This window comes from Anser anser (genome assembly GCF_964211835.1).
Source record: "Anser anser genome assembly, chromosome: 2".
Lineage (NCBI taxonomy): Eukaryota > Metazoa > Chordata > Aves > Anseriformes > Anatidae > Anser > Anser anser.
In genome coordinates, this window is record NC_139721.1 from 45,653,403 (window position 1) to 46,190,099 (window position 536,697).

General features: G+C 40.4%; 11 protein-coding genes and 1 long non-coding RNA gene across 42 annotated transcripts; 6 read left to right on the forward strand and 6 right to left on the reverse strand.

Moving 5' to 3' along the window:
- The first annotated feature begins 15,279 nt into the window (after positions 1-15,279).
- On the forward strand, positions 15,280-80,533 carry KLHL14 (kelch like family member 14). Of its 3 annotated transcripts, none has more exons than XM_083826597.1 (9): positions 15,280-15,913; positions 17,504-18,483; positions 33,812-33,933; positions 60,995-61,084; positions 65,548-65,626; positions 73,917-74,107; positions 74,238-74,396; positions 77,186-77,343; positions 77,840-80,533. In XM_083826597.1, exons 2-9 carry the CDS (start codon positions 17,549-17,551, stop codon positions 77,978-77,980), a joined length of 1,875 nt encoding a protein of 624 aa, XP_083682723.1. In that variant the 5' UTR covers positions 15,280-15,913; positions 17,504-17,548; the 3' UTR covers positions 77,981-80,533. The 3 variants fall into 3 exon arrangements, with proteins under 3 accessions (XP_083682723.1, XP_083682724.1, XP_083682722.1); XM_083826598.1 differs by lacking the exon at positions 15,280-15,913 and adding an exon at positions 16,212-16,568; XM_083826596.1 differs by lacking the exon at positions 15,280-15,913 and adding an exon at positions 16,389-17,065.
- A 2,620-nt stretch (positions 80,534-83,153) lies between these two features.
- LOC310895358 (uncharacterized protein) lies at positions 83,154-110,610 on the reverse strand. Of its 2 annotated transcripts, none has more exons than XR_014580635.1 (6): positions 105,199-110,610; positions 98,218-98,341; positions 95,368-95,508; positions 94,325-94,466; positions 91,766-91,851; positions 83,154-85,085 (listed from the first exon to the last, which is right to left on the reverse strand). XR_014580635.1 is itself a non-coding variant. In XM_083826601.1 (6 exons), exons 3-6 carry the CDS (start codon positions 95,416-95,418, stop codon positions 85,028-85,030), a joined length of 381 nt encoding a protein of 126 aa, XP_083682727.1. In that variant the 5' UTR covers positions 95,419-95,508; positions 98,218-98,341; positions 105,199-110,610; the 3' UTR covers positions 83,154-85,027. The 2 variants fall into 2 exon arrangements, 1 of the variants encoding a protein (XP_083682727.1); XM_083826601.1 differs by lacking the exon at positions 91,766-91,851 and adding an exon at positions 94,058-94,187.
- Positions 110,611-110,733: 123 nt separating this feature from the next.
- Positions 110,734-141,592, forward strand: LOC310895357 (ras-related protein Rab-10-like). Of its 3 annotated transcripts, none has more exons than XR_014580634.1 (7): positions 110,734-110,990; positions 116,597-116,657; positions 117,843-117,981; positions 126,701-126,790; positions 128,108-128,207; positions 132,115-132,216; positions 140,933-141,592. XR_014580634.1 is itself a non-coding variant. In XM_083826600.1 (7 exons), the coding sequence occupies exons 1-7, from the start codon at positions 110,834-110,836 to the stop codon at positions 141,005-141,007; spliced, it is 711 nt and encodes a 236-aa protein (XP_083682726.1). In that variant the 5' UTR covers positions 110,816-110,833; the 3' UTR covers positions 141,008-141,592. The 3 variants fall into 3 exon arrangements, 2 of the variants coding, with proteins under 2 accessions (XP_083682725.1, XP_083682726.1); XM_083826600.1 differs by having other exon boundaries at positions 110,816-110,990; positions 128,108-128,194; XM_083826599.1 differs by lacking the exon at positions 128,108-128,207 and having other exon boundaries at positions 110,739-110,990.
- A 4,171-nt stretch (positions 141,593-145,763) lies between these two features.
- On the reverse strand, positions 145,764-147,599 carry LOC310895359. Its single transcript, XR_014580636.1, has 2 exons — positions 147,473-147,599; positions 145,764-146,976 (listed from the first exon to the last, which is right to left on the reverse strand). It is a non-coding gene; the product is annotated as an uncharacterized lncRNA (long non-coding RNA).
- Positions 147,600-147,639: 40 nt separating this feature from the next.
- On the forward strand, positions 147,640-251,619 carry GAREM1 (GRB2 associated regulator of MAPK1 subtype 1). 4 transcript variants are annotated; one of them, XM_083826592.1, is made up of 6 exons: positions 147,642-148,014; positions 171,430-171,570; positions 227,112-227,242; positions 235,268-236,446; positions 241,897-242,063; positions 245,277-251,619. In XM_083826592.1, the coding sequence occupies exons 1-6, from the start codon at positions 147,894-147,896 to the stop codon at positions 246,190-246,192; spliced, it is 2,655 nt and encodes an 884-aa protein (XP_083682718.1). In that variant the 5' UTR covers positions 147,642-147,893; the 3' UTR covers positions 246,193-251,619. The 4 variants fall into 4 exon arrangements, with proteins under 4 accessions (XP_083682719.1, XP_083682718.1, XP_083682720.1 ...); XM_083826593.1 differs by lacking the exon at positions 227,112-227,242 and having other exon boundaries at positions 147,640-148,014; XM_083826594.1 differs by lacking the exons at positions 147,642-148,014; positions 171,430-171,570; positions 227,112-227,242 and adding an exon at positions 227,270-232,178.
- Positions 251,620-268,903: 17,284 nt separating this feature from the next.
- On the reverse strand, positions 268,904-296,170 carry MEP1B (meprin A subunit beta). The gene is made up of 15 exons (XM_083827145.1): positions 295,876-296,170; positions 291,683-291,701; positions 291,435-291,485; positions 291,286-291,329; positions 290,169-290,247; positions 288,927-289,044; positions 285,155-285,333; positions 283,951-284,169; positions 280,665-280,817; positions 279,268-279,483; positions 276,640-277,107; positions 274,714-274,896; positions 273,788-274,223; positions 271,271-271,475; positions 268,904-270,421 (listed from the first exon to the last, which is right to left on the reverse strand). The coding sequence occupies exons 1-15, from the start codon at positions 295,936-295,938 to the stop codon at positions 270,404-270,406; spliced, it is 2,451 nt and encodes an 816-aa protein (XP_083683271.1). The 5' UTR covers positions 295,939-296,170; the 3' UTR covers positions 268,904-270,403.
- A 9,249-nt stretch (positions 296,171-305,419) lies between these two features.
- RNF138 (ring finger protein 138) lies at positions 305,420-316,161 on the reverse strand. 2 transcript variants are annotated; one of them, XM_083827147.1, is made up of 7 exons: positions 315,540-316,150; positions 314,425-314,590; positions 312,787-312,902; positions 311,217-311,285; positions 310,629-310,734; positions 309,679-309,786; positions 305,420-308,276 (listed from the first exon to the last, which is right to left on the reverse strand). In XM_083827147.1, the coding sequence occupies exons 1-7, from the start codon at positions 315,644-315,646 to the stop codon at positions 308,208-308,210; spliced, it is 741 nt and encodes a 246-aa protein (XP_083683273.1). In that variant the 5' UTR covers positions 315,647-316,150; the 3' UTR covers positions 305,420-308,207. The 2 variants fall into 2 exon arrangements, with proteins under 2 accessions (XP_083683273.1, XP_083683272.1); XM_083827146.1 differs by lacking the exon at positions 305,420-308,276 and adding an exon at positions 308,308-308,702 and having other exon boundaries at positions 315,540-316,161.
- Positions 316,162-318,498: 2,337 nt separating this feature from the next.
- Positions 318,499-328,089, reverse strand: RNF125 (ring finger protein 125; the record flags this gene model as incomplete). Its single annotated transcript, XM_083823787.1, is given in 8 exon segments — positions 318,499-318,534; positions 320,283-320,420; positions 321,801-321,956; positions 324,364-324,416; positions 324,419-324,449; positions 326,776-326,859; positions 326,863-326,929; positions 328,031-328,089. Coding segments are annotated over 8 exon segments (624 nt in total).
- Positions 328,090-345,604: 17,515 nt separating this feature from the next.
- TRAPPC8 (trafficking protein particle complex subunit 8) lies at positions 345,605-395,703 on the forward strand. Of its 5 annotated transcripts, XM_083826602.1 has the most exons (31): positions 345,617-346,039; positions 350,807-351,001; positions 353,813-353,896; positions 356,684-356,773; positions 358,014-358,188; positions 358,590-358,743; positions 359,861-359,948; positions 361,080-361,327; positions 362,827-362,942; positions 363,759-363,909; positions 365,234-365,334; positions 365,840-365,945; positions 367,324-367,455; positions 369,454-369,678; positions 370,412-370,520; positions 371,557-371,751; positions 371,929-372,056; positions 373,120-373,194; positions 373,841-373,967; positions 375,030-375,187; positions 375,657-376,099; positions 377,886-378,033; positions 379,305-379,401; positions 380,202-380,270; positions 380,387-380,427; positions 381,783-381,968; positions 382,526-382,627; positions 389,962-390,009; positions 391,363-391,508; positions 392,721-392,810; positions 394,664-395,703. In XM_083826602.1, the coding sequence occupies exons 1-31, from the start codon at positions 345,655-345,657 to the stop codon at positions 394,896-394,898; spliced, it is 4,647 nt and encodes a 1,548-aa protein (XP_083682728.1). In that variant the 5' UTR covers positions 345,617-345,654; the 3' UTR covers positions 394,899-395,703. The 5 variants fall into 5 exon arrangements, with proteins under 5 accessions (XP_083682732.1, XP_083682728.1, XP_083682729.1 ...); XM_083826603.1 differs by lacking the exon at positions 389,962-390,009; XM_083826604.1 differs by lacking the exon at positions 353,813-353,896 and having other exon boundaries at positions 345,621-346,039.
- Positions 395,704-400,571: 4,868 nt separating this feature from the next.
- Positions 400,572-401,617, reverse strand: LOC310895362 (cation channel sperm-associated auxiliary subunit delta-like). The gene is given in 3 exon segments (XM_083826608.1): positions 400,572-401,015; positions 401,018-401,233; positions 401,236-401,617. Coding segments are annotated over 3 exon segments (786 nt in total). The 5' UTR covers positions 401,474-401,617; the 3' UTR covers positions 400,572-400,683.
- A 3,622-nt stretch (positions 401,618-405,239) lies between these two features.
- On the forward strand, positions 405,240-472,569 carry LOC310893709 (opsin-5-like). 7 transcript variants are annotated; one of them, XM_083823021.1, is made up of 7 exons: positions 415,321-415,375; positions 440,395-440,498; positions 448,898-448,985; positions 451,216-451,378; positions 452,755-452,882; positions 454,519-454,853; positions 468,941-472,569. In XM_083823021.1, the coding sequence occupies exons 3-7, from the start codon at positions 448,898-448,900 to the stop codon at positions 469,550-469,552; spliced, it is 1,326 nt and encodes a 441-aa protein (XP_083679147.1). In that variant the 5' UTR covers positions 415,321-415,375; positions 440,395-440,498; the 3' UTR covers positions 469,553-472,569. The 7 variants fall into 7 exon arrangements, with proteins under 7 accessions (XP_083679151.1, XP_083679149.1, XP_083679147.1 ...); XM_083823022.1 differs by lacking the exon at positions 415,321-415,375 and adding an exon at positions 437,281-439,957; XM_083823025.1 differs by lacking the exons at positions 415,321-415,375; positions 440,395-440,498 and adding an exon at positions 405,240-406,562.
- Positions 472,570-506,650: 34,081 nt separating this feature from the next.
- LOC310895246 (uncharacterized protein) lies at positions 506,651-516,307 on the forward strand. Of its 12 annotated transcripts, none has more exons than XR_014580573.1 (8): positions 506,651-506,669; positions 506,981-507,065; positions 507,797-507,957; positions 509,038-509,117; positions 510,983-511,076; positions 511,544-511,636; positions 512,145-512,197; positions 516,111-516,307. XR_014580573.1 is itself a non-coding variant. In XM_083826241.1 (7 exons), the coding sequence occupies exons 3-6, from the start codon at positions 507,833-507,835 to the stop codon at positions 512,191-512,193; spliced, it is 330 nt and encodes a 109-aa protein (XP_083682367.1). In that variant the 5' UTR covers positions 506,651-506,669; positions 506,981-507,065; positions 507,797-507,832; the 3' UTR covers positions 512,194-512,197; positions 516,111-516,307. The 12 variants fall into 12 exon arrangements, 3 of the variants coding, with proteins under 3 accessions (XP_083682367.1, XP_083682369.1, XP_083682368.1); XR_014580576.1 differs by lacking the exon at positions 509,038-509,117 and adding an exon at positions 512,629-513,715 and having other exon boundaries at positions 507,797-507,926; XR_014580574.1 differs by lacking the exon at positions 509,038-509,117.
- Positions 516,308-536,697: the final 20,390 nt, after the last annotated feature.

Consider the following 536,697-nt stretch of genomic DNA (forward strand, 5'->3'; position numbering starts at 1 on the left):
GAGGGAGGGTGGAATTCCATCTGTTCACTCCAGCGCGGTTCAGTGAGCTGCCTCACTTTTAATGGTTCACTAGGCTGTGACACTTAGCAGAAATTACGGTAAATGTTTTTTAAAACCTTTACATTATCATTTAAGAAGCCTCATGACAAGATCACTGAAAAGCTAACCCTTTGATCTCTGTCTCTTGTGAGGCTTTTTGTCTGATAATGGGGACAATGTAACTTGTGCAGTTGAGGTTGGGTAATGTCCTGGTGTGCTTACGCTCATTTCACCCCCTACCTTCATGGCATTCTCCATCTTTTTTCTCACAGTCACACACACACACAAAAATAGATTATTGCTCTTAAAATCTATTGTCACTTCAGCAGTTCCCATATAGCTCTTCATGTACTAGGAGAGCTGAGAAGCAGTTCATATGCCAGCTCAGATAGGAAGTACCCTATGTTACCGATCAGGTGGAATTCCACTTTGCCTGCTTGAGTGACTCTTTGAACAATGTAAATCATTAAGTAAGTCTTTGAAATGGTGCAGAAAGGTGATGGGGGAAGGGAATTCTCTGTCTGGTGCTTGTTCAATGCAATTTCAGAGGAAGTCTGTTTATTTTCCATAAACCTTTGAAGAAAAACCAGTGGTAGACAACAAGGTCAATTTAACTTGAAAGATAGGAATGGGAAGTCACGGTAAATTCTTGTGCACTTTGGGGTTTAATCAACACTTAGGACATTTTTTCTCCCTCTGTTTTCACCTTACCTTCACTATTTCAACACTTTGTTGTACAAATCTGTCTATGCCGTCCACAGGAAAGTCTATGGAGTGTCTACAAAACTTGTAGGGACCGTTTGGATGTCTTCATCGCTGCTGGAATTGGCCCTACAAGTACCAAAAGATTTATTTATTTTTTTTCTCAGAAGAAGGGAAATACATATATATGACATCAGCTTACCTACAAATCGCTGGCTTGCACGGCTTTCTGTAGCCTTTGCTCTAGTCTAAAGGAAAGACTTACAGCTTCTTGAGATAGAGGACCCCTTCTTCAACTGTGCTACTCAAGCAGCAGGTATCAAAAAACAAGCATCCTGAAAAAAAATGGAGGCTACATATTCCGGTCATTCTTACCTTCTCCGACCTTCAGGAATTAATTACTAAAGCCTGTTTTGGTGTTAGAGGATGACTGTAAAGTACAGATTCAGATCTGTCTTTTTTTCCATGTATAGCAAGTTGTGTCTTATCCAGGCCATTGGTTTAGGCATGAGTTCAAGCACTTCTTTATGTGAAGACACCCTCTAGGAAAGAGATACCTCTTGAGGCTTAGGTTCTGAACTAGGATGGTGTCCATAGAACTAGGTTCATTTTTTTTCTCACAATTTACTGAGGAGATCAGTAAATTATTCAAAGATCATCACGCTTTACAAACAGGATTTTAGCCATCATAAAGGAAAACTCTGAAGTAAAATGTAGTTAAGCAAGACCAGAGAGTTCTTGCTATAGCTCTGCTATTGTGTTGGCTCTCTTGCTGAAAAACATCTGTTTTCCTCCTATAAGGTGGAATCTATGAGAAGAACAGAAGGATGCTGAGACCATATATGAGAAAGCTGGTAAGTATTCACTGAGAAGAGACAGAGAGGTCATCAGAGAGGGACAGGGAGAAGGAAGCGAGGGCTGAAGATGAATTTCAAACAGAAGAATACAATGCTTTGGACAAGCTAGTGGTAATCAAGAAGAAGAAAGCAGAAGAGCTGGTTGGGATTCCAGTTGTGAGCAGCATCATGTAGTCCCTTCTAGCTGCTGCTTAGAGTAAGGCACTACTGACCTTGACAATTTGCCTGACACCTAATCCAGCATAAATAGACTAAAAGCAAGCAGCTAAACACAGGCACTAGAGATGTGTTTTGCACTGTGCCTTGTATCATCTCCATGCTGCACTCTGCCCATGCTCCCGGCTCACCTGCACAGCTCAGGAGCATCCAGGCCAGGGAAGCCCTCGCATCACATCACTCAAACATTGGTTGCCTCTGGCTGGCTCTGACTTGGCTCAGGCAGGAGCAGAGATGGTGAGAACCACCCCTCACCCTCCTCCTGAAATTTAAGTCCAAATATTTCCTTTCAAGCAGTGCCCAAATCCCAGTCCTTTTTTTTCTTTTTTCTTTTTTTTTTTTTTTTTCCCCTCTTGGGGATTTGCGAAAGCTTTTTTGAACTCCAGTGTCACTGTACCGGTGCAGCGGCCAGTGAATGCTTTATGTTGCAGGGACATTCTACCTCTCAATCTAAAAGTGGAATTCTTCCTGCAGAAATATCCATATCTCATGAAGCTGGAAAAGCATGGCCAATATAGAGCAAATAAATCTATCTGCATGTGGACTTTGACTGGTATCAAACTGGCTCATTTATTGCCACAACTCTTTGCTGGGAGATTTTTGTTCTGCTGTAGAGCTGCTAAATTCCCCTTGAGTACTATTAGTGTTGCTGCTTTTTATGTCTCTCTCCATGACACTACTCAATGCAAGTTATAATTAACTCAGAGGAAGTAGAAGGGGATGGACTCTGTCTGTATAGGGGGAGATGCATACAGAACAAGACAAAATAATGCCGAATAACCTTTGGGCTTTTTATTTTTCCCTGAACACGTGGGTCTCGGTTATTTTTAGACCTCACCTTTCTACTCAGAGGCAGTCCAAAGCTTGTCTGCCACAAACTACAGCAATCAGGACAGATTTGGGGGGGCCAGGGTAGGTACTTAAGTGACTTCACTTATAAGACCCTTGTACTGGCCTTTTGCACAAGACTGGTTTTAAGCTCTGGAGAACTACAGAAGGCATCCTTGGCTGAGATCCCAGTACCAAAGGTGAAAATGTGTCTGTTTTTCAGCAACACTGGACAATCCGGAGAACAATTTACTGTTTAACTATTAAAGATGTAAATGCCAAATGCAGGAGCTGCCATGACTCCCATAGAATCCCACATTTGTACATGTACACACAAGCTGGAGGGCGATTATGGGGCTGAGGCATGCAAAGGCAAGCTGAGAGAGGGTAGCATAGCATTTCTGAAAGTACACACATTTAAATAGGATCCTGGCGAGGTTTCTTGACTGTTTGTAAAGTACTGCATTGTGGAAGAATTAAAAGGTAGGAAAACCAAGAAACTAATGATCACATTGCACATGATTTGCTCACAGGAATTATTTCCCTAGCAGCAAATAGCGAATGTTAAATAGCACCTAGTGAATACTAGGATCTTACCATCAGCTCACAGAATTTTTGGAAGTTGACAAGATAAAAATAAACTGTCCTGAGAAGTTTACTGACTTTGACATCCCTTCTGCAGGTACATACAGCCATAAGTAACTTTGTACAGTTGAGTAAAACTACTGAGTTTAGCAGGACCACTCACATGTACACATTAGTCACCTGGGTCTCAGTAATGTAAGATCACAGTCTAAATAGTTCATACTTTTGAACTATTCAAAAAGTGAATTTCTGAACCAAGAAGCCATTTGAATAACTAGTGTGCTATTTTGATCTGCATTCTCATTTGAAAACTCATCATTATTTACATGATAAACATAAATGGTGCATTTGGAGTTGTTATGGTCCATCATGTAAATCCGTATTTAAGCATTATGAAAAAGAGGATTTGTGACTCAGTAGATCATATTAGCTTTAAAGCATCTATTCCTGTTGATCAAATCTATTTTCTTACTGCCCAATGTGCATCAAGTCTGTGTGATAAAAAATCCTTATGACATATTTACTGCTGTGTGAAATGATGTGGTCATTTCTAATTTCTTTATATTTTTCCTATAATGTTCTAAGCAGCTTGGCATTCTCAGAGGAGAACAGCAGTCTTACTCCAGGTGGACCTAGTTTGAGCTCAGCTAGGTGTCAGTGAGTGATGAGCTTCCACAGGTTTAACAAAGGTTCCCCAAGGTATTTCCCCCCACACTCAGTGATGTCTGTGATGCTCTCTGGACATGTTCCCTTCACAAAAACGTACCAGCTACATAAACTCATTTCCTAGTCAGAAAACATCAGCTCCAAACTCCTATTTCCCCTGGTTTGAGCCATTATCCCACTGATCCATCACACTTCCTCATCCCACTGACCTGCTAGCATTTAGAAGCATTTAGAGGTGATCTCCTCATCCAGTGTCTGTTTTTCAAAACTGAATGAGTAGAAAAAGAGTTGGATGGTCTCTTGTCACCATTGCCCCCTGTGGCGCTAAGTTCTCCAGCGGACACTAACCCTCCAGTGGTGGCTTAGCTGAACACCAGCTCTGCTCTGCCATAGGGACAGGCAGTCAGAGGCAGACTTGTTTTTCCTTCTCTTCTTCAGGTTGACAGTCCCACGCAGGCAGATGAAGGTATCTCCCAAACCCCAGAAAGATCTCTACAGCTGGTGCTGTAGAGAGAGGCACAGGACCTCTCTTGTGCATGGCAGTACATGTTTTTTTCATTTCATGCTGGGCCAAAAAGACCGGTTTCATACTCATTGCATCAAAAACATGCAATCAGAAAGAGCTGAAAATGTAAACTGAAGAGATCAGTCTTAGCATTTTGTCATGAGCAGGAAATTTTCCTGCTTGTCTCCAGCTGCAATCAAAAGATTATCTGCAATTATCACAACCTTATTTATACTGCAGAAAGTTTTTAGGGACTGTTAACAAGCTAAAGTTTTGAGGGTACTCTTAACTGCCACCATCTTGTGTATATTCTCTATGTATGCTAAGTGGGGAGGTAAAGGCAGATTTTTGTCCCTCAGCCTCCTGCAGTGGCAGTATTCTGTATTCTTTCTACTCTCTCCACCTAGATCACAATTTTAAGGCTTGCTTTGCTAAGGGAGGAGAAATAAACTTCAGTTCAGATCATCAAAGATAGATAGAACAGAAACTGATAGATTTAAGAAAGCTGGTGCTTTGTTATTAAAGTCGAGGTTATCTTTGCAAAACCCCAGTGGTTGTTGCCATTAGCACAAGCTTGTAGAAGACCCCACAAATCCAGTTTCCCTCTTCAGTGAGGACATCAAACAGTGGGGTGCAGCTGCGCTTTATTGACCTTCTTGGATGAAATCTGTTGCAGTCTGAAACTGGGGGATGAGTCAGAGAGAATTAAAGGAACAAGGGAAAGGTAAAATAAGTGACGTTGCAAAATAAGGGCAACATTCTACCTAGCAGATGTTCTGTGTTCCTACAACTTGTTACCTTTGTTTAAATGTTTGAATCAATGCTTTTACCTTGATAAACAAAACGGATGCAAAATTTGCAGGTAAGTGTTAGGAGTGAATGTCAAGGCACAGCGAGCGATCTGCATATCTCTCGGGACTGTGTTTTTTGGTCCAGGATGGGAAATCTGTTGTTAGAATTGTTCCCAGATTATATCCCACTGGCCCTGATTACCTTGACGTTGGGGAAATGTCTCAAGGGACGTAAATTGCCTAGAATCATCTGAAACAGCTGCCAGCAACTGTGATTCTATGTTATTACAAAAGCAATCTCCCTTCCCAGGAATTTGATTTGCAAAGATAGAGTATTAATAAAAATAGAAAGACAGGTTTTAAAATAAAATCAATTGCCAAAAATCAGATGCACTGTGCTGGTACCCTTTCTGACACAATTACCCCTTATGATCTCAAATGGGAATAACTACAGAAGTGACTGCCACAAGATGGTACCTGCTTACGAAAAATAAATTTCTCCCTTGAATTTAGGCAGGCTCCAGTCAATATTTCTTGCAGGAGAAATCTCTCCTTTAAGCTCAGTATATTTTCTGGAACAATGGATATTGAATTGTGTCTGTTAATATAATCACTTGACATCTACCGTTTTGTATATTTCGTGTTCCAGTGAAACCTTCCCTGTATGGCTAATGAAATAATTTTTTTATGTTCTCAATAATCATTATTCTCTTTAATGAAAAGTTAGGGCAGATCTTTCAGTCCTTACATGTGGGAATAATTTCTACCCTCACATTACTTTCTTGAGTAACTTAAGCTGACTTGAGTGAATTAAAGTTTGGTAGGGATGGATTGTTCATAACTTAAGTGCTAATTGACATCTATTTCAGAACATGACATTCCAGAATAAACCTTACTTTAAGACATTAATGCAATTATGGTTTTTATAACAATTGGTATAATTATGTTTTGGGTAATAAATGATAAGTCGTTGTAGTGGAATATAATGTAATGTTTCCTGCCAGCTGCCTTCAAAAATTCTCTGTCAGAGACAGTGAGAAAAATCTGTACTGAGTCACAGAAAGCATCTCACACAAACACTGTGAAATAAGAGAACAGGGAGCAGAATACTTCTGCCTTTTAATTTTGAGGCATGACTAATTCTCGTGCTTGGAAATTTTAGAGTCCTAGTATCGCAAATTAAACAAATTTTGTCTCATTTCAATGTCTTTGCATCAGAAAATGAGTCAGGTCCAGATACAGAACTCTGTCTAATAGGTGATTAATAGCTAAAGTGAGCCGCTGGTGCTTTATTTCCTATCCCCTGCTCTGCCTCCTCTTTAACACTCAGGTAACTGTCAGAAATGGACCTAGCTATTACAGATGACAAGGGGTAAATGCCTTCATGTTGTCCTCCAAAGGTTAAGGTTTACCAACCTCAGTTGGAAGCCACAATCTCCAATAACCATTAATCCACTAAACTCCAGTGCGAGTGAACATATTTATGACTGCCGTCACTAAAGGGTGAAATAAAGATTAGTTTTTAGTTAGGAACGCAAAGCTTTTTAAATCAATACAGACCCACTGCTGAAATCAATCTAAAGTTTGGAATTTTTAAGTAAAGATTTACTAGGCTTCCTTGTACAGTTAATTTTCCAAAGGGGGAATAGTCTCAGAAATGTTACATAGTAATCAAATTGAGTAAACACTAGTCAGTTCGTAAACTGACCCCAGTTATGCGCATAGCAAATGAGTGTACAGCAATAAAAATCCGCCATAACGTGGACAGTAAATTTGCCAATAACCAGGTAAAGCCAAAATGCACATATAGACTAACATAATAAAATATTAGTAGCTACATTTGCCTATTTGAAAACATAAATAATCAATAGACATTAATAATGAAGTTGTTCGTGCGTTTCTTTATTACCGTGCATATTAAGTGTTTCAATTATTTCTACTTAGTTTGATAGATAAATGTATATGCACGTTTTATGCCTTGAAAAGGATATAGGATTACTCTTCAAAACAAAAGCTACTGTTTAGATGAAAGAACAAGTGGACTGGAAATATACTGCTTGTTATACCCTTCTGCCGTTCATGTTTGATGCATGTATACAATTTATTATGCAATTTCTTGAGATTTGACAAAGTAATTGTCTGGCAAACCATAGCTTTAATGATGGTTTTTCTGCTTCATACAAAAGGTCTGAAGGTAGTGTAGGAAAATGACTTAATAGATCAGTGTCTATAAATGCTGTTAATGTGTATTATATATATATGTGCTATGGTAACCCAAGTTATTTTCTGAGTTACCGCACAATATGTTGTGAGATTCCATGTGGTAAATTCATTTTTTTGTCATCAGAGCTACTGCATGAAATCTTATATGTTGAGCTGTAACTTCCAAAATAACTCGGGTCACTGCCGTAGCTTCAGTCTTGGTGTCTGTCACTGGCAGTTCCTGACGGTGGACCAAGGGCTGTGAAGAAGCCCAGATGTAATAGTATCACCATGGTAGCTTAAAAAGCCAGAATTTCCATTGTTAATCCCATTTTAAAGGGCTTGTCACCTGGCAGTTAAAATCCATTCAGGTCTGAAACCAAAGTCAAGGTGCAATATATAAATTTTCTTTTAATCATATCCGTTTTAAATCATCACAGCTATTCTTGAGATAAGGAGAACAGAAATCCTAAAGTTTCATTATTTTGAACACTTTCACAGTCTTTCGTAACTAAAATATGTCTAATTTTAAAAAATGAAATTTCTCAGTAGAGGGATGTTTTTCATTTTGCCTGTCTCCCTGTTTTATCATCGGTAAAAGACTATTGGCCAGATTCATAGCTTGTGTGAGCGAGCACTGAGTCCACTAGGACCATCCCTTTACATCAGCAATGAACCTTTGTCTGCTGATGAGCAGTCCTTGAATGAAGTTAAAATGGAGCCCCTTTTTCATTTCTCTCCAGTGTCACTTCTCAGCCCGAGGATATTTGGGATGTTTATTTATACCTTGGTGTAAATGAATTGGAAGCACTGGGCATTCAGGAAGATGTTATCTCATGAGCAATAGGTACCTGAAAATCACCAAGGCAACTTGAGCCAAAGAAAAAAAAAAGAGAGATGAAGTTCTGGTGACTGGGCTCTGACACCAAGCATCGCTTTATTCTATTTCATCTCCATTTCTTAGAATTAATGATACCTACCCTCATACTTACTTTTTTTTACCTCCCATATACAGCTCGTGAATAAGTTTGATTGTTGATAACAGCAAAGACTAAAGTCTCCTCTTAAACCTCTAGTATAACAGAAATAGAGCTAGTATCGACTTCCTCACATTCCCCATTTGTCACCATGGAAATATTTGAAAAGGTGAGGGGGAACAATTTCCAGCTGTGAATGGCTGGTATTTCTTCCATGCCAAAGCAGACCACAGATGATCTGCTCGTATTCCAAGACAATGTCACTCAGAGCCAAATACAAGGACGTTTTTATTATGTGAACTAGATGCTGGACTGAAACAGCTGGCTGGGGACACGCAGGGCCTTGCCAGCCATTCCGTGATGACTTCTTTTTGGTTGCTACTGCCTGGGCCAGATTCGAACCAGGAAGCTGGGCACAACTGTCCATTTTGCTGAGAAGCAGAGAAACACTCCAGCAAAGTAAAGGGATTATGTTCCTGCTCCCATTTTCTCCCTAGGCAAAGTATCTGGTACCAAAGTTTTATCTTTCCCAAGCCTGATGAAAAAATATATATTTTCAGTTCTGTGCCTACCCCAGTTTGCTATTCCGCAGTTGGACCTAGTGGAGAGAAGACAGAGGTCCTTGTTTGTCTGGGTAGATAGTTGGGCTAGGTCTGAGCCATTGCTGGAGCTCACCGAAAACACAGTGCCCAACTCGTGAGGGTCACCGTCAGTTAGGGGAATAATGCTTGACCTTCACCGGCCACATGAAGTTAAAGATTACCTGGTTTTAATCTCGTGTAGCTCTGTCTCTAGGTTCTGTTTTGTTTTGTTCTCTCAGCAAACTAGCTAACTTGAGTAAGCAGTTTCTGACTCTAAAAATACATTTTGGAATACAGGGGAGAAAGACCACAGGGAGAAAACAATATTGACTCTTTTCACAATGGTTAACAGCTCTGGTTACTGAGAAAGTGATGATACATCATCTGCATGGGGAGAGCTCTCCTTCTTCCCCTCTGCAGCAGAACAAGATCACACTATTTAGGCAGAGCCCTGTGGGCAGCAGCCAGGTCAGGAGGTGCTCTGTTATCTTAGAAAGATGGTGTAAAGCAAGGGGAGACCATAAAACTTAACTTGCATTTCCTTTTCTTTTTTATACTTTTGTCCATCTTTGCCCCCAAAATCATGCTAATGGAGAAATGTCTGGGTAGTCAAAGTTAAAGCTCCATTTTATTTTAATTCATTGGGAGTCAACATCCAACGGGTCCTCTCTGCTACATCCAAAGGGAGGAAACTATCTTGGGGCAGTGGAAAGGGAGTACTATGGGAAAGGTTTCTGTCCTCTGAGTACTTAGTTGTGATGGAGGACAAAAGTCTTTGTCAGCAGACTTTGCTTGAAAGGGAATTAAAAATTCTTTGCAACTCTTCTTTCCCTAAAAATGGTTAGTGCTCCTTTGGGGCTTGTGAGAGCCACGTTAAACCTATGGATTATGTATTAGATCAGTACAAAAACATGTTCTAAATCTTGCCACTGCAATCCAGATAGTTCCTGTTGGTCTGAAACTTGCCATTGTTTCTCAATATGCTGCCTCAAGAAACCAAGCGACTGAGAAGGAGCACTGTCCCACATGGAGGCTGCTCCTTACAAAGCCTGACCACGACTTTGGAGAGGTTGCAGTGCCACTTACCACCACCGTGTCCTCCTCCTTGTTTTGCAGTGAGTCCTGTGTGCACCAAGCTGGGAAAACTCAGCCAAACTGAGTGGTGAATGCAGACACGTGTCCCATGTCAGGAGAACACTCCCTTTCAAGAGCACACTTAAGAATACACTTTGAGAAATGCTTAAATGCTTTCCTGAACAGAATTGGACTTAAGCACAAGAGGGTATCCTTTAATTTGGACTATGGTGCAGACACAATCTCTAAAGCTCGTATTGTGTGTCTGAATATCAAGTCCCAGAGCATAAGCTCTTCCGAGTGATGGTTAAAGGGTTCCTAGTTGTAGCACGGTTCTGTACAGACGGATTTGCTTAATCCACCTTGCTTTTAGATTGCAATTTTCCCAAGCTTAGCTGCTTCTTTTAACAGTTCTGAGTTCTACACCCCCCCAAGTTATTTTAATAATTCTTTCAGAGGCAATACCTTATATTCTGATTTTTCAGAAGCTACCGGTTTTCTACAAATTTTATTCATGTCATCTTGATTGCACAGCATTGCATTGAATGACTTTATCTTTTTATGTGGTTCACCCTGTTGCCTTTCTGGGGATTGGGAGAGGAAGAAGAACAGTTTGCCTTTCAGCACTCTTCAGATCACTCATGTGAGGTCCAGTTTAGCATCTCCCACTCCACCACCGCCAGAACTTTGGGTAAGCAGGGCGGAAGTCTGAATACCTAATGGTATTATGACACTAAGTTGCAGAAAAATTTCTGCTCTGCATACGTTCAGGCATGGAAACAATCCTTCAGGATATGGCTATGTGCATAAATAAAACCAGCCAGCATTCCTGGAGGAATCTCAAAGCACTAGGCAAGCATCGATAACCCAGGGCACAACACAGGTTATCAGGATGCCTGTGACACCTCTGGTGCCAGTTGTACCAGACTCTAGAGCCACACCATTGCAGCAGACATTGGCATAGCAAGCGTAATGGGAAACATTCAGAAATTCCCAGCCGGGGGTGGAGCTGGGCAGATGCGCTCAGTGGGGAGATGGACCACAAGCTGGGAGAGCCTTGGACTGCACTAATGAAAACCCCTTTTAGCATTTGTTAACTGAAGCATGGAGATATTAAAGGCTGCACCTGGGTCAAGGTTGCTACATCTATATTACTAGACCCAAGATAACTTCTGATTTCAGGACTGTCTCCCTCGCGGCTCCTTGCAAGTCCTCACAGCTCCTTGGTTTCCAGGGAACTGATCTCCTCCAGGAAGAAGAAGACACCAGTAAGCAATGGATGATTCCCAGGTCCAAACCCCAAAATGTGCAAACAGGTACAGGTACAATCACCATTCAGTAGTGAGAATCCAGAAGTCCAGATTCATGGGCTCTAACCTCACCGCAACCTCCTGCAATCTTCCCCTCCTGTCCTGTTCCTAAACACACTACCTGGCAATGGATTAAAGAAGTTTGTCTATACATGGGAAGTGATACCAGCTCTACCTTCAGAAGGACAACCTTATGAACTTCCACATCAGAAACTCCACAGTGGATTATATAACAACATTTGCATGAGTAGCAACATTATTGATAGCATCCAATACTCATCTATTGCTCATCTAGTGTTGCTCATCTACTTGTAAAATTCTTGTACGACAGTAGGGACCTACACACCCAGAGATGTCCTAACAACTTGTATGGCATGTTGTACAACAATGACAGTGCAATTTATTTGTCATCTTTACCTCTCTGGAAGGTCCCCGGAATAATTTTCTTTTCCTGTGGGTAGAGACACCATCCCCGTGTGGCTGATTCTGGTGAGCACTATCAACCAGTCATGTCTTTCCCATTATTTGAAATGTAATAGTGCCAGAAATGCAAGCTGTTGAGGGGGTTCAGCAGGCCAGAAGATGTGCAGAATGGTGACTTCTATGCCTCAAAGAGTGAAGCCAGCTGAAACTCTGTTTCTGACAGCAGCCTCAGTGACAGAGGGGCAGGTGTTCGGATCTGACATCTATTTTTGCTCTTAATAATTAAGATCCTGTGCACAGATCTATTCTCCTTAGTCACCAGTGATAGGACCTGCGGGAATGGTGTGAAGCTGAGGCAGGGGATGTTTAGGCTAGACATCAAGAAGAGGTTTTTCACAGAGAGCGTTGTTGCACACTGGAACAGGCTCCCCAGGGAAGTAGTCACTGCACCAAGCCTGTTGGAGTTTAAGAAGCATTTGGACTGTGCACTTAGTCACATGGTCTAAAATTTTGGGTAGACCTGTGTGGTGCCAGGAGTTGGACTCGATGATCCTAATGGGTCCCTTCCGACTCGGGATATTCTGTGATTCTATGATTCTATAACTTGTTGATTTTGGAGCTAGGCTGGGGTATCAATCTCAATGCGTATTGCAACAATAAAATATTTAAAAAAATCCCCCCAAATATCAGTTGTACAGAGGTATGTTTCATATTTCAAGCACAGGTAACACAGAGAGATTCAAAACTTCCTTTTTTTTTTTTTAATATAATTAGTTTTACTGAAAAGCATTTTCCTTGCTTATTTACTGTTTGTTCCCTGGGATTTAAAAGACAAAGCCTTACATTTTCTTGATGAAAAATATAGGAGGACCTCTTGCATGAGGACCTCTTCCTTGAAACACAAGATGTGATTTAGTTCCCTTTGCAGTACTGACCTCTCTACTACAACTCTATGCAATGAGGCTTCAGTAACCTGAGGAGTCTGCAGGGTAGAGAGGAGATGAGTTGAGGGAAGACAAGGCACAACAGTTACCAACATCTGGTCTCCAAAACATGAAAGCATGGGATACTGTCCTCCATTATGAGGGAATCCTGCTTAGGGATAGAGCCCTATAGTATGACAGGGAAGGCTCAGGAGTTAGCAAGAGTTCTGTGCCTCAAGGGAGATGCTCTTTACTCCCAGCATTTTCCCTCAAGTCTGTGACGCCCTCAGGCTTATAAGCTAGAGACATAAAGTCCCCGTTTAAACCAAATGGCAAATACATCTAGTTTAGGTCCATAGGAAAAAAAAAAAAAAAGAATCATTTTACATGGCACAGGTCTGGGAGTAATCAGAGAAGAAGGAAAACACACAGAATTTTCTGCTGACAGCTGCTGCCTGGAAGAGGTAAACTTTAATCTTCTACCTTGCAGATATAATGTGAGCACCCAAGTGAGTTAGAAGTTCTGAAGCCTCCCTTCAAAAGTGCCCAAGTCCATTTTGAAAATAACAAACTCTGGACTTTTGGAAATGTTTACCCAATGTAGTATAATTCAGAAAGCTTCGTGGCAGAAAGTTAAAAATCTGTAATTTGTAAATGACCACAAATCATATCCATAAGTAAGACCAGTATGCTAGTCCCAGAAACTTGCTACACATTGACACAGACATATTTTGGCGGCTTACGATGGTGTAAGAGTGTGTGACATATCACTCAGTGGAAACTGATACAAAACCCCTTGGGGATTATTTACAACCATTACAGCAGTAAAGTTCAGCAGCAAAAGCATAACGTAAAAATTGTTCTTCTCATCTACCACAGTTGGGAGACACCTAACATGACTGAAAACACCAGTGAAAACACTATTAAAAAAAGAGGCATCTTGTAATTCGTTCACCTGAATGGGGCCAAAATCTGGGTGGCCAACAGGGTACGGCTGGGAGGAAGGGGAGGCTCAACAAGAACAAAACAAAGAAAATGATTTTAGACAAAGCATATGATGGTGTCATTCTTTTGGGAAAAAATACCACGCCCTAAAACACCAACTGTCTAATTTCTATTGGAAATGTCTTGCAGAAAGAAATGACCTACAAGGGAGGAGGAGGGGAGCTATCTGGTGAAGCAAAAAGGAAGGGTATGGCAGAACTTCTTTTTTAAGGTCAGCAGAAAATAAATAAAAACGAAAACTGCCTTGATGCCTTTCAGTTTCAGTCCTTTGCATTCCTGAGCAATCTGACTCTGACTTTGTAAATGTGCTGGCATCCTTGGCCAAGTAAAAGAGAAAGACCATGAGACCTGGCATTCAAAGTCACGCACTCCTGGTGTGTAATTTAATAGCAAGAGCCTGAGTATTATCCGGGAAATGGGATGGGGCTTGTGGATTTCACATCAGGTAAAACTTTGCGTAAGTGTTCACTCCAGCCTTCTTTCACGTGCATTTCATTCAAGGGCATACATCCCACCTTTCTTTTTCTTTTTTTGACCACTGGAGGTTTGTCAACAGAAGATCAGAGCTATATATGTGAGGGTCCAATATATCATCAGACAAAGTGTGGAGAACACGTCCTCTACCAAAACACCCTTTGGTGGAAAGCAAAAGTTCAAAGTGCCTACCATGAGATTCCCTCTGCTTGTTACAACTATGAAGCAAAAACCAAAGACAAAACAAAGCCCCAAAGCATGGGCTGTGCACGTTTCTAGGGTATCAGATCTGGCAGAAAGTTGAAAGGTTATGTTTGTGAAATAGCAGCTGCTTTCCTGCCATTTGATTCAGGCTTCTGCACTGCAAAGTCTCGAAACTGAAAGACAAATCTGACAATATGCTAATCTTCCAATAAAAAAAATGTGACTTCTGAACCCTTATCTGTTGAAGAGCTGACAGTGAAGTTCAGAGACGGTTGTCTAACCAGACAAAACGATAGAGAAAATATGCCTTCAAACAAGATCATAAATCTTGAACAGTGCAGGGGAACAAATGTAAAGGGAACATTTTACCACTAACACCATTTAGTAGCCTCACTTTCTTTCTCTCCCCTCCACCCCTCCAGCCTCATCACAGTTGCAAGGAAGGAGGATGCATCCTGTCGGAGCAGTAATGTAAATACAACGGGGGGGGGGGGGGCGGGGGGGCGACAATATATCGGGTACTGAAACCAGACATTATCTCCATCGCATCCCGGGAGGGGGGGGGAGAGCAGAGACACAAAACAAATCCTGTGTAACCTGAATACAACAGACTACCCCCCCAGCAGCACACACACACACACTCACCCACAAAAAGTTTGCATATTGCACAGGGCGCTTGAAGATCATAAATCTATGCATGAGAAAGATGTAGTGGAAATTTTTGGGGGGATTAGAGTTTATTTTTGTCATCTCTGTGAGACAGCTACTCATTCATCCAGATCACAGCTAAGAAAAAAGCTGGTCACAGAAATTAGCAGTTTCAGCTCAGCAGCAAAGTCGCCAGCCTGTGAAGGCAGAGAGAAATTGACTAATTAGCAATGCGCACTAAAACTTGACGGTTCTTTATAGAGAGAGAGAAGAGAGAGGGAGAGCGAGAGGGAGGGAGGCAGAGAGGAGGGGGGGGGGGGGGGGGCTCGCTTTTTCCCCTTCTTTCTTCCAAAGATGTTTGAAATCGCAGTCATTTACGCTCGACAATTTTTACAATAGCCTTGAGCCATAATTTTGCGAGTCTCTCCAGCATCCATCCCCCTGTATGGTCTCTCTCCACTGGCCATGCACGACCGTTTCTCTCCCCAACCGTGGATTTCCTATTACTCTCGTTACGACTCACTGAGCCCCAGGCCCAAGGATAATGATGTGTTGTTTCTTGGTAGCATAATTTGTCACACGTACATTTTTTCTTCTTCTTCTCTTGCAGAAAGCTCTGCGCTCTCTCTCTCTCTCTCTTTCTCTCTCTCTCCTTCTCTCTCTCTCGTACATTTTCTTGCTGTTGCTAATTCATGGTGATCAAATGATGTACGACAAAATAAATTGTAAAGAGTGACTGCTCCGAGTTGGGAACCAGAAGGTTTTTTTTTTTCTTTCTTTCTTTTCTCTCCTTTTTTTTTTTTTTTTGAAGGACCGAGCAAACCTTTAAAAAGGAAGGACAATTGATTTTTTTGGGGGGGAGCTTAAGTGAACCTTTACTTTGGCAGCCTGGTTGTGGAGCAGGTAAGTTTCCGGCCTTGTGTCTGACCGTCTCCGTGCATTTTCTTGTGTCTCCCGATTTGTTTGTTGTCGGGGGAGAGGAGCGGGGTGTGTGTGTGTGTGCTGGAAGTGTGAGCGGGGGGGGGGGGGGGGGCAGTTGTGTAACAAACGCGTTGCCAGAATAAACTCCCAATTGCGAGAAACGGGCAAAAACGAGGAAGAAAGAAGGGGAGGGAGAAAGAGGAGGAGTGTGAGTGTGTGTGTGTATGTGTATCTGTGTGCATGTATGTATGTGTGTGTGTGTGTGTGTGTGCGGTGGGGAGGGGGGGGGGGGATTGACCGGGTCCGCTTAAAGGGGGAGGCTCCGGGAGGTTTCCTCTTCTCCCGGCCGCGGGGAGCGGGGCTGAGCGGCGCCGGGGCAGGGGAGCGGCCGGAGGGAGCCCCCGGCAGCGCCGATAAATGGGGCGGGGGGGCCAGGGCAGGCGGCGGCGGCCCGGCGCTGGCGAGGAGCGACGGAGCGCGCTGCAATGGCAGGAGCGGGGCTCGGCGGGATCCCGCTGAGGAGGAGGAGGAGGAGGAGGAGGAAGGAGGAGGAGGAGGAGGAGGAGGAAGAGCAGCGGCGGCGCTCCCCGGGGCGGGATGCGGCCAGCGCGGGTCGGTGGCTGCGCAGCCCCCGCAGGTGCGGCCCCGCCGGCCCCTTCCCCTCCCCTCCCCTGCCGTCCCTTCCCTTCCCCTCCCCGGGCCCGGAGCAGGGGCAGGAGGGGGGCTCCCGGCCGAAGCGGGGCCGCCGGGCAGGGCCCCCCCCGGTCCTTCCCCCAACTTGAACTTCACGCAGTTACCGGAGTTACGGCGGCGGCGCCGTCTGCGGCGAGGCCGGGCCGGGCAGGACAGCCGGGCCCGGGTGGGGGCTGCCTCCTCCTTCTCCTCTTCCTCCTCCTCCTCCTCCGGGGCGCGAAGTATCGCAAAGCCTCCCTGCCGGGGCGGAGGAGGGGAGGTGTGGGGGGCTCAGCTCCGTGCCCCCGGCCCGGGGGTGGAGCGGGTCCCGGCGCCCGGAGTTGCCAAAGCCGGGGGTGGGGGGCCGCGGGCGGGGAGGCAGGGGGCCGTCCGCCTTCCCGGCGGAGTTTCAGCCACTTGGTAGTTTCTCCGGGCGTGCCGAGGAGTTCGGGGGGTTATTTGGTGTGTGTTGATTGCTCGGGTTTGGGGTTGGTTTCCTTGTGGCTTTTTTTTTTTTTGGGGGGGGGTCAGCTTTGCAAACGTCCCCGGCTGCCTCGCTGCTCCCCTGGAGAGCAGCCCGCTTTGCACCGAGGCGGGAGAAGAAAGGGGTGGTGGTGTGTGCGTGGGGAGGAAGCCCCCAAATAAATCCCCTCTGGCCCTCTCAAGTTGTATCCCCCCCCGCCCCCCCGAGCCAGCCCGTAGCCGGGGGTCGCCGCCCAGCGGGGGCTGCTCGGCCGGCAGGGGATCGTCCTGCCCCTCCAGGCGTGCCCAGCCAGCCTCCATGTGTCCTGCAGGCCTCTAAAGCTGTGTGTTTATTGTTGTGTCGTGTGTCGTCCCGTCCTCCCCCCCCCCCCCCCCCCAACACCCCACCCCGACCCCCCTCCCCACCCCTCTGCCCAGGTTGGAGGAGGGTTTAAAAGGCAGGTGTGCCGGAGGCCGCTCGCCATGTCCAGATCCGGGGACAGGACCTCCACCTTCGACCCCAGCCACAGCGACAACCTGCTGCACGGCCTCAACCTGCTGTGGAGGAAGCAGCTCTTCTGCGACGTGACCCTGACGGCCCAGGGCCAGCAGTTCCACTGCCACAAGGCCGTGCTGGCCTCCTGCTCCCAGTACTTCCGATCCCTCTTCTCCAGCGGCGGCGGGACCGGCGGCCACCCGCACGCCCTGGGGCTGGGGCCCGGCGCCCAGGACGGGCTCGGGGGGCCGCCGAAGGAGCCGCCGCCGCAGCCGCAGGAGGAGCCCGGCACCCCGTCGTCCTCCCCCGAGGACAAGCTGCTGGCCAGCCCGCGGGCCATCAACAACCTGGTGCTGCAGGGCTGCTCGTCCATCGGGCTGCGGCTGGTGCTGGAGTACCTGTACACGGCCAACGTGACCCTGTCGCTGGACACGGTGGAGGAGGTGCTGTCGGTCAGCAAGATCCTGCACATCCCGCAGGTCACCAAGCTGTGCGTGCAGTTCCTCAACGACCAGATCTCGGTGCAGAACTACAAGCAGGTGTGCAAGATCGCCGCCCTGCACGGCCTGGAGGAGACCAAGAAGCTGGCCAACAAGTACCTGGTGGAGGACGTGCTGCTGCTCAACTTCGAGGAGATGCGCGCCCTGCTCGACTCGCTGCCCCCCCCCGTCGAGTCGGAGCTGGCGCTCTTCCAGATGTCCGTGCTGTGGCTGGAGCACGACCGGGAGACCCGCATGCAGTACGCCCCGGACCTGATGAAGCGCCTCCGCTTCGCCCTCATCCCCGCGCCGGAGCTGGTGGAGCGGGTCCAGTCGGTGGACTTCATGCGCACCGACCCCGTCTGCCAGAAGCTGCTGCTGGACGCCATGAACTACCACCTGATGCCCTTCAGGCAGCACTGCCGGCAGAGCCTGGCCAGCAGGTGAGGGGCGACACGAGGGGACGGGGGACGGGGGGGGCTCTGCCGACACCCGCGGCACCCCCGGGGCGTGTGGCGGGGCCGGGCCGGGCCTGCCGAGGGGCCGCGGGGTTAGGAGGGCCCCGGCTGCCCCGACCCTGGGGCTGGAGGGCGAGAGGGAGGTGGGGGCCTGCTGTAACGAGCCCTCACATGCTGATTGATCACCCCCCCACACCCCAAATTTTTAACAAGGAGTTGCATCTCCAGGGCGTTCTAACCTACAACACCCCTGTCCTAAATCCAGTTAATGCTTGTCTTTATACACACGTACATAAATAACTGCGTTATCCGCGCACGCCCCCTTATTGCCGGTGTTCAGGTGATGTCCCCGTTGTGCGGGGAAACTTGTGACTTCATAGTCCGGATGGCCACGGCCTGCCAGTTGTTTTCACTTAATAAGGTGATGAATCATGATGTCAGAGATTGGCAAGATGAGGTTGGTGTTGGGAACTGAAAGCACAGCATAGAGTTTAATGAATAGTAAATACACCCGAAACGAAAGAGGATTTTTTTTTCCTCCGTTTAAAATATGTTTATACTTCATTTCATTCAGAAATGGAAAGATAATACCATCTTCCAAGTACAGTGTCACAGTAGCGCAGAAATCATCGCACACTTTGAATGTGATATTCAGCCTTTTAACTAAGAGGTGGCTACTCTTAATGACTTAACAGTTGCAAGAAAATATAATATATTATCTAAAATATTTAACAATGTGCTCCCTTAGCATTAAGGCAGAGGATTCTTTGTATCTTCACGTAAGAGGTACCCTGATGATTTAACTTCAGAAATGCTCTGCCTTCTTTTATTATCTCTAGCTAGCTGGCTCTGTTAGTGTTTTGTCATGCTTATCACCTTGCTCTCTAACCAATTCTCACTCCTAAACCCCACAATAAAAAACAAACACCGGCGTTTCGCAAGGTGAAGTGTTGCTGAGACGCTGCTGTTACAGCTGGCGTGTACCCTCTGCATTTCAATATTCAAAACCATCGACTTTAAAAATGCAAAACCCGCCACCGACTTGTTAGTCAAGATTCTGCACGCCACCTGGGGCGTGCCGGGGCTCCTGTCCTGGTGGATTGCTGAGATACCAGCCTGCTTGGTTCAGTGAAGATACCTTCCAGCTTCACTGGTCCATGTCATTTGAAGGATATGTAGTGGTGTTCTGACCACTGAATGCTTACAAGTGTCATGGATGCTGCAAGAATCTGATACTCCTGGTGCTGGAAGCTGGCTTTTCGTAAGCGGGAGCGCACGTAAAAGGAGCGTACTTGAGACCTAGATTAGATTCAAAGTTGCATTTACTTAATGGCTTATGGGAGAGTCCAAATACCACCATTATTTTTGTCACAGGTCTGCATGTACGTGCGGATAATAGTATTTCAAGAGACCCTTAACAGTGATAGGTGGTAACACGCCATCATCTTTGCAACTTTAGCATGCGTTCAATGGCAGCATTGTCACTGGCTTCTGGTGATTGAGTTCTTTGGTGTTGTTGAAATTGAAGGGAAAGCATGCAGACTTCTGTACTTTGTAAACAGTCATTAGAACTTACTCAAAATGTTAATATGTTGGAGATGTTGAAATACTCAGTGATACAAAATATAATTGGTATATTTTAATTTGAGGTCCTGGGAATTTATAAAAGTCACGAAGGCCCATTTTGAATCTTAATTATTTTAAGATTTAGTCGGGCTGCCTAAGTGTACAATTGCCTTCTTAAGCATGAATGTAAAAACAAAAAAGCATACCCAGGACTATAGAAATTTCCCAAATTGTGTTTCACGTTACCCATGGTGTCTTTAAAGCTGCAATTCTGACAGGTTGACATTTGATAAAATTTTATTTTAAGAAAGAAAATCCGCAAAGAGGTTCTTGAGTTACTAATTTGTAGAAGCAAATCTTAAAAGTAACTGAACAGTTAAGTACTTGTGTGAGTAGATAAAAATTATTACACAGAGAAGGACTTTTAACTTAGATTACCTGTTCTGTGAGCAATGATGACCTTGGTAATTTAGAATTTTGTTTTATGAAGTTTAATGAAAGGTCATTCACAAAAGGTTCACATATCTTTAGAAAGAGATAAATTGTTCCTCTTGTGCAGTATAATATATGCTGCATAGTACAGTATGTGTTAGTGAGAAGTGCAAGCGGCACAGAGCTGTAGTCACCTGCTGACAGCGTATAGAAGAAATTAGGAGAATTGCACTCAGAATGAGAATTTGCTAATAACTTTTCTGCCTTTTAAAAACTATATTATTTTTTTTTTCAATGTGCTACTTAAAAAAAAAAAAGTGTACCTGTGTACAAATCCACTACCATTTTGGGGTACTTTGGAATTTAGCCTACTTACATTTCTTAAACACAATGAGTGTAATGGGAAGCTTGATGCAAGGTGATTCTCCTCTGAAATCTAAACAGGAATAGCACTATTTTTTTCCTTTAAGCTTGTTCTTTATGTGCTAAATCACGTGCTCACTTTCCTGACAAACACAAGTTTTTGCTGTTGCCAGGGCTGAAGAACTATGGACAGCAATTTTGGATCATAATCCCATCTGTGTGCTGTGAGCAGAGTTATTCATAAAGTTTGTGTTACAAGTGCAGATCCTGCAGTGCTAGGAATGCCTGGGCTGGGACCAGTGTCTGGTTTGTCTTTTGTGCTACATTTGTGGGACTCTGTCAAAAAGAGAAAGTGGTATTTACCTGCAGGGAGAGCAGATTTTTTCTGAAAATTCCTGAGTGAAGGTAAATGCTTGAATGCTCCCATACAATTTTGTAAAAACTATTTTTTCAAATAACAGCAACTAAAAGATTGTTGTCTTAAAAACTTGAGAATAACATTCCCAACTTCTGAACCTTGCCGTACAGTCTTGAGTTTAGGACTTCCTCATGGGAGATGGGTATTTCAGTTACATCTGGCATTTAACTCTAAGCAAGTTAGTAATTCTGTTGACTTTGCTCTCCCCTTCTCGGGTTTATGCTGGAACTTTCTGGCTTCTGTGATTTCCACCTAAAATAGGCCTCAGCATGTAAGCTGCTGCAAAAGCTTCCTGAGGCATACTCAGTTCTAAGATCAGTTGAAGAAATTCCAGTTGACTTCAGCATAGAACAGATTGGGCCCATTATGGTGACCATGAACATAGGACTGAAACGGTTTTGGCTAAGCCTGAAAGACACGGGTAACTGTGCTGTGATGTGTTTTCTGTAGTTCTGAGAAGATAAGGCATTTAGAGAGAACGTTCGTCTTCTGGTTATTTATTTGACTCTCAGGACTTCACTGGAATATTGAGTTGATTAAAATGTCTCTGTGGTTTATCGTGTAATACAATACATTTTGTATAATACAGTCTATATGTTTTCAATTTTTAAAAAGTTCTGGGTTAGAGCATTACAATGTTGCTGGAAATAATTTCACTTTTAAAGATGAGTGAGCTAATGAGAATTACTATTGCTTCAATGTTTACTTGCAACAATGAAAATGGTTAAAAACACATCTCTGGTGTGAAGTGTCTAGTTTTTACTTTTAATTTTATTTGTGCTAATGCATAATATAGCTGTAGACAGAAAATGGAGAATTATAGAAAAATATTTAAATTACAGAGCTTATCATTAAATGTTTTACATAAACATTGTTGCTTTCTTATAGAACATTGTGATGATATTATGGTTTTACTTGCTTGTAACTATTTACATTTTTTCTGTTTCAGACAGACACAATAAGGTACTCTGGGAGGGAAGAGGCAGCCTGTTATAGCCCAGGAGTTGTTTATCAGTCGCAGAACACACACAACTCCTATTGAAATCAATAGGAATTTGGGCAGGTTAGCTTCTGTATGGATTTCCAGGAAGAGCAGCAGAGAGATGTCTGTATAGCTAGATCAGGTAGCTGAAGGCAGAGGAGAGTGGTGAAAGTAAAACCAGGAGGGGGGAAAAATACAGAAAAAGAAAGGAATTAAGACACCTCAGGGGAGAAACAGGTCCTAAATAAAGGAAGCAAGAAAGTACAAATGAGGGAGGGAAGAAGGGAGAGAAGTACAGCTGGGAAGGGAGAAAGAATAGCAAACCAAACAGGAAAACAGGGAACTGGGGACGGGGAGAAAAAAAAAAAAGGCAAATAAAAAAGAGAGTGGTTGAAACAAAAGGGAAAAAAAAAAAAAAAACAGGAAAAAAAAGCAACTAATTCTTGGCAGAAACAGCAGCTGTTGTCAATAACAGCTGAGCATTTTAGTTTCTGGAAAACCTATTTCAGATGTGGGGGAGGAAAAATGGATGGGGATAAACCAACTGACCTGAGATGGAAAAAGTCATAGGCAGGAAATATGGAATTAGAGAGTGAAAGAGAAAGGAGGAAAATAAAAAGACAAAGGGATAAGAAGGCTAAGCCTGACCATGCTGTCTGTTTTCTGGGTTCAGTGAAGTCCCAGAATGTACAGACCCAGCTGTTTTTCTATACTTTTGTTCCCTGAGTTACTAGACCTTCAAGAGATTAAAAGTGTGAATTCTGATCCTACCGAAGCTGATTGTAGTGGTTTGTATTTTTCTTTTAATTTCAGCAGAGAGAGGGTGTCATCCAGACTGTTTTGTATTTTGTCATATTAGTGAAAATGTCAGGGAAATTAAACTGACAGGGGATGAAGACAGTGTGACCAGTTTTCACTCAGTAGAAAGGTGGTCACTGTTGATGAAGAGGGAAAATGTAAAGTAAAGAACAGCATGAGACACTAGCATTTATGCAGAAGATGCATATACCCAGTCTGTTTTACTTTCTACAGAGGGGAGATTAAAAATCTGAACAAACTGGTTGTCTCTTGGCAACTAAATAATTTCCTTCTTGAACGCACTATTGTCTGCGTATTTTATAGTTCAATTTGACTTCTTTTCCTGCTAAGATTTTCATAGGATCTCATTGAGTACGTTTGATGGTTGTAAAAAAAATAAATAAATAAAAATTGCTTGTTTGTTTCCCTGAAATACATTGTCATGTATTCTAGTAACTAGCCACCTGACCCTTTGTGATCCCAATGCCAATATTTGAATTTTTAACTAATATTTGTTCTCGTGGTTTATTGCAAATGAGAAATATTTCAGACTCCAAATTAATGTCCGGATAAAAACCACACCTTAAAATGTACTTGAATTACTAACGTTTGCATTACAGTGTGAATGAAGTGAACGTGAGGCTCGGGTTTATTTCAGTGGGCTTTGGATCAGGTCTTATGTGCCTGAATTAATATCAGTAAATTGTTCCTGTGCCAGGACTCTCTCAGCTGAGCTGCAGAAAGGAGACTGACACATTAGAGGCTGCAGGGAAGTGAACCACAGAACTGTAGTCAGTTTAATCCTAGTTAGTCTCACCTACTTGCCTTACTTGCCTTACGTGCATTTATTTGCCTTTGCAGCTAGGCTAGCGCTGAAGTGCAAGTGGAGAGATGTCTGAATATCCAGGAGAAGGGAGGACCACTGCTGTGGGTCAGTCCTTTGGAACCTTCCTAATGGCATGTGTAATCCTCAAGAGCTACGGTAGCATTGGGGAGAGCCACTTTCTTGGCCCAGTTACAGTACTTGTTAGGAGAAAGGTAATTTATAAAGAGGATTTAATGGTCTCTCTTATGGGCAATTGTCTTTCCAGCAGCTGTAGATGAAGAAGGGGTGCCAAGTGTCATGTGCGCCCATGTTCTGGTCAGAGGTACCTGGCTGGAGTTTGTAAACTGCCAGCCACTCCACACTGATTTATCTCCATGGGCAACACATGGTCCCAATATCTCTATATCTTTCCCCATCTCTCTTTTCTGCACCAGGATTTCAGTTCCTATTTTAAAGGAACTGCTTCCAAGTCTCTCGAACCTCCAAACTACTCATTTTCCCTTACCAGTCCCCCTCATAGGCTCCTCCTTGCTCCCACGCCACTCTGCCAGGTAGGACACCTCCCATATCCATCCTACCTGAGCTTCACCTCCTCCTGCCCCATCTCTCAAATCCTCTGCTGCCATCATCCCCAGCCCCTCAGTGTGCCTTACACCAGGCTTCCTACTTCTCACAGACTGATGCTGTCTGCTCCACACCTCTCCGCTCAGCTCTCCTGCTGCAGCTGGTTGGGCTGTGCTGCTCCTTGGCTTTCCTTCACTTTGCTCCTTGCGGCTTCCTCCCCCTTTCTGGCTGCTGTCCTTCTCTTTGGGATCCTCCTGCGGGAGTGCCGCCTGCATTTGTTTCTTGCAGGGGGGGACAGAAATGCAGGCACAGGCTGCGTTTATTAAAATTCACCTGACAGAAATCTGAAGGCAGAGCAGTAGAAGATGGAAATCCCAGCCTGGTGCTATTTGTACCCTTTTCTGTATGTATTGACACATGCCTATAGACATATCTGCCTGTCTAAACTTTTTCCAAGAGGGATAATAATTCACTGGAAAAGTCAGGGGAAATCTTCCAAGCCCCCTTGTTTTAGAGGGAAAATGAAGTTAATTTAGGAAAAAAAAAAAAAAAAAAGAGAAACACTCAAGCCACTAAACCACTCAAACTGGGGATAAAGTGATGGAGAAAAAGGGAGCTTCCTGTACTTAATAAATAAATAAGTAGATAAATAAATAATGCCCCTTTCCATGATCTGCAGCACTCTGTGCAGCTCATTCACAAATCCTATGGATCCCTGAAAGAGTGGCGTTATATCTCGCAAGGTCCTGTGCTGTTCTTGCCCAAGCTTTGGCAGCGCAGTCCAGAACTGTTGTGACAGGGAGAACATGAGCCACAAATGGTGTAGAGACTCCTAAATAAGGGCATTCCCTATGAAAGCCCTTGTAGTGTGATTTGGTTGTACCACTTACAAATTAGGATCAAGGTGAACATCCCACACACCTTTTTTTGAGATGCCTGCATGTCCTGTCTTGAAGCTTTTCTGTCCTCTTTTCCTGACACACATTCCCCTCACATGGAGAGGGGAGAGAGAGAGGAGAGGGTCATGCAGACCCTGTCTGCAATCAGTCTTTGAAGGCATTTTGTTGCCTTGGATTACTGTAGTTTCTCCCTAGAGTGGGAGAATACTGAGGTTCTGAGTCTGTAGCTACTGACCAATAAATGAAGCAGAGGTGGAACGGTGTAATTATTTCAGTTTACACTAAAAAGAGAAAGTACAACAAGCCTTGAGGGCAAGGGAAACAAGGAGAGCAAACAGAGAGCACAAAATCAAGGCAAAGTATTTTTCCAGAAAAAAAAAAAAAAAACAGTTCTGTTAAACACACCTTATGGAAAAAAAAATGCTCATAATCTGTAGAAACAGCATTTTATTTTTTCACACTATTCTTATGTTTTAAAAATTAAAGCAGTTTCATAGCTAGCAAAGTAAGTTGTTATACTTTTGCAAAGTATGGCCTGAAAAGATTAAACATCAGAGTTAACTGGCATCCTAAATAAAAGTTTTTGGTTGGCCTCCACTGCTCTGTAAGCTTCCCTTTCTGTTGTTGATGTTGTTGAAGAAGATTCTGCCTGGAATTACAGGTTTACCAAACTACCATCTAAAGAAATTAGAGAATATGGGAAGTAGAAATTCATTACTAGACCCTTTCTGGCATCATTTTTCATATTTGCTGGCTTCCTGAAATTTTCTTTAAAGACCGTCATGCCTATTGCCATTAGTAGTCAACACTTCTTGCTGTATTCTTGGAAAGCAGACAATGAACTTTGAGCAAATACTATCAGCTGCCAAGTTCAGTGGAAACAGACGGTTTGCACTGAAGCTGGAAGCAAATAGAGGTTGATGCCACAGTGGGTTCTTCTCATCTTCCCCTGACTGCTGCTTTTTTTTCAGGAAGAAAAAAAAAAAAAAAAAAAAGGAAAAGGTAACCCATCATAGTCATGTGAGGCAGCAGCAGGTTTTGCTGCTTCTCCTCAGCTTCCTAAAGAAAAGGAGGCTCAGCTGGGGAGAACACAACCTCTGATGCGGAGACCTCCTGTAGCCATAAACATCCAATACAGAATCAGACAAAAAAGGGACGTCCTGACTTTTCATGGTCGTGTGAAGTTGCATGTCAGTAAAAAGAGCTGATTGAAATTTTTCAAGAGAAAAATGCGCTTGACCACCCTGAAGCGTTCTATAAACATTTCGATTTTACCATCTCTGTCCACAACAAAAAAAAAAATAGGAGGAGGAGGGGAAATCAAATTTCAAAAGTTTCTTTGGTTTTATTTTTTAAAATACTCAGAATGAAGGGAATTTCTTCAAGATTCTTCAGAACTGCCAAGAGTATGGTAAATCAGTTGTTTGCATAGTTTTGCCAATACAATTCATGACATGGGAGACTTTGTGACTCAAGTGCCAGTAAAAGATTTGCTATTAAAATTACTGTGATTTAGGTCCCTTGTAATGCTTCAGATATTCGCTGAGTTGCTAGTAAGGTTAGCTTCAGCATTCGGCTCTTGGTGAATTTAAAGATGTGTTCAGCGGATCTATGTGTGTGGATGTTGTCCTTATAGGAGGCGTAGAAGGCAATTAGGCCTGTAATTGCAATGCTGGAGCAAGGGTTCACAAGAAACTTCCACACAAAGAGAGTTGGTTGCAACCTAACCGTGATGCAAAGGGAGTGATACATTTGATAAAGGAAATGTTCAGGGAGATAAGCTTATCACACAGACGATGCATCCATTAAAGCCTGTCTCAAGCTGTAAGGAACAATGGTGTCGTGTAGGGATACAGCGACCTTGGCAAAACTCCTTATGGGAAAGCTGCTGCGAACCTTTCTGAGGAAGCGGTACCAGTCTCCTGTCAACGTAAAGAATAGGCTGGTGATACAGGGAGACAGAGATGAAAAGGACATTCCTCTGGGTTCCTCCCAAAGAAACGCTGATGATAGATGCCACTCTTCCAGGAAACTGGCCCACCCCTAAGACAGCTAGTGGATCAGAAGATCTTACTCCAAAAGGAGGAGACATTCATTTCAAATATTTTCCAGCTAAAAAAATTACCCTAACTCTTTGAGATGTGCTTAGAGACCATTCTAAATTAGTAGCAGCAATGGGATTCGATTGATAAAGAAAAATCAGGTATTCAGAGCTCCAAACACCTTGTAAGTTATTTTAGTGCAAGGAATGGAAAAATGCCTAGCAACTATAGATATAAAGGCATTTAAAGCAAACCTTAACTTGTCATGTAACTTTTCAGCAGTTCAATATGGCTTGTCAGACATAAGATTCACTTACGTGTAGACTTTTGCTTTTTAGGTGGAGACAAAAAAAATTGCTTTTGGAGCTACCAGTGACTCTCCTTCTTTCTCATGCAGTTTGTTTTTTTTTAATAAATAAAATGCAGTAGAAAATAATAATAATAATAATAATAATAATAATAATAATAATAATAATCATTTGAGTATATTCATAGGAAAAAAATAAGACATCTATGTCCGCATCCCAGCTTAGTATTTATGATCCTAAAATTTGGTCTGTTGTCAGTCAGCAGGGCTTTGCAATATATAGAAAACAGGCAGCAGAGCAGGTGGGTGTTGGGCATCACCAAATAATGCTTATTGGATGTCGCTGCAAGCTTTGCTGCAATGAAAACGTGTACTCTGGGTTTTCTGTTAAGCAGGATTATAAAGAGAATGAAAAGATGAAAACAAGAATCTTCATGGCACTAAAGTGAACAGTCAGACTGGCTTTTAGGTATGATATTAATAGAGTGTTTTTTCCTTTGGGTGGGCTTTAGCAATAGATGTGCCTTAGAAGAGTAAGAAAAATCAATTAATGAAGAAACTTATGTTCAATGTGTTTGTGAAAATATTTTGAACCTAAGAGTTAAATAATTTCTTGGTCATAATTTGCAAAGAGACCTAGGTAATCCTCAGCATCCTTTAGGTCCTGACAAAACAGATGTTCTTTTAGGTCTGTCCATTGCCCACAAGAAGAAGGATATTCCCCGTGGGTCAGAGTTGCAGCAGAACTCCATGGCTGCAAGACTTGGTCTGATGACTGTGGAAGCTTAGGTCCTTGCCCTGGCAGTGCTGTGGGGTTGGGAAAAGATTCTGGATGCCTACTCACCTACAGATTGCAATGTTTGTTAATTCACTGACATGCTAACAAAGCCTCACAAAATGTCTCTGTCCAAAATAAAGCTTGCATTCTGTCTTACGGCTTTCATCAAGTTCGTAGTTAAACTCCTGGATAATGATATTTTCTGTCTATTAAACATGTGTTGCTAATCATGGCTATCTTTGCAGTCAACTGCGGAAGCCAAAATCCATTGAAAGAAGCAGTTTTCATAAGATGCTGTTGTTGTACTGAAATGCCTACCCAGGAGTGAGGAAGATAATTGCTAAAGATCTCATAACATGTTCTGTGATGGCAAAACAGTTTCTTCAGTCACGGGTAAATGCATGTCTGCATCATCAGTTCAGATTTGCAGACAGCGACTGGCTTCTCCATTATATTTTTGTTGGACACAAAACTCCTTCAAAGGCCTTTTTGGAAGAAAAATTTTGCAGAGGACCATCCTGGTTTCTGAAGGTTATATTAAGCCTTTAGTGTTAACACACAAAAGGTCAGTAACTGAAATGCTAAGGACTGTTTATTTCTGTTTATTATGTTGTCCAAACGTTACTGCAATACTTTGTTTCTGCATACTAACACAGGCCAGTTTTCCTGAGGTTCTTGCTACTTGTTTTGACAGTATCACAATGTGTTATCCTCCAGTTTCTCAAATCCTTTGGCCTGCTGAGATTTGTGGGTGTGCTTTAAATTCACCACCCATTCATGTGGTCTTGCTGAATCTGAGCTGGTCTTTTGGCAGTTGCACTCGAGTCCCAGTTCAACGAGAAAACATCTGAAGTTTGGTTTGGCTCTGCTGCATGAAAGATCAGAGCTCAAACAGGAGCGAGGCAACCCATGTATGCGAGTTTCCTGGTCCAAAGAGCCACCTGGCTCAAGCCATGATGACAGTCTATATTCAAAGAGCAAGTCCAGCTATTTGACTGCAGTCCTGAGTTAAGAGGAAATTAGACTTGGAATAGTCTTCATTTTTTTCATGGATTACCAGTATCACCTTTATGTCTAAGATGCGGTTTTCTTTCTGATGTAGCACTACACAGAAGGAATGAAGGACCACAGATTGCCATTCTTCATTTTATTCTCTTGTGTTCTATTCTCTGTGCAGGCACCAATGCAGAAAGGGGAACTTTGCTGCATTGTTTAAAAAACTGAAAGAATCTGGAGCAAAGCTGTCATGGGTGGGGCTTGTTTTGTTGCCTGCCTTTGCAGAATGAACTTCTACTAAGTGCCTAGATGAGGAAAACCCAGCAGTGCAAGATTGATGGATATGCTAATAAAGAAAAACAATGTACAAGAAGAATATTTCCCATTAATGCGTTCTCCATTAACATGAAGCTATCAAGGTTGCAAAAGAGCTTTGGGTGGACAAGGCTGTCAGGATTATTGAGATCTGTCACTGTCTTTTCTACTGATTCTTCATAAGATGATAAATTCCCTTGGGCTCAGCATTTTGTCCAGTGTATTTGCAGTTAGTTTAGACTGTAGAATAAGTGACCTGAATTTTAGAGCTGATGCACATCTCCTGTGACCTTGGAAATCAGCAGCATTTAGGTATGTTGATGGGTATTCAACATCTCTGACAGCAAAGTCACTTATCTGAGTTCTCAGATTCCTAGGTTTGTGTGCTTTAATGAAACCATACAAGTTGGAAAATGTTGACTTTAAAATATATTTTGTTTTACAGCCCTGTAAGTAAACAAATTTCATACCGCATGGGGTACCCAGAAACTTAATTAAGGTGAATTAAGTGTTCTAAAATCTTTGCAGAACAAAAACTGCAAAGTGCGTGCAGAATAATAACGTGTGTGTACCTCAATGAGAACTAGAGTTTTGCATTCTTGGTAGAAGAAATACTTTGGGGATAAGACATTGGTAAGTTTTTCTCAGCTTTTTGTGTGACATCAGCCTTCCTGTTCATGGTTAACGTTATTTTAGCCTTCCCTGACTGAGACCTGCTACTGTTAATTGAACACAAGATGATCATAATAGCCTTGCTAGGGACACTGTGAACCGCAGTATGTGACCGGGCAGCGTATTACGCTGTGAAGTAAGGACTATGAAAAGAGACTGTTTCAGATACAACGCCAAGTGTTTGACGGGGTAATATCGAGGTATCCAAATAGCAAATATGTAATAATGCAGGAAGGGAGAAACTTTACCTTACACGTATTTTCTAGTTCTGAATTTATCTTAGTGTTTCACTGAATTACATTTTTTATTAATGTTTGGAAAAGGCTTCTGCATATAAGCAGTGATCTTTTCCATGTCTTTCATATTTTAATATATGTGTTAAGATGTATATTAAGATTTAACAGGACTGCTCAGTGTGATATCAAACACAGATGCAATGCAATGTAATAGAGTAGAGAAATTTTTATTTCAAAACCTAAAGTGTGGGGATTCACACCAAAACTTAAAAAGCAGAATTGTCTCCAAGGAAATACATCAATTTAAAACATGCATATCTTGTCACCGTATTATCTTTACGTGGCTCACTGGAAAAACTCTCAATGTAGATTAGTCAGATACTGTACGTTTCTCAGTGAGACAACTCATCTCTTGTTCGTAATGTGAGAATTCCCGGTGCTTTTGGTAGAGACTATGCTAGCTATTAATTTCATATTAAACTTTAATTAAGGACTTCTGTTCATGCTACTTCCCGTGTAAAATACTGAAAAAATATTAAATATTTCTAAACGTTCCCATATAGCAGTGCCAGTCCTTCTCAGGGCATAGCAGATTCTCAGATTGTTTAGCTGAGGAAGTAATGTTAAGGATAGTTGCAGCTGCCAAAGTCTGGAAACTCAGAGTTACATCTGACATTTCATTCTTCACCTTAACTATTGAGCCTTGGCCATTCATTGGTTTTTCACAGTGCTTTGGAGTTAGAAGGGAGTTTCACAGATGAAAGATGAAAATCAAAATAAACTCCTTTATCAAGTAAACCTTGCAAGGGCATTCTGGATTTTACAATACACAGGGAGTTGATTGTGATATAACGTACAACACAAGGGGGTTGGAATAAACAATTTATTCTCTATCGTTAGGGATGGCCATGCATAACTGAGTTATGGCCCTGGTTTGCTCCGCCACTTGTTACATGTGCAGTCATCCCTAACTCGTACCAAAAATAGTTTATCATGCTCCTGCGTTGCGTAGTTTTTATCAAATGCTCTCTCATTAAAAACTTTACTGGGGAGATTGAACGTTTCAAGAGGCTGGCAGTGTTTGTGAAAGCTTTCCCCAGAGCTTGGTCTCACCGCATCGAGTCCGTGCTGACAGCGATTGCGAGACGGCTCCCGATCCCATACCCAGACATAGTCTGGTGGGCAGGTAACAGTCATCATCTGACAGCAAGTAGCAGCTTTAGTACCGAGGTCAGAGGCTGGCTTGTCAGGAAGGCTGAAGGGCTGCAGGGGCTCCCCACAAGCTGGGGGCGAGGCGCGGGGACAGCGTGGGAGAGCACTGCAGTGCCACTGCCCGTGCGGCGTGACGCCCGCCTGCCACGCGAGGGCCGCCGCTTCCCCCGCCGTCGGTTCGGGACCTTCCACGAGTCCTAAATTCGTTTAAAAACAAACAAGGCCGTCTGCCAGAGAATTCCCTGGCCACCCTTGTGATAGATGGAGCTGCAGTCTGTCGCTGTCCTTTGCAGAGCCATTTGAAAGGTTTCATTCCTCAGCATCGTCTGGGTCAGGTATTGAGCTGTGTGCTCCCTTCCTGAATTAAGTTCATTTTGGGTGGCTGTGCGCCTCTAAAGCACAACTCAGTTCGTTTTGGTGCTTGTACAGATGTGGATTAGTCTGTTGCCGGCGCTCTTTCTCGGCAGTAAGTGGCGCTGAGCCGCTGGCATGTCTCAGCGGCCGAGCATCCTCTCCCGAGTGCGCTGCTGAGACTGCAGCGCCCAGGCACCGCACAAGGCTGTGCTCATGGCTCTGCTCAGTGGCCTTCTCCGGCTTTTTTTGACCAGGAGGGTTTCCTACAGATCATGATGTTGCTCTGACTGGGAAAACATTGGTGTTTGGCAAGGGTGCTTTCCAGCAAATGCACGGTCCTCCTGCACGTTCATTCATACTGGTGCAAATTTTCCAGGCTACGACACCTTCCTACAGAGCAGGAACGCTTTGAGCGTAGACCTTTATTTCAGTGTTACCACTCTGGAGCTTAGTATTACTGACGGAAGTTCAATTGTATGTGAAGTGACTATTAAAGCACCGGGACTCATCCGGGGGTCTGGGCCTGCCCTCCCCTTTTTGCTTCCAATTGTGCTCAATCCCTTAATGTTGCAAAGAAATCGCACATTCATCAGGTAGAGTGTTGGAGGCCAGGGTGCAGATAACCGCTTTTACTGCATATGAGACATTGCAGTCCTGTTCTTAAGAACTGCCAGGCAGATTGGGAATCACGGTCACGGTTAATAGCAGCGAATTGCCAGCTCTTGATGGGTGGGTAGTCACTCCTTTCAGTGGTTGCCCCCTGGGGGAGAAGGTAGAAAAACAGAGGGAGGGAATTAGAGTGACTTTGCACAGTTGAGCAGGTTCATGCCGCTGGATCAGTGGCAAGCATTGGCAGGGCTCCACTCTGGGGAGGCTCACAACAACATCACAGTCTCATTTTTACCAATTGGTGTTGCTATAGCCAGTGGTGCACAGGGGGAGAGCACGGGAAAGGGGGGGAGAGGTGGGGGAGAGAGAAAGCAAGAGCCTGGACTAAATTAAACAAACAAAAGTGCTTGTAAGGAGCATTTAACCCATAACCGTTAGCCCAGTGCTGCTAATTGTGCTAAACTACGTATCTGAAGTTCAGCGTGTGATTAAAGAGTTGGCTCACAAACTCTCTGCATAACCTTAATTTTTTCAAGGTTCTTTGAGTGTAGAATGGCTTATAATAATGATTTTGACTAATACGATTTTTGACATGCAACTTTAATGCTTAACCTTAGTACAACTCCAGAGCATTTCATGTGTATTCAGCTGTAAAGAGTGATGATTTAAAGGGATAATATAAGAAAAAGGTCGTTCTAGAATGAACCTCTAACAAATTGCATAAAGGAAGCTTATTATTCCGTGAGTAGAGAGATATGCAGCTTTTCTGATCATTTTTCTGCTTGGTTCAAAAAATTGTTAAGATACGATTGGGGAAAGAAACACAAAAAATGAAATAGAAAACTGCAAGCAGTGAACATTCTTTTGATGGTTATGATTTTGTTGCCACTAAAAATACTCTTCAGTAATGTGGTTGTTCATCTTTCCTCTTGTTTTGGGTGAAGAATTCGTTCCAATAAGAAAATGCTGTTATTGGTTGGAGGATTGCCTCCCGGACCTGACCGGCTACCCAGCAATTTGGTTCAGTATTATGATGATGAAAAGAAGACGTGGAAAATACTGACAAGTAAGTGGTTTATTTTTGTGCAGTTGTCTTGATGAATTTAAAAACATGGTTAATCAAATTAGACACTTTATTGATTTGTTTCTCTTCAGAGATTTGTTTATGTATCACAAGGGGCTTCACAATGGAGCAATAAATTGAGATTGCAGAAGATGCTAATTTTATAATAGGATAGGCCTAAATTAACATTGGCTTAAAATCATTCCAGTAAGTTTTTTAAGTAAACTTGTAAGTCTTTCATCCTGCAACATGAATACATGCATATTTATGTATATGTGAATAAAATCTAGTTTAGGAAAAAAAAAGACAATTCTTGGACCGTTTTCTCTGTCAGATCTGTGGTAAGCCATCATACTAGATAGAGCACATCTTCAATTCTCCTCTGCATCTTCATTTCCTTCTTCCAGCTTTATCTGTTGTCCACAGTCATTAAAGAAAGGTTTCTTCTCTGCTGCTTTGAATCCGCTACTGACAGAAGCATTGCTGGAATATGTCAGCTACAGGAAACAGTGCATGGAGGCTTTTATCACAAAATTCCTTCCCACCTTCTTTTACAGGCTGGTTGTGTTTTAGAGCAAGTATTTTGCCTTGAGCACTGAGATTTGGAACTTAGTGTTGTGTTGGTTGCGATTCCCAGTCTAACTTGGTCATGGAATCAAATCATAGCTTCTTGAGTGCAGCAGGCTATGTGTGCATTAGTCCCCTTGTGGCTAAGCTGGCTGCCTTGGTCAATAAAACTAAATTTTAACTGTCAAAATTGCCCAAAGCAGTATAGATAAAATAATAAATGAGCAATTTTGATCCATAAATCAAAGCCATACTTCTAAAACTGGACAACTGGTAAAACCTGGATTTTCTGATAGACCTCCTTTTTTTTCCCAATAAAATACCTTTTACAGAATTCTGTTCTTCATCACTTATCTCAAACCTTTTAACAGGATGCATCCACCTTTACATTATATGCACAGGTTAGGATGAAAAAGAATTAAAAAGACTGGTGTGATGCAGGACTTGAAATATGCCTCTGCAAATTCCCTTCTCCCACGGAAAATTTAGGAGCCTTTCTGAAAATGCTTCAACATAAAGACTTCCTTGATTTAGATGCCTGGATTAATAGTTGAGGGCATTATGTAAGAAAGGCAATTATAAACGGTTGTATGAACTATTAGAAAAGTCTACAGCATCTATACTATGGGATATGCTACACTTCATATTTTTCAGAATCATGAAATAGGATACTTAACTATGTAACTAGTGTAAGAAAATTCTAAAAATGGTCAGTGAAAAATCAGTGATACTATGTAGGACCAAAGTGTTTTGTAGTTTTGAATTTGTTGTGTCTAATACAGTGGCTCACCCTGATAGGAGAAATGGAACTCTTGCTTCAAGACCTGAGCCCTCCACTGAATTAAAGAAATGACTTTATTCTGAATTAGGTATCTACAGATATGTAAGATTTTGTGAGAATGAAATTTATTCAGTTCTTGGTTACTTAAAATGTGATGCTATCTCCAAAACTGTGGGAAAACGTACCTGGAAGCATGATATCTAAATGTTGTGATTAAAAATACTGACTTGAATTCATAGCTAGTATTTGAATAACACAACCATTTATGGAGGTGTTAAAAGGTGTTTGTGAACCATTTTGTATAATTTTATTAAAATAACGCAGTCTTTCCTGGTTTACTGTAACAGATAGTAAACAACAATTCTCTTTCCATACTGTTTTTTTGTACGATACTTTCTGTGCTGTTATTAAAAGGTACTGCATCTGCTGCAGTCCTAGCTAGCTTGTGTTCAAGCACTTGTTGCTCAGCCCTGGATCTGTTTCAGTCTTGGCTGAGACAATGACTGTAAAATACACAGCCCTCTTGTGACACAAACAATTATGTTTTTACAAAAAAATCTAGGAAGGGATGCCCTATTGGCCTGGGCTAGGATTGTAGATACACTGAGGAGAATGCACGTCTTCTCACAGTGAAAAAGACTCAATGTTAACACAATGTTAACAAGCATGATTTGCTGGAAAATACTGCTATTTGACAAATAGTAATAGTTTTTTTGTTGTTTTGTTTTGTTTTTAAGATGAATTAAGAGTTTCAGGTATGCAGATTTTGTATTCTCCTGTTTTATTTTCTAATTTACCATAAAGGAGGATGGGAAGTGGGGATTAGTTGGCATAGAACTTTTGTCCTGTCCTTTCCATAAGACATTGAATGACTCTGTAGTGTAGGAGTGCTTGGATTTAAAGATATGAACTGTGATAGAGCTGTTTTAGGGACGACTACAACCTAGTCACAGTATAGCTTGGTAATAGTACAGTGCACTCCTGGTATTAAATCTGCATACTATGACATTTAGTTGATATGTGGGAATTTGGGGACATTGTGCTATCTTTGGTTCTGATGTACTTGTTTGCAGTTTAGGAAGAAGTACATTTATGTCCACCGTTTATCCTTTGACTGTTAGCTCTGTCCCAGTGAACAGTTTTGGAAAGTAATTGATCTGTTTCTATCCTACAGTCAGCAGTGAGGGAGGGAGAGTTTTTTTCTGTTTGTTTTTCACTTGTTTAGTGCTGTTGGTCCTGAGGTTGCAGATCACTCCCCACTCATCATGGTAAGTGAGGAGTTTCCTCCTGGTGAACAGGGAAAGCCGTGTAAAAGCCATGTCCTGCTGGTGAGGCTCTGTGATGAAAAGAAGTCCTTACAGTCTGGTGCTGCAGGGTGTTCCTATCTCATTATCACCTGAGGTGTATTTCATTTCCTCCTGTACTAGCAAATGTTTCGGCTTCCATCTGCATTACTCATGTTCTGCTCTCTGTGCCAGTGGCGTTTGGGGGTAGTGAAAGCGGGAAAAAAGCTCGCAAACTTAGTCCTGGGTGAAGGAGCAGAGCCACTGAGGAGGAGATTCGGCTCCTCTTGTCACTCTCCACTGAGAGGAGCTCCAGAAGTTACTCAGCAAGGTCTGCAAACTAGTGTGAAAGAGAGCTGCTTGCCTATTGTGTTTTTTCCTTTCTTCTCTGTGTGGATGGTGGCTTTTGAAATTAAAGTGGCTCATTTGCTTAGGGCTCTGTGTCCTCTCTTGTGCGATGCACAGGGAACACGAGAACATCAGCCACCAGAGCTACTGCCTCCATGTAAGCCGTGGCTCTGTACTTGGAGCCGTGAAGACGATTGCAGGTGGAACAGCACAAGCTATTGAGTATGACAGCTCAGGAGAGTAGCAATCTCATTTTGTTCCCACTATGAGACTAGATCTATTGGCAGGGGATACTGCCCACCTCTCTTTGCCTGGCTACCCAAAGCACCAAATGCATCAATACTAATGGGAGTAATTCTAAAGGAATCAGGAAAACAACTTGCCTTGTTCATAGATCCAGAAGAGGAGGGGAAGCACGCACCCATTTCCAATTTTTTAATGTCATCATCTATAGGCAAGAATGCTATGGCTCAAGGGATCAGTAGATTTTTCACAGTCTAGTATTACTGTGTATTTTTCCTGTCTGGTGTTTCTCATGGAGTTATTTTTTCTATGTTGGCAACAAAGGATAGAGACAGAATAAAGAAAAAAAAAAAAAGGAGAAAGCAAGTGGCATTTCACAAGCCTAATTTTATTTGATGGGGTCACAGTCCTAACCTAAGATTCATAAGGTGCACATCGCTGTACAAGTTGAAACATTTCTTACTGTACAGTCATGCCTGAGCAAAGTAGAGAATTTTATAGACTGTATGGCCAAGTAGAGTGAACAGCTCTTTACTGCGTGATTTCTTTTCAGTCTTGCTTACACATACACAACCCCAGGTTCATTTTTTAACTGGGTGCTACCTATGTCACATAACAGCACCAGGCTGCTACTGGCAGTGACACAAACTGAAGCTGATGGGTCCTTATTAACAGTGAAAGTTCTGCTCTATTAAGGGATTTTCATTATTCCATGATGTTTCGCAGTCCTCATAACTACTTACTGGATTTGGAACTGTTTGGGGGTCCCCGTGTCACAACCTCGTCCCTCCCTGGCCAGAACCAGCTACTGCTACTTCTCTTTTAATTTTGAGCTACAGTTCTGATAGTAATCCTTGTTTAATCATGGAGCTCCTTTGGTTGTTTGCTTTACCTACAATGTTTAAGATTAATTAAACTTGAAAGAAGTGAAACAATGTTTGTTAGAATTATTCTATAATCTTTGCAAGTTTCGAAATTCAGAGCCTATAAAGATTTTTTGTGCTCAGAATTGCATAGCTCTCCCAAAAACCCTACTGCTAAGGCAATGATGTATTACTTTCACTTTCATTATATGTTTTTAATCAGAGCGTGACTTCACACTAGACAAAGCGATGCTTTATGCATGGTCTCCCTTGTTTTTTGCTAAAATCTTCTGACATGATTAATTTTACTTTAATGCTTTTGTCTTGTTGTAATGGTAAAGATGATGGGTATAAACCAGGGCAAAAAATACATGCTTTTCTGTCATAATGCCTCTGAGCATTTAAAAATATATTAAATGAAAGAAAAAAATATCACAAGAGACTGATCCAACTGGAATTAGATTTCTTGCTACCTGAACAGAGAATGAAAGAAATAAATAAAAATGATGCAGTCGTTGTTTTAGTTTGGGGTTGTTTTTTTTTTTTTCTTTTTGGTATTTTTTCCATCGCAATGTATCCATCTGTCTGATTATAAGTGTTAAGTAGGAGAGAAATTGTCTCTTACAGATTTTTAGGTATACAGTGAATCTTCCTCTCAATGCAGAACTTTTTTTCTATGTAAAGCACAAAGGGGTAAAACGCTTGGAAATGTTACTGAACTCTTACACGGCACGTTCATCATGTGAAGCTGCAGTAGTTCTTTCTTCCATATCAGTACTTTATTTTTTAAGAAGATGCTAATTGTAACATTCCTTAACCTCCCTAGATAACCACATCATCTGTGTAAACCATGAAGAGGATTCAATAAGCATTAAAATAATGGTAAATATATTTATAGGCGATAATGTAGTTATGCTTAGGTAGTGCATTAGATTTGGATTTTAAACTAATGTAAAAGCCATTTGTCATTGTCCAATTAAAAGAATAACATAGGTGACATATTTGGTTAGGAAAGACAGGGAAATGTCTTGAAGGTCACCAAACTGAAGAGTTTTGTCAAAATAACCAGCACTCACTTCTGGTTACTTCCTTTCCTAGTTATCCCGTAATCTTATTTTAATCATCTTGAATTTTGTGAACTCCCTGCTCTTTACTAGGTTTATTTCAGTCTGCTGTGTTTGGTCAATATGTAAGGACAAACAGTGAATCAAGCACTTCAGTTTCCTTCTCCACCTCTTTCCATGCCAGCAGCAACCACGCAGTATCAAGGAGTTGTCAGTTGCTTTGTCTTCCTCTGACTGATCTTAACAAGTAGCCAGTAACCTTTTCATGCACGCTGCCCTCACAAAGGTGGTCCATCTTCCTTCCCCAGGTTAGCTGTGTTCATTTTTACACGAGGCAGTCCCCGCTTCAGGTAGTCTTACCTGCATACAACATTATTTTTGCTTCTGTCATTTGGACATTTCAAATTTCCCTTGAATGCGTTCTGTGACAGTGCAACCTCCTGGACAACAGTCCTTCATCTTCAGTAACAACATTTTGAATGTCAAACAGCACTTACACGTACTGGTTCTTCTACAAAACCTTTCAGAGCTGCACAAGCATTATTTCTTACACATTCTACCCACACAGAAGTCACATGAAAGAAAGGTAAAATGGTTTGATTCATGTACTAGCATCAGAAAACCTGGGTCACTCCCTTCCCATCCCAACCATTTCTGCAGGGATAGGCGGTATTTTCTTCTTTCCTGCTTCCTCTGGCAATTCTGTAACACCTGGTTGTGTCAGCTATTCCTATACAGAATGATGCTCTGTCCTTCCTGGGCAAGTTCATAACAAAACCTTTGCTCCGCTGGTTTCCTGAAACGGCTTTGGCATCGCTGAGTTCCTTAGTCCTTCCTGGGTTTGAGTGCTTTAACCAGTTTTCCCTAAAAACTCCTCAGTATTTTCTTTTCCAAGTTGGTTAACTACAAGACAGACAGTATGATTTATATGCGTACATCAGAGGTTCTTGGAAGACATTTTCAAAAGCATAAATGTCAGTTTATGTACTACTAAATGCCTAGCACATATTTTGGCTTTGGAAATGTTTACTTCTTTTAAGTATGAAATTCATCCACTGTAGAGGTTTTACTTTTTAAAAGAAGGTTAGTGTGTTAGAAGCAGGAGTTTCCTCCTTCAATTTGCCTCTAATCAATAGGCAAACTGAGTAAAAGAAGTGGTATTTGCAAAAAGTGAGTTGAGTCAGATGGACTGGTTAAATCTCTTGACATATGCCAGTTACAATCTGTTCACCCTTTTTTGTCACCTGTGAAAATAGTACACACTTATGTTAATCAAAAATGTGTCTTGATGAACAGTTCTTGGCAGCCCTAATAAATTTCCCCCCTTACTCCATTTATCCAGCAGTCTGGAATGCTGCAGCTTCTCCTTTAGTGCTGTGTCAAGGATGGTTTCAGCACTGCATTGAAAAGCTTGAGCAAGCATTAGCATATTACTAAGGCAGAAGAAGTCTTGCTATTACCTACTAGACAGATTTAATAAACGTGGCAGGTATGTGTAGAAGCTGTGCAAGTACGTATACACATATGCACATGCTCATATTTATTCTACTTTTTAGATGCACTGATTGCATTAAAAGCTAATTTTAAACATAAATGCCATCTGTATTTTCTGTCCCTATATTTATCCCCTTTTAAAAAGTTAAAAAACAGGAAATAAGGTCACAAAGTTGACTGACTGGTACAACTATCCAACTTTAAGCCTGGATTTAGGAGATTTATTCAATGTGATCAGACGCACTGCCAATAAGACATATGATTTTCACGTACGGAGAAGTGAGAGCATAGTGGTAAGAAGCAGAAATTTAGTAAAGAATATATTTTGCATGTGACATACTAGAGGTTAGCCACAATTCCTGTTCTGAGGATGATGCATGGGAATTCAACCATGCAAGTGCCATTAATGATGCATGCCTGCATATCTAAGAGCAAGACAGAGCTTTAAGAATGAGTGAAAATGTAGTGTGTTCTCACAATGAATGCTGCATTTGTTAAATATTATTTTCTTGTGCAGTACCATTTGACATAACTTTCAAGAAATGTTAACCCTTTTTCTGTGTATTTTTCTTTTTTATTACAATGTTGTTAGCTTCTGCTTTTACACAGGTGTTTTTTTGACTGTGTATCTTGTGATAACTTCCGTTTTCTGTGCTTGGCTTGACCAAGCAATCTGTTAACTTCATTTTGCCTTCTTTTAGCTGAATATAAATTATTCACTTTTTTTTTTTTTTTGTAAAATTTAAAGTATGTCTTTCTGCTTATTCATAAAGCAGATTTTTCTGCATATCCCCCCTTATTTATAGGCGTGGTGTATCTGGTATATCATAGGCAGTGGATATCTTTCTCTTCCTATATTCCTAGACACTATATATTTTTCTACAAAATATCTTTGAAACAGCTAGTCTTATTAAGATTATCAAGTCTTATTTAGACCAGATTAAGTCTGTGCTAAAGCTCTCAACAGTCTTTCAGCTTCTGTTGGCTGCTTTCTGCACTCTATTACAGATTTCTAAACACCTACCTTTCTGGAAACATGGATATATGAAATACTTCATTTTCTTTTGCATATACAAAGATGCCTTCCAAGATGTTTATTTTCTTTTGTATATACAAGCATGCCCGAATCTACTCATCTTCATCCTCAGAAACTCCACCAGCAGTTACTTTCAGGCAGGGTCCAGAAGTGTGACCTGAATGTCCTGTTCGCTGCTTGTGCTCAGGCAGGACCATTTGTGGTTGAAAACCTGACTGGGACAGAAGAACAGGACACAACCCTGTTCCAAAACATCCTTAGGCAGGGGACTGAGAGAGTACAGAGATGAGGTGTGTGTCTCGAAGTTAGAAGGTGGCAGGTGTAAGACAACATGAATTATCAAATGATCTGTGCCATTTCCACAGTAGATGCTGATGTCAAGCTTCTGTGGGGATGTCTTACAAAGAAAGCTGCTGATACCTGGAGATGCTGCTCCCTACTTTATCCTTGCAAGTAAATCAAAACCTTTGACTCAAAACCTTTCTCCTGGATCACAGAACTTAGCTTTTTCTACCTCATCTTTCAACTTGAGTTACACATCTTTACAGATGGCTTGAGGATGACAGTTCCATTTTGCAGCAACTTCTACGACGAGCTCCAAAGTAAAATGAGAACAAATTCCTTCCTTTATTTATTTATTTGCAAAACCAGAATTGTATCAGAATGTCCTGTCTCACATCAACACTTCTTGTGGGGCAGGGTAGAGGCAGCCAACTGAGGTTCAAGTTCCTACTTTGCCCAAGACAGCACAATTTTTTTAACTTCAGTCCCTCAAATATGTCCCAAAGGGTATTTCACAGCCCCACCAGAGAGAGCTTTGACCACAGTTTGTGCAAAGCTAGCTGTAGACCAGAAACACAGATACAAACAACAAGTTACCATGCCTTTACCAGTAAACCCAGGTGGGCAGCACAGCATGGTTACCTGGGCTTAATGCAGTCCTAAGGATCTGCAGCATTTCAAGTTATCTTAGCCTGTGGGCATTTTGTGTCTGCTGTAGATGCACATGCCATGGTCCAGGTAGAGTAGAGACTGGAAGCTATGCAGTCCTGTCCTCTGTCCAAAGATAGTGCCCCATTTGGCTAGATAAAGATTTCAGTAAGGTCACATAATTTGTACTGTGAGGAACTATCACCAGAAATGTTCTCACAAGCACTATGTATGTCCCTTAAAGCTATTAGGCCACTGTCTCTAAAAAATGAGATATCTGGAACAGCTACCATGCAAAATTGTGTGGCATTGTGTGAATTTAGAGCTCACTGCAAACATGGCTTTCTGTTTCTTAGATGATTTCAGGTAAAATTTATGAGTTTATTCTCATCTAGTTGCACTGGGATTTATGTAGCATTAATGGGAGCTAGGCATGTATGGAGATGAAAATGAACTCTGGTATGTTCCTATTTGCTTACTTTAGAAAGCAATCCCTTTTCTGGTATCTAATGTGACATTTTATTTATGTACAAATGGGTTGCAAACAGGATGGCAAAAGCACCACTTGCTGGGCAAAATATAATCATAAACAATTTGCATAGAAATCCTCTGACTTTCTGAGAAATAGATACATGCTATACAAATTTTCTCCTTTCAAATGTTCCTAAAAGAAACGGCAGAGTCCTTCCAAGAAGTTTTGTACACATTTTTTTGCAATACAGATTTCAGAAACCTGCCTTAGCTTTCTCAGTTTCATAACTGGTATTAATGGGAAGAGGTGCACATTTTGCATCCTCAATGTTATTGTTTTCACTGTTGTATGTTCCAGTTGCATTGTGGTGGCTTACTGTTTGTAGGAAGTCATTCTCTTTTCAATTTTCCTCTATTTTTTTCACAGCTGGATTAAGTTCCTTTCTTCCTTCCCTTCCTCATCCCTCCTCCCTTCCCTCCTCCCTTCCCCACCCCTGTACCTTCCCTCTGTTAAGGACAGAAATAAAATTTATTATGGACTTGTGAGGGTTTTTTTCTAAGCTTTCTGTCTCGTACCAGGTGTTGTATGAGCTACTGCTTTCATTTAACTGAATGCTGGAGTAAGTATCTGCAGGAACAGACTAATATGTCTTTACAGAGATGGTTTTTGGTATGTTGTTTTGTCATATTTATATATTGTGATTCTATTCCAAATGGAGATTGTGCTACTATAGGGTACGCAGCTGCAAAATGACTGTTCACACTGAGCAAAAAAAGTGTTAACAAATTGAATAGTAATGAATTAACCTGCAGAAAAAGCATTTTGCCCTAGTACACAGAAACCCTGCATAACTAGAGCATATAATTTTAAATGAAGCAGGCTCTAGGAATGCCTCAATGGGTGTGATGTCGACAGTAGCTCATAATTCATGGATATGAATTATGGCTGAGTATCAGGAAAAAACTTCCTGACATTGAGATCTATTAGGTTGTGGAATAATCCCCCACGGGAAATGGTGGAAATCCCATTGCTTAAAACCAGACTGAGCACTGGGAAAGGTGCAAATCCTGGCCTGGCCTCAACCTTTTGGGGAAAATGAATTAATGTTTTTAAACTACACCTTTCTGACTACCTAGACAAGCGATGCCCTCCAGTATGCGCTGCGCAGGAGCAACAAGGGCAGGTGTAGTATGAGCTACCCTGCATTGCCCCATAGCTGTGCCTCATCTGCTGGTGCACAGATCACCCCCAGGGGTAAAAAAATAAAAAATAATAAAAAAATAAAAGTTTGTTGTGGCTTCAGTTCCCTCAAGAGCTGCCCTGGAGAATCACTGGGTTGACTTCTCAGGGGCCTCGGCTTAGGACCTTGGGCTCTGCTGTTGGGGGGTGCTCATACCTACCCTCTGCCTGGGTCTCCTCTAGGGCTGCCCTAGGACATTTCACTGCTTTCAGGAGACATCTTAAGTCTGTGTGTGACAGGGTGGGAGGCTGCTGTCACGGTCTCCCTGAGAGGTCTCTATTTATAGGGCACCAAGGCAGGGTGTTGAATGCAGTACGTCGTGTAACGAGAGTGTTTGTGGGTGCGCGGCCTACTTAGGGAGGCGAGTGGAAAGAGCCCGACATGGGGTGGCCTTGTCCGTAGCATGGCACGTGGCAGGAGCCAACACGATTAAATAAATCAAGCTTGGTTTCCTGTGTTTAAAAGCTACATAAACGTGAGCGAAGCAACTGTTTTGCAGTGATGACAATAACCAGCATGTTAATGTAAATTGGTAGGCCAGTGCTTTCAGTTTCAACTTAAAACAAAAAACACAGAAGGTTTGACTCCAAAAGTTGAAACTAGGAGATGGTAAATACTCTTCCTTGGGTTAAGCAGGAAAGGATGAAGTGAAAAAGAGCTGCACTTCATCTCTTCACTTTCAGGTGGGGAGGCTCGGCAAATGATGTTAATAGAAATCATTAAAATAGATTTTAATTGAATTACCATGATAAGTGATGTACTAGCCACATTTCTCCCCCCAGTCTTACACACATAAAAACAGAGCGTATGGGTCTAATCTTTACTCACCAGCAGCTGCTTGCTCTCTGGTCAGGAATTATAGCTGCTGTATGTGCACAGCCTTAACAAGAACATACACCATATGTAAAAATATACTTTTCTGATTGTAGTAATATTAAAGGAATACCGAACAGTTGCCAGATGAGAAAGAACCAGATTTTTTTTTTTTTGTAGATGAATAGTTAAAGAGTAACAGAAAAGTCCAATTAAAGGTCATGGAGCGGTTTTCTGCCCTCATGCATGTGAAGGGCATTGTGCAGGCATAACTAAGGCACAATTTGACTCCCAAATTAACTCATTTGCTGGATGCAAAACTGAAAGAAAATCCTTATGACCAGCTTATGAGCATATATAATGAAAAATTACAACAGCAGAAAAATGTATTCGTGTCATATCTCTAATTCAGCAAAGTATTAATCACACTGATGTTCAGCAGTGTGTTTAAATACATGCTTAAGTACTTTACTAAGTACCGACTGTAAACATCTCTATACGACTGCGCATTATCATAGGACAGAGATTATCTATCTACTATCTCCAGAAGACTAATATTGTTTTAAGAGCTGTGGCAGACAGGAGTACGGAGCTGTGTCCACAGCCCAGCCTTCTGGCCAGTCCCCGTACAGCCCTCATCTCTCAGCTGAAGGACCACTGATGTCTGCACAAGCTCATTTAAACTCTGTTTTATTCAGCAGAATCACAGCTGCTGGGATCGGCTGTGCATTTACTGGCTCCCAGTAACTTCATCTCCAAGAAAGGAAGACATGTCCAGGGCAGAGGTGTCCCATATAAAGGTTTATATAGTGCTCAAGCCTCCAGCTTAGGTCTTGTTTCAGGGGCTTTCTGCACCAGGGCCAGTTTCACACAGAAAATTTGGAGCCACTGTTCTCCTACCAGCTCATGGGCAGTCTCCAGCACACACACAGGGAAATAATCATTTAAAGCACTGAGAAGTTTGATTTTTCTTAACTGCAAAGATTTACAACAGCAATAAAGCCCTTTTCCTGGAGGAAAGATTCAGCTTCACCCCAACTGCTTCATTTTAACAGCCTGGCCTCTTCTCACAGAGGAAGGGCTGCCATGGAAAGGGTTTCCCCCCCGGGTAAAACACCACTAGTGCCTTCCTGAAACAACTGCGGCCACCTGAGGGCTTTCATTTGAAATTTTTAATATTAGAAAACAATTCATTATGCTCAGAGAAAATAACTGGTTCCTTAGAGAAAAGTACTCTAGTTTTACACAGGCACAAAACAGCAGTGTTCGACAGAAATGAAGATACATCTTTAAATAACAGAATAATTTGTTTGAATAATGCTAAACTTGCTGTTTCATGAGAAAACATTTTTATACAGAAAACTTCTATTGATCTATCAGCTTCTATTGATTTTCACACACACAAAAAAATCCTTCAGGACTGGCCATTTAACCACATAGCACCACAGTTATTTGCTTCTGCTTCTGAAGTCACTAATTACCTTTTTGCAGTACACAAAATGCACTCCCCAGAGCTCTGAATTCCTCCTTGGCACTCACGAGAAGGCTTGGGTGGAAGACGATGCTCTGTGGGGTATGCCAGCAGCGAGGAAGGAGCAGGGTCCTGGGGCTGCCCATGGGTGCTCCCATGCCTGCTGCTGGGCTGGGACCCCATCACTGGCACAGGTGCAGAAAGTCTCTTCCTCTTTGAAGAAAGAAGGCTGTAAAGGTAGCACCAAAGTACTGGAAGACTGATGAGCACACAATATTTCTGTGCTCCATCAAATGTGGAGGTATGATATACTAGTCCTTGGCTGGTTTCATGCTGCCCCAAGGAGGGCAGATCCCAGAGCCACCTTCTGAGTCCCCAGCTGGAATTACTCAGGGTAGGTAGTAGAGTCTGCTGCAAAAATAACATGCAAGTGAAAAAAAGCACAAGCACGGGAGAGCCTGAGCTTCTAAAAGTAAGAAAAGTAAACTGTATGCACCAAATTCATACTGCTGAGTGAAATCTGTGGATGAAACATACTTGATTTGCGATCATCCTCTGGAACAACCCACAGACAGATATTAAAAATCTAGAAAGAAATACTTAATTTGCCCATCTGTTGATTGTTTCTATATGCCTTTGTAGTGTGTTGTTTTTTGCCACCTATGGTTACAGTATGTATTAATTAAACTCAGGACCTGGACTGACTGGGACCTTAAAACAAAGAACCACCTGAGAGTACACTATTTAGAGCTAAGTCAGTGCCACAGAATTTCTTCAGATAAGCTATACCATTACAATTTTGGTACTCACAGTTCTACCCTGGGAGCATACCCTCACAGAGCAACAATAATACTGCCCTTTGTCATGAGTCTAAATAAAACCTGAGAGCCTAATTCTGATTATTTAAAGGAAGTTGCAGCTGAGTTAAATTAGCAGCATTGCCAACAATTTTATCTCTGATCTTGCACATTTAGTGTATTAAGAAGAAGCTTTGCAATTCAACTGATTGTTTTTGAAATGAGAGGTTTTGATCTTATGGTTGAAAATTAAAAGTAAATTGAAAGTAAATTGAAGAGGTATCAAGCATCTGTAGTGTCCTGCATTTAGTGGTCTGGATTGTAATTTTTGAAAATGTTCTGAGTTATCAGCACTTGTACCATAGAGTAAAGAGCAAATAATTAAGCCCACAAGATTTGAAATGTGATTTGAAGACAAAATTTTTGCAAAAATGAGTATTAATCATCTTTATCAAACCTATATACACCCTAGGTAGTGCAATAGGAATAAATGTATTTTTGAACCTCCAGTGACATTGATCTCAGCAAGTGTCCCAAACGGGCTTTTGTAATTGCTCACATTTTTTGTAATTGTTTCTTGAGATATGGGTAGTTAGTGTAAAATTCCAGTGGTTTTGCATTGTACAAATGATGTACACTAGCATGAGGAATAGGCTGATTTCACTAGCTTGTTTTCAAAGTATTTGCTATTACTGCTTGTTTGTTATCTGTGGATTTTTTCTAAGTCTAAATCCTTTGTAATTTTTTTATGGTCAAAGGATTGCAGGAGATCCTGCTCACCTGTTTTTCTTCAAGGTAGCAGCCACTAGTTGAGCCACAATACCTGTTAGTGGTCATGCTCCTAGGTGGTTACAAATGTAAGGTAAAATGTGCTCTTTTAAACAATCTAATCAGAGCTTTAAGGTAGTTTAAGCTAGTGTCTTTTTCTAATTGTTAGAGTCTAGAAGCAATTACTGCAGTTCAGCTGATAAGTGCTGACTTTCACAAGCATTATGCTAAACCAAAGCAGTTGCACTGATCATCTCTTTATACTCTGTAAGATGAATCAAAACCATTTGTGTCAGTTGTAACATATTTTTTGTAAAAAATATTTATTTTAGCCAGATATGGACCAATGTCCATGTGAACATATGTACAGTATTTGGGATTATATTCTGGTTTTAGTAATTAATGGGAGAACTGCAGACTTCTCAGGGTCAGTCTGCTTTAATATCTGATAATGATGCATGTGCATTTTGTCAGTGTTTTTGCAATGAATTAAAATAAAAGAACTCAAGCGCACTTTTTTATTGTATTTCCTTTGTGTTTCTTCTTCTGCCCCATTTTTCATCTGTTTCGCTTTGTGAAAATCCAAATTCATCAGGGATGAAGCTTGAGTTGAGTTTTCACCTGCAGGGCATGTGGAAGAGGACATGCTGTTGGACAGCACAAATCTGCTCATGCGCGTATCCCAGTACACAGCTAAGGTGCAATCCTGCCCTTAAAGTGCTGTGTTGCCACGTGGGTGTACACCTATGTGTAGCTCTTTCAAGATTGCTTTTGTGACACTAGCATGGATCTGGGCCAGCACAGGGCCAGCTGTGCCAGGCTGCAAAATGCAAGTTATCTTATCACAGGGGTAAAGAGAAGAACTGAGGGTGTGCTTACCCCTGTCCCTATTGCAGCGCTGTGGTAGGGATCCCCAGTACCCACCCTCTGGTACATGTAGCCTTCCTCTGCTGAGTGGGAAGAGGAAGAAAAAGAAAAGGCTGACTTCAAAATGATTGTGGCTTTTTGTTCCTCTTCTCTTGACCATGTAGGAGAGGAATCTGCAGGAGCTTGCAGGGCTGGTACGGGACATGGTGCTGGATGTGGGATCCAGGATACCTGCATTTTCAGTGCATGCACAAGAAAATACCATTCCTTTTCTACATTCCTTATGGAACGGGCACACTTCAGCTTTTGAGTGCCTTAGCAAAAATGTTCTTAAGGGAGGTGAGAAGAGAGGTGTAATATGGCTACCTTTATGCAATCCAGTTTCGGATTAACCTGGAGGACAGGTCCATGTTTCATTGGAAAGGAGTGACTATCTGGGAGGGTTGGGTTTTGTGTTTTTTTTTTCCCCAGCAATTCAGCAGGTTAATTTTTTGTCTCACAGTCTCCTTTACAGCCTCTTTCCCCTTCCTTACTCTTATAATGAGGAAGCACTCTCTTTGTCAAAAGCAAGCATGTTGTTTTACCCGGCTTCCAGATCATTATTAAAAGAGAGAGAGAGAGAGGGAGAGATATTTGGCGGTGTATTGGCAGGGAAGGGAACTGTGCCTGCTATATTTCACTGGGACTGGTGTGTGGAGTAGAAAAGCAGATGTGTGTGGACTGCCAGAGAAATCGCTGACTGATTCTCATGCAGTCTGGGTTCGGGGAGCTGAGACAAGATGAGGCAAAGCAGGTATGACTGATAACTGTGCCAAAGCCTGAGTGCTGCTGAGCACTCCCAGTGCCCATTGCAGCCAGTGGCAGCGGAGGGGCTCAGCATCTATCAGGATCGATGCGTAAAGCATTTGCTTTTTTGTCTGTACTCCATTTGATTTCTTCCCTTTCACAATGAACACGAGGAACAAACAGAAGTTAACTGCTTGGGAGGAAGCTGGCTATGTCTTTTTTTGTGCTGTGTTTCACCTCTTTGTTTTTGGTTGGCTATAAAACCTAAAGCCAAAATATGATGGAAATGCTTTCCCAGGGGGAGGGGGAAGGCGAGAACAGTGCACACCATCTAGTGGCTTAGCATACAACTACCGGCCTGAAGGGAGGCAAGAAAGAAACGTGATAGGAGGAGGAGGGCTCCAGCAACTCTTGCCATGAACTAGGTAGGCGCTTAGGTGGATACCCAGAAAAGCTGGAGCAGCTGCAGGATACAGAAGGAGTCAGCTGTCTGTCAAACCAAGGGTGTATCACACACAAATGACTTACGCTGAGCACAGGTCGCTTGAAAAGAACATTAGAAAGCTGGTGACATCAAGCCCTCTGGAGTTAGGAAATGTGAGAATTAAGCAGCTTCTGCAACCTGAATTCAGCCTCTGTTTGCATAAGCATTAAGATACAATCTCTGCTGATAACACACAGTATTCTTGGTCACGTGTCAGTGCACAGAAGGGACCGTGCTGAGTTTCTGCTCACAGTGTTTCTTCTCTGTTGTCCAGCAAGTAGATCCAGTCTATCACATGCAACTAAAACCTTCTTCTGAAGACAGATTTTTTCCCAAGGTTTCCTTCCCAGTGTTCACAACAACAGGGTTTGACTGCTTCACTGGCACTCATTACTCTATTTTGGCATCATCCTCTTTGTATAGTCTGTCGCTGTTCCCATTTTGCAGATAAGGAGCAGAGGTGCACTGACGTCCAGTTCAAAGGTATCCACTAGTTTGGGGGCCCATTTCAAGACCTCCTCAGACCTTGCTTTCCCAGTTGCTTCTCCCACCTACTTCACAGACTTCCCCAGCATATCAGACACAAGGATCAGACTCACATAGTGTGTGTTTTCAGAAAAGGGGAAGCAGGTTGCTGTGGGAAAAGTCCACTTAAGGGACTTGTCTACCACCTCAGTAAGAATGTGTGGCAAAGGCAGGGACAGGGTCCCATCCCTTCAGAAGTGAAGCACCATCTTTTAGTCAGAAGTCTTTTTCAGCATTACCTGGTTCATTCATAGGGCAGCCCCATCCCTTGCATGGGGGCTGTGGTTATATGATAGATAAAGCTGTTGCTGTTTCAAGTTTCTTTGCACTCAAACCCCATCCCATGATCCTGTCTCCTCCATGTCAGTGCTGGAACTTGTTCGACTCCTGGGTGAGCCTGCTTAGGGCAGTAAAGCAAAATGAAAATATACTCTCTTGTTTTCCGGGATATTTTTCTACCAGATTATTGCTTTGAAAGGGCTCACTGAGGGGCGCCGAGGAGAAACTGTGCTGGCATGAAGAAAGCCTTAGATTGACTGGGCTGTGAGAGGGGCAGGACCACAACAATGCTGGATGAGGTCCATTTGAAAGGTTTGGTATTGTGTGCTGAGGCTGTAGTTTCACATACTTCTGTCCTTCCCTTCTTCTCATGGCCTCACTCCTGCTCCGTCGCCCCCTTGTCCAGTTCGTCAGTCCAGGCAGGGAAGCTTATTGGCAAACAGATCTGGGTTAAACTCAATGCATCCTAATAAAACGATGTGGTTGCCTTCTTGTTTACTGCTTAGCTGCATACACGCATTAACCATCCCGAGGAGTGGTGCAGTACGTGGGGCCTGGGGACAAGAGAGGACAGGAATGTTTCTTGTGGTGGCAGCTTCTGCAGGTCTCTGGTGTTTGTGGACTGAACCTTCGGCAAGATGGGCAATTGGGAAGTATCAGTTAGCTGTAAAAGGACTGTATCAGCATAAATAAATAGGTACTGGAGGAAATGTGCACTGCAGCCTCTTATAGTGGTAGTCTGTAACTTGACCGTCTCACATCTCATCATTCATATAGACCTGAAGGTGAAATTGCCTTTTCAAGGTATGCTAAGAAACAGGTGCATCCTATAGACTGGTTTTGTAGATTTGCTGTACACATCTCTGATTTCTGTTTTGAGGCTGTTACCAATGACAGTGGGTGCTATATGCCCTGGGAACCAGAGAGTGCAAACAACACAAGTTTTCACCAAGAGTTGCTGACAGCAGAGGAGGGTCAGGAGTCCAGGATCGGGGACTCTGCATCAGTACGTGCAGCTGTGTTTGCAGATATGCCATCTCTTCTTTTGTTCTTGGTCCCTTTTGCCACATCCCCTCCAACCTGACTTCTCCCTTCCCTTTCTGTTCTTTTCAATTTCATTCATTTCTTGAGTTTCATCTCAGTCTCTGCCAGCACCTAGTCCAAGCTATGGTTACCATCAAGTGAGTCCTGGTTTCATTCCTGTAGTCTCTGTGTCTCAGTCCTTGCTTCCCTTCGCCAGACTGACTAAAATCATAGTTTTATGAACAAGTTTGCAAAATGAGCTTCTTCAACAAGGCATGTAAGCCACATGAGGATCCTTAGCTGTGTATTTTTCAAGTATTTGTGATTAATCACAGCAAATGACTTTAATTTACTATACCATGTGTGTCCAATCCTGCAGTCCCAGCATGGTCAGTGATTTAAATTAACCTAACCTTTTATCCTATTTGTCAACAGTCCGTGACCACACACTAGTGTGTGATTTGTGAATTATTGGTGATTCTATGTGAACATGGTTCAGTCCATGAATTTTGACACCACTTGATTTAAATAGCAGCTACTTGTGCTGTGATATTCAGCCTTGGTATTTAATTTTAAGAAACCTTGTTTTGCTTGTTTCCTGACTGGAAGCTTTCTAAATCCATACAGAGTCTTTGAGGTGACAGAGCACAATTTCTGGAATGAATGCTTATATGCAATGAATTTTCTAATTTTCATGATTAGGCATCACAACACATTTTTATAGCAGTTTTTCTGAAAATGTTAAACAGTGCTGTTATTATAGAAAGCAAAATAAGGTTAATATAAATTTAGTCCAAATCTGTTCATGGATTTTTTCAGATATACATTCTCATTTCTTCTTCTATTTTACAAAATAAGTGGACTCAGCCAATTTTATCTGTGTTTGCTACCCACATCAAATTTCTTTCTCTGAATTGTCCATGGGTTTGCCATTTTGCCATCCTTTGGACCCCATCTGGGGGGAGAGGTCTAGGAGAGCAACATTTTCTTTTTTCTGTTGGATAAAAGTTTTTTCCTGTTCCCCAAATGTGGTTCAATTCCTGTATGTTATTGTGTATTTAGTACAATTTAGAGTGGGCTCTTTATCCATCCTGAGCAAGAAGAATATTAAAAATTATATTTATTTCTGTGTGACATGAAAAAGTGTCAAAAGTAAGACCCTCATTTCCTGGTGTTTGAACCTGATTTTGATAGTGATGAGAACGTTATGTTCTTCCAGGCCTTTTTTTCTAATGGTGTGAGTAGGGATGTGCAGAATCAGGAGAAGGTCTGTGCTGCAGTCCTTGCTCAGACTGAAAGACTTCTGCTTAGGGAGTATGTGCCGGGGTGCAGCGAGGGCTGGCGGCTTCACGAGGACAGGACATAACATGAGCCCAAAGTCCACCCAGGAGACAAGGCTACACATGGGGCTGGAAACAGGCTACCACGTACCTACACAGGCTCCATCCAGGACACGGGCTACCTACAGCATAGGTCTGAGGTCCATCTAGGAGACTGGAAGCAAGCACAGTGACTGCGAGGCTCAGGTCAGATCTGGGTGCCCAGACCTGAGTTGAAACGGGGCACCTCCACCCGTGGGCAGCCATACTGGTGGAGACCCCAGGCTGTTTAGGGTCAGTAAGTCCAATTGATGCCCTCAGCTCCCTGACAGTATGTTGTCCGAGTGGCCTGCCCATTAAAGATGAACTCAAAGCATTCCTGTGGGCTGCTGGCAGGGATTCCTGAACTGTTTTTAGGCAGCCTAGATACTCAAACGAAGCTATGTAGATGGTTCCGCTTCTGCATACAGTGCTTGGGCATGCGGGAAGTTGAGAATTTCAGACTTTGCTTCAGATAACTGTAGGTATCTGACTTCCCGAAATTCTTAGCAGTGCTGTTCTGAAGATTTCGGTTTTAACTATGATGAGTGAAATAAAGTGTATGGAAAACGCAGTGCTAATATGATAAAAGAGCAGCATGCCCCTCTCCCATGTCCTCTTCTCTTAGAGTAACTTCAAGATCTAGCAGAAAGAAGAACGTGTAAGTTCTTTTAGAAAAAGTGTTGATAGTGAAGAATGGGATCGGAAATACTGTACGTATCTCAAGGTCAGATAGAAATTGAGTCATGAACAGGTGCAAGTGGACGCAAGCAGTTGGGCATTAAGCTACCACTCCTGGTCAAGATCTTTCTTCCTGAGGCACTGCTAGAAAAGTGAGTGCATGTCCTTGAGCAGCTATCATGGAGGATCTGAAAGCTTCCAGTGGGACAAAACAGTATTTCTTTCTGGAGCTTTCTGGCAATTCTGCTGTGGTTTTATCCCATCAGGGACTATTCATCATTTCCTCCATGAGGAGATTTTGTTGTGCGAAATGTCACACATGAATGTTTCATCATGAGACTATTACGATGTGACGAGATGTCATTCCCCGGTAATATATGTTGGGCTCTACTTCAGAGACCATAAATCCAGGCCTGAGTAAGTATACAGCATATTCTATTGGGGAACAACCGTCACTGAGGTAACATTGCATAACTCATCGCGGTGGACAAAAAGTGTCGCGTGATAAACAGCCTGCCGCCAGGCTGCCTGAGTCAGTGAGGGGACCTGGGTGGCCACAGACAGCCTTCAGCAGGTCGGCGCGTAAATAGGGGATAACAAAGCAAGAGGAACCGCTCATGGTTCCTAAAACTGTCATTTTTAACGTTCCCGCAGGACTGTACGTTATATCCCACCGCTCCACTTCATGACAAGAAGTGTGGTGTATTGGTTTACATATGCTTCTCAGATGCTGCATCGGCAGTTCAGCTGCAGGGAGGTACTTCATTCCAGAGGGAGCAGAGGGGCACTGCCTCTGCAGGCGTTTGGGAAACGCTGCAGAGCGAGGATTGGGTCAGGACTTTGGTACAGGAACAGTTACTAAGGTGGAAGTGCAGTATTTTCCTACTTTCTCCAGACAGTGTTGATCTGAGTAGGCAGCTTTATTATTCAAATGAAATACAAATAGCTTTCAAAATATATGGATAAATCTGGATCTTCCAAACAATCAAATATATGTGCTTTTGAAAACCCAGTAAACCTTTTTGCTGTAGGGTGAATTTCACCCAATGGAAGTAGACAGTTCTGTCTACTTCCCAGTAGAAGTAGAAAGCCCAGAACTTGCACCCAGGTAACTTGAAAACAATCTGTTTTGTTGGGAGCTGTGCATGCCAGCTATTCCTGATGCTATGTTTGCTTGATCTGGTGCTTCAGCATGAATTTAAGTGTCTTATTTTAGATGCTCACTTAAGAAAAATTTACTCTGTTAAAACCATTGAACTGAGAACCCCACTGAAGAAGCCTGGCTAGTGTTATTCCAAAGAAAGTGTCAAAATAACAACCTGAAATTTGAGTGAAAATTGCTTTCATTAATGTGGAATAACTTTATAATATGAAATATCTTTGTTAATATGAAATATCATTCGCTATGTTGAGAATGGTTCCAAGGACTCCCACCTACTCAGATAACTTTTTCTTCATGCTTAGGTTATCTTGAAGTGAAGGTAGGTTTGGGTGGCATTTTACCTGTGCTTACTTGCTGCCTCAGTTGAAGTAGGGGTTGTATCCTAGATGAACTGGTCTCTGCCCATCTTACCTATGATGGTTTGAATGCAGTTGGTGCAGAACTGGCATGGGTATGCAGAGGTTGTGAAGTGTCTAGCTGAACTGATGGAGCTCTCTGTGGTATGGCTGGACTATAGCTATTCATGTTAGTTTCCCTAGAAAGTGACTTTGAGGCACAGTGCTTCCTGATCCTGATGATCTTAGGATTTCTGCTTTTGGTGGCAGCTGTTGGAGTGTCCCAGGCTTCCTCCACTGAGTTAAGCTCAGAATCAGTGTTGGCACTGGTGTGTTACTAGAAGAAATACTTACAATTATTTGCTTGAATTCGAGATGGCAGACTGCAATTTGACCACAGGTACATTAACAGAGGTATTTGCCATTTACTCTTGATTATTCTCCTCTTTTAATATTTTTTTCATTATATGTTGAGCAGAAAATACCAGTGGGTGAAAACCTGATACCTTTAAAAGCAGTTCACTGAGGCTAGAATTTCATACTTACTGTGGTCAGTCTTTCCCCACAGTTATTAAATAACTAACAATTGAAGTGAGCAATTCTCAGAGGAATTCTAGCATTTATTTATATAACCTCCTTGGTGAGTAATAACAAGTAACATGCAGTAGTAAATGTATAGTCTTTGTGCAAATGATTTATGAACCAAAGACAAGGCAAACAATATCTGATACTCTGCTTACAGCTATTAATTGGACAAACTGTACTCTGGCTAACGTTGTGGGGAGACAGTTGGAAATGAAATGTCTCTGCCCTGAGGAAATCAGTCTCCCAAAGCGGGTTTGTAGGTGCCTTCTGTACGGAATGAAACATCTTCTCATGTTACCCTGCCCGCTGAAGAGCTGTGAAATACCCAGTTTTTAAGCAGTAGTAGTTGAATATTATGTTGCCAACAAGTTAGGCAGCTAATATTGTGGAAGGTCATTATTGTTTCCTTATATCTTCTGGTAATGACATCCTGGTCCTGGAAACACACTTCTCTTGTGTCATCTGCACAGGTCATTAGAGATGGTAAGCGTGACTTCTTGGTGTGTGCTGAGTCTTGAAGGAGCTATACTCAGCTTTGCAGTAGTTTAGAAAGAGATTTCCTGGCTTTCATCACAGTACCCCCTGTATCCCAAGCAGCTGAACATTTGAGGGCAGGGAAAAATCTATGCATTTATTTTTTTTTTAAACTTTGAACAGCAGAATCAAATACAGTTTCTGAAAGGAGTTTTTAGCAGAGCAGGGGAATGGCTGCGGACCGTATCACAACTTTCAGATCTCCTGGGACCAGAGCTAATCCTTCTTTCTGTCTCAAGAAATGCTGTACTCTCTTCTTCCCTGCTAGTTAGTGTTACAGTGAGGATAGACGGGAGAAGGTGAATTGTAGGGAGACGAGGCAATCAGTGACCCCTTGGGTAATGTATGGAGAACAAACAGGTGCCATTTCGTAAACGTACAATTGTTGGCAGAAACTAAATAAAAATGGATAAGGCAAACAGTGCACGTTATTATTTGTTAGCTAAGTGAGGTATGTCACTGTCCTCGCCACTCAGAAGCTGGAGGTGCCTTTGGAGCATCATTGCATCTGGCTGACCCCACAGCTGTTATGGCTGAGAGGGTTTTCTTTCATGAGCGTTGGGCTATAAGCTGTAGACTCTGTTTTTGAAAGTAGGTCCCAGGACATTATCTGGTGCCTTTTATTAACTAAGGTTTGGCATATGCAAGCAGTTTTTGCCTGGGAAGGCCATCCTTCTGTGCAGAGTGCTGCTGTGAGAAGGGGGCTGGTGGGGATGGTGTCTTTTCTGGGACTGCTTGGACTTATTTCTACTCCTGGTCCAGGAAAGCACAAGTTTGCCAACTGCAGGCGTCCAGCTTGGGAAGGTGTGTGAGGGGCAGGGGCTTAGGAGAGGTGTTTTCTGCCTGCTCCTGCTAATCCGTGTATGTCTGTCTGTCTCAAGGAGTTCTCTGGCGTCTATCACCTTGGTGGCTAAGCATGTTTCTCAGATGACCATGTCTCTTTTTCATCTTTTCCCCTGTTTAATAGTCTTCTCTTCTTCCTTTTAAATCGGTCTTTAATAAAGTTGAGAATTCTTGCACAGGGTTTTATAAACATGTGTTATTAAATTTTAAATCTGTTTTGAAAGTGCCTCTATCCTACTCCCTCCTAGTAAAGTGACCTTTTTAAATGGAGGGAAGTGGGTTTAGATGACAGTCATGATAAATGCGGTCATGTTCACTCAATAAAATAAGGCCCAGTGCATTTGAGGATAAATCAGTGAAATGTACAGCCCCACCTGTCTGTCTCCATCATTCATTTCCACTGTCACTTTCACAGTGGCTGATGGATCACAGTTGCTGTAAAATTAGACAGCCTTTAATCTCATTTCATCCTGATTAGCTTCTCCTTACCCTTTCCCTCTAACTCACTGACTGACACGCTAAAAACTCACACTGGGCTGTGTCTGAGCGTGGCGTACAAACTTCTCTTCAAATACCCTTTTTGCGGGGCAGGCAGGTGTTCCACTGGCTGGGAATCGAAAAATGAGAGGATGTGATTTTCACATGATTAAAGCAAAACAGCAGACAAAGGCTCATATAAAATTAATGGAAGAAGCAATCTGGCCAGCGTGCGTGATGGGCCAAATTCTGCCCGTTACACCCTGGCAAGCCCAGGGAGTTTGTGAAGATTGTCACTAGGAGAAGCTGAATTTAGCATGCTCATTGCCATGTAATTTTGACTGTAGCTATGAAAAGGTGGGTCCTGTACAGATGTGTGTTAATAGGGAATTATGACTTACAACAGAAGTTTTCAGGCACTTTCATTTTATAGCAGTCTTGTTCACTCCCATAGTTTTGATTGCTGTGTGTAATTCATGATTGTGAGGGACCCTGAAAATGATCAAGGGGAAAGGCTGTGACGTTGATGATTTCACCATTTCAAAGCAGAAACTCCCTGCTAGGTGCTCACAGCATTGCTCCGTCCTCTCTGCTTTGCCCAGCTTTCTCCAACCCGTTGGCAGCGGGCAGATTCATGAGACTGAGAACAGAGTTTTGCCCAAAACTCTGTAAGAAGCAGAGGTCATGATAAAGGTCTGCAGGATTTTATTACAGTCACCCTTCATCTCAGGCCTAAATACTACCATCCTGCCTTGGGCAAGCTTCCGTTTAGCTTCCCTTTGAGGTACAGGGGGTGGTTCAGGTCATTTGGGCCTCAACCCATATCAGTGGGAACATTGCCATCAAGTTAAGTAGGAGCCGGGATTAAGCCCTTAGTTTTTGAGGTTTAATTATCATCATAAGTGTGAGAGTCTTATTGCATAGTTTATATGCATGGGAACAGCAGAAAAGCTTAAAATATAATTTCTTCCTCTGCTGGCCCTGTTTGTGTCAATATGGAAAATAAATAAAAGTATCTGCAAAAAATGGAGACACAACATGCGAAAAATATGGATGTGTGCTGTCTGTGCAGGGTCTTTGATAAAAGTTGTCTCTTCAAATTGACTAAAAGGAAGAGCCTGGCTGTGGGTTCAACCCCTGTCTTGGACTGATTTGAAAATGTAATACAGCATTGGATTAGGTAAGAACTGAAGATGCTGCAGACTGATCCCGGGGAACCTCTTCTTGAGAGGAGGGGTCCAAGAAGGCATCAAAGGACGACAGCACATTTCTTGTGGAAGACCCACATTTATTCTATAGTTCAAGCTTCCACAAAATCAATGCAAATTCAGTGTTCGAGAGAGATTTCAAGATGGGAAAATGTTTGAGATTAAAGAACGAGAGAAATGCTGTGTGGGAGCTAGAAAGGTAATAATCTTATTCATTCTTTCATCCCATTGTAGGAATCTGCAGGTATTGTAAATTCTTATGCATTGCCTAGTATAGGATTACTTCCCAGTTATGTAAAGTTTACCAGTAACAAATAACTGTAATTAATGAACTTCCACCGTACCTGGCTGCTCAATTTAAGAATTGCTTCACTTACGTGACTTGTAAGAGCACAGACTATGAAAATGATATTCGACCTTTACTAAAAGCGAACCTTACTTATTCATCATTGCCTTGGCAAAAACTTCAGTAGGAAGCTTAAATGAGCCCACTTGATCTTTAAGAAAATGTGTCCTAAATAACAAAGCTATGCGTATTTCTTCTTATTATTATTTGCATATGCTATACTGCACAACTGCATTCTGAGAAAAATAAAAGATAATAAAACAAATGAAATGAGAGATATATCACCCAAAATAATCCAAGTGTGAGATAGGCTGCCTTTTTTTTCTTTTTTTTCTTTTTTTTTTTTTTGGCATTGGCAAAAGAGCACAAAGTAAGAGCTGGCCCTGAGTCATATTGATTTCCCACTGCACTGGTTTCCTAAGTGCTCTGTTGATCCGTGTCAAGCAATAAGTTCCCTGCCTGTACATGCACATCACCTCCCCATTTGTCCTCACCTAGATTTAAGGTGCCCATATGATGAGCTGAACAAGGACATCATTTTTCCTACTGGTGTCACTGGGCCAAAACTACTGTATGTGGTATGATAACTAATGCTGTGTAAGTTTACATTTACCATATAACATCACAACGGTGCTGTATGGCACAGCACAATAGTAACTGCATACTCTGTATACAAAAGCCCTTGTTTTTGTGTTTTAATACTTGCAGTGGAAAATGTAAATTAAAAAGAATAGATTATTGCAACTGTGGTTGGTCTATAGTAATCCCAACACCTCCCAAAAAAAAAAGGATATTGCAAACCTAATGCCACACTTTTGATCTTTGTTAACAAAGGATTTCCTGATTAGATGAATAGAAAATGTGTGATTGTGCTGCTAATGACATTGTACAGGAAATTAAGCGTATACATTTGGAAAAAGCATTAAATCAGCAGGACCTTAATTTAAAAACTTAAAACTGTATGGAAATGCAGCTTGTTCATTGCTGTGTAATAGAAAGCTACTGAACACACTGACTCTTCTTGTGGAAACATTACCAACAGAACAAAGCTGGGCTGAGGTTTTTTTAATGTTTCCTAGCGTACTAGGATCCCTAGCATCTGCTTATTCTCAAGAAAATATGAGACAACTTCACCCATTTTTACAAGTTCTTTTTAGAGCAACATATATGCCAGTTGCCAGAATTCCAGATTTTTCCTCGATTACCTGCAAGGTCAAATAATGTGAAATTACTAGTTAAGTGGCTTTTTCTGCTGTTAATTCACTGGGTATACGTGCGTGGGGTCATGCATTCCCCCCTTATTTTGTACAGATTTAATGCCAGTGTTGTGTTCTGTACCTTTGAAATTTTTTTATGGAATTGGAGCCCTGAGCTGATAAAGAATTCTTGCTTTGCTTGCAGTTATGCCATACAACAGTGCCCATCATTGTGTTGTGGAAGTGGAAAACTTCTTGTTTGTGCTTGGAGGAGAAGACCAATGGAACCCTAATGGTATGTATAGAATATTTAAAGGCGTGGGCAGCATCTTCCTTCCTGTGTCTGTCTGTTAGGTCAGCTGATGTGGTCGTTAGTAAGTGATTTTGAGGACCTGTACCCTAATTGTTGAACTACCAAAGGCTACTTTTAGATATTGATGTAATAAATATCTGGTACTTCGGCATTAACATCTCCGTCATTCATCAGCTCCTACATCCCTTGAGAAATGCCACAGGCAGCAGAACAGACTCTTTCAAGTGCATGCATCAGGCAGCAGCTGTTAAAAATTTTAACCTTCATTTCCAGTCTCCTTCCAGTCATAATATAATAATGCAATTGCAGTAGATGAATGCTTCCTTTCTATTTTCAAACCAGATACTCGCAGCTAAAGTTGTTAATGTGTTAATTATCTAGACTGAGATTCTTAAACTGGTCCTTTTTTTAGTCTTGTGCAAGAGCTTCTCATATAGATTATCTGCTGCTACCTTCTTTGATTTGATTACTTCATAAATTTACCGCAAAGAGAAATTAAACAATTTAACAGGCTTCTGAGCAAAGCAAAAGGAGAATACCATGCCTTGCAAAATTCACAAAATTGTCAAGACATTGTTAAAAAGCTTGCACACGAAGAAAGAGTTGTAGTTGTAGCAGTCTGTGTAACAGAGATAATTATGACTGAGAAACCATAAAACAGCTTGCAGGTACACATTTTTACTTTAAAACACCAGAGGATCCAGCTGAAATTACATATACTGCATATATTTTATTGTGAATGCCCCATTTCAGCATCTGCACTAAACCAAATTATAGAAAATTGTTACATCTGTTCACTTCCTAAAACCTGAGACAAACAATCCAGTCCACCCTATAAGCATATTTCCGGTGTGGTTAAAAATATCACTAAATGTCTTAGGAGAAGAGCCCTTCAGTTCTGTTTTTTGAACCTCCTTTATATTAAGCAGGAGGTAGCATGGTATCATTAATGACAATTAGCAGTAGTAGTATCAGCCGCAGCCAGCAGCTGAGGGCCCCTGTTGTGCTTGGTGGTAGGCGCATAGATAAGAGGCAGACCTTGTTCCAGACGGTTTATAATTAAATAGCCATGTCACATGAAGGATGAAGGAAAAAAGAAATATAATTATCCACAATTGAGAGATGTGGAAACTGAGTCACAAGTTAACGGAGAGACGTAAGGGGTGAATACTCTCTGAATAAGACAGGACGTGAGCACAACAGTTTGTGAGATGGACTGGGCTTTAATTCTGAGGCTGCCTAGATCAACTCCTGAGCTGAAGACGTTTGCACCAGACACCCAACAGCTTCCTTGATCTGTGAATACCAGAGAGCTGGGGTTTGTCTGTAGAGAAGATGTGAATGAAAGAGGTAGGAGCATTACTGATACCGATCACTTCAGAGATTTACCCCAGGTGAAATGGATCCTACTTGTCATAAAAAGTGGACCTGAAAATCACAAACTACATTCTGTGCTGGAATAGTTCTTTCTTGAAACTGATTTGCTCTAAATCTGCAGCTACATGGAAGCAACTCACACATACACACTTATATTTCTGTAAAGGCCCTTGCCTGCTGTCCTTGTAGTACAGAAGAGGCTTCAGATGGACCTAACTGGAGCTGTTTTGCAAACACATTTCAAAGATTTCAACTTGAATGAGAATGTGCCAAGTGTTTTGGTTTTTTTTTTTTTTCAGTGAAAAGGATTATCTTTGAGGTGGGGGCAATGGAAAGTGCATTACGCATTTCTTTAGGGATTGTGCTGATTCTCAAGAAGCCGAGTCGACCACAAGGTGTGCCCAGGCACACTCCGTGCTGCTCCTTTGACTTCCTGACAACCTAGAGAGCATGGGAGACATTTTTTCTCATTTTTAACATCCTCATATGACTTTTCCTTTCCAGTCACAAGGGATCTCTGAATGAGTAAATATTGATGAGAGCATGTCGCAGAACACTGGCATGGATTTAGGACAAACTTTCATAACCTTCAGAGCCCTTCACCTTTTTGGCATGGGTGCAGAGACCTTCTTGTAGAGAGCAGAGCAACATCTGCTTCCTTTTCTCCCATTATCTTGATTTGCTAATCCTGATTTTTGTTTGCTTCTCACATTTCCTACATTCTGACAAGTGCTTTATAACATGTGCAACCTTCCTGACTGATGAGCAAGGCAAAATAATAGATACAGTTGTCTTTTAAACTGAATTCCAAAATGAGATTGGAATAAAACCAGTTATACCAGGCAGCTTAAGGAGGTAATCAGGTCCTTTCCCTGCCATCACAGGCATCATATAGTCCCATTTTGTAAATTTTCTAAGCTCCATTTGAAAAGCAGTTGGATTTTTAGCCCCCTCTACTCCTGTTGGAAAGCTGTTACAGAATCCAATTGCTCCCAGTGACTAGGAGCCTTATTCTAATTTCCAGTAAAATGTATTCTTTGACTGTCTAAATCACCTTGTTCTCATGCCAAAGCTGGCCTTTAGCTTAATAGTTTTTTCCCTCCTGGATATTTCTTCCTTTCATGTATTATACGCACAATTTCTGTCCCCTTTCAGCTTTTGTTTTGCTGGGTGCAACAACCCAAGTTCTTTGTCTCCTGCAATAAGACAAACTTTTTGTTCTTCCCATCATCCTAGCAGCTCTTCTTTGTGCCTGTTCTAGTTTGATTTCATCTCCCTTCCTGTGAAGTCACCAGATCTGTATCCTGTATTCCCACTCTCTTCCCACTAACATCTTCACCTTCTACCCCATGCTGTACGATCTTCTACATACATATTTGTAGCAAAGATGTGTATTACACATACTGTGTTGGGTCACCATGGTCCCCAAATTAGAAGTTTGTGAGACACCAGTGAACAAGCTGCCATGTAACCAATGAGCTCTGAAGCCCCGAGTAACTCTGAAGATGCAGTAGATATAGCAGCATTAAAACCATCTCACAGAAGTTCAAACTTTTGATTAATACTTACATTGTTTTGTAAACTGATTTTTACAGCTGAAATAGATTAATAAATGTTCTAAACAGTGATACCCAGAGCCAGTCAGTTGCCTGCTGTTTTACTATGTATTGAATTTCTACCTACCAATGCCAGTTCTTCTAAATTGCCATTATAGATTAAAGGAATTCAGACAGGGACCAAGAGCAAAGTCGAGTTTCTCTAAACCCAGTGCAAAATGCCCAGTTGCTCTTAGCGTTTGGGGCTCTCACCCTGTGTCTTGAGATGTGTTTGAGCAGTGCTGATCATGCAGAGAGTTTGGTCCTCATTAGGCACCACACTGGATTTGGAACATGCTTATACATGGCAAGAGAATGAGTTTGCTTCCAGACAGAGTGGTCAACAGTTTCTTTCTCTGCTTTCTTGTAGAGCATGATCTTAAATTTTTATGAATACAAATCCTAGTTGTATCGTTTTTTTTCTTCTGTCCAGTCTTGATGGTCTATTTATACATGCTGAAGTAAGTGTAGAATGAAACAAGCAAAGCGAGCCAATCCAACAGAGGCTTTTCCGATGCAAAAATATCCACCTTGTAGAATACCCAGTGACCATCTGTAGAACTGTGACATATGCAGTTCGGTTATTCTGCTGTCCTTTGAAGCCTCTAATTCAATTTTTTAGTCACACTTACATAAACAAAGGTTTCTTTTTCCGAGGTCCTCATCTGTTGAAGTCTCAGGTGTTACAGGAAATTGCCGTACACTCTCTTGCTTCAGTTTTCTTGCTTTGATGTCAATCTGCATGTAAAATAAGATGAAATCTTAATATCGTGAAGACATGAATACAGTTCCTGGGCTTGACAGCATGGATAAGCTAGTTAGCTGGCGTATTTTGCTCATGTTTCGTATTTTAGCTAACACACTTGGAATAAGACTCTTAAGAGTGTATTCCCCCTTCGATGCACATCTGTAACTCCTCCTAACTTGCACTGAAAGTATATGGTAGAATAAGCCATCTAGTGCAAACACTGCATACCCCATGCTGATGGCTTATGCAGCTTCTGATTATTTGCACAATGTTTTTTACCGTGTTCATCTAGAGGTGAAGTGAAGAGAAAGAAATGCACATGTTCTCCTATGATTTTTTTTATGTGACAGAAAATGCTCTAGCCATAAAAATACTGTGGGGATGCCCTGTTTGGGGCAGTAATTTTGTTTAGTGCTGTGATTTATTGTGGCTGTGAAAGTTCCACAGCATCTATAAGTAAATTTAAATACACATTTTCAAGATCTTATTACAGAGAGCAAGAATAATCTCTATCTGTTTTTACTGCTAACAATTGCTAATTCAAACCTTGTAGTGCCCCATTTGCTGAATTATTACTGTACACGTAGCGTAAACATACATTGTTGTAAAAGGGGGAACCCTTCATAAAAGCTGTCAACTTGTGAAATATATGCAATATATATTACAATCATGATGTTAAATACATGAAACAAACAGCTGAGTGTCAAAATAATCTATCTTTACAGGGAAACACAGTACAAACTTTGTTAGCCGATACGATCCCAGGTTTAACAGCTGGATACAACTTCCACCCATGCAAGAGAGGTAAAAACCTACTACATGTTTTTCAATATATGTTTTATCATCCTAGGAACAACAGAAGTTTGGCTTAGTTCTGGGAGTAAGAAGGCCTACAGAAGCATTGCAAATACTGAGATAAAACTGCAGCATGGAGTTGCTTCCCGTTTGTCTCCTAATTTTTTTAAGCATTCCAAATTCAAAACTCCACATGCCAAACCCTGCAGTGCTAACTCATGCAAAATAACTATGGACTTTGTGCAATTACTGGTTGCCTGAGCGCGGTTTGAAGGATTTTTTGAAGTCTCCATAGTATCCTGTCATGTTACACTGAAGCGTCATGATGAGTTTGCAGTAAACAGGCAGTAATTATAGTCAGGTATCTTACAGAGAACTGAAACCTCCACGCGTTGACTCCAACCTGTTTCACCACACCAGCCATGAAAAGCTCCCCTCAACATGACTTATCTTGTCAGAGGACTCATAATCCTAGGTGGTCTTTGAATGAAGTTGCTGTCAGCCAATGCGAATTAGAGTAGCACACGTTTTAATCCTGCTGTGTATCAAAGAGCAGAGCTGCATGTGAACTTGAGCAATGACCTGTAAAGATGGCATAAACTTAACTCAGGATCCCAAGTCCTACCCTGATAGGAAAAAAGTCCCCCAGACCTGAACTGAATGATCTGATTCATAGGAAGAGTCTCACAGGCAGAAGATACAAAGTCATGTTATTTTTATGAAAAAATGCTCAAACGACTGTCCATCCTTCAGTTCAGCATCCATCTTTTCATGGATCCAGCGTACAAGAGATCTGACACTGCTTCCCTGAGACACTCTCCTGATGCCCTTTTCTGCCAGTATTGTCCTTTTTTTTGTCATCTGCCTACAGTATTCGGGTGTCTGGCAGTCATAAATGTATTGAACTCAGTGCGACCCTGTGAATGAGATGTGTGTTAGGAGGTGCATGGAAATGTGACTGTTTTTTCAAATTTTCAGAGGTAAAATATCAGTCTGTAGAGTTTTTGAAAGGCCTGTTTCCAGGATTCAGTTTGATTGACCTAGGTCCATGTGCAGACCCGTGCACAATGCTCGTCACCAAGTGCTGCATTGTACCAGTGCGTGGAGAAGCCCAAGTGGGACAGATATGAGTCAGTGCCTTGTTGGAGCTGAGTGAACTGATAAAATTAGCCATATAAACAGAGACAGAAAAGACAATCACAGTTCATTATAGTCTGCTTTTATTAATAGCATCATCCTTTAAAAATTCTGCATTAAAATACTTCTTACTTTTTTAGTCGATAGCAGGGCTAGGCCAACAGCAAGCTCTTGCTATTGAGGTAGCTGTGCTTTGGCAGCCCTCAGCCTATCCCTCCCTACTGCCAGCACCGTGGGGCGACCCCACAGCCAGGCCATTTACCTTACAACACAGAGGACCTTCCCCTCTGGTTCAGCTCCCCAAACTGAGTCACTGCCAGCCCAGCCATTGGCACAGGGAGAGCAGGAGGTACGGGTAAGATTGCATATTGCTATGCAGGTCTTTACCAGTGAACCAGGTGACCTGACCAGTGGTTTTATGGAGGCTGAAGCTCTTCTGGAACTTGATCTGTGTCTTGATTAGGCTCTGTGATTATCTGCAAGCAAAACTCTCAAGGGGCACGTGTGGCTGGATGAACAGTTGGGTTTGTTTGGCTGACAAAGCTCAGAAGGCACAAGTAGGTGGTTGAGGGTTGGAGAAAGCAGACGGTAGGATTTTTTTCACCTCTGCAGTGGCCAGTTGTGTTGTACTGGAAAATACAGTTTATAATCCCAGGTGCTGAATACAGCTTGTTTCTGGTGGAAGCTGCCACCTTCAGCCGAGAGTTAGAAAGTCTGCTGAGCTTTATGATTGCTTAGCAGCTGCCCAACAATAAACTGTAATGTATTAACATCTTGGCACATTACAGTTTTATTTCATTATAATGGTCCACTCGTACATAGTTCCTTCAGCTAGGGGCTCTACTATGGCAACATAAGTTGTCACCTCTTTTTTTGTTCAGGATACATAGCTCATAGACTTGCCCATTATTTTTCTATAAAATATTTTTCCTAAGCATAGAGGCTGTTGTTGGAAAACAGGGATTTTCAAAATCCTGAAATGTTTTTAAAGGTTTATTTGCTCATCCCTAATGACTTCCTTAGCATTGTTGCAGCCTTTAGAGGTACGGTTTGGCCCAGGCAGTTTTAAGAAGATCATACAAACAAGAGGGAGCTTTTATGCAGTCTCTTTTCCCAGCTCTTTAGTCAAAGTTTCCATTAAAGTCAATAGGCTACTTCCCCCCCCCAGGAGTACAGGGTCACGCCCTGTATCTGCTGGTATAATGCAGGCACCATTGACAAGACAGACTGTTTAATGGGTTCTTCTGAGTCATTATGGTCCATCAAGTCAAAACCCACTTAGGAATTTTAGTCTGAGAATAATTGGCTGGATAGACTATAATAGCTCCTTTGAAATGACTGTCAGGTAAATGTGGGTCTCATTCACAGGCAGTATATCCTCAAGTTGAAAATCTGTATGAAATATTTGATGAGTAAACTTTTATCTCATAGGCTAAAATCCATATCTGATTGATTTTACTGTTTGAGCTATAAAGAAAAGACTAATCCCATTATGGATTCAGAGCCGTCAGCGTATTTTTCTTTAAAGCCAAATTTGGTTTCTTTTGATTTGAAGCACATCTCAAAAATAGTCGCCTTTGACAAGTTTGTACCGTTTTCAGGTGTGTGTTGTTGAGAGAAGCAGCAAATGATTTACCAGCTATTGAAATATTTACCAGCCTAACCATGCAACAGTGCTGTTGCTGTTAACAGTGGGATGGTTTTTGGAAAGCAGCTCAGTTAGACTAACATCTCTGCTAAATGAATGATCCCTGTAGCAGACATACCTGAACTTCTGGATTGAGCTGTAGCTAGACACCTTCATCCAGTACTGTCCATCACAACGGGTCAGCCCACAGCTGGACAAGGGGTGCAGAACATTTTTAAGTTTCTGTTTTTTCTTACATTCCAATTTAAAGGGTTTTATTTAAAGACCTGCAAAAAATACTGCATTGCATCAGGGCATGAGGAAACACAAGTGGATCTGAGCAGGCCACCTTCTTTATTGAAGCTGATTGAACTGATAAAAGAAGCCACGGGGAAAAAATAAAAAAAAATAATAAAAAAAAAAACAATTTCATATTTTATTTTAGCCTCTATTATTTAATAATAACATTAATGTTTATTAAGATGACTTTAGGATTTTTTAAAGCAAAATGAACACTCTAACAGTGACCACTGTAATAAGGTCCAGACACCATGATGATCACTCATAGCATTCATAGTTTTAAAACTAAGACTGGTATTTCATGTTTCAGGGCAAAAAATCATTTTCTGTGGAAATTAGAAAGAAATGTTAGAAATGATTCCCTTTTTGTTTACTTATGAGAGAGTTAGTTAGGTTGATTATTGAGTGAGGGGTGGTGAAGGAAAAGTATTTCAGAGACCAGTAAATGTCAAATACTTACATGCTCTGAAGAAAATCCCAAAGTAATTGTCTTACTGTCTATATTCACTTCCTAAGGTGCATTCCAGCTATCTAATTAGAATGGATAGTCTCTTCCCAGTTCTGTGGGAAAAGTTGCCATGTGAGGACTGTTATATTTTAATCTGAATCATATTTTACAGCAATTTAAAAGGTTTTCACTTAACAGCACATCCCTCACACTCTGTATCACTGAAAAGCTAAAACCCAAAAACCTTAAAATATTTGTGGCAGGAGCTACTGGGTAAAGAGTCACGTCCAAGCAGAAGAGTGAAGCATGCTGACGCTTTCATTTTTGCTCCTTATAGTGACACTGTGTGGATGAAACCAGGAGTACACATACAGAGTGATGTTAACAAAGTCATAGTTAAAATAGCAATGCCTGTCAATTGTACCTATCTCTGTTTATTAAACTTGACTAAAAAATGAATTAAAAGAGAGAAATTGCTATTCATACAGAATAATATATATCTTTTTAATACAGTAGAGTTTGGTTTTGAAAATTCCTTTTTTTTTTTTTTTGCACATTTTGTTAGGTTTATTACTGGAAATCTGACTAAAATACGTCAAGAGCTGTTAAAATTTGAAACCCTCAAAACTGGCAGCAAATATCTCCTATTCCATGTTGCACACAGCTCAGTAAAGCTGCTAAACTGCTGTGCTGCAGGTTGGGAAAAGAAGGGGCTCCTAGTGAGGTGTTCACTGGTCAGCAGCGTTGAGGAAAGACCGAACAGTTGTGCTGAGAGCAGTTTGCTCACGGGTTTGCCAGAGGAGGTGGGTGAGGACAGACAAGTGGACACATGAGCAGCCCAACTATCACTGCCAGGCACCCTGCGGGTTTGTGCTGGGCATAGGAGGGTCAAAGGAGATATGAGCTGTGTCTGAGCATTCCTCAGCATGTGCAGGCTCTCTGATGTGACCTCTGCAGCTTTTCCTCCTTTTGTGGGCAAATGCAAGCTATTTTGCCTGTCATGTACTCTCAGGAAGCATATAGGCACTTGTTTGCCTCTAACACATTTACCCGCCATCAAATTAGAGTGAAATCAGCCAGCAGGTTTTTGTTGAGGGAACAACACTCAGACAGACATGGATGCACATACAGTGTAATCAAATAAGCTTTGTTTCCATAGAAAATCGGGCTAAAAACATAGATGCACAATTTGCTGCCCGACCATGCAGAGCAATATATGTCATCAGCTTCTATCTACCCATTGACAGATAAATTAAATGATCTTATTTAATTTGTCAGTTTAGTTGGAGGCATTTAGCAGTGTTCCTGTCCTCCTGTTTTCATCTTTTATTTCTGTAGCCTTGTTCCTGGGGCAGTGTTTCCATTCCTGCTCAATAAGGTCTGCCATCCTGTTCCATCCACATTGTCATTATGCAGCCAAGGTGAAAGCAAAAATACAGGAGGTGCTCAGTAACGCAGCTCCTCACCAGCCAGGGCACTTTCAGGTATGCACTGAACCTAGAAATAAGGCCAGAAATAGGCAGCATCGCATCAGATCTGCTCCTTGAACGCCCAGCCAGCTTGCTGTTCCCATGGATGTATATTCATAGACTTTAGTAAAGCTTTTGACACTGTTTCCCACAGCATTTTCCTGGAGAAACTGGCTGCTCACTGCTTGGACAGGTTTGCTGGATTAAAAACTGGCTGGGTAGCCAGGCCCAAAGAGTCATGGTGAATGGAGTTAAATCCAGATGGAGGCTGGTCACCAGTGGTATCCCCCAGGGCTCAGTACTGGGGCCAGTTCTCTTCAATATCTTCAGCAGTGATCTGGACTAAGGGATCGAGTGCCCCATCGGTATGTTCACTGATGACACCAAGTTAGGCACAAGTGTTGATCTGCTTGAGGGCAGGAGGGCTCTGTGGAGGGATCTGGACAGGCTGAACTGATGGGCTGAGGCCAACTGTATGAGGTTCATCAAGGCTAAATACTGGGTCCTGCACCTGGGGCACAACAACCCCATGCAATGCTGCAGGCTGGGGGAAGAGTGGCTGGAAAGCTGCCCGGTGGAAAGGGACCTGGGGATGTTGGTCGATAGCCAGCAGTGTGCCCAGGTGGCCAAGAAAGCCAACATCATCCTGGCTTGTATCAGGAATAGTGTAGCCAGCAGGACCAGGGAGGTGATCGTCCCCCTGTACTCTGCTCTGGTGAGGCCGCACCTTGAGTACTGTGTTCAGTTTTGGGCCCCTCACTACAAGAAGTACATCGAGGCCCTGGAACATGTCCAGAGAAGGGCTACGAAGCTGGTGAAGGGTCTAAGAGAACAAGTCTCATGAGGAGCAGCTGAGGGAGCTGGGGTTGTTTAGTCTGGAGAAAAGGAGGCTCAGGGAAGACCTTATTGCTCTCTACAACTTCAACAAAAGAGGGTGTAGTGGGGTGGGGGACAGTCTCTTCTCCTGAGCAACAAGCGATAGGACAAAAGGAAATAGCCTCAAGTTGCACCAGAGGAGGTTTAGGTTGGATATTAGGAAAAATTTCTCCGCATAAAGGGGTGTGAAGCACTGGAATAGGCTATCCAGGGAAAAGATTGAGTCACCATCCCTGGAAGTATTCAAAAGATGTGTAGGTGTGGTGCTTAGGGGCATGGTTTATTGGTAGATTTGGCAGTGCTAGGTTAACGGTTGGGCTGGATGATCTTACAGATCTTTTCCAACCTAATTGATTCTATGATTCCTGTCTGCCTGACCTCTCCTCCAACTTATAAACGATCAGCCAGTCTCAGACGCATTTAACAAACTGGGAAATCCATCAAAAGTGTTTACATGAAACAAATTTTGCAAAAATGGTCAGCTGGGTAAAGGAGAGAGATCCTATTCATGCTTTGACTGATGGAAATGCTCCTGAATGCATGCCTTGCTAGGTGGCACATTGGAGGTACTGCATACAGGCTTCATTAGCTGACCCAGCCATGGTACAACTGTAGAGAAGCCTGTGGAGGAGTTGGGACGTGCAGGAGTTGTTCACTGGGCGTTGTGCTCTGTACATCCACTGCTCATCCTCAATGCCTTGAGCATTCTGCCCATTCAAGCCCTTGACAGTGCAGGTGACCATAAAGACCCTGAGATTTACCCAGTGTGATTCAGGAGATGGCTGGTGCGATACGCAGTGGTTCCCCAGTTCAAATTTGGGTGTCTGAGCAGGAACTAGAGAACACTGTGTTAGCTACAGAGGTGGGCTTGTGAGGTGTCAGACCTAGTAATGCCTGACCTGCCTGCTAGGCTCTGGGCTCACACACAAATCACGTTTTGCCCAGGAAAGTATTTTAGGTTTGGGATCAACCATTTTGCACCTTGATTATTGTGTTCAGTTTCGGGCCCCTCACTACAAGACGGATACTGAGTTGCTGGAAGGCATTCAGAGAAGAGCAACAAAGCTGGCGAAGGGACTGGAAAACAAGACTTACGAGGAGTGACTGAGAGAACTGGGGTTGTTTAGTCTGGAGAGGAGGCTGAGGGAAGGCCCCATCACTCTCTACAAGGAGGTTGCAGTGAGGTGGGCTTTGGTCTATTTTCTCAGGTGACAAGTGATAGGACATGAAGAAACAGCCTCAAGTTGTGCTGGGAGTGGGGAGTTACACTGGATATCAGGAAGAATTTCTTCACAGAAAGGGTGGCTAGGCACTGGAACAGGCTGCCCAGGGAAGTGGGAGACGCCATCTCTGGAGGTATTTAAGAGGCATGTGGATGTGACGCTTAGGGACATGGTTTAGTGGTGGACTTGGTTATGTTAGTTGAGGGTTGGACTTGGTGATCTTAAGGGTCTTTTCCAACACAGATGATTCTATGATTCCATTCTAATTTTTGTCACTCAACATTTTGTACAGCTGTGCTCTTTTTCAGTCTTCCTTCTCATAACATTGCAACTTAATATTAAAGGCCTCTACCCTAGGAAATCTTCCTACCACTGAATAATCATGGGAGCACTCCCTGACCATGGATTACACCAAGTAGTGTCTCTCAAAATCATTTTCTGCTCTGCTTTTACTTCAGTAACAGACACCAGTAATTTTGGAGTCACAAGGAAGACAAGCTGTTGTGTGTCTAGTAGTCTTTACCAGAAAAAGTAATAATTTCCCCACATACCTGAGTTGCATGTGAAAACAAACAGGTGGCTCAAACTTTCCACAGTTAGCTGAATGCAGCTAGACTTTTTTTTTTTTTTGAGTTAAAGGGCAGAAATGTAATATTGTGCCTAGCTTAAGGAAAGTTGTTCTATTTGCAGTACTGCAGAAAGAAGAAAAAAATGATAATTGAAGAAAAATTTTGATGATGTGGTTCTCTTAGTAAATTGGGAACAATGACCCTTGAAGGACCATAAAGAAAGTGAATGTCAAGATAATTTATTATTGTTACATTATCTACCTCATTTTTCACTTTGTCTTACTGAGTTGTTATATCCCTTACAAGGTAATACCCCAAACATTAATGAGCACCTTTTTATCTTTCACGGGTGTGAAAAAGCAACAAACAGCTTTGAAAACAGATATTTTCTGTCAAACTTATGTGTGCTTAATTGTTCTGACACCAAAAATGAAGTATTCATTTGATGTAGAACAAGTATTTGATTAGCAAAGTAGACACAGTCTTTAGGATAGATGTAAGCTTGTGAAGCTTCTGGAGACTTCTGTCTGAAGTAGCATGTGCAGTAGCAGCCATCTTAGTTTAGGGAGTCAGCTGGATTAAAAAAAATGGTTGAAGTGGCTAATTGTTTGTTGTTGGCTTGTTTTGTTTTCTTTCGCCCTGTCCTTCAGGAGAGCAAGTTTCTATGCCTGCCGCCTGGACAAGAACTTATATGTAATTGGTGGAAGAAATGAAACTGGCTATTTGTCCAGTGTGGAATGCTATAACCTGGAGACAAATGAATGGCGTTACGTGTCTTCCTTACCACAACCTTTGGCAGCCCATGCAGGAGCCGTTCACAATGGCAAGATATACATTTCAGGCCAGTACCTTATAATTCCTACTATACATTGAATATATATTTAAAACAAAAAAACAACATGGAGCTAAATTCCTGCTGGAGGGCAGTGTCTTTATTTACATTAATTAACAGAGGTACATTTACTTTGCAGGAGGTGTTCATAATGGAGAGTATGTTCCCTGGCTGTACTGCTATGACCCTGTGATGGACGTCTGGGCCCGAAAACAGGACATGAACACAAAGCGAGCAATCCACACTTTGGCTGTAATGAATGATCGACTGTATGCAATTGGAGGAAACCATTTGAAAGGTCACATTTTTAATAGCAAAAAAGCATTTTAGTGTCCCCCGTCTCCTGATAAAGAATATTTTTGTTAGACAGTCATTGTTAAATACATTAAAAACCAGGCAACACAATTTAACAGGACACTTGAGCCAGCAATTTTAAAAACATTTTATGCAAATTATTTTAAAATTATAACAGTACATTAAATATATGAGTAATGAATGCTTTAGATAATAAAAATGGGAGCTTCCATTACTCAAAGGCATGGACAATTTGTCATTACCAAGAATTCAATGAAACAAACAGATTATTCTTTGACCCGAAAGTACCAGCAATATTTTCCTCTGTAAATCATTTTCCAAAATGTGCAGTTAGAGAGAGCTTTATTCAGAGCAATGCACAAAAACAAGCTCCCTATTTAATGAAATATATTAAATAAAAAAAAAAAACAGCCATTAAATATTAGGACTAGGCCTTTTAGATCCCTTTTTAGTATTAAGTATAACTTGTTAATTATAATTCTTTTTAAAGGTCTCTTATTTTCATCTTCTGAAAAGGTCTCATATTAAAATAACTGCTGCTTAGGCACCTGGTATTTTTGTCTTAATTCTTACGTGCTGTTGCTATTCCTGCTAAAGTAAAGAGATTCTGTTTAATCCAGCCAGTTAGGCAACAAGCACAGCTCCTGCTTCTTTGTCCTCTGACAATATTTGACAGGTTATATTCTTTTTTTTTCTTTATATTCATTATATTCTTTTTTCCTTAAAAAAAAAAAAAAAAAGAAAGGCAAAAGAGCCTCACACTCACAACAACAAAAGAGAAAATTGTAATGCAAAAGGAAGAGCGATGTTAACTGCCAGTGATATCATGCCATGTGTCTGAATGAATCTGGCACCCAAATCCTAATGAAACTCTGAAATCTTGTTCTGCCTTTGAAGATCTGAGTGTCCACGGTGCTTATAAAAGACAACATCTCAGATGTCAAGTTGCCCTGTTAAATAGTACCGGGGCATAAACCCTCTCAGCTGGGCTGCTGTGCCTCCATTCCCCACACCCAGTTGTGATGGGTGTTCTGGACTGGACTTCAAACAGAGAAGAGGGTAAAAGCTGCTGACAGCACATCTGCAAATTTTGTAGAGGTTGCAGAGCACCATGGTGTTGGCTTCTTCTCCTACTAAAGTAACAAATTTAACACATCACAGCTCTCTGATAGGTAAAGCACATGCCTCGGTTTGTGTAGGCTTGAATTGCTTCCATCCTGCATTCTCCTTTCTTCACCCAGTTTCACCTAACATCCTCTGGGAAAGAAGGAACTTCTAATAAGCATTGCATTGTTTCCTCTGTAACTGCTGCCCTACATGCCTTTGAAGTGCGTGCTGTTGTGAGAGGTATTTGACATCTAGACTTCTGGAAAGTCTTCTGTTCTCTGGAAGAAGGGCTGTTTGGGAAGCTAGTTCCTTCTGTAACGTGAAGCAAGGACAGGAAATGCAAGTTAAGTGAGCAGAGAGGGGGACTCAAGTGCAGATGAAGTAGTAAATTCTCCACCAGGTGGGAATAGCAGGCCTTTCTGATAGCTCCATGGCCAAACACTCGTTTGTGAAGCTGGATCTGTATGCCAGTGTCAGCAGTGCATTTGCTGCAACACAACTAGTCATGTGTACACTGCAGTTTATTACAGAGCTCGTTGACAGATTCTGGGCGTGCAGCAGTGGCCTCTCTATGGCCCCTTGAAAACTTTCCAGCAACGAAAAATTATTTCATCACAGCTATTCATTCCCATCATAAATAATACTCTTACAAGCAGCTTCATTTCAAAGTACCAATATCACCAAATGCCCTTTTGCAGAAAATCAAACTTCTCTTTTCCATTTTGACCTTAACGAAGAAGACACTAATGTCAAGTAAAGCATCTGAGCAGATTAAGAAAGCCATAATCTTCTTGCAGTGCTCTGATAATGAAGGTAGTTTGAGATACAGAAATGTCTAAATACTTGAGCAGGAACCAGGACTCGCAGTTCTGTGTCTGTATCGAGCTCACTTATTTGTTACTGAGTGTCACAATTTGAGGGACTCGAGACGTATCTGCCCGTTGGCAATTACAAAGCAGCTGTTGCTTGGAGCCATTTTCTCTCTCAGACGGGGAATATTGTCACCACTGTTCTTTTGATTACATTTCTGTTGCCATAAGGATGTTGTCACATCACAGTTGCGTGCTTAGGGTACACCTTAAAACAGCTTGAAAACTGAGATTGGTCCTGAACATCACATACGTCATGCTAAGCACCGTGTCCCTCTGGACCCAAGTGGCACCAGCTGTCTAAACTCCACCTCGACTTGGGAGACATTGATTTCTAAATGAGTTTTAATCTGTTGATTTTTGAATAGATGAGATCTGCTGACCTTTGAGAAAGACTGCCAGGACAGCCTGTTCCTAAATGTTCAAACTCGTATGAGCACTGATATATGAGGAATGTAGCTTGAACCTGCTTTCTTCATTGTTAGGGTATTACTGACTGTTACTGTCTGATCTGTTCAACTTTTATATGGACTTGTATTTGTGATTCGTAGAGGACTGTAGAACTAATGGTAAAAACTTTTAATAGATTTATTTGAACTGAAATAATGGGATACTAACATTACAGAAGATGGCGTATACAGTAATATTTTCTAGAAGAAACTTTAACAATGGTGTTATAATTGTAATAATGTAATTTTTACTGTAAGTTAGTAAATTTAACCGTAAAACAAATCATGAAATATCATGAAATGGTATGCCATAATGCACGTTCTCCTTTCTCAATGCCATTAACCAGGTTTCTCTCATCTCGACGTAATGCTGGTGGAATGCTACGATCCAAAAGGCGACCAGTGGAATATCCTCCAGACTCCTATTTTGGAGGGTCGCAGTGGCCCTGGCTGCGCAGTCCTTGATGACAGTATTTACCTTGTAGGAGGCTACAGCTGGAGTATGGTGCGTACCTGCTCTCTGCAGTGACCCTTCCATTCCTTCTGAGCTCTTGCAGCCACTGTGTACATTACTCAGATGGGACAGAGGATGAAGTAGTAAGGGATGAAGTAGATGTAGGGGCAGGCTTTGGTTTGGTTTTCAACTTGTGGAGAACACGTAGTATTTTTTTTACCTTTGTGCTTTTCTATTTAGATGAATTATTATCAGATTGTACTCACCGTTAAGGGGTAATATATAAATTAGATGCAATTTGGCAGAAGTGATTGATGGTACTGTATGCCCATAGCTTTGCTTATCAGGCGCTTTGTAAAGGAGCCTGATTTGCAGAGGCTGGGTGCTCTACCCATACAAAAATCAAACCTCTTTAAGGGCTGTTAAATCAGGGCCCAAAGCCAGGGGTTACTTGTGAAAAGAAGTGGCTTTTCATCTTCAGTGCTGATGGGTGACTTGGGCTTCACTTTGGCCAATTTTAACATGACTTATTTTATTTTTGTTACAGGGGGCCTACAAATCTTCCACTATTTGCTATAGTCCTGAGAAAGGGACTTGGACAGAACTAGAAGGAGATGTTGCTGAGCCACTTGCAGGTCCTGCTTGTTCAACTGTCATACTGCCAGCCTGCGTACCGTACAACAAGTGATAGTCAAGTAGCACTGACATGAACACTGATTGCATTTGGGAAAATAATGACGGGTGACGTAAATATTTTATTAGAACAGGATTCCTGTTAACACAAAGCTACCATAATTGACCCCTTATCCCATACTTATGCTTTAGGAGCAAAGTAAAAGAGAACAAAAACGAAGTGTTGTCCCATCTCAGATAGATGCCGGTGTCTTATGAAGCAAGTAGCTAAAACACACCGAATATTACATGCTGACAGACTGCCATTTCAGACTGATTTTAACTTTTTCCTGCTGCAGAAAGATTCCTCACATCAAATTTAACTTCAGAAAAATGAAGGCTACCTGTTCAAACACAGCCTGAAGAGACAAGATCAGTATTGTGCATTGTATCTACCTGCATGTGATCTGTGTTGAAGTCATGAGGATGTTGTTGTCATGAATGCTTCAGAATTCAGTTAGTGAAAAGCTCACTCTGCATTGCAGAATTGTCTCCTCCTCTGTAATCCTAACCTACAGCTACTTCACATGCTCTGCAAGCAACCCAGGATCAGAAGATTATAAAAGGTAAAGAAATACCGTTCAGTTTTTGCACAGCTTGGCATCTAATACACTCTGCCTTCAAAGTCCCCCACATGTAAGTGTAGCAAAGAGTGGACTACAAAGAAATCCGTGTTTTACAGAGCACTTCTTGCAATAGCAGTTTAGGGATTAGGATCAAATTCTTCTAGTCACACTTGTGTAACGTCAGAGTAGTTTCACCAAAATTTGGTCCTACACCGTAAATTCTGGGTTCCTACAGTAAGTTGTTTCTATGACGACTTAATGAAGCACCAGAACCCTTCCTTACTTTTCACTCACCTGTTAGGTAGAGGCATATGTGCTAGTTGCTTCCAAAGACAAGAAGGCTGCACTTAACTGTAAATCTATTACTTTGGACTCTTAAATGATTGCACACAATTTTGGAGAGACACTGTTAAGTAGTTAAAGTGCTCCTGTGTGATTGATCTTAAAAAGTAGTGTGAAAGATTTTTAATACTGATCCAAAGTAATATGAGGCTAGACTTTCCACTGCCTTACAGCTTGTGTAATTATTTACACAATGCAAAGTGAGTTCAGAATGCTACCACGTGGGTCCGGTTGCGTTTAGGATTCGCTTTATGAACTCGTAGTTGCTTGCACAAATCAGGCTGTCCATGTTTTAAGCTTACGTCTTTCTGTGCTGGCACTGCGGAAGCAGTGACAAAATCTGAAGCCTGATTCATCACCACCTTGTATTTAACATAGTCGTCTACACTCCAGCAAAGTATATGCAGAATTCTTCCATTGTGGTTTACTTGTGCTGCATTCATTACCCTCAGGATCATCTTTTTTGCTGGAGTCATTGCTCCATTGAAGCCAATGAGCTTCAGTGTACTTCTGGCTTATGTCAGCTAAGAGTCAGGCCTTTAATTTGCTTAGTTGTAACTGGCTGCACCAGATAAAAGGCACAGCAGAATCAGATCCTGCATTTTCAAGCTTGCGCATATCTTTTATGATAGGACTTAATGCTAGTGCATTAAGCAAGGAGCAGAAGACTGCTGGAGGTTGGTTTCTACTGCAGAGGCAATAGATGGGAGGAAGAATTCATTATTTGCTTTGCAAAATAGAAAGAGGACGAATGTACTCAAAATTACACTATATATTGAAGCTTGAGAGCAATATAAACAATGGAGAGCAAATACCATGGGACTGTTTCTCCCTGGCATCAGTCCAATTTTATTGCAGTACAACTCCTGTGCTTGCAGCAGAATTACACAGTTATAAAATCGGAGTAATGCAGTAAAGACTGATACCATACAAATGCAATAAACCAATTGATGGGGTAGCTGCACGCGTGGAAAAAAATTGTTTTAAAAAAAAATAATCATCTGAAGATGCTAATATTTGAATGTGTCGTTGGGGAGTTTTCCAGTGAGCATCACTAAGGAACTCATAAAGGTGGAGTGTATATCCTGAAATCTCAATCCATTTCTACTATATAGTGCAATCTTAGTTGGTTTTGTATTTATTTATATTGTTCAGATACAAGGGATCCCTTGTAAAATATATTTGGTGCAATCATGACTTTTTTTTTCCTGTTGAAAGTATATAAATATAAATATATATAAAAAGGAAACTGTTAAGATACTAAATGAGGAAACTTCGACTGACATTTAAGATCAGGATAAGGTCTGCCATTGAACACTGACTGTCACTCGTCTCTACTAAAACGTACCATTTTTAAAGGATATTTGTTGTCCTTTTAAGTGGTTCTTTTTTTTACCAAGATAATTTAAAGATTTATGAGGACTGTATGTAAATCTTTCTATCTTTCAGGAAGGCATGACCAAGGAAAGTGCAAACTGAATAAGTCACACAAAGAATGTAAATTTTGTACAGTATTAGGCTGTGTAAATGAAGCTTGCTCGTAGGGGGAAAACTTTAAATAAAACTTTATGTACTAATTCAACTGTCTGCCATATTCCTACTTATAAAGTGTATGTATAAATAATATCTACATTAAATTCTTTGGAACTTTTTTTATCATGTAGACGTGTAAACTTCCTTTGTTCTGTGGCCGTACATAACAGCCTCGTTGTGCTCCAGGTGTCACTACTCCGTGCTTGTCGATGCAGGGGCGCACTGACGATGTAGTGGAGCAGCATCCTCCCCTGAGCGCGGGCAGGGGCGGGCCTCGGGGCTGCAGGTGTTGCTGTGCACCTGTGGAAAGCGCCACTTGCACTGCTCTGCCCGCGGAAAGGACGCTGCCTGGTCGAACGCAGTCATACTTTTGGGGGGGATAATGCTAGTCATGGTGGAGAAGGCAAAGGTAAAGGCATTTAGCAGCAAGTGGAACATTATCAGCTGTGCTGTATGCATGTATCTTTGCCATGGACTGTGGCCTTCCTGTGCAAACCAAGCAGGTACACTGAGCAAACACAAAGGCAGTCCTGACCCCCTTGCTTGTAGCAGGTAAGATGTGCTGGGGCATGGCTGGGGGCATAACAAAGGAGTTTGAAGTGTCTGCACGGAAGAGAGGGGATCAATCCTGTTCGGATCTCTTACAGGGAAGGGAGGGGCAAGCCAGCAGCAGCTACAGTAAGGCAGCACAGCGAATGGGCCTTTCTTTAATTAATTTAAGAAGGAAAAAAGATCAATGCTTATGTTTTAAAGTAATGTGGGAAAAAAATGAAAGGAAGAAGGTAGAACCACCAGGCAGAGATATAATTTAGAAAGGGAGGGAATGAGGTGAGAAAGAAGAGGTCAGAATGAAAGTTAGAAAATGAGTGTGGAAGAGGAGAAGTGGGAAGTTCTTGTGGAGTGCCCTGAGTCTGTGGTGCCCAGGGTGAGATGAGCACCCAGCTAAAGCCAGCATCTGTGGCAAGGCAGGAGAGCTCCCTCTGGCAGTAAGACACAAGAAGAGCAGATGTGTCTCAAGTCCGGGTCTCAGCCGGGCTGGAGAGGAACATCTTTTCTATTTCTGGTTCATAGCTGAGAGTCTTCTCTGGGAGTTAAACACCTGGGTTGCTCCTCTTGTGCTCCTCCTGCTCTGTCGCTACTTTTGCCAAGCGTTAATCTTCTCCTCTTCCTCCTCAGCACAGCAAACTTGCCTAAGTACTTTTGTGGAGCTGGGTTTTTCTAAACCATAAACTAGTGAATGGAGCTGTCTCCCTGTGCCCGGCTCTGAGCGCTGCTCCCATCCACAGCCCAAGAAGCGTCAGAAGGTCAGGTTGCTGCTGACTCGAAATCCATGCACCTACCCTTAAGGAGGGCAGAGATTCAGAAATATGCCTTTCAGTGCTGATAGCATTGTCTTCAAAGGCACTGTGCCCCCCACCTCCCAAAAGCTGGCATTGCTTTCCTTCACGTTTGTCCTCCTTCATGCTTTTGATACAATGATATATTATGTTAAACTGCATTTGGGAGGCAATAATGAGAAAAATCCATGCCAAACCTCATTATATATACCTCTTTATATTATATTGTAATCACTCACCAACAGAATACCACAGTTGCCTTGTTTCTAAGGCACAGACAGTGTTTCAGCTTCCTATTTACACTGAGCTTTCCAGGTACAGACAAAGGAGGCAGAAATCACAAAGAGGTGACTGCTGAAGACGGCAAGATGGTAATTTTCATGAACTCCTGAGCAGTGTGAGACACTCGTCCTCATTTCTGTCGGCAGTGCAGCAGCAGGAAAGCGTCAGCGTTCCAGTCCCACACATTCAGACTGGGGAAGGAGCGATGGCAGCACTGGAGGTCAGAGTGGTTAGCGGGAAGGGAAAGTACACTAATGAATTCTGGAGGGGTTGTAATGCCATAAAAGATTCAGTTAATCTGCAGCATAGATGTTGATCAGCGAAACTGAACCTAACTCTCTGAACCTTGTCAGATGTATTCTGTGCATGTCAGTGTTCCACACCAATTACAGATTTTAGAAGATGCTCTCATGCAAAACTATATGCCCTAATATATAAGCCAGCTCAGATGTAACTAAAATTAAAATCTGACTGTGGCAAATCTCTGTGATCCTGATATATGAAAATCCAAATAAATGATTTGTTCCCAGAAATGAAAAATAACTTCAGCAGGAAATTTCAAAATTACTTATGCAGGATTAATCCAGTTCAATGAATGCATCTTGCGCTGATTAATAAAGCGTCCCTGAATTGCAAAGTAAAACGAGAGGAGACTTCTGGTGCTGATATATTTGTGTATTTCTGAAGCTAGAGAGAAATGTGCGCTTACAAGGGATGTGGTCAACCAGTGTAAACAGAAATTGAATACAAATAGTGATTTTCTAATTGTCTGTTTTCTCCCTGCAGCAGAGAACTACCTTTGTGTCATTGATCCCTTCCTGAAGAACACAGGTACTGCGTTACCTGCTACGATCTTGAACGAGAACAGGGCATCTAACATGATTCTACAATGACTCCAATTAGCATCCAACTGACATCTGCAGTTTTATTTAGCAAAGAAAAGCAAAACTTGAGCTATTTTCTACCGAATTTCTTGCCACACAGAGTGTGGTCGCTCTGGTCAGTCTTGGTCAGGTAGCATTTGCTTCTGTGATCTGTTGCATTTGAATTTAATTGTCCTTACAAGTGAACAGATACAGGGAACCCATTTAGAAAGTAAAAACAATGGAAGGAGATTTAAACAAAGGTAGAATTTTCCCAAATTTTTATTTTCCTATAGCATCCATACACACATACACACAGAGAAAATCAGTTGGATTTATTTAAAGTGGCATCATCACTTAATCCAAAAAAATATTCTTCCATTTGGAAAACTCTTCAATCATTGCCGTGTTTTCAAAAGGAATATTTATTAATGGTTGAGGTAAGATGTACTTTGTAAAATACCTTCAAAATCCTTATGGTTTCGTCTTTAACAAATGGTCCCTCATAGCACCCTTAAACGTCTTTGAGAAAACTGCACTGGAAGAATCATGTTTGTAAAGCTGGCTTTGTATCTCAGGCTCTCCTGTGGTATTTTATGATTCTTTGCAAGCTGCTTTCCATTTTTGTGTGCATTTGTGCAAAACAACTCAGTTTAAAAAAAGAAAAGAAAAAAAAAAAGAAAAAAGAAAAAAAAAAAAAAAAAACTTTGGCTGATTAAGAATATTGAATGGAGTATGTCTAGTTTAAGCACATTTCCCTGTGAATAGGAAATACCTAAACTGGTACTCACTGTCCATGGCATAAACAGTAACAAAAGATCATTTGCTTCCTGTGCATTTAGGGGTCTGTAGGTCTGGAGAGAGGTGTATAAATGTACACCTACAAATGTCAAATTCATAGGCCGTAGTCAGGACTGCTGTCGTTAGTACTGTGCCATTGCTTTTGCTAAAGCTGTAAACTTGGTAGCAGCACTGCAACTTGGATCTTTTTCTTTAAAAATCACCTCTTTAACTGCATAGATCCCATTAGTCACAGCAGGGAGCATAACCAGAAGGAGGACGGCTGTAACTATAGCGAGGGGGCACATTAAGCTGTAGGTCAGAATCACGACTGAGTGATTACCTTCAGGCTGGAAGTAAATCTTCGGACTTGCCGGAGCGATGGGGAAAGGAGCGGCTGGGGCTCGCCGAGGTCTCCCCACGCCACGGCGGGGTCGGCGACACCCAGAGCAGCCCCGGCAGACGTTTGCTGACTCGCCAGCCTCTGTAGCGATGTGTGACAGGATGCAGGCAGCGTCATCGTTAGAAAATGCTTCCTAATGTCTGGCTTTAATGTCTCATTAGTTTAAAGAGATGATTCCAGGAAAACACTAAAAGAGAAGACAAGTATTTTCGAAAAAAATCAAGCTCACAATTAAATCATCTAAAACTTGCACAAATGGCACAACTTTCAAAGCTACTTTATCTCAGTGGATGAGGAAAGACATTCCAACTCTTTGCAGCAGCTTTTTTTGCAAACCTGAGGACTACCAGACCTTGCTTTTCTCTAGACTTTCCTTTTCTCTGCGATTCAGTCTCTGCTCCCCGATTATGAATTTTACATCTGCAAGTAGTCTGATTTTTCCCTTTTTAGATGATCTCCAGCTGGCCCACACCTTCAGCTGCGCTTTGGCCAGAAGGTTTCTGTCTAACCGCCAGTGCAGAGCTGCGATGGGTTGCAGCCTTGCAGTGAGGTCTTTCTTGCCTTCAGCAGTGAGCCTCCCTGTAACTCGCCCAGGTCAGGGCTGATCAGATGGTTATCGTGGCACTGAAGAACATCCTCTTCTTAACAGCACCTCTGCTGGAGATGAGGGTGAAAGCCATCATCTGGCTGTGCAGGATTCAGGAACAGAGTCCAGCATGATAAGGTTAATGCATGGTGTTTACGTACAGGGCTGCACAAAGATTAATTCACCTGCTGCAGGGAAGTGTGGCACTTCCATCAGTGGCTGGGCACTTAGCAAAAAATACCCGCACTTAGCAAAAAATACTGCTGTCTTTTGAGCTCTTCTGCTTCTTTTAGTGGAAAAAAATATGAAAAACATTTGTGAAGAAGTATGTCTGGCACACCACCACCTCTTGTGAAATACTCTCCAAGGATTCACTTTTGCCATGATATATTCCTCATCTGTTTCAAGAGCTTCTGAGCACTGTCAATGCTGAAATGAAAAGGCAGAAAGTTTTCCCAACAGCGGTCTACTTTGGCAAGCACAAAGCTGTCATTCTCTGGGTTCCTTCTTTTTATTTTTAGGTTGGGTCTTGAGTGAGAACAAGTCTTGTAGCTGTATGGATTTATGTTTCTGATCACAAAAATACCAATTGTTCTGCTTGTTCTGTGAAAAACATCACCGGGCATCAACCTCAGTTGATCAATATATGGTTGTTTATTCTGATAGCATTTACCATTTCTGTGTCCATCCCAAATTCATCCCATCAAACTCCCAAAAAAAAAAAAAAACAAAATCCCAATAGTAAACTATTGCTGTTTGAAGGAAACGGTGTCTTGTGCCAGCAGAGCCTCTCACTCATCCCTGCCAATGCTTGCATTGCTCTCCTTTCCCTTCCCACGGTCCAGCAGGAAAAGGCAGCTGTCCTTCTCCAAGGGATGGCTTTATTTCAGATAAAGCAAAGCCCGGCCCTGCCCTTCCTTCTTGCAGTCAGCTACAGAGCTCAATACAAGCTGGGTGCATTTGTACATGTACATCTACATGTACTTGTAGTTGCTGAGTTACTGTACTAGAGAAAAACGGAGTTATATCTAACCAAAATGCTAAACCATATTTATTCTTAATTGCATCTCTTTTTTTTTTTTTCCTGTTTTCCTTTCTATGTTCATCCCTTGTTGTACCGTGTGTGAACTTCTCAACCTGCCAGTAGCAAGACCAGATACATCTGCCTCAGTGCATGTTTCATGTTGGCAAATACCATGCACCATCCCTGTAGTTCAGAGTATAACAAAAGACTTTTATCACAGCCCTTAGCGATACTGGCTGTGGTTACAGACTCTTTGCATTCAGGGTTGCAGCACTTCCCATCCTCTTACAGTGGATAATAACAACAAAAGGTTGTAGCGAATTGTGTATCAGACTCCATGTCTAGTCCAGCCCGAAATGTTGAAGTCTCAGATGTGTACATCCCAGTCGCTGTGACCCTTACGTTCCTGTGCTAGCATGTAAGGCAGGCAGGTACCGCCCAGCTTCCCTCTCCCCTCCCTCCTCCACTCCCTGGAAAAATGTGGCTCATCCCAGTGCCCCACGTGGTGTGACCCCTGCTCGAGGTGTTCCCTGGGCCAGGGGACAGGTACTGACAGCTACAGAGAGGACTCAGAAAATCATGTTTTAGATCTGGAAGAACACTTGAGAGATGAGAAAAAGAGTCTTCATTCTCTACTCATTGGTTCCAATTAGAGGATGAACTGTCTTCTATTTTCCAAAGCGTGTTCTAATTTTGAATGGGTTTCTCATGGGCAGTGGGCTACCATAGGCAAATCTCATTTTGGCAAGTACTAATTATGGACAGCGCAGTGGCAGACTGTAATCTCTGTCATGAGAGCTATCAACAGGGATGCAGTGAAGGCTTTAGCAGTGGGTGGCAGTACTCTGGGTCAAATTAATCACTACCATAATGACAGTGAAATCAGTAGAGCTTTGGGATGTTAAGTTTGATAAAAGAAGCCATTCTGTTCACTGTCTGGCTATTTACATTACAGCCTGGCCTCAGCTTGAGCTAATCTCTTGTTAGAGTTTCCAGGGGCTGTTTTTTTGGAGGGGGGCATAGAGGAGAGATAACAAAAAGCAGCTTCTCTTGCAGAAGCAATGCTTTCATATCCAAATCTGAGCTGCTTGCGTGAGGGTTAATTAAGTGTGAAGCGGGCCCCCCCCATGTTTGCATGGGCAGTTATTTTGAGGCACATGAAAAGACACTAAAAACGTACGTCGCATTTTTGGGCATGCAACCTTGGAAGTGTTAATGTATGTGGTCAGCTCCATTTGGCTTTGGCTTTTGCCAAAGAGCTTTAGGAACATCTCTTCCGCTCTCTGCCTCCGTTAACCACGGCCACGGGGCCTGAGGTGTGAACAAGACCCCCGTTACCGCAGGATGTAGCGATAGCTGCCAGAGACCTGCAGTGAGCGCAGCTGCAGCGACAGGCAGAGGTTTCTGCGAACAGGCAGGTGAGCAGAGCTGCACGTAATGACACCACATGAAGCTGTGTCAAATTTTAGCCCAAGTCAGCCTTGCCCTACAGCTATGGGCTCACTCTCTGCTTCATTCTGCTTTAGACACACCTTTCATGCTCTGCTCCTAATGGCTGTTTCTGTAATACCGAGCCTTGGAACATTTCTCAGCTCCCGCCCCATCAAGGCCCCAGGGTGCCCCCAAGAAGGGCACGTGCAGGGGCTGGGCAGGAGCTGCCACCTCCCCAGCAGCTCTTCAGCATCATCCAGCACGTCCCACCAGGTCCGTGTGGACACAGATACATCGAGAGGCTTTGCAGCTTGTGTCCTGGTGGGGCACGAACATAAAACACCTCCACTTCTTGCCACACAGGCCTCCTCTATCCCGTCCCCTAGCCCATTAGGCAATATCTCCCCACATCCTCTGCATCTTCTGACAACTTGTCAAATCACAGAATCACAGAACCATAGCATCGTTAAGGTTGGAAAAGACCTCCAAGATCATCTGGTCCAACCAAACGCTACTTTTGATGAGGATGGTGCAGCCCAGCTTTTTGTTTGGGGCTACAGTGGAGAATTTTTATTTCTACATCTGCAGTCCCATATAATAGGAAGAATCAAATGTAAAGCGATGTCTTTCCACTCACCTGCTTAAAACAAGATTTGTCGCAAAAATATCTGTCTTAAATTCCAGATAAACCGTCAGCCAGTGTTTTGGATCCATTTTGTGACTGTGCAGAATAATCTAGTCTTTTACTAGAACGGTTAAAGGAGATTTAGAGGGAGGAAAGAGCATGGTGACTTCCAAGGGAAGAGTGAGTGATTCAGTGCAAAAAGGGTAAATTTCATCTGCACATTCTTAACTGCGAGGACATTCTGCACATCTCAGGAGTGCACTAAGTGGTGCAGTAAACCAGTAAATTAGAAGAATGTAAATTCTTTAGTAGGAATTGCACGCAAGGGAAAAATGCTTCCTCATGCTCATATTTGTTTTCATGAAAATAATGTACACTCTTCCTAAAATCATACTGGCACAGAGCTGAGTAAGACATCAAAACCAGTAATAGATATTACACTGGACTAAGAAATGGCAATGACACAATTATCTTTCGTGTTTCTGATGATCACTGTGATAAAGCGAGGAGCTAGCATATTTAGAGCCTGGCACCGAGCACGGAACATTGTAGCTCCTTTCCCCTCTCACTCTGTCTGTCTTATTTATCTCTCATTAAACTAAATTGTATTCTTATTGGCTGACTGACCTCTGATATTGTTATTAATTGATTTATATAGTGCCTTTTGCAAGCCTCAAGGCACTTCAGAGAATTGCAAAAATATATGGGGATCACTTCACCAGTCACCTAAGTGCAGCCACCTTTAGGATGGGAACAGTAGCCATTACAACGGCGCTGGGAATATTTGGGGTTAGGAGAGAAAGAAGACTGATGGAGCCAGCATTTCTGCAATCCTGCTGCCCAGTAGCTGTCTTGAAATCAGACTAGAAGTGCAGGAAATATTTAAGAAAAATGACCGGTTCTGGCAAATGATGAGTGACAGAACACAATCAAAAACAACCATGAGACAGAATATTTTGCTGGTGAATTCAGTGCACATTGGAGCTGTGGTGAGGCCTGCATTTTCTTCTTGGGTCCTCCCCAAGGGGGATGACCAGAGAAACCTCACAGGCATTGCTCCCACTGAGCTTCTGCGCAGTGTTAATATTCCTCACAGCACTGTCTGACTGCCCAGCCCATGCAGAGACACAGCTTTCACCCTGAGAGGTGTCCATCTGCCAACCCCACCAGGAACCAGGACTACTGCAGGTGTGACGGCTGAAGAGCTGCTAAGAACTGGGCCCATGCGTTTGCATGCAGGTGCTTCCTCCTGTCTCCATGTCAGAAGATGGGAAAACTGACACAGATTTCTGTCCGGATACCACGTTTAGTTCAAGCATCGACAATGTGTGATGGCTGCTAGCACCATTTTGTAGTGGGTTTACGTGGCAAGGTTTTGGTAGTGGGGGGCCGTGGGGGTGGCTTCTGCAAGAAGAAGCCAGAAGCTGCCCCATGTTAGATAAGGGCCCTGCCGCTGGCCAGAGCCGAGCCAATAAGCAATGTTGTTTGCGCCTCTGTGAGAGCAGATTTAAGAAAGGGGAAAAAAAAAACTGCTGTGCAACAGCAGGTGGGAGAGGCGAGTGAGAAGCAGCCCTGCAGCCCCCAAGGTCAGTGCAGAAGGAGGGCAGGAGGTGCGCCAGGCACACAGCAGCAGTTCCCCTGCAGCCTGTGAAGAGGCCCCTGGTGGAGCAGGCTGTCCCCCTGCAGCCCATGGGTCCCACACGGAGCAGATCTCCACGCTGCAGCCCGTGGAGGAGCCCCCGGTGGAGCAGGTGGATGTGGCCTGGAGGAGGCTGCGGCCCGTGGAGGAGCCCCCGGTGGAGCAGGTGGATGTGGCCTGGAGGAGGCTGCGGCCCGTGGAGAGCCCCCGCAGGAGCAGGCCCCGGGCCGGAGCTGCAGCCCGTGGAGAGGAGCCCACGCAGGAGCAGGGGGCCTGGGGGGAGCTGCCGCCCATGGGGGACCCGTGCTGGAGCAGTTTGCTCCTGGGGGATGGACCCCGTGGTACGGAGCCATGTGGGAGCAGTTCTTGAAGAGCTGCTGCCTGTGGGCAGCCCCCGCAGGCTCAGTTCGGGAAGGACGGCATCCCGTGGGAGGGACCCCGCGTGGAGCAGGGGCAGAGAGTGACCATGAAGGAGCGGCAGAGATGAAGCGTTAGGGACTGACTGCAGCCCCCATTCCCTGTTCCCTTGCACCGCTTGGGTGGAGGAGATGCAAGAGGGCAAATGTGGGGAAGGTGTTTTTTTGTTTGTTTTTTTTTTTTTTTCCTTTGTTTCTCACTTCTCTAGCTTGTTAGTAATAAGCAATAAATCTTACTATCTCCCTACTCTGAGTCTGTTTTGCCAGTCACAATGATTGGTGAGTGGTCTCCCCGTCCTTATTTCAACCCTTGAGCCCTCTTCATCGTATTTTCTCCCCCTTTCCCTTTGAGGAGGGGGAGTGAGAGAGCAGCTGTGGTAGAGCTCAGCTGCCCACCCGAGTAAAACCACCACGCATTTATGTTTTCTTGATCCCTACACCATTATGAGTGTATTCTTGGCTGCATTAGGCACAATTCCACCAGCTGGTCATGAAAGGTGACCCTTCTCCTCTACTCAGCACTGGAGTATTGTGTCCAGTTATGGGTTCCCCAGTACAGGAAAGACATTAGGCTACTGGAGGGAGTCCAGAGAATGGCCGTGAAGATGATGAAGGGATGGTAGCACCTCTCCTATGAGGAGAGGCTGGGAGAGCTGGGACTGCTCAGCCTGGAGAAGAGGAGGCTCGGGGGGAGCTCATCAATGTCTGTAAATACCTGAAGGGAGGTGCCAAGTGGACAGAGCCAGGCTCTGTTCAGTGGTGCCCAGTGCCAGGACAAGAGGCCATGGGCACAAACTGGCACACGGGAGGCTCCCTCTGAACACCAGGCAGCACTGCTTTATGTGAGGGTGATGGAGCACTGGCACAGGTTGCCCAGAGAGGCTGTGGAGCTCCCTCCTTGGAGATCTTCCAAAGCCACTCGGACATGGGCCTGGGCACCCTGCTCTGGGTGGCCATGACTGAGCAGGGGGGTGGACCAGGTGACCTCCAGGGGTCCCTTCCAGCCTCAGCCATTCTGAGATTCTGTGAGTGATGAAGATAAAGTTTACAATAGGCTAACATGCATGAAGTCGGCGGCCACCAAGAAAGGATGGACCTCACACACCAAAAAACAGCACCAACCTCCTCCACAGAAGGACAACCCAGTCCTCCCTGTGGGGTGGCAGTCACCACCTTTTGCCCCCAGCACCGTGACCATACCACGGCTTCAGTCTCTGCACACATCAGTGCCACTTCTTCAAATGTGGGGAGACAGCACTTATGCAGCATAAGGTCTTGAGCATTCACAATAAACATTTTTAAGATTTTTGCCTCAATTATGGCTGAGAGGGCTTTGTGTTTTTTCAGATATTATAGTTTTGTCTTCATTTGAAACATTTGAATGCCTCTAATTAAAAAAAAAAAAACTTTCTGAAGGTGCAAACACAGCAAAGAATATCAGAAATATCTTTGTAATGTTAAGTCATTAAAGACACTTAGACCTGAGTGAAATGCATTGTATGTATCTGAAGGTTTTGTACCCTTTCCCATTAAAATGAACCCTGAATATGAAAAAGTGCACCCTTCTTCAAAACAGAATTAATTTCACTGGCTACATTAACAAGCAGGTCTGCACTCGTCTTATCTTTCAGGAATTGTATGCCTGATTGCATTTATGTTCTCATTTAGCATCTCAAAATGGGCACTTTCTTTCAAGAAGGGTTAGTGCATGACTCACCCGCTTAGTTAATCTGACTAATTAGCATACTGTCGCCCATTAACAGCATTAGAACAACAACTGTAGCTCTCACTACCTCAGTGTCTGGAAAACAGACCTCTTCTAGTTTGCAAGGACATTTGTTGCTCCCTGTCTTTTGTTAACCATGGGGTTATTTATCACACCAACATAGGATTTGCTTATAACTTTGGAAGGAGTGATATAATTCTTAATATCCTGCAAGACCTCACAGCTCATAATCTTTCCTGGTGACTTACTGGAAATTATTCTCAAATTAAGTCCTCAACTCTGCAAGAAACCTCTCTGGAGTCCAAGCTGCTCTCATGCATCTCTTCAAACTCCACTGAAAAAAAGAAAATGATGGAGGGAATTAAAGAAGTTATTCTTACGTATGGTAATTTCCAGTAAGGGTATTGAGATTAAAATCTTTTGTGCTTCAACCAGCCACTGCGGTCTTGAACTTATTTCCCACTGATATTCTAGGTGTACCAAGCCATACTCACAGGCATCCATGTTAGGATGGAAGTAAGATTTGTTGGTCTTTAGAAGAGCAGCCCTCAGGGAAGCATGCACTGCAAGGCAGGAGCATTTTTATTCAAGGAGGTGATGCTGGGAACAGCAGGTTAAAAGACTGAATGAGTGAGGCCAAGACAGCGACTGCCAGAGCTCCTTAGGACAAGTGCTGACTGCCCAAGGCGCTCAAGAAGATTTACACACCTAATTTCCCACTCTCCCGTTGAGCCTGCCTCCAAATAGGCTGAAAAACTGTAGGACCAACTGTAGGTAGGTGTGAATTTCTATTATTTATCTCCAAGGGTTGTTCTCAGGACGCCTAAGCCTAATTGTGACCACTTAAATGCCCGGACAGCTAATCATTTCACTGTGGATCACCATCCCAGAAATACCTATCTAGCTGCTTCCCCAGTGTCACCAGCAGGCAAGTGAAAGACGCCGGTACAACATGGGAAATATTTCACCTCCCTTGCTCTTAGCATGCAGCTGTTGGATGCTGGTGGGTGGATGGATGGATTCTCCTTTGTGTTACTCGGGAATTGCACAGAGCCGAAGCTGATGATGGCCTTGCTCTGTGCCTCAGAGCCGGTGCCAGCGGGGTGTGGCCAGAGGTTTTGTAAGTAAGCTCTCACCTCCTCCTTGCCACCAGTGAGGAGCAGCAGACGTAATACATGAAAATGAAGGCGTACTTAATACTGCAGGCTTTAGTGACCTGAAGTGTTAGGGGGATCTGCAGGTTTTTCCTGAGATAGGGTCACTGTTGTTTGATGACAGCAAATCCATTATCTAGGGATGCTCATGGTGGACAATTGCGGAGCTCACTCTGAACAAAGCTCCCACCTGCTCTGAGCAGAAGCTGAGCAACAAATCCCCTGACCAAAAGCCTCCTGCAGAGCATGGATGCCCACTCCGGTGACGCTACCATGCCACAGCCCCTGCTGCAGCTGGTGCTGAAAAGTGAGAGCTCCTAGCAGAGACAGAACAACACCAGCACGGCTCAGGAACCCCAGCCTGGCTTCCAAAGTGTCCCTGATGGGACAGACAATGATCTTGTCCAACTTACTTACATTAGCAGCTAAACTAGTTTCAGGACCAGTGGAGAGCAATATTGCTTTGGCTTCCTAGAATAGGAGGACCCAGATATCAGCTAGGACGGTGAGCTGCTGTGCACAGGGCAAAGCCCTTACTCTGGGCACAGGGCGACCCCTTTTGCTCCACAAAAAACAGTCCCCAGGGTGTAGTGTAGAGAGTTGGAGCACCACCACCGCCTTGTGAAATGCCTTGCTCCTCAGACACCAGCTTGCTGTGGAAACCAACGCTTTTGTTTAGGGACCATCACCCCAGAACAGTGCACAAGGAAAGACAGAGGTGGAAGCAGCCACAGGATGAAGAAGTCTCTGTGCACCAGCTACATTGTCCCCACCCAGCCATGCCACAAAACAGCAGTGCTACATCCTCTTTATCATTTACATCATTTAGTCTTTACTGTAAGTCAAAGAAAAGTTTTACTGCAAAGGAACAATAGAGAGAACTCTTCCTCTTTACAACTTTTGTTAGTTTCCTCATTATGAACTTGACTCAGCACTTAAAATTTTCCCAGTTCTGCATTTAGCACAAGTTCAAGTCTAAATAAACATATAAAAGAGATCAAAGTAGTGGTGGTTAGACTGTGTTTTATCTAAATAAGGTCTTGTTAATGCAGGAGCTGACGCGCTTCTCCTGGACTTGAGTTAACTGTTCAGAAGGTGGAGTCACCAAACTCTCAATGGTAACAGGTGACTTAAAACCTTGCCCTATTTAAAATAGCTCCTTAAACTTCCTTCATAATATGAATCCCTTATTTTAGAATTAAGAAGGAGTGTTCGTATTTTGTGTTGTTCTTCTTTGCAATTTTGAACCAATTTCACAGCAATATGATTCATTCTGCTATAATTTGTCTCTCCTGCTTGAGATTTTGATTCATTAAGTGTTTCCCTGGAAAGAACAGCTTTGAACTTGTGCTCAGCAAAGAGCTGTGGTGTTGCTCCTTCTCTTACCTTTTGCATAGGTGGAAAGTGATGGCTGCTAATTGGCACCCGCAGAGCAGGCAGTCGCAGGGTGCCTGCTGCCTGCCTGATGCAGGAGGGGTGGTGATGGATGGAAGAAGAGCAATGGGGTTGAAGGCTCCTGCAGATAGAGGCAGCAAGGAGGTTCTACAAACTAGGAGCAAATCTGGGGTGCCTGAGGGCTGAGGGCAAATTAAAGCCCAGCAGGGGTTGCAGGTGGGGGAGCAGTGAGCCTTTTCCCTTCCTCTCTCCACTCACCTCCTGCTGCTGCCTCCTTGCCCTGTCCCCCTCCCATGCTGTCTGGTGGGACCGCAGCTACCACGGGCTCCTTGTGGCCATTCAGAAAGCACCAGCAGCAAGCACTGATGTGTCCTGCCTTCCAGCATGCCCAGGTGCAGATCTGCCAGGAGAAATAATATCATGCTATTAGTAATTCAGCAAGTGACCTGAGTCTGCTGGAAGGAATACTGTTCAAGAGCTGGACTCGTGGGTGCGAAGGATTCACTTCAGATCATCTTTGAATCGTGGACTGTATGTGTTCAACCTTGTATTTATGTGGAACAGAATTTATTTATACAGCACATAAAATGACAGAAGATGGGAACTGAGTACTGGAGAGGCTTAACGTGCTCTTGGGGTTCTTTTTGCATGAGAGAAGCATCTATATTATTTACATATAATTATTAATGATAGGACAGCTGCAAAGATAAGTGACTCAGTGGAGGCCAAGCAATTTCTCAAAAGCAATGGATTGATAGAAAATATCTCCACTTCATCTTTAACATGTGACTGTAAAGCACAGGTTGGCAATGCAAAAGTCATTCCTCTTATTGATCCATTACATATCCATCTTTCTCAGAGAGTTTTGATGTTAGAAATATTATCCAAAGCTTTAGTGAAGACCTGAAATCTTTAATCACCAAGTAGGTACTTCAAAAACTTAAAATTTATTCAGGCTTCAAACTCTTTGTCTTGTGATTCCACCAGGGAACCACTAGAACCACAAGCTTCGGATTCCTTTTTTATCCCTCTTTGCAATACTCTGACCCAAGGAGTCCCATATTACTGCACTACAAACATGAACCATGTTTGTGGCTACAGAAGAGAGGAGAGAACTCTATTGAAAAGCCTTCACTTTATTTAGTGATGAGAGGTGCTAGGATCACTGTTTAGTGATGTTAGGCTTTAAGTAAGTTTACTGTACGTATGAAGACTTGCACCTCCGATCAAAAGGGGAAATGCAAAGGGGCTATATGGTTATATGACTCTTGACACATTACAGGGCACAAGAATGTGCTTACCTTATTGTACTGACACCTGTCAGTGTCCCTTGTAAGTCCGTGCCTGTCCATCCACTTTCGATCACATACTTGCCAACAGTTCTGCAGAAGTCAGGTTAAGCATGCAGGCAGGAGTTTGCACTCTAACTCATCTATGAAAAACTGAGAGGGAAGATATTATTTTCTTCTATTACATTTAGTGTTACATTACCAAAAATATTGAATTAGAACTTTATTTAGATAGAATTATTAATTGTCACATGGGTCTTCAGCTCATTATATCAGTGCATCCAATTATCTACAATTCACAATCCAGTTGGCTTATAACAGATGATCACAAGGACTTCATTATACATCCTCAAATTCTCTCTTGAGATGTCTGTATTCCCCAGACAAAGGTGACTTTAGCTAAAGAATTACTAAAATTTGTGCTGTTGAGATAGTCACAGAAAGTTTATTGGGATTGGTATCTCTCTTCTGCAAGGATGGCACAGGCTCCTCAACAGGGTGAGCAAAATACAAGCACATTTCTACTCCTGCCTCAGAAAAAGTAAGGGGAAAGAACAGGGTAGTGCTGGATTGGAGCCAAGGTGTTGCCAATCCTTCTTCTTCCAGAGGATAGAGATGATGCTCCTGGAAAGGGTCCTTCACCCCAACATGAACTTAGTCTAGCTACCTCACTCTCTCCAGCCTGACTTTTGAGGAGTAAGCAAGACACAGAGCAGGACGGTGCTGTTTTGCTGGTCTCAGCGATCTGATGGTTTAGACAGGCCCTTATGCCAAGGGCCAGTCCCGCCCTGCTTTCCTGAGGGCAGGAAAGAACAACATTGAAATTGGGATACTGAAATCTTATTATCACATCTGTTGGCTGAAGATTATTTTGAGTTGCTTTTATTACACTGATATTTAATCCAACACGTTTATAGAGTCATCACAAACAGGAAGGGATTTGGAAAGGCCATCTATCCACTCATCAGCTATATCTATTATTATATTCTTATTACTATTATATCTTTCCTGAGCAATGTTTTCTAAACAGATCCTAAAAATGATGATGCCAGCATCTGCCTAGATAATGTATAATATTGTCTCATTGCTGTAGCTCTCAGACATTTCCCAATACTGAAAGTAAATCTCTCATGATGCATTGTAGACTCTTTACTACTTGTTGACAGGTTGTTTGTCCTCTTTGAAGTTATTCCTGCCCTCTTTGCCATTTATGTTTCTGAAGATGGTTAATTTGTCTGCTTTCATTTCTCTACTCTTTAGATTGAACAAGCCCAGTTCCTTTAATTTTGTCATTGAATCTAGAGGAGAGAAAAAGAAAATGGCTGGATCCAGCTCACTTCACCTGCATCTTTCTGTAAGGGTATTTAAAACACTTTGACACCATTCTCCTGCTGACACCACACCTGTACTGAGCAGAGGAAGAAAACTTCATTTATGTTGTAGACGACGTGCCTTATTTTATACAGGCCAGTACAATATATAACTTTTTCCTACAACAGGCATCTTTAAATTCAAGATTTTCTCTGTGGCTTTTATGCCTTGTCAGTCATTCCCATTTTTATGGTTTCGGAGTGCAAATTTTCCTTGATAAGAGTAGGGTTTTTCCTTATGAACTTATGCAGTTTTTTTCTTATCACCTTCCCCAAGACGTCAGGTACAGTCTGGATCCTAATTCTGCCCTTCAAAGTGTTTGCAGCTCCCTCAGCATGCTGTCTGCTGCAAATTTAGCAAGCATGCTCTTTATTTCACCAGCAATGCTGTTACTGAAATTTATTCTGAATGAGTATTCAACTCAGTATTGCCAGGTCCGTGGCAGACCTCTGGGATATTCCCCTGTGAACCAGGCTCCAGTTTGGCAGTGAACCATTAATAACCATACCCTTTAGGTTTCAGAATGGTTTAGAACTGACTTATCTAGACCATATCTCCCTTACATACTCAAGGGGATTCCATATGTAGCTATTACAAAAGCTTCGCCAAAGTTGTGATTTATGGACTCTATTCCTTCTTCCCTAATACACAAGTCTTGTTATCCCGTCATAGCAGGAAATTAGGCTGGTTTAGTACAATTTGTATACTTGAATAACCCAATTTGTCTTTGCAGCTAGTTTGATTATTTGTTCTATAAGTCTCTGGCTCTTCCTTTCCCTGCTTTCTAAAGATAAATCTTGTATTTATCATTTCCAGGCTTATCCCATGTAACTTACCTGCTACATGCTTCATTATTTGTTTTCACCTCTAGGTTATTTGGAAGGTGAGGTGTGGTCAGCCTCTCTGCAGTGCTCTTTTGAGCTGACATACTCTTACGGCCTGTGTAATGTGTGTTACATGTGGCTCCCGAAGAGCTTTGAAGCACTCCTTCAGTGCTGACTGCTCTTATTTCAGAGAAAATATTGTGGACAAACACTTCTGGATAAACTACAGCCATACTTGCCTCAGTCTCCACAACCACAGCACCACCATTGACTTGTCAGCACTGCTTTGGTTAGCCACAACCTGAAGCAGTCTGGGGTAATTTTGTTCCTCAACTTAAACAGCCACAAACTCGAAATTACAAAGTCATCTCTGGGGTACGTCACTTCTCAGATCTTGATTTAATTTAAGAAAAGTCATGCCCCTAACATAGTACAAACAATTGCAGATTGCAAACAACCACAGAGTCGGGTTTCACAGTCTGCTTCAGTTCTCCCTCTAACTGACCAGTTGTTCCCCATACGTGGTGCTGGGGAACAGGCCTGTATAGTGGAGAAGAAAAGCAGTGAAGCAGGACAGTGAACAGGTGACAAACCAAGTCTCAGGCAGGAAGACTGGGAATACAAAACTACAGTCCTGCATGTAGATGTCAGTCCATCATACGCTTACCGTGAAGCCCCTGCTCATCCAGAGGAGCACGTCAGGTATCAGTGCTGAGGCTCAGCTGCATGGCATCCTCCCCTTCCTTCCAGCCCTCATGTCGCCCATCCTGGCTTCTCCCACCTCTTTGACCCTGTGAAGCACAATGCTGTCATGATAGGCAGGGTGGAAACCTCAGGAAGGGTGTTGGGAGATGACAGATGAGGCAGCTGTGAAAACAGTGTAATCAGAGTTGTGCAGAGTAGGAAAGAGGGAATATGCATGTGACTGGACAGCACAAAAAATAGTTCTTGGCCATTCTACTTTCAGAAAGTCCTAACAGTGACCTCAAAATTCCTGATGTGCAAATAACCACCAAAGGATAACAAAACAAACAAACAAACAAACAAAAAATCTCTCCAAAAACATTAGTTTGATACTGTTTGAATATTCTGTGCCAATATTCAAACTTAACAGGCAAACTGCAAAGAGAAACGTTTTAGAAATGCAAACTTAGTTCTTTGTTTTATGTTGAAAAGGGAAGTGAGCTTGTCATAAAGTTGCACAATCTGTGCGCCCCACTGTAGGAGTTTTGCAGAACAATCCATATGGGCCTTTCTCACCTTTTTTTTTTTTTCTCCCAAAATAACATTTAATTGTTTGATCAATATTTCAAATGTTGTGCCAAATCACTCTTTTGCCTTTGCAGGAGGAGAGGAGGAAGGGGGAGGCAGGTTGTAGACCTGGATGGAAGCTTGATTTGTTTTAACTGTAAATCAAAGCAAATGTTCTTGATTTAAAACAGAACTTGTACTTAACAGAGGCATGTCTTCAAGATGATGAAGCTGAGTTAGAACTGAGCATTGATCATTTTCACTTTATAATATAAATGCATCCTCTGTTATGTGTCTCTTCAATGAGTACTAAACATTCATGTTCATATAGCTTTCCTCCCCTCCATATCTTCCCCCAACACTTTTATTTTTTTTTTTTTTACTTTTTTTAGTGGGGAAGAGGAAGACATCTTCTATGTTCCTCAAGAAGCTGCAGAGGCCAAAAGACTATTTATTTATTCCTGCTTATTCTACAGTTACTGTTCTAATAGCTCATCAGAGGGTGTGAGCTACTTAATTACATTTCACCTTCATAGAGTGTTTTATTTCAAAGAACAGCATGAGAATGTTAATACTCAAAGTAAGGCTAACTGACTTATTTACCAAATAATAAAATATGGGATAAATGTTTAAATTTTCTCAAGTTTCTTTCACCCTTGAAGGACATTTCAGACACTCTTACTCCAGATTCCCAAGGAATTGTAACCAAACTCCCAGAATTTGGGACTGTAACTACCCAGCCAAATTTCCACATTCTTCAGTTCCAAAGCCTCCTCTAGGCCTTTCCTGGATACAACAAACACTGGCTTGAAAATACTCCTGTGGAAAAGCTCTGCACTGAACCATCTGGGACTCAACCTCTCTTCAAGGCTGGGGTGGCCACTGGCTCAGCAAGGTTGGTGAGCTCAGGCTCCTTGTCTCATGTGGGTTTTGTGGCCTACCTGGGCTCCCTGTGATGGCACAGCATGGATCAAAACCCTCAGAGCACTGTATTGTACAGGGATGCTCCTGCCACCTGCCCTGCCTAGTGCAACAGGAGTGGAGCTGATGGCAGCTATCAGAGGCTTCGTGATTGCCTGAGGCTATGTCTGCACAAGAGGACTTTCCCAGTCCCTGCAGTGGCACCAGTGCTTCAGGACTGAGCACTTCCTTTCTGTGGGACTGCACTTCAGGACCTGAGGAACACCAAGCCTGCAGAACTGGGTTGAGACAACTCTTTTCCCCTCACTGACAAAACCCTGCAGTCACTGCCACAGTCTTGCTCTTAGCTCTGGCCGCATCATTACTGGGTGTCAGAGGTGATGAGTTAGAAAGGGCAAAACCTCATGGTGTAGGTGCATAATTTCTAGTTGTTTTGTTTTGTTTTGTTTCACTTCATTTTCATAAGCATCAGCACAACCAGTCTTGTCACAGAGGTGGCTCAGGGAAGGGGCTGGTGGCTGGTGCCCAGGCAGCTCCTGTGGCACCCCTCATGCAAATTCCACTGACATCTTAATGCGGTATCCAAATTACCTCGGAAACAGAATTAAAACGAACGTGGTTGCTGTGGATGCATGCGGGCAAAATCATTGTCTCTCACCATGGCAAGTTGAAGGTGATCATAGAAACATTAAGGCTGGAAAAGACCTTCAAGATCATCTGGTCCAACCATCACCCTACCACCAATGTCACCCACTAAACCATGTCCCTAAGCACCAGGCCCAACCTTTCCTTGAACACCCCCAGGGATGGGTTTATATATATGTATATAAACTTATCCACCATCCCAGGCACTGGCACTAAAGGGCCTACAGCTGGATAAGTGATGGCAAGCAGAAAACGCGCTGCGACCACCGTGACCATCTCAGCCCTGACAGGACCACCGCATGGGCCCGGCAGTCTGTGACTGGATGCAGGCCCCAGGGCCTTTCCCTGACAGAAACTCCAAACACGAGGAAGCCCCTGCACTTGCGTGGCTCACCTGAGGTAACACAGTGTTATCCAAGGGACAGAAAGCTTCACCAAGTTCTAAAAAATTCTCGGTATATTTAAATTGCTTTTTTAAAGTTGCAACTTTAAGCATAAGTTTAAACATTCAAGCATAAGTTTAAACATAAGTTCAAACATAAGTTTAAAAAAAAATCTAAGCCAAGAGCTTAACATTTTGAAATTATTAATAAATATTTTACGTTTTTGAAAGGCTCGAGTGCTATAATTTACTAACTAATGTTATCCGCTTCCAAAGGTAGTCTTAAGTAAAAATTACAAAAGAATTGAATAATAACTTGAAAATCGGTAATGTCTCCCTGACAACTACCTATGACTCCAAGTTGTTTCAGTGGAAATACTATCATATATGAAATAAATAAATTGCATTCATACTAACCAGACGCTGTCTCAGAAATATTAGTTGCCCAAATGGTGCAGGCAATGATCACAGAAAAAAAAAAAAAAAAAGACTTCCAACAATCGGACTAAGCCAAAGAAAAATAAAAAAGAAGAGAGACCATACCAAATTAAAAAGTAGAGAAAGACATGAGGAATGAAATATATCCCACACAAATGCTGCATTTCAAGGGCTGAAGTTCTCACATCCAGAATCTCTGCTTCAGACCAGTGAGGAATGACCAAGGGATATAACCAGGGGGTTCCAGAAGAGTTAATTTCTGTCTTTCTAGCAGATTATAATTTCATTTTTACAGAACTGTCAAATTCTTCAAATTCTTCTGTGTCGACAAAATATATTTCTGTTTAGCTGAATCATGCAGAACAATCCCAATATGTCTTCTTTTCAGGGCTGGTTTTTGCAGCCAGCGCTTTTATGGGACTTAGATGAGTTTTTGGTGATTCATAGCACTTAAACTACTCAAGAGCACTTTTTCAATTGGAAAATTCACTTGAAGTAAATGCATCATCAGCACGATTGTCCATGCATGAAAGAACTACAAGCAAAACAATGAGCACCATTTTTTAAAACCTACACTTAAGCCAAGAAAAACAGTTATCATGAACTATTAAAAGACCTTATTTTTCAGTTTCCATGAATCTCTCATGGAAAACATGGGTTATCCTTGTCTCTGCATCTCTTATGCTGAGAATCCTAAATTGCAAATGAAAAAAATATAATGTGCACATTGTTTTGGAGTCGTTAACATGATACATAGCAACATAAATTACATTATCTACCACAGATTTAGCTGATACTGATTTAGCCTTATTCTTACAGCAGTCTTTTCTAGGAAGAACCTTATACGATCTAGGCATTGAATACTCATATTGTTCTTTACTGTGCTTTCAGAATGCTAAATAAGCTGATATTTAAATTTTTAAGGATTAATGGAAGATGCACTGCTATCTGCCAAGCAGTCTGTGGGTTTGAAGAACATGTCAGTTATTCAAATGAAAGTGGACTTCTGCATTTTTGACATTTATCTGAAGGAAAAAAATCTGCAGGTGCTGTGTGTGCATGTGCCTATATTGCATTTTCACAGATGATTTGATAGTGGTACTTCCAAAACGTTTTTATTCCTAATAGCATCAATGCAATCTTTCACTCTTACTCCATTGTGGCAGTGTTTATTTATTTATTCACTTAAATAGATTTATATGATACATAACAAAGGTCTAGCCATAACCCTGTGTGCTTTTGATATACAGCAAAATACAGTCAAACTGGTGAAAACAAGTGTAAAACTAGCAGCATCCATTAAATCAGAAAACAGTCATCTAAAAATCAAATAAAAACTATTCCACTATTTTTTTCTTTGGCTGATTGTTGTCCCTCCGTCCCTCCCTCCCCCCTCCTTCCCCCCGACCCCCCCCAAATAATAAATATTCCAGTGGCAAAGTCGTCAGCAGACCTGTTTTCTACAAGAAAAGACCAGGATAGGTGATTGTTAGGCTGATGTTTTCAGGTGCATAAGTAAGAGCACTTTCAGATTTTGCTTCTCATGGCCAGCTTTACCTGGAAGTCAGACATAGGACAATTAGCTGAAAAAAAACTGAGAGCAGGCACGAAGACAGGCAGTGATGCTGTTTACCAGGATACTTTCATTTAAGGAGATAATGGGAGATAAATATGGGAGGTAACTTTCAATGTGCCAACCAAAATAAAGCATAATTTTAGCCCTAAGCTATCTTTTATAATACACACACATCAGCATAAGCTCAAAATAAACTGAATTGCTGAAATAAATAAATTGCTGTAGTTGTCTGAGTCAAAGGGATTCATGTGGCTATAGATTACTCATACTGTACCTTAAATTAACTTTGCTTTTTGAAATGTCCATAAAGCCCAACTAGGGCAACTTGAGGTCGTAAAAATCTCAGTATTGCCATAAACTTCTTGATGAGTGCAAGAAATGTATAAAACTGTTAGCTTTTTTCCTTTTTTATTTCTGCATCTCTTATACTATGAACTTAATATGCTTTAAACTCCTATGAGGTAGTACCTTTAGTGGGGATGGAAAAGACAAGGTAGGCAAAGAAGGAAAGAGGAGAGGGTGTGAAGAGGGAAAAAGATCAGGAAGTCACTGAAAATGCTGGGTTGTGAGACTATTGAATGCCTCCCCCTTCTGTACATCAGTCTTCTAATTCTATCCATATAGCTGAGAAATTAGCAAGCATTATTTCTTTCCCTATGAAGTATCAGAATCAATCCTTCCTGTTTGTAACTAAAGTATTTCTCTCTGTCTCAGTTGTCTTTCACTTTGGCTACAGAAATCCTCCTATCTTTCATTTATTCATATTACTTCTCTTCAATCAGCTGAAATTGCCTGTCACTGTGATCACTGCAGTGCTTGTTTTGAACACACTGAGGAACTCTCCCTGGTTTATCAGCTTTGATTTCTTGACTTTGCCTCCACCGAACTGGTCAGTGCCTCTAACCTGCCCTGTTCTCACAACCCTTTCCATTCTACTGCTAACAGTACTTTCTATGCAAAATATTCTCCTTTCTCCAGTTCATTAAGCCACTCACCTACCAAATCTCTCCTAAAATAATCACTGCTTTCACTATGGCCAGAGGAACGCGTTAATAACACATGTATATTTTAATAACACTTCCCGGTCCCTCTGAAATAATCAAGGGCAAATAGCCCTTATGGCTTTCTGCTCCGCTGAGCTCTCATCTCCCCTGCATCCTTCCTGCAGCCGCATGTCTGGATGTGGCCAGCGTGCTTCGCTTGGCTCTGACCTGCTCCGCTCTTACACACACGCAGCTTTGTCTCGAAGGTACCACAGCCCCTTGTCTCTGGGTTTCAGCCCGTAAACTGTATAATCACGAGAAGTGTTCATTTCTTCTTGTAGACCTGAGCACGTTCTAAACACCGAGGAGACAATATTAATGTGCACTGCATGCCTATTACAGAACAAGGCTGAATTCCTTGCATTTAACTCTTTTAACTACTCAGATTCATTTGCCTTACAAATAAACTGTATTTTGTAAAGTTTTGCAGCAGTACTTCTCCTAGAAAGTGTCTTCCATTACTTTGGAGCCAATATAATTTATTTAACCATCTAATAAAGTTGGAATTACAGAGTAAAGAATCGGGCCTGTGATACTCCCATAAATGTTCTGTGGAAACCTCAACCACTTTTCTATCAATTTATCATGATAACACACAGTTTCACCAGTATTAGTTAAATAGTTGTATTTGAGTTTTCTCTTGTAGTAGTTTCCTTATCAATCATTTTCAAGATGAATATGATCCTGGAAATACCCAAAGAAGACCTGCATCAAATAATCATGTTAGCATTTCTCTCTGAAAAGATATTTTCTCCCACAAAACTAGCACTCACCAAATGTTTAAGGTCTGGTTGTTCCAAATGAACCCTGTTGTTACTGCAATACGTTTCAAGTTTTGTTTCAAAGAGTCACAAAATGCTTATTTGGTAATGTGTAACAAAACACTTAAATTTTATTAAATACAGAGAACAGAGTGCAGGCCTTAGGAGGAACAACCTAAGTAACTTCCCTAGAAACTTGGATAAAACAGAAGTTGCTAAATCACATCCCAGAGATGGGCAAAGTATATATCTAAAAAAAGGCTAAGAGTGAAAATGCAAAATTATAGACAACTGGCCCACTTTCAACACCCAAGAGACCGGGATAAATATTTTTTTAGGGGTGAAAACCTAGTTTTGCCAAGGACAAGTCCTATGAAACCCTACTTCCTTTTCCAATATGGTAACTGGCCACTTGAATAGGAAGGCACCCCAGTCAATACTCCTTGTATTTTTGTGTGGTTTTACATGCGCTCTGATGATATTCCTAGTGGCAAAAAAAAAAAAAAAAAAAAAAAAGCAAATATGATATAATATATATGAGAGGTACATATATTGCTTGAGACACCCGAAAGACTTATCAGCGGTGCGGTGTGGTGTGGGAACTCCCGAGTGTGTAATTGGAAGTGCTCACCAGGGCTGCGCAGCGGCTGCTGGAGCAGCTCACTCCTGACGATGGGCAACTGGCTGCTCCGAGACGCTGCTCTTGCTGCTCAAGGAAGCACCTGCGCAGAGATAATTATTGGTAACCTACCGTATGGAAAATTTCAAACGTTTCTATCCAATAAAAGTCTAGCAATCTCTGGTAAATACATTTTTTAAAGAATTAGTTTCTAATAGGTTATTTTCTAAAGCTGTATGTAGGCAGCAAAATTAATTACAGAATTTCTGAGGATCCAGCAGCTTCCATTTAGCATTTGTGCAGCTAGATAACTTCTGAGGTTCCTATAAATTAATTTAGAAATGTAACACTAAACAATGATTTTGAAAATCTTTTGACAGATAACTAACCAATGACCCACAGAGAGCACGGTTTAGAGCAACAGGGAAGTCCAAGCGACTCTGGAAGAAGTGTGTTCGTTTAAAGCTCGCACTTCTCAGGCTGTTCAGTGAGCAAGGCTGACAGTGAGTGAGTGACTGACAGCTGTCCATCACTGAGAGACCAGAACTGGTCAGAAGTTTCAGTTTTCACTTACCACGTCCTGATATTTCAATATTACAGGTGAGGCAGGCTCAAGCTAAGGAAAAAAATAACATTTGTGCCCTTACCTATCATAATGTTGTGATTTTTTTCTGCGTGAACCTCAGGTATAATCAGGTTTTTATTAACTGGCAGTCATTATGCTCTCCTAAAGCAGCTATTCCTTCTGCTGCTCCAGATTTTTAAAAAATCATACATTGCAAGAGGAGCTGCAGAAGAAAGACTACTTTTTTTCTAATATGGAAACTATAAAAGCCGTTCTTGAAGCTGCTATTAGCAATTCCCTAAATATCTGTAAGTAACAACTTTTGTGGGCCCAAGAGCAATGGTGTTGAGACAAGACTGAGGGCAACATTTTTTTTTGGTCTAAATTCTGAGTTTTTGAAGAGGTCAGGACCCCTGGTGTAAGCCTTGCATTATTTTATTTTGTTCTGCTAATATCTGTCCTGATCACTAGGTCAGAACTGTGACTTTGAATCAGGAGGTATCAAGAGATAGGCTAACTGAGTGTAGTAAGCTAACCCAACAAGTAACGATGACTTCTATTATTAAAGAAAATAAAATGAAAAGACCCTACAACTCCAAAACAGGACATAAGCTATAGAAAATGTGTATCCCATTGTAATAACTTTTTCAGCAGTTTTCATCAGTAACCCCACGTTTGAGTCATTCTGACTGAGATGCACTGTTCTCTGACGAAATCTTAAACATTATACTCCAATTATGCTCCAGTTTAAGAATGAATCCTGTCTCTTAGATAACTAAGATACTTTACAGTTGGCCCAGAAATTTAATTTAGGGATTAGTGAACCCTGTTTTGCCTAACACGAATAATTTACGTCACTTTTGTCCACTCAGAAGTGATTTTATCTTAACACTAATGAAACCAAAGAGTTTCACTTTTGTCACTTAACAGAATCTATTCAGTGAGTAATCTTGGTATGAGCAGTGACTTATAACTGAGGATTTAAAATCCAAATTAAACCTTGCTCTTTCTTCTCATTACCATTTTTAGCTTAGACCTTCAGCTCAGGGAAAAGTACATGAATATGCTGCTAATATGTTTAATTGAATTAGTATTCTAATATTACACCAAAATAATTTCAAATGGAAATAATATTTAACCTCTTTGCAATACTTGGTAAGCTTTATTTTGTTAAGGAGGCTGTGGCATCTGTAATGGTACCATTAGGTTTCAAAAACAGTGCTGTACTCAAATGCTGCTGTTTCTTGAGCCTTGGTTTATTGTTTTATAGTCACCTTTTTTTTCTTTCTTTTTTTTTTTTTTTTTCCCCCTTAGTAATGGTATCTTGCAAGAATGTCCAAGCAAGCTCAGTGACAAGATTATTCTGGATGTTTTGCATGAAATATGCTGCTGAATCTCTCTGGTTCCTCCCTACATTCAGAGCAAGTTACAGTACTTTCTGTAACTGCAGTGAAAAGTTAGCCCACCTTTTGCAGCCATTTAGCTATATTAAAAATCAGCTATTGTAACAAGTCACTGGCTCATCATAAGAGATTGGTATTAGTGCACATTCTGTGTAGTAGGAAACAGTAAGGCAAACTAGGAGGTGAATCCCAAAATTTGTGTAAGCATTCTGAGAAAATGCCAGAAGCCCGCTGTTACTATGGGAGTAAACTAAGATAATCCTAAACTGAACCTTTCCTATAAGAAACAAAAATATAAATATCATATGTATAAAAGTTAGACTAACCATTCACAAGTATTTAATGAAAAATGAAAGCAATGTCATGATAATCTAACACTTTATAAAACTAATTTCTAATAATTCTAGTCATTTTTCTGTGTTAAAATGAAAAGCTCTCCCATTAAAATTCTATTAAAAAATCTGCTGATGTTATTATTACTATTTATCACATTATTGGAAAGATAGCGTCAAAGAAATGTAGGTAACCAGTCCAGAAAAAGAGATGAATGAGAGGAAGAGACATCCTTTTCCAAGGATATCTCAAAGTACATCATCACAACTTTATTTTGTGCTTTGCACTGATTGTCTTGTAGCTGTACACTCATTTTCAAGTCATTAGCTCCATTAAAATAACTTTACTTATGACTAGTTCAATAAATTCAGTAACTTCACATAGTTTACAAAGATGTGGAACATTTTATAAGGTATGAACATGTATTTTAAAAGAAATGAGATTTAATTCATTTCATGGTAGCTTTTCAAGGAGCTAACTTTTAAATTGTTTTAGTCGGTGGTAAGAGATGGAAAGACTGTCCCCTTGTGGATAGGAATGTGAGGAAAGTTATAGTGCAGTCCACTGACAGCAATGGTAACCTTGGGCATTAGGCGGTTCATTAAGAAATTAATTAGAATTCAGCCTTGTATATTGCTCATAAATCAACACTCGAATGTACAAAATTTCTGGAGATAATTTAAATAGGTTGGTGTGACAGACAACACGGTACAGGCTGAGCTAGCGTAACATCACTGCTAACACCATCAGTCCATGCTATCATCTAAACCTAACTGCTTCAGGCAGCTGCAGCATTACTCTCCTTTGGAGAAGGCAGTTTTGTGGACAACAGCTTCAGGGCAGAGAACTGGAGAAGGCTCCACCATAAAGACAAAGTCTTCAGGTATATCTCTAAACTAATGTGCTGCCCACACAGGCATGCCATGCATCATGTCAGTGCATCAGGCTACATGGCAGAGCACTCACCAGCCTTGTCCTTGCTTCTGCAGCCCCTCTGGCAGCTTCTGGCACGGCTCTGTTCAACGATTCTCGGTTCTCGATTCTCAGGAGGATTTGCCTGGAGGCTTTTAACACACCACTGAACTGAGGTGCTGGGTAGGCACTGATCCAGAAACCAAGGTGAAAGGCCCTACCTTTCTGCACTTCTGGGCAGCTCTGTAGAAGCACTTTTAGCCACCCTGACCATTTAGCAGAGGCACTTGTGGTCTTACAGATTCCTCACTTTTGATCAGTGCTGCCCCTGGCAAACTAGAGATCTAGCACAGGTGGATTAAATTCTTCTGCTTCTGGGCAAATTTGCTATAATGCACAGCAAGGTAGTTTTACTGCAGGGTGGCAGAGGAATTCCCATCCCAATCCCTGCCAGACAGGAGGTGGAGGTACCAAAGTGGTATTGATTCACAGCCAGAGACATAGCTGGTATTGCAAATGTTAAATTATCCATAAATCATAGAATCATGTTACAGATTCCCCATACACATCATCATCTCTTATCCATGACAGCTACCAATCCATGATGCTAGAACCCCACCATAGTTCAGATCTGGGACAATCAACAGTAGCTTCAAATCTCTGAATGAAGAAGCAGAACTTTACAAATCTGCTTAGATAGCAGGGGATGTTTCTCATAGGAAGTATTTTGGTTCTTGAAGTCCAGTTTTCCCCTATTGCTGGCAGTTATAACGTCCTTTATAGGCCCTTCATGTTCCGTCTATCAAGATTTTTCCTCCTGCTTACCTCAGCTGAAAGAATGTTCTGTAATATCATTAGAAACCACATATTTTTTAGTTCAGCCACATTCATGGTCACTGTGTATCTACTCATTCTATTTGCCTTTTGTTTAAACAGCTTTTTTTTTTCTTTTTTTTTTCTTTTTTTTTTTTCTCATCCTTATTGTTTAATCCCTGATAGACAGGAATCCTGTTCTCCTCAAGCCTTCGTTTTGTTGAACAAGTCACATACTTGCAGCTTTATTGTACTACAAGAGCTCCACAAATGCTTTTATCATATGACCATGCCAGATGAAAGTATCCCATAAGGACTTTTCCCAGAAATGTCATTCAAGAATGTCTTATCAACACACAGTATTTTTCTGTCCCCAATGGAAACACTTTGACTGATACTTTCTTTGGCAGTGGTAGCTTTTTACACAGTCATGTCTCAAAAATGACTCCTGAAAGGACCAGCTAACTCAGCAGTTGTTTTTATCAGTCATTTCCTACTGCTTATTTGATAATTATAGCATAAATTCTCATTCTTCTAGCAATCACAGAAACTGCACAGATCAAGAAACAAGCTGTTGCTCCCCATTAGAAATCTGCTACCACAAAGTCCTAAAGGTTTGTGGCGAACCAGTTTGATACTGGCAAGCAGAGATGCTGGTTTGTATGTGGTTCAGAGGGGGCCGATGGGGCCTTTGATAAGAAGACTTCCCAAACTGTGCTTTGGGGAGCTCACAGAGTCATTGATTTGTCCTCCCCAAAAAGTGTGTTGAACCTGATGCTCGGTGATACGTGAATTGATTGCAGGTTGCTTGAAGGATTGAAGATGAAAATGCCTGAGGAGTTAGTACAGGCTTAGATAAAGACAAATATTTGTAACCTGCTGTTAGCACTTTTAGTTCAAAGCATGTCCCACTCCTAAATCTACCACACCAGTTCAGCAAGTGGCTAAGGGCCTTACTATTTGGACAGTATAGGAGTTGAAACATCCAGACATAAACAGCAAATCTACACGGTAGGTATATGTTTGTTCTTTATACCACAAGTCACCGTGACAGACAAATTGAAAGTGAAAGAGATGAAATTGTTTCAACGTTATTAGCTCTGTCTCTAACGCTAGGAAGTAAAGACAAACCAGACTGTTTATTTCTGTGCTTCTTTGAGGAAGTGTTACAGGGCACTGTGAAAGTTCCTTCTTTCATCCCCTGTGGTGAAACTACATGAAAAACAAACAAAAAATCACAATACCTATGCAGAATTTCATAATGCTGTTTCAAGGCAGTGCCTGAAGCCCAGCATTAGTAAGGCTGTGTGGTATCGGTAGGAGTTTTAACACGGTCCTGCTCCAGACTCCAGCCTCGCGATGGAGGAACCACACCAACGGCCGGCCCCGAAATCCGGCAGATGGGCACTGAGGGAGGCCGGGGGCGAAATCGGGCGGGGTGGATGACCACAGACAGCTCGGTCCCAGCCCGACCTCCCCGCCTCTCCCGGCCCTCCTCGCGGCCCGGCTCGGCCCCCGGCCGCTGACGGCCTCGGCGGGCGGAGGGACGCCGGCGCCCGCCCCCGTGGCGGCGGGGTGGCCGCCGAGCTGCGGCCGCGGCCCCGCACGGCTCGGCCGTGCCATGGCGGTGCTGGGGCAGGGCGCGGCGGCGGGGAAGCCGGCGCTGCTGGTCAAAGTGGTGATGGCCGGGGAGTCCTGCGTGGGGAAGACCTCCATCGTGCGGAGGTACACGGAGCCCGGCGCGGCTGCCACCTCCTCCTCCTACCTGGCCACGATCGGTGAGTGCCCGCCCGCCCCGAGCCTGTCCCGCAGCCCCGAGCCCGGCCCGGGTCCCGTTTCGCCGCCCCTCGGCGCCCTGCCGGCCCCTCGGGGCTGGCCGCAGGTGCCGGTGGCCGAGGGGAGAGGCGCCGTCCCCGCACCGCCCCGCTGCCCGGCCCCAGCCCTGCCGGGGGCAAACGCGTCCCGGCTCCAGAACCGCATAGCTCCACCTGTGTGTGCTTCACCTGTGACATTTGGAGCTCTTTCTCCTTTATTTATTTATTTTTTTGGACTTAGGAAGGCAACTTGTTCCGTCCTGTACCAGCGCTCGTGGCTCCTGATGGAGGCCCGGCTGTGGTACTCACAGAGATAACCTTATCTCCTGCGGAGCATTTCCAAACCTCAGGGAGATGCCCAGTTCCTCTGTCTTTCCTGACAGGAAGGCTTTTATCTTTGTTTTGATATATTTTGGCCGCATAAAGTCAAGACAGCTTCCACTGTGGGTGATTATGAAGTCTGCGTATTCTGCATGCCCGATTATTAAAGCAGAGCCACCGCTGAGGCGGCAGCAGTAGTTGGCCCTGCTAGACACAGAGGATTTGGGGCTGTGTCCCCGTGCTGCCGGCCCCGTACCCCCACAGAAGCTGGGTGCCAGGAGCCGTCCCCTGCCACCGTGGTCCTGGCTCGCAGTGCCTGGCGAGTGGCAAGTTGGCCCTCCTCACACCGCATGTGGTCGTCAACACGAAGTCGTGCTGCATGGCTGTGGTGGTTTTGTTTTTTTGCAGAAATGTTACAGGTCTCTTGAGCAGGAAATTTTTGTTTTTGAAAGTCTTCATGTCCATATTTATTTATTTTTTTACCCATTTTCTGTGCTCTTTAACAGAAGGTTAAAGTGTACACAAGAAGTTGTGTCTTCCGATATTTCAAACATGCACGGCTCTATATAGTTTTTAGCGTGGAAAGAGTTTGCTTAACTCAATAAATAATAGGTAGTATCTGTGGCAGCAGTTGGTCCTATTTTGTAACAGGGAATACTGGACTTATATGAAATTACTTGACTTGTCCACATGAGCACTGACTAAGTTAAACCCACCCTTATTTTCCTGCATGTTATTGCAAAGCATCTTCTGAAACCAGCACTGACAAAAAGGGAAGAATGCAACTAGCAGAAATGTAGTGAAATTGATCCTTATAACTTATAGGAGGTTTAACAAGGAGTCTTAAGGAATGTCTGTGAGAAACGTCGTGGATATCATAAACATCAGCTTTGTTAATGCATTTTCTGTTAGAACTTAGATACCTAACCTTGAGATTATTATTTTGAGATGGAATTTTTTTGTACTCTAAATCCAATCTATCATAGAGTCAAAAACTCCAGCATATTCATGATATTAAGAATATATTTCCCCAGTTGTGGGTTGAAAGACTGTAAAGGATAGCAAAGATGAAACAGTTTGATAACCATTATGGACCGAGATTAACCTTATATAGTTTTATTACTGTTCCTGAAACTTATTCCTGAGTTATTTAAAAACTTCTAAAGCATGTATTTTATCTGAAATATAAATGAATCACCCAAATGTAGTATTTGCTAACTGCAAGTGATTTTTCAAGTTATTTTTGGAAACATCCCACTTAATTCCATTTTACGAGGCACGTTGGAGTTTGGACTTTTAAAATCAATACAATTTTGGGTGATGGCTTTCGAAGTGGCGATGTTGAAGGTGGAAGTTGCTTGCTCACAAGGACAGCTACAACCAAGAAAACTGAGTCTTTGCAGCATGGCTGTGGTTGGTAATGGTGTAAAAGAAGAAGACGCAACATTTCAGATTTTTTTTGTTCACGATGTCTTCTTCCTCTTTTTTGACACTATCAAAATAACTGTTTTCATTTGCATGCCTGTTTCACACGAGCTCAGCCAAATGAACCCTATCTGTCACGCAGCCTGTTGAACGCTCGCCTGATGTTAATTGATATTTCACCCTACCTGTCCAGCTGGAACGTTGATTAGAGTAGAGGGAAGATTGTCCAGGCTGTTCGGTTTCTCAGCCATCTGAGTTTCCTGACAAAATCGTATGTCACCTCCTTCCAGAGCAGCCAAGGGTCATAGTCACAGAAGTTAAAGGTTGTCTTGGAGCTGCAGAGAGTCTCATTTCTTTGTCATCATGATTCATGGGTTTGTATTGCTAGAAAAAATCCAACTGTTATTTCAGGGAAACAAAATTTCTAGTAGGCTCCAGTAGTGAAATTTTCTAAAATAATGTATTTTATGAAATGAAAAAAAGAAAAGCATCCATAGTAAATTTTCATTGAAAGCAATTTATGTGGCACTCAGACACTCAAGGATGGGTGTCCTTCCTCCTCCTCAATTATGCAGTTTGGGTAAATTATAAGCAGTTACAGTTTTCTAATTAAACTTATACGCATCATAAGGCAGATGCATTGTATTATGAATCGTAGGCAATAGTAGACTATAAAGAATAAATGCTTTTGTTTAAACGATGGCATTGCATATAACGTCATAGCGAAAGTTTACGAACAAAAAAATCCCTTTTGCATACAAGCGAACAGGATTGTGATCTCACCGGTTGTAAGGTTTTTATTTTGCTGGATTACAGTGGCTGTGGTCCCACAGACACAGATTTTCTGTGGGAAAAACTTCTGTAGAGGTGTGAGTCCCCCCCAGACTTTCACAGTTGAAAGTGGTTCAACTCCTATTTTAGGATTTTAAAAAAAGATAATTTTATTTTGAATTTTTCTCCAAAAGGCAACTTTTGCTTATATTAAAATGAAAAATACTCATATGTATATAAAAAAATGATTTTTATGAGTAAAATATAAGACCTAACAGTAAAATTGCAAATTGAAGTGATTTATGCATTTGTTTTCAATGCAGTATGAGTAAGAGAGCCATTTCTGACGTATGTGGATGCCCCAATTCTTACTTTACAAGGAAACAAAGTAGAGTTTATCAACAAAAATGAATTACATTAAAGGTAAACATGTTATGTTTATCTCACTGGGAGCTTGGGAGTTGATACCAGCTCCTTATCTCTTCCCAGAGAAAGCTGAAGATGCTGTATGACTGGCTAGGAGCTGCACCAGCATGTACACTGCTGTCTGTCTGAGTTGCTCAAACTCATATTTTAATCTGGATAAACGTATTTTTGAGCCTTTTATATCAGGACCTTGCCAGCTATATTGGGATGAAAAGCGTTTTGTAATTTTGTAGGCCAGCTGCAGAAGACCTCTCTGAAGAGGATTTTGCACATGGTCAAAGATGTTTCATAGATACTGAGGGAGAAGATGTGCAATTCACAGCTGAATTCCTGTGTGGATAACTATTTTAATGCTTCTTAGACCTAGTTATCGTTAAGGTGCCTCAGTCCTAATATGGCCATTTTTATTATTTTGCAAGTAAAGAAATTAATCTCATGGCTATAAAACTTGGAAATAACAACTAGAATTTGAGCTTGTACCCAGTGTACCCATTCTTGGTTTTATTTGACAGCTCAGAAGAACCAAGTACAAGCTGTTGCATTCAAATAACGTTCATCTCAAGAGCGGTAATCAATGCTAGCTTCGTTATGTTGATCATATTGTATAGTACACAGGCCTAAAAGCATCTGAAATCTGTGAGCTGTCTTTGGCATTTTATTTCTCATTTTTCCTTTTTGTCTTTTCAATTTGCTAAGTTTGCATGAAATTTCATATAAAGACATGAGCAATTCATGCATGCAGAACATATTGACTTCTGTTTTTCACTAACATTCATTGACCTTTTAGGTCAATAAATTTTGAAGTTGACTTAAGAAGTCAATATGCCTTATTTTAATTTAGATTAAGTTTTAGTCTGATTCAGCACTCTGCTTCTCTTTTTATAAATAAAAAAAATCTTATATCAATTTATTATTAAAGTGTATGTCAAATAAAAACTGTTTCCTATGGGTCTGGGAATCCCTAGTTGGAGTATAATTTTTTGCTGTATTTTTTTGCACTGTTTGAAAGTGACTTTCCAGCCTCCCAGTACGTGCCTTGTCCTTCTCAAGTGCTGTAACATCAATTGTAAAAAGTGATACAGATAATTAAACAAAAACGTGTGAATTTCAGGAGCAAATGTTTTCTGTAACGTTTAAATTTCAACTGACATGAGCACATGAGCAAATTTGGCTTAAATTACCTTTCCAGCCAACATTATTAATTCCATCAAGGAAGCTTTGTGTAATATTAATTACAGATACCAATTATATTATTTCATCTTCCCTTGCTATTGAAGCTTCAATAAAATTCATCAAGTGAAGGACATGATTATCATAATAATTTTAAACTCTTTTGCCACATGCACACAAAAATGTTACTACCATTGGATTCTTGCATGTGAGCATGTACTCTTCAAAGGTTTGCGCAAAATACATTCAGAAATAAAAAGAAGGGAACATTTCCTTCACTGCGTTATTTTATTGCCACAAATGCTTTCGTTTGATAAAATAATTTGGCAGCCAGATTCCAGTAGCAATCAGTGCAATGGTGCTAACCTAAAATCATACTGCTTTTGCAATCCTTCTTTCTTTCAAGTGACATTACTACAGGTGACGAGCAACTCTGAGGTTAAGTAGCTGCATGTTGGCCTTGTGGATTCTTGACCATGGAGAATGCAGTAGGGCCAGCTACCACAATGCTGCCGTACCTTTACTTAATGTAATGGACTTAATGTAATTGCCTGGTTAATTTTCAGGGGAAAAAAACTGAGCAGAGAGATCAGTGAAATGTACTTCAAATTTCAGCAGTATAGTGAGGAGATACATCACTCCAAGGTAGCAGGTGATAGCGAGCAGATTTTAATGTTAAGTTTGGAGCTTCAACAAGCCACAAATCCAGGTGTCATTTACCACACTTGTCATACAAATTTAGTAGTATAATAAAACACTATAAATTATAAGGAAAGTATATTTGAGGAAGTATCTGTAATGTATGTAGAGACGATACTCAGCAGTGATTTCAAGTGCTAGTGCCTGATTTTAGCATTAACAATCTGTATTTGGGATACACAGAGATAAAGACTGTAGAGACAGTTGTCGATTTAAATGAAATCCAGTGTATGCTTGTCTTTGCATTTAACTAATGCAACTAATTTCTATTCCTGTTCATGTAACCCTAGATTATTTTTTTTAGGGATTTGGAACTGAAGACTGAAAAATGGCATTGTGCATGTAACAGCTTTGTAAGCATTTGTTGCTAACTATGTATAGCCTTTGTGATGAAATTGGAAACAACTGAAATCACTAGTGTATTTGCCAAGTATTATTGTGCATAAGCTATGAAACTGCTGTCCTATCATTTGTCTGTTAATGGAAATAAGCACACGTAGTTTCGGAATATCTGCACCTTTGCTTTGACCTGCCCCTCCATTGCATTTAGTGTAATGTATTGGCACATAGTTGTCTTCACCACTGAATAATTTCCTTTTATAACTTCCATTTTAAATTTATATGGTTAGTTATTCTTTGTTTGATACAGTTCCTTTTCACCTTCTGTTCAAAATTGCATGATAACTAGAGTTAAGAAACATTCTTCAAAAGGAAATCCGTGTTATGAGAAATGTTACAGATTTCCTTCTTTCTTCTAGGCATTGATTTTAAAGTAAAGCCTATAACGCTTAATGATACAAGAGTGAAACTTCAAATATGGTAAGTTTAATTTATATCACAAATGAAAGCCAACTAAAGTGCATTACAACTTGAAAAATCTCATCTGCTTTTATGTGCATGCCTGCATTAAAGTGCAACTCTTATGTAGTAGGTCATTTTACATTTTTATTTGAGATAGGGGAGCATATTTTTTGCATTAGCTAAACTTTTTTTTTGCATTAACTTACTTTTTAATTAAAGTAAGTTAAAAAGAGAGTTGTTGCTGGATTGCTTTAGCAATAAAACTTTGCTCTTGCCAGCATGCACACAATGCAGATCTACAAACCATATTAAGTATATTTAATTGTATGGGAACATTGAGGGAAGTGACAAAGCAAGAAAATGTTATATTTCATTACCCAACAAATGCAGGCTCAAATGCCTGCCAAGAGAAAGTTATTCAGATGAATCTTTGGGAACCTACACTCCTTTTTTGTTTGTTTGTTTTTGAGGCTTTTCTAAATGGTATTTAGGAATGCAGACAGCTATGTCTACAGGCATCCAATACAGACGGTTATCTATATTTATCAGTATTTAACTTCTCAAGGAGTAGCTGTATACCTGAATTATCTGACCTGTGTTAGATATTCAGTTACTCCATCTCAGGTTCTAATGCAAAAGTCTTGAAGGCTTGTTGGCAGCTTTCTTAAAGCATAATTATGTGTAGGAGTCTCTGCATCCCAGTATATTACGTTTCTTTCCAAATACCTGTCTTCCATCTAAACCAGATCACTCTTTGTGTTGCAGTTTACAAAGTACTAGTCAGAATGTAGGATGTCATCTGACTCCTGCAGTGCTTGTACTCCACATTTATTTATTTTTTTGCCACCTGAGTTGTACTCATCTTGCTGATTAACAATGTATAAAGAAGTGAACTTGAACTGTGTATAAAGTCGTGAGCTTGAAGTTACACTCAGACTTCAGCTGCTGGTTTAGCCTTCCTAGTAGTGCTGTATTCCTCAGCATAAACTTCAGTGCATTTCTTTCACTGCTGAATATACTTGAAATCTGGCACCCAGATTTCCTCCCATCCTTATATTCTCTTGTTCCTTTCATACACGGTTAAAAATTTGTTCAACTCTGGAAAATAAAGTGATTTATCTTGAAGGGAGAGGTTCTACAGTTTATTCATTGATTTTAAATTTATTTATACATTTATTGGTGACTTTTTATGGTTTCTTTCAGGGATACTGCTGGCCAGGAACGTTTCCATACGCTTAGTACTAGCTATTTTCGTGGAGCACAAGGCTTTGTGCTTGTATATGACATCACAAATATGGACAGTTTTCAAGGCATAACAAGCTGGATGAAAGACATCCATGAGGTAAATATATTTAACAGCGGTTGACCTTTTAATGAAGGTAGTTAATGAATTACTGCAGTTAATGTTTGAAATGACTGCACAAAATTTATTGTTGTTCCTGGAGCTGTGTGTTTCTAACCACAGTTTCTTACATTTAACTCAGCACATGGTATGGTAGTAAGCTTAATGTTATGTGAAACTGAAGGACCGTGTAGATTATTCAGAGCAACCCCTTGCTGATGCAGGAGTGTTTTTTGAAGTACATTTAAAACATGTCTTCAAATCCAGTTTCACACATACTAAGTTACAGTGCTTTTGTCACCAGTGTGGCTGTTCACAAGACCTACAAGCCAATCTCCATGAGTTTTTCCCAGGATTTTAATTAGCTTCAATGTCAAAATTCCATATAATAATCAGTGATTGCCCTTTCCTAATTTCATTACTTTTATGTTGTTGCCTCATCCCAAAAATCAAATTAAACAAATCAAATGAAACATCCTGTTTTTCTTTGCTGGATATTCCCATGTGAGAATGGGAGGAACTGGCAGAGAGAAAGGTCAGTCCTTTTTTGGTGCAGCGAGCTGTTGGTTTAGTTCATCTGCTTGTGGTACTGCAGCCAGAAAAGTGTGTTTTCATGTGACGTAGGAAGGGATTCAACAACACATGGCTGCCAGACAGGGGGCATGTTCCTACAAACTTCCCTGCATCTGAAAGTTTGCTCCTGCTGTGCTGCTTCTGGAGCCTGTCAGACCCCTCTGAGCTTTCACTCCACCTCTCTAATATGGTGAAAAATTAGCACAGCAAAACCACTTGTGTAGTTTTCCGCTGTGTTAGTGAGTTTAAGAGGTTCATAGAAAGGTCTGGCAGTTTATGGAGTTGTCATAAGGGAGAGTAACAGGAAGGCTGGGAGAAGAATGTGTGGGAACGATGTCGGGAAGGAGCTAGGGAGGAAGTTGTCAGGCATCAGATCACTGAGCTACCCGTAAACCAGTACCGGGAGCCTGTATTCATAGAATCACTGGATCACAGAACAGCTTGGGTTGGAAGGGACCTTAAAGATCACCTTGCTACAACCCCACTGTCATGGGCAGGGACACCTCCCACTAGACCAGGTTGCCCAGGGCCTCATCCAACCTTGAACACTTTGAACACCTCCAGGGATGGGGCATCCACAACATTTCTAGGCAGACTGTTCCAGTGCCTCACCACCTTCTGAGTGAAGAATTGCTCCGAATTTCCATCTAATTTAAATCTTCCCTTTTTTAGTTTAAAACCGTTCCCCCTTTTCCTGTCATTAGCTGCCTGAGTAATACTGCTCAGTCCCTCTTGATGTTTGCTGTTGGGTAGAGATAGGTCTGTTTTCTATGTACTGACACAACAAGTTCGTAGTTAGTATGACTGCATAAGAATCCAAACAAGATAGTGCTCTTTGTTGATTAAAATCAAGTAAACATTCAGGCAGGATTTTTTTTATAATACTTACAGCCTCTGTGAACTGGTAGGAATATGACATGATGGATGGATGGAAGAGCTCATCTTGGAAAAACAGGCTCTGAAAGAAAAACATCAAAGACATCCTTTTCTCTTGTCACAGCTTCAGTATACAGAAGAATTATGGTCATATATCCAATAATATACACTTAGGGTATCTTATACTGTTGTTAAGACATTGCATTTACATTACTTCAGTATTAAGAACATTACTATCTATGATGACCTAGTACATCATTATCCTTGATCTTACAGCTGTCTTAAAAGTCTTACTGTCAACAGAGTGTAACTTCAATAATGTTTTATGCAAGGTGCATTTGTGGCCAAGAAGGCCAGCAGTATCCTGGGCTGCATTTGGAAGAGTGTTGCCAGCAGGCCCAGGGAGGTGATCCTCCCCCCTCTCCTCAACCCTGGAGCCTTGTGTCCAGTTCTGGGCTTCCCAGTACAAGAGGGACATGGGAGTACTGGAGCAAGTCCAGAGGAGGGCTACGAAGATGATTAGAGGACTGGAGCACCTGTCGTACGAGGACAGGCTGAGGGAACTGGGCCTGTTTAGCTTGTAGAAGGGAAGACTGAGGGGAGACCTCATCAATGTGTATAAATAGCTGAGGGGAGAGTGTCGAGAGGATGGAGCTGGTCTCTTTTCAGTTGTGCCCAGGGATGGGACAAGAGGCAATGGGCACAAACCGAAGCACAGGAAATTCCAGCTAAATATGAGGGCACACTTTTTTACTGTGAGGGTGACAGAGCACTGGAACAGGTTGCCAAGGGAGATTATGGAGTCTCCTTGTCTGGAGATATTCAAAACCCGCCTGGATGCCATCCTGTGCAACGTGCTCTAGGTGATCCTGCTCGGGAGGGAGGTTGGACTAGATGATCTTCAGAGGTCCTTTCCAACCCTGCCCATTCTGTGATTCTGTGATATATATACATGCATATATATATATATATGAAATACTCGTCTGACTTCATACTGCCTTCAAAGGGGTCATTTTGCCCTGTCATGTTGAGTTAGATCAACAAGTTTGTTGATTCACGGGGGCAGGGAAGGATGGGACTAGCACTGGTAGCCACAGTGCCTAAGTGATAAAGCTTAGATCTGCTTGAGTCAATCAGGAAATCACACCTGCATGAGCCTGCTTTCTGTTCATGATACTTAAAAGTTTTCATGTAAACACACTCAAGCTATTAATAATTAGATTGTTTAATCTTACCTCCCAAAAGTACTTCCTTATTTTAGAATTTAAAAAACCCCTCAATTTAAACAATTCCTAAGAATGTAAATTGCATGATTGATTGTACCAATCTTAAAACTAGCAATTAGTGAGTGTTGTAATGGAGCTAGATAATAATAAAAAAATTAATTTAATCCTAGAGTGGTATCAATTTCTGAAGTGTCTTGGTGAAAATGTATGGGGCTGTTCATTGTAAAAGAAGTATTTCTAAGTAATGACTGTTAACACAGGGCATATCATGAAAATTAATTACTTACTGGAGGATAGCAACATTTCTTGCATTTGCTTTGGTCTGTAAGTGCAAACCAGTATTTAATTCCCCACAGATGCCCAGTATCAAAGTGGCTGTTGCTACAGCATCCTGAAAAATGTGCAAGGGTAAAAATAAATAAATAAATAAAAATAAAAAAGGAAACAGGTACAGGTTTTGTTAAAAACCAGACTGTTAGATAAAGTTTATATCTGAACCAATCAAACAGGATTTTTAGATGATTCAGTTACAACAATTGCACTCTTTTTAATTCGTTGTACATAGAGCTTTTAAATGGAAGGATTTTTAAAAATCTGTTCAGTGTGCTAAGCCATTTTTATTTTCAACTGCTGTAAAAATCTAAGCAATTTAGCATTCCTAGATACTCCATCAATTTTAGAAAAACTGGCCAGTGAGTGCTATTGCAATCAGATTGCCAGTAATGTTATCATTGTATTTAAATTATTTTGAGTTTGGAATACAGCAACTTTCCTATTAAAAATGAATTATTGTTTAAGGAAATTCAAGACATAACTATAGTTTAGTGTCTGTATCGTTCTAACATTTGTGCTCAGAATTAGAGCAGAACTAAATAACAGGATTGTATATTAAAAGGTTACTAGAATAATATACTCACAACTGAGTATCGTAGGACTTCATTGACAAATCCAATACAGGTATATTGGATTTGTAATGCACTAATTAGGAGCATGATCATTGCAGGAAAATTACTTGAGAACCTGCAACCATTGTTTATTCATAGGTGATATCATATTTATTAGGGTTTTCCTCTAGACTGCTGAGTTCTGAAAGGCTGATTCTATTTGGCTGTTAAAAATCAAATACAAGTAACTGTGTACCAAATCCATTTGTAGAAAGCAGTTCCTTCCAGGATGTGTTGAAGAAGATCCCAGCTAACATACTGGCAAAAAATTACTCACAGTAGTAAATGCTCAGAGGTTCCCAGAGAGGATTTGGATCTCTGGAGATGTGTAAAACTCAGTTCAACAGGGCCTTGAGCAACCTCACCACGTGACTTTAAAGTTTGGCCAGTTCTGAGCACGGGGTTAGACCAGATGACTTCCAGAAGTCCTTACCAACCTGAATTCACCATGATTCACCATCATTCAACCATGATTCACACTTGTGGTATGGGTCACCAGAAACTTTGATATAGATGGCAGGCCCTAGTTTTCTTTCATATACATGGGACTGGTTTTTGTTGTGCTAGTCTCCTGATGTGGCCATGAAGATGGCGTTACCAGTTCCTAACAATTATCTTTGTGCTGGAAATCATGTGCAAGAACTTGCTGATATAATCTAGTGTTTTTGTAATATACTAGCTTTCTTCCTGTGGTATCTGAAAGAGGTGAGCCCTCAACCAGGATATTGAACGTATGGGTGTGGTGGGTTACTGCTGGTTTAACATAGTGCCCTTTTCTGGTTCTGTGCATTGCAATGCATCTGAGAGTTGGAATCTTGGACAGTATTTCTGCGTCATACTTAAATAAAAGCTCTACAGAAAAATGCTTTGCAAATGTAAATTAGTTTGACTTCAAATTGCTCTGAGTTTTTCTTCTTCAGATGGGAAAGCATGGTGCCAAAGGATTGAATTGCTCCAATTCATAGATGGGTTTGTCGTTACGATTCTGATTAGAACTGAAAATTTCTTGTCCTTGTCATTTTGCTAAATTGCTATATCTCTTATCCCAGATTGGTTTGAGGATAAATTGGTTTATGTCCAATCAAGTCTAAGTTTGTTAATAGATATAGCAATTCCACCACTTGTACAATTCCACCAAAAACCCGGAAATGAGGCATTTGTCATTGAGATCATAACGTGGCATTTAGAAAGATACGTGGAAAGAGACATCTGTGAGAATCGTAATATGAACACTGCAAGTGATGCTGTCAAAGAGATTGTGGGGACAGTGTATTCTTAACAAACTATTCTTCATTAGTAAAAAGGATAAGTTTCTGGTATCATTGTCTAGTAATTAGGAGGAAGAAACTTCCTTGCCTTGTGACCTTCCCCAGCTCTGCCTTCATCTCACTGCATGCTGATGTATATCTCATCTTCATATCTGAAAAATTATATTAATGCTACTCTTTTTCCTTACATACGAACTAGTTAAGCATTACAATAGTGTTTTTATCATATCTAGGTTCTCAATTTCACTCTTTGGACCTGCAAGCAAACTTATGTTCCCCTTTCAAACTGTAATCAAAATAGTATCAAAATAGTGCAGCCCTGCACTGTGGAAACATGGTGGAAGGACAAGGTGGTGATTCTGAGGAAAAATTAATGCTTCACCGGATAGGTACAAGGAGTCAGGATGAGCTTTGGATTAATAATGCTCAGCATGCTGCAGGGGGCAGGCTGAGGCCACCCATTCACGGCAGGGTCTGTGCTCCCCATTTAAGTGAAGGGATGGTCTCCCAGTAACCTGTAAGTACCTGTGATGCGGTTCTCTTTCCATATAGATGTCTGTGCTACTTTTGACATACAAATTCACAACGCATTTGTGAAAAGTTCCTCTGCAGAATGAGAAAAAGTGCAGAAAAACATCGGGGGAAAAAGAACACATACAAAAAGAATGAGCAAAGCATTCTCCATTTTGCATTCTTGGTTTCTGTTACTGCCCACGTAGTCAAGAAGTGACTTAGAATATGCATTTACCTGGTTGAACGCACAGGTTAGGTGAAAGTTAAGCAGTCCTGTAGTTATTTAGGACCATGGATGGATGGCTGCTGCTGGAGCAGGCTGCACGAGCACACCATGGTGTTACGTGATGCGAGCGTGTTCCTAGTCCAGTCTGTGGCACCACTGAGTTTGTGGCTGTGGCGCTGCTCCCTCATGTGGCCACCCATCACAGCAGCTGGCAAGCAGCAGCCTGGCTCCAGCTTTTGCCAAAACCCGGTAACTCCAAACTCTTCCAAACTGGTCAAAACACTTGGTTGGCCTCAATAAATCTCACAACTTCAAATTTTGAAGAAAAATAGGGTGATGATGTAGCCTTTTTGGATATTTTCAAAATATATATATATACATATATATGTAGGCTAGGTTTTCTCCAAATCTGTACTTCATTTAATTTGAAGTTTCAGTGGAATATGAACTTTGAAATGTTAAAAGCAGAACAAAAACTCAGGAGAGTCAACCAAAACTCATATTTGTGAAATACCAAGGCAAAAGATTTTTTTTTCACTGCTCAAAAAAAGAAAATTTCTTCTTCTTCTTTTTTTTTTTCTTTTTTGCCTTGATTAAATTTTGATAGTACTTTTCCATGACATAGGAGAAATGCTTCCTGACTCTGTTAGCTGGCTTACATAATAGCATCTTAACAACTGTAAAATAATCATCCTCTTTTTAGCTATAGATTTTGCATTTGGAAGGCTTATTCCTGAGCTATAAATAAAAGAGGATGAAAATACACAGTGAGCTTTTAGAAGCACTGAAGAGCCATATTTTTGGCCGATTGAAATCAGTGTACCTCTGCAGTTTTTATGCCAGCTGAGCACATGGTCAAACTTCTGCCTACTCATGTTGAGTTATTTTTTAAAGACTTCATCTGCACAATTGGTTTTCAAAATTTAAAATGAAGGTAATGTTGGTTTATATCCTTTAGTTTTCTAAAAGGAAGAAGCTTCAAGATACTATCTTTAAAAAAAAATCCAGTCAAAGTGAAAATTCATTATGAAATTGTATTAATGTAGAAATATAGTTATTTACGGAAGTAAATACTGAAAGGCCTGGTATCGCTACCCTTTAAATACTGTTGTTATTTGAAACTGTGTACAAAGAACATTCCCACTTTTAAGAAGTTGTGTTGTTTGTGCAGAAATACACAACAGGATGAATTTCATGTTTTTGCACAGAAAGGATGCTAGCATTTTCTTTTGACCTTTTACTTCAGAGTAAAGTCAAATGTCACTGGTAAAATCCTCAGCTGCATACAGCCTTATTTCAAATAAAAAGTTGATTACATGATGAGATTAAATTGTCTGTTTACTCTACCCTATTTTAAGGACTGATGTATGTAATTTTATGTAGGAGAACCATTGACCTTAATGAGTAAAGCTCCAGTGCGTTCTGAAACAGCCAACATTTTGGTCTATTAATCCAGGTTAGACTGATTCATTATTTTGGGCCTGTACTTTATACTCTTATGATGAGCTTACTTCATTTTAATACTGCATTGTCTTGAACATCAGCTGTGGTTATGAAATGAGATTAGCTGACTCTAAAATGAGAGTGGATTGAAAAAACGAAATGGTGTTCCTTAATAATAAATTGTGCCCACTGCTGTACTCTTCAAATGAGGCAACTTAGTTGTAAAAGAGAGAGGAAAAAAAGAGAAAAAATAATGATTCCATCATCCTTTAATGAATAGAGATTTTTCTTTACATTTCTCTGTCGGGGGGTACTTGTGTCCATGTGCAGCTCTTTGTGCTCTGGGGAAGAGTGTTGTCTGTGCCCGTTTTTGTTTTATGGTACAGATTCTGAGAATCGTGGTTGTGAGGGCTCAAAGTGTTTGGCTTGTGATACTGGAATTTTACTGCAGCTGTAATGATGAATTATCAGTGTTCTCTTCTTGTTGTTTATTTGGAAATGAGGCATCTTCTGTCACATTGGGTAGGTGAATATATTTGTATATGCCTGTTCCTTTCAGTCTTTCCAAATAAAAAATTTCCAACTATTAGCTAGTTTTAATCTCCTCTGAAAGAGATAGAGACACCCTACAGCTTTATTAGTATTATAAAAATTAAGACTTTATTAGAGATTTCATCAGCATCCTTGTAGAGAGATCTGTAGCATGAGATCAAACTATTTGAGTCACCAGAGGAGCTGTGAGAGCATTTTCTTTCAGAATATGTCATGGGATCAGGTCACATGTGCATTGTCTCTAGACTAAGACCCTCAGCTTCCTCCATTTAAGCATCAAAAGTGGATTTAAATACTGTGTTTTTTGCAACAAACGTCAGTTTGCAATTTCCACATTCTGTTGCAGAACTGTTCCATTTCCCTGTCATTATTCCAGTCATGAGAGTTACAATGGCTTATCTTAAAATAACACTGATGTAAAGCATCCAGAGTCATCATGTACGTAACTGGATTAGTGGAACGAAGGATGGAGACAAGGTCAAAAAGCTAGATTTTTCTTCCTTCTGAAATCAATGAGGTTTTTAAATTTTTACTTCATTAAAAATCTATTGCCTTCTTCCGAGTGTCTTGGAATAATCAAACTTTTATGTTGAGTTTGAGCACTTTGAATGTAATTTTACTGTCTGTGTGCAAAAGTGAAGTACAGAGAGGTGCTCTTTCAGGTGCAGCAAATTCTTTCCTTTTTTCCTTTTGAGTGCCAGATGTAGACCTGACTAACATGCTAATCCATGAACCCATTACTTCAGGGAGGGCAGCGTCTGTGACTTTGGGGCATTTCCAGTCACTTTAAAACCTCAAGATGAAGCATTCATCAGAAGACGGCACACATGCACCATATACTTTATACCATATTGAAAGATGTTCCAAATTATGCCCTGTACTTGAAAGCGGCTTTTCTCTGCTCCTTGCAGTCTTGATGTTTTCCTCAGAATCCTGTGAACTCATGAAAAATATTTCCACAGATGAAAAGGTCAGGACAGAATTTAGCCTTTGCTTTCAAGGGAATAGTTGTGAAGGTTAGTGTGAGTTGAAGGTGAAAGGCTTACGTTGTTTGCTTTTTTCCTAACATGACACTTACTAATGCTGGTTCTTTTTTAGAAAGCAGGTGATGAAGTGGACGTAATACTGTTGGGCAACAAGTGCGATAAGGAGTCTGAACGTGTAGTTCCAAAACGTAAAGGAGAAAAGGTATCATTGATCACTGGTGCTTTCTTCTGCTGAGTATGTGAGTATGAACTGTTACACAGAAAATGATAAAAGGCTCCTGGATTCCAAAAATTCTGTTAGAAATCGCTCCAGAAGAACAATGGGCTTTTTGTTTGTTTGTTTGTTTTTAACATATGTGCAGAAATGCATTAAATATCTCCTAGCTGCTCTCTTCAGAATACTGATTCTTATTTTAAAAGTTAAAATGAACTTAAATAGTTACAGGCATTATGGTAGAAATTGTATTTTTCAAGTTATAATTACAGTTATTTTAGAATCTGCATTTCCAGAGTGCTGTTCTAATGTGGAATGCTAAAATATAATACATAGTACATTCTGCATCATCTTTATAGTACCTGATGTACTTATCAATGATTTTTTGCTACAGTCTGACTGTAAAGAGCTATTCTGGCAGCCTGCGCACTGTGATCTTAATTGTTTATAAATAGCCCTAAATAATACTGGACAGATACATTTAGGGAACATCCAGCTATCCTCCTAGTTCTAACTGTGTGGGTTGTATAGCTGAGATTATAGTTCAGTTATAGTATAGTATAATTTAGACTATAGAGGAAGAACTGGTAAGTGGAGAGTACTGTTTTAAAGGTGATAGCAAATTAACGTCACTGAGAACCTGTGAGGAAATCCGGGAGGCATGCAGTGGCAGAAGAAATTGTGGTGCTGAATTAATGTCACAGTATAGCTTGGAGTATATACCAGTAATTTTTACAACTGAAAATTTTTTGCGTCTGTTGTATGTATCTTGGAATGAATCCTTCTAGTACGCATTTAGACATGGTGAGTCAGGCAAGTTATACTGTGTTCAAGGAAAAGAACACTGTTAATTTCTTGCCAATTATGTAATTCCAGATTAGAAAACTTTAAAAAATAGCATAAAGTGTACTTTATCTGTGTACATGGAATAAGGTTGCTGAAAAATACATGTATACTCTAACTCAAGGAATACAGTCAGAAATCTGAAGGCTCATTGGATGCGTGTGCACAAGAGGGCAGTATTAGGGTTTTGCATATGGTATTAACAATGACATTTTCTGACTTCTGCATCCTTAACGATGCAATCAACTTTTCTCTTAATGTAGTCTTTTTTTTGAGAAACAAGTCATTACCCTGACTCTCCACTGAGTCTACTTTCCAGATTTCTCCCATGTTCTGAGGCAGCTCTTCAGTTATACTATTTTTCTTTTAATGTGATTTTAAAATGCTAGAGAATCTGACTAAGCTAGCTGGAGAAAGATTGCATTAGCAAAGAGTGAGCTAATATTGTCCTCTCACTCCAAGGAAGAAAATACCATATTAAGAGGGGAAAATGGTTTGATGCAAACTCTGCCACGTAATAATTCGTACTTGCATATTTCGTATTGCCCTGTGAGTATAAACTGTAAGTATTGTTCTGCTCAGAATCTTGCAAAGATCAAAGGATTCTCTAGGAATCTTACCATGGATTTTGGCATTTCCATAACAAGCTGTCATAACTGAGTTGTCATGGTATGTCAGTGTAAAAAACTAATTTTATACAGAGAAATTATATTTTTAAAGCTTGCTTTTGTAATTGTATCATTTTGTTCCCTCATAAATTGACATACTTAATTTTAACACTATGAAGTATTTTCTTGGATTAATAACCTTTATTTATTCATTTTGAGAAAAGTTCGAATTCAACCTTTTCTGGGCTCCTCCTCCAATTCCCCTCTTCCCCAAACCAATAACATTATCTTTCTCACTAAAAAATAAGTAAAAAAGCTGAAGGTTACATGATTTGGTAGAATGTGCCCATTTTTCTCATCACATCTTTCTAACAAAAATAGAAACATGTGTTTTCTTGTCTGCCTTTTTGCTCTTTATGTGCCTGACTTCAGAACTGATTTTACAGGTAAATATGAGTGAAAAGAAAACATACTGCACAGTGCTTGGAATTCCATATAGCAGACAAATCTCTCTGATTCAACACCAAGAAATCATAGCAGCATTTTACTAGGAATTACCATATTTTTAGTTAAAAGAAATAAACAGTTGGAATTAAACTCAACTTTGGAAAAGATACTGGCAGTTATTTATTTATTTATTTATATATATATTTTGTGAGACATGAGCTTATTTCACTTGAGATCTCCAAACTATTCTCAAGGATGATTTAAATAATGTTTCCAAGTAGCATTATCACCATCAGTTTGGTATTTAGTTTTATTTACAGATCTATTCAAGATATTCCTAAAGGTTAAAAAAAAAAAAAAAGTAATTCTTTGAACGTGCCTTTCCAGGTTGTTTGAGGTAGATTAGCCAAAGCTGTGCTCATATTTGCTGCTGCATTAATACTGGACTGATGGTGATTTTTTTTTCATCTGTGTAAATTTGTAGAAAACTTGCTTGCCACAATACTTACCAGAATTGGAATAATACATACATTAATGCATACGTTTATGGAGTCTCCCTCCTTGGAGATACTCAAAAGCTGTCTGGACATGGTCCTGTGCAATCTACTCCAGGTGGCCCTGCTTCAGCAAGGAGGTCTGACCAGACGACCTCCAGAGGTCCCTTCCAACCTCAGACATTCTGTGATTCTTTGATTAATCTTCTTTGTTCAGTGTCTTGCACGTACAGAGAAAATGGGTGTGCAACCACAGATGTAGTAAACAATGTTGTAACGTGATCAGAGAAGGCTGAAGTACTCGACTTTTTTTTTTTAATTATTATTTTGCATTAGCCTTCACAGACGGAGCTTGCTCCCAGACCTCTGCATGTTCCAGAAGAGTTTGGGAAGGAGCAGGTCAGCCAGCAGCAGAATTTTGGATTAGGAAAGTTGAATGTATCCGTAGGCCTGATGAAGTTCACCCAACTGTGGTGAAATACGATTGGAGCAACTGTCAGTCAACTGAAAAATCATGCTGGTTGGGAGAGATTCCTATTGACTAGAAAAAGGCCAACATGACACCTACATTTAAAAAAGGCAGGAAAGAGGATTCAGGGAGCTGTAGTAGGTCAGCCTTCTTTCAGTCCATGGAAGGATCATGTCATCAAATCCTTTTCCAACCATTTAAAGGAATGGTCAACAGAGGGCAAATTGTGCTTTGCCACCCTGATTGCTTTCTATGATACCAGGAAATGAGGATGTGGACAAAGGAATAGTGGTGGTTTTGATCTATTTTGAATTTAATAAGGCTTCTGTCGCTTTCTCACATGGAATCCTCACTTGGAAGCTAGAAAATGTGGGCTAGATGCAAAAGATAGTAGTTGAAGGCTGTGTGGTTGGTAGTAATCAGCAGAGTACATCAGAGGTCTGTGGTGGGACTCTGGTTGTTCAACATCTACATCAGTGATCTGATGACAGAAGGAGATTCACATGTGATGTGCGATTTAGGGTTGTGACCAGCACACCAAATGGTAGAAGTTCAATTCTCTAGGACCTTGATGAAATCCTGTAAAGAGAAATACACCTGGAATGGAATAATCACAGGCATTGGTACAAGCAGGGAGTGATTGCGTGAATTACAGCCCTGCTGCAGAGCATTGACAGATTACAATGAACACCAGCTCAAATATAAGTCAATGGTAGCCTCTCATTGCAAAAAAGCATGCTGGGCTACAATTAGGTGGATAATGGATGGCAGATCTGGAGAGATTATTACCCCTGTCTTTCTAGTGATGGCAAAAAATGCACAAAAGTTGCAGAATCTCCATCCTTGGGGGATTTCAAAGCTCAGGTAGGCAAAGGTTGACCCTATGTTAGGTCAACCATAGGATTGACCCTATGGGCAGTAGTCCCATTTCAAGTAGGGTTATCTTTCCAAGTGATTTCTGTGATTCCATGATTAAAACGGTGTGTGTTTATCAGTTTCTACATAGATAGACTCTAGATGTCTATTACATGACACAAGAAAGAAAAAAGGAATATTTAATAGTAGAACCTGTATACTTCATAAATTGTGAAGCAGTCTTCCCCATTTTATTAGCCCGGTATTTTAACTACATGTATTTTTTCTTATGAACCATAATGAATCACTGTTTAGCATTGACACTTGCTAACAGTAATGTGATCTTAATTTTTTGTTACAAGTTGCTGCAGTATCTAAAACTGTTCATTGCAGTCAGCAGGAGTTTAGAATCTCTTATGAAGTAGTCTGTTTTAAGAAACAGAATTGTTCTTCATTTTCAAAATTATATTTCATTACAGTATTTTGGAAAATAAACCATTTTGCTTACCTTTTTCCACCTTTAAAATTGTCTTTATTATATCATTACTAAACTTTTGCACTTCAATTCTTATACCTTCATACCTTATTTTTGAATTTTTCTAAGTTAGCTCTAGAGCCCATTGAAAACAAGCATAACTGCCAGCATTAGACTTTTTATCCTAATGAAGAGCATCACAGATAAATTAAGTGGTCAGTGATTATAGGATTTTGTGTACATTCTAGGCAGTAGGAGTGTTTTCTTTCACTGGGATTGCCTTCTCCAGATGTGTACTGAGAGGGTTTTCATTGCAAAGGGAATAAAATAGGCTCTCCCACTATGTTTTTTTCTGGCAGATGTTCTCAACTTAGCCTCCTCCCATGGGAGGCAATGGTCAGCTGTTTTTCTCCATGTATATAACAGTATAAATAAGAAGAAGTTCAGGACCTTAAAAAGCTATGAATTTTGTAGTTCATTTTTCCTCATGCCAATATATATCTACCCAGCTGTAAGAGAGGTACACGGGAATTGAGGGGACACAAGTAAATTAAATAAAATTAACCAATATAATATCTATGCTGTGGATTTATTCTAAGTATTTTCCTGGTTATCCTATTACCATAATATATTTTCACATACACATCTGTTCTTTGTATGTCTGTTATGTGTGCTTTTCTGCGTCTTTAGTGAAATACTGCATCTCTTTTTTTATTTCATCATGACTGTTTTTATACATTTTTGTCACATTTTCATCTATCCTTTTCTGCAGGCATTCCATTAATTTCCTCTAAATAATTGCCTAGGAGACGATTCATTTTCCAAACCAGTCAAAACATTGAGAAGAGACCCACTACAGTTTGTTCTTATTTACGAGTAAAGATAGGTCAAAAAAGTTGTTTTGAAAATACAGAAATTTAAGAAGACTGATTTAAAACTTACCTGAAATTTATGAAACGAGGATGAATACAGTGTACTTTACTGAGCTGACATTTACTTAATATTTATATAACATGTTAGAAACTGTCAGAAGCATCTACATATCTATTGCTGTTAGTATCGGTAAATATTTTATTTTTTCCTAAAGACTGTTTATCCTGTTGCCTACATTTGTTTTTCAGCTTGCTTGGGAACATGGGATACCCTTTTTTGAAACCAGTGCCAAAGATAACGTGAACATTGAGGATGCATTTTCACTCTTGACTAAGGAGATACTGGAAAAGGTAGGCTGAGCAGAAAGAAGGGGCAGATTGGGTAACCAATATTGTAAATACAGAATGGCTTTAACAAAGCACAACCAGGGCTGTTCTTGCATTATGTAGTTATATTTGCGGGTATCCTGTAACTGTAGATGTATGGGGAGGACGTGGGGAAGAAGAATTGTGGGAGGAGAGAACAGAGGAAGAAGGGAACATGTATAATAGTGTTCAAGGAGAAGGTGAAAATTCAGGAAAGCTGCATTAGTGGCTTTCCTTCCCACCATTTTCTTCAAGAGAAGGGTTAATACAGGGGGGTTACACAGTAGTTCCACTTCTGTGCCAGGAAGATTCCTTTTTTTCTGTAGGTGTCCTCAGAATATGCATACTGTTAAGAGGCCACATGCTGATGGAAAGAGCAGACCTTTTATGTTCAGCAATCAAATATTTTATCCAAAGATCATAGTTGTTTGTTTGGATGATTTACACTACTGTTTGTGAAGATCTTAGAACTTAAAGATTTGAGTTAATTAGTGATAGAATCAATATTGTAGCTGTCAGAGTTGGCATCTCTAACCACTTAGATTGTGTTGGCGTAAAGGTCCTTGCTACTCAGAGTTGCCATACAAAACTCTTTTGTAGGACTGAATTATTGTTAATTAGCTATGAAAATGTTTTGCATCGCAATTTATTTTTAGACAGTAGAATATTATTTTAGACATTAATGGATGTTCTTCATGCAATGCATTATCATTGCCATTCATCACCAATATTAGTTATACAAAACTAGCCTTCCATTCCGAATACTCTTGAAGTCATAATAAAGATAAATGAGCAAAATTACTGACAAAGTCACAAGTTGCAGTGTTTTGATTAAATAGCCATAGGGGACGGTCAGAATAATAGCTCAGGGCTGGACTGCTTCTAAATCAAGGTCCTGTCCTAGTATGCAATAACACAAGCTGTAGTTTTATTTGTTGTTGTTGATTTTTTTTTTAAATATATGATTTTGACTCCCTTAGCATGACAATGAAACTCAACTGCCAAATATCATTTAGAAGAGGAGGATAGCAGGTCTTTGAATAGCTGAGAAAAAGTCTCAAATAAGATAACTTTGAATTTCTTGTAAATGAAAAAGACACTTTCAACTATAAATAAATGGTATATTTGATATTATGCAGCATGAAAGCTACAAAGCAATAGCTATGATCTTAACTGCTGCAAAGACAAATATCTGCAAAGCTAACGTTTCTGCATAGTGCATTTGGGTATGATCTGAGAGAATTCTCTGCAGCATTCAGAAATGGTGTTTGGGTATTTCTCACTCCAAGATTGCCTGTATTCATTTTACTTAAGGTGTAATTTTAGTATTCCTACTAATCTTCGTGAAAATCCATGGTTATTATAGTGTGGATATGCAAACAAATTCAGACCATTGTACTCCAGCATGGCTTGAATTAGAACTGCTTGAGAATATGATTATACAGTCTGTGTGCATGTACGTGTGTTTGGAAAATATGTCCATGAGAATTTGTCAAGTTTGTCTGTAGTAACATTTCGCCCTGTCTAGAAATGTTTGCAAGAGTTTGTCTATAGTAACATTTCACTCCATCTAGAAATATTTGCAATCCCTGTTGGGGCCTTACATGCCATTACTTTGGTGTATAATTTGTTATTTGTAGTGAAAGACATTTGTTGATTTAAACAAGGACTCCTTTAGCCCAATTGGTTTTGCCACTGGCCTGATAAGAAAGAATTCACAGGAAAAAAAATAAATAAATCTACCATGCAGTCTCATCATGGTTTTCAGGTTCAACAAAATAATTTGCTTGTTCACAAAACTGTGAAATCTGAATGTACTACTTGAATTTTAACTTCCTCTAACTGATGAAATTTTGGAGAAGGAAAAATGTGCTAGGAAGTGTGACTAGTAGCTGTGAAAAATGACATGATAGCTGCCAGTCTGAGATCACTTCAGTCATACATCCATTCTGCAATGGTAAAATACGTACTTGCTGATTTGAAGAAGGAGATACATCATTACACAGTGTTTTGGCCCAGGACATATATCTGAGGTAGCAGGATATTGGGCCTTGCTTACTTCTGTGGTAGGACCATCTATGCCAGACTGATGAGATGCTTCAGTGGAAGCATGTCATTGCTTTACCAGTCCCATACAGAAAACTTGTTTGAAGGAGCTCTCTTAAAAAGTCTAGTATGGCCATGCCTTTTGGAAGTGGGCTTAGGTCATTCAGAAGTAAGAGAGGCAGGCAGGCAGACAGTAGACCATTTTCAGATGCATTGCAGTAGGGGAAAATCTTGGGAAATCTAGGATTTTCTATATACACTCTTGTTCACCATCTACAATACAGGCATTTCTCTGTTAACTGGTTCTATAGCAAATACGCATGTAGATGGGGAAGATCAATGTCTGGAAATGTAGAGGTCATATAGAAGTAATGAGCTTCTCGATTGTCTTGAAATTTAGAACAAGTTGCAGTTCAAAGTAGGATTCCCAATTAAATGTATGTATATATATACACATTAAAATGTGTCAGACCTAAAGGGCAGATTTGTATTGTCATTATTTTGTCCTGCATTTTCCTGTTCGTAGACTGTGGATTTAAACCAACAGACCATGCTACTTACGTAAGACCATACTATGTCTTCTTTTGTGGCTTTACTTTTATCTGGTTTAGGGGAGGGAGAAGACTTCCATGTCCCAGTGATTCATATAGCTAAAGCACTGCTCAACTTTTCAGATATTTATAATCCATGAAAACCATTCTCTGATGGGTTTCAAACCCATGGCTCTAATTTGCATCGAAAAGCTCATTAAAACAATCAGATATTATTTGAGAGCTTACATTGGTTCCAGCTGTGGAGTCATGACATTTTTGAGAATAGTTAACTCACAGTTTTCAATCGTTATCACTTAATAATCACAAAATCATAGAAACATAGAAACATAGAATGGCTTGAATTGGAAAGGACCTTAAAGATCATCTAGTTCCAAACCCCAAATAATAATTGATTTCATTGTATTGGAAAGGCTGTAGTGGAAACAAATGTTAGTTGCACTTACAGCTTATTCCAGAGGTTTGCTTAGACATGTTGACAAATAAATTCTTTTTTAATTGTTATTATTCACAATTCTTGCAAGTCTCAGATTTGCCTAAACCTGCTCATTAATTGATGACAGCTGTTCCTTAACAGTGCTTCAGGTTGCCAGTGATCTATTTGTACTTGTGAGTCAGTCCTCAAAAAACAACCAAACCCCCGAAATACCACCCAGAATGCAGTTAGTATTTGCACTTCTGTGTTGTTTGGTTTCATGGCTGACGAGCAGTACTCTCTTCAACTAGCTTTTAAAAAAATGTTACAAGCCTTTGTGTTTCTGTCTTTGTGGGTGTGGTGGTTGGTATTTCTCTAAACTAGGAGCAGAAGGATGGAAACTGTATTAAACAAAAAGAAAAGGAAAAAGAATGCAGTTCTTGCTCTTTTCTGAAGGCTGCTATAAAACTATCCAAAACTTATGTTCTGCCTACATCCCAAAATTGATCAACTGCTAAGATTGTTTTTATGTTATATTAAATAAATACATATCTTCTGAGCACAGAACAGCCAAAACCTATTTAAGAACTTTCCTGGTGCTGTTGAGGTTAACACGTAAAGTCTAACAGTTAGATGTAATTTGAGATGAATATTCAAAAGTAATAGGCCTCAACTCTGTCCTTCCTTGATCTCTTTAGTTTTCTTTCCAAGGCAACAAGATCTTTGAGATTATACTTCCTTGAAAATAAGGTGCTGGGTGAAGGAGAGGCAGAGCACTCTGCAGAAGGAAGGTCTCCAGCAATAGCTCATACGGTATTAGACACAGACAGAGGCTGAAAAATGCTTTGACCAGCTACTCCAGCTGGAGCTTGCATCGTAGATATCAAATTTAATTCAATGCAGGACACAAATCCATAGGAAATTAGACTTCATCATTGCTGAGATTCTGGGAATTGTTAGTGTGTCCTAAAGATCCCCGTGTCTCAAGCAGTGCACATTCCGTGTTTATTTATTATCCTTAGTCATGCATGAAGCCCCAGGCTTTATTTACCCTTTATTTATCTTGTACTGACCACAGAATATTAATTTCTTCGTGAGGTTTTTCATAATGCTCTTAATGCTGTATATGAGATCTATTTTAGATTTTTATCTTCATAACCTTCTTAGTAACAGTAGGTGGTATATTCAGCATTGCACACATGGGAACCATGGTACAGATATTAAAGCAAAAAGGATAAATGGTACCAACTCACATAGCATTGGAGCAACGTAAGGCCTAATTTTGCTCTACATCTTGTTTAATTCAAAAAGGTCTGTTCTGAACATTGAATGAGCCAGATATTCTTCTGGAAACAGTAACATGTAATTAGGTCATGTAAATCAAATGTTGAGTCTTAATCTCTGGATCTTAATCATAATGTTTGAGCATATAGGATGAGATACATTTTAGTGAGCAACCTTAGGCAATTAAAATGACTAGGCTGATGTAGTCTACAATAAGAATCACAGAAAGGTTTGGGTTGGAAGGGACCTTAAGGATCCTCTAGTTCCAACACCCCTGCCATGGGCAGGGACACCTCCCAGTAGATGGGGTTGCTCAAAGGCCACATCATCTATATTCAATGGAATGAGACACATCTTTGGATATAATTGTGTTCTGGAGGTGCCTTTCTCTCTACGTTGAGGACTTTGTATCTGTAAAGGATTGTATCACAGCCTTTATGGTTTCATATGATTAATTAAATTCAAGGAAACCAAGGTAAAGTTACACAGTTGGCTTACTTCTGGAATTTGCTGCTTCTGCAAGATCGTGACTTTGCAACCTGATTGCTCTCTTAAATAGGGCTTTTGAGATGGAATGATATTAATCCTTACACAGATATCAGTAGGGTTGGGTTTTCTTAGAGTAACAGCATAGTTGTCTTCTTAAGCTTGTGAAATAATTGCAGTACAATGTTGTTAAAGTCTATGTGTTATTAACAGAAGAGGGAGATAGAGATCCACACTTTGCCAGTGGGTTAGATGCGTCTTAGACATTGTGGAATAGTAGGATTTGGGAACAAGGACTTCCATTCCCATCTCTTGAAGAAGGTGTTCTGCAGCGGTGGGGTCCTGTTGTGTCTTATCCTCTCTTGGTCTTCTCCTACTCCTGTCCCTGCCCCAACACTGATTGCTTTCCCTGCTAATATATCTCCAGCTCTTGCTGATGCTGCTTGTGCTCTGTCCTGGTCATTCTTGTTGGGAGATGACTGTTTTGTATTTTGAACAGGTAATTTCAAATCTAGAATTGCAGAATACAAGGAGAATACAGGTTAAAAAAACGGTAGGACAGATCTTAACAACTGAGCTCTCTCTTTGGCTGTGTAGGTGCGGAAGTCCCATGAAGTTCATTGCACAAGGTCCTCTGCCATGCTTTGCCAATCTTTGTCAGAATTTTAGGAAGTTACAAGTAATAGTAACATCAGTTACAGTCCCTTCTGCGTGTTTCTCTAAAGCCAGTACTTTTCCAGCAGACTCTCTGGGTCTGCCTTTGGTAGAGGCATTGAAATTTTGAAAAATTGTATCAGTCGTCCAAACCCATGGTGAACCCTGTCTCCAATATAACTGAAACAGTATAAAAATACCAAGAACTGGTGCCAAGAGTAGGGGAATCCAGCGTGCTTTAACACTGTTAATCTGAGCAGATTTCCAGCGAGGGACAGGAACTGATCTTAACTAAGGTGTATAAATTTACTACTTTAGAAACCATTCAAAGAGTCCCCCTTATGTTTCAATGCTATTTCTATTTCCCATCTTATCACAGTTTGTCTATCTACAAGTCAGGTATCTGTTGTAAGTTGGTGGTACAAGCTCTGCTTAGAGCTGGTGAGGAGAGCCAGATGGCTGTGGGGAGCACCTCATCCTGCCTGATTTTCTCCACTGATTCTGCAGTGAGCTTAAAACACTTAAACAGATGCCCGTCTGTTGGGTGAGACATGTCTGCTATGGTATTTAGCAGGAAGAACTAGTATTTTATAGCAGTAGATTTCAGTGTCGTAATGAAATCACTGTAGGATAGAAAGAATGGCATCTATTTCCGTGGTGGTATGTTCAAAAGTTTGAAAGGAAGATCCTGAAGATGTGGAAACTTGAGCTTCTCAATATCGCTTCGGTTATTCTCACCTTTTCACTGTTTTCTGCTGTTTGTTGGCTGCCTTGTAGGGAAGTGAGTTTCAACAGGTTGAGCTGAAATGTGAGCTAGGAGGATGTATTGAGAGGGAGGGAGCCCAGAGCAAGGAATGTTGCTTGCCTTGTTCTCTGAGATGGGGGAAATTTGCATACCTACCCTCCTTAATTTAATGAGAGGAGGGTGCCGCACCTTTTGCAGGACTTGACTGGATCTCAGTACTACACGGGACTGCTGTCTCTGCTTCAGCTCCTCATGCAGGACTCGTAGTATCTCTTAAAGTTATGAATATGTACTTTCAAAATGTGTGCATAGCACATAGGCTTTAATGAATCCCAAGCTTGTCTGCTTGATGAAGATCTTTTATGAGTCTTATCAAACTGAAGTGATCCTTAAAGTCTTCAACATTTCAATGACTTTTAAAACAAAATACTACCTCTTCTTTATTGGTGGAGAGGCCATTCTTGTCTTTCTGTCCTGGATAATTTGCTGATTAACTACTACCAGATAATGATTTTGCAGATGGTATGAACAATTTCATTGTGAAATAGGTTTCATCATTATTAATCACCTAAGGATCCTTACTGTACCTATTACTGGCCACCCAGGAGTACTATCCAGCAGTAAAATATTTGCAAATAAGCACTGTCAGTGTTTAAGGAATATGCAAATCACTGCCCTTTAACTGAAAGCATGAAATTAGATGTAACCCGCAACACTTTAAAATTATCTGTTTCCTCTAAAGTTAAGTAAGTGAAACTTGAATACTGGAATTGTTCAAATATTTATTTTTCTGGAATACTCTTACTACCTAGACTGATTTTTTTTTCTTGCGAATAAAAAGGTGTGAAATGAATCCTCCTTAGCTTATGTCCATGGTAATCAACACTCAGCGTTACTGCTTGGTCTCAACAGAGTACATTTTAAATTTCTTTTTGTACTGTTTTCTTCCAGATCTTTTTTCTCACTATCTTATCCCTGAACCAGAGTGGTGTCATGTTCTTGAGGTGACAAGTTTATGGTTGATTACATTAGTTTCTGCCTTGCTCCTTCTTTTGAAAAGGATTTCATACTTGACATTTACAGTCTACGCATAAAGACTCTCAAATACTGTCTCCACCTAGAGCAAGACCTGACGGCCACTATGTGTATTCAAGCATCCTACACAGCAGAAAAAAGATAATTTAATGCATCTTCTCCAGAATTTTAGATAGTGTTAAATATTCTCAGCTAAAGGGGAATAGTGCTTATTTTAACATGAGGAAACTTTTATTTTCCCATGATTTTGATTTGACTGAATAATTCTAGGTGAACTTTTCTGGATATAGTCAGACTGCTCTGTGACACCGTATGTAGAATTTCTGGATTCTAAATCATGACTACCATTGTCTTACATGATGCAATTTTTCATCTTCTTCCTTTTTTTCCTGTGCTTTGAATTTCATGAATTCCAGCTCAGATATCTGTCCTTTCTGGAACCTTCTTATTATTGTGAGAAATGGTTGTTTATGGCTGTTGGGTTTGGTTTGAGAGAGGAATGTGGTGATTCCAGTGGTTGCGCTTACTTTTCTGTATATCATTATAGACTCGGTAAACCTGCCAAGAAGCATACAGCAGAATGGCAAGTAGAAAAGTTTGGACTTTATTTTTCAAGGCATGTGACAATAATCTCAATGTCTTTGTGCTTGAGTTCAGGATTCAATATTCATATTTTTAGAGTCCAAAGTTGCAACATTTACTAGTACTCTATTGCACAACTGGTTTAGATTGTTTCTCTGGTCAGCACTAATTATCTAGTTAAGTTTATTGCCGAAAGGAAGAGTGCTGGTTTTGCTGGTTTTATTTTTTTAAATCTGCTTTTGCAATCTGTAAATAAATGTTTTACAAGGGTGGAGTGCTATTTTGATAGTTCTATCCTGATAAAGACTAGGTTGCTTCCATTTGGACCTATTTCTTAAAAAAAAAAAAAAAAGTAACGAAGTAGAGAACTGTAGTGAATTTCACAAAACAATTCAATATCCTTTTCAACAAATAATAGCCTATGCCTTTTTCTAATGAGTACCATTGATCCATATTTCTCTGTTCCTTTCAATTGGATTTTTGCACCTCATGCTCAGTACTTCAAAGATTAGGGTAGTTAACAGCAAATCAGTGAAAATTAGTGAAGTCTACAGAAGAACCTGCACATCTTAAACAATTCATGTGAGTAAAAATTTACAGGATCGGTTCACATGGTTTGTAGTGTCTCCTCAAAAGACATTTTCTATCCTCTGTCACCTTCAGAATAAGAAAAGATGTTTGAGGCAGCTATAAAATTTAAATACACTGAGCTGTGATTTGCATGGGCATCAGTCTCCCTCTAACTTATTAGAAAATTCTAATATTTTATTTAAATATTTAAAGGAAAATATATCTAGTGACCCCACCGAGTCTTTTACAAATTAAAATATGTGAAAATTCAAGTTTTTCAACTATTGTACTGCAGTTATCTTAATTAAATGTTTGCTTTTATTTGTTTTACAGAAGTCCCATGTATTATATGACTTCGATGTTGTGGAACTAAATGAAAGTAAGAAGAGAACCTGCTGTGCGTTCTGAAATACTGTTTATTGTTTCATTTCCTCTTCAGAAAATATTAACTATTGCAAAGGAACATAAAAGATTGTAAAAGGGAGCCTGTAATCACAGAACACAGTATTTAAGCATCCTTTTTATTACATAAACGTTGCTGCCAAATGTTTTGACACATTTATATTATATTTTCATATTTTTAATGTAAAGTTAAAACAATTACCTGACTTTGGAATTATTAGTTGCATCTCAGGAGGATTGCATTTGCATACAAATTTTTGTACAAATGAAATCTAAGTGCACTAATTTTCTTGTATTAAAAACATTTACTGTAACATTTTTTGTGTTATTTATACCAGATTTGTAATGTAATGAACATTGACATCACACAGACAAGCTTTTGATATAAGAAATCACTTACGCTATCCACAAGATAACATCTCTTTAGGCAGCTGATATTTAGTGTAGTCTCCTAAGATAATTTTCTGGAAATTTTTGGCTTTGCTTCTTTTCTGTCCATTTCAGAAATGTACATGTTACTTGAAAACCCTTGAGGGTTTTTTTTGAAAACCCATGAGGGCTGAGATAAAAGAATAAACCATATAGAATTTCTCTATGTTGCAGAACCTTCTTTGGAAAGCAGAAAACATGGAACAATTGAATGAATCCAGTAATAATTATCTTGCCTTATTGTTCTGTTGAATAATTTATGCAGGTTTTAACAGCATACCTGTATTTCCAAGTGCTCCTTTTGTCGTAAATGATCACTATATTAAAAGGGTACGCAGTGTTTGTTTGATGTGAGGTATTTATGTTATTTTCTTCAAGTATAAATACATCAGGGATCTGATCCTGCTCATTTGGATCTGTTTTACACTGGTGTGTAATAGCTTTAATTTCAGGGGAGGATACCACATTTTAGTTAAATTTGAATGAGGGCAGAATCATGATGTCACTTTCTTTTTCTTTAATTAAAAGCAAACCGAACACAAATCAAACCTGCTGGAGACACACACACAAAGCAAATGCAGGCTGGGAAATCTGAAGAATTGTTGTGATTATATTGTCTTAATTTTTTTTGGTCTGGGAGATGGGGCTCTTTTCGATTATTAAATGTAATTGTTCTACCACCATTTGTGAATGGATAATACTGCTGTGCAAGGTTGTGTGGTGAGCTATCCCAGTACAGCCAGGATAACAAACTCCATCGGCTTACTGTTGGGGAATGCCACTACCCTGCTGAAATGGGCCTGCTTCTTTTTTGAGGGCTGTCTTCAGATTGTCTCTTCAATCAAATTTGGTATCGAGACAGGGAGCTTAACTGGAAATTGCTTTCTGAAGCACGTGGGATCTAGTATGCGTACTGTTAAGTTACTGTGCCACCAGGCAATTTAATATACTCGCAGAAGGGGTGCGAAAGACAAGAAGGTTTACATATTTACAGCTGCTCCTAAGACTACTCTTCATGGCCTGTCGCTAAACCTAGTATTTAGAGCAAAACCTGAAAACAAAGAACAAAGGATAATCCCTACCTTAGTTACAGCCGGGGCAGATGAAGAAAATAGTGCTGGAAGGGATTTTGAAAGGCTGTCTAGTTCCTCCTCTTATCTCATGTTCAGATCAGCTGTCCCTGCTGTATTGCAGGAAGATGTTTAAAGACCTGCAGTGACGGGGATTTTGGTCCCTCTGAGTAATGTACAATCCTTACTGAACTGGTTTTGCAAGCAGGAAGTTTCCTAATACCTAACCTAACTGGTAGACATGGAAAGCAGGTTCTCTCTTTCCTCTTTATGTACGTGAAATACCTCTGCCTGCCCTCTCTCTCCTCTTCAGGCCAGCGAACACCAGTCCCTTGACCTTTCCTTGTAGGTTGGGTTTTCTAAATCTTTTGCCATTTTTGTTGCTCTCCTCATTATTTTTGAGTTGGTTCTCAACTATCCTGGAGCGTAGGACTGAAAACTGAGCAGACTATTCCAGTTTAAGTAACAATGGCTGGAGAGATCAAAATGATTTTATCTTTGATACTCCTACTTCTGCATTCCAGCATCAGCATAATGTAAGACAGCCTAACGTTGCTAACTGTTCAGCTTGTGATCCGTAATCTCGGAAGAACTGCTTTTCTATCCTGGTATTTGTGCAGTTGATTATTCCTCTGTATGTGTAGAACCTTCTGTTTCTCCGTATTCAGTGGCATTTCAGCTTCTCTAATTTGCCAGCATCCGTCTGAATTGTAATGCTGTACGCCAGCATAGCTGGAGCCTCTTCCTGTAGATACAGTCTTTGCATGTGAATAAGTATATTCTGTTTAGTCATCCGAGATATTGATGAAAATGCCGAGTAGCTCTGGATTCAAGATGGATCTCCGTGAAATCCCATTCAATACATCCTTTCAGCTTGGGAGTACCAATTATTTCCAAATCGTTTTGCACTCAAATGATGTATCTCTCTAAACCATTTTTTTTCCTTTCATTTAAGAGCAACTTATATGAAACCCTATGATGCTCACTTTTTCTAGGCTATCCATGGAGCCCGTTACCATCTGGTAGAAGTGGGCAAGATTGATCTGCTGTTGCTTGTTACTGACAAACCCATGCTGTTATTTCTCATATCTTTACTTTCAGTATGCTTAAAAATGGTTGGATTGCCGATCCAAATCACTTCTGTTTGTTTGTTTCTGGAACCTCACTCATTCTGTCTTTATTCTTGGAGATAAAGTGAGCTGCAGCTCTAACACTGCTTGAAACCTAAGAGAGTTTCATCAGGTCGAGTTTATCCAAAAATCTTTAACTTAACTAAGTATTTTCCAAGTAGTTTCTTCATTTTTTTTTCCTAAGCTTTTAGTCCTTTTTCAATGGTACTAGTAGTGAAATCACACCTGCTTTCTTAAATTGAAGACCAAGGTTAGAAAAGACATTAGGAATACCAGTGTCTCAGCATCATCAGTGATCAGATGATGATGATTAAATAGATTCCCCCCTGTGTGGAATAACAAAACAGTTTTTTCCTTGGTCTTCTCACTATGCCATTTTCCAGCTTCCTTGCTATCTTTTAATTCCAATTGTTTAACATTTTGGGACTTTATCTTTCTGTGTTGTCCGTATGTGTTCTATATGTAATTTGACCTACTTTTTACTTCTTTCATGTCATTGAAGATTGTATGATTCAGCCAAGCTAGGCTGTTATTTCACTTCCTCTCCTTCCTCTGTGTTTACCGAATTCTGCAGTTTTGCCTTCAGCAGTGGACCTTTGAAAAAACTCTAAGCTGTCTTGAACTCACACAAATTTTGCTACTGGTTCTCTCAGTTTAGGTCTCTAGTTAATTCCTCCTCCTCTTCCTAGCCATGCAAACGTATATATAGAAGGGGGTCAGATTGATCTGTAGAGTTTTGTTTGTTTTTCTGTGTAATAGGAATTCCTTCTATACATTACTCCTTCTTACAGTGTTTTCTATTACTTGTGGCTTAGGTACTATCCAGTCACTGGCCCACCTTAGGGAAGTGCAAAGAGTTAGGTTCCCGGGCAACAAAAAATGTTTCCAGGGTGCTCAGATCTCCTTACTATACCCCGCACAAGCAAAGATTGTTTGGATGCTACCAGTAAGGCAGCAATTGCATTCTCTTTGAAAACATGAGATGGACGGATGTCAACTGTATCAAACATACTCTTTCAACTTCCTCTCTCACCCCAGGTAAAGGTGGGTATTTAGGATCTGATTCTGAAATGATCACTGCATCTCCCGTTGTTTTCCACTGGACTTGTAAATATTTATTCTGAAAATTAAACCTTTCATATAAAGGCAAGTCACATGTGGGAAGAAGGAATGCCAATTCATGGAGGAGTTTAAAGAAATGCTGACTAAAATGGCTTCACACTAAGCTTACTGTATAAGGTTCTGAATTTTACTTGGTGTATGCATCCTACAGCGTAAAGGAAACTAGCAGATTCATACTAAAATCAGTCTTTTTTTCATACAGATCCAATTCAAATGTTAGCATAGATATGAACTGATGATGATCTGAAATGATTTAAAAATAATTTTATTAGCAATGGAATAAATATACTGGGGATTTTGCAGCCTGCTGCATAAATATGTTGTTAAACCAACATGAGACCCAATCAATTCAAAATGCATTTAAGACTAGTTTTAGGAATTATTTTGAGTCCCCCTGACAATGCTTATGGTTTTATGGCTACAATTTCCTGTAGATATTAAAAAAAAAAATGAATGCCACCTGAAACGCCCATGCAGAAAAATTATGATATTGCATAACTGAGGCCCTGATCCTGAAGCAGAGTCGCTAACATTAATTTCTCTAGAGGTCTGATGGCTTCATTAGTATTTTGCACAGGAGGAGACTTCAGTAAGAGATCATACTAAAGGACTGAGGCAACGCTAAACATCAGAGAAATTATTATATCTAAAGTGTTAATTATACATAAGGTACAGTTAAAGTACGAAATAGTCTCAGATTCGCATGTTCTTGTGATTTGAATACTGTATGTGCAATAATGTATTTCAAGAAGGTTCAGCTATAGTACAGATAGGACACATTACAAAGTCAATTTAAGAACTCAAGTGAGACATTTAAATAATAATAGGCTTTGTTATGTCTCTTTGCCTGGAAATAACTGAATGAAATTTAGATAGTGTCTAGAAGTTGCACTTAAAAAATGTATCCTGTTCCAATGGAATGGGTCAGAGGGAGTTAGATTTCCACTGGTGAGGGAGAACACAAACAGGGTTATATTTGAAGACAGGCTTAAAAGACGTGTGACTAAAGCGAAGACGGAACGATTTTTTAATGAAAAATCAGTAATAACTGTTTCAGGTGTGAAAGACATATTTCTTCCCCGATAGCAGAATTGTATGATGCCTGGGAGCAGCATACGCCACGAGGCCATATCTATCCTGAAATTAATGCTGGCTAAGATTGCATTTAAAAACACATCTCCACAGACTAGTGCTCGAAGTCCTGGTGAATCCCAGTCTGACCTGATCTGCTTTACCGTACACACTGCGTCCAGTAACCTCATCAAACCTGAGCAAGTTAAAACCATTCTTTGGCTTTCCATATTTCAACAGCAATGCTTTTAGCTATTATATCACTTTGCACTTCAATAGCTCAATTCACTGAAGTAGTTCAAAGCATTCTGCAAACTTCATAAAGAGGAATCGACTTTGAAAAAAAAAAATCCACATTGTCTTTTAAAGCTAGCAATTCTGGTAAGTAGGATCTAACAGCACCATGACTGAGTTCAGAGAATGAAGGTTTTTCATGGGGCCGGGAAATCCCAGAGCCAGACTGCGTAGCTGAAGTACGGGCCCACATCAGCATGCAGTTCAAAGCAACCCAGACCCATTTAAAGCAAGCTAACTTGGGCTTGTGTCATCCTCTCTGGCTTCCACAGTCTTTGTTTCGTCCCACAAAGCGTGGATGAGGCCCGTTTGCAGCAGAGCAGAACAAGAGCGGATCTGTCTCGGCCCTCCTCGTGCCGGCACCAGCAGCCACAAAGCAGGCAGCGGCGGTTGGCCCCTCGCTAAGGGGCACGAGGAGGCACGGGCGGCTGGAGGGCTGCTTGCCACGGCTCCTCACGAGCTCACCCAGCCATCCTGGAGAGGGGTGCCACGGGAGATGGATCCCAGAGAGAGACCTCAGCTGCGGATGCCTGCTGTCGTTTTGCAAATCACTGGGAGGTACTGTTTCTGGTCAACGGTACAGCCTTACGTAGAGCCATTAAATGTATACGTATATATAGTCTTAAATACAGTGTTTTACTGCAATGAAATAGCTTTGACACAAAAGTGAACAAAGTAAACTTGAACACAATGCAACTCAGCCACCTGCGAGTTACTTGCTGCTGTTGAAGTCCCCCTGGTTTCTGCTGGGGATCCTGGATGTCAACAGAAAATGGTGACAGAGAGCACTTTGTGAGACCTCCTCACGTAAGCTGTCTTGAAAGGAGAACCAGCAGCTGGTTTTCAGTTCTCCTGTGGCCTGAAGAGCATCAAATAGGGAATATATTTAATACTCGCACGCGCAGTAATAGTGGTAAAGAGAAACCAAAGATCTGCCTTCCACTGCTCTTCGTATTTGAAGTATCCATTTGGTTCATGGGTGAAAACTGCAATAACAATCAAAGTTGGCCTGTAATTTGATTTTTCTGAACGTAGGATGAATCTCACAGGTAAACTTCCTGCGCCAGGCAGGAATTTCACAGGTAAATTTCCTTGGCAGCCAGGCGATGTGGGGCAGCGATCCGCACTGCCCGGGTGAAATGAACTTTATCTGCTACCCGCGAGCGTGCAGGGGGCTTTCCGTCAGCCCCTATGCTCCAAGGAGGCCACAACCTGCGCTCGGGGCGCCCTAGAACACCCCAAAACCACCCCAAAACCACCTCCCCACACGCTCCCCGGGCTGCAGCGCCAGGTGCCCGACCCGGGCCCGGCGTGAGGCGCCCCCACCCCCGGTCGCGGTGCGGGTCCCCCCCCACCCGGCTGCGCGTCGGGGGAGCGCCCGGAGGGTGGAGCGAGAGGGCCGGGCTCGGCTTCGGCGGCGGCGATCCGCGCTCCCCGCCGTGCGGGCGGGCGGGCGGGCGGTCGGGCCGGCACTTTCCTTTTCGGAGCGGGGAGGAGCGGCAGCTGCGCAGGCGTTGCTCGCACCCTGTTGATTAGTCAGTGCTGGGATGGCGCTTCCTGGGCCAGGCGCGGCGGCGGCGGGCGGCCCCAGCCGGTGCCGAGGGGCGGCGGGAGCAGCGGCAGCCGCCCGGCGGGCCTCCCCCTCCGCCTAGCCCGGCATGTCCCGCGGCGGCCGGCGCTGAGCGAGGCGAGCTCCGTCCCTCCCTCCTTCCCTCCCTCCCTCCTTCCCGTCCCGTCCCGTCCCGCCGGCGCTGCCCGCCCTGCCCGGGTGGGAAGATGGACCCCGGCCCCTGTCCGGGCTTCAGCCTGAAGGACGTCAAGTGGAGCGCGGTGGCCGTGCCCCTGGACCTGCTCGTCAGCACCTACCGGCTCCCGCAGCTCGCCCGGCTGGACAGCGGTGCGTGGGGCGGCGGGGGGCGGCAGCGCGGGGCTGGGGCCGGGCACCGAAATGGCCGGGGGGCAGCGGGGGCAGCGGTGCCCGGCAGCCGGTGTGCGGTGGGAGGTGCTGCTTCAAGGCCGGGGGAGAGGGAGGCAGCACGCCGGGCCACCCTGCAAATCCCCCTCTTCCCTCCTCCTAGGAAGGCTGCTAAAAAGCAGGGGTGGCGTGAGGAGCCCGCGCCGTCCCCCGATAACTTTTTGTTGCTGTTGGCGTGGGTGCCCACCTGCAGTTGCTAAGTGTGCGTGTCTCTCTCTACTCCAGGACGTAAGCGAGCAGCCCGGCAGGATGGCTGTGGAGCGGTGCTGCGCCGTGCCTGGATGCTTGCCTTAGGAAGTAACCTGCCGGCACAGACAGCCGGGGGACGGGGGGCACTTTTTCCGAAAACTCGCACGGCTGCGTCGCGGTGGCGTTGCGTGGTAGCTCCCTGAAACCCGTCCAGCCCTCCCGTCTCTGAGGGAATGCAGAGGACAGCTCAAAATCGGGGTTTTTGCCCGGGTTTTATAATTCGCTACCCGGCGAGGTGGCCTTGTAGGTGTGTGATGCCGTAGGTCGGTTCTCTGGCAAAGTTTCCTGTTCGTTTGCAAAGTGAAAAACGAGCACGGGCATTGTCCTCTGTCGCTCCCCGGTGTGCCAGCGAGACCAGGGCTGGTTTATTGCTTAACTGCAGCTCCCGTCATCCGGCGGCGATTCGAGCCAGGGCTTTCGTGACTTTGTCCCTGGGTTGTGCAGTACTAGTGTTTCCTCAGAGCTGGTGCTCAGGAGCAGCTTAAAGGAAAGCTTCTTTGCCATTTTAACTGCAGCCGGCTATTTTTCCTGCCGGTGAACGTGTATTGTCCTGTGATAATGGCCAAGCTGCTGTATCGAGGAGTTCCTCGTGGTAGTACCTTCTGTCACTGGCAGCAGCTAAGATGGCCTCCAGTCACTGCTCTTAAGGCTGTCAATTTGCTTGAGATTCCTGGCAGTGATTCAGGCTTTAACAGGGTATATATATTGATGACTTATTAATCTCCCTCTCTGTGTGATAGACTTCTTCCCGGTCTCCCCACTCCTCTTGAACTGCTTCACTGGAAGGGACCTGAAAGAGCTTTGTGTGGGTTTTGAGGCAAGGAATTTTTCCCCTCCACCCCTTTCATGGACTTTTTTTTTTGGGGGGGTGTTGGGTCAGACCCAGTGAGAGGAATATCCCTGAACTGAGACAAAACGCTGCTGAGCCTGTGCACGGGCTGTTTGCTTCTGGTGTGCCACACTTAAAGCACGCTGAGCGCTCTTTGATCGTGTCCCGGGATGGCCAGACGGGTGGCAGCTGTCGGAGTAGCTGTCCTGTGAATAAAGTTTGACCCCACGCTAAGCCCTGCTAGGATAGAGCATGGAGCTAACGTGGCAAAGGGGCTTTGGGCTGGAGCTGGCTGAGGTGTGGCCAGTTCAGAGCGCGGGCAGAGGCTCTCGGGTCTGCTTTTACCTCCTTGTACAGACATACCTTTTAACCCAAGGGACTACAGATGGCAGACAAATCAATACTTTGTAGAGAACATAGGCGCCGTGGTCTCGGTGGTGCGAAGGGGATGCTTTTCCCATTTCCAAAGGAGGTTGTCTTGCAATACAAGGAAGCAGCCGCGAGTCAGCGCATAGTCTCCGAAAGGAGACAAGTGCGGTGTGCGTGCAAATGATGGGAGCACCTCCTGGCCCGGGGTGGGTGCTCTGCATCTCCCGCCTTGCCTTGCAAAGCTGCTGAGTGGAGCTCTGTCAGGGAGTTGCTTGGTGCAGTACTGAAGGAAATAAACATAAAATCCATTCCAGGTGCGTGTCATCCAATGCTTAGGCAGTTTAGGGCTACCCCTGTTAACAAAGTAGAGTCTTCTGCCGGTTTTATCGGGGTACAGCTCTGGTCTCCACACTGCTGAAGGCACAGCTTGCAGATAACCAACATGTCCAAGTTTTAGTTGTGTGGAAGTGGCCTTGTCTGTTCTTTAAGCATTGAATTCCTGCTGAGACCAGTGGAAGCTGCAAGCATTCGGTGCTGTTGGAAGTCAAACCACCTGTAGATGTCTGTCTTCAGTCACCTTTCGGTTGCGTGGTTGGCTATGCCGTCTGCAGCAGCGGGTTGTTTTAAGACTGGTTGTTTCAGTCATGGTAAGGTTTTGTGACAGTCAGAACTCGTTTATTTTGGAGGACCAGGGTGTAGAGGGGGACTGAAAAGCTGGAGACTTACTTTCTTCAGAAGAGGCCAGCCTTACTGTGTTGTTTCCACGTTTCTTAATGGAATTTAGCACTGTACGGGTAATGTTCATGTATGATATGCACACAATATCTCCGTTTTTTCACTGTTGCCTCACCTTCAGGCCTTTCAGCTTGAAGGGGGAGGATTGGTATGATGAATGCAGTTTCCTACTTTGAGTCTGGATGTGCAGCTCCTGGAAGAATGCCCTTAAGTAGTTCAGTTTGATTTCTTGACAGAAGTTATGAAATATTTATGTGCACTAAATTTGGTCCTCTGCTAAGAAGGGAGGATTTTTCTTGATGATATGGGATAAGGGAGGAATGGGAGGAAGTAGTCTCTTGTGCTACATGAAGGTACAGTTGGAAGTAACTAGGCAGCAGTGCCTACCTTATCTGTCTATAAATGATAAATATGTGAACTTCTGCTTTTCAGGTGAAATTTTAGGACTGTTTAGTTGGGTTCCAGGTTATGCTCTTGGATGCCAAGACAAGTTTTTAAGATGGCCATTTCGAAGATGGCCTGACCCTCCAGGTTTGTTTTAATCGGCTTTGTGTTTCACTATTTTCCTGGTGAATATCATTACGTTAATTGGGCAAATAGAGTACAGAATAAAGATTCTGTCACTCCAGAGAGGAAGCAAATGTTTTTCCAGCACATAAACTTAAATATTTCCAGAGGACAACTCAAATGCAAAGCTGCTGAAAGAGTACTAAGCACCATCCCAAAGAAAATGAATGAACTTTATGTAACACTGCATAATTCAGAGCGGGCTGTTGCAGATGAAAAGAAGCAAGATCCAAAGAGTGAGAGGCGAGCGAGCTTTGTGCTGTGTTTTTCCTGCCCTCTTCCCCCGGCCGCCCCAAGTTGCATTGTCACAGCAGAGTCCCACCCCAGTGACACTGAGAGGCTTGTGTCTGGGGTCAGCGGGAAAAGGATTTCACTCTAGGATCCCGCAGCAAAAAGAGCTCTTGTCCGAGCTCTTGGTCATTGCCATAAGGCAGAAGGTGCGCGTAGCTGGTCCCTGGGAAGGCACGGACATGCGTGCAAGCTTGGGCTGGCTGTCTTCAAGTTATCAGCAGGAAAGGCAAAAAGTGAAAACGTGACTGTTTTTTGCTAATTTGTAATGCTGAAATGATGCTGGGTATGATTATCTCAAGGCTTTAAATTTCTGACGATTATTTTTCTAAGGATGATTTTGGAGGGTAAATGAGAAATGCTATCAAAGATAAGATCTGGAAAATGTCGTTTGCATAGAGCTGACCTTCAGGCCAAGCTTTTCTTTGTAAGCTCACTGCTTCAGGCTCCAAAAGTCTGTTTTCTTGTACTTGGTGGGACTCCCCTTCACCCTGCCAACGCTGCTGTTTCCGCAAGCAGTTGGAAAGCAGACTTTGCTAGAAGATAGTTTTGACCCACAGGTTGGCTATGAAGAGTTCAGGCCTTGTGTATGAAGACTAAAGTTTCTGGGATTAAGAGGTTATCCTCTGGTATTTTATTTTTTTCACAAGGAATAAACATATTTGTACATGCCCTAAGAACGTGTTTGGGAAACCAGTGCTGTAGGGATCAAACATGGTACGTGGCCAGTTGGGGGAAGACCTCAGCTCATGGAGAAGCGGTTCCCTGCTGTGCGCTATGAAAAAATGATGGTGAATTTTTCCGGAAGGGAGTCTGAGGATCACTACGAGCCATTAAGACTCAGAAGGAAATTCTTTTCTCTGCGGCATATATGTGTGGTTGCTTTAAGACGAAACGACAGAACTAGTGGCTAGGAAAAAAAAAAAAAAGGAAAAATCTATACAATAGGTAACAATCTATTTTTAAAAAGGCGGTTTCTTTTTCTTACCCCTCACTAAACTCTTGTGAAGAGCAGTGCTGGGGTGAATAGTGAGTTCGTGCTGCTTGGCATAAAGACATTTTATTTACTGTAGGTATTCAGTTTCCCTTTTTCTCTCCTTTCACAACCTTTCACTGTGACGTCTGTCTACTCCAGGCACCTTCAGTGTCCCGTTGTTCCCTGCAGCGCGTTATTGTGGGGCTTATTCCAGTTCTAAACATCTTGAAAGTGAGCACCCTCGCAGCTTATCAAAGAACATCATACTACAGAGAACAGCTTGGCCGCGCACATAATGAAAATTTCATATTGCGTCACTCCACAAAAGCGGGTTATCAGCGCGGCTGAACAATGCTTGGAAACTACAAAGAATCTTATTCTTTTAAGGTCTGGGTGCTGCTGTCTGTGCTTTAATTGTCTTGAATGACCTCCTTCTTTCGAGAAGCTGTTGCCGAGTGTCTCAGCAAGCCTGCTGTTGATCCAAGGGGGAACGAATCACGCGGGGGTGGGACAAGGCTTTCGAGTAGACCAAAAGGAAGTTTCAGATATGCTCAGACTCGGGGCAAATGCCACGGTCTGACTTCCCGCTCTGGGTATGGCTGTCTGTTGTGCTTCATCTTGGTAGGTGACACTTCTCATATGCTGTGCAGGTAGGCAAAATACCCGTGTGGTGGTTTTTTGTTGGTGTTGTTTGGTTTTTTAACTTTCCAGTCTCAAGGTATGTTTTATCCATAAGGCTCAATTTCATCCTTTTGTGCTGAGCAGCTTTGAAACTCCACCTGCTTGCACTGTATGTTCTGCCTTTAAAGCATCGTCTCAGACTCATCTTGCTTTCTCTTTTTTTCTACTTTACCTTGTTGTCTGCTGTGTCTCCATCAGGACAATTGAATGAAAAAAACAATTGACAGGTTGCCACTAACCACTGCTACTGTTTTTTTTTTGTTTTTTTTTTCCTTTTCCCCAGTTGGCAGAGATGTGTTCCAGAAACATTTTAGTGAAAAAGCTTTTAATTCATTTAAAATCTGCAGCTACCGAATGGTGTCTGTGAAAATTACAGTGCCCTCCTGGAGATGGAGTCCAGTAACTTGGCAACACCCGTTCCCAGGAGTAACACTGGCTTCCAAATGAGGCAAACAACAGTTCAGCAGCATACCTGTTTTACACCTAAAAATCTGTGGGTTGTTTTTTTGAGATGCTTTCATGTCTGGCAGTGGTTTCACGTGTACTGTATGCTCTCTGGCCAGTATGCCATTTGCAGTACGCTGGATCTTTGGTTGTGCTGTAGGGCTGCTAAGATGCAAATAGTTGCCTTCCTCGTGTGGCAGACTTAATAAATGTTCAGATTTCTTACTGATGTGCATGATGATCATGATTTTGGCTTCTAAATGTGTGGCTCTATTAGACAAAGCCGCTGTGTATGTACCAGAGCAAACTCTTCCTGGCCAGTTAAGTAGTTCAGGTATTGGATGGTGAAGTGTTATTCTTCTTTTCTTAACTAGAGTTCAAGACCTGTATCTTTAAATCCTTGGATAAAGTCCTAGGGGAAGCTTAGTGTCTTGGCTTTTTTTTTTTTTCCAATTTAAATTACGTGTAGCTTTTAGATAAGGCACAAGATGTACATAAAATGGGAAGAATTAAAGTGTCCTAAATGGTTAGTAAAACCCTTAATCTTAAAACAAATGTGGTGCGATGAATCACACGCTGTTGTTACAAAATATGGAAGTGAGGAATGGTACATGTCTAGTGCAGGAGAGGAGGGCTTTGTTGTGTTTTTTTTTCTTATGCTTTGTCTGTAAATGCTGTTCTGGGACTAGGTGTTCCTGCTTCAGTGATTACACGGGTTGGCACTCCCTGTAATGGCCCAGTGAAGGCAACCCAAGGGAGTACGCCAAGAAGCAGGGCTAGAGGATACTGGACAACGTGGGCTGGTGCTCCAGGATTCGATGCAAGCTGTGAGAAGAGCTGCGCCGTGTTCCAGTCATTCCTGCAGTGGTTTGTCAGCAGCAAAGGGCATGGGTGTTGCTGCATTTCCTCTTGGCATTAGGAGCAGTAAGTCGGCTGGATTAGGGAAGCTTAAGTCTCTCCCCTATAGGAAAATATTCATCATCGTAGTGTGCATTGCATATGAGTCAAAAGCCAACCTCCATAAAACGCAGTGAGCCAATATTTCACGTCGGAAATTTGGGCTCCTTTGGAATGAATTTTATGTGGTGCACTCAGCCTGCATTCTTCATACCGTTTATAGTGGGAAAAGCCCGGGGAGCTGACTTCGCTGCACCTTCACCTGCCAGCCAAGTCTGCTCCTTAGAACAGCCGATGCTGGGATTTGAAGGCACGGTGCACGAGCGTGAAATCCAGCTGGATGAGCGGATCGAAGAGTGCCTCTCTGCTGAGGACCAGCGCCACGTCTGCCTTGCAGTCTTTGTGGTGGTGTGTGCATGTCAGCATAAAACTTACAACGCCACAGCTCTGCCAGAGCACCTGCACTCTCGGCTGAGGCACGGCGTCGGCCAGAAGAGCTGCTCTGCTTCCAGACCTGCGGCACCCCGCGAGTGGAGGTGTTACAGAGGCTGCAGGTGGCGGGGAAGAAACGCCGTATCCTACAGGATTTGGTTCTGGACTAGGTCCATTGTCTGAAAAGGGATGCTTCCAAGCCTTGCAAAACACACTCGGCATCTGGATCGGGCCACGGCATGGACCTGATGTGAGCCCCAAGAGCTGCTGCTGGGCAGTCTGTGGAGCTCTGTGCCACTCTTAGGCAGCGTACACACGCCCATCTGAGAGCTGCTCTGCTCTCAGCAAGAAACTCGCGGCGATTTCACTGTGGAAAGCAGCAAGGCCTGCTGTCGCGGCAGGGAGGGTCAGGCACAAATTGCTGTGAAGAGTTTTGGTGTGGCAAGGTGTGTAGCAAAGACCTGTGCTCTTTGCTCTCCGGGCTTTCTGGTGCGGAAAGGCGTTTGCCGATTGCTCTTGTGGGGCTGCCTCTGCTCCCTGTTTTATTCCCCTGCACCCAGACCTTGCTTCTGGGTGCGTAACCAAAAGGGGCGGGTTTGGTCATGGAAGAACGGTAGGGAAGGTACTCTGATGGTAGCGTAGGGTTGCTTGGAGCGTCCTCAAAGTGCTCATCTTCAGGAAATGCAAAATAGGCTTAAAAGTGATTTTTGTTTGTTGGGTTTATCCTTCCTGTTCTAATTTGTGCAAGTTGTAATCACGAAGAACTTGGACTTGTGCGTGTTTCCTTGGCACGCGAACATGTCATGGGCTCCTAAAGAGAACCGAGGATTCGGTTCTGTTCTTGGAGAAGATTTAAACACTGTCTCGGAGGCTGGAAGATGCCCGAGAGCTCCCTTGGTTGCTGAAGTTGATCCTGGAATTGCCTCATGCCGGGGCTGAATCTCAGTGACACAAACGTAGATGCTATCTAAAACACAGCACGCTGCAACAATATCTGCAAGGCGAGCAGGGGGAAGCCTTAGTGGCTGCCGGGAGGAAGCTGGGGGTTTTTCTTTGCAGCCCGAATGGGGGAACCCAAGCGAAGCCAGGGACCGAGATCCCTCGTCGATGGGGCAGCCTGCGCCATGTACTGCTCTGCTTTGTGTCTGCGCGGTCATGGCAAAACTTGCCCCTGGTTTGGGTGAGGAAATAACTCACTAGGCTGCAGTTCTTCCAAAAAGGATCCCAGGGCTGCGGCTGCTCGCCGGCTGGACAGCGGTCGCCTGCGCCAAGGTGCTGTGCAAGGGCACGCGGTGCTGGGTCGTGGCTCCGCTCTGCAACTCAGGCAACTGGGGTATTTCGGGGAGGATGGGGGCTGATCAGGGAGCGGTGGGCTGGTCAGGCAACCGAGGGAGTAACAACCCTGAGCTGTTCATCCACGAGGTGTTTTCTGCACTGCTGGTACAGAAAAAAATGAAAAAACTGGTCTTTGTAGGATGGCGCAGGGAACTGAGAGGGCTTTAGCTATATTCAGGTTTAGGTTGAACATTAACCACTCCCAGAAATTCTTTCGAAGTGCTAAAAGGCTGAGTCCTGCCGTGCTGGGATGGTGCTCAGAGCACACATGGCGTGCCTCTCCTCCCTCCTCCACCGAGGGGCCGAGCGCCCAGGGTGAGTCTCTGGGCGCACCCTGGGGTCCTGCTCTCCCCTGGACTCTGCCCCGATGTTGTGAGGCCTTGAGAGTCCCCAAAAGAGAAAAGAACATGTTCGACCACGTTGGGTTTTGTTTCTTTTTTGGGGTTTTAGGTCGCCGTTCGAGCAGCGCGTAATAGGTACCTCTCAAATATGTGACATTTAAAGGGTCATCTGCCAAACTAAGCAGGTGAGAAAGTTGCCTGTGGCTTTCTGGACAAGTTCTCTGCTTTAAAAAAATAATATTAATAAAAAAAAAAAATAAAACACTCCATAACTGCACAATAGTTCTCATCCTTTAGGGCAGTTCAAGAACACTTTCTCAACTCTGTAGGAGAGTGGAAAGTGACTGGCTTCCCTGGATAATGAGTACAGTAAATTAAACTATGCTCGTTGTGGGTCATTGTGGTCCCGGATCAGATCTTTTTTTTCTTTTTTTTTTGTGGATGTGCCATAGTTGAGCATGTGCTGGCCTCTTTACAGGATGGTATGTCCAGAGCTCACTGGGAATGGAATGAAGAAGTGTTCAGCCTCCGTGAACTGGAAAATCTCCTTGAAGTATGAGTCCGCCTTTCAAGAACAATTGCTTTGAAACTTTATTGGCTTCTTTCCTGAGGAAAGACTGTGCGTGCCCAAAACTGACCTGAGAGTACAAGTGGAGAAAGGTAGCTGTGTGTACCTTAGGCAGTCATTTCCAAGTTGTGCCCGCTGGCCTTCTCTGAGAGTCTGTGCCCCTCACTCGGTTGCTGAGTCTGGTGCTGGGCTGTTGGACCCACACAGAGCATGGTCTCCTTACATCTAGGTTTGTAAAAATCATACAGTCTAAATACTTAATTACTAATTGCTTCCAGGAACTATTTTAAAGTAATCCATAAGTCCTCAGATATCCCCTGCCATGCATTTGTTTTTCTGTTTAGCAGCTTTTTTTTTTTTTTGCTTTTTTCCCCCCCAATGGCAATGTTTACATAATTGTCCCAATAAAAGCAAGCACCGAATATTCGTGTTGCTTTCTGGCACTTCACCATTTTGAGGATGAAAGAGGGAAGGTTGTGTTTGTGGGAAGATGCATAAAGGAAACCTTTTATCTGCAAGCAAGAACTTTTTTTCCTTAACATATATAAAATAATAAATAAAAAAAAAAAAGCCACATGTGCGCAGATCTTTCCTTCTTGTCCAGAAATCCTGTTGCCTTTTCTCATGGCTCCCTCTCAGGGCATGGTTGGGTTCCAGGAGCTGTTGGCTTTCCCATCAGCACCATTCAGCCTATGCCCCGCACTCCTGTCCTGCTCTGGTGGGCTTCCAGTAGGTGTTAGGAGTTATCTGCAGGCATTTCCAGGGTTGCTGCAAGACAAAACATCCAGTACAGCCTAGCAGTAGCAGAATGGAGCAGTGCAAGGAGCTTCTATAGGTTTTCTGTTGTCCTCTCTTGCTTTCAGATAGGACATTCCTCCTTTTCTCCTCTTCCAGCATTATCGGTACGTTGCTGTTGGTCCTGTCCTGTCCTCCAGCTTCTTACAGCTCCTGTGCAAACTCTGCTTCTTATTCCCCCCGTGCCTTCTTCTCATCCCTCAGCTTGATAAAATCAGGGATGGGAATCCAGGGCTTGTTTCTTGGCCCAGACAGCAGCGTGGTGTTTGGCTGTGGGTGTACCAGGAGTGATAGCTGTGCCTGTGCTACCACAAGTGGGAAAGCGTGCAGGGAAAGTCCTTTCAGACATTGCTAGAAATTTGAAGGTTTCCAGTCACTCTGACCAGAAATTCAACCTTCAACTAGTTGCTGTGGGAAGGAAACAAGTATTCTGGACTTTGCAGCAGAGAGGTGGTATATATCAGTGCAGATAACGTGGGATCTCCCTCGGCTTCTACTCTTTTTCGTATGTTGACCTGCTGTTTGGTGTAACGTAGTGAAGACGGTTTTGCTGGCAGGACTCAAGCACAAATTGGAAGGTTTTGCATGTTGTGCTTCCTTTTCTCAGCCAGCACTGGCTGCTTGCTTGACCTGCAGCGAGCGAGTGGAGATAACTGTGTGTTTGTAAGAGCAGTAATAATCCCTGTCCATTTGTTATGTGGTGTGACTGACTGGAAGGAGAATTTGGTGTGTGTAAGCCACCGCTTGTCGTTGCTGAGAGGCCGGTTACTAAAACATGAAATTATTCCTGCTTCTTTCTTAACAGTTCTGCTCAGGCATCTATTTAGCAAAAGGTCAAGACGCCCCTTTTGCTCTCTGCAAGAGGCTATCAACACACAGACTGGCGAATTCCCGTGCTCCTGTCTGAGATATGTTTATGTTGTTTTCTTTATGGTCAGATTATTTCTGCCCTAGTCTCCAAATAAGGATCTGCATTATACTGATGCTTCCTGTATTTTCCTACCGTATACGTGAATCGGAGAGGTGTCAGGGCTATGTATGAAAATACAAAACGTGACCAGTTACGTATGCATGTTGTTGCAGTCAGTGAACCCAGGATGTGGCTGCAGATGAATAGCAAAGCTGCAATACCACTGCAGCTGAATGTAGGGCAATCCAGAGGAAAAGATCATCTTTGTTGTGTGCTTTATGGGTTGTATTGTCAAATATCATTTGTGTTCCTGTCAATACGTAACGAAATATCTTAAGACCGAATAGCCTGTGGGCAAAGATAAATTTATCCTCTAGGGGAAAGTGAGGCATGATGGGGTTTTCTTCGCTGTCATTTCTGTATGCTGCTCGCCAAACCTAGAAGCTTTCCCTCTTCATGGGAGGTGCATTTTTTCTTTTTGTGCATTGCGAAGACGATAAAGGTATTACCAAAGGGATCGCGTTCTCTTATCTCTTATGCTTTATTAAAAACAAAGCCATTCTTTTTATACCTTAGAGTTGGTGTAGATTTCTCTGAAACAATAAGAATTAATCGTGCTTGGGATTAGGACTGCTCTTGACCAGGAAAGAGCGAGGTGCAGCTCTGGCTGCATTTCTCACGTTAGTGTTCCCATACTGCTGAGATACTCCTCCTGTACCCGCACGTAACGAAAGCGAGCGGGTACCTAATTGCCCTTGGACACCTACAATCTCTGCACATGTATGCGGTCAGTCCAGATTTGAAGAGGAGGCATTGCCCTGCCATCTCTGACGCTTGTGTTTTACCAGGAGGAGCGGGACTGATGGAGCTGATGCATGGAGAGACGGAGAGCAGCCCCCAGCAAGCAGGCGCCACGTCCATGCCCTCGATCGATGCCCGCGCCGTCCCTGGCAGCCCGGGGAGATGGGGCGGGCGGCTTGGAGAGCAGCCAGCGGGCAGCCCGGCTTCGGCACGGAGCTGAACTTCTCCTTGCTTTCTTCCAGCTGGTTTTATTCCCGTCCCTAGCCCGGCTGCAGAAATCGGAGGCAAATTGGAGATGAGTTCTTTCAAAGCCAAAGCAAACTACGCTTGAGCAGCTCCTGCGTTTTGGCTATTTTATTTTTAATTGGGAGTTTGTCCAAGATGCCCGAAGTTCAAACAGGGATCACTGCCGTGCAGCACAAAGAAGCACAGTGTCTCTTTAGGACTTGGATAGATAATGAGAGGACTGAGCATGCTTACTTGGCTAGTATTTCTAAAATATCATCTAATTATAAATAACTGACAATAGGCAGCTCCCCGGCTCTCATGCTGTGTCCAGGAAAAGTCTGAATGAATAGGCTGCTTTTCTGTCTGCCAGGGCAATCTAGAATCGTATTCTAGATCTGAAAGCCATGAGGTTGGCAGGGTTAAAGGTTTCTTCATGGGCATCCCGAATCTAGGGAGCTCTAGCCACACTTCCGTGACCAGGCTCCAACCATCCCACCTGGGGAGAGATGGTTTCTGCAGCCGCAAAGTTGTGCAGCTGCCATCAGTTTCTCAATTAAAGCAACCATTTTGTTGCTGTACTTGGAAATAAATAGGAAGCCAATGAAAGCACGTAGTGCAATGCTAAATGCTGACCTCCCACCTCTAAGTATTAAGCTTCTCCAACTCGGCAGCCGATGTTAAACAGGCACTTGGAAGTGTATCCTCCAGTGGCCCTCACAATATTTATAGATGCTCCTGAGCAGGAGCTTTCTAGCATGAGGAATGCTTGCCTCTAGTAAAGGAAAACCTCAGCTCTCTTAATGAGGTATTTAAAAGAGCTGCTTTGGATGGCAGCATGCTGCTCAGAAGTCCCATTACTGCCATGCTTTGCTTTTGGTCAGGTAGTTCTGTCATTCTCTTAATCATGCTGATCAGATTGCTTGTGAAAGTTACTGGTTGGGGTCTTAGTTTCTAGATGTGGTGCCCTGATTGCAAGGCAAATGTTTTAAATCTCCTTTCCTTGCGTTTGCCAATGAGAATTAAAAAGGGAAAATAAACTAAACATTAGATCCACATATAAATTCCTGTCTCCCTCTCTCTACACTAACACTAAACTAGGCTGGAGTCTGCTAAACTAGGCTGGAGTCTGCCTTGCATGCAATGAAAAGTTGTTCAGCTTTTTCGTTCTATTAACCTGTGAACATTTTAAATGTAGTTGATACGGGATTCTCTGCTCTTACTCTTACAGCTTCAGATCTTAGGTAACTTCAGAAACAGAAAACTTTCTTCGATAAGAATCTTAGTTTTCAATTAATTGGGTAATTCTCAGATCATTTTTTTCCCTTCAAGTCTAAAGTACAACGATAAATAGTTAGCACTATTCCCGGTGTTGTGGGGTATTAGAGTATTTTAAAGAATTGCTGAGACTTTCTACGGTAGTTTGTAAGTAACCAGGGAAATGTACTGCTCTGTTGGATCAATCTTACAGCTAAATCTGTAATGCAGATACAACAAACATACAGTTACGTTTGATGTTCAGCATTAATAAGAGTAATTACGATAGTGACAGAAAGTTACTGTGTTTTGGAATGCACATGTTAAGAAATTGTTGTTCTGAGTGTTGTTTTGTTGTTATTTTTTTTTTCCCCCGTGTGGGGGTGGAGAGCAGGCTGTGTTGAAAGATGTGCTTTGGCTTGCTTGGCTGGAGTTCATACAAAGTAAGGTTTCTCATTCTGAGATGTTTGCTCTGAAGGCTTGAAACAAACGCAAACAAAACTCAGTGCAATCTGTGGTGTTACCCTTACTCTTTTTTTCCACTGGTTCTTTATGAACACAAAGAAAGCAAGTTGCCAAGGTTCAATCTGTGGGAGTGATGAAGGCGGTGGAGCATTCCCCACCGATGGCAGTGCCACCAGCATTCAGCTTTGAGTGTATTTGAAGTATTTGTGCTCCTCTTCCCCACAGTAGGTCAAACAGGTTTTTGGAGACTCTCTGAGATGATGTCTCTCTGCATTCGCAGCTAGAGGAAAGCTTGTATTGGAACAAACTGGATTTTTCAGTGGATTAATCTGTCCCATAGCCTTGTAACAAGATTATGGTTTATGCTGATTTGTTGCAACAGTACTGGTATATCTAGTTGTTCCAGTAGCAAAATGCTAATCCTGAAGAAATAAATCTGTCTTCTTGCTGGCAGGCATAAAAAGAATAGGGGGATGGGAGTCTCTGCTCTCTTTTTGGGTATTAGTGGATGATAGCCCGAGTTCAGCATCAGTTGGATTGAAGCAATTTGATTGTATCTGGAAATACAGATTGGAAATTGCAGAAGCAAAGCCTTATCTCCTTTCTCTTGATTGTGAAATATTTAATGGTCACCCAAAGCAATGTTTGATCACAGTGCTGTGAGGCTGAGGGATTACAGAAGCGCAGGAAGCGCTGCAAGAAGTGGTTGGGCAGTCTGAGGGCAAGGCTCTCCTTGCCCCTTGCTTGCAGGTAGGGTCAGTGAGGCAAACTGGATGCCCTGTGGTTGGGACACCACTGAAAATTGTTGCAATGTGGCCAGCTGTAGCCAGCAACAGTTGTTCCAGCCAAAGCAAAACTCTTGGGGAGCTTGTCCTGAAGATGCGGCAGGAAGAGAAGCGGTGCTGTGCGGTGTGCGTTCAGCTTGATGCTGTGTGCTGTGGTGCTTGAAGCTGGGCTGATCCAGCATTAAGAGGGAGACAGAGTGACTTGTGGCCTGTTCCCAGCCGTGCTGTGGGTGCAGCCTGCCATGGACAGCTTCGGAGCTGTCTGACCATGCCGCAGGGGATCAGTGTGCTGGGAGCACTGACTGACTGCAGGCCGGGCCTTGGCCTGCTGCGCCCCCTCCATTGCCTTCCTGGCAGTGAGCACAGTGTTTGAGCTTTGTGGCCTTTGCTACAATCAGGTTTGGGATTATGGATACTGGGCACTGCTTAGCATTCGGCTTGTTGAGCTCTTGGCTTATTTGTGCCTTGCCTGTGAAACTAACACGGGTTCCCTCCCTCCGCCACCCGAGGCTGAGGGAAGCGTGATTGCCGGTACCGGGCCGTGCTGCGGAAGAGCAGTTTGGGTGCTGCTCGTGTGCTGTCAGACGAGGCCTTTCATCTGCTGGAAGATGTGGATCTCTTCAGTTGATGACACTTCAAATCAGCATTGTATTTCTTCTGAGAGAGAGGGGTTTAATAGGAATTTGAATCACGACAGAAATACTGCTTGATCCAGGTAATAGGAACCAGCACAAACGAATGTGCTGCTGGAATGAAACAGTTAAACAGAGACATATTTAAAACTACTCAGCAAATTAAGAAAGGAAGCTGAAAAGTGAGGTTGATTATCAACAGTCCTTGATAAAACTGCAATTTTTATTCCAAATCTTTGTGTTGCTAGCTCAGAAGGTTGTGCAGCTGGGGACAGAGACCTCTACTCCCATCCACTGTGCTCAGACACAGATGAGACCACAGTCAGGCTTTCGTAATGAATTGGCCCTCTTTAAATTAAAAATTTAGTATACTACGCTTTATATCCCAGAGATGATTAAATGTTAATGTGGTTTTTTTTGTTTGTTTTTTTTTTCCACCTTGCTCCCAGAATCACAGAATCGAAGGGGTTGGAAGAGACCTCAAAAGATCATCGGGTCCAACCCCCCTGCCAAAGCAGGCTCCTTAAAGCAGGCTGCCCAGGTAGGTGTCCAGATGTGCCTTGAATATCTCCAGAGAGGGAGACTCCACAACCTCCCTGGGCAGCCTGTTCCAGTGCTCTGTCACCCTCACCATGAAGAAGTTCTTGCGCATGCTGGTGCGGGACTTCCTGTGCTCTATCTTGTGGCCATTGCCCCTTGTCCTATCCCCGCAAACCACTGAGAAGAGGTTGGCCAAATCCCTCTGTTTCCCACACCTCAGGTATTTATACACATTGATGAGATCCCCTCTCAGTCTTCTCTTCTCCAGGCTGAACAGACCCAGGTCTCGCAGCCTTTCCTCATAGGGAAGATGCTCCAGGCCCTGTATCATCTTTGTGGCCCTCCGCTGAAACTACAGTATTTACCCATCTAACTCACTGGCAGTCTGCATTTAGATTACACATGATCCACCCCCATGCACATTGTTTTGCTTTTCTTTAAACAAAGAAGTTTATCTGATCAGCTAGATAATTCTTACTTTTTTTTTTTTTTTTTAATGTCTGTATGGAATGACGAAGTGAGACTGATAACATGGAGAGGCTTTCAAGGAAGGTGTGTTTTGTTTTGTTTTTCCCCAGCAGTAGTGTTTTCTTCAATTCAGTGCTCTTTTACTTCTCTTCCATTATACATTTTATGAAACAGTAACTCTTCCAAGCCTCTGTTCAGTCATAGTGACAAAAAAAGTAACATTTTCAATCCTTGTAGATTTCCTGTTCGCTACTGTTGTTAAAAGTGGGGTTCTTCATGTACCAAAATAGTTGTGAGGTTTTCTTTCATTCCTTTGTTAAGAAAAATTACAAGGATGTGAAATTTTTCCATACAAAACCCTATTGCTACTTCAAAATGGAAAATTCAGACGTTGTTCTCATCCTATTGAACTTTTTTCTCTGACCTACATTTTGACAAGTTTTATGTTTGCGGAAAGAATAGCACTGGCAGGCTGAACAGCTCATTGAGATTTGACTCAGTAACCAAATACACTGCCAAAGTTAAAGCAAGCAAACCACCCTAACTTAACACTTACTGCTCTTTGACATTGAGATATGTCCCTATAGGAGTATTCCCAACAGATACACTAGAGTATGATGCAGCATGTAGAAAACAAAATGTTTGATTTCCTTCCTCCACCTTCCTTTAGAGTTCAGATATAAGTTATTTGCCATGAGGAGTACTTTGGTGAGCAGGTTGCATGATCTAGTATTTAAAGTAAATAGATATATATATGTCATTATCCTAATTTGAATATTCAGAGTTAACAAGGAGTCTCTGTTTCTTCCCCATAAATGTAAAGTCCAAACTCAGCATTATGAAAGAAGAGAGCTTTAACTGTAGGAAAAGAGACGCTTGTTCTGCTAAGGTAATATGACTGAGAGTTGGGGATGAACGATTATATGCTGTGATAGCATTGTGGTAGGTTGCAGGTTGGATGAATCTGTCCCATGTGCTGGTACAGCTTCAGTCTGTCTAAAACAGCATGACCATGAGATGACTTTAGGTGAAGTCAGTACTTCTGAAGGAAAGAGGGTATTTGCTCATTTGTTTCTTTCCTTACTTTGATGGTCTGATGACCAGCTGCCTTCAGATGGTCACATACCACAGCACTGCAGGTATTTGAATAACCAGTAGCATGTAGTCGAGTTCATCTTCCGAGTTGCCATGTCTCATTTATTTTTCCTCTACTACATGTATTTAAACCATCTTTGGAACAGGAAACACTGTGCTTGTGTGCTGGGAGGAGCTGCAGCTTTTACTTGCTGTGAATGTGCCAATGACTTAAAAAGAAACCAAGTTCATCTTAGGATGATACCTCTGTGGGAGCTATGTGACTAGCAAATACTTGCAGTAACACAAGTTGGCCTTTTCAAAAAACAAGGCAACTTTTACTAGTTGACTGCTGTACGGTATTGTAGATTCTTTCTTTTGGAGTGGAAAAGCAGGGCTGGCATTTCTATTTGTGCTAGCAGTGTGACCTCCCTCTGACCTGAAACATCTCTGCACAGAACCATGAAGTCAATAATGGTCTTTTTTTTTTTTTTTTTAATAACAATGGGTTATAATTTCATTTCATCCTGGCTGGAGCTATGCTTTGTGTTTTTGTGGTGCTGTAGGATAATGTTGAGGTGTATATTAACACATGGCTTGTTTGGCCCTCAGCCAGGGAAGGAGTCCCTTCTGCTTGTCCAGTGCAGCAGATACCGTGCAAGTAAGGCTCCTCAGTGCTATAATAACATGATAAATAAATAAGCACCTGACTTCTTTCTTCTTTTTCTTTTTTTTTTTTCCAGTTTCTAATCATTCTGTTTTCTGTTAGCTTCCAATTATTGCAAAATAAACCTTATTTTCTAGTCTCTCATGAAATTAGCCACATGCTGACAGGTATTCCTAGTGATTTCATAGAATCATTTGGGTTGGAAAAGACCTCTAAGGTCATCGAGTCCAAACGTTAACCACATTTCACACTGGAAGTGCTCACCTGACCAGGCAGCCACCTCTTTGCTTTCTTCAAATTAACCCTTCGGTCCTAGCAAGTGCTGGTACAAGCTCCAGCGGGGGACAGTTGAAGCTACTCATTTGCTTGTCTTTTTGTAGTTACCTGGCTGAGCACCCACTGAAGTGGTTTTTAATGTTGCTGAGATTTTCCTGTATAATGTTATGTTATGTGATTGTGGAACATTAGATGGGGTAATTAAAACCCACCACCTACTTAACTGACCAAGGCAGCCTGGGTGATGCACTTAATTGTACAGCAGCTGTTACCTGGATGCAGATGGAGTTCAGACTTAATGAAAACACATGGCACAAAGTCTTGATGAATTTTCCCTGGGGTTTAGCAGGCATCTTCTTCACCAGCTATTTCACAGAAGTGATCTTAAGATTGTCACGAGCTATTTTCTGTAAGCCTTTTTGTTCCAGGAAGAGCAAATTCTGCATGCTTGAACTAATGTGCAAGGGACAGCATTAAGCTCGCTTTACAGTCCTCTGTGATGAATGAGATGAGAGGAATGTCTCCATAACCATCTTCCTGGCAGGAGCTGACGGTATCCAGTTCATCTGGCACGTGTAAATGCTATCTGTTATGTTGCTGGAACCTTGCATGGACTTCCTTTTTCTTTGAATTGCTCTTTACCTACTATTCTCATGTCTCCAGACGAAAAGCTTGTGTTTTAAAGGGAGTGATGTCAACTCTCAGCCAGGATGGCAGTGTGTGGCATTATAAAAATGTTTATGTTCGTGTAGATTGCTGCTTATTTTTAGAAGTGTAGTTTCTGTGAGTGAATGAGTCATGTTATTCTGCACATTCTGCAGTGACTTGAATATCAGCTTCTCAATGCTAGAATGAGAACCCTAAAAGGTGTTGTTTTTTTCTGATGCTTTTTGTTTGATGTTTTTCATTTGTTTCATTATTTTTCTTTAGTGGTTAGTGTTGAAAAGTCACTGCTATCTTTGGCAAATGAGAATATGTGAAACCAGGGTGAATTTTCTTTCATGGGACTTGGCCCATTGTTGATCCGGAGGGAGGTGAAGAAGAGATGGAGATGCTCAGACCCTTCAAAACTGGAGGGTCTTCAGCTCTACCTCAGAGTCTTTACCCTAAACATTTAGAAATTGGGAAATGCCAAAGGAAATAAAAGTGCACATCCTCAGAAAGTAAGTGGTTGCTACAGCTTGCAGGGAGGTCAGTGCTTCCTTCAAAAGAGATGTGCTTCCGTGTGTGCCGCAGCATTGCCGTGTATAAGGTCAGGCCCGACACGTAGCCAGCTACTGTTTCCTCATCTGGTTCTGAAAAACTGCAGGTGAGAACAGAAATTCGTCTCTGAACTTGCAGATTGAGCTATCCTGCTCCCAGTCTTGCTATAGTTCTTAACTGTTAATCTGAGATCGGAGTGTTTACAGCGACAGAGCCAAGGTTTGGCAAACGCGGGTGATACCGTTTTGGAACTGGAAAGAATTATGAAAGATGTATTGGCATTTAATGTAGGTGGTATTTAATAAGCATGGGAATCTAGATTAAGCAATTATCTTTTTTTTTTTAATTTTGTTTTTTAACTGTACCAACATGTGAACAATTTTCCTTTCGTGGTCAGCATTCCGTCTGCAATAGCCTTTGAACAGCAGCGTGCTTTGCAGTATTGGTGGTTTTTAGGAATTGTGTGGAAATGAAGTTTTGCCAATCATATAACTAAAAATGGCAATATGTCAGATTCAGAATGAATAAATGAGCAGCTGTTAGACGCTGCTTAGGTGATCTGTGATGAAATAGCCCGCATCCTGGTCCCGGTCACAGTGCTTATAGGATGACAGCTTGTTTAGGAACACCGGCTAACTTCTCAGCTCAGAGGTGTGAGGCTTTTATTGCGAGGCACGGTTGGGTGTCGATGCTTTATTTAGGATTTACACGCTGTTAGCGAATCATGAGTTTCTTAGTCTCGGGCATTATTATGAATAAAGTTGACTCATGTTTTGGAAAGGTAGGGAACTTGAGGAGGGGTGGGGAAATGCATGTGATAATTCATTGCTTCTGACTTCTATTTAGGAGAAAAAAAGCACTCAAGTATTTGCCTGTAGATTCTTTGTAGTGGTTTAATTATATTGCAGGCATTCGGGGTGGGGAGGAGAGGGTGAGGAGATACAGCTAATCCATATTTGATCATACGAGACAAAACTGTTACTAAAGATGAGTGGCCTGTGCTCTATTTTCTCATGGCGTCTGGCTTTATGTAAGCAGTTGTGTAGGAGTATGTTGAATAGGTGAGAACCGAGTTGCATAGTTTGTGGATGTGAAGGCTGCTGACTTCTCTCCCACATAGCTGAAATGTGATTAATGAAAGGCTTGCATAACCTGTGTTACTGAGACGGGGGAAAATCAGATTGGATGCGTGTGGCTGTTTTGCAAGGTACGGTTTGCTGAGAGAAGTGTAAAGGGCGAAGCCCGGGCTGTGCTTGGGCCGGGACCTGAGCAGCACAGCCTGCTTCAGAGATGTCTCCTGCCTGAAAGGTTCATCTCTCCAGGAGGAGACTGCTCTAAAGGCACTGAGCAAGTCAACGGAAGAAAACAGAAGAGCGTGCACCACCACGTTCTGTTGTCTCATTCACGTTTGACTCTTCCTTGTACTTGTGTTTTTGCTAGTCCATTAATCCCTACAAGGAGCATCTTCCTATAAGGCCACGGCAGGCAGCCGGTCCACCCACAAAGACAGGAGACCAGGACGTGGTACCGACAGACCTGCCCTTGTGCAGGAGGCTTGCATTCCACCTCTCTCTGCTCCAGCTCCATGGAGAAGTACAGAATTCATTTCCGACTTAATCAGCGTGAGCGAATGATTGTTGTAACAGGAATTGTGGTTTCCAAGGCTCAAACAGAAAAAAAAAAAATGCAGCTACTTCCAGCTGCAGACTTAATTGGGTAGTCACTCTTGGGCCTGCCTTGGTAATATCTTTTTACACTCACCTGTCCCACCCAGTTTTAAGAGTAACCACTTAAACAGATCATGGCTTGTGAGCCACGGCTGGAAGCTCCTTTTCATAATGGGTATTTTTTTGTTGTTGTTTTTCCTGAGAACGTCTTTCTCAGACTTTCGGAGGATGACCCATACTATAATTATTTCCCTGCAATCCTGGCTGGTACAATTCAGCCTTTCTTTAGGTAATGGCCTGAAATTATAACTACAAATTGTAAGGCGTAGAAAAGCATACCAGAGATGCTTTGTATTTTCTTCAAAATTTGTTTACCATTGTCAGTGAAACTAGTAAAATACTAGTTCTTCCCTTAGGTGTCATTGTTTGTGTTTTGTTGTGGGATGGAATAATTACTTGTTGCCATGGATTATAGAAAGCAGGAGTGTAAGTCTCTGAACTGAAACAGGAGTTTCAAGTAACACTGTATATTATTATCATTGTGTTTTCCCCGAAAATTTCAACTGTCTGCTGCAGTAAGATGAGGAGGCTTTTTATATCTATTAGGAGTTGCCTTGTAAGCAGAGAGCAGAAGATCACGGAATTGGAGGGGCTGGAAGGGACCTCAAGAGGTCATCGGTCCAACCCCCCTGCCAAAGCAGGTTCCCTAGAGCAGGTTGCCCAGGTAGGTGTCCAGACGGGCCTTGAATATCTCCGGAGAAGATGTGTGCAGGATGCTCAAAGGCAGATGATTTGGTGAAATATAGTGGGTGCATGACTCCTCTAACAAATACCTGAAGGTCCTTCAAGATACGGAAGGGACTGCAGAGCTTTCCTGTGCTGCCTGGCCCTTTTGTCACTCTGCCCTAGGCCTTCCGAGGTCCCTTCTCCTGTGCTCCCAGTGCACTGAGGGTGCAGGTGTGGAGACACAGTCCAAGTAGCTCTTGGAAACCATCTCTTGAAATACTGTGCTTGCATGGTTGGAAGCTGCTCTCTCCGCTGTCAAAAAGGAGTAAAACTGGAAATGGGACCTCCACAGGGCAAAGAGTAACTGGTACTGGTGAGCTCCATATGCCTTGGGGTTGCCCACCCACTCCTTTAAGTTGCAGCCCCACGTGTGCAAAATCGGAACTTGTTTTAAGGTCTAGCAGAGCCTGGGAAGCCCTGGGACATGTCTGCCCCTTGATGGGCCACAGCCACGTTGCTGTAGAGATCAGCCAGAGTCCGTCGGTCCGCGGGTGGCAGAGCAGTCGGTGGCAGTGGTCTCTCCCGACTTAAAATCCAGCAGTTCTCACACCCGCCAGTTGCTGTATTTTGATTCGTGTAGGAGGGTGATTCTTGATAGAATGAGAGCATGAAATCAGGCAGGAATGGAGTGTGCAGTAAGCGCTGCACGCCGTGGAAAAGATTGCCTGGCGTGGGCAGAAGGAGCACAATGGGAAGTCTCCCTCCTTTGTCGAGCCTGAGCAGGGAAACGTCTGCTGCTTGAGACAGAAAGTGTGATGCTTCCTCTGCCTTAAAAACATGGGAAGACAGGGAGGAGGAAGCGTAGTTTGCTGTAGTAGCTGAAAGGAATGGGTTTTGTCCAAATGTGATTCCAGGGCTAAACTGCTTGCTTTATTTCTGGCTGCAACAGCAGAGGGTCGGAGGGAGAGAGCAAAATGAAACTTAAAGCTTTGTTATTCTTGGCCTGTGGTTAGCATCTACTAAGTGTTTCTGAAAGTTCATGTGACTGCTTTCAAGACACCTTGAGAAAGGTGTCTTGTAGTCTGTATGTGTAAGACCAGGAATGTAGGAGAGCGTTATGCTGTGGTATCCCCTGCTGTATAAAATTTTGTTCATATGTCATCCTTGGTGTGGATATCTAGTACTTTGAGTAGGCTAATGTGGCTCTTGCAATCACTGGAAAACCAAGCGAAGCAGTGTTGTCCAGGTCAGGCACTGCAGTCAGTGGAGGAGGAGGGAAGGGTGCTTGTGGAAATGCAAAAGATTTGGGACAGATGGGAATAAAGGAGAGCCCTCTGTCTGGCGGTATTTGGGATGGACTTGACAGGCACCGGAGTATGAGAAAGAGCGTTGCAGAGGTGAGGTAAGCATGATCTGTGGGGGCATTTACCTCAGAGAAGACTTTGGTGCATGTTAACATTTCCCTCTCTGCCCCTCCTTGTCCCATCTTTGTCTGACCGAGCAAAAAGTTGCTCTCCATCTTTTTTATAAGCCCTCTTAATTAATTTTAGATATATAGGAACGGCTGACTACCTAGTGACTTGCAAAGGGATGGAGTGACAGAGCTGATATCTCTGTATCTGCAAATGAAGTACCCAGTTACTTAGTAGTGATGAACAAGGTTTGGCTTCAGGTGTCTATAGGTTAGTGTGGTGCTGATCTGTTAACATATGAAAATGACTTTTCTCTTGATACCTCCAAAACGTCATAACTGACATGTTTATTTATAGCTTTCCTTTGTTTAAAAGTTAAGAAGTCTCAAGCATACGTATTAAGCGAGACAGGCAGACGTAAACAGGGATATGAAAAAGTCTGTTCATGCAGAAAACTGAAAAAGTAGCCTGAGAGCCACTGCTGAGTAATCTAGAGTACATCTCTGTGGTACTTGTAGGCAGGCACTGTGTTGTTTTATGTTTGTTTCCTTGAAGACAAAGTGCTTACATTGCAAAATGAATACTGTTCAGAATTAAAACTTAATTGGATTTTTAAATATCAAAATGTCTGAAAAATGTGCAGTAATAAGAATAAAATGCTTATTGTGAAGTTTTCCTAATTCTATATGCAATTAATTAAAAAAAAATGCATCTGTTTTGCAGGAGAAACTGTAGAAGGCCTTCGAGAGAGTGATTACCTTCTGATTCATTCATGTCGGCAGTGGACAACAATTACAGCTCACAGTCTGGAGGAGGGCCACTACGTCATAGGGCCAAAGATAGAAATCCCTGTACACTATGCAGGTAAAGTTGTTGTTAATCTGAAATACAAATTCAAAGAGGATGAATCACCTACCACTTATATTGGTCACTTTAATTGATGGAGTGAAGCTAAGTCACTGATATTGGTGACCATGACCTTTTGATAATGCTACCAAGTGCAAGAAAAACTGATGTACTCCCAGGGGTACTAAATAGATGATAGGGTAGCATGCTTAGAGAACACACAGTGATGCAGAGGAATCGGTTTTAATTTGACCTTAATGAATTGCCAGCCTTTTTCACCTGTGAACATGGTAGCAAAAGTATGGAAGTTTGAAAATGCCCTGAAATGATCAAAGATGGAATGGGGTTTACTTAAATAAATGGGGTTTATTTAAAAATATTTTAAAAATCTTTCTGTGTTAAAAGCTAGGGAGCATTCATAACAATACTGAGGTTTTACACTGCTGCTCCTTGAGATTTCTTTGTTGCTGCCTGCCTCTTTGGATGATGCAGTAATACCGTTGTTCCCAGTAGGTAGGTATGGCACAGCTAATCAATATTTATTTTACAATTTCAAATTAGTTTTGCTTTCCTAAGAAATTATTTTAATAACTTCCCACTGCTTAATGTCCTTATTGACAAGCTGAATAGAGCGGTACTGTCTGATTGGGGTGTACTTATCTTGCTGCCGTTAAGATGCAAAAATGTAGAAGGCTGGGAAGTGTAAGCTCAAAGAGCCATGGCTACAGAGCAAAGGTGTGTGCTCTGTCTTTCATATAGTCACTCGTCGACTGATTAATCAATTCAGCTGTCTTACTGTCTCTTTTTTAAATGTTGGTGTAATGAGGGTGGGATGAGTTGTATGAGAGCTAACTGAGATTTGCTTTAATCGCACCAGTGCTGCCACTGCAGTGATGCACTGCATGTTAGTGATGGAACTTAGGCTGTTTCTCCTTGGAGCTGGCTTCTGGAAGGTTAATTTTTTTAAGACATGTTTAAAAGCTTTGGTCTGTTAGCACATAGTGTCATAATATACATGGCATTAAAATTCTTTGAATTTAACTTTTTTAGCATAAGCAGTTTCTAGTGCATGTGCTTAATAACCGTTCTTTTTTCACACCTCCATAAGCTTCAGTGCCATGGCCAGATAAACACTTTACTTCTTTCAGGCTGAATGGTGCATTTTAAAATTCTCACTGATTCCTGGAAGAACAGAAAATAAACTGGTTATTGGTGTAAAAGAAGGTTGGACTCCTAAGGGGTTTACTAAAGCTTGGTTCTTAATTTGTAAAGAACTTAACAAAGATCTGCGAGGCAGGGTTTCCTGGTTCTTCATGTTTCGTTCATGCTTGGCTTGATTTTGCTGATATCTATGTAAACTCAAAGTCTGTTCCCTAGGATATTGCAAAAACCATTGATGTGGTTTTCTTCCTGGCTTGTGTTAATGCAGGAAGAGTGTGTTTAGTTGACAGAACACATTTTGCTGTCAAACAACCTCCAGAAATTTTCCTGCTGTAAACTCCTCATTTATGAGATGAAAATACAGGAAAGTTCAAAAATTGCCACGTAGTAAAGGCGCATGCTAAACAAGTGGTACGATCCAGTGCTGCCAAAGGAACCTCACAGAAATGGTCAGTGCTAACTTGCGGTATCAGATCATGCAATGTAAGTTTGCCTCTGAGAAAGAAGAGGTGTGTCTAAGGATGTGAAGGCTTAGCTAGAAAAGCACTGCAACCAGGTGCTTGGGTTCTAACCTCCAAAAGCATTCAGAGGTATCTTCCATACCCTAAAAATAAATTTATGCTGCCGTGGAATATGATACAGGGCTCTGTAAGGTAACACTAAGTGAGTTGTCAGGGCTGCATTGTGCAGTGCATGGGATCCAGAACCCCATATGACGTGCTTTTGGGATCCAGAACCCCACGTGAAAGCGGCTGTGCTTAATGTTGCTGCTGCAGAAGGCTTGTTGGGCTGGGTGCTGCCCTGATGCATTTATGCTTCTAGCTCAAGAGCCAGGTTGGGTATCTGCTCTGTGGTAAGCCATGAGAAGGCTGGGCAGTGGGAGCGCTCCAGAATCATGAACTTCTCTGAGCAGGATGTGCTGCTACCAAAAGGTAGGGTGTTCAGCTGGCCATAGCCTTGTGAGCTTGCTGGCACAGCTCTCCATTTACATGCAAGAACTTACCATCTTTGCAGAAAACACAACTGGAAACAGGTGGCAGGCTGTTTTTATGGGGTTCAGCCATTAGTTTTTGGTTTTAGAGGTGGGATTTTATGTCTTCATACAACAATACAGTTCACGTACGTTTGCCTGTAAGTTTTGGATTATGACTGCTGATTTTTTTTTGCACGCTTTCACTTTAAACTTCTGTCAAGTAAGACATCAACTACAAATACGCAGTTGTCATTGTTGCTTATACTGCCTACCAGAAAAGTCCTTAGACGTTGAATCGTTGAATATAAACATTTTATTAAAATGACCTTCCAGATTTCTTTCATATTTAATGCTATAATTTCATTCTCCAAGATTTTAAAGTAGCAGATCGTAGCATCATTTTGGTTGCTACTGTTTAGCAGAAAGGGAAGTTGAAGCTGATTTTATTCCCCTGGGATTGTGGGTTTAAGTACCACAGAGTCATCACTCGCATATATAAATACTAGTATAACGTAAGTCTTATTTTGTTATTTGCTAAATCAGGTTTTGATACACTTATTAGACCTAAATATAATAAAGCCTTGTTAAAGAAAGAAAATGCTGTATTTTACATTTATGTGAAATTTCATTAACAGAACCTCTGTTCTGCAGTCCTGTTACTGGGAAGCTACTACCCCAGTTGTTTTGTTTGGGGGTGTCTGACATATAGTTAATTTTTGCTGTTGCTGTCAGAGAAGACTCATCTATGACAGCTGTTAGTCTAAGCATTCCCTCTTGAATACTCTTTCCAGTCTGCTTCTCTTTAGAGTAAAAGCTAAAGTTAATGTAGCATCAAGTTTGATTCTCATGTAATTAAAAACAAATGGCTAATGTGTTTCTGACTCCTAAAACAAAGGAGGTCTTCACGTGTGTGTAGAATGAAGAGTGGATCAAAATTACTGTCCTGGTAGTCTCCTGTCTTGCTGTAAGAGAGCAGACTTCACAGGACTCCTGGGCAAACCACTGCAGCATACAGGCATTGCTTGGGTGTCCTTTCCCCTCCTCAAGTTCCCATAATTCACACTTGATACTTCTAACAAGGCCTTGCCTGCTCTCTGTTTGAGCTAGCTTTATACTGTTCCTGCTACTATATCCCTAATATTAAATTTCTACTCCAGAAATGAATGTGCATCACCTATACCCTCCAGCTGACAACAAATGTTACCCCTACTTCAGGCTGAGGCAGCGCTGTGTATCTTCACCTTGATAAACGTCTCCTGTAGTAACCTCTGAAAAATGCTGTTGTATGATCTGAATTTGGTATCTTGCAGAATTAAACTTCGCTGTGCTGCTTCTTGTCAAGACAAATGCCTCTTGTTCTCTGTGCAGAGGTAGCTGTGTGGGGAGCTGCAGGCGTTCGTGGCTGCTTCTTGCACGTATTCTGTGATAACTGAAAGTGATTGAAGCCACCGTCAGAGGCCTTGAACACCATGGGCCTCAGATGATGTCTGATCCTTCTTGTGTCAGGTTGTGGGGCTATAGAGCTCAAACCAAAAGCGCTATTGAGGTTTTATCAGCTCAAGACCCAGAGGTACCCTGCTCTGACTCTAAAGAGCCCGGGTTCAGGCTGTTGTACATGCCTGCGCTACGTGGCCATGGTTTGTTCTGGGTGCAGATCGCTGCTTCGGAGTTGGATGGAGCTGGATGTGGTTACCTAAACTTGCTGTACAGGTAAAGCAGCACGGAGGGCTGTGGAACGAGACACGAGTGTGTGCGTACTCTTGCCTACACAGCACGGCCTTTTCTTTCAGAGGCCAGAGTAGTATTGGTGAGCATACGCAGTGGAAAAAGAAATACTATGGGATGAGCTGGCAGCATCAAGGTTACTTTGCCCCAGATACTCCCTCCCATGTTTAATCAAATCATAACAGGGCCTTTACTGTTGTTTTCTAGTGCCTTATCTCTGTTGTTGTAACTGATGGTTCATTTGCTCCCTTGTCCTGTCTGTTAGTGGGTTTTCCCTTCTGACAGCAAAGATGTTCCCTCAAAATGATGACTTTATTTAAAAAATCAACCTTCCTACCACTTATTTTTTTTTAATCAGCTTTGTCCAGAGGTTGGAGGGAAATAGCTCTTGCATCAGTGCTGCCATCTGTGTGTTCGTACAAGGCAAGTAATAAAGAAAATACTTCTATTAAGACACTAGAAAGTAACACCCTATTCCAGGGTGTGCCGTGTTGTAACATATCCGGGGTGTTGGAAATACTCTTCCTGTGACCTCATGCCTCCCAGCCACAAAGTGAAGGTGTACAATTACTAATACAGAGTAATCACTTGTGCCCTGTCCGGCTGCTTACCTAAGAATACCGATAGCTTTCTTAATGTCTTTTACATGAAGAAATACACAGCCTCACCGTGTGAGCCTTCCCCAGGTGGGGCAGCTGGTGGGAATGAGTCAGAAATCCCTTCTCTGGTTTTTGAACCAGTGTAAATGAACATCCTACTGAAACCTGTTTCTACTAGTTTGATTTGTTAATCATGGCCGTGGCTCACTGCATCCTGTTAACACGGAGGAAGGCTCTCTCTGCAGGTCTTCTCAGGAGTGAACTTGCCTTTGCAGCTGCGGAGCTGGAGAACTCCCGGAGACGCTGCAACGTGCAGCAGCAGTTCCTGTCTCCTGTCCGAAGGCACGCCCGCCTCGGAGGCAGTTGTGCAGTGCCACCAAGCCTCCTGCTGCCCGCTCTGGGATGGTCGGGATGTGGACACAGGGAGGAGAGTGCTGAAGTGTGGTGTGAGTTAGGCATCTCCTAGTTGTCTCGAGATGTTGACAACAGGTCAACCCTTGAATCTCTTCAATCCAAGATGTGAAAGTGTGGTGATGCCAAACACTGTTAGGTGTTTAGTGGTAGGTTAGCTCTGTTGTAAGTGTGCTCTATGGCTCTCTTCATGGCTTTGGAGAGAAGAGCAGACTCTAGACTGGTGAATGTTCATCAATTAATGACTTTAGGGTAGCTATTGCCAGCCTGAATCACTCTGGGGACAGATGGGGTGCTTTGCTGGCCTAAGTTCAGTTCAGGTAGTGATGGACAAAGGGCCCTTTTACTCACCTTTGCCTCACTGCAAACAGAAGATGGTGTCAGGAAGAGGTAAACTTGTTCTTTTGTGTAAGTGGGGGAGTACAGCTCTGATGGAGTAACTTTTAAGTTCAAAGAAGTGGGTGAGATCTGGAACAGGGAGGGACACTGCTTTGGAGTAGGGAACTTACTTAGGTGAGTCCTCTCCAGCAAACAGGTACACCACTCCCTGATATGAAATGTGTTTTGCAGTTTAATTTGTGTTTTGCTTTGAACTTAACCTGGCACCCAACTATCACATAGTTCTGGGGCTTTTATGCTGTACAACTGCATACAGCTTCTAGAGAACAGGGCCTGAATTCAGTGGTTCTGAAAGAGGCTGTCGTGTGTGTATGGGCTGGTGAATGATTAATGAATGTGTGTCCTCAGAAGAAAACCAAGACAAAAAACAACCCCCACATTTAACCCCCCGGTACTCAAGTTTTGTTTTCGTTTTGTTTTCTTCAAAAAGGTTGTTTGATCTTAAAAGCAGTCAGAGGTATGAAAGCTTTTTTCACAGGTACTGCTAATAAAAACACTGCCACCAGCATATGGTCTTCATGGGTTTAAAACAGAAATAGGAGGCTTGTAACACTAAATACTTGATTTTTGTGAACTTTCCTGAGAACTGCAACCCATTTCTCCCCATAACTGAAGAGAAAAATGTATCTTCAGTATTAATTTATAAGTGTCATTGTAGAATGGTGCCTGGGTATTGCAGAATTTGTCTCTTCAGTTGGGAAGTCTGAGAACAGCAATCTCCAAAACACATCACATTGCTCACAGAGCACCATTCCATGTTTTCTCTGTCAGGGCAATAACTGTCTTAATCTGTATTTATCTACGTAGTTTTCTTGTTTGGTTTTTCTCTTCTTTTTCCTTGCCAAAGACTCTGTTTTTCTATTCTAGGGAATCAAGGCCTTGTGGTCTGTCAACTGTCTTCATATTCCTGGATTTTATAAATCTGTCATTGAGGAATAATGGGTGAATTGCTCTTCCATACATGAACAAATCTCTATATTCTTAATTTTTATGTTTTTTTTTTTTTCTCCCATAGACTTACTGTAAAGTTAAGCTGATGTCAGACTTGCCATGATTCACCATGGCCCTATCTGTTTGTTATTCCACATTTCTGTGCCTTTTAACCTTTGGCAGACGTCTCTCCATTGACCAGCAGTGCAATGTCAAGTCGCAGGATAAAAAATGCAGGCACAGAAAATGCTGGCAAAAATTTCCCATTGCTTTCACACCTCCAGGATCATATTCTTCCTGTTCCTTCATCCTTCCCCTGCCCACCAGCACCCAGTCAGATGAAGTAGCGGTATTTTACGTAAGTTTTAATGAAACATTCCACTTTTGTCTGACCACCTGTATTGGAGAATCTCTTCTACTTTGTGTTGTTAGTTTTTTTAACCTATTAAGAAATATGTGCATGTACATATTAAGGAATATGTACAGTACTAGCTTTCTAGTATTGTGTGCTGGCAGCTTCCCAGGATGCACGCTATGGATCAGAAACACCTCTTCTGTGCAGGGAGATGGTTCAAATGCAGCTTCTGGTGAAACAGCAGTGTACCATTCTTCATCAGGCAGAACTGCTGATAATCGTTTGAAGTACTTTCAACTTTGTATCTCTGAAATCAGCCAGCCTTTTTTTGCAGTGTCCCATTTCTTTGAAATTATCATCCTTATTAAAATCAGCAGGCCGTGAGGCAGACTGCTTTTCTCTTTGTATATATACGATCTTATGTTTACGAGAGACTTGTGGAGTCTCCCATCTACAGAATTTGTAGAATTTACTTGTCTTCCAGAGTGGTTCATATTCAGCATAACGGTGAAACCCCATTCAGCTCTGTCTGAGCTCCCATCCACCTCCAGTCCTGCTGCCTGGCCCGGCTGAAACACCTGAAACTGCCGTGGAGTCTGCAGCCATCACAGCCTGCTGCTCTGCGGTGCAGTCGGAAAGGTAGGATTAGTTCACAGGGTGGGATTTCTGCCAGGGATAGAGGAAGAGAGATTATGTCCCAGAAGCTCACAGACAGAGAGCACCTGATTTTTCTGTCTTCCTTTCCAACCTGGGAGAAAAGTTTGTGATTTGTAGACTCAAGTTTGTATCAAATTTGATTTGTTTCAAGAGATTTGCTTGGTGCCTTGAAAGAAACAAAAACTTGTGCTGATAGAGATATTTTTCTATACTGTTCAGTGACGTATTAGTCAGAAAGAGGTGTTTGTCTTTAGATACAGCCATTTTCCTTTTCTCTACTGTCTTCTGAGCGCAACCTTACCCTTGTTAAAAAGCCTAAGGTTTGCCTCAGCACTGAACTTCATGTTTTCGTGGTGAGAGGGAAAGGGAGTAGGAGGAGAGAGGAAAACTCGCAGCTTTTACAACTGCTGATTTGAACTATCACATGTTCTTCTCAGACTTCCACGCTTCTTGGCTGTTACTCCAAGTCTGCAAACTTGCAGCTTGCTGAAATTCAGCTGTGACCTTAGAAGCATTCACTGTAAGGTTTTTGTTTGTTTGCTTCAGATCTCTGGGGGCAGCGAAGAAGCTGATAGGAGCTGCATCAATTAGGAGAGAACTCTAGAGGCTTATACAAAAGAAATTAACTGGGGAGGATGACTTCTTAAAAGATTGCAGTTGAGGGAAGGTTAGAACAGCAGCCAGGAAACCAGTTCCCAGATGGCTGTGAGATGGGCGAAATCACATAGGATTTGCTCAGCATTGCTTGAATTACGTTGCCCTAGCTCTTGGCTGGTGGTAGGGTAGAGCACTGGGCTTATCTGCATGACAGCAGAAAGGCTGAAGCGCTCTTAAAAGTTGCCTAACACAACTGCTATGAAGCTCAGGGGAAAAGGCTAATCCACCCTGGAATCTGGCGTATATTTAGGGCTACGCTCAAGGTTCCAGTCTGCTCCCACGTTTCCAGCCACTTGAGACTGCCCTAAGTACTGGCTACGAGGAAGCTGGGAATGTGGCTCCTGAGTTCCCAAGAGGAAGCTGTTCTCTTCTTCCGTGAGCTGTAAATTAAGGCTTTAAGAGGGAGGAGGTACATGAGCACTGCAGCCTACCTGGTTGTTAACCTCCTGCCGGTTAAGCTGGAGAGGGACAAGCATTTCTGTATGTGCATATAGGTTTCCAGATAGGACAGCTGGAGATGGAGATATACCTGCAAAGCAGGACCCTATGTTCTTTGCCATAATACCTCCCTCCTGCATCCTGGGAGTGCGATAGGTGGAAAAACTGCCTATTTTAGGCATCATTTGGGAACTAGAGGTGAACTAAGTGTGAAGCTGTTTCATCCTTTCCTACCCTGGAGTAGATGTTTAGGCAGGTTTAACCATACTGTTGGAAAACTTGAAGGATAATTAGAAGCTCAAAGAGAGGAGCTCTGTTAGCCTGTAGTCTGTAATTGCAAGTCTGTAATTCACACCTGTTTTCCTGAAGTAGAAGAGTGTGTGTGCATGTGTACATGCATGTATATCACAGAATCACAGAGTGGTTGAGGTTGGAAGGGACCCCTGGAGACCATCCAGTCCAACCCCCCTGCTGAAGCAGGGTCATCTAGAGCACGTTTCACAGGATCACGCCCAGGCGGCAGACTTTGAATATCTCCAGAGAAAGAGGCTCCACAACCTCTCTGGGCAACCTGTGCCAGTGCCCTGTCACCCTCGCAGTGAAGTTTTTCCTCATGCCCAGCTGGAACTTCTCATGTTTCAGTTTGTGCCCATTGCCTCTTGTCCTGTTGCTGGGCACCACTGAAAAGAGTCTGGCCCCATCCCCTTGATACAATGCCTTAAGATATTTATATACAGCAGTAAGATCCCCTCTCAGTCTACTCTTCTCCAGGCTAAACAGGCCCAGATTCCTCAGCATTTCCTCACGAGAGAGATGCTCCACTTCCCTGATCATCTTTGTAGCCTTCTGCTGGGCTCACTCCAGTAGCTCCACATCCCTCCTGTACTGGGGAGCCCAGAACTGGACACCTCACTCCAGGTGAGGCCTCACCAGGGCTGAGTGGAGGGGCAAGATCACCTGCCTCGACCTGCTGGCAACACTCTTCTGAATGCATCCCAGGATACTGTTGGCCGTCTTGGCCACAAGGGCACCTTTCTGACTCATATAGTCACCTAACCTTTCTAGGTTTAATACCATCTATCTTAGCTTTAACAGCTTCCCCCTTCCCGGCACACACTGGAACAAGTTAATCTCTGCCACCTGAGAAGAGCGAGTCTCTGCACAACAGTTCACAGCAGAGAAAAAAGCCAGTTCTTCCACTCCTCGAAGTTTCAAAGCTCACAGAAGTGCCTTTCCCTGACACAGTGCGTGCTGGTAGCAGATGAAGATTTTTGCAGAGAAGTACAAACCTGAGTGTTTAGGGGGTTGCAATATGGTTTATTGCATACTCTTTTTTTTAAACAAACATAAACTTTATTTGGCTGTCTCTTCTGCATATAGTTTTACTTTGGCTCAGGTTTGTCCCCTCTTTTGCTGATATTCTGACTTGTTGCACAGTCTAAATCTGCATGGGAATTTGGGATGGAAGAAATTGCCACGAGGTTTTACGATTAGCCTAGGAGATCCTATAGACTGATCCCTTTGCTCCTCAGGCTTGGAGAGGAACTGTTGTAGCTGAGCTAACATGGCAAACGAGCAAGCCAGAAATTACGAATGTCTTTCCCTTCCTTAAATACACAACCCAGCTGGCAGGAATCTGCAGCAGGGTTCCCGATAGGTTGTGTGCGCTTTGGGGGGAGCAGCAGAGAAATTTGCTGTGCAGGATGATGTCATCTCGTGAATTTTGGGATGCCAGAGCAGACTTTTTTTTTCCCTGGAGCCAGTATTTGCCGCTCGAAACAACTGATAGGAAGTGTGGTAGGAATTCTTCAGTCAGCATCCTCCCCATGGAAACCAGCACACTTCACGTCTGGGAACGAAAGCCGGTCGCGTCAGCGCTGCCTATTAAAGCAACTGACATCACGGACGGCTTGGGCTTCGGCTGAGCTACTGTACCTATTGGTGCCAACAGTAAAATAAAACCGTGCTATTTAAGCCCTGTATAACTCTGTTTATATGGAGAATGTAATTTGTGTGTTTAATTTAGCCTGTGATCCAAGACGGTGATTCTGCTGTGTCAGGGAAAGGCACTTCTGTGAGCTTTGAAACTTCGAGGAGTGGAAGAACTGGCTTTTTTCTCTGCCGTGAACTGTTGTGCAGAGACTCGCTCTTCTCAGGTGGCAGAGATTAACTTGTTCCAGTGTGTGCCGGGAGGGGGGAAGCTGTTAAAGCTAATAGTAAAGGTGGCCGTTTTTACCCGACTGGGAGCAGCAGAGGTAATCATCTTCTTCTGAAGGACCTAAGCAACAGATGGAAACTGAAGCCTGTGCCGTATTTCCTCTGCAATGAGACTCAACTTTTCTTGTGAACCAGAGCGTGCGGTTTGATCCCAAAGGAAGGCAAAGCCAGGGCAAAGAAGGAGAGGCAGAGCACGTGTGTATACTGTGTAATGCGGGCTTTCATGAGGGTCCTCAAACTTGGAACGATTGCCTGGTGAGCCTACACGGACTAAGAAGGGCCTTTTAAATCCAACTACCAGGAAGGTTACGTTTACAGGGGAGTCACCTTCACAGCAGTCTCTTTGTCACTGGCTCAACCTTTTCTGGTCCATCTCACGTGAATTTCATACTGCAGTAGACTGGGAATAGCCAGCCAGGGCTGGCTGCCTTTGGGTGGCTGGAACAATTTGAGCCGGCCGTGGCTGTTCGCTGTTGCCTTGTAGCGCTGTGCTCACCTGATCCCTCTCCTAGCAGGTGTGTGTGGGCCAGCTCACCACGTGAAAGGGCCCGTTTTTGTCACAGTGGCTGCACACGTGCAGAAGAAAGGAAGAGGAACAGGCCATTAGGATGCACGGTCACGCCTGAAGGTTTCTGAAGGTCTTCATCAACCTGATAGGAGCCACAGTTGTCATCTTCTGCCAGAAGAGAATTTTTTTTTACTTTATTTTTGCATTAATAAACTTTTAAGCAGAAGCGAGTATGGGATGTGTATCTGTGGGGGAGAAAGGGAGTGCAGGAGGAAGTAGCAACTGGGGAAAGCATCTCTGATAAAATACTGCACAGGCCTCTGCTATGTAAATAAGGGCTGTGTAGGCTCAGTGGGACTTCTGTGAAGCTGGATAGGAAAAATGAAATGTTGGTGAGACGGGTGTGCAGGGTAGCTTGCATAATCCAGTTCTGTAGCTGCTGTGTTCCTGTTCGTTGCTGGGGTTCAAAGGGGAGGGTGGGTGGGGAATTACGACACTATGACGCTTGCTGTACAAATGGCATCGCCAAAGAAAAATGAAGCAGTGCTGCGTTTGACCTTTGTGTCTGAGTTGAGAGATTCTTAAGAGTGTGACAGGGAAACCCAAACCCAGATCCAGATACTAGGAAGGATGTGCTCCTCACACAGAGGAGGGGAAGGAGTACAGCATATCCTGTGGTGTGCGATGAGGGATACTATGAATTCAAGTATCGGTGTGACAATAAATCAGCTCTCATCTTCTCTAGACATTGCTGAGATGTTAGATGGGTGAAGTGATGGTTTCTTGTAACTGTGCCGGGTATTGGTTTTCTTGTGAAGCACTTTCAGATCCTCCAGGAGGACAGTTGCTATAGAAACATACCGGGAATTTAGACAAACTTGCTAACTGAAAATTGATGGAGAACCCGAATTTGACTTCAGACTGGCAGTGTCTTAAAACAGTATGTAAATAGAAGAGACTGACATTTATAATAAGATCTAGTGTGCATATGTTCCCATCTGAAAAACTGCCTTATCTTAATCTAAAAGAGAAGCTTAGAGATGTATTTGAAATCTTAGGGTGGATTTTCTCTGGTGTTTCTGTTGTTGTTATTTCATATTTTGGCTTTTCTTTTTGACGCTTATTTTTGTCAATTGACCGTTGCAGGAATCCTGTGGGTGCCTCTGAGTTACTTCTGTTTCCCTGCTGGTGCGGTGTGCTGCTGAAGATGCACAGTGTGGACCTGAAGGCCCACCGGAGCTGCTCTGGGGGCACGGTTGGGAGCAGATGTGTTTGTGCTGCCTTCCCAAGCCGGGAGCACAGTGTGCAGGCTGCTCGGTGGCAGACAAGCTCAGCTGATCTCGTCGCCTTACCCTGCTGCAGTCGTCGTGCTGGGTGTGGGAAAGAGCAGGGGAAATGCTACAGCGGTACCGGGGAGGGAGAGGAATGAAAGGGAGGTGGTGGTGGTGGAACGAGACAATAGCAGCAGTCTGGGTGGCGATGGAGGACAGGAGCAGGAAGAGGTGGTGGGACTGAAGCTCTTTTCTGGTACCGTTTTAACAAAAAGTGGCTTTGCTAATCTCTATTTCTGGTTGGAGCTCTAATGACTAGAATTAGTCTCGTCTAGAAGAAAGAGACATATGGCAAGCAAATGGCCCTTTTTAATGAGCCTCCCACTCAGCAGTTGGCTGCTCATCCAGTTTGTGTGTGGTACTGTTAGAGCAGTGTCTTATTGCCAGGAAAAAAAAATCCTGCAACCTTTTGGTGGGTTTTCTTTTGGGAAGAGGGGGAACAGATCATAATACATGTGTTAGAGAGAAACAAAGCCTCATACTAGCTTCTTCCACAATTTGTTATCCAAACTATAAAAAAAAAAAAGACACAGAGCGTAGTTTAGAGAGCTGAAAAGCACCCATTCTTTACCTCTTACTGCTGGTTAGGTACCATATGTACCTCTTTACAGCACGTGGGGTTTTCTAATGACAAATAAATAACATAATGCCTGACTTCTGAAAGTCACAGTAGTCCAAAAGGCCATGTGATTGCAGCTGGTCTATCGAATCATACTAAATCAGTTCATGAAATACTTAATGGGAAATATGGTATTTGGTAGACAGCAGTGGGTGTGGAAGATTGATGGGACCATTGTTCCTAAACTGTAGGTGCCACCACTATGGGAGAGTGAGATTTATGATGACCATTCTTTGCTTTTGGTAATAGCTGTGTGACTGAGCTAAGAGCAATCCACTGCCAAGGTGTAGCTGCATAAGGAGTCATGCAAGTACCAACGTATTTATTTATTTATGCCAAACTTCCTCATGCAGCCTTATGACTTCATCTGAACTTGTAGCAAGGTCAGGCTGTCCTTCCACGCTTAACCTTGCCTGGTGAGGAATATTCAGTATGCCATACGCTATGGCAATGACTTTTAGTGTTGGATCTGATGTTTGTTGCACCTCCAAGTGCAGTAGGTTTTTGTGGAGCAAATGAGGAATGCTGTGCTCTGTCATCCTGCTGCTCACCTCCGAAGCACTGCTTCATCTGAGGTGCAGCAGTGCCCCTTTTCCTTCTGGTTGTGCTTTCCAACACATCTCCCTGCCACTCAGGGATTGCGTTGAAAGTGCAAAGTACTTTGCCACCTTCTGCTTGCAGCTGGGGGCTTCCCAGCCCTTGGCTACAGAGGGAGGGCTTGTTTTGCAGGCTGCAGCTTTGAGCAGTGCCACCACACGGTGGTTATGTTGGGTCCTTTGTAACTTCTAGGAAGAGCCTGGGTGGGTATTTCTACAAGAAAATAAGAGTTATGGTTCAAACCTGTGTCAGTGGGACTGCCTGTGAGAAGAAGGGGAGGTATGGGAGGTATGGGTGACTGCGGAGTATGCGCCCTGCTTCCCTGGGTGCTGTTTGCTCTGTCATTTGGTGCCACGAGTAAAATTCTTTCTGTTCCTTCACGAGAAGATGTGGAGCAAGTAACAGCGGTGATTGTGCTCATCCAGCTCTCGATAAGATAGGCGCTAGCTGTTGCAACTCAAAATAACTTCTCCGAGTCCATCTCGTTAGCCATGCGGTTGTTATCTGAGCAGCCTGCAAACGGAGCCGTGCCGCTGGCCTCAGATGCTGCCAGGTCTAGCGTCTGACAGACCGCTTGCAAAACTGAGGACGAGATTTCAGCTGGCCAACACCGTCTGGGTATGTTTTTTTTTTTTTTTCTTGGAGGCTGTTAATCTGCAGTCTCGCGGGCTTTTCTTCTAGCTGCGTGTGACTCCTGCTCAGCTCTGCCTCCCCAGACCTTGCCTGGCCGCGGGCCAGCTGCGCGTGGTACTTGCAGCCCTCGCTGCTTCGAACTTCTGGGGACCGATTCCAGCAGGGCAGCACGGAGGGGAGGGGGGGGGAAGGCATTTGACTCCGTCTATTTGCCAAGTCACATTATCATAGTAAGGTGTGAGTAATAGCCACTATATATACACACACACACAAATGCCAGATCGCGCTGTGATTTGATTTCCAAGGTATCTGTATGCCAGAAAGGGAACTGCTTCCAGATACCTTTTCTTCATGCATGAGCAGTAAAAACCATTCAGTGTCAGTGTGTTGAGTTCTGGGGGACTGAGAGGGGGAGAGTTGTTTATTAAAAAAAAAATAATAATAATAATAATAATAATTTTGCTTTTAAGGAAGTTATGCACTTCCTTCATAGGGAAAATAACCGAGAAAGCAATACATAATTTTGCCAGTGTGGCTGAGATGAACTGTGTTTTTTTGCTGGGATGCATGTAAGGATTTTTTTAATTTCTTATAAAAAAAAATGCTTCTTGTTCCATTGTAAAGCATAAAGGGAATGTACGCTTTGATAGCAAGAGAAGTTAAATAAGATCAAGGAGGAGTTGCTACATCCTTACTGTAGACTAAGTGGTAGAAAGTTTTAGTAGTGACTGATTCTTTCCTCTCTGGAATAAACTAATCAGGGAGCTAGTTTATTTCCACTGTCCTAAATTAATCTGAAAAGGGCAGGATAAACTTAATGCAACTCAAAAACAGGCTTTTAAATTTTCTGTATCTGTGGTTACTCAAAAATAACCAAAGGAAATCTCTTTGATATGCAGTTCTCAATAAAACTACAGTTCTCAGACTCTTGGAACTAAATGAAAGCCTAAAATACATTAATGTAAAAAAACCTTTAAGAACATAATTACTATGTTTGGGGGCTATGGGCATCATAGGAATCAAATGTGTGCCATCTGATACTCACTGTTGTCTGTGCTGATGATTAGTACTGATTGTTTGTAGGAGAAAAATTACAAGTACTGATTGGGGTCTTACCTTGGGGAAAAAAAAAAAGTCTTCAAAATCTGAATTGCAAGTTTCAGCTATTGCTTTTGGAAAGGCAGCACTAGAGTAATACTTGATCATGGTCACAGTTTAGTTGGATCAGGTTAAAGCAGACTTTTTAAAGGTGGATTTAGGTGTTTTCAAAGCTCAAAATCTTGCCTGGATAGCTATTTGGAAGACTAAAATGTGGGATCTGATTGGTTAATGTTTGCCTTGGGCTGCAGTGTCATCGACTTCAAAAGAAATCAACGATAGAAATGTCTTGGGCTGGTTTTGGCAGGTGAAGTTTTTGTTTGTTGTTTTCCTTGGTTGGAGGGCTGATCTTGGGAGCTGAGAACAGTTTTGACTAGTGTTGCTCTAAGCGGTAGTCTCCCCTCCAGGAATTCTCTGTAGCAAACAAACAAAAATGTTTTTTAAAGAAATGTGTCCTTTTATGTGAGGAACCATTAAAATGAATACAAACGTACGTTGTTACCTCTGTCCTCAAATGTTTTTGTTTGTGTTTTTTTTGAGACTGATTTTAAAATAACCTTGTGTGCTGATTTCTTTTATTTGGGGTTTGTTCTCTGTGTGCAGCCACAGCCCTGTGTTATTGCATGATAGCACATGCCATATCGTGGTTCCTTAGACTAGACAAGTTTCACGAATGAATTGTGTCTACAATTAACAAATGCTGTAACTCAGAAATTGAATGATTGTTTTTGTACTTCTAGGGCTTACTAACCCTCATTGGGTAAGTCCTCATGAAGTATAGTCTTCATTTGAACAGTTCATATGGCTTTTATCCTGGTCATTCCTCTCTGGAGGAGAAAATCCTTCTTTTTTCTTTTATAGGAGGAGAGTGGTTATGGTTCATGCTTCATATCAGAACTTTCGGATAATATAAGGAGTAAGTGAAAAAATAAGCAGCATCAGGGAGTGATTAGATGAAGCTGGCTTCTCAGGTCAGAGGAAAGCTCTCTCTGTACTTTCTCTCTCGTAAGTAATTTTACAGAAGTATGTTATGTTTCCTGAGTTGGGCCATGGATAATTTTTTTTTCAATAGGGTAATAAAAGTCCCTCTATTTTCCCTGGGAGCAGAGCTAGGTTACTGGTAAGGGCTCTCAAGATGAACCTGTTTCTGAGTATTTGAAAATACTTGAATTCTCTGGCATTCTGGTGATACTACTATAGTTCTATAGTTCAGAAAGTGAGAAATATAAGGAAGCAATGTGGATGCCTTTCAGTTATTTGAATATGCTGCCCTGGATCTGGGGGCTCATTGCCATGAGAGAGGGGCAGAGGTTATGAATGGGAAGGTTTTCAAATCTTTTTGAGAAGCTATTAAGATTTGAAACTTAATTGAAGTTTCATATTAAACTGTCTTAAACTTTGAAATAGTAATCTAGAAGCTATAAAAGAATGTCCATCTGTATCTATGTAGAAATAAATTGTAGCTAATCAGCTTAATGCATAAGGATGGATGTAGCAAATACACATATCGTTGTTCAGCTGATTCCATGCTAAACGCATTTCAGATATAATGGCAACAACAAAAACGTGTACCTACAAACTCAGGACATGTAAGTACAATTATTCATTTGAAATGCACTGAATCAGTCACTCCCCACAACCCCCAGTCATGGATTTATGGGTGTTGCGTTCTGGAGCACCAAATCTAGGTTCCTTACTCATAGCTCCTGCAGCTTGGAAATGCCTTAGGAGTGAAGAATAAATGTGTTTTCCACGGAAAAGAGCAGGTGCAACAGCATGTATAAAGGACTCTTATTATTTAATAAGAGCACCTCTTCTCATAAGGGTTGGGCTGCAGACTAAACCATATCCAATCAAATATTTAGAAACAGATGCACTCTCCTGTTGTGGCTCCTCTCTTCCAATTGATGCAATTGCACTTATTAAAATGAGTTTATAACGATTAATTCTGTGTATCTTTTTACCTGGGGGAGAGGGCCACACCTAGGCTGTTGTTTTACATCAGTAGTCAAATGTTTGTTTTCATGGCCATGTAAATTAATAAAAGCTTTTATCATGAATTGAATGTTTGATACAGAAGTCATTAGACAGTACATGTAAAATCCCACAGTACTGTTTCCATAGACCTCTTTCAATCTGATGATAGATCTTTGGATGGAGATTTTGGGGTTATATTTTCAGTTTCATTTATGAACTTTTATTATATTGGAAACATGTTTTGGAGTTTCAATTTGTGGACACCTCATAAATACAGTGCTTGACTATTCCAGAATGGCTGACTAATAAAGATGACAAATTTGTCTGCAAACAGTCGCAGATGCAGGAGTTCACACTAACACGGAAATCAAACTTTGGGTGTCGACACCAGTATTCTTTTAAATAGTGTAAACAACCAGACAGATTATTCTTTGTAGTGATTTACAATCCCACCAGAAATTTGATTGCATCCAGATTATAATGCAACATACCCCCTTGAGCTGCAAAGTCAGAATTATTGTGTTGGTAGAGGTTGTTAAACTATCACTAATTTTTTACTGTCGTTTTGAGCATGTGTGTGGTATCGTGAATGTTTTTGCCTGCACAACAACCTCATGTTGACTAGCATAAAACTAAAGATGTGAAGAATGGCTAGAAGATTGCTAGGCTTTGTATAGAAATTTGGTAAAATATCTCAAAGAAATAAAGCACTTCTTTTGTATTTAGCGGACCCTTGTATTAGAATTTTTCAACCTTATGCTATCAGACTGATTTTTTTTCATTTTTCTTCCTTTTTTTTTTTTTTTTCCTGCAGTTGTATTGCCTTCAGGCATCAGCGACTGACCCGAGTTATATTTGGGGAGTTGATGTCTGTATTGTATCGATTGTGCTACTCCTAAATATAGCAAAGTCACTTTTAGACCGTTCTCTCCCGTTTGTTTTGAAATTATTCATGGATGTGTGTTCAGCTGTGATCTCTTAAGCACCACCATCCTGCACGTTCAATACGTTACTGGCTAGGTTTTAAGTAAAGGCATTCTTACCTTGAGAACTGTGACAGGTCATAGTTTAAAGAATATCTTTATGCTGTGGTTGATTAGAGAAAACTTTAATGATCTTTTTGAATAGCCATTAAACGTGAGAGTGGTTTCTAGGCCACTAGGTTTCATGTTTAAAAAGATTAAACACTTCCCCCTTTCACTGTGCAATTAACATGACCTGTAGGTTGTTTGGGCAAAGGTCATTATTACTTCCCTAATAAAAGTAAATAAATAAATAATACAGGGATATGGTCTTAAAGGCTGCTTTGTGTTAGAATAAAACCTGCTCAGGTCCAAAATGCTGTCAGTAGGTTTCCTGTGCCTTGTTCAGCTTTGTCAGGCTTTCCAGTAAGAGACAGTTTGTTGGTGCAGCCTTGCAGGGATGGGACGGGGCTGTTCTCGATGCTCTTTGCTGGGTGCATTGCTGCCCTGACGGGGAGCCTGCCTTGGAGGTTTGGACGTGGATGTTTCTCAGCCATTAGGCCCGGTGGGAGGAGATGGAGAACTTCCGAGGGGAAGCAGGAGGGTGGATGAAACTGAAATCCCTCAAGGCTGGACTTGTAGCAAGGGAGGGTCATAGCCCCCATCTAGTGATGAGGCTTCTCGAGGCTGAGGGGCTCTGTATTTTTGTACAGCAGGTGGGGGAAGACGAGAAGGAATTTCTGACTTTAAACTGAAGTATTCATGGGCGCTTGTGCTGGAGAGACCCTGAATTAAGGACAGCAACTAAACTAGCGTGATCTGAATGGAGACCTGATGTAAAAAGTGCTTAGTCTAGAGGGGGGCATTTGTGAGAGCAGTTACAGTCTGGCACTGAGTCACAGAGCATTCATGGACACAGATGCAAAACTAGAAGAGCATCACGTAGCTGCGAAGGAAAATGTCTGTCCTGCCACCAACGTCCCAACAGCAGCAGCAGCTTTTGGCTGCGCAGCCCCAGGGTCTGAATCTGAGCTCCGTTGGCGCGCCTCATCTCCATCGGCATCCTGCAGCAACTGGTCGGCAGAGGTGCCCGGAGTAGGACACCTGTTACAAAACCTTCGTGTGCTATTTCTGTTTGGTAAACAGCATGTAAATCACTAGAGGAAGTAGTAAAGACAATAATTTATAATCTCGAATTCATGATGTAATCAGGACGCTTACAAGAGGGGATTTTGTAACCGTGCTTCCTGTTTTATTAGTATTATCTTGTATTGCAAAACTGTTCCTATTACAGCATCTGTTTGTAGGTGTGTTTATTCTTAAGGGTTGGAACCTTTCTTTCATCCACAAATTAAACTGTTAATGTCTGGTGTGTTTAGGTTACACCCATCTTGCCATTTCTGAGTTCTTGGAGGATTCCAGTCTGCTTTTTAACATTGTCAACCGACCATGTAGTGTCAGAACTGGTTTGAGTTTGATAGATATGATATTCTGCTTTCAGAATAACAAATAATCTGGACAGTCAATTTCCGCTAAAAATACTTAATTCCAGGCACTTTTCCATCCCTTTCTTCCTCCTGCTGAAGCTGGCCGGTAAAAAGTCTTTGGGTCTGTATGGGCCACTTGCAAAAATAATAAAAAACATAGGTTTGACTTAGCAGTTAGTTACAGCCTGCCTTATGCCAAACATGTTGACAGAGTTTTTAAGCAGTACTAAAATCTAGCCAACAAGGGCTTAAATCATACAGCTCAAGTATACGAATGTACAAGTTGTCAAGTTGTAGTCATAATTTCTAAATGGCCCTTTAAAAAATGTTGGTGATTTGCTTGCCGGTTTTTCTTGAGGAACTTTTTACTCCTACAACAGAAAGTTCAGGACTTCTTTAATGGGAAAGTTGTTCGGGCTAGATTTTATTCCCCCCAGCTTGGAACCTAACACACCCAGAAGTACAAAAGTGTAATTCCAGCAACTGGTCTTCAAAAATATAATTTTTAAAACATTCTAACCTCGTGCTGCAGGAAATTAAGGCTACATGGAAAAATATGGTTATGTACCTTCAAAAACCTCTTTAATTAAACTGAGTGCTCTTAATCTGTATGTAGTGGCAACTTCCAAATTAAAATAGTACTTGCATGAGTGAGTTAGAAGATGGAGCTATGAAACCATTTTTAATGACATGTACGGACCCTTCGTGCTGTAATATGTAGTTATTCTTTTCAAAGAAAAGTGAGCATCTGTATCACATTCGATTTCAAACTGGATTTTAGTAGAGAGTTGGACAGTGCTTTATTATTTGTCTTCTCAGAGCAGTCATAACATCCTAAGGACCATTTGGATACATGGGCAAATAGTCCTTGTAGAGCAGCCGTATCCTGAGCACCACTCAGATACGCAGGCAAATAGTCCTTGTGAGAAATGTTCACCCTACTAAAGGCACATGACAGGGAAGAGGAGGTGGCAACAGAGCACATAAATGTAGTGCTCCGGGTGCTGCGCATATCTTGTTCGAGTGCCTGTATGATTTGATTAAAAAAAAAAATCTTTTTTTTTTTTTTTAAAGCTGGCAACCTCTTCAACAACTGAGTGATGCTTCCTGCCTCCCTTTCTTGGTAGGGAATCTGTGTGTTCTGCCAGAAAGCAGCTGTCATTTGACACAATCTGTTCTGTGCTCTGGCGTAGGCTGGGTGCTCAAAGGGGAGCTCTGTTGATTCTTACACATTAGGAGATTAGAGAGTGACTTCAACCTCCCTTGGTTATTAGGGCTTAACGACCAGCTGCAGAGTGAAATATTTGGAGCCTGTTTCACTAGCTTTCTGCAGTGAAGCGGGTCAGGGTTATGTGTTGAAGGAGGGAGGGATATGCTATTCCGACATCTACAGATGCGTTAAGTGTATCGCGGTGGGTGTGGAGGTGGGAAAAATTGGGGGGATTTTTTTTAAGGGGTTTATGAAGTGGGATTATTAGTTGAAGGGCTAGGTCCATGGTTTTTTTATATGTATATGTAACATATATATGTGTATATGCTTGTACATATATAAAAAAAGTGTATGTGTATATATATATATGCAACTATGATTACTAATTACTGCCACCTCTTCTAGTGATCCTTAGCAGTTTGCAGTTGTGATGCTGCCACCGAAGACCAATTTTTTGTTACAGAGAACTGGCAAATAACAGGGTAGTAATACCAAGCTTCCTTAATAATAACAAGTGAAGGAAAAAAGTATTTCTGTAGAACAATTAAAGCTGTTGGGAAGGTAATCAGCACCAGAATCACATGCTAAAGCCTTGTTGCAGGGAGTTTGAGTTATAAAAGACTCTTGTATATGAGCTTAATTCTCTAAAGCCTCAATTAATAATTGGCAGTATGCAGCATTTTGCCATCTACCAGAACTTCTGAGAGTTCTGTCTAAAGTGTTTTTTCAGCACTACTTTCGGAGAGCCATTAGTGCTTGCCCTATTTGTGCATAATTAATTTAGTTAAAGGTTAAAGGCTGTGCTTCCGTGACTCCTCGAAGAGTCACACCTACAAACAGATTTTCAAGTCTGATATGAAAGTAGCAATTTGGGGGTATATTAGCTACATTTCACTGAAAGGCAGCATAGCTGAATGATATAATGAGAACTGATTATTCTTTGGCACTTTTTCACTTCCACAGCTGACTGAAGAGGAATTATTTTTTGTAGTCTTTAGGCACCCTTACATTTGCAGTGTATGTGGTCTTAAATTGAGGAAGTCTTGCGATGAAGACACCTTTTTATGCTTAACATTTATTTTTCTGTGCAGAGAGAACATAGGTTAAGTGTACTAGTTAAACTGAAGTGATTTGAGAAAGTAATGTGAAAAATCAAATGTTAGATTGTTTCAAGTTCTCCACCAGTCTTATAAGAAAGATGACTGTATAAAATTTGTCCATTTATTCCATTAGGAAAGCTATAAAAGACAGTGAGCAAATGATTTTTAACTTGGAAAAAGACGGAAAATATACCAAAGAATGCAAACAGCTTAACAAAATACAAGTGTTATCTTCATTGACATCCTCATGCCTAGATGACAAACTATGGCACTTGCTTGATTTCTTTCAAAAGAAAAAAAAAATCTTGGTAGTCTTCATCTCCAAGTTGTGAAATTGAAGTTTGTCACAATAATTCGGAAAACTCGTGAGTTCCACAGACATTGTCTGTGAATGGCTCAGCTGTTCAGCTTTGTTAGAGATCACGAGATCAAATCCTTCTTGCCCCTCTCCCACCCCCTTCCTTCTCTTCTGTCTGTAAAGACTGTTTTGTTTGTATAGTTTCTTGGAACAAAATCCACTGACAGCAGTCTATGCAGTAGATTTATTAAGCAAATACAGTAGCTCCTTCTGTAGCTTCCTTTCCTGTATCACGCCTGTGACCCTTGGAGTTTCTCCAAGATAATGTCAGTCCTAAGCATGATAGTTGGATACATTAATTATGCTTATGTGGAACTGGGTGTCTTAGACTTCATTCATTCATTGCTACTCTTCACAAATCTGCCAAGTTAACTAGTTCTGGGAGGTGCTGGTTCCAGAGCAAAAGGTTTTTAAGTTACAGCCTGTGGGACCACTTACTTTGTGGTCTCTGGAGAATTACCAGGTTGGTGACAGCATCCTGTTCCTCATTTCCAATCTTTACCTAACATTTGAAGGTTAATAGCAGTGCCATTGCCTTATTACCTGTAAGCGGCAGCTATGCTTGCTGTGTTCTACGAGGTAGCAATAGGAAACTGGTCTGGGATAATTTTCTTCATTCAGCAATTACCTGTTCTGTGTCATTGGCCTGTTTTACTATTGTAAGACCATTTTGCACCATTGGTCCGTGCAGCTATCGAATTGTTTGACTTTTTTGTATATAATTTTAATCCTGTGAATGGTAGTGCCTTCATGGATGGCCTGTCTTCCCTTCTAAGGAAAAGCATCTTTCATCAAACCCATGAGGGCCACCCAGGAGGCTGTCTCAGTACAGCAAACTCATTAAGTTGGCAGGCAGACATGTGGAGTTGGATATGGTTATTGTAACTTCACCAGCGTGGCCTGACCACTTGCCTGCTGCTGAAGTTGTACAGGGTTCTCCCCTTAATGTTGTGTCTTTGTCGACCTACCTGAATATTTTTCAGCAGAGATCCTGGTATTTCTGCGGATAGTTTAGGCCTAATGACACAAAGAAACTGCTTTTCACAGTTGTGTTAGATGTGGTCAATGAACCAGTAAAAACCTTTGTTGCAAACAGTACAAACTTGGAAATCTTCCCTTTTCCTTAGAACTCGCTTGTGCATTGAACTGTTCATGCTCCCATCAAGCATCTTCCCTACACCTCTGCAGCAGAATATAGGTAATTGGTAGAAAATTAAATACATAGCAAAAATTAAGGGTCACACCTCACTGATTAAGCATACTTGAAACAAATACTTTATCTTTAAGGAACATGATACTCATCAGCCCATCCTCAAGCCAGTTGAGTAGGGTATTTCTCCCCCCTGTTCTCCTGTGGTAGGTGTGAGCTATTTAGTGTTAGACAGTCCTGAAAATCATCCCCAGCTGTGTCCATTGGGTATATTTTCACTACAGTACTGTATCAAAGTGAGAATTTAAATGAAAATCGAGTTGAGATAGTGATGGAGATGGAGAAAACCTGGCAATACTAAATGTTGACATGGTGAGAATAGGAAGCCTGGCAGAGTAGGAAGACAGAACCAGGTTTCAGTTGCTAAATATGTTGTTTGCTGTCAAGTTCTCTGCTAGTCTGATTCTTCCTTACTATGTGAGTAGGATTTAGAGTTCATTCTTCTTTAGAGTATTTAATATATTAAAACCGTAGCTGCTATACAGGCTGAAGTGTGCTTGCATCAAGAAAAGGATTACGCTAGTCTTGGATCATGAAACTTTTGTTTATGAGTATTCTTGATTGCATATTGACTCAGTTATGCCTAGCTGATTGAGATGACACTATACCAAATTAAAGTATTTGCATATTACTTCCGGACTAATCAAGAATAGCTTTAACTACCAAGTACTTGATTTTTGTCATGTCAGTACTCTGAAGCATAAAGTTTTTGTAGTGTGTGCGTTAGCTTTTACTTAACAAGAATGGAGAAGGGTACATTTCCTAGCTCAGAGTTTTTTCTGGAAAAATCATTTGAGAGGGGTCTTAGCTGAAGGTGGTGCTTGTGGATACTGGATTGGCTTTATGACTTTCAAGGTGTAGTTGACAAGGCAGTCTGTGGTGTATGGTTATTGCTGCCAGTAAAAGGAATTGTTGGGGGCCAGCCAAAACACTGTTATCTAGCTTTTACCAGGTGTGTTGTTGTTTGTGAGTTGTCTTACTTTACTAAATGCTTGCTAAGGGCTTTGCTGAAGACTGAAATGGTGTCTGTAGTCTTATAAATCAGTTTATAAACATATTTAATTAAAATCTGTCTAAGGACCTAAGGTTTATGGGTAATTACAACTGTTTTGCAGCAAATAAGAAAGATGTCTAACAATTTTGCATGGGTGGATAAATATAAGTAGGCTTGTTAGAGCATCCAAAAGAAGCTTAAATTCACTGATTATCCTCAGTCTGAATTGAAAGTAGGCGGTCATGGCTTGCAAGTGGTGCATTGGTTCATGCACTTAGGCTGGAAATCCTGTCCAGGTGAGCCAGATTGAGGAATATGTGCCATAGTGCATGTTATTAACAGGAAAACTAGCTTTTGAGGGGTGAGCACTACCTTGTTGGAAGAGGTGAGATGGTCTTGGCCTGCTGTGGTCACAGGAGAGACTCCAGCCCTACACGTAGGGCTGAGATTTCAGGATGGTGACAGACTACTCTTACTTGGCCTAGCTGTAGCACAAGAGCGATGTCAGTGTGAAAATAAGTCTCGGGGAAGTACATCTGGTCTGGTAGCAGTGATAGAGACCCTACTGTAAGGACCCTCTAAACCTGCTCAGCTCCCCCTTCTGAAGAGTCACACAGTTTGGGTTGGCAGGCAGTCTGCATGATGCACTGCACAGGTGGGCCATGAAATCACTGAGGCTCTGCAGGGAGAGTGCTCCTCCTCTCTGGGAAGCAAAGAGATTCCTTGGGAGAATGTGGGGGAATACACTTCTGAAATTTGGATGCATAAACCTGAGCCACTTGCTTCCCTGCCAAGACTGTCCGAGACCTATATCCCCTAATTACCTCTGGAAAACAGAGGTTGGTAGTGCTTTGCAATGAAATGAGCTCCTTTGTAGGAGAATCATTTGGGTCCTTCTGTAAACTATAGGGTAGTTCTCTGCTGGTCTCAGAGAAGCAGGTGCTACAATGCTCTGATGCTCTGCAGTTGCTGAAAGATCTGAACTTTTAATGGCTCAGAGGTGACTCTTCCCAGTCCCGTGTTTCTGTGGATGCTGCGTCTAGCTGATGGACGCCTGAGGTAACAGCTGCCGGAAGGCATTTGGGTAGCGCTCTGAGCAGGTCTGGTCCATTCTCTCTAGTCAAATAACTGAGATTTTTGCATAGCAGTCTGTGACCTAACAAAGTTAGAACATGGATACCCTGGAACAACTTATTTCTTCTTTCTCTGTGGAAAGAGTGAGAAGGAAGGAAAAATTCAAGCAGAAGAGGGCTGGTAGCTGTAGCGTTTGTAGGTACGTTGTTTCTCTGCAACAACAAGTTATATAGTGAGGCAAAATATTTTTGTTAGACCAGCTGGAATTGCATAAGATACAGTTGGAAAAAGCAGGCAGATTTTTGGGCACACAGTCCTTAGGGAGGAACAGCTATTTTTGCTGTGCATGGGTGGGATGAGGCACACGGCGTCCTTGGTGGAAGGAAGAAATGGAGGACGGAAGCATCGAAGTAGGCAGAAAAAGAGGTGCTTGTATGCAACCTCTGATACAGAGGGAAAAGGAGGGGTTAGGAAGATTAAGAGCTCCTTACAGCCTCTACTGCATGGTGGGGAAGATGAGGAGTACATGGGGAACTCTGAAAATCTGGGAATGTGCATACAGAGAGCTGGTGTCAGATACTGGAGGAATGCATGGTGGTGCCAGTGGGTACGTACAGCTTGCAGAGGCAACGAAACACATCTGCTGCCAATTCAGATACTTTAATTAAATCTCCATCTTAAAAGGTAAAACCTGACGCTGTTTCTGTGTAACTGGTCATTGTTGTTGCTCAACAGATAGCAGTTTGGAACAAGCTCAGTTCAGTGCTCTGCACACCCCGTTATTTTTGTAGCAGTGCTTTCTGCTACAAATTTCTCTGGCTCTTGGTGCTCTGACACCTGGGAAATTTTTCTTTTGTGGGAGGGGGCAAGAGAGAAGGGGAGGCTTCCTTTTTTTTATGGGCAGGAAAAAAAAGCCCTGTTAGAGACCTGCTTAGAGAGTAGCCAGCAGTGCTCACCTGAGCACAAGTCATCTCCGCTACAGTCCATGTTCTGGCAGGCTGGAAAAGTAGACCACTTGTATTGCAGGTGTGCCTATTGACTGCCTGGTTTTTGAGGCATGGAAGAGGGACGTAGCCTGTCGTCCCAAATCTAAGTACCGCGAGGAAGGATGTGATAGGATCTGGGATCCAGTGGCTGCAGTAAAAACATCCAGTGAAGATTTCTTAAAAATAACCACGTTATCTTTTGGTTTTGAAGTTAGAGATTTTTTTTTTTTTAATGAATTCCAATAGTATTTAGGGGGAAAAAAACAACCATTAATGTATCTCTGTACTGTAATATGTCCCTGTCTAACTGGATGTGACTTCCTAACCTCTAATCTAAACCAGTTCCTGCTTCAGAAGACTGAAGATGGTTGTTTACCATGTAATTTTACACTTAACTGATTGAGAATGGGTTAAAGAGGACTTTTGTTCTGCAAGGACTTCTCAAAAGCATTCATTTACTAGCTACCAGTAAAAGAAGGGTTCAGGGAGTGAGCTAGGTGCGTGATCTTACACTGCATGCATTCGCCATCTCTTGATTAATGTGGATTAAAGAGGCCACAAATGCAAGATTTTAATTTTGGCACTTTAACCTTACGAAAAACCTTATTGGTGTCTTCTAATGAGTCTGAACATAAATATACTGTAAGAAAATTTAAATTCTCTAAATAGCACCCTAGCACTGTTTTACTTGTGATTGAATTCAAATGCCAAACACTATAGTTGTGATAAGCATTGGGTGCAAGGGAATAAAAGAAAATATGATATATTGGGCATGCAGTAGAAGATGAGCATGTAAAGATGCATTACAGGCATATAGAGTTACTTAATGTATCCATACAGGGAAAAGCACAGCCGTGAGTCTATGCCAGAAAGCAAGTATTTGACCTTTCTAGATTTCTTTCAGTAGTCTTTACTGGGAGTCGTAGGTTTAGTCGTATTGAAGTTTAGGCAGCATCCTGAAACATAAGATGAGCCAAAAGCTTCTTAAAGATGCTTGTTGTTGATGGATTTTGAAGGGGAAAGAAGGGGGGCCAATCGCTTGATTTACAAGAATATTGGCTAGTCATCTATAAATATTTATAACTCAGAGCACTTTAGTATGTTGTTTCTAGAGAGGATTGCTGTTGAAATTAGTAAAGTGTTTCTCTTGGTATGCTTAGTAAAATAACATTGCTTCCATGAAGGACTCTGAAACCTTAGCTAAAGTTAGGTCCTTCCTGTCCTACAGCTGAGCATGGGAACACAAGAGGCAAACTGGAAAAATTATGTTTGTAGTAGAAAACAGTGTTTGGTAAAATGCAGAAAAAACATGTTTGAAGGAAAGGATAAACGATGTCCATTGACAGAAAGTGCAATTCATGTCTGCTGCTCTCACGTAAGATAGTAGCATCTTTCATTATGAATGAGTATGGTTTTAATGGGATTTACTACAGTTTAAAATTGCCCTTCCTTGCCCTGTCAGATTTGAATGCTGTTATGAAATACTCTATTTGGAGCTATTCAATAAAGTTTGCCTTAATTAGCCATTCAGAAATCAGCCGGGCTGAACTGTTTCTTAAATGCTGTACCTTTCTAGAATCAAGAGGACTACTACTCTAATTGCTAGTATTTGAAAGCAGCTTTGAAGATGCAAGCTGTTTTAAGGATGGCCTCTGCACTCAATGTGCCAAGTACAGGAGTTGGCTCACTTAAACTCCTTCCTGCTACTCTGGCTTACTGCTTTTAAAAGAGAAATCCAGGGATTTTATTTCTTTACAGAAAGAAGGCTACAGCATGGCACAGAGCACCTTCCAAAACTTCTATAGATACACGACGCAAGGAAGAGATTAATCATTATTTGGGAGGCATCATTGAGATGTCACGTTTTGCAGTTCTTAATTTTCTGGCTCATTTCTGCCTTTTATGGTATTACTTCAGTGTTTATTTCTATAAACTCTTACGTCTTCTTAATGCTGCTTGTGACTTCTTCCCTTAGGAGGGGGAAAAAAAAACATGTTTGCCTGACACCTTTCAGAAGGAGGATATTAACAGAGTCTTCTTTGTTTTCTTGATTTCTTCTATTAATTTACTTGGTGAAATTCAAGGCCTGTGTCAGAACTTTAAGTGTATCTTAGGAGGTGACAAATAAAGACATATATTTCGTTACTTCAGGCAACAACAGATTGTCATTCACTACCAGTCTGTCTGTCCAACTGCGTTCAGAAAAATCAGGAATCTTTTTATTAAAATTAAGACTTGCCTCCTAGATTTTGTTCATCTGTTCTTTAGGATTTTCAGGACCCTTGCACTTACATATGCATGATCCCTCTCCTGCCCAATTGCTTCACATTTTTGGAACATTTCCTTTGACTCCTCAGCTCACTGCACATCTTGCATTGCCCTCACTGCCCTTGTGTGTCGGCACCCCACTTGGAAAACTATTGTGCTGACTGATATTCATCAAGGACATCATCTATTCTACCAAATGGTTTGGGAGTGAATATTATTTATAAGTTTTTCTAAAAGGTGGGCAGTATCTGTGTGATGAAGACAGTTGTTTTTCTATATAAGGAAGCTGTCTAAACTCAGGAATGTTTTAGAGTGTTGTAGTCTGAGTGCTCCCTGACTGGGTTTTTACAGTCTATTTTCGTATTGCTACAAAGATGGAAATCAGTGTGTGCAACTGAACCATTTGCTTGTTTACCAGAGTGATCATTGCAGGTGATTTTTTCCCAATTATGGTCCAGTTCTCTAAGATGTTCGACCTCATTGAAACTTCAAAGAATAGGGCAAATAAAGAACACCTTTCTTTTCCTGTTCCATACAACAATTGAGTTCATTTTCTTGTTTGTTTGTTTTAAGCTGTATTTGCCATCAGTTGCTGTGTTGTTGGGTTTGTTGTTTTTTTTCCCCTCTTCTGTGGTGGTTGTTTTTTAATGGTAGATTTTCTTGTTTTTTCTGAAGAAATGGGAAATAAAATGGCCATGCTGAGCTGGTTGGGGGTAACCAGAAATAAATCCTTCCCTTTCACCCATGCAGAGAATTGGGATTTGAGTAAATACTATTAGTGGTGTGTGTCTACCACTATGCTATGCATTTATTTATTCAGAAAATGACCCTCTGATGTGTCTGAAAATGAGCCATTCCAGTCACTGATGGTTGCAGTTGGAAAATTGTTGACAGCTGAAAGGGAATCCACTTTAGAACGAGAGCGTGAAAAAAGGTTGAAAGGCAGGCTTCAAGAACATTGCTGGCAGCAGACATCAAAGACCTTATTTTAAGCTGGATATTTAAGTACGGAAAACAAATTCAGTAATAGTTTACTTCTGTTTATAAATCTGAACATGAGTCAACAGTGTTGTGATGTTGCCTCAAGAAAAGGGGAGGGGTGACGTGTCTGAGATAAAACTTTTGGTTTGCAGGATGATATCATTCTGCTCTCTTTGCTCTTGGCAAAGCATCAGCTCAGTAGCGTGTTCACTGTCTACATTTAAGCTCCAGAAAAACTCAGAGAACTGAAAATCCAGAACACAGCAGCAAGGGTAATCACAGACTAGGAAATGCAACCTCTGAAAGAAACTTTGGCTTGCTCTGTCTAGAGAAGGAGAAAGTTGTGAAGGGGTTTCAAGGATGTCAAAGGAATTATTCCCTCACCCCTCCCTTATGCTGTGTATAAGACAACACGGAGGACTTAAATTCTAGCAAGGGAGATGGAAGTGAGTTATTCCATCTCCATATTCCAAAAACTTTACCAAAGGTGATGATGCAGCATACTGGCATGAATTGGCTAGACAGTTTGAGAAATGCTCCATACTGGATGTTTTTAAGAAGAGATCCAACATTAACTGGAATTAGTTTAGAGACAATAAATTCTGCATTGTAAGTGAGAGAAGGGAGGGAAATGAAAGGAGAGAGAACCTGTAGACATCTGGTCTTCTGTTGTTTAAGAACTGGGGTTCTATACAGCTGCGTTTATATCCGTTCTTTCTCATCTTTGTGTTTTTAGTATTTTTTATGAATGAATTAAATGGCTGGGAAACAGGACGTCGGAAGTAAATGAAATCAGGTTACATATCGATCTGCGCTCAAACAGTATTTATTTCAGTACAGACAAATATGAAAATGATATGTCCAGGAACAAAGAAATGCGAGTTATGCTTACACAATAGTGGAACGCTATTTTAAGAAGCACTAGTTCCAAAAATGGCTTGATTACCCACTGTGAGATTGTCTGATTTCTGTGGTAAGTGGCCCTAATGTAATCAATGGGTATATAAAACAGAGGCATACACAAATCTCCTTCTCTCTTTAGGACTGATGTGACTGCAACTGGAATACAATTTATGGCTGATTTTCACAGTGGAAGAGACACTGGGGGAAAAGCAGGGTTTCCTAGAAGAGGCATAAACATGATAGGCTGGAAAATAATACATTGCTTGCAGGCTCCAGGGGGTTGGAAGGGAAGTTAGTTTTATTCAGCTGTGGTCTCCAAGTGCTTTCCCTTATCAAAGCTGTGAAATTAAGCTATGTAATGTAAGAGCTGAGTGTGCCTGTTAGACCAAGTCACGGCAGAACTAGTAGTGAAAGTGAACAAAATGTTAGCAACGACCTTGAAAAAAATGTGAATTTGAGGGTAGAACTTCCTTCCCTGGAAATATTTCAATCAGAATCGAAGGGGGAAATTTTTCTTCCCCTTGGAAAAAGCAAAAATCCATAAGCATTAACCCCAAAGAAATAATTCATTGCAATCCTATGGCTTCTGCTATCAAAGAGATTAGACTTAGATGATTACATTGGCTCCTTCTGGTTACATGATTTATTTTGCAAAATGGTGGGGGAGTTAAATGAGAGATTAGCAGCTCTCATGAGAGTAGAAGGAGGGTTTTCCCATGACTGGCATTCTGTAATGTCTCTCTACAAGTGTCTGTTTTAGTCTTTCTGCCTGTACTTTGAAGTTGTTGGTGTTTTTTTTTTGATTGTTGTGTCAGAGGAACATCTTTAAGCTCTTTTCTTCTTAGAGCAAGGAGGGGATTGTTCAGCTACTATCAAAGAAATTCCTGTCAGCTCTTGTTTTATTTTTATTTTTATTATTTTTTATTATTTATTTTATTTTTATTTTATTTTTAATTTCAATAATTGTTTCATTTTTTGAGTTGTCTACCACCACAGTTTCTGGAGTCACATTACTACCAATACAAGTTTAAATCATTCTTAATGAAGAAAAGCAAGAAAATACTATACAAACGCATCCTGAAAGCTAAAAAAAAAAAAAAAAAAAAAAATCTGTTGAGGAAAAACTGGAACCAAGCAGTTGGTGGTGTGGATATTTCTCATGTTAAATATATATCATGACTTATTTTGGGGTAGAGGAGGCTTGGCTTACATTTCCAGTGTTTGTTAACCCTTTATAGATAGAAACATGAAAGTATGACCACTTCATCCTGAGGGAAACAGCAACAACATAGTGTATAAAGGGAACCGGCTGATGTCAAGGAAGATTGTTGGCTTCAAAACGATCTCGTTGGCAAACTTCTTTAGCCGTGAACAGCTCTCCACAGATTTTAGTGTGCCTGGGATTAGTGACCCACAGAGTCCAAGAAATGGTCAGTCGGATAGCCAGGGGCTGTAGCTCGTGATATTTGAGGAAAGCCAGAGGAAATTCAGCCTGGAGAAGAGGGAGGTCGGGGGCGGTCTTCCACCAGCCAAAGGGGGCTTGTAGAGAAGCCAAGTCAGGCTCCTCTCAGAGGTGCGCAGTGAAGGGGCCGTGTATGAGAACGTGTCTGCATTCAGATTCACTTTTTTTCTCTATTCCTGCTAGGAGCCTGGGGATTTGTGTGGGAGGTTTCTCTCCCCCTCCCTTCTTCTTCCTTGTATCCCTCCAAAATAGCGCTTTCTAAAGTTTACAAATGCTGCCAGGAGAAAATTTGGCATATGCGTATAATTTAACTGTTCACTTATTCCTAATTGACAGGAATATGCTTTTAAAAATACCAAGAATGTTCTCATTTTGCAGTTTGTTGTAAGGTTTATTTTGTATGTAATTTGTGACTAATTGGCTATTGCACATGGTGAAACTATTTTGAAATGAAATGCTTTGATTTTTAGTCACTTTTGTTGATGCAAAGGAATTTTTCTGCTTAGCTGTTGGTATTTTCCGGACATTTCTATTAATGTTTGAGCCTAGTATGGGCAGGTCTTGAGTTCATAGCTGAGGTTCACTCAACAGATGGCCTTCCTCGGCTAACTCCTCTCCTCTCCTCTCCTCTCCTCTCCTCTCCTCTCCTCTCCTCTCCTCTCCTCTCCTCTCCTCTCCTCTCCTCTCCTCTCCTCTCCTCTCCTCTCCTCTCCTCTCCTCTCCTCTCCTCTCCTCTCCTCTCCTCTCCTCTCCTCTCCTCTCCTCTCCTCTCCTCTCCTCTCCTCTCCTCTCCTCTCCTCTCCTCTCCTCTCCTCTCCTCTCCTCTCCTCTCCTCTCCTCTCCTCTCCTCTCCTCTCCTCTCCTCTCCTCTCCTCTCCTCTCCTCTCCTCTCCTCTCCTCTCCTCTCCTCTCCTCTCCTCTCCTCTCCTCTCCTCTCCTCTCCTCTCCTCTCCTCTCCTCTCCTCTCCTCTCCTCTCCTCTCCTCTCCTCTCCTCTCCTCTCCTCTCCTCTCCTCTCCTCTCCTCTCCTCTCCTCTCCTCTCCTCTCCTCTCCTCTCCTCTCCTCTCCTCTCCTCTCCTCTCCTCTCCTCTCCTCTCCTCTCCTCTCCTCTCCTCTCCTCTCCTCTCCTCTCCTCTCCTCTCCTCTCCTCTCCTCTCCTCTCCTCTCCTCTCCTCTCCTCTCCTCTCCTCTCCCCTCCCCTCCCCTCCCCTCCCCTCCCCTCCCCTCCCCTCCCCTCCCCTCCCCTCCCCTCCCCTCCCCTCCCCTCCCCTCCCCTCCCCTCCCCTCCCCTCCCCTCCCCTCCCCTCCCCTCCCCTCCCCTCCCCTCCCCTCCCCTCCCCTCCCCTCCCCTCCCCTCCCCTCCCCTCCAATTCAGAGGTCTCAGTGCTCGTGGCTGCTAACCTGTGAAAGCTGGATCCCGCTGCTTTACGTCCTCAGGCGCCCAAGTCAGGAACACTCACGCTCATCCGAGCAGTTGTCCCGATGCGCTCGGTTTTCTTTCTCCTTCTCCCTTCTTGTTTTCTTCCATCCGGGAACTCTTCCCTGCCTCCCCACTGGTTGCCTCTGAGGCTACTCAAACATCCTCTCAGTTTTTCAAGGGGTGACCAATTAAGAGGAGAAAGTAAGCTCTGTGGCCTAGGATTTTTTATAAATAAACACCCTTTTGCCTATTTTTCATATAATCTCCCCCAAAATATCCGTGCACTCAAACTTTCCTGTCATCATATGTAGTAACCCTGATAAGTTTGAGCCACGTTGTGTCCTTTTCAGTACGTGCTGTTCTGTATTTCCCTTAAACAGGGACATTATGTCGTTCCGTGGGAGTCCGTCAGTGTGAGCTGCCAGACCTGGGGCTTCAGGCAGGCGTGGAAGGAGAAGGCTCAGTGGCCGCCTGGGAGAGATGCCAAATAGCTTCTTTCCTGAGTCCTCACCTCTCCTTTAGCCCCGTTCCTTGGGGTATAATAGATGTACTGCCACCGGGCAGTGTAGACTTCCCTTTTGTAGCTAAAGGACTGTTATTTCGGAGCTTTATAGTAAGGGTTTTAGTTTGTGAACTTAATTCCTTGCTAGATATTACCAATAATACCCCCAGTCTTCTTTTATCCCCTTTTTTGTCTTCCACGAGTTCTTTGTTACGGTACTGGTAACACCACTTGCCAAAAATTGTTAGAAAATGAAAAAAAATCTCTCTCAGTGCAGAATTTCCCAGAAGAGTGAACTCTGGATTGCTGCCCCATGTCTCATGGCTATGGGGTCACTGAGACATACGTTCTCCTCGGAGGTGAGTGTGTGAAGTGCCAAAACCGTGCTCTGGCACATTTGAACTCTGAAACCTAGAGCTCGCAAGTGCCACTTTAGGATGACAAGCTTCTTAAATGAAATCTCGGTGTTCTCGAGGCATTCGTGGGACATTACTGCTTTAGCGTGCTTGAACAGCTCTTTGCTGCGTCACACCTGCTTCTTGCACCAATATCCAGCTTTACAGCAAATGGCAAAACTTTTTTGTTGAGAAGGAGCTTCTATCCTGTTTACGAACAGCGATCTCCTGCTGATTATGGTTTTCTTTGCTTGAAATTAAGGTGTTCTTTTTTTTTTCCTGTTTACTGTATAGTACTTGAAAACATTATCATTTTAGCGAGCTAGCAATCTAACAACTTTATCCTTTACCATCTAGAAGTGCTGTGAACTATTTAATATTAACGGAACCATTTTACCAAAAGTCCCATCTCAAAACAGATTCAAATATAGCTTTACCCAGCAAAGCCATGGAAACATTTATTTTTTTGTTCTTCAGCTGGAGACAAATGTTCTGTTCTCATACCATGTGAAACTGGAATAGGTTCAGGTCAGGCAATGCATTTTCATTCTTGGAGGCTCCTTGACAATTTTAACTCCAGGCACTTCCCTCTCCAGCCCACTCCTTTCACTCCCAGCTCTGAGAATGAGAATTCCTTCATCATCTGGGAATTGCGCTCGCATTTCTCTGGGCCTTGATGGATAAAAATCTGTTAAAACTTTATCGAAGTGGAACACATTTAGTATGTGAATTGTGTTCTTGGGCGTTAGATATAAAACTATTGACGTGCACCAAAAATGGATTTTGGTGGGAATTTTCTTCTGGGATCCTGTGGGTGCTTTTACATTTCTCTCTGTATTACTGACTTTGTTGTGGGAAATATTAATCTGTGTGAGTCATGGGAGATCAGCAAGAGTTCCTTGACTGTGATCTAAAATGTCACTGATGAACCCTAAAACCTTGTGCTTAGACAAATGCAGCTGTCCATTAGGTTGCAGTGGGTGCTAATGAGCCCTGTGAAGCAGACCCTTGGTGCCTTCCTCTCCGACCTTCACCCAACATCTGACTGGGAATCTGTTTGGTGTGCTGCTAACTGTCTCTATCCTGGAAAGCAAAGAAATACCCATACTGCACGCTTGTATAAACTACCACGAGTAGAAAATATGACGTAAAAAGTTTTTACCATCCCTTAGCAGGGATGAGGCATTATGCCCCAATGGGACTAAAATCAGTTATTTGCTTTATTCATTTCAAAATTGTCCTTCCCTCGCCGGCGTACAACTTGACAGTTCAAGTGGCAGCGAAGGCCTCAGAAGGCTGTATTGTGCTGAACAAAATGAGGGCTGTTCTCCGGAGCCCGGTCCCTGCTACACAGGGTCCATCTATACTGAACGAAAAAGAATAAGTAACAACAGATTAGTTGTGCAGGGAACCACTAAATGCACTGCCTATATGGAAGATTTGGGCCTTTTCTCAACATTGAATTCATCCACTGCTGAAAAGCTCTCCCTTCCCCCTCCAGTAGTGCTCTGTGAACCCACACCTTATTTTTTCCCTTTATAATGTTTGTTACAGAGGCTTTCTGTGGTGGAGGTAGCTGGATATTTTTCTCATTAAAATTTATGCTTTGCATAGTTACCAGGTCAGCAAACTGGCTAAATAGAAGCAAGGAGGATTTAGCAGCGTCTGAGCCAGCCATTTACAAATAAATCTCTTGGGGTCTCTAATCGCTAGCGAATCTAGCGATCACTTTGATTTGAAGGGAGATTAAGGATTATAAATATTATATAAATCTATTTTTAGCTTCACTGCTATTACACAAAAGCGAAAGATTTGATGCTACTTTTTGGTCCTTTCCTACCTCCTGCAGCAAGGTAGGAAGATTCGGTCTGTCAGCAGGGGATGTTTGTTTGAGCAGCCTGATGTGAGTATTAACAGCCATCTTCTCCGAAGTCTCAACCTGCTGTTAATGTGCACGCCGAGGGTCCTGGATGTGCAGCTGCCAGCAATGCTGGGTTTTCGGTCCCATGAAAGGCACATGAACCCAAAAAGCTGGATTCAGAAACTTCCTGGTTTCCCCATTTCCTGCCCCCAGCCTATTTGTGGAGTTAGTTCTGTTCTGTTTTTGAGGGATGAGAGTATCAAACAGGTCTGGGATACAGACCTTACACTAATGTGAATGAAAAGGTGGCTACAATTAAGGATAGGAAAAATGTGAAGTATTTCTACACTAGTCATACCTAGTGCATGAAAAAACCTGTCAGTGATGTAGCAGGTAATGCATTGGTACAGAAGTAAAGAAAATCACAAAATGGGGCAGTGGAAAGAGAGGGTTTGCCTGGTAAACTCTTAATTCATACAATTCCTGGATGGATATTTTCAACTTTCGTAGCTCTTTGTCTTAAAACAAGTCCACAGACTGTTGAAAGCCCTTTACACATCTTTCTGGCTTGCTCTTGCACCTGGTATGGAAAAGTGCCTTGCTGTGGCTTGTCATCATCTTCCTAGGCACAAGGCTTTCAAATGGGAATAGACATTGCCAGGGTGAGTTTATGTGGGAAGAATTAAGTGCTTGGACAAAAGGTGATGGACTTCATGGTTGGACATGCTTTCTCCTACTGGATATGTTTTGCCTTTTCACAAATTGCATGTAGCCTCTTCCTGGCAGCCAGGAACTTTGCAGGGACTCTGTGGAGCGTTGTCACACAGAAGCCCTGGGGATGCCCAGCAGCATCCTTTACTTCCACCTTTTACTCTGTTCCCCTCTTCGTCTGTATTCCTGAATTGCTGCTGTTTCCCCTGCAGTTGGTATGCTCCCTGAACATTTTTCCTCAACGTTTATTTAAAAAAAAAAAAAAAAGTGGCTCTCATTGTTTTGCTTTGCCAGGTAAATTTAATTCAGTCACAGAACAAGGTTGGCATGGGGGGGAACATAGCAGTCAGGGTCAGGCACAATGACCCGTGTTTCTCTGAAACCTTCATTATTTGGTGGTTTTAAATATTAGAAATAAAATTCTGAAAATATATGTAAATGTTAATGAAACTTAGCTAGGGTAAAGGCATTGAGGTTTGCCTACAAATGCTCTCTGTCAGTGCAATGTTTGTTCTTTGTACTATTCTTAGAGCCTGCTTTAAACTTTTTCAGTGGCTTCTGGATTTCCCCTTGATACACAAATAAATGTTCAGTGCCGATCCTCCCTTTGATTCTCCATATCAGTTCTGATGCCAAGTGAAAACAAAACTCTGGTGCGTGTAACAGCATAACTGTGTCTCTGCTCCTGCAGGACGAGTCCTGACAGGGTGGGAGATGCAGCCACAGCCCTCTCCTTGCCACCAGCCTTGGGGAGAGTTTGTCGTCCAGTCAGAAGAGCCCAGAAAGTCAAGGACAAGACCTGATCCTTGAAACCTGTCTCCAAGGCGTCAGCTGTGGCACCCAGGGCAAGGAGAAAGGCAGGGCTGAGGATGAATTGCAGCTTGCCCCTTCCACTGCTTTGTACAAGGCCTTTGAACCCTTGCCCCAAGGGGAGCCAGCGTGCCCCTGCGAGGCAGGGGGGTCCTAACAATGCACCCCTTGTGCTGGCTGCCTGCTCTTCACTCTGCAAAATCGAGGATTATCCTGTAAATTGCCTGGTGAGAAGGAACCCCCTTCTGGTTTAAGAGTGATCTCCTACTCAGGATGATGGATGGTGCTGGAATAAAGCAGTTTAATTTTTAGAAAACTGTCGACCCTGAAAGGATTGAGCTATTATTTTAATTACTGTAATGAGCAAACACTACTTGAAAGTCGTTAAAAGAACATATACATAGCTCCAGATACTGCTGCCTGACATGTATTGATGAAACTTTTCTTTAACCAGAGGGATGCAGGTTAATTTTTTCTCTGCTAAATCGACAGCATCGTGGGTAAGACATTTTGCTGTTGCTTTGTACTGCATTTCCATCACCAGGAAATCTGTAGTCAAATGCAGGCTATTAGTGTAAGTATGGGTGAACGTTGCAAGTGAGCATACATAATGATCTCTTCATAGCAGTTTGAAATCGGAGTTGGCAGACTTAATTTCAGCCATACCATCTTTTTGGGGGCATGCTGACCTGTTGAAACTATTGCAGGAACATATTGAGTTCAATTTGAAGTCGGGTGTGGTTTTTTTTGTTGTTGCTTGTTTTGTTTCCGTTTTATTTGAAAGGCTTCTCGGATCCATAATGGAAATTCCACACAATAATCAGTGACTGCAAGCTGCATGTAACATGTAAGATGTCTATACTCAGGCATTTCCTGCCCTGCTGCGTTTGAAGCAGTGCCTTGAAATTTGCTTCCCACATTGATGGTTCCCTGGCCATAAGGTTGTGTAATCAGCTGCTCTGCCCCAAGGATCATTTGGAGCAGTTCTCCCTGTTTGTGTATATACGGTTCTGACTGGGGCAGAAAGATCGGTTCTGTAGCTGGGATGGGAGAGACCGGATTCAAACCAGCTCAAAGGAAACAGTAGAGGTATAGTGCGAATGCAACTTGCTCGCCAGTTTTTAAGGTTATTTAGCCCGACTTGGGGGCACTGAGCGCACATGCAAGCGTGCACCTCTTCTGTGGGGACTGAGAAAGCATCTCAGAATAGTTCTGCTGCAGACAACAAAGAAGTAACACTAAAACTTCACATCTGTACGAGGGTCAGAAACATTTAACTGAGTTCCTGAATTTTGTGCATTCACCAAAATATTTTTCATAGGAAGTTTAAGATCCTTTGGAAAGACACTACTGTAAAAATGGACAAACAAATTGCCAGAGTAAAGTACAGATGAGATATGCAGGCTTGTTTTCGTCCTTCAGAAAAACACTGTTTTTATTGGTGTTTGTAAAAATAATACTTACAGAAAGAATTTTTTGGTTGAATCTGCTCATATGGTTCTCCTTAGTGTGGGTGTTCAGCTCATAGGAGCTGGAGTGCTGTGCGTTGCCCAGACCTTCATGATGGGGAGGTTTCTAAAGCTGGTCAGTGACAACAGACAACAGGTCTTGAGGATGGCGGGTGAGCTGATCCAGCAGAAATTTTGTCTCTTTCTTGTCTTTACATTGCATATGTGCAGTCCTTCTATGTGTTTTTCTCAAGGACACAGCCCAAACTGATGAGCTAGCACTATATAGTGTTGGAGGAATTACTTAATGAGGAATGAGATCCTAATTGTGAAGGAGGAAGCTGAAGAAAATTTAGGATATTGGGGGAAAGAAATTCAGATTATTCTTGCATCACCATAGTGCCTTCGCCTGTACAGAAAGAGTTGTCCTATTCTAACACATATTTACTATTTAGAGGTTGAACTCTGCTGTAAGGATAGATCAAATGATCCAGCACTTGCTCATTTTCCCCCACGTAATTTCCATCAGCACTGCCTGAGTTCAGCCGTGGAGGTGGAATCAGATTTCATAAGGGAAGTGAAAATCTCATTTTCAGACAGATGTTGGATATCAAAAGCAGAAACATGTTAGGAAGCTTGATCTTATGAGCTATACATATGGTTTAATTTTTCAGTAGAAAGTGTAATTAAATTATTTGGTGTTCCTGGATTAGCCCGTAGTGCTTCATGCTATAATCTTGCATAAAGACTTTAATTGTGTGGTTTTGCTATTTCTGTTGTATGTAAGCTGCTAATTCTGTAGCTTTTCTGTTGTGAAGGATTAGTATCTGGCTCGGTTTATTTTTGTTGATCATTACGGGGTGATATGGTCATAGATAAACTCATGCTCTATTATTATCTGGGAACAATGCCTTTTAATTTTTATTGATCTCAATAGAAATAGTAACTCTACAACTTTTTTAACAGTAGATGAGGAAAAAAACTTTTTAGTGGCATTGATTTGTTCACTGTAAGTTTCACACTTTTACTATGAAATTTTGGTCATACCAATTTCCAGGTATACTACTTTTAGAGGAGGATCACAGCTGTTATTTTCAACATATTCCTTCGTTTGCTTTTCATTTTCTTCAGAGGAAAATAATTCTGCAAGAGGGAGAGGGGGAACAGGGGGAATTGGGACATCCCATAATGTTTTTCAGGGGAGAAGTAGCATATAAAGGACAAGGCTAAGCCTTTGGCTCCTCACAAAGATGTGTGCAGCTTTACAGATCAGCTTTCTGATGTGGCCTTAGACTTTCCCCTGGTAAATCCTGAAAGTGAGGTGTTTTGGGTCTGCCCACACAGCACAATGAACGTTTAAGATCACAGCATGTCCTGGCTTGCCTGGTTCACAATAGTGGGGAAGCGGGAGCAGCTCAGCGTGTGGTAGCAACCAAGGTCTGCGTGCCTGGAGTCCCTGGAAGACTGACTGCACTGCTGAGGATTAAAGCCCGTGCTGCTGTATCTGTGTTGCTGCTGTCAGGCATGCTCGTTCAAGGAAGCAGATGTCTGTGATAGCGTATGTGACGCTTATATGCCTTCACTCTGTTGAGATACGCCAGTCATCTCTGCTGTGGAAAATGGAAAATAGCCACCTTCCTATCACATTGCAGACGTTTGTCACTTTGTGGTGTTGGGCTATCATAAGGCTCGTTTAATGTGAATCAGATGGAAAGTACATAGAGTGGTTTCCTGACTCCTGTCCAAGACAAGTCTTGGGTCAGCTGGCATGCAGCTTTGTGAAAGTTGGCTCAGCTAAGCCTTCTTGGAGCTGCCAACTGAGATTCATGGTCAGCCATGAAGAGCTCGTAGCAGGCAGGAGCACAGCATTAGGCTATGATGAAGAATAACCCATAAGTAAGATGTTAAGTAACTTCATAGCTATTTAGGCTCCCAATGATTTGGTCAATTCAGACTGAAGAGTCGCTGTGGAAGCTTGCATATTGTGCACAAAGAGCAAGCAATTGCGAGGAAGAAAGGTGAGGACCCTGGAATTACCCCCTTTGACTTCGCTTAGCCAGAAAGCATCCTGCTGGTAAGGTGACACAGGTCCGACTCTACCTGACTTAGCTGAGCTGGTCACTGTCTGTCCAGCGACTGACCTAAACGTGCTGTATATCAGTTTAGTTAAATGGACATTGAAACTGCATGTCGATAATAAACTTGTTAGTCATGGGTACAGGCAGAGCAATCCGTGCCTCTGACTACTTTCTGTGAACCCAGCAGGTACAGTTGGCCAAGTGTACAGGTGGTAGAGTCACTTTCAATGGCAGGGTTTGGTGCCCTCAAGGCTACTCAGTGTGGTAGACCGCATCCAGCTCTGGGGCCCTGAGCACAAGACCGACATACGTGTATTAGAGTGGGTCCAGAGGAAGGCCACAAAAAGGATGTGAGGACTGGAGCACTTCTCCCACTAAGAAAGGCTCAGAGAGCTGGATTTGGTAGTCTGGAGAAGAGAAAGCTCCGAGGAGACCTCACTGCAGCCTTTCAGTGCTTACAGGGGGCTTATATGAAAGATGGAGACACTTTTTACAAGGGCATGTAGCAATAGGACAAAGAGTATCAGTTTTAAGATGACAGAGGGTAGATTTAGATTAGACATAAGGAAGAAATTCTTCAGTAAGAGGCTGGTGAGACACTGGAACAGGTTGCCCGGAGAAGTTGTAGATGCCCCATCCCTGGATCCCTGGTGTTCAAGGCCAAGTTGAATGGGGCTCAAAGCCCCATCCTGATCTAGTGGAAGGCGTCCCAGCCCATGGCAGGGGGGTGGACTAGATGATTTTTGAAGGTTCCTTCCAACCCAAACCACTCTGTGATTCTATTAAAGTGTGAGAAAAGTGTCGGGGTGCTTTCTTGAAGCAGGTGATCCTTTTCCAAATGATTTGCAGCATGGTAATTTCTGTACTGCTGCACGTCTGTGGAGGCTCAGTGTGTGGGAGGCCATGTGTGTTGGTGGGCTTTGCTCTTGCTGGGTGTGCAGTAGCGTATTTTAAAAAGAAAGGAAAGGATGTTTTTATGAAATTACTGCTTCAAGGAGTGCAATTCATGTCGTTTGAAAGGTACGGTTTCTTACTGTGTCATTGCAGCTCTGCTCCCTATGTTCAGAAAACTAAACAGAAATAGTCATTTTCCTGAAAGGAGCATTAAGCTGGTGAGGAAACTACGATGCTCTGTGATAACACTAGCAAAGACTGCTCTTTTGACAGTTTTGTGTTTTGAGTTGCTTTTAGCTTGATGTACCAGTCTTTCTGGTCTCTAAGCATAACCTGTTCTCTCTTTCTCTCTCATAACACATACAGTAACCAATTCTAAGTGTCTGAAACCCTACTCTTTTTTTTTTTTTTTTCCCACTGCGTTCATGGCTTCTTCACCACCTTAAATCTGTGTGCTCACACAAACTGCCTAGTGTTGGTTTAGTTTCATTATTCAGTGACTAACTTTTTTTGCAGTCCAAAGATATTAATAGTATTTCTCAAAGTCCAAGAGGTAGCTTTAGGATCACCTTGTTTTAAAGGAAAAGTTCTTTCATAGAAATTTAATGCACAGAATTTCTGTAGAGCATTTGCAGCTGTTAATGTTAGCTTGTGTACTTAGAAATTAGTATGTAATAACATATCTCATGATAATCTAGCAGCTGGGGAAGTCCATGTGCATTCAAAGACAAATAGGGGACCAGCCACTTTGATAATTACCACTTCACAGCCCTTTCTGGGAAAGGCTACAAAATGGAATTGGTGCAAAAATGGCTTTCAGACAGAGATGCCCCAAGCCAGGATTAATGAAAAGGTTTCATTGGAAACACAGACAAGATAAATATTCAATATAATCTCAGAAAGCATTAGCAAGCCATAGTACAAGTCTTAAATCATGAATTATCATTAACATGGAAAAAACAAAATCACCTGAGTGCTCTTCTAGAAACACTTGTAAAAATTAAAGCATCCAGTGTGTAGTCTGTAGCATTTATTTTCTGTCAAGCAGTTTTAGGCCAGGCTGACTCTACTAACTGGTTTCATTTGGCTCTCAGCAAGTTGGCAGACATCTTACAAGAGGGAAAAATTTGCTGGGCATCCTGTTTGTTTACACCTTTTGGGTTCAGCTGTAATCATGTGAACTGCAAAAGAGAGCTTTAGATGGTAACCAACTTATTTAAGAAATGTTATTGAACCAAGTAATGAACTAAAATGTGTGTGACGGAATGCATTCAGAAGAGCTGTGGCAGATGCAAGTCTTGCTTAGATCTGAATTTTAGATTTATTGTCTTCATTGCTTTTTTGAGGAGAAATGGAAATTAAGTGAGGTAACAGTGCTGAAGCAGTATGCTCTTATTCACCATCTCTACACACATCTTTTCAGCCCATCTGATTATTTTTTTTAGTGACACGTTCATACATGCTGTGAACATACGCCAAAATCTTCATTCTTAAAATCTGCCTTCATTCATCTTGAGTTGCTATTGAGAGCTTTCTTGACTTCGTATATAAATTGCACAACCCTGAATCTGTGTTATCTTATACTGGAAACCAGACAAACGATTCTGACAGACTCGACTGCGTTTATGTAGTGATTGAAAAGATGGCTTACCACATGCAGAATACAGGTGGCAAAGCACCTTCTGCTTTTCAGCTGAGGTGATGAAGTAAATGTGGCTGCTGATTGTAAATAAAAACGTTGGAAATGTTTGCTGTAAGTTCCTTTACATGCTTAATAAATGATATTCCAATTTATGGATAACAAAATATTGGGGGCATAATTTATTACATGTGTTTCATTACAGTGATTTTCAGATTGTCTATTATTTTGGCTTAACGCTTGTTTAAATTCACTGTAATATAATTCTAGCTGTAGCATTAATATATTTAACACTGAATATTCTCTTTGACAAAAGACTTCAGCTGAGTAAACCGGATCTATTGTGTAAATAAGGAGTTTCTTTGGAAATTGGCTTCCTTTCAGTTTGAAATACTTTGTGTAATTTGTTCCAGAAGTAAAGTGAACTTGTTTTTCAGAGTTTGCTCATGATTCCTGGTGGTTAGAACTATAATAAATTGCATTCTCTCCTATTTTATACACTTTGTAAATATGTAAGCTAAGATACAGGCTGTGCTGGGCATTGAAAAATAAAAGGGGATAGTGCCTTTCATAGGAAAACTGAAAATTGCCTAGAAAAACAAAATCACCTCCCTTCTGTTGTTGATACCCAAATGTCGGGAACTGTTTGAGCAACAGGTTCTCCAGTAATTTGCGTAAAATATTTCAGTAGGTTTAAGTTGGGGGGCGGTAGGAAGGGGGGAATGCAGAGGCTCTGCTAGGGATTGTAAACCACATGTGTATTCAGCGAGTAAATGAGATACGAGCTTTGAAACAATAAGCTGCTCTATAATGCACAGACGTTCTTTCAGGCTACCAAGCCCAAGCTCTGAAGTCTCTCTCCACATTGATAAAAAATGTCTTAACTCTGAATGAAATATGTTTATTCTGCCTCATAAAAAGCCCTGTAAGTTACTAAGAGCTGGAGCTGCTGACTCAGTCATTGTTCCTGGTTTTTAAAACTCCTCCCATTCAGTTAATTAAAAAACCTGTTCCTGAACATGAAACAAAAGCACTTTTTATACGGTACTGGGCTATGTACATTTTCAAGATTTCTGCTCCGTGAATGCAGTTTTTCTTTAGCTTTGTGTCTCGCGCTGAACGTGCCTGCCAGAGGCCGGGCTGTGTACATGGCTGTCCTTGTCAGCCGGGAGGCCTTGCTGCGCACCGGCCTACACTTGCGCCACGGCCTGTGTAGAGGGGGACGGGGTCAAAACCTGAAGGGCACAAAAGGCTGCTCAGCAAGCGAGATAGCAATGAATGAAGTTAAAGTCATGCCATAGAAATGGAGATCCTGGTGTGGGAGTAGCAGGAGGAAAAAGTTTTGTCAGCAAGAGAGCGGAAAGAGAAGGTGGTGGGCTGGTGACTGCAGGCAGTGTCTTTGCACCGGGGCAGAAACACTTGTAGCAGTGTAGCTGCATGTTGGTGAGCGTTAGCTTTGTAAAATAAATAAAAACTGTTCTTGAGTAACACGAAGTTAATGATTAAGCTTAGCAGTTGCTGCCGTTACTTTAGCAAAACCTTTGACTTGCCAAGAAGAAGAATGTGTGTGAAGTTGTTTGGAAAAGTGCTTCAGTTCTGTCAAATGTACAGAGATGGCTACCACATCCTGAAACTCATGGCTAACGTAGATCCACAAGTTGCTGGTTTTGAATACCTGAAATCCGTGTTGTGACCAAAAATGTGCTTCTTCATTTCAGCACATCTTAATTTCTTCCTTATAACTGCAACCATGATACAATTCTGAGCAGGCCTCACACAACGATTGGGACCTGATAGTTTCTGAATTGCAAAAGTTTGCTTTCTTCAGTGCAATGAACTTTTGGTCCTCTAAAATGAGTAGCCCTCTTTCCAAACTCAGTTGTTCTTCTGGGAATGATGTCTCTTCCATTTGTCCGTATAAGATTTCTTCATGGGACAAAATTCTTTTTGAATGCTGTCTTTTCTCTTAGCCTCAAATAAAAGTTCTCACTTACTTGAGTCCATCAGTAATAAGGATATATATTAAACTATTTGTAAGCACAGTCTGTGTTTAAAATACTCTAATTCACTATCAGTACAAAATTCCTCTTTACCTTTTTGGACAAATTGAGATACCAAAAGTAGAAGAATACTAAACTGAGCTCAGGTTGTGAAATACTGCTACTTTTAAAAAGCACTCTAATTTCTCTTCTTGACGCTTCAGTTCCATAAGAAACTGAAGTCCACTATACCAACCAAGATGGTAAGAGTGGAAGGGAAGAAAGTCTTCTTCCCCTGTGGATTTCCCATGAGAAGGTGTCCTCCGAAGGGAAGGAGGGAGCTGGGTTTCTGCACTCATTTGGGATTTGGACTCACACAGATTATGAACTACAGCTGCACCATTGCTGGTGGCAACATCAGCTCAAATCAATGTTAATGAGGAAATCTGTGATAAAGGTAGATTTTTTTTTCGATGCAGCTGTGATACAAAATCTCCAGTATGCCTGGCTAACTTGTAACAGGTATTCTAATATGGCCTGTTGAAGCCTGCTTGAAACTAGTAATATTCATTTCAAATGTTAACCAGGAGTTTATTCTGTTACTCTCATCTTAGCTTTCTTCTCTGCATTAATTAAATGTTAATCTGTTGTAGACAGCCCTGTTCTTTTAATGAATGACTTGAGACTGGTGTCTACTGATGACTGGGGAGGAGATCACCTAGCTAAGAACAAGTCTAAAGGGAGATTAAGTCTGTGCTGCCCCTTATCTTTAAATGTAGGTAACGTATTTCACTAAAATTGGAAAATCTACGTGGGCAGAATAATGCAAAAAATAGTTTCTGAATTTACATTTTCAACATTTTCGTCCATATTTTCCAATAAATATTAATACAGGGTTTTGGTGGTTTTGGTTTGTTTTGTTTCGTTTTTTGTGTGTGTGTTTTGGTGATTTTTCTTCTCTTTCCATTCAGTGTCATATCTGTCATGTTCAATTTCTTGGGCCAAATAAGATTCTGTTAAGGTACTTGTCTGCCATCCTAGGCAAGGTTCGATCCTAAACTTCGACTTGACATATGTGAGCTGAGTCACCACTCGTTAGGACTGATCTTTAGCCCTGAGTCAGTGTTAATGTATAAATGAAGGTGACGTATTTGCTAAGTAAGACAAGTGATTCAAAGTACAGTAAGAACTATTCTCACATACTTTTTCACCTTTGGTTCTAAGTCATTTTCCAGCCTTTCATATAGAAAAAAGCAATTCTTGGTGGAGGCTTCTGTTAAGTGAGGCACACATTGTCTTTACCTTCATTTCAGATCTTCTCTGGTGGCAGGCAGTTCCAGCAGACGTTCTCATAAAGATTTTGGATGCTGCTACAGTAATCAGAGCTGTTAGCTTTTGGTGACTTACCATTTTCATAACTGAGGTGTAGGTGGGCTTCCACTGCAGCGTGGAAGGAGCAGCACCAACAGTCACATAAAAAAAGCTTTTGTCAACAGACATCTGCTTGTAAATAAAGTCATCTCAACACTGTGTCACATAAGCTCTGGGTTGTTTTAGTTGGGCTTTCTGTAACTTTTTCTCTTGATGCCTTGTTGTGCTGCAATCTGAGTTAGCTCTGCTGTTCGCTGGGAGAGCATGCCATCTTTGTGTATGTGTGAGTGTATGATCTTACTTTTCAACAGGAAACCAGCAACAGCTTCTGTTAGTAATAATTAAGAAAGTCAGACAGTGGAGTAGTCACCAGACTGCTCTGCATGACCACTGGAGTGTGTGAACTCACACGCAGACAGAAAGCTGCCTATGGAGCATTCATGGTGTCTGTTGGCAGCACGTGGGAAAGGAATGAAATGATAATTACAAGTTAGATCGATGTTAACCCAGTGAGTAACTTGAATTTAGTTAACTTCTTACAGTCCAGACACTCCAACATGTGGCCTCACAAAATGGAACGTTTCATTGTGGTAATCTATTATTTGTGATGATAATAACTTACGAAAGAAAGGTTAGAGGTTAGACTTGTTTTCCCTGTCTGTCTCTTTACATAATCAGTAACCTAAATTTCCCTCTCATGCAGTATCTGTTAGTTAAATCTACTTTAAACTATCATCAGTCATCATTTGAACTGATTTTTCTTTGTTATGCTGCCAATAGAATCAGATTTTTTTTTGTTGTTATTCCACTTAAGAGTCATAGAAGTAAGATTTGGAAAAGAAAACGCTGGACTGTATCATCTCCTTCACTTTAGCAGCACGGGATTAGAGGTTTTGATGAGAAATGCAAGCATTGTGTTGCTGTGTGGGAAACTTGGTTGGATTCCCTTCCTCGATCTCTCAAACGGTGTGCATACATGCAGGCGCTGCGTCAGTGTGCTGATGCTCTGCTTCGACATGTCTCACTAGGTTGTGATGCTTGACTCATTCTGCCATGGTTGAATGTGTATTTGTACAGCAGACATAACACAGAGAGGAATAAAGGCATTTAAGGCTTCGAAATCTCGATAATACTTCCGAGAAGTAAAACTATTCATCCGATGGTCTCCTTCCCCATAAAGCGTTGCACAATCTCTGACTGAATGTGCCATTGTGCCTTGCCCTCTGCTTTGCAGGGCCATAAGTTTAGCTCCAGTACTCTTGATGAATTCTGATTGTATTGTGTTTACTTAGATATGTCCCTAGTTCATGTTTCATCTGTGTTGTTTGTTTTTTTTTTTAGTCCATTCCCAACATTTCCAAAAGACTGGGGACAGATGGGGACACGGCAAGTCCTTTTCTACCCCCTCCTCCCCTCAAGAAAAAGTACAGACAGGCAGCTCTTGAGGAACAGAGGCCGTACTTCAAAGCCTGTTGAATAGCTATTTTATGGTGATTACAATGTAAGAATCAATTGTAGCTTTTCTGGTTTGTGGCCCAGTTGTTACTCCTTGGAAGCTGTGTACCTGAGACTCTTGGTTTGTATTTTCCCACTGTACTCTCTACCCTTTCATAGCCTCCTGCATGCTTTCAGCAGACTGCAATACACAAATAAAGAAATTCTTATGAATAACTCAGAAAAACTTCTTCCTTCTTTACACCCTCCCTTCCTGCCTTTTTTTGTATAGCTCTCAGAAGCCGTCAGCATGGCAGATCGGGATGAATCCGTACCATTGAGTTGTCTTCCTCTTTATTTGACTGAGGCTATTAACTTACCAATACATCATATCCATGTTGGTTTGCTGGCAGGTCCCAGTCTGAGGTGAAGCTGGTAGCTCCTTTGATGGGGAACCCCGGGTGAGGCAGCAGGGGATTAGCTTTCCTGTCCTCTCCATGGGCACTAAGCTTTGAGCCTGTCTGAACAAGTTGACTTGAGGACTACTGTCTGCTCCCGTTGTTGAACAAAGTGTTCTGTAATTTCATTTATACTTGGGCTTCCTCTCCATAATGAATCTTTTCTCCCTCCGCTGTCTCCTCTGCAGTGGGGTCTGGGAGCTCTTCTGCTCCACAGCACCTGAACCCAATGGTAATCTTCTGCCCTGTGGAGAGCTGTGAACAAGCTCTGCATTACAGCAAGCTGGAAGATGATAAAAGCAAAGGAAGGCATTAATTTCCCACTCACTTCTGCATGTCTGCCAAACCATTTCTCATTTATTTAGTAATACATCCCCAAAAGAGCTACAATATTAATGTTGCACCGTGGTTCCAATTGGTCACACAATAGCTGCATCAAAGATCAAGACAGGTTCTTTTTTGTTCTCCCTTTTCTCCAGTCTAGACACCTACAAGCACTGTCACACCAATGCTCCTTGAAACGACAAAATGTAGGCTCTGTGCAGAAGCATTTGGGCAAATGTCAATTTAAATTTAAAAAAATGATTAAAAAATATATATATATAAGGAGGCTGGAGTGGCTGAAATTGGGACTGTGTTCCGTGTATTATTTTAGAGTCTTGGTTCGCCATGCTCATTCTTCACCAGCTGCCTTGTCTGAGGATTAGGTAGGGACAAATAACTCTAGCATGTGACAGCTGATGGGGTGAAAAGTGAGTAAATAAGCTGACGTTCTCCCTGGCATCTAGTGAGCCACCTCTGTGTGCCCTCCTTTACCACATCTTATGTACTCTCTAGCTTTATCCTGTTCATCTCTGCAGAGTTCTGTCAAAGATCACCCTTTTGCAGTGGAAGACAGTTATTTCCTATTATCATGATGCATGGGAATGCTAAAAGATGTAGACAGAAACTGTCTTTTTTCCAAAATGGTGGTATTCTGGCAGGTAGAGAGCCTTTTCTCTTTGAATCAAGTCTGCTGTTCTTTGAGATACTGAAACGCAGTCGGCAGTCAACAAATAGTATGAAACATAAACCTCTGCAGTACTTCGGCTACCCTGCTGTGCTGTCTGCACATTCTTGGGAAGCACAGGGCTTCGCATGTAGGCTCACATAGAGAGATGTGAAGCCTGCTAAATAACCAAAGCTGCTGAAAGACAATACAACTCCTGCCTCCTTAGAGAAACATTTACCCGCGAACACAGCTGAACAGATGTTTTGGTGACCTTCCACATTTTCTGCTGATGACATGCAGCTACTATTTTTTCTTATTATTTACAGAACGGGGAGATTTTCTTTTTGGATATGCAAGTGAGAGCATGTAAAACAGATGGACTATTTGGGTGTGAAGAGTAGATTGGGGCTAAAGCCAGTGGACCTTACAGAAATACCTGAATGAGATGGGTTGCACTTGCAAGAGCCTAAGCAGTGGAAGTGGCAGAAGCAAACGAAAGTCTGGAAGAGGCTAGTTAATGATCCAGGGCAGATCCTGCTCACAAATGTCTGACTTCTGGCAAGAAGGAAGATGGACTGGTCTCCTTACTCGTTTTTAATAAATGCTTCCATAAACTGGGGGATAAGCCCTGCTTTAGATCTTTACCCACGTTTTATCTTTCCATATTCATTTCCATCAGGAGTGGATTTACCATCTCTGCTGTAAGTACCTTCACACGGAAATAAGATTTCATCATCTGTGCAGATAATATATACTAGAATGAAACTGTTCCAATAACCTGTCTGCCAGAGGCCAGACTGAAAGATAAAGAGATATAAAGCTTGCAGTAGTAGTTCATTACTCCCTTGCACTTGGCTGCAAAGGGGTAACCATACCTGCTCAGTGGACCATGCAGATATAACAAATCTTTGATCTCTCTGAACCTGCCCTGATTTACTAGAGGAACATTTCATAACTCTTTTTCTACCAGTAAGAGGGAGGAGGGGTGCTGCTATAATTGTATAGCTTTAGTTTTAGATTTACTTTTTTTTTTTTTGTTAAATTCCAAATTAACACGGTTAAATTGTACCGTGATTTGTTTAAGCCTGCTGTCAGTCCTGTAAAGTCTCTTGATGAAACCTTGTCTTTGGTGAAGGATGATAAAATTTCACTTCAACTTGGAATCGAGACAGACTTATGTCCATTTGACTTGTATTTCAAACTGTTTTATGGCACTTTGAGTAGAGGCTGGGGAGGAACATAATAAGAAATTCTCTCCTTCCTCCCCATTAGTTAGTTACTTGACATCTGGCTTAAGTGTGTATTGCAGGCCCCTCTTCTGCCCTTCTTTCTCTCCTTCCAATAAAAAAGTCTGCCTTTTTCAATGAAGATATAAATTTAAAAAAAGCATCTATAGAAAATGTGGAGTTATAAATGATCTTTTCCAAAGGCGAAGCATTTCAACATCCAGTCCTGACAGCTTCCATGCACAGAATGCTTCTTGATTTCATAACAGGAGGAGATTAATGCTGCCCTTCTATTATGTGCTTTGGGATCTGTATGTACTCCTCTGTAGTCAACCCCCTCGTGAACTGCTGCTTATTAGCAGCGAAGGCACAGACAGCTTTGTGTTTGTGCAGCTCAGCTGAAGGAAGGGGAGGATGACACAGATAGCTACATAGATGGTTCTGAGCATCTCTTTGTACCGAAGCAAAGCTCCAGATGATTTTTTTTTTTTTACGAGGACATGTGCAAGTCTGCGGTAGCTAGCAGACCCTGCTCCCAGTTGCTCGCAGCCTTAAAGAGTTTGTTCTGTGGTGAGGAATTTGGGACCGTTCTGTAGAGAAGTTTGGGTTCTGATGGGTGACTGGTTTGGGTTCTGATGGGTGACTGGCTTTCTTTTTGCCACCAGACTATCTATTGTTAAATATATCACAGTTGTAGTAAAATAATATTGGTATGCTTCCAGACTGAGGAACTAGAGGACCTAGCATTAAAGACCTCATTCAAAGTGCTGGATGAATATTGCTCGGATAATGCTATTATTCACGATGATGTTTTCCTCCATTTTTCATGCGAATTCATGCCTTCTTGCTGCACCCAGCTCAATTCCAACTTTCAAGCAAGACTTCCTAATTTATTTCTGGACTGGCAAAATGTTATCACTGCAGTACCTCACAGTTTCAGAAACTTGTCGAGCTTCCATGCAGTGTTGTATTCAACTCAGCTCTGTCTGTAAGGGTGTTAAATCAGAGGTAACCCCACTGGGTTTAGATCTGTCTGAGGTGACTAGAACTTGCAGTGGTGGTGTTTGTGTTTTTCCTCAGGGGACTTTAAGTATAAAACGCCATTATAAATTGTAATCACGGCTTGCCTTGAATAGTGGCTACAGCTGAGAATCCTGAAAATCAGACTCCCAGATCCCAAATTGGGCAGTCAGTTAGGGTCACAGCCAGGTTGTTAGCTGAAGAGGACAACAGTGCTCCCTGAAGAGCGATTCAGAAGTAAGCAGGAAAGAGCAACAGCCTCTGGTCAACCCATGCAGACCACGATGTGACGACCTCTGTAACACTTAAGAATGTCTTGCCCTTAATTTCTATTAGTGAAACATGGCCTTGGGCTCTGTGCTCTGGTGTGGTCATTTCTCTGCGCTATCAGGCGCTCCCTGGTGCAACTCACAGCCCCTCTGCTGCGTGATATCCTGGATCCACGTAGGTAAAGGTCTGCCTGCTCTCGGTTCCCCCACACATCTGAATTTCTTTTGTAGGAAATTCTCCTCCCTCCTGGAGGGAGGAGGACCTGCAGAGCTGGGAAAAGCATCTTCCTCCTAGCTAGGATGTGGCTGACAGGGAAATCCCCAAACCAGGACTGCACCGTCTGTATAGTGGCCTGGGGATTAAACAGTGCGGTTCTTCTCTCTTCATCTCTCCCTCTCCACGCCTCGTGCATCAGTCACACCACAGCTTCAGCTTCTTTTGCCAGAGCACCTCCCTGTTTGTTGTCCAGGGGTGCAGTCTGTACGGCCCCTTGATTGCTTTGCACCAGAACGGGCTCAGAGCAGAGTGCTGAGGAATTCAGCTGGAGGATGCTGACACGTTTCTGCTGAGCATGCGAAGCATTTTTTTCAAATGCCCATCTGCTATGGATTTCCTCAGGCTATCTGGAGTGTCTGCCAGGCAGAACAGCTTTGGCTGTCCTGAAATTTCTGCTCTCTGTGTTGGAGGCACTGTAAACCCTGTGGAAGAAGTGTTTGCAATAATATTTTCAGGTAGTGGGCCTGTGTACTGTGAAAGTTTTAGATACCTTCAGTAAGCAATTAAGCTTACAGGGAAGAAATTTGGAGCTACTAAGCCCAAAGGTAACTCTTCCCTGCTCTGGGCATCCTTGAGCTGCAGGTTCCTCCTAGAGGCACAGGAGAGGAGTGAAGGATTGCTATAATTGTTCTCAGAGCACATCTGCCGATGACCTCTGTCAAAGGCAGAACCTTGCACAAGGCAAACCTTCGGTCTGACCTGGTGAAGCCATTCCTGCACTGTATTACAGCAACGTAGTTCGCTACAGGAATGGCTTCACCAGGTCAGACCAAAGGTCTGCCAATTCCTGCTACAGGAGCATTAGCGTTGGTCTTTGAAGTACTTCAGTTGTCTTGGCTGAACTTCAAATAAAAGCGTGTCCCGAAGCAGACACGGAGTTAGTTAGAAAAACTCCAAGGCAACTGATTTTTGAAGTGCGGTGAAGTTTATTAAACAATTGCAAAACAGCAAGTGGGAGATGTCAGCATCTTTAGCTGCTCTATACAGCACCCCAAGCCCTGCTAATAATACTTTAAAGTTGCTGTGGTCACTTCAGAAAGAAATAATGTAGAGAAGGGAATTAAAGGAAGTCTTTTGGCTTAAAAGCTGATATTCAGGCTACAACCACAGCGTTCAAGCATACCAGTTAAGTGTGCCTCGGCCTGCAAGGTGCTGGGGCTGGGTGAGGAGCAGGGAACTCCTGGTCTCTCCGGGTGCGTGCCTGTGCCCACGCCTGGCAGGGCCTGGGATGAGCCTTTCTTAATGGGGCCTGCTGAGCTCCCGAAATCCTGGGGCGTGGGTGAGTCCCCAGGACAGATGGCAGAAGCCTCAAGTCTGATGGGGGTACGTAGGAGCAGCAGAGTGTGGTGCACAAAAATGCTGAAGGAGCGAGAAGCTATTTCTGTAGGTGGCTGGCGTCCTGACGTATCGGGTGAATTTTCATGAAGTCGAGCGCTGTGAATAATAATCCAGCGGCTGGGTGCCTTGCTAATTTTAAAACATGGTTTACAGAAGATGTGCAAACTGTAGATTTCAGTCAGACTTTTTCTCATTTTCTCAAGTTGTTTCTTACAAGGAGGCCTGCTGTGCTGTTCTCTCACTGAGATCATCCTTCAGCTTAGTGCTAGTTAATGTTTCTGAACTTCGGAAGATCCCTCCACTGACTTGTGTCATATAAACAGCAAACGTATCTGTCTGAGCTTTCCATTAACACTGTATTTATAAAAGAAAGCTTTTAAACTCTATGTTCATGACATGCAGGAGTGATCGAAGTGCCTGGCTGTACTGAGCCCACGGCGCTTCCCTCCCTGCTGGTTCTTGCCTCTTCCAACACTGAGCATATGGCCTTTTTTGGGGGGGAAGGCAGTGAGGAACGCTTCTTCCTACTGCTTTTCCAAAGGTGACCACCTGCAAAAGAATTTTAAGCGTGTACGGTTTCATTTCTTGCCATGTTAAAAGTTCTCAAAGGGCTTAGCTCGTGATTAAGGAAAGCTAGGTGCTGTTCCACCGTTAGGGAAGCCTAGGGGAAGAGGGCTGTAGCCCCACATTTTTTCATAGCTGTTTGATGATGCTAAAATATGTATAAAAAAAAAAAAGAAAAAAGAAATATGTTTACTGTTTTGAGGTTTTACTGTAATGGGTGTGTTTTCTTTCTGTAAAGCTTCTAATGTTTGGGGCCAAAAATGCTATCTGTATAGATACTGTTAGAGGGAATTAAGTACACAAACACAGACGCCTCAATAGTTATTTACTATTTCTAGACAGCATGTGATAGAAGGATCTTTTTTAATTTGACTTCAGCTCCCACACGTTCTTCTCGTCCTGCCCTGGTGGAACTGGGTGCCTTTCATGGCAGGTTCAGAAGGCTCTTTGCAATCTTTCATTTCGTATTTTGGCTGCTAATAACCGGAAAAATTGACCGAGCAAAATAGTGAAGAAGTTGAGCCAGCAGTTGCCACAGTGACAGTTGTCCAATGTAAATATCTTACAACTCTTCTGTTTATCATCTGTTTTCAGGGCAGTTTAAGCTGCTGGAACAAGACCGAGATATTAAGGAGCCAGTGCAGTATTTTAACAGTGTGGAGGAGGTGGCTAAAGCATTTCCTGAACGAGTTTACGTCATGGAGGAAATAACATTCAACGTTAAGGTAGTCCCTGAATAAATATTTATCTCTGTCTAAATGATTAACTGTTACAACCTTTATATACATGGCAAGTGAGCAACGGCACTGTGTGGGAAGTGTGATTTTTAAGACAAACGAGTCTTCAGTTCTGCCTTCTGCGGTGGTGCTCTTCAGGATCATTTTTGCAGTGCTAAATCAACACGTTCTCTAAGGGCTCTCCTATCCTATGGCACTTTGGGGAGCAGTCCTGATGATCTATCCAATAATTCATCTAATCGGGATGCTGCTGCCAGATTTTAAACAAATGTTGCTTGTTGCCCCTTTTCTCCTCCCCCCTCCAGCAGTCTGAATTTTATTCTCTGCTAAGCAGCAGCTGCTTAAATCCCTGTCCAGAAAGCCTTATTCTCAGATAGCCTGCAGAGTGAAATGATGGGGTTGCTCCTCTCAAAATCACTGCAGCTAAGTGACATTGCGAATAAAACCAACAACTAACAAGACAGGCTTGTTGTGTGTGTGTGTGTTTGTGCATGCACACCTCTTGGGCTCATCATAGGGTCAGCAAGCCCACGAGAGGGCTTCCCATCACCAAACATTGTCATGTGGTGGCACAAGACAATGACAACGTGCTCCTCACCCTTGCCTTACCTATATTTCCAGTAAGACACCACACAAGGTAGGTCAGCTCTGGGAACAGAGCAGAGCAGCCTTCAAACACACCTGTTTTACTTCTATTGTTACACCACCTGAGGCTGGTTGAACAGCGTCTTAGAGCTGGGGTGCACTGGTGCATACCCGCATTGTGTACTCCGTGAGGGAAAATGGCTGATGCTGCTGGTGCCAAACCAGTACAGAGTTCCCTGTTCCTGTGTAGTGCTGTGGGGTTTTTATAACAACCTTTTAATGTCTTTTTCTTGCACTGCTAGAGCTGGGGGACATCAGCTAGTCTGCAGTTTTTATAGGTGTGAAACAAGATTGCTGAAAACTGCTGTAACCGTAAAAGCTCATTAGTTAATTCATTTAGTGACACAGACTCGTGCCTTTCAAGACAGTAGGTTGTTTTCATTTATGCTGTCAATTAACCTGGAGCCATGTAATGGAGCCTTTCACAAATGAAGACTCTAGGAGAAAGTTAAAATTATTTTTGTATTTTAGGATATAATTAGCCAAATCATGGCAACAAGAAAATTTCATTTCTACCCAGGAAATCAGTGTTATCTTGGAGCTGCTAGCTTTATCCAGTGCTGTGCCAATATTTCTCAGTTGATCTATGACCAAATCAAGAGTGTGGCACGATAAAATATGCAGCTATGATTTTATAAGAAGGCTTTTAAAACTCTAAAACATTGTGTCTTGAGTTTAGCACAAGTGTTCTTAAATCTCTGTCATTTAGCAAGCTCAGAATTAAGCATAGCCTCCTGTTAGATATCAAATCCATTTTAAAAGATATTATAGTCATACCCTTTCATCTAAATAACAGTAATAATAATCCAGGTTTAACCTAGTTAAACAGTTATCTTGGCAGTATTTCTCCTGGCAGTTTTTCCTGTTTCATAGAAGTCTGTTCCAAGGTTGTCATCTTCCAAAAAAATGAATGAACTTAACCGGACTTGTTAAGTGTTTAATAACTCCTTATATGCAACAGAATGACATACACTAAAATTTTAGTATAAGGGAGATGGTGTCAAACTGATTTGAGCCAAGGGAAGAATACTAAGTGCAGTTGATTTCTGTCCAATGCAGTGTGCAATTTAAATTCAGAGAAGTGTGTCAGAAGGTAGCTAATCTGATGCAAAAAGAAAAAATGTCTAAAATGTCTAATGAAGCATTTAAGGTGAGGAGGAATCCCGAAGTCTGGGAATTCTTTCTTGTTCTAAAACACTCAAAACTTCCACAGGTAATTTTTGAAGGAACAGCCTGTAGAGTTACAGGATGCCACCGGACAGTCAGTGTAATTTTGTCCGTGCTTGTTGAGGTCTGCCTGAGCATGGCAATGTGCCACTGCTGTGGTTGACTCTGTGCGAACCTTGCTCCTCCTTGTAAATCCTTTGCTGCTTAGGCAGGATTTTGCAGCAAGCTCTGTAGTTTAGAGACCTACCTTCTCATTATGCTGTGCCATGGCATCTTCTCCACGGGGGTGGTTTTATTTTAATTTGTATATTCATTGTCAAAAGGAAGAACAAGCCACCTTACCCCGGGGGAGGCAGAGGAGATGAAACTCCTATCCCTCCTTGCTGTTTCCCAGCTGGGCAGGCTTTCTGGGAAGTGTGCTGGGGCAGGACGTTTAGGACCTGTGCTATTTGTGAAGGTGTGCTGTAATGGATGCTCAAGGAGAGCTGGGAGTAGAAGGTAGAGTCCCAAGTACTTTTCACAGAATAGCAAACTAGAATTTTAAATTAAACCAACTTTTTATAATGGCTAGAACTACTTCTGTTAGTTCCTTTGGATGTGCATACGTATCGGTACTGTGCTTGTATACGCAAATGGTTGCCTCACGTACCTGGTCGCCAGCGGCATCTATGGGCACAGTAATTCAGAGTGATCTGGGGATAAGCTAATGGCACTCAGTCAATAGGTATTTAATCTATTCCTAAATGAAAATTAGAGGCATTCTGTCAATCCTTCACTGAACAGATAGCTGATGGCCTTTTTTGTGTTAATAGTCAATGCATAATTGCAGAGAATTTTGTTTACATGACAGCATTACACTACAAAGATGAGGTTTTTCTAGCTCTTTATGTTTGGAAGAAAAATACTACTAAGAAAGTTGAGCTATCCCAGGGCTGAACCAACAACAGTAGGTTTCTGTAGCTGGATGCTGAGGTCCCATATAGATAGCAGTCTGTGCAGATACCCAGGAAGCTATTTGCATTAAGACTGGTGGAGAACAAAACCTGCAAATCATACTGAGGTAATTCACAAAAAGTTCTCCAAAAAAGGAACGATAGGTCTGACAGAACATCGGACAAGCCATGAATTCCTGCACTCTAAAAAACAGCCCACTCGGTGTTCCAGGATCCTTTAAATCTTCTGGGATATCATTTTTGTCCTGAAGATACCATTCCATCTCCTTAGAGAGGCTGTGAAACTGTTTGCAGATAATTTCCAGGATGGAAAAGGTACATGAGTTTGAGTTAACTAGCCTCATGATTCTTTTCTTTCCTATCAAAGACGTGTTTTGGTTGGTGTGAACTTTGATAGCTGATTTGTTTGATGTAATCCTCTTTTCACACTGGTTTAACTGCACTGGTCCGTACAGTATATAGTTGATCTCCTGATTTGGTTGCAGTCCTGTTGGCCCTAATAAACTTTCCCTGAGCTTCCAAAGAGCACATACTTAGAAGGCTGTGACCTACGCGGGCGTTTTGAAGTGCTGCAACAGTGACTTGATGAAATCAGCCTGTGTGCAGGTTTGCAGGCAGTTGATAGTACTGCATTTTGGGAATGAGTGCTTCGGTCCCCTCACCATCCTGCGGCTTCATGTCAGCATCACGAGCCTGCCAACCTCTTTCCTCCAGGGTCTGGTGCGTAGTTTGGGCTGAGAGAGAAGCAGAGCTGCTGCTTCCATTGCCTTGTGGTAACTTGTGCTGGCCTTCCTGACATCCCACATCAAGAGGGGTGTCATGTCACAGCTCTGCAGTATTACCTGTCACATTTCAGGTCATTATTTTGGAACATCGATTTATCTGAGACATCCTTAAAACAACACCAAAGCCAGCTTTTAACATAGTAACCAGGGCAAAGTCCCTGCCAGCTGGGAGGCAAGCACACATACACTACCACAATAGTTGTGCTTGCTGGTTCCGTCTTGTGAGACAAACATTTATAAAAGAAAGGAAAATGGGATGCTGTCACAGAGAATTTAATCAACCTCCTTGAAAAAGTTTGCTTATTTTTTCTGTTTGTAGGTCTTCTGGACACTGTCTATTTTATATTAAATAAAAATAAAAATCTTTATCCACTTCTTATGCCCTATAAAAAAAAAATATATGCTCTGATTGGTCCCTTGGCTTTAATAGTAAAAACTGCATGCAGTAACTGTGCAGCAGAGGCCTCATAGTTTAAAAAAAGAAAAAAAAAGAAAAGCTCTAGGAAAAAGTCCTAACTGTGAATTTTTACTGGCAATGTGATGCTTGTGTTGCTCTAATAAGATCTAGCAGGTATAACAAGCTATATAAAACTACAAATCATTTTTATAAGGAGTTCTTACATGCCCAAGTGATTAAAGACTCCTGCTTCAAACTATAACAAATTAGAACAATTGGAGCTCGAGACAGGATATTGACTCAGGTGTTATCAAAATCTATTTCTGAGTTAACCTTTCCTTAAGCAAAAGAAACAGTATGCTTGAGCTTTCCCAAAAGAACATGTTGCCTAAATGATCGTTCATCATTTTGCTGATGCCTGTCTTCTGCAGTAGACATAATTGGCTTCTGAATGGTTATTGAATTGCAAGTTTAGAGCGTTATAGTGACTGAACCCGCTGCTGCTTTGTAATGTGTTTGACAAGACGTCTGTCTGTAAGCCAGCAGCCTTTCTGGTCATCCTCCTGGCATCAGTACTGAACCATTAGTGTGGATCAGCATCTGGAAGGTGGAGGGTATACGTGGTACGGAGTAGGCTGCTTCTGGTTGTGTGGGTCCCCTCTTCGATTCGGAGTTGTTCGATCAGAGCATCTAGTGGTTTCTAAATGGCTTTGCAGGGCAATGTGGCAGACACTGCCTCAGAGCGAGGAGCACTGATTGCTCTCACCTACACATGAAAATGAAGATCAGCTGGGAAGGGCAAACGAGGGGTGAGGGAGGAGTAAAACTAAAAGACTCACTGGTTTAATGTGTAAAGCAGCACTTGTGGGGACAACAACCAGGAAGAGAAATGTGTTTGGGGAAGGGTTTATTCCAGGGTGCTCCCAAGGCTAAGAATTGGAGAAGACTTTGTGTGTAACACAGCGTCCAGAGGTATGGTAGGTACAGCTTCAGGCTGTCCAGGCTCTCTGAGCGGTGACATGAAGGTGTGTAGGGGTGCCTGAAGGTACAGATCCTGTTGGGTTGGTGCTGGAAGCTTAGACGGCAGAGGGAGCCGAGCCCAGTGTGGTGGTGTCCATTGTGCCTTCTGTAGTAGTTTTTAACATCGGGGGGTCAAACACAGGAAGAGGTTGCCCAGACAAGATGTGGATTCTCCATCTTTGGAGAAACCGAACATTTAACTGGACGTGGCCCTGATCAGCCCACTGTAACTACACCTGCTTCGAGGAGCAGGTTGGACTAGATGACCTCTGGAGGTCCTGTCTGGCCTAGAGGGTTCTACAAGTCTTACCCGATAACCTGTGCTGAAGTCCATGGCCCTGTTTTTGATGGTTTTGAAAGTTTTGTGGCCACCGATAAAGTAAAATGTTAGAGTGAGCAAGACAGAGCAAGTTTGATTTTCATAGGTCTCTGCTGCAGGGATGAAGTAGAGGTCATTTAGCTGTGTAATTTGGGGATTAAAAACTGAGAGATATCTGCGCATGTGTTTCTAGATGATTTTAGAGGGTTTGCTATGTATGGTATGAAGGAGGGATGTGTTTGTTGCTAACGTACTGCAACAAATATTTACCTACCGGGTATGGTTTATAGATGCTAACTAGCATGTGGTAAATATAAAAATAAAAAATGAAGTAACCTCACACAAGAAGAGAGGAGTTAGCTTGTTGGACTTTCAGGACTTATATTTTAAAATATCCTTGGCCTGCTGAGGTGTACCTGCAGCCTTAATTTCAGCAGAGTGAGGTTTTGGGAATCGATACGAAATCAGAGTTGTGCACTCGTAGACTTTTGGTTTCACTTTTTCAGTTCTTTGTTACAGTTTTGGACAGCAGCTGGCGCCTAACAGATTTTTGTTCATTAAGAAGAGTGCACAGCAGTATTTTTCTCAGAGTGCCAAACTAGAACAGTGGCACGATTCTTCTTCTGCTCCAGCATGGCAACATTCAACCACATTTGTTTATTATTACCCTGTGATTGCATTGCAAAAAAAAGGAAATAATACTTTCCAGATTTGGGGATTTAGAGTGATTTTGTCTTTAAACATGTCCAACACAAAAATCCCCGTGCTATCAGCTGGTAGAAGTGGATGCCTCTACTGAGCCAGCGCTTGAGGAGCCCTTCGAGGTGAAGCTCTGCCAGTCGATCCGCTCGGTGTCTGCACAGCGCCGTCCTTGTGCAGGGGCTGTTTGTTTGGGACTTGCTAGGGAACCGCCGGTCGGCAGAGCAGCAGAGCAGCAAAGCCGTAGGTGGTGACACCTCCCTCGCTCCTGCCGTGCAGGGGGCGAGAAGAAGCCGGGACGCTGCCGGCTCACGTTAAAATTACGGACGGTGCTGCCCGGAGAAGCCACCCATGGGGATCTGTAGTTACTAGAAAACACTATTCTGACAGAACATGCCCTTTCAAGAGGAGAAGGGGGGACTGAACAGGACGTGCACAGAGCCCTGTGTGTCCTCAGCCCCCCGAGGTCAGGGCTGCAGCGCTCGGTCGCGGTTTTGAGGAGAAAACAGCAATAAGCGTCATCCCGCTGTTATCGGCGAAAACATCCGAGCGCTTTCCTTTCATGTCGCCGCGTTTCAATATATTGTCTGGCCGGTGGTGTAAGCTGTGAATGGGTATTATGTACGATAAAATCCTAGTGGTTTCCTGGATTAGACCAATTAGTGTTTGTTTAGATAATTCAGGGCTTGAATGGCTTCCTGTCAGGAAGCGCTGAAGCTGAACTGCTCGGGAGGCACACCTCTTTTGAGCCGCCTGGCCATTTGCTCTGCGAGGCTTCCAGAAGATAATCATGGCTTTACAAATACGGGTGAGCTGCAGATCGTGTCTTACAAGGGGAAGATTATTTACAGCACTTCTCAATTATTAACTAATTGGAATTACAGCCCCGATTTCATGCAGTGGCTGTGCTGTGATGACATCCAATTCTGAAGGCTGGAATTTGAACTTCACGCAGCTACATCAAGTCTCTAGTGGCTGTGTAGATGAGGAAGGAATATGTTATCTTATTTACCTGTGTTACCTTATTTTTCTACCTTGTTTTTTTTGCATTTGCAGTTTTTTTTAATACGGTCAGTATTCCTGAATTAAACAGTCTGTAACAGGCCAGTAGTACTTATCTGATGCACCTTCCTTTATGGTCAAGCATCTGCTGCTGCTGAGGAAGAGCTGGGCGAGTTCTGTTAGGTCCCTGAAAAAGGCCTTTCACATTAAGCCACTCAAATAGGAAGCAGAGCAATCTTGTGCATGAAGAGTTATTCCAGTGTTAAGGAAATAACTTCAGGAGCAAATGAGCCTTGGACATCTGTTTCGCTTTTTTTTTCCTTTCCAGTACAATTTCCATAGTAGAAATGCACACACATGGCTGTGCATATGTTGTTTAATCTCTTAAATTGTAATTATGATCAAAAAATGAGGAAGGAAGTGTATGGAAGTGTATGACTGGAAGAGCAAGGCAGAGGGGGAGTTAGGCCTGTGGGATAGAACCAATATCTTTCACTTCTCCTTCAGGGACTAGATGTCATCTGTCATTCGCCCTAGCCTGGAAGAGATTATATCAAAGGGATATGCTTCATCCGTAATGATGAGATCACCTTCTCTGCTCCTCAGGGAGCTGAAGACGGTGGAAGAAAAATGTTTGCTTCCCTCAAGAGCCTGGCAAATAAGTTACAGCAAAAACAAGGGGGGTGGAAAAAGATACGCAAGTGAATCCAGACAGGCTCTCTCAAAGCTGTGTGACATAAATGAATTTGAATTGCTGGGATTTGTCTTTTCTTTAGAAGTTGGTTGTGTTTGTTCTCATGCCTTCTTTGACAGTTCCAGGTGGCTGCTTCTCCTCAACTAAGATGGAAGAACGTGTAAAACAATAAAAAAGTTACTTGGCCAAGCTTTGGGTTAAACGCCTCACACTTGACTGCTCAGCTGTTCAAATGAAATTAGTTTCTCCTAAGTCCAGCCTTAATAGGTTTGATATGATTTGGAATATTGTCTTCAGTGAGGGAAAAACAACTTTTTATTGCTATTTTGCAGGTGGCTTCAGGTGAATGCAACGAAGACACTGAAGTTTACAACATTACCCTTAGTACTGGGGATGAGCTGACTTTAATGGGGCAAGCAGAAATCCTTTATGCAAAATCTTCTAAGGAGAAGTCCCGACTCAACACCATCTTCAAAAAAATTGGGAAGCTTAATTCAATTAGCAAGCTCGGCAGAGGCAAAATGCCCTGCCTCATCTGCATGAACCACAGGACCAATGAAAGCATCAGTCTCCCGTTCCAGTGTAAGGGCAAGTTCAGCACCCGCAGCCCGCTGGAGGTGCAGATGCAAGAAGGTGAGCACACAATTCGCAATATAGTAGAAAAAACCAGGCTGCCTGTTAACGTGACTGTGCCGAGTCCGACACCGAGAAACCCTTACGACCTGCATTTTATCCGGGAAGGGCACAGGTACAAGTTTGTCAACATTCAGACCAAGACTGTGGTGGTTTGTTGCGTGCTTCGTGGCAACAAAATTATTCCCATGCATTTTCCCTTGCACTTGACGCTTCCAAAATTTACCCTACCTGACAGTCTTGTGAAGGGGGAGCTGTGGCACGAATCCCTCATCCAGCACTGGTTTAATATATGCCAGGAACAGTTCGACATAGACGAGTATTCCCGTGCCGTGCGCGATGTGAAAGCTGACTGGAACGAAGACTGCAAGAGCCCGAAGAAAAGCCGGTGCAGCGGGCATGCTCACGTGCCCAACTCGCTCAGCTACGCGCGGGACGAGCTCACACAGTCCTTCCACCGGCTGTCGGTGTGCGTCTACGGGAACAACCTGCACGGCAACAGCGAGGTAAACCTGCACGGCTGCAGGGATCTGTGTAACGAGTGGGCCCTCTTTTCTCACGATGCTCTTCAGTACCAGGATTCTGGGGACAGTAGCAGCGACTATCTTTTTCCTGAGGTTAGCGAGGAATCGATGTTTCTGCCTACGAAACCAGAACTTCCTTACGAAGAGCTGTGGTTGGACCAAGGCTCTGGAAAGCCTGGAGAGCAGCCTCTCATTCGCTCGCTAAGTGAGAAGAGCAAATGTGACAATTACAGAGGGTCTTTCCGATCAAAGTGTGGTACTGCATCTCTTCCTGTGCCTGGGACCGTCGGAGCAACAACAAAGTCTTCGGATGTTTCCCTACCTCCACCTCCAGTGCCTCCCAAATCTGAAGCAGTAAGTCAGGGTGGTTTATGTCGGTTTGTTTCTTTTCCAGCAGATAAATGTTTGCTTGGGAATTCTTTAGGGAAGACTTCAGTGGGGTGGGGGGGCACATGCAGGGCAAGGAAATGGTAAGAGGTGTGCAATCTCCAACCAACTGTAAGTCCTAAAAAAAATCAGATTATATTTAATATAAGTGATCTTGTAGTTTAATCCTGATACTACCAGGTGATATTTACTGCTTTTTTGCTCCTACAAACAGGATCTAAGAATTTTTAGGTCACTTCCTTCCCTTGCTTTCAACATCATCTCTCCACGTGTGTTCTGTGTTTTCTCATATTTTCCCTGGCTGAAGTGTGGGACGTGAACATGTGTGTGGGACATGAACCCACTTGGAACTGCCACAGGTTACCTTAGTGTGTCCATCTTTGATTAACAGGCTGTAATGACAGCTAGAATTTTTACAGATTTGCAATGTTTGTTAATGAGAGATTGTCTTCCTTGCTAAATTTGAGGGAATATTAAGTGTCATTATCCTCAACTACACTTTACCAAAACAGAGCTAACGTAATCACTCTGTAGTGTTTATTGAAGGAAAATATGTTTAAATAGGAACTCTGCGGAGTTCAGAAATTAGCCTTATAGAAGACTCAATTTTAAACAGAACGCATTTCCTGACCAAGGGTTCCTAATGAAAACCTGGGAGAAATCACTTTTCCAAACCTGAGATGTTTTGGAGTGGCAAAAATTAAAAAAAAATGTTGTACCTATAGGAGCTTATGTGGGCTTGGTGGAAAATCCACCTGTTGCATGGTCCCTTGATACAGTCCTACACATTATTTTAAAAGAAAAAAAAAAAGGGGGAAGAAAACTTCACCCAGAAAAGAGTGTCTAGGGATCTTTAGCAAGATTAAATGATACACACCTAGATCAAGTGAATCTTGACAGATGCTATTATTTGACAAATCAGTAAATCGATTTTGCATTTTTTTTTGATGGCGTTTAAATAAAGAAAAAATCCCACTTGCAAATTTCACAGTATTTCCAAAACTATGGCTGCACAATAAGCTGGGCCACACCACACTGCAGCACACTGTGGTGACCCCATCCCTCTGCCGTTGCAATCTCACCGTCTCGGCAGTGCTGGCAGCAGCCTTTCCATCATGAGGCAGGTCACAGCCCCGCTGAAAACCTGATCTGGTTGAAAACTGCGTTTTATTTCTTTGTGCTGGGTTAGCTTTCGGTGAATGAACGTGCTGCTCCCACCACCGGGCTATGCAGCCGCTGGGGAGGCGCGGTGAGGAGAGGGGAGGCACAACTGCCAGCACAGGTGGGGAAAGCACAGCTGCAGCCCTTCAAAACTTCCCCAGAAAGCAACCGCAGCAGCTTCAGCAAAGACAGGGAAGTCAAGACACTACATCTCCTTAGCACAAAGAGCATTTAGGTGTTATATCTGAGTGCTGGAGCCCAAGAGCGCTTCCTTGCCTTCGAGGTCAGGTATGAGCCGAAGCTTTGTCCAGATGGTTTTGGAGAAGTGCCCTCTTGCACCGTGTCAGGACGAGGTTCCCCGGCAGCCTGCGCTGATGTGAACCGCCACGGGGCTGATCCCACCCTCCTCCTCCTCCTCCTTTCCCAGCCTCATGGTCCTGGCTTCTGTTTTGCGCTGGCTCTGGCACTCCTGTGCCTGGGCAGGGAGCCAGGTCTGGATCTGGAAAACAATTACTTCCCCGCTGGTCTCTGCGAGCTGACCCGCTTCGGCGCGAGGCCGCAGGAGCGACGGGGCCAGGGCCGAGGAGCAGAGAGGAGGGCGCGGAGGAAGGCCGGCGGCTCGCAGCACAGCGAGCTCTTCTGGGGACACGGGGTGGCATTTGGGGTACACGCCTGTCTCGTGCGTTTTTGTCATGTCTGTCTTACCAAAGCTGAGGTGATGGGCATGAGTGCTGTCAGCAATTTCAGCACAATTTCCTAGCCATGCGGGAGAACTGATTTCTGCTAACGCCGTTAAATGGCATTTAGAGGTGGGCAGGGGCGTAACCTCGTAAAATAAAATAAGAATCGCACCTCTGTAGATGGGATAATAATTTAGAATCAGTTCTGTGGCTTCCTGGGACGGCGTTGGAGTGAGTATCAGTGACAGACCGAGTTCATCAGGGGGCTGGGGCCAACAAGATGCTTGCACGCTTTCCTTGCAGGGTATTTATAGAATAAGTAGATCTCGGTAGCTGCTGGTGAACATGAGGTTTAGTCATCACTCCCTCCAGAATGATATTCCATAGCGTTTCTCTATAAAGGTTGGCAGGCAATTGTATTTTTGCAATGCACTAAATTTAAAATATGTGAGCAAGAGCTGTTTGTAGGAGAAAAGGAGGTTCAGGTGTTTCAGGAGCCCTTCTGTCTTTCTCCTCACCTGCAGGGTGAGGCGGTCTGATTTCTGAAATACCTTTCAGAAAATCAAAGCGGCATGAAGGGGGAAGAGAGAACGAAAATGCCCTCTGAATTCGGGCCTGTAAATCATCAATTGCTGCAGTCCCAGAGCACTAATCTGCATAAAACCAGAGGCTGTTTTCCTGATGGACTTACGGCGTGTCCGGGCTGGAGCGTGCCGGAGGTTCACGCTCCTGCAGGCGAGGCACACTGCGCTGCGTCACGGCGGTGCCAGCAGCGGGGGGGTCACCCGGGCTGCTCCTTTGGGGCTTGTGGCACCCAGGAGGATGAGACGAGCTGCAGTGCTGCCTAAAATCCTTGCGGCACCTTGCACCGTCGGGACGGGTCACCATCACCGGGACCTCCGCCGAAAGGAGCGTTGGAGGCTGGGAGTGAAAGTCCCGGGGCTCTCGTTGCACATGCACTTTATCTGTATCTGGCAGCTGCGTGGCATCGAGTGCTGCTGGGTGAAAGAGTGATTCTTTGTAGTAACAGCAGTCACCCAGGCAGTCGTCCTGTCACCCTGACGCCCTTCCCCTCCTCTCCCTCCTCGGTGTCCTTACTTCTCGTTTGGACCCTGCAAGCGCGGATCTCCTGCGAAGCTTCCCCTTGCTCTTGTCGTTTTAATCTGCAAAATCTCCTTTTCATTCCTCTGCTGCCTTTCCCGAGAGCTGTGCCTGGCAGCTGTAATCGCAGTCTTGTGACAGGGACCAACTGGGACTGCAAACTGGTATTATTTACGGCCCAGTTCTGATCTGCAATCTAGGTCAGCGGAGGAGCTTGGCATAGTTCGCTCTGCCAGTACCTCTGAATGCCAGCAGTCTTCCCAGGAGAGAATTTCTTTAACCTCTTGACCATCCGCTGTGCTCCGAGAGCTCCCCTGAATGGTCTCTGTAACCCCATGGGCACATATTCGATAGCATGCAGTATTAATTTTGCCTAGTCTGACTTGGGGAAAGAAAAAAAATAGTCCTTAGGCATCCTTGGGGCACAGCACTAAAATGGTTGAAGAGTTTTATGCCTGAATTCAATAACAAACATGAATAAAATTGATTCTTTTTCTTTTTTCTTGAAAGAGCAAATAAGAACCCTTAGAGCAAGATTTATTTCAGTATTTTTTGTTGTCAGGCAGTTCCTCTAATTTTGTCTTGTTCTGAATTAGGGAAAAATGTACTACAATGTCCCAGTCCCCGATTTTCCATTTTACTTAAGTACTAAACGGGTTGTTGCATTCTGAAAGCACTGAAGTGGATTGCAAAAGGTTCCGCATTTATTTTGTTTTTAAATAAATTAAATCACTTTAATTGCTAATTATGTGTTGCAGAACTGCTAAGATAACTTTTAGTTCTGCAGCGTTGTTAAATTTAAAAATAAACTTTAACTTTCCAACACAAAGAGAATTTCCCCATTCTGGGGCATCTGAGATGATGTCAACCAAGGAGACCGTGGAGATCTGCTGCTGCCTGGGGGAGGCGGTGAGTCCTCAAAATGCTGGCCTGGCAGCCTAATTCTCAGTACCCTCACGCACCTCTAGTCCTGCTAAGTAAAGTTGCTCTCCTTGATACGTCCTGATAAGATTAAGGTCTTCATCGTTTCTATTGTGGGGATAGATCCTGGCATTTTGCTCCTCCCTGTGCAGGACAAAACTAAATTTTATATAAATGGTGCTCCGGTCGTGTGTTTCGAGCTGGAAAGTTAGCTGGCTACAATAAGTAGACCTGTTGGCTCTGTCCCTAGTGTTTAATATTAGTCATTTCTGAAGAAATGTAGACTGAAGACCTGCGGTATTTTCATAATGCAACTCATGAGTAGTTTTTGCTTTATACAGCTTTTCAGCAAAAGTCCTTGTAGTCCCTAATCCATTTTGTTTGCTTTACCAAAGCTGTCCACTGCTACCCTGATCCTAGAAGCAAGGTTCGTGTGGTCTGGAAATGTGGCTGGCAACAAGAGGTCCTTCCGCTTGAAATCCTTTCGGGTGCCTTATTTGAGCAGCCTTTTCCACTCCACACCTTTTACCTTGTACAGTTTGTAGTTAACCTTATCCTGGACCTCTTTGGCAACGGCAGAAGGACTGAAGCTCCAAATTTGAATCCCAGCATCCAAATAACTGGAACATTGCAGTCTCCCAGTTTGAACTCATCATTTATACACACAGAGGAGGGCAAAGAAAAAGGGACTTTTTTTTGTTTTTGTTGTATGGTGTGCTTTTTTTATATATATCTATATATAATTTACATAGTGAAAAGCAGCTCCACACACCTGCTACATCAGGTCTGGCATTAGAAGTGTGCCGTGAAAGTATGCCAAGGACAGGGAGCACAACTGGTGGTGCTGTGGCCTCTGCTGGGCGGCGCATGGGAAGGGAGGAGCAGCCCAACCACAGCAGCACTCTCACAAGGAGCAAAGGGCAAGTAGCAGCAGCAAGAAGTGAGAATGGCCACCAAGAACAAGTCTGTTTTAGTGCTCTCCTGCAGATAACTGTGTCCTGGGTACATCTGTTAAATACATGATGCGTGTGCTAGTCCTTGGGGAGGGCTGCAGGGAGTTATCCCAGAGCTGGATGGCTGGGTATCGCTGGTGAAGTAAGTCAGGAAACATCAGAGTCTGCTGAGATCTTTTCATTACGTAAGCTTGGTTTATTACATCTAAATAAACAACACTAATAGAATTTAAGCTTAATGAATTGCTTCTTACAGAATGTAAAATATCTGGAACAGTCTGTCTGGTTTTGTATGTTACTGGAAGGTTTTTTTATATAGTTTCATTGCTGCTGCTTTTTAAATGAGTGGATATCAAGCTACTTCAAAGTACCCCAGAAGGATTGTTAATAGCTCTACTGGTAATAAGGCATTCTTTTGGTCTTCCTTATGACAGCCACATACTGTTGCAAATGTATATACTTAGCATCATTTTTCTTTTCCCCTCCCTTTTTAATTATTTCCTTTCGTGGAATAAGCCTGAACCAGATGTGTTTCATCTGGCTGAGAGTGCTGTTGCCCAGATTTTCTGGCTGCTTACTTACGTGTTCTTCTTTTGTACAGGTGAAAGAGGAATGCAGGCTCCTGAATGCTCCCCCTGTCCCACCACGGAGTTCAAAGCCATCCTCCACCAGCCCTTCCATCCCTCCTCGCACAGTCAAACCTGCACGACAACAGACCCGCTCTCCCAGCCCTACCCTGTCCTACTATTCTTCAGGACTGCACAACATGTATGTGTGTGAGCCGTGAGAGCCCCATGCTAGCACTTGGCATTTTGAGAAAGTTACATGTAGCAGTATTGAAGCTGCTGTAATCTTCTTGAAGGCACTTGTTTAGAAAGGCACTGAGTCAGAGTTGCTGACTTTTCTTGAAATGGGTTGTCCTATCACATTACTTCTAAAGAATGAAGAGGAAGCAGAGCTCCAACAGAAACTATGGTTTATTACATATGACGTAGCAATTTATATTAAATGCCTGCACATGCTGCTATAGGTAATCTCACCATACAATGGCAGAGACTATTTGAGTGGAAAATACTTTACGGTTATGTATGTTTCTTGAGTGGCATGAATCTTGCAACCAGATTAACTCAAAGGTGGTTTTCAGGAGGAAATTCAGTCCTATATGCATCCAGTGCAACCAGCTCTTGCTAACTGGGGGCACAGAGGGGCATGGTGATCAGGAAATGTTTTGTGCCAACTATATGTGAACCTACAGGTGGGTGTGATGGAGAACGGAGAGGTCAGCAGACACCACTGACTGCAAAGTGAGGTAACACAAAATGCAGCCAGGCAGCCTGTAGATCAAACCCACTTCAGCACAAACTTAAACCACAGACTGGAAAATCCACTCAGGCTAGTCGAAAATTGAGGGTGGATTTTGAATTACATGGCATATCTTTTTTAGCAATGCAGTGTTCTTCCTTTGCCTTGAGGAAGTGTGTATGCCTTTTGAAGCCTCACCTCCTTCTTGACTTGAATGTGTTGCTGCCATTAGTTTTGGTACCTCTTCGGTTTTGTTTCTAAGAGAGTACAAAGATAATGCCTGTCCGACTATTATGAATTGATCAGAAATGCCACTGCAATCGTTTTAGTCTAGATGCAATTGGTATAACAACTTATACTGGAATTGCCTTTCTAAGCCATACTGCATATTTGCAGCTTAGTGTTGTGTATCTGGCAATGATCACTCTAGATCAAGGCTACTCATTTATTTTTATGAAAGCCTGTTGGGTAGTTCTGTCAAGGTCTCCTCCACAGGAGGTTGAGCACAAGACCTCCCAGAATTTGGGGCCCACCAAATGCTGTTTTCTCTCCTCATAGCTAACAATACGTCTGCCTCCCAAGAAACCAGAAAAACAGTGAGAGGTGTAGTTTCACAGGAACGCAGGTGATATTATTTGCCTGGGATTTCACAAAATTTGTATTAAGTTCATCTGCAGCTTGGGTCCAGTCCAGATATCTCCGTTTTGGTGGCATTGACCTAGTGCTGCAGAGGAAGCTGCTAGAAAATAGGCACCGTGTGGAGAAACCAGATTGCTGGTGAAGTTGCTTTTCAAGTCTTGCCATTTTGATCAGTGATCTTATTCTCTAGATCATGAAGGGTTGCAGCCAGTATTCTCAACAAACAAGAACAATATGATTTCTCCTTATTGACCTATTAAAATGCCTGTAAATTTTAGGTTTCTCTTGCATCCTTTGGCATTGAGTCCCAGTGGGTTAATTCTGGTAGAGGATGAGTAAGAGTAAGGAAGCACTTTGAAAATGTTACTTCATCAGTTTTCCATAATTCCATTAATCTTTTAAATCATTAAATGTTCCAATTTCTAATATCGGATTAGAGAACAGAAGCAGGATCAATCATTTTAATTCCTCTGTATGGTTAGTTGTTTATAACACCTCATTGACTGTCTACTCTGAATTGAACAGCCCAACACCTAGATCTGTGAAAAAATGCCCTTGAATGTGTATGTTACACCAACTGGCCTTTAAATGCCAGATATGACCAGTGGATGGCGTATCCTTGTTAAGAGTTTTTAAAAAGGTCTATTCTTAATGTTCAACTGCTTTAACTGGCAGCCTTGTGCAGGAAAAAGGGAAAAGTTTGGAGAGCATGGAGTGGAGAACAGGTGGTTAGGGAGGGAAACTGCCTATGGTAGAGCTGAGTTTAATGACTGATTTTCCGGTGATGAAGATTAGATCTGCTTTTATGCGTCTGTCCTTTGCATTTGAGCTGGGCAAGTCCAGGTTGGCTTCCTCTTTCACCCTCGGAAAGCTGTGGCAATCTATTCAAAACCATGCTCTTTTTTGAAAGCTGCTGCCCTCTTCAAGCAGTTTTCATTGAGCTGTCACAGAATAGTTGCCTAGTTTATTTCTTCAGTAATTAGTTTCCAGGAGAGAGAGGTGAGTAATTAAAACAATTATTTCAACTGTTGTTTTCCCTCTTTTGTGTTAGGTAAGGATTTTATAAGTCTGTTAATTGGTTTTGTGGTGTTCTTGGCTTAATCGGCCAGAATTCCAAAGATCAACCAAATCCTTCAGACTCTCTTTTAGAAAGTGGCATAAAAGCAGCAAACATTTGCTTTTGGTTACGGATTGCATGCTTCTGTTAGCATCTAAGTCTTTTGGGAAAACTTGGATATAAACCATCAGTTTCCTTGGACAGGCTGAGCTTAATTTACTGCCTGGAAGTAGGTCAGGCTGACTTTCTTTAGGTGCCTTTGAAAAGCAAGTGTTTCTTTGTCATGACTTTTTAAAGATGAGGACAAACAAGTTACTGTGGGTTAAGCTTAAAGACTGGTATTTCAACAAATGCAGCTAGGTCTACTTAGCCTTCCAGGTAAAAGTCTTCCTTTGGCAATAAACAATGATGTACTCTGTGTTACTGTACTGTAGCAGGTACAATTCCAAATGAAAATACTGGCCCCAAAACACAGGTCATCTCTTATGTCAATCAAGCTTGTGTCTAGCGCAATGGTAACCTGCCCCTTTTGCGAACTTTTGCCTACTGCGACACATCTGCAGTGTATAAATACAAAATGCAGGATTAGAAAATCTTCTAGTATACATGAGGCTGTTCCTTTACCGTGCTGATATCCCTCAGGAGTTCAGCAGAGGAAAAACTGAATATTTGGGAGATGACACAAAACTGAATTGAGATATCTTTTTTTTTTTTCTGAGCTCTAAGAAGCAAGACATGAGTCTTCCTCATGAGGCTTTTGGGTACATCAGCATCTTGTCAGGCTTGTAGGAAGAGTAAAAGAACTGTCAGCGTGGAATTCAAACGTATTGTTAATTCCAATCCGAAACATTTTGCCGGAGGAAAAAAGACTCTTTCCTTGTGACAGCCACCCTCTGGTTTTGTCAGATGATTTATAAATTTATTCAAATGCCACTTTTTTTTTCTTTTGTGCTAACTACAACCTTTCTGCTTTGTTCCTAAAGCAATGTCACAGAGAGCGACAACGCGAACCCAGCCGAGAGCAGCACACCTGTTTCCTGCTACCCTTGTACCATGATGAAAACCGAATCCAAAGAGCCTGAGAACACGATGCCTTTTGGAAGCCCTTCAACTGAAGCTCTGCCTTCTAGGTTATCTTGGCCAAACCATTTTTCGGGAACTGCGGAGGGCCTGAATAGGAGCGATTTCCTGCTCGATCCAAGCAGGAGCTACAGTTACCCCAGACAGAAGACTCCAGGCACGCCAAAGAGAAACTGTCCAGCACCTTTGACTTTTGACTTCGATGGGTGTGAGCTCCCTGCGGGGTACTCCCAGCTGACCCCAGCAGAGCTCACTAACACCATCTCCAGCTGTCCAAAGTCAGCAAGTTACTCTCTAGACTGCACTGATGAGAAAACTCTGGGAGTCAGCAACACAAAGCAGAGTCATTCATGTCCTGCCTTACCTCCTCGGGCACCGAAGCCGAGCGAAGAGAAACCAGTTACAGACATGGGTCCCTTGCCACTAAAAATAGATGGTGCTGAGGAGGAATCGAAAACTGGTTCTCCGGACCTCTTGGAAGATCAGTATCTCGTTAAAAAGGGCATGCAGGATACATTCTCTGTGTCCTATCCTTTCTCGTCTCCCCTCCACCTCCAGTTAGCACCAAGGTCTTGTGGGGATGGTTCTCCCTGGCAGCCACCCACAGACCTTTCTGGACTCTCCATAGAGGAAGTGTCTAAATCGCTGAGGTTCATTGGTCTGTCAGAAGATGTCATATCATTTTTTGTTACAGAGAAGATTGATGGCAATTTACTGGTTCAGCTTACAGAAGAAATCCTGTCAGAAGACTTTAAACTAAGCAAATTGCAGGTGAAGAAAATACTGCAGTTCATTAACGGCTGGCGGCCCAAGATGTGATGCTGACTAGTTTTTAGTGGAACTGTACGAGATGTGCTAGATGCACTTCAGCTCATACATCACTTCCTGTTTTTTGCACTAAAAGCCCTTCCTGTAAATAGTAGTGGAAAAATTCTTACTATGCAGATAAAAGTTTTTGAGTGGTGAACGGATTTTTTTTTTTTTGTATGTCAATAATAAAGGTAGAGAATCTGCAGAGGTGTGCCTTGTGCATCCCTGAACATTCAACAGCTGCTAAAAACTGGACACTAAGGGAACTTACTCTGTAGTCTGTTAAGACTTACTCGTATTTATTACTGAACAATTTGATGCTGAAAGACACATACCAATCCAGTTTACAGTTTTGTGTTAACTGCAAAAAAATGTATTTCTTACGGGATTATTTCTGTTCAAATAATATTTGGCAACATGCTGTGACTTTTTTCCTTTTCTGTTAACAAAAAGCATGTTCAGATATACAAAAACATGATTTTGACACTACATCTGAAAATGTTAAGAATTGCTGTGAAGTGCCACTAATACACTACTCTTGCAGCATATTTTTATTAACAGTATCTTCCTGACTACCTGTAATGTGGGTATGTTTTCCATGTTACTTTGAACAAAAAGAGTTAAATGTTTAAAAAGAAAAGTCTTGCTTAGCTCAGTGCCCAAAGGGGAGGGAGAAGGGGGATTTTCCTACTGAGCCACTCTGCCCTGGCCAATTAAAAGTTTATGACCTGTGGATTTCAAAAGTTGCTTTTGTAGTCAGATGGCTGCAGTCAGCAGCACGACTTCGGGTTGTGCAGCTTTCTCATGGGAAAGGCAGTCCCCTGCACAGACCCTTCCCAGCAGACCCTGCCCCTCGCAGCTGCCAGCACATCCATCAGAGGAGCCTGTTAGCGCGGCCCTTCCATTTGTCTTGCTCTGGCCAAAGGAAACCTGTTACGTTTCCTCTGCTGCTGTTACGACCATCTGAAAATGTGCTCCATGCTGCCGTGCTATTCCTGGAGTCGGATCTGTGTGGGAAGGTGATAGTACTCCTGTAGGATGCCTTTGAAATAAAACGTTGGTGAGGTAGGAAGGAACAGAAGCAGTACGTGCCACGCTGATAAGAGGGGGCCAAGTGAGAGCTTGGGCCATGCCTCGGGAAATGCTTGTGATGTTCACCTGTCTTACTTGCAGTGGACTGGGAGAACATGGGTGTCAAAGTGGAAGGACTGTAGCATCATTAAGACGTGCTAACTCAATTGCCCAGATGCAAAAATTTGTCTGTTGGTGCCACACAGAAGCAGCAGTCAGAAGTGAGGGCAGACACGGAAAGGGGGTATGAGGCTGCCCCTGGAGACCTTCTGAATTTACGTGCAGAAGGCTAGAAATAGGATTGACTTTTGATAATCTGTTGCTGACATCCTGTGGTTGGCAGAGCTCTCAGAAACATGTCTAAATAACCTCAGAACCCCAGGATCCCCTGCGGATCCCCTGCCTTTGTAGTGCTGAAGGCAAGGATTTGTGGAGGCCCTCAGGAAAGTCTGTAGAGTCCGTCTTCTGCAGCTGCATGTCCCGGGTCCTCAGGGGTCAGAGCCAGGGAAGCTGGAGCAGCTTCACCTTGCTCTGGCTCCTTCACCCGCTGCAGATCAGAGCCCTGACTGGGGTGACACCATCACCTGCCTTTCTTGTTTGGAAGGACAAAGAATCTCTCTTCCTTCCAGGGCACGTAGTGGGAGCGTCAAGAGAAAATAGAGTGCAGGGACAAAAAAGACAGTCTCATTTTGCCTGTTTTCTCAATTATACGGACTCATTAAAACAAATGTGGAACAAGTGGAGCTTTCTGTTGCCTGGGCAAATTTCATGTCATGTCTCCATGCCGAAGCCAGGATGCATCATTTGTCTTGCAATAATGCAAACCACCAGTTCCCAAGCAGAGAATAAAGCGCAACTGGATGTGGGTACCAGGAGGCAGTGAGCCAAAATCTATCCCAATAGAAAAACCCCAAGAGTTCATAATCTTAATCTTTTTGTTAATGTATTGACTTTTAGCAACGGATCGATAGCTTTTTCTGGATGCTTTTTAATTAGTGTCCTAAAATATTTTAACTGCAATTAAGACTAAGTCAAATTCAAGTACTGTTCTGTTGTGTGTGCTTGTTGGTAGGCACATGCAAGTTAAAGTCGACTGTTTTTTTAACCCTCACTATGTCAAATGAACATTCAAATCCGAAGGGGCCAGATTTTAAATACCGGGTACCTCTGTTTTCCTTGGCTTGTTAATTCTGGGTAAAAAAGTAAAAGCTCTCTCTCTCTGGGATTGTAGTCTTGATAATATTAAATACTTCAAATGGCCTCAGGAAGTTGTCATCCCTGAGAAAACAGTGATCCTTGGCTACAGATGGTTACCTATCATTATCTGTGCTCGCCTGCTTAGGACGTTTTTTTCTTGAAAAAAAAAAAAAAAGAGCCTGGTGGAATCCGCATTCATGAGTTTGCTGCATTGACATCCTGTATCCATAGACCAAAATAAAGCTGGCCTGTAGAAAGGCACAAAAGTGTACCACAATTTCAGAAGCAGCTGCAAGGTACACAACTACAGCTGAAACCTCTAGGTGCACACTTGCTATCGATGTCCTCCCAGCAGTCTTGTTCTGGCTTGGCACTGCATACTTATTTTTATGCATAGTGTGTTAGCATTTGACCTTTACTGTGGCCCTGAGCAGCCCATCACCTTAACTTTCCAAACCTTTTAAAGCGATTTAGGTGTTCCCAACCTAAATGTGTTGTGTGAATGATGGGACTGCAGCATCGAGCCACCTGCACAAATGCCCAGGCAGGACTGAAGCTTCTGTTCTGGTGCCTTTGGTACTGTAAAAGGTAGCCTGAATACAGCAGACCGATGTAACCACATCAGTCCCACAGCAAGTCCCTGGCATTAAGGAGAAGGTGACACTTGTGAAACGGGAGAGGAGCAGAGGAGTCCTTCAGGCCATGGCAGAGAAACATGCAGTCTCTTTATAGAGGTGGGGTGTAAAACCTGGAGACCTCAACCTATAAAAGGTACAAAATGCAGCACTACTTACGGTACTTCAAGATGGAAAGGCGCTTCAGTGTTCCCACTGTGGTTAGAAAGATCTGCAGGCTCTGAGGAGTATCCCTGTGGTACGGACTTTCCACCAGCTGATGCGAGTAGAGGAGACAGCACTCCATGTTTGATCGGACTTGCCTTCGCTGATTTTAGTGTTGGTCGCATTGTGGTGCTTGTAGCCGGTCTGCTTCCTTGTTCCTCACGTGCCTTTAAGGGCGCTCGTTGTGATTTTAGAGACATTTAACGATTTGTGCACTCATGCAAGTTACTGACGCGTTTTGAGCCTAAACAAGATGCAGGTTGTGGCCCCGTTGGTGTTTAACCTGAATAACGCACTCAGCCAGGTCTGTGCTCTGAACACAAGTTCGTAACTGTATTAAAGACTCCAGTTTGTCACTGGCAAGTGGTACAAGCTCTGTCCCTAGCCATCCAAGTGGTCTGTAACTCGCCTCAAAGACCAGCAGTGCTCCTGGCTTACATCTGCGCCAATAACCCGAGCGGTACCCTCGTGGCAGCCGCTCGCTGTTGAGGTGCTGACGTGGGCTCCTGCACGGCTTTGGTGCGAGCCAAGCAGCCCACGCAGGGGGTGATCCTGGGCAGCACAGCCCCGGGGCTGGCAGTCACTGCTCCCTGGGGGCGAGTCCTGCTTTGGAGAGTGTGGAGTTCAACCAGGTTGTAGGGAGCTGTGCTGGGTGTCCTCGGGGTCCAAAAGTGGGCTCTGGCCCGTTTTGTCTGCTAGTAGAGGTGTAGCCATTGTGTTCAGAGAAAGCTTGTCACGCCACAGTGGGCTGAAGAACCCTTATGTTTCAGAGACGCCCTGCTAAAATAGGCCAGTCCTAACTTCGGATTTCTTTCCTCCTTTTAAATAAATGCAAGGCCTCTGGTGCTTATTTCGTTAGTGGTGTCTGAAGTTGTGTGTTACTGTCAGGGTTCTTGTTTGTCTGGGGGTTTTGGTAGCAAAAATTCTGGCCCGTTGTTATGTCAGGAGATGTCTCTTTATCCCACACCAGGAAACACATCCTTTCTATGCAACATTCTTGCGGCACAAGTACTGATGTTGCCTTCAGCTGCAAAAGCTAGATTCTAGCAAAGGGGCTTTTCTGGAGTGGAAACACAATGGGCAAGGGAAGGGACGGGGAGAAAATTTGAGGGGAAATGCTTGTTTCCTTTAAACACTTGTGCCTAGGATTAAGATTCTTCGTATTGCTGCCTGTCTGGCTAACCAAAGTTATATTGACATCAACTCAAAATGCCTATTTGCATTCTTGCTGTATTGTGCAAATTGCCTACGGCTAGAAATTTAGAGACAGAAAACATTTGGTCCATCAAAATTAGAAGGAAAATATACTCTGAGGTGTTCTTACAGCTAGAAGCAAGGGTTTGAAATAAATGTGTATCACACTTTTTTTTTTTTGCAAAACAACAGTTTTATTTGCCATTTTAATTGACTTTATTCCACAACAGTTTCAAGAAAAACAGTGTAAATAGCAATACTGTTTCAAAAACAGCATATTTCCATTCTGTCTGTAAATACTTGAAGTGTTTTCTCCTCTGTCTTCTTGAATCAACTCCTCGACTGCCTCCCCGCTGCACAAAGCCTGCTGGCACCAGTTCCTTGCGTGCAGGGGGAGAGCAGAGGCTGTATGTGCTCAGTGGGGTGCCCGTGGGCCAGGCTGCCTAAAATCCAAGCACCAGCCACCTGGGGAAGGACAAGGGCTTAGCCCTGCTCTCCTGGCTTGTCTCTTTGATGCTCTGCAAGCTGCAGCGTTCCCACGTGCGAACTGGAAGGTACCAATGAAATCTTAACCGAAGCAAGGGGTTGTCCATTTTATTTGCGGTGTTAGGGATGTCAGGGCAGTAAGGAAATTCAGGCCCCTTGTCGAGACCTAGCAATAAATGACTCTTTCTTTGTTATGTCTTAAGCTTCTAATAATCTGGAAGTTGCTCAGACTTTACCGTTTCTGTGCATAATAACCAAATTTTCAGAGCAAAAATCTGCAGAGTGATTCTCTTGACTTGGACAATCTTCTGAATTATATTAAAATTATCTGTTAGTTCTTAGTTCTTTAGATTCACTTTGGGTAGGTCAAAAAAAGGAACATTTGGGAAAGAAAAAAAAAAAAAAAGAACAAAAAGAAAAGAGAGAGAAAGCCCCAAAACTTCAGCTTAGTACATTTCCGTTATAAAACAAAGCATGGTTTTTGTGGAATTCTGTGCTGTTTTGGGCTTTTGTGTAAAAGGCTGAAGGCAGATTATTATTTAAACCAGGTGCAAATAAATATCCCTGTAATGTATATGAACAAATTTAAACCGTGTATTGTAAGTATATAAACTGTATATTAAAGACACTATTTTCATGATACTTTAAACGTGTACTGAGTTTGTTGTACTAAATCATTTGGGTTGCACATGCTACATAAAGTGGTTGTTTTTCATTCAGTAATTTCACAGACTTATCCTCCTGCTCATCTCAGTACAAGTCACAAATAACCGCTTCTCAAACACTGAGTTCACAAAGTAGGATGGGGGCAACTGAGAAGAGCAATCAGGCTTCTGTGTTTAACCTCTCAAGACGCATCGCTGGTTTTCCCTGTCTTGTAATTTTGCTTGATCCCCTGTGCATCAAGAAGAGCTGTGCGTTCCCCAAAGAATTTGTTGCCACACAGCTTTCCTGTTTCCAGCAGACATTCACCTAAAACCGTATTTTCCTGAGCCCTCAGTCTATTATCTGTCTTTTGGAAAATGTATTCATTTGTGGTTTGGATATGCTTTTAAGCACAAGACCATGCGCAAGTATTTCTGATTTGCAAGAAGTCTCTAAACCATGTATTGGCTGGGGAGAGAATTAGAGAAAAAGCAATGTTCTCCTCTAGGTTGCCTGTTTACGTTTCCTCCAATATCAGCAACAGGGGAAAACGTCAATTCCACAGCCATCCATGTGTCGTGCGGATAAGCTGCTTGTCGTGCCAAATTCCCCTTCGGCACAAAGCTCACTGATGCTAGGCCAAGAGAAAAGTTCTCTCCAGCACAGCAGTAGTTGTGGAGGGTTTTATGGTGGGACTCGTTAATATATGTTTATGAGAAATAAAGCAGGGCAGGATCTGCCACAGTGGTTGCCCTCGGATTTGAGACAGATGGGGTCTGCTTGCCTCCAACCTTCACATCTGGGATAGGCGAGCAGCATGTGTGGAGGCAGGATGCGCGCAGGGCGGGGGCGGGAGGCAGAATTGCTTTCGGAAGTCAACTGAAATCTCTTTGCTCACCAAGAGCAAAGCTGTCTAGGACACATCTCCGAAGAGGGGGAAGGAAAATGTTTAGCTTTTTTTAATGCTGCCATCGGTTTGCTCCAGGCTTGTGCAAAAGGGTCTGATGGGAAGTGTTTGGTGCGTGAAGTGGAAAGGCTCTACCCGCTGCAAGATGTGGCCGTCTCCCTGTCAGGAAAGTGCTGTTCGAAGGGAGGCATTTTCTGTGTACATGTTATGGCTGTCATCAGCCCTGACACCAATCTCCTATCTGCCTCTAGTCACCGTGGCTACCTGTAAATACCAGTTGGGATTGCAGGCCGGGGAGCGGCCTGAAAACGAGGCCCTCTTCCTTTGGGGAAGTGCAAGATTAACACCCGTGGGCATGCCTCCCCTCTTGGTACGGCACACTCACCAAGAAAACCTCCTGTAGGTCTTTCAGGCGAGCAGTTTCCCCTTGTCCCTCTTACAGGCGCTCCTGTCCTTGAGCTGAGATGCTGTGGCCTTCAGGATGTGTCAGGAGCCGGCCGTCCCGTCCTGCCACGCCATGACGAGTGGCCCAAGTGCTTAGCTGTGGCTGACTGCGCTCACTCGGGTTATCAACAGCCTGTGACACTCGTCACTGTGCTCTGTTGCCCTGGTAGGAAGATGCTGTGTACCACCAGATGCCCACGGCCTACACAACCGCTTCCTCCTGTGCAACTGAAAGCTGCAAACCTGGGCACAGCGATCCTTTCCTCTGCTTCTTGGCCAACCTGATGTAGTGGATGGTGTCCCTGCCTATGGCGGGGGGTTGGAATTAGATGATCTTTAAGGTCCCTTCCAACCCCAGCCATTCTATGACTCTGATTCTTCCATGCCATGAACAGACGGTAGGATTAGCAGCTGCTGAATGAGCAGAAAATCTGGGCTGCCAGGGCAGCTGCCATTAGGTGGTTTTGCCCAGGCCCTCAGCACTGCTGGACCAGCTCCCTGGCAGCCTTGCTCCCATGCCAGCATGGTTTTTAGGGATTCCCTTGGGATCCCTTGCTAAACGCTGCCTCTGCTTGTATGGTGGGCATTGAAATGGCAACTCTGGTGGTTGCTCAAAAAGTCAAGATTAATTTTATTCTGCATACATATATATATTTTTTTTCCCTCTCTATGCTCAAACAAGGCCAGTTTTTGTTGAATGTTGACAGTATTTATGTTTTTATTTAGTTGCCAAGAACCGGTGCTTATCCTTTGCTAGGGTAAAGCATTGCTACCCATTTTCACTCAACACAGTGAAGAGCTGATGTGAAGAGTGGGTTTGACAGAGGGCTGTCTTTCTCCCCATTCTCGCTGTGAAATTCCAAAGGTGGAAAGCTCAAGATGGGCATCCAGGCCACCACAATGTGAGCAATAGAAATATGACCCAAGTCCTTATGTATTGCTCAATGAGACCTCAAAATGCCCTTGACTCGCAGGCGGGACAAAAGGAATCTGGTGCCAAACACGCTTGGATTAAATGAAAACCATTCCTCTGAGGGAGTCTGGGGTAGGAGGAAGAAGAACAAAAGAACAAAACCGGGAGGAAGGAGAAAACACATTTAAGATGCCAAGTCTGAGGAGGTGGCAAGGAAGCGGAGGGAAGCGTGCTCTTGCTTCGTGTAGTACTTGTACGTGCCACACAGGGTCAGACCGGCACATGGCTGCTGGGAGATGAAACCTGCAGTAGGGGTGGTGGAGAAAGACAGATGGGGTCAGGGAACTCATCAGGACTCATTGCCAATCCCATAAATGCGCTGCCACAAGAAGGATCTGTTTTAATTCCGCTGCTGCTGTTCCATTATACAGCATCAACAATTACTCTTAATGAATACAGGGGTCGGCGAGGCAGGTTGCCAGGGCCCGGTTTCCAGTGGGTTCATGCAAACAGAAAGCAGGAGGAAACTCTAATGGGTCGACACTGGCAGAGCCCTGAAGTACTGCATATATCTTGACTAACCTTATTTGTTTAACTGCAGATCTGCAAGCAGGAGAAACATCTGACAGATAGAAATGATCACAAATGCTAGTGCCAGACAGCTTCTGCTCCTGGCAGGCGAAGCATGGGCCATCCTGGTAGCCGTCCCTCCACGTTCCTCCTGAAGACAAAGGGTATTCTTGTTCCTCAAACAGTCTGGAAAATCGTACTGGATTAGCATTTCTCCCTTTGTTAACAAATTAGTGGGACTGCAATAGAGAAAAGCATGTCTACATCTATGTCATGGACATCCTCTTGCCTTACTATTGATTTCTTGAATGTTTATCTTTTCTGTTTCCTGCAATGAAAGCCAATGACAGTTAAGCAGTCTTCTCTTACCTATCCAGTAAGCTTTCCAATAGCCTTTTTTCCTTCCTGAGGAAAAAAAAAAATCTAAAAAAATCTTAGGTACAATCTTAGGTACATATTGTTTCTTCTTTTGATTCTTTTCTAATACTGCTTTATTTTATTCTTCTTGAAAGAAGAAAGTGTGAAGTCATGGAATCTCCCCGTGAATTGAGCTTTGAGCTTTACAGAGCTCAATCTGATTTGCTTGTGCAGTGCCAAAAGCTCGGACTTGGAAACTGAACCTCCGCGGGAGTGCGGTGGACCAAGCATACAAAACTGAGAGAGCAACAAAACAGTACAAAACAGTAAAAAAAGTACTTCTTTCCCAGTTCCTCATGTGAAAAATCAACCCATCCCCAAGCCCACTGTACGGCATGGTATTTTTGCTCCTACCTCCCTGAAAGCAGTTCGTTTTTTCCCCACTCTGGGGAATACTGAGTCACCCCCAGCTACCATCTAGCTGCATGGAGTTCAGTTTCACAAGCACATATCACTTCATTTATCTTTGATAGCTAGCAGCTGGAATTTGATTTTTGTAACTTGGCCAAATAGCTTGTGTTCATATTTCCTTAAACCAGTGTTTTTATAAGAAAAAATATCTACCTGAATAAAACCATATAGATGATCCATGAAAATTGATATAATTCCAACTGGTGGCTTTAAATAGAAAAATTAAAGGGCATAACTTAAGTGAAAAGGAATATATTTAGGCCTCAGGTTCTTACTCTTATGCCTGCAACCGTAAGGCTGATCCAGAATCTTCCCGGAGCCATGAATTTACATATACAAGGTTTAACCTTGAAATTTCTTTTGGAAAGTCTTATGTTTGAAGTGTGGCAAACCAGTAGTGAGGAGGAACTTTCTAAGAGAGAGGAGAGGCCCCTCTGCCACACTGCCATCTCCAAGAGCAAAGGACCCACACACAGAATAAAAGCAAGCCTAGGAGAAGCCACAGTGGCTCAGCCCGAGACACATGGATGTGGCACTAAGGGACATGGTTTAGCGCTAGGACTCAGTATGTCAGGTTGATGGTTGGATGATCTTGAAGGTATTTTCCAACCTAGATGATTCTCCGATTGTATGACTGAAGAGAAAAAAGCCCTCCCAGTTCTCAAGAGAGGCACTTTATACCCACTCATTCACATGGTTCTGAAGGAAAAGTCCCAAATACAAGGATCAACATAAACATTGTCCTGGACCACAACCTCAGCACCTCTCAAGTTCTTTGTGAAACCAAACTTACTGTGTGAGTTTCTGCATTTCTTCCTCTGACAAAATTCACCCTGAAATGAAATAGGATCTTTTGAAGCTAAAGGGGATTCCAGCCAAGAAATTGAGACAATGTTCATCAGCAAATTCTGACCCAAGACATTATTGAGCCTCTTAGGCCTGTGTTATACATCAGGAAAATTGTTTCCAGAGAGCCATTCTCCATAGCAGCCACAGTTTATTGCTCTCAATTTTGCCGCAAGCCAAGTCCATAAATGCATTTTAATTGATGTAATGGAAGAGTTGGATTTTTTTTTGAAAAAATAGATTATAATTCCTTTAATTTTGCTGAAATATTATTTCTGATACAATTTTAAATAGGATTCGTCTAGAAGGCTTTGCAATTTCTTAATTTTTAATGCTTACCACAAGCTGTTTGAGATGAGAGCTCTTTAAAAGTCAGAGCATCAATAAAAGCTGGCTGGCCCCTGATTAGCTCATTTTCTGCTAAAGCTGTGTTACATTACCGACTGCAGGTGTGCGTATGTGTGTGCACCTGAATGTATGTGTGCATATGCATGTAAGTAAAAAAAATCATGAATAAAAAATCTGCTACTTGCCTGCTACTTACTGTGCAGCTCGAGCACTTCTGCAATACCGAAAACACGAGTTTTTCTAGTGTGTGAGAGCAAGCAAGTGAACCTGCCTGACAGACAGGAAGCAAAATCTGTTTGTGAAGACAGACTGACAGTTCAAGAGCAGGGAAACGGGAAAGGGCTGATCCAGCCTCCCTTTCAACTTTGCTTAATAATGTTTTTTTCTCTTCTAAGAAATCAAAGATTATATTCACACAGGTAAAGGGCTTTTAAATTTGATTGTTTTAACTGAGCTTCTTCATGCAATTCTCCATTTGATTTAATTCTATTTAGTATGATAAATGCTTTTGAATCTGATTTTTTTTTTTTCATTTTCATGTATGAAAAATAGAGATGAAAGATTAGCTTCTGGCGACCTGCATCAAAATCTAATTTGGCTGGAAACGAAATGAATTTGGATTTAGCTGTATCTCCTGGATAGTTCTGCTGCAACAACAAATCTTCATAAAGTTAAGCTGTCTCTGCTCAGGGAGTGGAAGAGGTGCATGTAGCTGAGTGGGGAGAAGCTGGCTGCCTGTGCCTGACTGTAGTCAATGCCATCAGATCCTCAAAATGTAAAGGAATTTAGGATTTGAAAGTAAGATTACTGTAGCAGCTTTTCATGGTTTAATTATTTTATATTGGTGGCTGTTGAATGATGCATTCGGTGAGCTGATTGCTTTTCAGAGAGCATTAAAAGATTTAGTCTCTCCCTGTTTCAAACGTTTGGAAATGGTCGTGTTGGGATTGAAGGAAGCTGTGGAGCAAATCATGTCTCTCCTCCTACGCCAGCAGCTCGCTTCCTTGGTAGCTTGGGCCGTGTGGAAGGAATTGTGACAAAATGTAATTATTTTGGATTTAAGCTTTGTTGTAGCTCCGTCTGTGTTTTTTCTCTCAGCTGTGTAAAGGCAATATGCACCACTTGTCGGGGGTTTTAATCAGCGAGTGTTAGTGTGGTGCTTTCTGTCTGTGCTGCTGGTGTCGCTGGTCCTGCCCAGAAGAAGAGAGACAGCACTTGTCCCTGCGGGAGGGTATCCTCCAGGCTTGAGGTTGTTATATTCTGGGGTGAGCTCCAGGTCAGGGTAGTAAGGGCATGGAAATAACAATACAGGCAGCTGAAATGCCATCGTATGCTCTGCTCCCTTCCTTGCCATACGGTTGTGTGACTGCAACTATGGGAGCCGATGTCCACCCTCATTGACCCAAGCGAGGAAATACCCGAATATCACCCATCCCAAGAGCAACCAGTGCTTACCACATTGCACAGACTGCATGGAAGGTACTTACATTAAAATTAATTTATTTTGGAGAATGTGCAGGAGGAATACACACTCACAAACATCTCCTTGCGTGCAGGTGATTTTGGCCGACCAGCCCTTCCCAAGGCATTGCCGGATGGCATCGCAGCTGGGTGCATCAGCAAAGCAGCTTTCCATCAGGATCATGGTGTCAAATAGGTCAATTATTATCAAAAAACCTTGAGAGTTTTCTCTTAAGGACCCACTCGCCAAGACCCCGTATGTTTTGGAGCCAGAAACTGGGCTTGGTTCCTGTTTGAAAGGGCGATGTGCTGGGTCTGTCTGGGAGAGCCTGGATGCCAAGAGCCAGTTCCCCCAAGCTCAATGCCCGAGCAGGCTGATGGTTTCACAAAGCAGAAGCTGAGGTGGCATTTCCCTGCTTTCTGTTTTACAAATTAAGTTTCCAAGATGATTATTTTTTCTCACCCCGCGGGGTTTACCAGACTTGTCCGATCAGTGTTTAGGAGAGCGTCTGACAAAGCCCAGTAGCCCGACCAGCCTTTTGCAAACAAAGCAAAAAATCAATTGTCCTCTCTTGTTCCCTCAAAGTTAGCCCTAACTCCGAAATATATCCTTTGGTGGGATGTCCCACGCTTCACCGAATACAGATATCCAATCCACTAGCATTTAGGGATAAGGAAAGAAGGAAATCCCCGGTGCTCTGCAGCTGTACTGCGTCGTTCTGGTTCTTTTGAATTCTGATGTTGAAACTTCATTAAATCCTCTTTTAGTGTGGATTTCACTTGCTAAGCCATAGTAAAATGGATAAACCTAATAATTTCTTTGAATTTGATTCCACTTGTACATTGTCTTTCCTAAGCAGCTTTCAGTGTCATGAAAACAATGGTCCAGTATATATTTAATAGTTAACCTATATAATAGTTAATCTCATGACATTTCTCTTAATCTGAAGGAAAATACCCGGGACAATAATGCTGGCTAATAATATCAAACTGACGAGCAACAAAATAGCACCCACATTCTCAGTTGATGATGTGGCAAAGATCAAGAAATTCTGCAAAGCTCAGACTAAAGTAAGTTATAAATTGCACTAATACCAGCTAATGGATAATGAGATTCCATTCTAATGTTGGTAATGTGCAATGTAAGTGTTTGCTGTTTCTTAAATAGGATATCTTTGACCATTTAAGCAAGTCTTTAGCACCAAACATTCATGGCCATGAGTATATTAAAAAAGCCATTTTGTGTATGCTACTTCAGGGTAATGAGAAAGTTCTCAACAATGGGACATGCATTAAAGGAGACATCAATATCTTATTATTAGGTAAGAGCATGTAGAGTTAATAGTGCATTGATAAGTTATTTTATTATCCCCCCTCCTCATCATGCCAGTGTAGTTCTGTTATGCAATATTAGCAAGAAAATAAAAGCCAAACCAGTACAAAGACTCATTTTGTCTCATACAAGAATGTTTGTTAGTGTCTTAGGATCAATTTATTTTATCCTTGGGCACATTTTTACAATTATTTCTGTTTTGTCCCACACTTCCCTATTTACTTGACATCTGTTCTATGTTTCTAGCTAGTGTTGGCATGAAGTGCAATAGAGTCTAATCCTGCACTGTTTATTCGGGCAAGACACCCACTGCTTTCACGAATGGGCTTTGGTTTATTGCTCAAGTTGATGGAACTGTTCTGCTTCTGTCACTTGTAGGCACGTTGGCTGTTCAGTTGTGACTTCGTTTCTAAATGCTTTCTGTTCAGTACTCATAATTGAGTTACATTAACCTGACAATGCTAACTTGCTAACAGAGAAGCTCCTGGCAGATGTACTGGTTCCCTTGCAGAAATCAAGCTCTACTGAGATTCAATCAAATTTCTGAGAACTTGCTTTAAAAAGGGACAAACCTAAACCAATAATCCTCTATTTGAATACGCCCTTTCTCTCTTGAAGAGAACAACTTATATGCTGACATACTGGTAGCACTGAAACAACTCTTCATCCACTCTGCACTACATTTTAGCCGTGTTAGTACAGACAGAAATTGCCATGATCTGTTGTTACCCAATGACTTCATGTCAAAAGAGCTCACTGAGCGCCTGAATTACCTTGCCATGTCTCCAAAAATAGTGTGCACAGAGCCACATTTATAGACTGGCACCCAATGACATGCTGATCTGCCAGGCTTTGTAATCCAAAGGACTATCCAGTAAAGCTTAATAAAGCCAAAAGCTGCTCCCGTAATAAAACAGAGAGCTGGATTGGACAATGACATACCTCTTCAAAATTTGGAATGAGATCTTAAAGAAAAAAGAAGGTAAAAAATATTATTCTGTGAGGATTTTGAAGCAAGAATTTGAAGAAAGTATAGTTTTATAGAAAGCATTTCTCTCCAATTTATTGAGACAGCAGGATTTCTGAGGAAGTCTGTAGTATCTACCTGTATTGCAGTGATGTCTAGAGGGGTGGTAGCTATGTAAAAATAGTGTAGAAATATATATACTTATCCTTAAGAAAGCAGCTATGGTTCTTTTAAATATATGTTTACACTCTTGACCTTAGAAATGCCAGCTTCTCCTTCTTTCCTTTTTTTAGTATGAGGCCAAAGTGAGCGATTGTAATACTTATACTCCACTAGCGTTGGTGTAACCTTATCACTAGCTAATACAAATTAGAAACTAATCAATGGTGCAAGAGTTTCAAGTTTGCTAAGAATCAGGAGCATTCTGGGGAGGAAATGCTAGGAAAACAAACTAAAACTCTAAATACGAAAGATTTCTTATAAGAGCCCTTCAGCTTTGAGAACTTTAAGGCTCAAGCATGTGTCTCTGTAATACTTTGTCTACTTCCAATGGCCTGAACCTCTGGTTTTGGAGATCCTGGTGGAGCATGGCAGGCTCCTGCACCTGCAATAATGAAAGGTGCTGATTTAATTTGCTTGCAATTTTCTCCTGTTCTGAAGTTCAGCTGGAGTTGAAAATTACACCTCGTGACGTTTATATGTAGCCCGTGTTTTCAAATAACATATGAAATAAAAGGCTGCAATCTTTAAAAAAAAAAAATGCACCAATGATGTTTTAAGTTATTAACAAGGTTTAAGTGACTGCTTTAAACTTCAGAAGTTTTGATCTTCATTAACTGAAAAACAGAAAAACTCTGCCACTTCTCAATATCCATCTCAACATTCAGGTCTCACCTTATACTAATGATTTGCTTACAACACTTTCAGAGTCATGTTCCTCCTTGTACCAGGAAGGTGGTTAGAAACACTGAATAAAAACTACTTATGACAAATATCAAGTGGTAGCTTATCGATGCTTGCTGCCTTGATAACTGCATGCTGGCTGCATCAAACTCCTCTGGAGTTTGCAGGACCAGGGCTAGCATCTCCTGACCCATCAGCAGGGACAGAGCCACTGGCCATCGGGGTTTGGGGGCAAGGAGCAAAAAGTGTTTCAGGGCCAGCCAGGGCTGTGTTCCTGGTCGTGCAGGCACCCCTGGGCTGAAAGGCATTGCTGGGGTAGCAAGGATCAGATGCACAATCAGGCGCTGGTACATTGCCTTTTCTCAATTCAATTTACTCTGAGCTCTTACATCTCCGAATAGTCCTGATTTAGCTGTCTTTCCAATAAATTGAGGAAACTGATTTCCCATTTCCCAGGGGCACTTGGGCAATTAATTGCAAAAATGCTTTGTAAGTGCAAGAACATTTATCTCATTCAAGTTCATTCCTCCCAGAGATTAGATGTCCCAAGATTTGAGTTTATCAGTGTTGCCATCATCAGCAAATGGTTGATGATTGCCCCTGACTCCCAGCTGAGAGGTCTGGGCCTGCATCCTGCAGTCCCTGACCATGATGCTCCTCCCTCTCGTGTTTCTTTTGCACATCCATGGAGAGGAGTCGGGGCCTCAGCTGCTGGGACCCACAATATTTCCCTTTCCGTAATAGCTTCCTGTGTGTTTGCATAGGGCACGCTGGGTTGTTAAACATCACCGGAGCTTCAGGTTTGAAGATAAACAGCCCTGCTGCAGCTGGGACCAGACCTTTGGCAGCAGGAGTCCTGCTGATGTGTGGCTCCATCTGAGACTACCCAGGCCCTCAGGAGTTCGTGGTCTCTTTGCACACAGTAACTAATGGCGGGGGGAAAACATGCAAAAAATATTTTGACTTCATCAGTGCCTACTTACATTTCAAATGCTTGCAGCATTCAAATGCTTGTGACAAAAACCTAACATGGTGGGAAGGGAGGGCATGTTTGTTGCAATATTTAATGATATAAGGGAAATAAATGGTGTACTCATGGGTACCCCACAAGCTATTCAGCCGAAATTAATCATTCATGTATATGCTGAATAAAATGGTAGTATAGAAAGGATAGGATTTCTCTACTGCTTACAAGGCTACTCCATTTTTGCAGTGCTCTGAGACCAGTGTGCAAAAGGCTTTGACCCTGCAGCTGAGGGATGGCGACGAGCTTTGTGTTCCCCTTTAAGAGGTGATCTTCTCATGGCAAAATATTCCCTATATCGCTTCCACCGGCAGCAGGGGGTCCCCAGGAAGGCAGTTGACAGCAGCTGTAACTGCTGATTAAGAAACTGATGCTCAGCCTTGCATTTCCAAAGATAGCAAACTTTCTGTCTTTCGAGCTCTACAGCCCTCCTGTCGTGCGCCAGGCCCTGCACTGCTGGCTGCACGCTTGGCTCCTGCACCGCGGACCTGCCTTGGTGCCACCAGCGTGCCCATCCCTCCCTATGGAGATGCTGCCCAGGGAAAAGCTGAGATGCTGCTGCTGTAGGGTCGGGTTTGCTGGGCCCGAGGTGGTGTTTCTGCCCCAAAGAAGGAAGGTTAGAGCTGGGCTCAGCCTCAGATGTCACCAGGCCAGACCTGGATGTTAACCTTGTTGGCTATTCTCTGGCAGTGTGTCCTTGGTATTTTGTGTAACAAAGCCTTGAAATAGTCCCAGTGCCACCCTATTAAGGAAGGTGAAAGGATTTTACAGCCAAAGAATAGAGAAAAAATGTCATTTTTAGCCTAGTCCTATTCCACCAGATCACTGAGATGCTGTGGGAAGCAAGACAGAAAGCAAATGTGTAAGTCCATCCACAACCAGTCTGAGAGTGATCTGACACGCACTTAGAAAAGCAAGTGGCACCGCCATGTCTGGGCACCAGGGTGGGATTATAGTTAAATGAAGGCGTTTATACAACTCTGCTAGCACAAAGGGACTGGAGCTTGTTCGTCTGAATCCCAGCCTGCTCGTGTATTCAAAGCTGCTCTTGTGCTCATCCCAATCACCTTGGGGGAAAGAAAGGCAAATAAACCTCTGTTCCTCCTTTCTCCATAGTTCGGTTCAGAAGAACCTTTGAGGTTGCTGGGACTGCATTCAAAATGAACGCGTCTGTGGCAATTTGTATTTCTCAGAAATTCAAATTTGTTCCAAAGTTCAGGCTCCATTCTCGGGGGGAAGGCGACTGCACACTGGTGCTCTGCCTGCCTTCCGTGGGCAGGGCTGTGGCAGCACGGGAGGGCTGTTGCCAACCTACCGGCCACGCAGGGTTGCTTGTGGGACCACTCAGGGACGTGGCCAAGAAAGCCACACAGCTCGGGGTCTGGCAAGGGGTCGTGGGTGTGGGATGGTGGCTTTTCCCCCACAGAGGGCAGATATTTATATCTGCCCCCTGCAGCAGCCTGTGGAGGAAAGGGCGCTCCTCAAGGACAGCAGAGCTGGCACCACGGGGTACCACCGTTGGCTTTCTCCTCGGCAGAGGCCTTGAAAGGTGTTACGCTTCTAAGTTTTTCTTCATTCTTGCAGCTTCCAGCAACGAAATATGTTTTTTGTGATGCTTGTGCCAGTGAAGCCTTCGAGCCATGGTGCTTGTAAGCATGAGAGGTGTGCATTGCTAGAAGCTAATGGAAATGGGCTTAAAATGGAGGTGCGTAGTGTCAATTGCTGTGAGGTGGGAACCTATGGAAGGTGGAGCAAACCGGTGGGCTCCTGAGCAGCAGGAACTGTTTGTGCTTCATGTTGCAACACAGCATCTGCTTGGGAGAAGTGGCCCATAAACTACTATGCAGTGACCCATAGTGGCGGGTTGCTATCTTAATTTTATCCTCTCCCTCTCCCTCTCCCTCTCCCTCTCTCTCTCTCTCTCTCTCTCTCTCTCTCTCTCTCTCTCTCTCTCCCTCCTTCTCTCTCTCTTTCAGAGCTCTTTTTCACTTAAGAAAAATCATATTTTCTTATCCCAGTGGCTTTTCTTTTTCCACATCCATGCAATCACAGATGCCAAAGCTTAAGCATGATCACTATTCTTTCGGCCAAGGCAAATCTGCAGTTGTCGTAAGTGCCTGCAGAGATGACTCTTTAACCAGCTGAGATAATAGATACACTCATTTTCGGCTCCTTTCCTTAATTTCACCTTACCCAGACAAATCTTTGCTAATGAAGAAGGCATAAAAGTAGCAGCCTGACTTTTCCAAGTGGCAACAGAAACTCTTACCACAATTAATAAAGTGAAGTTTACCAAACAGTGTAATAAGTACCAGACTTAATAAGCTAACAGCTTACTTAAACCAAACTGAAGTCCTGACGTTATTTTGTGTAACTCATCACTCTCTGTTCTGAATGAACAAACGTCATTTACATGAGTGAAAGCTGCCGCCAAGCTCTGGTGTTCGCAACATGACAAGATGTATGAAAAAAAAAAAAAAGCACAGATGAAGAGGGAGACGTGTTGCTAACAGGATTTGATCCCCCCCCCCCCCCCCCCCCGTCATAGACGACATGGATCCAGATGGTGCTAAAATAAAAAAAAAAATCAAGGAAAAATGCACACACACAGAGCTGTAGCAGAGCAAGATGGCTGGTTCTAGTTACATGTTAGTAGCCTCTCAGCAGAAATGCTATCACTAAGATGTTAATCAAAATTTTCCATCAAATTGTTCAGAGATAAGATTCAAATCTGATAAAGAGCACACAACTACATTTTTCCCATGAGTATTTCACTGGAAGAGCAATAATGTTTATGTATTGTATGATTAAGCACTGCAACCTTGGGAAACAGTGAAGTTTGGTTTTGTTCTTTTAAGTTCCAGACATTCAAGTTAAACATCTTTGACGTTATTTTGTCTTCACAGGAGGTGAAGTCAAAGGCAGAGATCAAGCACGGAACATTTCATCCCAATTGGAGGGAATTTAGGAATTATGAGCAAGTGAAAATGAAAACCCGTCTGCAACCTTTTTGATACCAGTTACAGTGTGCTTGATGTAAGTAATGAACTTGACTGGGAAACCAAAATAAAACATGCATTTTTAAAAAGAAATAAGGAAGACAGAGAAAGAAGACACTGGAGATGGTTTTGAAGAATTTTAACACAAAGGAGACTGATCTGTGTGCGCTCCAGCAAATTATTAATTTGTGTGTGGGTGGGGTGATCAGTCTGAACTGGGGTGGTAATAGTTATTTTTACCCAGTTCATTCTGTTGATTCTCAGAAAGAAGAGAGGACAAGGATAGCAGCCACGTGGAATATGTCTGCTGCAAAGCATTCCTAATCTCCTTGCACGGAAGGAACTATTAAAGCTTGACTTTAACTCTCTCTGTTGTAATAAACTAGAATATAAAATTGAAAGAAGTGGGAAAATGAGATCATCATATATTTAATTTCTTCATAATTTCCAAACACAATCAGAGCATAATACAGATATTTTGCCATTACTGCATCAAATGCTACAAAAGTCTCTAAGCAACCACTCTAGACCTGAGAAACAGCAATTGACTGCACGACTATTCAGAAAAGGCAGGTTGTTTGGCAGTTGTCTTCTTTTGATACTTGACTATCTGTGCTACTGGCAGTAAAGACAGATATATTGAAAGTACGGTCCAGGTAGACAGGAGACTTAAGATTATATTTAAGAAAAATCAAAGCTATTTTAACAGACAGATAGAATCTGCATCTTAGGGTAAGTCCCTGAGCTCTAAGAGTGAAAAAATGGAGAAATACCAGTTCTCTGTTCTGATATCACAGGCAGTCTGCACCTAAAGAAAAGACACCTCCTGACTCCAGCCCTGCACACTGGAACCTTGCTAGAAGCCTGAAACTCCTAGCTGACATAACTTGTGTCTAGGATCAGTCCCTTTTTTTTGCATTTAGGCAGGGCAGTGCCAGCCAGAGCATTATGATTCAGTTATTTGCTACTTGTGCAAAAGCTAAACTGAGCAAGCCGATCCATCTGTGTGATGCAAATAGCACTGAAATTGGTCTGGTTTGCCTGTAACAGGAATAGGAGGCTGTGCATAATGTTTCGCATAGATATTAGGTAGTATGCCTAGATTTTCTGCAATTAAAACCTTTCTGAGGTTCTTGAAGAAAGACAAACGAGTAGATAGAGCAACTTACCTTTGCTTTTGTGTTTGTGTGTTATGTATGCATGGTTTTTTTTTCCTCCAGACCTGAGCCACTGGCTAGAAATGCATGTATTTGTATATTTATTTATTTCTAAGCTCATGCTGTAATTCCTGATAGACTCCACACTGGGGGATGAGTCACACACACAGCTCAAAGTACAACGCACTCTGCTGGCTCTGGCTGTACTGTACTGACAGCCCAGAGCCCAGAGCAGGAGCAGCAGAGGAGAGCAGAGAAGCCACCATTCCTTTAAGCTGGGGTCTCTGCGAGGGGGTTCATCAATGGGTACCAGCTGAGACTGCACTTGAATGAGGAGCAAGGTATTCAGCTTGGGGCATCAACGTCTGCAGCTCAAATACATGATGGGAGCCCAACAGCAGACATTTACACAAGTTCTGATGGGTAGAGAGTGGAGTGTGTCTGCCTTGCATGGCTCCAGGGACAATTCCTTCTTACAAATTTTAACTTGAATCATAAAAGTGTGGGAAGGATGGGAAAAAGAGGTGGAATTTTGTGGAGACTTAATGCTGGTGGGGTTTAGTACCATATTAGTATCTATCACCTCATTGATCTCATACAGAAAAACTTACAATAAAGATTCTGTGAAAATTTTGCTTTAGGAAAAATAAACACCCAGTCTTTCTGCTACCTCATGACTGGCTCTCCAACTGGCCAACATAGTACCTGAGCATCATAGTGTCTGAATATGCATGTCATCTGTAAATGGGTCATATGTATGTCTCCAAACTTAAGCTGTTACATTATAATAGACGCAGTCCTAGTAACCATGTAGGAAAAGTCTTGGTAAAGCACAGAAGTCAGTTCCAGAGGAGGGCATTATGACCTGGACTGATGAATCTTCTGTTTTTACAAGAGGTGACCTCTACTGGGATATGGCAACGTCAACCAGTTAAATCACAAATCCAAGTAAAGCATCAGCTCCTAAAAAAGAGTCCAGCTGAACCACTGCATTTCCCAAACAACACATGTATTTGTAACATCTCACTTCTTTTCTTCACAGAAAATGCCATCACTGTAAGTCAGTTGTGCTACAGCTTTTGTAAGAAATATTTCTGCGTTCAGGAACTTGAGTTAGTAGTAATATAACTTTTCTAATATACAAAGAAACGCAACAATGAATCTGATGCAGGACTTCCTGAGTAGTTTTTCTGCACTGGAAATAGAAAGAAAAAAATGTATTTTCCTTTTGAGTATTTTTAGACTTCTTTCTTTTTCACAAAAATTAGAGTCTGATTAAACCCTTAGCTCAGTTAATGACATTAATAAAAAGTCAGTCCTTTTTGGCTCTATGGAATCTGCACAGAAAAAAAAGTGAAAAGTGAGTTGTTATTATTTGGACTGTGAGATTCAGTTTCAGCTTGTGCTCTTCACTGATTCCTTTCTGAAATGAATAAGCAGAAGATAAAAGTTTTGTTTTATTTTGTTTTTCCATTGAAGTTTACCATTTCAGGATATACTCTATGGAATTTGTATCTTAGACAGTGTGTTGTAATGTATTGTTCTATGTATTAAGCTTTCTTCTAATGACAGCACTAAAACATTTACAATTCAGGTAGTATTTATGCCACTTCATATAATTTGGATTCAAAAAAAAAAATCAAACAATCTCTGCAGTCACAAATCCAGTGCTTCATGTTTGAAATGATGAAATGCTCACTGTTTATAATGCTAAGTATTTTAGCCAGGGTTGAATTTATGAACAGTCTCATTTGTGTCTTCTTAACTCCATGTAAATCTATGTGCATATCTTAATTGAAGGCACATTTGGAGAATTATTTGCATGAAAACTGCTGATGAAGACATGTCAAAATAGGAATGTTATTTTAAGACAGCTATAGTAGGGTATCTCCCTATCCAGGATGTTTGTCAGCTCTGACAAATCTTTGTTAATTTTGTCTGACTGTTTTCATGAATCTTTGGATTCCAACAAAAGCTAATAAAACCAGCTATGAAAGCTTAAAATATAACTACTTTTCATAGAATATTAATCAGAGGCCTAGAAAAGTAATGTCAGTACAGAACCATACACATTTGTTGCTTTGTATTGTGCAGTAGTGTTCAGAGGAAGACTAACTCCATATATTTCCACATATTTGAACTGCTCTTGCCCAGAGTTAGGGTAAATTACACAATAAATGTTGTGATCGTCAGCATCCATTCTGGGGAATCAAAGTAGCTGCTGACCTTTAAATGTGAACATATTCACATACCAGTCTACCAACCATCTGGTGTGACCTGACATTTCTATCACTAGCACTCCTGTCTCTTGGAGTCCCCTCCAAACTGCTGCAAATGTGATGATCTTTGTCCATGGTGACTGTTATCTTACCCTGCAAATATCCTTGGAAAGAACAGTTTGCTTCCTCTGTCCCTTCCATTCCCAAGCCTTCTCTCTTCTCAAACCCCCACCTGAACTGCAGCCCACTCATCAGGGGTGCTAAGGGAGCCAACAAATTCAGCAGACCTGAGATCCCTCCTCCCTGGCTGTCATGCCCAGCCAGGAGCGGTCCCAGACCCAGACGATCTCTCCATCCCAGTCCCAGGGATGCAGCTGCTCTTCCAGCTGGCAGGTCTGCCTTTAGCAAGGGTACCGTGCATCCATGATGCACAACACACATACAGACAGGTCCCTAATGCAGTTGGCTGCACAGACTGCCACACACACAGAGCAGTGTAGGCAGCAGCTCTTGGTCTGCCTAATACCCACGTCTGAACCCTGGGCTCCGTAACCTAACCACCAACTCACACCGAAAGTCTTTCCATATGTGCATTTCCTCCTACTTGCCAGCTAGTCCAGCTTGAGGTTTGCTAACTAATTATAAACACACAAACAAAGGCTTCAGTTAACTGAGGAAATAAAAGCACAGGTCTCTAGTTGCTGGCACTTAAAGCTTCTTACACCCCCACACGCACCCCAAGCTCTCTGGTTGCTGCTACCTAGACCTACACCTGTGGTTCCCATGGCCTTGGCTCCAGCTGCTGGCACTCAGACCTTTTGACACACACACCCCAGTCCCTCCAGCCACTGGCATTTCAGACCTCCAAGCTCTGCAGCCCACAGTCCCCCATTAACTGGCACACAGACCTCTTGCATTGCCATCCTTCCACATGCTAGCATCCAGACTTATGTGCCCTAAGACCTGTGATCTCCATTTGCTGACATGCAGATCTCTTTTGTATGGTGGTCTCTGCAGTTGCTGGCACTATTTTCCCACATGCCTACCTCTCTGTTCCATCACAATCCTCCCCTTTCCTTTGGACCTTTTTGCCCTTCACTCAAATGTCCCATAACGAGTTTTACATAAACCCACAATCCCCTTCAGATAGCCAATATCCCAAGAAGCCTCATATAACCTATTATACTCATGCAAATTGTGTTTTCCCCTTCTTATCAGTTGTGATTTGTAGTTCAGGTTCACATTCTTCAGGACTATGCCTGAGTAGTTCCTTTAATGGCCCATCAATCGGTGGCTGAAGAGTTCTGGGTCCTCATTATTGTCTCCTGTGTTTGCATGTCTGTGCAGTTAATTTAGCACTTTCCTCATTATTATTATTATTTTTTTAAATTTATTTAGTAGATCAAAACCCAATGACTTCATGAAACAGATGTTCTCACACCCCACACACTCTCACACTGCTGACAACTGTAACAGAACTCAGAACTCCTGGGTAGCCCTGGATGACAGAGTCCGGTTCTCTTTTATGATGGGCAACTCTATCATAAGATGGCAAACTTGGACTTTACTGTGTTGATTCAAAGTCAGGACACAGTTTTACCCATTTCCTTCATGTCCATATAGAATTAAAGAACAGGACAGGCATGTCACACAAAACATTTCTTTCTGCATTGCATGGCAACAACACACAACACTATCAGAAGTTTCACTGGCATTAGCCCAGTATTTTATCCAGATGATGCATTATCTTCCAGACTTTACAAACCTTTATCATGATGTCTGAACTTAAAATAACAGAAAGAACGATGACATAGTTGGGGTTTTTCAGTGATCTTCATCTTGTGTCTTTGATGCTTGTTTGAATTATTTTCAGAAGGATGTTTTATTCTAAATAGGAAAAAAAAAAACATCTTAAAAGACATGTATGTAGGGAAGGGAAGTATGTGTATACTATAAAAAAATTACTTTCAAAGAAAATGAAATAACTTGTTGGAAGACATAAAGTAACAGTGACAGTATCTGGCACTACAAAGACCTACTGCACTTCAACAGCACGTCGCACAAACAATGTTAGGACAAAATTCAAATTGATCTCTGTAAGGCTATTCCTCATCGATATGCTTACAAAATTTCTCCTGGGCCTTGTAAGTCTCTCTAAGTTATGTCATTCATGTTATTTCCAAGATTAAGTCACTATTTAAACTAAGGGTCTGGATGTCTGAGACTTTATGAACCTTCCTATCAAAACAAGCTTGTATATCTTATTTACTTCTGATCCAGTCAGTTTTAACCTTCAGTCTTTATTTTCACCTGTTCTTAAGCCATGGCTAGTTCATTCCTTGTATACAGAAAGTCCATTGAATAAGGAAATTGATATTAATTTTCTTTTTTTGTTTTGGCATTTAGCAGAAAATGCTGTAATAGATGAAATGCAAGTTCACTAAGGGAAAGACACAATTTAGTTACAAGCTGAAAATGAATGTATTTGTTCACAAACTCCCACTCGATGTAGGCTCCCATCAGGGCAGTAAGATTGGTGGGGGTGGAGGAGGAGTTTTGAATTAAGTGGCTTTTTGGTGTTTGAAAAATTAGTAGCACTTAATAGAGCTCTTTAATTCTTAAGCTGGAGTCTTCAGACTTAAAAAATGTGACATACTCCAGCTTACTTTTTACTGAATTTGACTGTTTGCTTTTAACAAATATATATAATCTTTGTTGAAAAGGCAAAATACATACTTGTTCTTCTAGAGTCAGGCTCTCTACTTTTTCCTTTCCTTTGCTGTATTTCTTTTTAAGGCAAACCGCAGTTGTGATAGTGACAATAAGCATAACAACGAATACAGTTATGGTTGAAGAAACAGCTATTATAGTGTTTTCTTGAGTTGAGCCTTTCCTTTCACACTTTTCTCCCATGTACCACCAGTCATCCCCTGCTGGACATCTAGAAAGTAAAAGAACAAATGTGTGGTGTCACTTAAAGATTGAAGGCATGAAAAGACTACTTAAAATATTGCATATCTGATGTGCTGTTTCTATATCCCAAACTTTATCCATATTACCTATCTGGATAGACTGTACCCTTTCTTCAGCTTCCCACTGTTTTACAGGTCATTTCTTCTATAAGACAAAGAGAGCCTTTGCTGGAAAACCTGAGCTTCAGCCTGATTTTTTTGTCTGTTTCAGGCTTGGCCACAGCTGATCTGCAGAGCTGTTGCTACAGAATGGTCTTTTGCTACCAACAGACAAGCCCCATGAGTCACTCAGTTCACTCATTTGCTTCCTTTTCCTCTAAGTTTATAGCACTTCTGCTGATAGAAAGCTCAATTTCCATTCCATGAAACTGATACCTGTCACTAGAACCACTATCATGTAATATTTGCTTCCACTATACTAATTGCCTCCTATCCAGATGCAATTCTGCCTTTTGGCATGCTCAGCTTTTACACAAAGCCCTTCTATCTTCTTCACTCAGTCAGTTAAAAAAGCCTTTATAGGTAGTAGCTGAATAAACTCAGAGGGGAACTGGTCTAGAAGCTTTACACTGCTCTTATCCCATCAAGTCACATCTACCACCCTCCAGGAAATCTCATCCTCCTGATTTCTCTTATGCTCTTTGCCTTCTTAATTTTCAACTCACCTTATGCAGCAATTCGAACTTGCAAGATAAATGGGGTCAAGACCACAGGCCAGACTCTGTATCATCGACCTGATAGCACCCGAAGAAAAATTTAGGTGCAGGATTTACCCCTTTCTAAGACTGACCCAGCTGACCCATCACATTGCCCTCTCCCTGCTCAGTACTTCTCCACTAGTAGATGTGTAAGTTCTGGTCAGACCTTCTCATTGCCAGAAGGGGCTTATTTTCTAAGAACGCGTGTGAGCTGTCTCTGCCTTCCCCCAAAGAAGGCAAGATTAACATTCTAGCCATCCTCTGGTTTTGCACTAAACACAGCCTCCAAGCCTTGAGTCCTTCACCTTATTCAGCATCACTTTCAGCTCTGAAACTTTTTATCATGAGCATGTGAGGTTCCCAATGACCTAACTGAAAAAATATATGTGCAGTACTACTGAATTCACAACTGCACCTATCTTTCTAACCCTTTTTATTCCTTATGTCATTGTTTTTCCATTTTCTGTCTAAATAATTTAATCAGAACTACATGCTCAGCCCTGAAAATGACTCCATTGGACTTTATGTGATCAGGCTTAAAGAGAGTTATTATCACATCCCCTCTAGTTTTCCAGTAGAAAATTAGAGCAGAAAGTGACTGCTGGTCACACACTTCTCCAGCGTGACATGTAGGACACATAGGCACTTGAGCTTCAAACAGACAATAGATGTCAGAAAATTCTGAAATCAAGCATAACATTCAGAATGACTTTTTTTTTTTTTTTTTTTTTTCTTCTTGGAACAGCTTCTTGACATTTTCTTGCACTCATGACCTGCTTCTGTTGTGTTGCACAAGCCCCTTTACAGAATTGTTTTTAAAAGGTTCCTAAATGGGGAGACATAACAGTGAGTCATACCGGCTCTTGCTGCTCTTGGCCTTTAGACATTTGCCTCACAGCACTCCCCCCGTCTACCTGCCTTGGCACTGCTTCACAGCATGTTGTTACTATCTTCAGCCTTAGAGTTTGTCTGAGAGCAGGAACAATGCTAATCAGCCAGGTGGGTTGCATAAATGAATCCACAGAGGATTAAAAGAAGTTGCTATTCATTTCCTTGCAGGGTAAACAAGCATTTTGGTCCTCAGCCTTTGTCACTGGTTTAAAAGCAAGCAACTAGAATTGGTTAATTTGTGGTCATAATTTTCTCTACACAATATCTCTGAGTAAAATTTTAAAATAAAGTTATTCTGCTTACACTGCTTGAGAGCTATTAAAAATACTTTATACTGATACAAATCCTATTTTGTTTCAAGTGCATTTATATTTAACTCTTGATTTTGCTATAGACTTCTGAGGAGATGCGCAGTCCTTTTCATAACATTGGACCAACATATCAGTCAAAATAAGTACATTCTAAACATAATTTACAGAAAAGTCAAACAGAGTACATCAAAATGGTCAAATGTCAAGGATAGGAACTTTGTTGCCCAAACTGGTCATAAGTCTCTTGCAATAACAGATTTTGGAGATTATTTTTTTTTTTTAATTAGCTATAGTCTGTCTTTCCTTTCATTAGGAACAAAGACATATTCTACTAGAAGCTTTCATTACTAAAATTGTATTTGAGTGAATAAAGACAGTTACCTGCACACTGCTTTTCTATCTACAATAACGCAGACACCGTCATTTTCACACGGGTTGTCTGGACAGGAGTCTGGAGTATCTGTGTCTGGCTCTTCGGTCAGGGTGTCAGAGGCTGTTGGGATGGGTGTTTTGGTGGTGGTAGGCTTAGCTGTGGTGGTGGTGGTGGGTGTGGTGGTGGTGGTGGTGGTGGGTGTGGTGGTGGTGGTGGGTGTGGTGGTGGTGGTAGTAGTGGTGGTGGTGGTGGTGGGCGTGGTGGTGGTAGTAGTAGTGGTGGTGGTGGTGGTGGGCATGGTGGTGGTGGTGGGCGTGGTGGTGGTGGTGGTGGTGGGCTTGGTGGTGGTGGTGGTGGTGGGCGTGGTGGTGGTGGTGGCAGTGGAAGTATTCATAACAAAGGTTGGTGAGACACTTGGCTGAGCTGATACTAGATGTGATATATCTGCGTGAGAAAACACAAGAAACAAGGCTTTTACTTTATGTCTTTTTTTTCCTCTTATTTGAATGATAAGTTCTAATAATAAAGAGCAGAGATCGTGTGAACTACCCTATATCTTCCTCTGGTATAATGGATAAAAAGTCTTTTTTAACTTTCAAGAGCATGATGTATTTTGGAAATGTCCTAATTTCTTTAATTTTTTAAACAGACAATCTTATTCACAGTACTCTATTCAAAATAATTTGCACAGGAGTAGCATCATTTTATACACTTAGATTTCAACCTACACATGAGATAATGGATTAGAAAAAGGATGTAGCTACCCACACATTTATTTATACATGATTTGATTTTAGATACATCAGTAACACCAAAATTGCTCATGTAAAGTACATCATGTATTTATATCTACAGTACTTGTGACTAGTTAGTATGTGACACTGTGTATTTTCTGTATTATTAAGAATATCAGCTAACATCAATGTTCACATACCTTCCATTGTTAAAAGAATATAAATACTGTCTTCTTTAATAAAGTTGCGGCTTCTAAGTCTCTGATGAGTTAAGAATGCACTTATTCCACTTCCTGGACCTCTCATGAATGTAGTTCCATTGGGAAAAGAAGCTGTTAATCCCACTTTATCTGGCCTATCCCAAAAATAAGTTAATGAAGAATCTGGAAAAAAAAATAACTGAATATGAGTGTGGGACCACTCTGGATTTTTTTCTCAGTAGGGTTCTTTCCTTCTCAGTTAATCTCTGCTGCAAAGTAGTACTAAAGCCTCTCTCAACACTCAAGACAGACTGTTCCCTACTTTGCCTGCTTCTGCTCGTGGACATCATGAAGAGGGAGATGAGAATAAATTACCTGAAACTCAAGGAGTAGAAACAATGTTGAAACTGCCTACAATTTGTAGATTTTTTGTTTGAGATTCCACACTGATGAGACACACAAGACAATGAAGTTTTTCAGTGGGTTGATCTGAGGTATTGAGAAAAGAGCCTGCTGGAGATGAAGTTATTGGAGTGCTGGTTGAAAACCTGTTGTGTTTTTTTTTTTTTTTCTTTTTTCTTTTAGTCCTTTTCAAGTGTATTGGGCAAGAAGATGAGTAGCACATGAATCATCTGTAAAATGTATTAATTAGGTGATTCTCAAAAAAAAAGAACATCTGCTGATGTGGATGGAGGACAGAGTGTACTTGAACAACACAAGTGATCACAGGCTGCTGCTGTCCCCTTCATTAGACCCTAAATCTAAAATCTCAAAGCTGAGCATGATTGTCTATAAAAGTATCCAGCAGGGAGATCAAATTGCTTGCTCCGGTATGTCTACTGATTAGAGAAAGGATAAGAGTCACAAGGCTTATCTCAGGAATCTGGGGCTACAAGCAATACATAAATAAACAAGGGATAAGGGGCAGAGCACAAACAGACTGCAAGTCCGCAGCATTAAAGAAGGAAAAGGGCTGAGAGCTGTGGCCATAACAGCAGAGAGCACAGGGAAAGTGCGAACCATCTGTGGGGAACCTGATGTGATCATCATTCATTTACAGGAGAGGCCATTTAGGCTTTCTAAATTACCCACATTGTTTTAACGTAGAAACAGAGTGTCAGAGAATAATGGATGTCAACCATGGATTATTATTTTTTAAATAATACCAAGAAATAGAAATTTTAGTGCATTCCTTCATTTATGAATGTTGTAGTCTGAATGCCCAGGAAGCTAATACAGTGGTGGAGGTGGTTTCTTTTGGCAAAATCTTTATATTGATGCAGAAAATCATTTTGGCTTAAATTCAGTCTTTATCCAATGCTGAACATGTCATTTTAATTTAATATATCTCCTTACAGAGTTTCCTAACATTTCTCAGAGCTACACCTTTACCTAATTTGCCTCCTTACCGAGTTATTGTGGACAATTGCTCCTTATCTTGTCACACCTTGAACAAGTGCAGATTATGTAATATGAATCAGTACTTTGTCCATCTGGTTTCTGGATTTGCGCTGACACCAGTTCCTTTTGCAAGGAGGGAGATGATGTGTTTAAGGGCTACACTTTCACCTGCTATCATCTGTGCATATTGTTAATTCAGTATTTTTCTCTTCAAGCCTTCTGGAAGACTTGCATTCTCATTAAAGCAGATATAAATGCATCTTCACAGAGCATATGAAAGAAATGTTAGGCATGGATGACCCACCTCTTTCTTATGTGAATCTACTTCAAAACTGAGGGTCCCAGCTTAACCTACCTTACATGTTCAAATTTTTCTTGTCTGTGGATCAATTATATTGCTGCTGCAAGGAAATGACCCATTCCAGAAGCTAAAAAAGCTGAACTAATTTGCACAAAGAAAAAAATTAACTCCTTATCTTTTGGCTGTTTTAAATGTATTGGATAGCACATCTGAATTTAACTAACCTGATAATTTCAGAGGGTCTGTCGTTATACTTCTTTGGTTTGACATCCGTTGACGAATATCAGGATGCTGGTCAAGCAGAATCGTGGTACCTTGTTGCCATGCACAGGGCCATTGCAATTGATCATCATTTGCTCCAGAAATCAAATGCAAGTACGTTGCTAAATTAAATGGGTTATCTGTGGTACCATTTACATACAAGCTGACCTGAAAAGCATACCCTTTACTAGAGTAAAAAGGTGGACTGTATATTCTTCCTGCTGGCCCTGCAGGACTCGTGTTGAGGAGATGTGTGAAGTTTCTGATATGCCAGGTGTGGTGAGGACACTGTGTTTCTGACAAGTTGATGTCATCAATAGAGAGGCCTCCAGTTGACAAGCCAGTTCCTCTCACACCTTCAAACACCACCCGGAATTTACTTGTGACATTCAAAGAAACGTGATGGAGCTGCCAGTAATTTGCAGGTGCACCTGAAAAACAAGAGTAGGGATTTCTAACTAAGCAGTACAATCAAACACTGTACAGGTCTAGAGAGCCTATCTTAATGTTACGTATGAATTCCTCAGTTCCACTGGCGTTGAAGTGATGGAACATTTTTCTTCTAGATGTTACTTTTTTCAGTGCAAGATCATATTCTTTCAATTCATTTTTTCACCAGATTTAGTATGCATAGTAGCTCTTTAATTAGAGTGAAAACAATGGTAATGTTTTCAGACTTCTTTTTCTTTTACATTTTTAAAGAACTTTGCATTAAATTAGTCCAAATGTTGTGACAATTAAATTTACAAAATGTCACCTGTGTTATTGTAAAGAAAAGAAAAAAATCAGAGCCAAATATATTCAAATAACTGAATAACAACAGATCTTAAAAAAAAAAAAAAAGCTGCAGAGGATTCTGGGAGCCTAGAACTGCAAGATATGTCCATTTGTTATTACTTTTTTTTTTTTTTTTGATATTTAAATGGCTTGCTGGAAATTTGCCTCTGCAAAATCACTATTCACCCATCAAATGATTAATGATATTAAGTTCAAATTTGAGCCCGGCAGTTGTAAAACCTACTTCATGTAATAAAACCTCAGTGCAAGTCTGGTTCTGTGTCCAGAAGTGCCTTCACTAGTAAATCCCACTTGACTGCAAGAACAGTTTGCACAGAAGCAAAGACTTTTGCACAAAGGGCTTTTAAGGCAAGTGAAAGAAGTGAAAGTAGGACATCCTTTGTTAATAGTACATGCAGCAAAATAATTTCTTTTGCTGGCTGGTTTCTGTTCACCTGAACCGAAGGCCAGGCTTTCAGCTACATTTCTGGACTAGGCAGTGCCAATCCCAAGTACAGAACTCATGCTTCACTTTCCTAACAGTTCTAAACACAATATAATGTATCTCAGATATGAATCTCATTTTTTTGCTGTTTTTCATTATTGTTGTTTTAATTAGGAGGAGAAAAAATAATCCCAGAAACAAGAACAAAACACCCCACTATTTTCCATTAAATTTCCTCCTGTGTTAAGTAACGCCTGTTTGAACTGCACAGATGTGCACTGCAAGACAGGTGTTTATGACTCATGTTCAATGAGCAAAACAGCTACTGCAGTGTAATACGTCATGCCCCCACTGCCTGCCCTGCTCCTGGCTGAAGGCAACCAGAGCTGCTGCAGGACAGCAAAAACAGTTTCGGGTTTGTAAACAGGCACGGGCAGTAGCTGAGCCTAAAGGCACAGAAAGAGGCAGAAGAAGCAGACTTGATATCTATTGTGTAAAAGAACTCCCCAAGACCTTTGTGTAACTAACAGACTGAATTAGTTGTAGCTGTAATGGAGATCAAACAATAGTGAAATATCTGAGGATATGGTTTAATCAAAAGGTGACTTTGGCAATTCTAGCTTAAGGACCTCTTTTATCCATTAACTGTCATCTGTTGCTCATTTTGCAGACCATAGACTCCTAAAACCACAAAAACTTAGTTTTCTTCAAAATACAAATCATGGTCTGCTGCCCAGGGAGGTGGTAGAGTTGCCATCCCTGGAAGTACTTAAGAGACTGGTGGACATGGTGCTTAAGGACATGTTTTAGTGGTGGGCTTGGTAGTGTTAGGTGATGGTTGGACTTGATGATCTTATGGGTCTTTTCCAAATTAAATGATTCTATTATTCTGTATTTTGGATAAGTCACTCCAAACCTTGTTGACAAAGTAAGCTGAATTCTATTTATCTTTTTTTTTTTTTTTGTCTTCGTATGTTAGGTATTCCAGGGCACTTATACTTTCTATTTCTTTATTACTTCTTTCTTATTCATTGTAATTTAGTCTAATGACCAACTTCATCTGTTGCTATTGATACCAGCAATTCTATAACAGTCAAAATGACTGCTCATGGAATTTTAGCTATTTTGGTGAGAAAACTATCTTGATAATGCAAGAGTTTGTAATTTGTTGTAATTGATTATATTATAGGAAAACGGTTGACTGAGGATCCATCAAGTATAATTTCACCAGCAGAGATTCAATTACATAGTTAGAGAAGAAGCAAAAGAATAAAACTAGGAGATGAGTCACTTTCATACAATATTTCCCCCCAAACTTTGAAAAGGATACCAAGTATAGATTAAACCAAAATGAAATTTTATTCCATACCTTTTATCTGTTCAATGAATCTCAAAGTACCATTTGGATGGGCTGAAGAATACTCCCTGACCCAGACATGGAGCAGATCGCTTTCATTTCCACTGTGATAGAAATAGAATTGCAAACACTGAAAGTCTCTTTTGGGATACAGAATTCGGCTCTCCAGGAGTGCTGCGCTTCCCTGTGTGACAGCACTGGTATTGAAATGCATGAAGTAGCCAGAACCTGTCAAAATTAAAAAAGAATGGTAGAGGAGAGTGAAAACGAATTTGTCCTGGTGCACATGTATTCTTAACATCATATCGTGATAATGCTACAAGACAGTAAATTTAGGGTTACAGTAAGCTAGATCCTGTCTAAATCTTCAGACTGAGGGCTGTTACTTGTTCATGTTCTTCAGGGGCAGAACTGTTCTCCTTGGAACTCTATTTTTCTCTTTTTTTTTTCTTTTTTTTTTGGCTGTCTCTAGAAATTTGTACTCAAAAGCATGGGTGCTCTCGTTTAACTGTTCACCCAGAGCCAGTAATTCACAGTTGATATTCTCTCTGGAGGACTGGTTTAAGCTCCTGAACTCACAGTTTTCTTTGACAAGTTAGGAAACAGCTGGCTACATTCTTTCATTCTTTTCATCCCAGAGCAGAGCAGGCTGAGGGGAGGCCTCATGGCGGCCTGCAGCTCCCTCACGAGGGGAGCGGAGGGGCAGGCGCTGAGCTCTGCTCTCTGGGGACAGCGACAGGACCCGAGGGAACGGCATGGGGCTGGGACAGGGGAGGGTCAGGCTGGGTGTGAGGGAAAGGTTCTGCACCCAGAGGGGGGTCGGGCACTGGGACAGGCTCCCTGGGGCAGTGGTCACGGCACCGAGCCTGACTGAGCTCAAGAAGCATTTGGAAAACACTCTCAGACACACGTTCTGATTTTTGGGTGGTGCTGTGTGGAGCCAGAAGTTGGACTCAATGATCTTTGTGGGTCCTTTCCACCTCAGGACATTCTGTGGTTCTACAATTCCATGATTCTCTGTGGATTGCTCACCTGAGCCCTGATAACATACGTAATTGCTAAATACCAATCCTCTCCAAAAATTTACTGAGCAGTTGTTCAGAAAAGCAGCAGTCTTTCTGATGTGCCTGTACCATAGGTTAGAACACTTTACATAATTCTCTTGTGAGGATGTGACACTGAGATTAAAGAACAGATCAAAAGAGATAAGAACATTGAATTTTCTCTAATAAGCAGAAAACAGAATGTGTCACATGGCGTCCCTAACTATACAGTTTTATATTGCTTGGTTCAAAAGTTAACCGTAGTCTGTCAACAAATAAACATAGAACAAGGCCAAGAGCAAAGTCAACTCACTTGCCGTTGCAGAAAAAATTTCCCAGAGAGATAAGAACAGTGTTTTTTCGTACCTTCGCATTCTCCCATGTTAGTATGATCAGTATGAGGCCCAGTAGGAACCTGAGACAAACGCTGCCAATCGCTGCTATCATCTGAACTTTGAATCATGCCACAAATATTTTCAAGTTCAAAACTGCATGTGTCCATGAAACTTAGGGAGGAGGCTATAATATTAAATAAATAAATAAATAAATATAATAAAAGCATGAATCTCTGTTACACGGCACACATTTAGTACAAGATATTCGAAGTCAAGAGCAGAGACAGACTAAGAAATGCAAATACAAAATAATCAGTGGCTTCAAATACCATCAGCATTCATACATATAAAGTTCAGGAACTCAAAGCATTTGGCAATTAACATTGACTTTAATAAGATGTCATCGGGACCACTCTGGGCACTTAGCAAGCACAGGAGGCTGCCAGCTAATTATCATATGATATCTTTTATTTTTAAAAGGAACACTAACACCAGCCCTGACATATCAACATTCACATAGCCAAAAGGTCTGAGGACTTCCCATTCATTCCTCTGCTTTCTTTAGGTTGTGATACATGGTCACAGCTTTTGGTAAAGTTTCACTAACTTACCTACTGGAGCACTTATTTTGAAATACAGTACAGCAACAGCATTTCACTGCAATGAGCAATTGCTCATTCTGCTTGATTTTCAAAATGCAGAATTGGAAAAACATTTGGTAAAGGTACATTTGAGAGTGGTGGATATCTCATCTCAAACAAATTTTGAAGATCTGGTTTGCATATTAACAAGTCAAAAATAAAGTGATGGAAGACTGCCGTTGACTAGGAAAGGGAAAATACTGTATGAAATGTTTTCTCTGTTTAAATCAAACTCTGGATGAGTAAAAGAAGACACAGACCCACAGTCCAGGTTTATCCCTATTCTTAGATTTCTTTCCCGTTGTACTACAACTGAGTTCTGTGTAACACCAGCTATGATTTGAAAATAACTAAGTTAATAAAATGTTTCATGATGATTGCTTTTCAACCTATGTATAAAATATTGTGTTGGGTTTAAAGGTTTCATTGCACCACAAAAAAAGGACCTTGAGTATCACAAAAATCAATCTCAATGGCATGCCAAATGTTTCACTTAGGCTGTAGCTCAGGGAAGCACTTAAATTTGAACTGCTGCCAAATTACTTGCACTGCTGAGCTATTTTGTACTGTCCTCATAGAAAGCTAACAATACTCTATAAGATAGCAATGATATCAGAAGTGTTGTATAACTGATACTTTTTAAGATACAGTATTTGTGCAATGCTGTAAAAAAATAAAAATAAAAATAAAACAAGGAAAGATTTTCATGGTAAATGTTATATTGAAGGTTGGAGAAAGAATATAAATAAAAAACAGCAAAGGTGTCAACAAGAAAGCAAAAAGAATTGTGAATTATTAAATGAAAGAACTCTTTGAAATCAAAACATGAAACAAAATATGAAACCAGTTTGCCCAAACAGGAAAGCTGTAGCCTAACTAATTAAAAAGTGCTGGCTGGCATGGCATGCTGAACTGAAGGACAAGAAGAGAGAAAAGCAAGACCCAACAGCATTCAATCCATTTCTTAGATTAATTAATGACACAGGAGAACGGCTTTTTGAACCTCATCTGCACTGAAAGACAGATACTTTCTCACTGTTTAGTGAAAGGCTGGACTGGAAGACAGTACATGGGGGGATGAGTGCTGAGTCCTAACTTCCAGTGGCTGAGGAACGTCATGATCTTTTCTGTTACATAATATGCTAGAAAGGGAAAACATTCTGAAATCTACCTTTATCATATGTCCTGAAGAAGAAATCAGAGCAGAACTAAAGTAGCAGTCAGGAATACTTATGCTGTTGGTTGTAGGTTGTTGGTTTTTGTTTGTTTGTTTCAGTTTAGGAACCAAGTTTTCAATTTTTAATGTCAATTCCTAACCTCAAAGTCCTTTAGCAGGAATTCAGCTTAAAGTTTTCCTAAAATCCTGCTCAGCAAAAAAAAAGGAAATCTTTTGATTCCTCTGGGAGAACACCTGCCTGGCATTCTTGGTCTTTCCTCTAACCTGAAAGGATCAGTTTAGGAACTGGGTGGGTGAGGGCTGGGACCCATGAAGAACCTGTCCTCTATGGCACAGGGGCCATTGAGCAAGCAGTGGATGATCTGAAGACCACTTATGGATATCGTACACCCTATATATACTATGCCAAGTGACAGAGCAGGGTGAAGGGTAAATCCTGATTGCCCTGAAGGTGGTGGGAGTTTTGTCACTAGTTTCAGCATGTATGGAGTTTATTTCACTAAGGACATGTGACTGTTGGTTAAGAATAAAGTTATAATGTCATGAAGAATTTATATAATATGTGAGAATTATGGAAAGTATATAAGATTAATGGAGAGTAAGAAGGACCCTGTCCACCGTTAAAGACATCCTTTGCTTTAAGCACTTATGTAAGAGCTAATTGACTGTGTGTCAAGTGCTGGAAGCTAAGGCTGAGTGCAAGTGTGTGTTTGGTTTAGACCCATGTGAACAGAAATATTTCCATCAGAACCATATACTCATAAAAATACATTGTTGTTTGTTTTTTTTTTTAATGTAATTGTAAGACCTTACTCACTGCTTGGCATACTGAGGCAATGAAGTAAAAGTTTTCATTTGAGTGCCAGGGCACAACAGGTACAGTCACAATTCAGAATTATATTCTCCAGTCTCTTATTGTCATTCAACTTTCTAAAAGAAATCCCATGTGAGCAAAACCAATCTTTTGACCACTTTTCTAAGGGGCTGGTTTGAAACTAAAATCAACAATTTTCAGTGCTTGCATTTTCTTCCTAACAGCATCCATAACCTGTTTGCATGGACACACATTCTGTCTCACAGACTGCTTGAGAACTGAGTAGGTATGAGAGCCACAGCAAAGACACTAATTTCTGTATGCTGTCTGAACAGCTGTGGAATAACGGGGGTGAAGGAAAAAAAAAAAAAAAAAGCTTTGTTTAGAAGCACATGTTTTAAACAGCCACCGAAGGGACGAACAAAATCAGCTGCTGAGAGAAGCTGGTTTTTAACTAAAGGTCAAATGGAGCTACACAGAAAACTCAGCTACACAGCAGTATTTCTGCAGGAGGGCTATGTTATTTCTAGCTGTACCAATATTTCTGGTGTTTTTAACACAATTCACTTCTCCAAATATGTTTGCGTATCTTTTACTTGTGGCTGGATGAGTCCAGCATGTATATATCACCCTTATTTCCTTCAACTACCAGAAGCAAGAATTTAAAGGAAATGGAAAAACCTACAGCAATTGTACAGTCGATTCAGTTTCTGGAGATCATAATCGCTGAAATCCATTCGCTGCCCTATTACATCCATGAAGTCTGGTATGTTCGTCACAATAGTTGGTTCAGTCCCGTTCCTGAATGCAGTTTGGCTATAGTGCATCACAGACGTATAGTCATAGGGAACATTCAGGGAGTCTGATGTTTTATCATCATATTTATTGAAATTATGTTCTTTACCTGAAGGGGAAAAATAGAAGGAAAAATTGTTTATTGCTGAAGATGACCAAGTTTTGATGTACATAAGGTGTCAGAGAACCAATTAGACCCCCCAAGAGTTTTCTTTGGTAATCATTTTCTTGTACTTACTCTGTAAAACTGTTTTAATCCTAGCCTAGATTTATTTAGCTTCCCTGTTCAGCCACTGGAATGTAACATGATGATTTCTGCTGCATGAAGGAAGGATTTTTCAGAAATCAGAAATCTTTTCACCATGAAGCTACTCATAAACATTGATGGGCTTGCGAGTCCTCTGAGTGTGCCTGAGCCAGGCCAGCACCATGTCTGGGCTCAGGCTTGTTTTCAAAGCTGCATGGAAGCCACAGAGGATGGTGGTGTGCTGAAGAAGTAGGCATCGACCACAGCCCTAAGAAACCCTGTGCCACAGGCTGGCTTGTGCCAAATATGCCACAACGTGGTTGTAATGGAAAGCTGTGTTGCCGAAATAACAGCTTGCATGACGGAAACCTAAAAAGGGTCTCCCCAGCCTGCGTGCCCTCCCTGGGGATGCAAGCAGAGGAGAAAGAGAAAGGCCGATCCCTTCCCTCTAGATTTTCTGCTGGTTTTGGTCACACCAGGTTTTGCAGGGCAGGATTATTTTTTAATTATTTAAAGGCTCCCTCAGTAATAGTGATTTTATAGAATCAAACAAATGAAATTACTCTCTTCTGTTGCTTGCCTGTACGGCATTTTACACAGTAGGCCTCAGATTTCTGGTTAGGACTCTGGGAACTGCCGTGACACGAGTAATAACCACAGCAACAACAAATGAGGCTGTCTGTCCCAAATAGATGCCACTTGACATTTAATTTCTTGATATGCTGGCCTTGAAAAATAAGTCAAGGCAGGAGAACATTTCAGCCATGGGAGGAAGGCAGAAAGAGATGTTCCAAACCCAAAATACATCACACCAGAGCCCGAATGGGAAACCAACGGAGTGACTGACCAGACTGAATCCTGTCCCAGATGATGGACACGTAGTCATCCCGGTCGGACCGCGACTGCTCGTGCCAGAAGCCCAGCGCGTGAAGGAACTCGTGCTGAATGGTCCCAATCCTGTCACAGCCGGCTCCGATTGAGAGCTGCTGCAAGCCCACTTGGCGGTTTCCCACTGAGGACCAGCAACTAACGTGGAAATAAGATTGAAAGATGGATCTGTGAAACACATGCCACCCCTGTGCCCTGCAAACTCCAGATTCAGTCCGTTCAACAGGCATATTTTGAGTGCTAAAGTTACATTTTCAACAGTGAGCGCTTTTTCATTGATCTGTTCCTTACTGGATCCCTTCCTCCCACACTTAGCTCTGCTTCGATGAATAAGCAGTTCTCCAGCTCTGGCTGGATTGCTTTTAATTGGTTTTCATTAGCAGAAAAAAAAAAAAAAAGAAAAGTTTAACTATTTGTGACAGAAAAAAGCAACGAAGACAAACATCAAAGACTATGGGCACATGATTTAAAACAATTTATTTACTGCGAATTAACAAGTTTGCTGCTACTAAGCTGGACCATCATAACTGACTGCAAGCACACTTTGGACCTGCCTTATTGCCAGACAAACCATGGTCATGCCACTTCTCACCTCTTCCATCTCAGCTGCCTCTCCACATTGTGCTCTCCTTCTGCTTTGGTGAGGGGTTGCGACTGCCAGGCCAGGTCCACCCCAGGGGACAGCGCTTACTCTCTGAAAGGCTGGTGGGTCTGACAGGGCTTTTCATAACCTCTTTTCTTTCTTGCTATTTGTGAGACATGGTGCTAGGGCACTTGTTGCTGACACACACTCACAAGGCTGTGTAAAACCACAGCTATGCTGGAAGTTTTTATTAAAGAATAAAAAAATAAATAAATCTGTGAGCTATCTGCACAAGCCAATAAAATGGCACCCCATGTCCACAAACTAGCAAGCACATTTAAATTGATATTTTACGCAGCAAATAAATCAACACCTACCCAATGAGGTCCATAAAATTAATAGGGCACAAAATACACCATAGAATTTGCAGTCCCATCACCCCAGAAATGTAAAAAGCAAGCACACCGGGCACTGTAGGACCCTGCAACTTATTAGTGCAACATACTCTACAGGATTTCTCTTTCCACAAACCAGCACAGGCCTTAGCTATTGATTACTCATTAAAATCACAGCACGAGGCCTGGGAGGGAGCATATACAGCATCCATAATTTCACTGGCTTCCCTTGAACATGGCCTCATATTGACTATGATTTTTTTTTCTGATTGTGCAAAAGTCTAAGAAGTCCAATATAGTTCTGGGCCCACTTTATACTAAAGCAGACACCTCTGGCTTTGCAGCTGCTGCGTAGAGCGCAGCAGGCTACGAGCACATCCTGGACGCTTGTTAATATCCACATCCAAACACCAGGGGATGCAGTATCGCCTTGCCTTCAGTCTGCCAAATGCCTACGACACCATCATTCTGCAACCACAGAAGGAGTAAACGTGCACTCTGCATCACTCAGTGCTGAGAATAAAACCATGCGAGTGGGACAAGGGACACCTGGGACCACCCCAAGGGAGTGATGTCTTTAGGAAGGGAGAAAATGATGGAGAATGCCAGCTTCTCCATACGTGTTAGAGCCTGTTTCACCAATTCAATGCTTTCTGCACTGCTAGTTGCTCTTTCAGAGGCTAGAGGAGCAGGGAGGTAACTGCTGTCACTAATCTCACCAGCCTGCTTTTTGGAAGACAGGTGATAAGGCGATACATGCCATCAATAGTGAAGATACTGTCTACAAATTATTAGCAGCAGTTATTCCAGGCACATCTTTACACCAACGTCCTCCTAAAAAAATAAAGGAGAGAGCTTTTTGTATAGGGTTTGATGACACTGTGTATGTGTATCAGAGACTGCAGGCTTGTTTTCATACAGGGCAGACAACAGAATGACAGGTGGTTTCCTTTGTGGTTGACTTCATTTAAATTCAAAAAAATAATCCAGGCGAGGATTTTGTGACCTGCTAGGAAAGTTCCCTCACCTTTTTCTATACGTTTCATAGATGCAAGCCAGATCAGAAAGGTGAAGATGATTTATCATCTTTTTTTTTTTTTTTGGTGCAATAAAACTTTATGAATCTGGATGGGGTTGCCAGGACCTTTGTGCCTCTATGTGTGCCGTACCCTCTGGACTGAGTTCCTCAGTTTGCAGCCAGGGGAGTCCTAGCTGACAAACAAAAAACTAGGAATGACAGAGTGGAAATGGGTTGTTTCATGTATTCTTTACCTTGTCCATACCAGACCATGGGAATGGAATAAAATGAAAGGCAATTAATGCAGGGTTTGTTCTGATAATTTCTTTGTACAGCCCAAAGCTAGCTTACTGAAACTGGACAGCCATTTTCAGGAGTCTGCTGAGTTTAACTTCAGGCTTGTAAAAAGTATAGTGACCATAGGTAGTTTTAGTGCTATAATAACTGTGATAACTGAGATAATAGAAACATTTCAGGGCAAGCAATACACCAGGCAAGAAGGCAAGACACGTTATCCAAATAGTGTGACTTGTTTAATCACTATGACTCATTTATTTCTAATAGGAAATAAATAATAAGTTAATAAATGAACCATTGTGCAGAAGTCTCTGAATTGTCATAGGCTAAATACTGTGGTTCTTTTTTTTTTTTTTCCAGGTACAGTTATTAGAAAATGCATGATTTATGTGACAAAGAACTCCAGAGTTTAGCTACATGAGTTTTCCGTTTGGCTCAAAGAGCCAAAGAATCATTAGACTGGGAAAACACATTGCTTCCTAAGTCTCCACTTATACATCTTTTAGGACTGAGTTTCAAAATCACATGTTTAGTATGAAGACTAGAAAATGTAAAGAGACAGAGACTGAGGAAATTTTGAAACAATTATCTGCTACAAATATCTCAGAAAAAGATAAAGGGAATGGGAAATATTTTGATTATCAGAAAATCTTTTCCCATTTATGAATGCATTCTTGTATCAGGAAATTACTTTCTGAAAGTAAATTTCCTCACTAGGCTATCAGGATTTCCCTGATCTACTTATCTATCATGAGAGAAATAGTCCAGCATAACTTGGAGAATATATTTGTTCTGTTCCACTGTTTGGTAGAGACTATCTTAGAAAGTGAAGAAGTTGATGCAATTTTGACACCTTTTTCTAGTATCTTATTTTGCAAAACTTGAGGTGAAATAGCGTAACTATTGATCCAAATAGGTAAATAAACTGAAACCTCCATAAAATGTCTCAATGATGTGCAGTATTTAAAAATATCTGAATGCTGATCTGACATTGTTCAAACAGAATTTCATTTGTTATAATGAAACAAATCTGCTTTCCCACAGCTAAAACGATCACATTTCCACTGGGTATATATTTTTTTTTCCTAAAAACTAAGGTATGCTCAGTATGGCCATGTGAAAGTGACAGTCCATATAGACAAAGATCAGTCAAGAAAGTAATTGGCTTGTTTCAGATCTTTTGTCATGCCAAGAAAATTACCTCTTTAAGGACTTAATTACTTCTTGTATTTAGAAACAAACATCAGCTAGAAATTGTTAATTACTACCAAGGTAAGACCTGTTTTGGAAGCTACTACAATTTCTAGTTAAAAATGACTGGAAATAGGACACAACAAAACTAGAAAATTACAATCAGATGAGTTTTAGAGTGAATATTGGTCATAAAAACAGTCTGTAGCCAAAAGGGATTACAATTATTTTATATTATTCCTCTTACCCACTTCCCTTGAACACAGATATATAATTCTTCTCTCCTTCCCAAGGTTTGAAATCAATACAGGTTTTGAGTCGATACTGTTCAAATGCCTTGAGGATGAGCCCCTTAGCATTAATTTCTGCAAAGCAAACAGTGTTCTTGTCAATATTGAGCCAATCGGTTTTGTCCTGATACCCGTATAGAGCAAGTCCTAAGGGTGGATCTTGCTTCGGCAATCTTTGATTAAAATAACCAAGCTTTTTGCTAGATTAAGACCTGAGTAGGAACCTAAAAACCATAAATTAGGCAGTTGTGGCATTTTATCTTTTTCCTGTTTTGTTTCTCTGTAATTCTGCTTTGGTACTTCAGTATAAAATATGACATGTTAGATATATAATACATCATAGCGTGTGGTTCTTAATTTTGTAAATTCTCTCACTTTGTTGAGATTTATCTGAGCAAGTATTAAAGAAACAGGGAACGAAGACATTGGATTTCAGCTAGTGCAAACTGCAAGCTACATATCTGTCATAGAATCTCTCCAGGACTTGAACGTGCTGACTTTGTGTCTGGCTTATCTCCTCTGAGCAGATTGCATGGTTTCAAACCACTCAGTGTTTTTGCTCCTAACCTAAACTGGGGGTGGGTGATTTTTTTTTTCTGTCACAGACCAGAAGGATGACTCCTCACTCTGTAGTGAGGGCACAGTCTCCTCACCTGGTATACAGCAAGGACTCATGCTCCCTGTCTCACCACTCACCTCTGCCGTGCAAAGCCACAGCTGGGTGGAAGTGAAGGGATGGAGACCGGCTGTGATGTGTCCCTGGCCCCACAGCAGGGCACCTAGCAATGTATCATTGCAAACATCTTTGCAAGCCAGAATACCAAGCTGCCATCAGTGCTCTAAGTGATATAAATGACCAAGTAAGCTTTCTGACTTTAAAAAGATCTTCAGTGCCATTTTATTTCTTCTGCTTAGTACAGTTTCATGTCTTAGACAAGTGCCTTTACAAACAAACCAGTCTGCTGGCTTACGGCAGGTTAAGAAGCATCCAGGTTAAGAAAGGAGGTGGGACCCCAGCACCAAGACCAAGGTGATATATCCTGCTGGTGCACACCCAGGCCTAATCCCGCTGTGGGAAATGCTCTAGACTTATAGTGTGGCACTGAGAAAGAGGAAAAGATGCTACAGATATTTGCTGACCTGTATTTAACATTTCAATCAACATGACATAAACACATTGTCAAGAGCAAATACTGTACCCAGGCTATCATCAAGGACATAGGGGATAACGTGGGGCCACCGATAGTTGTCACCAATGATGGAGTTTCGCTCCTGCATCTGAGAAAAAACAAGTATGCAGTTTTCAGTACAAACTGATTTGTGATCAAAAACTAAAACAGTGTTAATGCAAAACGCTAATGCAAAACATGCATTATGTCTCTTACAAGTCCATTTAAGACATATAAGGAATCAAAGAATTCAAAGACTTTGACAGATCATTCAGAGGTCCATGGCTCGGGTTTGAAGTCCTTTCACTCTCTTCTGCTAATGACTCTGATTTCTGCAGCATTTTCTCCATACAGATTGCCTGAGATTTTGATACATTTGAGCAGAACTTCAGCTCCTGTGGGAAGCATTAAGATCTAAAATCCTGAAATGAGCACAGACATCAATAACTCTCTAGCTTTTCATAATGCAAGGGTTTGTTCCTGTGTCCTTAACCAGTGCTTTCTTTGCTTCCACTGATATGCCTGAGCAGCAGCAGTTCACCTAAAGGGAGAGGAAAACACTACCCCTTTTAGGCGTATAAGACAATTTAGGTGTTTTCACTAGGTATCTTTGAGGTGTCATTAGCTATGCAAATACTTTTTAATATTATTGATTGGACAGGGATATGGGACAGATGATTTAAAATGTGGTATTACTCACAGATCTAATTTTCCAATGGCTTTGGTGAATCTACATATATGATGAAGGTTTTGCAGCACTGGTCTGTAAAGTTAATTGGCTTATAATAAATATTGTGCAGATAAATGAAGAATGTTTTATATAACCCTGTCTGGATGTGATCTGTGCTGCTGAATATCTTAAAAGTAAAAATATGAAAACCACAGTGAAGAAAACATGATGTTAATAATATTGACTAATGGCTAGACTGACCTTATTCTGGATAATGTTTCTGCAAATCCACCCAAATCCTTCATTGTCTATGACATTTGTAGAAATCTATCCCCAAGCATTTTCAGTTTATTGTAACATAAACATTATTTATTGTTAGTATGAGCAGGATGCATCAATCATTTTCATGCCACTAACACTTCACATTGCATAAGTCGATGACACAGTTCCTGTGTTATATTTAATATTTGAACTCACCCCATCAAGTTTGATGTCTCCCTCAAAAAGGTCTAGTCCTAAAGCTAAAGGGAAAAGGAGATTAACATACAGTTATTCTATTGATCTATGGCTACCAAAAAAAAAAAAAAAAAAATTTAAAAGAGAAACTGAATTTAAAAAGAAAATACCTTCATTGATGTCAAAGATGTCTTGATCAATTCCTCCATCTACGTCTATTTCTGAAAAGTAAAAAGACAAGTGAGGTAGGACATCAGCCCTTGCTGTTATCTTTATGATGTGTGAAAATTAATGCAATAACAATAACAGTAATTATAAATCTGCGTCTGTCCTAGTGATGTTTATGAGCAGCTGTTTTTTTTTTTTTTTTTTTTGACTGCCTCCCATGCATACAAATAGATCTGTAAGCAGAACTCACCAGTAGTCTCTGGAGCAGGCTGGGGAGAGGGAAATAAAAAAAGTATTATTAGAAAGGCACACAATGAAATGCAACTAACATTATTCTCTCAACGGTATAAGAGTATAACAGTTTAAGTTTTATGCTCAACTAACGGCACTTAGCACCATGCTTTGTATTGGGCTGATCGGACCAACTGTCTTCTCCTTTGACTGGAGATGTTCATTTGCTTGTGACAGCTTTGGACTCTCCCACTCCAGGTTGCCCAACAAGCAAGTCACCCAGCACTGCTCCTGTGAAGTTTTCACAACCTATTACTTCTATGAAATTTGTATGTTTTTATTTGTATGTTTGAAAAGAAGTTCAAAAACTGAAGGTAAACAACACTTAAATTTTAAGACCTGACAATATAAGTTGTGGATACATCAAATAGTAAGTTATAACTCCAATTCTGTATAGCAGGGTGGGATTTTTACTTTAATTCTTGCTATAGTTTCCTCTCCTACTCCTGACTGATTTTGTTCTCTGTATAAATAATTTGCTATCTTTCCTATATGTAATTTTGCATGTAGTATCTTTTAGAATGTATTTTTCCACTGCGGTAAATATCTGCAGCCTCCATTAGAAGCAATGAACAGTACAAGCTCAGAATATTGAAAAGCTTCAAAAATCAAGTCCATGTAGTCCAAAACAACACTAAATTTTGGTCAGTTCTTCCATCTGTATAGTGGATAAGAAAATTGTATGGCCAGAATATTCAAGAGAGATTTAAATGCATGTGTTCTTTTAGACATGAATTTTGGCACATAAAGATAGGAATAATTTTGAAGGCCAACATAACTGAGGGCCCTAAGACTGATTGGATTCACATAAAAACAGTAAACAAATGCAGAAAAAAAAATATATATGTATATATGTATATATATATATATTTTTTTTTTCATTTGGGAAAGGCTCAGGAAGAAAGTATAGAAATTGCCAGAATGTCCTACTTTGGCTTTCTAATGAAGGATTTCTTTTTCAGTCTGAAATGACTGTCTTGTAAAAATGTCAGCAAATGGCACAAAAAATACTGTAAATACAAAAGCCTGAAATCTCATTTTATCCTTTTGATTCATCTGAACTAAAATGATTTCAAACTGTTGCTTCATCATTTTTCTCAGATTTTAGTCATTTATTCTGATTGCTTAAGAGGGGGAAACATTTTTTTTTGCCTAACAAACTGGAAGCTATAATTTAGAAGTTTAAGATTTTTTACCTGGATGTGTCAGTTCCAGAAACCATTGAGTAGAATCTGTTTCCTAACCCAATTCCTCCCGAAGCGGTCATGTTATTAGAGAACAAGTACCTCACAGTTTTGGGTTGTTTCAGATTATGGTAGGTTTCAATATACCTGACTCCTAAAAACCTAGTATCATCATGGAAAAGTGAATGAGTCCATTGTAAAACCCTTGCTAAAGTTGGGCAAATGTAAACGCACAAATGCTGAAGGATTGATTTTGCTCTCATATTTCACTGAGTTAACTGGTGTTATTCAGGTTTACACTGATACATGAGAAATAAAAAATGATTTAGAAAAAGAATAACCATATAAATATATATGGATACAGTTCAATGAAACAAAATATATGTTCCAGACAAATCACCCATAAATATGTAATGTCAATAGATGTCTCTTACATTCTGAAATTCTATTGCACTCATATCCTATCATTATGTTCCTTTATCACAAGATATCCCCAAGACAGTATCTGATCCACGTATTCAAGATTTGAAATGAAACTTAAGCTTATAAAACAAGATGAAAGTATGCAAGCGAAATGTGTCGTACGTGCTTTGAGCAATTTATTTGCTATTAAACTCCCGCCCTCAGACAGACTTCCAGGTAACGTGAGAGAAAAACATTGAGAAGTAAAGTTTGTAATATTAAAAAATTAAAATCACATTGTGGTCTTTCCTGTTAAAGATTGTTGATGGAGGAGAGGAATCATAGCTATATGTATTGAATAAACTTACAGCCATTAATGGAGAGTGAAATATCTTTAGTTTCAATAATTACAATGTTCCCGTTTCTACTAATCAGAAAACGTAACTGCTTTAAAGGTAAAAACTGGTTAGCTCATGGAAAAGCTCCTTTATCTGCAGCCAAAGCTCATAAACTGAAATAACTGTAGCTAAGTCCAGTGGTATTTATGGTGCATAAACCAAATTATGAGTCCATCACTGAAGAATACCACATTCAGCAAGCAACTGAAATCCAGGCTGGTCGCTGGTATCTGAAAACTGTCGCTGGATGTTTTACGCAGAAGGAATTCCTTTCATCATTCCTTTCTACTTGTTTCTGAACAAAATTAGGTCCTTAGGCATGTGAATCCGAACAGCAGAACGCTGAGTTCCCAAAGGAGTATCTGTGTATTACTTGTTTGAGTAGTAACAGCTTCAGTCTCAGCACCAGCCTGACAACTGAGACCCATACGATGAATTTCTAGTCTCTGAAAATGTTGTGAACAAATAACAGATTCACAGTTCACAGTCACATACAGGGGGAGGTTACATGAACTGAGGTTTACCAAGGAGGAATCTAATTTAGTCTAACCAACGCTACTTTTAAATCTACCCAGAACATTTTTTTCTGAACATTTATAATATTTTTCCCTAACTTTGGCAAACAACATGATTCATGTGAATTAAGTTACTTTAAAGGTGGGTCAAACCATGGCTTGTCAGCACATTTAACTGTTTAGTAATTCAAGTGCACCCTGAACAGTTGGGAAAAACACCTCACCTATTTTAGTCATTAAAATTAGACATGTAATCAGTGGAGAAATAAATGGGTAATTGTATACATAATTCATCGCTCCTGAAAATAGGTATGGCACCCCCATGATGTCCTGGCATGTCTAAAAGATGATGTACCTCGCTGAGCTTCTACACAAAGATGTGATGAATCACCTGATGAAAATTTCCTGGTCTCACCACAGACTTCATGTGGAATATGGTCAGGTAGTTTGGACGAGACGTCCTAACTTACCAATGTTTTCTCCAGACTATGTAACTTATGGTATTGGCAACCAGACGTATGAACGGAGCTCTTCCTGGCCATAATGAACATGGAAACCAAGTAAGGAGCCCTCATGATCTTAAGCTCCTGCCTCACACAGGAACTGGTTATTAGGAGTCAGCTTGATGTGTGATAGCTTGTAGATGCTGATAGCAGTCTGCACCGCCTGTTACATGATTTATAAAAGCCTTCAGTGGAATCTAAACAAGGCTGAGGGTTGAGTGTGCAAAGATTTGGTAACAGGGGAAGAAGAAGTTGTGATGTGTGAGGAAATAGAAGTGTAGGACTCGAGGCAGTGGGGGATACAGGGAGCTATGTGAGTTGCGGGGTTGGGGTTAAACTCTTGACTGAGGGAGATATATGAACATCTCTTAATGGAGAGAAAGAATATCTGACTGCCAAAGCAAGATATTGGAGCTGGATTCACAAAATCAGACAGTTAAGTTGCATAAATTAAAAAAGATAAGATTATTCCACTTAAAGGAATACCTTACTCTGTAAATTACCCTGAAGCTATTAACAGCAGAGGTGAACTTACAAAAACCCTCTGGTTTTTGTTCTCTGAATTAATTGTATTGTGTATCACCAATACACCTGGCCTCTACAATGAATTATCACAAGATCAGCAAAATACTACCTTCTCTACAAAAGAAAGGAAATACAAAATCTCAAAGCTGTCATTGTTATTTTTTGGCATTAAGCAGTTTAGCTGGACTGGAGGAACAGAGAATGGTCATAGAAAAGCAAATCCAGCAGCTAAAAATGCATCAATTTCAATATAAAATGTGTTGTAGTGAGAAAAACACACACACCCCATATTTCTATTCAAATATGGAGTAGCAAAATAAATTTTAATACTTATCTTGGCTCTAACTCTAGACTTACAATTCTGGTAACACTACTTTTAATGCTAGTGGACATTTTGCTCAGATGGGGCGTGCAAATGGGCTCTTCTAATGTATAACAAAGCCTATTAAAAATAGCAGCTATAGGATCCCAAGGAAACAGAAATCTTTTTCTCCTCCACAAAAAAAAAGACAACGAACTTCTTATTTTGCAACAACCACATACTTAAGTCTTTTCTTCTCAAACTCATCTCAACTTGCATCATTTACTTAAGAATATAAAGAATATGTATTCTTTGTTTTCTTACCTGGCTCCAGACCACCTGCAGGAGAAGCCACGTTAGGAGCACAGGCACAGAAAACCAGTCCATGTTGTTATCCAGTCAGCAAGCAGGTGCATTGACAGCATTTGAGACCAACTTGGTACTTAAGATGGAAAATATCATAAATCAAAACCTTTGTCCTTTCATCAATGATTAACTTACCTCCCTCTGTGTTGTTTTAAAGATGAAGTCCATCATAAGTACATTAAGGCAACTAACATATAGCTTAATTATTTTTAAGCACTGCTGTGAGAAAACTTGTCAGACACAAGCTGAAATACAGGAGGAAATGAACACAAGAAAATGGAAACTGAAAGGAAATGGACACAAACAGAAATATAACAAATTCCATTTAAACATAAGAAAACATTTAATTTTTTATTTTTTATTATAAGGATGATTAAACACTGGAACAAGTTGCCCAGAGAGGTTGTGGAGTATCCATCCTTGAAGATATTGAAGACCCAGCTGGCCACAGCTCTTAGCAACCTGCTGTAGGTGACCCTGCTTCGAACAGGGGGGGTCACACCAGACAGTCTCCAGAGGTGCCTTCCCACCTCAGCCATTACGTGACTCTGAATAAAGCTGGCACTAAAACACTCGGAAAAGCTGAAAGCTAGTAAGACACTTGGCAGTGAAGACTTTAATATATGAATTATGTAGTTTGTAGCAGAAAGTGAAAATGGTAAATGTGTGCACATAAAAAAATCTGCCAGTAACATGATTTCAGAATCTTGCTTTTAGAAAAGGCAATACTGTTTCTATTGTTGATAAATGTGAGACACTATTTGTCAGTAAATCAGGTGGTGGCATTCTTCTGTCTTTATGTAAAAATTCCTCAAATTAATTTTTAAAATGTTAGTATAGCTATTGTACTATCACCCTTGTCACTGTTTGGAGTTTTATCTTATTCCAACTTCATTCTTCTCTTTACTAACTGACAGGGAGTGTTGAAATTGTCACTTAAGTTCCCTATTATGCTTAAATTTTAGGTACTTGTGGTAATTGTATGATCAAACTTGGCTAGCTATTTATTTTCCCAGACTAGTTATCTGGCTAGAATTTCATAAAAACTAAAATGGCATTTAGATTTTGTACTGTAAAGGAAAAAAAAAAGAAAAAGAATTCTACATGATTATATAAAAATGAATAACATTTCTCATACTAGTATCAGAACTGATAACAAACTGGTTGGTCTCAAGCATTTGCCAAGCCAAGCCAGTTTTTAGCTGCTCAGATCCATACTTATTACATTGTTGATCCACTGAGAAGCAGCAGTTGTTGATATCATTATTCTTACAGGATTAGCTTTTTCCTACAAAAAATAGTACTAAATATCGTAGTCCTCTAGCCAACAACAATGACACTGTCAATTGTTATCGGATCAGTAGTATTTGGAAGGCTAGAAAGCTTTTTTTTTTTTTTTCCTGCAAGTTCAGCAGTCCTTGAATTCTGCCTGCTGCCTTCTGCAGCTCCTGGGTGAAGCCAGTAATTCTCTTTTTGGAGGCTCTGTAGGTTAGACTGGCTATGGCTATAGTAACAACCACTTTGAACCAACTGGAACAGATTTCTAAATCAAAGGATTTGGTGCTAAGAACCTGGCATCTATGCTGTACACATTTCAAAGGGTTTTACTTCAGCCAAGCTCTGATCTGATCCCAAGGATTGCAAGTCAGTGGTGGCAACTGGACTGCATTAAGCAAGGATTTGAAGCACATATTCTGGTTTAGTTTCAGACCAAAGGAATTCAATTTATATGCTCCAACACTGCTTTGTGATGTGAACTAAAGTATGGTAAGTGGGGATGATGATGATACTTGTTTAAAAATACACTTCTGATCCAAAGTAAAAGACTACTATAGCTGCAAGCATTGTTCCTTGATTATATTACCTTATAAATGCCTTACAGTGAACTCAAAAGAACAAAAACATTTTTTGGTCTGGTCACTTGGTGTTGGAAGAAAGCCTAGAAGGCTGTTTTTCTACTTCTTTGGTCCCCTCTACATGTAACTAATCAAGACAGTCTGCTCTCTGTTCCCACATCCCCACCTATAAGATGCATCAGCCAGCACTGAGACCTCACGCCAACCTCTTTACAATAGGAGATACAAGGATGATTTTCCTGTCACAAAGAAGGGCTCAATAAACCTCTATGTCATGATCATTGCTGCTTGGAGGACTGTATAAAAAGTGTGTTACCCAGAGAAAACACTAGAAAGTGCTGGAATTGGTATGGTAACACGAAAGAGAGAAGGCACAGATGAAGGTAACCGCTGCACACAGTTAACCAATGCAGCTAACCTTGCATTGTTATACAGTCCATATACGTGCTTTTCTTCCAGTTCATTCAGCTTTTCAACCAGTTATCTATTATAGAAAAAAAAAGAAAAGAAAAGAAAGAAACAATAGATAGTTAAACAATATATGAACAACAGAATGTCTGGAATTCTAAGTCAGAAGTTCTTGCATAAAGTCCAATGTCCTCCATGAAGTAGCTAAATGGAGTTTTAATACATGCTGAGACAATGGTAATAAATAAGTGGGCAGTCTTCAAGAAGTTGTGCTTTTTGTTTGTTTGTTTGTTATTTATTTGTTTTTTAATTTAATTGGAAAAAAGCTTTTCAATTGAGCTTATCTACTTTTGTGACCATGTTCTCTACAATAACACCTTGCTTTATCACTGACTTTCTGTGTTCAGGCAATATACCTACCCCTTATTTTACTAAAGGGTTTTGCTACATGACTGTATTTTACTTTAAAGATGAAAAGCACTCTGTGCCATATCATACTTCTAAGACCAAGGTCCACAGTAGGAAATAACAGTATTACTGGAGATGAATTAATGAAGGATAGTGAAACTTATTTGAATAGGTGGTGTGCATTTTCAGATGTACAAAAATAATGGCAGTCTTACATTATGAATTTATTCAACAATTACCAGGACATATAACAGCCAAAAGTAACACATATCCTTTCTTGACCCAGTCAGGGAGCTGTGGATTCCAAGGATGTTGTTTCCATTACCATTTTAATCTGCGGGTAGTTTCCACTGACTAGAAGCTCTGTATTTGAGGAAAAGAAGGAAAACAGAATGAGCAGGTCTTTAGCTGGTTGATTCTAGTCAATTAGATTTTGCCCCGTAGACCCACATGCTCCTGTGCTGGTAGTACAAGCAGTGACAAGGAAAGACATCAGAAATCAATGTGGAGGTTGCTGCAGAAGTCCTGCAGTGACCTCTTGGATCCCTGTCACCAGGCAGATGGGCAACATCACAGAGCAGGCTGCATGTTCCCTTGGACAGACAATGTCTCCTAGTGTCTGCAGGGCAGCACCATCGCAGGTGGGCACTACTGCACCACAGGTAGTAATGATAATCCTGCAGTCCTTATCCTGCTGCTTTGTTGCAGAATAAGAAACATTCACCAGGCATTGCCCAATGCAGACGGAAAGCTACACCTGCTTTAGACTGCTTAGTAAAGCTAGATCTGGGGGTAAGAACCCAGGAACAGACAGTAATGCAGTAAAGACATACTGGGAAAATAAAAAAAAAAAAAAAGTGAAGTACACAAGAGCTATAAAAAGTCCTACTTTTCTTGCAGGTGCTCTTTATAAAGCCAGAGGAACTTAATTTCAAAATGCAATCTCAGCTAGCTACAAAGAACCATAAAGACAATAAAAAATAGCTCTAGATGAACAGAGATTTTCTAGCATTTTTGATAGGTAGTTTTATACTTGGTTAGTTTTGTTGATCTGTGTTTCAGCACAGACGCTTTGATAATTTTGCCATCAGTATACTGCTCAGTGAACAACTGTGATTCATGGCTGCTTGTTGACATTTGGGTGAAACCTAACTGATTGTGAGTTTCAATGTGAACTTAAGTGATATGAATTAATTAAGTAATCTTGAAAATAGCTGGCTTGTAGTGCATTGTGTACCCCATTTAGCAGTGCTTGTAGAGCTATTGTTAAAGAGCAGGAGGATACTCAAATGGTCTATTACTCTCAGATAGCAGATTGTTCCTTGCCCATCTCAAACTTCTTGTGTTATCTTGCACAAATTAGCTTCACTTTTTCAGTTAAACTCATGAAAGGGGATAACACTGAAAAGCTGTCTCCTTGGCTGATGAGGCACAAGCACCAATAAAGATAAGGGCTGTCAGATAAACCTGCAAGATAAGAGACCTTCATCCAAATCCAAAACGTTTCAAGTTGAACATGTAAGTATTTCAAGTTAAGAAACTCCAGTGTTTACAAACCCAGCAGGCGTCTAATGGAAATCATGTAAGAAAGTGAAAATTACAACAGATACCAAATACAGGTGTTCTGTCTTCTTGCAGAGGAGCAAACCTGGCACAGGCTGCCCAGAGAAGCTGTGGATGCCCCGTGCCTGGAGGTGTTCAAGGCCAGGCTGGATGGGGCTTTGGGCAACCTGGTCTGGTGGGAGGTGTCCCTGCCCATGGCAGGGGGGTGGAACTGGGTGGTGGTCTTTAAGGTCCCTTCTGACCCAAACCTTCCTATGATTCTATGAAATACAATGTTTGCTTTCATTAATAGTTACCAAGAATATGAAACAAACCTTCAGCTTCCCCCCACTACAGGGGAATTAAAAAGCAACATTAATAAGCATCCAGATGAAGCCTGGGTGTACACCATTTTACCCTTTACTGCCCACTGCCACTTCAGATGTACTTTAACCGTTCTCTTTTCCTTTGTGTGAGAAAAGTGTCTTTCAGAAAATAGGTAATTACTCACACAGGATTACACCTCTCCCCCTCCGCTGGAACCCGAACCACATCTGACATGTTTTCACACAAGTGCGTTTTAAGGCAAGCACAAATGAGGGTAACGCACAAAGTAAACAGTGAGCAGGGTGCAGCCCTACAGTGGCTGGAGCTGGCCACAAAGCATCACACCACTCCAAGAGCCCGCTCCAGGGACACTTCGCTCTCTTTCAGATGGCAGAGCGAGAGACGTGGCTGGGAGAATTTCTCTCTTCACTCCGGAGGCCGGCAGCAACCCCAAACTATTGAGCGTGCAGGCAGAGAGCAGTTCACCAGGCCTAAGTAATGCGGGGGGTACTGAAGCCTCCCTGCAGCTGGCAGCGGGCACACCTCGCCACTTCACCACCACAGCAGTGTGTGAGCAGCTCAACCCAGGTGTGATGAGCGAGGTCGATGGCATGGGTGCAGTTTCATAAAGCAAGGAGTCAAAAATCAGCGATATTGCTCGTTAGCACAGAAAGCAACAGTCCTCAGATGCCCCCTTGTGATTCCTGGCTGCACTACTACAACGCTTTCGTTGTAAAGACCTCTAAAGAAGGCATTTGGGGAAGGAGGGAACTTGCAAGGGAAAAGCTTTCATGACCATGCTACTTTCTGTGTCCACTCGTCACCCGGGGAGCACTCAGCTCTTCCCAGGGCACCGTCCTGGGTGAGCACAGCTTACTTGCCCAGGTGATGAAACACACTTTATGAGTTGCAGGTTTTAAAGTGAATTAGAAATATTCTTACTGGGATCATTCCAATCTACAGAAAGCCTCTCAACCCCTAAAACATGTAAAAGATTTATTATGTTTTATGAAATGTCTGGATAGAAATATATCTAAAAGTGTCTAGGAGTATAGCTACTTAGTGAATTAGCATCATTATATCCTCCACTTACTCAGAGACAACCCAAAAATATTCAGTGCCCTCTTGTGGCTTGAATTATGAAAGAAGAAAAATTCATAAAAGAAACTATTGAAGTTTTGAACAGTCTCACAGCTGAGATGGCACATACATTGCACTTTCTCTAGGACTGCTGCTGCAACAGCTACTCTGGAGAATGGCCTGACGAAGGGCCTGGAGCACTTCTCCTATGAGGAGAGGCTGGGAGAGCTGGGCCTGCTCAGCCTGGAGAAGAGGAGGCTCAGGGGGAGCTCATCAATGTCTGTAAATACCTGAAGGGAGGTGCCAAGAGGACAGAGCCAGGCTCTGTTCAGTGGTGCCCAGTGCCAGGACAAGAGGCCATGGGCACAAACTGGCCCACAGGAGGCTCCCTCTGAGCACCAGGCAGCACTGCTTTATGTGTGGGTGGCAAAGCACTGGCACAGGTTGTCCAGAGAGGCTGTGGATCTCCCTCCCTGGAGATCTTCCAAAGCCACCTGGACACGGGCCTGAGCACCCTGCTCTGGGTGGCCCTGCCTGAGCAGGGCGTTGGATCAGATGGCCTCCAGGGGTCCCTTCCAGCCTTAAACACTCTGGTATTATGAGAAAAAAAGCCACCGTCTTCTTATTGTCTTTGGTACATACCTGCAAAACCACAAAACCCAGCTCAAGTTTTTTTGAAAAACAAGCGCCTGTTATGGGGAATGAGCTGGTCTGCATGAGATACTTTGATTTTAAACTTAATCCTAATCTAAAAAGATACCACCACCTACCACCCCCACAAGGAGAACAACAAAATAAATACTTTTAGCTTGATGAGGAGACAGGACCAACAACTTTGATTAACAAATCTGACCAGTAAGACTTTCAGAGTCTTTCAAACTGCAAACCCATTTTGAGAAAGAAAAACTCCAGCCATAGCAGTAAACGTAGCAGGATAACTCTGAAAGGTATCGATGTCGAGTTTCTTAGATACTCTATTTACCCCTGAGGCAGACATCAGCCCCAAGATACTGAGGGTGGAGCCACAGGTACTTATAAAGTATACAGAATATGAGACAATACTTAGTAGCTAAGTAATATAATCTTAGCTATTTAATTGTTGATTACTTTAAAAGACAGAAAGGAGAGTGGAAGGAATGCGTACATGGGGAAGACTTCTGAGAGTTGCTGCAGGGAAAGACATACGGAGGGAGGAAAACAAAGAGAGGGAGAAATCCAAGAATACAGAAAGAGAATATAAAGTAATAGTGAGGAACGCTTTTCCCAGTGGCTAACCGTTCTCACAAGCTTAAGCAAATTCAAAAGAACAGTATTTTGTCACTAAACCCTAGGAAATGACCTGCAGCTTCATGGAGCTGAGGAACGCATCTTAAACGTATACAATTTCCTACAAAGATTTAAAACAGAATTAGATGATTTCTATGGGATGCATTTGACAGTGATGATTTTTTTTCTTTCAATTTCTTAACAGCTTGGGGGGTGGAGAGTAAACAAATGAAAATTTACTTTTTTTTTTTTTTTTTTAGAAGCTCTTTCCTGTCCATAGAAACAAAGCTATAGGACTGGGAAAGGGGAGTGGGGGGAGGGGAGTGTTACAGCCAGAACAATGCTGCTTGGGGAAGGAAAATTAAGAAGCGAAGACTGGCCCTTTCCAAAGCAGACTTACAACTTAAGCACAGTAACAGTCCAAGCTTACTTCTTGCATGAGAGGAAAAAAATGTCAACCAGAGGCTGGTAATTCACTGGGAAGTGGCAATTTTAACACTATTGCAAAGCCTTTTTATAGTAGAGGCTCTGAATTTTGTCTTCTACATATATTCATTTATACATATAACAGGACATAGAAGAGATTTTTAAAAGTGAGTTTGTGTTCCATACTGAGAAAAAACTATATAGCGTTTCTGTCCTTTCATCACTAGTTTCCTACAATTCTAAAAGAACCTTGAAGATGCTTTTCACAGAATTGGCAAAGGCTGGAGGGGACCTCTGTAAATCACCTGGTCCAGGCAGGGCCACCCAGAACAGGGTGCCCAGGCCCATGTCCAGGTGACTTTTGAAGATCTCCAAGGAGGAGATCCACAGCCCCTCTGGGCAACTTGGGCCAGTGCTCTGCCACCCGCACATGAAGCAGTGCTGCCTGGTGTTCAGAGGGAGCCTCCTACGTTCCAGTTTGTGCCCACAGCCTCTTGTCCTGGCACTGGGCACCACTGAACAGAGCCTGGCTCTGTCCTCTTGGCACCTCCCTTCAGGTATTTACAGACATTGAAGAGATCCCCCTGAGCCTCCTCTTCTCCAGGCTGAGCAGGCCCACCCAGCTCTCTCAGCCTCTCCACACAGGAGGAAGGGCCTGGAGCACTTATCACCTTCACAGCCCTTTGTTGGACTTTTCAGTATGTCCGTGCCTTGTACTAGGGAGCCCAGAACTGGAGAAAGTGCTCCTGGTGTGGCCTTACTAGTGCTAAGAAGGGAAGGATCACCTCCCTCGACCTGCTGGCAATGCGTTGCCTGATGCAGCTCAGGATACCATCAGCCTTCTTTGCCGCAAGGGCGCGTTGCTGGCTCATGTTCAACTTGGTGTCCACCAGAAATCCCAGATTCTTTTCTGCAAAGTGTTTTCCAGTTTCGTGGCCCCCAGCTTGTATATGTGCATGGGGTGGTTCCCCCTACAGGTGCAGGACTTTACACCTCTCCTTGTTGAGCATTATGAGGTTCCTCTTGCAAGATATCCTTGTAGCTCTCCTTGTCTGTAATAAAACAACTTTGGGTGCAGGTTCTAGTGTCATTTCACAAAGTGCATAGTATTTACAAGACCCAGCAAAGAGTACATGCTTTGAGAATCCATGAATTCACATGTGTTTCAGCATAAAACACAGGATACTAAAAAAATACTCTAGAAACACTTATATATAGCACTCTCGTGTTCAAATCCCATTGGTCTCAGAAGTAACATCTAAAGAGGGGACCGAAAAATGCTTCCCAAACACAGAATACATTCTAGCCCTAACTACCTGTCAGAAGACAAAACAAGTGACCCCTTGTGTCCTTGGGAATGAAGTCCTGGCTTAGGACTAGAGCAGGACGAAGAGGAGTTCTACGGAGCTCACTTATCCTATTATGAACGCACTGACAATGAGAATTAAACACACTGAGTACATTCTCTCTACATAATGAAATATACTTTGCTACAGTAAAAGAAAATTAAATGGAATCTCTAACAAAGGGCTTATAACCAGATTTAGGTGGTACAATAATCTGTTTAGAGCTCACAAAACTACATTCTAAGGAGAAAGAACAATAAACTAATAAAAACTAAATTTATATATTTTGCCATATTCTATCATTCAAAATAAGATGTTAACTCAAATGTCTTAACCATATTATCATGTTTATGATCCTTGAATGCAAAACCACAAAAAATAACCAGGAGTTTTTCTGCTCAAAAATACAGGGGCAGAAGGGTAAATCACCCGCATGCCACCAAGCTGGTCCAAAAATTCAGCCAGCCCAAACCTATCAACTAGTCTTTCCTCAGAAGAACATTAACTCTTTTCAGTAAGTCTACTTTCAAATAACAAGGTTTTCTATCAGTGCCAAGTGTTACATACATCTTTCCTTCTTTTAGGAGGTTATTGTTCTGTTAACATCACATGGGACAGCAACGTACTAATGTGTGAGGGAGGAAAGGCTGCATGAGTAACAGTTTTGTCCAACCTATCACCGTTTTTGCTTCATGGAAAGATCTTATGATGTGATTTCAGGTAGCTTGTCAGCTCATGAGAGGATCATGAGCCAAGATCAAACTCATTAGTTCCAGCAACATACTATGAAGGCATATGAATGACAATTAACTGAAGTTTACAAAGCATCTGGAAAGGAAGAAGCAGTGTCAAAGGAATTGATCATCTTTATTATGCAACAAAGAGACAAATAGAAAATAAAATATTTTAATCAAAAAAACCAAAACAGAAGGTAAAATTCAAACATAATGTAGCATATTGAAACCATACACAATGCAGCCTGAACATGAAAACATTTTTCAACAGCAATGTCCCAGTAAAGGTTTTATGTTCTGCGTGTAAGCATGACCTATTACAAATATACAGCTTTTTGTGAACGTTTTAAGTTTCAGTGAGAAAGATCATGACCAGCAGCAGCATATTTGATCAGATCGTTCATTTTCATTAAATGCTTACCTAGTGAATGTACTGGATGCAGTATCTTCATATTAGAAGTATAAAACATTAACCAAGGCAGCGCCTACCAATACAGATCTTAGTATATGCAAATAAAGAGGATAAACATTTTGCAAGGTTTTTTTATATTGCATTTATAGCCATTTGTTGCTTTAAAACGTGCATTTGAGTCTTTCAACGTTTAAAGATGACCAAAATGCTACTTCAGCAACTATGCACCAAGTGACAACTAATTATTGCTATATAAAAAACATATTTCCCAGAGTTTTAAAGTAGATGTAAATTTATTTGCAATTCTCAAGGTATGTTCAAGTAACAGAAATAACTAGTTCCAGTGTCCAAGAGGTGTTCTGAATCTGTATTGGCTATAGGCATTTTTTGCCAGATCAGACAAATATTTCACTGAATTTAAAAAAAGTTTCATATAACTATTAAATTCCTTAGAAAATTTACGCAGCAATAAAAACCAAACACCATGGTCATTTTATTTTAAGAAGTTACACCTTTAGTATCAGGCTACCTTGAAATTTCTTTCTCTTTAAGGACAGTATTTCATAGCTAGCCTTACAGAGGAGCAGAGAAAAAAAATCGAAAACTTTTCAGTTAGATCACATTTGGAGTGAACCACACCAAAACAGTATGTGGTCAAAACAAGCACTAGAGCTTAGAGTGAGAATACTCAGATAGGAATACGGAGGCAAACAAGGAAGGTGGAGCACCAGATCAAATTCTGGCCTTTTGTCAAAATACTGTATCAAGCCAGTAAAAAAATACTATGCATGTTTTATAAAAGGGATGTTAACTTTTAGACGCCTCTGAAATAGCTGATTTTAGCTGTATTTTAGCCAGCTATGATTCCTTCAGTGATGTTTTAGACTTTTTAAAAATAGAAGATAGACATTTCAAGTTACAATGTATAGCATTTTAGTTCCAACATTCAACATATTATAACTAGGGTTCAGTTTTGAAACCCATTACATTGTAGAATGAGGCATTTCAACCTTAACAGTTTTAGAATAAGAAATGCTCTAGTATTTAAAGAATAATCAAAACCCTGGAGAGCAAATGGGAGAGAGGGTACAAGAAGCAGATTGTACTTCTGCTGCACAACTGATATTATTACATATAACTCATTAACTAGACTAGAAAAACTACTGAGTATGCTCTTCACCACATATACAGTACACGTTACAAACAACAGTTTGCCAATGGATGATAGTAACGCAACATGAAGAGTCAGTCCTAAAAGGTATATATTCAGAACTCTGAACCTCCAAAAAAGTTATCTGTGCAGCTTTATTTCCCATTCCTCCCATTAGTATTAAATATCTGAACGTTATTTTAAAAAATTTATTTTCCATTTGAATTCAAAATTGCCTAGGTGATTTTCTTCTCTGATTTTAATAGCTGTCTTGCTGGGGGTATGGTTATCTAAAATAGGAGTATGTTGTTAATTATTTTAAAAGAAGCTTTTATTCTCAACTGTTTTTTCAAGCGTTCAGATGCAGTAGGTGTTGAAGTTTTAAACAGTTTTACCAAAATAAACAAGTTCATTTCTGAGCACTGGTAGGTCTGAAGCCAATTAGTTCTCTACTTACGCAGTCTCCCAAGAAAGACAGGACAGAACCAAACTTAAATTCTTAAAACAACTGTAGAAGTTTTTAAAAAAGCTCCAGAAATATGAAAAACTAGCTGGCTACAGTCATATATTAAGAAAGCATACCTTTTGCATGCCATCTTGGATTGCTCAGAAAATATATTGGGAGCACTGTCTTCATTAATAGTTGGGAGTACAGGGAAAACTCTTCATCCAGTTTACTAAGCAAGTGTCCTACTTCAGTTATGCTCAAAGAGGGAAAACATAGATGTAATTATTCCCAGGCAATGGTATCATTCTTTCTCAGTGAAAATGAAAGAAACCTCCTCTGCATTGCTGATCTATACAAAACAAGTATTCTGATTTCTTACATTGGCATTATTTTCATTTACATAGCAATGGTAAAAAACAAATCACAACATCAAATAAAACTTTGTCCTTGGGCAGGAAGAAGAAAAAATGATTATCTCACAGCTATCTTAGTAGATGAAAAATGAACTTAAAAAAAAAAATCGACAGTGCAACAGAGCATCTTTGCATCGCTTTCCAACATGCTGTTTTCAAATTGTTACTGGTCAGTTAAAATATCTGTCATTAACATAAGAAACTTTGTAATTAACAGAGTAGTAAAAGTTAAAGACAATCAAGACAACTGTGAGATGTTCCGAAAAGGTCCCTAATTCCACCGGGACAGATCTCAGTAAAAATATCTAGTTTGAGTTTTAGTAAAATCACTTATGAAAAGTCCTTATCGGCGTGGAAAAAATTAAGCCTGAAAACTAGTTACTGGGTACCATTTTTATTAATATACGCTCCAGATTACCAACAGAATTAATACATTTTTTTCTCTCAGCCAGCAAGATGAAGGGAGCCTATACTTTAAAAGTTCACATGACAGGATTCTTGAACTGCGTTTTGGTATTGGGCTTCTTCATCAAGCTGAAGATTCTAAACAAAATGAAAACATCATCAAAATACTCAAATATTCAAATACTCGAGATGCACCAGAGTCTTTACTTTAATCATTCATTTTCCACATTTTTACATAGGAATTGGCATGTGGTACTTGGTGGTACTTGACTGTTTATGTTGCACAGTATCTTTTATTTAACCAAGTAAGTACAAGATCCACGAGACAGGAGAAGAATGAGATGAGTGGGACAAGGCTCATTAAACAGAAGGGTCCATCTTCTCTTCCTGGCTCAATTACATTGCAGAATAGTCAGCTCAGGAAAGCTGACTGTGTCACACAATTCTTACACCAGGGTTTCCAACAAGCCATAACCTTCTCCATTAATAAATACTAGACGTGATCCCCAGGCAACAGTAATCATAGATTGTAGAGAATATACTGCTTAAATTGAGAAAGCAAACCTGTATCACAAAAGATGGGTGGTTAACCCTGCTACTTTTGGAAAGCTATATTCCAAGATGTTAACGTGCCAGTGTAATACACCTTTTTAGTGCAATTCTGGCAGCTTCTTCAAATCGTAATTCCAACCACCAGTTCTACATCCTCAAACACGCAAGATGCACTCATGTTGAAGAGCCCAGTCCTGAGTCAATCTCCAGGCTCTTCTTATCTTTGTCACAGATCACTCAACACAAAGAACATACCTTATCATTGTGTTCATTACCATGTGAGGCTGCCTATGCCTCAAATACTATGTTTGTCCCACCCAAGGCTAAAGCAGTGCACCCCAAAGTCTGTTAAATACTCTAGAAACTACAGCTTGAACTCTCCAGAGACCTGATCCCGCATGTAGGTCTCATCTGTCTGACTTGACTTATGATCCACCCAGTGACTAACAATCTGCTTATGTAGTTTTGCATCTACTCCAGGGCCACTTACTCAAAGTGAGCCTGAAAGAAGACAACCAGACCAATGATTCAATGTCACATCTCTTTTTCACATTGCAGACCCTCTCACAACATACTGAAAGAGAGGCTGTAGCAGAACACCAGCTTGTAAAGCTGCACTTTTGAGTCCTGAGAACTATGGTTTAGCCACTTCTGCCGTGATAGCTGCAAAATGGCAATAAAACAGAGTAGCATATTTTCCTCAGAAGCAGAAGTAATAGACTGTTATGAAAGAACAAATAGTTTAGACTGAGAACACTAAGCTAAAGACTTAAGCTACCAGTTTGGAGCATAGCTTAAGTGTTGACAACATCTATTCCCAGTAGCATTCCATACAGATAACACAAAGTTAAGAACAGACAGGCCTACTTCTGACTTCTGTCCAGAGCAGCAACATAGTGTGAAGCACAAATTTTTTATTTGGCAGTTGTACTTCTAGAAAAAAAAGTTACTATTTGTTCCCATACATATCAAAGACAAGAAAGCTTACCACAAATTCTCCATAGTCAAACTGGTGTCTCAGATTTAGATGGCTAACAAGATTTCTGGTAACCTGGTTAGAATCTGCCCAAGGAAGAGATACACAAATAGGGCAGATCTGAATTTGGGAGAAAAAGAGAGAATTAAAAAAAAAAAAGTTACTGGTAATTCAGAACGCATTAAAAACATGTTCTACAGGAATAACTAGACTACTACTTATCCACTATCAAAATACAGTAAAAAATGTTTACAGAAAATATAGTTTTAGGTATTCTTTTCCTCAGTGGTGTAACATTCAAAAATTAAATTTCAGCTTGCCAAATTTGTTAGTGTTTCTCTAAGAAGTGGAGGATTATCACTTCTGTCTGGCACTCCCTTCACCAATTTCCATTGCTTAAAATTTAGAAAAGAAAGTAATCACTGAATCCTACTTACTGTTTGGAAGGATTTTCATAGAAATGAGATGATCAAGTAAGTGAAAAGAAAAAATAACAACTCCTAAACATTCCTAAAAATTCCTACATTTGAAAACCAAACAGATTTTTCTCCTCCACTCCTTTTAATAACCTAAGTAACCTTAGGTTACTTCCCAGGTAACTGTAGGTTTCACATGAAACAACAGTTATGTTACAAATGAGATTCTGTAAAAACAGGTCTGGATTACTAAATGAAAAGGAGCTAATGTCAAGCTTAGAAGCTGAGTTTGTTTCAGCTTGAGATAAATGAGGCAGTTATGTGAGAACTGTCTTAAAAACAAACAGAAGATGGTTAAGTGTTTTCAATTCAAATGCACTGCATTAAGTATAGTGCTTTTCAGAAGTCTATAGCAACCTGTGTAGATATAGACTAGTTACTGCACACTTAAATTAATTTTCACATAATTAAAATGAAAGTAGCTTAAAAGGCATACATCAGTAAAAATGTATTTAAAAAAAAAGGGGGAAGGGGGTGACTACTTACTACAGGAACTATCTGATAAAGATGTCTATTATTACAGTGATCCAACAAGCGCTGTCTGGTAAAATTGGCTTCTTGACACAGGGGGCATTTGAAAGTTGGATGTCCACTGTAAACAGAAATACACAGCATTAAACAGCAAAAAAAAAAAAGTTTTGGAAGTAGTGTTATGAAAAGTTTAATTCATCTGTTATCAGAACTTAGGAAAATAATGACAAATTAACAACAAATAAAACACCGTTAATGACATAACAGTGAACCTAACAGAGCTCCACTGATACTTCCAAACTGCAATTTTAAAACAAATTTATTATTTATACATCTAAATGCATTCTTTTGAAGCTTGGACTGCTTCTTTTTATCCAATTGCAACTACATCCTGTTCTTACTTACTGGGTAATACCTTTTAGTTCAAATCCTTCAGGAAACTACTGAAAAATTCCAATATATGGATGCAAATGAAGAAGAAACAAAAGTTTTTTAAAAAATATTTTTTCTGTAGCTTGTTTTTTGTTCTTTAGTTAGTAGAAGCTTACACTATGATTGTATGGATCTGTTGTAATAGTAAGTATCAGAAAATAAGCAGCCTACCTTGTATCTCCTTGCAGTATTTGATTATTAGCCATCCCTCCATTATCAGATATTGTATCATTCCTGCTACTTTATATGAAATAAAAAAAAAAGTTAAAAGGTTATTATTGTCCTCCACTATCAAGATTTCTTAAAATTTATTAATAACAAAAATATACGTATATATCCATTAAGTCCCATGAATTTCAAGGCAAAACATAAAATGGCACACATTTTAACTTTCACAACTTTTCTTTTGGATCAAAGCATGTCTCAGTATCTAGTTACCATGGTGACCCTCAGTGGAATACCACACAACTTTATAGGAAATTGGTACACAATAAAATAGGCATTTAGTCAACAGTAATGGTAATGGAGTTTACAACCACGCAACTCAGAAGGCATTTTGAAGTATGAGAGCATAAGACAGGTAGTATTTTATAATTTTTTTTTTACTTATGGCTATGTAAATAGTCATTTAACTACCACGTGGTTGCCTGAGTTATTTACAACTTTCAACTACAGCAAGAACAATTTCCTCATGCTGTGCACAATATCATTTTCCTAAAATAAGAGTGACAAACAGCAACATTTTAGAAAGTACATTTAACCATATATGCACCTCAAGTTATGCCAGAAGAGGCAGCTCAGATACACTGACAACCCTAAGGCCATGAATATTTATTATCACAAATCTGGTCACAGTACATTTCTTATACTTCTATAATGTTACAGGCACAGGTATTCTACTGTGGCATAATCAATAATTGTATAACAGTATCCAGAAACTTCAGTTAAACATTGCTACAAGCTGTTGCCAGAACTAGTTGAACTTCTGCTTTCAGTATACAGATGGACTGAAAACCAAACACACAGAAGTTCAGTGTGCTAAAAATAGGATGTCAACACACAGTAAATAAAGCACAAGCTATATGTAATAAAAATCTCCATGAAACTAGTATGTAAAAATGGTCTTCAAAAAACCTCCCTCCCGCCATCTCTTCCCTCCCCCTAACCCCTCAAAAAACTCCACAACCAAAACAAAACACATCAGTCAGAAGGTATGAGGAAGAAAGCTCTTGAGCTTTACTGTCTGAAAGCAAACTGGTAAATGGCATTTGATTTTATGGTGTGTAACATGCTGGCATTCCTCATACATTTCGTAAAAGATCAGTTCAAAACAAATTCAACCTGAAAACAAAAGCTTGCACAGTAATGTTTTGAAACAGGATAACCACTAAAACAGACTTATGAAAAGGGAGGGGGGAATAAATGAAGGGAACTTCCTTGGGGCTAGATATTATGAAATCTGTTACAAAGCAAGCTGCTCAAATTCTGTCAAAGCAAGGAAAGTAAGTTGGAAATACTATATTTTTTTTAAAAGAGCCCCTAGAAGACATTCCAAGCCAACATGTAGAAAGGTTTTCTTCTGTATGCTGAGTAAAGAAAAAGATCTGGAAAAACTGTCATTTTTTGAAGTGTAATATAACAGAAAATAATTATTACTAAAAGAAAACATGTCCTGGTAAAAAAAAAAAAATCCTTTGGGGGGAAAAAAGATGCATGGTTATACATAAAACGCCCTGATTACCTGTTCCCTGTTGAATCTTGGGAAATCTGTAAGTTTGGAATAATAGAAGAAACACCATATTCATCCTGATACTTCTTACACGTTTTATAATGCTGTCTCATCCATGAAAATCTAACCTGTAAATGAAATGCCAAATTATTCAAATCGTACTGAATAATCCAGGGACAGAAGGAAGAGAATTCTGCCAACAGAAAGCAATGCACGTAGGGATTATTTAGACATCATATGCAGCAGAAACTCTTTAACTTGTGCCTCCCCTCTCGGGATGAACATTTTCCTTCCTAGCATAAGATCTTCAACTCCTTTTTTTCCCCCTGTAGAGCTTCTGTCACTGTGAGAAAGGAGAATGTTTCCACACCCCAAACCCTCTACAGCCAGACAACTGAGAAAGCTCTCACAGGGGTGCAAGATGTGAGTAAACTCCACTTGACTGAAACAAAACCATGGGAACTACACCTCTCACATCCAAGATCAATTACTGATGAGCTACTGTGGGGAGGGGACCTGAGGATGGAGGCACCACTTCTCCTTATGTTCTCTGGCCCACTGTTTCTCTGTTCAGAGTGAAATCTTTTTGCAGTAGGAGTGTTATGACAACATACAACTTTCCTCCTTGAGAAAAAAAAAAAAAAAGTAAGAGGAAATGAATGAACAGCAGCTTATAGATGCCTATCCATTTTAGATGCAAGTAAGACAGTAATGAGTCGCCCAGATTTTGTCTGAACAAAGCTGTGCTGGACATGGCCTAAATCAGAATCTCAGGTCCAGCAGCACTCTCAGAAGTGCTTACAGGTTTAGAAGCTGAACAAGACCACATTTCATGAGCCTGTGCCTAAATTTCATTAAAGTTCTGAAGATCATTCTTCCTTTTGATTTACCAACTTGTTATTGTTTCTTTCTCCCATTTGTGTCATATGAATGTATCAGGTGGAACAAAGCAAAAAGCTGATCTTTGCACACTGGCAGACCCAAGACCCAACTGAAATCTAACTAACGTAACGATTACATGGATCGGATGAACTTTGATGTAAATAAAATGGGTTGCTAAAATCCTGGATCCAGTTATAGCAGAAGGCAGATTACTCTAGATTTCAGTGGTGTCAGGATTTCACCCAATGCTCTGATAATGCCCCCACCACAAAGTAAACAGACTGATGTTCTGTGGGGCAGGGAGAAACTCCACATGATTTTATGTTATGTACAGAGTTAATCAAGTAGTGTTTGTTGTTTGTAATTTAAGTTTTGAAGTAACTCTAAGCACTTTCATTTCCCTCCTGAAAGTGTCTGAGGTTTTCCATATACCTCTAACTTCCATTTTCAGTCACCTAACTTTTATTTTGCCAGTTTTATAGCTATATCCAGATTTCTCATTGTTTTGGGGGAAAAACTGGCACCCCACTCAGAAAGTCACTGTAGACAATACAAGATCTTCTCTCAGTTTACATGTTAAGCATACCTAACAGGTACCTAATGGTAGGCGTCACATGCCTCATACATACACAAGCCAAACAAAACTAAGTCCAAACTACTACAGGCTTTTTTTTTTTTTTTTTAGCTCCCAGACATGAATGGCAAACAAGTGTGCCTGTTTAAAAATAAGAACAAGATTATTCAACTTTTTGTAAAGTTTTACTCTACCTGCTTCTCACAGCATCTACAGCCCCCAGAAGCTTTCTTCATATTGTTTTCAACATCTAGAGCCCTTTTGGGATAAGATCTTTCTTTTTTAGTCACACTCCCCCGGCAGAGAGGACAATGTGTTCCACTTTCTCTGATAGCTGTCAAGAAGCACTTCCTGCAAAATCTAAATTGAAAAGTTACCACAAACACAGATTAGCAAAGTGAAAAAAGTTAGATACTTTGTCCTTCAGGAGAGATGAGTGATTACTAGCAAAAAGCAATACATCAGACTACTGAACAAAAATCTTTAGAAGATAGACATAAGAAAAACAAACAGTGCTTACAAAGAAGTATACGGAAATTAGGGGACCCCGGCAATGAATTTTAGGTAAAAATCTTACTATTTTCTGTCTAGTGCTCCAGAGCTGTGCACTGGATTGATCATTAATGATATTAAATGGTGCAGCAACCACGTGACACTGGAAAATCTTATCAGAGTAATTCCTGTTTATTGTCCTTAAGTGGAGCCAAAAATACTGCAAAGCCTCATTTCTGTAGTTTTCCCAAAGATTCCAGTCCATTCACTTTTGCGTTTCTCCCCGGCTTCTTCTTGAAGCCTCGTATACCAACTATCAAAGGTATTTTGCCTTTCTACTAACCGCACTGTGTGGTTAGTAGAAGAGTACTTTGTGATCAAATATTCCTCCAAAAACGCACGGATTTCCACTAGGAATGGACGAAGGGAAAGAGGGAACAACTAACCTACGACCCCGTTCGGAAAGCGAACGGGAAAGCACAAACGAAGCCTGAAAGTGCAATTTCAGTTAGGTTTCTAAGTTGCCTTCGCTTGCAGCTCAGCTCGGCAGGCACCCAGAGGCCGGGGGGGGACCTGCTTCAAGACGTGCCTTTTCTAACCGGGCCGCCACAAAAGAGCCGGGTGCGGGTGACACCTCCGGGGCCGGCCTTACACCGAGCCCTGCCGCTGCCTTACCTCGGGGCGCTGCCCGAAAACCTGAAAACCGGGCGGGGGGGGGGGGAGAAGGAAGGCAGAGAAATAAAGGCAGAGACCCGGGGGAGGCGAGGCGACCGCCTCCGCAGGACGGAGGGGAAGGGAAGGAGGGAGGGATACCCACACATGCTGGCAGTTCGCGGTCCTCACGGGCGTTTTGAACACCTCCTGGCACACGGGACAGTAGAAATCATCCTCGTCGAAACGCTGCGCGGCGGCTTCCCCGGCCATGGCCAGGCGCCGGGGCCTCTCAGCGCGGAGCGGGGGCCAGGCGCCAGCCCCCCCCCCCCACGGGCGCCCCCCGCGGGGCCGCCAGAAGACGGCGGGCGGGCACCTGGCGCCAGGTGGGCGGCGGGGGAACCGAAGGGGCCCGGCACGGCTCGGCTCGGCACGGCTCGGCTCGGCACGGCCCGGGCTCGGCTCGGCACGGCCCGGGCCCGGCTCGGGAAGCGCCGCCGCCGCCCCTCGGCGCTCCCTCCCCGCCCCCCGGCCTCGCTGCTACCTGCCGCTGCCCGCGGAGCGCTGCCGCCCCCGCCGCGGAGCCTGCGAGCGGCTCAGCCGCGGCTCGCCCGGCCCGGCTCCATGCTGCGCCCAGGCCCCGCCGCCGCCGCCACCGCTTCGCCCGGGGGACAGGGGCGGGACCGGGGCCTGGGGCGGGCCTGGGTTTCCATGGCGATCGCCTCCCGGCCCGGCGGGACTCTTGTGACACGGCGGGGCGGCCTCGCCCCGCTCCGCCCGGCGCGGCACGGCACGGCACGGCGCCCCTTCACCCTTCACCTCTCGCCCCGTGCTTACCGCCGGTGCCAGCCCCGCCGCCGGTGCCGGCCCCTTCCCGCAGGCCGCCACCCCGGTCGCGGCCTCGGGCTTAGGGACGGCGGGGAGGGCGCCCATGTCGCCGGGTCGTCCGGCCCCCAGGGGTGCCCGGGTTGCGTTGGCGAAGGGCGGCTTGTCGCCGCTGGCCCCGGCCGCAGGGGCGAGCCGGGAGGCAGGGCTGTGCCCGCCGCCAGGGGGCTCCGCCGGGCCCCCCGTGGCCGTGGGTTTGGGCCTGTGCTCGCACCCCGGCACGGTGCGGCCGCAGGGCCGGTACCGGTGCTGTGCTCCTGACGCTTCTCGGCACACAAAAGTTCATGGAGTTAGGAAAAATCCAACTCCTGGGAAGGTGGTGCCGCCCAGATGTCCAGCTGCTGCAACCCCACGTCCCTGTCGTCACCCCCATTTTGAGTATGATGCGACTGCAAACACCGATGTGAAAAAGTATAAAATAAATGCTGGCCCCTGAAGTAGCTAGGGGAAGCGCTACAGGGTAGCAAGCAGGTCTTGTAAGGGCACCCTGACTCTCCGGGAGATAATAAAAATGCGCCGCCAACTCAGCTGAAGGGCAGACATTTCATCTATGTCATAACATTCAGGAGCTTCAATTATTAACTAGCTGAACATTTCCAGTTATGCTGACTAGCACTAATAAATTTAGGACTTTGTGTTAGGAAACTCTTGAGGTATTGAATGTTCTGCAGCTGGTTCAGCATGGTATATTGACAAAGCTGGCTTTCACTAATACCTCTGCCTAAAGAAAGTCTAAAGCCTACGCAAAACAAAAAGTATGTGTGTGCCCTTTGCTCTGCTGTAAGGCATTGCCAGTGGAACACACTGCCTAGCGGTGAGGTGACTGCGCCAGCTGCATCAGCTGCAGAACAAGGCTCAGAAGATGGCTTGTGGAAAGATGACCCCATGCGGCCTCGCATAGGCTATTCAGGAATGCACCTGACCTCTCACTGTGGCCATCTGGATATCATCCAGCACGAGAAACACATCAGCTCTTCAGTTTTGAGCAAGAAAGACCATCAGGATAACCAAAATTAGTTACTTACTTTCTGTGATACTTTGCCTCGTGTATGGAGTGCTTTCCATATACACATATCCATCATCAATAAATAAATAAATAAATAAACAAATATGTTATGTCAAAGAATTAATTGCTTGTGATAGGAAAAAAATAAGTTGTACGTACAAAAAATCATTTATAGATTTACTAACACTAGCAGTATTTCTATGTGTAGTTTTACTGGTATTAGTAATATCTGGGTCACAATTTCTACCTCCTGAATCATACTGATAGAAACTTCTAACAGTAAGCCAGCAGTATGACTGCACGCTTTTATTCCACAATAATGAGTTGTAAGAATATAGTTATAGTGGTACAGCTATGCCAACAAATTTCTCTCTATTGAGAAGACCTTGGACTTGCTAAGCCCATCTAGCACTGACCTCCTCTGAACATAACTCTTGGCAGATAAACAACAAACACAATTCTGGCAATACTTTAAAAAGAAACAGATTCATAGAGATTGTATTTGTTTCGGAATATATTAATTTGTAGATATATTAGTTTGTAATAAAAGTAAGATTCAGGTTGGGCCTGGTCTCTCTGGGCTGAAGATAAATGTTTCCTTCACCTTCATGTTCCTTTTCTCCTTGGGACTGCAGCTGTCTCTACCACAAGTAGACGTCTAGAAGAGATCGCTAGGTAGGGAGCTCTCTCTAGCCTGTGATTAAATTTTTAGGGCAGAGAGAGTACAAAACACTAAGCCTTGTGGTTCACGTATGTCTCCAGCTCTTCAAAACTATTTAGGCTTCAGACATCCATCAGAGCTATGTATGTTGTATCTGCCAGTGATCAGAAGTAAGAGGCAATGCCCCTGTTGCCATCTGGGACCATGGCTTGGAGAGGAAAGAGGGAACCAGAGGAAACAGCAGTTGGTGGCAGTGACCTCTTCGGTAGTGTAAGTACAGCCGGAAGAAAACACCCAACTACACCTTGAGTGGTAAAGAGCCTGCAGAAAGCTTTTTGTATGTCTCTGTGCACCTGTTTGGACTGTACATACCTGTATAGCCAAATTCAGATATGCCCTGCTCATGCCATGAAGCTACATTAAACAGGAAGAATTACAGAAGGCCCAGTTTAGGCACTACAGAGCTGCCATGCATTATTAGCTGAGAGGGAGACAGCATGGCCTTCAGCCTCAGCAGGTGAGGCTTCCACACAGCCATGGGCCTCCCAGCCTTTTCAGTCTCCCTGTAGGACTTCAGGTAAGCGTGTCATCAGGCCTCAATTCCTCAATCTGTGAAAGGAGAACAGTTTTTAATCACCAAATAAGGCTGCCGTAAAGGTAAATTAATTACCGCAGGTAAAGAGGGTTACGTTCTCTGAAGGCAGGTGTTAAACAAAAGCAAAGATTTATTACTAAAGGAACATGATAGGTCCATTTGAACTTTGTTCAGGAGACCACAGCATTGATTGATTAGTAGCTTTTGGCAGGGGGAGAAATTGTGCCGGTGACCTCAGAGAAGTAAACTACAGGAAGACGTGTCCGAAGGCATTCATGCTGCTGCTAACATTATTGTAAATCTTGATCCTTTAATAAAGCTGTGACCTTGGAGTAGACAACTAGTATGCCATGGAGCGATATATAGCATGGCACCAGCCTTGTAAATCTTATGTACTTTTTGCCATTGACGTAGACAACATGTAAAAAGAAATCAGGCAGCTGAAGTTTATGAAACACATTTATTTGAAGGAAAGCATTTTAAATCAGAATTTTTAGATTAAATGAAATCAATGGCCCTGCCAACTTTTTATTCCTCAAGATAAAGAGTGTTTGTGAAATGAAATTTCGACAGTGAAAACTTATAGAATTGCTCATAAAATTTTGCAGTTTGCTGGGGGCAACTGTCACTGGAAAGGTACATTTTAGACCACATTTGCACAGCTATTTTACAACTTTGTACAACTACTTTTTGTACAGTTGTTGCTTTGAGTAGCTATTATTTTGTTTGCTTTCCTGGCAATGCTGCTGCTGCAACAGTGCATCTCCTTGTCAGTATGAAAAGGGCAGCTATCTGGAGTTCCTTGGGAGCTGTCAGAGACAAGACATGTAAGCAGGAGGGGAAAGAGAAAACTGTGTAGCTGCACAGTGATCAGGAGGTGCCATGTGAAAATCCTTTGCGTTTGCCAGCTGTCTCTGTATCACTACCTAAAAAGAATGCTTGCAGCCTCTGACAACATTAAAAAGAACATTCCTCCAGAGGGAACTTAATTCCTACATACAAAGAATTCTCCATACATTGTTTTTTAGATGTGCAGGAAGCCATAAGTCCAATAATTTATATACCAATCAATCTGACTACTTTGCTTCTAGCAGAACAGACTTTTTTATTTTTTGAGTAACTACTCAAATGTTCCCACAAATTTCATGCTTTGGAGCAGCACTGTCCATCTTTCTGACTGGGAAGTTTTCACACCCAAGGACAGTTCTCAAAGGGAAAGGGAAATAAATTTCCAAACTCAAGAAATGTTGAATCTTTCTCTCCCCAGAAAGAGTCCCTTTCTGATTTCAAAAAGAACTAGTTAGGACCTAAAGCCTGCCAGGCTTTTCCTTGTTAACATATTACCACTGAGCTACTTTAATCACTATACATGCTTCTGTGCATGAACATGAATTTTAATTTCCTACAGATCAACAGCATCTGTGAAAGATACTGTGTTAAAGTGCACATATAAAAACAGTGTTACTAATTTTATAGTCTTATTACCCTGTCAATATCTTGAACAGGTTTCTATGTTCTTATCATAAACATAATATTCACTTCTTGTTATTCTTTCAAGATGTCTTTCACTTACCTACATTGCTAATTTTGAGCCTCATCTTGCATAAGCTGGAAATGGAAACTCGTGTGCATTCTAACATGGTCAGTAATACTGTCCTTGACAGTAGATAGTATGCCTGATACTGTTTTGTTTTGTTGTTGTTGTTGTTGTTGTTCTGATTTGTTTAGTGCTATAGCATCTGAAAAATTGTTTGTCATCTACCTCCAGCATTGCATTGTCACCATCAATATCCAAAAGACCAGTCTGCTCCTGGAATGGAGCTGCAAACAGATAGAGGTCACTGTACAAGCCGATGTATCTGTATATTGGACTATCAATGAGTTCATGGCCATCTGTTTTCTGTAGAGAAACTGACAATATTTCTTTTTATCCTTACAGATTTATTTATTTATTTATTTATTTTTTACAAAATTGAAATTTAATTCAAGAAATTGATTCAGAGACAAAACAATGTTTAAGGAAAAAGAAAACCAACATTTTTAGGTCTAAGCAAATTGCTAACGTACCATTAATTGCAAAAGGCTAAATGTTGTTTTCCGTTTTTATCTACAGGACATGTTCTTCCACTGCTACTCAGTAGTCTTTCTGTGCTGCTTAGAGTGCATGCACATATTCTGAGAATGACCCATCCAGCACACTTTCAAAAAGAACTTCTCCGATATTGTTTAGACATAAAGAATAAAGGGATATTATATTGAAAATCAAGATACTACTAATTAATGTGTTAACAGATTTCATTTTGACCGTTTGGGTTACCAGTCAACAAAATACTGGTGTCAATGGGTTTACATTCATGTTCAAAGTTTACTGTCTAACTTTCTACTCTGTAGGCATAAGCACTGCAACACAGAGCAAGAGAAATCATTATGCAACTTGAAATAAATGAGAATGTCAAGTGCAGAAACAGATGAATTAAGTGATTCTGCAAAAGCAAACAATGCTAATGCTATTTGTTAGAGTCCAATTTGGTGATGCTTGTTATATTATTGTGTATATAAATAAATACTCAAGTCATGCGAGCTATCATTAAATGCTATCATACATAGTTCTGCTTCTGTTATGTGCTTTAATTATAGGTTCAAATTATTAAAACAGTTCTTCACCTCTGCCCTCCACTTGGACATCATTTTCTTTAGTGCTTTTGCCTCATTTAAAAATAATAATAATAATAATAATAATGATTTATATCTTCCTTTGGCACTTTGTTTGCATGAGTATCAAAGATAAATATAGGAAAGCATTAACTAACATTCTTGAGAAATTCTAAAAGCATGTTAATGTTTGTGATGCATTTTCTACCTTACAGCCCTCTCAGCAAACAGCTGTAACACCTTTCTTAATTCAAGTACAACTGTGTCATCTTTGGTTCTTACAGAATACAAATGGATTGTTTAAACAAGTTTCATTTCAAGTATGTAGGGCTTCTTTTGAGGATCTCCAAGTACTTTATAAACACAAGTAATATGTATACTTGTTTAAGAAATGAGATAATCAAGAACCTTTGTCTTGCCGCGTCATTAGACAACAACAGAACAGAGGACAGAAACCATATCTTGGCACCTGTGAGTACCTGACTATGCTATCTCTGTTAGCATCTGCCACACTTTTTCACTTCGTGGTGCAGTTATCTGCTCAGTTCTTTTCATGACATCTTGTTTGCAAAAGGCAAGATATACATAAGAAAATTAAGCCCAGTAGCTTCAAAATACGAAGACTCGCTATGTAGTCTTCATAATGGAATGTATGTTTTGGTTGAAAATGCCTTATAAAATTTCTGATGAAATAAGTTGGATCTGTCCCAGGCGTCAAACAATAAATTGGACAACACTCTAAATAAATGGAAGGAAGGAAGTATTCAATTTCCGTCTTGGAGTTCTTACAGAAGAACACGTCAGTGTTTATAAAACATAAATGTAAAATAAGTGGGTCTGTTATGGCCAAATGGCATTCTCTGAGCAACGTGAATACTGCTAGGGACAATGCACTTACAGGTCAACATCAATTATGCTAATCTCAGATGTGTAATTTGTGCCTGCAGACATCCCAGGGGTTGTTGGTCACCGTACATCTTACGGTTAATGTATTCACTTCCTCAAGCTAACAAGAGATTAGACATGCAAATGCTTTTGTTTTATACAAAACAACATTTGTTTGTTACCCAAACCATTTGTTTATCCATTTGTTTATCATCCATTTGTTTATCATCCCAATAATATATAAATTAGTAACAAATAACCCACATACTTGTAGAGATCTGAGCCTGTACACTCAATGGGCCTTGATCCTACAAAGACAGTCACAATAAGACCTTTCAACCTTCGTAAACATTCAGAATTAAGCTATTTATGTGAAGTTATCTTAACCTAAAAAAAAAAAAAAACCACCATATGAAAGACTGCATACATAAGCAGTTCTCAAATTATGACCCCAAAATCCAGATTAGAATACACAGCAAATGCTGCACAGGAAACTGAGTTAGGTCACTAGAGAGAAATAGCACACACGTGATTTTAAAGCAGACAAGTCACTGAAACTAATAATGTTCATTGTATTGGCTGTGAGTAAATATTTTAAATATTATGTGCATCCACAGTTGTCTGTGACAGCAGGGGAAAGGGTATATATATATACCCTTAGGTGTGATATAGGTGTGTTTTTCCTGCACTGTATAAAAGAATTAAGCAATTCATATATTTTATGCTTGTCTGTTTTCTGCTATCAGTAATGTTTGCTAGAATCAATCGGTTTAGCATGTGAATACAGTAAAATATCTACTTAAGCACATTGCCACTGCTCTCCTTTCTGGTCTGCAGCGAGACAATGATCCATTAGATCATCCTCATCTATGTCACGCTGGCATAAAGGACAAGAATATCTGGGAATAGGAGGTAGTATAGTGTTAGTGGCAGCAGATATAAGATACATTTTTAGTAGTACAAGTAATAACAAATGTATTTAGACTTCTTTGGCAAGATATCATTATACACTTCTATTGCCATTGTTAAAAATGTAGCATGGGTCTATGACAGGTAGCTAGGTGTGACGTATGCTGTGTTAGCAAAAGGTCAGCCTTGCTAATGTACACTGTGCCAGCATGTCAGGATATTGATCTAGAAAAGCATTCTTAACATAACCATGACATTAGGAGAGAATGGATGAAAATACTGAACACTACAACTATAGACATTTGATAAAAGCGTCATTTAATTGCTGTGATAGACTCAGAGCATGTGTGACCAAACTACCAATTCTCAGGAGCCCATATTAAGCATCAGCACTTCCTTAGTAGAGGAGTCCTACTTAGTTTTCTGTACAGAATATGGTCTTATTTCTTGGTGGAGGCACTGATTTCAGCTTACTGAAATTGCAAAATGTGTGTGGATGAAACTTCAAGATTTTCTGAGTATCAAAAGTGCAGTAACTGAAAAGCAGATATGTTTTCTTAGCTAGCAACCCAAATAAAGTGTCATTTAAGAATTCAAATAACAAAAAAATATAAGGACTTTAAATTCTATAAATCAGAGAAACATTTTAATAGTGATGTCAAAATTGCTGTTTAATAGACAAAACTAAAGCCCTTTGAACTTCAAGACCTCAATCACTCTAGGATTGTTACATGTCTGACCTGCTCTAACAGGTCTTACCCTGAAAGAGAATGAATGGGACAAAAAATCTAAACTTTCAACATAAATGTGTATATATAAATATATATACATATGTTTTGTAAAAAATATATGCTATAAATATGTAAATAAGAAAAGCTGTCAGTCTTCTTTAGGGAATTCCACCAGTCTCTCACTATTTGCTTACTAACAGTGGTTATACTTGAAAACTACTTCTGAGGAACAGATTATTAGAAGTGAACCAATTGTATTTAGATTATTAATGTCTTATTCATTCTGGAAATAATTAACATTTTCAAGGACATTTTGAAAGCAAACCTACTTCTCCCCAAGAAAAATAGCAAAAAGCTACTGACTTGCCAAAACACAGTTGTTTCTACAAAACAGGTCACACGGAGCTAAGTTCTACGAAAAAAAATGTAACAACTGCAAACAAAATGTATTGTATTGTAATCATATGCTAGAAACAGCATCCATTTTAAGTACTATTTGAGTACTATGATTTTAAAATAGTAATTCATCTCGAATTCTATGAAACACAAATAGGTTCTAATAAAAAAATAAAAAATAAAAAATCAGAGAATTCTTCTGCCAGTTTGACTTTACTATGCTGGGATAATAAACTCAAAAGCACTTTTGCAATGTCATCATCTTGTTACAGCACCTCCAAGCTCCTGTACAGGTCCATATTTTTCTATACATTCTTCACAATTCTCCAATGAGCTCTCATTTTACTCAGACATACCAAAGAGATGAGAAGCAGCAGCATGTTAAGTTTTATTCCATGAAATGTTCACACATTGCTCTGAATGTTTTTTTGGTTCAAAGCCTTATTACAACATTGTGGCTGTACCTAGGGAAGAGTATTCATTTCCTTCTACTACTGCAATTCCTCAAGCATTATGCTATTGGTTCAGCGTTATTCAAATATATTTTCTAATAATAGCATTCAGCTTAAGCGTCTAAAGGGAGTTAGACTGAAATAATTATTAGTTTGTGGTGATTTTATTTGTTCCTTACATTGGCCCTTAATATTTTGGAATGAAATTTGGGAGGCAGTGGGGACACATTTCTAGTTTTCGAGAGCTCCCATTTCACATCTTCCTCTGTTTTTAATGGTGAAAATCTAGACCAACTCCATTAAAAACAAAAGTTTTCCAACTCAAGGGCCCAGTTCTGACCTCAGTGAAGTCAACAGCAAACTTTTTACAGATTCATGGAGGATAAGATTTTTTTTTTTATTGCTGCTGCAACAAGCTCTCCCATTTTCTTTAACTCAGAACCTCTATACAACAAATCTTTGAAGCACAGTCATGAAGTATTTCCCATGAAGAGAAACAATATGAAATTATATGTACTAATCTTGCTGAGATAATAAATGCTAAGTATAATATTGTTATTCTATATTCATAACTTTTAAACATTAATGAATGGCCTTGCTGAGTCTCGGTGAAGAAATTTCAAATAACCCTGACCCACATGCTTGTACCATCACCTCACTACAAATGGTCATCCTGACTCCAGATGCAGCAGAATGAAACATGCTCTTGCCTCAGTCACTTAATTGCAGTTTCCATTCTCCACGCAGAAACTGTAAACGAAATTAGATTTATACCAAAACAGCAGTCTGTGCGTTGATATGTCTGAGACAACACATGAGCATTTGCCAAGGGTAGTCTGCTAAATGTCAGAAACAGCAGGCAGAGGTACCTCGGTGCTATTAAATGCACTCTCCATTTCAACGTGTCTTAGTAGCCTTTACGCTTATTGTTGGCTTTACACAATAAATACAGCCAACACTTCCTGCAGCCATAATAAAGATTATGAACCACTGCAAATATCCCTACTCAGGTCGCTTGTTACACTCTGCCACTGACCAGTGAACAGCAGTGCTCAAACTCTACCAAGTACAGAGAAGCTCAGCTAAGCCATAGGGGGCTCAGCACTTCCTAACCTCCCCGTTACATTTGTGTGCTTCCGCCAAACCTGATTTTTAAAGCATTGAAAGCAAAGTCAATATTTAACTACTGTTGATATCAAGGTATTGGAGTTCATGCATTTCATTGTTAGTTTTAAACAAACCTTTCCCAGTTACAAAATCCATGGTAATAAAAGTAAAGAACCAACAGTGTTAATAACAAAACAAACAAACAAACAAACCCCACATTTTTGCTGCTCTTCTTATGCTCTCTGTTATTCCCCACAGCCCTAGAAATAGCAGTCTTCCTGAAGTTCTCATGTTTACCTGATGGTTTACATTTTGTATTATTTTCACACTGCTGCTGACAGACAAGAAAGATTGACGGCTATTGTTTTGCATTTAGCAAGACAAAGGAAATGATAAAAGCCAGACATGAATCCAGTCAGAGAAAAAAAAAAAAAAGAGGAAGTAAAATGTAAGCTGCACAGTCTCCTCCCACAAAAGAGCCCAGGCATAAAAATATGAGTGTGAATTAAACCTCAGTTAACTGTTCTTCCTATTGATATATGCCATGTCCTCCACCACAAGGTCATCCTTACCTTCTGGTCTGCACATCATTTTGATGAACATATGTGTTCCAGTTCAAACAGCAGCATTTTAAACTTTGTTTGCATGAGTAAATGAAGTTTCAAAGGCCTTAAGAGAAAAGGCTCAGTGTAGGTAGATTTACAAAAAGGTGGGAATAATAAAAAAAAAATCAAAAAAAAATCACAACATTTTATATCATTATTCCATATTTTAGCAGATCCACGTGTGATCAGGATTTTTACAACTGGGCAATTAGAGTAAAAAAAAAAAAAGCCATTTGCCCTTTCTCCATCCAAGCCAATGTGAAGGGTCAAAAAGATTCATTTCCTGTAAGTTTAGGCTTGAGCTTAATATTTGCAGTGGCGTTGGCAGTACGTTTTAGAGCACTTTTAGATAAGGATCTTGGTAAGCCTAGCAAAAATCACAACATTTATTCTTCCATCATCATTATGGTGGAGATTCTATGTTTAGACTTGCCTTAAAAGGGATCATAACAGTGTCAGTTCTTGTGCATAGGTAAATCTCTGGAATTATTTAGTAATTAGTGTTCAAGGTCGCAAACCTGTGTTTCACATTGGGTGCAATTTTGGTATATCTTCTTTATTTTCTTGGCAATATCAGTAGCTGGAATTCTTTCAGAAGGATGTTAAGCATGGCAGTAAGGGCATGCCCATGCATTATTCTTTAAACCTACAGAAATAAAGGAGTGACAGAATCTATACAGAAAGAAACAAAAACAAATGTTGTAGTCACCCCAAAACACACTTCAAATAAGGGAGTATATATAAAAATAAATCAAAATTTTGCACCACATAATGACAACCCCAGTGTAACATTGCAGGATATTTGTTCTTCATATGATACACTGTTAGGAGGACTCCAGGTATTGTTCCTGCAGGGGCTGTGGAACTGGTAGGTGGCTGTGTGGACGTGGCTGATAAGCAGCATGCTGACTTCGCCATCACAGGCTTTGGACTGGCTCAAGGCACACCTACCTCTGGGAATGTCTCAGCCACTTCAGTTCTCTGGTTTTGGTAGTAAAAGCAGATTGGATTAGTGGTTACTGCAGCTGCTTTTTCTAAAAGCTTTTTTTCTAAAGCTTTTAGTTAGCTATGGACATGACAGATGAGCTCTGGTGTGTCTTCTTGTAGAGGTTTAAGACATGACTGCTTTTTCTCTATCTGAGCACCATTGCAGAGCCCCAGTGCTAATGGGACAGGAGACGATTCTTGCAGTAATTGTCAAGGTGATTTGTATCAAGTCAAGATAGGCATCAGAGGGGTCTCAGGCACTGTCACTGCCTGGGGCTGCAAGGAAGGACAGAGGCAAGGATGCACACTGACTGCCAGCAGCTCTGGCTTTGGTGGAGCTGGAAGAAGCTACTATGTCAGACTGCAACCAGCAGCAAGCACGTTGTTCAAAATGGATAAGTGTGGGATCAGTGAGCAGACAAGCACAGACGAGCAGAGAGGTGGCAAAAGTCCTTATACCTCTGTGATAATTCTTCATGTGTGCCCCTCCGCCAAATATCACAGCCCTACAGCAAAAGCACCAGGGGCAAAACTTGTGTCCACAACTCCAGCCACACGGATGTAAAATTTCACTTAAGTAAGATGCTGGCATTGTACAGAAACAGGTAAAAAGCAGGAACATCTCCTGTTTCTACAGGAGAGGTAGTTCTACATGATGATTTAAATGCAATAGCTTCCAGAAGGGAGACACCTAAAGCCATAAATCACTGTGCCCGTTTGCCAGTTACTCAAACTAGCCAGTACCAGTGGTCATGTTGAGTCAATTTAAGTTGCTGCCACTCTCACCTGCCTGTGCTGCCCCTCTGTTGAAGGTCATCTACCTTTTCTTCTGTCACCTCTCCCATTCTTCCAGAGCAGCAAGAGGTTTCAAGTGCTTCTCTCTCAGATGCTCCTACTCAATTTGGTGTTTTTGTGCAAGTCCACTTGCTTTCGCAGTTAAAGCTAAATGCTCACCTTTGCACTAGAGCTGCTCAGTCGCAAGTCTGCATTCCTCCTGCCAGCTCTGCTGTGTAGACAGACACTCCAGCAGAGAAGTGGAGCTGGAAGCTGAGGCAAAACCTTCTAGAGCCACTCTAAAACAGCTTTCCAAAGCTCGTCTGCCAGTGCAGTCTACGACAGCATTTCTAACATGTCTAACAGCCTGTGATCCACCTCCAATAGGATTCCAGATGTGACCTCTTCTTTGGAAGCCTTCTTCAAATAGCTCCATGGAGCCCTGTCAAATCCCAAGTCAGACGGAAGGTGGTATTTTGCAGTTACCTGACAGGAGTATACATGATTACACAAAGTGCAAAGAGAGTACAGCCAAGACCCAACATGCTCTTTGTCCAAGGATAAACTGAATTGTTATACATGGTTTGCCCATGGGCGGGTTTTAACTTGGATTAGTCCTGTACTTTAGATGGGGTTGAAAAGGTTTCTTTGTTTTCCACCAAATGAAATAGTCTTCTCTAAAAACCCTGTACAAGGTTCACTCGTGCTGTCTGAGAGCTTTCCCCTTTTAATGTCACAAAACATGAAATCAAATTACCCTTGTCACTTTGTTCACCTTCCCCCTAAAATGGTCAGTAGCAGGAAAAAAAAAAAAAGTAATGTAAAGGATCCAAGGGGATCCAAGGAAGGATAAAGAACACTTACATCCATGTGCTATATACAAATAGTCTTTTGTTATTAGTCAGTGATTTGTTCTATTGACTGTAAAAACAACTAGAATGAATTTCGGGTCCAACAACAAAAAATCCTCCACCCTTAACCCAGTGTATTTCTCTGCTTGCTTTGCTCATTGCATACCTAGATATAAAAAAAACAAGCCAACAAACAGTTCAGGAAGAAAAACCTTAAAACAGTTCAGGAAGAAAAAATAAAAACTGAGCCTCTCAGGATATCTTCCCTGAACTATGCTAAATCCCTACATTTTCCCCTTCTGTATGGCCTCCAAATAACTGACTCAAGGCTCCAGTTAGAGGCTGCATGGACACTTCTCAAATCCCGCAAAAGCTAATACACTACTTCTTGAAGATACTGAGGGTGTTGTAAATAGCTGCATTTTTAGTCGTACGGATGTGTGCATGTTGCAGCCCAGAAGCAGATAACTTTCCATGAACTGTGGCTGGAATAAATAATAAAAGCAAGCCTTCCCAAGCGAACAGTGGAAAAGGTGCAGTTTCTTAAGCTGCATTTCCATATAGAAGGAACTCTGCAAAGTTGCCTGTAATTTCTGGCACAAACAAGTGGCCCTAGAAACTGAGAAGGGGCACAGGAATGTACTAGGATGCCCTTTATAATTTTTGAAAGTTATTCCTAAACACTGGCTTAAGCCTAACTTCTGACTGCTGTTACCACCAGAAGGATGTCTGTGCCAGAGGCCATGGCTGTAAAAGGAGTCAGTAGCAGATGATTCTGCTGACAAGAGCCTGACTCTCTCCTCTTTGCAGCCTCCCTTCAGGTATTTATAGACATTGATGAGATCCCCAGCCCAACATTTCTCCAGGCTGGACAGTCTCAGTTCTCAGCTTGTCCTCATTGGAGAGGTGCTCCAGTGCCTTCGTCATCTTCGTGGCCCTTCACTGGGCTCACCCCAGTGGCTCTATGTTTCTCTTGTACTGGGGAGCCCAGAACTGGACCTCCACACGCTCCAGGTGTGGCCTCACCAATGCTGAGTGGAGGGAAGGCCTTAAGCAAATAACCCTTAGCTGGATGAATCTAGACTTATTTCTTGGTATTTAACAGGAAACGTGCATGAGTGTCTTACCTTCTCTCTGCAGTCAGCAGAGAAGCAAACGTAACTTTCTCAGGGTAATTCAATGTTAAATGAATCCAGAGCTGCTTACCTGTGCTCACCATCATCACAGGTGAGCATGCAGTGTTATTGCCTTACCCTTACACATTTGGAAATTGCCTATGACAACAGTTACCTTATTCTTAGTCAAATCAAATTGGGCTTTTCCCCATCTCCCTCCATTTTGTTTTTCTCAGGCCTCTCTCTGCTGTCTGGGTGTCTGCACTCCAAACCATTTCCCCACCACTGACCCCAAAAGTCCTGGCTATCTCAGAGAAAATCTGCCTCACTCAAGCCAGGCAGGAGATGTCTTAAAGTTCTCATGTCTCTTGAAGTCACTGAAGGTCTTAGGTCTTGTTTTTTTTTTAGAGCATAGCAAGTGTCAAAATGAAATAGGCCCAGTGTGTTTGTTGTAACTCCTTGCAATGCATATTTACAAAATGGTAATATTGTAAGGGCCTGGAGCACCTCTCCTATGAGGAGAGGCTGAGAGAGCTGGGACTGCTCAGCCTGGAGAAGAGGAGGCTTGGGTTGGGGGGTGGGAGCGGGGGCGGATCTCATCAATGTTTGTGAATACCTGAAGGGAGGTGCCAAGAGGATGGAGACAGGCTCTGTTCAGTGGTGCCCAGTGCCAGGACAAGAGGCCGTGGGCACAAACTGGCCCACAGGAGGCTCCCTCTGAACACCAGGAAGCACTTTATGTGTGAGTGATGGAGCACTGGCACAGGTTGCCCAGAGATGTTGTGGATCTTCCAGATCTTTTTGAAGATCTCTTTGGAGATCTTCCAAAACTGCCTGGACATGGTCCTGGGCCACCTGCTCTGGGTGGCCTTGCTTGAGCAGGGCAGTGGAGCAGGTGACCTCCAGAGATCTCCTCCAACCTCAGCCATTCTGTGATGCTGTGACTTTTTCTGAATTAGAGAGCTTGCAGTGATGCTATATTAACTACTAATTAAGCACAAGTGTAATCCACAATTTTCTTGAAATAGTGGTAGGCAGCGGTAATCTATCTCAAGGCTGATAAATCGGACAATTGTTACTTTCTGAAACAAATTTGCATTAGCACTGGAGATGGCATTGTCTCAGATGTGAACAACAATGGTCCAAATCTCCAAATCGACTGTTGCTAGCATAATGGACCCTCAAGTACCACTGTTAAAAATAAATAAATAAAATAAAACGACAGAATGGCTAAAAAAGATATAGACAATTACACTAGATATTTCAGAGAAAAGTCTTTTTGCTGTCTCTCTTAGTAAAGGTTATGAAAGGCCTTGGTTTTCTGTTTTACCTGGTTGCATCCTATTTCTTCACCTGGTACTCTGGTGATAGCCACACTGAGGATGTCTGTGGCAAATAACATAGGGCAATGGAAGCCACGAGGCATATCCTTGTGTTAGCAATTGCTAGTCAGTGGACATAAACCCACGTTCCCCATCAGTGTGTTAATTTCAGTGGAAGCTAAGGTGGCCAAGGAGTGCCAAGCTGTAGAAACAAAGCTGTGACTATTCTTGCCATGTTCTCTCACAGATGTGTCCCCATGCATGGAGCTTTTCTGCTCCTGGTGGAGATGACTGCTGGATGACTTTGAAAGACCCAGGGGAGAATCCTGGTAGGAGCTGAACACCTACGATCATCACACAGCGGCCTTAATACAACTGTCAAAGCAGCGTATAACTTAGGTTGTTTTTGCCTGTGATGAGCAAAATCAAACTAGATTTCTTTTAGGCATCCCCAGTTATGTGAACACCTGAAGAACAGAAGTAGTATTCCCAGTTATTTCTACAGGTACTGGAAACTTTATAATACATTTGGTAATGCACAAAAATTAATTGGAATCTGTCTAGGTTTTTCTCATTTGGATAAAATTTGTACATGCTATACTAGGTACAGTTATTGAAACAATATATTTGGGGCAATGTTGTTTATTGTGAAAAATTATTGGTTTTAATATTAAGGAAATTTGAATATTGAGGAAATTTGAATATTACTGTCACAAAGACTGATATGTCTCAGGATAATTGTGTATTTTGTATATTGTATATTTTCCACTATCCAATGCATTTTATGTAACTTAAATATTTTTTACTGAAGCAAAATCAAGTATGACCCACTTTTGAGTAAGAAATAAAAAAAAGGAAAGGCAGTAGATTTGGCAACTCCAAGATGAAAGCATCTGCATGTTCAGTATCTTTCGGCTTGTGTCTGGCCTGCAGTAAAACTCGTAATCTCCTGTCAAGTGATTTTCATGGAAATTTCCATCACAGATTTGCTTCTGAAGGAAGATATCACCCTTTTCTGGGCCCAGAATCTACAGTGATGATTATCTCCACTGAACATTTAAATATAAACAGCTTTGACAGTCATGTTATTAACTTGCCAAACCAAATATGTAACGACAGCAGAAGGATAGCAATATTTCCTGTGCACTTACTATTTACTCATATGCTACCTACTGATGAGTAATAAAAGCAAATGTAAGTAGAATTATATTTTGTCTTAGGTAAAAGAACAAAACCAACAACAACAAAAATCGAACAACACTATGCATTTTTACAGAAACTGCAACAAAATATGTTCCAGCATACGTGAAATCTTGTCAGCCAGAATCGAGTCAATGACTTTCCTTTGTCAGTTAGTGTTTATCTTTAGCATCAAATAAAACATGAGGAAAATTGTAACACCTTGCCTTAGCTAAACTCTAATCTTGTCTGTTGCTGTGCTATTTTTGGTGTTACTTGGTTAAGGTTTAGATCTCAGTTATACCTAAGTTTAATTTCTAACACTGCATGAATAATATAATGTGATAAAATGTCATTAACTGCTGTAAGATTATTAAGTACAAAAGCTATGAAAGAAAATCAATCAGGGACTAAAACTGTAGTTTTTCTGGTAAATCACACACAAATTTACAGTCTGACAATATAAATATGAATAATGTATGGAAAACATTAAATCATGAAGGATAAAAGCAAAATGCTTTTTAAAAAGGCATAAAAAAAAAAAATAAGCCCTTAAGTGCCTGTCACTATTAAGTGAAAATAAAAACAGCATTGTCATCATTGATTTATTTGGAATGGAAATCTCATGAAGACAGTGGTAAGACTGCATTAGAGTTTTCAGGAATTACTGACAATAATTTTCCAGCACAAAATAGGTGCCGTGCACATAGACCTGAGTGTGGTGGGTAAGGAGGGAATCGCAAGGCTGGAAGCTTGTTCTTGCCTGAAGATCAGTGGTCACAACCAATTACATCAAACAAGGGCAGACAGAGTGCAGGCTCAGCCAAGCTCTTTTACATGTGCACATGATTACAGCTGAGTAGGCATTACCTATGTGTATGTATTTGTTTAGATACTGCGCACAGATAAATGTCTACGTCTGCCTAATTAGTCACCTAGAAAAAAATATTAGTTAAGAAGTATGAAAATCCAAGAATGTATGAGGAGAAACTTAATGATATGAACAAAAGTCAGGGTGTGTATCAGAAGACTTTATTGTGTGGTAAGTGTACGTCAATATTTTAAATATTAAATAGCACTATTTTATTAAAAGATCTTTCTGGAAAAGGAAGTAAAGACAATAATTAGAAGTAGATAGCAATCATAAATATGGCAATAAAAATTACCAACTGAAGCCAAAGAAAATTCAAGCCTAGTAAAAGTAGGGAAAACAAAGCAAATCTAAAAATATGAACAAAATAATGTAATACAGCAGTTAGGGCTTGGTGTTAGATTGACAGGATAGTGATAATGATACAGAAAGTGTTCAATGGTTAGCTATGGTATTTGGTAAGGAGCAGAATGATGTATTTATATCTGATCAGAATATTGTGTAATTTGCCAGTCCATAATGACAAGGTAAGCGTTAAACCACATTAGGAATAAATACGGTAAAAAGAAGGCACAGATACCTTTCAGCCAATAATCCTGGAAGACTTGGCTGAGGAGTTTTCTGTCTTGCTGATAATTATTGTTAAGAATTCTGAGCATACAATGGAAATCCTCCAAAGTTGAACTCAAACCACACAGAATTATAGAATCATAGAACATCCTGCGTCGGAAGGGACCCACAAGGATCATTGAGTCCAGCTCCTGTCTCCACACAGGACCACCCCAAAATCAAACCATGTGTCTGAGAGCGTTGTCCAAACACTTCTTGAACTCCGTCAGGCTCGATGCCGTGACCACTGCACTGGGGAGCCTGTCCCCAACCTGATGTGGTTGACCTCATTGGTTATAAAATGTAAAAGACGAAGTTCAGTCATTAAAAATATATGCCCTCTACCACAGTTTTAGAAATTGGTCTTGTCAGCTGAACTGAGGTTGTTTTTTGCTGAACTTATCAAATAATTGATTTTGGTAACTATGCAGGTATAATATACTTCTGTAGGCTATTTAACTTGGTATTTCATGCCCTTCAAACTAAAATGAATTAGTGTTGTATAATATTAATAAGGTACATAGGAAATAAGAAATACTATATGATAGGTCTTACAAAGTAGTGTCAAAAACATACATACCTGATTTTGGATAATATTTTTATGAATAATCTGGAGATAATTATAAAATCATCAAGCGACTGTTTGCAGAGTCAAAAACACAGATGACAATGGACATTGCAGAGTATGATTTGGTTTCCAGGCTAAATTGGACCCATTTGAAGAAATTGCATTCTAAAATAGTCAAGTGCATACTCGTATACTCTATTTCTAGAAGAGTAAGTCAGGGCCAAACACAATGGAGCAGCAGTGTGGAAAAGCAGCATGCACTTCCCTGGTAGCAGTACTATCAACGAAGACTGATAAGTTCTAATGGGGATAGCAGACAGCAAAAACAGAAAATTATATTTATTGCATTAGATTCACTGCTCTAAGTGAAGGACAAGTGAATGAACCTCTGCTTAGTGCAACTCCCTTTTTTTTTTCTTAATATAGAGATGGAACTAAACCTTTCGGCATAGCTGATGTTTATCTGAATGCTGTGCACTTCTCACACAATTTGAAATAAATTACATTACATCACTGTTCAAGTAGGGCAAAGTTGGACATTTATTGATTCATATCAGACAGCTTTTTGTACTCAGACATAAAAATCCAATATTTGTAAGTTTTTTCTTTCTGTTTTTGAGGTCTTTGAGCATCATTAAAGTAAATATTCTGGAGAAGAGAGTGTTAGCTGCGGAGGGACAATGATGTTCATTCATGAGATTTTAGGCTGGTTCCCTAAGGATGTTAAACAATATCATCTTCTCTGTGTGTAGATAAATCTGTCTGTTCTCCCTCATTCCCTCAGGCCTGATGGCTTGTTTTTAGAAAATCTCAGAGCAGGCATTGAAAGGGATGATTCAGAAAACAGTGGAAAAACCCAAACATAACCTAAAATAGTCTGTCTTATAGAGGGTAGACTGCAGAGGAGACACTCTACAAAGTCCTGAGCAGGAGGAGAGGTGGACTGCGGCAAACCCTACATCAGTTCATCCCTCCTGCAGGCAGGGAGGATGTGTACAGTAAAACTTCCATGAAAAATGGAAAATGATCCTTACCCCCAGAAAAAGGCCTGCCAAGGGAGAGTAGGGGGAGAACATGAAGGTCAAGGAGTGCCTGCCCTTTCTAGCACCTCCGCACGACCACAAAGCTGCTCTGATGAGACATGATCCTGTATCTCCCCCAGAAATGGCCACAGCTTAGGATGAGGATGCTCTAGTAGAAAATAGCTTGAAGATGCTGAGCTCTGCCTGCTAGGCTGACAACAACAATGTCTACCAAAGCCATGATATTTGCAACAGGTAGTCTCCATTGAAGGTATATAAGCAGAACTTTGACAGAGAAGAACTGGAAACATCATAACATAGGACTGCATGATAAAACAATACACATTTTTCTTTCTCGGGCCTTTAATGTAGCTTCACAGTCCCTTCAGTCAAGAATCATACCTCAGATAGGACATGCCCATGGATCATCTACACAAAATTGCACTAAGGACATGGGGACTGGATACATGGAGGCTGTTCCAGAACACCGGCTCTGGAATAAATTTCCCATTGTGTAACGTGGACATGCATGTAGTGAACATTGCTCCTGAACCGCAGCACATTTTCCCACCCACACATAAATCATGGTCTTACAATTGAAAATACGTGTTCAGGTACAACAATGGATGTTTGTTGACTGGCCTAGAAGGAGCCCAATGAACTGCCTTTCCTCCTCATTTCCTGCCATAATAAAAAACGCTAGAATTGTAGAGGATTTCCTCACTTGAGTTTCCTGTCATTTGTGCAAGTCAAAATGACACAAGTATATTCCACATCTCCCCAAAGGGAGACAATAGAAAATCCACGTATGTAAGACAGCAGTGCTGTTGCCTTGAAATACGAATTTCAGTTTCAGTGAGCTTTCTTACAGACGACTCTTCATCTATTTACCTGCTTTTAATGAAGCTATTATATGAGAAAGTAATCTCCAACAGTGATATTATTCATCATAGCTTTCAAAAACATTAATGTCTTAACCTTTCCTGGAGTGAGTCATAAAATTAAGTAATTGAGTGAGATCAATTAGAGTAGACACATACTGCCAGATGACAGCATGTGTTGCCATGAATCTGCTTTTATAAAATAATCGTGTAATCTCTAATATGTGCAGGTATCTTGAAGAACTATACAGTTTCCCCAGGGAAAACCCTTGTACAGATATTTTTAATTGCTAGCATTTTAAGAGAAAGACTAAAATATTTTGTTAATTTATGAAATTACTTAGTTTCCATGCTTCTTTCATGGAAAAGTGGTAACGAAAAACAACAACAACAACAACAAAAAACAACAACCAAATAAACAAAAACCAAACAAAAGTATCTGAAATTTATTTCTGGTTATCAACATATAAAAAAAATACCTATTGAAAGCCAAATAACTTTAAAAGCCTCCTTTAGTATTTTGATTTCTCTCAGTTCCTTTTATCTGATCTTCTCTGTAGCTGTGGCTTCTACATAGAATCACCAAACTTCCCACTTCAGCCACATGAACTTTCCTTCAAGTTTAGTCTTTCTTTAGCCTGAAACTGTTGCTCTGCCCTGTTCATTTAATCTAACTGAGATTTGGGTCCAATACTTTTTCCGGGCAGTATTGCACTTCAAGATCCAACTTCGTACAGTGATTTTTTTTTCTTCCCTGTTGTTTCATTGTAAACTAGTAATCTATGCTGGCTTATCTTCCAAGGTTGCTCCCTGATCTGTAACACTCACTGCTTTCCCAATCGATTTGAAGAAGTCATCTTTATTATTATTATTATTTTATTATTTTTTCTCCATGATAGAATGTATGCTTGAGTGAACATTCAATTTTCAGTACTTACACCACATTTTGCCCTGAAGAAAATTCCTCTGAGAAGCAGGGGAACAACAGGTCTGAGCCAGGGTTAGCTGAAGAGCCCAGACAGCATGCTGCATCAAGCCGTGCTTTTGGAAAACAAGCTTGAGAGAAAGGAGGCCTCAGAGACAATATGAGCAGGAGGCAAATGGGAAGCAAGCTATTGCAAAGCCTTTTACATCATTTTAAAAGTGTGAAGCCACATAGACCACACTCAAATTAGAGACACCACACCTCTTTGCAGTTGGGTTCCACAGTCATCTTGGACCTGCCTGTAATTGCAAGAGGTGTGTTCATGAGCTTCTCAGTTTTGACCATGGAAAACTTCTTGGACTTCTTAAAAAAGAAACTTCTTAACTTGTTTTACAGAATGCCCCATTTCAAAGAAAAGGACAGTCTTAGGTCAGGAGTATATGGTGAATTTCGTGAAATAGAGTAGGTGCAGATCTAACAGGTTACTGGAATTTCTGTTCCTGAATTTATTAGTTTTTTTCATTTTAAACTGGAACAAAAGTTGAAATTTTGAAATATCCTACTAACTGGCATCTTTGCAGGGAGGAAATCACTTTGTTTCAGGTCAGATGAAACGTTCAATTTTTAAAAAGCTTCTGTTTTGACTTGTAAATGTCATGCTTTCAGTGTATAATTTATGCTGTAATGGGAAACAGCTTTCTTAATTAAATGGCATTACTAAATGTAGAAACTGAAGCATGCTGTTTAGAAATGTTGGGAATGTTTGGACTTTACCTTGGTACAGGACACAAGAAGTGGAAGAAATAGGAATTATAGTCCATGGTCATGGCTGTCCAATTGGGAGCCAGCACTGTCAGACTCAATCTAATACACTTCATTTCCTTCCTCTGCTTCCCTTTTTTTCCGAAGAGCAAAATTATAATTATCCATTCAGTCCCAGTTCCTACCAGTGAGGATGGCTCTCTTATAGGCATTGTGCTATCCAGAAGCTGCTGAAGTGGGATTTTGACTGTTTCCTTGCCTTCCATTTATTCCCAAACTAAGGATTACATCCCTGCAAAACATGGAGACAAAATCACATCTGTACTAAATTCAGAGATTCTTGGTATAATTCAAATCAGAATTAATTCTTTTATGCTTCAGATAATAGTGCATCGATGGAATTTGAACAGCATTTATATTATTGATATATTGTATTATTATTATTATTGTATTATTATTATATTATTAATATAACAACAAGTTATATCCTATGTGTTGTCTCTGCATATCCACTTTATGCTGTCTAAGGAATATTTCATCAACTCCAGGGTGGCTTTGCAGATTGCTTAGATCACTCATAGCCCAAACATCCTTTGAAAGGGCTGGTCCCAGCTCCTGCCCGGAGCCAGCGCCCCTTTCTTCTCTTGGTGCAGATTCTTCGGTCAAGTGCTAAGCTGGACGGCTTTTTAAAAACAGGATTAATTTGTAGACCTCTTAGTTCATTACTCCTGCTGATTAAATGTCCATTTGACAAGCAGTGCCAGATTTATGGAGGTACAAAGATACAAAGAGGTATACAGCTAGGCAGCTGGGGAGGGCGGATTCTCCTTCTTTCTTCCTTTTTTTTTTTTTTTTTTTTTTGTGGTCATGCCTAAATTGGCTTGAATTACTTTGTGAATCTACTCCTTAAGTAGATATCCACATGGTGGCTCCTAAGATAAACAGAAACACCCTGTAGTTATTTTTATTGTTGATGTTGTTCAGCAGGAACTAGGGTTGAAAAAATTATTAAACTGGGTAAAAATCAAATGTTTTACATGCTATTTGGACTGTTTCTATCTTTCCCTGAACTCTCCAGACACAGAAAATAAAAGGAACATGGAACCTTAAGGAATCTTTCCAATATAATTTTGCATCGTGCCCTCAGTATGAAAAACTTCTCCCAAGTATTTCTCTTTCCCTGTTCTCCTGCTCTTCAATTCTTTTTCCCAGCAGTGACATTTTACAGTCACAGAGTCTAAGCAGGGTACTTTCTTGAAATACTGTTAATTAGAACCTGAATACCAAAATGTTGATTTGAAAATATTATTTGTCATGCATTTGTGTGTACAATAAGGGCAGTTTTTTTATTTTGTATTTCTTTCTCCTCAGTCCTCCTGTGGTGTGATAGATGAATTGCATCTACCTGACTGTTATGACTATTAAATTCTTGTAATCTTCAAATGACCTTTCTGTGACTATTTACAGTGTATTAAAATATGTTTTAAAGTCAAAATCTGCACCACAACTTCAAAGACTGCATTTTTTTTTTTTTTTTTTATGATAAGGGAAAGTTTATTTAGCCCTTTTGGTTTGTTTGGTCTATTTTATTTATACTCCTTTTTTTGTAACATGGTGAAAAGAAATCTGTTTCTGGAAAGACAGGCGATTCTAATTGTACAAAAGAGAGGAAATCTCAAATTGTTTATCCCCAGGAGCAACATCTGGCAAACAATAGAAAACTCTGCTATTAATGTCCCAAGGCATTTATTATTATTGTATGATTTTGCACTATGTAGCACTTTATTTATGTAACTAAATACCTAGGAAAAATACTCTCTGTTATCCAGAAAAATGTTGACTGCTAAGTGACAATCTACTGTTTGGATTATTCTCATTTTCTCCTTATGTCTGCAGAAGTAATTACTCAAATATAGAAAAAAGCAAAATTATAAAATCTATTTGAATAAAAAAATAGTTTGACAAAAATGTGACTCCATTCTCTTGTCAGAGAATGGCTGAGAAAATTTACTATTAAGATATCTTTGCAAGCTCCTCTGCATTAAGCAGACTCAAAATATTAAAATATTTTATTCAAAATATTAAAATTTAACTAAATGGCAAACATTTATAAACCCAGCATCTCAAATCTTTTAACAACATAGCTTGCGCAAGTAACAGAAAAAAATCAGCTTTTCTGTGGACTTGAGTAGCAACAGTTCGTTTGCTAGAAATACAGTATCTAGTCTTAAATCACAGTCAAAACTGACTACATTAAAAGCTACAGTATAACTCAGGGAAATTACTGCTTCTAAATTCTGCCCTTCTGCTGTTTGACACAGTGTGTCAAACTTAATTTTTGTCCTGTGGAGCTGGCACAAATCCAGGACTGAGTACACGCATGTTGCCTCCTTCCTGAAGCGAAAGTGAGGCTGGAGTATCGTTTTTAAAATCCACCCTCACGAAGACGCATCCATAAAGCTGTTACCTCTCACACAGTGGGCAGCTGGCTTAATGACGGTGATTGCTGCAGACTGGCTAAAGGTTGTACTTCTACTTCGTCTTGAAGCACCAAACAAACAAACAAAAACATATACAAAACCAAGCCAACCAACCAACCAACCAAACAATAAAACAACAAACTTTACTGCTTCCTCCCTGTCTCACCTCTATACTTGCATCATCTGTGTCCATGTCTTATATCCATCTCCCATCTTGTCTCATCCTTTAATCTATAGACTCTTTGATGTGAAGACATGATTTTGCATGACAGTTCGTGGGCCTTTGTGTGTGCATGCAAGAACTGCAGGTGCTGGGGTGCTGGCCTCAGCCCCAGCTTTTGCAGGGAGCAAACCCTCAGCTGTGTGAGCCTCAGCTCCCATCCCAGTTGCCTGATGGGGACTTGCTTGCGAAATTGCCTTCTAATGACTTATATGAAGTATGTTTAAGTGTATCATTTTTCACATTTGGCATGCTAGGGTCTAGTTTACTGTAATTTTCCTGCAAACTACACTAAAATTTTCTGGTCAGGTTATTTAGTATTTTGCTATATAGTGTAATACACAAACGAGATCTTTATGTTACACAAAAAATACTGTTTGTTTCCATGGAAAATGATTTTTTTCCCTTTAATTTTAGAAGATTTTGATGTGAGTTTATCTTAGGCATAAGATAAGAGGCACAACCACCACTTGCCTCATGCCCACATGGCACATACCTACTTGCCTCTCACCACCTCCATTTCCATGCTGTGTACTACCCATATTCACCAGTATACATGTTGATATGGGGCCATATTAAATGTAGGGCTTTTGCACATGACCAAGTGCCACAGGGACACTTAGAGTGCAAAAAGGGAAATGATTTGTGGAAATTAGTTCAAATAGCACCTAAACATTAAGAATCTATTCTTTAGTTCATCCTTGTTAACATCAGTAACTCTCAGTTTCATCAAATAGGAGCTATATCCCCAGGAATTCCCCTGGCTAAGGGCCCTTCAAAATCTGGAACATTATTCAATTACAATTCAAAGAATCTTATAGCAAGAGGGACTGACTAAAGATAAAAGTGTCTAAGAGCATTCCTTCAAAGGAAGCTCTGAGAGCTTTCCTTCAAAGAGAAGGAAAGAGTGTGAAGAGCGTGTGTGTCTGGGGAGAGCATCCTCTTCACTAGCTTGTAAGAGCAAAGCAAGGAGCATTATACCTGTCCCTCTGTTGTGGTGAGTGGAGCCACAGTCCTCAGTGCTGGATTTGGACCTGCTCGCTTTCCTTCCTGTCTTCTTTTAATCTGCCTCTCCTTTGGTAATGTGCAAACCTTATGTTTATAAAAAAAAGTTACATTAATCCTTATGTAGTCTTTTTTAGACTTACATCTGTTAACAAAAAGGGGCTCTTAACCTAAAATCTCTGTTTGGGGCAATACCACAGAGTTTGATGTTAATCCTGGCTGAGGCAGGGAGTGGTAGATGTCTTCCCCTGGGAACAAAAGGGAGGTTCTAGAGAGCTATTACCTTGGAAATCCAACCCCAGATCAGGACTATCAAGTGCTACCAGCTCTTCCTTTATCTCTCTAGGTGATGGGAGTTGTTCACAGAAAGATCTGGTATCATCATGCCTGGAAGGAGAATTGCATTATCACATGTTCCCATCCCATATGGGCCCAGCAAAGGTGTTGTGATCCCTGAGATGGGGCAGGGGAGTGCCCAATTGATTCAGAAGCACTGGAGATTGGCTGTTTACCATCACCTGCTCTTCTTTATAACTCTCCCTCAGGCAAGGCAGGGTAAACCTTTTTGATTAACCACTGCAACTGCAGATCTGACCATCTTCAGCCTGCACATCTGCACGTCAGAAGGTTGCCTGAGTGCAAGCTGGGAGCAATGTTACAGACACTATGGGGCTGGTACATACTTGAGGCTGTGGCACTGTTCTTACTGTGTAAAATCTTCCTTCTGAATTGAAAAAAAAAAAAAAAAGAAGAAATAAAACGTGTGAAATACCACTTCTATAACTCTGCAGAAGTCTGAACTGGGCAAAAACTCAAATTTGGCCTTTAAGTTTGCAGGGAGTTGGGAGCCCATGATGTAAACATGCAATAGTTTAACCTGTAGCTAACTTGTAGGGACATAGACCTGTTCCTTATTTGAAAAATGGTAAATGAGAGCATTGGACTCAACTTCAGATCGCAGCATTTGCAATTCTGTAGTCTTTGCTCTCTATGTTAAATCTACAGGATAACACAAGTATCATTTTATTTACAGGCAACAAACAAACAAAAAACAACACCAAACCCAATCCCAAACCAAACAAACAACAACAAAAAAACCTTTTAAACCTTTTAAAAAATCTTCCTCAGCAGCAACTCAGTGCAGCAAAAAGCTCCTAATCTCTGGCTATGTCATCCGAACAAAGGAATCAAAGAAATTCCAAGTTCAGAAGGCTTCTAGCCTGAGGAAGTCAAAACACACTCCCGTCAGCAGCAAAGCAGCACAGAAGAGTAGAGGCTATGCACTTCTAGGTCCAAATTTATTTTTACTTTTTTTGTTTGTTTGTTTGTTTGTTTTTCAGTTGAAACAGTGGACATTTTTTTTCTGTCTCAGTGATTATTTTGTTATTGCCAGGCTTTGGAATGACACACATAATTAGAGATGATATATTATATTCTTTCTAATGTACCTTCTGCCTTGTAAATAAAGATAATGTTATTTGAATCCCCTTTGACTAGACTATTTTTAGCACCAGATCTGGGATACAACACCCTGAGCTACTGTGTCCGTTGAGGATGGGGTTGTTTATCCCTTGGTAGCAGAGCAGACAAGTCAGAGGCTGAATCAAAGGTTCTAAGCCATGGGAAAACACAAGCTTGTCTTACTATCACACAGACCATGAGACTGAAGAGCTATATCAAACCAGTATGACAGAATCAGTCCTTTGGACAATGTTGTACTGGAAGAGAACTATCACAAAAGGGAGAAAATCTTAGGACTAGTATTCCTAATGCTGGGCAAAAAGAAAACGTGTACACAAAGTTTTTATAGACAAAGAATAATTTTTGAGCACATAAATCTAGGTTCAGGATGTACGGGTGTTCTAGTAACAATAAAAAGCACTTAGAAACTTTGCTCACTGTAAACAAAACAAAAATTAATGTTGATTTCTCACGGTGTAATGGCTACCAAAGATCACTGATAGTCACACACTCCACTAAAGAGCAACAAATAAATGAATGTTGAGTCTTTGCTAGAAAGACATTAAGGTGTCCAAAATTTTAAAATAGCTTTTAGTGTTAAATCATTTGTGATCAGGATTGGGACTTCTTCTGATCCACTTCAATCTACCAGATGTAATCCATGTACTGTTCTGCAGTAACAGATTAAGTGGAATGGGGGAAAAGCACCGGTGTTTCAAAGTGTCCGTCTGGAGATCATATTTTATCTCTGGAAACATTACTTTTGAATATCACTGTGGAATTTGCAGATGTGGACAAGCCATAAATATTTGGAGAATGTTGGCCTTCGACATGTTCTAGTATCTGTCAAAGCCAAAATATTTTTTCTGCAATATTGAGTAGCTTTTGGGTAACATTCCCAGGATTCAAACCTGGAAAACAGTGAGTAATCTGGCCTATTATATATATATATTTTCATTTTTTACTGCCTACATTGAATCATTGAATTAAAAACTAGTTTTTCATTCACAGAGGAAGTAGCTGACCCGACTGGTGTAGATAGATGAGTTAACACAAATTTCCAAATTACTGAATCTGTTAGGGAATAGAGTTAGATATTCTTTTTCCAAGTTTTATTTGGTTTTCAATCAGGATGCATTCATTCTGTAGTATCAACTACAGAAATAACCTCATCCTCTTTTTATTTTTTTAAAGGATCTTACACTTTAATGAGGCTTGGCTTCTTATGACTTTGTAAATCATGCATATGAAAACACAACGTGCAATCTCCCATTGAACCTAAGTAATACAAGATCTCTCTGACGTTTGCGATCAGGAAGGAGCAATCTTAATCTTGTGCTATAAATCTTCCATCAGGACTGTCTCTCTCTCCTGTACCTACCTGCCTCACTTCATAGCAACTTTCTACCTCTTGACAGGCCTGTCAAGTGCACAGAAACCGGCTAGTGATTTCCAAACCTTAATGCTGAAATCGTAATCTATTATAGTCTGCTCAGCATTGCTTTCCAAGCACCACAGGGCTTTTTCTGTGATCTTGACAAGTCCCTGACGGCATGTTAAAACCTAACCCTCCTATTACAATTACTCATTCTTAATTATCACTGCTCAACACTGTTGACTGCCTTCCATGCCATTTCCTTATGCAGGTTACAAATGCAAAATCACAGAATTATGGAATATCCTGAGTTGGAAGAGACCTGCAAGGATTATCAAGTCCAACTCCTGGCTCCACACAGGACCACCCAAAAATCAGACCTTGTCCAAACACTTTTTGAACTCTGTCAGGCTCAGTGCCGTGACCATGTCCCTGGGGAGCCTGTCCCAGTGCCCAGCCACTGGGTGCAGAACCTTTCCCTAACACCCAGCCTGACCCTCCCCTGTCACAGTTGATAGCCATTCCTGCCGAAAGCGGCAGAACTTTGTATACCACCATGGGCAAAACGCCTGATTTTCACTTCACGCGTTCAACTGAGCAACGAGAGGTCCGCTAGCGAAACCCCAAACAATTCTTTAAACCTTAACCAATCTGGTTTTATTTATTTATTTATTTAATTATTTATTTTGCGTGAGGGACGGGTCCTTTTAATTTATTTATGCATTTATTTTGCGTGAGGGGCGTGTTTGTTTATTTATTTATTAAGGTGGGGGGAGGCGCCAGTCAGGCCGCCAGCATCACCCGGCCGCGGCCGACGGTTGGCGGTGACGGTTGGTGCCGGCTCCCCGCGCCCCGCCCCCCCGGAGCGAACCAACAACCACGGACGGCGGGGGGGGGGGGGGGAGGTGTGCGGACACCCGCGCATGCGCAGCACTCCCCGCTTCCTCCCTTCCTTACCCCGCCCCGGCGCCGCCCCTCCGGGCCAATCACATGAGCGGGCGCGGGGGCCGCCGGGAGCGGGCGCTACCCGAGGGGCTCGGCGGAGGCGCGACATGGCGGCGGCGCGGGGCGCCCGCTGCTGAGTGCCCGGCGGGCCGACAGCGACAACGACAGCGACAACGAGGAGCGGGAGGGGGAGGACGAGGACGAGGAGGAGCGGGGCACCGGGGAGGAAGGTGGCGGGGCTCGGTCTCTCCGCCGTCGTCGTCGTCGGCGGCGATGGCCCAGTGCGTGCAGTCGGTGCAGGAGTTCCTCCAGGACTCGTTCGTGCCCTTGGTGGCCGCGCTGTGCAGCGAGGAGGCGGAGCGCCTGGCCCGCAGGAACAACCTGGGCTTCGCCGAGCTGCTCAAGCCGTTCTGCCGCCTCACCTCCGAAGGTCGGTACCGCCGGGGGGGGGGGCGGGGAAGGCGGGGCCGCTCCCTGCAGGCCGGGGGGAGGCGAGGACCCCGGCCTCTGCCCCTTTTTCTTCCCCTTCCCTTTCCCCTTCCCCGGGGTCGGCGCCGAGGCACGGGTTTGCCCCGGCTGCCTGCGGTTGTTCCCTTCTGCTCCGTGGCGTTTGAGAAGTTGGGCTTCTCCCCGAAGCACCACGAAGCAGAAGGTCGAAGGGAAGGGTGTCTGTAAAGCCAGCTCTCCCAGGCTGGTTTCTTTTAAGCTGCCCTGTTTGCCTGGTGCTTGTATCTGGAGCTCCTGCTGTAGTTTCTCTTGGGGTAGGGCTCTTAGTAAGCTATCTAGATAGTGAAAGTCTTACAGCTGAAATGACAGCTAACATCACAGAAGTCTGCCTTCTTTCACCCGCCCTTCTCTTGGATGTACATCTCTTTTTTGGCAGTGTTTCTGTGAGCAAGACCTGCCCCAACAAGGGGGAGGACTGAACTGATTACTTAGCATAGATAAAAAATAACCGTGGAAAACAGTAAAATTGGGAATTGACCACTGGAAAAATGATCGGGCTCTTTTACTGTAATCCTTAAAATGTTCCATGTGATAACTTTAAGCTGCGCTTTTCAATTCACTGCGTATCAGAACAGACCTTCAGAACTGCTTATTAGCATAGCGATGCAGTGGCATTTGGCAGATTTGGTTTCTGGCAGACACTTGGCTCAAGAGAGACTTCAGTCTTGTGTTGAGAAAGCAGTGTAAGAAACTGAAACGTGTACTGTCGCTTGAGCTAAATATTCTGCATTGTTAAGTGAGTGGCGACAACTTGAAAGCTAGTGTGTGTGAAAATCTACCTTAATTTGTGGCAAGCCTTGAAAACGTATAAAAATGCGTTTAGCAGTAACTTCTCTATAACTATTTTTCCGTGTCTAGTAACTCTCGCAAATCATGTGAGACTGCAGAACAGATAAAAATAATAAATGCAGAAGTTTCAATCCTTGGAGTTCTGAAGCTGCTGAAATTACTTAAACATCATTTTAGGTTCTTTGGCAAGAGGCAGTGCATCTAGAAAACTAACCAGGCAGGCTGTTCAAAATGAAGCACCAATTCTGATGAAGAATACTGAGTGTTTTTGTTCCTTAATAGTAACATTTTGTGTTCTGACTATTGTAACAATTAAGGAGCTGTCAAACCTGAATCTTTCTCCCTGTTTCTTGTGTAAATGCAGAACTCTTTGCCATAGTGTATCAATGTTTATAAATCAAGCTAGTCCTTCATCCCGTTCTGAAAGTTTTACTCTATAAAGGAGTTGGTTATAGCTAACATTTAGACTGCGTCCATCAGTACACCCAAGGACTTTGATTTTGTTACCTGTGAGACTGATACTGACTGGATTTTGGTATTCTTCTGAAAACTTGAGTAGAAAAGCTCTGCCACTTAATGATCTCATCATGACTTTTGATGTTTCAGTGATTGGTCTTCTGTAAGTTCTGTAGTGTAACTGTATAAATAAGCATGCTTGTGAACTGCATCCAAATCCCCACGATACAGATTTCATTTCCTAGTTTCACACCTGTGGCTGTCATGAGGAATTCCTGAGAAGGGGCATCCTTGCTGGTCTTTCCAGGTTGCCTAACTGACATGCCCTTTTCAAAGCCTGACCCAGGCTTGGAGAACTGAGAAGCTGAAGCTTGGCACGGTGGGTTTGTGGCTACCCTGCTCGGTGTGTTCTGATTCAGCACACTGTGAGCGTGACTGCAGTTCTTCACTCCAAGCGTGACTTCCTCTGCTAGATTCATGGAAAATGCATTGCTGCACGCCGTGAGTAGCTTCTTGCAATGAAAGCCAGTGTGCGTGAGGGGAAGCAAAGTGGTACTAGGCATTTTCTTGAGGCAGATCACAGGTTAAGTGCAATGAAGTTATTGTAAAGTGTGTGTAGTAGTGAACAGTTTCCCTGGAATACCAGGAGCTCTATGACAGGGAAACCTGCTTGTGGCAGTCTGCACAAACAGTGTTGCATTGACAGTCGCAGCATAGTGGCACTGCTAACTATCCCATGCACCAGACTCTGGAAACTGTGTATTTGTTGTGCAATAATAGGTTTGGCCAGACTTGGCATTAGATTTTTTTCTGTGGTTGCTTTTATGCCCAATTAAGAGGGAGAGAGGCGTTATTAATGATCGGATCGTTGTACAGCAGAATGTCTACGTACACCTTTCTCCAAAACCGTGTGTCTTACTGTTCATGATTCTTTAGTCTTAACACCAGTTTTCTTAATGGAGAAGAAAACTGGAGATGAGATGGCATCTGACTTCAAACAGAACCCCACAAACGTGATGTAGGTGAAGGGGGCCTCTGCACTATGTACTAATCAGTGCTAATCTACTGATCGACTTCTGCCTGTGAATGACTTGCTAATGTTGGTGTAGCCAAAAATACCTTTGCAGTCTAACAAGTTGTGATGTGAGGAAGTCCTGACCCTATGTTCAGAGTTCTCCAGTGTAGTTTTTAGAATTTTGACTTTGATAATTAAGTCACTTCCTGTTATTGAAGGAGGAATGAAGACAACTTTACTGTCCTAGTTTAGTTTTGAATTTAGAGGAAAACAAAAACAAAGCCCCCAAACTTTTTTCTTTATGAAAAGAAAAGCGACGGTCCTTTTTAAGTACGAAGTTTTGTTACTAACAGTTGCTGGCTAATTTAACCTACCTAAACAATATATATGTTTTCTTTAACGTAGCATCCTATTTGATTGAGATACCTTAAATACCACCTGAACTAGTTCTGTCTTGGTGGGAGAATGTGTGTATACTTCAACTGGCAAGTGTCAATTTTAGGTAGCTTTTATTACGCTTCATGTATTTGAGTTTAGTTTGATGTTAGGAATTCTCTGTTCATAAGTTTTAGTTAGAGTTTGAATATGCTCAGCTTCTTACTGGGAAGATGTTCTGGTACACATTACTTCTGCTTTGGGAAAAATACTTTCTGAAATAATACTATGGAATTTTGAAGGAAATAAATAATGGTATAAGACTATTTTTTTTTTTTACTAGGGATTAAGGCCGAAGTTTTGTGGTTCCAAATATGTCCTTTGTGTCAGTCCTTAGGATTGCATGTATGCCAAAAATGTCATCTACATCCTGGATGGAAACGTGCATGTTTTTATTATGATGGCTATTATATTTTAGGAGAGACAACGAGGATGAGTTTTGTTATAGCTGCACTGGGAAAACAAATCATTGTCTTAGTTGTTTCTCCCTGCTACTTCCTCTTGCATTTGATCTTTTCAGTAATCATGTGGCTGTAGGGTTAGTAATTTAAGGGTTGAAAATTCATCCCATCTGATGAGATGGGGGGGAGGAACCCTACAGTTCTACAACTGGAGCTCTGTCTTTACGAGTCATATGAAGCTCAAATTATTGCTTCTGGTAAAATTATCTGTAAGATACAAAAGAGATTGTAGCCCAATAACTTTTAGGAAAAGAATCAAAGAACTAGACCTTTAATTTTTATACTTATCTGTGTAAAAAACACCACCCTTCTATTTATTTACTTATGATGAATAACTTCTTGCTTTTCAGGAGGCTGAGAAGTCTGCTGAACCTCCTACCCTGTCCCCCTGACAAGTCCCTCCCTTCTTTCCCCACCCAAGCTCTTAGGCTGTGGTCTTGGGACTGTTTTTCTCAGTGTTTTCTTTTTGATGGCTTTCTTGGAGGAGTTGGTAGAGAGGGAAATCATTTTGGGGGATAAATATCACAAGTCAGACAGTATAAACCACTGTGTGCTAATAACATAAGGTTGGTATCACTATTTTAAAGGCTCATCTTAATATTGCATCTGCTGCTTTTTTTTGAGTATTGTATGTATTGGTGTCTACTTTCTCTAAATAAGCAACCTTTGTGCCAACTTAAACACTTGTCAGCTATTTGTAGTTCTGTCATAAACATGATGTCCATATGGTATAAACCGCATTGTCAGGATTTTGTTTTTGAGGCTGCCTGCAGTAATCCAGGTATACTTCTGCATAATTCTGAAATCAATATTTTGTGGTCATAAGACTTTTTTTTTTTCTGTTCCTAAGGATTTAAAAGTAAATCAGACATGCAGGTGTTACTAACATTGACTTTTTTGGTTAATCAGCTAAAAATAGTTTATCACATGAGAAATGTAACTTTCAGTAATGTTCTGTTAAATCAGTTGTGTGGTGTCTTTTGGAGAACAGCTGCATTCTAAAACCGTTCCTTCAAGTTAAGGTGATCACACTTTTAATATTACAAAAGAAAGGGTATGTTCATTAGGATGAACTAATGCTATGCTGTCCCTGGCGAGTTTCCTAAATGCTATTATTGCGTGTTAGATTTTTCTGTCAGACTCTTAGGAATGTGAGAGGTAATGTGCTTTCCATGTGGAGCTCCTATAGGCTTTCAGTGGAAGTTGAGTATATTTCTCAAGGAAGAGGGTGTGCAGCAGTGTAGGCTACAGATCTTGTGGGTAGTTCCTATTTGGAGTAGATGTCTTTCTAAACTAAGATCCTGCTTATATTTTCATCGGTCTACCTAGGTGAGCTTAATGTTGAACTTGAAATAATTTCTCCTTTATCCCTGACTCTTCCCCCTTCTCACTTTTTTGATACTCAAATATTATGGACTGAATTATAAAATTGATGGAGAGGTTTAATGAAGTAAGTAAGCTATAACGAAGGAAGTCTGGAGAAATAATAGTTATGGTGACTATTTCACCAAAGCCTCTTTTTTTTGTTTTTTAGTTCACATGAGAGATCCCAATAATCAGCTTCATATAATTAAAAATCTGAAGATTGCTGTCAACAACATTATTACTCACCCACCTCAGCCCAGTGCCATTCGGAAGCTTTTGAATGAAGTGGTGTCCGTCAGTCAGCCTGCTGAAGGACTGGTAGCTAACGTGATCACAGCTGGAGATTATGATCTCAACATCAGTGGTATGTATTATATTGTATTTTTCTGTAATTTAAGCTGGAATTTACTGTAAGGTTCCTAACCTCGATATCAAGTTTGTGGCATATATTAAGGTTGCTCTGAGGGTTGATCGATTTTGAGTCATTGTTGTACTGAAGCTTAAATTAGCAAATATTCTTCTAGCATTTTATAAAAAACAAAACTAATTGAATGCAATTAATAGCTCATAAGTTAAATTTGTTTCCCAGTGTTGTGGTTCTTGTGAAATTCTGTTAAAGCATCATAATATTTTAAAATTGAAAATATTCTTTCTTTGGTTTTATGATTACCTTACCAGACTAGAGGTTTTCCTTTTGTCAAAATTGAGATGCTAACCTGTTACCCTTGGCTGGATAAATACAAACACTGTTGGTACTAATGTATGAGTTTACTTTAAAGTTAGTCCTCCTGTCTTCTTCTGTTCGTCTCTTATTGCTTAATGCATAGAGTTCATAAAGTCACTATATAAACACTTGAAAGATAAGAAGATTTTGAGGAACAGCATGCAAGTCTCTGCCGAATTTTTTTTGCTGTGAAACTCAGTGCTTCATATTTCACTGTCACAACAACTAGAACCTTCTAACAATGACTTCTTTCCAATCTCTAGGGGAAAGACATTGTGAATAATGCTAATTGAGAACTGATCTTGAGAGCTGAGAAGATTAAACTCCTCCCAATTAAGACCCTAATCTATTAAAGCCTTTGAGTACATACTTAATTCAAACCATGTATGCATTGCCCTATTTAAACATGAGTAATTTATTTTACGTAGTTTGGCGTGCAGTAGGGAATTTGGGTCTGTTACAGGAAAAGAAAGGGTTTCCATATACTTTATATGAAAAATTCATGAGGATTAGTAGCTGATGTTGTCATAATGGTTTTTTTAATGTTGATGTTGAAAAATGTGTAATTCTACATCTTCGATTTCTAGCTTGCAAGCCGCATCCTCAACTTGATGCGAAATATTAATAGTAAAGGAAAAGACTTGACCCTGGAAATTCTGATTTTTGAGTTTCTTCTGCAGACTGTAGCCTCTTTCAGTTTCTGTGCCCATTCTCATCTAAGAAACTGGTTTATTTGCTTGGCGTTTTAATATGAAAACTTTTTTTCGGTTGGAAAGTCTGTTTGAATTCTAGGGATTAAAGTCATTCTACTTTCTTGAGGTCATCTAATGAAGAATGTTCTAAACTGAGGCTGTTAGAAATATTACAGAAGTGGCGGGAGGGAGAGAATTGGTAATAGTGACTTTATCAAGCCAGACAAGCTGTGGATGTCTTGGTGTAGTGTTCAAGTCCAGGTTGGATGGGGCTTTGGGCATCCTGGTTTAGTGGGAGGTGTTCCTGCCCATGGCAGGGGGATTGGAACTAGGGGATCTTTAAGGTCCCTTCTGACCCAAACTATTCTGTGTTTTTATGGTTATTTTGTAGTTTTGGAAGCAAATAGCTCTCCTTTTGTTTTCCTTATTTGCTTCTGAAGCTTCAGATGCGATAACTCTCACGCATTATTGTATTCTGTCTCAATGGTTAGGTTCTTATTTCTGTTCAAACTGGCTGTATGCTTGGTTGAGAGAGGAGGGAGTGTAATCTATTTAATATCGTGCACACGGACAGAAGCATGTAATGATTTCCTAGTTCTGTGGTACACCTTCTTAAGGCTTTAGCACGAAACACTAGCACAGTGTCCTTGATGATGAAATTTGAATCCCATTGCGCTGTGGGAGGATGTATGGAAGTCTCTATCTTGTCAGGTAGAGTCGTCTTCTTAGAAAAACTTTAAATATATCCTAAAAGTCTTTTTCTACATTGTTAAAGGATTTTATTAAAAAATGATGGAAGCATTCATTCCTGGCCATAAAATGCACGTGTGTGTTTATGTTTTTGCTTGGAAACGTGAAATACACTGATCTCTTTAAATTTGCTGCTTTTTTGGTAAATTATTATTCTAGGGTAGCAATATTGAAACATATTTCCTTGATCTTTAATGATGCAATATATTCAGGCGGAATATATAAAGAGATGGCTTAAGAAAACCATGTTATGGGTATTAGCTGCACTGGGGTCATGATACTGCAGTTTTTCAGAAAAGTTTTGGGACTGCTGTAGTGAACTGTTCTAATTGGTTACAGTTGTTCTTTGTTGCACTTGTTAATAGTTGCGTTCATAATTCCATAATCTTCTTGTACTGATGGACCTGGTTGACTACTGGAAGGGCGCTTGCCTTCAGCCCCGCGTACCTCTCCAATGTACTAGTGTGTATTGGGGGGGGCGGAAATGGTCCTACTAAAGGACTTGTATTTTTCTTCCAAATATCGTTCAGCTGGATCACTTCTGTGACTGTTTAGGGCATGATGCTAACTCTGGTGTACAGCAATAGGAATATGACAGATATAAAGGATAACGTTGGGGCAATCACTTTTAGCAGTGAACCTCTTCAGTTCAGCTGTAGTTCATTACTACAGGCTGAGAAAACTCACGAATTAGGGGCTTACTCCAAGTAGAAAAATAGAAATATATCTATATTATAATTCTAATCTCTACAGCTTCATAGACTTCTGTTATTCAGGCCTAGAATTTGGGTGGAACCAGAAATATATACTGGATCCTATTAAAGTGCCTTGTGAAATGTGGAGGAACCTGAAATGTTCATGACTGAGGTTATCTGGAGTCATATGCCTTTAGTCCCTGATGGGCATGCATGGTATAGATTTTCTACTTCATGCTACCAGAGCGTAAAAGCCTATAGTGTGTTTGCACCTGACCCTTATTAGAGTAATAATAACGTGTTTTTTCTATCAGATCGCTCAGTTAAGGCTAGTGTTCCTTGGTACAGTAATTGGAAAGAGACACTGATGGAACTGAACACATCCACGTTTTATTCAGGTATTTTTTTTTTGTGGTTGGTGCCAACTTGCCAAATTGCCCTTTATTCCTTTTTCCATATGCTCCATCCACCTTTCCTTACCATCTGCTACAACTGTTTAGCACCTTTCTTGGTGTAGATGTGTGTTCCTCCATTTTTTCCCCTAAAATAATAAAAAAAAATGGTGGTGGTTGTTTAATTTTTCTTTTGGTCGCATTTCTACTGCTGTTAACATAAATTGTTTGGTCTTTTCCTTAGAGTCCAGTAAGTGCCTAGCTGGGGCAGGGGAATGATCTGATGCTGTGAAAGCACTGTCTTGTTTGATCCTATGGGAATGCCTGCTATCACTGTTCTGTATTCCAAATGGAAATATTTTCCTGCTTCTCCCTAGAATTTCCTTCTCACGGGATAGTGGCACTCCTTAAATTGAAACTGAAGAGTTAACTGTACTAGAGCACGTGCTTCTGCTATGTTGATACTTTTTCTGGTGTATGACTTAAAAACAAAACACTTTTTAGCATGTCTTTAAGATCTGTTTCTACTGAAATGTATTGGCTATTGACCTCTCAGTTTGTAGAGCACAACATAGAGATTCACTGTAAAGTAGCCAAATTTTGATGTTCTTTAGTTTTAAACGTCAGCAAAGCTTATGCCTTCAGTTAATAGTAGCTATCCTTTAGTAGTGTCCATTCAGGTGCTTCTAAATACTTTCCTTTCTGAAGGTGCTAGCATACTTATTTGTGGAATTCATCTTGCTTAGTGAGCTAAGTAAAAAATATGAAACCTAATGAAGTGGACTCTTTATTCTTAAGCTGTTATGTATAAACAGAAAGTACCAATTTCTGAACATGGTAGCAAGTTACTTAAACTTCAGTTCTTCTCGTTTAGTATCCTATAAGCACGTATTGGAAAAATGTGGAGCATACAGGTCTGTGTTCCTAAATGACAGTGTTGCTATGCACTGCTGAAATTTGTGTTATATATGAAACTTATATATGTTACATTTGAAATTTTTCTCAGGCACTGTTTTTGTTTTGAATGCTGTGCATGTTTATTTAAATATCAAGTGTGAATTACTAACAGTATTCACTCAAACATTTTAGGACTGTAAAGTTTGTCGTGGCTGTGTTGAGGAAACTCAGTTGCCTTTATAGCCACTTCCAAGGTTCCTACTAGACTGAGTGAGAGGGTGAAAAATAGATGTAATGCATTCCTGTTTGTGGATCTGTCAGACTTAAACTTATTTGCTTGGGTTCAACAGAAATAGAAAACTGAATAGAGCTTGAAACTAAAATGTACTTAGTGTTTTTACACTAATAGTTTAACATTGTAGAATTTGAATCTGATTTACTACGAGGCTTTATGTGTGTGAAAAATATGTATTAATCACTTTCTCATGGTTTGTTTTTAATAACAATCTGTTTTCCCTTATTTAAATAGCTGGAATATATATACGTTAGTCTTAGTAAAGCCAAATGATTTTTCACACCATAAATGAGTGTTCAAAGAGCAGTTGGTTAGAAAGACTGTAGTCAAAAGCTAGCAATTTGCCTCCTATTGATCTTTATAAAAAGTTAGATGTACTGACTACTAGACTGAGTTCAGATGTGTAGTGTATCTGACCCTTGTGTGGATGAAGCTGATATAAGATGGCCAGACAATGTAAGATTAAACAAAAAGCATTAACTTAATGCACTACAAGAGAATTCCAATGTACAAATTAAACTCAGTTTGTTGAAGTTGGCTAAGAAATCAAGTGTTTGGGAGGTGGCAGGGGGAGGAGAACAAAGCTTTAGAACTACTGATGTGAATTAAATCAAGGAATGTACTTGGGGCTGTATGTGGAAAACAAATACCTTCAGAACTTAATGCATTTTCTGTACCAGTTACTGTTTTCTAGTTGCAGGTGAGTTTACTCAGGGTTCTTACTGCTCAGTGTGAAGCCTGGTTATTAAAAATGGACTTACTTTTCTCTGGTCTTTTTTTTTCAATTTAGGTGAAGGAGTTGCAGAATTGAGATGGCATAAAACAGGCTTGAAAGGAGAACGATTGTTTCATGGCTAGATTGTTGTTGTGGAAAGAGACAAGATTAAGTTCACACGTTCTTTGTATATCCCAGGCATGCTTGGCTTTCTTTGACTTGACGCTCTTAAACTTAAGTCCCTGTGGTAAAAGACCATTTGAACGTGACAGGTTAACATTATAAGGCATTGATGGCACAACTTAGATCTGAGCTTTCAGCTTTTTGGATCTCTGCTTGACCAGCTAACAAGGAACTGTTGCTGTTTGTATTTATTTTAGCAGAGAGGAGGAAGGGGACTACTGTCAAGCCAAATTACAACGCCTTGCGAAAAAGCTGGCAGGATAGGGTTTTGGTAATCCTTAGTTCCTTTGCATAGTCAAAAATTAATTTTTTCTTCTCAGTCAATTGTTATATTCCCAGCCAAGGCAAATACAATGATCATTAGAAGAACTTGATTTTTTTTTTCTTTCCCAAGCCTCTGTGGTTTAAGAGGGGTGGTAAGGTTCTTTAACAAGGACTGAATGTGTGAGCCTGAAATGCTGAAGAAGTTAGTGCTTAAGATGCTATTCAGTTTCACAGGATTTAATTCAAAGTGTTTCTCCTACTTGTGTATATTTTTGATGTTTTCATTTTACACTGTTTTCTTCTTCCTTTCCCTCCCATGCAAACCTTGTCAGAGTTTGCAAGTTTTACTTTTAGGTGTAGTATTTTGTATTTCCTTTCTATAAATGACTAAATGCTAATTTGGCTAAATAATTAAATTTGGTCTTATTTTGTGTTTCAGCTACTACCCCTTGGTTTGAGTCTTACAGAGAGTGCTTTCTTCAGTCCATGCCTGCATCAGATCATGAGTTCTTAAACCACTATGTTGCATGTATCCTTTGAGCATTACAGACATCTTTTGGTGGAGACTGTTACAGATGGCTGCAGAAATGTAATGCAGGAGACTTTGAAACTTTGGAACAACTTCTTGCCACAGTGCTTTGAAATGTACCCTTTTCAATATGTCTATACAGACTAATTTTGTAAGGGGTCCAGGTTTTCTCTGTAGTAAAAGCCACACTTTGAACTCTGAGCTAATACCTGTAACACTTTAAGATGAGCGAGCTTCTGCTATAACTCTTTAAGTCCTCAAGCACAACAGAGGCTTGTGTGCATGGGATGCACCTGCAGCCTTTTATAGCTTTTCTAGCAGATGGATGGGGGAGGCTGGGAAGGGTGTGTTGAAAAAACAGTGGACTTTTAGCTGTATTGGACAAAAAGTAGTCTGGAAAAATGCCTAAACGCTTTCAGTGTTTTTGTTGCTGTGACTTAATCCTGACTTGTTTGCCTGCAGGAAAAATAAAAATATACGTTGTTTCATGGTGTAGCTGGTGTTAAGCTGAACAATAAAGATAATGCTGAAGGTTTCATAATACGTTGTTTCTAACTCTTAACTAATTAACAATTTCAGCATGGTATACCTCTGTACAAGTTTTGACAGAATCTTGTACAGAATTAATTTGGCAAAATATTGAATCTGGCCTTTGCAGTAATGTAAAGTACAGTTTGCTTTCTGGCCTCTCTGATTTAATGCCTTTAATTTGGTGAATACGTGTGGCAGAGCAGGTTGTTCCTTATTAATGATAATGGAGTTGCATCGAAGTAAAAGTTAGAACACGTCCGTTTTTTACTTAGTAGGTGTTGCTGTGTTTATGAATACTGGCTGTTATTGTTGCTCAGGTGATGCCCAAAAAAGAAAGTCCCAACTCTTTGAACATTGCAAAGTGAGCATTGAAGTGAACTTCAGTTATATTTCTACAGAAAAGTTTCACATGGGACCTGGATTTGAAATATGATGAACTATTAGCTGTTATATGTCAGGTTAAACTTGGATTTAGTTTCAGAACTAGAGCTAGTTCCTGTTTCATTTTAGTTACAGATGTTAACAGTTAGTTGACTGTTTAAATAGTGTTTTTTATTGAGACTTAGGCGAAGTTCTAGTTGCACTTGCTTTTATGGCAGTGTATTTTATAGGTTTAGAACAGAATGAATGCAGTGTTTATATGCTGCCTATTTTATCATGAGTAGCTGTTCCTGGGCTCTTTTGGTAAATGTCCTTAACGTGAATTTAGGTATGCTTGTAGTTTCTTCTAGTGAACCGGAGCCTGTGGAGCAATTTCTGAAGCTGTCTCAAGAGCAACATAGAATTCAGCACAGTAGTGAATATATGTATCCAAAATGGTTTATACCAAACACGCTCAAATACTACGTGTTACTGCACGATGTAAGCACGGGAGAAGAGCAAAGGTGGGTCTTCTGCTTTCAGTGAATTTACAGATAAACGTTTTGACTGCAATGCTTGCATCTATAAATTGCTGTTGAGATTAGGCATACAACAGAATCTATTAACCAGTATGCAATTATCAAGGCAGACTTCATTAAATAGTATTTTTAGGTCTAATTATTGTGTTCACATAAAATAAAAAGAATATAAAAAGAATCAGTCCCAGGTTCTTGAAGTAGAAGCTTTCTTTGCTAGCTTACTGAGTAAATTCTCAGAGATAGTTGGTTTAACTCTTGAAAAAAAAATTAACTGGTGTTTTATGCTTCTTAAACCTTACATATAATAGTCTAGAATAAATTGTTGGGGTAGACACTTAGAATTGGTTTAATATCAAAATGAATAGATGTTGCTGTATTTTTTTCAGAGCTGACACCATTTATGAAGAGATGAAGCAGAGGTATGGAACTCAGGGTTGCTATTTGCTGAAAATAAATTCACGGGTGTCTAACAGAGGAACGGATGAACAGATACCAGATCCTTGGAGTCAGTACCTTCAGAAAAACACTATCCAAAACCAGGTATTGTGGCGTTTAAAAAAAATAAATAAAACAACCACCTAAGGTGCATATTAATGCTCATTTTAGTTGCGTTAAAATTTTCCTAGTTTTATGTATATGGTTTTACAGAATAAGCTAATAGGTAGAAGAGACTAAGGCAGTTATGTAAGATTTAGCTTTTTTTTTTTAACCTGACTCATTTGTGAGGACATTAGGTGAGTCCTTTTTCAGAGAGCTGTCATCTATGCTGCTTAGTGACTCGTAGAAGCACAGAAGTGCTAGACTGAAAGGAACGTGGAAATAAGGGACTCCTGAGATTGCCTGCAATGCATAAAGCAGAAGTCTTATTTGTAGTAACCTTTTACCTTCATTTTCATCATTTCCAGAATGTTTCAATTTACAGGTTCATGTAGTTCCATAAAAAATACAGCTGTTTTTTTGTGGTAACTTCTTGCAGTCAAGTATAGCCTGTCATCTGCTAAGACAACAAATGATAGTGTATGTTCAGAGTTCTGGGTTCTGTTTGCCATAAACGTCTATTTTTGACTTCAAGACCAAAAAAATGTGCCTTTTTGAATTTATTTTTTGACTGTACTGCAATTCTAACGGTATCTGATTAAGAGATGTCTGTGGAATCAGTTTTTTTTACCAAACCTAGCTGGCACTGGAAAACCAAAGCTAATCGTATTCTGTAAACTGTTAAGAGGAGCAGTGAGTAATGTTCCACCATAAACTAGTTAATCTTTATTTTTTTTTTCCATGTCAACTGTTCCACATTGTATGTTGCTTTTTTGAGTTTGTTCAGGAGTTGCTTTAGGGAGCATATTTTTACTGCTATAGACATTGCTCTGTAAGAGTTCCAATTAGCTGCTGGAGCTGCTTGCTTTAGTTGACAGTGAAGCTATTTTTTGAGCAAACCAGAAGAAGCTTGCTTCATCTGTTGGTGATTATAACTTTCATCTTTACAATAGGTTGGGACCTTAAAGGCTTAAAAAATGTTTCAGTGAATATATACGAACATTAATTGAATGCACTTTCTTAATCTAGTTAACTGCTATAAAGTTAACAATTACTGTTGACTGGCTTTTGTGTGTATTCTGTTATTCTTAAAGTCCTAACTTCCTTTCCCTTCCGGTAGGATTGCTATGAAGATTGTTCTTATGCTGTCATTTCAAACAAGAGTACTGATCACTTGATATCAGATGGCTTAGATAATGAAATTAAAGGTATTTATATAACTTCCATCAAACTTTTGATGTGATAACTTTTATAGAGCTGCCTTGTCTGTGGTAGTAATTCTTTGAGTGCTGGGCAGGTTCTGTCATGCGATTATATATACTGCTATGTTAAGTGTTAACTATATTGGTTTAAAACTTCATGAATATTTTGAAAATTAATTTTAATACATTGAGGTAAAGTTCCATAAATCTACAAACTTAATCAAGATATAGGATAAATGTAAGGTAGCCCACAAACTGAGATTGGAAAAAAGTTTGTAATTATAAACTTTGTGTTTTCTTAGGAGATTATTACTTATAATTTCCTCGATGCTCAAAGGTAGTAACTGTATGTCAACAAATGAAAACATGATGTTGATTTAATAGACTGATGTTAACTGGGGAGTGTATCTTTAATGAGATGGGTATTGATGTATTAGGCTTTTTTGAAGACTAAGCATATTGTCTCTGAACTCTGACAATTAATAATTTGCTTTCACAGCTCAGCTTTGCTTAGTGCTAGCAAGGCCCAGATAAAGCAAACTGATATATTGGAAGGAGATTATAAATTTGAGCACTATTAAAATCTGAGTGAGTAGGTGTCTTGATCTAGTTTGGCTAGCTAGATGCAAAAGCAGTCACCCTTCTTATTGAAGTAAGGGGACTTCAGAGGAAGTTCTTTATCACCATGATTGCTCAGAAAGGCACAGAAAACTAGAGTTTTTAACCTTAGAAATAGAAAAGAATAATTTGATCCATGGTATCCACTGTAGCAATTGATGCGTGTCCATCTTTTCGTGAATATTTGACTTGAAATATACTGTTTCATTGTTTTCCTTCTGTGCTGTTGATACTAATCAGCATATTTGGGAATTCTTTGCACTCTAGACTAGAACTGAAAACATACTTTCTGAAGCATGTTGCGTTTCCTGAGACTTCCTGAGCTTTCTTAATTTCAGGAGTGACATAATATTCACGTAGTTCTCTGCTGATTCTGATCTGTAGTGCAGAATGGTTGAGTAACTCTGCTTAACAGAGTTATAAATAAGGAAAACATTAAGGTTAATAAAAATGACATTTAAAACCATAAATACTTCAGTAACTTCATACAAGGATTTTGGTGTTTCAATCTCTTAATAGATGGCCTGTCAAACAACTTCAAGACTCATCCGTTACAACTGGATCATCCCAGCGGCAGTTTGGATAGCACTGATTACTTGAAGGCTACTACATCACTGCAGGAGTCAAAGAAACTGAACTCCGGAATGCCTCATGGTGCTTGTTTAACACTCACAGATCATGATCGAATTAGGCAGTTCATACAGGAATTTACATTTAGGGGACTTTTGCCACATATAGAGAAGACAATAAGGCAACTCAACGATCAGGTCAGTTCACTTTTACGTACTCTTAGTCAAAAACAATTGTGGTATAAATCCAGTTATCCAACAGTCTGTTCTGAAATTAGTACTTCCTTGTGCATCTAGTGATTCAATAATCTTACTGAAAGCTGTAAGCAAATTTAAGAGAAACAGTTATCCTTTTGGCTCCATTTGTCCTTAAAAAAAAAAAAAAAAAAAAAACACACCAAAACCCAACACCTGTGTCAACAAAACTTCAGTACAAAGGTGGCTTGTTGGTGAAAGCCTGTCTGAACTGTTATCAGAGATAACCCTTTGCTCCTAAAATCTTTGTTATGCTTGTACTGGACAATTCTAGAATTCTAGCACGGAGAACAAAATGTACTTTCTTTCTCAATACTTGAATGCACCACTAAAGCTAAGAAATGTATCTTTGTCAATATGTCTCCAAAAAAGCTGGACGCTTCAATTGCTACTTCTTGGCAATGAAAGAAATGCATGGACATCCTAAATCATGTAATTCTGTTCTGATATCAGCAGTTTTTGCAGCCAAATATTTGTCTCAAAAGGATTCTTTGGAAGTATGCTATTTAATTTCGTGCCTATTTCAAGGCATGGGCATGCCTTAAAGTTTTTTCTGTCACAGTAAGATCTTTTCTCTTAAAAGTATTTCACTTCTATGTATCTTAAAGAGCTGAAGAGATGGGTCGAATTACTTAAGTGTAATCAAATTACTGGATTTAGCAGTTGACCTGGACCCAAATATCAGCTTGTTATCTGAACTGTCTTTTGACTGAATTGTCCAATTAGGCTATAGTTTTTAGTAAAAGGTTGTTGAGAGTAATACAGTATGCTGTGAGGATCACAATCTCCCTGATTGGACTTCTGGAATTTAATAAATGCTGTGTTTACATTGGGAAAGTTTTATGGTTAAATAAAAAGTGTAGCCTTATGGCTAGGAATGTTAGTAATATATTCCTAATGTATGTAAAAGAAAAAGTTATGTTTTTTAATTGCCTTTAAAAAGAGGTGTAGCTTTTCTTAGATCTGGAGGAATGGTAATTCCCTGTGGAAAATTCGTCATTTGTGGGACTTCTCTGAAAGAACAACACTGTGTAACCTTGCTTGCATGTATAACTAGCACACTTGACGCTGCAGAACAGTGTTACAATGTGGTGATGCTCCCCATGGTGATGGGGAGAATGCTCTCTCTTGAAATATACCAGAAAGTAGGTACTCTGCATTCAAGCAAATGCATCAGATTTTTTTTTTTCTGGATTGAGATATCTGAAGTTTTAGAGCAGCAGTAAACAGTTCTAGACAGCTGAGGTTCATTAAATGTGGATTACGATGTCTGTCAATCAGTGATTCACTCCAATGACGTGTTCTTTTCACTTTTTTCTTCCCTCTGTTTTCTTGGAAAAAAATAGAATTTGGGAAGTATTAATGGAGCTTGGATTTGTAGTTGGGTGTAACTTATTTATATCCTTTGCAGTCTAGTATTCTAATTTGTTGTTTTCTTGCAGTTAATATCCAGGAAAGGCTTGAGTCGATCATTGTTTTCTGCTACTAAAAAATGGTTTAGTGGCAGTAAAGTTCCAGAGAAAAGTATAAATGAACTGAAGAATACTTCTGGTTTGCTGTAAGTTATTTCAGTCATTACCTTTGAATGAAAATAAAAATGTACCTCTTTCTTAGGAGGGGAAGCCCATGTTTATTAATGGTATTCCTCAAAGTGGATTGAATCAGCAGTACTGTAAGACTTAGATTAGTGGAGCAATCACATGAAGTACTCTGCCTTGTTTACAGCTTTATATCTGTGTGGTTTGTCTTAATTGTCTTAAGGCTCATAATCAAACTGTTCTTCATTTCAACTTTCTATTTTGAATTTGTAAGTATGGCTTGCTTCCTACAAAGTCTTACAAACAAATGTAGGTGAAAACACATTGAATTTGCACTAAAGATTTGTATATACTTGACTGACCAAAAGTTACTAACAGAGGACATAAAATTGCTTTGTATTTTGGTGTAAGGCATAGTTTTTTCTAAGATTTTTCTTTGTTGAAGAGAAGTGGGGATAAATAACTACAGCTAGGTGAACAGTCTGTAAAGTCTTATTTTTCCTTCTCCTACAGGTTTCTTTAGCTCTAGCAGTTAATCATAGTGAGCAGCTTCAGTGATAGCTGCATACTTGTTTCAGTGTTTCATTCAGAGGAATGCTTTCTTTGAATATTAGTGGGATAGTGAATCTTGTTAATCAGAAGGTAGGCTGCGAAACCAAGTTTCCCATGGCAGAAAGGAGGCAGCTTCACTTTTCTTAGTAAGTTGTTTTTTGGTAACGTTGAAAGTAATGCAGTTTTTATTTCTTCTATCTGAATAGAAATTAAGATGAGAATAAAGTATGTCTTGCTCTATATATTGAAATTATGGCTTTAAATTGAAGTGTTTGTATTTATAGGTATCCACCAGAAGCACCAGAACTTCAAATCCGGAAAATGGCAGACTTGTGCTTTTTGGTGCAACACTATGAACTTGCATATAGTTGTTACCATACAGCAAAGAAAGATTTCTTAAATGATCAGGCAATGTTGTATGCAGCTGGAGCACTGGTTAGTACTTCACAGTCTAAATATTCTATGACCTTTTTGCTGTAATTTCTGATATATGTCTGGAAGTAACAAAACACGATCTCTTCCTTCCACATCCAAATTTATAATGGTCTTGCCAAACTTGCTGCATATCTTCAGCAAGTCCTAAAGTATTCTCAAAGCTGTTGGCTGTTGTTTTATGAAGGGAATAAAAGCGTGAATAAAAATTGGAGACTTAATTCTTAAAATGTAAAATACAGAAAGGAGCATACTTATAGTGTAACCTCTAGCAAAATGGATCTTTAAACTTGTCTAATAACTTAAGTGGGTCGGAAATAACTCTATAGTATATCCTTTAATAATTAGTCTTGACTTCCTGGCAAATGTATCACTATAAATATGGTGCTGTACAATTTTTTATTAAGATTTTTGAGGGGTGTACTTTGGGTATATCTTCACAGTGTAGTTCATCAGTAATAACATTCTCAATCATTAATTCTTAAGAATGGAGATGTGGGACTGAAGTAATTCTCAATAAGATGAGTAAGAGCACTGGGGAAGACAAACAATTTTTAACAACGTTGAGGAGCTGATTCGTAGACTTTAGTCTAACTCAAGTTTGAAACTTTGCTTTGTAGACCTATGGAAGTGTTTTTGTACACAGTTCCCTCTTGAATTAAAGCCTTTAAATAGATGTGTATTTTTTTTTTGCAGTATGACAGCTGCACTGCATTTTGCTAATCTCAAAAGATACCTTAATTCCTTAATAATTCCTTAATGAATGGTGTATAGAGCTCTTAATTTTTGAAACCTACAGTCTCTAGTTACTGTGGAAGAACAGTTTGCTATCCTGCCTTCACCCTGTAAGGAAAGAACTATAATTTTAGAGGATGTGTTTAATAGAGTAGAATAACACTTGATTTCCTTGGAAATTGAAGAGTGAAAAATTTCCTTTAAGCAAGACTTAGAAAGCAGTCCTCATTTTAAAAATAAATGCAACTTGATCAGAAATATTATTCCTGCAGTAGGAAATTTGCCTCTCAGACTTATAAAGCAGTACTGAATCATTGTTGCTGCATACTGTTGAGGTGTGCTATCAACTGAAAACACTTCTGTAAATGTGTGTAACTTTTCCTGCTGTTTAGTTGATTACAAGCAGAGCTGTTAAGTAGACTATTTTATTAAACCTTCTATCAGTTACAGTATGTAGGGTGCACTCTTACATGCCAGTAATACATTAGATAAATATTTTGAGACAGTAGCTGTTGAGATGTGTTCATCAGTGTTTTGAGATTTACAATGTGTTGAAAACATCTACACTGACAGTTCTGACTCTTCCTTGTAGGAAATGGCAGCAGTATCAGCTTTTCTTCAGCCTGGAGCTCCTAGACCTTATCCTGCTCATTATATGGAAACAGCAATTCAGACTTACCGAGATATCTGCAAGTACGTTGTTTACTTTCATGCTGATCCTATGAAAGATGAACTAGTTGGTAGCTTAACTTTCTTTCTGCAGACAGCAGCAAGTAACTAAAAGATCAGAAGCTGATAACCTCTTTAAAGAATAAGTTATGTTAGCTCATCTAGGAATGAGACTCATGCTGTTTTTAACAGAGTACTTAGTAAATTTGTTTCTGGTAGTTGGGCTTGTTTGTCAGATCATTTAGTTGTCAGTTGCATTATTTTAGCTGGTGTTTTATAAATATGATATGCTCAAAGGTTTTCTAGCTTTGACTTAAAAAAAAAAAAAAAGGTGCTGTTACAGGAGGACGAGAAACTTAATGGTACAAGCTCATCCCCTACAAAACACAGGCTGACACTTATCCTTTTTAAATTCAAAAAGGATAAACAACACCAGTCTGTAATGTGGAGGAAACTTGTCAGACTTGAGGTAAAAAGTTTTCCAATGTTTCTTTTCAATAGATATTTAATATATTTGTTTTTGCTTTAGGAACATGGTTCTAGCGGAACGCTGTGTACTTCTCAGTGCTGAAATCTTAAAAAGTCAAAGCAAATATTCAGAGGCAGCTGCTCTTCTGATTCGTTTAACCAGTGAGGTAAAACACTAGTTTATTCCACTCATGTCCTCCCTCTGCTTGTGTACTTACTGAAGTGCTTTTAGGTGACACTGATTCTTATCCTGGGGTACTTGCTATCCACTGATGGCAAATGGCCAATTAAAGCTTGAAGTGAAGAAAGCTGTTTATGCTGCAAGTGAAGAAACAAGTACTTTTTTTTCTTTCAAGTCAAGTGACTTATTTGATGTCTTTAAACAGCTGCTAAATGTACATTTGTTGTCTTCTTTGGAATTAATTTTCTTTGACATCTGCTTAGCTTCTGTGTGTTATACTTTGAATTTAAGAACTTGTGGGTTAAAAATGTTAGCATGGCTTGCCAGAGTTGTGATGAATACTATATCACATATAATCAGAAGTTCTAAATAGTTTAAGCAATGAAGCCATAACTGCAGCTTAGCTGCTATGAATCATTAGAAGCTTACTGTGTAAGTGAAAGCTAGCCCGAACACTTCTGTAATACTAATTGGTTTAAATTAAGCATGGAACTAGCTCTCAGCAGCCCAGAAAGGGTCTTGCTAAACTATTACTGGTATTACATTTGTTCCACGCTCTTTCAGGGATCTTCTGAATAGCTTGGAGGAAAGTCTATCTAGCAGTTAGTTCTGGCTTTGTAGCCAGCTGTACCGAATTTGATGCTTCTAAGAATTCCTGGAATTTATTAAGCACGGAATAAATTTACTTAGTTTTGTAAGTTATTCTCTCAAGTGTCTTTATAGCTTCATTCTTGCCCCTTCAACTTAAACTTGGAACCAAAATTCTGTGTGAGCAGTATAAGTTACTTAAATATAAATACTAGTGGCTGTGTGCAAAATCAAATAGATTCTATTCTTATTGGTTGGAGTAATATAGCTGTGTCTTGGCATGAGAAGAGAAGGGGATAATAGTAAGGAATTGTATACTGTGAAGAAAACGTTCTGGTTCTTATGATCTAAATTCACTAAGCTACATTTCCTCTATTTTCCCTTAATTTTATTAAGCCTTGAAATAAGACAGTATCTGAAATCAAGGGGGAGAGGGAGGAGAAAGAGTAGCAGAGTCCTTCATAGCCTGAGTAAATGAAGAGGCAGAACATATTTATTGTAACTCACACTGGAGCTGGTTTATAAATGGGGATGGAGGGAGGTGATTGTTAACAGCACTTTTGGTTATCACTATTTCTTTATCACCGTGCATGTGACAAAGTGAAAAATACTTCTAGTTTTCATTTATTTTTGTGTGCGTACATATGTTTGTATTTAAGACTTTTTAGCTTTACAGCAATGTTACATCCTTTTCCTGTTAGCATTAAAATAAGCTACTGTTACAGTTACATTTATATTTGATTTTGAGGCTAATTCTCCTTTTCTCTTTTAAATAGGATTCAGATCTTCGTAGTGCGCTTCTGTTGGAGCAGGCAGCACACTGCTTTATAAACATGAAAAGTCCCATGGTTAGAAAGTTTGCATTTCATATGATATTAGCAGGCCACAGGTTTAGTAAAGCAGGACAGGTAAGTATTATCTTTCTAGATGGCAAATATGATCAGCATTTGATACTTAACACATTTAACATGCCATTCAGATTATTAGTTTGGTAAAAGACATGTAGCTTCTGATAGTTTTGTGTTAGTTAGAACTATTGAGCTCAGTGATCTTCTGATTCCTGCCTTGGTCTTTTATATTTGTATTGGAAGTAATACTGAAGATCACTGGCTTGAAATTCAGTAATGCCTTTCTTTTTTTTTTTTTTAATTTCTGGGTCTTAGTTTTATTCCCAAATAGAAGGTCGTATTTCATTGTGTATTCATTGTCGTATTTCATTGTGTAAGGGAGTATTTTTACTCTTGAGGTGAATGAGTTGCAGGACTTAGTTTTGTTAAATTCTATTAAAATAATAACTAAATTTAGAGATATAGCTAAAGCACAAGGAAGACAGGATACTTTTCAGTGGAGTTTTAAGTGTATGAATAGTACAAGACAAACTGTAGTTATTTGGCTGTGGATCAGTTCTACCAATTAAACCAATACAAATTAGTTCTACTTCCACTTACATTCCTGGGTAGGCAGCTCTGTGATAAACTCAGTTTGGACATGAATCATGTGCTTTGTGTCTCAGTTGTGCAGTAGACTCTATGGGCAGCTTTTTTGATTTCTGTTGAGGTTAGCCACTGGAATTCAGTTATGGGGCTGTCCACAAATAGTCAATTTCTTTTTACTTAAAAGCTGCAAACTTGTGATACAAGGTATCAATACAACTTGTATTTCAAGTCAATAATACAGAAGATCCTAGGCATCAGATCTACATTTGAAACAAAACTGTGTGTGTATAGGGGTGGTGTTTTAAGACCTCCCCCTTCCTCCCCTCCAGCAAAAATAGTAAGATTATTCTCCCACTTGGTTCTATTCTTGCAGTATGTTCTTTATCTGTAGTTCTGTCAGTGCTACTGATAGGTATCTGCTAATAAGTTTTTTCCATTTTTTTAAATCTCATTCTTCTGCCTGGAAAACTGCATACATTTTGTAATGCTTTGACGTAATATTCAGGTATCAGCTTTACTGTTGCTTGTTTAATTCTTGTAAGGATTCTGTTTTCTAGTAAATGCTTTTCAGTGTCAAAGTAAACATAGGCTATTTTTTTTTTCCGTATCTTAAACAGCGAAATATTAAAAACTACTGAAGAGCCAGCCAGGCTGCTCAGCTACATACTGCAATATTAAATATTATCATATTAAAACATCCTGATGTTAAGGGATTACTGCTTGTCCTCTGCTGTTGTTGCCATACTTACTTGAACATATCTTGGATTAATTCCCATCAATGCTGTAAATAAGGGAATGTTTTTGAGAAGCTGAGACTTGCCTGTACAGTGACTACCTATGCAGATGTTCAGTGTGTAGACCGGGGATTGAATACCCAGGTCCTGATGTGTCCACAGTTAAGGAACTGTAGAGGCCATTGGGAGTAAAGCATCCATTTCACGTTGGCTGATGCAATTGGTAATTTTGTCCTGTATGTACTCTAGGGGCTGTCTGTTGCTTTACTTGGTGTGAATTTTGTCCTAAGCATCCTTTTTTTTTTTTACTGAACAATTGAGTGGAGATGTGACATGAAGATTCAGTTACTGGAGTGAAATGTAATAAATGTAGTTTGTTCTAAGGCTTGCTAATAGACCTCTACAAGCTCTTGCAGTCAGTTCTAAAGCAATGCAGAACAGTATTTTTAAAACTAGTCTTCTCTTGTTTTCTAACTTACTGCCTGTTACTGATACTGGAGAACGTGAACTTTATCTGCAAGCTAGGCACTGCACTGTAGGAGCCAATACTATTTCTGTGTTCAGATTAATGTTGACCAGGTTCTATGAGGTACAGTTCTGCAAATGTTGTTATGCTTAATATAGTGGGGATTGTGGTAAATAACTTTCTGACTTGCTGTTCAATCTTCCTGGTATTACAATTGCAGTGCTTGGTTAGTGGGACTGTCTGAGAAATAATCTTTTTTTTTTCTTTCAGAAAAAACATGCCTTACGTTGCTACTGTCAAGCCATGCAGGTTTACAAGGGGAAAGGCTGGTCTCTTGCAGAAGATCATATTAACTTCACTATTGGTCGCCAGTCCTTTACGCTTCGTCAGCTTGATAATGCTGTGTCTGCATTCAGGCATATTTTGATCAATGATAGCAAACAACCTCCAGCTCAGCAAGGAGCTTTTTTAAGAGAGTATCTTTATGTTTATAAGGTAAATGATTTTCTTTTAATTCCTGAAGTGATCAGCAATTTCATTAATGGTAATTTTGTATTACGTTACTGATTGACTTTCTGTCACACCTGCATTGTTCCAGGGTTGGTTTTTCTGTAGTTGATGTGCTTATTTTTTACTTCAGGTTTCAAAAAGCAAATTTGCAGCATCTAATGTGTGTGTTAAGTTTATTTCCACTGATGAGTGTACGTTACAGGGAGTTTAGTGCTGATTATCTCCACACAACTTGCAGTCTTCCAGTTGCTTAGTGTCTTTTAAAGCTTATAAACAGAATGTTTGTAGTATTTGCTATTTTATGTTAGACCTTTTTTGAGGCTGGTGTTTGAATCCACAGTGTGGTGAGAGTCTATTGAATGGTGGTGGTATAGTGAATGTAGCTTATCAAATTCCGAGTTAGGCCTTGCACCATAATGAAGCTTGCAACAGCCATGCAGCCACAACAGTGGTTAGAGTACACAATGGAGATTTTTTTTTTCTGTAAAGACTTCATGGACTTTAAGGTCTTTTTGAGAGTGAAAATACTACCGAAGACTGAGGCAGAATGAACTCTCAGAACAGTTAACTGAAATGATTCATTTCATATTTAAAAATACTTGTTCAAGTGTTGAATGCTTAAAACTTGGTCTCCTTATCATTCAAACATTGGTAACGTGCAGCGTGTATGTTATGCACTTTGATAATGACATGACACTCTTTTCCTCCTTAACTCTAGAATGTAACCCAGCTGTCACCTGATGGTCCCTTACCACAGCTTCCTTTACCATATATTAACAGTTCAGCAACCCGTATTTTCTTTGGGCATGATCGAAGACCAGCAGAAGGTTAGAAAACTTAATGTAAACAGCTTAAAATTCATTTCTTATGGAACCAAAACCTATGCAATTTCTCTTCTTAAAAATCATTGTTACATAAAAATTAATGTGGCAAGGTAACTTCTGAAGTTGGATCTCAAAAAGAAAAGCTTCAGCTTAGCACCTACTCCCTAAATGTACTCAGGCTCCTTGTGTAGATATGAAATCCTCATAGGCAATTGTACTAACTTTCATTATTTTTAATAGCTTGATGCTTAAATGCAAGTCTGTCATGAACTTCATGAAAGGGATTTAAATGCTTTAGTAAATGCTAGATGCTAGTGTCAGAGCTAGAAACTAGCTTTCCAGTTAACTTTCTCTAGGATGAAGTGTTTGAAACATCGATTCCTGAACAGAAAGCATGTTGAGTAGAAATTCTTGTGTAAACTGGGTCTGTACTCTGGCATAAAATAAAAATAAACCATATATACTGCTAAGTATACTACATAGCATGCTAAAATCATAGAATTCCAATATTTGCATGTAAAAGTGTTTGCAAATCATCCTTGGTATCTTCTTCTACATGTGCATTTCAGAGTCATAGAATCATTAAGGTTGGAAAAGACCTCCAAGATCATCTGGTCCAACCATACCCCTACTACCAATATCACTCACTAAACCACGTCCCTAAGCACCACGTCCAACCTTTCCTTAAACACCCTCAGGAACATTGATGCCACCACTTCCCTGGGCAACCCATTCCAATGCCTGACTGCTCTTTCTGAGAAGAAATGTCTCCTAATTTCCAACCTGAACCTCCCCTGGTGCAATTTGAAGCTATTCCTTTTAGCTCTCTCACTAGTTATCTGTGAGAAGAGGCCGACCCCCAGCTCCCCACAACAAAGTGTCTGGCAGTCCACTGGCTAGTTGATTAATTGTAATCTCAGAAGTGATGCTGACTGAGAACTGAATCTTTTTAACAATACTTGCTAAATTGCCAGTGCAGCCCTCTGCGTTTGTTGTGTGCCACTGTTGTCATTTTCTAAGATTGTCTTACTCTTATTAGGTGAAAAGCAGGCAGCAACACATGTAAGTCTGGATCAGGAGTATGACTCGGAGTCATCACAACAGTGGAAGGAACTTGAGGAGCAAGTTGTTTCTGTGATCAACAAAGGAGTAATACCTGCAAACTTTCAACCAACACAGTTCTGCTTAAATCGCTATTCAGATAACTCCAGATTTCCCCTTGCAGTGGTAGAAGGTAAAGCTGAGATTTATACAATTAGCTCACTTTATTTCTGAAATGAATTTGTACAGTATTTCCTGCGCTGTTGTAGACTTAAACCAATTTTTTATGTTACTGACCTTCTGAATTAAGTGAGCCTTCAGAATGATGGGGGTAGCCTGTTGTCATTATTTTCTTGTGCTTCTTTAATAGAACCAATAACTGTAGAAGTCTCTTTCCGAAACCCACTGAAAGTTCCACTTCTGTTGACTGACCTTTCATTGCTGTGGAAATTTCAACACAAAGACTTCAGTGCTAAACATGATGAAGCAAAAGAGCCGGTAAGGAAAGCGTTATCTTTTTCCAAACAAAAAAAACAGGCAGTTACAGTTATGGAGTTAAAAGGTTGAAAACTTAAATTTTCAAAGTTTCAGAGTATGAAAACAGCTGGTTTAAGTGTAAATTTAAAAGGTGGGGGGTGTGGGAAAATGGAAGGCAGCTACTGTATTTGATTTTTTATGAATTGCTCTAGATTTTCACACACTTACAGGCACAAAGCAACCAAGTTAACAAACTTAGGCTTCACAATACTCATTACAGTAATGCAAAGCAAAATACTTCAACATTTTATTGCATGTGTAGCATATCTGAGTCACAATAGGCACCTTGACCAATAGAAATGATTTGCCATGTTAATAAGTATTTTATGTAATGCCTATATCTTACTCACTACTTTGTATGTAGTGAAGTATGTGTTCTGAAAAGTGGTGCTGGTATGATATATGAACCTCTATGTATCTAGAAGTAAAATGAAAAATATTTTGAGTATTTTCAGTGAACTACTCACTACTGTTTAATTTGACGCTTAAACTAATACTGCTGGAACTTCCTTCTTAAGGACTCTAACTCCCTTATTTTTAATGCTGTTATATGTTCTGATACTGAATATTACAGGAAATTTGTTGGTAATTTGGTTTCTTAGACAAAAAAATGTTTTGGAACATAGTGATCTATAAAGGTGCTGCAAGTTTCTGCTAGTTATGGGGTTTTATATAAATAAGTCTCAACGGTTACCGTACACTTGCAATTTTATTCTTGTCTAAACTGCTACTTTAATGGTACAATCAATACTTCTGTGAGTATCAGTGAAATTATAAACTGGAACTGTTCTTAATCAGTGATAAGTCTTAAATTTCTCTCAAGCACATGTTTGAACTCTCAGCAGCTGCTACAGTTCAGAAAGTCCAAGAGGATGGGCATACGACATTGCCAATTTTTAAGTCTGTAAACTGGAATTTGTGTGCTTTTTGTCCTTGAACACTCTAGGAAAGCTGCAAGAAATAGTATATATGGCAATCTTTCTGTCCAGGAGTAATATCTGAGAAGGTCTGTCTTCTTTTTCAGGGAAAATGTGATGATGATATGATAGGAACTGAAGCAATAGCAGAATTTCTAATTAATAGTGAGGAGACAAAAGTGGTAAGTACCAGACTTTATATAACATTGATAAGACTATTCTTAAAACTTTGGGATAGGATGGAGTTCAGTCATGTTACAACCTGAATTCAAACTTAGAGGAAATGTTACTATGTGTGAAGAACTGGATCTTTTAGATCTCATCAATGCGTATAAGTAACTGAAGGGAGAGTGAGATAGGACAAGATGCAATGGGCACGTACTGAAACATGGAATGTTCTGTCTGAACATCAGGAAGCAGAGCTTACTGCGTGGCTGATGGAGCACAGGCAACCCAGAGAGGTTATGGAGTCTCCCTCAGAGATATTCCAAACCTAACTGGGAGAGGTCCTTGAGCAAAGCAGCTCTAGGTGGCCCTGCTTGTGCAGGGTTGTCAGACAAGACCTCCAATGGTCCCTTCACACCTTAAAAATTCTGAAAAATTCCTTAGAAATTCGAACTCTGTTCAAGTTAAATTTTATTACAATTTAGGATTCTTTTCTCATGTAACGTTTACTTTCCTGTAAATGACCTGTATTTACTATATATGGTTATGTCTTATGCAACTGTAAAGTAAGTGTAGCTATAAGAGTCTTTAGTAATTGGACATTTAAATGTAACTTTACTTATTTAGTAGCAACAACACCAAAAATTTAACATATCTCCACAGGCAAGACTAAAGCTCTTTCCCCATCAAACAGGGGAGCTACATATTCTGGGAGTCGTTTATAATCTTGGCACTGTTCAGGGTACTGTGACATTAGATGGGATAGATCCTTCTGTTGGATTACAGGAAGGTAAGTGTATTATTCCTTCAAGTGTGTGTGTCTGGAAAGGGGAGTTGTGGATTCTGCTGAGTAAAACTGAATTGCATTCAGTGTTTTGACAATGCATGGCCTTTCTTTAAGTAAAGATATAGAATCAAGTAGAGAGATAGAAACTGGAAATAACTGGAATGGGGAAATAATGAATTGGCAGCCATATGATTACCATAAGAAAGGAAGTAACTTCTGCAAAACCTGTTCCTATGTTCCTTTTAAATCTTAGAAATTCTGAAACCCTTAAATTCATATATTCCATCTATGGTGTCTATAACAAATTTCTTGACTCCTTTACCATTTATTTTTGTTCCTTTTTTTTTACTTTCTTTTAACTTTTCTCTGTGTTGCACTAACCTTTTTGACATAGATTCCCAAATATAAATTTAGCTGATACAGCTTTACTTATCTTGACTTTTTTGGTTGTCTTTCCTTTATATTAACATACAAATGCCTTAATTGCATGTTACTTAATATGTTTTGTTGAGTCATTCATCTGGAACTGTCTCCCACAGGGAAAATTTAGTTCTTGAAGTAAATGGGGATTAAAGTACATACTTGGAGATGTCTAAAAGAAATAAGCTTGGTTAACTATCTGTGAACTGGAAATTTGTGGCTAAGTCTTTGGAATAAAAATCATCTGAAGAGTGGTGGCCTGTTTTTGAAGGAAGAAAATGTTTTGAGCAACTTTTCCGTAGCTTGGCAGAAATTAGGAAGTTAAATGGATCACCTTTACTCAATACCCCTTCCCCTTCTCCCAGCCAGTCTGGTATCCTTATTCTCTTTACTGCCAGAACTTTAAAGAATTGAAGTAATATTTAAAGGGCAAAATTTATCTGGCTGTCTGAACTTGCAATTGCAATGCATTCTGTGTCACAGTAAACTGTGAATGTCAGTGATTTTGTCAGTGATGCTGCTTAATCAGTGAACACTGCATGTTCACCTTAACCAGAATCAAAATGATTTGTAAGATTGGGAAGGGAAGCTCAGATCACTTTTCAGAAAGAGTTGCTTTAAAAAAAGCTTTTAAAACTGTTTCAGGAAAGTTTGTCTCCAATGGGTTATCTGTACGAGGACGACAAGACTTAGAAATCCAGGGGCCTCGACTTAATAACACAAAAGAAGAAAAAACATCAATTAAGTATGGACCTGATCGACGTTTAGATCCCATTATTACAGAAGAAATGCCTTTGTTGGAGGTATGTAGCTTTTTCTACTGGTAATTTTGAGCAAATTGCTGAATCTAGAGCTATAAAGGTAGTTCAAACAATGAAGTCTTAAACTTCATTTGTATCTGTCTTTCCAGTTAAATTTGGCACTGACAGGTCATCATTTATGTTTTGTTTTCCAAAGGAGACTTGAAGCCTCCAAATTAATGTAATTCTGAAATTGTTACGCTCCCTTTCGATTTTTTAGTTTGCAACAGCTTTTGTAGCCAAATTATAACTGTGGGTAGGGAAGAGTCAAATAGGTGTTTTTGTTTGCCATTTTTCATCTAGAATACTTCAAGTTGGTTAATAAAAGTGGTGGTTTTTCTTCCTAGGGTTATTGAAGTGGTCTATCTGGCTAATGACAGCACTCAATAGTTTAAATGCTAGATTTTTTTTAAGCTCATTCATAACTTTGCTCAATGTTCAGTTTTTTCTCCTCCTGTTCTCTCCAATACAGGTGTTCTTTATAAACTTTCCTACAGGGCTTCTCTGTGGAGAAATCAGAAAAGCATATGTGGAATTTGTGAATGTAAGCAAGTGTCCTCTTACTGCGCTGAAGGTTGTGTCCAAGCATCCAGAGTTTTTTACTTTTGGTGCAAATACTGCAGTTCTAACACCACTAAGTCCTTCAGCTTCTGAAAACTGTAGTGCTTACAAGACTGTTGTGACAGATCCTACCTCTGTGCGTACTGCACTGCTATCTTCAGCTTCTTCTGTAGACTTTGGGGTTGGCACAGGAGGTCAACCTGAGGTAATACAAGTCCCACTTCCTGACTCAGTTCTTCTTCCTGGGGCATCAGTGCAGCTGCCAATGTGGTTACGAGGACCGGATGAAGAAGGTGTTCATGAAATAAACTTTTTATTTTACTATGAAAGTGTTAAAAGACACTCAAAAATGTGGTAAGTTATCTGCCTTTTTCTCGTACTTATTAGGCTGTGAATAATAAACACCATAAGCATAAATTTAAACTCTAATGAATTTCTCTGAGTTGCAGTGAAGATATGTGGCCTATTATCTGCTGTTCTAAGCAATAGCTTTACTGTATGATCCAGTTTTCATGTGAAACTATATAGCCTATACTTCTTCCATCAGAGTGCCAATATTTAATAACTTAACAAAGGGGGAGTTAATGGAACTGCTTGATACAGACTGTTCATAGTTTATGTCTCTGGGAGCACATCACCCTGCGGGACAGAAGAAAAACTTCATGACTTTTTCTTTCTGTACTTTATATTTAAAAAAAAAAAGTCTGCTTTAAACCAAAGATTTTTTCCTAATTAAAATGTGGCTAGTGATTGTATTATGATGAAGTTACCCTTTGTAGGGGTTAAATACCAAGTTTGACTTGCATGCTGTTGTATAGCTCTTCTTTGGACCATTCCTGGGACAATGAACAGTTGTTTGATACTACAAGCTAACAAATAGTACATTCCTTTAACCTTACTATTGCTTATTCTCAAGTCCCACATGTTTCCCAAGCTAAGGTGGCTCAGAGGAACTTATTTTGAGAAACCCGTTCTTCAGAGAATCTGGGGTAAATAGGCCTTTGCTCAGAAAGTGAAGGTATCAGCCTTTAGGAAGGCATTTCTGAATTTACCTGTTTACTAAAGCTTCACTATGAAGACTGTCGATTCTCCTCACCTCCTGCCCCTACAAGCTGTCTTTCACCATTCTATAAGTACTGTGCATACAACATTACCTTACAGCTGTTAGAGTTCAAAGCTAGAGCAGAAAAAGTTTTAATAGGCTTTATCTAGATTTAGTTTTCAGTCTAGTAAGAAATCGGATTGTGAACTAAATAAATGTAATTATTTAATTTTCTGGGGGAGAATTTCATTATGGAGCTGTATGTGCTAGATTCATTTGTCTGGAGAAGTGCATCTCAGCCTTCGTTAAGTAGTAGTGCAGGCTAGGAGCAATGCTTCTGTAGCATCAGAGCTGAGGAGCTGCCTCCATATGGTAGACGTTCAGGATGATGGTGCCTTAGGTGTGATGGTACCTTAGGTGAGCTCTAGTCCCATGCACTTAAGCTCCAGCCACAAGCTGACATTGTTTTTTAGGCTAGTTCTGAGAGAGAGCAAGTGAGCTTGGCTTCTGAGACTTTTTCATCATGTAAACCAAAGCAAAGTAAGTTGAAGACTGTCAAGAGTAGATCAACAGCATGTTCCTGAAAATCAAACTACAAATCATGTAAATGTACCCTTTGATAACTCCCAGTTCATGGGGATTTGTTGAATGTGTTGGTGTTTCGGTAAATGTTTGTGCAGGAGCTGTGACTCACTAGTGGGCCTTTTATGGTTTACTTGCTGAAAAACTGTATTTCCAAAGCATGTGGTGATGTTAAATTGCTTAATTACATCCCTCTGTCTGTTTGCTTTCGTTATGCCACTTGTCTTATATCTGAAATATTAACAAAGTATTTTTTGTCACGGTAACATCTGACCTTTTTTTCTGGTAGCTTGAACTGGGTAGGCACTGTTCAAACAGTTTCTTATCCATTGCAGCATGGTTGTTTAGCATCCTATCAAAATGATATGTTTAAAAGAAAATTGCCTTTTTGGTCGTTGAAGGGAATAAATTGTTTAACAGCTTGATATTGATGAGAAATGTAAAAGCTAGACTTGATGAGAAGTTATGGACAGCAGTCCTGGTTCTTTAGAATGTTGTTTTTTCTTCCATTTCTAGTCATAGAGTATTAAGGCACACTGCAGTTATTTGTACTAGTCGATCTCTACATATTCGAGCTACTGTCTGCAGAAGTAATGCACTTGAAGATGATGAAGGCAGAGGGGACAACATGTTGGTGTTTGTGGATGTAGAAAATATCAATACTGTAAGTTCTTTCTTTAATGACAATACTGTTCTTAAGCTCAGCAGACACGTAAATGTCTCCAGTAGAACCAATATTTAATTAAAAGCTTTTATACTAACATTCTGACTGGAAATATTAAGTAAGCCTTGCATACTTAGACTTTCAAATTAATGTTGGAAAGAAAGTACTAACATTAAGTTATGCCTCAAAACTAGCTATGGATGTCTGCTAGAACCACCTCAACACTAAATGTATGTGATTTTGAATCTGTCTTCAACCTCCTTTTGGAAGACTTATTCCGAATTAATGGATGTTCCTAATACTTGCAACTTTCTGAATGAGGCAACCTGTGTTCCTTCTCTCTGTGCTGCACCCCTGACCCCAGTAGAATTAGCAATAACCTGAAGGAAACTTCTGCGTCCATATTCGTTAACAAGCTCTCACATGTTTGGAAACACAATCCAAACGCAGATATGTCTGTTGTGGTCTGATGGCCTAGCAAAGCAGATGACAATATTTCAGTTTTTCTAACTGTGTTAATTTAAATTTACTTTTTCTGGTTAAAGCTGCTCCCATTTCTTTAACAAGGCCAGGTAATCGAATCCTCTGCTTATTAGAATTCCTAGACACTTAAATGGTAGTGGAATCATGGAGAATCTTGGAGCTGATTTGTCATTTCAAGTTAGGTGTGTACTTTCTTTTTTCTTCAGATACTAAGGTGAATATTGCCAGCCTTCTTTGAGGAGGAGGGAGTATACAAAGCAGTTAGTGAGTTTACAGATGACATTGTGCAAAACTTATTTTTCCACTGTCATCTCATTCTTTCCAATAAAGAAAACCATCCCAAAAGCTACTTTCCATTGCGTATATATACGTAATTTTAAGAGTTGTTGAATTTCTGGGATTTATGTTTTTGCAAGGATCCTGAAGTAGTCTTAGAAACTAAGTGCCCTTCTGGACAGTGGTCTGCATTGGAGTTTAAAAAAGTCTAGGTTTCATTATAGTCATGTTAATCTAAAATGCCACCTTGTGGGAGTTTTTCCATAGGATCTTTTTCATTTTCTTATAGCTTTGCTTACTGGAATTCAAAGTTGCTGGGAGCCGGGACTGTTTTATATTACAGTGGGTCTTCAATCTGTTCTTGTCTCCTTAGTACTGTATTGCAGGTGGCGTGAATGAAGAGTTAAATGAAGATTCCAACAGTACCACTTTGTGATGAACACGTACTGTGCAATGAAGAACACTACAAGTATGACTGGTCTTATTTGACATCATTTTTGTTTCTTTCTTAGAGTGAGGCTGGTGTTAAAGAGTTTCATATAGTTCAAGTTTCAAGTAATAGCAAACACTGGAAGCTTCAAAAATCTGTTAACATCTCTGAAGACAAAGGTGTGTATCCTTAATACCAAAAGGATAGCAAGTCCAGCTTCTGCCTGATGAGAAAGTTAATATTGTAAGAAGTTGAACTTGCCTTTCAGAATAACTCAGTTGAAGATGTTTTTGTGTTCCTTTCAAGCAAAGTGCCTTTCAACTTTCATTAAATTAAAAAATGGTCTTAATTTACAGGTAAATTATTTAAGTGTTATGGAGAAATCCATGTCTGGGTTGGCTGATAACTCGCCTTGCAAGAAAAATGTCTCATGGCATTCTTTTGTTTGTTTGTTTATATCAGTGTAACATTTGACTGATCAACAGAATATTTGACAAATGCTCTATTCAGTTATTAGAAATATACCAGAATTGCTAGTGCTGTGTATCCTGCCTTAGCTAATATACCTTCCTAATTTTTGAAAAGGCAACCCAAGAAAACAGACATCTATTATTGTATCCAACATGCTATCTTTACATGTATGCTGATGCTTTATATATTTAAAGTGAATCTAGACAAATTTTCCTCTTGCATTAGTATTGAAGGTGAACCAGTCGGATATGATTTTGTCTTCTGTTCCTTCTTTCTTTCCCTGTATCTGCTTCACATAGTGCAGCTTGTTTTCTGCTATAGAAGTAGATGGAATGGGTTAGCAGAAAGTCATCTCTACTATAATGCAGTTGTTCTGCTTGTTCAGACATGCTATTTAAGTGTTAGTGTGGTTTTATTTGTGAAGTTCAAAGGCTGACTTCTGGCTAGTATGGGATGCTATGTGATTATGTTGAAGGGGGAAAAAATCTTGTGATTTTTTTTCTTTCAGATACTAAACTTGCTAGCAGAGAGAAAGCAAAGTTGTGCTTTAAAGCAGTAAGATGCAAAAACTCAGAAGGTAGGTTCTCTTTTGATTGAGGTAACATTTTTTGAAGGGGAGTACAGTTGGGATGTTGTCTACTGCAGTTGACTTTTTGTGATGCTGAAATGATGCCTTCTCTTTTTATCCCTTAGAAAACTACACATTTGCAGATATTGTCTTTGGAAATGAGCAGGTAAGTTAACTGGTGCAACTGCATATTATGTCTTGTGCAAGTAGCCTAGTGAAATCCTTTTTTACTTATTCTATCTTTTTTTATCTCTTCACTAAGATAAGTTAAAAATTCTAACTCCAGATTATTGTAAACATTGAAAACCTCTAATGAATGTAGGTACTAGAATTTCAAAGTCACTAATTTAGGTTGCAATCAGTTCAAGGAGTCTGTTTCTCTAATTTCTTGAAAGATGGTTAAAATTACAGGCTACCACACCCTATTAATCTGTTTAAGCGTACAAATGTCTGAAGAATCAGTCTAGAAAATGATCTTGGTACATAGAATGTTTTTCCAAAACCTGAGAAAACTAGACACTTTATTGGATCAGAAATCTACACTAAGATAATGAATTTGGTTAGTTGGATGTCAGTACTAGATCGCTTGTTTTATGTTGAGGGTATGTTTTCCGTGTATGCATCTGGCTTTTTAAAGCCAAAGAAAAGCTACTCAATGCCATTTCTTTTATAGACATATAAATTGAGTTTAGGACTGAAAATCTGGATAGGCTTCACGAACTTCAGCTTCCTTGTAAGGAAATATTCTCCACTTGGGCTGTGGGAAGGGTTCCTTCCCTTCTAGACAGTTACTTCAAAAAGCAGTTATTCTCCTTGGATGCAAGTATTCTGCTGATGGGGAAAAAAATAGCACCTCTGCAACAACATATTCTGGAATGTCTAACATTCTTTTAAATGGAGGAAACTAAAATCTTATTTATCATGTTTGTCCAGGCATCACTGATGTCGGTCTTAACCACCACTTCCTTAATAAGCTTTTGATGTTTGTCACTGCTTATGCTAAGCTTTTTCAAACTTGACAAACAGCACAGTACTTCTGTACCTGTAAAACAGGTGGGATCTCTAATCTTTGCTAGTTAAGTGTACATTCCGAACTGGCAATTATAGGGTAATTAACTAGAAGAATTTATTATTAACCTAATAATTAGTTAAAATACTAACCACTATTAATAAAACAGTAGTGATTTGCATGTAGATTAGTTCAGAGGAGACGCTCCAGCTCTCTCTACCACACTTGATTATATCTCGGTAGGCTGTCTGGTAATAATCAAATACCTTATTTCTAAGTTCAGTACTTGTGATTTTAGATCAGTGATCTGTAGTTCTGTTCCCGTATGTTGCTTTGGAGGCTTCACTATGTAGTGCTGATGGCTGTAAAAAGAGCAAGCATTGTAACCAAAATTAGGCATATTTGCAAAAGATTGTTTGAGAATGGAACTGAAATACTACAATGATGAGTTCTGTTAGAGAAAGTTGTACCAGTTTGCATCTTTTCCTGAGAGCGCTTTCTTTTTCTTGCAGATAATAAGTTCAGCTAGTCCTTGTGCAGACTTTCTTTTTCAAAGCTTATCCTCTGAATTAAAAAAAACACATGTGCAATCTCATACTCATGGATCTCAGAGGGCTGTGAAACAATCATTTGACGAGGCAGTCAGGTTGATACAAAGATGCAGTGAAGTGGACTTGAACGTTGTTGTACTGTGGAAGGTAAGTATATTATTTTCTACATGTCAAAACTCATAGCCAAATTTCAGAGAGCTTACAACTATAATGTCGCATCCTGAACTTTCAAGCATACTTGTACAAAACTTACAGATGTAACTTTTTAAAACCAGACTAATGAACTAAAAAAGTGGTAAGAAGCCAAGACAGTCCTAATACTTGTAATAAACCACTTAAATGGTTTTATGCTGTCCTAGATGCATCCAGTTCTTGTAAGCTCTTTTTTTAAAGAGAAAATTAACAAAAAATACATTTTAAGTTTTCATAATGCTTGCTTTTATCATAGATCTGTAAGAGTGACCCCGTCTGCTTTGAAGAAGACGACCCAATTTACCAGAATGCAAACCTTAAGTAGTGGCAATTAGCAGTCTGAACCACAGTTGTTTGTGCTTGCAAAGTTTAAAGCATAAACATAAATATGTAAGTCAAGTTAGCATTTAGGTTTTGGACAAAACATCTTCCAGTTTAGGAGAGAATGTTGACTATAAAGCTTATTGGTTTTGGTCTGCTAATGTCTGTGGTCTCTGTTCTGTATTTTGTAGGCATATGTTGTGGAAGATAATAAGCAGCTTATTTTGGAAGGCCAGCATCATATTGCCCTTAACACAGTTGGGAAGGAGGCTTTTTCATTTCCTCAGAAGCAGGTAATGTACTATGAAACTTTCCTTTGCAATCGCTTCTTTCCCAAAATGCGTTTGATGCATTTTCTTGTAAATGGAAGTAAGTGGAATCATTCTGGGTGCTTTTGTAAAATCTGATGTAAGACTTACATCAGTAAGGTACAGCTATGTCGTTGTTTTTGTAAACTGTTCTGTGGTATTTCAGACTACATCTAGAAGCTTATTAATAGATTAAGTCAAAGTTAAAATGATGTAATTATTTTTAAGTGTTAACAGGATAAAAATTTCATAAATTCTACTACATACAACTTCTAAGTGAAGGCCTTTGTAAAATTTTTAAAAACAGAAAAGCAGAAACTCTGGGGAAATTAGTAAGACATTGAAAGATTTATTAGAATATATAAACTAGTCATACATAATTTCATTTTTAAATCCTATAGCCTGTTTGGTTATACAAAGAAAATAACATCTGCAAGAAATTTGTATGTATCTCTTGGTACATGAAACAGTAACGACTATGAAAGTTATAGATAGGTTTGCATAAAAACATGTGTATGAAAGATTCAATTTTGTATGAAGGTGGCTAATGTGTAAAATAAGAACATATTTGTTTAGTTTTCTGTTGGCCAGTACAATGCTGCTCCTTCTTGTTTTGGTCTTGGTTTCTTTGTTTTTACCAGAATTGCATTACATATACAGCTTTTAGTGAGCCCTCTTACTCTTCTCTGGTAAGAAAACACTAAGACAAATATGACTTTCTATAGAGATTGTTATAACACAAATAATGAATTACTCAGATATCTGAAGCTATGCATTTGGCTTTGGTTCATAAGCCTGTAATTAATTTACATCACAAAGACTTTTCTGTTTAGTCCTTTTATGCTATGAAATTGAAATAGATCAGAAGGGACATTAGTTTGATCTAAAGTGGCTGCTGTTCATTCCCACTGAAGAATCAGAAAATCTAAATCCGAACTTCTGAAGAGGTTTCTCTTGCAAAAACAACAGAAGCCTCTGCATGTGTGGACTCAAGCTATGCTTACAATATTATACTGTATTGGTCTGATGATTACTTCCCATTCTAAGATTCTTTCCTGGATTTTAAGTTGTATGTAGAACAGTAGATCATACTGTAAACATCTGAAGTTACAAGAGAAAATGCTGTTGAATTCTGCTCCTTGATCCTGTTGAGGTCTTGTTCTAGCAAATGGATGGGGAGAGAAGTAGGAATGAATTGCATCTGCATCCTAAAATAAACATATCACCAAACCTTAGACATGCTAGGTAGAGGGATTTTCATTTTTTGTTGACTGTATTGGAATACTAGATGTCTGCATTGAGTTTAGTTGTTTTAAGCTAAACAAAAATGATCACAACTTGTTGAGGAATGCATGCTACTGTCTTAAAGATTAGAGGCTGCATTCTCATCAATATTGTTATTACAACTACAAATAGATGCTACACTGATTATATACACTTTCTTAATGAACAAATTTTCAGAACTTCGTTTTGAACCATTCTGTACCTTTAGAAGCAGAAATCCATTTGTACTGTCATGATGTTGAAATCTAGTTTGAATAGGGTGGTTGTTTTTAATAATGCTTAACTCATCTGCCTTCATGGTAACCAAAGCTCAGGTTGAAATTGGACTTCAAGAGCCTGTAATCTTAGGATGGCAGAAGAGGGAGAGACTTTGTATGCTCATGAGAAGACAAACTCCTCTGAGTTCGAAGGTTTGGGAAGACCTTCAAGATCAAGTCCAACCATCAGCCTGACCTACGGAGTCCCTACCATGTCCTTGGGTGTCTGTATGTCTCTTGAATACCTCTACCACTCCCCTGGGCAGCCTGTTCCAATGCTTGACCACCCTGTCCGTGAAGAAATATAAGCCTCCCCTTGTGCAACTTGAGACTGTTTCCTCACGTGCAGTCACCTGAGAAAAGAGATGGACACCCTCCTTATTACAGCCTCTCTCAAGGTAGTTGTAGAGAGGAATGAGGTCTCCTCTCAGCCTGCTGTTGTCCCCACTAAACAACCCCAGTTCCCCTGGTTGCTCCTCGTAAGCCTTGTTTTCCACTCCCTTCACCAGCTTTGGTGCTCTTCTCTGCATACGCTGGAGCAAGTCAACACCCTTATTGTAGTGAGGGGCCCTAAACCAAACACAGTATTTGAGGTGTGGTCTCATCAGTGCCCTGTGCAGGGGTCCAATTACTTCCCTGGTCCTGCTGGCCATGCTATTTTTCATGTGGGTCAGGATGCCTTTGGCCTTCTTGGCCAGCCGGGGATGCTGCTGGCTCATGTTCAGCTTGCCAAGTACCCCTCAGGTCCTTTTTTTGCCAGGCAACTCCAGCCACTCTTTCCCAAGCCTGTACCAGTGCCTGGGGTTCTTATGACCCGAGTGCAGGACCCAGCACTGAGCCTTGTTGAATGTCATGACTGGAATGCATGTCGATTTAGCCTATTGAGAACCCTCTGCAAAGCCTTCCTTACATTCAAGCAGATCAACAGGCCTGCCTAACTTGATATCATCTGAAAACTTACTGAGGGTGCCTTCAATCCCCTCATCCAGATTTTTGATGAAAATGTTAAACAAAACTGGCCCTGAGACTGAGCCCTGAAGGACACTACTGATGACTGGCCACCGACCACACTGAATTCTGCGCACTGTGACTCTTCAGCCAGTTCTTCACCTAGCGAACTGTACACCTGTCCAAACCATGAGCAACCATGTTCTCCTGGAGAAACTGTAGGAAACAATGTCAAATGCTTTACTAAAATCCAGATAACAGCCACAGTCTTGTCCTTATCTGCTAAGCGTGGTATCTTGTCACAGAAGGAGATCAGGTTAATCACGCAGGACCTGCCCTTTATAAACCTGTGCTGGCTGCTTCTGATCAGCTGATTGTCCTCTGTAACAAGTTAAATGATCAGAGACTTTGCAGCAGTTAAATATGTGGAGTGAATGAAGTAAAGAGTTTAAAGAATCGCCAAAATAGGACTAAAAGAGGCTATGCAGGGAAAATAATATACTTCATCTGTTAGTTAAGGCTTGCATATTCTCTTTAAAATATCTTGCTCTTTAGTTAAAGTTACACAAGCAGTGAAATGGGGTGGAGGAAATCCCAAAGTCAAACAGTACTTCTGCCATTACAATTTCAGTACATACTTTCCAGAACTGTAACAGTCAAATAGTTTCTTTCTAAGTCTGTGTTTATTTTGATTAAGTCATCAACAGGGTTGGAAACCAGACTGTTTCCGAGTGTCTTGGTCTGGCAGTATAGCATTTAGCTGTTTTCTGTGGACTAGACAGCAGAGGGAGATGGAGATGCATGCTTTTTACCATAACTTTATACAGTTAAGCTATGAAGAGCTGCTTGGTTCCGGAAAATAAATGTATTTGCAGATTCTGAACAGTGGTCACCGAGGATGCAAGAGCCTGCTTCACTCCCTGTGTTTCTTGCTGTGTTTTTACTTGCTGCTTTTTGGGTGGCTTTTTTTCCTCTTTACTTGAACTGCTTCTTTTTCATGGTGTTGTAACCACCGACAGAACTGTTGCTTTTGGCAATACAGCAACTCCCAACCAAGAACAATTTCACAGTAGACTTTGAGAAAACATGAATAAAACTGTACCCCCCCCCTTTGTTTTGTTCTATTAATTTATGTCAAAGTAAACTCCAAGTGATTCCCATCTTAATGGAATTCTTCAAATAATTGCATTAAGTAAATCTGGATAGCTTACTTTTTTGGGGGGGAGGGGGAATTAACCTCTGTGTGCTTGCTGACCTCTGCTTTGTCAGTTATTGATTCTTAATTTTTTGCTAGCCTTTAAGGGTTTTGTTTGGATTTATTCAAACTTAAACAACCTGTCAGAGAAACAAAGCTTCAGTAAAGGCCTGCATTAGAGAAGCACTAGATCTGTATTCACTGACATGTTTCTCAAGTTCCTTAGGCAGTTGCTGATAGATTGGTAATTGTGTGTGCTGATATATAGTCATCTTAAGGTTTCTCAGCTAAAACGTTAAGTCTGACTGAAATGCAAGGGCAGGTTACTTCCATTTGGTTCACTGTGGAACAGACAACAGGATGTGGTTATTCCTGTACCACAGCAGCATAACTTGGCAGAGCATTTGATTTAAAAAAAAAAAAAAAAGTACGGTTTCCATAAAATACAAGATAGTGGGGTTGAGGGAATGCTTAAAATGTTTCTGGCTAAAATTTCTTTATACCTGCATTAAAAAGAGAAATTCTCTATGAACTTTATTTGAAAGCTCAAATGCACATGCTTTACTTTATTCCCACGTGTGATCAATATATAATCATAAACGTTAAACTTTTCATTATAATCAAGGCTATGATAACTGTCTTTGAAGCTTACTGCTTTTCTGTCATTGTAGACAGGCTTTTTTTTTACACTACAGGGTTTTTATCTGCAAAATTAAGTAGGTAATTAAATGTTTTCGAGCATAGGTTGCTGTACACAGTAGATATCTCGGGTGATGTGAGGAGCTACTTGAATATTCTAGAATTTTGGAATTGGAACACAGAATACTGACAGAACATTTAACAAATATTGACTCTGTTAAACCATTTTTATATGTCATACAGAAAGCTCTCTGAACAGTACAGAAAACATCTACCTATCTATCCTTTCCCTCACATGTACTTTGGGAAAAAATGTTCTTTTGTAAAAGGTAGGAAAAAACCTGCTAAATATAGCTTTTTGCTGAATCAGAAGCTCAAAGGTGCCACACCGGGGTGTGTGGCCTAGTCAAAGTAAAAACCTCACTAATAAAACCTAACTGGTACTTGTAGTTAATATATATATATTTTTGACAACAATACTGCTAGGGAGAATGTTTCTCTTCTGAAGTTTGTTTTCAGAAATTCAACTGTATTAAATGAAGGTCAAAATATGACTGCATCCAAAATACAGCTATTCTGTCACTTGAGTTATTTACCTCCATACCATAACTTAAAGGACAGAGTAACTTCAGATTTCTTCAAACATCCATTCTCACCTAGGGCTGTTCTTCAGTACTGTTTCTTTCTACTTTTTCTCCCATTTTTTTTCCTAATCCAGTCAATTCAAGCAGAAAGGTTCTGAAGCAAAAGCACCATGTATTCTGTATAGTGGGGTTGAAGTAGTATTGTGGGCTGGGGCATTTGCCATAATTTTGATTGACAAAGACTTGACACTGACCAAAGATGAGGAGTCTGGTAGGGACTTACCAGGTAGGGACTTACCACTTTGGAATTTCATCGTGTTCTTACACTACCAGCACCCGTACTTGTGAAACATGTTAGCACATGAGCGTGATTTAGTTTTAACTTGTTTATATGAGGTTAAGTAAGTATGAGTGCATTAATTCGAGCATATTTTTTAAATGATTCTGTTCCCATGTATGGCTCTCTCCTTTCATTGTGGAGGGGTCCCGTATTGCACAAACTTAGAGATTCCTTCCAGACAGGATTAATCTGTGTATGCCCCAGGGCTGCACAAGATGTGCTTCTGGGCTGCTATTTCAGTTCTGTGGATCAGACTGGTGCGAGCCCAAAGGAAAATCCATGAAATCCTTATGGAATGGATGCTGACTTTTTAGCAGATTAGCAGAGTTTCACTTCAGAGATGATTGCTTTTGGTAACACTACTTCTTAATGTAGGTGTAACTTGGGAGTTAGAGTGAATATAGACAAATCACGTAGTGAAGAAAACCAATTTAAAACTGAGATTTAAAAATGGTACTCTGGTTTTGTTTTTTTCCCTGATATCTTTAAGAGCACATTGACCCAATCACTGAGAAGATTGTCTCTGAAGTTGAAAACTTTAAGTTGTCCAATACTCCTTAAAAGAAAAAAAAAATAGTTGCATGTAAAGATAACATCATTTCTGCCCATCTGATGGAAAGGAAGGACTTCTTACTTTGAAAGTGCCTTCTAAAGTTAAAGGACTTATTATGGGCAGACCTATCTATTACATCTATCATATAATGCAAAAGATATATTGATCAGGGTGTAAATTTTGACTTTTCTAGCTTTAATTAGTTAATTAGTACAGTTTCAGGAGAAATCAAAAATGCTGTGAATAGTACATGATTTCAGAAGCGTAACTAGGGGTAATACACTTCTTTCTTTCAAAGAAGCAAAAAAGGTCACTCTAATGGTCCTTTTTTAAAAAATACTGAATAAATAGTGAAATTGTGAAGATTATTCTAGTTGTAACAGTAAGCTTGTGTGTTTTTATAGGTGTACATTTGAAGCTGAGCTTTGTATATGACTTTGGACAGCAAAAAGGTTTCTAATAATAGAAACAGCTTTTCTAGTACCAGTCGTACAGTTTGTAGCTATTGGAAGGCAACTGTGGGGGTGGTGCAGTTCTGTTGCTGCTCTCTATTGAATGTTTCCATTAAAAAAAAAAAAGACAAATTTAAATGCAGCTAAAGAACTTGACAGGGAAAAAAGGTTCTGCTGCAACTGTCAAATTCAGTTCTTCCAAACTCTATGATGAAATCCATTCCAATCAAGCTTATCTGTACCGCTAATGTTACATATGGTTGAGATCTTTAAATTGCGCCTAAACTATTATTTAAAGGGAGTATCCTGAATGTCATTGTGGCCGTCTTGTATGGGACATATGGTGCTTGCTGTGTACTGTGGCCCACAGAGGTTTTGCAAAGAACTATAATGGGTCAACAAGCTGACTTTAGGTCTCAGAACTATCAAAAGGCAAAAAACAAAGGCAAAACTCCAGTTAGGCTGATGTTCTAGGATTTGAGCAACAAAATACCACTCATTTAATTTTTAGTTTTGTTTTACTTTAAGTGTGACTTGAGGCTATTATCTGTTTGGTGCATATTCTTGAATGGGAGGGTACAGGTGCCCAAGTGAGTATGGGCATCTTTTTTTTAGTAGTTTTGATTCAATTTCTGAAGCTCCAGAGTAGGGAGGGAGTTTAATGCATCTTTAAACTTAGCATTTCTTATTAGATATCTGTAGGTAGCTCCATGATCTGCATGCAGATCTTCTTGGTTACCATTTGGAAGTGTTTAATTCCCTCCTGAAGCATTAGGTAAGAGAATCATGTGCTAAATGTTATACAGCCTTTGTTCTAGATAAATTGAAGAAAAAAAAACAAACAAACAACTTTGAGCAGCTGAACTTGAAGAAATGGACATCTTTAGTTGAATCTGACACCTAGAGGGTGACTGGAATTAAAATTTAGCCCTGTGATGGTGTAGTATTAGAAACAGAGATTTGAAATATTACTAATATACTGCACTTTCACCAGTAAATGTTCCTGCTGCATTTCATGATGTTTTTGTATATTTGTAGAGATAAATCTTCGTATTTGTCTTTTATAGGGTTTTAAAAAAATACTCGGGAGTTCTGATTGGGAGGACTTGGAACAGGTAATTAACTCTAGGGCAAACTACAGTATGTAGGATATTGGTGTATGATCAAAGAGGTTGTTATAATTTGAGATAAATTCAAATGAAAAACTATAATTTGAACTCTTGAAGGCTGGTGTTTTTCATGCTCTGAAGTTCCATCAAATTAGGTACATATAAGGTTAGGGTGGAACTAACAAATTCATTCAGAGCTTAAAGTAATTTGGGGGGAGAGATACTACACAGTAACAATGAAATATATCTTAAGAAAGCTATTCTTCCTTTCAAGAAGAAAGAAAAACAAACAAAAAACACCAAAAAAAACACATTTGGCTTGTCTGGTATATCAGCAGAGAGATGTTTACAGATTGCAGAATGCTTGCAGATTTCACTGGGCCCCCTGTGTTTGAGTCAGGTTTTGTTCCTATAGTATATCTGTTCAACTTAGAAGGTACAACCCCCCATTCTTAAATGAAAAGGATTACTTTGTGCAGTGTACTGTCTTATTCGTGTGTTTAAATCTTCCTTCACTTGAAGTAGTCACATTTATTGCTGCAAATTCTATTTTTTTCTAAAGGTGGACTTTTTGTAGAATAGATTCATAAGGCAATAAAGAAGGTAGCCCTTTCCTCAATAAATCCTGCTTGCAAAACAGATTTAAATGTTGAACAGAGTTCAACAGAATAGTACTGTAATGCTGGACCAAATGTAGCCCAGTTGCCTCATTTGGTGTTGCATCTTTGTCATCTGATTTCTTCTGCTTCAGAAATTGATTCTGCTTATAAGGTTAGGATGAATCCCACGTAATGTCAGTGCTTTACTTGGGCTTTCAGCTGGGGACAAGGAAAGGCAACTTCAATGTCTACAAGAGCTTGCTATACAATTCTTGACATACTCTGCCTTTTTAAACCCTTCTGTCATTATTAGCCTGTTTCCATGAATTTGTTTGCTTTACTTTGGATCTGTTCTGGGAAACTTGGTTATTGGCTTTTCTGTTGTGAACTTCCCAGGGTAGGTGATGGGTATTTTCTAGTTACAGCTTCTTAATTAGGGAACTAAATGTTGTCCCTCTTTCTTAAAAAGAAAACAAAACCAAAACGCAACAAATTACCACAACGCTAACCTGCTTTTGTGAAGCTTGCACAGGTAGTGTTTTCACAATCAACTGTGAAATCTCTCTTAAAAGAAGGTAACTAATAGCCATATCATTTCCTTACTTAGCATGCTTAAATACAAAAATTGGAATAATTAAGCTGTAGACATGTCCCTGGAATTAGAGCTCATAATAAAAACTTGTAACTTCTGTGACTGGATTTATTGTGTTACACGGTGCTTCGTGCCAATGTTTTAAATGTCATTCTGAATTTGTTTCAGGAGTTACCAGAAATGGCTCTCTTAAAGTTTTTTCGACCAGAAAGTACACCAGGACCCGCAAGACCAACACCAGAGCAGCTTTCCAATCTTATCAAGACGAGTCTTCATTACCCAGAATCTTTCAGTCACTCTTTTCATCAAAAAAGGTTAGTGGAATATTTTCTTTGGAACCTTTTGAAATATTGTTAATTTGACATAAATCCTGTTGAGAGATGCAATGTGGATTATAGTACAGAAGACAAAACAGCATGAAATCTTGCCGAATTCCTAAACTTGCTGCTTAGGTAATACATAGGTAAAATGGAAGTTCAATGTAGAAAAGCAGGCTGTAATATCACAGTTTGCAGTTTTAATGTTAATTGGGAATGTTACCAAACTTACTGAAAACAAAATAAATACCCTGGTGCCTTTGTGTGCATTTTGGTGGGTGTCAAAGGAAGAAGCAGCATAACTACTCTGAGGAGCTAGGCAGACAGTAAACAGTACTCTTAAATTAAAGAACTGCTATGTCTACAGTATATGACTTGTCAAGATCAGCCATGGTTCTGACTTACATCAAAAATAAAGATGATAATGGTTTAGATTGCTTGGGCTTCTCTCCTAGAAGAATCTCAAAATTAACCTGTCAAAAAGCAGACTACTAGGGTGAATTAGTTGGAGCCTGCAAAAATGTTTGACTCTTCCAAAATGAAAGTGATCTGAACAACTGCCCCCAAATTAATTTGTAGACACGAAATAAATTGTACATGTAACATTAAAATAGCTATTTGGGTCTGGGTTTTTTTCCCCGAGAGCTTTACTGTGTTATACTTGCATTTACTTTAAGGTAATGTAATTTGCCAACAGAGAAGGATTCCTTTCCGTACAAAATCTAACACTTTATAAGGTGTTATATTTTAACGACAATTATGAAGTGTGCATGTTTCCAGAAACAAGTTCATATCTTCATTATAGTTTCTAGTAGTTCTTTTCTTGTTTGTCTGACTTAGAATATTTAAACTGTTAAGCAATGGCAAGGAGTTCCAGTGACACAAATCACTTCTTGTGTGAATAGAGCTATTTCAGTGGCTATTTCTAGTGAACTAAGGTGGAGGTTTATGCTTCTGCTAATTTTCCTCAGATGAACAAAGGAAGGCAGTAACTTCAGCATTGGCTTAATTGGCTCAGTAGTTTTTTACATGGACTAGAGTTACTGACACTAAGCGATTGTATTATGTACACTGTCTCACACTGTTGTATAATAGATGACTACATGTTAATTTTGCATGACCTGAAATTTCTTTTGATTACTTAAGTCTTATTCTGGATAGTCTTTAATTATACTTTTTTCATTGCTGTGGAACTATTTCTCTTTGCAGCCTCTGTCTGGTACCTGTTACTCTCCTACTTTCCAATTGTTCCCAGGCTGTTGTAGATGTGATGATTGATTTGCGGCATAAAACAACAAGGTAATGCATGTATGTTAATCAAAACATATCCTGAGACTGCTTCCTAGTTTTAGGAAGTTTTGCAGTTTAACTGCACAGAATATCTAGAATAAGATCTTTATAATAGTGGCTTCAATGAAAGAATGCAAGGTGATCAAGGCCTCATACAGTCAAATGGGAGTCTTCGGTCACTTCTCAATTTTTGTTTTGCTTCTGGCTATATCTAAGAGAAGACCTTGAACTCCAGTTAAACAGTTAAACTTTGCAGACCTTTTTTTTCTGAAAAAAAGTGGAAACATTTTTGAACTTGCAGAATATCAGCTTTAGCAAACTTCTATTACTGAACATGTGTTGCTTTTTTTCATTTTTAAAGTATCAAGTAATTTGTAGAAAACAACTTTTGAAGTATAAACTTGAATACTTCCTGCTGTAACGTGATTTAGTATAAACGGTCATAAAAATACCTAAGGTTCTAAGATTTTCCCCTAGTATTTTACCAGCTTATTCTTGTGACCGGCTTTTGACCTAGAATTGGAGTACTGTGAAAATACTACCACTGGGAAAACATTTTATGAATTGTTTCTAAAAGTTTTACAGGTATTTCTGTGGGATAGATGGAATTCAGTATCATGAGGTACTGCTAATTTTCATTTCTGTTAAAACAAGGCAGTTTAACTCATGGTAAAATTCATGTGAACCCTAATCCTAGATACAATGCAACCTGATTTACCACAAAATAAACTTGTGGGATTCCTGGTTTGAATGATCTGGGGGGACGGGAGGGGAGGGAGATGACATGACAGATTGAGAGACATCAAGGACTTCTTTATGGGGAATGCTTGCATGTTGCCAACAGGCTGTCTAGGTGGTAAACAAGAAATTAAAGACCCAGAGCCTAATACACAACTATTTCTGTTGACATGACATGGTCTGTCTCTGGTTCATGGGACAGACCTTAAGAATGCCGTATGCAGTAATTTTTAAATCTTGACAATCTGTATCTAGTCTATTGTTTTGTCATGGTTCTATAAAAGCTGGGATTACACTGGAATTTATAGTTGCAAATAAATGTATAAAGTTTGTGTGGTGTACAATATATTAAGAACGTAATATATTAAGAATATATCCAGAATATATTAAAAATATATTCAAGTCTTTTAAAGTCTGTACTGATCAAGTGTGTACTGAACTCAAGCCTGTACTGATCCATCTGAGCCAAAGGAAGAGTAGTTATAAAAGTTTGTGAGAGTCGCAGAATAGTAAAAAGTACTTGGTAAGAAGTAAAGAGGACTCGGTTAAATGGACCTCATAAGTGGACAATGAGTATCTTTACAGATCCCTAAGGTGACCTCAGGTTCCCTGCCTCATGGTATGCATGCTGGGAAAGAGGACATAAACATGCTGCTTTGTTGAAACTATGTTTAGCATCTTGGTTAAATGTTAAGCACACTTCTGTCTATATCTTTGATTGCTGTTATCTTTCAAAATCTAGGTTTGTCTTGCTAGGAAAATTGTAATCTCTTAATGATAAGGTGGGGGGGATGAAACAACAAAGCACAATGTATTTGGGGAAGGCAGTGATTTAATTATTATAGGCAAGCAATGAAAAAGACCCAGCAACTTCTAAGATTCCAAAGAAGACTGACAGTTGGCACTCTAGCATCTGAAGACTGCCAGAGTAGGAACTTAGTTTTCCAATTCCTGGCTTTTGGTTGGTTTTCAGAAAGCATATTCAGAACAAGCATATTTGTAAGGGGCTGATTATGAGCACACAGTATATTCTGAAGTTTTGGGAAAACATCAAATTGAGGGGTTCATATAAATTGCTAATATTTCAAAGACAGAGGAATAACTTCTCTTACCTTCTTTTTCAGCCCAGAAGCACTAGAAATCCATGGATCTTTTACGTGGCTTGGGCAAACACAGTACAAGCTTCAACTGAAAAGCCAGGAAGTCTATAGCTTGCAGCTAAAAGCTTGCTTTGTTCATACAGGTGTCTATAATCTTGGAACCCCCAGAGTATTTGCCAAGCTAGCGGACCAAGTTACTTTGTTTGAAACGAGTCAGCAGAACTCCATGCCTGCACTGATTATTATTAATAATATCTGACCACTTTCTGAAAAATCATACTAAAAGACAAAAATAAATGGAATTCTTTTCTTATATTGCTGGTTGACATTTTGCTGCAGTTTTTTGAAATAGCACCTCAAACATCTAACTTGTTACTAGAAATTGTGTAGGAAAGAGAATAGCAAAATATTCAGACTACTTGTCAGTTTGTTTCTCGATGCAACGCACGTTGGACTGAAAAATTCGTTTATCCTTTTATAATGTATTTCTTCTCCGGTAATTAAGATGTTCATAACACAAAATAATCTTTAACTCCAAATCTGAACATATTTGTATGTCCTATGCCCTGTCAAAAACGCAGCTTGACTGCTGTTCCAACTTCCAGCATGGTGTGTTTAATATTTGTGGCTGTATTAGGATATGGTTCAGGAAGAAGCCATCACTGGCTTTTTCCTGTCTAAAGCCATTAGTCATGATAAATCCCAACCTTACTGTGAAGTTCAATAGGGTATCTCCAATCTGTTCCTCAGTTCTTTAGTATAAAACTTTGAGTTTCCATGTTTATGAAAGCTGATGACCTTCCAAGGTTTACATACAAGCCCCACCTATGGTGTTTCAAAAATAATTTCTTCAACCAGTTTGAGTATTTTTTCTCATTCATCTCAGCACAGAATGCACTATTTCACAACCATGAGATTGTCATTTAAATTGTCACTTGCTTTATTATGTAACTATAACAATTGATCAGTTTTAAAAAAAAATCTACTCAAGATTTTCAAGAAATGTATTATATTTATAACAAATGTACTGTAAATAGAATAAAACATACACCATATTCACTGTATGGACTGCTGCCTTTAAATTTTTTCCTTCCTTTGTATACAGCTTTGGCAACCTACTAGTGCTGATTTTGTATATAAATTCGGTTGTATACACTAGAATATGTTCATTCTAGTCCTTTTTGCTCTGAAGTTTCCATCTTGTTGCGGTAGTGGTGGTATACATGGAAAATTGCAGAGGTTGCTGTAGTTGTCTTTTGAGTTCTCACATGGTATTTCTGTGAGCAAGTCTCAGAATTCAGCTATATGGGGAATATCAGTTAATATGTGATGAGGATTTTTAATTTGAGTAGTAGCTGCTGAACATAGAGAAGGCTGTGAAGTAATCAAGTGCAGCAAAACCAGCGTAGAGTTAGGAGATGTGGTTTATGATGGATTACCTGTGAACAAGGAAAAACTGATGTACCTAAGGAAACCCAAGACTTCTGTCTGTCTGCTGTATCATGTGGCTGAAGGAAATTCCATCACAGGACAGCACTGACTTATGAAACAGTCAATCTGCATTCAGAAGCTTTTTTTCTTTTTTTGACACCTTTTATCAGCACTACTGTATGACTGTTTCCAGGACTTAAATTCCTGAAAAGTCTTTGAATTCATTCACAGCATGTGGCCTTTCGTAGTCATACTTAATGACTGTGAGCTGTGCTGATTTATCAACGGAATAGTTGAATATTACATAACAAATGTGCTGCTTCTGGGATGGAGTTCTTTTCTGCTATCGGGCAGATTTGAAGGCTACACTTCCTAAATTTTTCTTGGCACTGCATTGTAGCCTTATACTATGTCATGAGTGCTCTGTCTTGGCACTCTTTTTAGGAAAGAAAACATTATTTATTCCAGTCAGCTATCATGCTGTAGGCCACTAAGTACTAAGTCATATCTGATGTGTTTTCAGCACTTCTTTGAATACTTGAGTGGCAGAAATCACATTAATCAGACAGAGGATGTTTCCACATGAGTTTTGTGACATATGAGTCATAATTTAACCAACTTTCAGCCTGTCAGAAGAAACTGCTAAGAAATACCTCGTGATTTGGAAGTTTCACTGTTGTAAAGAGTAGCCTTACTGCTGGCTTAATTAACTGCTGCCTTGTGTAGTGTTTGTCAGTGATCCTAACTTTTAGATTAAGTAAACCAGTCCTTGATGTTTCTATTGGTGTATATCTAGTTTTTTTAAAAAACAAAAACACTGATAAGATTATGTAGCTTGGCTTGAAGCAACTACCATATATAGATCAACCCTTCATGTGTCTCAATGCTTATAGGAGTAGGGTGAGCTACTGATGTGGCAGGAGGCTAAAGGAGCTGGAGTAATGGGTAAAATTAGCAGCCTCTTCAGCATATACATATGAGATGCTTTTCTAAGTCTGTTTATGTAGACATGAGATTTCTTTCTGTGCGGACCAACTGTTCCCCAAAGTTCTCAACTAAGCAAAGCTCAGCAGTCTAAGCTGTTTCAACCCTATAAATAAACCAGGCTTCAATTATACTGTAGATATAATATGTAGCTTTAAAAAAAAAAAAAGAAACAACAAAGTATTTACTTTCTCTTCACCCTTCAGTGAAATCTTTTTGTTCTCTTCCCCAGCATGCTCGTTAAAAAAAAATACTGAGATTTTCAACTTGTCATATTCTAAGACAACAACGGAAGAGCAGTATTTGAGTTTAACTTTTTAAAGCTTAGTATAATGTTAGAAAAGACTGCTGTTATGATATGTCTGAGGAATGACTTGTAAATGTTAAACCATAAGCCAAAGTGCTTTATTTCCAAATCAACATCAGTTCCTTCATGCTGCATTGTCAGTTGTGTAGATTATCACAGGATCACAAAATCGTTTAGGTTGGAAGAGACCTCCAAGATCACCAAGTCCAACCTCTGACCTAACACTACCAAACACTACCAAGTCCTCCACTAAACCCTATCACTAAGCTCTACATCTAAATGTCTTTTCAAGACCTCCAGGGATGGTGACTCAACCACTTCCCTGGGCAGCCCATTCCAATATCTAACAGCCCTTTCCATAAATAAGATCTTTCTAATATCCAACTTAAACCTCCCCTGGCACAACTTCCCCCTTGTCCTATCACTGGGCATGTGGGAGAATAGACCAACCCCACCTTGCTACAGCCTCCTTTAAGGTACCTGTAGAGAGAAATAACGTTGCCCTTGAGCCTCTTCTCTGGGCTAAACAACCCCAGCTCCCTCAGCTGCTCCTCCTAAGACTTGTTCTCCAGACCCCTCACCAGCTTCATTGCCCTTCTAATGTGTAAAGCTGGCCACAGTAGAGATCAAAATCTCTGAATTTAGTAAAATGTCCAGTTTCATTTTGCATGATAGAGAATTTGCGAGTAAATTAGATTTGCATCAAGTAAAACACAGAAGTAGTTCCATACCTTAGAGTACTTAAAAATTAGGATTTTTATTTGAGCTGCATCACCAACTAGCATGGTCCTGGAATGAGGTGGGTGAGTTGTGGCATCTATTTCATATTTACAAGCATGTGCTTCTGCATCCTATGGTACGAGGAAGCAAGTGATGTGAGAATTCAGGTAGTTTTGCCAAGATTTGTTGAAATGCTGCATTGGCAGGTTACAATTTTGTGCAATGCATATCTGTAAAAATACAGTTTGCTGATGTCTTCAATAGGCCCTGAATATGACATAGAAAGCACATAACACTTCTGAAAGCATGATTTTAGAATGGAGGGAAAACAAGACCATGCAGTTGGTGGATTTTATGCTTTATATCACTTCCTTAAGCTTGAGAAGGAATTCCAGTATTTGAATCCATTGTGTATATGAATAAGTGGCATTCATAGTATCGCAGATAAATTATTTGTGCTCTTCACTTTTCCTAGTAATTCAGGCAGCCTGATCCGTGTTCCTAACTCTCCTGTAAAGCAGTGAAAATAATCGTTTTGTTTTAATGTACAAGTTGTAGCTGGCTGATGTGTATTCTAGAATTTGCTTACAAAACTTGCATACATTCATTAGTATGGTTAACTGAGGCAGTATCTAGTTCTCTTGTATTGAACTGTCACGTCTCTGAATAGCTTGTCAAGATGCTTAAGAATGTTGGAAGAGAAAGCAGGTAAACTGCATGCCGTGAGTTAAAGGGAATGTAGAGAGTGTGCAGTCCTTGAATGGGGAGGGAGGGGAAGGTAGGCAGAGAACAGAATGGGTAAAGTCATGAACAAGCGGTAGGAAACTCAGCTACTGGGAGGGGAAGAAGGAAGAAAGGACAGTTGCAAAGTGAAAACTGAGGACTTCATGGTAATGAAAAATGAGAATGCTGTTCAGATGGCGCCTGTAGGCAGAGTGATTACCAAAGAGATAGTAGAAGGTGACTGCTGTCACTCAGGCAAAACTTGTGAAAGTGTGCAAGCACAGCAGGATTGAAAAGGAAGGGGCAGCTTTGAGAGAAACTTTGGAAAGGAGAAGGATGGGATCACAGTTTAAAACCAGATAAAAATGAAGAAACTGAGCAGCACAGGGCAAGCTGAAGGAGAAAACATGCAATGCTTGTTCTTAAAGAGAAAAAAAAAAAAAGAAAAAGTTTAAAAGTCTGTATTTCATATTGAAGCTCTGTTTAATTTGTTGTTCAGGCTGTCAGCCACAAATTCGGGAGTCATTGCAGTTGGTGGTTACTGAAAGGTGGAACCTTCAGCTATTTTGTGAGCAAGCAAAGACTGCTTTAATGACTCATACGCAACTAGGTTGGCTGCTAGTATAGTGGAAGGAATGTCCGGAATCTCCTATAGAACTTTGCAAAAAGGCTCCGTTCTGTGCTTCGGTTATAATATTTAACTGATGGGAGATTTCCTTGATTCTTCTTACTATTATAGGAGATGACTGATGTTATAGCAATGCCTTGTGCCTTTTCTGCTGTCAGCCATAAGTTCCCGTCTACCTTCTCAGAAATGGTAGAAATTGCACAAAATATAGTATTCCCCTGAAATTGTGTACTGCATTTGTGGGTATATAGGTATGGAGATTCAGAACTGGTTGCCTCATCTTAACTTTTTAACTAAACTCGTATACGTCAGAACAAGAAAAATAATCTTAGCTTTAAATTAAAATCTAAATTACTTGTGATGGAAACACATCTATAATGTCTCTGTCTTAAATTGCATTTTTTTAATCTTGTTTAAACATTCAGTATAATAGAGTAAGGCTTTAACTACCAATAAATACCAAAAAGTAAGCCATATACTGCAAATTCACAGGATTCACAGTAATAATTGTTGTCTAATCTATATACAAACTAATTTTTTTTTTTTTTTTACTATCATGGTATTGAGTGCAGACTATTAGTGTATTACTAGGAAACTGTCTACCAATTTACTTTAAATACACAAGTCCATCTGTATAATGGATTTAGAAATTCTGGAGAATGTTGGTCTTTCACAGTACAGTTATTAGACAGATAATGTTCTGCTACTCAGCATGAGTGAAAAGCTGCGCTCTTTGTGTGAGTTGTTTACAACTTCAAATTTGGAAATTTGGATAGAATAGGGCTTAGTCACACAGCCTTCATTCTTACTAATAAGAAATTCTCTCCAGTCCACTTGATTTAAAAGTTATTTCCTAAAATTAAATTTAAATACTGTCATGTTTCTGAAATCATATGCTTGTATTGGAAAAAAAAAATATATATATGCTGTCTGTAACCACACAGGGTCAGTGACAAGTTTAGAATGATAAATTAGGGGAAAAAAATGGGGAAAGCTGGTTAACAAGTTAAAACCATTGTGAAATGAACTCTTTTTTTGCAACTTCCAAAAAAGTTTAACTTTCTAATTAGGAAAAGGACGTTGGGCTAGTTTCCCTATCAGATCTTTGTAATAACAAGAAAACTTTCCCAAACAAAAGAGAACTTCTGCAATTAGATCTCACAGAGACCTTCAAAAATTGCAGTCAAAACACTTTGACTCTTGGCATTTTTTTTGGCATTCAGTTTTTAGCGATAAATAAGGTAGGAAACATCATGTCAAAATCAAAAATAAATTCAGAATGCCTGACAGTGCTGTCCAAAAGCTTAGATAGCTCATGGGAAAAGCACCATGCATATATACTGAGAAGGTTACAGATAAATCACAATAACTGTAAAATTTACCCACTACACTAGCTTTAAAAATGTATAGACCGTTATATGAAGGGAAAGTGATCTTATTTTCATCTTTATGAAGAATCAGATGCTTGATGGAAGGCCACTTTAACTCAGATTCACTCCTATTCTTACAGCTTCTTACATAGTTACTTTTGGTCCATGCAGTATGTGGATCTGGCAACTCCTGTTCTTTCAGCAAAGAAATCTAATTTGAGGTAGAGAGAAGCACTTGGCATAATATGCAGTCAAAAGATAATCACAGTTATGCATTCCATGTATTTCAAACATAAAGTCAGCAGAGACACGCTTCTGATATTTATTATCTTCCCATAACTCAAGAACTGGCACCTGAGGATTTTTGCAATATATCAGGAGAGGACAGAAAGGACATCCCAGATTTGTAAAGTTAGCTTTGATCCGTAGAGTGTCTGCTGTGTATTTGCTCCAGCGAGAAACTGTGGGTCATATATGTTATGGCTGATTGTATAACTGAATTTACTTCTCAGCGCCCTTTCCTGAATGAAGCTTTTTCTGCATGCTGCTACATTTTTAAAAATTCTGATATGCTTTGTAGGTGGGCAGGACACTGCAATATGTGCAGTTACGGGAGCCACATCAATACAGCCGATGACATTGTCAGGGATGTCCACAGTGGCAGTAGACATCTCTCCATCACATATACCATCATAGAAGTCAGCCTATGCAAATGAAGAGACATTCTGCTGCTCCAGAATTATATGCAGGAAGTATTGGATGTTTCCATCATATGTAAATCCCATTTCTATTACATTTGCACCGAAAGCCAGCACATGGGGATTGCTGACTGTCATCAAGTGAATGAACATTTTTGTCAGGCTTGGGCACAAATATAGTTTTCGAAGACATTTTCATGTATGTTAATATAGTAGATATTGTTCTGGAAGTTTCCTGTGAGAATCTCCACAGTGCGGGACTGCTGAGATTTCTGGACTGCTAACTGCAAGCTGAGTTTGCATTTCTTCGTCACACAGCTGGGAAAAATTGCTGGTCACAGGGCTGAGTATGGTCAACCATCCCACTTCTTCAAATAAGATCTTTTTTTTCTTTTTTTTTTTTTCCTTCAAATCTATGCTCTCATCCATGGCACCATGCTAGTGACCAGCCTGATGCTGCCATAAGAGACATCCATTCTGGGTCAAGACTACAATCTGGGAGGCACCTGTAGTCACAAGGAGGAAACCACTGTCAGGGAAAGTAGTGCCTTGAAACCGCTTTTAAGGCAGGACAGTCAGTTCTTCCATCATCAAGTAGTTGTTAGAGGATAAAGTATCAGTTGTCCAGAGAATGATTAAACCCCTTAGGACAAGATTCTGTGTGCTCCAAAGCTTACTGGTGCCTTTGGGCAGCAGGTGAAAGATGGTAGAACTGTGGTTCGACATGTGGCTGTTCGTGGTGTCATTGTATCTGAAATAGGTCCCTGCCACCACCTTCCCTGCCTCGTCCTCTCCAGTTCTGCTGATAAGCAAGCCAGTCATGGCAAGGGAGATGAAGTTGCAGACCTCAAACAACACTCTTTGTTTTCTTATATTCCTCTTGATAGATGTAAATGTGTAACTCCCATCCTCTGAAACAAAGATATGACTGTTGGAGACTGAGCGTCTGGTGCTGTAAGCAAAAAGGGTCCAGTTGAGCTCCTTGCACTGGGAGTCTGCCCCCAAGTAGCCTCAATGGGCATTTGAGAGTTCAAACACATGGGAGGTGACTCCTGCTGATGGGACCCACCTGCCAAGGCTCTCGAAGTACAGGTAAACCCGGCCATTGATCACCATCATGACTCTGTGCACAAAGGTGATGGTGCTGACAACAGCTTCTTTGGCCTTAAGTTCTTTTGGGATGGGGAGTGGGGAGAGGCTGCTCTCAGAAGCATCCATGCTGATGAAAACATCCTTCCCTAGGTACATGGATACCTTTGGCTGCCCTTTAGAGCCAAACCCTTCACAGGGGTGCTGCAGGATGGTGGGGCCAGCACTGTAGTAGCTCATGTAGGTTCCTCTCATCAATGTCACCGTGAGGCCAAAAAATATTGCGTGTACCAGCTGCTAGTGGCTGCAATCCAAGGCGTCCCTGCTGCCCCACGAGCAGAGCCACAGCCTGGCCACTAGTGCCCACCAAGGCCAAAATGCCATCTTCCTGGCTCCTGGAGGGCTGAGGGCCGCGTTGAAGAGCTGGGACAAGTGGCAGTGGGGTCTGGGGCGGCAGCTGGGACAGAGCACAGAACATGGCGGCAGCTGGCTCCTCCCCTCCCTGTGAGGTTCCTCCGTCAGTAGCCGCGTGTGGCAGAGGCGGCTGCTGCTGAGAGGTGTGCTTCCCAGGGGACCCCAGACAGGGACAGAGCCTGGCTGGATTGGGGTGGGGATGTGAAGAGGAGCTGCTTTCATCAGTTTTTTCTTCAGCTGCAAGGTTTCCTCATGGACTTTATCATTGCCTGAGTAAAATGCTCCACAAGCCTCACACTTTTTCAGTGGGTCTTATATGAGATTTCAACTCTGCTCCAACCATCTGGAGTTTAAGACTTATCCAAATTAACCACTAGATGTTGCCATTAATTACATAGGAGATGTTGGCAGTCCTTGGCACGGTGGGGTTTCTCATGTTTCTTCCTCCCTCTCTTCAGCAGCTTCAGGGTAGTGCTGGCACTGCCAGGGTAGGCAGGCAGAGGGGAGAGGGGTGGCATTGCCCAACCAAATGGAAGTGGGAGGTAGAATTATACAGAGACAGAATTATACAGATGCTATAAGTGACATAAATCTCAGAAGGGAATAAAAAAGAAGTGAAACTTGGGAGCTTTAAACTTTTAGGGCAAGCAGTACTTCTGTGAAACAAGGTCAGAACTAGGACAACCATTCTGAAATAAAGCTTCTGTCTATCCAGGCAAGCAAGGTGAAGACAATAAGGAGGTGTCATGAGAAGCAGAGGGTAACCACAAAGAAGCATCTGGTAGGTCAGGGAGTGCGGGGTGCGCAAGGCAAGCTTAAAATACAGGGAAATGCAAAGAACTGGAGACAGATGAGGCCAAGTTAACATGAAAGGTGAGGAGGCCTTGAAAGGGATCGCAGGAGAATACGGTGAAGCAAAAATGTTGAAAAAAAGGATGATGAATGTGGAAACAGGCATGTAAAGAGAGTGGAAATGTGTATTTATCGAAGTATGAAGGAGGGTAGAGAGGGCCATGTCCCAAGAATTGGAGCCCTAGTACCAGTATTTCATGGGGTTCTTTGAGTCTAGGCACTCTATATTTTTTCCTGTCTGTATACAGGGTTTACTTTAGGAGCACTGTATAGCTTTCCAGTTTTGCAATTTTTTTTTTCTCTGACATTGAAAAATGCATTCAGTAGTTACTACTAAATTATTATGTCATGTCATATTACTACATGTGTCTTACATTGGCAGGAAGTTGGAAAATCTCTCGATTCTACTATTGCATACTATATTCACTGGCATTTTATCAGCTGCTTTGTGAGATTTATCTATGTTGTCTTTAGTTTTAAATTCCTGCCTCGGGTGCCGTGGGAAATACATAAAAAAAAACCCATTGTATTGCTGAGTATGGGTGGCTGCTCTCTTACTTTTGTATCCAAATTATATGAGTTAAGCACTGCTGCCATCTAGTGCTTTCTGCTTCTAAACGTGTTCTGTCTCAGTAGGTGGACATGACTTTTATTCCTTTTCAGAAAAAGTATTATTTGTTAGGTTATGTGATAAAAGACTCTTCTCCACAAAAACAGAGGAGCAGAGAGGACCAATGAGGGGACCAATAATCTAACTAAACTAACCAATAAACTAACTAAGAGAAATGAGGTACTGTGACTTGGCTTCTCCCAGAGCAGTCCAAGGAGAGCCAACAGCCCCATGGTCTGTGTGTGATGCCCACTGAGATAATGGGGCAGGTTCACCAAATCCCCTGACAGACTGAGAGGGGTTTCTGCCTAGAGCTGTGGAAATCTCTATGGGATGCAGGGAAAGATCCTCTTGGGATTGTACAAAACTCATGACAGTATATTTGGAGAGGGGAACCCAAGGTGGGAAAAGAGATCACAATGATTTGTGGAGAGACAAACATGGGGAAAAAAGGACAAAAGGGATCAGTCTGGTGTAAGCAAGCTACTGGTCATGGTGCATGTCCAGCCATGCCCAGTGCCTGACTATCACGGACTGTCCTGCATTCTTATTTAAATAAATTTCTAACTATTTTCCTAGGTGAGGGGATTCTCTATTCTGCATGTATTTGCAACTCCTGACATCACTTTGATATTGTTCAGAGCTTCAGCTAAAAGAAGGAAAAAAAAATAAAATGCTTGATTCAGCAATTAGAAATTTATCAAGAGAGAGATTTTGAAGAATTATTTCTCTCCCACTGAGACCTTATGTAGAGAGTAAAATAATAGTCTACATTCTTCATGGTGTCGTAGGTCATAGATAAATATTACCTACTGTCAGGATTCAAGACTTAAAGATAACAGAGAATGAGTACTGATTTACTTTGAGTAAATCCTTGTCAGTCAAATCCAAGATACAAATTTTCTAGTGACTTGTGCCTTTAAACATCATCTTTTCCATAATGAGGATTATGTATTCCTTGATTCACACGTGTTTAAAAACTTTTGTTCTAGCTTTGTTTACTAAGTAGCTTGGGAGTCCTGAAATTAGATGTCTCTCAGGATAAACTACATCAAAATATACCTAAACCCTGTTTATTAGTGTAATTTCTTGACCTTTGGGCAAAATTCTTAGTATTTGGAAGTGATTGCATTTCTTGAAACTTATTCAGCTGCACTTTGATTTCACTTTTGAAATTGGCTTTTGCTAAGGTCAGCAGCAGAATATAGAGGTTTAGAGTGATTGTTCTTTGACACTTGCTTATATTGTGTATTGCTCCAGAACAAACACAAAAGGCGTCAAAATAAAAACAGAAGATTTTTCACATTTAGTGCTTGTTTATTGACAGAATTCCTGTGCAGTGAAAATAATGCTCAATACCTGCGACCTTTGTGGGTCCCAGTGCAGTTTGTGTTTTGAGCTGTTACCAAAAGGATTCTCTTTTCCATTGCCATTTATGTATAGCAAATTCCTTTAGATAAAAAGACAAGTCAATTAAATTGTTTTAAGTTGTAAGGAACACTCTGTAAAAGTGGTAGATTGAGGGGAAAATACCTATACTTTGCTGAGGTAGGTTGTATTGTAAATAGTATGATGAAAATGATAATAAAAAAATACTGGTTTTGGATGGCTTTCATTGTTTAAACCTGAGGTCACAATAGCTGCACATTTTGAGGAAGCTCAGTAATAAACCAAAGCCTCCTTACTGATTTCCTTTTCACTCCACTGATGAAACCGTAAAATCAAGATTCCTAATATTCTTCTTTTGGAAAATGCAAGTATGGCTGCTTTACTGACAGCAGTCATCTCGTCAGTGAGACTGCTCGAAGGAGGATGGAATCGTATGCGGTAAAATCATGGCTATGATCAGATTAATGGGGATGGAATTTCTCTTCAAAATTATTCCCAGAGATATTTATGAAATATATGAAACCAGGCTTCCAACTTTACTCAAAAGATTTAGTGTTAAAGTTCTTCTAATTCAGTGTTTACTGTGATGCAGATGTCTACGCAGAAGTGTCATCTAGCACAGACAACAGAAATCAGGTCTCTGAATTGCAGTGGATATAGCAATGACTCCTGGATCTTTTTTGCTTATTCTACTGTTACTCCAGTGAGGTAAGAGATTATTTCTGAGTATTGTAAAATATATTTGCAGTAGTGGAAATCCACCGAAGGAACTTCAACCTTTCTTCGTATGCATATTGCCATTATTTCAGTCACTTAATGTTTGCTGTCTTTTCAAACTTATTACCCTTAAATAATTTCATGGAAAAGACAAAAAAATAGCGAGAGTAAAAACTAGGCTGGTGCAGAGGATAATCATTTTCTCAACACTTCTGTTTTTGAAACCATGAATGCTGATTAAATGTATTCCAGGACTGAGTGATTTCCTGATCCCATTTAAATCAAGATTTATTTACTATGCATTTCTATCAGTTTACAAGAGTAAATCACCAATTTGTAAAATGTCACTTGGCTAATGAGTTCTGCTAATTGCCTTAGTAGTAGCTGAAAAAGTGAAAAATTAATGTTTTTAAAATGTTGCTTATGGACTATAGCAGTGTATAAATCAATTCAGCTGGTGCTTGTGAATGTTAGTCTCTTGGGTTTTTCTCTTTTTAAGTTAGAATAGATGTGGTGTTCTCCTCCTGATGACTGCGGCATAGTTCCTTACCCGATTTCCTCCAGGAAAATGGAAATCCTGCTCAAAAAAAAAAGATGATAACTTTAGATTTTTACTTACTGAAGGAAATAACTTAATGATAGTCCTTAAACAAGTGTCTCCTGAGCCCTGGGTACTTCGATGCCCTAGGCTGCAGAATATATTTTTGTATGTTGAGGAGGTTGCAGAGAAAGTAACAATTACTTCTGACCAAGAGAATAAATACTTACACTTGAAAACATGACCTGAGTGTACCAAAAAGCTCTGCAGCCACAAGACAGATTAAAAACAAACAAACAGGCAAAACATTACATCTCTCCCTATTGTGCTGCCATGGGCTACCAAAGGGAGCTGCTGTAGGAGGGAAAGGGCAGTGGTGGCTCAAAGCACTTGTAGCGCTGCTCGGGAGAAAGAGTAGGAGGAAAGAATACTCCAGAACGGTTTCCTGTTGTGACAGAACTGATTGAATGCATCACTTGAGTTCAGGGGATGTGGCTCAGGAATCACAACTAATACCATTTTTCATCTTAACGTCTGTCCTTAAAGATCACAGTTTTATTCTCCAGACTGCAGAGGAGAGATGCCTTAGAGGTTCATGTTCTGTTTCTGGCTGCTTTTCAGATCCTCTCTGGTTATCTATAGGTCAAAAGAGCCTTAAGCATTCTGAATGAACTGTATTCTCAGCTACACAAAAAATACTATTAAATTCCTGTATTATTTTTATAGTTGTATATTACAGCAGAACTTGTCTTTAACTTACTGAAATCCCATTTAGAAATATTTGTATTTTTAGAATAATATGTAGAACTTGTACATAACAGGACCTTAAAAGGTTATAAGGAAAAAAGGAATATTTTATTGTTTGTCACTTTTTTTTTTTTTGTACCAGGCAAAGAATTTCTTCTGTACATGCTAGGGTTCAGAGAAAATAAATGGGTGCTGAACTTACTCTTCAGAAAAGTTATATATTCTTCTGCCCAAGATATTGCTATAGTATTGTTCAGTATTTTATGAAGCTGGCTACTGGCTGTAACTTTTCTGAAGACTCCGTACCTATTTTTACTATTCTATAATATCTTTCTGAGGGTGTGAAACTTGATGTTGATGAAGATTGCCATGACAAATCTTTAATTTTCTCAGTATTGATAACTTACCATTAAAAACAGGTTGTTTAAACTCCTTTCATTGAAGATTTGCATGCTTATATGCCTATGCTACACAAGAGGAATGAGAATGTATGCGTTAGGGTGACAGTGGAAGGGCAGGTATGTAATGGAAACTTTCTTCACTATGCTGCTGTCTTCCTCATTACTTTGGCTGATAATTATTGACAGAAATGGGAAGTTTTCTTTGAAAAAGCAGCACTGCTGCATGTTTTCTTTTGTCTTGAACAGAATCTTTACAATGAAAATCCAAAAATTTAAGTGTAAAAGTTTAAAACTAAGAGACTTTATCTGAGTGAATGTTCTGCCTGAGCTGTCAGTGCTCTGTATCTCAGTGTGAGTGAGGACACTGAGTGACGGGAAAGTGCCAGCTTTGCAGAAGCACTGCAGTGCCAAGCAGCTTTGGAAGAAGAGTATGGAAATAAGAGCTCAAGCTCCTGCTCTTACGCTGATCATATATTGAAATTACCACCAAGCCAGCTGTACCAACCAATGCACCAGCATTAGCATCCTCAGGAGCAGATGGGACAGCAGTCCAGAAACCCATGCTTGCTAGAAGAGCTTATGTTGCTGCACTATCTGGTGGTAAATGACTGTACTCTTAATAATCTTAACTAGTTTGAACAGTTTACCAAGTAGAACTGTCTCCTGAAAAAATATATTGCTCTGCTCATTATGAATGCTGTGCAGCAACTCTTAATAAAAGTCTTCTATGCTGCAGTAGACAGTTAAGTTTGTTAAACAGGTAATTATTCTTGTCAGGAGGGTTTAGTGAGGTATGGCTTCCTAGGAATGATGATAATATTTCAGCATGATGTTACTTATACAGTATCTGCATGATAGATGCACTGACCATTGTAGCATTTCCAAAGACACTGAAATGAGAAATAGATCCACCCTTGGCAGCCGCACAGTGGACACTGACTTCTGGCTCAGGAGAATAAAGTCTTCATTTCAAGATACTGCTTTTAGGCATGAAGCATGCAAAAATAAGTCTTTGCCACTGGATACCACTGACTGATAGAGTCCCTGTGTCTATAAAATGAATTTGAAATTTGCTGTGTTTCTTTAAGCAACAAGGTGGAAAATCCCAAAGTCATTTTTTGGTTCAAATTTTCTAAAAGTTCAAGTGAGATTTGTCTAAATAAAAAGTGAGCAAAGTATTCAGGATTTGGAGTAACATACAGATGTGATCATTTGCCTCCTTCCAGCAATTTTATTTCTCTTTCTCTAATATTTTCAAAATGTTATGCTTATAATTCTTCATTTTTGGTACAATTCCTTATTTTTTCATGGATTCCAACCCATGCATTAAATGATACAGCAATGTTGTCAACACTTTTTCTAGTCAAGGTACAAGAAAGAAGCCAAGAATAAAAATGTTTTTTAAATCTTTCATTAACATATGCTGGTTTTCTTCATGTTGCGTGTGGGGCGCAGCTTCATAAAGAGAAGAGGGTCTCTCAAGAATTAGCTATAGTACTCAGAAGATTGTTGGGGAAAAGTCATTTGTTGTAGAGTGCAGAGTATAACAAACAAAAAATAGAACATATTTTGAGCATAAATTATAAAATAGACAAATCCATTATTAGATTAAGCTATAATTTTTATTAGTTTATTATTAATATTATTATTATTTATTATTAGATTAAGCTATAACAGGGGAAAATTTTGACTAAGAGCCCAAAGAAAATTTATTGCAATATTTTATATAGGCAAAATATTTGGCATTACAAACCACTACAGAAAGATTCCTGAGGGCGTAATCCATTTTTGCACAAATGCCCTTCTCAGATATGTTATTTAAGTTATTGCTGAATGCGGTCGTATTTCCAAAGGATGTTGCTGCATGCTGATAGAGAAGAGTTGTTTTAAAAAGTACCTTTTGTAGGCACCCATATTCCATTTCTTGTAAACAATATGACTAGCACTTAGTGCTTTCTCTTCAGTTTCTTTCTTTCTTTCTTTCCTTTTTTTTTTTTTAAATAAAAATAAAAATAAAAATCTTTCAGGATCCTTGTTTCATCTTTAGATACTTAAACAGGGCTTTGAAAATCTATCTTTCTAAATTTATTTGTAGTACCCCAAAATCTTCAGTTTCTAAACAGCATATTTCAGCAGCTTTTCATATTAGTCCAATCAAGAAAAAAATAATGAGCACTGTTGAATGGTTCATGGTAAGTGACTCACTGCACAATTTGTTGTAATACATAAAAACCTCTTCTGTGATAAGATATTTTGTTCCACTGGGAAAGATTTTTAATAGTCAGAGTGGATCAGTAATTACTTATGGGTCCTTCAATTCCACCATTTTAACAACGTTGTATTATATCCTCTAAACAATAACATCTCTGTATACAAATAAATTTTGAGCTTAGCATTAACACATTTTGAATGTCTGCCTGTAACAGTGATGCCGATTTTGTTTCTGGGTGTGAAGAACACATGCATATGGATGCATATAACCACTTATGTCCAAGGAACCAATAGGGCTCATTTCATATTGTGTTCTTATGTGCAAGTCAAAAAAAAAAAATCTTAATCTGAAGGATGAAATTTAGGGCCTGGTAACTTAAATAACCACTGAATATTTAAATAATCAATATACACCCTTGCTAGTAGCACCATATAATTGTAGTGACTTCTGAAACCCCAGAAGTGTCTTCTGAGAGGAGGTGGTACCTTAAATTTGATGACATACAGATTTCAAACCCAATAAGGGTATCAGAGAAAACTGATTCTCAGGCCTGGGAACTGTATGGTCAGGGACCTATTTGAGTCATTTGAGTTTGCTAGAAAAAGAATTTGAAAGTTATGGAACCTAATGTTAGAGATCAAGAGAAAGCTTTAATTTTGTCCACATAATAAATCAAAAAACTCCACAAAATTACTTATATTTACTAAAAAATAGACCAGCAACTATTGTTTTTATTCCAGAATTTTGCAGAATCTGACAACTAATCTGGAAAAGTGGTTTTACTATATCTATTCTGCACAAGGAATGTATATTTCTCTATAACAATGTAGGCTTCTGTTTGCTTGTATGTCATCTACCTTTAATTGGCCACCTAAATAATTCAAAATATTTACCTAGGCAGTTACTAAAATATTTAACAATATATTCAGCATTTATTCCCTGGGGAATTGTTCCCATCCTTGCCTGATGCTGCTATCTTTCATTTCATATGTGTCGTTTGGGCACAGGAGGGAAATCTAGAATTAATAGCTCAGATCCATGTCTTTAAGATCATTGAAATGCCTTAAAGGAAAGACTATTCAGTATGTTTTTTTCTTTGTCTTGAGTAACGGGTTGTCATTTATTACAGTCTACTTATTCACATCTGAAAATCGTTACTTCAGATGCCAGATGTCTCATCATTTTTTGCATTTGGCAGACACGGATCCTCAGCTGGCGAAAGCTATGGCAAAATCATTCAAGTAAATGAAAGACCGTCCCATTAATGTCCTCACTGAACATCGATGCATCCAACGGAGGTGGATGATGAGAATAAAGTGACAGTTACATCAGTACAGCTTAGCAGTAGGAGCAAAGTGGATATGTCTCATTGTTTTGATTTCTCTTTAAAAGCTCTTTTTAGCATTAGAAAAATGCAAATGTACTAAATGAGAAAGATAATATAAGACTTTAAACCACAAAATTTTTCATGGTGTATACCATCTTATTCTTGAAGGCTACAGAACACATGGATAGGAGACTTTGATCCTATTAACATTGCATGAGTGGAGATCAGCAAGAAAACAAAACCTCGAGTTATGCCAATGGGAAAGTCAGTTACATAAGTAATTGTCTACAAACACAGGAAAAATACCCTTTCTTTTACAAGGAACTAAGGTCATCCATGGCTAACTGGAAAACAAGGTTAGTCCTGCCCCTAGATCTGCCTGTGGCATTTTTGGTCCCATATTACCTAAAGACCATTAATAAATATAGCCTTGTTCTTCAAGCATACCCAGCTCCTGTCCGTCAGAATATGGTGTAGCTGTCTGGTGACATGGGCCACTCTGAGGGATCTAGTGTGGGTTCATGGCCTGACTCTTTGGAGCACATCACAATTTTTCTTTTTCCTCCTATGCAGAAAATAACTCTCCAGCTGTGCACATCTGTCTAGAATGTGGTTACAGAACTTCTAGCAAATTATTTTTGAAGTTATTTTAGATCCGGAGGAGATTTAATGTGAGGAGTACAGCAGACTTTATTCTCAGCTGACTGAAGTTCACAGTAGCTTTTGGCCTTGAGCCAGTTTTTGTCAGGTGCAGAGCAAGCATCCCCAAACTCTAATTTCATTGTCCATCAGTGCAGCAGCAACCACCACAGCCACCCTGAAGGTAGTGACTGAGACATCTCGAGGCTACAGAAACTACCTGTCTTTCACTTCCCACATTTTAAAAACTGTGGAGTGCATCCCAATTTCATAAACATAAGTAGATTAAAAATTAATCTGATTTGACTATAAAATATTTTAAATAGTTTTTGCCAGCTTGCTTGTCAGGTGTCTACAACACCAGTGAATAAAAGGATCCTCACTCTCATGGATTTTAAAAGCCAAAAGTGAAGTGCTCTTGAGAGATGAGCAATGGTTTTGTTTGTGGATATCCTCCCATAGAAAAAGCTAACAAATCTTAATTAAAAAGGGGAAAGACAAACTGACAAATATACCTGGACTGATAAGTATGAGGCCAAAGTTACGCTCAATTTAATGGAGCTACAAGATACACAGCTCCTGGATAGTTAACTGTGCTGGGTCTGTGATAAATTCATGGTCTGCAAAGTAGAAATATGATGACAATCCTATTACAAAGTCTTTAAGAAGTATATATGTTATTATGCCTCTCAAAGCAATGCAGTGGATTATAAGATCTGTTTTGTGTTCCATAACAGTGATTTGTTAACTGGTTAAAACTTACTAAGCAGTTATAGTCTCCTTCTTCTCCTACCCAAAGGATTTTTTTTTTTTTGTGGGAAACAAAAAACAACATTTAACTTCTTTTTCTCTAGATTTCAATCCCAGAATTTTGGCAATATTGCAGTAAAAAGAGTTGTTCTCACATAGGCTAATGTTAAGTATTTTACTGTCAAGGAAATGACCTAAAACATATATGTCCCTCCAAATTACATTTGAAGAGGTAAAACTGTGCCAAGCTGATTAAGAAATCGCAAACAGCCATTGAATGCTACACATTTAATTTGAGCCTTACATCTGTTTTATTCTCATGAATTACCATTTACTTGGATTGAATAGCTCCTGATACAAACCAGAGTGCAGTAACCGCATGATTCTGCATTTAATGAAGCCAGTGGTAGATGTTATTTCAATGGGTACAGCATCAGCCTCTGTTTGTGAAACAGCAAATCTTTGTGCCTGAAAGAGCAAAACTGAGATGCGCAGCACATCTCAAGTACCAAATTTAAGATTGCTCTGAGCAGCTCTTGGAGGAGTGTGAAGGGCAAAGGCTATCCGAAGTCAGAGGCCTGCCTGCCCTTCTTGCTGTCATTCCACAAATGTTCTTCCACAGCGTATAGCTGACTTACACCATCTATACACTCCTGTCTTTGGCTTCCTTTGCTGGATGTACTAATATAACCATTTGGGATCTGTGTGATAAATCACAGCATTAATTAAGTGGGGTTAAGAAGACTCTACCTTCTTCTGTTGTACACCCGAACCAGTTTCACCAGAAAGCACGGGGTTGCACAGCAGCCCAAGCAGAGTCAAGTCAAGGCTCCTGCGCCCCTGCTCTCAACAAGCTGTTTCAGGAAGATGATCTAGTTGTTGATGGAAGTTGATCAAGTAGTGACCACTGCAGCTGCAGAGGCTGAGGAAGATGCTCTCTTAAGTTCTAAGGGTTTCTAAGCTAAGGAGCAGTGGTCTTGGAGACTGGGGGATGTGGAAAGGCTCTGGTAACAACAGGCGTGGAGGCATAGAAAGGAACTGGTTAGCATGCTGGTGTCCTGTGAACAGCTGCTAGAGAGTGCTTGGATGTCTGCAAGGTGAAGTTCAGAGCGTGGTGATATTTTGGTGGCCAGCTGATAGAGTTGGCAAACTCAGAGCAGTTTCCAGGTGTGTATTAGTTTTTAAAAAAGATTTAAGTGTTCTGGGAGATGTGCTTGTATCTGGGAATTGTATACTATCCCATAGTTGTGTTTGTAACATTAACAGCCTACGTGACTTCTTGCTTTGAAAATGAATCAATATAATTTATATTAATATCCTTATGGAGGGAAAATAAAGAGGAGAGATAAGGTTTTGACTGGCATCATCCTCTGTTTCAGTATCAGAGTTTTACAGGAACAAATGTGAACTATAAACAAAATAGTTACTTTCATAGTTTTGCCATATTTGATCTATAGAGCCCGGGCGAAGTAGAAGAGGTTGTCTCCACCAGACCCCAGGGTACTTGTGCTCAGGTGCTTGTGGAGACCCAGCTCCGTGTTGAGGCTGTGCAGCACCCCTGGTTCCACTGCAGCCAAGCGTGGAGTATTTGGGCTTGCGGGGTGGGGAGCCCCAGGCCCCCGTCCTCAACACGGGGAATCGAAGTCCGAACCCAGTGCTCTTCAGATCTGCCTCGGCTGTCACAGCAGACGGGCTGCCTCTTCCCCTCGGTGCGCGGAAGATGATGTTGAGGGACGGGCTTTCACGAGGCGCTGGGAACATACCAGTTTTTATGGCGAAGATAAGGGGGCTGGTTTTATTTTGCTTTGTTTCACCCCAGTGCCGAGCTTTATTCCCGCCGCTCTTCCAGCGAGATCGGCGCGGCCACGGCTCCCTCCTGCCTGAGTCGCGCCCGGCGGATTTGGGGCAAAGCATCCCCCGGAGGGCCCGGGGGCACCTGGCCGGCCCCAGCCCGGTGTGCGGCGGCCGGGCTCGGCTCCCCCTCGCCGCGGAGCCCCCCGGAGGGCTGGGCCTGCCCCCGGCTCGGCAGCAGCGCCGCAGCCCGGCTCCGAGGTCGGCGGCAGGGGGGCGGCAGCGGGGCTGGGGCCGGGGGGGCTGTGGGGGCGCCCGGAGCCTGCAGGGGCTGTGGGGAACTTGTGTGGGGAGCCGGCGCCCGAGGCTCTCAGGTGATCGTGTGGGGAGCGGCTGTGCGTGAGTACATCCCCCTCCTCCTCCTCCTCCTCCTCCTCCTCTTCATCCTCCTCCTCTTGGCGTATTCGAGCTTTGCAAACCCGCGAATGCCGGGCCTTGGGCTCAAGCAGCCTGTCTGATGCTTGGCTTTTTGGAGGGACTTGTGATAAATACTGATAAATACTTCGGGAGGGACTCTTCTCTGGGGAGCGCTTACCGAGCGCAGCGCCGTGGTGCTCCCTCGTGCAGGTGTCGGGGGAGCTGTGCCAGCCCTGGGAGGCATCGCCTCCACCGCACGTTGCGTGGAAGTGGAGGAACTTTTAACCCAGCTGTTTCACGTTGTGTGTCTTCTCCAAGCTTTGATTGCTTTTTTCCATCCTGCCATATCGATGTCTTTGTGCCACCAGTCCCAGGATTCGGGGAGTCACAGGAAAATCTTATATTGCTTTCAAGTAGGCTGCTATCCATTCAGCTTATGCCAAAAGCCTGAACACGTTGTTTCTTAGTCTCTCAAAACATTAGGCAAAGAATGCAAATCTGGAACTTACTCTCTAAAAATCCCATGATCTATAAAAAATAATTGATAGCTAAGGGCTGAACTGCATGGATTGAATACTCCTGAGGTTGGTAGGACGGCTGATTTAATTTATTCATTTTGTAGTGGCTTTGAGTATTTTGTTTTCAAACATATTGCTGCTTGCGGCAGCTTAGAAAATTGTTTCTCTGAGTCTCTGAGCACTTGTTAGCAAAGTTGAGCTCTTATTAGTGAAGGTACGGGACATAGATTTGTTTGTCATTTCTGCAGCCCCTCAAATACTGGTTATAGCTGGACCTGAAACAAAAAATTTTTCTTAGATATGAAACAAATCTCAGCTGTGAATTTCCAACTTGCTTTTTGTGAACAGCAACTCTAAGTTCAGTTCAGATGGCTTCCAATCAAAAGAAAGTTGAATACCAGAAAGCGTAGTTGTATTCTCGTACAGAAATAGATTACTGGTTTTGATATTTGTCTGCGGGTCAGCTTCACTTTTTCACTGGTAGTGAGGAAATGAAAGACTTTTAAAGAAGGGCACGGTGTAGCACTGTGCGATGCAGCCTTTGTGGGTCCTAGTGGCTTACAGAGGTATCCGTTGTCTTTGCATTGGAGCAAGTGTTTGCAGCCCAGTTAACAACCAGAAGGATTCAGATATGCACTTTACGCCAAGACTATTTAACAGTGATGCTGCTAAGTGGTTCTGAGCTAGTTTGATTACCGTATCCTGTGGAAATTATCGGCAAGTCCAATATTTTTGTTTACTAAGGTTGGTGTCACGGTGTTTGCATCCTGGGAACAAGGCAAGATCTGTAGGGCAAAGTAATATAGCAGAGTAATATATATTTTCAAACTATCTGCTAAAGTTCAGCAAAATGCGAGTGCTAGCAACTGTGCCTGCCCTAATTTTTGCTACAACTTGTCATACAGGAAAGGGGTAATGCTACTTTTTTTTTTTTCGCAGCAATATGTTCTAACCTTTTTCTGCATAGAGAAGCAAGATCTCTGTTGTTTAAGAGTGAGAAATGAGGCATTTGTGCAGAACTGCTTTGGGCATTTGGGCAGACTTTCCCGGAGCTCTAGAAAAGGTTTGTAGACAGGGAATCCTTTCCAAGTGTGTAGCCACTAGGCGGTGGGCTGCATGGCTTTGTGAGTAGGATGCACATGGCCTCAGGTTCAGGCTGCAGCAACGATGTCATGTGAGATATTGTCTCTGTTAGGGTGGGGAACTGCAAGTGATTCACTCTGGGAGAGAAACCAGTTTGTAAGACAGAGTGTGGAAAGAAACTTCTCCATAAAGGAGAATTACCTGAGGTGGCTAAAGACATCTGTTGACAGGACCAAACCCAATGTTAAGTTTTTCCCCGCTTTGTCTCACCATCCTCCTGTTCCCCAGAATTGAGGAAATACCTGGGAGGAGATATACCCAGATGGGATTAATTTTGCTGAAAACATATTGCAGGGTTTAATGTAGGTTTACTTGTAGCTTTCCTGCTACATTAAACCCCACAATAACTGCAGCAGGTTCCCTTCAGCACCCTGTAGTGTCTCCCCATGGCACCAGGCCAGGAATCACTGAAGTCTCAAGAGCCTCTAAGCTCCAGAAACTGAGAAAAACCTTGAGACAGCTTTCCAAACATCCCACAAGACCTCAGGGCTAACAAAAATGTCGTGAGACATAAGAACTGCTCCTTTGAGTGACACACAATTAGACTCTTTACTCCATACTTCAGAGCAAATGCCTCTAAGCCTGATGCCATGAAGGAGATCCGAGAGCTCTCTTAGAGCTGCCCCTGAGGAAGCTCATGGAAGGAGAGTTCTTTACACTGTTTTCCAGGGACTTGATGTGAGTTTTGTAGTGTCAAGGTACTACAGCCAATAAAAGTTTGAACAAAGCAAAGAGAGGAAGAAGGCAGGAAAGATATGTGATTTTCATACGTAGCTTTAAAACATGAAAAGGTGTCATTGGGAAAAAAAAATCAAAATATATCAAGAGAAGAATAAGAGACAGCTAAGAGAAACAGTTGAGGACAATGACAGGCACAGAAATGATGTAGTTAGATGAAAGGATTGTACCTGTCCCATTAAGAATTTGCACAAGGTAAATGAGAGACAACAGAAATCCTTAATTATTTAACTAAAGAACTTTGAATATGGAAGAAAATTGAATATATTAAGCCTTTGGTGTGAACAAAAGTCTTTTAAAGGGATGGTGGAATAAAGGTGTGAGAGCAGCTGTGACTCAGCTACCGATAAGGAAGGATATGTCCATGCCACAGACAGATGTAAAAGTGTGCGTGAAGAAAGCCTTTTCTAAGAAAACAGCTTTAGGCTCCAAAGAAATGAAGAAAAATCACAAGGATAAAGCAGATATTCTTTGGAGAAAACTTACTTAGCAGGGCAAGAAAGGATGGTTTTAAATAAAGTCTTTGTTAGGGTTGAACCAATGAGTGTTTGTTATAAGTTTTCAAGGTTGATTTAGAGAGACATCATTATGGACTGTGGTCTTAGTACACTTTAACTGTCTGAAAACAGCATGCAGATTAATGTAGAGAACAAAAAAGGCTAGGGTAGGTGTTGCTAGCAGCCAGGCGATGGCAGCGCATGGGCGGTTCCTCACTTCTTGGGAGTAAACCCACATCTTTCCCCCTGTGGAAGAAGATGCAAAAAGTGATTGTGGTACTGATACAAAGGAGGCAGATGTGACCCTAGACTGCGATGGGTATTTCTGATAAAATGCTGGTACTGAGCTAACCAGTGGAGGATGCATTCATAGCAGTAGAAATTTGGCTGGTAGGGGAGGAGGATGACAGGATATTTCCACACTCTTAACTAGGCGATTAATCCTTGGCGGAGACTGGGAGAGGAGAGACAGACAAAACAACCCTTCTGTCATTTCATTTGGAAATAATAAATGATGAAAACAAAACTGGCTCTGAAGCCGTGTGGATAGGTATCATGGTACTGAGAGACTTTCTGGTAGACCAGAAGACAAATTGAACTTTGAGTGTAGAGTAAAGAGTAGATAATTATACGAGCACCTTGAGGAGCCCCAGCTAAAGATCACAGCTCAGGAAATAAGTCTGGCAACCCTAATGGTCAGTTCTCTTTAACAGCTATTTAGTCTAGCAGCTATATTAAAAAACAAACAACAAACAAACAAAAAACAAACAAAAAAAGGCAAAACAACAACTAGACAACATAAACAACATAGATAGATTTATTATTTCACTGTGCAATTCAATAATTCAATAATTTATTGGTACTATTTGTGATTCTGGTCTCCACATCCCCCAAACCACATAACAGAAATGAAAAAGGTACAGCAAAGTTCAAAATTATAGAAAGAATTGACTACCAGAAGAAGAAACTTGTTCTTCCCCATTTCTCAGTACTTTGTATTTACCACTACTTTCTGTGGCCAAAATGCCAGAATTATGAAGCTTCTAGAGGCAACTATAATTTATGGACATATTTGCTGGTTTTAGGCTGTGGACCACTGATATGGGCCTGCTTCATAATTAATTTGTGCTTTTTGCAAGTATCTTCAAATGATGCCTCCTGCGAGTCTACAGAGATTGTACGAGATCCCTGTTGAGAATCGTTAGGTTTTCTTGTGGTGCTTCCCATCGCCTGTACTTCAGGAGCTTGCCAAGCCCTGGCAGAACAGGGGTATGTAGAGGCAGCTTGGCCTTAGCGTGTGCATAGTCGGTAAGTGGGGTGATTTGGGCGTTGGCATGGCCCTTTCATTTCATTTAGGTAAAGAGCAGAAGACACTGCTGACTGCAGAGTTGGGTCTCATCTCACCAGTAGTATTGGCATGGGGAAACTGCAGAGACATGACGAAAATGGAAGGGAAAAAGCAGCGAGTTAGACAGGGATAAAATAACAATAATAAAAAAAATGCCTCACTGTTCAGAGAAAACAGGCTTTGGTGGGGCTGTGGGCAAATGTTCCTGCTCTCAGAGATCTACACAGTGTTTATCTATCAGCAGTGTTAACTGCTGAGAGAGATGGCAATTTGATCAATTCATGAGGTATTAGCATTTATAACCCACTGTGTCTTTTAATGATCTCTTTTAAACATGTATGGGGGAAAAAAATGTTTTACTCAGAGTGGAAAATCCATAAAACTGCCTATTTCCAAAGCCACAAGTGACTGCAGAGAGATGCCAGTTTTTATAAATAGACTTAAATAAAACAAGCAAAACTTTAGAATTTGTGCCTGATTAAAGAGCAGTGCTAGTGTAACAAGGATTTTATACTGCATGAAGAGATTGAATAGATTTAGTGTGAAAATTTTAAAGTGAAAAGAACAATTGAATGAAAGTGGGTAACTCTAAAAGTTTGCACCTGCAGAGATGGCAGCTCCAGCTCACTGATATATTCAGGAGTTCTGTGTATTCCTTTTGATGTTTCTTGGATGGATATTACCAAGAAGTCACAGCATGCCCAGCATTTTGACTTTTGTTAGTGGTTCAGATCAGGAAGAGTATGACTACGTGCTTCAGAAACTTACCTGGTGTTTGTGAATTAATTGGTAAAAATGCATTCTTTTCTCCATGTTCAGTGATGGTTTTCAAAAACATCCTGAAAGAGTTTCCACTGTGCACTGAAGCTCTTCTGTCTGTGTGGTTGTGCATGCCCTCATGGAGAGGCACCTAGGAAAATTCATTTTGTTTCCCATGATGGAAAAAAATATTTCAAATTCCTTTATCAAAAGAGAGAAAAAGTGGGAATATGAGACAAAATTTACATAAACATTTTTACCATTATTTTATTGAGGACAGGCTGACTTCATGGGGAAAACACATGGAAGCAGTGAAGTTACAGGTGGGTTATAGAAATGCAAATGATTGTTGGAAACTTAATTCTGTAACTTGTGGTGAGTCCACAGCTGACTGATATCAGGTTTGTGTGTTTGTGCCCCCAGAAAGCTCCTTGTTGAGGTCAGGACCCTGTATGTTGTTCTGGCTGCTTGAGGGGTCCAGACTTGAGGAGAGAGGCAGAATTCAAAGTTTTTTCCCCATGGGCTGCAGAGGTCATGGGCACAGCTTTGAGAAGTCTGACTGAAGGAAGGAGTCCAGAGTGCAGAATAATGTGGGGTTTGGGGTCTAGAGAAAATAGAGCCATTGCTGTTACTTTGTTGGTCACATCCATGGAGATCTGACATCCATCTGCCGTTTTCTTCCTAAAAAAACACATTTCCTTTGACCTTCTTTGGCTTTATGGCAAAACCCCCTTTCAGAAGCATTTGGACCGTTTTATTCCCTTTCTCCAAAACTCCTGCCGCTGCTGTGTTGCCCCACGCACGATGTCATCAGTGTATTATTACGGATGTTCAGGAGCTTCCAGCCCAGCAACAGCAGCTGGGGTGACATGGATTTTGCCTTCCTGGCTTTTCTTCAGAGGCATGCCCACACCACCATCGAACCAGACAGTGACACCGTTCAGCCTCATTGCTTTGGTAAACTCTGGGCTGCCAGGTCCGAACAAGCCCTGGGCTTGTCATTCCTGGTGACAGGCCCAGGTTTTGGAAAGAAACTGAAGAGAGAAACAAACAGCAGATCTCTCCCCAACAACAGCGTCCCTGCAAACATGTCTGAAAAGGCTCTGGAGAGACCAGAAGGCCGAGTGTGTTGATGGCAGTGCCATTTCTTGGAGCTGAATGCACATTGGGATATGCTGACCACATCCATGAGCAGCATTGCTCTACCCCTTTTGCAACTGCAAGTGCATCCATGCCATTTCTCAGCAGTCACCCACCAAGTGCTTCTAACACACCTGGATCACACCAGGAGTTGGTTTCCAGTGACCACCGTCTTTGCTAAAACCAGAGCCCCCCTGAGGAAACGTTTGGTGGAAGGCATTTCCAGTTTCTGCCAGAGGGATCAAAGCCCAGGGGCTGGTGGCTCTGCTTGTCCCAGGAGCTGAGCCTCAACCCACCTCCTATCCCCACCCTCATGGGGGCCTCTTGCAGCACCACTTTTGGGCCCTGTGGCCTGGAACACCCATCCCACCTCCCACCCCCCATTTCTGGCATCACACATAGGCTCTGCCCTGAACTCTCTGGAGTAAGAGCAAGACACTGTCTGTGTCAGAGTTACCATTTTTATTTATTTTTTAATGAAAACTAAATGTGCCCTGCTAAAGGCGCCGGGGGGGCGGCCTCTTGCAGGGGTGGGGAGAGTCTGGGCTGCTGTTGGACCTCCTCTTCGGGGGGCGCCGGGGCCCCCCACGCGAACTGTCCCTGCCCAGGCCAGGAGGAGAGGGCCCGTGGCTGCAGCCCTGCATTGCAGCACCTTCTGCTGCCGCCTCTCCCAGCTCTCTGAAGGGCTCCTCCTGCTCTGTGGGGTTGGGTGCAGTGGGTGGGTGGCCAGGACCCCCATGCAGGGCAGCACTGGAGGTGCTGGGGAGCTCCTCAATATTAGAATCCTCTGAGCTGCTGGAGGAGAGCACAATGGTGAGAGGAGTGTCCCGGGAGGAGGCAGCATGGCCGGGGGTGGCTTCAGCGCTGTCTTCTGGCTCCCAGGCTTCTTGGGAGTCCCTGAGGTCCACCTCAGGGCCATTCTGGTGCTGCCTTGCAGGAGGGGGTTCCAGGAGCCCCAGCTCCTTGAGGAACTCATCACTGCACATCTCTACGGTTCTATCAATGAGCTGGTTCACAAAGCTCTCTGCATGGCCCTGCAGGAATGGCTGCAGCTCCCGAACCAAGACCACCTCCTCCAGCCCGCAGCGGCACAGCCAAGTGATGACGTTGGCCTCTAGCACATCCTGGTCCCACCAGGCAGCCCCAAACAACTCCCTGGCTTGCTGGCGCAGCCAGGGCCTCAGAGGACCGAGGATATCGGGGTGTTCCCTGAAGAGGGCCGCCCATTCCTCAGGCAGGAGGCCGCTCACGGCAGTCTGGGGCACCGGCACTGCAGCCCACTGCTCATCCTGGTGGCTGTCCTCTTGGTTCACGGCATGGCGGACAACTCGGACCTCCAGAAAGTCGTCTTCGGACCAGATGGAGTAGCGTATGGAGGTGATGTCCTGCCTGCAGAGGGGGCAGTTGGCGCTCCTCTTGGCCCAGCGCATGATGCAGCCCAAGCAGAACTGGTGCTGACAGGGGCTGACGACGCTGGGCTCCTTTGGGGTCCCCTGGCACACAGGGCAGGTGACGTCAGCCTCTGTGGCCATGGTGCTGTCTCGCAGCGGCGGGCTGGGGAGAGCTGTGGATGGGGAGCTGCTTCCCCTCACTGGTGCCGCTGTGACAGGTGCTGCGCGCTGCAAGAAGGAGAGAGGCCAGGGTCAGTGGCTGTGCCGGGGCAGGCAGCGGCAGTGCCCCGGCCCCTCAGCAGGAAACCCCCCGGGCCCAACCCCAGCCCCAGCCCCACAGCTGGGCTGTCCTGTGCCTCCCGCGGGCCGCCCCAGGGCACTTGTCCCTGCACAGCTCACCTGCACTGCTGTGAATGTGCTTCACAGGGCCCCAGCTGCCTGAGCCAGGCAGAGCCGGGGAAACACAGGCACTGGCTATGGGGACGGGCACCGAGAGCAGCTGCCGGTGGCCCCCCAGCACAGCTCCACCAAACCCTTGCTCGTCTCTCCAAGCCTCGCGCACACGCTCAGCTGGAGTCCAGGCACGAGCCAGGCTGGGACAGGCTCTGCCGGTGCCCCAATATGAGCAGCAAGAGCCGTGAGGTCACAGCCCATCACTGGGTGTCATCACAGTCCATTGCTGGGTGACATCACATCCCATCGCTCTGTGTGACCCCCTCAAAAACAAAGTACATGTCTGAGAGCATTGCCCAGATGCTTTGTGAACTCCAGCAGGCTTGCTGCCCTCACCACTTCACTGGGAGGTCTGTGTCAGTGGCCAAGCCCCCTGCCAGTGAAGAATCTTCCTCACCTCCAGCCAGACCCTCCCCTGTCCCAGCTCCATGCAATTCCCTCGAGTTTTGTCACTGTCCCCAGAGAACAGAGCTCAGCCCCAGCCCCTCTGCTCCCCTCGTGAGGAAGCTGTAGGCCACCATGAGGCCTCTCTTCAGTCTCCTGCAGGCTGAACAAAAGCAGAGACCTCAGCCGCTCCTCATCCGTCTTGCCCTCCAGACCCGCCACCAGTTTGAAGCCCTCCTTTGTACACTCTCCAATAGTTTTACGTCCTTCTGTTATTGTGGCGCCCAAAACTGCACACAGGATTCGAGGTGAAGCTGAAAGAGTGCAGAGCAGAGCACAGCAATCCCTTCCCCTGACCGGCTAGCGATGCCGTGCTGGAGGCACCCCAGGATATGGTTGCTGCTCCTGGCTGCCAGGGCCCACAGCTGACTCACGTTCATCTTGCCATCGACCAAAAGCCCCAGATCCCTTTCTGCAGGGCTGCTCTCCAGCCTCTTTTCCCCCAGACTGTCCATACAGCCAGGGTTGTCCCTTGCCAGGTGTGGAATCTGGCACTTGCTCTTGCTAAGCCTCATATCGTTGGGGATTGCCCAGCTCTCTACTTTGTCAAGATCTCTTTGCAAGGCCTCTCTGCAAGGCCTCTCTACCCTCAATAAACTCAGCCGCTCCTCCCAATTTAGCATCATGCGTAAACTGACTCAGTATGCCCTCAAGTCCTACATGCAAGTCAGTTAGGACAACATTGACGAGAACTGGTCCTAAAATGGAGGCCTGCGGAAGCCCCCTAGTGACTGGCTGCCAGCCTGATGCAACCCCATTTACGATAACCCTTGGAGCCTGACCCATCAGCCCCTTGTTCACCCATCGCATTATTCATTGCTCTAGCTCTTGCCAATTTGTCCAGAAGGAGACTGTGAAAAACAATACTGAGCTTTACTGAAATCCAAACAGATGCTAACAGCTGGCTTCCCTTGGCCAACTAGATGGGTGTCTCAATGTGTTATAGGGACTTTCTCCTTTTCCCCAGGAAGTAACAGTTTTGTACTGGGCAGGCCCTGCTCTGTTGTCTGAGTCCCTAGTGATGGCTAAACAGGTGGCCAATGCTAAACATATATTGCAATGTTGGAATGTCCCAGCACCCATGTGCCTTCAGTGTAGTCCTTAACAGTCCATTTTCCCAGGGGCCAGTGCATGAGAGGGGATGTGATAGACTCACTCAATGCCATCCTCTTTGGCCCAGCAATCTAGGAAGTTGGCCCAGGTATCATAGAATGGTTTGGGTTGGAAGGGACCATAAAGATCATCTAGTTCCAACCCCTCTGCCATGGGCAGGAACACCTCCCACTAGACCAGGTTGTCCGAAAACCCATCCTGCCTGGCCTTGAACACCTCCAGGGTTGGGCCATCCACAGCTTCTCTGGGCAACCTCTTCCAGTGCCTCACCACCCTCAGAGCAAAGAATTTCCCCCTTATACCTAACGGAAACCTACTCTGTTTTAGTTTAAAGCCATTTGGCCTTGTTTCTACCCCAAAAGTCCTTGACAAAGTGTCCCTCCACAGCTTTTTGTTGTTGTTGTTGTTTTGTTTTGTTTTGTTTTTCCCAGCTCCCTTTAGGTATTGGAAGGCCTCTGTAAGGTCTCCCTGGAGCCTACTCTCTCCAGGCTGAACAATCCCAACACCCTCAGCCTTCCGTCATAGCTGAGGTGCTCCATCCCCTTGATAATCATTGTGGCTATGCTTTGGATTTGTTCTAACAGGTCCATACCCTTCTTTTGCTGGAGGCCCTGGAGCTGAGCACAGGGCTCCAGGTGGGGTCTCACAAGAGCAGAGCAGAGGGGGACAATCCCCTCCCTCGCCCTGCTGGCCACTCTGCTTTTAATGCAGCTCAGGTTATGGTTGGCTTTCTGGGCTGAAAGCACACGTTGCTGGATCATGTCAAACTTCTCATCAACCACCACGTCCAGGTCCTTCTCAGGGCTACCCTCAACCCATTCTCCCCCCAGCCTTTATTTGGGCTTGGGATTGCCCCAGTGTGGGTGCAAGACCTTTCACGTGGCCTTGTTGAACTCCATGTGGTTTGCACAGGCCCACCTCTCAGTCCTGCTGTAGTGGGTTTACGTGGCAAGGTTTTGGTAGCAGGGGGCCATAGGGGTGGCTTCTGTGAGAAGGATTTAGAAGCTGCCCCATGTTTGGTAAGGACCCCACTGCTGACCAGAGCTGAGGCAATAAGTGATGTTGTTTTGCACCTCTGTGAGAGCATATTTAAGACAGGGGAAAAAAAAATGCTGCGACACACAGCAGCTGGGAGAGTGAGAGGAGTGAGGAACAGCCTTGCAGGCGCCAAGGTCAGTGAAGAAGGAGGGAGAGAGGTGCTCCAGACGCCCGAGCAGAAGTCCCCTGCGGCCTGTGTTGAGGACCATGGTGAAGCAGGTTGTCCCCCTGCAGCCCATGGAGTACCACGGTGGAGCAGGGTTCCATGCTGTAGCCCGTGGAGGAGACCACAGTGGAGCAGGTGGACGTGCACTGATGGAGACTGCGGCCTGTGGAAGACCCCTGCCAGAGCAGATTCCGGGCCGGGCCTGTAGCCCGTGGAGAGGAGCCCACGCAGGAGCAGGTGACCTGGCAGGAGCCGCTGCCCGTGGGGGATCCAGGTTGGAGCAGTTTGCTCCTGAGGGATGGACCCCGTGGTACGGAGCCATATCTGGAGCAGCTCTTGAAGAGCTGCTGCCTGTGGGCAGCCCACGTCAGATCAGTTCACCAAGGACTGCATCCTGTGGGAGGGACCCCACAGCACAGGGGACGAGAGTGACCGAGAAGGAGCGGCAGAGAAGAAGTGTTATAGGCTGACCATAACTCCCATTCCCCCGTTCCCCTGCACCGCTCGGGGGGAGGAGGTGGAAGAGGGTGGATGGGGGGGAAGGTGCTTTGGTTTTCTTTCCTTTGTTTCTCGCTTATCTAGCTTGTTAGTAATAGGCAGTAAGTCTTAACTATCTCCCTATGCTGAGTCTGTTTTGCCCATCACAGTAATTACTGTGCGATCTCCCTGTCCTTATCTCAACCCTTTTCATCGTATTTTCTCCCCGTTCCTCTTTGAGGAGGGGGAGTGAGAGAGCGGTTGTGGTGGAGCTTGGCCGCCCACCCGAGTAAAACCACCACACCTGCCCAGGTCCCTCTGGATAACATCCCTTTCCTCCAGAGTGTTGAGACAAGGTTATCATGAAGAGACTCAAATGCCTTGCACAAGTCCAGGGAGATGATCTCAGTTGCTATTTCCCTATACACCAGTGCTGTACCCCAGTGGTAGAAGGCCCCCAGATTTGTCAGGCACAATCTGCCCTTAGCAAAGCCATTTTGGCTGTCACCAATCACCTCCTTCTTATCCATGTGCCTTAGCAGAGTTTCCAGGAGGATCTGCTCCATGACCTTGCCAGACACAGAAGTGAGACCGAGTGGCCTGTAGACCAGGGGAATGCATGAGTTTGTTTCAGAAATGAGTCCCATTATCTGATTCCATTCTTTTGGGTGTGCCATGTCACTGTAAGACTTGCTTTTCAAGGCCCTGTTTGAACCAGAGCTCCTTTTCCCATTGAAGCTGCTATCACTTTCCCGTGTTTCACTTTGGTCAAGCTGGCACTTTCTGACTAGAAGAAAAACAAAAAGAATACCTATTTTCCCCTGAAGCCAATCCTTTCCCAGACAGCCTTGCTGATAGATACTTAGGGTGTGCAAATGTCTGATCACCTCCCCATCTGGACACTTCATTGAATAGGGACAGTTCAATTTCTTGTAACAAGGGGTGAAACTTATGTGATAGCAGGTTACTTCAGAAGTGAATCCCTTTTTATAGTGGCCACACAAAACTAGTGCTGTGAAGCAGCAGTGATTTTTTTTTTTTTTTTTTTTTTTTAAGACTGTACATGCTGTAAGTCTACCTTTCCCTATGCTTCAATGAAAGAAGAATGAACAACTCCCTTAGTTTCCTCTGGTTTTGAAATTTCAATTTTTTTTTTTTTTCAAGGGCATTTTTGGTGGGACATAAACAACTTTTTCATGACCGTGTTAAATATGATCCTGTTAACAATAAGATTTATTTATTTATTTATTTCTCAAAAGGTCTTTCAAGTATACCATTTTAATTGTTTTGGGAAGGGGAATTAAAGAAAAAAATATTTGAAACTGAATCTCTATTTCTTTTTTCCCCAGATCTTTAATTTTGTTTAATGACCATTCTTTCTTTAACAAGAAAGATAAAAACCAGCAATACCTAACCCTTGCTAAGTTTATTAGTCAAGCCCGGAAAGAGCCTGATAAATATTTTAAGGTTTTTATTATTATTATTTGTACAAAACATATTGCAAAACATTTTTGATAACATAATATATTTTTTCCTCTACTTCCTCATGACTTTGTAGAATTTGCCTAGGTAGTGGTGTTAGGTTGTTGCAATTACAGGGGAATAGACTTGCTGAAACACAGTACTTATAAACTTAGTGCTCATAGATAGGACTGCAATGTGCTTTAGGGTAGTACTGTAAGATCAGATAAAAGTAGAAATAGTCTTGGCTGCCTAAGATATGCATTAAGTTTCTTTGTCAGACTATGTAAATACCAAAAACAAATTTTTGGGAACTTGGCATATTATCTCAAATAATACTGGAAAGCAATTTTTTACCATCCAGTTTTAGTGGTACTTTTTTCCAAGTATAGGCATGTTGATTCTCGTTCCCACAACAGAGTGCCTAATGCTTATCTGCAACTAATGAGCTAGAGTCATTTTTATGGGCCTAATTTTATAAGTTGTAGATATCCCCAAACAAAACAAATCTGAGCTAAACATTCTACTTCGTGAGGTGCACCAATGATGTACCTAAGATACAAAGAAAACAGACAGGGGCTAGTGAACCAATAAACACACAATTCACCTCTATTTTTCTCATCAGCTGGTGTACTTAATTCTGAAGAAGAATTTGTAAGAAAAAAAAAAAGTATATATTTCCTGGAAGATCTCAAAACCAGAATTTTTTTTTTAATTTCTTTATTTTTTTGGTGGAACTGTACTATTTTTATATAATTGGAGAATTTATTTAGGCATGGCATTTCACAGAGATGGAAGAAAATTGAGAAACTCTCTCATCCTCCTCCTTACTAGCACAGTCTTTGGTTTCTCGTTTGAAAAATTTGCCTGGATGGATAAAACTCAAGTTCATGTAAGTGGGCCTTTACCTAATATCAGTGAGGAACTTGCTTAGGCTTCTCTGGAAGATTTTTTAGTATGGAGCAAAATAAACCTCAGGTTCTGCAAACAAGCAGCCATAATTCAACAACTAAGTATCACCCAACATGTCAGACATTTGCAGCCAAAAATAGGATTCAAAAGTTTCTTTTGGCAGGTGAAGATAGTAGGTTTTACATTCTTCTTGCCATGTAATTGTACTGGGAGAGCATGTTAAGTCTGTTTGCAGCTTTTTCACAGGCCAGATCTTTCTCCTAGTACTGGACTCCTTACGCGTTTGCATACAGAAGATGAGCAAGGAAAGGGATTTTACTCTTCTTTCTGGGAGAAGTTTTGCTGTCAGTTGCCTGCTACTGCTAAACAATTCACTGAACTGCAGAGTGGATGAGGTGGGAAGAAACCTCTGGGGATCATCTGGTCCAACATCCCCTGCAGCAGCAGGTTGCCAGGGGCTTTGCCTAGTCAGGTTTTGAATGTCTCCAAGGATGGAGACTTCATAAGCTCTCTGGGTAACCAGTTCCAGTGTTTGAACACCTTTAGTGTAAAAATGATTATTATTTTTTAATGTTTATATAAGATTTCTTGCATTTCAGTTGTTGTGTATTGTCTGGGCACTGCTGATAAAAGTCTGGCTCCCTCCTGTTTACTCTCCCTGCCTGGGTGTTAATCCACTTTGATAAGATCCCCCTGTGCCCTCCCTTCTCCAGGCTGAACATTTCTATGTCCCTCAGCCTCTCCGCATATAACAGATGCTCCAATTCCTCGATTATCTTCCTGGTCTTTCACTGGCCAAGCTCCAGTATGTCCATGTCTCTCTTGTACTGGTAGGGGTGGGCAGAACTGGGCCCAGTGCTCCAGGTATGGCCTCACCAGTGCTGATCAGTGGGGAAGGGAGTACACCTTCCCGGCCAGAGAATTCAAGGTGCTAAGAAAATGTGAGATGTTAAGAAGGGGTATGGGAAATTAGTGGTACTGGTGAGGAGAACGGACGGTGAATTTCATGCAAAAAGCTTTTCTCTCTTTTCTCCAGGTGCTTCTCTGGCTCACAGATACTTCTGGCTTGCATAAGAAACGTTGTTGCCAGAACTGACTTGAAGCAATAGGCTCGTTTTAATTAAACTCAAATTTTTTTTTTTTTTTAATAGAAAAAAATAATCAGTTAAAAGGTAACGTTCTGACCAGCTACTATGCAAACAGTCATACTGAATACAATGTGGCTGAAGGTTTCTGTGTTAGAATGTAATTAAGCTTATAAGAGAGCATTACATTGCTGGAACTGTAATCCCTCTGGGTTATCTGACGGGGCAAGTATGACAGTAGAAGGTAATTGGCCAACCTTTAATATGTATCTTCCCCAAATGAAAGGTTTTGCTGTTCACAGGGGAATACTGGAATGGACTGAGGGAGCATCAATACATGTCGTGCTGTGGTTATATTCTATCTGTGTCATTGGATAACAACAAAATGAAGACTGAAAGTATTTCTGTTTGATTATAGCTGAATGATGCTGGCAGTTCCTCTGTAATCTGAAGCTGAGTCAGCTTTTGCCTATTAGATTTGAATATATGAATACAGTAAATAAGTGTTAGGGCTATCAGGAAGATTTCTTGTTGACAGCGATCAGGATTCATGCATGACATAGATGTTTTTTGTCATACTCCAAACCTCAATAGCAAATTCTTGCTGATATCCAAGTCTTTTTTTTTTTTTTGTCTAAAATATGATATTTTTGTTCAAAAATCCAACCTTCTTCTAGATATAAAACCTTTAGATAACTGCTTGAGATTTGCCAGTCTACTACATGTCATGACCCAGACGGTCATATAATAAAATCACTTTGTGCTGTTTTCCATCAGCTAAATGGAAGGGGAGGTCCTATCCTTGCTGATGTCAGTGTAACACTCACTGCAGCAGGACTGAGATATTTCCCTACATTCCCCTGGCCTGGCAAGTTTGCCTATAAACAAGGGGCTTTTATGGTAAAGCTGAGACAGTGCAGAGGTTTCACATTTATCCTAACATTACCTGCTTTTAACTACGAGTCTGACTCTGGTAAAAGTAGACAGAAGATCACAGAAAAGTTACTAAGTTTTGTCAAGTGCTGCATGCAGTCAGTAATAGCTGTAGTAGAGTCTATGTTTCCAAAAGGTAACGGATATGTAACTTGGCTTAAACTGATACCATTCATTTGCACATCTTTACTATAAGAGGAGTTCATAAGCAGTCATTTTACACGTGTAACGGTGTAATCCACCTTTCATTTTTCATTGTAGCTTTGTGACTCCAAGATTTGCATTATGTCAGATCAGAGAGAATAATGAGTGAAGAAACTGGTTACACTGGTTGTACACCTGCTACCATCCTCTAAATGAAAATAAGTTAAAGTACTTTTTACTTCCTTAACATAACCTTCTGCCTAAGCCACAGCAGCAACATCAGAAGAGATGTTAGACTTGCTGGACCAGCTGTAATGTGACAGATTTTCTGAGATTTTGAAAGAGTAGAGTTGTTAAGCAAAGATACACATAAAATGGGAAAGAATTGATAGTGGATAAAAGAGTGCAGTTAAGTAAAACCTCATAAATCTATCCTAAGTGTAAATGTGAAACAGAAATGGAATAAATCAATAGCGATTGAGGAAAAAAAAAAGGCTAAATATATTTAAAAGTAGTAACAATAAAAGTCGTATAAAAGATCCCCTAGTTCCAACTCCACTGCCACCTCCCACCAGACCAGGTTGCTCAAAGCCCCATCCAGCCTGGCCTTGAACACCTCCAGGAATGGGGCATCCACAGCTTTTCTGGGCAGCCTGTGCCAGTGCCTCACCACCATCTGAATGAAAAATTTCTTTCATGTGTCTAATCTAAATCTACCTTCCTTTAGTTTAAAGACATCACACCTTTTTCTGTCACTACACTCCCTGACAAAGAGTCCCTCCCCAGCTTTCCTATAGGCTCCCTCTCTTCTTCAGGCTGTACAATCCCAACTCTCTCAACCTGTCTTTGTAGGAGAGGTGCTCCAGCCCTTTGATCATCTTCATGGCCCTCCTCTGGACTCATTCTAATACTGCCATGTCCTTCTTGTGCTGGGGACCCTAGGAGGATACCCTCAGATGAAGGCAACTCAAATTATCTTTAGCAAGAATGATTTGTGAATATTGAGATATGGCACCTATTCCTTCAGGAACAAAGAATGCATATCACTTGAAAGACCCCCTTCTGCACATCGCTGGGCATTCTCTTTCCTTTCCTTTCCTTTCCTTTCCTTTCCTTTCCTTTCCTTTCCTTTCCTTTCCTTTCCTTTCCTTTCCTTTCCTTTCCTTTCCTTTCCTTTCCTTTCCTTTCCTTTCCTTTCCTTTCCTTTCCTTTCCTTTCCTTTCCTTTCCTTTCCTTTCCTTTCCTTTCCTTTCCTTTCCTTTCCTTTCCTTTCCTTTCCTTTCCTTTCCTTTCCTTTCCTTTCCTTTCCTTTCCTTTCCTTTCCTTTCCTTTCCTTTCCTTTCCTTTCCTTTCCTTTCCTTTCCTTTCCTTTCCTTTCCTTTCCTTTCCTTTCCTTTCCTTTCCTTTCCTTTCCTTTCCTTTCCTTTCCTTTTCTTTTCCTTTTCTTTTCCTTTTCTTTTCCTTTTCTTTCCTTCCTTCCTTCCTTCCTCTCTCTCTCTCTCTCTCTCTTTCTTTCTTTCTTTCTTTCTTTCTTTTTATTTTTTTTTCTCCTATTTTTGTTTGGTTTCTTTCCTCCAAGGAGTCATTCTAAACACTAGCAAGAATCTGGAGCCATAAAAATCCCAGGAAAATAGTTTAGTGTTCGTCCTTCAATGCTTGGCAAAAAGTAACAACTTTGTAAACTTTTGGAACAGAACCATGATATTAAAACAATTTTAGAACCCCTTGGCATGAGTCACATAACCATGTCTGGTCTCATCATGTAACTCCGAAAATCTTGATTTCTAACAATTTTTCTTTGTGCGCTGAAGTAATAACTCCTCCAAAGTATTTTAGCTGATTCATGTTCCCAGACAAGCTCCCCCTTTCCCTTCATGCTTGACCACTATGCTAGTTGGGAACAAAAATATTTTTTGAAGGCTATACATAAACAATGTCTTTGAATTTTTCCTTTGACCCAAACTCAGGGTTCTGAGAAATATAGAGCTTTTCCTATCTGCTGGAAAAATTCTGTCGCAGTTTCTAATGTAAAATATTCCCAAAATGACAGCATTTGTAGATATGTAAATCTTAGCCCTGTCTACTCAGGAAAACAGCAGCTACAAGGCTGTTCCAGTCCTTTTCATTTTTCAGGGAAGAGGTTGAAGTGATAGCAAGGAGATATTTCCCATTCATTTTCCAATGTCAATTTATTTGTGGCAAATGGGATCATTAGGAACATAAATGACACTTCTGAAGAAATACTTTGGATCAATTCTCAGCTAATTCTAAGACTAAAAACCTTCCATATATCTATGAAAAGTTCATCTATCTGAAGTCTGGGTTACCTAAAAGAGAATATCTTGAAGGCTTTTCAGGGTATGTGGATGTGTTTGAATTGGTCCTATTTCTGCTTCAAAGTTCTTAGTTTCTATAGAAATTTGGTCTTCTGTATTTACTGGTTTGATAGTTCTGGGATTTATCAAAGAAAATGATCTGAAACAGTCCTTCCCTCTGTCCCTTGGAGGCTGGTAGTGCCTTATCTGTACTTTTTCCTTCAAAATATTTATCTTCTACAGATTTACTGTTATCCGTCACTGTAGAACACTGAATGACATGTGGTTTAACACATTTTAATACTCCACCTGTAATGGGCTGAGGTCTGTTCCCATACCACTCCAAGCTAATAGCTTGAATTGCTATGGTGCTTGCTCCAGGTATCAGTTAGGCTTTGGAACAAGGCCAGAGACTTTGTCAGCAGCTTCTTGTAACAGAGCTATTATTGTCTTGTGTTGGTGAGGAAGACTTGTTCTTGCAGGGATCCTGTGAAGGATGAGGTCTTCATGGCTTGGATATGCCAGCAAGGCTGCCTGCACCAGGGTGTTTGGGCCGGCTAGCTCAGAAATGGAGAACTGGCCCTTTTTCACAAGATCAGACTTTCTAAGGAGATGAGCCTGTCTGCCACATGTCCTTTCTCTGATTTCCTTTTCTCAGGTATCCGAGGACCGTTTATATCTTTCTCTCAGTAAGTGGAAGAGAGAGAGATTTTTAAAAGCAAAGATACCTCTTTCTGTTATCACTATTGCTAATAAGAATGGTGGGCTTATATGATGCCTTTGTGTGTATGGAACCCACAAGGTGTTTGATGTATCCATTGTTCTTAAGGTCAGGGCCATCTAATGCAATGTGGACACTGGAGTAGTCCTGGATTTAATTAGAAAGATGATATAAACTAAACAAAAAGAAAAAGTAAAGAAGACAGCATGGGTATCAGGGTAGGGGGAGAAGAGGTAGATAGGAAAAGGGCTAAATTTAACATCCTCATCTCTTCTCCCAGGCAAATGTCCCAAACGCTAAGTTCGGGACAAAATGCTAAGAGCCAAGCTCTTAGCATCTGCATGGGTCATAGATTCTCCTTAACAGAATAATCCTTCTTCCACTCTGCTGTAACCTGGTGGTTTTTGTGCTCATCTCAGAAATAGGGAACATTGACTAAGAAGTCCCTAGGTCCTGAAATGCATGCTGCAGGTGTCTCTACATGTAGCCATGTGGCAGAGGTGCAGGAGGCAGATATTTTTAGAACCCTTGTCCTCTTACCATGGGGAACTTTTCATCAAAGTCTAGGGATAAGGTAAAATTCATACCCAGGCCTAAGCTCACTGGACTCTTAACCTGTTCATGTTCTTGGTATTTATGTATCACTCTCCAGCATTTAAGCTTCTAACTACGGCTCTTTAAATTGCTGTTATGAAAGGGTCAGATAGCAGCAGCTGCAGGAATTATGTTGAAGACACTTAAATAGTCTCGTTGGATTTCCCATTATGTTTGCACACTATTTTTTTGTCTTGTTTTGTTTTCCATGGGATTTGTTGTTGTTGTTGTTGTATTAAAGAGCAATCTCAAAAGGAAGGGCTCCTGTGCCATTAAAAAATTAAGTGTTCAAGTACCAGAGTGTAATCTCTCTATGGATGACCTTACTGACAAAAGTAATCAATCTGTGTTCTCTGGGAATAATCCTCAGGCTCCTCCTCTATCGCTCCCCTTTTTAAATCCCTGTTTGATTGTCTCCTTTTAAGTTTGTGGTACCTCATGCAACTACTTTCTTAATGTTTTCAGAAAAAAAGACACTTGCATATACTTTTGACTTTTGTAAGCACTACTACATAATGGGTTATCTCCTCTAGGCCTTGAGTAGAAACATACACACTGTCTTTGTGGTGTAGTAGTTGGTTGATTGCTTTCCTCATGCAGACCATTTTTTTTTTTTTTTTACAGGTTAATTTGTTATGACAAGTTTGAGAAAGTGTGTGTAGCAACTGGACAAGCTGGTGTGGTTTATACATACAGCACAGCTGTTAGGCTCGTAGACCACTAAAATCATGAAGATAGATTTGGATGATACTGTTATCTATCTTAGTTCTAGTCTGTGTGGTTAGGAGTGAAATTCATATTACTTCAGCAAATACTTCAGCGTCTAGTCTGAAATGATTATCTAGATCCCCTCAGGATCAGAAAGAGTGGGGTATCTTAAGGATTATGACCTCTTTCTTGGACAAATGAAACATTCTGTAGCATCATTCTGTAGCATCATTTCAGGCTGGAAATTAGGAAAAATTTCTTCTCTGAAAGAGTGGTTAGGCATTGGAGCGGGTTGCCCAGGGAGGTGGTGGATTCACCAGACCCGGGGTTGTTTAAGAAAAGGTTGGATATGGTACTTAGGGACATGGTTTATTGGGTGACATTGGTGGTAGGGTGATGGTTGTTGGACCAGATGATCTTAGAGGTCTTTTCCGGCCTTGATGATTCTATGATTCCATGATCATTCTGTAAAGAGACAACCAACACATGAGTGGTGGCAGTATCAAAGCACACGATCATACTGCAGAGTATCAGATATGGGTTTTTCAGCTCAAAGCTGGCAAGCATGGCCTATTCCAGAGCCTGTCATTCCAACACTGGCATTGGTCTTTGGCAGTGTGTTTGATCCCTTCAGCCTTCAGCCTCTGTATTTGCTAGTTGCCTAGCTGATATGATGGACATAACCACCAACCTCCTCTCCTTGCTTTGACAGGCCTAGGATGTAGGTCTGAAGTGGTGCAACATTCCTCTCATGAGAGGGAGACTGGCAGTATGAAGTCAGATAAGAGATTTCCTCATATTTTTAAGCTCTTGATTTCTAAGAAATAGTTGCCAGATTCTGTGAATATGTATGTGGTCATGTGTATATCAGTGAGATACATCTGGGTATTGTTAGCTGTGAAGTACAAGAGGTGTAACATTTCTGTGGAGAAAGTAGCACTTGGGTTAATTGGCTGGTTTTAGAACATTTTCAAACCACTTATCTTTTTCATTTGGCAATTAGTATCCAGTACCAATTTTTTTCCAACTGAATCTTGGTTGCAGGATGTTCCATTAGTAACAGTCTCTTAAAATACAATTTGTGTTTCCTAGAGGTACTGTGACAATACCAGAATAACTAGAGAAGAGCCTACAGGGCAGGGGCAGAATGAGAAAGTTCTCAGGTATTTATCCTACCTAGAATGAGAAAGGAAATTGAAAAAGTAAGTTTCCACAAGTGTAACAAGGCAACTTATTTCCATCTATTTGTTACTGTCACTTCTGGTATTTACTCCTTTTTTCTTTTTTCTTTTTCTTTTTTTTTCAGAACTAAGTTCTTCTCACTGAACTTCATGGCCTCAAGGAGGTTCTTATGATCTGAGCCTGAAAACAGACTTAATTATTGAATTCTTGTTAAAGAGTAAAACTATCTATCTTCTCCCAGCTTCACCTATAGGCCACAAGCCCTGTTCTTATATTGATTTAGAGATCTATTGAGTTTACATTGTGGAAGTAAGTTGTATCTTTAAGTCATTTATTACTGAATTTTATTTTGGCCAGGATTCACAAAACCAAATAAAGGCTCTTAAATATGGCTCTTATTTAAACCAAAATGAGGAAAATAGCTACTTCCCAAAGGCACTGAGGCAAATTACTGAGTGGAAAACAAAATGTCCAACTGCTGTTTTCGTTCCTATGAATGAGATGGGAAATAGATTATTTAAGAATATTTGGAGATTTATATCAAATGGACAGGAGTCTTATTGCTGTTTCAGTTATTGAATCAAGTAGAACAAAAGTACGAACACTCTAGTAATTACACTGGATAAACCTGCCATGTTCTGATCTGTACTGTTGGATCCAAACCAGCTTCCATCATTGCATTTTGCATCTGTTTTTAGAGGTGCTGGGAGGATTACCATTAAAAATAAAAGTAATGCGATGTGTGATATAGAACTAGTTCAAGAAGCAGGTCTACTTGTTGTAGTGAGTGCCCTAATCATTCTTTTCATGAGTGGTGTCTCTCTTCATTTAACTTAACTAAAAGTTTGATTTAATTTTTGTTATTTAGTATGTTTCTCAGAAGATACATTTTCCACTCTGGTATTAGAGATTTTAATGGGCAGGGAAACAGTATGGATTCGATATTACAAATGTAAAGGTCAGTAGAAGATCTCCTGAAAATGTTTTCCTTGTTAACCTGTTAATAGATTCTGTGACACTATGATTTAATGATATTCTTTCTGTCTCTGTAAATAGCAACATTGTCAGACACCTCTTTCAAAGCCTTGATCACCTAAACATGTAGTTGCTGTCTTTCCCCTTAGTTCATTTTGATTTGAGTTACTCCTTGAGGAACAGTGCTTGCAGAACAATTTTTTTTTTTTTCAGCAATTCATATTACTAACACTGTGTTGTTATGTTATTCTGAGTTTTTGCACATTCAGTTTACTTTGATGGCTTGCAATTGATAAGGTTACAATAACAGCTGGTTATTTATTTCTTTTATTCATCAATATAGTAATATGCTTCTTTATAGAGTGTCTATGTTATCTGAATACATAGATCAAATTATTTATTTATTTTTTAATTTTGTAGGGGAAAAATAAGTGTAAATTATGTGATCACTTTGTAATGTCTTCCATGTCCTCCTTGTTCCAAGGGCACCTATTATTAGCAAGGAACACAGCTCCCAGTAGCTATGCCTTTGGACTGTAGCATGTTTTAATGTGTCTGAAGTGAACCATACATTGTCTGTGCTCAGCAAAAAGTTGAGTTTATTCTTGCTAGGGCTTTTCAAGATCAGCAACGGATTTATTTCCCAAATATAAGTAATTTGTTTTTGTTCTGGTTGTGCTTAATGATTATAGATCTTCCTAATAAGCTTTTGGTATTATTTAATTGCATGTGTGAAATGCTTTCCCAAGTATCCTGAAATCTTATTTCAATGACTTTAATGAACTTGTAAGAATATGTTTTTTTCCTCTTAATCTGTAAATGCCTTAAGTAACTTCACCATTACACTGTGTGAGCTACTGCAAATTCTTTGGGGTTGGCATACTTTTATTATGTTTTGTGTGTCATACCACAATGTTATATAATATTAATGGGCAAAACAAAGTAGAAAAGGGGAAATGAAGGTGAAAAATGACTTTTTAAGGGGATATGAGAGATTATGATATTAGGGGATATTAGAGCTTTTTCAGGGGATATTAGAGCTGCGATGAGGTCTTTTAGCTTACCTGAGCCCCTCTCCAACATCTTTTGGATCTTGCTTGCTGTCATCACTGCTGTCAAAATGATCACAGTACCTTTCTTGTGGCATCTGAACCCATCAGTTTGAATCTTAATTCTACATGTTATAAAGACTTCTAACCTTTTAAACCTTTTTTAAAGCAGATACAAAATGCTAGAATAATGACAGTTATATTTTTGCATTCACCATTCTTTGATTTTATAGAGATTTTAATAACATTCCAGAGTATCATTGATCTCTGAGTGTGGGACCACAAAGTATCATTTTTAGAGTCTTTCTAACAGGAACAACTGTTTAATCAGACAGACCTAATTCAGTTCATATCTACTAATTGTGGGAGGCAATATTTTTTCTTCTAAAACTTGGCCTAATACCATTTAGTTGATGCCAATGTTTTTCCTCGCAGTAAATTCCTGCAAAGCATTCCCTTGCCAGCCCTCTAAATCTGTTTAAGGTCCAAATTTCATGTTTCATGAAGAGGATTCATGAAGAATCCTCTTCATGAAACATGAAACTATGCAGTAGCGGCTAACACTGTCTTGTTGATGATGAAACTCCTAATTTCCTTGCTGAGAGAAAAGCTTTAAATCCAGAGAGTCTTTAGTAGGCAGAAAAAAAAAATAATTTAAGGAGTAAGTGAAATAAACAGAATAAAGAACTCTGTGCAAATATCCCACTAGTCTAAAGATTATTATTCTGCAATAATTTTGTTCATGTTAGGCTTAAATATGTTCTTTTGAACTGTTCATGTTAAGAGAGTTGAGTTAGTCTAATGACTAATGTATAATTGCACTAGTTTTCACTAGTTTTGGTATAAGAATTTAAATATCAAGAGCTTGTACTCTAAACTGTATCTCGTAGGTTTTGTTCTCCTGGCTCATACTTTGTAGAGCAGAAGGAATAAGTTGTTACTTGTTCCAGTTCTTCTCTTTGCTGCTACATAAACTAGGATTGTAATTACAAACTGAAACACAAAAACAGTTGTAGGAGTGCATCCCCTGTGTATATTGAAGGCATGGGTGGGTGGCTGCAGGAAAATGTTCTGGTTTAGAATGAGGTGAGCATCCTGCAATATAATCAGAGCTGGACACCTCACTGATAGGCATGCAGTCTCTTGCTGTGAGGAAAAAAAAAAAAAAAGAATTTTATCCTTCAGAGGAGCTGAAGAGGATTGGATTTTGTTGCTTGTAAGCTCACTGTCTGCCTGCTTGCCATGTGAGAAAAGGTAGAGGTAGGGTTCAATGGTTTACTGTTGATGAGTTTGGTATTAATGAACAGATGAAGTTGGCAGATCTGTGACAATAGTGCTTAGAGTGGTAGAGATCTGAGAAGTATATAATTTTGTAAGAAATATTCCTTGGTTTTTACCTTTGAATATAAATACCTCTGTGTTCTTTCTAGTGGATCCTAGATGTTTCTATATGTTCAGCTCCATGTGTTTGTAACCTTGTGTTTTAGAGTGTTCAGCCTATTTTATTTAACAATAAATAAGGCTTTTAAAAATAGAGCTGGTAGGAAATTTTCTGTGGAAATTTTCTTGCAAACATGAATGAAACACTTTGATTTCTTGAAAAGCAAACTTCTTACACTTTCAGATACATCTTCCCTGAATTAGTCATGCCTGAGATTTTTTTTCTTTCTAATTGTGATATCTTGTTTTCCAAACAGTTCATTTTTAATTTGGCATGAAAGAACTTTTACATGCTTTGAAATTTCCTAAGAGGAGGAGAGATTGATTCTTCAGCTGTTTTCTGCACCCTATCTTTACTACTGTAAGTAATATCAATTTAAGGAAGGTGGGATTGTACCTTAACAAGGAACAGAGGTGAAAAGGTTGTTCTTTTGATTGTATGAATATTTTCTGTATTTTTTCTGAATAAAAAGTTGCTCTAACAATGTGAATAACAGGAAGTGAAAGTCTTCAAGATTTAGAAAGTGTCAGGAGAAAAACAACTCAGCATTTTAGTGTTTGTTTCTTTATGATTATGATTAGGGTGCTTGAAACAAAATTTACCAAAACATCAACATTTTCACTGAGTCTGTCCTAGGGGTTCTCAGTCTATCCCTTCTGAGCTCCTTTACTATATTACACTGCTGGAGTGTCAAGGAGATGTAAACCAATGTCATAATTTGAAACTGAAGACAGGCCTTTTGTGCTAATGTTTTATATTATATCAATACTGTAAGTGCATATTATTTTTGTTCTGTTATCTGCTGAATAAATTTGGTGTCAGTGAGCAGATGTCTCTGATGTAGCAACGAACCAACTCCCATACAATCCTGAGTTTTTATTTGTTTTCCTCTTCTTTCATTTCATCTCACTTTCAGACATGACAAATGACTTAATCAGCTTCAGCTTTATCTTTATAGATACTATTCCTCTAGTTAAAACATGCCCTTTCTTCTTCCAGCTCCATTAGATCTCTGAGGGAGAGCTTTTACCTAAGGGCCTGTGCTTTGTTGTTCTTGTCATACATCACCATACATCCCCATCATATATCTCTTGCATGATGTGAAGTTCTGTATGAATAAAATGGGAGAATATCCTACCTCAGGCAGGGTTCTTTCAGTGATTTTGCAAAGCATCTACATATATCTTTTAAGAGTTAATGATCTTCTGTAAATGTTACTAAATATTCACATCCATTAATGAAAAGAACACTTGCTGATTAGAAAAGAAATTATTTCTAAGAGTTCATGTGCTCTGTGAATATGTTTGAGCATTATTTATTTGACAATTTTGCTGTTTTTCCTCTTTTCCCCAAAGACCAACAGGAGAATTTAATTTCCCCAAGAGGAATCAATTATTTTAGGCCTCAGTATCAAATTAATTGTTTCTGTCATTAATTACAATGCTCAGATGAACAGCTAAAATCATAATTTGATGATCTGACAAGGAGATAACTATGGAGTAAACAGAATATATATATATTCTCTTGATTTTTAGTGTTTTGTGATATAGCAATGTGCAAATAATTAGAAAGTAAAACTTGACATATTTTCTCCCATTTGCTAGGAAACCACAAGATATTCAAATAAAATCCCGACTTGAAATTAGTTTGGAGAATTCTTCAGCTGATAGTTCTTGGTAAATGTACAGTGGAAGTTCTGTCCATATTGTGTTGGTTAAATATATAATCCACAAAGCATTTTTCCTCTTTTTAATTGGGTGTAGGTATTATATGACATAAAATGGAAATTTAGTAATTAAGTTTGCAATTCAAAATTATCTTTGTACTGCTCAGATAATGGCCAGGTCTGCCACTGATCCACTGCAAACAGGTAAATGAATATAGAGGAATAATCTACTGTAACTATAGAAATAATAACCTGAGAATGCAGCTCATGTACATCTAAGAATTTGTTTCAGGCACTGTAGTGCTTTGATATTTGTGGGAAGCGAAAGAAAACACTCCAACAGAGATATACCTTGAAGTTGGTCAGAACTTTTCAGGAACTTAGTGCATATTGATGGTTGTAAGTACTACTGACTTGGTTCTTTAGTAGTATTATTTGGCATATGTATAGTGATTTTGCTAGAAATAACAATAAAAAAAAATCAATGTGGAATACATTATGTTTCTAAAATGTTTATCTGAAGGAACTTGAAAAGTAGCAGAGGGGGAAAATATATCTTTATAAGCTGGATAATCCATAGGAATGCTCCTGTCTGACTTTATCTTATTTTTTTTTTCCAGTGGTGATTTAGAAAAAATCTTTGCTTTGTTATAAAGAGAGACAGATCAATCAAATACAAAGGCATACAACTACGTTCATCAAACAGCCCACAGTACTGGGAAAAAAAAAGCTTAACAGCAACAGTAATTTATGCTTGACCAATGAGTTCCCATTGCAACTCTGTGACTGAGAAGAAATATTAGTTTTGCATATCTAAATTGGGAAATATTAAGTAGGAGAAGTTAGGTACTGCATTCATTAAGATTTTTTGGGAAGTTAGAATCCTTGTGCCACAGCAAGAGAAATACAGACTGAAGAAATGGGAAGGAGCCGGGGAAAGCTTCAAGAGTGACTAAAAATTTCCCTCATAAGATAATTAAGAAACTCCATCTACTTAACCCAAGTGATGAACATGACTGCAATATCTTATGCAACTGTGTATTTGGGGAGCAAATTTATGATACCAGAGGGTTTTTTTTTTTTCAGTGGTTGAGGGTAAAAATATAAGTCAGTGCTTGGCAGCTGATGCTAGACAAATTTAGGTTAATTACAGGAAAAGAAAGATGTAAAAAAAATCCATATTGAGAATAATTAACCTTCAGAAAATATTGACCAGGGATTTAGAAAAGTTGACTGAAATCTCAGCTTCTGCAAACAGAAATTACAATGTGCTTATACTTTGTAATTCAAGGAGTTGACCTGGAGGTTGTTGGTTCCTTTGCTGATTATAGTATATGAGCTATGCAAATATAAATCAGTTGAAGACCTAGCTCCTACGTATAAACTGATATTTAAAGGCCTTACTCTGAACATGGAACATTCCTGCTATAGGTTCATAGGTGGCTTTTTTATTTTTTTTCCATTTGTTTGTTTTGTCTGAGTGCTTTATCTTCAGATTCATAAAGGAACAGTACACAAACAAAGCATTTATTTCTCAATTCCCTGTTCTGCTCTGGTTGTATATACAAGCAAGATTTATAAAGAAATTTTGAAATTGATAACTGCAAGAATATGAAGATGTGATTTCCCTAGTATACTTTACATTAAAAATTGATTGAAGGAAGAGAAAAAGCAATGAGGAGAATAGATGATAAGGAGAAATAAACATAATTTAGGGGGATGTTTTACTGGAAAAGAGAAAATGGGAAGAAATGGGACTCATCTAGATCAGACTTTCTTCTTTGTCCCATCTTATCAGTTTATTACTTTGAATACGAGAAGTGATATAGAGAACATAAGATGCTTAAGCCGTAGCTTCTGTACAAAGCCTACTTTTTATCTCAAATGTACATGACGCAGTTTTCTGCCTTGAAATAAATAAAAGAATTTGTGCAAATGTAGACCGATTAATTAGTTGAATAATCACAAGAAACATCAATAGATGCACTGAACAGGCAAATGCAAATTTATTTTGCATTTTACTTTTAAAACACCTAGCAGTAATTCTAGGTATTTTTACTATTCTTTTGCCTACAAAATATTATTGATGTGTCTGTAATTTCATTTTATATTTTCTTAGTACTGCAAGAAATTTTTTGCATTCACTATTTTGATGGTATGAGCAGCAGATCAACTTGTTTAATCTATCTAGTCTATAAAAGTCTGGAAGAAAATGAGGGCAATTCTCCAATGGACCCAAATTTGTAGTAAACTTTCCTGTAATTGTGGTTACCTTACATTGCAGCTCGGAAAGGAGAATTCAGTGTGGTCCCACTGAATGGGTGGTTGTTCAGGACTGTGTTAGAGAAGTGCATTTCTAAGAATAATAGGTTTTATAAAAGATGGGATGTGTACATGGTAGAGGTGATATTTTGCAACTTCCAAGTCAACGTAGGTGATTGTCCCCTTCTACTCTGCCCTTGCGAAGCCCCACTTGGAGTACTGTGTCCAGGTCTGGGGCCCCCAGCACAAGAAGGATGTGGAGCTGTTAGAACAGGTCCAAAGGAGGGCCACAAAGATGATCAGGGGGATGGAATACCTCTTTTAAGAAGACAGGCAGAGAGAGCTGGCGTTGTTCAGCTTGAAGAAGAGAAGACTCCAGGGTGACCTCATTGCAGCTTTTCAGCACTTAAGGGGGCTTATCAAAAAGATGTATAGCAACTTTTTTTTTTCTTAGGCAGACAATGACACGACAAGGGGGAATGTCTTTAAACTAAAAGAGGGGAGATTTAGATTAGATATTAGGAGGAAATCCTCCACTCAGAGGGTGGTGAGGCACTGGCACAGGTTGCCCAGAGAAGCTGTGAATGCCCCATCCCTGGAGGCATTCAAGGACAGATTGGATGGGGTCCTGGGCAACTTGATCTAGCGGGGGGTGTCCCATGGCCAGGGGGTTGGAACTAGGTGATCTTTAAGGTCCCTTCCAACCCAAACCATTCTGTGATTCCATGATTTTAAGAAAAAAAGGTCGTTTATTGATTTGTAGTATCAGAACCTTTGATATGTATCCTTGTTTTTTCTTGCAGAAATAGCCCTTGCACATTCAAGGATAAGCTGCTGCACACATGACACAATGCTCTTTGACTTCTAATTAGTCCTTCCAGCAAGCATTATTTATAGAAGTTGGAGTGACATGATGTTGGAGATGAGCATGATTTCAATCCTGTGCTCCAAAAATATGGCCATTTATAACCAGAATGAGAAACAAATTAATTTCTAAAAGAATTTTCCATAAGGCTGAACAATGATAGGATCTCAGTGCATCCATGCGTGCACACATAGCCAACTTGCTTTATGATTGTACGCTGAAATGGCAATGTAAGTGAACAAAATAAGCTAATAGAAATTTGTATATAAAAATGTTTATTCATACAAGTGAATGAATAGTTGAAGTCTAATACATTTTTATGGCAGTTAATATTACGACTTCCAAAGTATGGCCATGATAAAAAAAGAAAAAGTTCGTGTTTATCAGTAAAGGCTTCCGTGTGCTCCTTATTCTTTCACATATTGTAAAATCAAGTTTCTGTCTGTATGTTCTGGTAGCTTTTCTATTTTATTTTTTATTTTTTGTCAAAATTACTTATAATAAACCTTTTTTAAAAAGGGAAGATTTTTTTTTTTTTTTTAATTGGAACATAGTGATTTGCTGTATGTCATACATCTAATGGATACAGGTGATTAAAAAGTATGTAGAATCCATTTCAAAAAAGCCTCATATAGAACTATGTATAATGCTTCTTTAGTAGAAAAATTAAATTATTATTTAAATGCATTTGAAAATTATTCTACTTCTAGTTTTGTCTTAATCATTTGTTGTTGTCACTAGATTTCAAGTGACATGATTTGAAATGAAATAGTACATACCAGATATTACATATACTTTATATTTAAAGATGAGTTATTAGACTATATTAATTTATTTGTTCTACCTTCTCCTGCTCAGTTGTGTCAGTTGTTGAATACTTTTCATACCAGGTCATCTTCTGCTTAGCTGTTAAAACTAATATATGCAGTGCAGGGAAAGAACAAAGCATTGAATACCTAGGGAAAATGTTATTTGGTGAAGATGAAAGGATTTGAGTCGAGAGAATACTATCTGGAGAGAGAAAATTAGATTTATGGCAAAAATGCACAGTGAAAATATTTGAACCAAGTATAACTTTGTACCAATTTATTGAAACAGATACCTTGAGTGTAGATGCCTTAGTTGCTATCTTGTTTATGGTACTTAACTTTCAAAATTTTAATGGAGCTGATTTAGCTTAGATTCATTTAAATGTATGATTATTGTGTGTTGACAAGTTGATCTAGATGTTGAGAGAAGGAGGGAAAAAATACAGGTAAAATATTTTTCAAAAATCGTTATGTAGTTCATCAACTTGGACCAAAAAAATCCATCAACAAACAACCAAAAAAACAAAAAACAACAACAAAAAAGCACAGTGAAACGTGATGATATTTGCCAGTACTTCAGTCACAGTTTTGCCATGCAAAACAAGTTAGAGAATGTCAAGTGGTTTTTGAGAAATCTGCATGCATTTTTTTTTCAGTTCCTCTTTGAAGATGGCTTTGTCTGTCTTTTCTAAAAGTAGTGCTTTTGCTTTTAAATTTTAATTTGATTAAATTCTGTTTGCAAAGCCTTTCTTTCTGTAACCTGCCCAGAGCTGTTGACTTCTGATGCGCAAAATTAACCACTATACTTAACTACAAAATTACTACAAATGTCTGCAAAAAGGTAAATGTTTGGAAACTGCTTAGATGACAGTTTTCTGGAGACTTAGCAGCTTGAGAATTCATGATTAAAAAGGCTTCAACTCATCCTGAGAACATGTAATTTTAATTAAAAATTATTGTAAAGAACAGCAAGAAATGTTTGTGTTATTAAAAAAAAAAAAAAAAAAAAAAAAGCATAGATTTCCAAACAGTACAAATGGGAACACATTGAACTGCTTGTTCAGGTGATTATCAAAATGTTTTTTGTTGGAAACATTTTTTTGTTTTTCAAGAAGGATGGGTTACTTTTACTTGAATCTGATATCATTTCCCTTATCTTTTTTTATTTTATTATTTTGATAACATAAACAAAATAACATGTTTTTGTTATGGACAGGAATGCTGGATTTTGGGCAGTTCTTGGCCTTCACATAATCTCTTCCAGTTTGTGAAGACAATGCCTCAGGGAGAAAGCAGATGAATGTCCTGTCGTTATTTTTGTTTTTGTCTCTTGAGGGCAGTCACATGCTGCAACACTGGCTACTAGGAAAATGGTAAAGCTGAGGCTTCTAACGTGAAATCTTGCTGTTGCTGCTTCTGCTTAATGAATAGAAGAAATATTGGTAAAAGGATTAGAGTATAAACATTATTGCTGTTATGCAGTAGGCTTAAAATTCCTTTGATGGAACTTCTGGTGAACAAACATGTAAACCCTTTGGTGTCCGTAGTGGAGGTGTCCTGGATTATAGCAACTGAGGAAATAGGGATTTGTGTAGAAACAACTGATGGACCACTGAGAGAATAAGCAGCCTCTGGGAAGCTGTAGGGAAGGCGGACATGACGAATTTAGGTAATCAGCTTTATTACACTGGAATAATGAAATGCAGCTACAAGATCATTATTTAATGTGGATACACACTGGTTAACTAAGAATAAGAGGGTTGAAGAGCTGTGTGAACTAAAAGCTGTATTGTTTGCTAAGGTGACTTCATTTCTCCAGGTGCTTTTTCTTTGCCTTTTTTCATGCCCTCAAGCCAAAGGCCTAAAGCTGTGCTGCCTACTTCATTGGGAGCTGTTGGGCTGGGTGTGGGTTGAAAGAGTGTAGCAGGTTGCAGTGATCACACGGGAAACGGGATCTTTCTCTTTGCAACAAAAAACTCAATGGAAGCACAGAGAAAGTGAGGTGTGATCAGCAGTGGAAATGTATCATTATCAGAGACAAAGGCTTTTGAATATATTTAGAGGATTTTTGTTGAACTTTCATTGTCATATTTTTGTAATAACTTCAATTTGCCAAGAACAGCTCCAGATAATCTCTAATACTTGTAAGATAATACAGCAATGGCATCTGTGAGAGAAGAAAAACCAAACCAACAAAAGATTCACATCTGCTAGACTTCTTTATTAGAAGACTCCTTGAATAAAGGAATGGCAGATGACAATAAATGGTAATTCTGGCATTTTTTCTGAGTTCCGCGAGTATGTATCTCAGACCAACACAGAGACAGTTGACAGAAGCTCTTTTTCATTACTGTAACTGTCTTCACAAAAGCATTTGCTAGGGAAAGCTGAGCAATATCCCATTGACTTGACTTGTCACACCATGTCTCTTTGCTGAAGACCTTATACATGTAGTTATGTTCAGAGTTGACACAGAGGATACCTGAAAAATAGACTCATTTACATTTAAAGACTCACTTTGTGAAATATGAGAGTTCAGTCTCTTGCAGCTCAGGGATCCAGAGATTGGCAGGATCTATACATTAAAGGAAGTACTGTTGATTTACCTTCAGCCCCATTTTCTCTCATAAACTTTGCCAGTTTCAGAACTAGAGAAAACATGGTGAGACAAATTCAGAAAGGTGGAGGACGGAGGTAGGATATAAAAGTGGAATGTTTGTGGAAGGCAGAAAGAATTTATTTTGTTCACCTCTACATAAAGTAAGAAGTTAAGTGATATGAATTTTAGAAATAAGTGCATATGTAGATATTTCTTATGCATTTACATTCATATTTCCACTTATTTGTTACTCTGAGGCTCTTTCCACAGAATTACAGAGTGGTTGAGGTTGGAAGGGACCTCTGGAGGCTTCCTGATGTTCAGAAGGAATCTCCTGTGTATCATTTTGTGCCCATTGCCTCTGGCATGTTCACTGAGCACCACTGAAAAGAGACTGGCTCTGTCTTCTTCACACCCTACATTCAGATAAATTAACTCCTAATTAATAAAATAAAACAAAATTCTCTCCGTCTTTTCACCTCAGAACATCTTATAGCCCTGTAGAGAGCTTGCAGGTACCTGCTTTTAATACTTTTTTTTTTTTTTTTTTTTTTCCAGATGGGCCCATTTTTTGCTAATTCAACATTCCAGTCCAAAATAACAGAAGCAGCTGATATTGTTGTTGGAATATGTTATATAGTATTTGGTAAGTATGATATTGTGACATATGTGCTTATAGATATTTGTCAGTGTTTGATGTGGTAAGGAGAATGAAGCAACCTTAAAGGTCAAGTTTGTTTCTGACAGAGATGAACTTCTGTGTTTTCATAAAAGGAGAAAAAAGGTATAGGGTAACATCATTAAAAAGTTGTAGCCTGTGTATTTTGTTAGGAACAAAAATTTTCATCATTGTCAGGAAGATAAAGCTGGACAGGAATGCTGGATTTCAAGGCCCTGGCAGTTCTTGGCATCCATATAATCATCATTAAGTCTAAACAAGAGATTGTCTTTTTCCACATATCATTGCAAATCACAGAATAGCATATCCTGACTCCTCATAATACCTGAAGTATAAAACCAAAAACTGTAGTCATAAAGTGTCTGGGAAAGGTGCCAGAAAGATCATTATGGCCGACATCCACAGTCAATGCATTAGAAAGTGAGATTTCTGGAAAATGAGCTGTGCTGTTAAAGAGGAGGCAAATTTCTCCTCCCTAGTCTTGGTCTGACTGAGGAGAAAAATTCAGATCCAATCCTAATGGTATCGATCAGTATAACCATGAGTTATAGGAAAGGAAAGGCAACACTGGCACCAGGAGAGCAATGGCCACCCTGGCTAAGCAAGGTTGACGTATGGTGCTTCAGAAGATGGTGGAATATCCTAACAGGAAAAAGAATCCTCCCTGGAATTTTACTTCTCCAAGGCAACCAGTATTGGCACTGAAGTATGGGATTAATGCAAGATAAATATAGTGCCAACTAAAAGTGAACCCATGTCTCTAATTCTTATTGATTGTTAAAGAATATTGGCATCCTAACAGCTTCAAATATTAATAAGTTTTTCAAGATGTTTTTTCAACACATTGATTAAAAAATGTTGGTGAATGTGAGCACTCTTTTAGAGTGTAGTTTTATATGGACAGCTGAGTTTGAGACGAGATTAATATCCCGGCTGGACAATGCAGATCAATTTAGAGAGAGAAGTCCCTGGAGTATTTGTACTCCTGAATTTGCAGAGATTGTTCAGCTAACAATAAGGTTATTGCAGAAATCCGCATTTTTTCTCCCACCAGATGGACTTGAAAATTTCTGATGTAGTTTTATTTCTGCTTTTGGTGTTTTCTATGTTATCAACAACAGATAAAATGCAGAACTTTGTACTGACAACACGGCTGGTAAAATACTGAAAATTTCATCTGTGTCTGCTCCTTGCATCTCCTCTCCCATCTCTGCTCAGCTAATTGTACAACATAATGTAGCAACAGAATTTTCCCTTTCTGGGTCCCTTGAGAATCAACCATGGTCAGATCACCGAGTTTTCTTTGTGTCCAGCATCTATGGTGTCAGTTGTACCAGAGTTCATGGAGAACCCTGACTAGGCAGATCCAGATAGAGTATGTTCACAGGACCATAAAAAATGGTTTGATCCCGATAGAGTATTCCATTCACTGCTGACACCTTACAGCAACAAAAATGTTAGTATAAATTTCTGTGCAAAAATTATTCCAGAAGTAAAATTCAATGGGAATGATTGGCTTTTGTCTCTCCAGAAGATTTTAAATTATAAGTATCTTAAATGGGCTTAAGGAGATCAGTGATGGAAAGGAATTCAGCGTCGCTGCTTAATGTTATTTGTGAATCTGCCATTCCCTCTAAAAGAAAATATCATAATCTGTAGAATATTTGGGAAATTTCCTATGAGAGTATGGTTAAATTAAGCTCTTTTATGGGTATAATCCAGAACCAATGATGGTTTGCAGTATAGCTCTCCATGTAAATTGTTAACCTCAATTTCTATATCTATATTTACATATATCCGATAAGCAAAGTGGTGTTTTTTTTGAAGTTATGCAGAAACAGACTGTGAGGTCTATGAAAACACTTGGGCTCTTTTCAAAGGCTTGCCTTCACATGGTGTTAATAAAGAGATAGGTCATTTCATTTAATGTATAAACTTCATTTAAAGGTCTGTGGTCATTTTGATATCATTAATTAGATCTCTGTAGATATTTGATGGAAAAAAAAAGAAAAAAATAAGGATAATAATAATACTACTACTAATAAAAAGAAATATAAAGAAGAAAAAATCACATATATAAAAAACAGACAAGTTTTTCTGATGTTACCACGATGGCAACACATTATTCCAGGGCAAGAAAAAAAAAAAAAAGATGGCTAAAAATAAATGTTTCTTCGTATTGTGTGTTTCTGTGCAGGAATATGCTCCTTGTGTGGGAACAGTATTCTGCTATATGTCTCCTACAAGAAAAAGAATTTGTTGAAACCAGCAGAATACTTCATTATTAACCTTTCCATCAGTGACGTTGGTATGACTCTGACATTGTACCCTCTGGCTGTAACCTCCAGCCTTTCACACAGGTTTGTTCACTATGCACATGATATTTAACATCCTCTGCAGGCTCTGGAGGTCTGTGTCAGTGAGGAAGACTGAATTACTCTGCCACTTTTCTTGTCATAACAGTGGAAAAAAATTAGAAGGACTGAGAGGAGTATGCTATGTAACAGCAACTTAATAGACTGCTGGTATTAATTAGCATTCATTTCTATTTGAGGTTCCTATCATCTTCATTTCTGCAGGGCTGAGATTTTTTTCCAAACATCTACTGTTTGTTCCACTACCTACTGCATTTATTCTTCAGGGGCAGACTTATTTAAGTGATGGTGATTATTATTTTTTTAATCATTTTTATTTTTTTTTAAGTTAGGCAGTGAAATTTAGTAGCATAAAAAGAAAACCCTGAATTCCTGAATTTACTGATGATCCCCAAAAGTAGTGGTAGCAATGGCAAATAGAAATTGAATATTCTGGATTAATTTTTAAGCCAACACTCTGAATTTAGAACACTTTCATTCCTTTACCACTTCTGTCCACTTTACTCATATGAACTCAAACTACAATAATTGAGAAACTTTTTTTTTTCTTGTTTGTTTTTTTTTTAATCTTCTTTAAAGTTTGGTTTAAAGGTTTGGTATGCTGACTAATGAATACTGTCTTCAAAATCTAGAATGGGACTTTTGACAACTGCTACTGCAAATCATGCATGTGTCTTAATAGAAAGTGAGGAGATATATTGATTCAGTTCAAATTTCTATTCCTCTGGAGAACATTCACAAGAGAATCTGTTGATTTTGATGAAACCTGGCTTTTAAAAAATACCTAATGTTAGTGGAGATAATAATAAAGAGTATTAATTTATGACCTTGGTCTACTAGCGATAAGAATCACAGAATCACAGAATCACAGAATCACACAGAATGGGCAGGGTTGGAAGGGACCTCTGAAGATCATCTAGTCCAACCCCCCTGCTGAGCAGGATCACCTAGACCACGTTGCACAGGATGGCATCCAGGTGGGTTTTGAATATCTCCAGAGAAGGAGAGTCCACATCATCTCTGGGCAACCTGTTCCTGTGCTCTGTCATCCTCACAGTAAAGAAACATTTTGATTTTTCTTTTTAGAATATTTATCATTAAGATATATTGTTTTGTTTTATAAAAATAAAGAGGCTCAAACATGAATCATAACAATAAAAGAAGGACATGACTACTTTACTGGCTGTCTTTTCCACTGAGTATCTCTTCTGTAGTTGATCATTTTGCAACAAGTAATTTGATCATAAAGTTTTATCATTATTATTTTTTTTTAAGGCTACATGTATATATATTTCTACCATATAGTATTACTTTTAAGAAAGAGAGATATCAAAGTATTAACTTTCTTGGTTATTTTCCAGGTGGCTGTATGGGAAACATATTTGCTTGTTCTATGCATTTTGTGGGGTGCTGTTTGGGATCTGCAGTCTCTCCACACTGACTCTACTGAGCACTGTGTGCTGCCTCAAAATTTGTTTTCCAGCTTATGGTAAGCTACTGTTTCTGTCTTAGACCTTTTTTTTTTTTTTTTTCATGTGAACATAGACTACCATTTCTGGGTTGCATATCCTAGCATGTTTCTATAGAAGAGATCTTTTGCATCGAGTTGAACAATTCTTTTTTTATTTTATTTGTGTGTGTGTGTGTGTGTGTTCATTGATAACTAACTATAGGGCTTATTCCCCATATACCATAACTATATATGGAAATTATTACTTTTAAGCTCTTTTAACTCAGGGTGGCAATTTGGAGAAAGGGAATAAGAGTTCTGAGCTGAAAACAAGGCTAACCTGAATAAACTAATGATTTCAGAGTTTATTGCTACATTAGATAAAGATTTATTCATACAGACTTATGTTGAAATAAACAACTGGTGCTATTCCTCTTTCTGTTAACCCTATTCGTAAGAGGAAATATTTCAAATAACAACTTTGTCTTTAAATAACACCTCACAATCAACTAAAAAATCAGACTGTTTTGGCAGACTGTTGGGTTATTTAACAGACAGAAGTGTTAGCTGGTTAATGGTTTTGAGCATCTGAGAAACGCAAATCATTTTTAGGCATACTATAAACACTGATTTAACATCTGAACAACTTGGGACAAAAATAAACACCACTGCAGATTAAGGTTTCTAGTACAGCATTGGTCTGGAAACACATCCCTTACATTTCCACTCAAAAGCTAAGATTTTAGTTATATTTCAGTGATATTTCCAAATGGTCTTATGAGGTATCCCTATTTCTTAATGGAGTTTATGGAAATTTGAAGGCATGACCTGAGAAAAAAAAATCTGCTTTGGGGCATTCACACAAATCTTTAATATTTCTTATAGGAAAAGCAATTTTTTTTTTCCCCAGGATTAGGCATTACTAATAATCTTATCCCTAAGTCAGGAGATAGATATGTTTCCACCGAGGTTTTTCTTTTCTTTTTTTTTCTTTTTTTTTTCGTTTTTCCCCTGAACTACTGTTTGGATGGATTGTGTTGTTGCTCCTTTTTCCTGCTTCCCTATTAAAAAAAAAATAAAATACTGATATGTACTTGTAAATAGTCCCCCCTTTTAGGTGTTCTTTAGACTAGAACTACTTTGAAAGTTGTGCCCAACAAAATACCAAAACATATGTCATAGGCTTGGTTTCGTTGCCTTGTGATTATGAATTTTTCAGTGCTCAACATGTATTCTATGTGAGCTCTACTTGTAGAGCAAGGCTCCGCTGTACTGAGTGTTAATTTGCTCAGAGCAAAAAGACATTACAATCATCAAAATGCTTACAATTTGTGTTTAAACCAAACCAAACCAAACCAAACCAAAACCAAAACCCAACCCAATATCCCAATATCTTGTTTGATAGCAAGAGGAATGAAACATCTATCAATGTAATGGCTGGTGAATTCAGCATATCAATTGTCTGGGTGTAGTTAAGTTACTTTGCAGACAGTATTTTGAGAAGCAAATCTCTGGAAGGTTATAAAGAGTTATTCTCAAGCAAAACAGAGAAAAACCCAAACTTCCAGTTTGCAAGACAAGAAGTCTATTAATAAACCTTTGAATTGTTCCAATTGTTAACTGGAGCTCACAACATTGCTGTGTGATGATCTTCCCTGATTATTTTGTCTTCCAGGCAACAGGTTCAAGAGAGAACATGGACGAATCTTGATAGCCTGTGCTTGGATCTATGCAGCAATTTTTGCCTGTTCACCCCTTGCTCACTGGGGAGAATACGGAGAGGAACCATATGGCACAGCTTGCTGCATTGACTGGCGTTCCACCAACGTACATGTCATGTCCATGTCTTACACTGTCGTTCTCTTTGTTTTCTGTTTTATTCTCCCTTGTGGAGTAATCATCACTTCCTACTCACTCATTCTGATAACTGTGAAAGGATCCAGGAGAGCAGTGGAGCAGCATGTCTCTGGCCCCACCAGGATGAACAATGTGCAAACCATTACTGCCAAGGTATTTGGCAAGCTATTTTGGCAAGTATTTGGTATTTGGCAAGTATTTGGCATTTGGCAAGGCTTTGACAAGCTGTTTTTGCCAAAATTGGGCAGCACCTTTCAAGAACCAAAAAAATTCTGAGAAGGGAATAAAGAAGGAAAAGAAGCCAGTCCCTATTGTATTTTTATTTCAAAAAATAGTATAATCTTGTGCAAATTTATTCTATGGCAATGAATTGCTAAACATGCAAGTAATAGCTGTGCTGTTTCTGGAGGGTGATAATTAAGCTCACAGAGTTTCATTACTCATGAAAATAGAGATTTAAAACATTTTCTTAATTATTTTCTAAATAATTTGGAATATTCATATAGAAAATTTGGACTTTTAAATGACATTATGGAAAATGGAGTAAAACTTTGAAACACAAAGTGAGAACATAAGTATTTTATAGTACAAAAGATGTCTTTTCAGATGCCATTGAAAAGTTTCGGAAATATTTCTTAACAGTGAGTCTCTGATGTTGTCTCTTGGTGTTCAGGTTATCTTTTTGGTATTCTAAAAATGTTTTCATTTCTTCATGTACATGAGGTCTTCCATCATCATCCTTCTCTTAGCTTCTACTATTTAGCATCTCCCTTGAGCTTATTTTCTGAAGCCTTTAAAAACAGCCTTGAATAGTATACTTTCCAAAAGCCATTTCACACAGAAAAATATATATTTATACTGTAAAAATGAATGTCAGAAAGAACTCATTGAGGTGCCTTTGATGGCAAACTGTGAATTTCATAGTACCATTCAGTAAAAGCCTGGTAATCTTTGATCAAAAGGAAGGTTCAAAGTTGGAGCCCTGTGTAGAAGTGAATTTGAGCCTCGTGCTCAGGAATCACTGCTTATGAAAGCCATTCTGGTTTTGAGTGACTGAATTCTGTTTGACCAGCTTCAGACATTTGAGGAGATCCAGGCTAAAGTTTATAACATTAAAGGTTTTAAAAAATGTCTTGGAAATCAAATTTGCTTATGCATAACTTAACACAGGACAAAAAACACAGATAACTGCATCTTTGTAAATACTTTTTGAACAAAAACCTTTTCAGATTTGTGTTTTACTGGCTTGTACAGTAAAACTAGACCCGTGGTCAGAGAATTTGTTGTGAAAATTGTTTCTTGCTGCTAAACTACATTCCCCTCCTTTCCATGAAAAGATCAACTTTTTTTTTTTTTTAATATACCAAAATATAAGACAAACTTGGCAGCAGACATTAGTTAGGAGTGCTTCAATCTTTAGATAATATACCTCTTGAAAGACATGGATATAACTTCTTGACTCTCAATTATCTTCACTGAGAAAATCTTTTTCTTTTCTTTATTTCAGTGAATCCTTCCCTCATTTCTCTAATTTATTTATTTATTTATTTATTTTTAGTATGCTGTTCTTCCTCATCAAGTACCTTCCTCATCAACTTCAACTTTCTGCTTTGAGTCATTGATCCTTTTCATTTCTCTCTTCAGGAGTATGGATACTCTCATCTGCAAATACAATTGAATATCTTACAAATCTGCTTTTGTATAAATGGTTGACTTTTTCTATTCCATATTAACAAGCTTGGTCTCTCTCCAACATCGCTCTTCAGATTACCAAATACAGAATAGCTACACTAGACATCTTGAGTATCATGGTTTTCATCTCTGTGGGAAATACTATCCTCCTACCTACTCTCTACAACCTAAATATCTTATTCAATCCAAGCAGTTTAAGGATGAAAGAGTATGCCTATGTCTTAACTATTCCTTATTTACAATAAGCCTGATAGAACTTTTCCCAGTTAAAGCTCTTAAGTATATCTTTGCCCCACTTCTGGATATTCAGTAGACATTAATATTCTTACATCTTTCATTTAACTACAGTATATTTTCCTTTAATTTTTTAATTAAATTTTAATTAAGGACCTTCACACCTTGTCCTATTTGACCTCTGTAGCCACGCCAACCATGTTAATGTTGTGGTCTACTTGGAACGATTATTTGTTGAACTGTAGTTCTTCCTGCTGCATTTGAGCAGGAAATTTGGTACAGCTTACCTTGTAGCTCCTATTAAATTAGAGATGACTTACAGCCCACTTTTCCTCTGGCCTTATCCATCCTGCTCTGAAATCAGGGCACTGTAATTTAGGAGTCCTAGTCACATCTGACCTCTGCAATCTGATCCAGCTTGAACAAAAGGGCTTGGGCATTGTCTCCGTCTTGAAAACCTAAATCCAGAAAATGACCTGGGAATTTAAAACAGGACTTAGACACTTAGAGTCCATCTAAGCAAGGAAATATGATTCCAAAAGTTTTGCTTGGCAGCTTCCTATGCCTTGAGGCTCCAAGTAATTGCCACAGGTTCCTCTTATATTGCAGATTCCTGCAGTTTGTTTTAATCTGTATTACTCTGTACACTAAGCAGCTATCACTTTCCTAAACCATATTAACATAACTAGGTCATAGCATTAATTTTAGGTCCATTTCAGTGTATTTGTTGTTTTTAGTAGTAATTGAATATTTTAAAAAGAAATAACAATAAAATACAAATAACATTCATTATTACTAATCTACTTTCATTACTAAAAGATCTGTCTGTAGGGCTTTTTTTTTTTTTTTTTCTGTGCTACGTTAGAATGACAAAAGCAAGATTTTTAGAAAACATAATGGGATCTGTACAGTGCTATTTGTGTTTTTGTGCTTCTGAGTTTACAAGGTTGGCTAACTACTGAAATTGCTTTTATTATTATAGAGTTCCATAAAAATCAATTATAATGCACTCTGAGAATGCTATTCTCATCTAATTTGTTCACAACTGTATAGGTTTGCCACCTTCTGGAAAAAACATGCTCTGGACACGTAGATAAGACAGATAAATATTATGAATATAAGCAGAGATGTAGAAAACTGCCTCTTCTCCACGATTTCCTTGGGATTTAGCAATTTCAGAAACATACCCTAGCTCCTCCTAGAGATTGAAGGAGCAAAAATACCATGCATGTAACTTAACATTTCATCAAATATTTGTCCAAATGTCATCGCTGAATGCTCTGCAGTACACTAAAGTTAAACTCATAGGAGGGTAAGTCTTTGTCCTGGGAAATTGTGTTCATTTTTTTGTTCTGATTCAGACTTTGTGTACAACCTTGAACAAATCTTATGGTCCTTAACTTGTATTTCTTTGTGATTGTAATTTGTGACAGCTCTGAAGTACATGATTTGAAACACTGAAGTATCATTTGGCTGAATAGGAGAAAGCTGAATAATTCACATCTCTTTTCTAAAATTGCTTGTTGCAGAAATAGGGTATCTGATTTTATTCTCAGCATAAAATACAATGATTTGCATAGAAACAAGACAAATCTAACATCATGGATGTTACCTGGGCTTAAATTGTTCTTCTACAATGCATGGGCACAGTGCTTTTTTAAAATCATTTTGTTGTTGTTGTTAAATTAATAAAAATGTTACCCCCAAAATTAATGGAGGTTGTTGCACACCTCTGAAACTGAAATTATTGTATAGCCGTGGCTACAAGCAATCTTGAAAGTTTTGGCTAATTACAGGTGCAAAGATCTATAGACATAATGGGAAATAATATAGAAATAAAATTGGAAAAATGTTACTCTTCAAAGAAACCCTACAGTTTAGAATGCAAGATCCCAAACCTGAATACTTCATTGTAGTGCATAAATCTACTCCTGAATATATAGAAGAGTTACAGAGTTCATTGCCTCTCTTGATATTGTCCACCTTAAATTGATGCTTTAGTTGTACAGCACAGCAATATTGCAATTTTCTGTAGGCAGTTCAAAGCCATTTGGGGATTAGCAGTCATTGTGTTATTTCAAAATATTGGCTTTGCTTGTGTGAAGGGAAATAATCTGCATGAAGGCACAAACAGCCTTTGTTCTAAACTTACAGTTGCTTTTGTTATATTATAGGCTGTATAGCATATATTGGTTTGAGCTGGAGGCAATCAGCTTTTTGGCAAGTGTGGGAGAATCTGGTTTACCTATAAAATACATGTTGAATGTACCTTACTGCCAAAATTTGAGATTCTGTTACTGTAATATAGACAATCACATTTATGATTGGCTTTTACTTCTGTGTATCATAAAAATTTATAATTAATAGTGCAAAGTGAAAAAATAAGTATTTTACATTCCTCTGTGAACATGGCTCAAATCAAAAAAAACTCCTCTGTAATGCTTTAGACCTCTCAGGAAAAGTTGGCTTAATTTTTATGTGCTCTCTTTGGACTACTTCATTTATAGTGACCAGTAAAAACCCTGTGCTCTACAGATGTGCAGGTCCTACAAAGCTGCCAGGTATCTTGGAAAACAAAAATGTATATATATATTTTTTAAGTGTGCAGAAGTTTTACTGGAGTAAAAGAGGACAGATCAAGGGTGTGAGATAGCCTGTAGTCATCCCTAGTTCATCAGACTTCCGTTACAGCTTGATGAATAATATTTTAAATCTTTTCCTCTTGGTGTACAAATAATAGTATGGACTTTTCTTGTCAGTTACTTTTCAGACTTTGCTATAATTACTTTGGAATATTTTGCAAGATACAATTGCAATATGTGTTGGTTTTACAGGTCAATAAACTGCAGAGTGTTTAGTTGGCTAGATTTATGATTCCTATGTATAGTGAAACTCTGCCAGATAGGAAATTATGGCCAATATTTACCTTACTGATGAGAACTAAGCAAGGTTAAAATACCAAACCAAGGCCATCAGGGCAGTCACAATTAGCTACAAGACTCAAATTCAGGAACCTCTCCTGTTTTGCCTGGTGTTTAGCCCGCTAGCTTCTGTTTTTTTTTTTTTTTTTTTGCATACTTTTTGTTTCTAGGCTCTGGTATAATCTACTTACATTTTCTGAATGCTCAGCAAAGTTTTCACGGAGAGACAGTCTCCAATTTTCTACTGTAGGCTTCTGGTCTTGCAGGCTTTTGAAGAAAAAGAGGAGCCTAGCCATAGCCTAGTCTGTGAGACTGTGTGTGCGCCACTTGCAGTCTTCAAGGGCCCAGAGGCTGAGTTCAAGGTCCATGCTACCTGACCCTAACATAAATTCTGTCACCAGAGGGGACAGGTGATTTGTAGGAGTCTGTCTTCATCTCTATGAGCCACTGTGGGGAGCAGGCAGCATCTTGGCAGAGGCTGGTGAATGAGCTGGCAGATCTGAGGTGATGAAGGGATAGCTCAAGGGTTGAGAGGCATTTCCTCCATCTTGTTGCATGCCAACCAAGCTAGTTGGCTCAGGGGGGTAGCATCCTAGTACTGCTCATACATTACTGTAGTGACTGTGCTTCTCAGAAACTTTGTAGTAGCAGCAGCTTCTATATGGCACAGTGTTTATTAGGCCTTGCTCTGGGGTGCACAGCTCCCTGGTATTTTAGGGGGACACTAAAGGTATGAAATTGTGACCTCTCAGTACCACTTTCCATATTTTGATGAAAAGCGACCTTCAAAAAGGAGACTGAAACTACAGTATCAAAATAAAAGATGTAAAAATATCAAGCAATGGGAATTCTAATGATACGTTTATATTTTTTTTTTATACGTTTATAACAGTTCACACAGGTCTCTGGCCTGAGATACACCGGTGAGATCCAGTGAGATATTGGAACTCCCCCTGGCACTTGAGTGCACAGGAGGGGATGCTGGGCACTGTTGGGACAGACTGGCTTACAAGGGTCATTGATGCCCACTGGGATTTTGTCTAGTGTGTGATGCATGCATACCTGTGGATTCTGACTGTGAACTAAACTTTGCTTTTGCAACTCATGAACCATAGAAAGAGTTGTGCTGAGGATACAATGAAGAGCAGAATCCATGTTTGGATAAGCTCTGTAGAGGTAAATAGCCATGAAGGGATCTGGCCCTAAATCTAGAACCGGAATTCCCCTCTGAGGGAGACAGATCTTCCTCAAGCTTGTGCTTTAGGTTGTCCTAGGGCAGGGCAAGTAAAGACTGTGTTTATTGTTGTATTTCATTCATCAGGATACATATAATGATCCCCGTACATGATGAACAAGTTAGTCCATGAGGCAAAGACTATAGATTTCACTGATGATGCAGTACTGTACACTTTTATAATAAAATGTTTATGCCACATTATCATATTATTTCTACTTAGAACTCCAGGCAATATGTGTTAGTGCCTGAGTACAGGAGAGGGTGTATATATTTATGTGTACTTTTTGTAAGCTGTGTGCTAATCATGGGACTCGGGGAAAAAAAAGAAAAAAAAAAAAAAACTACCAAAAAATTTTCAGCAGTAGGAATTAGATAAAATTAATAACATTTTTTGCCATATTTTAGCAAGAGAGTTGAAGATTTACCTTCGTGAGTCTTGCACAACTCAGCACCATTAAGCTGAGCAGATCTGTAAATCACTAAGTACAAAAGAATAAGTGAACATAATAATGCCAGATTGCTTAAAAAACATGCTGGTAAAGGTCTGTTCCCAGGTCTTGTGAGAAGGGTAATCATTGGAAAGAGGTCTGTTGACTTGTTTTGGAGAAAACTCCAATATAAATCAGGTGTTTTTTTCTAAATCATGATACTCTAACAGCATTTTACTGTTTACTGTTTTTTACTCTTTTGTGCTTTGGTGGCTGAAGGGAGAAGTAAAATGCATAACATGAAGTTTCAAAGCTTAGCCTGTGAAATTCTAATTTCTTTTGCTGCTTCTTTTATTTTAGCAGTGCACTAGCTCAGTGGCTTATTATTTTGCAGAAAAACAAAGTAGAGGTTGTAATAGTCTCCCTTGAAGCATAAAAAAAAATATTTGAATCAGAGGAATTAATTTGCTGCTTATGCATTTAGACAAAGTCTCACAGACTCTGAAAATAGTTGTACTTACCCTGTCAGAAGCAATTTATAGGAAAAACTTTTTATTCTCAGCAGAATAATTTTACCCATAGCAAATACTTTAAAAGTGAAAGGAAAGAAGAAGGTATCATTTTATTGGCTTTGCCATAGCCTTATTTAATTATCTTCCTAGAGTCCATTGTTCCTTTTTTGCAACCACTGAGAACTAGGAATCCTATAGGTCTTTGCTGCAATAATCATGCCACATAAATAAATTGAGAAAAACTAAGGACTTGCTGCAAATATTTTCTGTTTTTCAAACATGAAGGCATTTGGCTGCCAAAGTAAGCAAAAGGTTCTACAGAGAAGACAAATGATAGTGTACCAAATATGATTCGCAGGGAGGAAAACAAACACAACAAATACTTTGTTTCCTGCAATAGAAACACTGCACTGAAAAAATGTACCCCAAGCACTCAGTAATGATGTCTTACCTTCACCAAGACACCACAAGAGTTTGTTGTTGAGTACCAAGTCTGGGCACCATGCAGTGTGGATGTGACTAGTCCGTGTCTGATCCAGACAACGATCCCCGATCTTATTGTATTTAACGATTTATTCTTATAGCCAATGAGACTATAAAAACTCAACTTAGTGTCCAGCATCTCCCACTATTGTGTATTAGCTTTTAGGTGGAGATCCTTTTCTAAGACAGCTTAAGTGCTGGGAAGAGTCTTTGGGAGTTAGTTTTCTTTACAACCTGCTCCATTGCTCCTAGCTTAGTAGCACTGTGCAGGAGAAAGTTTTAAGTCTGCATAGTTGCGGCCACCCCTTCCATGATAGTACCACATCCTGTCCTCAAGTCTCCAATGCTCCTTTTGGTGCAGTCTGTTACTAAAAGAATGACAATGAAAGATTTGATTGACTTTTGGCAAATCTATTTGCTTTATTAGGGACAGAAATTGCTCATTGAGACTTCTGGCTTCTGTTTAAATCTAGGATAGGGGACTACAGTTTGGGCTGAAATGAAAATTTTGAAAACTCCCTTGATTCACAAGATTTCTAGATTTCATCTTATATGGCACAAGCAGTTTGACTTGTTGAGACTCTTCTTTGGGATACAAGTATGCATGAGGCTCAGGGTGACATTCACTGATGGCACTTTTAAAGTACCTGTGCTTCGTATCTGCTTCTATTGGCCAGAACAGACTGGACCCAATCTTTGGAAGCTTTCTGGGAAAGACGAGCAATGATTCAGACTTGCAGCACTGAGGACCAGATGGTTACGTTGCACTCCTTAGGTACTCCTGAGAATTTTACTTTTACAATTACAATATTTTAGTGTACATATATATATGCTTGTACATTTTGTTATTTTCTATTGAAAACATGGGGTGAATGGCTCCTGAACTCAGACATACAGAAGTCAGAAATAGACGTTAGCCAGCAAGGATTCAAATGAGATATTTCTGTTACAATAACATTTTCAATAAAAAACATAGTGATCAAATGGTTCGAGTTTTTAATTAGTTTTCAAAATATATGATCTGATAAAATCTGTTTTCCAGCTTACTTTAAACCACTATCCCTTGCAAGCTTTGTGCTTTCATATAAAAGAAATTTACAGTAATCCTAAGAGAGAAGCTGTGAAAGATTTGTACATTTGCATAGTTCCCCCTTATTACGTGGGAACAAGTAGCAAATATCTGTTCCTGGCAGGCTGACACGAAGGAAGGAAAGGCTACCTCCCTGTGACCTGGTGACTGGCTGAGTGCGATTGCTTCAGAGAGGTTCTCACCACCAAGTCACTCCTGCTTGTTGTTTTCTCTGGTGTTTAAAGGTATGGCACACATTTTGGTATGGTCCCTATAAGAAACTGCTTTTATTTTCACATCTCAGGCATTGCTTTTCATCTTTTGTACAGGGTGAAGAGTAAGACTCGATCACCTTTATCTTAGTGAGAGTAAATACATCATTGGGACTCTACTGCCATGCCAGAAAAGGAGATCCGTCTCTGCAAATTAAAAACTTCCCTAGTCATTCCAGCGTCTGTAAAAGACCAAATACAGAAATAAAAACCCTAGACAAACCTAATCCTATTTCATGCTGGTTGGATGAAGGCTTACAGGTATTTTTGGAACAAAAATTGGAGCACGCAGAAGCTGTTACTGATCATGAAAGTCCCCACTCTCAGCAGCTGGTTCTGTATTACCCTGACACGGTCTTAGCTGTGCTTTTTCCCTTTATCTGTCATAAATTTACATCAGGAAATTTCTTGATAAAATAGACACAAATATATGGAAAATGCTTTATCTTCCAAAGAAGTCATGAAGAATCATTTACTTAAAGTGTCAGCAAGCTGATTTCACCCAATAAGTACAATAAACATGTAGTTTGAAATAGCTTAATTAGGTCCTTAGCTTGTGCCAACAGTCTGGTTTGTTCCAAGCTGTGTTGCCGAACTGGCACACACCAGTTGAAGAGCTAACTGCAAAGCTGATAGCATGCTGCAAGTGTGGCACATCTGTTTTCTTCTTCTGTTTACCTGCAGTGTATGCTGTGTAGCTTGTATTCTTTGTTGTTAAGCTCTTCTTACAAACCACAAAGTTCTCCCAAGTTCCAACTCAGTTGCAGTTCCCTAGGAGAGATTTTTGACTGTAAATTTCTCAGGAGTGTCAACTACCATTACATTTGGTATTTGAAAAATGCCCTTGTGGTTGTTTTACAGACACAAAGGAATTTTTTTCAGTTGTAACTGTGTTTATTTCCTTCTTGGGGAGATATATTTGGAAGGTATTTGTTTATGGGATTTGCCTATGCTCAAGGGCACACTTCAAAAAGATTTTTGAAAATTCCTCTATGTCTGATCATAGTGTTCACAAACTATGATAGAATCCTGTCTAACCTAAGAGGCAGAGCAAAGGTGAATCACTTCTTGCCTTACCCTGGAAAATTATTGTATTGGTGTACTCTTATATATTTAAAAATTATTATGTTATATGAAATAATTTATACTTGCCAAACTACGTAAGTTCTAGTTCAAACATCCTAGTCCGAATAGGCCCTGGGTGTATAGGTGATGTGATGTATCTTGTGAAGGTATTTTTCTTATCTGCCTGTATGATGGACAGGACATTAATGATTTTCCTGCTCAATGAAATCTCTGAGTGATAATACAAATAATTAAAATAAAATTCTGACTTGCAAGATGTGAAAAGAAAGCATCACCTTTTATTCATACTGCCGCAGAGCAACAATAGGACACTCTTGATAGATGCTTTGATTAAAAAAAAAAAAAAGTGTTAAAAATGTCCACAGATATGTGCAGCAATAAAAAGATAGCTCATAGGTCTGAAATTGTTTTTCTCTGTATTTCCTTGATAAAATAAAGACATTACAGAAAGTTCATTATAGTTCATTAAAATATCTTCTCAACACTAAGGTGTTTGGATGTAAACCACTGATGGCACTTTCTACAGAATGTAAAGAATTAGTATTTTCTGGAATAGCCTCCATAACACATATTTTTTTTACACCTTTATTTGAGGCCTGCACATATTTTTCTAGGTCACATCTTCACATTGTTCCTCAGCCAGTCACATGCATTCAGGCTGGATTTCCTCATAGTCTACAAAGGCTCAGTTTGCTGCTACTGCAATTTTGGCAGCTGTGTATTATAAGTTGATGCTAAAATCAGCCAATATGTCTCTTGCTCACTTTAATGAGGAAATCTGGACTACAGCCTAGAGTGAAATTATGAAAAGGCTTCTCTGTAGTCCAGCATGCTTGTTGTCCTCCCTGGGCCTCATTGTGTAGTGATGCTTCAGGGGGTAAGACCTTCACATCCAAGACCAGAACTGAAAACTGTCCATCAGGTATAGCTTAAAGAGAATTGGATCGATCACAGAGTGATGTAATGAAATGGGGTAGTTGACCTCTCTTATAGTGTGACACTCATATTCATGTTTGAACAGTTCTCTTTGGTATAAGGAGTTGATAAGTAAACTTTTTGAGTTAATGAAATTTAAGAATGAATGTACAGATCATTTATTCTGAACAACCTTTTCTGGTTAAAATGAACTCACCTTTGGAAATAAACTGCTGCAGCGGTAAAGTTTTCTTCCTAACATACTCTAATTGGTTAGTGAGGCCTGAATTACAGAACCAATATCTCTTTGTTTCCATTCTGACATTAAAGTTTTTAGGTAACTTTTGGCCACTGTGTTGTGCAATGAGTTAAGAAAGTATTTTGGAAGCAAAGTTAAAATATGAACCAGGAGGGGAAAAAAAAAATAAAAAAGAAATACTCACAAGTACTCTTTTCCTTATAGTGAAATTTGTGGAAAAAATAAATAAATAAATAAATAAATAAATAAATATATATTCCTTTCAAAGCTTTTCTGTTATTATTTAGTTTTTATATGAGTAATTGAAATCATGCATTATGGCTCTCTCACTTTGTTCTGCTGCCTCTCTAGTTTCATTGCAATAGCGTGCATTCAATAATTTTTCCTGATCATTTAGGAAAACTAACCAACGCATATTGCCTACAAAAGTTCTCAGAAGTAGCTATGATACAGCTATACAAATATACCGTATCTCCACGAATGTGTACTGAAGGACGTCTCTGAGGGCTTAGTATGTTTATGCAATGTTCCACCCTTTGGTCATTCTTCTGTATTTCAGCTGTTGGTTTTGGTTGCTCACAAGAACACGAAGGTGTCCTTTAGTTTGTCACTTTTGTGAGTTTCTTGTGAATGCTCACAAAGTTGCTCCATATCTGCCTCACCAAAACTCTCCTCTTTTGTTGTGTTTATGAAAAGCTTGACATTCTTTGCCATCTCATGGTGACATCGTTGGTTAGCCCACTCTTCCTACTTCTTACCAAAGGCAGATTATTAAGTGTCATCCAAGTGCTTTTCTATTAAAATCTAGACTTCTCAGTATGTGACATGACAGTATAAATAATAATAACAGTCTCTTTTTACATGCATGTATATACAGCTGATATGCTCAAGTGTCTCAAAGGAAGTTCCTTTTGCTCAGTTGCACTTCACTTAAAATTAGTTAAGTTCAGCTTCAAAATTGTCAATGACAAGGACCTTAGAGCACTCTGTCACATCTATTACAGACATACATCTTTGGATGATATCAATTGCTTTCTGGTGATATGTCTATCTTTCCTTTGACATTGTAAAGAACCTTGACTAGATTAGACCTAGAATATGTTTTGGATAGCTGAGGTTACGTAAGATGAATGTCCTGTTTTTGCTGTAAAAATGGTACTGATGCAGTTCAGGAAGTAGGCTGAGAGCTCCTTGAAAGTATGTGCCAAATATCTTTTTACAGGAACAAAGTAAAACCTATCACAATCCCAGAGACTAATTGCTGCCACAAATAAGCCATCTGGGAAATGAACCAGTCAATTCTAACGTCCATTTCTTCTTGACGTGATTCTAAAGGGCCAAGGCACATTGCTTGCCACAAAAATTGCTTTTCATTTCATCCTGGAATGCCATGGACATGGACAGTTTAGGATTACAAAACCCATGCCTGTGACATTAGCTTTTCCACAAGTAGAGCCAGATCTTCAGCTGATGTAAATAAAAGCACTTGGTGGGGAGGGGGGTGGGAGGGTGTGGAAGGGGAAGAGAGAAATTAAGTTCACTTTATCATGTGTTTTTGCCTCTTTCCATCTTTTCTTAACTAGTCTCATTCTGTCAAAATACCTTGCTTCTTAATTCTGACAAATCACTGTGGCTTTGGACTTCAGGTGACCCAATGGATATTGCCCATAAATGGGAAATTTCTCCTGTGCCTTTATTGTTATAGCAGATGGCTTTCTAGAGACATATACAAATTCATAAACAGATTTTACCTTAATAGTACAAACAGTTATACATGACAGACATTCCTCATAAAACTCGTGTAATATATTTCTTGGCAATCACCATGCATTTCTTCTTGTAAAATAAAGTTTGGGAAACTCTTAAACTCAGGGAGAAAATAATAGTATTTTGTGTAGATCTCTATGCCTTAAAGGAGTTTTATGTGTTTTCCTCTGATATCAAGCGCTCAGGACCTCTCTCTGTCATTCTCACTTTGAGTACAACAATGTGATCTCTCACAATAAAAATTAAAAAACAAACAAACAAAAACAAACAACAAACATGATTTTTGCAACCTTGAATCTACAGCCAGAGCCTCAGTGAGAAAAGTGTTGCATTTTCAGTTAACCAAGCTAATTAGCTGCTCTGTACTCCCACTTGCAGAGGTCAGTTCAGGGAGGTGGCACAGTTAGCAGCTGAAAGCAAAAGTACTTTCTGTATGTCTTTTCCTCTCTTCGCTTGGATCCAGTATTACTCTAAAGGGAATGGATTCTCTACTGCCTTCTTTATTTGTAAATACATGCTCTTGGCAAACACGGACTTTTGAAACTTCTACAGGAGCATGAATATTCTTGTTTCTGTCCTTAAAATATTCATGCACTTCATTTATAAACCACGCTTAGAAGAATGCCCTGCAGATTAGTTTTCCTGTACAAGCTGATGTTTACAGTTTACTTCAGATTTCTCAGAGTTTATGTTTATTACTGATTGAATATTTATTCTTGCATTTTACATATCTCTGTGATAATTTATACCAAAAAAAAAACACAATGATTTTTTTTTTAAAGTCTATTAAAGCTTTCTTGATATAGTTTACTAAGACAAGTAATTGGTGGGTAGAAGTTAATTTAAATTAATGAATTTAATTCACCTTCAGGATCATTCTGATTTTCTGTTGTCTATATATGGCTCCAGATGAGCACAAAAAATAAAATTGTTGAAGACACTCCCTAGCCAGGAAGACAAGTATTACTAATGAATTAGAAAGTAGATGGAAATGACTTTGCAATCCATATAAAAGCTTCCTCAGAAAAGTGTCTTTTTCTTTTGTTTAGCTTCCTTTTTTGGTGTAAAAAGAATTTTCATGGCACTTCAGTGAAAAGAAAGATAAATGTAAGAGCTGATATGTTTAAACTTTGAAAGTTACAAGTCTCACACAGAGTTAAGTTGCTAGGCAAATACGCATTAGGGGGGCAGCTGGGGTATAATGGAAGATTTGGGGAGACTTTTAACAAGGGGGATCAATTAGGTGGTATTTTTATGCATATACTATATTGACAGCTGTTTTTCTCATGCATGCAGTTTTTTAATTCACTGTTCTCTCTCTCTCTCTCTCTCTCTCTCTTTTTTTTTTTTTTTTTCTTCTGCAAGCTGAGTATTGCTGTGTGCATTGGGTTTTTTGCTGCCTGGAGCCCTTATGCCATCATTGCCATGTGGGCAGCATTTGGATCAATAGATAAGATTCCTCCATTAGCCTTTGCCATTCCAGCTGTTTTTGCAAAATCCTCCACACTCTACAATCCAGTTATCTATCTTCTTCTGAAGCCCAATTTCCGAAGTACCATTGCCAAAGATTTCACAGTTCTTCGACAGTTATGCATCAGGAGTTGTTTTTGTGTCAAGATGCTGCAGACATACAGATTGACTTTGAACACCGGTTTGAGAACATTTAAGGTCAAAAGTGAATCTAGATGTAATGCTCTTCCAATTGTGGAAGGATGTTCTTATTTCCCCTCTGAAAAGCATGGTGATACTTTTGAATACTTTAAAAGCTGTCCGAAATGCTGCCAGGAGAAGCTAAGTGCTATGGGAAGCCTTTCTCAAGAAAGCGCAGCCTTGGAGAACAACCTCCTCGTAAAAATGAGGGAGGGCAGTAAGAAGTCGGTAAAGGTGATTGTGCAGGGAGAAAAAAGCACTGAACTTGAAAACTTAGAAATCACCTTAGAAGCAGTACCTGTGCATTGTGCATTTACAGACCTCTAGAGCTGCTTATATGAAGGAATCAAAGAACAATGTTGTTATACTGGACATATGAATGTAGCTTCTTCTTAAGAGCCCTTCTATTATCCCAGTTTATACACTATTTTCCTGTTCTTTCTCATGTACACTTTGATGGGGCACATGCTACAGCATGGACATACTATAAATGATATATGACTCTCTCCATGTTGACTTAAGTATATTGTGATAACTGTATTCACATCAAAAACTGCCAGACAAATCCTCTGTTTGTTTTAACTTCCATCAACCCCATTTTCAAGAGAACACAATATCTGTGGGGAAGTTTTCTGTAAAGTGTTACCCTTTCTAGACTTTGTGTATTTTACTTCCTGTATGTTCAAAGCAAATAACACAATGTAGAGCTTTAAAAGACCAATATCATGCTGTTCTAATTGTTATAACAATTGAAAAGTTAATTACCAACTGAAAAGTTTATTTTTGAAGAAGAGATGCTGAGCAACCACGTGTTATATTTTCTGGGAGTCACAGGTCAGTTTGTTCCTTGCTTTGAGATTATGCAGGTTCTGACCACATTCCACATTAATGAAATCACAATATTTCGGGTAATTTGAAGGTGGCATGCAGCCTTTATTTACCTTTTTTGGTGTAATTTGAGAGGAACTTGACCTAGAACATAGTTCATTATTCCCAGTTTTTCTATAGAACATTGGAATTAGGGGGGTGAAGACCTTGCCAAGAAACAGCATAATGGGCAACAATCTCTGCTGGTGCAAACTACTGAAACCAGTAATAATTCTCCCATGCCAAAACCCCAGTCTTTCAGGAATTCTTGAACTTGTCTTACAAGGACTATGTTGCAGAGCAAGAACAGGCACATCTCTTCTTTCCTGTGTTCTCTGCTCCTTTTTTTTCTCCCCTGGAAGAAGTAGGAAAAGCGAACAAAATGGTATCCGAGAAAGGGCTCTGGAAATGGTTGCTTCTATCGGTGAGGGAGGATTGGGTTGAATTGCTGCTCTGTCTCACAGCTTGCCAGCACAAAGCACCACTTCCTCTGCCACTGCAAAGGCATGCTGAGGGCTTCAGGCTCTCATTTTGGACACGCCAGAGCCCTCTGATTAAGTTGTTAAAGCTTTGTGCTCCAGCTGGGGCTAGCTTGGGAGATAAGGTGGTCCTCCTCCCAGAGTGCCTCCAATCTGCAGGGCCAGTGGGTCCCAGGCTCCCCAGGAGGCCTCAGGGGAATACCTGCATCTTCGTAACATGAGTGATGCAGCAGCAGTGTTTCACTGCCATTTCTGTGGTGACTTGAAGAAAATGAACCTAGTTGCAAAAGGGACAGCCATGTTAAACTGCATGAAATAGTCACCAAGTAGACACTTTAAGGGAATTTCTGTTGCTATAGAGCACATTTGGCATTTGCTTGGGACACAGAGTTTTCACAGAATCACAGATTTTTCTGCCCTGCTTTTAAACTGCACGCACTGTCTCTGCCCCCCCCACCCCCAACCTCCTTTTACCCTCCATGTTTTCTAGATGAACAATAATTAAGATGAATTTTATTGGATTTCCACAGATGCATATATATTTAAAACACATGACCAGCCACCTGGATAAGTAGTATAAGAGGTTTACAGGGCATTACAGAACAAGACACCCACCTATGCTCCAAATTACCATGTGTCTTCAGGGTCTCTGGAGAAGCAATCAGAAAAGACAGCAGGAGTCTGAATGCTTAGACTTTGTGTGTGTGTTCTCCAAAACTTCCTAAGATACATGGGACCACAACTGGGCCCAAATGGGATTCTACTCCTTCAGGGTTGATGTCACTGCAGCTGCTGTGTCTCTGACCTCAGATGAGGTAGGATCAGGCTTTGAGACCTTTAGGCAGTGTTGACCTGATGGTGAATCATTGGAAAACAGGTCTGGAAGCTATGTTCAGAGGTCATCTGGTCCTTCCCGCTCGAAGTCCCATTGACGTCAGTGCACGAAGTCGGGTATGTGAATAAGTCTCTGGAGGATTCACCAACAAAGGCACATGTTTGGAGGCTTTAACTGGCAAAGACTAAACATGTCACACTGTCAAAAGACAACAACATCTAAAACAGTAATACGCATTATGCAGAGGAGCTGCATGCTTGGCATCCATGGTGTCGTTTGAAATCTCAGCTGTAATACACAGGTCTTTAAAATAATCAGAAAAACTTCGGGATATTTTTTGTGTTGTGACCGCACTTTGAGGTGTGGTGCTGGTTAGCTACATGGTGAGATAATATTTTGAGCTATTAGCATAAACCACAAATATATATTTTTCTAATAAATCTACACAGGAAAATCAGGAAGGAAAGTTTGGAGTCTCCATGCCTGGATTTACAGTCACTTTCATTTCTGCGTTCCCTGTAGTGGGAGCCAAGCCTGACTTGCGTGAGATGATATTTTTTTTTTTTTAGCCTGGGAAATATGTCAATATATATTTACATAATGCCTATTACTTAATGTGAAGGAAAAAAAAAAGCTGTATCTTTTCAGGTTCCTTCCAATTGGCATTGGGCTCTCTGAACCTAGCTCTCAGGTCTGAGTACAGAGCAAAAGATGCGTGTAAAAAGTCACATTCATCTTTGACTAGAAAATGTAATGTTTTAAAAATCATTATAGAATCCATGCCAGTTCCTCTTATAAGTTAACAGAAGGAACATTATGCCTTTGCAGTGAAATCTCCTTATGCTTAGACATTGGGAATGACAGTGCACTCAGATAATGCTCCCACTAAGTGTGTGGGAAGGTTTCCCTCTTGTCTGAGTAGCTTCTTCTGTAGCAATCACAATGTCCAGTAAACTTTTCAAACCTGCCAGTCTTTGGATTTTCCCATCCGTTGTTCATCAGGGTTAGTCATCAGTTATTGCTAGCAAAGTGTGTGTAAATGAAATGTCACCAGCTTCAGGGGCTCTGTGTTACTATGTGTTAAGGTCTGATGAAAGTGTCAATGGATTATTGGAATTGAAAAAAAAATGTTTGTTTTTAAAGATTAAACAATAAAACTTATTCTCACCTAATGAATGAATTCATAATTTTTGTTGTCAGCAATGTATTTAAATACAGTGAATACAATTAATTTTTATGGTGTCAGTGCAGAAATGGCAAGGCAAACCAATGAGGTTTGTGCTGTAACATAGCATAGAAGATGTGGCGGGCCCTGCCTGCCTGATAAGGTTTTTCAAGGAGAAACACTGCTTTTCTGGGAGAACTCAGTTGCTCAGAAAGGTTTAAGTCTGCTCCTGACCAGCGGGGACTGAAAGTCATTCCCACGTGGTAGGAAGGCTGGTGATCAAGAAAGGCAGAGCTCACATGCTAACAGCGTGAATTCATTGCATACACATAGTTTAGCAAAGACCTAGCACTGAAAGCATGCATAAAAACCCTCTTTGCTTGGATTAAAGGGGTGAGGGACTGCTCACCAGGGGGGCTCAGCTGGCCAAGCTACTACAGCAGGGTAGAGCTGGTGGCTCTGGGCTGGGGACAGTTAATCCTTCAGCCAGAAGAGCAGTAGCCAGAAGCCTGTGCACCTGCATTCCACGATCACAGCACCCTTTCTTCCCCTCTGTATTTGCCTCTTGCACTCATTTATGGTTTTGTTTTATAGGGGATGGTGAGCTTTGGGTTGGGAACTGCTTTCTGCTGTGCATGGGAAGGGTTTCAAAGCCAGGTGGGGGACACCAAACCTTGGCTCACTGCCACAGAGGTCTCATGCTGCTCCTGACTCTGCTCTATACCCACAGTGAAGAGGAAGTGTGTGCTGTAAGCAGGCAATGTATCATGTTTTGGGAGCATTATGCTTGCTGTTTAAGTCATTACATATGCTGGCCAGAGATGTCCCTGCAGTGGAAAGAGAGTCCATCAGAGGTTGTAGAAAGCAAGTTAAGTAGCTGGCTGCATCACATCTCAGCCAGAAGACATATCCTTACCCATCTTCTTCTGCTGTGCTCCCTCCATCCTCTCTACTCTGCTCTCTGCTTTCCATTAGCTTTGTACTTTCTCTCCACTTGATGTATCCCTGGAAAGAACTGCAGCAGGCACCTTGCATTTGCAGTGCACTCAGCAGAGGAATAGAAACCTGTGAACTGCCCAGTTTTTCTGTGCAATTTTAAACCTTTGTGATAGAAGGCTTATATTTTCCAATCATTGCCTGAATTGAACCGGTATGTGGAGGCCAGAAGCACCTTCACAGTGCTGGCTCATGCTATACATTTCTTTTTTTCCTTGCTGCCTTTATTTTAGCAAGGTACTGTGAAAGCTTTTCTCTAGCACATCTGCCAAGATCTGACACTTTCTTGTAATGGGATTGTAAAGGAGGCTGGGCAGTCCCCATTATTTTTTCCCTTAAAGAGAAAAACACTATCTGTAGAGAGAAGAGAGAAGCAGTGGAGGCATTACCGCAGCACATGCTTTTCTTGCTATTGTCCCTTTTTAGAGAAATGTGTCTCTTCCTAGAGATGGGCTTTTACCAAAGAATTTGGTGACATTCATCCTATCACAGCTTGTATAAAGTTAGGTAAAGGGCATCTGGAAAGAAAAGGTAAGCAGAGAGGCACTTTTAACAGGAAAGCTATGGCTGACATGCTACTAGTTTAGTGCCCCTAGGAAGGCTAGAAATATGCTCTTTAGGCACAGTCTAGTGCTTAAGCAAGAGGGAGCTGTGGAGCTGTACTTTGGACCAGTTCTGCGTCTTCAGCAGTGCAAACGGTGATCCAAGACATGACTTCACCTACCAAAAAAAAAAAAAAAAAAGAAGAGAGAGAGAGAGAGAGAGAGAGAGGGAGAGAGAAAGACCGTAGTGTCTGGGATATGTTTTCCAGTGAATTGTAAATTGCAACTGTGAGGTGAGAGCACTGAATGTTTGTGAGTGGTGGGACAAAAGCACTGTCAGAAATGTCAAAACTGTTCAATACAGCAATTTCAAAGTGAAAGGCATGGATTTTCAGAATGATATTAAAATTATAATGGCATTTTGGCACCATCTGGGACGTGTCAAAACATGCAAACCCTTTGTCCTTGGACAATGCCCTGGTGGTGCCAAAGTGCTGTCAGAGTGCAGGGCAGCAGCTGGGTGGCTGCACTGCCCCACTGATGGCCCAGATCCTGCATTGCTCCAGGGTGTGCTGAGGAGGGGAAGGATTAAAACTGCTTTATCTGCTGTACAACTCCCTCCTCTTCAGGATACCTCACAGACCCAAAACACAGAGCTAGCCATAACCCTCCCCAGCGAGCTGAAGGATGCCCTGGTCCAAGGAGATCATTGGACCCCGGAGATGTAGAGGTGATGCTCCTGTGATGGTGCTGCAGCCTCTAGACAAAAGAGGCAGCTGCCCAGGCCAGCAGAGCTGAGAACCAGACAGCAACTTTTCCCTGGTCCATCAGCTTAGTACAAGAAATGTATTTCACTCCAGGTGTGACATAGCTGGGACCAGTCCTGTCTTTCTTGCACTGTGGTGATTGCATCATTATTGCCAATTGCATTTTGCAGTTACTCATGGATTTTAATCTTATTGTTTTATGAAGTGCAACTAATTAATCCTCTCATTCCACTCAGCTCAACAGTCACTATTGAAGTTCATCTGCATTTTCGTTTCAGATGAAGGACCACAGCAGAGATTTCAGGAGACTTGTCAGCGTAATTAGAGGAGTCAAGGTGATGGAAACTGGTCCCCATCACTTGGAATCCAGGAACAGCTCTGGCTACACATCTGTTATTTGGAGCAGTGACACCGGAAAATTAATAGCTGTGAGATGAAATGAGGATGAGTCTTGTTGTCTTTTGTTTGACGTGTCTCACTTTCTGAAGAGGGTCAGGGCCAACCTATTCCTTTGACAGAGAGACACTGGCAGACACTGTCTGCCAGTCAGTTGTTGAGATTTAGTTCAGAGAGACTGGCAGAAGAATTCCTGGGTACTAAAACATTTTCCTTTTCAATTATCTTATTTCTCCGCTATGACACTCTGTTTCCTATCAGGCTTCATGCCGAGACAAGGTTGTTACTGAATGCTGATTACCTGCTGTTCAGGGAAAATCACATTTTTTTGACAGGTAGTTTTTCCAATTCTGCACGCATGAACACACAACTTCTCTACGGACTGTGGTCACAGTAAGTGTACTGGCTGACATACAGAAGTGTACAGCTGAAATGACTATACTGTTTTAAAATACTAGATAAGTCTGCAGTTTAAAAATGTTTTTCTTTTCATTCACTGCCCAGTCCATAGTTCACCCACTCCAACCCACCATATATGGGTTTTAAACTGCTGGGGGGGAGGATCCTTCAATAAGCCCCAGCTGCTCCTCCAAGAGTGTCTCCAGTAGAGGCAGAGCATGTAAGCCAGAAGACCAACACCACTTAAATATTTGTGCAAGGAAAATTTGCTCCAGCCCACTATTCAGAAATGTTCTGCACAGTTTGATGTAGTGGCATTTCTTTGCTGATTGGTCTTCCCAAAATATTTTATTCATTTCAATTCATACTTGTGTTGGATTAAGTTTCACTCCTGACTGCAAGTGGATTTTCTCCCACAATTTTTTCCTACAAAAGCCACAGTCCTAGGCCAAGATATCTGTGGTAGTAAATCTGCATGGCAGTTTGGATCTTGAAGGAGTGACATTGCAAGGTCTGCTCTGAATGTAGACTTCCCTGGTGAATTTTACCTGCCCTGCCAGCTGGCCACTTTGTAAGGCAGGGAGAATCTGACAGCAGCTTTATGCTCCCATTGGCAAATCCAGATATACAGCACTCTTACCTAAATCCCAATTCACCAAGCCCATGAAACCAAGGTGGTAACCAAACCACAAGGCAGAGTGATTTCCTCCAAAATATATTATTAACTCCTATTTTATTTTCAGCCTGGTTCCTGCCCACTCCAGCTGAATAGGACCTGATTTTGTTCTGCTTTTTTCAGCTATCGGCTCCAAACCTATGTCTGAGGTCTTGCTCTTTGCAACTCACTTTGCACTGGCAGATTGCTTTGCTGACCCAAATACATTTGCCGGTGCCAGATTTCTGGTATTTGCATTTAATGGATTTGGCTAAAAAAAGAAAAATGGAACTGAAGTAAAAATGTTCTCCCTACACAGGCTGTGCTGTCTGACATAGGACAGCCTTATTTTGGTGTATGTAATGAAACTGTTATTTCCCTTTGCTGTAATGCTGTACATCCTCTTACTGTTCCCAGTGAACATTCCCATAGTGAACTATCACCTAATTTTAAACAGCTATAGGCTTTATAGACTGCAATATACGAGGGTAGTAACAACTGACTAGAAATGTGGAGCTGCTGAGTGATCTATGCAAAACACCAAAACTGAAACAAGACAGAAAAGAGCAAATCCACTGTAGTTATGTATTCACTATTTAGCTAGTATTAAAAACAAAAGGTAGAAGAACATTTTTTCCCCACGGGAAACATGACTTTGCATTTAGTATTTGCTAGAGAAGTGGAGACAATGTCTTTCCTTTCAGCATGGATGGAAGATATAAAACCAAAGTTAGGGGGGCTCCCATGTATAAAGAAGGAATATGTGAGATTTGCAAGGAGATCAACAGGAATTTTGTTTTGGCAAGGACTGCAGACATTGTTGAAGCTGAGGACTAAAACCCTCTTCCTTTACATTCTGCCACAAAAGGCTTGATTCAACTCTTGCCTTCGTTAAATAGTCAATAATGCATTTCTGATTTGAAAGCCCGGAGGTTTTATCTGCTCAGAAAATTCCAATACTTGTATGTTGAGAAGACAAAAAGACTTGGCTAGCTTACTTTAGTGATAAAGAAGTCAGAGGAAATTTTCTTCATTCACTTCTCAGGTCTTACAGAGTTCAAACAAGAGGTGTATTTTTATCTGCATCTTGGTGCTTGTATATTTTCCCTGCCTCTGACACAAGTTTCAGATTTGGTTAGCTCTGCATGCAGTGACTATTTCAGGTTGTTGCGTTCAATAAGCACGGATTCAGTGTGTAGTTCTTATGTACGTGAGCAGACTATATGTATGGGGTAACTTACTTTACTCTGGAGATTTTGAAGGTTATCATGTGCCCGTTTTAAATTAAATCACCTGCACAGTTCAGACCTCTGTGGAACCATATTTTCCACATCATTCCGCCTCTTGTTATTTTTAATTGAGGGTTATACTGTACGAAATCTGAAGAGGCTGAATTATAAGTCATTAGCAATGCTAATTATTTTTGTTTACAATAGACAACAAAGAACATATCAATGTTCTAGAAGTGATGAAAAAGAAGAGACCTTTTCCTCCATTATTCTATACTGGCTTTAGGCTATCACAGTTGCCCTGGCAGAAAAGCTGGGTGGAAAAGGGGGCTCAGAGGTGTGCATTTTCACCAATCCATCATGAGTTTTTAGTCTGGTACACAGGAGCAGTACAAGACTCCAGCATCAGAAGCTACTCAGTGTGGGAGAGGATGGCTGCCTGCCTTTTTGTCCCTCTGATGGTACTGCGCCTCCTTAGTCTAGCGAGAAGCTGGAGCATCTTGGCAGTCTGAATGAGCTGATTGGCTCTGCCCCTCGCAGGATTCCTGGACACTTGAAGGTAGACTCGAGTTGGCCAACATTTAAAGCAACAAAATTATTTTGAAAACATATGCAAAAACATATGGTACATTTTCAAACATTGGTATCTTCAATCGTGATTTTTATTGACATATGGAAGTTAAAAAAAAAAAAAGTTTCCAATTTCTAGTTGCATGATCTTTTCCTTTGGCAAAAATGAGAAACAGGTAAAAGGAGGAGTGAAGAAGGATAGACAGTGCAGAAAAGGAAAAGGAAATCAGTAATCAAAAGTATTTAAACGTTTTCTAACATAGAAAGAAAAATACATGAGTTTTCTTTAAGTATTATTTTCCAGTATAAACATTTTAATAAAAATATTGTATACACTCTTGCCAACAGAAGAAAATATCATTCTCAAAATTTTAATTTTTTCAGAAGTTAGAAAATTTTCCCTTTGCCTATTTATGCAGCTTTATGAAGGGCACTGTATAAGCGGACTCTGGAATCTTTCTTTTCTTCAAGAGCAGGCACCAGCAAGTGCATCAAATGAGCCTTATGCCAGAGAGGAACTGCAGTAATTCCATACACCATGTAGTTTACGTGATGTAGGACAAAAATTTCTCCAATAATTTCTGGAGCATGGAAGTGGATTTACACTAGGTGGGCTATTACTCTGTGTAGGATACCTGAAGCCCAGCTGCTCTGAAAAATTATGTTTGCATAAATCTGTGCTTGGGAAGGCTCGTTGCTTCCCTCTACCCCTGCAGTGTGCCCTGAAGTACCAGGTTTTAATTGCTCTAGACAAATAAAAACAACTACAATTATCTAATCATAAATGGCATTTTCAAAATTCTTTGTACCTGCTAATGTCAGGTAGAATTGAAATAATAACGAAAATACATGTTAAAGTTCCTAAACTTACTGCCCATACGAAATTGTTCACAGAACATACAGATATTTACATCTTCTGGGAAAACTCACAGAGGGAGATGGAATAAAAAGCTACGAGACCTGAGGTGATGTGGTAGGATGCTGCATGCACTGTAAGGGGTAGAGTACCTAAATTTGCTGAAACTGCAGCTGATGAATCACTTCTGCTGGATGGACAATGTGTAACTCCATCCTTTTACTTCCTTGTAACCTTAATTTGGAAGCCACTTGTGCTGTTACATTTACTTTTCTAAAAACCCTTTGAAAAGATTATTGTGTATAGGATGTCATGGTTTTGCTAGTACAAAATTCAGTTTTGCTGATATAGCAATGTCTGCCCCAGCAATGCTTTGTGTACTGATACCACTGCACAAGGAGACTGCCCATAGCACAGATATGGTCTCTGGCTTGAGGTCCAGAGAACACTTCTCCACTGCTCTTCAGTGGCAGCCTTGAGCATACAAAGTGTCAAAATATGCTTGGAGATACATCTGTCATTTGCCCTTGTTTCTTTGATGGTTACTCACAGAAACACCTAGGGGGACCATTCCCAGGGGCACTGATTTCTGTGCAAAGTGCATTTTTCACAGAATCATAAAGTATCCAAGTTGCAAGAGACCCACAAGGATCATCAAGTCCAACTCCTGAGTCTCTAAAGGACCACCCACCAAAAAAATTAAAAACATAAAAAAATCAGATCATGGGTATGAGAGCATTGTCCAAATGATTCTTGAACTCTTGTCAGGCTCGGTGCTATGACCACTTCCCTGGGGAGCCTGTTCCAGTGCCCAAGTATACTTTTCTCAGTATACATTTAAGTAAACTTTTCTCAGTATACCTTTAAATGTGGAAGTTAGAAGCTAATGGATAAGAAAATTACTTTGAGTGTTTAAAATATTGAACCTTTGGTATTCTCATGTAACGAAAAAAAACTTCCTCAGGCATGCTTTTTTCAATGTAAATTTGAATCTAGGCAAAAACACTTCAGGAAGGCTGCAGTGGGGAGGTGCATGAAGCTGCCTACATTACCTCATAGAACAGATCCCTCATTGCTCTAGGAGTGTCGGGAAGAAAACCACAAGGCAGTGGGATGCCTCCAAACATATATGGGAAATGAGAAGAAACTGGAATGAAAGCTATGACATAACTGAATCACAGAGAGGTGGTAAAAACAATCTGCAGGACTAGATTATTAACATTAAAAAGTGCTGCTCTTTGTGGAAGAAACTCCAGAAAATTAAGGGAAGAGATTTGTGCTGTGTGTCCAGATTGAAAATATCTGCTTTTTACCTCAAAAACAAAAGGCTTATTGATTGACATTGAATGAAGGTAAAGGGGAAATGGACATGTATGAGGTTGTAGTAAGAAATCTGTTATAAATCACCTAGTTGGGAAGAAGTGGAAGGTGTTTTAATTGGTTTGAACCGACAAACCCACAAAAATATGTGCATTAAAGGACTTGAATTACTTGAATAACTACTGGGAGATAAAAAGAGACCTATATGGCACATGTTCAAAAATATAATAGAGCACAGATACTACGCAAAAGAAGCTAGGCATAAAGTCTTTTTCAAAGTATGGAGGATATTGCATGATGTTGAGCTATATTCTGTGTGATCTTGACTCATAAGGAGGAGTTGATTAAAATACCACCGCAGAAAGAAGTGTGGTAAAAGAGCATGAAAAAGCTTGTAGTTGTTGATTTTGCTGTTGTTTTACAAAATTTTAATGAGAAGTAGCAGAACTGGTTTCAGAAATCCATGTATCTATGATACTTGGCAGTGAGGGAATTTTGGGGTGAAGTCTGAATTTGGCATATAAAGGGAGGCAGGAGAACTTAGAATTATCAAACAGTTGGCAAAAATAAATGGTAACATCAATAAAAAAAGTAGTGAGACAGTACCTGGAATCTTTCAGTGACCACAAAATCAAAAAGATAATGTATCAGAAGTGAAAACAAGCTGTACGCATTAAGGAATAATTTAAGAATGTAAAGAAAGCAGAGGTGCATAGTAAACCTCAGATACTGAAATGGGAAAAACATCTTTTAGAAGTAAAAAGGAAACAAAGAAAGTATTGGTCCTTAACAAATAAAGAAGAACAGATAAGAGGGAAAACAAAGAATACTGAAGAATTAAATTATTTCTTTGTTTCAGTCTTCACAAAATAATAATAATAATAACATAATCAGATACTTTTTACTAAATGGTTGGTTATAGAAAGGAGATATGTTCACGAGAGGCTGAAGAGTAGAATCATATATATTAAGGTAATGAAGATGTGTTCAAATTTATTGGCAAGGTAATATTAAAACCGTCTTATAATAGAACTAGAGAAAGCAGCCAATATAGCTTGTGAACTATCAACATTTATCTGGAGAATTAATAAAGTACAGGGAAGGTCTTGGAAGACTGGAAAAGGACAAACTCTGTATTTTAAATGTTGAAAGATCCATAGTTTTCTAGGTTTTCTAGGTCTCTATCTGAACTTTGATTCTGTTCTAGTTCTTGATTTGCAATATGATAAAATGGCTGATTCAGAACAGGACATAAATAAAAATCTAATTTCCTGACAGGGTGTCTGACCTGGTGGATCAAAAGAATGTGACAGAATCTATTTCAACTTGGAATATTTTTGGCAGTCTTTTCCATGGCATTCTTAAAATTGGGCAATGACTGTATAAAGTCATCACCAAAATGTAAGATCACTGTACAAAAGAATACAGATCAAAAAAAAAAAAAAGTGGATTTCTGTCAGAATGGGAAGATATTTCAAGAATGAAAAGAGCTGCCAAAATATTTTAACATTTTGAGTATTTTCATACTCAGGTTCATTACTTATAGATGACAAGTTTTTGGGAAAGATATCAGCCCTGAGGAGATTACTGACTTGGTCATGATTCTTCTGAATTCTGAAGAATGTGCAAATTGGTATTATTCGACCACTAAGAGATCCTTACCTTGTTACATTGTCTCATCATCTTTATAAAATATTTTCTTTAGAGTTTTAAAGCATCACAGTTAAATCTAGATGTTACTGATTAATCTCTATAGTCAAACTTGTATATTTTTTCCCCAGAAAGTGAAATACAATCTCATCAATACCCGCTAAAACCTACTTTATCCAAAAGGTTAACAGCTGTATATAAAGTCTCCAGTCCAGGATATTTGCATATAAATTAGTGAATTTTGTCTTAATTATATTTGTCTGATTGTCCTACATTTTTCTTATGGTCAATGTTCCCTTATATCATGATCTTAATGGACACTGCACAAATGAAGAGCAATTTCATATTGTTTTTCTGATTTTCTCTTTCCTATCCAACCAGTTTATATTTAAATACATTACTGTGACCATGAAAGCAGCTTATCTACCTCTTCAGCATTATGCTAGGTAGTTTGAAACAGCTCATAGCTTGATACTTAACATAAATATGCAAGAAACCAACAGATGATTTATTCAAGAGCAGATATTCATATCAGAGATGAAAAGGAAAGATGGAGTAACTTGGATCAGCCAGAAAACATTAATTTCCCCTCATGGTGGTTTTCCAGAACACATTCCCAATAACCGTGTAATTCTCAGTAAAATAAAATTGCTCAGCTCTCCTAGAATTGCAGACTAGGGAATTATGAGGGCTTCAGGTTCAATGCAGTTCACATGGTTGGTTTACCAACCATGGTCAGAAAGCTTCCAAACTCTCAAAAATTCATTATTCTGCCATGTACATTGACAGAAAAGAAGGTGGAATATAAGACATATCTGGAAAGAACTTCTTCACTGCTAAACTACATGATTTATAACCCTGAAGTTAAGTGAAGTTGAGAGCCCTCCATAGGAGTACCATGATTTAAAAAACACACAGCTGATAGGATATCTAATTTTAATTTTTCAAAAGAGAGGTATCTGGCAAGGAACATAGAAAGTCTTTTAGTTTCTGTTGTGTTCACTGCACTTTGCCTTTGGCTGAGATTTCTGAATCTTAAGTGAATAGAGTATCATTTCTGTTCAAAGTCCCATTGTTGTTGTCCAGTGGTTAAAAGAGCTAGGACTCAGGCTATGCTAGTAGCATAATAGGCAGATACAGTATGAAGACAACAGCTCAAAAAAAAAAAAAAAAAAAAAGTCTAAAAGTGAGGTTTTCACAGCCAGGGGAACTATCAAACTAAATACAGGTGCATCTCTTTCTTTCCATTGTCCCACATGAATTCTACATTTTTATTTATTTATTTATTTATTTATTTATTCATTTATTTATTTATTTTAAATGGGTGGTTGGGTACTGCCCAGCTCCTCTTCTTAACTAGTACTTTAAATCTGAGAAGGATGACAAAACCTACCATAATATCGAGCTGGCTGGTGTAAGAATACAAGAGAAGGTGGATTCTCTGGAGCAAGGTAGACTCTATTTTATATGGATAAACCAAGTCAAAACATCTGGGTACTAGAGAGTAGAGGAAAGGAATTGTTCAGGTTCATTCATGTTCATTTACTCATTTTATGAGTAAAGAGATTTTACTAAGCCACCCTGAAATACTCCTAATGCTGAGGCTGAGTGACTTAGAGGAAATGGATTTGAGGAAAAAAAATGATAGTTCTGTGCATGAACCTCTCATAACTAATCAAAATACTTGCAAGTGAGCTGGAAGATCACATGTGGAGAGCTCGATGAGGCAATATTTTGTACAACTACAGTAAGATAAAAAAGACAAGTGTAACCAACTCTCTTTTCCCTCCCTCTCACCTCAGATTTTTTTTATGAGAGGTCAGAGCAAGGCCAGGTTGGCACACAGCCTTTCCAAACTCCAATTCATCTGATCTAAATAACAGATTAAAAAGGGTAGTGAAAGATTACTTTCCTCCTATTTTCTCCCTTCTATTCTTCCACTTGATTTAAGAGCTAAACATCATCATAAGCAACAACAAAAACAAAAACAAACAAACAAACAAACAACCCCCCAGACACACTTTGAGATATGCTCTGCACAACAGATATGGTATGTTAGCTCAGGTTTAAAAGAAAGCTTCTGGTATACTTGCAAAAGGATTTGTCAAGATTATACAAACTCACTTTTATATTTATTGTACAGCAACTTCCAGTGTTAAAATTTGACTGTTCTGTCTCATGGCTAAACTTGGCATGACGGGAGACACCCAATAATCTCAGTTCTTTGATACTTCCTCAGAAACTCTCTCCTATGTTTTTCCTCTCAAGTTTAAAGTAGCAGCTTCCAGACTGTCTTGCCCTCCATTCTTTGATGACTAATAGGAAAAAAAAAAAGAAAGAAAAGTCTCTGTTCTTCTGAACAGTGGTTAACAGCAAGCTCTGCTTTTCTTGAGGTTATGGCATTTTGAGTGGGTATACCTGTGAATACCTGTGGGTATTCCCTGGTGTCCAGTATTGTAAAAATACTCAAATCACTACTGACCTGTGTTTCTTTCTAGGAATTTAGACTCTAGTTGATCATTTGCTATTTTGATGGATGATATCTCTAGCAGGAACTGAGGCTGGAAAAAAATGGTACAACTACTTATGGATGAATATTTCCAGTAAAATACTTCAGAACTACCCATTTAAAATATATTTCTTGATAGCAAGATTTCTCTCCTTAGAAGACAATTCCACAGATGAAAGCCTGGTTCAGTACTCACCAAGACATTGTGTCTCTTCTCATTGACCTCCTGGAGCTCTGGGTTGGATCTAATGGGACTTCCCACCATTGGTATTTTTTGATGTTTATTTTTCCTGATTTTTTTTTTCCTTGAGTTTACCATCTTTCTCAGAGATGCATTACTGGCAACAATGTTGTTTCTCATCACTGTTTGTAATTAAGCAAGTATCTTCAGAATGCCTGAGAACAACAGCAAACCGATTCCTCCTTCAGGCTACACGATAAACTTTTACAAAGTTAACTCAATCATTTCTGCCATGTGACAGCCTTCCTAGTGATCAGTTCGTTGTGTAAGTAGCTGGATACTTGTGTAGATGTCTGCAGATGCAGGGCAAGCAGGGCACTGGGAAGAAAGTACAGACAAGGCTCTAAGGTAAATAGTAGGAAGATTTTACAACGCTGGCTAACATGCCCAGACCTCATTCAGTCAGAGAGAAAGGAAAAACAAAGATCACAGATACCACACAGCTGTTACGGGACTTGTGTGAAGTGAAAAGCTGTCTCTATTCAGTGTGGCCAGGCCCAAAGAGTCGTGGTGAATGGAGTTAAATCCAGCTGGTGGCGGGTCACTAATGCTGTCCCCCAGGGCTCAGTACCGGGGACAGTTCTCTTCAATATCACCATCAGTGATCTGAACAAGGGGATCAAGCCCACCCTCAGTAAGTTGCAGATGACACCAAGTTAGGTGCAATTGTTGACCTGCTCGAGGGCAGGAGGGCTCTGCAGAGGGATCTGGATAGGCTGGACTGACGGGCTGAGGCCAACTGTATGAAGTTCAACAAGGCTAAATACTGGGTCCTGCACTTGGGGTGCAACAATCCCATGCAACGCTATAGGCTGAGGGAAGAGTGGCTAGAAAACTGCCCATTGGAAAAGGGACCTGGGGGTATTGGTCGATAGCCATCTGAATATGAGCCAGCCGTGTGCCCAGGTGGCCAAGAAGGCCAATGGCATCCTGGCCTGTACCAGGAATAGTGTACCCAGCAGGACCAGGGAGGTGATCATCCCTTTGTACTCTGGTGAGGCCGCACCTCGAGTACTGTGTTCAGCTTTGGACCCCTCAGTACAAGAAGGACATTGAGGCCCTGGAGCGTGTCCAGAGAAGGGCTATGATGCTGGTGAAGGGCCTGGAACACAAGTCATGTGAGGAGCGTCTGAGGGAACTGAGGCTGTTTAGTCTGGAGAAGAGGAGGCTCAGGGGAGACCTTATCACTCTCTACCACTACCTCAAAGGAGATTGTAGCAGGGCTTCTTCACTGAAAAGGTTGTGAAGCTTTGTTACAGGCTGCCCAGGGAAGTGTCTGAGTCACCATCTCTGGAAGCCACCATCCCTGAAAGTATTTGAAGGATGTGGTGCTTAGGGACAGGGTTTAGCGGTAGACTTGGCAATGCTAGGTGAACGGTTGGACTTGATGATCTTAGAAGTCTTTTGCAATCTAAATGATTCCATTATTCTATGATTCTCAGTCTCCTTTGGAGAGAAAAGTGTGCTCAAATCATCACAGCTAGTACTGTTCAACTATTTCATTGATAACCCCATGGAAGTTAAGCCTCTGATTAGCACCTGAGAGAAAATGGTGAGGAGAAAGAAGTAGTTTTGAGACAAATCTGTTGGCCGTTCCTGGTCAAGGGAAAGTGGGATAAGTCTGACTTCCTCAAACTGGGCTAAGCTTGCTTTCTGGAATATCCTGTGATTGTGGTGACAGTGTCCTGAAAAACTGATAGTGTGACCATGGGTCTGAGTTGGAGCTGTGGAGAGATATCTGTAGAGTAGGTCAACACATTTCACAGGCTAATAAAAATCCAGAGAAAAAAATATCTGAATGTACTTATAGCCTAATCAATTCGATTTATTTTCCATTTTATTATATGACCATAAGGCATATTCAATATGAATTAGGATATTTGTAGAACAGGATCAAATGTTGGCAGATCATGCTTGTGTTTTTGATTCTTCCTTTCTGAGACTCTGGAAGACTTTTGTGCTTATAGTACCCTTAGTGGCTGTAGGAAGACTGGATCTGTGAGTGGCTCTATTCTGACTTTATGCTGCAAGTTCTGCTCTTGAGGAAACAATGAAATAGCAGTGGATAGTTAGTGAGTAAAGCGATCTGGATAGAGAAGTGGAATTTATGAACCTTATGTAGGAGATTTTATGATGTCTGCTAAGCAATGGTTAACAGGGAGCAACAGAAAGCTAGACTTCATGGGAAGGTTTCTTGTACCGTATGTGAAGGAACACTTGGCTGATAGTTTTGCCCCAGAATAAATATATTCCCGGTTTGAAATACAGGCCTCTTTCCTTACTGTCAGTAAGTATTTGTAAATGAGGACAAATGACTTCTGTCAGCTCCCCAGCACTGGTGTATTTGTATGATTCTGTCACTTCTCACTGTTTTGCTATGCTTACTCTCTACAAAAATTACCTTCATTGTCTTGTGTTTAAAATGTTCCTTATTGGAGGCTGGAAGTGTAATATTTGGACAATGGCTCAAGTTTGAGATTATGTCTAAAGCTAAGCTTTTAAAAAGTAACCTTATAATATATCAAGTCACAGGGACCAGCATATAGGAAGTTGTACTTTCACAGACAAGTGTTCTGATGGAGTACACATACGTGGGAGCAAGGGACGTACTCTTCGATTTTACTGCCACAACATTTATCATGCGATGTATCGTACTTAGTGGCAGTGAGTTCTCAGAGTTGAAAAAAATCACTGCTATCTGTTACTCACTTGTCAGTGTTGTCTGTCATTCATGCTGAACACAAGCAAGGTCTTATTTTTTGTCTCTTTAAGCCATGAAATTGTTCAAAAATGTTCAAAAGAGTTTGTAGAGCAGAGCACACTAAGGAATTACTTGGGAGACTTCAGTTTCTAATCAAGTACAAGCCTTCACAGATCCTCTAAAATATGACTTAATTGTGATATAAAAGGATATATTTGTATTAGCAAAATAGAGTAATTAGGCATGATTTCCCCAGTGCCCTGTAGCCTATAAACACAGTAACACATTTTGCTCAAGCAAATTCATAAAGATTCAAGTCTCAGAGTTGCTTCTGGAGGCCGGGACATCAGCTATCACAATAAAAATTGCCCTAGGGGCCTTGGAGAGTTTTCTAGATCAAGGGAAATGAGCAGTGAGAGGAAGGGTTGCTGTCAGAGGCAAGTCTGGTGTTGGTGTCAGACACAGCAGAGGTGGGAGGTTGGGGAGGGGGTCCTTTCACAGAGGAACCAAGCATCATAGTCATTTTTTTTTGGATATTTAATGCATCACAAGTTTGGTAATAAGTTATTTTCCTTATTTCCCTTGAACAGCTGCTTAAGGGCTCTTATGTAATGAGCACTGTCAGGTTTCATTGTGCTGATCTAAAGTGTTATCCTCCCTACTTGCCCAACTTCTCCTGGCAGGAACTTCTGCAAAGGTGTAGAGAAAGAAGGTGCACTGAAATGAGCTCTAGCAGAAAGTCTTGTACAAACCTATCGAAGTCAGCAACTAAGGTAAACAATTTTCAGCATCTACAGATGAAATACGCAAGGTTCTTTTTACTTAAAAACCTGAATATATCTAACAAAACTGGCTAGCTACTTGGTACTAGCTATTAGGTACATAATCTAGGTACTTAGTCTGGGAAATATTTAGGCACGTATAGAATGCAAAGAAGACAACAACCACAGAAATATGAGGATCTCTCTGGTAACATCTAGCTGGCCTTAGGTATTGTGGTATCATCAGTTCTGTACTATTCTGCACTATTCACATGTCCATCACTAACCCAGATTGCAAGGATACCGTAAATGTACCTTTGAGGCACACAGCCTTGATTTCCTAAATGGAGCAGCACAAGAGGCATTACACATCACTGTCCTTTTAAATTGTCAAACATTTCTTTCCTGGTAGTTTTACATTCAAATGGTGCTACTTTTGTAGATAACATTGCCAAGAAGGGAAGGACTGCTTAAGAATGACTCTTCTGTTTGCTATTTTGGAACTGGAAACATGAGAAAATTACTTCTCAGCAGGCCTTGTTCATCTGCCTGAAGCCTGAGTGGGGTCAGCGATGGACTTTAACTGCCTAATGCACACACTGATCTTTTGAGGATGGAAATTTAAATGTTCAGCCTTTCTTCATTCCTTCTTCATTTCTTTCTTCATTCCTTTCTTTATAATGAGTTTAGTCACCTTAACAGGCAGGTGCAATAATGTAGTTAGTAATAAAAAAAAAAAAAGTGACATAGTGTAGGAAGTCTGCTTGGGACATTGTGTAAGCATTTGTATATGTAAGCAAATATACATTTCTGAGAATGAAGATGCATATGGGTCTTCATATACCAGAAGGCATGCTGAAAATACTTTCCTGGCACTTGAACTCGTATTCATTATTGGCTATGTAGATTTACATGTGAAATATCAAGATTTGAATTCTGGAATTTTTAAAGTTAAATTAATTTATTGATTTTTAACAGCAGTTAGGAGAAGAAGGAAAAATATGTGGGGGAGAAGATGCCCAGGAGGAATGTGTATTGGTCCACAACTATGTTTACTGATGTGAAGTATCTTTAGTCTGATGTTGAGTTTAATGTTCTGAAACTAAGTGAGGTGGTTCCAGTATCCCCAGTATTTGACAACTGTGTATCTGGTATGTGTGACACAGCTGTTTCATGGTTATGTCACCATATCATACTAGGAAGCCAATTATTATGATGCATTGACATTGATAACATCATGCCTACCAAAACCAAACTACTAAGGCTAAGGCTCCAACCCAGAGCAAACATCCATGCGTGTAATGACTTCTTACAATGACAGTCATTCTGAAACAGAGTCTATGCAACTATCATTCATGTGGAGGCTAGCAGAGATGAACGGCTGAGATACTCTCTTCCTGCTTGCAGACAGAGACACAGCTGCAATCTTAGTTTCAGTTAAAGGTGACAGAATGAACTGTAATGCTTTGCTCCTGACCAAAAGAGCTAGTCTGTGAAAACTCAGGACTCACAGGATTTTTTTTTTAGTGGTTGTTAATTTTGTTTAATTTTTTGTTAGCTATTTCTTTTTCTCAATGACTTCAACATCTGAAATTGAAACAGTCTACAGTTTCTGTTCTCTTCTGAACCTTTATGGACACTTTTTGTACATACATTATCAGCTGACTGCAATGAAAAAAGAGATACAGAAACCTATTCATGAGGTGGTGATTTAGAAATTCCTTTAACTTTGTCAATACACATTCAAAAATCAAGGACTTCATGATGAAAGCAAGCCTGTCTTTAATTAATTATTTTTAAAAGATGATCAAGGTCAGAGTGTTATGGGTTTAAAACTTCTGAGAGTCTGGGATGTTTTAAATATAAGTAAAATGGGGATGATAATTTTCTGATGTACAAAAATATAGTGAAATCAAATATATTAATAGTCATGTTCTTTCATGATTTTGGAATGAAGGACAGAAATTTATCAACCAAATATAATGCAGTCCTAATTTACAATGACTAAAGTATACTGATTTCCATAGACTAAAATAATGAATGTATAAGCATGCTTCCAGGGGAAGCAGGGGCAGCCAAGTACAATGGTTACCTCTGTTTTACTTGCCAAATTGATATTTAGCCATTGTCAGAAGTCTTAGATAGAGACAGAGCCAGAGCAATTAATGGGAAGACTTCATTTGATCTCAGTGTTTTGGATACAGACCTATGAATTCTGTGATTCATTTATCATATTAAAGAATTATGTGAATATTTGGCACTGCCATTTCCATTCAACTAAGAGAATAAAACTACTCTGATTTCCAGTCCTTTTTGTCTTAGACTTATACATCCGTACTGTACCAATAAACTAAACTAACATAGCAGTTGTGTCTCAAAGCTTTTGCAATCTGGGAGTGGTGAAGAATATGCATTTTACCTGATGCTTGGTCCTAGACAGTTTTCAGAATGACAGCAAAATCCCTGATAAATGCAATGTTGATCTTGATACCTCAAACACAATATGTATGAACCACCCACCTTTGCATCTTTAGGAAGTGATGTGTCTATCTGTATTTCTGCAGTGTAACAGTTCTTGGTTTTGAACTCTTTCACTGAAGGCGTTGGGTACTGCCTGTTGCATTAGAGCACTGGCTGGTAATGACGATAAATCCTTGAAAGTAAGTTGTATCCTTTTCAGTGCACAGATCCATTTTTTCTAATAAACATATCTAGATTTCTTGGAGCCATTTTTATCTCTCATTCATGCTTGACTTCTCTTGCTCCGCCTTCATCAATATACTGTGAAAATAAATCCTTTCTGCTGCTTCTTCTTCTTTTTTTTTTTTTTAAAATTTCACTTCCATCTCCCTTCAGTTGGTTAATTTACTACTGATACAGTGATTTCCCTGCAATATAACTCACACAAGGTTCATCCAACAAGCTGGCTGATGATATCACAGAAAATAACTCCTGTAAGTGTCTCACAAGTACTGAAAAGTTGCATCTGTCCCAAAGAATTTTAAAACTTGGATGGGATGGAGAATGAATTGGTCTAATATTAAGCCTCTATCTTTGGAAATTTCTTATTCTATACAGAGGATATCCCAAAAGGTTTTTGGCCGTGAAAACCCCTCTTTCTAGTCATGTGACTCCTTTACTTGAAGCATGGACTTTATCTATGTGCATAGAAAATCCTTACAGTTGAAAACCTTTGTCTAAGCAGGTTTTTTTTTGTTATGTTTTTTTTTTTTTTTTTATAAAACATGCATACCTCTGTGAGCAGACTGGTACTTTCCCTGTATATGACCTGAATGGTCAAAGTTTAAACAAAAATTACTTTTCTCTGGCAGGTTAAACATGCCTGAAATGACCTGAAATGCTTTTTTTACCCTAGACTAACACCAATAAAGATTTCAGATAGTAATCAAATGTTATATATTCTTCCTCTAAGTATATCACCATCTATGATTACATTTCAATCAACATAAAACATCTCTCCTTACTGTTGTGATCACTATTTAGACACATAATGATTCCTAATGATGTTTGTGGCAGCTAATTAGCTAGCTGCTTCAAGATTATTTAAACTTGTAACTTGTTCATTTAAACTTTTACATTTTTCATACATTTAATAACCTGTTCCTTACAAGAAGAAGCACCAAAAATTGTTTCATTGTAAGCTACATAGACAGCTGATAGCCAAATAAAAATATTACTAACATGAGTACTAAATTGCAATGAATTTTATTTTCATTGCTGCAACATATTCATTCTTATTTTTTTTGCAATACATGTAGTAATTTATGTCATTGAAATTACTGCATAAATGAGCTTTCTCTGTTTGAGGATCTAAACATATAGTTTCTTTACATGATCAGAATTTTTTGATCTCTGAGGTATTTCTCTGAATTTTCTTCAGACTTCTGCTACTATTTTCCCTTCCCTTTTTCCCTTTGTAGCAACACAGTTGCCAGCAACATTGACAATTGTTCTGCAAAATACAAATTTTCATATGGCTGGATTAATATATATATGTGTATGCAGATACACATACAAACATATATACTTTGAATAGTGGCCATCTAATAAGATAAATTTTATTTCAGAAGCATTATCTTTATCACCTTTTTGGTCCACATCTTCTGAAAACTGCCATCAGCAGAGGCTTAATGTTCATACCTAGAATGTTAATTGTAGTATCAAATCATGTCAGGCTAAAATACCAAGCCAGAAGCCCTTCTACTTACAAGTAGATTCTGTGATTTTTGACAATGTCTGACTTCCTTAAAACCACATTAACTAGCAGCCACAATGTTTTTAGCCTCAAAATCTTTTTGTTAGTCATAAATTACTGCTATGCTACCTGAATTAGGACCCAGAGATTTTTTTTTTTTGTTGGTGTGTGTATGTTAGGCTCTTTCAATTTCATCTTTGTTTACTAGGTGCAGTATTTGATACGTAATATTTGTTCTATTCCTTATCCTCCTTTCACCTCTATTACATTTTTGAATTAAATGTTTCTGCTGCCATGACTGGTATTATCCTCTTTTACATTGCAGTTCCCTTAAGGCTTTTTTTGGGGTAATTGTTAGTGTATCTTGAAATAACTCTCAATTTTCACTGACTCTTTCCAGTCACTTATGCCAGAAATGGGGTTTCGGGTTTCACAAAATGATTCGTCTGGAGTCTCAAGCATGTAAATTGCAATGGGACCATGTTTTAGAAATGTAATCATCATCAGGATAGCAGGGCAATGGCTGATTTTAGGCCTGTAGTTAACTCTCCTTTGCCAGTCAGACTGTTCAATAAGAAGTTATTTCAAAGTTATTTCAAAGTACAACACTTTCTGTGTTTGCAAATGATCATAGACTGTTTTTTGAAATTGTACAAAAGCCACATGAAATCTCCAGGTATGTCCCCAGCTTGAATTAATCTGTGAGAACACAACTTTTTCCTGTGCAATGTGGTGCAGAAAAGTACATCTAGTGAATGTTTAGGAGCAGATCATCTTGTTAGCTAATGAGGCGAGGTCAACAATAAAGATGCTTACTAGTCTCCCATATAATTAATTTATTTATAAATTTTATGCATGATTATTAAAGTTTCTGATATCTTATATTGTAATGTCCCTGTAAAAAGGAATAGCATTTTTAGTTTGAAAAATTTATTTTTCCTCCATATATAAACATATACACACAGAAACAGATGTAGATGTATACCCGTGCTCCTCTTTTAGTGGAAAAAGTTTTAAACATTAGTTGTAATGAGCTTTGAGCAATCTCTTTTCAGATCTGAAAAGACCCATCTCACTTGTTTTCTCCAAACATTAATTACATAGACTAATAAATATTCATTTATTTCTGTGTCCCTTTTTCCTTGCCATTGTTATGTGCAATTCTGTTAGTATTTTAGTGCAGAACATATGGCCTGCACCAACATACTCATGAAAAAGAACTGGAGACCCATGCAGAAGGTGAACAGAAGGCAAAGAAAGAGAGTAGTCAAATTCTGCCCTTTAAATTTAATCTTCCTGTAAAACTTCTAATTTAGATCCAATTTAATGAAGAAAATTTTTGTTTTCTATGTTTGGAGGCAACAATATGTGTTTTGTGCAGTGTAGAATTCATGCAGCTAGGTCCAAGAGCTTGAGCGTGCTGGAATAACCACGCTGTGCAAGACCATATGGATATAATATCACAGGTCCTGAGAGAGGTATATTTAGGCTAATTAACTCATGACTGTACTTGTGTTATAACTGGTGTTATTTGCCTTGTGCTCAGATGGAAAGCAAACACCATCACGAGGTTGCATCTTATCCAAAGGATCACAGATGAAAATTATTTAACTATGCTTGTCTTTAGCCAATAGCAAATATATAATGAGAACAGGGCTCAAACCACAAATCAGTATGTTCTTCAGTTTCATCTAAAGCCAAGGATTAGTCTGTCTGCTATTCTGTTATCAATAAGATAAAGGCCTTTTATCCAAAACTCCGTTATATTAAAATGAACAAATTTATGAAGATCTCAGACAGACCTTATCTAAAGGTCAGTATGACTATTTACATTGATTTCAGTGGACTTTTCACAAAGTCAGCCAAGAAACATTTATCTAATAGTCTTATGAGTCTTCTTCATCTGAAATAGCCTTCTTTTTCCTGCCAGCTTAACTGATCGTTATCAGTAAAATGTCAGATATTGAGCACAATAAAGACAATTGGAGCAGAGCTACATTAATTTCTAAGTAACTTTTTTTTTTCTTGCTATCTTTTCATGCAAAATGTTTTCTTTTTAAGATGTTTGTCATTTACAACGCATATTTTATAAACTGCATTAGATGCTGTTGGCTAATAAGAAATCTTATTCAGTTACATAAGGGCAGTGAGGAGAGAGGTAGTTGTGAAAGGGAAATGAAGAGAAGCAGCAGCAGATCCCAGTGATAAAAAAATTTGGATATGTGATTGTATAAGTTCCTGTTCCACTATAAACCACAAAATTACGGTCTGTAGTGGTAAACTGAAATTCCCAGAGAGGTTACTGATCTTGTTAAAGACTTCATTCTTTTCCCAGGCTGGGCTCTTGGAGTTGGCTTGGATCTGATCCAAGCAAGCATCTTGCCTCTGTGTTTCTGAGTGGTTTATGTCTCTACCCAGTGGTTGTGCTATGCTATTACATGACGTTATATTAAGCAAGTGACGCATTTCAAAATCTGCATCTTTCAGTGGGCTTTTATAATTTTTACATGCACTTTTTATATGACAGGATTGTAACTAAGCACTCTGTGTGGATGTAAAATAGATTAATCCAAAGTAATCTGACAAGCATATTTTAAAAGGACTTTGAGACACTGCATTTTACATACATTATGTTGTATTGAATTGTAATTTGGTGTGGAAAGTAAAGAGAAAACCATTAACTTTCTGCCTTCTCTTATTCACAGTGAAATTCAAGTTAAGAACTGTAGTAGGTTCTCCCAAATTGGTTTAAGAGAACTGAAGAAGTTACTGTTCACCATTCTCAGCTCTTTCTTTGGTTACCACTTGTAACCTGATGTTGCCCTAATGTAATTTAATGCATTCTCTTAACCTGCTGGGATTTTTCAGAATTCGTTAGATTGTAGAGATTTCTGGAATGAGTAGAACAATTATGCAAGTCTCAGATCACTTATACTTTGGAGAAATGCTTGAACTCAGCAGCATATGGCTGAATGGGCATTAGTTTTAATACACTTTCTATTGACAGAAGGTGATATCAATTCTTTATACTTCCATTCTTTCATGAAATTGGCTTCCTAACTGTGGACCATTTCTGTTTTCCTTTTGAGTCTGTACTCCACTCTAATAGACTGAAATGGTCACTACAACTCTAAAAATTCCCTAGTGCCCCCGAGAACATGAGATCATTTTTCTAAACATGCTTTTAAACTACTACTCAGTTTCTTGTCTCAGTCTTTGTGTATGGCTGCAACACAATCATGTTATGGCATCTTATGTCTATATAGGACCAGGTCAGTGCTTGTACACACTGCATTTCTTCTGAATTTAATAAGAATGCTTGCATTACAACTCATCTCAGTGAAGTAATTACATGTAATTGCATAATTACCTGTTACAGTTGTTTGACTTACTGGAGTTTATGTTAATTAATTTAATGTGATGCACAACTGCAAGTTAATTTAAAACAAGGAAACCATAGAGCACTATCTCTTGTGGGTATGTACACAGGCAGTGATACTATGGTTGAACAGAAAGTGAAATGTTGATCCTACATTTTTTCTTGGACCTCTTACATAGTTCACTTTTAACAGGTGAAAAGATACAAAATTAAATAATAAACTGTGTAATAATCCTAAACAAAACAAGATCCAAGGCTCTGGAATGAAAATAAACTCTTTTGTTCAAGAACACTTGCTATACTCTGTCTAGTTGGAAGTAACATTTCTTGCAGACATATAATCATACATTGATTGCTTACAAATATTTCTCAGTGGTGGCCAAAGCCAAACTTGGATTTTGCCCAGTCCCTTCTTGTATGTTTTATGTTCCCCTAGATTAAAAATCAGTATTTGAGTTTTGCACCCAGTCTACAATTCTGTTATGCAAAAAACTTTAATTAATTGTCTTTTTACTTATACAATGAACACCCAAATCATGCTGACAGGAATAAGATTCTGAATATGAACTTAAATAAAGAAAACTGAAGGATTAACATAATGAATAGCAGAGTTCTGTCTTTAAATCTATGTTTTTGGAGACATCCATAATCCTACAATTACTTTCCTGAGAAGAATGTGCTACTTAGATTTGACTTAGAAGAACACAATTTATGTACTTACCTTCTTCATTTGAAATTTGGCCTATGTAATTCTTCAAAGAAAAAAATGTCAAAAGTCATTCCAGCTGCCTTCATTACATTTTTTTCCCTCAGTATTTGCATACTATTGAATTTTATGACTATAAATAGAGGCTTTGGTTGCTGTGATGAATTTTACTTGTAATAGGGATAAGCAGACAACAAGATGTCTGATGTTCACTCTGAAAATATGCAGTGAACTATTCTGGAAGTCTAAATCTTCATCTAAGTTCTGAATGAGTTCTTACAAATCTATAGAGTCTGGTGTACATTATCACTTTATAATTGTCAGGGTAGAAGACAGTTCTTTTGAGATAACTGTGTAATAGAAGCAGAAGCACTTGATACTGTGATACTATGATACATAGAAACTCTATGACCTCTAGCAATATTGTCTGTGCTTTACAAGCCACAGTTCACTTGAAAAGGAAAATAAGAAAATACATTTTGAAGTTCTTGAGAGTGAAGTTTGTGGCACAGCCACTTATGCAAACTGCGAGTTGCTTGGAGATGCCGGACAGAAAATAGAGGAAAGGTTTTCTATTTTATGATTCTTATGTCTTAGTTTATCTTGATTTATGCTCTTTTATATCATACAGTTTCTTTGAACAGAGTTAACTGATAACAGCCTGACAGCCTAGTAATCTGTTAAGATATGACAAATTTGCAGCATTTTTCTCCCAAAATTTTAGATATTTTCCAAATATTCTTTTATGACCAGTCTTTTGGAGACCTCCTGCTGCACATCCAACCCTGGATGACTAGAAGGTTTCAGTGTTCCCTTTTGGTAGCAGAAAGCAAAAATTTTAATAAATCACTTCAATTTGCTGTTTAAAGCTGAGAAATTGGAAGATACATACCAATGTCTTTGGACAGTTAGCTGGCAAATGCTCTGTTGATAAGACTTTTTATTAACTAAATGCTGAAGGTACTGATTTTTTCTTTTTTTTTTCCTTTTTTTTTTTTTTCAGTTTATTTGAAAAAAATGAATGACAATGGTCCTGATAGAATCATAGTTAACGGTTACTGAGATAGCAAAAAGAGTCAGCACTGTTGACCTCTGAAAAAGAGATCAGTAAATGAGAATAGCAAAAACATTCTACCTTACGCAACAATAGAAACCAGAGGAACAAGAATCAAAAGTCATTCAATGACTTAAATTTGTATGAGTCTAACATTTTTTAATTTCCTTGATGAGGCATTTAGATATTTGGATATTACATGTGCTCTGTAAGAGATGTTCTTTGTAGACTATGAATAGAAAGATGGTTATTAACATAATATTTTTTACTCTGAGTTTCTGCCAAAGAAACTCTCCAGCAAGTTAACCAGTAACTTCAAATTAACCAGAAAATTGTGATTTATTTACCTGGAAGATAAGGGTTCATCTGATAGTAAGCGGGTAAGATAGTTCTAGGTTAGTGCATGGAAATGCCTAAAACTCATTTAGATATTTGCCTAAAACTCATTCAGAATTTTCTCTTCAGATCAAGGTTTTCTATGCCAAAATAACTGAATTGATTAGATTTGTTTATAAAATTTTGGAATTTGTAAAGTGTTATTTCAAAAACTATCTCATAAGCCTGGTTTTCAAATATCTTGAACTGTTTTTAAACCACCACATCATAGAGTTTTAAAAAAAAATAGTATATCTGGAACTCAGATGTTCATCACTGGCAGATTTTCCTTGAAAAGCAATATTTGAACTCCTATTATCCTGACTTTTACAGTGGATAAAGCATACCTTGCCAGCATCATGGTCTGCTGGGGCAATTTAGAAGATGCTCAGGTCTAGTCATGGGATTGCTGGGGAATCTAACCCACCAAAAGCACAGTACAGATACTTTATAGTAACTGTACAAATCCTCTCCGGACTGCACTGCACAGTATTTCCTCATAGTTGAAGGATGGATCTGTGAAACAACTTATAAGGACCATCTTAAAAAGCCCTCCAGGAACTCTGGCTGCTTCCATACTGGGAAGTCCTCTCTAACTACAGTTAAATGACCTTCCTGTATTGTGCAGATGACCTCTTTGTCTTGATGATAAGTAGACAGCTCAAAGAGTTCACAACAGGAACAGTCTTGCTCTTCCTGTCAAAAAAAAAAAAAAAAAAAAAAAAAAAAAAAAACCTTTAAACCTAGAAATTGCTTTAAACCTAGAAATTGCTTGAAGATGAAAGGTAGAACTGCAGACAAAGGATGAGGGAGTTTCCCTGGTCAAAGAGATTCTTTTGCTGCAAAGCTGCTCTTACTTCTGGATTTAAACACCACACAAGGCCCTAACCCACTTCTGTACTGACGAGTGGAAATGAAGGAGCCCAGAGAAGACAGTATGTTATGCTTTAAACAGTGTCAGACGACAAACAATTTCTGTGACTTCAAATCTTGAGTAGGCATAGCTGGATCCCTTTCATCTTCTTGTGCCTGTAAGAGGAAGCACATATTAGCATTTACTGAATGGGTAATGTTTTCTGACATGATTGCAACCAACCTGCAAGTTAAGAACCTATGTCCAAGGAGGAGAGTTCAGCCACTTCCAACCGTAGTGGAAAGGATTATTCTACTTACAGAATATCCTTCTGAAATTTCATCCCAAAGGCATTTGACGACAAGTACTGAATGCTCACCAGGGAAAGGCAATTGGTCTTTTCAGCAAATTAACTCACAAAATAGCTAGGGATTTTGTGTTTGGTATCAAACCTTTTAGGTTACTGTGAGTGACCAGTGTAGGCTGCAGAATTCTACTGCAAAGCATAGTGCTTGCTAGGTGGAACAAATGGCTGCATTTGATATTGCTCCTGCTTCAAGCTCTGCTCAACAAAATACTCTTGAGATGGCAAAGTGTAACCAGAGAGAAGGCACTAGTCACATCTGAGACAAAAATAAATGTTTTTGTGTACAAGAGTATCAAAAGCAGCTAAATTTCTTATCTAAGACAGTAAATCGTCAGGTTATATCTTTGACCAACGGAGTATGTGTCTCTCAATACCTTCATCGATTGTTCCAGATTGTCAATATGATTTAATTTTAATCTAGACTTTATTTTAATTCTAACTCAATCTTCAGTGTCTTCCAAATGCTGGGATTTTTATCTGAGCTGACACATACAAAAAAATAAATTGATCGGTGTTTGGGAATGGCATTAATCTCATCTTTCCATGAGATTTCCTTCTGTCTCTTTCACAAAGAGAAATGATGGAAGACCAGAATGCTGCTTAAACTGCCTAACAAAGGACAGGTTTAGCCCTTCTGAACAGTGCTTTACTGCTTGTGCTGGAGGGAATAGAGCAATAAAGCACACCAATGGTCAACCAGAGGCATGATCCAGTTGCCGAACATGGCTGTAAACCCATAGGTTGGGGAATACTGCATGTCCAGAAAAGTCAGTCATCAACTGGAAAATATGATGCTCATATAGCAGACAGCCCTCTGGTAGGGAAGGGAAAATTGATTGAAGAATAAGATTGTCATATAGTCTGAGTTGTAACAGTGAATGTTGCTTTTCTCTCTGAGGGAAGCTGGCTTGTTTTGTCAGTGGAATTACAGATAGACACCTAGATTAATGCTATTCATTTATAATATGGTTCTACCAGCTGACCGCAGGAGGCGGGGGTGTGTATTATTTACTTGTCCCTTGCTTCATGCAGTCACTAGATGAATATCACAGACTGCAATAAAATGACATAGATTTGACCTCCTCTTCCTGCTACAGTCATTTTTCGGACGAGGAGTTATTTTAACCAGCTTCTCTCTTCCTTTTTGTTGAAAACTTATGTGCAGTCCACAATCATCACTGTCTGAAGCAGAGACAGGGGAGCTCTTGGGGAAAATCTGTCACTTGTGAGTCCTTCAGGATCAGTTCTTTTGCTTCCTCTTTTAAGCAACTTTGGGTTGCCTGGTGAAACCCAAAGATCTTGTGATGCTACAGGGAAAGGGAAATTTGTAGGCCAGAGACTTCTCCAGAGACAAGCCCGAAACAGATCTGCCTTCCCACAGTGTGCAAATCAGACTGTGTTTGAACAGTAGGCAGAGGGTAGGAGAGGAGGGTGTTCTGGGTCTTTTGTCTCTCTCCCTCTGTTTTTTTTTTTTTTTTTTTACCCTCCTTATTCCCATGACTATAGATCCAGAGCAAATTTGGATGAGGACCAGTAACAGCTTACTGATGCTGAAATGGGGATCTTTTGTACAACAAAAAATCCCCTTCATACCCACTCTGAAACTCAGCTGGCCATGTCTTGAACAGACTAAACTCACTGAACCGGCAGAAAACTATTTATTTCTCCCCTTGAAGACAGTTTTCTATCTATCTGTATGTACCCCCTGGTTATACTAGCAGAGACTATCCAATATTTTACCAGTGCACAGAATGCTCTTGGAGCAGTGAAGACAGAGCACAAGGCATGAACTGGCAGCCTGCTGGTGAAGGCATTCAGTGTAATCTGCAGTCCCAATTGCAGGTGTGACTTCTGGGTGTCTGCTCCTAGAAAAGCACCCCATCAGTGAGAATGAGGCACATCCTACATGTTACACACATTTCCTCTTCTTCCGTCTCCCTCTAACTAATTGATTTTTGTGTAAAAATATATTTTTCAGCATCGCAAGGTTTAATTTAGATTTTTTTTTTTTCTGTGGTGGTAACTTATCTGTGGTTTGTTACAGTATTTGTGCAAACTACCACCTTAATCCTCAGGAAAATAAATTAGGGAGGAAAAAATGACCTTGATCCTCCTGCTACATCACAGCATTTTGAGCTGGACAGCAAAATAATAAATGGGACTGCTTTGTTGTACCTAGGGCATAGAATAAGGAGGACTTGAAGCTGGTACAAAGAGAGACTGCTTCACAGCAGATCTTCCTCTTCTAGCTCTGCTAATAGCTGTTCAGGCGTTAGGTTCCCTGTGCAAAAATATAACTGTTTTCTTTGGCTATAATCAAGATGAAGGGTTGGTCCCCACAGCTGGAAGGTTTTTGTCTTTCCCTAATGGGACTGTATGGTTTCTTTTCTTTATTATGTGTGGTAGATAAACCAGTTACATTCTTTGGATCTTCCCTCTTCCACCTAATGCAAGTTATATAGATGCAGTTTCAGCTATGCTAACAGGACTAGAGCTACCTGGGCTAACAGGACTGGAGAAGCACTAGAGTAGCACAGCAGACAGCTGAGTCTCAGACTTCTCCCAGAAAAATGTTTGTTCATCCAGTACATGCAAAAAGAGGAATTACAAAAAAGAGTTGTGCCAGCTCTGGAACTCCCTTATACAAAACTGGCTTTGAGACATTTGCTAACACTCACAAATCTTGCTGTTCTTGCTTCAGGTCTGGATGTAATAGAGTGGTTTAGCGTGTCAGCATTTGCTCAGCAGACCACTATTTGTTCCCTAGGCTGCACTAATTTTTTTGCAACAAGGGCGCAACAGGAGGATGATAATTTTGGACTAATGTGCCATTGGGACAACTCTTTTCTATCCTTAATCTTCTGAGATTTCCTTATATTTTCCTAATACAGGGATTGTACACAGCATAAAATAACCTGAATTAGTGGTGGAACTGGAAGCTGGCAGTTGCCTAGGAAGCAGCAATTGCATTTAGTGTGACCAAGCTGAGGTGAATCCATTTAGATAACATGGTGTGAAGCAAGCATTGGGCTGTTTCAGAGGAGTTAATTCCTCAAAGCTGATGGAAACTTTTCTTCCATAGTTATCATGGTCACATATTCAAACACAATGTGATTGCAAATTGAGTTATTTTTAAAGTATTACAAATTATTATGAAACCGTGACTTTTTGAATAAGAAAAAATGACTGCAATCTTATTCTTTTTCTGTAGTGAGGGGGTGCAGCAATTAGAACTAAACATGTTTAAAATAAATAGTGAAGAAAAGGGAAATACAAAGTAGCCAATAGAACTAGAAAGTATGGAGTGTAGGAAACTTATTCTTGAATCTAAGAAAAGCAGGGGAGAGACCACGAACTCTTGGGTCAGCATGGATCACGAGGGCTTTTTTTGTTTGGTGATTTATGTATTAAGTATACTAGGAGTAAAAGAAAATCCCGAAATGGTACATTATCAGCTGAAGAAGGTAAAATGTCTTTTCTCATTATTACTAACTGAGGCACTCAAGTATTTCACTTTCTTTTGGGAAAGGAGCAGGATGATATAACACACGAGACAGGCATTATGGGTTATTGGCAGTTGAGAGAGATATTAAATGTCCTTATGTCAAAAGACACACAGCTTCACCGTCACAGAGTCCTCAGATTTGACTTAATACGGTGCAAGAATTATGACAATGTGGACAAAAGTGCTGTAAATACAGCCACATTTATATTCCTATTTATGTGTATACTGGACAGAAGATGACAAAAATCCAGTCTGTTTTACTTATGGTAAAAGAGATGGGTCAAGACCATTCATGTTCTCATCACAATATGCATACAACAATGAAGAAATCAACCAAAGCAGAATAAGAAAAAACAGAGATTTCAGCCTCACAATGCCTGTGTTCCTCGTTTGCTTCCCTCTACACTTGTGTGACTCTGTCAGGTTCAAGCAGGGAGTCAGTTTTACACAGTTAAGAACACAGAATAAATCCTTCCCATAATTTATGTCTCTATGTCCTTTTGTGGATTGTACAGCTAACATGGTCAAAACAACACAAAAATGATAGCAAGTCCATCTATTTACATTGTTTTTAATAATAACTATACAGTTTGTTCCATGATACAATATTGAAATATTTTACACAGGTGGGTCATGATTTCATCTAGGCAGTGTGTTGCAATTTGCAGACTACTGATCAAAGGTCAGTACATTTTTGGTTCTAATTGTTCACTTTCACACAGTTAGGTTTAACCCTATACATTGTGATGAAATAATTAGCATTAAGCTGTCAATTTATTCACATTAAAACCCTTATTACAGCCAGGTATTAACAACTCATTCTCATGTAAGACAGGAATTTCCTTCTTGTCATTAAATTTCATGTTATTAGTATCCTTTTATATTTTTCCTTAAATGATGTGGAACATAGTTTTAACAGGACTATAATTAGCCATTCTTACATGGCTTGAATTTAGTTATACATACTGAGAATGAATCTGTTCTATGGATGTATAACTGCATAGTTTGACCAACACAGACATCTATTTTCCTTGAGCAACTAATAGCCGCTGACTTTTTAACATCACTTCATACTTTTTTGAGTGCTAGATTTATTTCTCAAAGTGCTTCATTACGAATATAACGTTTAAGCATGAGAATCATTCTATTAAAGTCATCACCTAAATAAGGATGTGCTCAAGTGTTTATCTGAATGGCATTTTAATTAGGAGCGTGGTATATACAAGAGTTGGGTGACAGATGTAGTTTTCCTTGCTGCTAGCTCCTTGTTTCTTCCTTATTTCCACACTAAGGGCAGGACATTGAATTAGTGTATGGATCTTTAAAATATCTGACATTGCCTGAGTGAAATAGTGACAACATTGATGCAGAGGGGAGAGGAGGGGAGGGAAGAGGAGGGTAGGGAAGGGGAGAGTTGGAAGGGACCTACAAAGATCATCTAGTCTAGCTGTCTAGCCACTTCAGGGCTAACCAAAAGTTAAAGCATATCATTAAAGTAATTATCCAAAAGCCTCTTGAACACTGACAGGCATGAGCATCAACCACCTCTCTAGAAATCCAGTGTTTGACCACCCTCATGATAAGGACGTTTTCCCTGATCCTCCTCCGGCACAGCTTTGTGCTGTTCCCACATGTCCTGTCATTGCCTACCAGGAGAAGAAGCCGGCACCTCCCTCTCCACTTCCCCTCCTCAGAAAGCTGCAGAGAGCAGTGGGGTCTCCTCTAGACCTTCTTTTCTCCAAACCAGACAACCCAAGTGTCCTCATCCTCTCCTCACAAGACATGCCTTCTGGTCCTTTTACCAGCTTTGTTGCCCTCCTCTGGACACTCTCAAGGACCTTAGCAACTTTTTTTTATATTGTGGAGCCCAGAACTGCACACAATATTCAAGGGGAGGCCACACCAACACTAAATATACCAGAAGAATCACCTCGTTTGACCATCTGGCCAGGTTGCGTTTAATGCACCTCAAAATGTGGTTTGCCCTCTTGGCTGCCAGAGCACACTGCTGCCTCGTGCTGAGCCTGCAGCCACCAGCACCCCTAGGGCCCCCTCTGCTGAGCTGCTCCCCAGCCACTCAGCTCCCAGGCTGTACCTGTGTCTGGCATTGCTCTGTCCCAGGTGCAGGACCCAGATTTTTTCTTTGTTGAACTTCATGCCATCAATGATTGTCCAGTTCTCCAATGTATCTAGATCCCTCTGCAAGACCCTCTGGACTCATGATCCAGAAGAGCACCTCCCAGTTTAATATAATCAGCGAACTTGCTAAAGATGCAGTCATCTCCTGCATCCAGATCACTGATAAACATGTTGAACCAAACTGGCTCTAGAATTGAGGCCTGGGGAACCTACTTTTCCTTTTTCAGATGTGAAACTTCACTCATTTCTTGGAAATTAGATACCTTTAAGTGTTGCAGAGTAAATTCTTCTTACATCTATCCCTTCTCAGTTTAACAAGAACCTGAGTATACATATGTAGTATCACATTCTGGTCTCCCTACAAGTAGTGGAAGATAGGTTAATGTCTTCAAAATTGCTACAATCTCACCTGTTCTACATACAGTTCTGTTCAAACTGGAAGATTTCTGTGCTTGAATATTCCAACTATTGAAAACAGATTGCAGTATTAGCACTTTAAAATAAAAAAAATAATCAATTATTACCTCCATTTTACTCCTCTCTGTAGAAAGAATTCACTTAAAGAATCAGAAAAACATGTTTTTACTTTTTAATATTTAATGTCATGTCAGTGGGAATAATAAAAATAGATTTCTCCATATTTGCAGATGCCCTCTGAGCATGTGCTTTTCACAAAGGTCTACACTGGCTATGGATTTTTTAGTGGATACATTTTTGTGTGGGACTTAGTCACGAAGTTTTAATGTATTACCAAACATACTTTTCCTCATGAAAATGTCTTCAAGCTCCAGATGTCATGTGTGCCTACTGGCAAGCATTTCTTTTGTTAAGCCCACCAACTGTAACAGACTTACTTGTGGATTAGCTGTCTCAGCTGTAAAATTAATTCAGGAGCACAGCCTGCTGTTCCAAATGAAATTGCAACAGAAGGAAATGTTGTTTCCCTGAGTTTGTCTTTTGGAGATTTGTATAATTGGCTAATGTTATTTTGTCTTTTTGTTTTTTGGAGACAATTAATCAATACTTTGTCATGTGTAACTTTTATTTTCTATTTTCAGTACATTGCGGTGTACAAACAGCAAATTCAAATGATCGTGTCCTCTAGTGCTCATGGAACCAGAGAGCCCTAATTAACTGATCTTATTGTGGTAGCAGTTTTAGCAATTAATTTTGAGCTACAGACCCCTGAACCAAAGCCTTTAGTTTTCAGCTTTCTGGATTTTTAAAAATTCAAATCAGTTTTTACAGAATAAATGTATATTTTCACTCTTCTTCCACTCAGTTAAAGAGAAGACAAATGGCTCAATGTTTAAAGCATGGCATTTGCACGCAGGTACCTTGCTCCAGGCCTAGTTCCTTAATCATCCTTTCCACGTTACTGTAAGGAGACCCCACAAGATTTGGGGAGACAGTTGAGACTTCATTTAGATGTAGCCTCTTAATGCACCACATAAGGCTTTTTGGACATGGGAAGTCTGCCTCTGGTTAGGTATTGCTCTTAGCTGGGAAACTGTAGTCCTTTGCCAAAAGATAGTGCGGAACCATTCAGCCGTATCTCACTGTGTAAGTTCCCTGAGTCAATTTCAGTGCAAAATCTGAGGGATGAGTTTAAAGAACTTTCAGCTGATGTAGCTGAACAATTTGGTGTTCTGTGGACACTAACAGACTGAAAAAAAAATCATTATAGTTGCCGTGTTGATAGCCTGTGCAGCCTGGAAGCCGACGCAGTGAGTTAGGCTGTGTGCATGCAGAGGTTTGCCTTCAGCTGGGTGAGATCAAGCTGCTCAGCTGTGCCTCAGGGTGTGGAGACGGACAGCAAATCCTCTCCTCCAGCTGCAGCAGTGGAAAGCTATGCTTTTAAGATAAACAGGGCTGGTTTTTGTCTCTGGTGTCAGAGCTGATTTAGTGCTGGGTAAGAGCAACTGAAGTTGTCTTTACGTGGCCAAAGACTGCCATAGGGTAAACTGCATCCATCCTTTTACTTCTGCCAGTGGACAAACAGGTTCCACGTGGAAGTTTCTAGGAAAATACAAGACAAGTACTTTTCAAAGGAATGTACTTGCACTATAAAGGCTCTTAATTTCTATTTGTTATGATAGGGATATTTTTACATACTCAGAAGGCAAGTGTATGATAATTAGTTTAAAAGGTACCAGCTATCAAGTAATTTTTTCTTTGCCTTCTTAATAAGTGTTGCAGTTTTTCCTATGATTCTTCCTCTAGCCTGTACTATGACAGAAGACCCGTACCAGCACGCTCCTGGAGGGAATTTCACCATCTAACCGCTGCCCTGTTGTGATGTGACAAGGTTTGTCCTAGCATGTTCAGTGTTTAGCTTAAACCAAAGAACTATCATTTTGGGGAAAAGCTGCTTGCATGTCTAAGCAAACCAGCCTGAAAACTTGTATGTCTGCATAACCTTGCACAGTAACCATAGCTCAGTTAGGAAAAATTTATAGTGTTTTTTCCTGATATTACATGAAAAGGAAAAGACACTGCATAGCCATTCTATACTTTATTTCCCTGAGTTGCTACAAATCTCTTGCAAACGAGCAGATGAATTTATAGATTGCCTTCCAGAAACAGCTGGAAGCATATGCAAGTAAAGCATGGAACTGTGGAAGGAAGAGTGGGAGACAGGGTATATGGACAGCTTCTGTCTAATGTGTATGTGTGTGGAGAATACCCATCAGGTGGAGCTGAGGAGGTGGAGGATTATTAAAGACATAGGACACTCAAAGCTCCTCACATGAGGATTAAGTTGAGGTAGGATGCAGGTGAGTGGTGGAAGGATGGGATAAGAGACTTCCAGGAAGGTGCAAAGGAGTGGAATGAACTGCAGAATTTAGTTTTCTATAAATAAAAGAAAAAAAAAGTGCATGTCTGTTCAGATAGTTCAGGGAAACTAACGAATTCATGAAAATATCTTAGCGGCCAAGCCAAAGTATGAGCTAAACTTCCTCCCTGTCCTTGGCATTTTGTGCCATCTTGCAATTTCCTCTTAGATGCGTATATTTCAGTCTCCTCATGTTCAACCAGGTTGCATTTACCACTGTAAATCAATGAAATGAAGACATGCTCAGCGTGGTTCAGGTTCCTGATGCTCAAGCATACCCCAGTCCCTTCGGCTGCAGCGATTATATAATGATTATTATCAACGAGGCTCAAGGTAATTTAGCAACAGAACAAGATACTCCAAGGTGAGCTATCAGAACCAGCTATCTTTTCATGTGCTCATTAATGAGAAGTAAAAATAATTTTGGCAATTATACATGTAACCCAAGAGGCTGACTAGGTCCCTTGTGCATAGGAGGAACCTCAGAAGTCCTAAAGCTTTCATGTACGTGCATTGATGCACACTTTATGAAAAAATGAGTTAAAATTGATTTATAATTTAATGAAATCTTCCTAAAGCCTTGTCCAAGCCTTCAAATCACCTTGCACAAACAAATCTGTCTTTATCTAACACTGATAATTTGGGAAATTCTTGCTTATGTTAAAGGCTGGAAATTTTGTTCTCAGGATGAGGTTTCTGGTGACGCGAATATGTCTGCGTGGAAAGAAAATTCACTTTTTTCTACAGCTCTCAGACTGGGTGGTGTTGGTCTAAAGCCTAGACTTGCTAGCTGGCCAGCAAAATAATGTCATTACCTGCTGTGTTTATAGCAAGGCTGAGCTGCTTATAGACCTCGGGGGCGTAAAAGAGCTAAATGGGTGAAAAATCTTTATTTATTTATTTATTTTTTCTTTTCACAATTGCATCTCCCGAACACAATTGTGTCAGTGCAGCTACTCCAGAAGCATCTCTGTAAAAGGATTTAAGAATGGCTTAGAGCAGAGAAACCTGGACATGTTGAAGAATCCCGCGTGTATGCCATAAATTCAATTAAACCCTTAGTTAGCTTTAACTGTGTGTAGGTGTAACAAGAAAAAATATTTTCTACACTTCTACAATTGCTAGCTGAAGTCCTTAATTACATTAACAGAGAGTTTCTCTTCCACAAAGAATGAAGCTTTTGTCTGCCAGTCGGTCCCGATTATTGCTTAAAATGATGATCGTCTTTTTAAATAGCTCCACACTGGTGTCTTTTGTCAGTTCTGCACATGATATTTCTGCAATACTTTTTATAAATTGCTGAGATTGAGATGTCCAGGGTGAAATCATGTTGCTGCCAACATTAAATTGACAAAGGATGATAAATAAAAATGTAAAATAATGCAACAATTCTACTACCTTTCATAGAAAAATTATGTAATTAATCTCTTTGATTCCTGTTTAGCTCCTGATAACTGCTATTAGGAGGATAATTTCATCCCAGGAATCTTTCAATAACGTTATCAATGTTTTACAAAAGAAAAGGTATGACTTTAAAAAGAATAATTTAAGATATTTAAATTTGCCGGTTTCAGATTATATTGCTGTGAGTCAATCAGGCTAGGACAATGGCTCTATACTTTCTTACTGAGGTGGGAGATAAAAACATTTCACTGTATTTGAAGGACATAGATCTCTTCTTTGTAGTTCTTGCATTCAGGCTTTCTGTCCCTCTGTCCCCTTTACAAACAGCATGAGAAATGTGTTTATGTAATGGTATGTCACTTCTGTAATTTTGAGGCCCTCTTCCAGCTGCAACCCTGAAATATCTCAGTGGCTCAACTGAGAATATTGCATGCAGCACTGGATGTGGACTATTCCTTGCCAGTTTGCTTTCTGCCATACACAGCAAAAATCATAATGAAGCTTTTAAGATAATTCTACACTTCCCCCACACAGAAGACTGTTCCACTTTTTCTTTGCCCCTCTCTGGTTTGAAACATTTCTACAAGTTCTAAAAAAGTTGCACATATGAGTCATCTGACATTAAAAAAAAAAAAAATCCTATAATACTGTTTTCACAGACTTGAGCTCATTTATCAACACTAAATTTGTACTAATTTCAATTGTAAAAATAATTGAAGCACAAGTAGTGAGTTTCTATTTGAAATATGAGTAGCTTAGAAGTTCACTTTCCATTTCTGTAACAGAATTTTCCCCTTCCCCACCTTTATTTTGTATATCCTTGTTAACAACATAGTTCTCATTTGGAAAAGGGTGGTAACGCAAATTAAGAACTGGATAGAAATGCAAAGCTTTTAGGTTTCTGCTATTTCTTCCATTTAAAAATAAATAAATTAAAAGTAACTTGCAGTTTAGAAATTGTCGTACAGCAAACTGACTTCATGGATCTAGGTGCCTGTAAGTCTTCGGGTGTCACGCTGTAGGTTTGCAAAGTTTTACAACAGTGTGTTTACATGTATATATATGGACCTACCTAAGCTGTCTATTAAAAGTCAGACTGTTTTTGAGATTTTATATATAGAATCATAGAATCATAGAATATCCTGAGTTGGAAGGGACCCTTAAGGATCATCAAGTCCAACTCTTGATACCGCACAGGTCTACCCAAAAGTTCAGACCATGTGACTAAGGGCACAGTCCAATCTCTTCTTAAATTCAGACAGGCTCGGTGCAGTGACCACTTCCCTGGGGAGCCTGTTCCAGTGTGCAACCACCCTCTCTGTGAAGAACCCCCTCCTGATGTCGAGCCTAAATTTCCCCTGCCTCAGCTTAACCCCGTTCCCGCGGGTCCTGTCACTGGTGTTAATGGAGAAAAGATCTCCTGCCTCTCGACACCCCCTTACGAGGAAGTTGTAGACTGTGATGAGGTCTCCCCTCAGCCTCCTCTTCTCCAGGCTGAACAGGCCCAGTGACCTCAGCCGCTATATATAGACCAATATAAGCTTAATTTCCTTTATTAGGCACTCTTTTAAATTGCTGCTGTCATCAATTGGTGTGAATTGTGTTCTCTTGTACAACAACGTGCAATGCATTTGGAAATTCATTTTATGGTTACGATCATTTATGGGACTCTATCCACAGTTTTCTGCCACTCTTTCTTGCCACAGTAGGTCATGAATTGCCAGAAGGAATATTTAATCTTTCATAAGATTGGCCAGAAACTAAATATGAAGGGAAAAGCAAGCTGTCAATATCTGAAATTTTCACTTTGCTTCATTATGTTCACTTTTGGTTTATGTAATGACATTGGGTTTTTCTCTGAAACTGTATTTTACGAACTTTTTTTTTTTTTTACATTAATATTTCCTCTAAAAGTTTTTTTTCTTTTTTTTTTTTTTTTCTTCAGATTTGCTATTGTCACCTGTTTCTTTCTTGTTCTATATCAGACAGAGCCTTGACTGCCCTCGGCTGCTCTTCACTTTTCCATGCTCTACTAATGAGCTCCTGGGATTCCAGCCTAGTTCAATCAAAATCAACTGGGTGAGCATAGACTTTTTTCATTGGTTGGTTGACTTTAACTAACTGATTTTGATCATTATGGATTGAGGATTCACATGTTTCCTTCTACTGAATGGGGTAATAGGGAACAATTTCCAGCAAGGAGTCAAGAATATACAAGGGTGGGAATTTCTTCAGCAAATTCTCCAGCTACTGTTCTGTAAAGAGAGTACCTGGTTACATGCAGGAGCTTAAGGTAACGTTTCAACAGAAGAAAAATCTCAGGAATTTAATAACTGCTATATTGTATAGATCTAACCGGAAAATAGATGTGTTACATCATGGACACTTGAAATGGAAATGAATGAAGAATGAATGTATGGGGACGAAGAAACAGAAAAAAAAATAAGGGAAAAGACGATAAGAGCAGGCTGACTGTTCTTGTCTCTGTCTTTTGGTTCTTGAATTGGGGTACATGCTGACCTACTAATATTGGGTGGATGTTTTAGGCCATTGTACCCAAATCAAAATATCAGCAAGCACAGGAAGAACCCTAGAGATCAAAATGCACAAGGAGACAGCAAGAAGGGAATCCTCCTCAAGTGAGTTAAAACTCCAGTTTGAGTTAAATTCTCTGGAAATCCCCACTACTATGTTCCTGGCAGTGCCTAATCCCACTCTGTCTGCAGAGGGATAGCAGCACATAACGGTATTTACTTCCTCTGACAGCATAATTTGAAAAGAGAATGAATTACTTTTTCTACAAAAAAAAAAAAAAAAAGATTCTGTAAGAGGGTTGTTTTCTGTGACTACTCTTTACATAATGGTTACCAAAGTTGCATAATATTGATCCTGTGATTTTCTGGGATGGCTGACATAATAAAATAATAATGAATAATATATGTTTCAGTATGAACTTCCAGACAGTATTCAAACATGCTAGAATTCATGAAATCCTTGAAATTGGAAATGATTTTGTGAACTCACAGTGGCAGAATACTTAATGAGACTCGGCAGACAACTCAATTTAATATATGACTTGCTTTTCCTATTAATCACTCAGCTCCTAAAATTTCATGGTAGAACTATTTTTTTTGTTGTTGTTGTCAGAATATTGGAACACAGAATTAGCGGCAGCTACAATGAATACAGACTGTAGTAGAGTAAGTATTCATATTTAAATGGAAACTCAAACAACAGGTGAGTAGTATTTATGGTAGAAAACTGCCCCATTTCAAAGAAAATATTTGGTGTGTTAGAATGACATCTAGTGACTAGTTCAGGTTCTAACACTGAGTTATAATAATAGGGAGAAAAAACAAACAACAGCCGTGAAACAAAAAACTTCTTTCTTCTTTGCTCCCCCTAAAGAATGACATAATATAAAGGAAGACATATATGTAAAGAACAGCAAGCCAAATAACAATGAAACTGGAAGGAAAATCACTGAATTAGGGCTAAAGGCAAACATTGCATGAATGGCAGGGGAAAAAGCAGTAAAATACCTCATGTTTCTGAGACTCTGCAAGTTCAAAATTAGGGTTGTGTCCCTAATTCCTTAATTCTAACTCTTTAATATGGTTTTATTTTTCAGGAAATAGCTTATCATTTTGCTTTCATATGGAATATGCCAAAGGAAAAAATGTTAAAAGTCTCTTGAAATAGGTTTCTGATCAGAAACTCACCTATGTTGTGAGAACATGGTTTGACTGAGGCACAAAGCTTCACATTTGAATGACAACCAGGGATCCTCTCCTATGCAACATAATCATTATATCGATTCACAGGACAGGGTGCAACAGGGAAAGAGTTCATAAGGTATCTCACATGTGTTTAACATTAACAGGAAAATTTTGTAGTTTGTTAATCCTAAAAATGTGCAAACATTTTTTTACATGTCTAATACTGGAGACAGAGCTACGAGCTGTTGAGAATGGAAATTTGAGAGAGAAATAGGATGATACAAAGATAAAAAGTCATTTTTATGTCTGAAAGTAGAAACAAATTTTATTTTTAATCCAACTGAAGATTCATATTATTTCCATTAAGTACATATATAACTGAAAAAGATCTAACTGTGTTTTTCTCACTGAAAACTACAAGAACTTTCACTGCATTAAATATTTTTTTCCAATCACATTTCTTCCTCTGAACATACACCAGTTCCTAAACAAGAATACTTCCCTTATAGGATAGGAACCCTACACAGAGGTGAAAATGATTCTCATGAAGCTCAGCTTCATTTCAAAAGAAAAGCTAACTCTCTAATTGCGGTGTTTAAATGCACTTGTAAGAATTCAGAGAATATTTAGTCATTACTAGTACATCTGCTTGAATTTGTAGAGACCTAAAACAATAGTGACAAAGTACAAATGTCAGTCATGATACTTTTGAGATCACTGTTAAACATTTTAGCACTCCTTAATATATGAGGAAAAATAATCTGTCAGGAAGGTGGCATTTCCTAATACCTATGCATGGAATACTTGTGTCAAGGTGAAAATAAAGGATAAATTTAGAGATAAATGTGTAAAGTGTAAGAAAATGAGATAATGAGAGTTAATTTTGTGTTCCCCAAGCAGTGTCTCATAACATTAGGTAATGCTATACTACTCCTCAAAATTTGAAACACTCACCTATACAGCTACACCAGATTATTTCACAGGCCTGAAGACTGAAATGTAAGTGATCTGATGGAATTATGAAAGTTTATGGTTTAGTGCTTTGCTCTGAAATTGGTAATCTCTGGCAAACCTCTGATGTTCAGAATGTAGTTGTGGCATCAAGATTATATATGGTGTCTTTCCAAGTAGGTAAAATATGTTTTCTGTTTTGGATTTCCAAAGTGTTTTGATAATACATCAAAATATATCTTCTCCTGTGTTAAATCTCACTATTTCCTGTTATTTGTTTAACATGTGGAGATATTAATCACTAACAGTGGCACTGCTACTGGCATTCCTATGGCTTGAGGTCTGGGATGGCTTAGTGATCAAAGACTACCATCGCTGTCTGGTCTGCTCAGCACTTTCTGGTTAGATTTATCTAGGAACACTTTGTGAAAACCAGTCATATCAAATACTTGGAAAAGTATTCAGATCCTGAATTTCAGGGATCTTGAGGATAAATATGTTCAATATGATTCACTTTCATTCAGCAAGGTTAGAGAAACAGTATGTTCTTCAGATAGGAGACATTTTGTATAGTCAGTGCACACAAAACATATTTTCACCCTCATTCATTTCCTAAGTGACAGCAATGAACACTGCAATGTATGAGAGACAAAGAATTTACAAATGAATAGGCAGGAACAGAGAAAATGAGATGTGAACTGAAAGTCTGGAAGGAATATATTGGGATTGTCTGTATCTTAATGTTTGGTTTGATTCACTCTGTGTGGGCATTGCTTACAAGAGAACCAGTCACATAAAAGGTCAGAAAATGTCAGTGTCAGATAGTATGGGCCTGATCTGACAGGCTTTTGGAGAAAAAATAGTGTTCTGTGTTAAGGGTGAGGGCAGAAAAATCCCTTAATTTTTCATTAAAACATTCTGGGATAAGTTTCTGTTCTGCAAGCCTAAAGCTGAACTTCACTGAAACAGGTATGGAAATGGTTTCCCACGGCATATTAAAACTTGATTATATGCATACTGACAGAGTATCAGGGAATGACAGAGTTTTCTTAAAGCTCTTTCTAATGATTACTACACGCTGATTACCAAACATTTTTCTCTACTTATACCTAACTTGTCTACACAAATTTTAAAATGCATGTTCAGATGGGTATTTGCATGCACTGGACGGCTTCTCTAAGGGGCATTTGGGTAACAAAGCACAAAGAAGTGATGTAGAGTAAGGCTATGAAAACAGAGGCAAACCAACATGGAACTGCGACTGAACATGACATTTTGTTCATTTACCTACACAACTGCTGGATAGGCTGGCATTTCATTTCATTTTAGTGCTCAGCATTGTGCTGTTAACCAAACTGACATTGTAGCAAACTATTTTACAGTGATAAATATTTTAAGTAAAAGTTAAATTTGGAAATATGTGCAATCTGTGTAATGCCTTTTGAAGAATTAATTTCTGGCTAATTGTCTATGATAAGTGCAGTGACAAAAATGTTTTATGTTGTTATTTTTTCTGGAATAACTCCATGAGTTTTTCTGGTTCCTTATCTAATATGTCTGAACTATAGAGAAGAGCATATGAAGAAACTCTCATAAGCATGCAAACCTTATTTCCAAGCCTCCAAATACTTCCAGATTTCTTAACATATTTGTCTCCCAAAATGTAAGCTTCGTCATACTGGCTCGTCTTATGTTTTATACCCAATTTGAATCATGTGATGAGGGCATTGAAATGAGAGGAGGAAGCATCTGTGGTAGAGGTCACACTACAGGGATTGTGCGTGGTAGTAAGGCCTGTTTGAGTGAAAACCTTTTCTGCAATGCATTGGCTGTGTTTATCCTATAGTTACAGCAGAGCAATGACCTCTTCAGTACAGCAGGCACAGTTGTATGGATAGATCACAGATCTGCTGCTGTATTAGGCTTATATGGCAAGGTCTGGGGAGGGGAAGGGCTGCAGGGGTGGCCTCAGTGAGAAGAGTCCAGAAGCTGCCCCATGTTAAGCAACAGCAGGTTCCAGCAGCTCCAAAAGGGAGCCGGCATCTTGCTGTGTGAGAGCAGCAGACGGGATGCAACCCTGGTTTGTGCTTACCCCTTGGTACTCCAGCACAAAGGGGGAAGAGGAAGACGTGGCAGAAAAATGTAAGAATGTAGAGAGACTAGAGAATCTCTCTTTAGATGCATGAAGCCTGACAGGTCTTTGGCATTCAGACAGAAGTGACTCTTGCTCTTTATTTCAGTTATGATCCTGTATTTAGGAAATAATGATGCAACTATTAAATGTTTATTAAAAAAATAAAAAAATAAAAAACATTTTTGATACTAGTTACTAGTACACGAGAATGTAACTCATATTTTAGGAGATAATCTTGCAGGCTGTTTTCCTTAATTATTCTGAATCGACCAGTTTTGTTTTTATGTTTGTTTTTTTTGCTTTCCTCAGACTGACACACATCTCTGAGTTACTGAGATCTGCAGAGAACAGAGTATGTCCAGAAGCTTCATGTTAATAAATACTAACTTGATAGTCTAGTGCTGACATGATGGTGGGTCAGTCACTGTTTTTTGCAGTGCCCCACTGAAATCAGCTAGACTGCATGTGAGCGTATAAAAATAAAATTACATTTTTTGACTGTTACAAAGAGCAAATGAGTGAGTGGCTTTTTCTGAGTTACTTCTGGGTAGTTGTTGGTGTGTATTTATTTAATTTATTCAGAATCCAGGGTAAACCTAATGTCCTATCTGAATACTTTCTGACGGTTCAGGTCAAGAATTGTTTTATTGCGTATTTTGATCTTGCATTTCCAGCTACTTTTTATTAACCTGAAAAGAAATTAATGGCCTGGACCATTTTTATTCACTGGCTATGGAACACGCTTATTACAAGAACTTTATGCTATAGTAAAAGATTGCTAGTATGCTGTGCTTATCATATATATTAAAGGCATTTACATAATGTTCATCTTTAGAAATTGAGAACATCTTTTTGAAATAGAGATCGGTTCCTTACTGCTGCAGTACTGCAAACCTATTCTGCCTGATAGGCAGGCAAACTGCCTAGATGCAGTTGTTTTAAATCATGACTTCCCATCTTCTTAACTCAGGTGGGAGCCGTCTGAAAAATTTCACAGATATTACAGGATTTTGTTCTCTTGCAAGTATAATGCTGCGGCATTTCTTACCTGAAACACAAATGGAGAACATGTCAATCCCCACGAATAGAGTTCAGTTCTCCATATCTGATTTTTAAGTCAGATTGGTTTTATTGAAAAATAGTGGGGTCCAGAGTGACTGAGAATGAACATGTTGTATTCCAGTATAATGATTAAAAGCAATCCTTGTGCAAAATTGCAGCACTCAGATGTAATCGAGATCAGTAAGCCAACTACCTGAAGACAAACATGGGAGCTGGTTGGCTTCTAGAAGCGAATTAGCTTTTGTACTGCCTTTTACTGGGGATGGGGATCAAATGAGTGAACTCAAACTGAGGAGTATTGATTCTCTTGTGTACTATGGACGCAAGAGAGAGAAAGCTAGATCTCTCTGCTCTGATAAGTGGGCTGAACTGTTCTTCATGTGATGCTCCTGCCTTCCCTGACAAAGAGGAGTCTACAGTTACTAGAATAAACTATACCTTGCAAAGATGTATATTTTTAATAGTGTTGTGAATCCTATTTAAACTGAGTAACAATATTGCTGTTATCTCACAACTATCTCACTACGTCAAACAGAATTAGAAGGTTTTTCCCTAAGAACCCACAAAACATGAGCAGCTGCATAGCTGCTGCCCACTCTCTGCTCTAATGGAGAGGGAATGAAAGGAGGATGCATTCTTCTTTCATTTGAAATTGGGAGTAATTTCACAGAAATTAATGGAGCTCCCCAGCACAAGATGAATGTGAAGGAAAAAGCCTGGCCCACAGGTTATAAATTAAATGTAAATGAAATTTAGAGAGACAGAGAGAAATTTGTGCAGTAAGAAGCTATATAAAAATAAAATGTATTCTACTTGACTGGCTGAGAACAAAAATGAATCAAAATATTAATGAATACTGCAGACTAAGAAATAGCTTCTGCTTCAGTGCTTCTTTCTGTCTCTCCTTCTACTATTTTCACAATGGTAGAGGTTATTGACAAAACTAACTGATATGATCTCCTTCATGCAAGTGATTGAGAGACCCTTCAGTCATATATTATAACATCCCTGAACCTGGAAGGAAAGTATTTACTTAATACTTATTTAAAATAAATTCTGAATCATAAATCTAACTTATGAAAAGGAAACAACATTGTAACTAAATATCTTTTGTTTGTTTTGTCAAATTCCTAAGGTAATTTCAGGTGATGCTCTGATTGTGTCGTGGTGTATGACAGATGTTGCAGTCAACTAACAACTCAGCACTCATCTCAGCCTTACAGGAATAGGGAAGCATAAAAGGCTGTGAATCAGTGCTTGTAAAAATAGCATAAGCCACTCCTTTCCTTCTTACCAAAAATAAGAAGTTGAAAAGGGTAAGGCTGATGAGAACAAAGAAGAAGCAGCTGAATGGAGAAAAGGGACATTTGTAAAAAATACCACTTTTTCTTGAAAGTGGTTGTTTCTTGCCTGCTTCTCTTGTCTGCTTTAAAATAAGTTTACTGGGCTGATCTAATTGCTGGAGCAGTGTTGAGATGGTAAGGGGTTGTATAAACCTCGAAAGATGAAGAAAAATACAGATAATTAGAAAGTTTCTTTAGCTGGAACTGAATTTTGTTAAAAATTGTCTCTGATAGTGAACTACTGCTATCCTCCAGAAGTGAGGAGTGGCTCATGTTTCAGTTGGCTATTTGTAGTTGAGGTTCATCTTTTCTCCTGTATACTAATATTGCGAGTTGATTGATAGAAGATATACTGTTCCTCTGAAATGAGCCGAATGGCTGCTCGTAGGAATGGTATGCTCAGGAGACACTGAAATTTCAAATTCCCTATAAACAGATGTGCATATATCATCACTACTAAGAGCTTGTGATATGTGACTGTTTTAAAATATAGGATATAGCCTTTGTCAGACAAAGACAGCAACAACAACCAAAAAAAGCAAACAAAAAAACCCCACCCCATTTATTTCCTTTTTTTATTTCAATGTTACAGTTGACTAGTCTTTGACTTGACTTGATTTTCTTCTTCATAATACATGATCATATGCTTGTTTGTATAGCAGTCAACTTGTGCAATACTTCCACTTCTCTTTGCCTGTGGCTCAATTGCTTGCTGGTTATAAACCTAAGTGAAACACAGTTTTGCACAAGCAGGGTAGCAGAACCTTATTCCCTTTCCAAAGTCAGCTGAAAGGGACTTTGCTGCAGATGTTATATATATCCACTACACGTGGGGGAAGTATTTATTGCTCCTCTGTAGTTCCTTTTGTTGATTTAAATTTGGAAATGAGGAAGGCCCTAAGAAAAGAATAGGAATACACCTTTTAACAGAGCCTAATTTTATGCCTATTACAGTAGTTTTGAAAATATATTCAAGCAAACATATTGAACAAAACCTAATTTTCTTATTATTCCAGTTATGTAAGCAGTGCATCATCATTTATTATGTACAATAACTTTGTAAAAATATTTTGAAATCCTAGCTGACAAGGTCCCTTATGAATAATGCTTAATCTTAGTAGACAAAATGATTTTTGTTGTGTATTAATTTCCAGAAAGGGTAACAAAATTAAACTCAACGTGATTAAGAAATGGTCTTTTCAGAGTTTTCATAGATGACTAGAGAAATGTTAGCTGATCTTTTTGTTTGGGAAATACTAGTCCTATCTTTTCTTTACAGAGATAACCTGGTTTAACTGAGTGAGAAACAGGTCCGTTGACCTCAGAAATCTTATGAACTATTCACATATTTATCCACACTATTGTTTGGAGCAATTTTGTGGAGCTTGAATATGGAAGAAGTTACTGGATTGTTTGCTCTGGACAAATTCTTCACCATCCATATAAGCAACACACAAAATTATAAACCAGGGGAACACAGGTTGTTTAAATCAGAAGTTTTTCAGTGCCCAGTAACAAAGTTATGGACAACACACAAGCAGAATCACAGATAAACTTTCTAGACAAAAACACATTAGCACATTCGACACTATGCCTAAAAAACACAGAGGGATTTCCTTAATTGCTAGAATTGTTCTGTACCATTGGAACATTAATTGTATCTTCTACTTTCATATAATAACCAGTGTCTCTTCATTAACTTGGCTATCAAAGTTTATGTGCCAATTCCTCTTTATGCAGTCCTCTATTATAACCATTTGGTTATACTTTTCAGAAGTGCTAGGACTTAGGTTAAGCATTGTTCCTTAATTACCTTTCATAAACTTCATTTAACAACCAAAGTCCACAAAAATGTTGCAGTTGCCTGGATCATTACTTTGCTCCGTTTCTAGTCCCAAGGCAACACTTTAAATATTCCCCTGAAATAATTTGCCAGTGAACATGTTCAGAGTTTTTCACCAAAAGTTTATTCACTTTTGAATTAACAAGTTACCTCTGTACTCTGCAGTATAAGTAAACCCATCCTTGTCAAACCCAATCTCACAGCATATTTTTCCAGGAAAAAAAGGTCTTCTCTTGAAGAGAAATATAACAAACATGGGAGAAGTAGGGGGTTAATTTTCAATGTTAGAAACTTTACTTTTAAGTAACTCAGACACAACACAGAATAATTAAATGGAGAAATAGATCAACAGATAATCATGTTACCTGCATTTTGAGAATTTGCTTCAATTTATTTGGAAAAAACAAAAACAAACCCACCACCTTTTAAAATAAATAAATAAATAAATGTGTTTGTATCTGTGTTGAAAACAATCTAACTTGTCAGAAGGTAGCACTTATTTAAACTTAAAAATAAAATAATAATAATAATAAAGAACAAATGAACTAACTTATGTTTTTTTTGTTTTTGGAATATTTGTATATTTTCTAATCCTGCTCTGATTCTTTTTCTGTGAAATAGTAATAATAGTCTTTGCCTGCTTTTCAGATTTTTACTATTGTATTTTCTTTCTTACGTAACTTTGTGGAAAAAAAAAAAAGATTTTTTTCGCTCTGAATGATGTGGAAAAGTTTATTTAAAAATGAGAAAATGCAGTACAATTTTTTTTTTTTTAAGGGTAAAAGGGAGGTCTACAATATTTGGCATGTGATTCATTCTCTTTTTAGATTTGAAGGCAGCAATAAGGTCCTTCCTATTAAACACACACACACACAAAAAAAAAAAACTCAAGTCAAGTTCTATATCCTACATCCCTATGAAAATGACTATTGCAAAGAGATTTCAATTTCTGCTTGATATTTATGTAATGAATACGATAAACCTGAGAAATCTGTCATTTACCTCCTTAACACTACGCAGCAGAAAAAACAACCTTGTAGATTTATGGCTAATCTAGTGAATTTAATTACTTGCTTCCTCCACAGTATCTCTAGCTACTTGTTTTTTACTAAAAGCAAACATACATGTGGATGTATGTATAAACATATTTAAACATAATATCTAAATGACAAATCCGTGAAATGTTCCAGAGTGTCATACAGACTCATGGAGTTAGGATTATAAACAGGATTCTAATAAATGCTGATAAGAGTTAATGTCTTGGTCAGTTTATGAGAAAATCTACATTATTCCTTTCTAATTCAGTTCAGATAGCCTCTTGTCTTATTGTCTTATTATATTATAATAATTCAAAGGACTCTAGTCTCTAAATCATATATGTGAGATTTTTAAAGAAATAATCAGACATAACACACATTAAAAAAAAAACTTCAATTTTTAATGATGATGTATCTATATATCTTTTAATATTTTCATTTTGGGAGTTTTATTTGAATGGAAAAAAAATAGTATAATAAGAAAAGATTATAGAGGGATATTTGACAGACACCTACAGTAGGTGCTCCAAATTTTCAGGTCAGTTGTCTGTTGAAGTTTATAGTTAATTGTTAGGTTGTTTTATTGCTAAGTAGAATAACTTTCTGGTTCATTTTAAAGAGATGACATTTCTGTTCTTGCAGACGTAATTAAAATGAGTTACCTAGGTTACAAGAGATCATTAATATGTGGAATCTAAATGACATTTTGTATTGGGTCATTAACAACTGGCGCTTGCTGCAAATAACTCCCATAAAGTGCTTTTAGAAGGTCTTTTATGCTTTAGTCACCTTGCAGTCTATTAGAGTATCTTGAGGTTATGAAGTGTGACCTGTGACCATGAATTCAAAGTACTTTCACAGGAAATCTGCAACACAGAAATTAAACGCAACAAAATATATGTAGCAAATAAAATACAGTTACAGAAATTGTAGTGCATTATGCTAATGGCGGGTGAGAAAGGCTGACTTAAAGCAATTGATGTATATGATAAGATCAGATAAAGATGCTGTGATCATCAGAAAGTCCTCATTCTGTTGATAGGAATGGCCCTAGAATATGCTTCAGTCAACATATAGTGATCAGATGTACAATATATTTTGGCCTGTTTTCACTTTTCATTCTCATCTCAGTCTTTTCAAAGAGTATGATATTCCCTGGCAGTCTATTAGAAAAATCCAAGAATGACATGTATAAATCCTAAACTATCAAGATGGGATTAAGTTGGTAAAATTGTCCAGGCTGTAAAGTGAGTTTAGGAAAAGACAAAGACAGAAATAAAGTGCGTATTGCCTGAAGACTGGTTATCTTATTCTAAGTTAGGTATTTAAGCTATTTCAGGTTTCTAAAACCAGAAATGTGAAATTTCATTGCATTGCTCCTGAAAGAGGCAAGTCACATAAGTATGATTTGCATTTATTCCAGCTGAATGAAAATAATCTTTAAATTAAAAACTTGTCTTGGTGTCTCTGTCTCTCCTGTTGACCTAGATAGCATAAGGCAATAGAGTAAAAATGCTGGTTTCACATTGATTATTCAACACTAAATCACTGCTTGCTTTTAGCATCGTGGAGAAATAAAGTGATTTTCCATTTCAGCCATCTCTTCAGCTCTCTAGTAACCAAGCCTTTATTTATTTATTTATTTTTACTAGTTATATTGCTATTCATACAATATTTAATATAAGACCTTAGTCTATTCCCATAGATTGAGAGACAGATATCTTCTTTATCCTAATGCTTTGCAGAAAAACATATTTCTCTCTGCTGGAATCTACAACAGTATATGCACAATGATGCTATTTAGGAATCCATTCTCCATTTGCCATACAGCATATATCTTTTCTTCCTAAGTTTGCATATCCTCTCTATTACAGGTGTTTTCTTTCCTGCTGGGAAGCCTTCCAAGATGATCATTTTTGCTACTTCTCTCTTTTTATTTTTAAAAGCTATTCTCTTCTATTCAGACAATGACATTTTATTGTTTTATAAACTGAGGAAACAGCAAACACTGACCCTTGCTCTGGATATCTGTTTGTCTTCTATAACGTACTGATGAGGCTGATCAACCTTTGGCTTACTGGAGTTGTGACTCTTTATAGCAGCTGAGAGAGTCTTGAGTATTTCTGGTATCCTTTCAGAAAAGCTAACACCGTATATCTAGGAAATGTCCCAAAATATGGTATTTTGCAGAAAGTAACTCAATACATACTTTTAATTTAGGGAGTAACAGCTAACCATCATCCAATAAAACATTTAGAAATATAAGTTAATACCATGCCTTTCCATCTGAAGATCTCCATTGCAGAAGTGCCATGATGTCCATGTTTCAGGCCAGAAAGTGACAGACCCCACCAAGGAACCACTGAAGGCTTAAGTATTGACCCAAGGATTAATTAATTAGCCTACAGTCTATAGTATCTATATATAGTATAGTATAGTATCTATAGTTCCATAGTGTCTATGGAACATATTTAAAGTTTTATTGGATTATGAATATATGACAGTTGTAACTCAGTTTGATGTGAATTTCCAGAACACTTGCTTATAATGAACACAAGTCCAGATTGTTTTTTTTATTTTTTTAATTTTGGGGAGTGGGGTTATGGTGAAATTAATAAAGGGAAATCCTTAAGCTTTTATTAGTTCTGCAAGTTTTTATGAATAAGTACTCTGTGCTAACACCAGCTGAAGGTAGTGCCACAGATAAGTTTACATTCCTGGAATAAGCAAGTTGATTAGGTAGGATTTTATATGTATATATATATATATAAAATGTATATATAATATATATATAATATAATAATATAATATATAATAATATTATAAAATATAATATATATAATTTTAAGCTATCATATCCATCCATATATATATATGGATATGATAGCTTAAAATTTGAGATCAATATTTTGTTTTTTCCTTTCTCACATGTTCCTCTTTGTGACTGGAATATAACTTTACCAGAGAACAACAACAACAAGAATCTGAGAGACAGTTACAGACATTTCAGCTGTTGTTTGAGACCTAAAGTCTGTCCATTAAAAGGGCGATGGCCTAAAAGAACTCTTATTGTCACCTAATTGGTCTTGCAGCAACAAAGATTGTTTTTAGGGGAAAAAAAACTATATCAGGAAAGTAAAGCACAAGCAAGAGAAAATCTGCTCCCCTGTTAGTTCCTACCATCAAAACATCTGAAGCTATCTGTCCTTGCCTGGACAGGCCATCTGGAACAGAGGAAATGAGTCTTGAATCACCAGCAAGTCTGACATGCTCAGTTTGCACCCTGATAAGAAAATCTGAATGCATTGTAAGTGAAACTTGAGAGCTGACAGTTCCAAAATAATAAAAAAGCCTTTATTGTTATCTTGTTTCAATGACAACACTTCCACTTTTCATTTGTCCATTAGTGTAGTGCAAGGCTGATTTAATAGATATGTATAGCAATATATAATAGTTGTTTATAGCAGTCAGTTTTTATGGCAGTAGATACCTGAATAAAGGTTTAGAAACACAGTCATGACTAATGAATAAACAGAAAGGGGAATGAAGGGGAAAAGGTGAGGAAAATGCTAGTATGCCAGTGTCTTTCCTTGTCTGTTTCTGGTCTGATATGCTGGTGCAGCTTATCACCTTAGAGCACACTATTCTAACCATAGATCCTAAGAGCAAACAAAAAAAATATTCTCAGAAGAGTCAGTCGATCCTTCTGGAATAGAAAGCAAGCATTTAAAAGCTGTTAGTCTATATTGTGCAGCCATCATTTCTGTGCTCACGTATGGGAAGCTTCTGTCTTATTTCATGAAAGTTTGGAAAAACAATTACAGTAGTGTTTGAAAAGTGTCACTTCAGTTACTTTGCTTTCTCATCTTAAACCAAAAGATAATTGTAACCTTGTCAGCTTAGCTAAAAAAAGGGTCTAAGAACAGAATGGATACTCAGATGCTACGGATACTTGTATGCTATTTCTGTGTGCAGCCTTCAGCAGGGTGGTGGAGCAGGCCTCCAAGCCTAGAGGAAAGAAGAACCAGTGAGTGGACCTACTGCCTTCAGCGAATGGATGAGACAAGTCTAAACACCTTTTTCTATAGGAGACAAAAGGACACAATTGAAAGTGGAGAGGTACAAACTCTTCTGTGACAGGAACTTGAAGGGCTTTCTTCTTCTGATCCCTGTTCTCCAATAAAAGGAGAGGCCACCTTCCTTTCTTCTATCATTGTCATTTGGGCATACACATCCATGTATACCAATAGACTTGTAGACAGAGCTGCCTACAAGTCTAAGTATGTAAGACACAAAGATCACCCAGAAGTAAGGAGAATCTAAGAATGAATGAATCTAAGCTAATAAGATTTCTGAACAATAAAATGACACTGACATTGCTGTTTCTAATCAGCTGCAGAGAACACAGGGCAACAACAGGCAACTCCAAGTTACCGTGCCTTGGCTTAGCGTTCCCTATCATATTGCATTTGCTGGGACTAGGACTGCATATGTATTCAGTTACTGTAAGCCATCCTAATGTCCAGACAGTTACAAATTCAGTGATGTGGATTATAAAGTAGAACTTTAGATCTACATCATCTTTTTAAGCTGTTTTTTTAAAAAGTAATCTCACCATTTAAAGTGATTACCTTTTGTATTTTTTTTCCATGTGCATGCTGAACATAATGCTTGGATATGAACTGTAATCTTTAATCACTGTTATATTAAGTAAAGCTATAATAGTTTTGTTTTTCCAGATTTCTGTGGCTCAGCAACTTCTTAATGTGGCTCTTGTATGTGTGAAATAACTCTACTATGTTAAAAGCAGTAAACAGTTCACAAATTTAGGTCCAGATTTAAAATGCTATTTTACGTGTTCCATTAACAGAATGTTTATTTGCTTTATTAACCTGCTGTGATTGTTTATACAGCAAATATTTTAAATACCTATAATGGTTGGGATTCATTTAGCTCTTTCTGCTGTCCAAGACTGAAGGACTATTTCAAAAAAAGCATGGCTATGTTTGCTTCTCCATGACACAGAAACCTCTCATCTTCTGGGGTCAGCAGGTTGGGGATTGCTGTAAACAGAAATTCAGACAGCACCATTGAGTCCAACAGTAATTATTAGACTTATCTCTTATGAGTTTGACTCAATTTTTCTTTAAACCACATTTGCCCCTATGACCCACTGTGGCAGTGACCTCTGAAATTTAGTTTTGCATTATATGAAAATACACAGTTTTTGTATGCTTTAAACTTGTAACCTGGTCATTTAGTTGGAGGATTCCGTTTCTGTGTTCAGTGGAAAAAAAAAATAATAATAATCATTCACTTATTAACTTGTTCTAGCTGTCTAATGTTACAGACTGAAGAGTCCTGACCCATTCAGTTTCTCTTGTATGAAAGCCACCCACAGCTCTACCTGTCTTTTTTAACTTAATCTTTTCACCCCTTAAATTATTTTTGGAGGTGCAATGATCAGAACCGCAACCATGAATTTACCCATTAAAAATTAGAAGTTTTTTATACTACACATAAAACTATTTATTTCCTACTTAATTCCCAAACTGTCAACTAAACCTGTGCATATGCAAACACCACAAAGTTCACTGTAAGACTGCAAGAGCATATTTTCTGGATGTTTTCATCTCCACCTTTCTGCAAATCCCCTACACATCTAGTATAATGAGAACAGCCCTGGAAATTTGACAGGGTGTCCCCTCTTAGAGCATTTGGGTCATCTAAACTCTTTCTAAACTTAGCTGAACATAAGGAGCTCTAAAATCATCAGCTAAGGATTTCGAACTAAGCCATTCTGAATACAGAAATAACTAAGATGAAAGCATGATTTTCAGGAAATTAAAGCTAGAAATTATTTTCTGCTTAACCACAAATATTATAAATTATTAATTTTCTGTTGTGTTATGGGATTATTTATTTTCAAATGCCTCTTTTGTTCCCATAATTATTTATTTGCTATCTTTTGTGCTTATTGAAGACAACAGAGGAAAAAGAAACGGAAAATGAAGAAAGAACTTGGAAGAAAGTAAGGCAATACAATTACTGAAAGCACGAGTATCATATAAAGCCCACTGAAAAACATCTAAATAACAAAAAGGAAAAGAAATAACTAGAAATTTTAATAACGGACCATATGACTGTTGGGTAACCATTTCAGTATTGGCTGGTTGCTTTGTGGATAGTTTCTCCAAAGCAAAGCTGTTCCTATGACTTTTTGTGTGCTTTCACCAGAAGTTGCAATTTTTTTTTTTCATTTTGGAATACTTTATTGGATCTTTCTTTTGGGCAATCATCTGGAAACAACGGGGAGAGTACTTAGTAGTATAAAAAGTGTAGCTGCAGAAAACCTCATGACAAACAGAGAAAGCGCTAACTTCAAAGTAAATCAAATGCCTAAGTTAGCCTAAGGAAATATCTCCCCCACCCCGGGAAGAAAAAAAAAAGGGGGGGGGAATGGTAGAACAGAAGGGTGTTAACCTTTCAAAACAGTTCATGATAACTTAATTAGGTAATCTCTGCCTTCTTATAATGTCACGTCTTAATCCCTACCAGCACTAAATCTCAAAATTCTCTTCAAAAAGGTGTGTTAGCCATGTAAACTAGATGATAAATAAACTAGAAAACACATCTACAGTCCTATCATGAGTGAAAATATCTTCCCTCAGTATAACAAAACATTCCAGATTATATTTGATTGTATGTGTGCTCGGATTTGCAGATCTTGGTGCTATGTCACTAGTTCTCAAATTCTAACGATTTCATCCTCACGCTTTGGTCTGTTTGATTATCTCTAATAGTGTCCTGAAATGCAGAACCTTTTTTCCCTTGTACCCTTTCCTTTTCTCTTCTTTGCAGTTTATATTTAAGTTTTTGTAATGTCATTCTGCCAAAAGATCTTAGGAAAAAGAGAATAGTGGCTCAATTGATGCTCAGATTCAAAAATGTCTCTAAGATACTGTTTAGTTCTCGCTTTATTGTTGTTTTAATTTTTATTCCTTAATAAAAAAAATAATAATTTTAAATACAGTTAAGACCTTATTATTGTTGGTTATATCTGAGAACATAAAAATGAATTCAGTCCATAAAAGGCAAAAGTAGGTATTTCTTACTGCTCTTACTACAGGAACTTGGGAAAGTTCATCTCACTAAGCTTTCACTTGTGAAAAAACTCTCTGAACTTCTATAGACAACTACAAAATCTAATCAGCTTTTGGCAGACTGATATGCACAGTGGTTTTCGGTTGCTCTTAAGCATATGGAGTTCCATGAACTTCCATTTTATCATTTTATTTCAGATCAAGTTAAATTACTGGCTTTAAGAAGTATATGAAAGATCTATTTTTACAAGTTGTAAATGTGAGTGTGTATGTGGATATGTGTAATGGAAGAATCAGATGCTGAACATAGGACAGGTGTAAATTCCTGATGTTGGGCTTATTTTCATTTTCTGTTTATACAGACCACAGGAGAATCCTAGGGTTCTCTTCTGTGACTGAGACTTTCAAGCACCGTTGCAAGACCAATAAATAAAGAGAATAGACAGCTCTCTTAAGACTGCCTTGGAGTCGTGTAGGATACTTGTTCTTCTCTGTCTTTGGAATAGGAAGCATACCACATATAGAAGAATATTGTGGTAAGTCTTAGAGATCCTCAGATAGTAGTACAGTCCTGGATCAGCTCTCAATTTGCTGCAGGCAATGCCAAAATCTATTTTAGACTTCTTTAGCCTTATTTCTTTTACCGATACTATGGCCTACAGCCTGGAAAGTTCTCATAGCAGCAGATCTCCACTATTCTATAAGCCATCAGACACACCTAGAAACCAACTGCAAGGAAAGTTGTCTGCAGAGGCATGGAGTTTTAGCTAACTCTAGCAAAGGTGTGCCAGAATTGTGGTTCAAAAACTATTCTAAATCTAGACTTAAGTAGGATTAAAAAAAAAAAAAAAAAAAAAGGCTCTTCCAGTTTGTCTTTCTTTTGAAAGTGTCTGAAACATTCACTGGAATTTGCAGCTACTTAAGCTACTTATAGAAGTTAAATGAGTGTGTGTTTGTTGTATCAGGTATAATATATTAAGTATCCTTTCCTCCTAGAATGTCTCATTTCACCAAGGAGTAACTGTAACACTGTTAGAATTGTTGATATTTTTATGAAGAATATGTTTATGATCAGTTTTCGAAAATCTGAGAGGTTGGCGTGCTCTAAGGGTGTAGAATCTTTCTAATTTCACTTGTTCTAAGAAATTGACTGCATTTTTTCAAATGCTTGCTAGTTGGCAACATTTGGGAAGATGTTTGTGAACAAAACTGAGCAAAAAGACAATATAAAACATCACTATTTCTCTTTCAGAATATAGATCATTTAAATTATGATCAAATGGTGTCTTTGTTTTTCTCTTGGGGAGTGAGAGAGGTGAAGAGCTGAGGGGGGGCTTCTGTCTTTTGCTTCCTAGTTTGTCTGGTTTTTTTTTTTTTTTACATAAATAATTTTCATTTTTTTTTTTTTAATTTTGACAGATTAATGGTTACTTAAACTATAAGCAAATAAATGGAGATTTTGTAGTGGGAAGAATAAGCAACAACAATAGTGGTCATCATCATCACCTCTATACAACTGCCAATAAGTGACCCTCTATGTGAATGAGACTGTATCAGTAAGAATTCATTTTTAGCACTTCCTTTTTGCATGGTAGAATCAGAAAAGTTGCAAGATGACATTTAAGGGAAACTTTAGACTCTATTATTTAGGTTTGGAGAATACCAAAGAGTTTTTCTGTGGACAAAAGCATTATTTCAGCTCTTAAGAGAGTGCAAACTATTTAAACACTATCTCACAAAGTAGATAAAGCTGGTATTAAGAGCTGAAAAAAGCAGTAAAATTGCACCAACTGTAAACTTTGCTAAAGTTATCTGTGACTTGTGCAATTTCTAAATGAGACTGCAATAGAAAGCTTAATCACAAAACATCTGTCTTCTAAGATGTAAGACTCTGCTGTCCCTGAAGTCTGTTTAACAAATTCTGATTGCTTTTTTCCTAATTGCAATGGAAAGAGTGGGACCAGATTGTTTCTATTTATATATGCCAAGGAATTGCATCTCTGAGGATAAGATTTTAGTCATGAAAACAAAGCAAAGTCCTCAAGTCTTCCACAAGATCTAATATTTCACCACTGCAGTGATTAACAGTCAAACTGCATGATGCAGTTTTGTATTCTGACTTTTAAGACTTAAATGACATCTTTAAAAGTGAGGTTAGGGAAGCAGTCCAAGAGTGTAAGCTTAGCCTGCAATCTGCTCTTGGAATTCCTTAGTCACACTCCTTTTTCAAAATGTTTCAAAGAACATTACTCCAAATGTACCCAACCGAAGTTTCAAACTATTTCAGATCTCAGTAATTCAGGCCATTTATAAATTCTGATCTCTGTAAAAATAGATGTTGTTTAGTGGTGATTATGTCTCCTTTTTTTTTTTTTTTAATTTATTTTTATTTTTTATTCTATTTTATTTTATTTTATTTTATTTTATTTTATTTTTTTTACCTCAGTAAGTTATGGTGAAATAATTCACAACACCCGAATATCAAGCCTACTCTTTTATCCATCTCTCTTCATAATGTACTTTTACAGCAGTAAAAATAATTTTACTTACACATTACCTATGAAGATTTCAAGCAACCGTGCATGCACCATCAATACATGATCTAATGCAAGATACTATATTTGCTGCATAAGCAACTTGTTGCATCCATAGCACTGAAAAGTTTATAACTTGCTTAATCGCATGATTATAATCCTTATACTAAGTATTAAATTAACTTTTTAATATACAATGACAGCATTGGTTAAGACAATGAACGTTTTGCCAGAGTAATGATTTTTTATTTGTGATTCTGTATATTTCATAGACTGTTATAACAAAACCTAGTTAACTGAGGTTCCTTAAACATATAGCAGCTAGATTATGCACTTCTTTCTCTCTTTGGTTAGGTGAGAAAGCCTAAAATTATATGGTGGAATTATCCCCTTTATATAATTGCACAAGTCTCTAATATCAATAAAGGGCTGCACAAGATTATATGTTCTGTGGCTCCTCTGTTCTGTGCTATGGGTACAAATGCTAGGCATGTACAGCCACAGAGTTAGCTGATATGTAAAGATATGATAATTACTTATTTGATCATATGCTACCCTTAAATGTCTATCTACCTGTTCCTACTGATTTTGGTAAAAGACTTGTCTGTAAATCCAAAGGCGACAATTAATTCTTTTCTTTACCTTGTCTCCATTTATTTGCCCCTTTCAATACCACAAAAGTTTGTTAGTAATAAAAACTACCAGCTCCAAAAAGACTCTGAGAAATTGAACACAACTACTCTATCGTTGGAAAGATAAGACGGGAGATTTCCTTATCATCACCAAAATACAAACATTACAAAAGTTAGAGGACACCAAACTTCAGCCCTGCAGAAACAAGAGTCTGCAAAACACTTTTGTTCTGTAGTGGAATAGATGCACATCCATGCAAACAGATGTATATTCCTGAAATTCTACAACTGCCAAATTGTTGCCAGAAGTTTACTGTTGGATACTCACCTGCAGAATTAGGGAAATAAGAATTGAAATCCTCTGCAATGACATTCTCAACTTCAGACACATTTTCCAATAAAAGTTTACCAAAGCTAGTATGTTCCCATACTTTTCTGTTAATCAGCTTGTCTTGTTGATAGAAAATTCTTTATGAATTCTAAAATAGGAATATTTTAACTTCATTTTTAGCTATTCTTAACTATTACTGAAATGATTTTAGTTTGGGTTACCATCAATGTTAAAACAGCATGCGATCCTAGAGTGAATGTCTTAATGAAAATTAGCAGTTGTCATGCCACGTCTGTACGTAGTTGTGTAAGGAGTTGAATGGGTTAGCTCTAGAATGGACAATGCTTGTGACGTATAGATGGAAGATTAATAATATTAGAAAAAGTTGCCTTTCATACTCTTTCCTGAACTAGTAACTGAGGCTTTTCATAGGAAATAGCATCTGGATCTACTTCAAGCCAAAAAAAACAATATTAACCAAAAAAGCTAAATATGAGTGAAATATGAACATAATAGTTATCTAATACTATAACTGAAGATAAAAGAGGAAGGAATGTTGGAAGTAAAGAATACAAGGCTATACCCGATGTTTCATTTTTTCATTGCATCTGTGAGAGAAAATAAGTTCGTTCATAAGCCCTTCTTGCTGGGTAATACTTTCTTATGGTATCAGCTACAACATACTTAAAATGAATTTTTGAATAGAGAACTCAGAGATGGTAACTAATAAAAAAATAAGTTTTGTGTCCAAAGTTATACTACTAGAAAAAAATCCAACACATTCTCATAGTATTTCCAATTTGACATTTGATTTACTAATGGGATTATAACTGATGTAAAAAGGTTAGGTCACATGACCCCTAATGAGTACATCACTCTAGTTCTCAGCATGTATTGGTGTGAGATTAATGTGTTCGTGTGCCACAAAGGGGTACACTAACTTTCCTTGCTAGGTCACCCTGAAACAATTTGGTTTAATCTTTAAAAATCTTAATTACCATAACCTCACACAGCCTGTGAATTTTCTTCAAACAGTCTGACGGGTTCTTGTGCTTCTTACTCTGAGCTTTTAACCCGACATATTTTAACTATTTGTTGACCTTGCAATAAGGATTACATATCAATTATTGCACAAGATCTTGAAATACTGCTGCCCTACATGTCAAAAATGTTACTAAAAATTCAAGCTTCTAAGTAAATAAAAAAAAATAAATAAAAAAAAAATAAAAAACAGGTCATTATGAACAATACTAACAAAGTAACTATTAGTATTAATAATGAAATCATGTTATGCTCCATTTACCAATTTTTATTTTTACCATTTAGGAAAGCAGAAAAGGCAAGGAATAAAACCAAAGATGTGATGGCAAAAGGTTTAAGAAGCAAAGCCATAGGGAAGATTTAATGGAATTCCCGTTGGTGAGGTGATAGCTGACTGTGTGTTTATGCATGTGGATCAAGGGGGTGTTTGGATCTTGTGGCTTGGCAGCAATACCTCTGGCTTGTTTGGGGGATCACTGTTGAGTGGGAGACGGATGTTACAAATGTGTGAGAAAGCACCATTTTTCTTGATGGGCTATTAACTACAACCTAAATAAGTCAGTTGGACTGGCTCAGCTGAAAATGGAGAGAAAGTGTCAGTCACCAGAGGGCAATTAAACATGGTTATTAGAATTTAAAGGTAGGGTATAAAGAAGAGACAATGGTGTTGGTGTTAATGACTAAATTTGCAGAAACAAAGAAGACAATGCAAAAGCTGCAAGATTTATGTAGTACTTTAGTATTCTATTGTTAATAAAAAAGGTTCTTTAAATGGATAAATGACAAGAAAAAAATGTGGCAGAGTCACACGATCTTTCTGTCTCAACAATATACAACATGGAATTGGCCAGGTAAAAAACAAATTAGCAATGTGTATAGGAGTGGAAAGACAAAGACAGGATCATTATATTGAAAAATAAAAATAGCTAGTTAATAGCTCATAACAGGACAACAGCTGATTCAAAGACAGATATGAGCAGTAAGAAATAACATAAACATACAGCAGTAAATGACCTGAAGAAAAAAAAAAATAAATTAGCACTGCAGAACGTAAAACTGGATGTTATATGGACAGCACATTTATACATGTATTGTTTGAACCCCCAACTCTAACAAAATTATTTAAGCAGAATAAAATAAACCAGCCATACTTTAGGACATAGAGTCTTAGAATTATTTAGGTTGAAGAAGACCTCCAAGAACATCAAGTCCAACTGTTAACGTAGCACTGCCAAATCTATCACTAAACCATGTCCCTAAACACCACACCTACATGTCTTTTGAAGACCTCCAGGGATGGTGACTGAACCAGTTCCCTGGGCAGTCTGTTATGATGCTTCAGAACACTTTCAGTGAAGAAATGTTTCCTAATATCCAACCTAAACCTCCGCTGGTGTAACTTTAAGCCATTTCCTCTTGTCCTATCGCTTGTTGCTTGGGAGAAGAGACCGTCCCCCACCCCACTACAATCTCCCTTGAGGAAGTTGTAGAGAGCTCAGGGTCTCCCCTGAGCCTCCTCTTCTCCAGACTAAACAATCCCAGCTCCCTCAGTTGCTCCTCATAAGACTTGTTCTCTAAACCCTTTCCCAGCTTTGTTGCCATCCTCAGTGTCCTTCTTGTAGTGAGGGGCCGAAAACTGAACATGTATGACAAATACAGAGCAATCTCCAACCTACACAATGCGATTTCTTGAGTTTGGCCTGGTTTTACTAACCAATTAGAACAAAAAGGTAAAAGGGTTGATAGCTAAAAACAAAACAAACAAACAAACAAACACACAAACAAACAAACAAACAAACAAAAAAAAAAACAGAAAAAGATGTGAGCCTTAACATGTAATGTAAGTTCTGAGTTGTTATTGTTTGTCATGGTTTTGCACTTGGAATTTGAAGGTACTTTATATCCTCCTCCATAGGAAAGGGGCTGAAATATTTGACATAAAGGATATTCTTTCCAAGAGAACTGGGCATTGATATCTTTTTTTGGTAGTGTGAGTCCATTCTACTGTACATTGGTTAGTTCAGTTTCACTCGTACTTCTTGTGCCATCACTTGTTGGATTGGATAAAATATAAAATATGAACTTTTGGAATGATTGATAGATGTGTTGAGGAGGACATTGATTATTGTGTCTTCAGTGTCGTTGATGGTATTCCAGTTATTGCCATAGTAAGATCTTGTTTGATTTCACGTTTGCCGATCGTAGAAAAATCACTTTTAGATTGTTAGATTGAAAACAGGAATGAGGAAGAAGGTTTATTTATTTATTTATTTATTTATTTTGAAATATCTTCTTCCAGAGTAAGCTAAAATTCTTTAAGAACTTTTCTGTGCAGGATGACATATGGCAAAGACCAATACATATTCAATGGAATTTCTCCTTCTTACTGTAAGTAAATTCCAATATTGTAGCTTATTCAAAGAAGTGGTCAAATTATTGGGGGGTAATTTCTTCAGTGAAGAAATTAAAATTCAAAGAAGATGGAGTGTGTTGTAAGTATTCTTTTCAGAGCTGCTACCTGGGCCTAGCCACCTCCTATGACCATGTATGAGTCATGCTGCTGCTCCTGCAGTGTCCTGCTGCTGGAGATTCAATTAAATGTGATACATCCATCTCCTGAACTTCCATTTTGACATTCTTCCACATACGTCTCTACACATTTAAGTTATTATTCCACAGGTTTTCTCAAGCTCATTACACTAGCATTTAAAGTCCTGCAAAATGTTCCTAGTGGTCTAAACAGTTAAAACACCATTAATACCTTTGAGCTGAAGACATGCCACTTGCTTTTAGTTAAGCAGAGCCAGTGATTTGTACAGCACATCTTATTGTTCCTCCACAGAAAAGTTAGGACTAATCTTAAGATGTCAAGTAGTATAAAACTCACTCTTGTCTCTGACAAGTTTCAGGATTCTGCAAGTTGTCATTGTACTGATATTCTACTGCCCTTCTCTATGTTTACAGCATATTAAAAAATCTTCTAAAGCAATATATATATATAAACACAAATAAAAGTACAATAACAGAGAAGCATGACAATTAATAATGCATCTAAAATAGATTTTACTTTAATGTGAGACAGTAACAAGACATAAAGATACAGTATGTTTTCTCATCATAAAACTAAGTTCATGCCCACAGGGACCCTCTATATTACAGCCAGCTGAAGCTTAAAATTTAAACCATGCATATATAGTTCAGTATTGTATTTTATACTCTGCTCAATAAAACGATGACATAAATCAATTGCACAGCTGCTACTGGCATTTCAGAAACAATTTACTGACAAAATGAATCACCCAATCTATCCATCTATCCGATACCCATTGCAATAACATTCATCGGAATATTACTGACAAATCCGTTTCAGGGCTGATGGAGCAGCTTTCTCTCTCTCTCTTACGGAAACACTTACTGGGAAATTCCTGTGTCTTTGCTCTGCATCAGAGGGACAATCAGGAAATTCCTCTGTGGCTACAAATAGTTACTGTGTATGCTGTATCTTACTGCACAGAGAAATGTCCCTTTTCAACATCTAGCAATATTGGAGTATAGTGTCTTTTGGCTGTATAACAAAGGTGTTTTAAATCAATATTTGGTTTCTTATTACTATCACTTATCTGCGTCATTATTTCACTGATTAATCAATAACTCCATACTTCTAGCGGTGATGTTCATATCTTGATCGACTTAGGCTTTTTATACATATGATACAGAAATACTCATATGGAAGCCTGCAAAGTGTTTGGAAGCAGTTTGCTTGTGACTGAAGTGGAGGAAGCGATAAGGTTGTCCCTACAGTCAGAAGGATAAAATCTATCTGGCCATGAGATGTGGTGGGTGAACAAAATAATTGTCTTGATTTCTCTGAAACAAAACGAAGTGAGGCCTATTGCATAAAAACCATAGCGCAAGGACAGTGACTGAGGCAAAACTGTGCTTGGAAGGGGGTTAATTCCTTATTTCTGTG

Excerpts from the sequence above, each read along its gene's own strand:
- KLHL14 (XM_083826596.1), top strand. The coding sequence starts at position 16,529 with ATGCGGCCAGCGCGGGTCGGTGGCTGCGCAGCCCCCGCAGGTGCGGCC. Across the intron at positions 18,484-33,811 it reads CGGCAGAGCCTGGCCAGCAG|AATTCGTTCCAATAAGAAAA; the intron begins GTGAGGGGCGAC and ends TTTTGGGTGAAG. Across the intron at positions 65,627-73,916 it reads CTTCCACCCATGCAAGAGAG|GAGAGCAAGTTTCTATGCCT; the intron begins GTAAAAACCTAC and ends CCTGTCCTTCAG.
- LOC310895358 (XM_083826601.1), bottom strand. The coding sequence starts at position 95,418 with ATGGACAGGCACGGACTTACAAGGGACACTGACAGGTGTCAGTACAAT. Across the intron at positions 94,467-95,367 it reads ACAGGTGTCAGTACAATAAG|ATCTGCACCTGGGCATGCTG; the intron begins GTAAGCACATTC and ends TTCTCCTGGCAG. Across the intron at positions 94,188-94,324 it reads CAAGGAGGCAGCAGCAGGAG|GAGCCTTCAACCCCATTGCT; the intron begins GTGAGTGGAGAG and ends CTCTATCTGCAG.
- LOC310895357 (XM_083826600.1), top strand. The coding sequence starts at position 110,834 with ATGGCGGTGCTGGGGCAGGGCGCGGCGGCGGGGAAGCCGGCGCTGCTG. Across the intron at positions 128,195-132,114 it reads TGCATATTTCGTATTGCCCT|CTTGCTTGGGAACATGGGAT; the intron begins GTGAGTATAAAC and ends TTTGTTTTTCAG. Across the intron at positions 132,217-140,932 it reads CTAAGGAGATACTGGAAAAG|AAGTCCCATGTATTATATGA; the intron begins GTAGGCTGAGCA and ends TTTGTTTTACAG.
- GAREM1 (XM_083826592.1), top strand. The coding sequence starts at position 147,894 with ATGGACCCCGGCCCCTGTCCGGGCTTCAGCCTGAAGGACGTCAAGTGG. Across the intron at positions 171,571-227,111 it reads AATCCCTGTACACTATGCAG|GGCAGTTTAAGCTGCTGGAA; the intron begins GTAAAGTTGTTG and ends ATCTGTTTTCAG. Across the intron at positions 227,243-235,267 it reads AAATAACATTCAACGTTAAG|GTGGCTTCAGGTGAATGCAA; the intron begins GTAGTCCCTGAA and ends GCTATTTTGCAG.
- MEP1B (XM_083827145.1), bottom strand. The coding sequence starts at position 295,938 with ATGGACTGGTTTTCTGTGCCTGTGCTCCTAACGTGGCTTCTCCTGCAG. Across the intron at positions 279,484-280,664 it reads TAACATGGGAGAATGCGAAG|GTTCTGGCTACTTCATGCAT; the intron begins GTACGAAAAAAC and ends TAATTTTGACAG. Across the intron at positions 274,897-276,639 it reads AGACCCTCTGAAATTATCAG|ATTCTTCATTAACTTATTTT; the intron begins GTTAGTTAAATT and ends TTTTTTTTCCAG.
- RNF138 (XM_083827146.1), bottom strand. The coding sequence starts at position 315,646 with ATGGCCGGGGAAGCCGCCGCGCAGCGTTTCGACGAGGATGATTTCTAC. Across the intron at positions 312,903-314,424 it reads GTAGATGCTGTGAGAAGCAG|GTTAGATTTTCATGGATGAG; the intron begins GTAGAGTAAAAC and ends TTTCATTTACAG. Across the intron at positions 308,703-309,678 it reads TTGACTATGGAGAATTTGTG|GTTTGCTTTCTCAATTTAAG; the intron begins GTAAGCTTTCTT and ends TTTGTGATACAG.
- TRAPPC8 (XM_083826602.1), top strand. The coding sequence starts at position 345,655 with ATGAGCGGGCGCGGGGGCCGCCGGGAGCGGGCGCTACCCGAGGGGCTC. Across the intron at positions 358,189-358,589 it reads AGCACGGGAGAAGAGCAAAG|AGCTGACACCATTTATGAAG; the intron begins GTGGGTCTTCTG and ends TATTTTTTTCAG. Across the intron at positions 359,949-361,079 it reads CTTAGATAATGAAATTAAAG|ATGGCCTGTCAAACAACTTC; the intron begins GTATTTATATAA and ends ATCTCTTAATAG.
- LOC310893709 (XM_083823025.1), top strand. The coding sequence starts at position 448,898 with ATGGGCCCATTTTTTGCTAATTCAACATTCCAGTCCAAAATAACAGAA. Across the intron at positions 452,883-454,518 it reads AATTTGTTTTCCAGCTTATG|GCAACAGGTTCAAGAGAGAA; the intron begins GTAAGCTACTGT and ends TTTGTCTTCCAG. Across the intron at positions 454,854-468,940 it reads TGCAAACCATTACTGCCAAG|CTGAGTATTGCTGTGTGCAT; the intron begins GTATTTGGCAAG and ends TTCTTCTGCAAG.
- LOC310895246 (XM_083826241.1), top strand. The coding sequence starts at position 507,833 with ATGCTCAGCGTGGTTCAGGTTCCTGATGCTCAAGCATACCCCAGTCCC. Across the intron at positions 511,077-511,543 it reads GTTCAATCAAAATCAACTGG|GCCATTGTACCCAAATCAAA; the intron begins GTGAGCATAGAC and ends TGGATGTTTTAG. Across the intron at positions 511,637-512,144 it reads AAGAAGGGAATCCTCCTCAA|AATATTGGAACACAGAATTA; the intron begins GTGAGTTAAAAC and ends TGTTGTTGTCAG.